This window comes from Tamandua tetradactyla, chromosome 21 (assembly GCF_023851605.1).
Source record: "Tamandua tetradactyla isolate mTamTet1 chromosome 21, mTamTet1.pri, whole genome shotgun sequence".
Taxonomy (NCBI): Eukaryota; Metazoa; Chordata; class Mammalia; order Pilosa; family Myrmecophagidae; genus Tamandua; species Tamandua tetradactyla.
Genome location: NC_135347.1, coordinates 51,998,970 through 52,557,689, shown reverse-complemented (window position 1 = coordinate 52,557,689; position 558,720 = coordinate 51,998,970). Strand labels below are relative to the sequence as shown.

General features: G+C 37.4%; 2 protein-coding genes, 2 long non-coding RNA genes, 2 other non-coding genes and 7 pseudogenes across 13 annotated transcripts; 5 read left to right on the top strand and 8 right to left on the bottom strand.

Moving 5' to 3' along the window:
* Positions 1 to 31,040: 31,040 nt before the first annotated feature.
* LOC143665216 (zinc finger CCCH domain-containing protein 15 pseudogene) lies at positions 31,041 to 32,322 on the bottom strand (annotated as a pseudogene).
* Positions 32,323 to 103,171: 70,849 nt separating this feature from the next.
* Positions 103,172 to 103,273, top strand: LOC143665834 (U6 spliceosomal RNA). The gene has a single exon (XR_013167232.1). It is a non-coding gene; the product is annotated as a U6 spliceosomal RNA (small nuclear RNA).
* An 18,595-nt stretch (positions 103,274 to 121,868) lies between these two features.
* On the bottom strand, positions 121,869 to 126,450 carry LOC143665660 (uncharacterized). Its single transcript, XR_013167142.1, has 3 exons — positions 126,243 to 126,450; positions 125,728 to 125,764; positions 121,869 to 122,571 (listed from the first exon to the last, which is right to left on the bottom strand). It is a non-coding gene; the product is annotated as an uncharacterized LOC143665660 (long non-coding RNA).
* A 375-nt stretch (positions 126,451 to 126,825) lies between these two features.
* On the top strand, positions 126,826 to 307,844 carry JMY (junction mediating and regulatory protein, p53 cofactor). The gene is made up of 11 exons (XM_077139340.1): positions 126,826 to 128,163; positions 207,621 to 207,794; positions 237,097 to 237,247; positions 250,845 to 251,014; positions 270,719 to 270,884; positions 271,380 to 271,567; positions 276,729 to 276,815; positions 285,176 to 285,271; positions 286,255 to 286,855; positions 287,461 to 287,771; positions 302,433 to 307,844. The coding sequence occupies exons 1-10, from the start codon at positions 127,135 to 127,137 to the stop codon at positions 287,766 to 287,768; spliced, it is 2,970 nt and encodes a 989-aa protein (XP_076995455.1). The 5' UTR covers positions 126,826 to 127,134; the 3' UTR covers positions 287,769 to 287,771; positions 302,433 to 307,844.
* Positions 164,074 to 164,229, bottom strand: LOC143665656 (large ribosomal subunit protein eL39-like; annotated as a pseudogene).
* LOC143665659 (swi5-dependent recombination DNA repair protein 1 homolog pseudogene) lies at positions 224,377 to 230,426 on the top strand (annotated as a pseudogene).
* On the top strand, positions 230,425 to 231,620 carry LOC143665782 (solute carrier family 35 member G2-like; annotated as a pseudogene).
* LOC143665856 (U1 spliceosomal RNA) lies at positions 231,706 to 231,869 on the bottom strand. The gene has a single exon (XR_013167251.1). It is a non-coding gene; the product is annotated as a U1 spliceosomal RNA (small nuclear RNA).
* LOC143665661 (uncharacterized) lies at positions 304,350 to 313,487 on the bottom strand. Its single transcript, XR_013167143.1, has 3 exons — positions 313,458 to 313,487; positions 312,817 to 312,879; positions 304,350 to 304,644 (listed from the first exon to the last, which is right to left on the bottom strand). It is a non-coding gene; the product is annotated as an uncharacterized LOC143665661 (long non-coding RNA).
* An 11,582-nt stretch (positions 313,488 to 325,069) lies between these two features.
* HOMER1 (homer scaffold protein 1) lies at positions 325,070 to 480,265 on the bottom strand. Of its 8 annotated transcripts, none has more exons than XM_077139337.1 (10): positions 480,194 to 480,235; positions 466,621 to 466,690; positions 418,944 to 419,100; positions 408,143 to 408,274; positions 404,319 to 404,411; positions 390,725 to 390,864; positions 347,579 to 347,735; positions 343,699 to 343,809; positions 343,001 to 343,081; positions 325,070 to 327,989 (listed from the first exon to the last, which is right to left on the bottom strand). In XM_077139337.1, exons 4-10 carry the CDS (start codon positions 408,242 to 408,244, stop codon positions 327,801 to 327,803), a joined length of 873 nt encoding a protein of 290 aa, XP_076995452.1. In that variant the 5' UTR covers positions 408,245 to 408,274; positions 418,944 to 419,100; positions 466,621 to 466,690; positions 480,194 to 480,235; the 3' UTR covers positions 325,070 to 327,800. The 8 variants fall into 8 exon arrangements, with proteins under 8 accessions (XP_076995452.1, XP_076995449.1, XP_076995448.1 ...); XM_077139334.1 differs by lacking the exon at positions 466,621 to 466,690 and adding an exon at positions 477,229 to 477,719 and having other exon boundaries at positions 480,194 to 480,210; XM_077139333.1 differs by lacking the exons at positions 466,621 to 466,690; positions 480,194 to 480,235 and adding exons at positions 477,229 to 477,719; positions 477,800 to 478,387.
* A 372-nt stretch (positions 480,266 to 480,637) lies between these two features.
* On the bottom strand, positions 480,638 to 483,458 carry LOC143665214 (large ribosomal subunit protein uL11 pseudogene; annotated as a pseudogene).
* Positions 483,459 to 491,545: 8,087 nt separating this feature from the next.
* LOC143665213 (ubiquitin-like-conjugating enzyme ATG3 pseudogene) lies at positions 491,546 to 512,970 on the top strand (annotated as a pseudogene).
* Positions 512,971 to 513,056: 86 nt separating this feature from the next.
* On the bottom strand, positions 513,057 to 514,156 carry LOC143665212 (histone-lysine N-methyltransferase SUV39H2 pseudogene; annotated as a pseudogene).
* Between the last annotated feature and the right edge of the window lie 44,564 nt (positions 514,157 to 558,720).

Below are 558,720 nucleotides of genomic sequence, written 5' to 3'. Positions count from 1 at the left end.
GAATGTCAGAGGTCAAAGAGAAAGAGAAGATCTTGAAAGCAGCAAGAGAAAAACAATCCATCACATACAAGGGAAACCCAATAAGACTTTGTGTAGATTTCTCAGCAGAAACCATGGAAGCTAGAAGACAGTGGGATGATATATTTAAAATACTAAAAGAGAAAAACTGCCAACCAAGACTCCTATATCCAGCAAAATTATCCTTCAAAAATGAGGGAGAAATTAAAACATTCTCAGACAAAAAGTCACTGAAAGAATTTGTGACCAAGAGACCAGCTCTGCAAGAAATACTAAAGGGAGCACTAGAGTCAGATACAAAAAGACAGAAGAGAGAGATATGGAAAAGAGTGTAGAAAGAAGGAAAATCAGATATGATATATATAATACAAAAGGCAAAATGTTAGAGGAAAATATTATCCAAACAGTAATAACACTAAATGTCAATGGACTGAATTCCCCAATCAAAAGACATAGATTGGCAGAATGGATTAAAAAACAGGATCCTTCTATATGCTGTCTACAGGAAACACATCTTAGACCCAAAGATAAACATAGGTTGAAAGTGAAAGGTTGGGAAAAAATATTTCATGCAAATAACAACCAGAAAAGAGCAGGAGTGGCTATACTAATATCCAACAAATTAGACTTCAAATGTAAAACAGTTAAAAGAGACAAAGAAGGACACTATATACTAATAAAAGGAACAATTAAACAAGAAGACATAACAATCATAAATATTTATGCACCGAATCAGAATGCCCCAAAATACGTGAGGAATATACTGCAAACACTGAAAAGGGAAATAGACTCATATACCATAATAGTTGGAGACTTCAACTCACCACTCTCATCAAGGGACAGAACATCTAGACAGAGGATAAACAAAGAAATAAAGAATCTGAATATTACTATAAATGAACTAGACTTAATAGACATTTATAGGACATTACATCCCACAACAGCAGGATACACCTTTTTCTCAAGTGCTCATGGATCATTCTCAAAGATAGACCATATGCTGGGTCACAAAGCAAGTCTCAACAAATTTAAAAAGATTGAAATCTTACACAACACTTTCTCGGACCATAAAGGAATGATGTTGGAAATCAATATTGGCAGAGTGCCAGAAAATTCACAAATACGTGGAGGCTCAACAACACACTCCTAAACAACGACTGGGTCAAAGAAGAAATTGCTAGAGAAATTAGCAAATACCTCGAGGCGAATGAAAATGAAAACACAACGTATCAAAACTTATGGGACGCAGCAAAGGCAGTGCTAAGAGGGAAATTTATTGCTCTAAATGCCTATATCAGAAAAGAAGAAAAGGCAAAAATGCAGGAATTAACTATCCATTTGGAAGAACTGGAGAAAGAACAGCAAGCTAACCCCAAAGCAAGCAAAAGGAAAGAAATAACAAAGATTAGAGCACAAATAAATGAAATTGAAAACATGAAAACAATAGAGAAAATCAATAAGGCCAGAAGTTGGTTCTATGAGAAAATCAATAAGATTGATGGGCCCTTAGCAAGATTGACAAAAAGAAGAAGAGAGAGGATGCAAATAAATAAGATCAGAAATGGAAGAGGAGACATAACTACTGACCTCACAGAAATAAAGGAGGTAATAACAGGATACTATGAACAACTTTACGCTAATAAATACAACAATTTAGAGGAAATGGACGGGTTCCTGGAAAGACATGAACAACCAACTTTGACTCAAAAAGACATAGATGACCTCAACAAACCAATCACAAGTAAAGAAATTGAATTAGTCATTCAAAAGCTTCCTAAAAAGAAAAGTCCAGGACCAGATGGCTTCACATGTGAATTCTACCAAACGTTCCAGAAAGAATTAGTACCAATTCTCTTCAAACTCTTCAAAAAAATCGAAGTGGAGGGAAAACTACCTAATTCATTCTATGAAGCCAACATCACCCTCATACCAAAACCAGGCAAAGATATTACAAAAAAAGAAAACTACAGGCCAATCTCTCTAATGAATATAGATGCAAAAATCCTCAATAAAATTCTAGCAAATCGTATCCAACAACACATTAAAAGAATTATACATCATGACCAAGTAGGATTCATCCCAGGTATGCAAGGATGGTTCAACATAAGAAAATCAATTAACGTAATACACCATATCAACAAATCAAAGCAGAAAAATCACATGATCATCTCAATTGATGCAGAGAAGGCATTCGACAAGATTCAACATCCTTTCCTGTTGAAAACACTTCAAAAGATAGGAATACAAGGGAACTTCCTTAAAATGATAGAGGGAATATATGAAAAACCCACAGCTAATATCATCCTCAATGGGGAAAAATTGAAAACTTTCCCCCTAAGATCAGGAACAAGACAAGGATGTCCACTATCACCACTATTATTCAACATTGTGTTGGAGGTTCTAGCCAGAGCAATTAGACAAGAAAAAGAAATACAAGGCATCAAAATTGGAAAGGAAGAAGTAAAACTATCACTGTTTGCAGACGATATGATACTATACGTCGAAAACCCGGAAAAATCCACAACAAAACTACTAGAGCTAATAAATGAGTACAGCAAAGTAGCAGGTTACAAGATCAACATTCAAAAATCTGTAGCTTTTCTATACACTAGTAATGAACAAGCTGAGGCAGAAATCAAGAAACGAATCCCATTTACAATCGCAACTAAAAGAATAAAATACCTAGGAATAAATTTAACTAAAGAGACAAAAGACCTATACAAAGAAAACTACAAGAGACTGTTAAAGGAAATCACAGAAGACCTAAATAGATAGAAGGGCATACCGTGTTCATGGATTGGAAGACTAAATATAGTTAAGATGTCAATCCTACCTAAATTGATTTACAGATTCAATGCAATACCAATCAAAATCCCAACAACTTATTTTTCAGAAATAGAAAAACCAATAAGCAAATTTATCTGGAAGGGCAGGGTGCCCCGAATTGCTAAAAACATCTTGAGGAAAAAAACCGAAGCTGGAGGTCTCGCGCTGCCTGACTTTAAGGCATATTATGAAGCCACAGTGGTCAAAACAGCATGGTATTGGCATAAAGATAGATATATCGACCAATGGAATCGAATAGAGTGCTCAGATATAGACCCTCTCATCTATGCACATTTGATCTTTGATAAGGCAGTCAAGCCAACTCACCTGGGACAGAGCAGTCTCTTCAATAAATGGTGCCTAGAGAACTGGATATCCATATGCAAAAGAATGAAAGAAGACCCATCTCTCACACCCTATACAAAAGTTAACTCAAAATGGATCAAAGATCTAAACATTAGGTCTAAGACCATAAAACAGTTAGAGGAAAATGTTGGGAGATATCTTATGGATCTTACAACTGGAGGCGGTTTTATGGACCTTAAACCTAAAGCAAGAGCACTGAAGAAGGAAATAAATAAATGGGAACTCCTCAAAATTAAACACTTTTGTGCATCAAAGAACTTCATCAAGAAAGTAGAAAGACAGCGTACACAATGGGAATCAATATTTGGAAATGACATATCAGATAAAGGTCTAGTATCCAGAATTTATAAAGAGATTGTTCATCTCAACAACAAAAAGACAGCCAACCCAATTACAAAATGGGAAAAAGACTTGAACAGACACCTCTCAGAAGAGGAAATACGGATGGCCAAGAGGCACATGAAGAGATGCTCAATGTCCCTGGCCATTAGAGAAATGCAAATCAAAACCACAATGAGATTTCATCTCACACCCACCAGAATGGCCATTATCAACAAAACAGAAAATGACAAGTGCTGGAGAGGATGCGGAGAAAGAGGCACACTTATCCACTGTTGGTGGGAATGTCAAAGGGTGCAACCACTGTGGAAGGCAGTTTGGCGGTTCCTCAAAAAGCTGAATATAGAATTGCCATACGACCCAGCAATACCATTGCTAGGTATCTACTCAAAGGACTTAAGGGCAAAGACACAAACGGACATTTGCACACCAATGTTTATAGCAGCATTATTTACAATTGCAAAGAGATGGAAACAGCCAAAATCTCCATCAACAGAAGAGTGGCTAAACAAACTGTGGTATATACATACGATGGAATATTATGCAGCTTTAAGACAAGATAAACTTATGAACCATGTAATAACATGGATGGACCTAGAGAATATTATGCTGAGTGAATCCAGCCAAAAACTAAAGGACAAATACTGTATGGTCCCACTGATGTGAACGGACATTCGAGAATAAACTTGAAATATGTCATTGGTAACAGAGTTCAGCAGGAGTTAGAAACAGGGTAAGACAATGGGTAATTGAAGCTGAAGGGATACAGACTGTGCAACAGGACTAGATACAAAAACTCAAAAATGGACAGCACAATAATACCTAATTGTAAAGTAATCATGTTAAAACACTGAATGAAGCTGCATCTGAGCTATAGGTTTTTGTTTTGTTTTGTTTTGTTTTGTTTTGATTTTACTATTATTACTTTTATTTTTTTCTCTATATTAACATTCTATATCTTTTTCGGTTATGTTGCTAGTTCTTCTAAACCAATGCAAATGTACTAAGAAATGATGATCATGCATCTATGTGATGATGTTAAGAATTAATGATTGCATGTGTAGAATGGTATGATCTCTAAATGTTGGGTTAATTTCTTTTTTTCCGTTAATTGAAAAAAAAAAAAAAAAGAGAAGGGATAATTGGAGATGAAGGGATACAGACTGTACAACGGGACTGGATATAAAAACTCAGAAATGGACAGCACAATACTACCCAATTGTAATGCAATTATGTTAAAACACTGAATGAAGCTGCATGTGAGGTATAGGTTTTTTGTTTTTGTTTTTTTTGTTTTTTTTTCTTTCTATTATTGTTTTAATTCTTATTCTGTTGTCTTTTTATTTCTTTTTCTAAATCGATGCAAATGTACTAAGAAATGATGAATATGCAACTATGTGATGTTATTAAGAATTACTGATTGTACATGTAGATTGGAATGATTTCTAATTGTTTTGTTAATTCTTTTTTTAATTAATAAAAAAAAAAACTCAGAAAAGGCAGTGAATTCGAAGCAACTAATCAAAACTGTTCAAGCAAATGTCTTAAGTCACTTCAAGAAGATGAAGGAAAATATTGCTAAAGGGATAAAGGATATTAAGAAGACATGGGGAGATTGACGATCAGGCCAAGATGGCGGCTTAGTGAGGTGTGGGATTTAGTTCGTCCTCCAGAGCAGCTAGTAAATAGCCAGGCACAGTACAGAACAACTGCTGGGGCCACGTCAGTGACTGGACACACAGCATACCCCAATCTGGATCAGCTGGACCAGCTGCGAGCCCCCCAGAACCGTCAGTCCCCCAAGCCGGGGCAGCCAGCGCCCCTCCCCCACAGGCTGCCTCCCAGAGGGGAAAGGAAAGGGACTTTACCTGCAGCAGGGGCTGAGCCCAACCAAACGCCAATTGTGGAATTAATTAACAAATTCTGACTACTAAAAATAGGGCCCCAGCTCAGCTGAACCTGGAGTCAAAGCAGAGGTTGCTGGTTTTTGCCCTGATGCAGAGCGGGCAGCGCTGACAGAAAAAGAAACAGAGGTGTTTTGGATTGGATAGAACATAATACTTAAAAGGGTCTGGGCCCTGAAGGAGAGGAGGGGGCACATAGGACCTGAAGAGACCCAACCCGAGGAACAGGACTCCTGCTCTGAAAAGGATTTTTCTTTTTTTTCTTTGTGGCTGTGTTTCTATGCCTCGACTACTCTTTGGATACAGCTACAGGGCTTCTCAGGCTCCGTCTGCCCCAGGCATAGGCAGAATTAAGCTTGTCTGAGTGTTTGTCTGGAGGCTGTGCCTTCCCGGGGAGAGGGGTGGGGCCCCGCTCAGGTAGATTCCCTCCCTCAAGGAATTTAGACCCCAAGGTCTGGAAAAGTGAAGTGATTAAAGCCAGCCTACAACCTCGCCTCTGTCTCAACCATGGCCCCAAGAGAGAGAGTCTGCTGCAGTTAAAGGTACCACATCACCTTATGCTGGTGGGACCCACAGTCAGAAAAGTGCCACATTCTGGGCAGGAGAGGAAAAAAGCAGAGTCCAGGGGCTTCATAGGAAAGGCTTTCAATCTGCTGGGTCTCACCCTCAGGGAAAACTGACACAGGTAACTCTTTCCTCCTGAGAGGAGGCCAGTTTGATCTGGGAAAACCTGGCTGGGGTCGATAATACCTAAGTAGACCCTCCTAAGGGGGGATAAAAGAAAGACACATACAGGCAGGGCAAGAAACAAGAAAACAAGAACTGAAAAATTTTGATCTGTTAAACAAAACTTAAGCTAGAGGTCTAGAATAAGCTGAACTGAATGTCAAAGAACACATAGACAACAAATTCATCCAGCAAGAAAATCCTAGGTAAAAAAAGTGAAAACAATCTCTAGAATAAACTAATTAAGGAAATTAAATGCCTAGACACCAGCAAAAAATAATGAATCATACTAGGAAAATTGAAGGTATGGCCCAGTCAAAGGAACAAGCCAACAATTCAAATGAGATACAGGAGCTGGAACAATTAATTCAGAATGTTCAAACAGACATGGAAAACCTCGTCAAAAATCCAATCAATGAATTGAGGGAGGATATAAAGAAAGCAAGGAATGAGGAAAAAGAAAAAATCAAAAGTCTGAAAAAACAAATCACAGAACTTATGGGAATGAAAGGCACAGCAGAAGAGAGGAAAAAACAATGGAAACCTATAATGTCAGATTTCAAGAGGCAGAAGATAGGATTAGTGAACTGGAGGGCGGAACATCTGAAATCCAATAAGAAAAAGAAAATATAGGGAAAAGAATGGAAAAATATGAGCAGGGACTCAGGGAATTGAATGACAACATGAAGTGCACAAATATACATGTTGTGGGTGTCCCAGAAGGAGAAGAGAAGGGAAAAGGAGGAGAAAAACAATCTTAGGAGGAAATCAAGAAAAAAAAATCCCTTTACAATAGCTACTAAAGGAATCAAATATCTGTGAATAAATTTAACATGGATGCAAAGGACCTATACAGAGAAAACTACAAAACATTGCTAGAAGAAATAAGAAAAGACTTAATTAAATGGAATGACATTCTGTGTTCATGGACTGGAAGATTAAATATCATTAAGATGTCAGTTCTACCCAAATTTATTTATACATCCAACACAATTCCATACTTTGAAGAAAGGGGAAAGCCATTTGAAACTTATTTTGAAGGGTATGGGGTCCTGAATAACCAAAAACATCTTGAAAAAGATAAATGAAGTTGGAGGACTCACACTTCATGAATTTAAAGTATATTACAAAGTTAATGTGGTCAAAGTGCATTGTAGTGACATAAATAGATATATTGACTGGTGGAATTGAATTGTGAGTTCAGAAACAGACCCTCAATCTGTGGTTAAGTTCACTCAACTAGGATATAACAGCCTCTTCAACAAACAGTGTGAGAGAACTGGGGATATCCATACCCCAAAGAATGAAAGAAGACCCCTATCGAGACTTCCGGAGAAGATGGCGGCTTAGTAAGACGCGCGGGTCTTAGTTCCTCCTCCAGAAAAGCAACTAAAGAAACAGAAACAATACAAAACAGCTCCCGGAGTCACGACAGAGACCAAAAAAGACAGCGTACCCCATTCTGGAACGGCTGAACGGGTAGGGAGAATCCACTGCTGTGAGATACCCGAGGGGTGCACGTTTTCCCGGCTGGGGTGGCTGGCGTCTGGGGTCCCCTCCACGCACGTGGCTCCCCGGTCTGACTGGGAACATTGGATAGCGGGGCCCTCCCGTCACGCTTGGCGTCTCGGGCCAGCTGGGCAATTTGGACCGGCACTCCCCCAAGCCACGGCCAGCGACCCCCGCCTCCACGCGTGGTTTCCCGGGCCGACTGCCCCGCAGACAAACGACCGCCATGAGCGCCACCTACTGGGCAGGAAAAGAAAAACAGAGCCCAGAGATTCCACAGAAAAACCTTTCAACCAGCTGGGTCCCACACCCAGGGAGATCTGATCAAATGCCCAGACACCAGCAGAAAATAATGGATGACGCTCGGAAAATTGAAGATATGGCCCAATCAAAGGAACAAACCAATAGTTCAAATGAGATACAGGAGCTGAGACAACTAATGCTGAATATACGAACAGAAATGGAAAAACTCTTCAAAAACCAAATCAATAAATTGAGGGAGGACATGAAGAAGATATGGGCTGAACAAAAAGAAGAAATAGAAAATCTGAAAAAACAAATCACAGAACTTGTGGGAGTGAAGGACAAAGAAGAAAAAATGGAAAAAACAATGGATACCTACAATGGTAGATCTAAAGAGACAGAAGCTACAATTAGTGAACTGGAGGATGGAACAACTGAATTCCAAAAAGAAACAGAAACTATAGGGAAAAGAATGGAAAAACTTGAGCAGGGAATCAGGGAACTGAATGACAATATGAAGCGCACAAATATACATGTTGTGGGTGTCCCAGAAGGAGAAGAGAAGGGAAAAGGAGGAGAAAAACTAATGGAAGAAATTATCACTGAAAATTTCCCAACTCTTATGAAAGACCTAAATATACAGATCCAAGAAGTGCAGCGCACCCCAAAGAGAATAGACCCAAATAGGCGTTCTCCAAGACATTTACTAGTTAGAATGTCCGAGGTCAAAGAGAAAGAGAGGATCTTGAAAGCAGCAAGAGAAAAACAATCTGTCACATACAAGGGAAACCCAATAAGACTATGTGTAGATTTCTCAGCAGAAACCATGGAAGCTAGAAGACAGTGGGATGATATATTTAAATTACTAAAAGAGAAAAACTGCCAACCAAGACTCCTATATCCAGCAAAATTGTCCTTCAAAAATGAAGGAGAAATTAAAACATTTATAGACAAAAAGTCACTGAGAGAATTTGTGACCAAGAGACCAGCTCTGCAAGAAATACTAAAGGGAGCACTAGAGTTAGATACGAAAAGACAGAAGAGAGAGGTATGGAGTAAAGTGTAGAAAGAAGGAAAATCAGATATGATATATATAATACAAAAGCCAAAATGGTAGAGGAAAATATTATCCAAACAGTAATAACACTAAAAGTTAATGGACTGAATTTCCCAATCAAAAGACATAGAATGGCAGAATGGATTACGACCCAGCAATACCACTGCTAGGTATCTACTCAAAGGACTTAAGGGCAAAGACACAGAAGGACATTTGCACACCAGTGTTTATAGCAGCATTATCTACAACTTCAAAGAGATGGAAACAGCCAAAATGCCCATCAACAGACGAGTGGCTAAACAAACTGTGGCGTACACCTACGATGGAATATTATGCAGCTTTAAGACAGACTAAACTTATGAAGCATGTAATAACATAGATGGACCTAGAGAACATTATGCTGAGTGAGTCTAGCCAAAAACTAAAGGACAAATACTGTATGGTCCCACTGAAGTGAACCGACATTCGAGAATCAGCTTGGACTATATCATTGGTAACAGAGACCAGCAGGAGTTAGAAACAGGGTAAGATAATGGGTAATTGGAGCTGAAGGGATACAGACTGTGCAACAGGACTAGATACAAAAACTCAAAAATGGACAGCACAATAATACCTAAGTGTAATGTGACTAGGTTGGAACACTGAATGAAGCTGCACCTGAAATATGTTTTTTTGTTTGTTTGTTTGTGTGTTTGTATCTTTTGTTTTTGTTTTTTTCTTTTTCCTTTTTATATATATATATATTATTAGTATTATTATTTTAATTCTCTTCTCTATATTAACATTCTATATCTTTTTCTGCTGTTTTGCTAGTTCTTTTCCTAAATCGATGCAAATGTACTAAGAAATGATGATCATACATCTATGTGATGATACTAAGAATTACTGAGTGCATGTGTAGAATGGAATGATTTCTAAATGTTGTGTTAATTTCTTTTCTTTTTTTTGATTAATAAAAAAATTAAAAAAAAAAAAGAATGTTTGTATGAGACAAGTAGAACATATGGAATAAAAATAAATAATAGGGGGAACAAATGTTAAAATAAATTTAGTTTGAAATGCTAGTGATCAATGAAAGGGCGGGGTGACGGGTATGGTATGTATAATTTTTTTTTCTGTTTTCATTTTATTTCTTTTTCTGAATAGATGCAAACGTTCCAAGAAATGATCATGATGATGAATATGCAACTATGTGATGATATTGTGAATTACTGATTATATATGTAGAACCGAAGGATCAAAATAAGAATGTTTGCATTTGTTTGGTGTTTTTATTTTGCTATTTAAAAAAATTATATATATATATAAAAGAAAAAAAAAAAAAAAAAAAAGAAGACCCCTATCTCACACCTTATACAAAAGTTAATTCAAAATTGATCAAATCTCTGAATATAAGAACCAGGACCATAGAACTCCTAATAGAATATGTAGGGAAGCATCTTCTAGATCTAGGGGTAGGTAATAGTTTATCAGACTTTACATCCAAAACATAAGCAATGAAAGAAAATAAAATAGATAAATGGAACCTCCTCAAAATTAAATACCTTTGGCTTCAAAGGACTTTGTCAAGAAAGTGAAAAAGCAGCTTACATAATGCGAGAAAATACTTGGGAACCATATACCCGATAAATGCTTAATATCCATATATATAAAGAAATCCTACAACACAACAATCAAAAGACAAACAACCCAATTAAAAAAGGGCAAAAGACTTGAATAGATATCTTTCCAAAGATAAAATACAAATGGCTAAAAAGCACATGAAAAGATGCTCAATATCTCTAGCTATCAGGGAAATGCAAATCAAAATCATAACAAGGTATTTCACACCTACTAGAATGGCCACTCTAAGCAAAACTGAAAACTACAAGTGTCAGAGAGGATGTGAAGAAAGGAACACTCATCCACTGCTAGTGGGAATGTAAAATGGTGCAGCCCTTGTGAAGACGGTTTGGCGGTTCCTCAGGAAGCTAAGCATAGAATTGCCATATGATCCCACAATCCCAATACTAGGTTAGATACCCAGAAGAACTGAAAGCAAGGACTCAAACAGACATTTGCACATTGATGTTAATAGCAGCATTATTCACGACTGCCAAAAAGATGGAAGCAACCCAAGTGTCCATCAACCAATGAAGGGATAAGCAAATGTGGTATATAAATACAATAAAATATTATTCAGCCGTAAGAAGGATTGAAGTCCCAATACATGAGACAACATGGGTGCACCTTGAGGACATTATGTTGAGTGAAATTAGCCGGAAACAAATGGACAAATATTGTATTATCTCACTAATATGAAATAATTAGAATAAGCAAACTCACAAAGTTAGAATCTAGAATAGATGTTGTTTGGGGTAGAATGGAGTAGAGAATGGAGAGCTGATGCTTAATTTGTACAGAATTTCTAATTAGATTGATTGTAACTGTTTGTAAATGGGTAGGGGTGATGATAGCACATTGCTGCGAGTGTAATTAACAGTGCTGAATTGTGCGTGTGAATGTGGTTGGAAGGGAAGTTTGGGGTCATGTCTGTCACTAGAAGGAAAGCTAGAGGATAAAACATGGAGCAGTATAGCACAGTGATCCCTATCATGAACGATGACTGTGGTTAATAGTGCAAATATAAGAATGTGCTTTGATGAACTAGAACAAATGTACATCATTAGTACAAGGTGTTAGTAATAGGCTGGGAACAAATACACCTAATGCAAAGTAAGGTCTATGGTGAACAATAATATTTTAATATTCTTTCATCAGTTGTAACAAAGGTACCACATAAATGCTAATGGTCAGTAATAGGGTGTATAAGGGGCATGGAGTTTTTTTTCTTGGAGTCATGAAAATGTTCTAAAATTGTGGTGATGAATGTACAACTCTGAATATATTGTCACTGACTGTACACTTTGGATGAACTGTATGGTGTACGAATACATCACAAAGAAACTGTCCTGTTTCCTTTTTTTATATCTTATGGGACCTGATTCATAAGTATGCAGAGCCCAGGGTCCTACTTCTGCGTTTATATTCTTTTCTCTTTCCTGACTCACCGCTACCTCTGAGAAGCATGTAGGCAAGTGAAGGGGTGGGATTGGTATATGTGCCCTCGCGGTCCTGCTCGCAACTGGACCTAACGCCCCTAGTTAGTAAGGCTGAAAAGCAATGATCTTGTGTTACTTTTGCAGATTAAAAAATATATATAATAAAAGAAGGTTTTCCTAACCCTAACGGTGTTTCCTACACAGAGAATTATGATATTTTCCATGGTGATTTAAAATCTACTCTCCTAGGAGAGCTCAAGCCTGAAAATGCAACACTAATAGAACAAACGTGGCTACTTTAATGTTTAAGAAAGGTGCTCATGCTGCTGTCTAAACGGTCTTGGATTGGTTTAGTTTTTCGAAGCTGTAATTTTTTTTGATTATTAAAGGCAAACAAGAAGACTCTCTCGGTTGTATGGGATTCTTATTCTAGTTTGACAATTTCACAAGTCTTATGTGAAATTTCTGTTTCTCCATCTTTTAAAAAGTAGTGATACCACATACCTACTTTACAATATGCTAGAATTTTGATGGTGGAGGTAGCAGTACTGAAAGAGAAACTTCCAGAATTTTCTTACCAAGTGAATTAATGGACCCACCCCTCATCACTCAAAACACAGAAAAATAGCCTGAGCAGCACAGCTTTCAAAGGATGTATATGGCTGCAGGGAAATAGGATTTTGACCAGAGGAGAAGTGAACTCTTACTTTTTGTACAAATTTCCTATCTGCCACTTCTCCTGTATTCTCAAATCAGTTTTATTAACTATTAATAGTTTTAACTATTAATATTTAATAGTTAATGAACTATTTAATAGTTCATACTTTCATGCATAGGTGATGGAATAGAAACTTTATTGGATTTACTGGATAATTAAATATTAAATATTTATATCATATCTAATATGATAATTAAATATTATATCATATCTTATCTTATGCATAAGATAAATCTATCATCTTATGCAGTGATAGATTTATGTTCTATCACTGCATAAGATGCACACCTTTTAATATTCTTTTCAGAACTTTAGTGCCAGACAAAACGTTGTGCCATTTAATCATCATTTATCCTATGATTTAGAAACTATTTCTCTCAAAATCAAATCAGAGAGATTTAAATTAAACTATATAGCAACACTGCCTCCTAGTGGTATATTTTATATTTTGAAATTCAGCACCACCAAGCACATTCATTTTTATTTCCAGAAATCTTGTTCACTACAAAGGAAGGCTCATTTACATAATACCAAAGAGTTTATGTTACATAGACATTTCTGACTGATAGCGATATTTTGATGGAATCTTCCAGAGCGACCTTAGAGAAAAAAATCCAAATTCTCCTTTTAAGAATAAGTATACTAAGGCAGGGTGCTATATAAGGAAGGACTTCACTTTTTGCTAGTCTAAGGTTGCCAAGAGAGAAGGCTTCTCTTGGTAGGAGAATGGAACGAAGAGAGATGGTTCACATCACTTACTCCTTGGAGGAAGTGAGCCAAGCCAATGCAGATTCACAATGGAGTAGGATCGATAGAAAGCATCACTGTCCAACTGTCTGGGGAGTGGGGTGGGGTGGTGTGGAAATGGCAGAGCAGCCCTGTTTATCTTTGAACTTCCGCTATTTCATCAGATTGACTGGCAAAAATATCTGTAGCCCTTTTTTTTGTTTTGGACAGTTTTTTCCTAAGATACATGAATCTTTGAATCATATCAAGATGCTTACCCAGCAAAGAAAGCCTTATATGTCTCCAATGAGAAGCACATGTCTTCCAGAGACATTCACTTTTCCCAGCTTTAAGCACATGGTACAGACTGTTTTCTGGAAGGGCCTCACTATCAGTCAAAGCATCCTCTCAGCCAGTCCTGGACTTCCCGTGTGTTAGCTGCCATGTAGACAACCTGACATTCCACCAGAAAGGAGGTCTGTTCCAGGAGAGTACAACATTTTCTCTTATTTTATTGTTTTAGCATGCTACCAGGTATCCTCCTGAAGGATACAATAAAATAAGAGAAAATAAGACCCAAGATTTCTAACCATTTTCGGTAATAAATGAGTGACGTTTGAACAGGAGCAGCCAAATGCAAAAACTTCTCACAGATGGTTACGGCCAGTGCAGGGTCATTTGGAGAAATTTGTGGGAGTGTGGTGAGTAAAAGGAGTAGCAAAAAAAAAAATGCTTCCAGTTTTGAAGCAGCTGGAGGTACTGTGTGAGTGTTGGAGAGATGAAAAATTAAGAAGACAGAAAATGAGATAAACAGATGTCATCACTTTTGCTACTGTTACAGAAATAGTGCCAAACAATTCAAGTTGTTTGTTAAAAATGGGTTAATTTATATGCCACTAAATCAAAGACACGATAATTTTACCACATAGCTTGTTTACATTTGTGATACTCCTGAAGATTTCCTATATAAATTTTTACTTGCAGTGGGTTTTCAAGGGAAACTATTTAGCTTACTTTAAACAAAAATTTATCTCCCCAATTCCTAAAATATCTTCAGCAGGCATCACTTATATACAAACTGTTAAGTATCGTTTATAAATGATTCCTGTTTGTTCCTTTAAGCAGGCTCTGTAAGACCTCTCCTTGGCCCCATTTTATGGTTATGTGTTCCAGTTTACTTCATGACCTTGAAAGGAAAAAGCTGAATATCTTTTAAAATAGTTCAAACTTTTCTCCTAATTCAGCCTGGCCCGCCTTCCAATTATTTTGACTCAATGAGATTTTACTGTTCTTGGGAAAGGTTAACATCTCAACATCCAAGTTGACTTGATGGAATTCAGCCATTTCTCAAAAATATTCATGCAACATAACAGAAAATGTAATGAATGAATTGAGAATCAGGAGTTTGGGTGTGACTTCACTTTGCCACTACTTCACTATGAAACATTGAGCAAATCACCTTGCTTCTTTGACCTTCAGTTTTCTCATCTGTGAGAGGAAAATCTCTAATACCATGCTGCAAAACTCCACAATTTTATTTTCCAATTTGATTATATGGATAAACAATAGCTTCATCATGGTCAATAAACATTTACTGAACACCACTTGGTGGTATTCCTCCAGCAAACTTAATTGCTAATTTATTATTCCCCAGGCTAAACAGACAACAGGCTAAAAGAAAACAGTGTTCAGAGGTCATGGAAATGTTATTAGCCTAGATTCAGCCAGGCTCTGAAAAATGAAATGTCATTCTTTTCTAACCCAACTTAGGCCCATGTGCTGGTTTGAAATAGCTATGTACCCCAGAAAAGCTATGCTCTTAGAATCCAAGCTTCTGGGTGCAGATTTATTGTGGGTGGGAATTTTTAATTAGATTGTTTCCATGGAGATGTGACCCCACCTATTCAAAGTTGGTCTTAATTAGTTTACTGGAGTCCTTGAAAGATGTCAGGGAGAAAGAGAGTGTGCTGGAGTCAACACAGAGAGCAGAGAGATGAAACCAAGACACAGATGTTTGGAGATGTAGAAGGAAATGCCCCAGAAGAGACCAGAAGCTGAGAGAGCCCTTTGAAACCAGAAGCTGAGAGAGAAGGACAGCAGACATCACCATGTGCCTTCCCATGTGACAGAGAAACCCTGGACATGACCAGCCTTTCTTGAGTGAAGGTATCCTCTTGTTATACCTTAATTTGGACATTTTCACAGCCTTACAATCGTAACTTGTAACTTAATGAATCCCCTTCAGAAAAGCCAATCCATTTCTGGTATTGCATACTGGCAACTTAAGCAAATTGAAACAACCCAAGACCAAAGAGCACACCTGGCATGGAGTTATCCATGAGTTTAATGAGGGACTAACAAACAGGATAAGATGCTCCCCAGTGGTGGCCGGTGGGGAAGTGGGAGTCAGTGTTCTACACAAAAAGAGAGAGAGGGAGAGAAGCACCACTGCATTTCAGCATTGTCTCATGAGATTTGATTAGGAAAGGGGATTTTTAATGGCATTCTTCCCCACCTGAGGGGGTGTGTTGACATTTGTAGTCTCTCCTGGTCATGTAGACAGCTGCATGCAGTGACGTGTTCTCACAATGGAAGAGGAGGCAGGACCCATCCAATCCACCCACATGCTATGGGCCGCTTGACCATAGGACAGATGTTGCCTCATATACCACAACAGCATGAGAGACAACAGAACACTAGGTGTCCCCCACACAGGGTATTCCACACGGGGAATTCTCAGGGGTCACAGTGCAAGGGAGGCCAATGGCACCTGGCAATGACAGCTACGTACACATCAGCATTGGGATTTATTTGTACATGCAGGCTACTGCCGATTCTTCCTATTGCAGAAAGGTATTTGCTACAATACTAAGGGAGGCAAATCTTGTTGATCCAATAGCATAAAGCTAAATTTCCTTTAGTAAACAGGCGTGTCCCTGGAGAAGTGTTCCTTTGAGGGGGGTTAGATTACACCCCTTTTCCCTCTGTAATTGCAGGGAGCCTTCTGAGTCAAATCTGCAGTTAGCCTGAGCATAATAACTATAGAGTCATATATACTATGTTTTGAGGTATGGGAGGCCCAGGGTTGGTTACATATACAACTTTTGGCATTTTGTGTATAATCTGTGGTTTAATATTTAAATATTGGGTGACCCAATACCCTGTGGACTTAGATTCCCAACCAGTGTGGCTGCATCAGGACCATGGCCAACTGACCTCATTTTCCCCAATTTCTGATGCCTGTGGTACAGGCAAAAGTTGTGACTATAGTGTTGCTGGTCCTTTTACCTGAATTTTCAGTGCCTGCATGAGCCCTGCTGTCCAGTTCAACAGGAATGGGTGCAGCTTCTTGGGGGCTGTGAATTGAGGCTGGTGAGGGCCAGATATGACTGGTGTGCTCTGCTGCAGGGATTGCTTGTCATCTTTTAACTGCCCTTTTAAAGGCCCATTCTTCCTTTCAATTAGCCCCCCTGCTGTGAGGTTGTAAGGCAAATGAAACATCCATAGGATGTCATGCTCAGTAGCCCAGGCTTGGCTTAGTTGTTCCGTAAAATGGATCCCCTTATCACTGTCCACATTCCTGAAGAATGCACTTGGCTTTTCAAAGCTACATATTGTAGCTCTTCGGGTAGCTTTCCCTGCTGGGAAAGCCAGCCACAGTACAATGGCCATATCTATGGCTGTAAAGGTATATTTTGCACCTTCAGATTAAAGAAGGGGCCCAATATAATCTATCTGCCACCTGATGACTGGAAACTCTTGCGGCCAGTGTGACCGATGAGGAAGCATCCTTGGGCATTGCAGTGAACGGGAGGGGCAGGTGTCCCCAACATTCTTTAGCTGTTGTTTGCAAGGCACATCTGAGCCTGTATCATAGCCTGGTTGGCCTTTTCAAAAGTATCCTGCTGTAGAACATTCCATTCCCATATTTTTCCTTTTCTAACTCAGGTATACAAGGGTTTTAGAATCCTTTCAGTAGCGCAGTAAATATCCTCTGTTGTCCTTCGCACATAAAGGCGAATGCAGGGTGGCTGGAGGGATGGAAAGAAACAGGTCAAAAGCATTAGCGATATCCAACACAAAATGAAATTGGCCTAATTGAACACTTAAGTTCTGTAACAAAGTAGCTATGTTTGGTACAGCTGCAAACAATGGAGAAGTTACTTTGTTAAGTTCTCTATAATCAGTAGTCATCCACAGGGCACCATCAGACTCCTTCACTGGCCAGATTGGGCTATTAAATGGACTGTGAGTGGGGATTATAATGCCCATTCTATCCAATTCCTTAATGGTAGCAGTAATTTCTTGATAGCCTTCTGGTAACTTATATTGATGCACTGCACATGCATCAGGAGAGGGTACCTCACCCAGTGACCACTTACCATATCCTCTTCGGACAGTTCTGACAACCTGGCACTGGAGACGGAATTCACCTACAATAGTATGCAAAGTGATATTTTGCAAAATAGTAATTCCCAATATATATTCTGAAATAGGAGATATGTATGCTGTATACTTTTGAGATGGTAACAGGCTAGTCTGCATTAGTAGTTGTCATTAGGTTGTTTTAATACTTTGGCCCCCATACCCAGGTTTTATATATACCAAGTCAGGGCCATTTTCTGCATATTGAGATGCATTCCACTCCAGTGGCCACAAGCACCAAAACTCTATACTCATTAGTAGGGGACCCAAAGACTGTTAACTCAATATGCAGACTCTGATCTCCAGTGTCCCTATATATAGTTCTTATTTGGGGCTCCTGGCCAGTCCCCTATCCAAGGGGAAAGGAGCTTGCCAAGCCTCCTCAGCAGGAGGGGCAGAGGTCCCCATAGATTCTAAGGGCTGGGTCTCTCAGCCCGAGTTCCTCTTCCCATCTGCTGATCCGGTTTCAAGTTTAGTATATCTCTGTTCTTTGAGTAATTTACTCCAGAGCCTGATAAGTACTACATTTGGCTGCCCATCAATATATTTAATTTTAGTGCTGGTGGCTATTAGGTCAGCCCACATCTGCCTGCGTGGTACATGACTTGGACGGTCATGCCCTCCCGGAACCTGCCCTGTAGCTTCTTACTTGGGCCCCCTGCACCTAGCATTCTGACTCTCCTAAATTGGCCACAACTTCTGTGGCTTTTGAAATGGTTTGTCCTACTATTGGGCTAAGAATGGGTACAGAGTCCCATGCCACTGATTGGGGGCACTACACAGTATAGCATCTTTTATGCCTGTTGTGAAGGTTTCATTAGCTGGTCCAACAGAAGTAACAGCATAAATGGTATGCTTCATTCCTAATCCTCTCAGTACATCTTGCAAATTCATCTAGCATATTCCAGTAGGAAGCAGCATGTAGTATATCTCCCATCTTGAGCCAAATTTATCTACATTGAGTTATAAGCCAATTTAGCAAAAAATTGGATTCTGATCTGGCAACCAGAACATATATACATTGGTGGAACGAGAGATATGTAGTAATTGAGACTAATTTATTTCTTTCTTTTCCTGAAAATAACACTCCCTCTCACCAGTGTCCCAAAAATGTAATAGCTAATTGGGGCAGAACTTCTTTAAGCTTTTGTCTGTATTGATTCCCAATTTTGCTAATTCAGTGGTGGTATAGTCCTGCATGGTAACTAAGATCTTTTGGCCGAGGGGGTGCTGGGACAGCTGCAGCTGCTGTGGTTCCCTCAGCATCACCCTCCTCTGCTGGAGTGTGTGGGCGCTGAGTATAATCTGACAAATTTTGTTGGACCAGAGGATTAACAACTTCCTTTCCTCATTTTCAATATCCCAGTCAGACTGGGGCTTATCATCATCTGAAGAGAAATTAAGAGGATCCTATATTTTAGGGTTCCAGTTAGGGGAAGTTAGGATATACCTCATTTGCCCCTTGGACCACATACACCCTCTTATTACCAACATGCTAATATTTCTAAAATCTCATCTACACAGGGTAGCTTCTCATTCAATGCATCCTTCAAATCTGCTTTGACTATATCCTAGTCCTTTTCTAACTTAAATTCTTCTTTTAGGTGGCCAACTGCAGCTTTAGTGGCCAGGGCCTCATCCATGGCCAAAGTCACAGCTCCTAACAGGGGCTAAGTGATGGCTGCTGCAGCCTGACAGCTCTACTTTTCCTTATGAAATCCTAACTGTCCTGCGGCCTGTGCAGGAGTACTAACAGTCCAGATGGGGAGTCCTGGGCATTCCCACATTCCCTCAGCAATCCCCATTCATCTAGGAGAGTTGCCACCCCTCCTCACACAGATGTCATATGCCATCCCAGGACTCCCCCCAGGGAGTCTCCCTTCCCAGTATTTATGCCTTGTACATTTGGAGGCTCTTTGGTCTCCTGACTAGCTCACCAAATGTTCCAATCTTACTGTTTTAGTTTGAGAGCTGCCAGAATGCAATATACCAAAAATGGATTGCTTTTATAAAGGGAATTTAATAAGTTGCAAGTTTACAATTCTATGACTGTAAAAATGTCCAAACTAAGGCATCCAGGGAAAGATACCTTAATTCAAGAAAAGCCAATGGGTCTGGAATATCTCTATCTGCCGGGAAGTCACATTGCTGGCATCTGCTGGCCCTTTACTCCCGGAGTCCATTGCTTTCAGCCTCTGTTCCTGTGGGGGTTCCTCCCTTTGCTTCTCTGGGACTGGCTTTCATCTCTTGGCTTCCCTTGGCTCTCTCCAAGTTCTGGGTTGCTTTACATGTCATGGCGATGTCTTCTGGGCTCCAAGCATCTCCAAACATCCGTGTCTCTGTTCTTTAAATGTTGTCATTTGTTTCAGTTCTGCTCAGAGTTCTCTCCAAAATATTTAATCTTTTGAAGAATTCCAGTAAATGAATCAAGACCCACCTGGAATGAGTGGAGGCACATCTCCATCCAATCAAAAGGTCACATCCACAATTGTGTGTCACATCTCCATAGCAGTAATCTAGTCAAACGTTTCCACCCCACAATATTGAATCAGGATTAAAAGAAGCGGCTGCCCCCACAAGATTGAATTTGAATTAAAACATGGCTTTTCTGGAACACATAATAGATTCAAACTGGCACACCTACTTAGCTCCAAGACCAAAGAACACACCTGGCATGGAATTACCCATGCATTTAATTAGGGACTTATGAACAAGAGAAGATTCTCCCCAATGGTGGCCAGTGAGGAAATGGAAGTCAGTGTTCTGCACACAAAAAATAGAGTGGGGGACAGGAGTGCCACAGGAGTGGCTCATAAATGGAGTTTCAGCAGGGTCTTGCAAAATTTGATTAGGGGATGAGAGTTTAATGGCATTCTTTCCATTTAGAATGGAAAAGGGGGTCCTTTGACCTTTAATGTCTGTCCTAGTCATCAGTTGCATGCAGTGGTATATTCTCATAATGGAGGAGTGGGGTGAGGCCCAGGCCCTCTGTCCTCACACTTTCCTCCTCATAAGTGCTGTTTCTTAAGCAGATTTGGTTCTATGGTTTTTCATATTATGAACTCAGGATTCAGAGTTCTTTCTTTGTAGGTGTGCATAAGCTATGAAAGTTCTAGAAACTTTCACACAACAAGATTTGGTTGATTCCAAGGAAGGGAGAAAACTCTCTTCTCACATTTTGAAAATGAGGTGGTGGAATTTGGCAGCTGAAAGTTTCAGAATTTTTCCTTCCATAAAGCTATTCTCAGTAGTTTGAGGGGTTCCAAATTTTTATCTCCAGACTGGACCTTTCCCAAAAACTTGCACACTTGATATCAGTCAGGCTTTAGACCCCAGCAGAGGATGCCAGCATAACCTCTGGCCTCATGCTGTCCTCCCATCTGTGTTTGTCTAGGTAAGAAGCCCCAAACCTGTACCTGGTGCCATGTGGGCTCTGGTCACCCAAGGCACCTTCCTCAAAATTTCCTAGGTCCTCTTTTTATGCTAGAACTGTTAGGGGCCATCTTTGCCTTCTGGGAGGGGTGCTCCAAGCCTGGACTTGCCCCACAGGGGACCTGGTCCCAATTCCTTCTTCTGGGCCCTTTTTTCCCCTTCACTTGCCCCTTACCTCCACTTCATTCCTGGAACCAAAAAAGTGCCTCCAAGAAACCTAGGACTCAAGCTGGCCTCAGTTCCAGAGAAAAGTGTGGTGACAGACAACCCCATTGGCAGGCCTAGTGCTCCTTTCCCAAGGTCTGGTGAGTTTCGGCTGCCTAGAATGGTGCTGACATTCTGCTTTTCAGTGACTCATGTCAGACACTGGTCAAGTCCAGGGACCTGGATCACCGAAGTTTCATTAACTGCCCTCGCCTTGAGGCTTGTATAAGAGCTCCTGCATTGGCACCCACTGAAGGGTGTTCTTTGCCCTATGCATGGTCCTCCACACAGCTACCTGTGGTGGTCACCCACCCCTTCACAGGCTCCAATATACATGGCATACTACCCTTTAGGGGTGACCCTGCCACAACATCTGAAAGTTTTCCATTCATCACTCTGCAATGCCAACAGGCTGTTCCAACCATGTCCTCTGGCTTTTATCGATGTGGTGACATCTGGTCTCCCAGCTTTAACATTAAGGTGGGGGATGGATTTTCATTGGGTGAATAGGATCTCTTTCCTAGCCCTGCCCAGGACCCCTTGCTACTGATGGAGGTGTGTGGAAGGCAGGGGTGTGATCAACATAGAAAAAATGACATTCTTAGAAGGCACTGATTATGGCCTAAAAAATTCAAAAGAAGACATGGTTGGAAGATGTATTCCTCTATGTTAACACTATAAATGCCCAAGGGAAACTTTAACAGAAATTTACCATAAAAGGAATTTTTTTAATGTTCCCATTTATTTAGGTGATTGTGATTGTTGTCCTATATAATTAAGAACTTGGCTGGTCTTTGTCATGGGTGTCTTTTAAATCTATGGAATTTCTTGTGATAGGAGTGTCTTTTGTTCTTTTTGATGGGCCCAGAACCACACCCAATGGTTTATGCTCATAAGACAAAGGAGATAAGGGGAGGGGTCATCCACACCTGTACTCATAGGGTGGGGGCTGACCAAACCAGTGTACCAACCACATGATCGGGGGGTGGAGTTTTGAGCCAGATCTCATCTAGACCTTCCAGGAAGAGGAAAGGGGTTGGAGATTGAGTTCTACTATGTGGATGTTGATTCTCTCAATCGTGCCTATGTAATGAAACCGCAGTAAAAACTCTTGGGCACTGAAGCTCCAGTGAGTTTCCATGGTTGGTAATATACATGGATGCCCCAGGAGTGTGAGGCATTCTACCTCCTCATGGAGAGGATATGAAACTTCACATTTCAACCCCCCCAGAACTCGTCTTGTGCATCTATCCTTTTGGCTTCTTACTCCTTTCCTTTGGCTCTAATAAAACTATATTAAGAACGGCACTTTCCTGAGTTCTATAAGCTGTTCCAATGAAATAAGGAATTGAGGGGGTAGTGGGAACACTGGATTTGTATTGAAGGTCATGGAACCTACTGACGTCAGCTGAAGTTGCTGTCTGAAGTTACGTGCAGTCATCATCAAGCAAGCACAGAAACCACCTCTGAATGAGTCCCTGGTAGCCATGTTCACATTATGCATGATGTAGCGCCAGGAGTGATGTTGTAACCAGCATTAAATGCAGAGTATTAGGGAGCTGCAGAAACAAGATCTATATTATTTTAACATAACAGGTTCCAAACAACCAAGACACTGTGAGTAACGACAGCATTGTTATCTTTCACTCACAGTGGAGATTTGAAAGTAGCACATTTGACAATAAGGAACAAGCTCTCCTGTTCCACAACAGGGAGAGGTGGTGTCTGGATACTATGAAAAAGCTTCACATGCACTAATTGGACAAAACTTCTCAACACATTAATTCTAAATCCTCATCGACAGATCACTAAACCTTACATCGGCCCATACATTTTCTAATATACTTTTTAAATCAAATTGTTTATATAGTGAGGGACCTCCAAAAATATTTGACTGAAGCCCTCCATTTCCTAGAGGCAGCCTAGTTTGACTCAAAAAAACAAGGTCCTGCTCTTCTATTGCCCTCCTAAATTTGCCCCTCCCATAGTATTCTCCATCTTAGAAAAATGGCAGGACCGTCCAGTTGCTTAAGCCAACATCTTGGAGTCTTCTTTGACTTCTCTCACATACACACACACACACACATTCAATCCATCAGCAGAGTCTGTCAGTTTTACCTTCAAAATTTATCTGAAGTCTGTCCACTTTTCACCCCCAGTGCCCCATCTCCTTGAACCACAATCACCTCTCACCTAGGTTATTGTCCAAGAAGTTTCTCTACCAGTCTTGCTGCTTCCCCCCTTGCCTCCCTAGGATCCATTCTCTAGAGTGAGAAGAATGATCCTTTTAGCACTTAAGTCAGATCATTTCACTCCATTGCTTCCTGGTGGATCGGGAGTGGTCCCTTCTAGAAAGGACATATTGCCCAGCTGTGGGTAATGTGCGCACAGACTCCAGCTGTCAGCTCCTTCAGGCTCCATGCTGCAGCCAGCAGCTTTGTTCAAGATAGTGCGTCTCCCTGGCTAGCCTGTATTTGGTGCGTTAGCAAAGCAAGAGATAAAGGCCTGGCATTGTGGCCTGACAAGGGACAACTCTGACAGACCAGGTACTCTTGAGAACTCACCACTGGGTTGGCTGAAGCTCTTTTGGTGGACCTACTTCACAGTTTGTCTTCAACCTCTGCCAATCCTGCCTTGTCTGTCTCTCATTTTACAGCTTTCTGACCTGCACCTGTAATTGGAAGGCTTTCCCTACCTACTCTTGCTCCCTCTCCCTTTTAACTTTCACACACATCTTCCCGCCCCACCCCCGAAAAAAAAGGCCTTGCATGTTCAACTCCTTTTTAGTATCTGATTTCCAGAGGCCCCAAAATGACTTATGTGCCATGACCACCCTGTGTAAAACAGCAAGTTCTAATGTAGCCCTCCCCTATATTCCCCATTTCCATTACTCTGCTTATACCCATCATATATTTTTTGTCATAAAGTATTAACTTGTTTTTTGTTCATTGTGACCACCCCCATCTCCCACCCCCACTAGAGCATAAACTCCACAAAGTCAGGGACCTTGCTTTATTCACTGCCACATCCAAGTGCCTAGAATAATACTTTGGGATGTCGTAAGAGCTCAATAAATATTTGATGAAAGAGTGAATACATGTTTGTGAGATCCCTGATAGAAAGAAGGAGAACTTGAGTAGCTGCAGAAATACCTCATTATCTTCTCTCAGAGGACTTTAACAGCTAAGATATTTAGTGCGTTTCTTTTTCCTCCAAAGTTGAGTCTAGCACCCAGGTGCCCAGACCCGTGCCCTCATTCATACCTGTCCACATTCGTGTTTCAAATGGTTATTGAGCACCTTCTATGAGCCACATACTGGCCTAGGTTCTGTGAGACACAAAGATGAAAGAGACTGACCCTGCCTTTGGTCAGTCCCCAGACCACTGAGGGAAACAGACAAGCCCCCTCTAGTTGCCATATTAGAAGTTAAATGCTCTAAATAATAGATGTCACATATGATGTAGAAAAGCCACTTAATCAGCCTTAGGGTGAGATAGGGTGCAATGAGGATGCCCCAAGAAACATCTCCATGCTGCTTACCTCTATCTGTACAGCACCCCCTACACTCATTCCCACCTCAGGCCCTTGGCACTAGCTGTTCCTTCCGCCCAGGAGGCCCTCCTGACCACCAATCTAAAGTGGCCCATCCATCTCAACTCTTTTCTCCTCTGCACCTTGCCTGGTCACTCTCTGTAGTTAGCCTTGCTTTCTTTTTCATAGCACTTCACATGAACTGTTTAGCTGGTTGTTATTGTATGCTGTCTGTCTCCCCACCCTGTTCTGTAAGTCCTATGAGGACAGAGACCTTCTTTGTCTTACTCATCCTGTTAATGATGTTAACTGCTGACTGTGGTGGTTTTACTTGTAATTGTAGTTGTTATTCTAGCTTATTTTTTTAACTTATTATTATAGTTGTTAATTGAGAGATTTATAACAGTGCTGTAACCAGATGCTTGCCACAAATTTACAGCCCACTTATTTAGCTTATGACAAGTGATTCTTCTATAATATCTCTGTAACCAAGTACTTACCCATTTTTACTGCCCTAACTTCCAGTTGTTTAGATTACTTCCATTCCTTTTCTTGTATTGTAGTTGTTATTTTATGTTAATTGAGCAATTTAGGACACTAATATAAGCAGAATGTTTGCTCTTCTTTACAGCCCCTAATTTACAGCTCTTTGTTTGGCTTATTTCCATTGCCTTCCTTTGCAGCCTGGTTGTGCTTACCCCAGCTAACTTTCAGCAGTTGGGTCTTCCTGGGCCCTTGCTTGCATACTCCCTATTAACTATGACTGAAACATAGCCAATCAATAACATCACTACCTCTACCTTCCTTTGTTTGAATCCCATAAAATCCCTACACCCTTTAGACTTGGAAAGACAGATTTGGTTGCTTTTCTTTCCTGTCTCCTTACTTGGCTGCTATGCAATAAAACTCTTTCTTTTCTCAAAATCCTGGTGTCACAGCATTGATTTCTGAGTGCATCGGGCAGCCAGCCCTTGCTTGGTAACACTCACTCTACTGGCTACAATAGGGCCTGGCACAATAAAGGGCTCAGAAAATATTTATTGAATGTTTATACAGACACATGAATAAAAAGATCACTGCTGCAGAGGCCTAAAGAATGACTAGATCAGGGTGGGTGTGATAGTGGGGTACTCCAAACTAGAGGAAATGGATTGTACTGCTTTAAAATATGTATATATACATATATCCCCAGCGTACACAACATTAAGTGTCTTTAGGTCTGAATGACAGTACTTGGGGATCCATTGTACCATTCTCTCTAATTTTGTATTTTGAAATTTCGCATCATAAAAATTTCTAAGGAAAAAAGTCATGAGGCCAAGTAGGTAATATAAATGCACGAAGTAACTCAGTTTTAAGGCCAAAGGTGGGGGTCCACAGCTCTCTCGAAGGCCCACCTCTCAGTGGTGTTGCTTAGGCTTGAACCCACCAATATTTCTCAGAGATGGTTTAAGCTCAACCAGCAGGGCTGACCACAACTTCACCTCAGGAGACATCGTCTCCCTTTCCTCATTCTTTACCCCAGGCAAAAGGGATACATTATGGAAGAGTGTGGGCTTTTGTGAGAGACCAGAGCATACCCCCTCAACACACACATACACACACACACACACACACAACCATACACACAAGTCATTGGAGCCACAAGCCTAGTGTGAGCTGAGGGGGAGGTGAGAGCTTTAAATCAAACATGAACGTGAAGTTTTAAAAGGAATCGGGATTGTGGAGAAGAAAACGTATTGGCAGCTTGAGTGAGATGGGCACCTCTGGTGCAAATGACACTGAGGGTGGGCCATTAAATGTAAACATGGTGCCAGGTAGCCTTTCCTGTGAAAGAGAGAGCCATGTGTAAGAGACAGAGATGTGGAGAGCATGGCAGTTACCCCAAAGTCTGTTTTTATTTCGTGCTGGGAATTGGGAAACATGAGAATACTGAGCTTCTGAGAGACTTAGGGAGGCTGCAGGTCTTGAGGAAAGAATGAGGAAACATGACAAAAAGGGAAATTGAAAGACACACTCCACCTACTTAACCTTAGGTCATTCCAAGCTTATTTCTTTTTGTGTCTTGGTTGACAGTTTCTTCCTGCAGCTGCCACGTTTTGGGGCTGCAAGTTACATGGTTTATTATTCTCTTTATTTATATGGCCCCTCAGAAATCATATTTCAATAATACATTACCAGAGCAACATACTACTATATTACAAACTAGGAGAGAAAACAAACCCACAGGCACAATAAAATATCTGGGGAGGAAATTTGAAAAGGTTAGAAAAACTAAAAGGAACTAACATGAAAAAGAGTGCAAATAATTTAAAGGTATAGGACAAAAAACAGGAATTCTACCTGTCATACTTTATGCCTGAAAATAAGGAGCACACGTAGCTCCATCATGAAACATATGTATTATTACAGGAAAGTGTCTCCAGATATTTGCCTGCAGATATGCACCTGTCAGAAGGATATGACTATCAAGATGAATCAGAGCTGTGTAAATTAGTCAGTGGGTATACTGTAGGCAGAAGGATGTTTTAGAGAGAAATACTGTAGCCTTGGATCCGTGAACAGGAGTGGGCGGGCAGAGAATGAAAAACAGAGCTAGGAGAGACAACAAAACACATTCCTGATTCTTCTCTTTAACTTCTTGTGCAATTCGGTAGCTGGGCTTAAGTTTTCAAAGAGGATAAGTGATGGGAAGTACCAATATGACCTGAGTGTAAAGAACAATTTTCAATTATTTTTGTATACACAGAAGTATAAATTAAGAATAATGAAATTTATTTTAAAGGAAGTGTCCTCTAAATTTCCTCAAGTATAGTTAGAACTGGATTAATGAGACCAGACAGAGTGATTAATTAACAAGCCTGCTCTCCAGTTTCTAGCTTTTATTTAAGTTTCCAAAATTTAATAACCCAATAACTCATTAAATGAATAAGACCAAAAAACAAGGTCTAAGTCAACGTAAAGTATATATTCAAATAACTGAAGCTGAAGCAATACGTGCAAGCAGGATGTGGTGTTCCAACAATGATGTTTCCTGATAAGGTGGGCATACCCTGGCGTCACTTCTCCTACAACCCTCCCGCCAACACACTGCAGGTGTTGTCCCTAGAGATAATAATCAGAACAGTAGAAGCAGAGGCAGGGAAAGGGGAACAAACAAAGGGTTCCTAGGAAAGACCCTAGAGTCTGGGCATTTGGTCTGTTAATTTCAGAAAGGGGAAGAATTCCCCGTTAGCCCCATGATACCAGCTGCAAAACAGCACAAGAGAATGCCCTAACAATAATATCTCCCTGACATCCTTTAAACTCTCTTGTCAACATTATGCTGTGTCATCGTCTCCCCACTTCCACCTGAGAATTCACAGATATGAAATGCTTTTTCCACTAGCTCCATATGTTTCTAGGAAATGTGTGGATTTTCTGGTGCTATTCTGTCCAATATAAAAAGAGCTGATAATAATTCTCACAGCACAGACTCTACTAATAAAAGTGATGGGAAAAATGTTTGAATATACAGGAAGCTTTCTGAAAGTGAGATCCATGACTTCATTGAATACTAGAAAGGAGAATGCGACATTTAAAAAGATATTTAGGGTAAGGAAAATGGGAGGTGATTGCTTAAGGGTACAGAGTTTCTGCTTTGAGTGTTCCAAGTGTTTTGGTAATGGATGATGGCAGTGGTGGCACAACATTGTAAATGTGATCAGTGCCACTGAGTTGTGCACTTGGAAATGGTTCAAATGCCAAATGTTATGTTATGTATATATTACCAGAATAAATGTATATATAAATTTAGGGGCTCACCCTAATCAAGATGGCCAAAGGAGTAGCTTCAGAGCTGAACTCTCCACAGAAGCTTTGAACAACCAGCAAGAACAGCAGAGACTTCTTTCTCAGAGATCCAGAAGTTGGTTAAAGGCCTGCAGGAATAAGATGAGCACCAAATCAACAAAAAGGTAATTTAAAAGTGACAGGATCTCATGGCGCCCTGACTGGTCCTTTCACCACAGATTCATGGGCTTGGTTTAGAACCAGCCCACATTGCTAATGTGGATCCCTGGTCCTGATCCTGGTGGGGGTAGAGTAACCCTCTTTCATATACTGGGAGCATGTATGTCTGGCCCAATCTCTATGATGGCATGCTAAAGGACTGAGCAAGCACACTTATTGCAGACTCACCATCCCAAGACTTAGCCTGCATGTAAATATCAGCTCACAGAGCTCTCCTACAGACTGCTGTGGGAGAGTGATCAAATAGCAGCTGCCTAAGGCAAGGGATTACTGCAATAGGATACACAGTGAAGTCAAGGGCTGTGAGGAGATACTGCTTCCTAAAGAAGAGAAGACATTCGTATCTGTGTAAACACAAGTCAAGACACATGTGTGAAAGGATCAGGGAGGCCTCTACATTTGGCCTTGAGCAAGTCTCTGAACTTATTGTATAGATAAGCTCTGAAGGAGAGCAGTTCACACAGTTCAATTGCAAAGACAGGGAAAGATGTCTTCTTTTTTCCCTCTTTCTCCCATTAGATCCTAGCATTCAAGAAAAGTTCTATCTTAACACTAGCTGGATACAAGCTTAAGCAGCAGACACCTCAGAGTCTGAATTCCAGCAATAACACATTGAAATATCAAAATGACCAGGTTTCAACATAGAAATTACAAAACATATAAAGAATCAGGAAGCAATGGCCCAGGCAAAGGAGAAAGTTAAAGCTCTAGAAACCATCAATGAGAATCACTAAACCTGCAATGCATCAGATAAAGCCTTTCAAAAAGTAATTCTAAATATGCTCAAAAAGCTGAAGGAAAACATGGACAAAGAACCAAAAGAAATTAGGAGAATGATAGATGAACACAAAGAGAATATTAATAAGATGCAAATTTTGAAAGGAATTAAGCAGGGCCAAAGGCTACAGTCAGGGAAATTTAAATTTTCTTGGATTAGAGGGGTTCCACAACAGATTGGAGCTGACAAAAGAAAGAATCAGTGAACATGAAGGTAAGGCAGTTGAAACCATCCACCTGAGGAGCAGAAAGAACAAAGAATGAGGAAAACTGAACAGAGGCTGAGGAGCCTAGAGGACACAGAGTGCATACCGATATATGCATGGTGGGGGTAGAGGAAGAGAAGAAAGAAAGGGGCAAGGAGAATACTCAAAGAGATAATGGCTTAGAACTTTCTAAATTTATCAAAAGGCATGAACATACACATCTAGGATGTTTAACAAACTCGAAAGAGGATAAACTCAAATAGACCCACACCATAGCATATCATAATCAAACTGTTAAATGACAAAGATAAAGAGAGAATTCTGGAAGCCACAAGAGAAAAGCATCATGTCATGTACCAGGGACTCTCAATAAGATAAAGTGCTGATATCTCATCAGAAACCATGGACACAGGAAGGCAGTGGGATAACATATTTAAAGTCCTGGGCAAAAAACTGTCAACCAAGAATTCTGTTTCTGGCAAAACTGTCCTTTAAAAATGAGGGAGAAAATAAGACATTTCCAGATAACCAAAAGCTGAGGGGGTTTGTCATCACAGGACTGGACCTATAGGAGGTACTAAAGAGAGTTCTACAGGTTGAAAAGAAAGGACATAGAAAAATCACTTATTAAAAACTACATTAATGAAGGGCATTTTAAATTTAAATTTACATTGTTCTTGGTAATAACACATGCACAATGAAAAGCAAATGGGAAAAGCAGTTACACTTCCCACTTGTGTGGACAGTTACAACAATCATTTTCTGCAATGACCATTCTGTTTCAATTTATCATGAACTACTCAAAACTTACTATGAGATGTAGTCAATATCAGAAGAGAAGATGTAGGGAAAATATTCCTTTTTTGGAGAAGCATAAGTTCTCCAGAATCAACATGGGAAATAGACATCCTGTTGAAGAATTCTAGGTGGAAAAAAAATCATGGTAATCAATTTCGATTCATGACGAGCTGACAATTTTTTCATGGACTTGCTTTGTATGATTTTTCTAAATCAAGTGCGTTTAGTTCTTTTTCTAGCTCATCCAAATCTTCCCCAGTAAAAAGATTTTCATCCACAAAAGCATCAATGGCTCCATTTTCCTGTCCCTCTCCTTCTTTGTCCTCCTCCAAATCACTGTATTTGTGTTTTTTCTTTCACTGTTTTCAGCCCCACCACCAGAAGCTTCAATTAATTTGTTTTCATCTTTTTCTGAAGTACACGTGTTGAATCTTTCAAGACTGGCTACTGTAATACTTGTCTTCTCTGCATCTTTTGGGGTGTACAGGCTTAAATCTGTATCATTCATGCTTACAGAATCATTAACCTCATTACCACCTGATCCCTGGATGTCGAGAGGTATCATTTACTTCCTCCTTCTCATCATCAACTAGTTCAGGATGGAATTCAAACACTTCATGACCACTCATCACTACTGCTTTCCTGGCTTTGAAATCTGCTTTCCTTCTTTTCTTATCTTGCTTAAATGTATCAATCTTTTCTTGTTTTTTTCCTTTCTTCCATGCGAGAAAAGATTCCTGAGTGATTTGGGTAACATTTGGTCCTAGGGCAGAGCGGTCTCTTTCAATTAGATCTTCTAAAGAAATTTCATCTTCTTTCTTTTTATCTTTTTTCAATACAAATCCAGAAGGAAGCGCATGATGATACATGCAAATCTTATCCTCTATAGGGCATACCCCAAACCAGCCACACTTGTTTTCAATAGTTTCAAGGAAATGCTTGCACGCTCTGAGTTTTTGCTTTTTTTCCTTTTCAGCCTCACTGTGCTTCTTGCTCACTACTTCTTCCAGCTTTTTCTCATCCCAATTATCCGTGGTATCTTTCTCAAGTTCCTCATCTCTTGCATCGATGGAAACACTTTGCTTTTCACATGTTCTCTCTAGGGTCAAGTCACGAGAGAACGTACAATGTACAATGATCTCCTTTAATACACTGCCTTATTTGAAGAACGCACATCTCATAGATTTGGGATTTGCATTTTTACTTATTTTTTGAGCAGCAACTACAGGATTGAACAGTTCATTTAGCTCCTGCAATTCTTTCTTCTTGTCACCTTTCTTCAATTTCTTTTCAGCTTCACTTTATGCAACCTGAGTAGATTTTGTTGACCAAATTTAACTTAATGAGTGACAGCTTTGATGAACTTCTGTTGCTTTGCTCCTCTCTTATTCTTCAGATCAAAAGTTTCATCTTCAATAATCTTCTTTTGCTGCCTCCAGTTTGAGCCTGTTTCTTGGGGGGCATTGCAGAGACAGGTGCACCTGCCAGACTTAAATGTAGTTGGAAATGATCAGGGGCTCTGGCCCTGCGACAGGAGGAAGAAGAAGACTGGGCCACCTTTGCTGGCACATAGTGTGAAACAGTCAATTGATTTTTAACAATGCGGCCAAGTCCACTGAACAGGAATAGAACAGTCTCTTCAACAAATGGTGCTGGGACCACAGGATATCATATCCCAAGGGATGAAAAAGACCCCTATCTCATGCCTTATAAAAAAATGAACTCAACATGAATCAAATACCTAAATATAAAGGCCAGGATCATAAAACATGTAGAAGAAATTTTAGGAAAGCATTTTCAAGATCTTGTGGTAAGCAATGGTTTCTTTGTGCATCAAAGGATTTTCTCAAGAAAGTGAAAAGTTAGCCTACATAATGGGAGAAAATATTTGAAAACCACATATACAATAAGGATTTAATATCTAAAATATATATAGACACCCTACAACTCAACAATCAAAAGAGAAAAAAAATTTTTTTAATGGACAAAAGATTTGAATAAATATTTTTCCATAGAGGAAATACAGTTAGTAAAAAGCCCAAGAAAAGATGCTCAACATCACTAGTTCTTAGAGAAAGGCAAATAAAAAACCACAGTGAGATATCATGTTACACCTACTAGATGGCCACTCTTAGCAAAACAGAACATTACAAATGTTGAAAAGGATGTGGAGAAATAGGAACACTCATTCACTGGCCTTGTGGAAGCAAGTATTAGTCTCAGGAAGCTAAGTATATAATTGCCGTGTGATCCCACAATCCTGCTACTAGGTAGATACATGGAAGAACTGAAAGCAAGACTCATACAGATCTGCATGCCAACGTTCATAACAGCAGTACTCACAATTGCCAAAAGATGAAAGCAACCCAAGTATCCATCAACCGATAATGGATAAGCAAAATCTGCTACAAATACAATGGAATATTATTCAGCTGTAAGAAGGAATGAAGTCCTGAAGCATAGGACAACATGGGTTAACCCTGAGGACATTATGTTGAGTGAAATTAGCCAGACACAAAAGGACAAATGTTGTATGATCTAACTGATATGAGCTAATTAGAATAAGCAAACTCATAGAGTTAGAATCTAGAATGTAAGTTACCAGAAGATAGAATGGAGGTAGCGAATGGGGATGGGATGCTAAATTTGTGCAGAATTTCTAATTAGGTTGATTGTTATGTTTTTTAAATGGATAGAGTGATGATAGAACATTATTGTGAATGTAATTAACAGTGCTGAATTATGAGTGTGAATGTAGTGAATCCTGCTATAGTTGAAGACTGTGGTTAATAGTACAAATATAAGAATGTTCTTTGATGAACTAGAGCAAATGTATATCATTATTACAAGGTGTTAATAATAAGGTGGTGTTCAGTTTATTAATGCTGCCAGAAACACGATATTCCAGAAATGGAAGGGCTTTTAAAAGGGAATTTATTAAATTACAGTTTATGGTCCTAAGACCATTAAAGATGTCCAAACGAAGGCATCCAGAGAAAGATACCTTGACTCAAGAAAGGGCCAATGATGTTTGGGGTTTCTTTGTAACTGGGTGACATTCTCTAGCTTTCTAGCCTGGCTTCTCATACCAAGAGGTTTCCCTCGGGTGTTTTCCTTCTGTACCTCCAAGGATCACTTGTCTGTGTCAGCTCTGAAGCTTTATCCAAGATAGTTGCCTCTTAAAGGACTCCAGTAAGCAACACCCCCTTGATTGGGTAGAGACACATCTCCATGGAAACAACTTAATAAAAAAGATCCCACCCAATAATATTGAATGAGGATTAAAGAACATGGCTTTTCTGGGGTACACAACAGTTTCAAACCAGCACTGGTGGTATATGGGGAAAATACACCTAATGCAAACCATGGTCTACAGTAAACAGTATTTTCACATTCTTTCATCAGTTGTAACAAAGGTATCTGTTTCAGTTTGCTAATGCCGCAAGAATGCAGTATACCAGAAATTGGATGGCTTTTTTCAGTAGAGATTTACTAAGTTACAAGTTACAATTCTAAAGCCACGGAAATGTTCAAATTAAGCTATCAACGACAGGATACCATCACTGAAGAAAGGCTGATGGCATCCGGATTCTTCTGTCACATAGGAAGGCATCTGATGGTCCTTTGCTCCCAGGTTTCATTGCTTTAGGTTTCATGTGTCCTTACTTGCTTCTCCAGGGACACCTCTCTAAGCTCTCTGTACTATGTAAGACTTCTCTTAGCATCTCCAGGGTGTTTTTCTCTTTCTGTGTCCTTCACTTGGTTTCAGCTCTCTGCTCTCTGTCTCTGAGCTCTCTCACATAAAAGACTCCAGCAAATGATTAAGACCCACTTTGAATTAGGTAGGTTACATCTCCATGGAAACAACCTAATCACCGGCCCCACCTCAGTAGGTCTGCCTTCATGAGAATGAATTAAAGAACATGATCTTTTCTGGGGTACATAACAGATTCAAACCAGCACAGTACCACACCAGTGCAGTGCCAACAATAGGGGGACATATGGAACATTGTATTTTTAAATGACTTTTAGGTAAACCTACAACTTTAACAAAAAATTTTTAAAAGCATTAAGCTAAATGAAAGAAACCAGAAACAAAGTACTATATATGGCATGATTCCATTTGCATAAAATGTAAATATAAATTAATCTATAGAGACAGAATTAGATTAGTGGTTATGTAGGAATGGAGAAAGATAGAGGGATTGAGAGGTGACTGCTAAGAAGTGTGAGTTTCATTACTCCTTTTGCAGTAATGAAAATGTTCTAAGATTGATTCTGGTGATGAATGCACAACTCTAATTAGACTAAACACGTTTATTGTACACTTTGGATGGATTGTATAGCATGTGACTATATCTCAATAAAACTGTTTAAAAAACAGAAAAAGAGCAATGAAGGAGACCATGACAATTAAATACAATATGTGATTCTGAATGGGATCTAAAAGGGAGGGAAAGGCTCAAAAGGATATCATGGGGCATATGAAAAATGGGAATATAAACTGAAAGCTCTAGATCAATGTTAAATTTCTTGTAATTTCTTCCTTGACCCACTGGCTGTTTAAGAGTGTGTTGTTGAGCTCCCAAATATTTGTGAATTTTCTGGCGCTCTGCGTATTATTGATTTCCAACTTCATTCCCTTATGATCTGAGAAAGTGTTTTGTATGATTTCAATCTTTTTAAATTTGTTGAGACTTGCTTTGTGACCCAGCATATGGTCTGTCTTTGAGAATGATTCATGAGCACTTGAGAAAAAGGTGTATCCTGCTGTTGTGGTGTAATGTCCTATAAATGTCTGTTAAGTCTAGTTCATTTATTGTAATATTCAAATTCTTGGTTTTTTTTATTGATCCTCTGTCTAGATGTTCTGTCCATTGATGAGAGTGAGGAATAGAAGTCTCCAACTATTATGGTAGATGTGTCTATTTCCCTTTTCAGTGTTTGCAGTGTTTGCCTCACATATTTTGGGGCATTCTGGTTCGGTGCATAAATATTTATGATTGTTAGGTCTTCATGTTGAATTGTTCCTTTTATTAGTACATAGTATCCATCTTTGTCTCTTTTAACTGTTTTACATTTGAAGTCTAATTTGTTGGATATTAGTATAGCTACTCCTGCTCTTTTCTGGTTGTCATTTGCATGAAATATCTTTTCCCAACCTTTCACTTTCAACCTATGTTTATCTTTGGGTCTAAGATGTGTTTCCTGTAGACAGCATATAGAAGGATCCTGTTTTTTAATCCATTCTGCCAGTCTATGTCTTTTGATTGGGGAGTTCAATCCATTAACATTTAGTGTTATTACTGTACAGGTGGTACGTTCTTCTACCATTTTGCCTTTTGGGTTTTACATGTCATATCTAATTTTCCTTCTTTCTACACTCTTCTCCACACCTCTTTCTTTTGTGTTTTCATATCTGTCTCTAGTGCTCCCTTTAGTATTTCTTGCAGAGCTGGTCTCTTGGTCACAAATTCTCTCAGTGATTTTTTGTCGGAAAATGTTTTAATTTCTCCCTCATTTTTGAAGAACAATTTTGCTGGTATAGAATTCTTGGTTGGCAGTTTTTCTCTTTTAGTAATTTAAATATATCATCCCACTGTCTCCTCACCTCCATGGTTTCTGCTGAGAAATCTACACATAGTCTTACTGGGTTTCCCTAGTATGTGATGGATTGCTTTTCTCTTGCTGCTTTTAAGATCCTCTCTCAAAACATATTTAAATTTTTGTTTGTTAATTTTTTTTAATTAATAAAAAAGTTAAAAAAAAAAAAGATCCTCTCTTTCTCTTTGACCTCTGACATTCTGACTAGTAAGTGTCTTGGAGACTGTCTATTTGGATCTATTCTCTTTGGGGTATGCTGCACTTCCTGGATCTGTAATTTTAGGCCTTTCATAAGAGTTGGGAAATTTTCAGTGATAATTTCTTCCATTAGTTTCTCTCCTCCTTTTCCCTTCTCTTCTCCTTCCAGGACACCCACAACATGTATATTTGTGCGCTTCATATTATCATTCAATTCCCTGAGTCCCTGCTCATATTTTTCCTTTTTTTCCCCTATAGTTTCTGTATCTTGTCGGATTTCAGATGTTCCATCCTCCAGTTCACTAATCCTAACCTCTGTCTCCCGAAATCTACCATTGTAGGGTTCTATTGTTTTTATCCTCTCTTCTACTGCGCCTTTCATTTCCATAAGTTCTGTGATTTGTTTTTCCAGACCTTCTATTTCTTCTTTTTGTTCATTCCGTGCCTTCTTCATATCCTCCCTCAATTCATTGATTTGGTTTTTGATGAGGTTTTACATGTCTGTTTGTATATTCTGAATTAATTGCTTCAGCTCTTGTATGTCATTTGAATTGTTGGTTTGTTCCTTTGACTGGGCCATATCTTCAATTTTCCTGGTGTGATTTGTTATTTTTTGCTGGCATCTAGACATTTAATTACCTTAATTAGTTTATTCTGGAGATTGCTTTCATTTCTCTTACCAGGGTTTTCTTGCTAGATGAATTTGTTGTCTGTCTGTTCTTTGGCCTTCAGTTCAGCTTTTTCTGGACCTCTAGCTTAGGTTTTGTTTAACAGAGGATAATTTTCCAGTTCTTGTTTTCTTGTTTCTTCCCCTGCTTGTATGGTGCCTTTTCCCTCCCCACCCTTAGGAGGGTCTACGTAGGTATTATAGACTCCAGCTGGGTTTTCTCGGACTAAACTGGCCTCCTATCAGGGGGAAGAAGTCACCTGCATCAGTTTTCCCTGAGGGTGAGACCTAGCAGGTTAAAAGACTTTCCTGTGAAGTCTCTGGGCTCTGTTTTTCTTATCCTGTCCAGTATGTGGCGCTTGTCTGCCTGCGGGTCCCACCAGCAAAAGATGTTGTGGCCCCTTTAACTTTGGAAGACTCTCCCTGCTGGGGGCGTGGTGGAGACAGAGGAGAGGTTTTAGGCTGGTTTTAATGGCTTCAAATTGCCAAGCCCTGGGGTCTGAATTCCTTGAGGGAGGTATTCCACCTGAGTTGGGCTTCACCCCTCCCCTGGGGAAGGCACAGGTGGGAGACAGCCCTGAAAGCAGTCCATTTCTGCCTAAGCCTGGGGCAGTTGCAGCCCAAGAAGTCCAGTCGCTGAATCCAGAGGCAGCCAAGTCTCCGTAGAAACACAGCCACAAAAACCTCCATTTCCTCCCCTTTCCTCTTTTTCCGCGAGCCCAATGAGCGACCTCCACCTTGGCCAGGTTCACCTGAGCTGGGGGCCTATTTTTAGTAGTCAGAATTTGTTAATTAATACCACAATTGGTGTTTGGTTGGACTCAGCCCCTGCTGCTGTTAAATTCTCTTTCCTCTCCCCTCTGGGAAGCAGCCTGTAGGGGAGGGGTGCCGGCTGCTGTGGCTTGGGGAACTCATGGTTCTGGGGAGGCTCGCAGCCGGTCCAGCTGGTCCAGATTGGGGTATGCTGTGTGTCCGGTCACTGATGTGGCTCCAAGAGCTGTTCTGTACTGTTTCTGGTTATTTAGTAGTTGTTCTGGAGGACGAACTAAAACACGCACATTGCTAAGCCGCCATCTTGATGTTAAATTTCTTGAATGTGAAAACTACTTAAGGTAGTTAAGTGAATATCCTTGTACTTAGGAAATGTGCATAGCATATTAAGTGTTGAAAGAGCATGAGGTATACAACCCATACTCAAGTGTTCAGAAAATGGATTAATAGAGAGATAGAGAGACAGAGAGGGAGTGACGGATGGATGGATGGATGGTTGGATGAATTGATAGATGGCTAGATAGATGGAATGATATGGCAATTGTGGCAAAATGTTAATATTGATGGATCTGGGTATGTGGGAGATGGGGGTAAGTTTGAGTTCTCTGTATGGGAATTGTATTATTTTTTTAACTGTCCTGTAAGTTTGAATATATTTTAAAATTAAAAATTAAAGATATTCAGCAATAGAATCAACTAAGAGTTGTAAATAAAACTGCATAGTTAAAAATAATCTTTTTTGCTAACAATACAATTTCTTTGTCCACAAACTGGGTGACATATTAAAATAATTGTTGCTATTTGTTATTTGTTCATTCATTTATTGACTGAGTTTATTGAGTGTCTACCCACGTGTATAGACATTGTGTCAGTAGCTGGCATGAAGGAAGAAATAAAAAAGTGAATGTAATAATTATTGTCTCCTGAGTTCTTATTATATATCTGTCTCCCTGAGGATCACAACAACAACACTATGAGCTATATGTTATTAATTCCCCTTTCCAGGAGAAGAAACTGAGGACTGCATAAGGTCCCAATTGCAAGGGCCCACCACACTGCTGTCAGCTAATTTGTCTAGAATTTACACAGAAACTCTAGCATTTAGCATATTCTTGGCACATGGTAGATTCTTAATAAATCAGATAGTTCCCAGTCCTTTGTTACGAATATAATTGAAACAGGACATGTTAGTTGATAGATCACTAATAATTACTGATACCATATAATTTTGGACATAAAACTTGGAAGGAGTTTAGAGAATTGAGTGATGTTACTGTAACAAAATATTCTTTTCCAATGGATGATTTACATGCACAAGTTTCCTCAGAGCTCACATCTAGGAAGCAATAGATGCTAAACTCTACCTCATTCTAGCAATAAATAATATTCAAATGTAGATACATAGACTAATTGAAAAATAGTCCATCCGTCCAATTAAGAAATGCACTTCTAAAAAAATTGCACTTTTATTTAATAATTAATATAAAAATGAACATATATTTATGTTTTTGATAATCTATGCAGTAATAACAATTATAATAACTCAATCCAGGATAAATTTTTAATACTTAGAGCCTTGTGGTCACAAAAAGCTTTACAAATTTAAATGCGTGTACATATTTTTGTCGCAGAAAAGTTTGATGGGGCTATCCGTAGATTTTCTGGTATGAAAATATAACAGATTGCGGGGGGGAGGGGGTCGAGTGAAAGTATAGATTTAAGGGGGAAAATCAACAACATAATATTTTCTATTGTTAAAAAGGGTTTATTAAGATGACTACATAAATGAATATCCTTGCTTGCAGGAAATGTGCACAGAAGTCTCTGTGTTCAAGGAGTATGATGTGTGAATTCTGCTTTCAAATGTTCAGAAAGGATAGATAGATAGATAGACAGATAGATAGATAGATAGACATAGATTAGATTAATGGATAGATAGATAAGAGATGGCACAGGAGGCAAATGTTAAAATTGTTGGGTCTGGGTATTCGGGATGCTGGGATATGCTGGAGTTCTCTGTATAGGATTCATATTATTTTTGCAACTGTCCTTGTAGGCTGAAAATTATTTCAAGGTAAAAAGTGTTTTAAAAGAGCTTATTAACCTAATTTTTAAAGGGATGAAGGCAGAAATCATACAGCTTCTTATTAGTAAAATCAGTTTTTTTAAGTGTCAATTTACAATAAGTTGGAAATTACATCCTCTATAAATATTTAAACTTATGATTTTAAAAATTACATAATTTTAAAGTGTGTGAGGATGTCAATTTTTAAATTTCTTTTATAATTTTAGGGGCTAAAGTAGCAAGAAAGTTTGAAAGCTGCTGTACCAAAGATCTGAGATCCTGATAAACTCTATAGGCTCTGTGATTTTTTTATTTCAAAACTTCTAGTTAAAGAAATGAGCAAATTGTAACATCAAGTAAAAATTGCCATTTCAGTAAATAATCATATTAGCACAATTAGAGTGCATAAATAACACGTTCTATGCAATCAAGTTTAATTGAAATGGCTCTTATGAAAAATCAACATTCATAAATTCCATAAGCAAATTACAGAGACTGACATTAAATCCAATTTAACATTCATTCATTCATTTATTCATTCAAGAAATGCCTGGATCCCTAACATATGCCAAGCGCCCTCTGGGGCTAACGCTGTTGTGAAAAATGAAATCAGGTGAAGTGATAATGGGGAGTGCAGGCTGAGTTAAGTTTTACTGCAAAGCTGATGAAGCTTTACTTCTTCGTCGAAGGAGCTCCTTCTTAGGCCCTGGGAGGGGTGCTAGCACGCTAGCATGCACACACTCACACAACACACAACCAGAAAAGGGGGGGAGGGTAAAAAGAGCTCGAAATGCCCTAAAATCTTACAATTCATATATGAAAGAAGTCTAATAAAGAAGTCTAATAAAATAAATTTGACAACAATCCTAAAAATTTACCTGACATCACCCATAATGAATTGTGAAACCAAAGAAACTTTTCTAAACTTTCGATAATAAAAATACTTTTGGATGAATGACGCTGTGTGGAGGACTGAATTATCTTTTTATTCTCTCTATAGGAAATAATATTATGCAATCATTACAAAATGAAGAGGTGATCAAAGAATATGTAGCCAAAAATAAAGGGGGAAGAATTTGTGTCAGGCAATTGGTTAATAAAAATATACGTTATTTTTCTGATAGTCACGATTAAAGAGTATTTTTCAGCTTTTAAATTTTGTTCTTCGTTGTGATTTATTTTCTTACTCTAAGTGTTCAATTTTGTCCGAAGTTCTATATTCATAATTTTGTATTCTTTTTCTCCAAGAGGGTCCCCCAAATTATATATTTCGGGCCCCCTAAAATCTGCCTGCTCTTTGTGTAGTGCGATGTTAGATGAAACAATCTGGAAAGTTCTTCCTGAGTAGCTGACACCGGAGTAAGATGGGGCTGATCTTGGTTTGTGCGAAGACTGGTGAGAAGAACGACGTGGGTGGGGTGGGGGGGCGAAGCCGGAACTGAGAGCAGAGGGTGGGCAGCAGCCAGTTCATTCAAGCTTCCATGTCTGGGTAAGAAATTTGGGTTTCATTCTAAAAACAACCAAATGATCATCTGATCCTTACTTAGAAACAGTAGCATTGATTTAAAAACATACAATATGCATAAAAACCTAATGTCTAAGAATGTATATATAGAAACAACTTCCCACCCCTAAGAGATAGAAATCATTACGTTCTGTGTGAAAAACTACTGCCCCTCAGTGGTAAAAGAAGAAATATTCAGAATAGCTTGATTTCTCAGCTAGAGGAAACAAAATTCCATCAGCTTTGGAATATACTAAACAATAACCCCAAATACTCAAATTCTATAAAGAATAATTCCCAAGGTCACAGGGTAAAGGATGTAATTTTTAAGCGAATCTGAGAGTCCTAAGCCTACAAACTAATTACTAGTGAAAACAACACACATAGCAATACCTCTTTAGGGTGGGGTTTAATTTCCTGGTATTTGCTCCTTTCCTTTCTCCCTTCCCTCCTCTCTCCCTGCCTGCCACCTTCTCTTCTACTTCCCTCCCTCCTTCCTTCATTCCTCCCTCCTTGTTTCCTTCCTCTCTTCCTTCTACCAGGGTTCATTGAGTGCTTGCTCTGTGCCAGACACCTGTACATGGGACAGGCATTAGCTTGTAAAGAAAGCAGACATCAGGAAAGTAATTTATTCATTGCAATGGTGGTGTTTGCTACCGAGAGAGTTCAGGGTGCCTTGGGAGCCCCTATCAGCACTTATCAGGGGACTAACCCAATCTGGGGAGTTACGACTTTATCACCAACTAGAAGTGACCTCTAGTTAGAAGCCCACCCTCCTTGCCCCCCAGACTCACTCGCGATGCATTATAATGGACTGCTTTGGTCTTCAGGGGACTCTGGGTGAAAAATGCATCCTGCCATTAGTTACCTCCTTAGAAACCACTGTGGCACTTAAATAGTTTTAAACGTCTTAAAATCTGTTTCTCCTTTCTGCTCGTTGCTTCACGGTGAGTTAGGTGCTTAGTGATACAGTACAACATAGCGCTGGAGACAGAACAGCCTCTCGGTTTAGAAGCATTATAGTAAAATAGTAAAGGAAAAATTGGTTCCCAGGAAGAGCGGGTCATACATTTTCACCCCAGCCCTTTGCTTCTCTCATTTCAAAGTCGTAGGGACTGCTAGAGTGACGGGCACCAGAGCAAAAGGGTAGCTCTTGGGATCCAGGGTGCCAGGGTTCAGGTATAAATCTGTCCTTCAGCCAGCACCCAGGAAGCAGGCTTTCTCCTCTGAGGTACTGATACCAGGGCTGGGCTGGGGGACTTCGGTTCCCCGGGGAAGGGGAGGAGCGAGGGGCAGCGCACGACACTGCCTACTCTTCCTGGGCGTCAACTTCTCTCACCCTTGGGCTTTGCGGAGCAGTCCCCAGCGAGCGTGGTATGAGGCTGTCCCCGCGGGATTAGCCAAACCTCTGGACAGAGCCTAGCACATGTCCCTGAGGACATTTTCTCCCTTCTCTGGGAAACCCGTCTCAATCCTACTTCTCTAAGACACCTCCTGAGAATCTAGAAATCGTATGGCTCTGGTATATAATTCTTAGGTAAAACTGAAGCTCATATCAGGATGCATCATTGTCAATGAAAGAAGCCCTTTCCTTTTACTTTAAAAACAAGTGATGTTCCTTGTGTTTTTCTATTCTCCACGAACACCATGAGCTTGGTACTGTCGACCCCATTTTGCACATCTAGAACCATCTTTCTTTCCCAGTGATCCGCAGTGTATGAAGCAAATTAAAATGTGGGGCTGGAAGACCTACCCTGAAGGCCTGTAGCAGTCACTTCATTCATTCCACAGATATTTACTGAATATTGACTATGTGGCAGGCACTATTCTAGATATTGAAGCTGATAGATGACAAAATAATCGCCTCTACTTTCTTCCGGGGGCTGCTGTCTAGGAGAAGGAACAAATATTCAATAAATGTATGAAATTTCACTCTTGCTGAGGTACACAAAAGGAAGCAGGCAATTCCCTGAATGCAGTAGGGAGGAAACTTTCATAGAGGAAATGACTCCAACTGTTTTGAAAGATGAATAGTGAATATGGGGAGAGGGTGGGCATTTCAGGAAGAGGAAGCATGGAAGTAAAACAATAAAAATAAATAAATGAAGCAATAAAATATACAAAACACCTCTAGTCTACAACTCTCTGTACATGCAAAAATAAATATTCATTTCCTCATCACTAAATATCTATTCTGTCCTTACTAAACGCCAGAACCCAGTACCAGGTGCTGCTAAAGAAAAGGTGAAGAAGGCAAAGTTCTCTGCCCTCAAACTTCAAAGAAGTAGAGATAATTTCAGAGATAGTTATGTGCAACAAACCAGAAGAAGGAGATGAGTGGTGTCTCTGAAGAGTTGGCACAAAAGCAGAGATGTTCATGATGAGGAGACAGCATGCAGAGATCTAGGGAAAGAGCATTCCCAGCAGAGAAAGCACAGTGTGCAAAAAGGCTGTGAGGCAGAAACTAACTTGGTGAGTTAGAGGAATAGCAAATGGTCCAGAAGGACTGGGCAGGATGGTAGAGGCTTACCTATCAAGATAAGGAGTTTAGCCTTTATTAAAAGTACAATAGGAATCCACAGAAAGGTTTGAAGCAAGTAAGGATATGGTCTATGTAGGTTAGAAAAAAAAAAAAAAAAAGACCCTGACTAGAGGGTAGAATGGACTAGAGGGAGCAGGAGAGAAGACAGCAACCACCTTATATCCAACATATTAAAAATTGAATTAGGGTAGTACGCTGGTGGCTCAGTGGCAGAATTCTCACCTGCTATGCTGGAGACCCAGGTTCAATTCCTGGTGCCCACCAAAGGGGGGAAAAAATTCTAAAAATTGAATTAACTTCATTTCCTATCTTAATATCCTCCACAGCCCAAATCTTTTAAATCCACTACATCTATTTCAGTCAGGGTCTGGACAGGAAAATAGAACCTACACTAGGTAGTTCAATTGAAGGAATTCAACATGAGGAAGTAGTTACAAAGGTGTTTGAAGAGCTGAAAGAGAAAACAGCAGAAGGTGAGGCAACCCAGAGATTAGCAAGGGCTGGAGCAATAAGGAGAGGAGATGATGCTATAGCACCCAAGAGGCATGAGCACCCAGGACGAGTTGGAACCACGGACCACAGCAAGTGCTGGGTGCACAAAGGAGAATCAGCCAGAGCTGGTGAGGACACTGGAACAGGAGGGGGGGGATATCCCACCTTCTCCCCTCTCCCACCTCCCGTTTGACTGTTCCCAACCAGAAGCCAGTTGGCAAGGGGGCTGAGACTTGTAGTTTACAGGGGTCAGCTCCCTGAGATATAGAACAGGGACAGGGCAAGGAATAAGTTTGAGAGCAAATCTGAGAGATAAATAACTGGCACATCATCCAAGGTGTTGACAATCCCAGAATTTTGGAAACAATCATTCAGTCACTATGACCTATTGATCCACCTTCCAAACGTCTCTACTCTCTATCCCACGGCCACCACCACAACTCAAGCCCTAATCATCTCTCATTTGGACAACAGAAGTGGGTTTATAACTTGCTTTCCTGCCTCTACTCTCTCCCACTCTAAAGTACCCTCCTCATGGGATGGACCTCCAGAATTACAGATTTTTTTTTTAAACTTCACATTTTTAAATACTTTCAAACTAACAAGAAAGTTACAAAAATAATGTAAATCTCAAACAGAGAACTCCACATCCTTCTTCCCATCCTCAGATACCCTGTATTAGTCAGTGTTCTCTAAGGAAATAAAACCTATAGGAGATACCTGTAAGTGTGAGATTTTATAAAAAGTATCTCATGCAACTGTGGGGAAGCATGAGTCCAAAATCCACAGGACAGGCCACTAGCTGGCAACACCAATGAAGGTCTTCAAAAAATTCCCAGGAGAGCCTTCCTGGGTGAAATGGAGATGAGAATTCTCTCTCCTCTGACTACTGAAGTTGTCACTTCTCCTTTAAATGCTTTCAATTGATTGGATTCAGCATTTCACTGTGTAAGACACTGTGTAATCAACTTAGTTGATTGTAGGTATAAACAACGATAGATGCAATCAACTTACTGATGATTTGAATCCATGAAATACCCTCCCAATAACAGAGTAGTGCTTGCTTGACCAGACATCTGGCCAAGTTGACACCTGAACCTAACCATCACAGTCCACCCCTTGTCAGTTTGGCAGCTATACATGGTATCTTAAAACATACCTAATCTCTAAGTGGAAAATGACAGACATATTTTTCTCCTAACAATACTCAACTGTTCTGCATACAACCGGAAACACACTAAATATCCCCAGGATAGTGTGGAAGTCTTGGGTAATATTCACTCTTAAATTTGATATATAGAATATATACTACAACATGAACAATACAACTTATGTCATAAGATAGAGAAGAAAACAAAGATATTTTCTTTTTGAATACATACAACATACTCATAACAAGACAAAGAAGAAATATTCACACCATTACAAACCTTGTTTCTATAACTGTTCACATGGGTTATAGTTCATATTTATCATTATCTTCTTCCACTACCCATTCCATGTTCCCTTTACCTTCAGCAAACACCTTAGCTGACCGTGGCCTTTGCCTGGTGGAGTGACCCAAACTTTCATTCCTGAAATTTCTGAGCTATTAGTAGTCCTTCCTGAATTAGGTTGTTGCAGTTTTCCATTAACTTTTATCAAAAAGCATGGTAGTAATAAGAGATGCACTAAGGGATCGCCTCTACTCCAGAAAAACTCTTCTTTACCTCCACTGTGTAGTTGCAGTCCAATTTCCCTTTGATAGTCAGGATCAATCACAGCCAATACAGTAAACCCCTCTTTGCCTGTTGATTCAGAGGCATGAGAAGTCCATAGTGGCCAGGTGGCAGTCTTAACTTCCAATTCAATGGAATCATTGTTGTGTCTCCTAATGGAAACACTCCTCTTGGAACTAAGACTGTAGACTAGCAGAACTTAAAGTTTCAGGGACAGGAAGCACATTTTTTTCTAATGGATCACTAGGGGTAACAGTGAGTAGTTCCATTCCAATTTTCATCCCTTCATTCCTCGTCCCATGAATCCTGGTTAGGGAGAAATCGTACCATAGAGTGGAAACTGATTCAGGGCATACACGGCCTCCCGAAGAAGACTGCTCCAGCCCTGGCACTTAGCACTGTAATTGAGTCTTCAAAAGACCATTCCGCAATTCTATCAATCCAGCTGCTTCAGGTAAGACTAAAGAATTCATGAGCGTATGGTCATTCCTGCACTTCATTTGCTGTGAACTGTGTTTCTTGATCAGAAACAATGCTGTGTGGAGTATATGGTGCATAAGACATTCTATAAGTCCATGGACGGTAGTTTTGGCAGGAGTATTGCATGCAGGGAAGGCAAACCCATATCCAGAGTAAGTGTCTATACCACTTAGAGCAAATTATTGTCCCTTCCATGATGGAAGTAGTCCAAATGTAATCAACCTGCCATGAGGTAGCAGTCTGATAACATTGGGGAATGATGTCATATCAGGGACTGAATGTGGGTATATGCTGCTGACACGTTGGGCACTCAGCAGTGGCTGTAAGCAGATCAGGGTTGGAGTATGGAAGCCCATGTTGCTGAGTGCATGCATACCCTTCATCCCTACCACCATGACTGCTTTATTCATGAACCCATTAGGCAATGACAAGAGTGGCTGGGGAAAGAGGCTGATTGGTATCCACAGAACAGGTCATCTTTTCCACTTGATTATTAAACTCTCCCTCTGTTGAAGTCACCCTCTGATGAGCATTCACATGGGACACAAATATCTTCTTGGTTTTTGCCCACTCACAAAAGTCTATCCACATACCTCTTCCCCAGACCTTTTTATCGCCAATTTTCCAATCATGTTCCTTCAAAGTCCCTGACCATCCAACCAAACCATTAGCAACACCCCATGAGTCAAATGCACCTCTGGCCAGTTCCTCCAAGCAAAATGAACAACCAGGTGCACTGCTCTAAGTGCTTAAGTTATCACTTCTCCTTTAAAAAGCCTTCTGCTGATTGGATTAAATGCCTCATTGTGGAAGACATTCCCTTTAGTTCATTGTGGATGTAACCAGCCATAGATGTAATCAACTTACTGATTATTTACGTCCATGAGATGTCCTCACAGTAACAGAATAGTGCTTGCTTGATGTGAAAACTGAACACCAGCATCTGGCCAAGTTGACACTTGAACCTGTCATATGCCCATAGCCACCAATTTTAATATTGTGCCACATTTGTGATATCGTTCTATCTCCCCATTCATCATCTATCTGCATATACGATATATCAATCCATTCTCTTAACACTTGAGTGTAGTTTGCATACTTCATGCTCCTTCATATTTATCAATCCATTCTCTTAACATTTGAGTGTAGGTTGCATACTTCATGCTCCTTCAACACTTAATATGCCATGTACATTTCCTAAGGTTATTCACTTATGTGACCACCATGAGTTCAGTTTTCAAGTTCAAGAAATTTAACACTGATTTAAAGCTTAGTTTATATTTCAGTTTTTCATGTGTCCCAACAATGCCCCTGTGAGACTTTTCTCCTCCCTTTTTAAATCTCATACAAATCATGTATCACATTTAATTATCATTGTCTCTTTACATGCTGTGCTGGTTTGAAACTGTTATATACCCCAAAAAAGCCATGTTCTTTTAATCCTAATTCAATCTTGTGGGGACAGACCTATCATAAGGTTGAATCTTTTGATTACATTATTTCCATGGAGTAGTGACACACACAGTTGTGGGTGTGATCAAATTTGATTAGATGGAGATGTGACACCCACCCATTCAAGGTGGGTCTTAATTAGTTTCCTGGAGTCCATAAGAGAGTTCATGGAAAGAGAGAACTCAGAACTGATGTGGAAAATAGAAAAATGGAACCAAGACACAGGCTCTTGGAGATGCTAAGCTAAGAAATGAAATCCAGAGTTTGCCCAGGAGAAGCTAAGTGAGTGCCCACAGAAGTTCAGAGAGGAGGCAACTGGAACCAGGAGTTGAAAGCAACAAAACCCAGGAACAAAGGGTCATCAGACATTGCTATGTGCCTTCCCATATGACAGAGAAACCCCAAAAGTGATCAGCCTTTCTAGAGTGAAGGTATACTCTTGCTGATGCCTTAATTTGTACATTTTCATGGCCTAACTTCATAAATCCCCTTTGTAAAAGCCAATCTATTTCTGGTATATTGCATTCCAGCAGCATTAGCAAATCAAAACAGGTGCCCTTTCTTTTTTTTTTTTTAACTTTAGGAACATATATACCATGTTAACTCTCCTTTCCCATCTCAATAACTCCCAAGTACATCATTCAGCAGGATTAACCACGTTAACAATATTGTGGTCCTCACTGCCTTCCATTATTAAACTTTCCCATCTCCCCAAAAGAAACTCCATTCCTCTTATGCATTTATTCCCGATTCCCCGGATCTCCCACTGTAGGCAACCTATATTTAAATATCTGTGTCCATGAACTTGTATATTCCCTGATATTTTCTTTCTAGTTACCATGGGGCTTAAATAAAACTATTTTATTTTCTTTGCTACCAACTTATCTTCAATAGTATATAAAGCCACATTCCTATAGCTATCTCTGTCCTCAACTTATGTAGTTTCATCACAAATTATATGTTTATACATTATGAGTCCAAATCACTGATCTATCATTGCATTTTATACGTTTGTCTTTTTGATTCTGTAAGAAGTAAAAAGTAGAATTACAAACTAAAAATACAATAGTACTGACATTTATATTTACCCCTTTCTTTATCCTTACCAGAAATCTTTAATTCCTCATGCAGTTTCAGCCTATCGTCCATTGTCCTTTCTTTTCAACCTGAAGAACTCTCTTTGGTATTTCTTGTGGGTCCAGTATAGTGATGCTGAACTCCCTCAGCTTTTGGTTATCTGAGAATGTCTTAATCTCTCTGTATTAGTGTGTTTGAAGCTGTCAGAATGCAATATACCAAAACCAGGAATGGCTTTTATAAAGGGAATTTGGTAAGTTACAAGTTTAAAGTTCTAAGCCTGTGAAAATGTCCAAACCAAGCCATCCAGGTAAAGAGACCTTAATTCAAGAAAAGCTGATGGGTCTGAAACACCTCTGTCAGATGGGAAGTCACGTAGCTGGCATCTGCTGGTTCCCTTACTCTTGAACTCCATCGCTTTCAGCCTCTGTTCCTGTGGGAGTCTTCACTTTGCTTTTCCATGTCTGGTTCTCATCTCTTTGCCTCCTTTGGCTCTCTCCAGCTTCTGGCTAGCTTAACATCTCATGGGAAGGCACATGGCAATGTCTGCTGGGCTCCAAACATCTGTGTTTCTGCTCTCTCTGTCAGCACTGCCAGCTCTGTCATTTCTCCAAAATGTTTCCTCTTTTAAAGGACTCTAGCAAACTAATCAATACCCACCTGGAATGGGTGGAGTCACATCTCCACCTAATCAAAAAGTCACACCCACAATTAGGCATACCACGTCTCTGTGGAGATAATCCAACCAAAAGTTTCCACCCTACAATATTAAATCAGGGTTAAATCATGGCTTTTCTCAGGTACATAATACCTTCAAATAGCACACTGTCCCATTTTTTCAAGACAGTTTTTCCAGATATTGACTTCTTGGTTGGCAATTTTTTATTTACAGCACTTGAAGTATGTTATTCCACTGACATCTTCCCTCCATGGTTTCTAATGAGAAATCAGCACATACTCTTATTTAAGTTCCCTTGTACATGACACATTACTTCTCTCTTGTAGCTTTCAGAACTCTCTATTTTTGGCTTTTGAATATTTGATTATAGTATGCCATAGTGTGAGTCTATTCGGGTGTACCCTGTTATGGAGTTCATTGAGCATCTTGGACATTCATATCTTTCATTAAATTTGGCAAGTTTTCAGCCATTTAAAAAATTATCTCTGCCCCTTTCTCTCTTTCTTCTCCTCTGAGATTCCCACAATGCAAATATTGGCACACTTGATGGTGTCCACAGGTTTTTCAGGCCTTCTTCACTTTTCTTCATTCTTCTTTCTTCTCTTCAGACTGAACAATTTCAATAATCTTATCTTCCTTTTCATGGATTCTTTCTTTTGCCAGCTCCAATCTTCTGTTGAACCCCTCTAGGAAATATTTTATTTATTTTACTGTTGTCTTCAAGTCTGTTTCCTTTTCATATTTTCCATCTCTCTATTGATGTCCTCTTTGTGTTCATCTACTGTTTCCCTGATTACCTTTAGTTCTTTGTCCATGTTTTCCTTTACCCCGTTGACCAGATGTAAGACTATTCTTTAAAAGTTTGTGCCTGGGTGTCTCAGGTCTGGTCCCTTTACTTGATGGTTTCAATATTCTCCTTTGTCTGGGCCTTCACTTACTGTTTCTTTGAATGTTTTGAAATCTTTTGTTGAAACCTGAACATTTTAATATTTTAAGGTGATATGTCTGGAATTTAGACTCCAAGATGTCTATTGCTTAAGCTTGTGTCCAGCTAGTGTTTTGGCAGAGCTTTCCTTGAATTCCAAGAACTAAGAAAAAAAAAAGTTGTTGTTTTGTGTATTCTCCTTCCGAGCTTATCCACACAAGAATTTAGGGAATAGTTTGAAGTCAAAGCATAGGGGTCTCCCCGATCCTTTCTGCATATATGTCCTGTCTTGGGCATGTGCATGTGCCTTAGGAATTCCTCCATTTACACAGATACAAATGGCTCCTCTTCCCTAGGAAACAGTTTCCTTACTGTCTTTGGCCCTACCCCATATATCTTATAGCCAGCAATCCTTGACCCAGAAAGTACAACTGTCTACTCTCCCACAGCATTCTGTAGGAAAGTTCCAAGAGCTACCCTTTACACACAGGGCAAGTTTGGGACAGTGGTTCCTTCATGTCAACACCAGACAGACTGATTCAGACATACACAATCCTAGTATGTACATAGGGTTGCTCTTCTCCCTCTAGCACTCTGTGAGCAGGGTCTGGCACTGTGCCACGCTGGTGAGGGGTTGGGAAGGGGCCAGCCAGGGCACCATGAGATCCTATTTCTCTTAAAGTGGCCTTTTTCTTGATTTGTCATTCACCTTGTTACTATGGTCCTTAACTGTTTTCTGGAGCTTTAAGAAAGGTGTTTCTGCTAGTTCTTACTGGTTGTTTAAAGCTTCTGTGGGGGAACAGAGCTCTGAAACATCTCACTCCACCATGTTGATCCTGATAATCCAGAATTACATTACTAAGAAGAATTGATTGTGTCCCAACCTTTACCCACAAACTATAGACCAATTCCCAGAAAGCAGTCACAGAGATTTTCGGTCCAGCTGCAGCATACCTTTCCCTCACATCTTACTGTAAACACATTTGTTCTTTAGCCACAAAAGAACTCAGAATTGTCAAGCCTGACATGTTCTTTCATGCCCATATGCTTTGTTCACACTGCTTAGAATGTTCTTCTTGAAATCCTTTCTTCTTCGTGGAATCCTTTATATACTAAAAGTTCTAAATGAAAACTTGCCAAGCCCCCAGGTAAAGTGAATTATTTATTCCCTGTGCTATTTTCCAAATACAAGTTGTTCATAATGCTAATATAATTCACTTATCATATTTATGATGATGATAGAGACTCCTTATCTTATGCTATAGGATGCTTTAGAAGTATCAGTAATCTCCTTGATCAGGGGTCTGCCTCCCATTTTTAAAAAGAGTTTCATTAGAACACAGCCACATCCTTTAAAAAATTATTGTTTGTAGCTGCTTTTGCACAACAGCAGGGCTGAGTAGTTATGATAGATACCTTAGGGCCCTCAAAGCCTAAAATGCTCACCATCTGGCCTTTTACAGAAAAAGCTTGCCAATCTCTGTCCTTGATGCTTTCTTGAAGGGGTTTCCTGAATTTAGTCCAATGCCTGGCACAGAGTAGGTAATCCATAGATTCTAACTGAATTGCCGAGAAAGATACAAGTTTGTGCATTCGCAAATAAGAGAAAAAGCCAAAAAACGAAAAGATGGGCACATTTAAGAATATTGACACAAAAGCTGGAGGGAAAAGGGAACCTGTCTTCATGTATATAAAGGATTATTTTAAGATAACTGCTCATGGGTGTTTTTGAAACAAAGAACCACAAAGAAATGGCTCCAGGCAAGGAAGTTTTGTTTGACCTAAGGGGAGAATGTTTAAAGAAAAAGGAAAGATGTGTGAACTTTTCAGCTCCAGTAAGCATCGACTATCTGGGATTCTTGAAGATTAGGACAAGTATCTATGTTGGATGTAGCTTGAATCAGGTCGAACTTATAACTGAACATAAAAGCACTTTGAGAATCCCTTTATCTCAGGAGCCTGTGGTTAAATTAATTCACTTCTGTGCAGCAGTCCTAGGTTTTCCTAGGCATGGGTGCAAGGAGAGGACAGGCAAGCCTTGCCCTGACAAACCTGAATGCTTTCATTAGCTATCTTTTGAATGTTTCTATAAGTAACTGAAAACTACATTAGCAATTTTTTTGCATAAATCTATAAATAACTCAGCTGAATACAATCAAAATCTTTGTGATTGTTTCACATGCAACAGTTAATTATGCCTGCATGCAAAATTGACTGGTGAGAGGCTTTATTGTTACAGGACAGAAATGGAAAATCTCGAATTGTGTCCTATGTGGTGTTAAGTGCAGTAAATAAATTTATTAAAAATGGAAATAATTCTGAATTGCTTTACAATCAAGAATTTAAAGCATCCAACATCATCGATAGAAGTTTAGAATTTGTGAAGTTTGTAAAGCAAATCCTTCACAGTGAAGTAGAACCTCCATCGCTGAAAGAGAGTGCTCCCATAATGAAAAATTGGAAAAACAACAAAGGAATGGTTAAACAAGTTGCTGCACATTGTTGGCATTTTGTGTAGCCAATAAAAATTATGTTCTTGAATAATTTTTTAATAATGAAAAAAATGCCCATTCCATAATTTTAAATGTAAATGTCCTGCTTGATTTTTCTCATGTATTGTTTAAAAATGAAAATAATGTCAATAAATTACTTATACTGCAATGACGTGGGTTTTTTTTGACATTTTCTATTGTGGAATATAACATATGCAAAAAGTGAAAAATAACTTTAAAAAGGAGCAATAATTTCTGGAGTACATTTTGACAAGTAGTTACAGGCCAGATTCCAAAGTTTAGTATGAGTTAGCATTCCACAACTTCAGATTTTACCATCTAGCTGCTCCAAAACACCAGAGGCCAAAAGAAACATCAATATAGTGATTCAGCAGTCATATTTGTCTGTTAAATCCTATCTTCTCTATTACAACTCTTCCTTCTCCTTTGATCCCACTCTCCATCTATAGGAGTGTTTGGGGTATGCCCATTCTAACCTTTTCATGTTGAAAAAGTTGTAGGATGGGGGATGAAATGAATCAATATTTTTGGAGAGGACAAGGGGATGGAGCTAATCAGTATTCTTGGATAAGCTGGCCCCTCTGGGTTTTAAGACTTAACCATCCTAGAAACTCTCTGAAGTTTCAGGAAAGTAAACTTGGTGCATGAAATTTTTATAGAGTATCAATTAGAGCCCTCAGTGTTCTTTAGGGTTAACAGGAATGGTATTGGTTGCGTTTGGAAAACTATGACATTTAGCAATATCTAGCTGAAGCTTGCACAGGAGTAGTCTCCAGAATAACCTTTCGGCTCCATTTGGACTCTCTTAGCTACTGATGCCTTATTTTGTTACATTTCCTTTCCCCTTTTTGGTCTGGAAGGCATTGCTGATCCCACAATGCCAGGGCTGGCTCATCCCTAGGAATCATGTCCCATGCTTTCAGGGAGACTTTCACCCTGGCTATCCTGACCCACATGGGGGAGAAGGTAATAATTTTATTTGCAGAGTTGGGCTTAGAAAGAAAGAGGCCACCTCTGAGCAATGAAAGAGGTTTCCTGGAAGCAACTCTTAGGCATAATTATAAGAAATCTTTGCTTCTCCATTACAGAAATGAGTTTCATATGGGCCATTCTCAAAATCAAGGGCTTGGCTTATTTTCTTGGTGTCAGGTTTTAGATGGTAGCCGACTGAGAAATCAGAGAAACTGAGTCCGAGTTTAAAATTTTACTGTCCCAGGGCGAGGTTCCTGGGTCCAGGTGCTCAGGGTGCTGGCTGGGGAAGTCATGCCCCCCTAGGAGCGGTGGGGTTAGATATAGGCTAGCTAGTGGGGGGTGCTGACGATGCCTACAGGACCTCTTGTGGTAGGTTAAGAGTTTCACACGCTTTAGGGCCAGGGGCATAACTATGGGCCGTGTGCAGTGGGGGTCCTTTGTTTGTCAGGGCAGGTCCTGATTGGCTGAGTTCGAACAGCTGTATGTCCGGATGTTCACGGTTTTAGTTCAGGTGGGGACCTTCCAGCCAGAGGCTACCGGGCCAGGCCTTACAGTTGGAAGTCCCTAATGTTTCAGAGAGTACCAGGGGGTTCCCAGATAGGGAAATTTAATAGTTCCATATTTTCTCTCCAGTCTCACAAGGGACCCTACCAACACTTTTTTTTTTTTTTTTTTTTGACACGGGCAGGCACCGGGAATCGAACCCAGGTCCTCGGGCTTGGCAGGCAAGCATTCTTACCTGCTGAGCCACTGTGGCCCGCCGAATACTTTTTAATTATTAGCCTGCCATAGTCTGGGATGTATCTGGGTATGACATTAAGCCATACCAAATTACAAGGCCTAAGTCCCATTCTGGTTCCATGTGTTTAGGTTGTAAAAATGTTTCATGTGTTTAGACAGGTTGATGTAGATTGTATGCTATATTAAATTGGGTTCTAGACACAATAAACCTCTCTGCCTTTAGTCTCAAACAATAGGTGAAGCTCTAGAATGCATACACCATCATCCCTTTTCCCTGTATTCTGATTTACCTTAGTCTCTACCAGATCAGCTTCATTCTTATCTCTAATTGGAGCTTGTTCTCTTTTTCAGTTACTTTAACTTTTGCTGTACATAGTGATGCTGACTTTCAGAACTGCAGAACTCCATCTCTGGAGTCACAGATGTACCACCGTTCCAGGGAAATACTAGCTTATGCACATATAGCACAGCATCTTAGAACCTAGAATTACACCTACAACTCTGGACTAAGTGTGACTGCTCTAAGAGATAACAATCTGGGCTCCAGATTTCTCATAGGTATTTTCTAAAAGAGACCATACTATATTTGTTCTTTTGAATCTGGCTTATTTTGCACAGCACAACGTCCCCAGGGTTCATTCTCTTTGTTGCATACCCCATGACTACATAATTCCTTTTTGTAGTTGTACAATATTCCATCATATGTATACATCACAGTTCACCATTCTGCTTCTCCATCATTGTGCCCTCCACCTATTCGGCATTATGGATAATGTCCAAAATAAACAATCTATATCTCAAAGCGTCTTCACTCAGTTGTGCAATCATCAGCACTCTCAATTCTAGACAGTTTTCATTGGTCCAAAGAGACAAAAAACTGATAAACACGGCCTCATCAAATATCAAATATATACCTCCCTCTCTCTCATCCCCCTCCCCAATTATTATTCCAAATGCAATATCCAAATATAGTCAATTGGAATACAATGAGTATTCCAATTTCCCCACATCCTCTCCAACATTTGTAGTTTTCTATTTGTTTAATAGCAGCCATTCTTATAGCTGTAAGGTGATATCTCACTGTAGTCTTAATTTGCATTTCCCTTATATTAAATGTAGATGAACATCTCTTTATGTGCCTTTTTAGCCATTTGTATTTGCTATTTGGAAAAATGTTTATACATATCTTTTGCTCATTTTATGATTAGGTTGTTTGTTCTTTCGTTGTTAAGTTGTATAATTTCTTTATGTACACAGGATATCAAACCTTTATCTGATGTGTGATTTCCAAATATTTCCTTCCATTGAGATGGCTGCCTCTTTGCCTTTTTGACAAAGTCCTTTGAGGCACAGAAGCTTTTGATTTTGAGGAGTTCCCGTTTATTTATTTTTTTCTTCCACTGTTTGTGCTTTGGGTATAAAGTTTAAGAAGCTACCTCCTATTACTGGGTCTTGAAGATGTTTTCCTAAATTTTCTTCTAGGAGTTTTATGGTACTGGTTCTTATATTTAGGTCTTTGATCCATTTTAAATTAATTTTTGTACGGGGTGTAAGGTAAGAGTCCTCTTCCATTCTTTTGGCTAGACAGTTAGCATCCTGGGGATAAAGCTCTAAATTCTTATGATTTGTGTTTCATAGTGCCTGTTACTATAATGGACATGTAGTAGACACTTAAAAATTAAATGAGATTTTCTGAAAAAGTTAAAACATCCAGTACCATGCCTGCTACATAGTAAGTGATCAATGAAGAGTCATTATATCTGAAAGGGTAATTTCTCAATTTAAAAGGAACAAATCAGGAAGGAAATATTCAACTACTCACTGGAAGTGGTCAAAGCAAGACCAAGAACTCTAGGAGATGGGAAACCAGGTTTGGAATAAAGAAGAGCTCCAGCCCCCTTCCTCTATTAAAGGTTTCGTTTTTATTGCTGGTGTTATATTTATTACACTGGATGATGGGTACCTGTGTTCATTTTAATATTTTTTGTGGTTGGTGCATGCTATACATATTCTTTTCTTTTTTATTGAGGTAAAATATTCATAACTTAAAATGTACCATTTTAAGCATTTAAAAAGTGTATTGTGGTAATAAATATATAACGAGACATTTCCCATTTTAACCCACTTTCAAGTGCGCCATTCAGTGATGTCAATTACACTCCTAAAGCTGTGCTACCATCACCACCCTCTTATTACCAAAACTTTTCCAGCACTCCAAACACAACCTCCGCACCCATTAAGCATTAATTCACCATTTCCCACCCCCAATCCCACCCCCAGTACACTTTAACCATTTTAAAGTGTACAAGTCAGTAGCATTAAGTACATTCACAATGTTGTATCATCATCATCGCTATTTCCAGAACTTAATCATCATTTCAAACAGAAACTTTGTACCTATTAAGAATAACCCTCTTATTTCCACCCCTGGTAAGCCTTCATCTCTTTTCTGTCTCTATGACTTTACCTAGTCTAGATATTCCCTATAAATGGAATCATAAAATATCTGTCCTTTTATGTTTCGCTTACCTCACTCAGCATGTTTTCAAGGTTCATCCACATTGTAGCATGTATCACAACTTCGTGTTACAGCTGAGTAATATTTATCACATGGATATAGCACATTTTTGTTTATCCACTCATCTGTTGATAAGCACTTGGGGTACTTCCACCTTTTGGCTACTGTGAGTAAATTTGCTATCAACGTTGGTGTGCAAGAATCTGTTTGAGTCCCTGTTTCAGTTCCTTTGGATAGATATCTAGGAGTAGAACTGCCAGGTCCCAGGGTAATTCTGTGTTTAGCTTTTTGAGGAACAGCCAAACTGTTTTCCACAGCAGCTTTACCATCTTGCATTCCCACCAGCAACACACGGGGGTGCTAATTTCTCCACATCCTGTTTAAGTCTTGTTATTTTCCATTGTTTTGATAATAGCCATCCTAGTGGGTAAAGTTTACATTTTAAGGTGAAGGGAAAATGAATACCTAGACTGAGAATGAAGCACATGTTTTGAACTCCCTAAAAGCCAGTAGGGATGTTTTAAAGTAATTCAGTCTTCACACAAAAACATCCCCAAACTACTTTACACTGAAAGGACAACTTTGATCATCTTAAGCAGTTTGTTTGCCAACATGGTCTTTTATTTTCTCTGTAGGCCTCTCCATTTGACCTGTTCCTCCTCTTCTCCATATGCACTTATCTGCCTCCCAAGCAGACAGCTGAAAGTTAATTTTTCCTAAAGCTTTAAAAAATATCTTTCTTATCTTAATTTTTTCACAAGCCCAGCAGAGTCCACCTACATGGCATAATTTTAAGGACATTTTGGCCCAAATTTATAAGTTTGTCCACCTGCTCTAGAAATTGAAAGACTTTGATGAGGAATCAAAGTAGTTTCCTTCACACTTAGAGACAAGGCACATCCCCACAGAAAACCAAAAGCATATATTCAAATTCATTCTGAAATATTCTCTTCCCAGGTGCTCTCATCTCTACTCATTTTAGTCATTACCAATCATACAGCAATGACTCACAAATTGATATTTTCAGGCCAGGCTTCTGTCTCCTCCAGCTTCATACTTGATTATACAACTGGCAAATTGACTTGTCCACTTGGGATTCCTAAAGGTGCCCAAGCTTAATGTGACTTCATTCTTTCCCCATCCCTAACATCCTCTCAATACCCCTACTCTGGTTTTTTCCATGGTCCCTTATCTGAATGAATCAATCATTCAAACAGACCTAAAACCCAGAAGGCATCTATGAAATCTCCCTTTCCCCCACTTCCATGTCGAATGGCATCCCCTGATTCTGTCCAAACTGCCCATGTCCCCCCATGTTCTCCATCTTCTTTAGCCAAACTTTGTCTATTTTAGTAATCTCCTAGTCAGTCTGACTGTAACCCTTGTAAATTCAGCCAAACATAGTCATCATATTATATAGCAAGAGATTTTTAAAATATGTCACACCCCTTGACTCACCATGTTACAAAGCCTTTGCTAACATTGTTTTCTTGACTTGAAACACCCTTTTCTTCTCTTGATGACTTCAACTCCTTCGCATTTCTGCTCAAGCATCAGTTTATCAGGGAAGCTTTCCTTGACTTTTCCGACCAAGTCAAATTCCCCATTCTCCTATCACTTTGTGCCACTCCTTCACAGTGCTCATCAAGTTGCAATCTGACATTTATTTGTGATATTATATTATGTTGTTCCCTTACTAAACTAAGCCATGATCATGTCTAGTTTTTTCTCTTGATTGTATCCAAGAACCTCATGTAGTGTCTGGCCCATAGTAGTTGCTTGAGAAATATTTCCTGGGGTAAATAAATATAGAAAATAAATTTAAATATCCTTTCCCCAAAATAAACTTTTATAACCAATATTACCCAGGAGAATAAGGTATTTCCTTGAATGAAAGAACATATGAAAAATGCCTGCACATATGTGCACAATTTTTTTAAAATTCACCTACTTTATAACATTTCATAGGGCCATGTCTGCAGTCTACTTATGTATTTATGGGCAGCAGGTCCAAAACACTGTAATTTGTCCTTCTAGGGTGTTAATAATGAAGTGTTTTTATCTGTTTCTGCTTCCTGAACATTCTTTGCTTTGTGTAAATTTAACACAAAAGAAAAAGTTGCAAGAAGTTCCAAAGTGTGAAGGCAACCTCATTCCTCAAATTGGGCAAGATGTCTTGCAGGGATGAAGTGTAGGTTTTACATTAAACGGATACCCAATCTTAAGGCTTGGATAGAATATATATGCTAGAAAGGGAATCAACTCCAAGTATGGGCTAGAGGATTCAGGATTTCAAGTTTAATATCCTCACTATGTGAGGGGGATACTCAGAAAGATGGAAGATAAAGTGTTTAACCAGCAGGAGTTCACTTAAGGACACATCCCAATAAGGAAGAGCTGTGGAGCTTATGATTGTTTTCTAAAACAGTGTGAAGAGAGTTGTTTGGCACTCGCTTGCACATGACAGACTCACAACGATTCATCACTTTAAATATGAAACCTCAGATCACGCCATCCAAAATTTTGTTTCGTAACAAGACTGCTTGAGTTACTGCCTACAGGAAGGAGCACGGCCTGGAGGCAGCTCCCTCAGATCTCCTGAGATAATCACCTGCTCTTCCATTTATAAGAACCCTGGCCAAGATCCTCGGGATTTACTCTGGGACTCTCACATTGTCTCCATTCTTCATACGTAAAAGGAGAAGGTTGGATTTTGCTAAGTCCCTAAAGTCCCTTCCAGGGTGAAATCCTTTGATTTGCACCTGAATTTTCCTGCTAGCAGATTGGAGCATTAATTTAGCTCCGTGGTTTGCGTCCTTGGTGAACATTTAGCCCGGACAGTGCCTCTACTTTGGAAGGATCTGTTGGCAGTAGGAGTTTATGCTGACTTAGCAAAGTGAGCTGAGGAGAAACCTGCCCTTCCTTCAGGGGTGCATAAGCAGCCTCACAGTGGGGTGTGGGGGTGTTGGAAAGGAGGAGACCACCTGCCTGGGACAAGGCAGATTTGCCACCTGATGGCCCTGGTGGCATTTCCTTCTCACTGCTGCTCCAACCTCGGCATGCAGGGCACTGATCTCAGTCATCACTTCCTCCACCGGACCGCAGGACTCGCAGGAGACTGTAAATGACATGCTGCACTTGTAGAACAGCCCTCCCTGCGGTTTTTCAACAGCAGGCTCTCATTATACCTCTGGCAGGGCCATCCCACAACATAAGGTACCAGAAGCAAGGGGAAGTCCTACTGCACAAGGGTTTTTTTTTTTTTTAAATAGTACACATGAATCCAAACTGCCTCAATCACTTTGTGCTTCCTTCCCCAACAGAGAGGAGAGACACTTCCTTTCTGCCTTTCCAGATGAAGCACCAGATTGCTCTCTGAGGCTTTACCGTGGGCTGAAAGGCTAATGTCAACTTAGAGAAATTTTGTTTGTTCAATGAACTTACCAGAAGAAGGTTCTAAATTCAATTATTTGCCCTATTTTATAGATAATAAACACACTGCCTTGCCCAAGATACTGTTTTAAAAATGATGTCAAAATAAATTTCAAATTTAATACCTACAGCTGTACAACCTCTAAAATATAGCAAGGTGTAGGTCAAGATATAATTTGCCTAAGAGTAATATGTCGATTGAGATTTGTATTTGACTATAATATACACTTAATATTTCTGGGACAAACTTCATGTCTACTGTCTTTTGAATTATGCTCGCCTGTTTTATTTGAATCAAAATGGACTTCAATCTAAATAGAGGTAATAAAAATACATTTCTGTTTAATGTCCACACTATAAGCTCATTCTTTCACTATCCAGTCCTGCAACCTCACCATGAGTATTTTTAGCCTAAACCAATCTTTCAATATTTACTTTGCATATGTAAATAACACATGCTTCTTTCAGAAATGTTACTTATATTCTAAAAGAACAGTGACTCTGCTTGCCCACTGCTGTCACTGGCATCTGGGGAATTCTAATTTAAGTTTCCTTGGTGACCAGAAGCCAGGCCCTCATCCTAGTGAATTCCTGGTGAATAACACAAGGGTAATGACACTTGTAATTCCTGCAAAATAGTTTGACACCCTCTTTGAAGTTCCCCAAAGCAAGATCCTCCAAATATATGTCTATAATTGTTTATTAGTTGGTCAGATTACAAAACAATTCTTGGCTTACTCAAAACAAGATGGCATTTTTCATTTGAGTTACAATGCTTCTAAGTAAAACACAGAGTACGAATGCTCATATGCATAAAAAACATGAGCTATGTACAGAAAAGAATCATTATAAAATGGAAGTTAATCTGTAACAATTTTGCTCTAAGACAATTCTCACTAATGTTGAAAATAGTCAAATCCCACTAAATAAAAAGAGATTATCCTCCTTATAAGGCAAATTGTGTGGTTCGGTGATAGTGATTCAAATATGATCATTTTAAATTGCTTAACTTAAAATTTGGGGAATAAAGTTTCTAAAATTATATCCGTTTGCTAGCGTTCTCTATCCCCCTCCATTTATAGATTAAATTTTTAAATATTGTTTTGAAAAGCTTTTGTACAAGCCTTACTTCTGACTCCACCATCTATTTTTACATTAAATCGGTTGACAATTTGATACTCAAAACTCCATGCCTATTTCCATAGTAACTACACATTCAGCACACTGTAAAACATTGGGCCAAAAACATATGTATATAACTGAGAGGAAACTGTTTTCTGAGCGCCAGCTCTTAACCAGTCTGGTATGCTTGATACAGAATTCCACCATCGATTTCTTTGTAATGGAATCAACTGTGTCCTTTAAACCACAGATTCTGGGGAATGCTCATGTGCAATACTGTTCATTATACTGAAGGATTTCTCAAGATGTGATGGTATAGACACAATAATTGCCTGGGCTAGAAACCAAAGGAAAGGCAAATCAGGAAGTCAGTGGGGTTTCCCTGAGACTCGAGCAAAACCATTGCTTCTGTCAAGGGACCAATCCCTCTTCCTAGCAGGAAACTCATCAGAACACGCCTGAGTCACTAGCAAACTTTGTTGTTATAGATGTGGTATCAACACACAACCATAATCATAGTCCCATAATTTTTCAGTGTAAACCTTTAAAGCCCCATATGATGATTTCATGAGTTAAAAGATGACAGACTCCAAATGATACTTAGCCAAGCTGCAGTGACCCTGCAGATCCCTGCGTGGAAGGGCTGATGACCAGCCACACCAAAGGAGTTTACTTGTTTAAATGTGGGCTTCCCTAGCACCAAAGCTGAGGTGATATAAGCCATCAAATATTACAACACAAGAGACTGCCAAAGGCTTCTCCATACTACAAAGCCACGCCACAGTTGGTGAATGATTCAGATGGTTAAAATGAAAACAACATCAGCAAAGTTGACAAACTGAACCTAATATTAGAGAAAACCAAAGAGGCTTTCCTCTGTGAAAAAAAGAACATAAGATTCTGACACAGAATCATAGAACCCTAGAGGGGGAGAAAGCCTCACGGGTCATTTAATTCAACCATGCTCCTTCTGCAGAAATTTCTTCCATATGTGGCAATCAAGCTCTCTTTGCATCTAGTGCCCAGGAGCATGTAACCACTATTAAGCTTTGGCTTGCTTTGCTGAGACTTCCACTCATTGGCTTTGTTTTCTAGAGCTTCTACATCAATTCTGCCACTCCTTCATATAGTCAGTGTTTTCTTCTCTTAATCCATTTTTTAATAATAGTAGTGAGCATTTATTGAGGATCTACTATATGTCTGGCATTGGACTAGATGCTTTATTTGAACTATGTTATTTATTTTGATGGTAAAAGCATGAACTTTGGAGCCAGACAGGAATCTGAGTTAGACTATTATTCTGCCATTTACTAGCTGTATGATACTGAGAGAGCCATTTAACTTCTCTGTGCTTCGTCCACAACTATAAAGTAGGGCTAATAATAATACCTACCTAATAGAGTTGCTATGAAGATTAGCTGAGTTAATATGTGTGAAAATATTTAGAACAGTGCCTAGCCCATAATAAAGAAGTAAAGATGTTGCACTGTTCATTATAACCATTATTTCTATTATACTCCCACTTTATAAATGAGACTGAGGCTTTCTGCAGAGGGTTCAGCAACATAAACTCAGGATTTTCAGTGATCACTGCCAAACCACATCTGGAATCAATTTATTATCCAGTGTATTTGCTATTTCTTATATATTGCTATTCCATTTAGCTTTGCGTATTAGTCTATTTTTAAGTAGATCAAATTTCAGGGCCTTTTTTTTCAGTGTTTTATTTGTTCTGAGAGTTTGGAACCAAGAATATAGCTTTTCCAAAAGAAACACTTCTAATATTATATTCTTACATTGAACAAAGCCATCTAGTGTTAATCCAGTGCCAGTAAAATTATGTTTGGAAAACAATACTGTATAGTTTATCAGGAATCATGAAATCACTCAAAGCCTTTGATTCAATAATTTAACTCCTAGAAAGTAATCTTAGGGAAATAATTTAACAAAAAAAGTAAACCACATACTTCCAAATTTTCCTTATAGCATTACCATCTCTATCCATTCCCGAATACACTAGCGATAAATATTAGGGGTACAATTAGATAAATTATGATGATCAATCTGAAAGAAAGTATATAGTTAATTAAATAATTATTATAATATGTTAAAACATGGAACATAGTTTATGGGATAACATAAATAAAGAAGGAAGGACCCAAAATTGGGTTATGATGGGATTATCGCTGTTAGAATATGTATGCTTGAAGACAAAACTGGAAGAAAATACTCCAAAATGGAAATGGTTTTGTTAAAAGTGAGTTACAATCACTGGCTCACTTCAAAATTTAAAGAAATGCATTTATATAATAGAAAATTGCAGTGAAAATGAACTAAAACTACAGATATCAATAGGAATAAGATACAGCTGACATAATCTCATTTATAAAAAATTTTTTATATATAAAGTCTTTAAAACTTAAAAATGCCATGCAATATATTGTTTGGGGTTACAAGACATACAAATGTGATACAAGTTTAATATTTGGATGAGAATGATAAACATCAAATTTAGGACAGTGGTTATCTCTGGAGATAATCCAGAGGGAAACGTGACCAGGGAGAGAGTCACGGGGCACGTACTTCTTAAGCTGGTTGGCAAGTAAACAGGTTATTTTAAAATTGTATCCTCTGCCAGTGGTTCTGAACTCATAGTGTGTCAAAATCATCTAAGGAGTTTATTAAAAACACAAGTCCTTGTGTCTCACCCTTATAGATTCAGATTCCATGGGTTAGGGTAGGGCTGGGCATTAGGCATTTAAAAATCTCCCCAGGTGATTCTAATGTGCACCCAGAGTTAGGAACTAGTGTACTTAAATATCTAAAAATGTACTAATGATAACAAAAGGCTTTTAATACTGATATATTGTTTTAGCAATAAAAATATGAGGTTTAAAGAAGGCATATCTTGGACTCTCTGGCTCACTCATAAAATTCAAGAGCTCTGCAGCCCTCCAAGCCCAGATATCTGTGGGCTCTCAGCCATCCACAGTACAAAGAATCGGGCATGTGCATTATGCAAGAGTGGAAACCAAGCCCAAACAGATCAGGGAAACAGTACTGCTTAAATTGTCATGCCAGGAACAGCACAACTGAAAATGACACCCCCACAGTATTGTTTTCCCTGCAGAGTGAATTTCACAAGAACTCCCTGTGGAGGGAGTCTCCATGCCTGCAGCTTCCTGCTCCTCTGAGCTTCTCTCTGACTCAAATAAAGGAAAGAAGAGAAAGAAGCCTATCTGTTATCTCTGCAAGGCTGGCTTGTCAAGTTTCCACAATGCCAGGCCAGTGGGTACCCTGGCAGAACCACCCTGTAGGCCAACAAGATGGACAACCAATTGCCTTCTGAGACATTCTGCCCAGAGGATGGTCTTGAATGCATGAGCAGAAGCCAGAGGCAGCTGCAGTGGTCAAGGCCTGGCCTTAGGTTAGCTGGATGAGTAAGAAGGAATCCAGCAGTGTCTAAGAGAGGGCCACTCCACCCCGTCACCACGTCTTCGTCCTCCTAACCTCTCCTTCTTCTCCATTCCTTCTCCTCTGCTTCTTAGCTAGGAACTTCTCTTGTTGTGCTTGGACTCCAAGGGTTCTGTAGAAATCAGAACAGGAAGTGTGGAGCAGAGGATCTTAGGTAAAGGAGCAATGCAACAATAACTTTTGTGGCAGGAAGGAGCAACGGATAAATTGAAGATAGGAAAATTTGGGAAAGAGCCACGTGAACAGAATAACCTTAATGGATTGAATTTTAGTTCCTTAGCAATTTGAAAATAGGTGGTGCTATAGAGAAAAAGAAATGCCCCATTTGGCAAGAAAAAAAAAAACCCGTTTGCCCAATTGTACTGCTAATTGCACAATTTATCATCATTGGAACCTGCGGGTTCTGACAGGACAGCATCCTAATATACTAAACTGTGGGAAAATTTTTACTAAGGGACTTTAAAATCCCACTGGATCACAAAGGATTAAGCACAGGATTAAAAAGAAAGGGGTAAAGACATATAGAATGAAAATAGCATTACTGAAATTCATCGTTGTTAAAGAACCCAAGATCTGTTTTTATTTTATTTTTTCCCCATATGCCCCACATGAACACCTTGCATTACTGTGGTGCATTTGTTCTAATTCATGAAAGAGCACGAGAAGCTAAGAGTTTTAAATGGAAATGCTTCAATAAAATATTGCTGGCTCAGAGGGAAAGGGAGTGCCTTGTTAAAAAGTGATTTCCTTTTCTTAGAAAAGGGGAATTGCCTTAGAAAAGGGGATTTGCCTGAAGTCTATTTGCAAGAAGAGATTATTTACAAATAATCAGAAGAGGCCTCTCAATTTTCTTTAGGCTAAAGGGACCATGATTAATTCTGAGACGTTACAGATGGATACACATCTAAACAAACGTGGGCAGAGAGGAAGGTTAAAGAATGTTACCGCTGCTTTTATTCCTGGCATATAATTAATTTTTTTTTTTTATTTCTCCAGAGCGAATCATCCTAGAATCAGAAACAAAAGCTGAGGGATTAAGCTCTGTTCCAAGAACAGTTTTGATAATATTAATTATGTTGGTAAACTCAGAAACAACAGACAAAAATAAATCAAGCCATATTTCAGCTCCATTAAAGAGGCAGTGCTTGCCAAATGGAAAAGGCCTCAATAACAAGGAAAAAAAGTATTTTCAAGCTTTGAAAGGAAGTCTAGCCACAGTGATGAAAAAAGAAAAACTAAAATCCCTAGAAAGAAAAGAGACTGATGCCATTTGCTATTTTAATGAATATTGCAATCACTTGAAAAGGAAAAATAAAAAACATTTTAATGACCAATGTGCACTGGTGATTGCCTGGAACTATATGATGAAGTTATCATTTGAGAATTTGCCTTGCACTCAATGAGTCATGTGTGCAGTTATCAAACAAGAAATGCCAAACCTTTCTTATAGCCTGATGTCTTCAGAAACAAAGACCAGTCAGACGAGTTTCCAGACACAAAGAAATATTAACACACACAAAAATACAGAGACTGGAATGATTACATAGAGAAAATAGAGCTTGTCCACAAAGAGTAGATATATAATTCTCGGAGTAGAATCCAAATGAGATACGGTGATTCTTAGTCAAATGTGAATTTTAAAAGTCAACAGCTTCTTTGCAATGGGGTTGCTACCAGGACACAGGTGTTGTGAAAACCGTATCTTAAGCCAAAATGGGAAAGGAAAAGACTCCTATCAACATCGTCTTTGTTGGACACGTAGATTCAGGCAAATTCACCACGACTGGCCATTTGATCTACAAACGTGGTGGTTTCAACAAAAGAACCATTGAAAAATTAGAGAAGGAGGCTGCTGAGATGGGAAAGGGGTCTTCAAGTATGTCTGGGTCTCAGATACACTAAAAGCTGAACGTGGTATCACCATTGATATCTCCCTGTGGAAATTTGAGACCAGCAAGTATTATGTGACCATCTTTGATGTCCAGGGACTCAGAGAGTTTATTAAAAACGTGAGCACAGGCACATCTCAGGCTGACAGTGTTGTCCTGATTGTTGCTACTGGTGTTGGTGAATTTGAAGCTGATATCTCCATGATATGGGCAGACCAGAGAGCATGCCCTTCTGGCTTACACACTGGGTGTGAAACAACTAATAGTTAGTGTCAACAAAATGGATTCCACTGAACCACCTTACAGTCAGAAGAGATATAAAGAAATTGTTAAGGAAGTCAGTACCTACATTAAGAAAATTGGCTGCAACCCTGACACAGTAACATTTGTGCCAATTTCTGGTTGGAATGGTGACAACATGCTGGAGCCAAGTGTTAATACACCTTGGTTCAAGGAATGGAAAGTCACCGGTAAGGATGGCAAAGCCAGTGGAACCACGCTGCTTGAAGCTCTGGATTGCATCCTACCACCTACTCATCCAACTGACAAGCCCTTGTGTCTGCCTCTTCATGATGTCTACAAAATCGGTGGTATTGATCTTTGGCAAGATGGCGGCTTAGCAATGTGCACATTTTAGTTTGTCCTCCAGAACAACTACTAAATAACCAGAAACAGTACAGAACAGCTCCAGGAGCCACATCAGTGACCAGATACACAGCATACCCCAGTCTGGAAGGCAGAGGTTGCTCACTGGGCTCACAGAAAAAGAGGAAAGGGGAGGAAATGGAGGTTTTAGTGGCAGTGCTTCTACGGAGACTTGGCAGCCTCTGGATTCAGCAGCGGGACTTCTCGGGCTGCAACTAACCCAGGCATAGGCAGAAATGGACTGCTTTCAGGGCTGTCTCCCACCTGTGCCTTCCCCAGGGGAGGGGTGAAGCCTAACTCAGGTGGAATCCCTCCCTCAAGGAATTCAAACCCCAGGGCTTGGTAGTTTGAAGCCATTAAAACCAGCCTACAATCTCTCCTCTGTCTCCACCATGCCCCCAGCATGGAGAGTCTTCTAAAGTTAAAAGTGCCACAGCATCTTTTGCTGGTGTGACCCACAGGCAGATAAGCACCACATACTGGACAGGATAAGAAAAAAAGAGCCCAGAGACTTCACAGGAAAGTCTTTTAACCTGCTGGGTCTCACCCGCAGAGAAAACTGATGCAGGTGACTCCTTGCCCCTGATAGGAGGCCAGTTTAGTCCAGGAAAACCCGGCTGGAGTCTAAAATACCTACGTAGACCCTCCTAAGGGTGGGGAGGGAAAAGTCACCATACAAGCAGGGCAAGAAACAAGAAAACAAGAACTGAAAAATTATCCTCTGTTAAACAAAACCTAAGCTAGAGGTCCAGAAAAAGCTGAACTGAAGGTCAAAGAACAGATAGACAACAAATTCATCTAGCAAGAAAACCCTAAGTAAGAGAAGTGAAAGCAATCTCCAGAATAAACTAATTAAGGTAATTAAATGTCCAGACACCTGCAAAAAATAACAAATCACACCAGAAAAATTGAAGATATGGCCCAGTCAAAGGAACAAGCCAATAGTTCAAATGAGATACAAGAGTTGAAACAACTAATTCAGAATATACGAACAGACATGTAAAACCTCATCAAAAACCAAATCAATGAGTTGAAGGAGGATATGAAGAAGGCAAGGAATGAACAAAAAAGAAGAAATGGAAAGTCTGAAAAAACAAATCACGGAACTTATGGGGATGAAAGGTACAGTAGAAGAGATGAAAAAACAATGGAAAACTACAATAGTAGATTTCAAGAGACAGAGGATAGGATTAGTGAACTAGAGGACGGAACATATGAAATCCAACAAGAAACAGAAACTATAGGGAAAAAAATGGAAAAATATGAGCAGGGACTCAGGGAATTGAATGATAATATGAAGCGCACAAATATATGTGTTGTGGGTGTCCCAGAAGAAGAAGAGAAGGGTAAAGGAGGAGAAAAACTAATGGAAGAAATTATCACTGAAAATTTCCCAACTCTTATGAAAGACCTAAAATTACAGATCCAAGAAGTGCAGCATACCCCAAAGAGAATAGATCCAAATAGACATTCTCCAAGACACTTACTAGTCAGAATGTCAGAGGTCAAAGAGAAAGAGAGGATCATAAAAGCAGCAAGAGAAAAGCAATCCATCACATACAAGGGAAACCCAATAAGACTATGTGTAGATTTCTCAGCAGAAACCATGGAGGTGAGAAGACAGTGGGATGAGATATTTAAATTACTAAAAGAGAAAAACTGCCAACCAAGAATTCTATACCCAGCAAAATTGTCCTTCAAAAATGAGGGAGAAATTAAAACATTTTGCAACAAAAAATCATTGAGAGAATTTGTGACCAAGAGACCAGCTCTGCAGGAAATACTAAAGGGAGCACTAGAGACAGATATGAAAACACAAAAGAAAAAGGTGTGGAGAAGAGTGTAGAAAGAAGGAAAATTAGATATGACATGTAAAACCCAAAAGGCAAAATGGTAGAAGAAAGTACTACCTGTACAGTAATAACACTAAATGTTAATGGATTGAACTCCCCAATCAAAAGACATAGACTGGCAGAATGGATTAAAAAACAGGATCCTTCTATATGCTGTCTACAGGAGACACATCTTAGACCCAAAGATAAACATAGGTTGAAAGTGAAAGGTTGGGAAAAGATATTTCATGCAAATGACAACCAGAAAAGAGCAAGAGTAGCCATACTAATATCCAACAAATTAGACTTCAAATGGAAAACAGTTAAAAGAGACAAAGAAGGATACTATGTACTAATAAAAGGAACAATTAAACAAGAAGACATAACAATCATAAATATTTATGCACCAAACCAGAATGCCCCAAAATATATGAGGCAAACACGGAAAAGGGAAATATACACATCTACCATAATAGTTGGAGACTTCCCCACTCTCATCAATGGACAGAACATCTAGACAGAAGATCAATAAAGAAACAGAGAATTTGAATATTACAATAAATGAGCTAGACTTAACAGACATTTATAGGACATTACATTCCACAACAGCAGGATACACCTTTTTCTCAAGTGCTCATGGATCATTCTCAAAGATAACACCATACGCTGGGTCACAAAGCAAGTCTCAACAAATTTAAAAAGATTGAAATCATACAAAACACTTTCTCAGATCATAAGGGAATGAAGTTGGAAATCAATAATAGGCAGAGTGCCAGAAAATTCACAAATATGTGGAGGCTCAAGAACACACTCTTGAACAACCAGTGGATCAAGGAAGAAATTACAAGAGAAATCAGTAAATATCTCGAGGCAAATGAAAATGAAAGCACAACATATCAAAACTTATGGGATGCAGCAAAGGCAGTGCTAAGATGGAAATTTATTGCCCTAAATGCCTATATCAAAAAAAGAAGAAAAGGCAAAAATACAGGAATTAAATGTCCACTTGGAAGAACTGGAGAAAGAACAGCAAACTAACCCCAAAGCAAGCAAAAGGAAAGAAATAACAAAGATTAGAGCAGAAATAAATGAAATTGAGAACATGAAAACAATTGAGGAAATCAATAAAACCAGAAGTTGGTTCTATGAGAAAATCAATAAGATTGATGGGCCCTTAGCAAGATTGACAAAAAGAAGAAGAGAGAGGATGCAAATAAATAAGATCAGAAATGGAAGAGGAGACATAACCACTGACCCCACAGAAATAAAGGAGGTAATAACAGGATACTATGAACAACTTTATGCCAATAAATACAACAATGTAGATGAAATGGACAACTTCCTAGAAAGGCAGGAACAACCAACTTTGACTCAAAAATAATAGATGACCTCAACAAACCAATCACAAGTAAAGAAATTGAATCAGTCATTCAAAAGCTTCCCAAAAAGAAAAGTCCAGGACCAGATGGCTTCACATGTGAATTCTACCAAACATTCCAGAAAGAATTAGTACCAATTCTGCTCAAACTCTTCAAAAAAATTGAAGTGGAGGGAAAGCTACCTAATTCATTCTATGAAGCCAACATCACCCTCATACCAAAACCAGGCAAAGATATTACAAAAAAAGAAAACTACCGACCAATCTTTCTAATGAATATAGATGCAAAAATTCTCAACAAAATTCTAGCAAATTGAATCCAGCAACACATTAAAAGAATTATACATTATGACCAAATAAGATTCATCCCAGGTATGCAAGGATGGTTCAACATAAGAAAATCAATTAATGTAATACACCATATCAACAAATCAAAGCAGAAAATCACATGATCATCTCAATTGATGCAGAGAAGGCATTTGACAAGATTCAACATCCTTTCCTGTTGAAAACACTTCAAAGGATAAGAATACAAGCGAATTTCCTTAAAGTGATAAAGGGAATATATGAAAAACCCACAGCTAATATTGTCCTCAATGGGGAAAAACTGAAAACTTTCCCCCTAAGATCAGGAACAAGACAAGGGTGTCCACTATCACCACTATTATTCAACATTGTGTTGGAAGTTCTAGCCAGAGCAATTAGACAAGAAAAAGAAATACAAAACATCAAAATTGGAAAGGAAGAAGTAAAACTATCACTGTTTGCAGATGATATACTATATGTCAAAAACCCTGAAAAATCCACAGCAAAACTACTAAAGCTAATAAATGAGTACAGCAAAGTGACAGGTTACAAGATCAACATTCAAAAATCTGTAGTGTTTCCATACACTAGTAATGAACAATCTGAGGGGGAAATCAAGACACGAATTCCATTTACAATTGCAACTAAAAGAATAAAATACTTAGGAATAAATTTAACTAAAGAGACAAAAGACCTATACAAAGAAAACTACAAGAGACTGTTAAAGGAAATCACAGAAGACCTAAATAGATGGAAGGGCATACCGTGTTCATGGATTGGAAGACTAAATATAGTTAAGATGTCAATTCTACCTAAATTGATTTACAGATGTAATGCAATACCAATCAAAATCCCAACAACTTACTTTTCAGAAATAGAAAAAACAATAAGCAAATTTATCTGGAAGGGCAGAGTGCCCCGAATTGCTTAAAGTATCTTGAGGAAAAAAAAAGAAGCTGGAGGTCTCACGCTGCCTGACTTTAAGGCATATTATGAAGACACAGTGGTCAAAACAGCATGGTACTGGCATAAAGGTAGATATATTGACCAATGGAATCGAATAGAGTGTTCAGATACAGACCCTCTCATCTATGGACATTTGATCTTTGATAAGGCAGTCAAGTCAACTCACCTGGGACAGAACAGTCTCTTCAATAAATGGTGCCTAGAGAACTGGATATCCATATGCAAAAGAATGAAAGAGGACCTGTATCTCACACCCTATACAAAAGTTAACTCAAAATGGATCAAAGATCTAAACATCAGGTCTAAGACCATAAAACAGTTAGAGGAAAATGTAGGGAAATATCTTATAAATCTTATAATTGGAGGCGGCTTTATAGACCTTACACCTAAAGCAAGAGCACTGAAGAAAGAAAGAAAGAAATGGGAACTCCTCAAACTTAAACACTTTTTTGCATCAAAGAACTTCATCAAGAAAGTAAAAAGACAGCCTACACAATGGGAGACAATATTTGGGAACGACATATCAGATAAAGGTCTAGTATCCAGAATTTATAAAGAGATTGTTCAACTCAACAACAAAAAGACAGCCAATCCAATTATAAAATGGGAAAAAGACTTGAACAGACACCTCTCAGAAGAGGAAATACAAATGGCCAAAAGGCACATGAAGAGATGCTCAATGTCCCTGGCCATTAGAGAAATGCAAATCAAAACCACAATGAGATATCATCTCACACCAACCAGAATGGCCATTATCAACAAAACAGAAAATGACAAATGCTGGAGAGGATGTGGAGAAAGAGGCACACTATCCACTGTTGGTGGGAATGTCAAATGGTGCAACCACTGTGGAAGGCAGTTTGGCAGTTCCTCTAAAAGCTGAATATAGAATTGCCATATGACCCAGCAATACCATTGCTAGGTATCTACTCTGAGGACATAAGGGCAAAGACACAAACGGACATTTGCACACCAATGTTTATAGCAGCGTTATTTACAATTGCAAGGAGATGGAAACAGCCAAAATGTCCATCAACAGACGAGTGGCTAAACAAACTGTGGTATATACATACGATGGAATACTATGCAGCTTTAAGACAGAATGAACTTATGAAGTATGTAACAACATGGATGGACCTTGAGAACATTATGTTGAGTGAGACTAGCCAAAAACTAAAGGACAAATACTGTATGGTCTCATTGATATGAACTGACATTAGTGAATAAACTTGGAATATTTTGTTCATAACAGAGACCATCAGGAGATAGAAATAGGGTAAGATATTGGGTAATTGGAGCTGAAGGGATACAGACTGTGCAACAGGACTGGATACAAAAACTCAGAAATGGACAGCACAATACTACCTAACTGTAATATAATTATGTTAAAACACTGAATGAAGCTGCATGTGAGAATGACAGAGGGAGGAGGGCTGGGGACATAAATGAAATCAGAAAGAAAGATAGATGTTAAAGATTGAGATGGTATAATCTAGGAATGCCTAGAGTGTATAATAATAGAGAAATGTACAATGTACAAATTTTAAAAATGTTTTTGCATGAGGAAGAACAAAGGAATGTCATTATTGCAGGGTACTGAAAATAGATGGTAATTAATATTTTAAAATGTCACCTTCTGTGTGAGACTAAAGCAAAAAATCTTTATTTGTTACAAAATTTATATTTTGACTAGTGCATTTCCTAATATAACTTATGTAGATAGTTTGATTGAATGCCATAAGTATTTGGAATCTCAGGTAGGACATGAGATTTTGGTGGTTTGTCCAGAGTGATGCCCCAATGAATTCCAAAGTGATTCCATCAGTGAGTGGAAAAGTATCTGCAAAGCCCCTTTCGGGGAGTGGAGAGAACGGGGAGAAATTCAACCTCCCCAAGTCAAATTCTTGATATTCTCACAAGCAGTATGGACAGCCAAAGCTATAGGCAGAGCCCCCGGTCTTGGGGTTTGTTCATATGAAACTTAACCCCACAAAGGATAGGTCAAGTCTACTTAAAATTTAGGCCTAAGAGTCACCCCCAAGAGAGTCTCTTTTGTTGCTCAGATGTGGCCCCTCTCTCCAGCCAACACAACAAGCAGTCTCACCACCCTACCCCTCTCTACGTGGGCCATGACTTCCAGAGGTGTGGACCTTCCTGGAAATGTGGGACAGAGATCTTGGAATGAACAGAGACTCAGCATCAAGGGATTGAGAAAAACCCTAGAATGAGCTGAGACTTGGCATCAAGGGATTGAGAAAACCTTCTCGACCAAAAGGGGGAAGAGTGAAATGAGACAAAGTGTCAATGGCTGAGAGATTCCAAACAGGGTCAAGAGGTTATCCTGGAGGTTACTCTTATGCATCAAGTAGATATCATCTTGTTATTCAAGATGTAATGGAGAGGCTGGAGGGAACTGCCTGAAAATGTAGAGCTGTGTTCCAGTAGCCATGTTTCTTGAGGATGATTGAATAATGATGCAGCTGTCACAATGTGACTGTGTGATTGTGAAAACCTTGTGTCTGATGCTCCTCTTATCTACCTTGTCAACAAAGGAGTAGAACATATGGAATAAAAATAAATAATAGGGGGAGCAAATGCTAAAATAAATTTAGTTTAAATGGTAGTGATTAATGAAAGCAAGGGGTAAGGGGTATGGTAGGGATAATCTTTTTTTTTTTTCTTTCCTGTGTTCGTTTTACTTCTTTTTCTATTGTCTTTTTATTTCTTTTTCTGAATTAATGCAAATGTTCTAAGAAATGATGAATATGCAACTAAGTGATGATATTGTGAATTACTGATTATGTATGTTGTTTTATTTTGTTTCTTTATTTTTTTAATTAATAAATAAATTAAACAAAAGTTGGTGGTATTGGTACTGTGCCTGTGGGCTGAGGGGAGATGGGTGTTCTGAAACCGGGCATGGTGGTCACTTCTGCTCCAGTCAACATTACAATGGAAGTCAAGTCTGTCGAAATTCACCATGAAGGTTTGAGTGAAGCTCTTTCTGGGGACAATGTGGGCTTCAATGTCAAGAACATGTCTGTAAAAGATGTTTGTTGTGGCTGGTGATAGCAAAAAGGACCCACCAATGGAAACAGCTGGTTTCACTGCTCAGGTGATGATCCTGAGCCAGCCAGGCCACATCAGTGCTGGCTGTGCAACTGTGCTGCGTTGCCACACAGCTCACATTGCTTGGAATTTTGCCAAGCTGAAAGAGAAGACTGATCACCATTCTGGCAAGAAGCTGGAAGATGGCCCCAATTCCTGAAATCTGGTGATGCTGCCATCATTGATATTGTTTCTGAAAGCCTATGCATGTTGAGAGTTTGTCTGACTATCCTCCCCTGGGTTTTTTTGCTGTTGGTGATATGAGACAGACAGTTGCTGTGGTGTCATCAAGGCAGTGAACAAGAAGGCTGCTGGAGCTGTCAAGGTCACCCACCAAGTCTTCTCAGAAAGCTCAATGAATATTACCTGTAACACCTGCCACCACAGTGTTAATCAGTGGTGGAAGAACAGTCTCTGGAACTATTTGTCGCAATTGGCCATTTAAGTTTAATAGTAAAAGGCTGGTTAATGATAACAATGCATCATAAAACCTTCAGAAAGAAAGGAATCTTTTTTGAACCATTTGTTTTCATGTGGTAGCTGTAAGTTATTAGTTTTTAAAATTAGTACTTTTTAAATGGAAACCATGACGAAAAGTCTGTCAAAGAATTTTGAGACCCATTAAAACAAAGTTTAATGAAAAAAAAAGTCAACACAAACTTCTTATTATCATTTAGGTACCAAATAAACTACTTCGTCATCATTTTTCTGGATTATAAATATGACAATAACACCTTTTACATATGTGTTTCTTTCACATTAAGGTGTAAAATTGTTCAGAGACAACTTCTAGTTAGTATAATATCACCAAGAGGGATAAGTGGTAAAACAAGAACTTGAAGCCAGCACTCCCAATCCTAAAATTGCTAGCCTACCTGCCTCATTGGATTAACGATGAGTCACCATTTGGGTGGATGACAGTTGATGAAAAGAAAATTGGAAAGGTGATGGGACTCTCATCAGTAAGTGTACACGCTCTAGAACATTGTTTTCTAAATTGTTGGCCATAGATCTCATGTCCCAGGCCATGTTCAAGTTGTTTGTCTTCCTGTCAGGGCATGGGATGCACCCCATATATAACCGTTATAGTGCGGATTTCTCCAGCATGGGGTGCAAACAGGTAAAAATGATACATTTATACCCAAGCTATGTCAGATTAGTCCACCTCTGATCCATTTGGAGATGCCTACCTCTACTTGCTTGGAGGTTGCTACCCAGTGGTGGTGTCTGCTAGGACAGACTTCTGGCTCTTCTACCTTCACTCATTCATTCATTCATTCATTCATACATGTATTCATTGGTGATTTCATGGGGTGATTTGAAGATTCATTATCCATACCCCTCCAAACACCACCACTTCCCATTTTCAGCAACCCCTAAATAAACAAAGTAAAAATAATGGACTTGTTCGGCAAATGCAGCTGCAATTCAATCCCCAAAATCTCCAATTCAACCAGATGGTCAGCTCTAAACCATTTCTATGTCAAAACTCTACAGATTCTACTGCATTTACCTTTCAACAATCATTTATTTGTCAGGCACTAGGCTGTACATTGGGGATATTGCTAAGAACACACTCTGTCTGGGTCCCTAGCTTCAGGAGTGTATTGGTAGGGGCTGTATATGTTTGGACTGAGGTGGGAACAGGATGGAGTTAGGAAAATCATTCTTAAACTAGGAAAGGCCTAGAAGAGGATCCAGGATTAGACATCCCTAAATATTTTGCTTGGCAAAGCTGAAACCTGTCATTGTACTTGATATCCATAGCTTACCTTTCAGAAGCAATAGTTAACATTCATTGAGCACTTAGATCTGTAATTTTAGGTCTTTCATAAGAGTTGGGAAATTTTCAGTGATAATTTCTTCCATTAGTTTTTCTCCTCCTTTTCCCTTCTCTTCTCCTTCTGGGACACCCACAACACATATATTTGTGTGCTTCATATTATCATTCAATTCCCTGAGTCCTTGCTCATATTTTTCCATTTTTCCCCCTATAGTTTCTATTTCTTGTCAGATTTCAGATGTTCCATCCTCCAGTTCACTAATCCTAACCTCTGTCTCTCGAAATCTACTATTGTAGGTTTCTATTGTTATTATCATCTCTTCTACTGTGCCTTTCATTACCATAAGTTCTGTGATTTGTTTTTTCAGACTTTCCTTTTCTTCTTTTTGTTCATTCCTTGCCCTCTTCATATCCTTCTTCAACTCATTGATTTGGTTTTTGATGAGGTTTTACATGTCTGTTTGTATATTCTGAATTAATTGTTTCAGCTCCTGTATGTCATTTGAATTGTTGGTTTGTTCCTTTGACTGGGCCATATCTTCAATTTTTCTGGTGTGATTTGTTATTTTTTGCTGGCGTCTAGACATTTAATTACCTTAATTAGTTTATTCTGGAGATTGCTTTCACTTCTCTTACTTAGGGTTTTCTTGCTAGATGAATTTGTTGTCTATCTGTTCTTTGACCTTCAGTTCAGCTTTTCCTGGACCTCTAGCTTAGGTTTTGTTTGACAGAGGATAATTTTTCAGTTCTTGTTTTCTTGTTTCTTGCCCTGCTTGTGTGGTGCCTTTTCCCTCCCCACCCTTAGGAGGGTCTACGTAGGTATTACAGACTCCAGCCGGGTATTCCTGGACTAAACTGGCCTCCTCTCGGGGGAAGGAGTCACCTGCATCAGTTTTCCCTGAGGGTGAGACTCAGCAGTTAAAAGACTTTCCTGTGAAGTCTCTGGGCTCTGTTTTTCTTATCCTGTCCAGTATGTGGCGCTTGTCTGCCTGCGGGTCCCACCAGCAAAAGATGTTGTGGCCCCTTTAACTTTGGAAGACTCTCCCTGCTGGGGACGTGGTGGAGACAGAGGAGAGGTTTTAGGCTGGTTTTAATGGCTTCAAATTGCCAAGCCCTGGGGTCTGAATTCCTTGAGGGAGGGATTCCACCTGAGTTGGGCTTCACCCCTCCCCTGGGGAAGGCACAGGTGGGAGACAGCCCTGAAAGCAGTCCATTTCTGCCTATGCCTGGGGCATTTGCAGCCCGAGAAGTCCCGCCGCTGAATCCAGAGGCAGCCAAGCCTCCGTAGAAACACAGTCACAAAAACCTCTGTTTCCTCCCCTTTCCTCTTTTTCTGTTAGCCCAATGAGTGACCTTCACCTTGACCAGGTTCACCTGAGCTGGGGGCCTATTTTTAGTAATCAGAATTTGTTAATTAATTCCACAATAGGCGTTTAATTGTGCTCAGTCCCTGCTGCTGGTAAATTTCCTTTCCTTTCCCCTCTGGGAAGCAGTCTGTGGGGGAGGGGCACTGGCCACCACGGCCTGGGAAACTCATGGTTCTGGGGAGGCTCACAGCTGGTCCAGCTGGTCCAGACTGGGGTATGCTGTGTGTCCAGTCACTGACGTGGCTCCGGGAGTTGTTCTGTACTGTTTCTGGTTATTTAGTAGTTGTTCTGGAGGACGAACTAAAACGTGCACATTGCTAAGCCGCCATCTTGGCCACACCCCTGCAAATACTTTTTTATTCACTCTCACTGAGCACTTAAATGGAAAGATACTTCCTAATTTAGATGCAGCTAATGTACGGTGGAACACTCTGGAAACACACTGAAACTTTTGCAATCACGTTAGTTGTGACTTCACATAGAGATGGAATGACCTACCCACAATCACTCAGGAAGTGGGGAAGACAGGATTCTAAGCCTACACGTTTGACCCCTGCTCCTGTACCCTCAACTATCATTCTGCATGAGGTGTTGATGCTTCTCTTTTCATTTGTCCTTATAGTCCAAAACCCTTTGCAATGTGATAATGATGATTATTTTGGAGGAGGGGTCCTCTATAATGTAATGAAAATAACTGCAGACTAAGAATTCCATTCTTGTCCCAGCTCTACTAATTTGCCCTATGAGCAAGGTTAAGCCTCTTCACCTCTGCACCTCTCAGTTCCCTCATCTAAAAAATGTTGACATGAAATTTAATGGCCTCAAGAGTTGCTTTCATTCCTAAAATTCAGAGCTTTAAAGAGCATATATTCCAAATGATGTCATAATTTAAATTACAAGTCTTGGTCTATAATGATATATTTGAACTTCAGTCTACCTTAAAGGAAAGCACCACAGAATTTTTGTTTGCTAGTTTGTTTTATAGAGAATTTTACAACCTTGGAATCTGATAAAACCTTAACTTAAAAATTATGTCTCATTTCTTTCACCCTTTTCAGAAGAAAGGGCAATGCATTGGACTCAGGAAGCTCCTCTCCTGAGGCGGCGCAGACATGGGTACTTTCTGCAGTGGTGCCAGGTTACCTACCTTCCACTCATGCCATGTAGGTGGTGGCAATGGCCAGTGAGAGTGGCAGAGGAGGGGAGGGGGCAGAAGGCAGGTGCTGGTAAAGAGGAGGCAGGGTCCACCTGATGAGTGACTGTGCCAGCTGCCCAAGCTCATTATCTGGGTCAACTTTGCATAAGGGAAACAAGCTTCACACCCATTAGTATGGAAATGGTTCCTGACTTATACACAACTTGTACTGACCCACATGGCCCTTCTTCCTGGCTTAACATCCATCCTCTTCCTTGTTTTGCTCCAACTTTTGCTTTCACCTGTTTGAATCCCTGCCTAGGTGATAGCTTAGATTTTGGGGTGTCCCTGAATGGGTGGGAGTGAGTACAGAATGGAGATACACAGAGAATTCTTATTTCTTGAGGCTCCTAAGCTGGGAAAGACCCAGACAAAGGATCCCTGATGTGGATAACTCTAAATATTCTCAGTTGTACAAAGCTGTACCCTGAAGCTGTACTAGATATCCACAGAGTACCTGCTAATGTTCAAAGCTAACATTTCTTGAGGGCTTACTAAGCACCAGACAATGTTCTAAAAAGCTTGTATACTAGCCCATTTTGTTTTCCCAACAAGCCTGTGATTTAGGAAATATTTTCCTATTTTATAGATAAAGAAATTAGCCACTGAGAAGTTAAATGACTTTGTCCAAGGCCATCTCCCACGTAAGTGGAAGAACTGGGTTACAGACTCAGAGGTTATGGTCCCAGGTGTGACGCCATGTTGTCGCAGCATAGAAACCGTTCCCTAGGGACCCAGAGTCCACCTTATAGGTAAGTATAAAATTTATATTTTGGGTAACACATTCCTTATAGTTAAGGAAACTAAGATTCAGGGATGTAAAAAGGCTTGGCCGCAGTCAAGCCTCTAGCTTAAGAAATAGGCAAGGAAACCCTAAGCTTCCCAATTTCTGAAATAATGATTCTTCGGTCTTTTGCTGCTCTGATGGATGAGAGTGGGTAATGCGGGAGCAGTTAGAGTTTCTTTTTCTTGTTTCATATAGAAGCGGTTCCATGTCCTTGTCATTTTGTTTACTCTTTTCTTTTTAGGAGGTTCTTGATTTCCTGAAATGTGGCACCCAGAACACCCTCTGGCTGGTCATCAGCAGGGCCCTGGTGAAGTCCCACTCTCCTCTCTAAAACAGTTTACCCACTTCTTTAAGGAGCTGTAAAGCAATTCCTCCTCAAGGACATGGCCAACTGCCACCCTGAGCAGAACTTGCTTCAACTATGATGAGCATTTTTTTTTCAGTATTTAGTGCATATGTACACATACACACTGTTTTAGTTTCCATTGGCTATTCAAGTAAATAGCATGCAGTGGTCTGCCTTAAACAATGGGAATTTATTAGATCAGTTTTGAGGCTGGGTAAAGTCCAAATCGAGGCACCATCAAGGCAATGCTTTCTTCCCCAAGACTGGCATTCTGGGGCTGGCTGCCAGCACTCCTTGGACCGTGGCTCCTCTGACACATGGTAAAGCACATGGCAGCCTCTCCTGGCCTCTCCATTCTCTTCTGGGTTCCACTGAATTTCAGCTTCTTGCTTCCAGTGGCACTCTCTCTCTCTCTCTGTGTCTGAGATGTTTATAAAGTCCTGTTTTTAAAGGACCCCAGTAACAGGATTAATATCCATCCTGTTCTTGGTGGAAGAAAAGGAAATGTCTTCATATAGAGTATGGTGGCTAAGGCATGTCTACTTATTTAGGTTGGATTGTAGGACATCTGAATAAAACTGTTTAAAAATGAACAGAGAGAGACAAGTACTGGAGAAATCATGGAGAAGGAATGTACCTATGCACTGTCCATAGGGAAGAGAGGTGCAGCCCCTTGGAGGGCAGTGTGGTGGTTCCACAGGAGGCTGGGGGTGGGGTTGCCATATGATCCGGCAACCTTGCTGCTCAGTGTATACCTGGAGGAACTGAGTGTGGGGACACGAATGGACATTTGCACACTGGTGTTTACGGTGGCAGTGTTCCCGATCCACAATGAATGGAGATGGCCTAAGGGTACAATGACTGAGGAACTGATGGGGGACCTGTGGTGTTTATCTTCAATGACCTACTGAACGGCTACAAGAAGGAATGAAGTTGTGAGGCATGCGACTAGGTGATCAAACCTTAAGGACAGTATGTTTAATGAAATGTCTGAAACAAAAAGATAAATATTATCATGCCTCATTCATATGGACTAACCATAATATACAAACTCAGAGAACTGAAGTTGAGAGCATGAATTATCAGGTTGGGGCCTATTGTAAAGCTTCCTAGATTGTAAGCCCTTACAGTAGTTATGTTTATTTAGGAGTTATAACTGATATTTCTAAATTCTGAGTTACTGAGATATTGAACATAACCTGGTCATTCCCTGAAACTATTTCTGTGACATCTGAGACCCAGAGTTAGTGCATATGAAGCTATGAAAGTCAGCACTACTGCATTCAGCAACTGTTTAAAAAGCTGAAAAAGTGATCAGACTTCATCTAGAGTTATGAATGAAGCTGATTTGGTTAGAACTAAGGTAAATCAGAATACAGGGTAAAGGATGATATGGCCCATATTTTCAAACTTCAACCTCTGTGTGAGATAAAAGGAAGAGATGTTTATTAGGTGCAAAATTTACATTTTGGGTAACACATTATCTAATATAACTTGTATGGTCGATTTAATCAAACACCATAATTACATGGAATCTTGAAAAGGGTGTGAGATTTTATTAGTTTGTACAGGTTAGTGTGATGCCCTGATATACCCCAGAGTAATTTTGATAGAGAGTAAAAAAGTATTTTCCAAGTTCCTTTGGGGTACTGGGGAGAAAGGAGGAAACATTCAACTTCACCATCTGGGGAATTCCTGTTATTCTCACAAGCAATGGGGATAACCCATACAATAGGCTAAGCCCCTGTGCTGGTATGAAAGAATGTATGTCCCCTAGAAAAGCCATCTTTTAATCTAAATCCCATTTCATAAAGGCAGAATAATCACTATTCAATACTGTATGTTTGAAACTAATCAGATCATCTCCCTGGAGATGTGATTTAATCAAGGGTGGTTGTTAAACTGGATTAGGTAACGACATGTCTCCACCCATTTGCATGGATCTTGACAAGTTTCTGGAGTCCTATAAAAGAAGAAATGTTTTGGAGAACGGGAGATTCAGAGAGAGCAGAGCAAAACGACATAGCCAAGAGAAGCAGAGTCTACCAGCCAGCGACCTTTGGAGATGAAGAAGGAAAATGCCTCCTGGGAAGCTTCATGAAACAGGAAGCCAGGAAAAGAAGCTAGCAGATGATGCCGTGCTGACCATGTGCCCTTCCAGAAGAGAGAGGAACCCTGACCGTGTTCACCATGTGCCTTTCCAGATGAGAGAGAAACTCTGACTGTGTTTGCCATGTGCCCTTCCACTTGAGAGAGTGGAACTTCATCGGCCTTCTTGAACCAAGGTATCTTTCCCTGGATGCCTTTGATTGGACATTTCTACAGATTTGTTTTAATTGGGACATTTTCTTGGCCTTGGAACTGTAAACTAGCATCTGATTAAATTCCCCTTTTTAAAAGCCATTCTGTTTCTGGTATATTGCATTCTGACAGCTAACAACTAGGACACCCCCAATCTTGTGACTCACCCCTATGAAGCTCACCCCTAGGAAGCTTATTCCTGCAAAGGAGAAGCTAAGCCTACTTGGAATTATGCCTAAGTCACCCCCAGAGAACCTCTTTTGTTGCTCAGATGTGCCCTCTCTCTAAGCCAACTTGGCAGGAAAACTCACTGACCTCTCCCTACCTGGGACATGACTCCAGGGGGGTAAACCTCCCTGGCAATGTGGGACCTGACTCCCAGGGATGAGCCAGGACCTGGCATCATGGGAATGAGAAAGCCTTCTTGACCAAAAGGGGGAAAAGATAATTGAGACAAAATAAAGTCTCACTGGCTGAGAGATTTCAAACAGAATCAAGAGGTTATCCTGGAGGTTATTCATATGCATTTTATAGATATCTTTTTTAGTTTATGGCATATTGAAGTGGCCAGAGGGAAATACCTGAAACTGTTGAACTATATTCCAGTAGCCTTGATTCTTGAAAAGGACTGTTTAACTATATAGTTTTTACAATGTGACTGTGTGATTGTGAAAACCTTGTGTTTGATGCTCCTTTTACCCAAATAATGGAAAGATGAGTTTAAAAAAAAAGGATAAAAATAAATAAATAATAGGGGGAGATAAAGGGTAAAAACTGGGTAGATTAAAATACTTTTGGTCAATAAGATGAGGGGAATGAATGAGTTTTTTTTTTTTTCTGGAGTGATGCAAATATTCTAAAAATGATTGTGGTGACAAATATACAACAATGTGATGAAAAAGAATTAAAAATGTATGACTTAATATAGGCATACTAAATTATGGGGTCTAGTGGATGTGTTGTCACCAGAAAATAAATAACTTTGCATTGTCTTTTTGGGAAACCACTAATTTCTTTAAGAAATTCGGTGTTTGAAAACATGCTTATAGGACTTACCTATCTGAGAGCACATTAAATCAGCCTAAAACAGAGTAGATACTCAGTTAGTACATGTGAAATTATTGAATGTTTTAAACTATGACATATGGAGTATTTTACATTGAAAGTGATAAAGAGGTTTATTTATATCAATAAACCTCTTCAAAAAGTTTGAAAGCTTTAAAAAGGCCCATCCTGATTGAGGTGGGCCATGCCTTAACTGAAGTAACTTCACCAAAATGTCCTATTTGCAGTGGGTCCACACCCACAGAAATGGATTAAGTTTAAAACATGTTTTCTTGGGTACATATAGCTCCAAACCATCACATACACAGTGCTACATTTTGAACCAGATGGGAAAGCGTCCAATCCAAGCTCTACCACTTTCCATTGGGGAATTTGTGGAAAGTTACTTAATCTTTCTATGCCTCAGTTCCTTCCTCTGAAAAATTAGGATAATAAGCTTCACAGGTTATTGTGAGGATTATAAACGAATTACTACATATCAAGCAATTACTGTTAGCCTGTGTTGCTACTGTCATAGGTAATATTAGTTCTCTGCAAAATTAACCTACCCTGAAAGATGATTTATAAATTTGTTGCCAAGGAAACTTAAAAATTTCTCAAGTCCATGCAAGTTGTCAATAATAGAGTGGTATGTGGGAACTGGTATTTTGTATTTTTATGCATGATAGTTCTGTAAACCCACAACTTCTCCAATAAAAAATATTAATAAGTATATATATATATATATATATAATATATATAGGTCCTGGGAAATTGTAAACACTCAATAAATGATATATCTAATTAAAATTTTTTAAAAATCCTTTAAATGACTTTCAAAATAAAGTTCTTATACCTCAGCAGTGAAAAAAAGATGTCTCAAGTCCAATCAATGTGTGGCAATTATATCTCCAGGCCAAGCCAGTCCAGCGTGAGCGTTAGTATTGCAAGATCCAAGCTTCTCCAAAGTCTTTCTCTCAGTGTAACCTATAGATATGGTCCCTTACTTTTTTTTTCTTTTAATATGCTGTATGGCAGGGGTCATATTTCATTCTTTTTCCATGTGAGTATCCCGTTATTGCAGCACTATTTGTTGAATTTTTTGTTTGTTGATCTGGTTTTGGTTTCTTTGTTTGTTTTGGAAAGTGCCTGGGCCGGGAATAGAACCCCGGTCTCCGCATGACAGGCGAGAATTCTCCCACTGAACTACCTTCGCACCCGAGGTCCCTTACTTTTTCAGGACATCTGGAATGAGTATGAAAACACACACACACACACGCACACACCACGTTCTAAGGATATCCGATAATTTTCAAAGGCAATACACTCATATTAAGGTTTATTAAGAGAAAAAAATCGCCCTCTAATTATAAGATGATCAGCAGAGACCCAGATCCGCACCGGAAATGTCACGAGACATTACTGCGTTTAGTCATACCGGCAGCTGCTGGTTGAACTAGTTTCAAGCTTCTAAACCTCCCCAGCTCGTTATACACATACCAGGTCAAAACTCCGAAATTGCAGCCTTTTCCCCCCCTCTTAGGCCAGATTAGATGCTGCAGTAATACATCCCTCATTTGCTATGTTAATTTCCCCAAAGGAATGATTGCAAATATGAGGACTTCATTAATTTACTGTGCTATATCCAACCCCCAAGGGAGTCAGGGAGTGGGGGTGAGAGATCTGTTATCCAAATTATAGTAAGTCAACAATTTTACGTTTTTAGAAAAGTTTCAGTGTGTTGTTTTAATCAAATAAAATATTTACATGTACATTTTTTTGTGTGTACTGGTTGATAAAATAGCATAGTAGTAAAATAGTAAAAATGGTGCCAAACAAAATCATGATAAACTTATTGAATCAGAGGTGATTAAACCTCTCAACGAATTCACAACTATTCATTTCAGATTGCTTCGTTTCTCTGATTAGGCAGCAAAAATAATTTGAGAAATTATCAAAATCAATCACCATTTGAAATATATAGTGTAGGCTTTCTAAAAATGAAGGTACATCTATTTATGAGTTGAAAACCATGTTATGGTTAAATCAAATAACAGATTGGAAGCTGCATTCAAACTTACTACATTCAATCTTCCCGGGTAGTCATCTAAATTTAAATTTAAATAAGTTTTATTTAAATCAATTCCATCGTAAATTATGTGCATCAATGCAATCATTTTGAATGGTAAAAGGAAGAGATTTCAATAACACTCAAAGATTAGGAAGAAAAATAAAAAAGAAACTGTCATCTTGTTCTAATCAATCAGCAGAAATATCAGGGAAGAAGTAACTGTTTGAAAAAGTCTGATAAAAAAAGTGACCGCATGACCTTATAGAAGGGACATAATGGGAAGAAATCAGCAAATTATATTTTATCAAATCAATCTGCCCAGATTTTCTAGACTTTTTATCAATTCATTTTACTCGGTACTGATTAACTTGAAATTTCTAAATGCGATTTAAATTAGTGTGTTTAAGAAGAAATGCTAAAGACAAATTTCTAAGGAGTTGAATGAATTATTAATCAGCATTACGGAATTTCAAGTTGTTCTCATTTCACCAGCCTAAATTTCAAATTCACATTTATCTTATAATATGAGGTTTCATTATTTCATTCTGAGAAGCTGTATCATCTCAATCAATAATGAATCCATATGAAATATTCACATGGAGTTCTAATGCATGGAGAATATTTGAAAAGAAATTATTCTGGTGTAAGGAAGTTACTCTTTGAAGGGAAATTCAGATTTTCATTCTGCCTTTGTTATAGACTGAGGATGGATATTTATAAAATGAAATTAATATAAAGGCATTTTTCTTTATCATCAGCGCCAGAATCTTACTCCACTGAATTTGTTTCCATTCTCTGTGACCCTCTCACTCTCTGATACCATCTGCAGACAGACAGCCTTTTGTTTGCTCTGGGTGTGGTCTCACGTTGGATGGAATAGCAGAGCAAAGCAGGATGCACGTGTATGATGAAAACTGAGGCATGCCAGCAGTTTTGTGGGGTTTATACACAGTGTTGCTGCATATTAGTTTCCTGTGATTTGATGTCTAAATCCTTAATTGCTCCATTTTGCAATCAGCCACCAGCTGCAGATAATGCAGGTCACAGTCACCGAATCAGTCAGTCTCACACTCCCGAGGCCAATCTGCACACTTGCCAAGAGCTTTCAAAACAGAAGCAACCACAGGGCTGCAATGAGCAGGCTGCTTGGAAGTTAAGTTGGTTTAGAGCACCAGTTCTCAATGTGTGATCCCCCTAACAGCAGCAGCAGCATCGGAATGACCTGGGAACTTGTTAGAAATGTAAATTATTGAGTCTCCCCCCAGACCTACTAAATCAGGAACTCCGGAGGTGGGGCCCCAATGACCTGATTTTTAACAAATTCTCCAGGTGATTCAGACTGAGGTATGCTAAAGTTTGAGAACCACTGGATTAAACCGATTCTCCAATATCCTGATTTTAAAAAAAACGTTAAGATATTTTGATTTTTATTAGAAAGCTTCAAAGGACCCAAGATAATAATCATATTCCATAACCTTATATATAGCTATGAAAAATTACAGAAAATGAATGTTAGGGGTGATTTGTGAGGGTTCTAAAGAGCATAGTATTTAAAAAACACAATTAACTCTTTATTTATAGGTATGGAGTTTGGGTGGAGAAAAAACATGAGTTCCTTTTTGACGACTCATGTTTGTTCCTTAAACAATCTTCACTGAATAACCTACATCTTGCTGAAGCAAAGGCTAACTGGGAAATAGCTTCCCAGAGTCCCCAAAGATGGGTCTGCCATCTTTGAACAGGAGAAGCTTGGGGAACAAGGCAGGAGCTCAGACTTGGGGAGACTTGGATAACCATCATCACACTGGGCCGCTCTAATACTGACTCTTTATTGTATTCATTCATTCACTCATACATTCATTCAACAAATACTTAATAGAGCACCTGAGTCTGGTGAAAACTCTTACTCTACCAGAATTTACTCCATGGTTGAGCCAGGCCGGGAAGCATCAGGAATGACCCACCAAGGCAGATGATGTTGATACATACACACTTTTAGTGAAGGTAGGACACCCATTGCCCTCCCCACACCTATCTTTTCCTGGAATCTCCCAAAAAGGTATAGGTGCCAGCCTTGGCATGGAGTTTGGCACACCTACTATATTTACTACGTTTAGAATATCAATGAAGGTATCCAATGTTTAACTGCTACGAATGAATGCAGGAAAGAATGAAATAAAAATTAAAAAAAAAAAACCAAGAACAAATAATGAATATTTTTACCGATTTCTTTTTTTTTGGCTGTGTTCCTTACTTAGGTTTAGTATGTTGTTGCTGGTTTGGGTTTGTTGTTTTATATTTTAATGAAAATGGTGGTATTTCTTTTTCATGGTTTTTTTTGTGATAATATTTTATGGTACTATAAACTCAGAGTCCTACTTTTCCAAAAATAAAGATCATGCAATATATTCTCATTAAAGACATGCATAGATCACATTTATTAAGGTAGAAATAGAATATCAAAATTATAAAAAGCATGGTAACTCTTAGTGATTATTCATTCTGTCCCTGCCAACCAGAAAAAGAAGAGCAGTACAGAGTGTTGCATAATTCTTGGGGTGAGAAATAAGGAAATCAGTTTTTCAGAAGGGATTTTCCCTCCAGAACTAAACTCTAAAATAAACTATCATGTGATGGCTTATATAGGAGACACTGTAGGGCATATAAAGTCAATTATTTCAATAGTTTAACAGCAAATTTGATCCTCACAGTCTAAAAATGATAAACTCATTAATGGGAATTCTAGAGAAGACTAACTTAATGTCACATAAATTTATAGCTTTCTGGTGATCTAAATTGGTCTCAGGACGGATCGTACGATTCACAAATGTATGTCCCTTAAACAATCTTCACTGTACGTCCCTTTTGACCATTTGCTTTATTTTTTTAGGTGCATGTTCCAGGAACCGAATTGACACCTTAGCTTTTGAAAGGAGTGAGATAATTAGCAATTAAGATTATTCTCTAACTACAACCTGGAGTGAGACTTAATGTTTCTGCCTGAGAAAAGATACATAAATCTTGTACATCGTGTAAGCAGGCGGCAAGGCTGACCTTCCCTTAGGCAAGTTGAGAAACCTGCCCGGCACTCAGTGCTGAGGGAAGACGGGCTGCAGAATACCTGAACCCAAGCCAGAATTTTACCGCAAGAAATATCTTTGCCTCCATTTTAGTTCCTGGTTGAGACCTCTGAAGAAATACACAAAGCTAAAGAATTTCATGGCACTTATCTTAGCCATCATGTTTGGGCAGAGCCTGGAATAAATCAGCTTGACCTGGAAAATTTCAGAGCCAGTATCATCAATTTTGACACTCAGCCATAGAAAAAGTCCAGTAATGCTCCTGTGGAACATCTGATTCTGAGCAGCATGATTTCCTGATGTGCCTGCCAGAGTGAATTAGCTGCAAGATGTACAGCCAGGTATCTGCATAACCTGACCTGCTCTATGGAGATATTTGAAGCCTGGTGAACGTTCATAGAAGGCAGCAATTGATTCTTGAACCGTTCTTTCTGGCTCTTTTAATTTTGAAAGGGCCTCAAAACAATACTGTTCTAATATGTAAGCCTTGTAAAGACCAACAGTAAGGACTGTCCAATGAGTGACCAGTTCAGTCCGGTTTTCTGGGCAAGGAGATGTCTCCCCTTTTTTCCAGTGGGAGGGGTTACCCTCAAACTCAATTTCCCACTGGGGTGATGGCCCCAAGCTCTCCAGGTTCTTGGCAACTGACTTTTTCCAACACCTCCCTCCATAGCTGGCACCCCTGATCAGACGGCTGTGTGTGAAGGCAATTACTTGTCCCTGAATTCCACAAATTACTCTAATGCTTGCTGCAGAGAAGGAGAGAGCAATAGTGTGTTGTGTACTTCTGCTGGAGCACAGCCCTGTGGTGTGTCCAGCCACACCCCAGCCCGAGGGTGCCTCTCTGGAAATGTTTGGAGACTGGGAGACCAGCACACCTGCTATCCTGTTCAAGGAGTGGTGCGTCCTGCTGTTTATGCCAAGCTTGTTGTAAAGCAGGGCCTTACAAGCTTGGCCCATAACTGAATTCTGTACAAAACCTCAAAAGCTGATTAGGTTTCAGAGAATGTTGTAACAATCATTTTCCTTGGCCAAGTAACTGGTTATTAAACCCAAAACAAAAGGAATCCCCCCTTCTAGCTGTAGATTGGAGGAGGACATATTTCATAATTCATCTCTGATGCATTCCCCTATAGATTATTAATGTACAGTTTTCTTTATTTCTTCCACAGCCCTCTCATCCTTTTTGGGGGGAAGAGATGCTGGCTGATTTGCTATGCCTTGTATAAAAATTTGTTGTCGGCTCTGTTGCTTCAAAATGCTCTCTTCATCTGGATCCATCTCTTTGGGCCATTTATTTATTTACAATAATTTTTGAACAAGTACAAAATTAGAAAGGTACAAAACAATAGAATTTTTAAAAGCTTCCTTCTTACCCTATCTTCCCAAATTCCCAGATCCCATCTCCAGAGGTAGCCACTGTTACCAGCGTTCTTATATATTCTTCCTAAGAGTTAATACGCATATGTTTTTTTAAAAATACACACACAAGAAAAATAGCTTGGCATATACATTTTTCTGCATCATGAGTCTTTTCACTGAACAGTTTATCTTGGCAATCATTTTGTATTAGTGCAAACAAACCTGCTTCATTCGTTTTGAAAGTTGCATAGCATCTCATCTCATGATTGGACTATCATCTATTTAATCAGTCCTGTTGGTGGATATTTAGTTTATTTCCATTACTAAACCATGCTGAAGTTAATATCCATATACATTTGCGTGGCCTGTATGTGAGTATATCCATAAGATAAAGTCCTGTAAGTGGAATCACTGGTTGTGAAAAGGTATGCATGTATTTAATTTAAAAACTGTTGTCAGATTGTCTTCCAGAGAGTGCTGTAGCAATTAATTGCCCCCCCACCAATGTATTTGAGTGTCCATTTCTCCACATGATGACCAATTAAGTGTATTATCAAATACTTTTACCTTTGTTAGTCTCATAGGCAAAATATATTTTATCTTTATAATCCTAATGAGTATTTTACTCCTTCTTTCCTATTTTTATACCTCTTATTTCTTTTCTTGGTGTGTTGCATTAGCTCTCCTATCTCCAGAATGATGTTGAATGATTGTTATAAATATGGATATCCTTGTTTTCTTCCTGACTTTAATGGAAAGGAGCTGGAGGTTTCCCATTAAGCATGGTGACTCATGGGTTGAGATAAAGATATTTTGCTTTGTTGAGGATTTTTTAATCTATTTCTACTTTATTGGGGTTTATTTTATTAATTTATCCATTTTATTAAGAATGGAGGTTACATTTTTTTCAAGTGCCTTCTCAGCATCTAAAGTCCCCATTTTCAACACTCCTCACCCACACAGCCATGTTTTCCTTGTCAGCGTGTCCCATAATTTCTGTATTCAGTACTTTATCTGTCCTCAGTCATTATACTCAGCAATATTCTCCATCCTTACATGCCCCGTAGTGGATGCTGTGGTGCTCCACCCAGCTCCTTCATCCATTCTGCAGGTGCTGGGGAGATCTGCTGCTGAGGGTTCACACCTGTGTTCCTCCCTGGGGGAACTCTGGGCCAGAGGAACTTCCAGCCCTTGCCCAATTATACACTGACTGTCTGAAAGAAGGATGCAAAGGCTGGCTCCATGGCCTCAATTTGGGGACAATGCTGACAGTGCTGAAGGGCCATCCAGACCTCCTCATAGGATCACAGACTGAGGCTTGTTGTTGTCAGTTGCAACAACACTGTGAGCCAGCTTCTCCCTGTGTCCCAATCCTGCCTTCCTCACTCACTGACCTTCTGCATGTAACTCTTTGTCTCAGGGTCTATTTCCAGAGAACCCAGCCTATGAGCTTACTAGCCTATGAGCCCCTCTGTGATGGATATTTTCCCATTGGTCCTCCCAGATCTCCACTCTTTTCTACCTGGCTCTCTGCCCCAGGAAGCTGCTTGTTTTAATTACACCATCAGAATTCCTGTGCCCTCTGGTTTCTGGTTGGATTTAGTCAATGCAGGATGGATGAAGGAGGGTAAGGGCAGCATATTAACTCCCCTGGCTCCCTGCCTGCAAGGTTGCCTCTGGTTGGCCATATCACTTGAACTACCGAAGTTCCCCACTGCTCTCTGCTGGGCCTGCTCTACATGACTGGGTCCTGTCGTGTTCTGCTAGCATCTCCCTTCTTCTAGTCCCTCAGATGTGGGCATGGTGAACCCTCGATTGCCACTATCACTTGTGGGTCCCCTGCACTAGCCACACTGCTCCAATCCAGCTCTTGGTGGGCTTGGGTCGGGGCAGCACAAAGAACAAAGGACATGTCAGGCATGGAATTAGACATGAATTTTACTGGGACTTACGAACAGGAAAGATTCTTCCCGATAGAGCTCCTCAAAGGGGGTGGGGAAGTGTAGGGGTTATAAGGGTTTAGGACAAGAGTATAAGGACAGAGTTTCATGACTCAGGGGTCTAGAGGTTGGTTATCAACAGTGATCGTGGGAGGGGAGTTTCAATGCCTTGTTTACAATACCATTTGTACATTCTTACGTCCTCTATCCCCCACCCCCAGGAGGTCTAATGACCTTTAATGTTTGTCTTGCTCATGTGGGTGACTACGTGCAATGAATACGGAGGGGAATCCCCAGCTCTGGACCTACCCTCCATGCTTTTTAATCAGTCCTCCTTGTAGACAAATCCTCCTTAGATTATCCAGGTTTGATTGTGCAACCTGTTTCCTTTTGGGACCAAGATTAATATAACCCCATCAAGTACAAGAGCAGGCCAGATTCGGCACTGTATAATTTCAGCACAGGAATATAGGAGTAGGAGGCAAAGAAATAAAAATAACAGTAACTAATATTAATTGAGTGCTTACTCTGTACCAGGCACTGTGGAGTAAAAAATAAATCTGGACTAGGTAAGGAGAGACTTCATTTCAAAGAATTACTGCAAGTAGGTGTGGGGTGAGGGAGGACTATTTATTGTAATAGGAGGGGGCTATTGCAATGCAGAGGATACTCTGACCATAAGATCTGCAAGTGCCTCAACAGTTAGGCAGAAAGGATTTTTCTTAATAGAGAGCAATAGCCAAGGCTAGAAAAAACCTGGTGTGGGGAAGTGAGATGAAGGGATGATGAGAAATGGGAAAGTAAATCAGAGAATGTTTTACTCTGAGGTCAGCCTGTTCTCAGCAGGGACTGTTAAAGAAGAATTGTATGCTGGCTCAGGCTGAGGGTAGGCCAAAGTTCAGGGGCCTGAGGGAAGGTTAACAAGCATTTTGTTCCCATGGGTGAGTAGGGACTGAATAGTTAAGCTGATTGTATCTGAAGCAAAGTATAGGCATTTGGAGGGTCTGTGTCTGGCTTTGTTATAGATAAACAAGAGAGGAATCCATGAGTCTTATCTAAGTCATCTGGGGAAGGGAGGGTCTCTGCAGTAAGCCTTTTTCTGGAATGCAAAGGGTGGAGGACTCTTTAACCCTCACTGTTTTCCAGGATCTCAGGGCTCAGATAAAATTCAACGCTGTAGGCACTAATATAAGAGTTTTACTTTTTTACCTTATTTAATAATCTTCAATGTATCAACTGTATCAATACAGTATAGCAGGGAGCGCTAATAAAACAAACTTTGGGCAAGTTACTTAACGTCAGTTTCCTCTCCATAAAAGGAGATTAATAATAGCCCTGACCTCATAGAGTTGTTGGGAAGATTACAAAAGTTAATGCTGAAAAGCGCTTATAACAACTCCTGGCATGTAGCAGTGAGTGTTCAATAAATGTTCGCTATTTTTCAAGTAAAGCACTGAAGCACTGAGATGTTAAGTAATTTATCCAAGTAAGTACAGGTAAAAACTCACCCCAATTTCATATCCCCTCTACTGCACTCTCCAAGTAGATGAAAAAAAAAGATAAACTCAAAGAAATGTAGACAAAGCTGTGGTATGTTTGCCAGAATTACTGCCTCCAATTCAAGAAAGAGAGGAAGGAACTGAATCACTTTTTCATTTTTCTCTAACCTGAGGGATTATCGAGGCAGTGGCAGAAAGAAAACTTCCTTACCTCCTAGAATTGTATCTTGCTGCCAGCAGCAGCTGCCTGCGATTGCCCTGGACGTGCGCTGGGGCAGCAGCCAAGAGTCCCCACCTCTCTTCCTAGTTTATCAAGCCCTCCAGTGTCTCCCCATTCTATTACAGTTGGTCATTATTTCTAAGAGGAACAGACTGTAAAATTCTGCAAAACTGTTGTAATTTGTTCTCTTCTAGACCGATTAGAGCTCTCAAAATATGTTGTTATTATTGTTATTACTATAATAATGTTCATCTTTATTTAATGTTTCTTTTCTCTTGGTCCATCCTATTTTCAGGGGGTGGGGTGGGTGGGGGACATCCCTAATATCGTCCTCCTTAATCTAACCAACTTCTGCAAAATCTAGAGGCCAAAAATTGCCATTGATTGGATGTTAATGACCACAGCGAACAGTCTGGCCATGAACCTACACGATAGGTTCTGCCAAAATTTGATGGGCAATTGAGATTGAAAAAGGCACGCTCAGTGTAGGGCGCTGAACCTGCAGGCAGGTTACAGAAGGTACTGTTGGTGGGAGCAAGGAAGGCACAGAGCCAAGTCGGGATTTGCAAGATCATGAACAAGTTTCCTTGAAGTTACTGATTCGCAGCAGGAGAGGTTCTCCTACAGGCAGCTGTCGTGCTTAGAAAAGTGCTCACGCACTTTAAGATCCACCTAAGATGCTATGGTTTGTCTTATCTAGGAATGTATGGCTTCTCTGGTTTATGTGAAGCCTCACATTCCAATCCTCAAAAAAAAACCATTTTTACATTCTACACGACCCCTTTAGCGAATATCCCTGAGCAGTAGTTGAGGGACATATCTGGAGGCAGAATCCACAACAATATAAAACACATCTAATAATACCCATGCACACTAATGTCAAGAAGAAAATGAGTAAAGCAGATCCCCAAAACCCACTTTGTTAAGTCAGTACTGTCCAAGGCATTTCATCTCCAGTGGAAGTCAGCAACTTCTGTCCATACACCCAGCGGTCAGTCTGTTAGGAGTTGCGTTCACTTCAGTTGTCCATTTCAGGAATTCATTCCCTTCTTTTGTAAAGATTAGAAACATTAACATGGGACAAAATGCAGTTTATTTAGTAGGAACTAATGAGGGAGCTCATGACCATTAAGTGATATGCAAGTTACAAGCCCATCTCCTGACTAGATAGTTGCTAACATTAGTTTCTTCCCCACAGAGGTATATAAACTTTAGCCAGAAGGGTTCTGCAGCATCGGTGGGACATTCTATAAAGCAGACTGTGTATGAAGCCATGATGGGAGTGTGACATCTGTCCTCGCCTTCTTTAGAAGAGGCTGTCTATAAACCAGAGCAATAGGGACCTTCTACATATAAAATAATAGTCAGTTATTGCTAATTCCTTTCTGGGCTCCCAAGGAATAAGAATACCTATTCACTTAGGTGGCATTTTCCAGCATAAGCACCTCCAAATTTGGTGGGTGCTTTTGGGCATGGCCTGTGGCCATCTCAATGCTATCCCTGTTCTATTTGGAGGAATACCTTGTTCCCATGTTGCTTCTATTCTTATTGCCGATGGGGTGGACATCAGAGTCCAGAAATGATCATATGCTGAGATTGTCCAATCATTGGTGCACTATTTATTAGCCTAACTGCTTCCTGTAAATGAGCTGCCCACCCATGCAATGAGTGGTTTGGAGAGAACTGTTGCAGGTTGTTTTAAAATACCATTTTTCCCCTCTCTATCAGGCCAATAGCCTGGGGGTTGAATGGTAGATGAAAATGCTTGGTAATTTCTCTTTCTTGAGCTCAGTCCTGAACTTGGTGATCTGTAAAATGGGTGATTTGGTCACTGTCACTGTGTGATATGCACCTATGCATATATGAAAGCTTCTTGAATTCTCGTATTGTTGAAGCTTGATTTGCTTGTCAACATCCAAAAGCCTGCAGAATGCCTGAAGCAGGATCGACACAGGTTAGTGCATACTTTTGTCCATCTGACAGAGGAAGGGGTCCTATATAGCCTATTTGCCATCATTTGCCGGCCTGCATTCCCTGCGGTATCTGTCCTATGTTATGGTGTAGGGAGCATCTCCATTGAGCACATGGTGGAAAAGACTTACAGGCCATTAAGCACATCACTAGTTTTCAAACAGAGAGGTGACCTTTTCATATTCCCATGTGGTCTTAGGACCCTATATCCCAGTTTATAGTGTAGCCAATCCACTTGGTCATGGTTTTCATCAACCCATCTAATTTTAGCTAAGGTGTTAACTTCCAGATTTCTGGGAAGTGTGCATGAAGTACGGGCTGGAACATGCCAGGTTGCTATATTGGCATAGGAGCTTTGCGTTCAAACCCAGATTATCTTCCCACAGGACTTTACCCTATGCCCTTACCAGCTATTGTCCATTTCTCCTGTTGCCACTGTCCCATCCAGAAAGTCAGACCCAGCTGTCAGCACATATGGAAATTGGCATAGTCCACGGACTATAACCATGCATAGGGCTTGTAGCTCAGCCCACTGACTGCTCTGACATTCTCCTTCATCCATCAATATGGTGTCCATAGTTATTTGAATGCTTTTGAGCACCATGGGGGGGAATGTCATCTGCAGGAACCATCAGTGTTCCAGGCATCATCTGGGGCCCATTAAATCTCTAGGGATTCCCATAGATGAATGTGCATTCTGCTCCATTCCTACACCCTTTGTTATTGATGCTATTTCTCTATTTCTGGTATAGATGGTGTAAGGGGAGCTTGGATTCTCGATGTATATAACTGGCCCCAATCATTTATGTAACTCCTCAGACAGTGGACTAGCATGGAGAGAACCCAATTGCTGTAAATAAGCATGCCATTTTTGTAGTGTGCTAACCTGTGCACAAGTACTTTTGGATTGAATACAAATGTCTTTGATCCATCCACTTATTGGCAACAACGTTCACACTGTTATTAACAAAGTCATTGCTATAAGCTCAGTTTGCACAAAAGCAAGTTGTTTTTCAATAAGATTATATCATTGTTTTGTTCCTTTCCAAAGCTGAGACCACAACCTGAGTGGCACTCACTTCTCATTTTGTTTTTGCCACAGGCCCCACCCAAACCCTGCCAGGTAGCTGGCAGTCCATTTCACAGGGTTGCTCGACTATTAAAGTACCTGGACACTGGATCTGTATTACAGCTGTTTTTGCTTGTTGGAATGCTTGCTTGGCCTCAGTATCCCAATACCAGTGAGCGCTGACCCCCCCCCTTTAAATCAATCTATATAATAGTTGAAGTATTTGAGTTAGGTGGGGTATAAAGGGTCTCTAGTAATTTAACAGGCCTATAAAGGCTTGAAGCTCCTTTATGATGCAGAGAATTGGACACATTTGTACTTGATTTATGACTGCTGCCAGAACAACTCTGTCTTATCTGACCAAACCAGGTAAGGAATTTTACAGACCGTCTGGGCCCCTGGATCTTGGCTTCATTGATGGCCCATCCACTGCTTGTTAAAAGGTGCTGTAGTGGCAGGGCCACTGTTTCCAGAGATGCAAAACCATCAGGAATAAACATAATATCATCAGTATAGTGAACCATAGTAATATTTGGTGGCTTTTCCCATCTTACTAGATCAGCTGCCACCATTCCGTGATACATGGTGGGGCTATGTAGGTACCCTGTGGTAAATCCTGGAAAGTCCGTGGCTGCCTTCCCCATATAAATGCAAAATGATCTCGGTGATCTTCAGCGAGTGGGATACTGAAAAAGGCGTCAGCTAATACATCGTGGAACTCTCCTGACTGGGCTGGTAAGTAACGGAGGAGCATTTTAATATTAGGCTCTCCAGTGTGACCAGGAGGAACAATGTATTCAATTCTCAATAATCGACTGTCTTTCTCCAGCTACTATCAGGTTTTGTCACTGGCCAAACAGGACTGTTAAATGACTGTGCTGGTTGTATGATCCCCATTCTGGCCACTTCTTGTAATGGCTCACTGATTCCGCAGGTCCACAAGGGAGACGATATTGTTTGATAAGGTTGACTCTCCTGGCAGGCGCAGTGAGCAGTGCCCCACATATTTGATTCCACCATGCAGATGCGAAGGCTGGTGGTGGTGGTAAGTCCTAGGTCTTGGTAATACATATTCAGGAATGGGAGAAGTCATACGATATACTTTCAGGGGGTGAGACGCCCAATTTCCAATATTATGGTAGTTTGCAGTATTTATATGGCTTTTCCTCCATAAGCCTATCTATTACCTTTAAGGCGCCCATGAAATCTCTAGGGATTCCCATAGACGAATGTGCATTCTGCTCCATTATCAATTAAGGGCTACAATATGAAAACAGTTTTTTGGAGACCGTGGATAACCAGCTCTACATGAGGCCTCCAATGACCTACTGTTACCCCGTATTTGCAGGCGACTGTGGCCCCCCACCCCTAGTCTTCAGGTAAGGGACCCACTCCCTTAGACCAGACTTATGCTCCTTGGAGGATGCTGTGGGAGTGATCATCGGTGGCACAGATTTGGTTTTAAGTGGAGGCTGATTTTTTTTTTCCCTTGGGCAGTTTTTGTCAGAGTCCCTGCTAATATAGCATTAAATTGTTTATCTATTTTTTCTATTGGGGTGTCTATGACAATTAAATCAGCCCATAATTGTTTATGAGTTATGTATAGGCCCCCTCTGCTCCTTCTCTTGCGAGATCTTTTTGGTTCCTTTCCTTACCCCTTTCAATTTATTCTTTCCATCTCATCCAAATCCAATGTTGCCTGTGCCACCAGGTGACCGGCCTGGCCCACCAGTGGGCTTAGAACAGCTGCTAATGTCCCGCTAGGCTGGAGGCACAGTGTGGAGGATATTATCATTTACACCTACTGTGAATAGTTCATCATCTGATTCACAAAAGTGTTCAGCTTAAGTAATATGCTTCATTTCCAGTTCTCTGACTCTGTCCTGTAATTCTTCTGTAGATGACCATTTGACTATTGTGGAGGGTATATCTCCCTCATCAGGACAAGCCAATTTTGCAGCTAAAATGCACCATACTAGTAAATTTTGAATACTGTGCTGTGCCCTGCCTGGTAAGGATGATGACGAAGAGATAGGTGTGTAGTCATGCTAGCCATTTTTGCCTTTTTCACTCCTGGAAGCATAATACTATCTCACTTGCGTCCCATAATTTTATGCTCTCTTGGCCCTTCTGTTTAAACCTTTCTGTAATTCTACTGATCCTGTGGGGGTATGCTCCCTCGCCACTGCTTGCTTCTGAGCATGGGTCTCTGCCCAAGGGTCATCGGGATCCCTGGTTGCTTTCGTTTTTGTAGTTATGAATGGACTTGCTTGTTTAGACCCGTCTTCAATTTCATTTCTTCCCCCTACTCTCCCTCTTCTGCATTCTCCAGGGCTCCCACATCTTTGGATCCCAGACTTCCTTCTGGATAACGCCTTGAACCTGCTGCATCCATCTTCCATGAATTTTTGCCACTTAACATGCCATTACTCCTAATTGTCCCTCTGTTTTGCTAACACATCAGCATTGTTGGAACATGCTAACCTAATTTTCTTTTCCAGAGTTAAAGTCTCTTCTAATCTCCTTACTTCTTTTGCTTCTCACCGGGTTTTGGCAGCACATCTATCTACTCCTCACAGCCACATGGTGGCTGCAATGGCTTTTTTCCTAGTGATTTCCCTTTGCCCCCAGGTTCTGCTGCAGGACAAGTAACATTCCAGCTGGCATTTCAGGGTGTCCCAGCACTCACGCACTGGGCCCAACTGTTCTAAAAACGGGCTACCTCCCCCCACATCCTGGAAGTTGGCCACCCTCGAATCTCCACCATGGATTCTGATTTCCCTCTGCAGATTTTGTTTTCGATCTCCTGGCTGGCTTGTCAACTGTCCGGCAGTGAACCAACAGAATAGGTGCCACCGAAGTTTGATGGGCACTTAAGATCGAAAAATGAACAGGCTGCTTTATTAGGCAAAAAAAGTGACAGTTTATTAGGGAACTTACAACCCAGGAAGCTGACCCCGGGCAACCACAGGTCACCCTTAGTGCTGTGAACCACTGGGTGGGTTGCAGGGGTCGTATCAGGTAAGAGCAAGGAAGGCACAGAGCCAAGCCAGGATTTGCAAGATTTATAAACATGCGTCTTTGGGGCGCTGTAGGTGCCCTTGTGGCAAAACCTGGACCGTTCACTGCCGCCCTACTCACGTAGATGCAAATGGGACTTGGCTGTCTTTGGCTAGCAGGATGGTACATAGCAGGAAGGTTTCAGTACAGAGTGCTATCCTGCTTAACAATGTGCACGTGTGATTGAAGGACCCACCTGTGGAGTCTCTGAGGGGTTTATCTAGAAATTTATGGCTTCTCTGGTTTAATGGCCCCACAGGAATTATTGCTAATTTTTAAGGCATGCTCAGTGGCATATGTAGTTTATTTGGTATCTAGACCCAACCTTGTTTTTTTTTCTTTTTTTGACTAAATTTTTTAATGGTAGTTTTTTTTAAAGAGTAGTTGTAGGTTTACAGAAAAATCATGCAGAAAGTACAGAGTTCTGATATACCCACCCCATCATAAATACCTATTTCTCTATTATTAACATTTTGCATTACTGTGGTACATTTGTTATAAGCAACGAACCAATATTATTATAATTATATTATTAACTAAAGACCATAGTTTACATTAGGGGTCCACTCTTCGTGTTCTGCAGTTCTTTTCTTTTCTTTCATTATTATTATTATCTTTTGTGCATGGGTAGGCACCGGGAATTGAACCCAGGTCTCTGGCATGGCAGGAGAGAACTCTGCCTGCTGAGCCACTGTGGCCCTCCCAGTTCTTTTATTTTATTTTTCTGCTTATTGCAATTTTATTGAGGTATATCACACACCATACAATCTATCCAAAGTATGCAAGCAATGACTAACAGTATAGTTCTTTTATTTTTAAAATATTTATTGTGTTAACATATATACAACAAAAAGTTTCCCATTTTAACCACTTTCAGGTCTACAGTTCAGTGGTGTTAATTACATTCTCACAATGTTGTACTACCATCACCATCATCCATTACCAAAGTTTTTCTACCTCCCTAACAGCAACTCTGCACCAATTAAGTTTTAATTCCCCATTCCACATCTCTACCCCGGCCCCTGGTAAACTATAAACTAATTTCAGAATCTATAAATTTACATATTCTAATGATTTCATATCTGTGAGATCACACAATATTTGTTTTTTTGTGTGTGTCTGGCTTATTTCATTCAACACAATGTTTTGAGATTCACCCATATTGTAGCATGTGTCAGAACTTCATTTCTTTTAAGATTTATCTTTGTGGTTTAAATTTTAAACATGTCTGAAACTGGAGTTTTCTGATCAACCTTTTAAGAACCAAATACAAATCAAGGAAAAAATAGCACAAGTACATGAAAAAACAATACTCTTCAGGAAGCCAATTCTTCCGTGTTGAAAATTATAGTTAACATTTTGGGATCTTGGTTCAGTATTTTTGTTAAATCTAACCACAAAGACAGACTTAAATGAAACCTAAATAAATTGGAGTTAAACTAGTGGGAAGTTGAGTGATAAAATCTTGCAACTTTGTTCAGAGTTAAACAAAGGGAGAAAGAATTTCTTGGCATCTTAAGAAAAACCTCATTCAGAAATTTTTTTTAATTAGTCCTCACAAGCCCATTATTTCTACTGACTCTAAAGTAGTGCTTTGTAAAAATGAACAAACTATTTTGTTTGAGGTACTTCCCCTACAAATCTTGATGCTCAAAAGATGTTATACTCATGTGCTAGTCTGAATCTGTGGTGGACCCCAGAAAAGCCATGCCCTTCAACCCTCATTCAATATTGCTGGGTGGGAGCATTTTGATTGTTTCTGTGAAGATGTGACCCACCCTATTGTGGTTGGTAACTTTTGATTAGATGATTTCCATGGAGGTGTGTCTCCACCCACTGAACCACCGAAGGTGGAGTTGCTTGCTGGAATCCATTAAAAGAGGAAGCATTTTGGAGAGAGTCCCTTTTGGTAGAGCCACAAGAAAGCCAGCAGACGCCACCATGTTCGCCATGTGCCCTTCCAGCTGAGAGAGAAACGTAGAACGTCATCAGCCTTCTTGAACCAAGGTATCTTTCCCTGGATGCCTTAAATTGGACATTTCTATAGACTTGTTTTAATTGGGACATTTTCCCAGCCTTAGAACTGTAAACTAGCAACTTTTTAAATTTCCCTTTTTAAAAGTCATTCTGTTTCTGGTATATTGCATTCTAGCAGCTAGCAAACTAGGACAGCTCACATTGGCGATACGAAAATTAGCATGGCCTCTGCATAAGGATGACACACGTGTTCCTGAAGTGTTCCATATTTTGAAATGCATGATCGCTATATAAATCCACAGCTTCTCAAATAGAAAAATAAAGCAAAATTTAAAATGTTTTTTATGTGTGTTTTCCTCCCAATATATCAGAATAAAGGCTGGCTATATAGAGAGATTCTTGGCACCAAAAAAAACCCAAACAAACCCTATTTTAAAGAATTCTAAGTTATCGGTGTGCTGAAAGAAGATTGTGCTGTCGTAAAGTTGAAATTATATGTTATAGCAGGATTTTTTATTGCTTAGTTACATCAGAGGTATCATGCTCAGTTTGGGATACCACATTTTCAAAACAATGTTAATAAGGAGGAGTGTACCTACAGCGGGGTTCATCAAAGTGAATGCCGGTGAACACTAATTCTGCAAAACCCTCCCCCAAAAGAGTCCCAAATTCAAATAAAATTAGAAAACCCTGAACAGAACATATTCCTCCTAGAACTTCTTGATGCATTTAGCGTACTAAAAACTGTGAGAGTCCTGAAGACTAGACCCCTCTACCACCTGAATTAACACTCTGTTTTCCAAATGTATTTTTCCTTTTTTCATAACAGCAAGTGTTGTCCTGCTCGACCAGATTTGGATAAACATCACTTTGGAAAACACTGATCTAGAGAGTGACCAGGACGCTGAGGACATCTGGGACATGAAGGAACCCAGATTGAGGAAAAATATGTAGCTTGGACTCAGACAGATCTGTTTGCTCAGCCGCTTAGAAGTGGTATGACCTTCCTCACCCATAAAACTGGCTTGATGAAACAGACCTGATAACTTTTTTGTAAAGATTATTGATAGGGTACACAAAACATCTAGCCAAGTGTCTGGTTCATAATGGATAAAGAAAATATTATGCACATTTCTTTATTATTATTGCTAACTACTTCATAAGGTTAAAAGAGGGCTGGTGGAAAGAGGATATTATTTGGAGAGTTTTTCACATAGAAGAGAGAATAGACTGTTATAAACCAGTCCAGGTGGCAGAAACAGGACTTACGAGCTGAAGTTGTAAGAATGCCATGAATAAAGAACTTTACAATATTGAGTAGGCAAGAAGTGGAAGAGTTGCCTGATGAAACATTGGTTGCCTTTAACTATCTGGAAAATTATATAGTAAGAATGTCTCAAATCAGACTCATGTAATGGTAGAAGATCCTTTCCAAATGTTCAATTTTATGATTCTAATTTCACAGATGAACCTCCTTTCCACCTATACACACCCCCAGGGTCTTAAAGCCTATAAAATTGAAGAATTGCTTGTACTAAATATTCATCTTTAGAGTCCCCAAATACTTCCCAAGTTGAGGAAGAGAGAAACATCTATTGATCATGCTTACCAATTACATAGATAAGGTAAATCAATCTAATCATTCAATTCTTCTGTTTAAAAATGTTCAGAAGTGTACCTTGAGCTACTTAACTCCCTGGTCCATTCTTTCCTTCCATTCACCTTAGACCATATGCTCAAGGACCGCTTATTCCAGGTGTCATATTTCCACCTGTGAATATCTCTAATATTGTCAAGGATACTTCCATCTCCCCCCAACCTTGTCACCTAATCACAGATACGGATTCTGATAGCCAAATTCCTCCATTACTTCTACTTAAAAACACCAAAAAGATAGAGTTATAAAATAAAATGATAAGACCCAGTTGAAAAACACAAAGGCCAAAAGAGGATATGACTGCAATATTTGTGATCATGAAGGGTTGAACAGAGTAAACAAGCATTCATCAAATTCTATATTATTAAGTTGTGTCTCCCTGAATTTGAAGCAGTTTTAGTACTAAAAATTACCAGGATATCTTTATGCATAAATGGTACCCATCCTCAGATTTATTCTCTGCCCTTTCCAGAAGGCTGGCCTCTATGAACTGTCTCATTGGATTTCTTTACCCTCTGGCTTTTAATTGGATTTGGTGATGGAGAGCTGGGGTTTAGAGGAAGGAAAAGAGAGTGTTGTAGGGGTATCATTCCCCTGCTCCCTCCTTATGGGGGTCACAGAGGCTGGATGTCTCCCCTGAGCAAAGATCTCAGTTCCTATAAGATGGCCTCCTCCATACAGTTCTCTTTCCGGGTTTCAGGAAGCAATCCATCCTCTTGCCAAGAAAGGTGGCAACAAAGCTCTGCAGTTCCTAGCTTCTGGGTGTTACATTATGCCTTCTGGCTTCCCTACACCCTTCTCACATCTTTGTTACCAGTCCCTGCATTGAACTCTCCTTGCATTATCACAATTTGAATGCACAGTCTGTTTCATGACAGAACCCTAACTAATATAACAACTGTTTCTAATGCTGAGTATCATTAAGAGCTTGGGCAGTGGTTCTTAACCAATATGAGTCCTTTACAGGCAGGACATTGAGTTGAGTAAGACATATAATAGGGCACCTAGGAGAGTATAAAAATAAGTGTGAGGCCTACCACACATCTAGCACAAAGCTTGGTGTAATCCTGCTGGAATGTGGACAAAGTTGGCCTTAAGTTTATGAGTGGGAACACACAGGGTGATAAATTGCACTGCTCAAATAACAGCACAGGCTGAAGGGTGAGCAAGGGAATAGTGTGCTTACTGTGGCTACTTTTATTGCATGATTGGGTTGTAACCATCACTGGCTTGCTAACTGCTTCAAGCATACCACCAAAAGTAAGAATATTTAAAATCATATCTTAAACTCAGAAATGGCAAGAATGTCTAGGTTTAGTATATAAGTCTGAGATAATACTTGTTGCTTAGTCTTAGAAATTAGTATTAAAGTGTAAAGTAAAATGGTATTAAAGAAGCTTGTTAAAAATATAGATTGCTTGGGGAAAATATAGATTGCTTTCCCAATAAAATGGGAAATTTATATGGTATATACGTTACAACAATAATAATTAAATTATCTATCTATCTATTGAGAGATTGCTGACCCCTCTTCCAAAGATTCTTTTTCTTTGAGAAGGGGTCAAGGAATTGCATTTTTTCACTTTATTAGAGAAGTTGTGGGTTTGCACATATCATGCATAAAACCCAGGATCCCCATGTCCCACCCATCACCATGGGAACTGCATTTGAAGTAGCTCACCAGAGAATACAGATCATATGTATCAAGGATCTATGATTGTATAACAAACAACTGCAAATTTAGCAACTTAAAACAACAAACATTCCTTATCTCACGCTGTTTCTGAGGGTTAGGCATTTGGAAGTGGCTTTAGCGAGATGGTACTGTCTCACGGTCTCTTAGAAGGTTGTAGCTAAGCTGGCAGCTGAGAAAGCAGGCATCTCAAAGCTCAACTGGGGCCAGAGAATTTGACTTTACCCACGTGGTTGTTGGCAGGTCTCAGTTCCTCTAGCCGTTGGCAGGAGGCTTCAGTTTCCTGCCTGTGGGCCTCCCTGTATACCTCCTCCTAACCTAACAGTCCACGGACCCAACGTGAGGGACCTGAGAGAAGGATATCAGTGGCAACAGAGAGCCCAAGATAGAAGCCGCAGTCTTAACTAATCTAGTTTCGCTAATAGTGAAGTGTCACAGTGACATACCACTCCTCCTGCTGTGTGCTGTAGGGTCAGCCCAGCCCTGCACAACATGGGAGGCCTTTACAAGGGTGTGAATATGTGGAGGGGGGTTCACCCAGCAGCTGACTACCACCACTACATTCTGAGACATTAAGGCAAAAATGATCACTATCAGCTCCTATTAAGAACTGCTTCTTTCCGAAAAGGAGGGTAGAGGGAAGAGATGACCCAGCAAGCCAATAGAAAAGAGGTCCTGAGAGGAGAGGAAGGGAAGGCTTCAGAAAGCATATGCTAAGAGCACCATAGGACGCTCTTCCTGCTTTACGCTTTTGCCTAGATATGGTTCTGAAACGGAACTTTTATCCTTAACAGTTTTGACTGTCATAATAAAGATATAAAATGTGTTACATAATAAGTCTGATAGTTTTCATTATGGATGGGAGAGCTATAAATGGTTACTCATCCGGCAGTTAGGAAAACTCAGGGTGTTTTCTCTATTTTGTGGCTTTTTAAGGCAAAGATTACGTATCTGTACAAAAAAGCCCTCTGTGGCAGCGCAACAAAACAGTGAAATGGATAGTTTGAGCATTGTGGCACGATTTTTTGGAGTTATTGATCTTTTTGGAGGTTAATGGCTTTCACTGGGCGCAACCTCTCAGGAACTGTTGGCTTCAGACCTCCTCATTCCTGTACTGCAGACACACTGTCTCCTTCTGAGTTCCAGCACCTTCTGAGCCCAGTCCTGCCCTGTGCTGGTGGTCAAGGAGCTCAGAAGGCAGGGTGCCCAGGGTCAAGCTGCATTCTTGATGCTGATACCCAGTATCTTTCCCAGGCTCTTTGGACTGAGCCCCAAACTTCAGTCTCTTATTTTCCTGTCCTGGATTTTGGGTCCCAGGGTCTGAGCTTGCTAATCTGGACCTGCAGAACCTCCATCCTGCTTATTCCTTCTTCTGATCTGCATTCCCAGAGCCGACTTCTGTGGACCTGAACTCTGCGCAGCCTGATTTAGGGCACCTGATGTCAATTGGGTGCACCTGGCCTAGCCGAAGTGCTCCCCCAGCCTGACACAGTCTAGTCTGGTATGACACAACCTGTCTCAATATGGGATATCTGTAGCATTCCTCAGCCTCTCTTTTGCTGCCAATGATCTCAGTCAGTCTCTATAGTTAAATATATTCCCTTTATATAAAAGATTTTATTGTCTATGTATTATCTGCGTATTGTTTAACATTTTCTATTCCGTGTTTATTATTATCTTATTCATTCATTCCTTTACTTAATGATTCAATCAAGTGACATTACTTATCTACCATATGCCATGGGGTCTGGTTCTTAAGAAACCTGGCAGCTTCCTCTTTTGCTCTCTTGAGTGCCCTCTACCCTGTCGAAGGGAAAGAGGCAGCTGAAGAATCAGACGTGTGAGTCAAGGCATCTTGGCTCCTCCAGCCTCAGCCAAGCAATCCCAACCAACACCACATGGAGCAGAGACAAGCAGTCCCATCCAACCTTGTCCAAATTACAGAATCAAAGCAAATAAATGGTTTTTGTTGCTTTAACCGCTGTTTCAGGATGGTTTGCAATGCAGCAATAGATAACATACATTAACAAACAAATATGAAACTTTTAAATAAACAAATATGAAACATGTACATTAGAATGAACACTATTCCAGGAATAGAAGAGCCAACTTCTAGATCTACTCTCCATTCACAGGACTGTACGGCCACTGGATTTAAGCACAAAGAAGTCATTGGTTTTATTAAAGAAGATTTAGTGTACATTTATAGAGAGTTAAGGAGAAAGTTATCAGTGGAAAATTAGAAACATGAGATAGAGACAGGGAGTAACAGTGATTTTCAACCCTGCCTGTACATTAGGGTCACCTAGTTCCTGGGTCCCACCCCATAAAATCCTGACTTAAATATTCAGGGTGGCATCCAGGACAGAGTTATAAAATACTGCTGAAGCTTGGAGCATTCACGGACAGTGAAGTGAAGAGTGAAATGGGCCTGCAGTTGAAAGGTTGGTGATAGCAAGTAAAGGTTTTATCAAGTTGAGGAGAGATGAGTTTATTTGGGAAATTTCAGGGGATAGAGCCAGTGAAGACAGTAGGACCGTAAATCTGAAGAGAAGAGGAATAACTGAAAGAACAGCAAAGGTAAGAGAGAAGAGAACAAAACATACAGGTGGTGTTGATTGGGTGGGTGCGTAAAGAACTTCCAAATGTTGCACGCAGTCTCAAGAGTAAAACTATTACATGCATGTAAAATCATGTGAAAGAATGGAAACAAAATTTGGACATGCTATCTTTTGGGAGTGGAGGCATGATTAGAGGACACTTTTACTTGCTTGATTGTTTTCACAGTGAGAGAATATTACTTTTATAATTAGAAAAAGTGGGTTTTAAAAAAGCATCTGGAAAAATTCAAAATTAATATTTCATGATCATCATACACCTATTAAATCTTTAAAAATATATTAAGATGACCAAACTCAATCTTGCTGGGAACAAGGTAAATTGGTATAATGTTAGAATATGTAATTAGAATAATCAAACTATTCATATCCTTTGGCCTATTAATTTCACTTTAGAATTATATCCCAAGGAAATGGTCAGAAACAAAGTAGTTTATACAAAGATGTTCATAGAAATGCTATTTATAGTACTGGAAAATTGGAAATTTCTCAAAATTTCAACAATAGAGGTAAGGCTCAGTAAGCTGCAGTATATTATCAAGATGGAAAACTATGAAACACTAAATGGCGCATGAACTAGGCAGATACATAGAAAAGCTAACTGAAGTTAAATAAATGACAACAACATTTCCACGTAGGGATGGCAGCTATGCAAAACAGAGATATGTGAAGAAAAAATCTGAGGGACATTATGTCAATTATAGGCTTAATATCCTTTCTTCATAAATGTTGTTTAAAATCTGGATTTTTTTTTCAATTGAGGGGAAAATATAGGACTTTCCTGCAGCAGAATTAAGGTCTGTGCTTTTACTTTTCTGTGCTTGATTAGTCCAGTAGTCTCCCACTGCAGCAATGTAATTTAATACCCACAAAAATAAATGACAGAAGAATCATGATAAAATAGCACATTTTTTAATAAAAAAAAATAAATGAGTGCATTTGTATCTGGGGAGTTGTTTTTAAGCAGTGACATCAAGTCAATATTTTGAAAACTATGGGTGCAGCAAAGGGTATACCAACAAAAAAGGCAATGGCAAATTTATAGAGGACACTCTTTTCCTTTTTTTCCATGCTAGCTGAATGAAGGGATATACTTTGGTGTTTCCTTTCATTATAACCAAAGGGAAAGACCAATCAAAATGGAGTGTTTGATTTCTTTTAAAAATATGAAATATTTAAAATATACTAAGAAGCTCAGAGAATAATATAATAAATACCCATTTATTCATCACTCGGATTTGCCCAATGTGTAGTCCTCCAATCCTATTCATCTCACTCTCTTTTCAGGGGTGAAATTCTGGATCTTGATATATGTCCTGCCCTTGTTTTGTTTTTGTTTTTTTTGTTTTTCTTTTAACATTTTCTATCGTGAAATATAGCATATATGCAGAAAAGTGGTAAATTTCAAAGTACTGTTTAACAAGTAGTTACAGAACAAATTTCAAAGTATGGTATGGGTTACAGTTCCACAAATTTAGGTATTTCCTTCTAGCTGTTTTAATACACTAGAGACTAACAAGAAATATCAATATAGTAATTTGGTGGTCACAATCATTTGTTAAATCCTCTCTTCTCTGTTATAACTCCTCTCTCTTATTTGATTGCTTTCCCAATCTTCAGGAATATTTACTGCCCTTGCATTTTAAAATATTTTACTCCATAAGTTTGAATGCATAAATAATACCATGTATCATTTTGTTTACTTTAAAATGAAAATGGTGTTTTCATGTACATACCATACTACAACTTTTTTTTAAGCTTACCATCACTTTTGAAAAATGTCCATGTTAACTATGTAGCTGTAACTAATTTTATATGGAAGAATGTACCAAACACACTAGCATTTCTTTTGTTTTTTTTTCAGCAAACAACAAAGACCTGGTTTACCAGTTTTATTTTTTATAAGCCTAAGCTTAACATTACTTATTTTAAAAATTATCAAAACTAACTTGATAGCATTCATTTACAACTAGAAAATATACTTAACTTATATTAAACCAGAAATGTATCACCAATAATACATTAATATCTTCCATTACTAAATCCTGAGGGGAAAAAAAGGAAGCTATTTTTGTAGAAGATTCATTCTGGCAATGTTAACTTCACAGCAGACTGAAACTATTTGGCTCATGTTTCAAACAAAAGGAAAAAGAGCAAGATCCATGGTGGAATTGGCATACAGTTTTACCTTAGCACTGCTAAGGAATCACGATTCACTTTGGATAAAGTTCAACAAAAAAGCAAAGTGCATACAGAAATTTACAATAATTTTAAAGACACACTCTCAAAATGGTCCTATTAATATAGGCCCAACAATAAATTCAAGTCTACTGCAAATAGCTGCACCAGTGAACTATGTATAAATACTTTAGATTAGGTGCAGTTATACTGAAAATAGTGTGCACTTGAAATCTTTAAAAAAATTCCTGTTAGTCCTAAAATGGTGCTTGTTACAGTTTAATATTTCTACTAAGTGCATGCGATGAATTACTTGTTATCCTACTGTAGGAGATGCTCCTTACCATTTATTTTAAGGACTTTAAATGGCCTTCTTCTTCAACTTCAATTCTTTCTTGACCATTCTCAACAATTCTCTTTGTAGTGATTTTTTTGCCATTAACAATTTTAGTAGAAATTGCCCATCCCACAACCACCGAGGGACACTGGAGAAAAAGAAGGCCCCCATTCTCCAGTGAACTAAGTGGAGTAAATCCTGTATCAGAAGAAGAAAACCCATCTCCAAACCCACTGAAGGTAGAGAGAAAAGATTCCATGCCTCTGCTTCTGCTCCCATTCCCCTCAAACCCTCAAAAGGGTCTTTGAAGATGTCAAATGAAATGTCTTTCTTACACCGAAAAATCTGTTAAGGCATCATTTGTATTATGGAATCGGATGCCAAACTCAAATAACCATCAAAATTACTACTTTTATTCCTTATTTGCCAAAATTGTCATAGATGGCTCATTTTTTGGCAATTGATAACACCTCATTCTTAGGTACTTGTTTGAATTTTCTCTCTGCTTCTTCTTTATTCTGAGGATTTTAATCAGGGTGCCACTTCAAGGCCAATTTATGATATGGCTTTTTAATATCCTCAGGTGAGGCATGTCTTTGCATGCCTAGAACCTCATAGTAATCCATTATATTTTAACAGATTGTTGGAACAAGATCCAAGAAGGTTGGCAGCCTGTGGCAGGAAGGAGAGGCTGGGCCATGGGGTCTGTGGTCTCTTCTTGGCTCTGGCTAAGCCAGTGCTGGTGGAGGTGGTGGCAGCCTGTAGTCAATGCTTAGTGACAATACAGCATTTTTTCTTTTTTTGTTTTATTTAACTTTTTATTCTATAATATAACTTACATACAGAGCAAAAAAAGAAAAAAGCAATAGTTTTCAAAGCACTCTTCAATAAGTACTTACAGGACAGATTCCAGAGTTTGTCCTGGGCTACCATACTATCATCTCAGATTTTTCCTTCTAGCTACTCCAGATTATAGGAGACTAGAAGGAATAAATATTTTTTTATCATCACAATTGACTTTTTATTTTTCCTTTTTGTGAAAAATAATATATATACAAAAAAGCAATAAATTTCAAAGCACAGCAGAGCAATTAGATGTACAACAGATTTCAGTATGGTATGGGTTACAATTCCACAATTTTAGGTTTTTACTTCTAGCTGCTCTAAGATACTGGAGTCTAAAAGAAATATCGATAAAATGATCAGGCAATCATACTCATTTGTTAAACCCTAACTTCTCTGTACAACTCCACCATTACCTTTGGTCTTTCTCCTATTCTTTAGGGGTATTTGGGCTATGCCCATTCTAACTTTTTTATGTTGGAAGAGACTGTCAATAATATGGGGTAGGGAGATGGAACTGGCTTAATATTCTGGAGAGGCTGGTCCCTCTAGGTTTCAGGACTTATCTGGTCCAGGGACCCAACTGGAGGTTGTAGGTTTCTGGAAAGTTATCCTAGTGCATGAATCTTTGTAGAATCTTATATATTACCCTTGGTGTTCTTTAGGATTGGCTGGAACGGTTTTGGTTGGTGTTTGGCAAGTTAGGATAGGTAGAAATGTCTAACTGAAGCTTGTGTAAGAATAGCTTCTGGACTCTAGTTGAACTCTTTTTGCCATTGACACCTTATTTGTTAAAATTCTTTCCCCCCTTTTGGCATTGTTGATCCCACGGTGCCAGGGCCAGATTCATCCCTGGGAGTCATCTCCCACTTCTCCAGGGAAACTTTCACCCTTGGATGTCATGTCCTACCTAGGGTGGATGACAAAGATTTCACTTGCCGAGTTGGGCTTAGAGGGACCGAGGCCACATCTGAGCAACAAAAGAGGTCCTCCAGAAGTAACTTTTAGGTATGCCTATAGGTAGTCTAAGCTTCTCCACTACATACATAAGCTTCACAGGAACAAACTTCAAGGTCAAGGGGTTGGCCTATCGATTTGGGTGTCCCAAATGCTTGACACAGTATGAGGGGCTTCTCCGGTGGTAAAGTTTAATAGTTCCATATTTTTTCTCCCATCTCTCAAGGGACTTTACTAATATTTTTTGATTACCTGCTTAATATACTCTAGAAAATATCCAGGCATTACATTAAGCTATACAGGATTAAAGACCCTCATTCTTATTGGGGCTCCCTATATTTCGATTATTTAAATGAGCTATCCAGACAGGTTGAGTCAGATTACGTGCTACGGAAAATTTAGATTCCAGACAAAGTAAACCTTTCTTCCTTTGGCCTCAAAGAGTAGGTGAGGTTCGGAAGATGTTGGAATAGGATAGGTCAAGTTCACCCCTGCTCCAATGAATAGCTAGAGAAAGGACGGGAGGGTGACCGAGACAGTGATTGCAGGGTGTGAGTGACCTGAGAGAGTCTTCTGCACTACACAGGGTGGTCCTGACTACAAAAGCTGAGGAACTGAGAAGCAGAGAACCAGAGACCATACGGCTGGTGTAAACAGTGTAATGCTGAAGACCAGAGCCCTCAGGAGTGCACAGACAGAAGATGGGGACCAGGAAGTAAGCTAGGCCATGTTCCTTGAGCTCAGTACCCTCACCAGTGCAGCCCTACAACCCACAACTCACCCCACAACCCAGCCACTTGAACCCCATCACCTGCCCCTACCCCCCTGCTCCAAGCACCCCTGCCCTGCCAACCCCCCACATGCATACCTGCTGCACACCCCCACCCCAAGCACATGCAGGCCTGCTTCAGTCCAATCCACCTCTCCTGCAAAAGTACAGTCTCGCCCCACCCCTCCCAAGCCCTACTTCCAAGTTCCTGCTCCCTGCAGGTGGTCAACAGCACACAAAGGCAGTGGGCACATATCTCCATCTCCATATACACCTGTCCCCTGCCCCCAGCTCCGTGAACACATTCTTCCGAGATGTGCGCATGCAGACAGCCCCCAGTCATGTTCCCCCAGCTCTGAGCAAGGATGCCTCCAGCCAAAACAGGCACAATGCAGGCCTGCTGCCCTGAGCTCTGCACACATGCACAAAGGGCCCTGCCACCCAGACTGATGCATCCCCAAAGTCACATCCTCCCTACCGCTGGGCCCCCATGCTCACAGGCACCAGTGTAACACCCCCAACCTGTGCCTATACCTGTGCTGCAAAACATCACCGCACTGCTGTGCCCTGCCCCGTGTCCCATATCTTGCTCCACATCCAGCTAACAAATACAAGGCTTTAGACTACTGAAGGAGATCAACTTCCAAAGTAAACCAATCAAGTTATTTACATGCCATGAAGATTGCAGATCACTAAGCACATCATGGTGCAGACAGATATAGCTCAGCCTAGTGACCAAATTAAAACCTCAAAGGAGATACAGACATTGGAACAACTAATCAAAGATGTTCCTACGACTCTACTTACTAAAATAAGTGGGATGGTAAAGGACGTAAGGAAGACCAAGAAGACAGTAGAAGAGCATAAAGAGGAATTTGAAAGAATAAATAGAAAAATAGCAGATAGCACAGAGATTAAAGATGTTGTAGATCAAATAAAAAATACATTAGAGACACAACAGATCTGAAGAGGCAGAAGAAAGAATAGGTGAAACCAGAGGACAGGACAACTGATTTTGAACACTCAAAAGAGCAAATGTCAAAAAGGATGGAAACATTTGAATTGGATCACAGGGAAATGAATGACAAAACAAAGCATACAAATATAAGAATCATTGGTGTCACAGAAGGAGAAGAGAAAAGTTAAGGGCTAGAAAGATTAGTTGAAGTTATAATGGGGGAAAACTTCCCAACTGTTATAAAGGACATCAATATGCAAATCAAAGAAGCTCAACATATTCCAAATAGATTAAATCCAAATAGGCCTTCCCCAAGACACATACTAATCAGTCTGTCAAATGTTGAATGGAAGCAGAAAATCCTGAAAGTGGCAAGAGAAAAACAATCTACTACATACAACCACATAAGACTGAGTTCAGATTACTCAGCTGGCACTATGGAGGCAAGAAGGAATGATATATTTAAGATTCTGAAAGAGAAAGACTTCCAGCCAAGAATTCTGTACCCAGCCAAACTGTCCTTCAAAACTGAGGGAAAGATTAAAATTTTCACAGACAGACAAATCCTGAAAGAATCTGTCAACAGGAGACTGGCCCTACAAGAAATACTGAAGAGAATTCTGGCAGTTGAAAAAAAAAGAGTACATGAGGTTCTAAAATATAGACAATATTTTCCTTACCCCTATGTTCTGGATTACCTTAATCCCAATCTGATTGGCTTCATTCTTACCTGTAAATACCAGGTTATACATATATAAAACAGCCTCTCAAAATCCAGGAATAATAATTACCAATCCGGACTAAGTGTGACTGCTATAAGAGCTTACAATCTAGGCCCCTGTTTTCTTATAAGCATTTTCTAAAGGAGATCATGCAATAATTGTTCTTTTGTTTCTGACTTATTTTGCCTCACACAATGTCCACAGATTCATTCACATTGTTGCATGCCTCACAACTTCATTCCTTTTCATAGCAGCATAATATTCGATCACATGTATATGCTATAGTTCACCAATCTACTTTTCAGTCAGTACACCCTTCAGCCCCCTGCATTTATTAGGCACCATGTATAGTGTCCAAAGTCCATAGTCCATCAACACTCTCAATTTTAGATAATGTCATTGTTCCTAAGAGAAAGATAACTAATAAATACACCCTCATCAAATAGGAAATCTAAACCTCCCCTTAACACTTGTCCCCCCCCACCACCATTATTTGCCCCTGGTGTTACTATGATATTGCTGATGTTTTCCTTTTAAACATAGCCCATAGCATGCAATAGGAATTTCCTCCCTGTACCCTGAACTTAAACACTCTCTGTACAAGAATCATACCCTGGTAGTAGTTCACACAAGAACTTATTTATGTTTCTAGTGTTAATTAGTGGGACCATAGATCTGTACAACCCCTTTCAATCATGTTCACCTTCCATATTGCAATATTACTTATAGACCCACTAGTGAACTGCCTTCAATTCTATCTATTCCCTTACATTTGAGTTCAACCTCATTAGCTAACTGTTTACCCATCTCTAGCTTCTATGTATTTCTAAGTCCCCTATTTTCTGTATCATAAGCCTCTGACTTTATCTTTACCTTAATCATAAAAGTGGAGTCATACAGTTTCTATCCTTTTGTGTCAGGTTTATTTCACTCAGCCTTATGTTCCTGAGGCTCATTCATCTTTTCACGTGCTTCAGGACATCATAAGGACATCATTTTGTCTTAGTGCTGCATAATATTCCATTGTATGTATATACCACGTTTTGTTAATCTCGCAGGTCTGTTGATAGGCATTTGAATTGTTTTCATCATTTGGAACTTGTGAATAATGCTGCTATGAATATCTGTGTGCAAATATCTGTGTCACTGCTTTCAGCTCTTCTATGTATATTATGAGTAATGCTACTGCAGTCATAGGGCAACTTGATAGTTTCCTAAGGAACTGCCAAACTGTTTTCTATGGTGGCTGTACCATTATATATTCTCACCAGCAGTGCATAGTGTCCCAATTTCTCCACATCCTCTCCAACATTTGCAGTTTTCTGTTTGTTTAATAGCAGCATTCTCTCTCTTTTTTTTTTTTTATGTGGGCAGGCACCAGGAATCAAACCCTGATCTCTGGCATGGCAGGTAAGAACTCTGCCACTGAGTCACCATGGCCCAGCCAGCAGCCATTCTTATAGGTGTGAGTGGTATCTAATTGTAGTCTTGATCTGCATTTCCCTTATAGCTAATGAAAATGAGCATCTCTTCCTGTGCTTTTGAGCCATCTGTAATTGCCCTTCAGAAAAATGCCTATTTATATCTTTAGCCCATTTTATAATTGGGTTGTTTTTTGTTGTTGAGTTGTGTGGTTTCTTTATGTACACAGGATATCAAACATTTGTCTTATGTGTGATTTCTAAATATTTTCTCCCATTGAATTAGCTTCCTCTTCACCTTTTCGACAAAGTCTTTGATTTTGCAGAAGCATTTGATTTTGAGGAATTCTCATTTATTTATTTTTCTTCTGCTGCTTGTGTTTTGGGTGTAAAGTTTAGAATCTACCTCCTATTACTAGGTCTTGAAGATGTTTCCTTATTTCCTTCTAGAAGTTTATTATGCTAGTTCTTATATTTAGGCGTTTGATCCACTTTGAGTTAATCTTTGTACAGGGTGTAAGATAAAGGTCCTCTGTCATTCTTTTGGCTATGATACCCAGTACTCCTATGCCCATTTATTGAAAAGACTTTTTGTCCAAGTTAAGTGGATTTGGGACCTGTCATGGTTAGGGACATGTGTCAACTTGGCCAAGTTGTGGTACCTGTTTATCTGATTGGGCAAGTGCTGGCCTGACTGTTGCAATGAGGACATTTCATAGGATTAGGTCATGATCACATCAGCTGCATCCACAGCTGATTCCATTTGTAATCAGCCAAAGGGGAGTGTCTTCTGCAATTAGTGATGCTTAATCTAATCATGGGAAGCCTCTTAAGGAGGACTCAGAGGAGACAGGTTCCATTCCTGCTTTGGCTGGTGAGCCTCTCCTGCGGAGTTCATCCAAGCCATCCATCGGAGTCGTCGGCTTTGCAGCCTGCCCTGTGGATTTTGGACTCTGCATTCCTGCGGTCACATGAGACACTTTTATAAATTTTATATTTGCAAGTGTTCCCTGTTGATTCTGTTTCTCTAGAGAACCCTAACTAATATAGGACCCTTGTCAAAAATCAGTTGACCTTAGATTTGATGGTCTACTTCTGCATTCTCGATTCGATTTCATTGGTCAATACTTCTATCTTTGCCATAGTGTTTTGGCCACTGTGGCTTTATAATAAGTTTTAAAATCAGGAAGTGTTAATCCTCCCACTTTGCTCTTCATTTCTAGGATGCGTTTAGCTGTTTGGGATTTTGTTCCCTTTTAGATGAATTTGTTAACTAGCTTTTCCAAGTCTTCAAAGTAAGTTGTTGGAATTTTGATCGGTACTGGTGGAATCTGTAGATCAGTTTGGGGAGAATTGAAATCTCAAGTATATTTAACCTTGTTATCCATGAGCAGGAAATGTGTTTCCACCTATTTGGATCTTCTTTGATTTCTTTGAGCAATGTCATGTAGTTTTCTGTGTACAAGTCCTTTAACGTCCCTAGTAAAGTTCATTCCTGGGTACTTGATTCTTTTAGTTGCTATTTTGAATGGAAGTTTTTCCTTAACTGATTGCTCAGTTAGGTCATTGCTTATGTAGAGCAACCTTACTGATTTTTGCACATTAATTTTCTATCACTCCATCTTACTGAATTTGTTTATTAGCTCAAGTAACTTTGGACACCACAGTATTTTAAATTATTATTATGAAGTAAGTTAAAAAAATTAAAGTATAGAAAAAGATAAAATAATATAGTGAAAACCAATGACAACAATTCATGGCATTAAGAGATTAAAGAAGAAAAATGGTGTGGTTATTTCAATGCCTGTTACAAGCTACTCTGCTGGAGAAAGAAGCCACGTGGAGGAGAATGGGGACACTGGAAATGTGAGTAAAGGGGTCTTATGAGTCACCCATCCTGGTCAAGCTCCAAGTGAGGGAACTACCAAACTGAACCCATTAATATCCAGAAACATGGAATATAATGAATTACTGTTTTAAATGATTAAGTTTGGGGTGACTGATTATAGTACAATAATTAATGAGGAACTTAGGAATAGAAGATAACTTCCTTAATGTGATAATGTGTAGCTACCAAAAGCCTATACCAACTATCATAAGAATGATACATTTTTAGGATTGCTTCCATTAAAGACTAGTGTTTCTAATGAACTGTTTTGGAGATTTTGGCCACAAGACCCATGGTTCATAGAATCTGTGAATATGTTAAGTTATATATTACATCTGTTACATAGCCAGGTAAAGCTGCAGATGGAATTAAAGGTGCTAATCAGTTGACCTTAAAATAAGGGGATTATCCTGGATTATCTGTGGGGTCTAATATAATCACAAGGGTCCTTAAAAGTGGAAGAAGGAGACAGAGCACAAGAGTCTGAGTGGAGATGTGACAGAGGAAGCAAGGTCAGAGTCAGATGATAAGAGAAGGACTCAACCTACTCTTGCTTTCCCTGAAGAGGGAGGAATCGGGCCATGAGCCAAGGAATGTGGATGGCCTCTGGAAGCTGGAAAGGGCTAGGAAATGGATTCTTCCCTGTAGATGCCTCAATTTTAGCCCAGAAGGAAGGCAGCCCTGTAGACACTTCAATTTTAGCCCATTGAGATCCATTTTGGACTTCTGATTCCCAGAACAATAAAAGAATAAGTTTGAATTGTTTTAAGACACCAAACGTGTCATAATTCGTTACATGCAGCAATAGGAAACTAACCCAAGACCATATATATATAAATTAATCAAAGACCATATGTATAGAATCCAAGGGATATAAGAATAGGAAAGTAAAGAAAAAAGTGTACAGGGCAGTGCATCAGTGGCTCAGTGGCAGAATTCTTGCCTGCCATGCAGGAGACCCGGGTTCAATTCCCAGAGCCTGCCCATGCCAAGAAAAAAAAAGTGTACATAGGGCTCTCAAACAGAAACAAAAACAAAAACAATCTTTAGAAATGCAATTACTGTTTCAGGCTCTAGATTTTAATTTATTACTTTAAACTCATATCCAAATTATCGGCACTGGGGAAGAGGAGTAGAGAAATGTGTGTCACACACTGAAGAATAATCCAAAACCCATTTTGTATTTAACTTAGAATTTGTCTGAAAAATCATTTCAAACCAAATAATAGAAGCCATACTGTGAAAATTTGCCTCAAGATATTCTGGAAATCTGTCTACTTATCTCTGTTTCTAATTTTTGAGCCATTCAAACTGAAGTCAATTACTAGAATGAGCACCATATCATCTTCATATTTTTGCCTTCAATGTGCCATGAATCCATGAATGAATAATACTTTTCTTACAGCACAGATGGTGTTTGTGGCAGCCAAGAGAATGTGCTTTTCAGATCTCTGAGGATAATTGATTGACAGACCAGGCCGCTGTGCTCTAACTTCACCATTCTTCTCATAGGCTGCTTCTAGCCAAAGACTGAGTGTGACAAGGATACAGGCCACAGAGAAATATAGGGCACAGGCTGGACTGTTCCTGTGACACATGGGTCCTCTGACAGGTGACTTTAGCTTCAAGACTGCCCATTGGTCTTGCCAAAACTTTTTGGATTGCATTGCAGTCTAAGATGCTTTTTGATGAACCTTCTTTTCTTCTCCCTCTCCTTCTTTGGGGGTCAGACCTGTTTCTTAATCAAGGCCCCCCCTTCCTCTGGCTTCCTTCTTATTATTCCTCACAAGTGTTTCCCCCAATAAATTTCTTGCACATCTAATCCCATCTTGGTATCTGTTTCTTGGAGGATCTTAACTAACACATGGTTAAGTGTATGGGTTTTAAAGGATTCCCTAGATAGCATATCAAGATTAAAAGGAGACTTCAAAGGCCTTTGTCAAAAGAGTGAAAAGACAGCCAACTCAATGGGAGACATTTTTTGAAACCACCTGTTCCTATAGGGGTTTAATATCTAGCATATATAAAGAAATTCTATGACTCAACAATAAAAAGACAAACAACCCAATTAAAAAATGTGCCAAAGGCACGAAGAGACACTTTTCCATAGATGAAAACAAATAGTTAAGAAGGCACATGAAAAGATGCTCACCTTCACTAGCTATTAGGGAAATGAAAATTAAAACTTCAATGATATATCACTTCACGCCCACCAGAGCAGCCACCATTAAACAAACAGGAAACTACAAGTGTTGGAGAAGATGTAGAGAAATTGGAACACTTATTCACTCCTGGTGGGAATGTAAAATGGTACAATCGTTGTGGAAGATGGCTTGGCATTTCTTCAGAAAACCACATATAAAGTTGCCTTATGATCAACCCAGAAGACTTGAAAGCAGGGATGAGAAGAGACATTTGCACAATGACGTTCATAGTAGCATTATTTACAATTGCCAAAAGATGGAAATAACCCAAGTGTCCATCAACTGATGAATGGATAAACAAAATGTGTGTATATATATATATATATATATACACACACACACACACACACACACACAATAGAATATTACTCGGTGGTAAGAAGGAATGAAGTCTTGAAGGAGGTGACAACATGGATGAACCTAGAGGACATTATGCTGAGTGAAATGTCAGACAAGAGGACAAACATTGTATGATTTCACTAATATGAACTAATTATATGTAAACTCATAGACAGAAAATCTAGAATATTTGCAACAGAGGCTTACATTTTTTGTAAAACAGCTCCTAGCATTCTTTTTTTTTTTTTGCAATAATAACATTCCTTTATTCTTCCTCATGCAAAAACATTTTTAAAATTTGTACATTGTACATTTCACTATTGTTATACACTCTAGGCATTCCTAGATTATGCCATCTCAATCTTTAACATCTATCTTTCTTTCTGATTTCATTTATGTCCCCAGCCCTCCTCAATCATTCTCACATGCAGCTTCATTCAGTGGCTCCTAGCATTCTTATGGGCCCTGGTAGAATTGGAATGCTTAACCATGTAACCATGAGTCCGAAATTGCCTATCATAAGTTGGGCAACAGGTGATGAAGTCATCTGGGCTCAGTAGCAATCCATCATAAAATGGAAATGGTACATTTAGGACTGAACACGAGCAGAAAAAGATGGCACAAGCAAGTTGCATAAGCAGTGGGTCCAAATCTCCAAAAGTATCCAGCATTATGCCCCATCATGACACTTATCATAGCATCCCAACATCATGTAGCAGTGTTCCTGGGACCCTATACAACTGAAGAAAGAGGAAAAAGCCCTAGCTTAGTTTATGGATGGGCTGTTTTGGTATGTGGGTGCAAATCAAAATGCTGGTTGCATTATAGTTTTATTCAAGGATGACTGTGAAGACAGCAATGAAGAAAAATCTTCCCAATGGGTAGACCTTCAAGAGGTGCAACTGTTAATCCAAGATTTTTGAAAGGGGAAGTCACTTGAAGTTGAAATATATATGAACTCATGGACCGTGGTGAATGGTTTGGAACCTGGAAGGAGAAAGATTAGAAGATCAGAGACAAGGAGATCTTGAGTAGAGACATGTAAGTGACTACATGAGAGTGGGAACAAAGTTGTGAAGATTTTTGTATCAGACATTAATGGTCACCAGAAACTACCCACGTGGAATGGGCATCAACAACCAAGAGGACAAAGCATTTAGTGGATGTTCATGGGCATGGGAGGCAAACAGATGATAGGGCCATAGGGGTAGAGATGGAGCTTTCCATAGACCAAACACATGGACTCCCACTTACCTAGGCTGATCTAGCAACTTCACCTTTGAACGTTCAATCTGCCAGCAAAGGAGACAATCACTGAGCACCCAATATGGCACTATTCCTTGAGGAGTCATTTGGTAGTACATTGGACCCTTTTCATCTGGAAGGGCCAGTGTTATTGCTGTTTTTTTTTTTTTTTTCCTCTCATGGGAATAGACGATCTAGATATGAAGTGTACCTTTCCTGCCTTCAAGGTCTTAGCCAGCACCACTATCAAGCCACTGATATAATGCCTGTTCTACAGACATGAAACACAACATTGCATCCAACCAGGGAAGCCATTTTACAGATGCACAGGTCATAACAAATACTATGGATCTAGAAGCTGCTGACCTAAATCAATGCTGGAATGGCATGCTGAAGGTACAACTGAAACATCAGCTCAGCGGCAATACCTGGATGGGGTTCCATCTCCAGGATGTGGTATATGCATTGAATCACTGACCTTTATATAGCACTGTGTGCTCTATAGGACGAATACATGGTTCTGGCTTCCAGGGTGGAAGTGGGAATGTTCTCATTTACCATTACTTTCAATTACTTACCGGAAAGGGAAGAGAGGTGGGGGGAGAATGAGGATGAGGGGGCAGGGATATCCACAGCTCTGGATTCTGCAGGGTTAGAGGTCCTGGTCCCAAAAATGGATGCATTCTTGCCCAGGACATAGCAAAGGTCCCATTGAACTCCAAGTTACAGCTGCCACTGGGACACTTTGGGCTCTTGCAGGGCAAGAGGAGGAGTCACCCTCTCGTCAAAGGTAACTGACATTGATCAGCAGGAGGAGGTAGGGTTGCTGTTACATGATAGGAACAGAGAAGTATCCTTGTAGAACCTGGGTGCCTCTTGGTACACTCTTGCCCAATTGTAACAAATGTAGTGGTGCAATGATGGAAGCTACACACAGGTAAAGTTACCAAAGGGTCAGACCTTTCCTGGATGAGGGTTTGGGATATATTACCAGGTAAGCAACTGACGCCTGCAGAGGGTGAAGGGACTTTAGAATGGATAGTGGGGAAGGGAGATGAAGATTATCAGTTTGGGACATGAGATCATCTGCAATAATGGAGACTATAGGTGATCCCACTAACCTCATTCTTTTAAGTTTCCTCTCAGGAAAAGAGGCCGTTTAGATCCCTGAAGGAGCTACTCCCCAAATATGTAATGGGGAAGTAGATCCATATAGCATACAAGGTAAACGGTGGCAGATGCGATGTGTCACAGAGATCCTCCTTCAAGATGGCACCTACTGTTCAGCTGTAAGGAGTGGGGTTAGCCTCAGGCTGTTGGTGTCTTTGGAGTTAACTTCAGCTTTGTAGGTTATGCTTAAGGCCTAACAATTTCTGCCCAATGGGGAACATCTCTACAGGGTATTCTTTGTTCTGGAGCTCCCTGTTAGATTAGTCTTCTGAATCCTGCTCTCTGCCTCCTTTTCTTTTACAGGTGTGGTCCTCCATAAACCTTTCCATTGCTAGCTTCTTTTTAGTGTCTGTTTCTGGAAGAATCTAATTGGCACAGCAGTGGATTTAGAATTAGGCCCTTGAACTCTAGTTGTTCCCTACTCCCAACCTTGGGATGTGTGACCTAACTAATCAGAGCTGATTTTTGCTTATATATAAAATTAAAGATACTTACTCCTTTCATACCTTTATGACATGATTATTTTGAGGATAAAATGAATATGTACCTGAAAATGCTGTGCAATTTAAAAATTGCTATGTAAAGCTATTATAATTGTAATAAAAGGCCTAAAGAGTTAAAATATTTCCCTGATTATCTAACAATCTTCAATAGTTTTAAAAAATTTAGAGATAATAGTTTTCAGGACCTTTACAAGGCTGCCACCGTGTATGTGGTTTTTCTGTAGCTTTACTTATTCTCAGAGAGTAATTTATATACTGAGAGATCTTATCTGACAATCTGATAAAGACTTAAATAAAGGATAGTAGAGTAGACAGTAAACTGCCAGGGGAATTTTATTTTGCTTTGTTTTTCATTTCTAGGATGACAATTACTAAAATAGAGTAAATAAGAAACACTGAAGCATTTCTGTTTTGACAGTGGCCAGAGTATTGGGGGAAAATATTTAACACCTGTGGAATCACAAACCCATTTTCTCTAACCTTATTGTTATACATAATTTTATATCTGTGGATAAATATTACAATTTTAACATACATATAAGTAAAAGTATCTCCCACAAACATATTGTCAGCATTCATTCTGAGATTTAAAACCTATCAATAATGCATTGCTAGAAGAGAGCTAGTGATCATTGTCAGTAACTTTTTGCTAGAAAAACTTCTAGTAGCAAATTTTTTATAGAAAAGGACAGATTCTATGTCTATTGTTTATTAATTCAGATTTGCAAAAGTTTTTCTCTTTTTCAAAAGTTTTTTTTATTAGCATTTGAGAGTGAACACATTTATTAGCATTTGAGAGTGAACACAAGTCCACAGTTGCAAGCCTTGAAAGTCTGTTGTTCCACATACAGAACTGCAAAAACTTTAAAAAACCAAAGTTCTTTTTGCTTAGCTTGTCCAAAGAAGTGACTCTCATTATTTATTTATTCTTGTCAAAGCAGATCTATAGATCTAAAGCTCTAGCTGAGCCGCAGGGCTAAAACTTTTGGCTGTTTATTTGGATTTCAGGATAACACTGAATCACACATAGCTAAAAGTGCAAAGTTAGTCCAAAGAAACGAGTATATTTTGGAAACATGGATAAAAGTAAAAGAACAAATAATTCCTAGGGTACTTTGCTGTGGGTGCAGAAAGCCTGTAATACGAATTGCACATAATAGGACAGAGATAGGTAATAATATAAACCGGGGCGGGCCACGGTGGCTCAGCAGGCAAGAATGCTCACCTGCCATGCCAGAAGACCCGGGATCGATTCCTGGTGCCTGCCCATGTAAAAAAAAAAAAAAAAGAATTAAAAAAATAATGTAAACTGGACTATAAAATCCACTAAGCAATATTAAGAATGTTTCTTCATAGTTTAGTATGAATAGCAGGAGTTCTTCAGATTTATATGGACTTTTTTTTTTCATTCAGGAACTCTGATAATTGAATAAAACTTTAGAAGAGCTCAAGTCCAGTGACCTCAAAAGGAGGTACACAATAATAAAACGGGAAGAAACACCGATGGCTTGAAAAGTAAACTTTGCTCCTTTTAGAACATGACAGAATTTTCATTTTATTTTCTTTTGGAGTACTACTGGGTTATCTTCAGACATCATCCTTTCATATCTTAAATAGTTTCTCAAGGGTTTTAGGGAAGAATCCAACAGTCTGGGAAGCCTAATAAAATTTAGCATATAGTTGCGTTAATGCTATTGGGCGTTTTTCCGACTCCCGCAGGTAAAACGTAGGCAAATTTACATTTTAGGATCCCAATGAATGCCTGAAGTTCGAAAAGTCTCAGCTCCCCTGCCTCTGTTCCTCTTCCCCCGGGCTTCGGACGCCACCTGGGCCGCAGGGCACACCTGCCACTCTCACAGCGCCCCCCAGGTGACTGCCAGCACGCCGCCCACACGGGAGCCCAGGCGAAGGCTGAACTGAACCACGCCGGGAGCGCGGTCGCCGGCGGAAGGAGGCGGGGGACGCCGGGAGGCGGCGCCGGCGCGGCGGGATGCGCGCGACGCCGCCGCCGCGTCACCAGCGTGCGGCACGTGCCCGTGTTTACGTCCCTCGTGGAGCCGCCGACGTCAGCAACCGAATGGCAACATTGTGGCGATGCTGAAGCGCACGGTTTAGGAGAGTCTCCTATCCGTCAGGCAGGCTCCGGGTGGCCGGGGAAAGGAGGAGGAGGAGGCAGGGGCGGGGAGATCGGCCCAGACAAGCCGCGGAGGCAAACCCACGGCCGTCGCCGCCCACGGACCGGAGCGCGAGACCCGCGCCTCACCTCCGGCGCGCCGCAGACGCAGCACCGCGGCCTCGCCAGGGGCTCCCGGCGCAGCCGCACGGGGGTCGGCCCGGGCGGGCGTGAGGCGCCGCTGCTGCGCGGGGCTGGTAAACAGATCCGCCGCACGTGACCATGTGAACTACCTGCTCCGGGGACGCGTTGTTGTCTTTCCCGAGCCGCGCCACAAAGAAGGGCGGCGGGTCCGAGTGCGGAGGGACTGACGAGGGAGCGGGAAGAGCCGGCCGGCGCGCTAAGATGGCTGAAGGCGCCCGGTGAGGGCAAAAGGGGGGCTCGGCGCAGCCAGCCGGTGTGTCCTCGGGCGGGCAGTGCCGGCGGCGCCTCCCCCGCAGCCCCGCGCCCTGAGCCACCATGTCGTTCGCGCTTGAGGAGACGCTCGAGTCGGACTGGGTGGCGGTGCGGCCCCATGTGTTCGACGAGCGCGAGAAGCACAAATTCGTCTTCATTGTGGCCTGGAACGAGATTGAGGGCAAGTTTGCCATAACCTGCCACAACCGGACGGCCCAGAGGCAGAGGAGCGGCTCCCGGGAGCAGGCGGGGGCGCGAGGGGGCGCCGAATCCGGAGGACCAGCGTCCGATGGGACCCGCGGGCCGGGCAGCCCGGCGGGCAAGGGTCGGCCCGAGGCCTCCGCCTCTACAGCTCTGGGTAGGAGCCCGGGGTCCCGGCGGAGCCCGGCCTGCGTGGAGGGCGGCTCTTCGCGGAGCGCGCGCAGTCTTCGCGGGGACCCGCTGCTCCGGAGTCCGGCTGGCAAAGGAGTGGAGAGTCATCTCAGGAGCCCAGTGCGGGCCAAGTCCAGCCCAGTTCGGAGAGAATCCGAAGCTAGAGATGCGGCAGCGTCTGCCGCTGCGATAGCCCCTCCGGCGCCCGGGGACGCTCCGGTGTCGTCAGTGCGGGTGGTGAGCACCGCTGGGGCGGTCTCCGAGGAGATAGAGGTGCTGGAAATGGTGAGGGAGGACGAGGCAGTCCTGATTTCGGACGCGGGCCAGCCGTCGCTCGCCGCCGAACTGGAGTCCCAGGCCGAGGAGTGCAGCTGGGCCGGTCTCTTCTCCTTCCAGGATCTGCGCGCCGTCCACCAGCAGCTGTGCTCTGTGAACTCGCAGCTGGAGCCGTGCCTCCCGGTGTTCCCCGAGGAACCTTCGGGCATGTGGACCGTGCTGTTCGGGGGCGCCCCTGAGATGACCGAGCAGGAGATCGACACCCTTTGTTACCAGCTCCAGGTCTATCTGGGCCACGGCCTGGACACCTGCGGCTGGAAGATCCTCTCCCAGGTCCTCTTCACCGAGACCGACGACCCTGAGGAGTATTATGAAAGCCTCAGTGAGCTGCGGCAGAAGGGTTATGAAGAAGTGCTTCAGCGGGCCAGAAAACGTATCCAGGAGGTAAGAACCTAGTCTGGGTTCCAGTCATCGTTTTTGGTTACTTATTGCCAAAGGCTGGAGTCTTGTTCTGGCGTGTGCGCATTTGGGATACTTGTTTCTCTGGACAGGGAAGGTAAGAGGGGTCCTGCCCATCCAACCCTCTTTCATGCCTTACAGTGGTAGGAAAATCATGTCTTTCTTAATTGGCTTTAGATTTCCTTTCCCTGTTTATCACATAGGTTCTATATAGTAAATGATTTTTGTTTACTACTCAGTACTGGTAATAAAATTGAAGCCACTCCAAAAAAAGGTATTAGTAAATGAGCATTTCTCTAAAGCTCTTTCCAGCAGTAACTGCCCAAATATCACCCCTTCTTTTCCTGGTATCATGTCTATGTATGCAAAATGATTTGTCGGATGTAGCAAAGTTGACCTTCTATTTTTAATTTTCATATGCAGTGTAGTGTAGCAATTTAGGCAAATTTTAAATCCATTTTCCACCAAATGAGTGGCCTGACCAAATTAAAAAACACTAACTGGCAGTTGAATGCAAATAGATATTTAAAGGTTTTATACACACACTGTATTTCAAGTCATTGCAGATGACTCAGGTTTTACTCCTGTTTGTTTAGAGAGAAAAAAAAGGTTCTGTGTAGAATGCCTATTATACTTTTTATACGTGGTAAGAGTAGAAAGAGGTGCAAAAGCTTTCTCAAACTATGTAGTCTTTAAAATAACAAGAAATAGTAAAATGTTTGAATGAGTATATATCTGTTGGTTCGCAGTGTGTAAGATAGGTATGATTTGAGGTTGGACTATCTTACCAGATTCTACTCAAGGAACTTTACTGAAAAACTATTTTCTATTTTAAAATATACTTAATTTCTCCGAATGGATATTAACTTTCTCAGAGCAATTTATTATTTTTAGTATAAGTTCAAATCGAAGTTGATGTTGGGGTGGCTATATGTCTCTTTTCATGGTGTACATATCCCTGAGGTTGTGATGTCATATCTGTTAGCTTTACCCATATACGTATGAATCTTACTATTATGCTGGGCCAGGAGCTGAATGGTTTTGTAATAGAATATTACATGTTTTTTCTTTACCACACTTGAGTATTTAGGAAATAATTCCTGCTCACTTATCCCACAGTGCTGTATTAAAACTTCCTGAATCCAGATTTTCACTTGCTGTTAGTTAACTTCATACTAAAGTCACTCATCACAGTGTGATCCTAGACTTCCAGGGCTCTATTTCTATTTCCCTTGTTATCATCTCACTTCTGGAGTCTGTGTTCTACTTCACATTTGTGTTGGATGGAAGTGAGACAGAAATCTTAATCCCATATATTCTCTTAAGTGTTTTGTTACTGTTGAACTATTTCTTTTAAACAGCAAGTTGAATTAACAAAGTTAGTGTTTTTTTTCTATGACTTGACATGTTATCTATCATACTGGTTTTTTTTGTACCTTCAAAATTCCTGTTCATATTTTTAAAATTCTTTTAATAAGAGTCTTTAAGTAAGGAGGTTACCGTTTTTAAAAATAATATCTTTTCAGAATAAAGGTTATTATTGACCGTATGTTTTATTTTTTGTAATGGGAAAAATCTAAACTATTTTGTGTTTTGGGAAATTTATTTTCAAAATAAGTGAAATTTATTATAAATCCATCAAACATAAATATGTATTTGTGGGTTTTTTTGTGGTGTTTTTTCAGTTGACTTGAACAGCATTTAAAAAATAGCTGTTTTTAAACAAATAAATTCAATTCTAATGTCAACCTTGAGTTCTACTGGAAGATAGAAATTCTTAGGCTCAGTAGAGGAAAAGGGTAATGTGATTGATTAGTGGTATTTGTCATGGGCTTGGTATTGGTAATGTGGTAATGCAGAGCTCACAAGCAATGTTTTTATTTCCCCAGCTGCTTAATTCTTTGCTGATTTATACTTTGCAATAACATTTTAAAAAGTTAGAAGTTCTAGCATCTTTTTATTAATTCCATCGGGTTTAGTTTTTTTGCCATGTTCAGTGTTGTCTTTTTTTTTTTTTGTATACTGTATGGTGCTTTTCTATGTCAGTATCCCATTATTGCAGCACCATATGCTGAATTTTTGTTTGCTTGTTTTTTCAAAAGTACGTGGACTGGGGATGAATCCGAGTCTCCTGCATGGCAGGTGAGAATTTTACCACTGAACTGCCCTTGCACCTCCCAGTGCTGTCTTTTATTACCCATTCTCAGATTGATTAAGCTTGTGGAATTGGCAATAGGTTTTCAATCTGTGTACATTCAGATACATTCTTAGGTATATGTTACTCAGAAAATCTGGTCATCTGGCCAAGTTTTTTTCCTTTTTTAATTTCCATAGATTTATTTTTTGGTCTTTTTGCTACAGTATTTCTTTTCCCATCCATTTAAAGGTTTCAGCTTAAAATAGTCAATGAATTGTTGAAAGTTGTTTTTTTAAATAGAACATACTGTACTACTAAATTGTTAGCTTCTTAAGGTCACTGTCCTTGACAACGTCTTGGAATTCTCTTCTTTACCACCCCTAGTTCAGGGCCACACATCTTGTGAGCATTTTTAATATAGCAGATAAAAGACAGCAGATTTTAATGTTGCAAGAATTTAAAGGGCTTGGAAGAAGTATTCTTTTTTTTTTTTTTTTCAAGTTAGCTACATCTTTATTCAATAATTTCAGGTACTTACTTCTGGCTATTCCAATATACTAGAAAGCAAAATATATCTATATATGGATTAAGAAATCATAATAATTTGTTAAATTTTAACTTCTCATATACAGCTTCTCTCTCTGATTTGATCACTACCACAATCTTTTTTTTTTTTTAATTAACGGAAAAAAAGAAATTAACCCAACATTTAGAAATCATACCATTCTACATATGCAATCAGTAATTCTTAACATCATCACATAGATGCATGATCATCGTTTCTTAGTACATTTACATCGGTTTAGAAGAACTAGCAACACAACAGAAAAAGATATAGAATGTTAATATAGAGAAAAGAAATAAAAGTAATAATAATAGTAAAAAAAACAAAAAAACAAAAAAACCTATAGCTCAGATGCAGCTTCATTCAGTGTTTTAACATGATTACTTTACACTTAGGTATTATTGTGCTGTCCATTTTTGGAAGAAGTATTCTTTTAATGTGAATTTGTGTTTTATAAATTATTAAGTGTAAATTTCTCAAGGGACATTGCTACTTAAAAGAGTAGGAGAAAAATCTCTTAAAACTGTAAATAACGTCTTGAATAAGGGACCTTTATCTGGGTTTGACAATTCCCTATATATTGAGTGAGGAGAATGGATGGCTTTTAATGGAGTACCTTAAGTAGCATGCAAAGTTTTTACTTTGGAGAGAAAGTTCCTTGGCTTTTATCAAACTCTTAAATGTGTTCATCAGGCAAGAATTTTAAAAACATAAATATCTACATCTCTATTGGAGTTTAAGTTTTAGAATATACATGTGACTTAATGTGGGATCATAGAAGTCTCATTTCTTTTGTCTTGTGAAATATTGAAGAATTAAACCTCAGGTTTTCTGCCAAAAGTTTTTATGATTTGCAAGTTTGGTCATCTTACCAGAAATAAGTTTGTGAGAAGTTAAAATTTATACAATTCAGAGAAATTATTTTTAGATAACCCAAGAGTTGTAAGACTTCCTCAGTTTTATTGTACATGAAATGTGAAAATTGTTATGCAGTAAGTTTGTCTTGGATTTTTACAAGGGTTTACTGTAGGAAGTGCTATTTATACAGCAAACACTGAATCCTAGAATGAATGGAAGTGTCACTTAGGGTCTCTTGGAACTGTTTCATCAGTAGCATCAGGTGTTGGTCAGAGCTAAAGATCATATTATAGTGTGTATACTTGGGTGGCCCATACTGCAGTTTGCTTTTTAAAAAAAATATTTTTATTAATAAAACAACATACAAATGCACAGTCTTGACATACAAACATTCCTTACAGGGTATATAATCAGTGGCTCACAGTATCATCACAGAGTTGTGTATTCATCACCATGATCATTTTTTTGAACATTTACATCACTCCAGAAAAAGAAATAAAAAAGAAAAAACTCATACATATCGTACCACTCACCTCTCCCTCTCATTGACCTCTAGTATTTCCATGTACCCAATTTATTTTAACCTTTGTTCCCCCTATTATTTGTATATCTTGTATCCATATTTTTTACACATCTGTCATACCTTAGTTAAGAGGCACATCAGACACAAGGTTTTCACAATCACAGCCACATTGTAAAAGCTATATCATTATACAGTCATCTTCAAGAAACAAGAGTATTGGAACACAGCATCGGGTACTTCCCTCCAGCCACTCTAATACAGCATAAAATAAAAAGGGAATATTTATATAATGCGTAAGAATAACCTTCCAGGATATTTTCTGGATTCTGTTTGAAATCTCTCAGCCACTGACACTTTATTTTGTCTCTTCCCCCTTTTGGTCAAGAAGGTTTTCTCAATCCCTTAATGTTGGGTCCTGTCTCATCCCAGGATTTCTGTCTCACATTGGCAAGGAGAACTGCACCAGGGAGTCATGTCCCACGTAGAGGAGGAGGGCAGTGAGTTCACTTACTGTGTCAGTGTTGAGAGAAATGCAGTTTGCTTTTTTTTTTTTTTATTAATTAAAGAAAAAAAACAAATTAACACAACATTTAGAAATCATTCCATTCTGCATATGCAATCAGTAATTCTTAACATCATCACATAGATGCATGATCATCATTTCTTAGTACATTTGCATCGGTTTAGGAAAAGAACTAGCAAAACAACAGAAAAAGATATAGAATGTTAATATAGAGAAAAAAATAAAAATAATAATAATAATAAAAAAAGGAAAGGAAAAAGAAAAAAAAACAAAAGAAACAAACAAACAAAAAAACCATAGCTCAGATGCCGCTTCATTCAGTGTTTTAACATAATTACATTACAATTAGGTATTATTGTGCTGTCCATTTTTGAGTTTTTGTATCTAGTCCTGTTGCACAGTCTGTATCCCTTCAGCTCCAATTACCCATTATCTTACCCTGTTTCTAACTCCTGCTGGTCTCTGTTACCAATGACATATTCCAAGTTTATTCTCGAATGTCGGTTCACATCAGTGGGACCATGCAGTATTTGTCCTTTAGTTTTTGGCTAGACTCACTTAGCATAATGTTCTCTAGGCCCATCCATGTTATTACATGCTTCATAAGTTTATCCTGTCTTAAAGCTGCATAATATTCCATCGTATGTATATACCACAGTTTGTTTAGCCACTCGTCTGTTGATGGACATTTTGGCTGTTTCCATCTCTTTGCAATTGTAAATAATGCTGCTATAAACATTGGTGTGCAAATGTCCGTTTCTGTCTTTGCCCTTAAGTCCTTTGAGTAGATACCTAGCAATGGTATTGCTGGGTCATATGGCAATTCTATATTCAGTTTTTTGAGGAACCGCCAAACTGCCTTCCACAGTGGTTGCACCATTTGACATTCCCACCAACAGTGGATAAGTGTGCCTCTTTCTCCGCATCCTCTCCAGCACTTGTCATTTTCTGTTTTGTTGATAATGGCCATTCTGGTGGGTGTGAGATGATATATCTCATTGTGGTTTTGATTTGCATTTCTCTAATGGCCAGGGACATTGAGCATCTCTTCATGTGCCTTTTGGCCATTTGTATTTCCTCTTCTGGTAGGTGTCTGTTCAAGTCTTTTTCCCATTGTGTAATTGGGTTGGCTGTCTTTTTGTTGTTGAGTTGAACAATCTCTTTATAAATTCTGGATACTAGACCTTTATCAGATATGTCGTTTCCAAATATTGTCTATCATTGTGTAGGCTGTCTTTCTACTTTCTTGATGAAGTTCTTTGATGCACAGAAGTGTTTAATTTTGAGGAGCTCCCATTTCTTTCTTTCTTTCTTCAGTGCTCTTGCTTTAGGTTTAAGGTCCATAAAACCGCCTCCAATTGTAAGTTTCATAAGATATCTCCCTACATTTTCCTTTAACTGTTTTATGGTCTTAGACCTAATGTTTAGATCTTTGATCCATTTTGAGTTAACTTTTGTATAGGGTGTGAGATACGGGTCCTTTCATTCCTTTGCATATGGATATCCAGTTCTCTAGGCACCATTTATTGAAGAGACTGTTCTGTCCCAGGTGAGTTGGCTTGACTGCCTTATCAAAGATCAAATGTCCATAGATGAGAGGGTCTATATCTGAGCACTCTATTCGATTCCATTGGTCGATATATCTATCTTTATGCCAATACCATGCTGTTTTGACCACTGTGGCTTCACAGTATGCCTTAAAGTCCGGCAGTGTGAGACCTCCAGCTTCGTTTTTTTTCCTCAAGATACTTTTAGCAATTCGGGGCACCCTGCCCTTCCAGATAAATTTGCTTATTGTTTTTTCTATTTCTGAAAAGTAAGTTGTTGGGATTTGAATTGGTATTGCATTGAATCAATTTAGGTAGGATTGACATCTTAACTATATTTAGTCTTCCAATCCATGAACACGGTATGCCCTTCCATCTATTTAGGTCTTCTGTGATTTCTTTTAACAGTTTTTTGTAGTTTTCTTTGTATAGGTTTTTTGTCTCTTTAGTTAAATTTATTCCTAAGTACTTTATTCTTTTAGTTGCAATTGTAAATGGGATTCGTTTCTTGATTTCCCCCTCCGCTTGTTCATTGCTAGTGTATAGAAATGCTACAGATTTTTGAATGTTGATCTTGTAACCTGCTACTTTGCTGTACTCATTTATTAGCTCTAGTAGTTTTGTTGTGGATTTTTCCGGGTTTTCGATGTATAGTATCATATCGTCTGCAAACAGTGATAGTTTTACTTCTTCCTTTCCTATTTTGATGCCTTGTATTTCTTTTTCTTGTCTAATTGCTCTGGCTAGAACCTCCAACACGATGTTGAATAATAGTGGTGATAATGGACATCCTTGTCTTGTTCCTGATCTTAGGGGGAAGGTTTTCAATTTTTCCCCATTGAGGATGATATTAGCTGTGGGTTTTTCATATATTCTCTATCATTTTAAGGAAGTTCCCTTGTATTCCTATCTTTTGAAGTGTTTTCAACAGGAAAGGATGTTGAATCTTGTCAAATGCCTTCTCTGCATCAATTGAGATGATCATGTGATTTTTCTACTTTGATTTGTTGATATGGTGTATTACATTAATTGATTTTCTTATGTTGAACCATCCTTGCATACCTGGGATGAATCCTACTTGGTCATGATGTATAATTCTTTTAATGTGTTGTTGGATACGATTTGCTAGAATTTTATTGAGGATTTTTGCATCTATATTCATTAGAGAGATTGGCCTGTAGTTTTCTTTTTTTGTAATATCTTTGCCTGGTTTTGGTATGAGGGTGATGTTGGCTTCATAGAATAAATTAGGTAGCTTTCCCTCCACTTCGATTTTTTTGAAGAGTTTGAGGAGAGTTGATACTAATTCTTTCTGGAATGTTTGGTAGAATTCATATGTGAAGCCATCTGGTCCTGGACTTTTCTTTTTGGGAAGCTTTTGAATGACTGATTCAATTTCTTTACTTGTGATTGGTTTGTTGAGGTCATCTATTTCTTCTTGAGTCAAAGGTGGTTGTTCATGTCTTTCCAGGAACCCGTCCATTTCCTCTAAATTGTTGTATTTATTAGCGTAAAGTTGTTCATAGTATCCTGTTATTACCTCCTTTATTTCTGTGAGGTCAGTGGTTATGTCTCCTCTTCCATTTCTGATCTTATTTATTTGCATCCTCTCTCTAGTTCTTTTTGTCAATCTTGCTAAGGGCCCATCAATCTTATTGATTTTCTTATAGAACCAACTTCTGGTCTTATTGATTTTCTCTATTGTTTTCATGTTTTCAATTTCATTTATTTCTGCTCTAATCTTTGTTATTTCTTTCCTTTTGCTTGCTTTGGGGTTAGTTTGCTGTTCTTTCTCCAGTTCTTCCAAGTGGACAGTTAATTCCTGCATTTTTGCCTTTTCTTCTTTTCTGATATAGGCATTTAGGGCAATAAATTTCCCTCTTAGCACTGCCTTTGCTGCGTCCCATAGGTTTTGATATGTTGTGTTTTCGTTTTCAATTGCCTCGAGATATTTACTAATTTCTCTTGAAATTTCTTCCTTGACCCACTCGTTTTTTAAGAGTGTGTTGTTGAGCCTCCACGTATTTGTGAATTTTCTGGCACTCCAGAAAATTTCTGGCACTTCAGGAAGGAGGGAGGGAGGGACTCCGGCCGCCTGCCGCCCCGGGGAAACACGCGCCCCTTGGTGATCTCACCGCAGTGGGTTCTCCCAGCCAGTCAGCCGTTCCAGAATGGGGTATGCTGTCTTCTTGGTCTCTGTCGTGGCTCCGGGAGCTGTTCTGTACCGTTTCTACTTTCCTAGTAGCTGTTCTCTGCAGTTTGCTTTTGATGACCTGCATTATATTTTCTTTTTTTTAATTACAACAGTGGTAGGGTTAAAGAAAAATCACACAGAAAGCACAGTGTATTAGTTAGGGTTCTCTAGAGAAACAGAATCAACAGGAAATATTTGTAAATATAAAATTTATAAAAGTGTCTCACAAAACTGTGGGAATGTAGAGTCCAAAATCTGTAGAGCATGCTGTGCAGCTGACGATTCTGATGGAGGGTCTGGGCGAACTTCATTCATTAAAGAACACTCCCCTTGGTTGATGACACATGAAATCAGCTGTGGATGTAGCTAATGCGCTCATTATTTAATTCTATGAAATGTCCTCATAGCAAAAGACAGGCCAGCACTTGCCCATCCAGATAAACAGGTACCACCTCCTGGCCAAATTGATGCATGGTCCTGACCATGACAGTCCACCCCTTGTCAGCTTGGCAGCTATACTCATCACTTTCAACCATAGATAATTTCTAAATAGAAAACAATAAAAGACACATATTTTTTTCTCACATAATGATACCCAACTGCCCTGCATATAACTGGAAACACATTAAATTTCTCCAGAATAGGGTGCAAGTCCTTGGGTAATATTCATTCTTAAACTTGATATCTTACAACTTAAAAATAGTATAACATGAACAGAACAGCATTATAGTCCTCATTTCTGTAACTGAGCACGTGGTCATAGTTCATATTATTACTACCTTCTTCCACTACCCATTCCATGCTCCCTTTACCCTCAGCAAGCACTTCAGCTGGCCATGGTTCTTTGCCTGGTGGGATGACCCAAACCTTCATTCCTGAAGTTTCAGAGCCATTGGTAGCCCTACATGGATTGGGTTGTTGTCGTTTTCCATTGATTTTAATCACAGGGCATGGTAGTACTAAAAGATGCCCTAGGGGATCTCCTATATTCCAGGATAACTCTTCTTTACCTCCATTGTGCAGTTGTAGTCCTATTTCCCCCTGATAGTCAGGGTCAGTCACCCCAGCCAGTAATGTAATCCCCTTCCTTGGCTTGTTGATCCAGGGGCATGAGTAGCCCAAAGTGACCAAGCGGTAATCTTAGATTCTGGTTCAATGGAATCATTGTTTCTCCTGGTGGAAGCACCCCCACTTTTGGAACTAAAACCTGTAGACCAGCAGAAGGTTGCAGGGACAGGAAGCAAGAATTTTCCTAGTGAATCACTAGGGGTAATAGTGAGTGATGCCACTCCCATTTCCACCCCTTGGTTCCTGGACCCATGGATCCTGGCTGTTGGAGAAACAGTACCATACAGCAGATACTAATTCAGAGAATACACAGCTTCCTGGAGAACATTACCCTAGCCCTCCAAGGTATTGCCACCTAGTCGGCACTGTACTTGAGTTTTCAAAAGGCTATTCCTCCATTCTATTAATCCAGCTGCATCTGGGTGATGGGGAACATGGTAAGACCAGAGAATTCCATGAGCATGTGCCCATTCCTGCACTTCATTTGCTGTGAAGTGTGTTCCCTGATCAAAAGCAATTCTGTGTGGAATACCATGATGATGGATGAGGCATTCTGTAAGCCCACAGATGGTAGTTTTGGCAGAAACATTGCATGCAAGGAAAGCAAACCTATATCCAGAGTATGTGTCTATTCCAGTTAGAACAAGTTGTTGCTCCTTCCATGAAGGGAGCAGTCCGATGTAATCAACCTGCCACCATGTAGCAAGCTGGTCACCTCAAGGAATGGTGCCATATCGGGGGCTGGGTGTGGGTCTTTGCTGCTGGCAGATTGGGTATTCAGCAGTGGCTGTAGCCAAGTCAGCCTTGGTGAGTGGATGTTCATGTTGCTGAGCCTATGCATAACCTCCATCCCTACCACCATGACCACTTTTTTCATGAGCCCATTGGGCAATGACAGGAGTTGCTGGGGAAAGAGGCTGACTGGTATCCACAGAACAGGTCATCTTATCCACTTGGTTATTAAAACCTTCCTCTGCTGAAGTCATCCTCTTGTGCATATTCACAAGGGTCACAAATATCTTCGTGTTTTTAACCCATTCAGAAAGGTCTATCCACATACCTCTTCCCCAGAACTCTTTGTCACCAGTTTTCCAATTATGTTCTTTCCAAGTCCCTGACCAACCAGCCAAACCATTAGCAGCAGCCCATGAGTCAGTATACAGATACATCTCTGGCCAGTTCTCCTTCCAAGCAAAATGAACAACCAGGTGCACTGCTTGAAGTTCTGCCTACTAGGAGGATTTCCTGTCACCACTGTCCTTCACGGACTTCCCAGAAAGGGGTTGTAGTGCTGCAGCTGTGTACTCTCAGGTGGTACCTGCATATTGTTCTAGACCATCTGTAAATCAGGCCTGAGTTTTCTCTTCCTCCGTCAAATTAGTGTAAAGAACTCCCCAAGAGGCCATAGCTCTGGTCTGGGAAAGAGAAGGTAATGTGGCAGGAGTGGAGACCATGGGCATTTGGGCCACTTCTCATGTAACTTTCTTGTACCTTCAGCATCTGCTCTGGCCCTTTCTCATATATACCATTTCCATTTTATGATGGAGTGCTGCTGCACATGCCAAACGCTTGATGGATCAGACAGCACCCAGCTCCTGATAGGCAACTCAGGTCTCATGGTAACTTGGTGGCCCAAGGTTAAGCGTTTGGTCTCTACTAAGGCCCAGTAGCAGACCAAAAGCTGTTTCTCAAAAGAAGAGTAGTTATCTGCAGCAGATGGTAAGGCTTTTACTCCCAAATCTTAAGTGTCTGTGTTGTGATTCTCCTATAGGGGCCTGCCAAAGGCTCCAAACAGCATCTCTATTTGCCACTGACCCTTCCAGCACCATTGGATCTGCTGAATCATATGGTCCAAATGGCAGAGGAGCTTATACAGCAGCCTGGACCTGTTGCAGAGCCTTCTCTTATTCAGGTCCCCACTCAGAATTAACAGCTTTTCTGGTCACCGGATAAATGGGCCAGAGTAGCACACCTGAATGAGGAATATGTTGTTGCCAAAATCCAAAGAGACCAACTAGGCGTTGTGCCTCTCTTTTGGTTGTAGTAGGGCCAGATGCAGCAACTTATCCTTCACCTTAGAAGGGATATCTCAACATGCCCCACATCACTGGACACCTAGAAATTTCACTGAGGTGGAAGGCCCTTGTGTTTTTGTTGGATTTATCTCCCATCCTCTGACACGCAAATGCCTTACCAGTAAGTCTAGAGTAGTTGCTACTTTTTGCTCACTAGGTCCAATCAACCTGATATCATCAATGTAATGGACCAGTGTGATGTCTTGTGGGAGGGAGAAACGATCAAGATTCCTGTGGACAAGATTATGACAGGGCTGGAGAGTTGCTATACCCCTGAGGTAGGACAGTAGAAGTATTTTGTTGACCTTGCCAGCTGAAAGCAAACTGTTTCTGGTGGTCCTAACTAACAGCTGTTGGGATAAAAGCATTTGCTAGATCAATTCCTGCATACAAGGTACCAAGGGGGGATGTATTGATTTGCTCAAGCAATGATACCACATCTAGAACAGCAGCTGCAGTTGGAATTACTACCTAGTTGAGCTACAGTAATCCATTGCCATCCTCCAAGGGCCATCTGTTTTCTGCACAGGCCAAATAGAATTGAATAGGGATGTGGTGGGAATCACCACCCTGCATCCTTCAAGTCCTTAAGAGTGGCAATAATCTCTGCAATCCTTCCAGGAATCCAGTATTGCTTCTGATTTACTTTTTGCTAGGGAGGGGCTGTTCTACTGGCTTCCACTTGGTTTTTCCCACCATAATAGCCCTCACTGCATGAGTTAGAGAGCCAATGTGGGGATTCTGCCAGTTGCTGAGTATGTCTGTTCCAATTATGCATTCTGGAACTGGGGAAATAACTACAGAATGGGTCTGGGGCCCCACTGGACTCACTGTGAAACGGACCTGAGCTAAAACTCCATTGATCACCTGACCTCCATAAGCCCCCACTCTGACTGGTGGACCAGAGTGACATTTTGGGTCCCCTGGAATTAATGTCACTTCTGAACCAGTATCTAATAATCCCCAAAATATCTGATCATATCCTTTTCCCCAGTGCCCAGTTACCCAGGTAAAAGGCTGTCGGTCTCCTTGGGGAGGGCTTAGAGTAGGAGTAACAGTAAAGATTTGTGGCAGTGTAACAGGGTTCTCCCCCAAAGGGTCCTGGCCTCCCTTTCATTCAAGGGACTCTGGGTCTGTAAGCTGTCTGAAGTCTGGAAATTGATTAAGAGGCCGTGACTCTTTGTTTTTGTAGTTCATGTTAGACTTCAGTTCACTTGACCTAGAACTCTTATTTATACAGTTCAAACAAGAATTTAGTAGACTGCCCATCTATTGTATTTCTAGGTACCCCATGATTTACTAAACAATGCCACAAATCTCTGCAAGTCAGATTATTTTGACTCTTGCTTTGAGTTTGCTGTCTATTATAATAACTACATCTACCCTATCTTTGGCGATTAAGTGCTGCAACCTGACTTCTGCCAACTTGGGATCTGGTCATCCCCATTGTGTTTCAGGATTTCAGCTCAGTGACAGCAGTTCCTACAGTAATATCTGACCTACAGAGAAGTGCAACTACAGAGCTCTTCAGGGATGACGGCGTTAGTCTCACAAATTTATTTCTCACTGTTCAGGTAAAAGGTGCATCCTCTGAATATTCCTGGGGTGTCGCAGCAGGCTTTGCATGATAAATCCAATCTAACATTTCCATCTCTCTAAGCCTCTCGATCCCTTCATTTGCATTATACCAGGGCAGTTCTGACATTTCAACCTCAGGTAATGTTGGCCACCTTTTGATCCATGTTTCAGCCAACCATCCAAACAAACTGTTAATACCTTTTCTAACCCCTCAAACTATAACTAGCCTGATCCAGCCTTATATTCCTCCTACCATTATCCCACAACATTAAAGTCCATTGCCATACGTATTCCCCTGATTTCTGTCTGTATAAATTGGAAAACTCACACAGTTCTTTTGGAGTATAACGTACCTCCTCATGTGTGATACTTTGTACCTCACCTTTAGGGGGCCTGTTGGGACTTTAGTTATAGGTCTGGAAGAAATGAGGGGGTTGGGGGTGGGTCATGAAAAGAATTAAAAGTATCTTCCAGGGCATTTGCTTCAGAGCATTCATTTGCAGTTTCATCTGGTGAAACAGGATTAATCACTATAGGCTAATCCCTTCAGGTGGAGGTTGGGTGGCCAACTCCTCAAGGCAGGCTGGAGGTGGAGTGGCTATGTCCTCAGGGTAAACTATTACAGGGTTATCTAGAGAAGACTCGGCATGACCTAGGATTTCAACCTCTCCACTGACATCATTATCGATCCATGTGTCACCACCATCCCATTTTTCAGGGTTGGTCCCACTCCTTTCCAATCAGTGCCCTCACTTTAACGGCAGACACCATGCAAGATGAGATTTCAGTTTACGTTGTAAAGTTGCTACTCTAACAATAAGATTCTGAATCTGATTTCCAGACATCTCAAGTCTATAGGAAATAAGATTTCCCTTCAGGACACTCACAGAAGTGTCTGTATCTATCAGACGGCATGTAACCGTCTCGTTTGAAGCCTTAAGCCCATCCCTTTCACTCATTAATGTATACAGTGTGTCTAACAACAACCAGCCAACATCTCTATACTTCCTATTTCCACAAAACTCCGTAAAGGTGTCAAAAACATTATGCCCCAGAGCCTGGCTTTGTACAAGCGAAGCATTAGAAGAATCAAATGGTAATATTTTGACTGTCTCTTTTGCCAACTCACTCCATGGATTGGCAATGTCATTCTGATTATGGGAATCAGAGTCCCTGTTGTCTTTGAGTCCAGTTAGAGTAGAAAACCATTCAGAAAAACCCATTTTTAAGATTCTGTTTCTTAAGAACCACTCCTGATACCAAGTTGTATTAGGGTTCTCTAGAGAAACAGAATCAATAGGAAATATTCATAAATATAAAATTTATAAAAGTGTCTCACATGACTATGGGAATGTAGAGTTCAAAATCTGTAGGGCAGGCTGTGAAGCTGATGATTCTGATGGAGGGTCTGGACGAACTCCACAGGAGAGGCCCACCAGCTGAAGCAGGAAGAGAGCCTGTCTCTTCTGAATCCTCCTTAAAAGGCCCTGAATCACTGAAAAGGCTCCCGGTGATTAGATTAAGCCCTTGGTTGATTACAAATGGAATCAGCTATGGATGTAGCCAACGCGATCATGATTTAATTCTATTAAATGTCTTCATAGCAAAAGATAGGCCAGCACTTGCCCAACCAGACAAACAGGTACCACCACCTGACCAAGTTAAGACAGAAACCTGATCATGACACACAGGGTTCCCTATTATTAACATTTTGAGTTAGTATGGTACCTTTTTTACAATTGATAAAACATTATTATGATTATATTATTAGTTATAGTTGATATATACATTAGGTTCACTCTTTGTGTTCAGTTTTGCTTTTTTTTAAATATTGTAGTATATATATACATATATATAAATATATAAAACCTAAAATTTCCCATTTTAACTATTTTAAATGTACAATTCACTGGTGTCAAATACATTCACAGTGTTGTGCTTCCCTCACCACCATCCATTACTAAAATTTTACATCAGCCCAAACAAAAACTGAACTAATTAAGCATTAGTTCCCCATTTCCCACCTCCACCTAAACCCTGATAACCTGTTGTTCTAGTTTGCTAGCTGCCGGAATGCAATATAAGAGAAACGGAATGGCTTTTTAAAAGGGGAATTTAATAAGTTGCTAGTTTACAGTTCTAAGGCTGAGATAATGTCCCAGTTAAAGCAAGTCTATAGAAATATCCAATCTAAGGCATCCAGGTAAAGATACCTTGATTCAAGAAGGCTGATGAAGTTCAGGGTTTTTCTCTCAAGTGAGAAGGCACATGGTGAATTCAGTCTGAGTTTCTCTCTCATCTGGAAGGGCACAGGGCAAACACCGCATTATCTGCTAGCTTCTTCTCCTGGCTTCCGGTTTCATGAAGGTCCCTGGAGGCATTTTCTTTCTTCGTCTACAAAGTTGCTGGCTCGTGGACTCTCTGCTTCGTGGTACTGCAGCATTCTCTGCTCTCTTCAAATCTCCTTTCTCCAAAATGTTTCCTCCTTTATAGGTCTCCAGAAACTTATCAAGACCCACCCAGATGGATGGAGACATGTCATCACCTAATCCAGCTTAACTCTTGATTTAATCACACCTCCAGGGAGGTGATCTGATCACAGTTTCAAGCATGCAGTATTGAATAGGGATTTTTCTGCCTTTACGAAATGGGATTTATATTAAAACATGTCTTTTCTAGGGGACATACATCATTTTAAACCAGCACCACCTGTATTCTAGTATCTGACTTTATGAAATTACATATTCTAATATTTCATATAAGTGAGAGCATACAATATTTGTCCTTTCATCTCTAGCTTATTTCACTCAACCTGATGTCTTTTTAAGATTCATCCAGGTTATAACATTAAGGAGCTTCATTCCTTTTTTTTTTAGAACATTTGCATCAATTCAGAAAAAGAAATAAAAAGACAATAGAAAAAGAAATAAAACAAAAACAGAAAAAAAGATTATACCTACCATACCCCTTACCCCTCCCTCTCTTTCATTGATCCCTAGCATTTCAAACTAAATTTATTTTAGCATTTGTTCCCCCTATTATTTATTTTTATTCCATATGTTCTACTCATCTGTTGACCAGGTAATATCTGCTTAATGTGTAAGAATAACCTCTTGACTCTGTTTGGAATCTCTCAGCCATTGATGCTCTTCCCCCTTTTGGTCTAGAAGGTTTTCTCAATCCCTTGATGCCGAGTCTCAGCTCATTCTAGGGTTTCTGTCCCACGTTGCCAGGAATGTCCACACCCCTGGGAGTCATGTCCCACGTAGACAGGTGAGATTGCTTGTTGTGTTGGCTGGAGAGAGAGGCCACATCTGAGCAACAACAGAGGCTCTTTTAGGGGTGACTCTTGGGCCTAAATTTTAAGTAGGCTTGATCTATCCTTTGTGGGGTTAAGTTTCATATGAACAAACCCCAAGACTGGGGGCCCAGCCTATAGCTTTGGTTGTCCACACTGCTTGTGAGAATATCAAGAATTCAACTTGGGGAAGTTGAATTTCTCCCCGTTCTCACCTTTCCCTGAAGGGGGCTTTGCAAATACTTTTCCACTCACTGATCGAATCACTCTGGGATTCATCGGGCCATCACTCTGGAAAAACCAGCAAAATCTCATGTCCTACCTGAGATTCCAAGTACTTATGGTGTTCAATTTCATTACTTTTTGTGGCTGAATAATAATTTACTGTATAGCACATATTGTTTATCCATTCATCCTTTGATGGATTCTTGGGTTGCTTCTATATTTTAGCAATTGTGAATAATGCTGCTATGAACAGTGGTGTGCAAATATCTGTTAAGAGTCCCTGCTTTGAGTTCTTTTTGGTATAAATTTTGAAGTGGGATTGCCAGGTCACATGGTAGTTCTGTACTTTCTCGGTAACCACTACACTGTTTTCTGCAGGGGCTGTACCATTTTATAGTCTCTCTCATAATGTATGAGGGTTTCTCCATGTCCTTGCCAACGCTTATTTATTGTCTTTTTTTTTTCTTTAATAAAAGCTGTTCTAGTGGGTGTAAAGTGGTATCTAGTTGTGGTTTTGATTTATATTTCCCTGGTGGCTAATGATGTTGAGCAGTTTTTCATTACTTAGCCATTTATAGATCTTCTTGGAGAAATGTATACAGCTGTCCTATATATCCCCCCTATTATTTACACTTTGTATTAGTGTGATTTCTTTGTTACAATTGATGAAGGAATATTATGATTATACCATTAACTGTCGTCTATGTAAATTATGGAGTTTACAGTAAGGTGTATTTTTCCCCCCAAGGTATCACCCTGTTATTAACACCTTGCATTAATGTGGCATCTTTGTTGTAATTCATAAAAGAACATTTTTATAATTCTACTATTAACTGTAGTCCACTGTTTACAATAGGGTTCATTGTGTTGTACAGTCCTATATTTTCTCTTTTAATTTTTATTCAGTAGCATATTTATATTCTAAAATTTCTGCTATTTACTACAATCACATATGTAATTCAGTGCTGTTAATTACACTATGTTCTGCTGCCATTACCACCATTCATTTCCAAAACTTTATGATCAATCTAAATAGAAATTCTGTACAAATTAAGCATTGCATCCCCCTAGACTAACCCTAATGCAGCTCCTAGTAATTTATATTCTAGATTCTGACTCTGAATTTGCTTTTTCTAATTATTTCATATCAGTGAGATCATACAGTATTTTTGTCTGGCGTATTTCACTCAACATAATATCTTCAGTAGTCATCCCTGTTGTTGCATGAACCAGAACTTCTTTCCTTTTAAATAGTGAAGAATATTCTATTGTATGTATATGCCACATTTTATTTTCTGTTCATTGGTTAATGGATAATTGGTTTGCATCCATCTTTTGGCAATTGTGATTAATGATGCTGTGAACATGAGTGTGCAAATATCTGTTCGAATCCCTGTTTCAATTCTTAAGGGTATATACTTAGTTATAGGGATTGCTAGGTCATATGGTAATCATGTACTTAACTTTCTGAGGAAATATACTCCCACTGGCAATGAGTGAGTGTACTTATTTCACTGTATTCTCTTTGTGCTACTTTGTTAAGTTGCTGGAATGCAATATACCAGAAATGGAATGACTTTTAAAAAGGGAATTTAGTAAGGTACCAGTTTGCCATTTTAAGCCTATAAAATGTCCAAACTAAGGCATCCAAGAAAAGAAACCTTAATTCAAGAAGCACTGATGGGTCTGGAAAATCTCTGTCAGCTGGGAAGGCATGCCACTGGTATCTGCTGGGGTCTTTGGCTTTTGGTTTCAAACAACTTCCCCGGGGCGTTTTCTTTCTTCATTTACAAATGTCTTTGGCTGTTGTGGGCTCTGTCATTTCTGCTCTCCAAGCATCTGCATTGGCTCTGGTCTCTCTCTCATTTCTGAACTTTCTCCAAAATGTTTCCTCTTTTAAAGGATTCCAATAAACTAAACAAGATCCACCTAAATGGGTGGAGTCACATCTCGTCTGATTAAAGGCCACACCCAAACTTGGGTACCCCGTATCTCTGTGGATTTAATCTCATCAAATATTTCCCTCCTGCAATTCTAACTCGGAATTAAAAGAAATGGCTGCCCCTACAAGATTGAATCAGGATTAAAACAAGGCTTTTCTGGGGTACATAATACTTTCAAACTAGTACGGTTTCCAACTTTTGTAATTTTGTTTTTTTAATAGTACCCATTTGGTAGGTGTGAAATGGTATTTTACTGTGGTTTTGATGTGCAGTTCTCTAATAGCTAATGATGTTGAGCATCTTTTCACATGCTTGTTGACCATTTGTATATACTCTTTGAATAGACAAATGTCTATTCAAGTCTTTTAGTCTATTTTTTATTTGGTTTGTTCATCTTTAGATTGTTGTAGGATTTCTAAACACATATTCTGGATAGTAAACCCCTATCAGATATGTGGTTTCCAAATATTTTCTCCCATTGAGTATGTTGCCTTTTCACTTTTTTGATAAGGTTCTTTGATGTACAAAAGTTTTAAAATTTGATGAGGTTCCCACTTATCTGTTGTTTTCTTTTGTTGCTTGTACATTGGGTTTAAAGTCTAAGAAACTGTTTCCTAACACATAATCCTGAAATGCTTCCTTACATTTTCTTTTAGAAGTTTTTATAATCCTGGTTCTTATTTAGATCTTTCATCCATTTTGAGTTAATTCATATATATATATATATATATATATATGGTATGAGATAGTCCTTCATTCTTGTACATATGGATATCTAGTTCTCCTACCACTATTTGTTGAAAAGACTGTTCTTTCCCATTCAGTAGACTTGGCAACCTTGTCAAAAAGCAATTGACCACTAGATGTGAATCTCTATTTCAGAAGTTTCAGTTCAGTTCCATTGCTCTATATATTTATCCTTGTACCAGTGCCATGCTGTTTTGACCACTGTAGCTTTGAAGTTGGAAAATATGAATTTTCAAGATGGTTTTGGCTATTTGGGACCCCTTTCCCTTCTAAATAAATTTGGGAATTGGATTTTCCAGTTTGGCAAATTAGGCTGTTGTAATTCTGATTTGAATTGTGCGGAATCTATGAATTATTTGGGGAAGAATTGACATCTTTTTTTTTTCTTTTTAATATTTTTATTGACAAATCACACATAGTCCATACGTGGTATACAATCAGTGGCTCACAATGTCATCATCATGATCTTTTAAAAAAATATTTTTATTGAAAAATCTTCACACGCATACATTCCATACATGGTGTACAATCAGTGGCTCACAGTATTATCACATTGTTGTGTTTTCAACACTGTGACCCTTTTTTAGAACATTTGAAAAAGAAATAAAAAGAAAAAAGAAAAGTCTCATACCTATCATGTCCCTTTCCCCTCCCTCTCACTGACCACTAGTATTTCTGTCTACCCCATATATTTTAACCTTTGTTCCCCCAATTTTTTTCTTATACCCCTTACCACTCCCTTTCATTGATCACTAGTATATCAGTCTACTCAATTTATATAAACTATGTTCTTAACTTCAACTTTCAAAGTTCACTTATTAATGTTAGTTTATTAGTGAGACCATATAGTATTTGTTCTTTTGTTTCTGGCTGATTTCACCCAGCATAATGTCCTCAAGATTCAGCCACATTGTTACATGCTGCATGACTTTATTCTGTCTTACAGGTATGTAATTTTCCATCTTATGTATATACCACAGCTTATTTAGCCACTTGTCCGTTGATGGACATTTGGGCTGTTTCCATCTCTTGGCAGTCGTAAATAATGCTGCTGTAAGCATCGGTGTGCAAATGTCTGTTTGTATCCTTCAGTTCCTCTGAATATATACCTAGTAATAGGATTGCTGGATCGTATGGCATTTCTATACTTAGCTTCCTGAGGAACTGCCAAACTGCCTTCCAGAATGGTTGTACCATTTTACATGCCCACCAGTAATGCATAAGTGTGTCTCTCTACATCCTCTCCAGCACTTGTCATTTTCTGTTTTTTTTTTCTTTTTTTTTTATAATGGCCATTCTAGTGGGTGTGAGATGATACCTCATTGTGGTTTTGATTTGCATTTCCCTGAAAGCCAGTGATGGTGAGCATCTTTTCATGTGCCTTGTAGCCATTCAAACTTCCTTTTCTGAGAAGTGTCTGTTGATGTGTTTTGTCCCTATTTTAATTGGGTTGTTTGTCTTTTTCTTATTGAGTTGAAGAATCTCTTTTTATATTCTGGATACTCAATCCTTATCTGATATGTGGTTTTCAAATATTGTCTCCCATTGCATAGGCTGCCTTTTAACTTTCCTGACAAAGTTCTTCCATGAATGTGTTTAATTTTGATCCCATTTATTTATTTCTTTTTTTCAGTGCTCATGCTTTGGGTGTAAGATCTAGGAAGCCGCTTCCTATTATAAGCTTTATAAGATATTTCTCTACATTTTCTTCTAAAAGTTTTATGGTCTTAAGTCTAATGTTTAGGTCTTTGATCCCTTTTGATTTAATTTTTGTATGGGGTGTGAGATATGGATCCTCCTTCATTCTTTTGCATGGGGATAACCAGTTCTCCAAGCACCATTTATTGAAGAAACTTCTGTCCCAGGTGAGTTGGCTTGACTGCCTTATCAAAGATCAATTGTCCATAGATGAGAGGGTCTATATCTGAACACTCGATCTGATTCCATTGGTCAGTATATCTGTCTTTATGCCAGTACCATGCTGTCTTGAGCAGTGTAGCTTCATAATATGCTCTAAAGTCACATAGTTTGAGACCTCCAACTTCATCTTTCTTTCTCAGTATATTAGCTATTCAGGGCACCCTGCTCTTCCAAATAAATTTGATTATTGGTTTTTCTATTTCTGCAAAATGAGTTATGGACTTTAATTGGTATTGCCTTGAATATATAAATCAATTTGGGTAGAATTGGCACCTTAACTATATTTAGTCTTCCAGTTCATGTACACGGTATTCCCTTCCATTTATTTAGGTCTTCCATGACTTCTTTTAGCAATTTCTTATAGTTTTCTGTGTATAGATCTTTTGTATCCTTACTTAAATTTATTCCTAAATATTTAATTATTTTGCTTGCCATTATAAATGGATTTTTTCCCTTGATTTCCTCCTCAGATTGCTCATCACTTGTGTTTAGAAACACTATTGATTTTTGAGCATTGATCTTGTATCCTGCCACTTGGCTATACTCATTTATTAGCTCTAGTAGCTTTGCTGTAGATTTTTTGAGATTTTCAAAATATAGTATATCATCTGCAAACAGTGAGAGTTTTACTTCTTCCTTTCTATTCCATTCATCTATATGTCTGTTCTTGTGCCAGTACCACATTGTTTTGACTATTTTAGCTTAATAGTACGTTTTGAAATTGGTGAATCTTCCAAGTTTGTTCTTTTTTAAGATGGTTTTGGCTATTTATACTATCTTTTGAGATAAATGGTATTTTCTTTCTTTTTTTTTTTTTAACAGTTTTTTAAAATTATTTTTTATTGATATATATCATATATTCACATACTATGTAATCATCCAAAGTGTACAGCAATGGTTCACAGTATAATTGTATTGCTGTGTATTTATCATTGCAATCAACTTTTCTTTTCTTTTTGTGAAAAATAGCATATACCCAAGATAAATGGTATTCTTTTTCTTTTTTTTTTTTTTTTTTTTTTTGGCATGGGCAGGCACCGGGAATCAAAGCTGGGTCTCTGGCATGGCAGGTGAGAACTCTGCCTGCTGAGCCACCACAGCCCAATAAATGGTATTCTATACTTATTTTTCTGAAGTAGAAGTTTCTTCCCCTGCAGGGCTACGGTGTTGCCCTGAAGATATTAGAATAGTTCTATTATTTTAGGGGTGAAATAAAAATTTAGATAATGTGTGGTGGTAATGGTAGCACAGCATTTTGAATGTAGTTAATACCACTGAGTTTTGTATTTAAAAATGGTTATAATGGGGAATTTTGCATTGTATATGTTACTACAATAAAAATAAAAAAGAAAGGATGTCTATCCTCCATTGTTGTGGATTGGGAGAGTATAATATTTAAAGTTTTTGGTCAGTTCAGTAATGATCTTAAAGTAATTATGATAGACACCAAGGGGGTTAGAGTGTCTGTATGGTATGTTTTAGAAGAAAGATTGTGCAGTTTAGTAAGGAGTAAAGGTGAGGTTTATGATAGATAAAAGAACCTAATCACTGTTTTCATTTATGCCATCAAGTGGTTCAGATGTAGCAGACCCTGATTTCTGGGGTTCTTTAATATAAGGCAGATTCCTCTAAGAGGAGTGTTTGGTTACTATCCCTTTTCCAATTACAGTCTTAATATTTTTTACATAAAACCAAGTATGTGGTTTGAATCCGTTATGTACCTCAGAAAAGGCTGTGTTCTTTTAATCCTTTTGGGTGCAGACCTTTTGTGGGTGGGACCTTTTAATTTAGTTGTTTTCATGGAGATGTGACCCACCCAGTTCTGGAGTCCTCTATGAAGAGGATAAAAGAAAATACAGAGAGCAGAGAGATGAACTCTAGGATGCAGAGAGAGAGAAATGTCTCCGAGATGCTAGGAGAGCACCCACAGGACACAGAGCTCAGAGGTGTTTCTGGAGAAGCAAGCAAGGACACACAGACCCTAAAAGCAATGAAACCCTGAAGTGAAGGACCAGCAGACATTTTACCGTGTGACATAAGAACCCCAGATGCCATTGGCTTTTCTTCAGTGAAGATGCCTTAATTTGGGCATTTCCATGGCCTTAGAATTGTAACTTGTAACTTAATTAATCCCCATTGTTAAAGCCAAACCATTTCTGGTATATTTAATTTTGGCAGCTTTAGCAAGCTGAAACATCAAGATTAAAACTCCAGAGCCCCACTGAAGCCCTAACTATTAACATTGGAGAAACAGCAGGTCTTAGGAGCTATAAGATGTTGGTCTTTGGTTGGGCAGTTGTGAGCCATGACCTAAGATTAGGTAGGTACAAACAAGTAGTAGAAACAGGCTCAGAGAAATAGATAACGTGGCTATTGTGGAGAGAGTTGTTCTGCCTTCGTGTCTTGACTGCAGTGACAAAAGGCATTGTAAGACTGACTATTACATATTAAGGACTTAGGGGATATGTCAACATTGTAGCTTGATACCTGGTCTTATCAAAATATGCTCCCATAACAACAGTAGTGTTTTGTAATATATGTTTTACGGTAAAACACAGTTAAAGAATAATGAAGATAAGTGAATTTCATGAGATTTTTGAAAGTTAGGATGAAAGATTTGAAAGCTGGAAACTGTTAGGGATAATTTTCTTCAATCCTGTAGGCAAATAAACTTAGGCCGTTCTTTTTTTTTCATATCACTAAAAAACAAAAGCGGTAAGTAAGTATGGGGAAAAAAGATAAATGCATGCTTTTAATTTTAGGTTAATGTTTCTGTTAAGGAAAAACATGGAGAGTGGTGACAGGATGACAGTCTTCCTTATAATTTAATTAATGTGTTGGCTTCTCTGCTTACCTTTTAACATTATAGAATGTCCAGTCCGCCATATATTTCACAGACATGAAATCTGGGCATGTTCTCTCCTTGTTAAAATGAGGCCAACTTGGAAAAGAAATGAGGCTTACTTGGACAAACACTCTAGTCATGTGATTACAGGTGTGTGTGTGTGTGCACGCACACGCGTGCACATGTGTAGGAGGGAAAAGAGTGGGGTAGGATGTTTGTTCTTTCAGCTGTAATAGTTGTTATATTTGTTTTTTTTCCTTTTGCATGGGTGGGCATCGGGAATCAAACCCGGGTCTCCGGCATGGCAGGCGAGAACTCTGCCTGCTGAGACACCGTGGCCTGCCCTAGTTATTGTATTTGAATCTGCAGCCTCCACTCTTCAAATTCTCAAATGTGATTTTAATTAGTATGTTATGTTCTACAGTGCTGCTTTATTTGACTTTTCAGTGACTATAAAATACTGGAAGTGGGACTTGAAAGCACATGGTGGTTGTGGTAGTCAATTGATGGTTAAGTATAACTTATTTTATTTTTTCATTATGGGGAGTTGCCTGTGACTATTTTCTCTCTCTAGTCAGTCAGGGTCTCCTCCCTCTGAATCTTGGCCCAGATCCTTCAAATGTTGCTAGGAGAAAATACTCTACTAAGCTGCAAGAGTAAGAGACATAGACAATGAAGACTGATAGTTCTTGGTGCTGTTTGGTTTTTGGTACAGGTGATGAAATTCATGTGATTTTTCAGGCTTCATGTAGGAGAATGTTAGTACCAAGTAGTATAGAGTATCTGAATTGGTTAGGCAGGGACAAGAAGGGTTCAATAAGCAAAAAGCCAGAGGTATTGTCTTAAATGTAGGAATCACCTTTTTATGCTTGCCCTTGAATTTTAAATTATATATGATTGCAGATATATTCAGTAGGCTTTCTAGACTGTAGTGGAAGTTTTATTAAAGAATTTTATGAAATAAAAATATTCCTGATGCTAGACATTTACAAAGGTAAAAGATCTTAAGGGTAGATATGTGAAGTTTCTTTAATGGTTTGGGGTTTATTTGTAACTTTAAGGTTTGAGGGGGGATGGCTGGAGTCTTAAATTAGTTCTTACAAAAAATTAGTGTATTTAAACAATATAGGCACCAGGAGACTCAGTGATAAACAAGAAATAGTCATTTTCCTCAGGAGGAAGTTTCATTTTATTGTTTTTTTCTTTGTTCTTCCTCAGGAGGAAATTTGAAGCAGAATTGGTCAGCAAGTCATCTTGCTGCTAGGCAGTGGTTGAGACAGGGTGCTTTTTAAAAAAAATCAAGTTTTTATTAGGATATTTGTTTGTTTACAGAGAAATTATGCAGAAAGTACAGTTTCCATCACCATCCCCCACCCAGTTTTCCCTATTAACATTTTGCATTAGTGTAGTACCCTTGTTAAAATTGATAAAGCATTATTATTATAACTATATTACTAATTATATTCCATAGTTTATATTAGAGTTTGTGTTGTATAGTCCTATTCTGGTAACATATATAGCAACCTGAGATTAATCATTTTAGCCACTTTCAAGTATTCAGTTCAGTGGTGTTTTATAAATTCAATCAAAATGTGTACTACCATCACCACCATCCATTACTAAAACTAAGGGTGCTTTTTTAAAAAAATATTTTCATTGAGAAATCTTCACACACATACCGTCCATTCATGGTGTACAATTAATGGCTCACAAAATCATAACATAGTTGTATATTCATCACCATGATCATTTTTAGAACATTTGCTTCATTCCAGAAAAAGAAAGAAAAAAGAAAAAACTCATACATCCTATACTCCTTACCCCTTGTTCTCATTGACCACCAGTATTTCAGTCTGTCAGGGTGCTTTTTAAAAAGCTTCCCACTTCACTATGTTTAATTAGCAAGAAGATAAATTATTGAACATAGCTCAGGAAGATCTGTTCTTTTGTCCTGGTTTTAATACTAGGTGCTTGACTTTAAGCTGTTACTTAGCCGCTTTGGGCTTTAGTTTCCTGTTTATAAAATGAGGTTAGTTTAGGTTCTTTTGAAAGGGTCTGAGGACGTTTCCAGGCACAGTATGGTAAAGGCTGGTTCCTGAGCCACTTGTTTTATTCAGGTTTAGATTTCCCTGCAGTAGAGTGTCAATATTGATAGAGTTTTTAGGGCTTTGAGATAGCCTTAGCTTAGGTTGGATGCAGAGGGCATTGCAATAGGGCAAGCATAATTATTTCTTTTTTTGTGTATTCATTTTTTTGTCCTTACTTTGCTCATTACCTATACTTTAAATTTATTTTGCTTTTCCTTATAATTTTTTTAGCACTAAAACTACTTTTCCAACCAGTTTGTGATGTCTCACTGAAGTTACACATTGAAAACAGATGTTTGAATACTAAAGCTGCCTCTTGAAACCTTTCTTCCTTCTAACCGTCCTGTCTAGATGAAACTAGCATTTGTGGGGCCCTAACTGGAGTGACCCATGAATAGAGAAGTCTGAGGCTCTAGTTTTCTGTGATCACAATTATCCATTTTTATTGAATATTTGCTGTGGCCCAAACTCTGTGCTGAGACCTTTGCATATATTATTTCAATTAGAGGAAGTAGAGGTAGGAATAAAAGGTAGGATTCAAGTGAGTTTAAGTCCTGGCTCTTCACCTTACTAGCTTTGTGGATTGAGCAGTTACCTTCATTCCTTTCAGTGCTTTAGCTTTCACATTTGTAAAATGAGGAGAATAGTATTCTGTCTTATGGAGTAACTTATAAATAGGTACTATGTAAAACACTTAAAACAGTGCTTGGTTATCTCGTAAAGCTTGGTGAATTTTAACTCCTATTCTTAGAATGAAACTTCTTATCAACCTGAAAGGTAAAGACTTTACATTAGAGAAAATAGGTCAAATAGGTTACTTCTTAGGTAAGTTTGCCCAGGATCACATATTTAGTATAATAGAACCATGTTCACATCAAAGCTTGTCTGATTCTAGCCTGCCTTTATATCTATATATCTATATATCTATATATATATATCTGCAATATAAAATTTCTCATTTTAACCACTTTTAAATGTACAATTTACCAGTATTAATTACATTCACAGTGTTGTGTTACTCTTACTACTATCTATCACCAAAACTTATTACCCCAAACAAAAGTTCTGAGCATATTAAGAAGTAGATAACCTATTTCTCCTCACTCCTATCCCTGGTAACCTATCTACTTACTTTCTCTGTGAATTTGTGTAGTCTTGTTATTTCGTATCAGTAAGATTATACAATATTTTTCCTTTTGTATCTGGCTTATTTCACTCAACATGGTGTATCTTTGAGGTTTATCCATCTTTGTAGCATGTGTCAGAACTTCTTTCCTTTTATGGCCTAATAATGTAATATGTATAGACCACATTTTGTTTATCCGTTCATTCTTTGATGGACATTTGGGTAGCTTCACCTTTTGGCTTTTGTGAATAATGCTCCTGGGAACATCAGTGTGCAAATTACTTGTTGAGTCCCTGCTTTCAGTTCTTTGGGGTATATACCTAAAAGTGCGTTTAACCGCATGGTAATTCTGTTTTCAACTTTCTGAGGAACTGCCATACTGCCACAGCAGCTGCATCATTTTACATTCCTAGGAGCTGTGCGCAGGGATTCTGTTTTCCATATCCCCACCAACACTTATTTCTTGTTTTATTTCATTCTCGTGGATATGAGTAGTTTCTCATTGAGGTTTTGATTTGTAATATTTCTCTAATATCCGGCCTGACTTCTTAACTACTTGGCTATGGTTTTGCAGAATGCGAATAAGAGGTAGATTGATAAACTTGACCATTATCAGTTCTGAATATGTGTTCATTGTTGTAATACTGGACAAAAATAATAATATGCCTGACTGATGATGTGTGTTTTTGGAAGACCCTGATTATGTATATACACTGTAATCAATTGTGTTGTCTGTGATTAGAGAATATTGTAATGTCACAGGAGGTTTATTTGAATTTGGTCCTGCATACATAAAACTGTGTTTTTTTTTTGTAGCATATGCCTTTCTTATATAGAATCATTTATAAAGCATAATTGTTCTATAACCACTGAAAAAACAAATTATACCAACATTTAACTATTATTTAGTAAGTGGTGTATTAAAGTGATGAGTTGGCTTAGTTAGTGTAATCATTTTCCTTAAAAGTTTTCACGATAGGCTTCTGGGTCAAGATGGCGGCTTAACAACGTGTGCGTTTTAGTTCGTCCTCCAGAACAACTACTAAATAACCAGAAACAGTACAGAACAGCTCCTGGGGCCACATCAGTGACCAGACGCACAGCGTACCCCAGTCTGGACCAGCTGGACCGGCTGCGAGCACCCCGAAGAACCGTGAGTTCCCAAAGCTGCGGCAGCCAGCGCCCCTCCCCCACAGGCCGCTTCCCAGAGGGGAAAGGAAAGGACTTTACCAGCAGCAGGGACTGGGCACAATCAAACGCCAATTGTGGAACTAATTAACAAACTCTGACTACTAAAAATAGGCCCCCAGCTTAGGTGAACCTGATCAAAGCGGAGGTTGCTCATTTTTGCCCCGGCGCCAAGGGGGCAGGACTGACAGGAAAAGGGGGGAAAAAAAAAGGAGGAAACAGAGGTTTTTGTGGCTGTGTATCTACAAAGGCTTGACTGCCTCTGGATACAGCAGCAGGCCTTTTCAGGCTGCAGCTGCCCCAGGCATAGGCAGAAGTGAGCTCTTTTGGGAGCTTGTCTGGAGCCTGTGCCTTCCCCAGGGGAGGGGTGAAGCCCAACTCAGGTGGAATCCCTCCATCAAGGAATTCAGACACCAGGGCTTGGTAATTTGAAGCCATTAAAACCAGCCCACAAGCTCTCCTCTGTCTCCACCACACCCCCAGCAGGGAGAATCTACCAAAATTAAAGGTACCGCATCATCTTATGCTGGTGGGACCTGCAGTCAGACAAGCGCCACACACAGGGCAGGATAAGAAAAACAGAGTCCAGAGACTTCACAGGAAAGTCTTTCAACCTGCTGGGTCTCACCCTCAGGGAAAACCGACGCAGGTGACTCTTTCCTCCTGATAGGAGGCCAGTTTGGTCTGGGAAAATCTGGCTGGGGTCTATAATATCTAAGTAGACCCTCCTAAGTGTGTCTGGGGGGGAAGGCACCACACAAGCAGGGCAAGAAACAAGAAAACAAGAACTGAAAAAATTCTCCTCTGTTAAATAAAACTTAAGCTAAAGGTCCAGATAAAGCTGAACGGAATGTCAAAGAACAGATAGATAACAAATTCATCCAGCAAGAAAACCCTAGATAAAAGAAGTGAAAGCAATCTCCAGAATAAACTAATTAAGGTAATTAAATGCCTAGACACCAGCAAAAAATAACAAATCACACTAGGAAAATTGAAGATATGGCCCAGTCAAAGGAACAAACCAACAATTCAAATGACATACAGGAGCTGAAACAACTAATTCATCAGAATGTACGAACAGACATGGAAAACCTCATCAAAAACCAAATCAATGAATTGAGGGAGGATATAAAGAAGGCAAGGAAAGAACGAAAAGAAGAAACTGAAAGTCTGAAAAAACAAATCACAGAACTTATGGGAATGAAAGACACAGTAGAAGAGATGAAAAAAACAATGGAAACCTACAATGGTAGATTTCGAGAGACAGAACATAGGATTTCAAAACTGGAGGACGGAACATCTGAAATCCAACAAGAAACAGAAATTATAGGGGAAAAAAAAGGAAAAATATGAGCAGGGACTCAGGGAATTGAAAGACAATATGAAGCGCACAAATATACGTGTTGTGGGTGTCCCAGAAGGAGAAGAGAAGGGAAAAGAAGGAGAAAAACTAATGGAGGAAATTATCACTGAAAATTTCCCAACTCTTATGAAAGACTTAAAATTACAGATCCAAGAAGTGCAGCATACCCCAAAGAGAATAGATCCAAATAGACATACTCCAAGATATTTAATAATCAGAATGTCAGAGGTCAAAGAGAAAGAGAGGATCTTGAAAGCAGCAAAAGAAAAGCAATCCATCACATAAAAGGGAAGCCCAATAAGACTATGTGCAGATCTCTCAGTAGAAACCATGGAGGCAAGAAGACAGTGGGATAATATATTTAAATTATTAAAAGAGAAAAACTGCCAACCAAGAATTCTATATCCAGCAAAACTGTCCTTCAAAAAAGAGGGAGAAATTAAAACATTTTCAGACAAAAAATCACTGAGAGAATTTGTGACCAAGAGACCAGCTCTGCAAGAAATACTAAAGGGAACACTAGAGACAGATACGAAGACAGAAGAGAGAGGTGTGGAGAAGAGTGTAGAAAGGAAGACTATGAGTAAAGGTAAAAAGAAGGAAAAGTAGATATGACATATAAAATCCAGAAGGCAAAATAGTAGAAGAAAGTACTGCCCATGCAGTAATAACACTGAATATTAATGGATTAAACTCTCCAATCAAAAGACATAGTCTGGCAGAATGGATTAAAAAACAGGACCCATCTATATGCTGTCTCTACTCAAAGGACACGAGGCCAAGGTCACAAATGGACATTTACACACCAATGTTTATTGCAGCATTATTAACAATTACCAAGAGATGGAAACAGCCAAAATGTCCATCAACAGAAAGTTGACTAAACAAATTGTGACATTTACATAAGATGGAATATTATGCAGCTGTAAGACAGAATAAAGTTATGAAGTATGTAACAACATGAATGGACCTTAAGGACATTATGCTGAGTGTGATTAGCCAGAAACAAAAGGACAAATACTGTATGGTCTCACTGATATGAACTGACATTAGTGAATAAACTTGGAATATTTCCTTGGTAACAGTGACCATCAGGAGATAGAAATAGGGTGAGATATTGGGTAATTGAAGCTGAAGGGATACAGATTGTGCAACAGGACTGAATATAAAAGCTCAGAAATGGACAGCACAATACTACCTAACTATAATGTAATTATGTTAAAACACTGAATGAAGCTGCATGTGAGAATGATAGAGGGAGAAGGGCTGGGGACATAAATGAAATCAGAAAGAAAGATAGATGGTAAAGATCAAGATGGTATAATCTAGGAATGCCTAGAGTGTATAATAATAGTGAAATGTACAATGTACAAATTTAAAAAATATTTTTGCATGAGGAAGAACAAAGGAATGTCATTATTGCAGAGTGCTGAAAATAGATGATAATACTTTAAAATGTCACCTTATGTGTGAGACTAAAGCAAAATATGTTTATTTGTTACAAAATTTATATTTTGACTAGAGCATTTCCTAATATAACTCATGTAGATAGTTTGATTGAATGTCATAAGTACTTGGAATCTCAGATAGGACATGAGATTTTGTTGGTTTGTCCAGTGTGATGCTCCGATGATCCCAGAGTGATTTGATCAGTGACTGGAAAAGTATTTGCAAGCCCCCTTCGGGAAATGGTGAGAGTGGGGAGAAATTCAACTTCCCCAAGTTGAGTTCTTGATATTCTCACAAGCAGTGTGGACAACCAAAGCTATAGGCTGAGCCCCCAGTCTTGGGGTTTGTTCACATGAAAGTTAACCCCACAAAAGATAGGTTAAGTCTACTTAAATTTAGGCCCAAGAGTCACCCTTAAGAGAGCCTCTTTTGTTGCTCAGATGTGGCCTCTCTCTCCAGCCAACACAATAAGCAGTCTCACCACCCTACCCCTGTCTACGTGGGACATGACTCCCAGGGGTGTGGACCTTCCTGGCAACGTGGGACAGAGATCCTGGAATGAGCTGAGACTCAGCATCAAGGGACTGAGAAAAACCCTAGAATGAGCTGAGAATTAACATCAAGGGATTGAGAGAACCTTCTCGACCAAAGGGGGAAGAGTGAAATGAGACTAAGTGTCAATGGCTGAGAGATTCCAAACAGAGTTGAGAGGTTATCCTGGATGTTATGCTTACGCATTAAGTAGATATCACCTTGTTCAAGATGTAGCGGAGAGGCTGGAGGGAATTGCCTGAAAATGTAGTGCTGTGTTCCAGTAGCCATGTTTCTTGATGATGATTGAACAATGATATAGCTTTCACAGTGAGACTCTGTGAATGTGAAAACCTTATGTCTGATGCTTCTTTTAGCTACTATATCAACAGAAGAGTAGAACATATGGAATAAAAATAAATAATAGGGGAAACAAATGTTAAAATAAATTCAGTTTGAAATGCTAGTGGTAAATGAAAGTGAGGGGTAAGGGGTATGGTATGTATAATCTTTTTTTTCTCTGTTATCATTTTATTTCTTTTTCTGTTGTTTTTTTATTTCTTCTTCTAAATTGATGCAAATGTTCTAAGAAATGATGAATATACAACTATGCGATGATATTAAGAATTACTGATTGTATATGTAGAATGGAATGATATCTTAATGTTTTGTTTGTTAATTTTTTTAATTAATAAAAAATTTATAAAAAAGCTTTCACGATATACCTTATTTTAAAGAAAATTTTTTCCCCAATAATACTTCCTAATACTTTTTTTTCTATAGATCTAAGAAATTTGGTATATTCTAAGATGAAACCTCAAATACCTCACTCTGTTCACCTTCACTTTAATTAGTCCATAACTTTGAATAATTAATTTTGTAATCCCTTTCTTCTCATAACTATACTAAATAATTATCTTAATGGTTAAATTTTTCTGGCTAGAACAAAAGGGGAAGAAGGAGGGTAGCTAAGCACATTAACTTCTCACATTGTTTTTACTTTTGTTTTTGGTATGCTGTATGGCAGGGTCACATTTCATTATTTTTCCATAAGAGTATCTGGTTATTGTAGCACCATTTGTTGAATTTTTGTGTGTTGGTTTTTGGTTTGTTTTGCTTGTTTGTTTTTTGGGGGTAGTGCATGGGCTGGGAATAGAACCCGGGTCGCCTGCATGGCAGGCAAGAATTCTACCACTGAACTACCCTTGTAGCCCTTGTGTATTGTTTTCAGCTTGGAAATTTTGCCTCTTTTTTTTTTCTTTTATAGTTAGATGGTGTGAATTCTGATATTCTGATAGATGAAAGTGAAAAGTAGTCGTCTAAGGAATGAAGGGGGCAGAATTGACTTTAGAGTAGCAATATTTAAACTTGAAATTTGTGGGAATGAATAACATTCATCAATTTAGTAAAAGAAAATTATATGCTAACTCAAGTGAAGCCTGTCTAGAGACTTGTTTTTTTTTTAATTTTAAATTTAAAAAAATGTGACAACAAAGAAATACAAACATTCTTAATATATAATTCTGTTCTACATACATAATCAATAATTCACAATATCATCACATAGTTGCATATTCATCATCATGATCATTTCTTAGAACATTTGTATCAATTCAGAAAAAGAAAAGATAACATAAAAAGAAATAAAATGAAAACAGAAAAAAAATTATACATACCATACCCCTTACCCCTCCCTTTCATTGATCACTAGCATTTCAAACTAAATTTATTTTAACATTTGTTCCCTTTATTATTTAATTTTATTCCATATGTTCTACTCATCTGTTGACAAGATAAATAAAAGGAGCATCAGACACAAGGTTTTCACAATCACACAGTCACACTGCGAAAGCTATATCATTATACAATCATCTTCAAGAAACTTGGCTACTGGAACACAGCTCTACATTTTCAGGCAGTTCCCTCCAGCCTCTCCATTACATCTTGAATAACAAGGTGATGTCTACTTAATGCATAAGAATAACCTCCAGGATAGCCTCTCCTTACTCTGTTTGGAATCTCTCAGCCATTGACACTTTGTCTCCTTTTACTCTTCCCCCTTTTGGTGGAGAAAGTTTTCTCAATCCCTTGATGCTGAGTCTCAGCTCATTCTAGGATTTCTGTCCCACATTGCCAGGAAGGTCCACACTCCTGTGAGTCATGTCCCACGTAGACAGGGAGAGGGTGGTGAGTTTGCTTGTTGTGTTGGCTGGAGAGAGAGGCCACATCTGAGCAACAAAAGAGACTCTCTTGGGGGTGACTCTTAGATCTAGTTTTAAGTAGGCTTGACCTATCCTTTGTGGGGTTAAGTTTCCTATGAACAAACCCCAAGACTAGGCGCTCAGCCTATAGCTTTGATTGTCCACACTGCTTGTGAGAATATCAAGAATTCAACTAGGGGGGAGTTGAATTTTCCCCTGTTCTCACCATTCCCCAAAGGGGACTTTGCAAATACTTTTCCACTCACTGATCAAATCACTCTGGGATTCATCGGGGTATCACTTTGAACAGACCAACAAAATCTCATCTCCTGCTCAAGGTTCCATATACTTATATTGTTCAACCAACTATCTACATAACTTATATTAGGACATGCACTAGTCAAAATATAAATTTTGTACCAAATAAACATTTTTTGCTTTAGTCTCACACATAAGTTGAAATTTTAAAATACTAATTACCATCAATTTTCAGCACCCTACAGTAATGCTATTCCTCTGTTCTTCCTCATGCAAAAACATTTTTTAAATTTGTACATTTAGTCACTATCGTTATACACTCCAGGCATTCCTAGATTATACCATCTCAATTTTTATTGTCTGTTTTTCTTTGTGATTTCATTTATGCCTCCAGCCCTCCTCCCTTTATCATTCTTACATTCAGCTTCATTCAGTGTTCAACATAATTGTATTACAGTTAGATAGTATTGTGCTGTCCATTTCTTAGAGACTTGCTTTTGAAAAATGTTATGAAGTCCATGATTCCTGGAAAGGTCTTGATGGTTGGCTCTTGAGCAGGTTTTACCCTGTACATTGAGTCCTTTGAGAACTAAAACTTTAATTCAGGCTTATTTATTTATCTTGGTGGAAAGTACCTTAAATGAGGTGAGTTGAATAACAGATATTTCTTATTTGAAGTATTCAGCATATTTGTAAATTTAGAAGTCGAAAACTGGAAAGAAATTCTAAACTTGAATTTATGACTTTATTCTCTTTCCATTTTTCCTCCTTCATTTTACTTTTTCCAGTGACTCCTTTTTCCATGAAATATTTCATCATATATTTAGTCTCCCTAGACTGAAAACCCTGGTATATTTCCCGTAAGAGAAACAAAAAAATAGGTTGACCATTAGTAGAGACCGTATGAATCAGGTTAAGTGCTTGAGGTAGGCTGCTGGGGTTCATAACCTCACGTTTGCCTCCCATTAGCTACCTAACTTTGGGCAATTTACTGAGCCTCTGCCTCAAGTTCATCATCTGTAAAATGACACAATAATTATATGTACATTATACAATTGTTAGTAAGACTAAAAGAGAATGCGTATAAAGTGCCTAGCACAGTGCCTGGTACCTAGTTAGCCTCAATCAGCTCTGCTGTCATCATCATAATTCTTGTTCAAAGTCTTCCTGAAAAAGCTCTTAATGTCTTATTGTTTGGTTCCTCCCAGACCCAAACCTGCTTCTACTACAGACCAGGTTGGTTTTAATATAAGTTAATGTCATACAAATAAAATATTTCCGAACGAAAACAATTTCAAAACAGCAAGGAAAAGGTGACAGGTTGGCCTTAAGCCTTTTGTGTCCTCAACAGAAGCTCCTACTTCATGGTTCTTAAGTTTCTTGTTGCTGCTTCGTGTGCACTTCATTATTTTGGTCGACTTTACAGGGCGCAAGGTGTTTCTTTTATTACATTGGTTACTGTGATTACAGTATTTTTTTCAAACAAAAGGTCTCACACATTTATTACTGAACCAACTTGTTTATGAGAAGCATAAAAACAAGGAAAAACTTCTCAGAAAGGGTGACATTCTCAGTTTGAATGTGCTAGTGAACTTGGAACAGCATCAGTACCATCAGTGCGCCATCACATATGATTCCATGATTCCTTACAGAGCCAGCTTGGTTCTTCTTCAGTGTCTCCTCTTAGAGTTGTACCTGATTTTATTGCCAGTTTTTATTCAAATCCATTGAGGAATGGGACGATTCTGTTTTTGTTTCTTGGCCAGAAATCACTTGATTCTAAAAGTCTTATGAGAAGTCATGGCAAAGCTAACAGTCAAATGTGCACACAATGATGGCAGATGGGGAGAAAGAGAGGGCGAGTACAGCGTTTTTGAAAGTCAGTTTTCCTGATTGCTCTGTTCCGTTTTCATTTTCATATTCTTCCTACATGTTTGTAAGTGCACCAGACAACCCTGATCACAGTTGAGGTACAGATATTCTAATTGAAATATCTATGAAAGAAAATGGTAAGCATTAAACTATGGAAACCCTTAAAAATGCCTATAGGTCTTCTTCTTCAATCCTCTATTCAATAGTTCTTGTGCCAGGCACAAGATGTACTGATGAAAACAAACAGCCCCTTTCCTAAAGCTTCACTACAAATTCCACTCATTCGTTCTTTCTAATTAAACCTTTTTTTTTCTTTAAAGTACTGACATTTCTGATCAGTATTTTAATATTCACAGTTGTGAAATGTATTCTAGTATTTTTCATTACATTTGAATAAATTTACCTCTGTTTTGGGAGATCAGTCTTGTGAATTGTACATTTAGATGCCCAACAACCCTTTAAAATATTGTCTTTGTAGGAAACAACTAATTTAAATGTACATTTAGGGTTCAATATGCTTAGTAATTGAGAATTACCTGTAGTTGACTTTTCATTTGTGCAATTTAGAATTGAAGACAACAGTCCCTACCTTTCTCATATTTATTTCTTTAGAAAATTTTTCAAAAACTCCAAAGTTTTATTTCTTATGAAAAATAGTTACATATTTGCATATGCTAATTTTAAAGTAAATTTATTTGAGAATTTCATTCATGTTTAGTTGGGAAGGAGTAGAAAATTAGTGTGGTTTAAAACAATTGGTATATCTTAGGTTATTTGTTCTTGGTTTTTTATTATATTGGTACAACATTGTGCGTAAGTGTTCTTATTACAGGGACGTCATGCACTTTGGGATATAATGTTATTAGGTGGTTAACGTAGATTTTGTTTCATCCTACCCTAGTTCTCTGTATAAATATAGGTAAGCTCACTGAACCAAAGTCTCATAGTGTTCATTTTTTGAAGCATGAAGCCATTATAGAAGAGTAAGTGCCAGGCTTAAAAACCTTTATACACCAGTATTTATCAAGGAATAGCACTGTGTTTGCACATATTTTTTCTGGAGATAATCTTAAAACTCTTTACTGTCTTAATGACTTGAAAAGTACTGCAGGGCTGGACATGCTAAAATACTTTTAGGGCCAAGTAGCCATCTTGGAAAGTACAGTGGAATGATTGGCAGAGGGAGGAAAATACATGAGCTCAATGATTTCAGAGGCATATTTTGTGAGTTTCAGTAAGTTGCTATAATTTTTTTCCCCCAACAAGTTTTCTATATATAATGTATATACAGGTTTGTTTTTAGTGTGTGATACTTGTGAATATTTGTGTGTGTGTATGTGCCTAGGATCTTAAGATACTTAGTAACTGAAATTTCACTCTCCTGCTCTGTGGTCAACCCCCACCCCAGAGCTCTAGTCCTGCATTTCTAATTTTCTCTTGCACCTGGATATCCTACCTTTCTTCTTTTCAGTCCATCTACCCAGAGCACATCCTTCACCCACCATCCTGATTCAGTCTGTGGCTCTGTCTGGAGCAGGAACCTTTAATCTGAGTCTCTACTGTATCCCTCTCCCAGCTGTTTGGTTCTTCAAAGTACAGCATTTATTGATTCTAAGAGGCCATTGATTATGATGAGCAATTTTATAACAGCTTATTTCAATGTGAAGAAAAAGAAGCAGTGTGTTTTATATATATACACACATGCATTATTTGTAAGATACGTACAGTTTAGAGTTGAAGAACTATGGAATCTTTCACATGTTAGTCCCTGCCTTTCCCATGTTGTTCCTGTGCCTGCCTTACAACTGTTCCCTCGTTACTGTATCCTTGGTGTGATTTTAGTTCTCCTCCAGTGTCTTCCCTTGCAGCGTAGTCTTTCTGTATATGCCTTGCTCCCAAACTATTTTACAGCACTGCTTTGTATACCTTCGTACCCATCTTCCCCACCTTAACACACCCACGGAAACTTCCATTGCTAATTGTTGTTTAATAGAGTCAAAATTCCTGGTATTCAGAGTCATCCACATCTTGGTTCACCCGCTGTTTTTACTTCCCTCTGTTCTCTACATGAACCTTTCATTATAACCAAGCTCTTTTGCTCTTTATTCAGTGAACTCAACATACCCAACGCAGCTCCTGATCATGCTTGATTGTGTAGGACACCACCTATCTTTGCCTTCCCGTTTTTGCTTGCTTAAGTTTTATCCTCATTCTGGGGCCACATCAAGCACCCCAGTAGAAGGTCACTCTGACCTCTGTCAGCTTCAGAGATCCGAGAGGTCTTTGAGTTATATCATCCACAACTGTTGCCCTTTGTTTTTCTGTTCATGGGCCCCTCCTGTCCTTTAAAATTCACTAAAAGTCCCTAAGAGACTGTGTTCTAGTTTGCTAGCTGCCAGAATGCAATATACCAGAAACAGAATGGCTTTTAAAAAGGGGAATTTAATCAGATGCTAATTTACAGTTCCAAGGCCAAGAAAATGTCCCAATTAAAACAAGTCTATAGAAATGTCCAATCAAAGGCATCCAGGGAAAGATACCTTGGTTCGAGAAGGCTGATGAAGTTCAGGGTTTCTCTCTCAAGTGGAAGGGCACATGACAAACACAGTCAGAGTTTCTCTCTCATCTGGAAGGGCACAGGGTGAGCACTGCATCATCTGCTAGGTTCTTCTCCTGGCTTCCTGTTTCATGAAGCTCCCCTGGAGGCATTTTCCTTCTTCATCTCCAGAGGTCGCTGGTGGTGGACTCTGCTTCATGTGGCTATGTCACTCTGCTCTGCTCTCTCTGAATCTCTTTCATTCTCCAAAATGTTTCCTCTTTTATAGGACCAGAAACTTATCAAGACCCACCCAAATGGGTGGAGACGTGTTGTCACCTAATCCAGTTTAGCAACCACTCTTGACTAAATCACATCTCCAGGGAGATGATCTGATTACAGTTTCAGATATAAAGTATTGAATAGGGATTATTCTGCCTTTATGAAATGGAATTTAGATTAAAACATGTCTTTTCTAGGGGACATACATCCTTTCAAACCAGCACAGAGACAAAGATTGATTTTATTATTATTGTTTTCCAATGCTTCAAATCCCCCAGTGCCCTGTAACATAGCAAGTACTTTGGCACTTTTTTTTTTGGACAAGACAATTTTTTTTTTTTTTACACTTTATTTTGTCTCATTTTTCTCTTCCCCCTTTTGTTTGAGAAGGTTTTCTCAATCCCTTGATGCTGAGTCCCAGCTCATTCTAGGATTTCTGTCCCATGTTGCCAGGAAGGTTTACATCCCAGAGAGTCATGTCCCACATAGAGAGGGGAAGGGCAATGAGTTTGCTTGTTGTGTTGGCTGAGTGAGAGAGGGCACATCTGAGCAACGAAAGAGGTTCTTTGGGGTGACTCTTAGGCCCATTTTAAGTAGGCTTAGCCTATCCTTTGCAGGGATAAGTTTCATATGAACAAACCCCAAGATTGAGGGGTTGGCCTGTTGCTTTAGTTGTCCCCACTGCTTGTGAGAATATCTGGAATTTTTTTTTTTTTAGAGAAGTTGTAGGTTTACAGAAAAATCATGCAGAAAGTACAGTTTGCATATACCCTTCCCTCAAACACAGTTTTCCTAGTAACACTTTGCATTAGAGTAGTAACTTTGTTATAATTGATTATAAAATATTATAATCTTCTATTAACTATGGTCCATGGTGTACATTAGGGTTCACTGTTTGTGTTGTACAGTCCTGTGATTGTTTTTTTAAGTTTTATCCTAGTAACATATATACAACCTAAGGCTACCACCTTTAACCATTCAAGTATGTAATTCAGTAGTATTAATTACATTCACAATGTTGTTTTACCGTCACCATCAATTACCAAAGCATTTTCATCTCCCCTGACAGAAACCTTGTACTGATTAATCCCTATTCCTTGCCCCTCTCCAGCCACTGTAACCTATATTTTAGATTCTGACTCTATAAAGTTGCTTGTATGTTTCGTATCAGTGAGCTCATGCAATATTTATCTATTTTGTGCCTAATTTATTTCATTCAACACAATGTCTTCAATGTTTATCTGTGTTGTTGCATGTATCAGAACTTTGTTCTTTTTTCTTTGCCCCAGTACGTATCTTTCTGTTTATTTTCTAAATTTTTTAAATTGTAAAATATAACATATATATAAAGCAAAGAAAGAAAAAAGCATTAATTTTCAAAGTGCACTTCAACAAGTAGTTACAGAACAGATCCCAGGGTTTGTCATGGGCTACCATTATGCTGTGTAAGATTTTTCCTTCTGACTGCTCCAAAACATTGGAGGCTAGAAGAAATATTAATATATAGTGAATCAGCCATCATTCGTATTTGTTAAATCCTATTTTCTCTGTTATACCACCTTCTTCTCCTTTGATCCTTCTCTCAATCCATAGGGATCTTTGAGCAGTGTCCCTTCTGTCTTTTTCACTTTGAGAAAAGATGTCAACATTAAAGGACAGTGAGATTTGATTAATTGATAATTTTAGGAAGGCTGATCCCTCTGGGTTTCAGGATTTCTCTGACCTAGGAACCCTTTGGGAATTATAGATCACAAGAGGGCAAATTTATGTATGAAAACCTTTATAATAGAGTCTCATCTCTAGCCCTGGGTGTTCTTAAGAGTCAACAAGAGTGACACTGGTTTAGCAAACCAGAGCAATTAGCCCTATCTAACTGAAGTTTGCATAAGAATAGCCCCCAGAATAACCCCTTGACTTCATTTGCTCTCACTTGGCCACTGAAGCCTTATTTTGTTACACTTCTTTTTCCCCTCTTGGACTGCAAGGTGGTGTTGATCCCACAGTGCCAAGACCGGACTCGTCCCTGGGATCCATACCCCACATTGTCAGGGACATTTTCACCATTGAATGTCACGTGCCCTTTAGGGGCGAGGGTAATTATTCTCCTTGCAGAATTGAGCTTAGAGAGAGGGAGACAACATTTTAGCAACAAAGAGGCTTCCTGGAAGCAACTTTTAGACCATGTTATGGGTAGCCTTAGTTTCTCCCCTACAGAAACAAGTCTCATGTGGGCAAGCCTCAAAATCTAGGGCTTGGTCTATTTTCTTAGGAGGCCCCAGTGGTTAAGAGGGTACCCAGGGTTTCCAAGATGGAAAAGTTTAATAGTTCCATACACACACACACACACACACACACACACACAAACACACACACACTTATGTATCTTCCCCTCCCTTTCAGAACCTCAAGGGACTCTACCAGTAGTTTTTAACTATCAGCCCACCATAGTCTGAGATATATCCTGGTATTATATTAAGCCATACAGAAATACAAGGCCTCTTTCTTGTTCTGTGTTCCAGGAGTTTGAATTGTTTAAATGAGCTATCCAGAGAGGTTGATTTAGATTATATGTTACAGAAAAATTTAGATTTTAGACACAATAAACCTCTCTGCCTTTGGTTTCATAAAGTAATGAAAGTCTAGAGTACATACGCTCTCATCTTTTACCCTGTATTCTAATTTACCTTAGACTCAGTCATATTGGCTTCATTTTATCCTCTAATTGAGGCCATACGGTTACTTTAACTGATATTCCATATAGCTATGCTAATTTTCAAGGCTGCAACACTCCATTTCTGGGTCTTAGGTGTCACAGAGTTACTCAAAGCTCCAGGGAAATACCAGCTGATACACGGCATCTATAACGTATAACTTCACACTAAGTATGACTGCTATAAGGGCTTACAATCTAGGCTTACATTTTCTAATAAGTATTTTCTGAGAGAGACCGCCGTGTATTTGTTCTTTTGTGGCTGGCTTATTTTGCACAGCACATTGTCCCCAAAGTTCAATTCATTGTGTGCCTCTTGACATCCTTCCTTTATCTAGCTACATGATAGTCCATCATATAAATGTATCTGAGTTTGCCATTCTGCTTCTCATTGTACCCTTTCGCTCCCTCCATTTCTTGGGCATCATGGATAATCAGCAGCACTCTCAATTTTAGACAGTTTTCATTGGTCCATAATGACAAAGAAGCAGTAAATTCAACATCACCAACTATCAAACTAAATTGCCTCTTATTGCTTGTGCCTCCCCACCAATTAGTTGCTGCTGGTAGTGCTGTGGTACTGTTGATGTTTTACTGTTAACTAGTGACCATAGGCTGCATATTTAGTTCTTCTCCTATATTCCTCTACTATTGGCTGTTTGTCCACTATTGAGCTTTTTGTTTTTGCATGGGCAGGCACCGGGAATCGAACCCAGATCTCTGGCATGACAGGCGGGAATTCTGCCTGCTGAGTCACTGTGGCCTGCCCTGAACCTTTGAAATAGTCTGTGTAAGCACTTATTTTTGTAATTGTAGATTTAATCAGTGGGTTACATGGCATGATAGAACCCCTTTCAATCATATTCCCTTCAGTCAGGCTGTGTTACTTATAAACCTGCTAATTTGTCACCTTCATTTCTATCCATTCCCTTTTTTAGATTCACCCTCTCCGGGTAGCCTTTCCTTGGGCTCTAGCTTTCTAGGTCTGCTATATTCTACAGTGTAACCTCTGAGATTACCTTTATCAGACTTATAATAGTAAAATCATACAGCATCTGTCCTTTCGTGTCTGATTTATTTCACTCAGCATTATGTCCTCAAGGTTTATCTATGTCATATACTTTGGGACTTCATTTTGTCTTACTGCTGCATAATATTCCATTGAATGTATATGCCATGTTTTATTTATTCACTTGGTTGTTGATGGGTGCTTGGATTGTTTCCATCTTTTGGGAATTGTGAATAATGCTACTATGAATAATGCCAATTTGATAATTGGTGGAAAAATGTCTGTCACTGCTTTCAGCTCTTCTGGGTGTATGCTGAGTATTGATATTCCTGGCTCATGGGACAACTCAATTTTGGTTTTCTGAGGAACCGCCAAACTGTCTTCCACAGCAGCTGCACCATTATATATTCCCACCAACAGTGAATGTGTTCCACTTTTTCCACATCCTCTCCAACAATTGTAGTTTTCTGTTTCTTTAATAGCTGCCATTCTTATAGGCATGAGGTGGTATCTCATCGTTATTTTGATTTGCATTTCCCTTATAGCTAATGAAAATGAGCATCTTTTTATGTGCTGTTCAGGCATCTGGATTTCTGTTCAGGAAAGTGTCTATTCATATCCTCTGCCCATTTTGTAATTGATTATTTGTTCTTTTATTGTTCATCTGTATAATTTCTTTATCTACAGACATATTAAACCCTTATCTGATATGTGGTTTCCAAATATTTTCTCCCATTGAGTTGGCTGCCTCTTCATTTTTTTGATAAAGTCCCTTGAGGCACAGAAGGTCTTGATCTTAAGGAGTTCACATTTGTCTTATTATTTTCTTTTGCTTCTGGTTCTTTAAGTGTGAAGTTTAAGAAACTACCTCCTATTACTAGGTCTTGAAGATGTTTCCCCTGCAGTTTCTTCTAGAAGTTGTGTGGTACTTGTTCTTACATTTAGTCTTTAATCCATTTTGAATTAATTTGTATGTCTGGCCCAGTCTGTGTGGTGCTGACATGAAGGAACTGCTGTCCCAAACTTGCCCTGTGTGTAGAAGGTAGCTCTTGGAACTTTCCTACAGAATGCTATGGGAGTGTAGACGAGTTGTACTTCCTGGGTCAAGGATTGCTGGCTATAGGATATATGGGGTAGGGCCAAGGACAGTAAGGAAACTGTTTCCTAGGAAAGAGGAGCCATTTGTATCTGTGTAAATGGAGGAATTCCTAAGGCACATGCACATGCCCAAGACAGGCCATATATGCAGAAAGAATCAGGGAGACCCCTATGCTTTGACTTTACACTATTTCCTAAATTCTTGTGTGGATGAGCCCTGAAGGAGAGTACTTGCACAAAAGAGCTTCTTCTTCTTAGCTCTTGGAAATTCAAGGAAAGCTCTACTAATAGAACTAGCTTGGCAGAAGCTTAAGCAATAGACATCTCAGAGTCTAAATTCCAGAGATATCACCTTAAAATATTAAAATATTCAGCTTTCAACAAATGATTACAAAACATCCTGTTTTCTAAGTGATAGCTCATACAAAGGAGAATATTGAAACCATCAAGTAAAGGGACCAGACCTGAGACACACCAGGCAAAGACTTTTAAGGAATATTCTTATATATAAGCTCAAAGAGGAAAGGAAAACATGTACAAAGAACTAAAGGAAATCAAGAAAATAGTAGATGAACAAAGAGAACATCAATAGAGAGATGGAAGATATGAAAAGGAAACAGACCTGAAGACAGCAGCAAAATAAATAAAAAATTCCCTAGAGCGGTTCAACAGCAGGATTGGAGCTGGCAAAAGAAAGAATCAATGAACAGGAAGATGAGATGATTGGAATTGTCCAGTATGAGGAGCAAAAAGAAGAATGAAGAAAAGTGAACAGAGCCTGAAAAACCTGTGGACACCATCAAGTGTACCAATATTTGCATTGTGGGAATCTCAGAGGAGAAGGAGAGAAAGGGGCAGAGAGAAGTTTTTAAATGGCTGGAAACTTTTGCCAAGTTTAATGAAAGATGTAAATATACACATCCAAGATGCTCAATGAACTCCATAACAGGGTACACCCAAATCAGCTTACATTATGTCAATTATAAACAAACTTTTAAAAGCCAAAGATACACCAGACTTCCGGGAAGATGCTCGAGTACAGTAGTTTGAGATTAGCCCTGCTCCATGGAAAAGTTAAAGAAGCTACAGGAGGGTGACTGAGACAGACCTGGGAGAGCCTTCTGCACCACATGGGGCAACCTGGTTGCAGAGGCCGAGGAACTGAGATGCAGAAAGCTGGAGCCTGGCTCAGAACCACGGAGCCTACAGAAATGCATGGACGGTGTGCTGGTTTGAAAGGAAGTATGCCCCCTAAGAAAAGCCATGTTTTAATATAAATCCCATTTCTTAAAGGTAGAATAATCCCTATTCAATACTGTATATTTGAAACTGTAATGAGATCATCTCCCTGGTTGATGTGATTTAGTCAAGAATGGTTGTTAAGCTGAATTAGGGGATGACATGTCTCCACCCATTTGAGTGGGTCTTGATTAGTTTCTGAAGTCCTATAAAAGAGGAAATATTTTGGAGAATGAGAGACTCAGAGAGGGCAGAGAATGCTGCAGCACCACGAAGTAGAGTCCACCAGCCAGCGACCCTTGGAGATGAAGAAGGAAAATGCCTCCCGGGGAGCTTCATGAAACAGGAAGCCAGGAGACAAAGCTAGCAGATGACACCGTATTCGCCATGTGCCCTTCCAGCCGAGAGAGAAGCCCTGACTGTGTTCGCCATGTGCCATCTCACTTGAGAGAGAGACCCTGAGCTTCATCGGCCTTCTTGAACCAAGGTATCTTTCCCTGGATGCCTTTGATTGGACATTTCTATAAACTTGTTTTAATTGGGACATTTTCTCGGCCTTAGAACTGTAAACTTGCAACTTATTAAATTCCCCTTGTTAAAAGCCATTCCGTTTTTGGTATATTACATTCCGGCAGCTAGCAAACTAAAACAGACGGGAACACAGGACTAGGAAGTAAGCCAGGCTGAGTTCCTTGGGCACACTGCCCTCCTTGATTGGGAGCATAAACATTTATGGTTGTTATTTTTACTGGGTGAGTTGTTCTTTTATTAATATATAGTGTCCTTCTTTGTCTCTTATGATGTCTTTACATTTCAGATCTATCTGTCAGATATTAGTATAGCTACTCCTACTTTCTTTTGGTTACGGCTTGCATTGAATATCTTTTTCCATCCTTTCACTTTCAGTCTATTTGTATCATTATGTCTAAGATGAGTCTCTTATAAGCAGCATATAAAGTTGTATTATCTTTCTTAATCCATTCTACAATCTGTATCTTTTTAATTGGTAAGTTTATTCTGTTAACATTCAAAGTTATTATTGTAAAGGCGTTTCTTGAATTCACCATCGTATCCTTTGGATTTTATTTGTTGTATCTATTTATTCTTTTCCCTCTTTTTCTTTTTATCCTTTGATTACCCTTACTGGTACTCTTTAATTCTGTGCCCTCCAGACCTCTCTCTCCTGTCTTTTTTTGTTTTTTCCAGCTGGCAGAATTCCCTTTAGTATTTCTTGTAGGGCCAGTCTCCTGTTGACAGATTCTCTCAGGATTTGATTGCTGTGAAAATTTTAATTGCTCCCTCAGTTTTGAAGGCCAGTTTGGCTGGATACAGAATTCTTGGCTGGAAGTCTTTCTCTTTCAGGATCTTAAATATATTATACTACGATCTTTTCGTCTGCTTAAACATCTGAACTCAGTCTTATGTGGTTTCCTTCGTATGTACTAGATAGTTTTTTTCTTACTGCTTTCAAGATTTTCTGCTTCTCTTCAATATTTGACAGGCTGATTATATGTGGTGTGGGGAAGGCCTGTTTGAATTTATTCAATTTAGAGTTCGTTGAACTTCTCTGATTTGTGTATTTATGCCCTTTATAAGGGTTGGAAAGTTTTCTCCCATTATATCCTCAACTAATCTTCCTAGCCCTTTACTCTTCTCCTCTCCTCTGGGACACCAGTGTTTTGTCCATCATTTCCCTGAGATCCAATTCAAATTTTTCATCTTTTTTGCCACTTTTTCTTTTGTCTGTTCAAAACTAGTTGGCTTATCTTCTAGTTCTCTTATTTCTTCTGCCTCTTTGAGTCTTCTTTTGTCTGTCTCTAGTCTATTTTTTATTTGGTCTACAGCATCTTTAATCTCTGTGATAGCTGCTATTGTTCTTTTCATTCTTTCAAATTCCTCTTTATGCTCTTCTAGGGCTTCTTGATCTCCTTTATGTCATTAGCCATCCCATTGATTTTATTTAGTAGACTTATGTGAAAATCTTTGATTAGTTGTTCTAAAATCTGTGTCTCCTCTGGTGTTTTAATTTGGTCCTTAGACTTGGCTGTATCTGTCTGCATCTTGATATGTTTTTTGATCTTCTGTTGTCTTTGTGGCATGTAGATATCTTGATAGGGTTACTTTGGAAGTTGATTTCCTTCAGTAGTCCAAAGCTTTGTATTTGCAGGATGGATGTGGAGCAGGATGCGGGGCACAAGTGTGCGGTGATTGGCTGCAGTGCAGGTATCGTAACCTGCCAACCCCCAACCAGAACCATTCCAGCCAATCCTGAAGAACACCTAGGGCAATTTATAAGATTCCAAAAGGGTTCCAGGCACTAGAGTAACTTGCCAGGAACTTACAACCTCCAGATGGGTCCCTGGACCAGTTAAGTCTTGAAATCTAGCCCAGCCTCTCCAGAATATCAGATAGTTCCATCTCCCTACCCCATATTAGTGAGAGACTCTTCCAATATGAAAAATTTAGACTTGCCATAGCCCAAACAACCCCAATGGGAGGTATTGAAAGATCAAAGGTGATAGTGGAATTCTACATAGAGGATAGGACTTAAGAAATGAATATGAATGCTGAATCATTAAATTGATATCTCTTTTAGTCTCCAGTATTTTAGAACAGCTAGAAGTAAAAACCTAAAATTGTGAAATAGTAACCCATGTCAAAGTCTGAAATATGTTGTACAGCTAATTATGGTGCTGTACTTTGAAATTTATAGCTTTTTTGTGTATATGTTATTGATCACAAAAAAAGAAGGAAAAAAATCTATTGTGATGATAAAAAAATGTTTAAGCCCTTTAGCCTCCTATATTCTGGAGCAGCTAGAAGGAAAACTATGAGAGGATTGTATGGTAGCCCATGACAGACTCTGGGATCTGTCCTGTAACTACTTTTTGAAGAGTGCTTTAAAAACTATTGCTTTTTTATTTCCTTGCTTTGTATATATATGTTATACTATACAATTTTAAAAGTTTTTTAAAATTAATTTATTAAATAAAAAATTAAGAAACAAAATAAAACATCAACATACATAATCAGTAATTCACAATATCATCACTTAGTTGCATATTCATCATTTCTTAGAACGTTTGCATTAATTCAGAAAAAAATAAAAAGACAATAGAAAAAGAAAGAAAACGAACACAGGAAAGAAAAAAAAAGATTATACCTACCATACCCCTTACCCCTCACTTTCAATTTAAAAAGTTTTAAAAAGAAAGTTGTTAAAAATGCAAATATATATTAAAAAAATAAAAGTAAGTAAAAACTAGCAATAACCTACTAATAAAATATACGGAAAAATATATGTTAAAAAAAGAAGAAGAGAAAAATAAAAAATAATAAGGGGAGCGTGGGCCATGGTGACTCAGCAGGCAGAGTTCTCGCCTGCCATGCTAGAGACCCGGGTTTGATTCCTGGTCCTGCCCATGCAAAAAAAAATAATAATAATAATAAGGGGAAAAAAAACAAACTCTGGGGAGATAGGGCGTTACCCTTCCTGCACTTACCCTTTTCTCACCAGCAGGTGCTGCTCTGTTGCTACCCGCTCCCCAACTGCATAGCTGGTCTGCAATTAACCCTTCTCACCAGCAGATGGCACACCCGAGGCTCCTCCTCCCCTCAGACCCATGCCTCCTAGACAGCAGTGGTGACTGAAAGATGGCATGCTTGGTGGGGAGAGTGGGGATCTGCTTCTGGCCCAAGGAGGCAGGATTGCTTGTACTGGTGCACAGGATAGGGTAGCCAATCAGCAACTGAGGAATCAGCTGACCTGCAATGATCAGCGGATCCACAAAACACGACGCCCACCAGGCTGGCTATTCCTGGCACCTAGCTGGGACTTCTCCCAGCTCCTGGGGCTGCAGCTGTTGTGGTGGACAATCTGGTCCACCTCTGGGTTCTGTGCAGACCCACATGGAGAGGTTTCCCCAGCCAACAGCTGGGGTTGGCTGGAGCAGAGGGAGGTTAGTTCCCTCCAGTCTGCACCTCCCCTCACACTGCAGCTTGCCCCCAGTGGGAATCATGGTTGAATCAACCTATCCTGCTTTCTCCATCCTGATCCCCCACCTCTCTTCTCTCCCCAACCCCCCTGAGACCCTTTTTTAAAAAAAAACTCACATTCCTGGACCATAGTCCCGATTATTCTCTCCTCATCCCCTAACTTGTTCCAAGGATCAGGAGTGAATTCAATCCACTCCACTCTGCTATCTTCCTGTAAGCTTGTCTGTTTATTTCTTAAAGTTTTATTCACACACCATGCAATCCATCCTAAGTAAACAATCAGTGATTCCCAGTATAATCACATAGTTATGCATTTACTACCACAGTGTATATGAGGACATTTCCATTTCTCCCACACAGAAAGATGAAGAGGGGAAAAAAACAAGAATAAAAAATAAAAAGGAGAGAGAACACCACCACCACCAAGAACCCCATATCCCTCCCTTATATCCCCCCCTTATTGACTTTGGTATATTGCCTTTGTTACATTTAATGGAAGCATATTACAATGTTAGTGTTAGCTATATACCCTAATTTGCATTGATAGCATTTTTTTCATATACCATCCCATTTTCAATACCTTGCAATGTTGGTGTTCATTTGTTCTTCCTCATGTGAAATCTTTAATATATTTGTACATTTAATCACTACCATTGTCCATGTTAGGTTTCACTGTTATACAATCCCAGTCTTTATCTTCTGTCTTTCCTTCTGTGTCATACGTACCTCTAGCCCTATTCATTCAGCCATATTCACAGTCACCTTCATTCAGTGTACTCACTTCTGTACTACCATCAGAGAGTGTTGTGCTGTCCATTTCTGCATCGTTACAGTCAATCCTTTTGAACATTCTGTGCTCCTTCAGCATCAAATGCCCAATGTCTACCCTCTTTCTATCTCCTGATAACCTATATTCTCAACTTTAACACTCAATTTTTCTCATTAGTATCTATAAAGAAGACTGGCTAAGCAAACTGTGGTATATACATCCTGTGAAATATTATGTATCTGCCAGACAGAATAAAGTCACGATGGATACAACATTATGGATAAATCTGGAGGACTTTATGCTGAGTGAAATTAGCCAGAAACAAAAGAACAAATACTGTATTGGCTTACTCATATGATCCCGTAAGTTTTAATATGTTGCAGTTCCATTTTCATTTGCCCTGAGATATTTACTGATTTCTCTTGTAATTTTTTCCTTGATCCACTGGTTGTTTAACAGTGTTACTTAGCCTGTTCTAGTTTGCTAGCTGTCGGAATGCAACACACCAGAGACAGATTGGCTTATAATAAAAGGGGATTTATTTTGTTAGTTCGTCAGAGGAAAGGCAGCTAACTTTCAACTGTGGTTCTTTCTAACATGGGAGGGCACAGGGTGATCTCTGCTGGCCTTCTCTCCAGGCCTCTGGGTTCCAACAACTTTCCCCGGGATGATTTCCTTCTGCATCTCCAAAGGCCTGGGCTGAGCTGCAAGTGCTGAGATGAGGTATACTGAGCTGCTTGGGCTGTGCTACATTGCGCTCTCTCATTTAAGCACCAGCCAGTTAAGTCAAACATCATTCACTGCAGCAGGCATGCCTCCTAGCTGACTGCAGATGTAATCAGTTACCGATGAGGTTCACATACTATTGGCTCATGTCCACAACAACAAAACTAGGTGCCTTCACCTGGCCAAGTTGACAACTGAATCTAACTACCACACCTCTATGTGTTTGTAATTTTTCCAATCTTCAATGTGTTGTTGATTTCCAGCTTCATTCCATTATGATCTGTGCTACTTTGAAACTTTTGTGTGCTCCAGAAAATCCATGTCCATTAATCCTGATTGAGTATTGTAAAGTGGAAACCTTTGATTAGATTGTTTCAGTGGAGATTGACCGCTCAATTCTGGGTATGACCTTTTGATTAGATGGAGATGTGATTCCGTCCATTCAAGGGAGATCTTGATTAGTTTACTGGAATCCTTTAAAGGGGAAACACTTTTGAGAGAGCTCAGATCTGACACAGAGACATTTGGAGATGCAGAAAGAAAATATCCTTGGGGAAGCTGTTTGAAACCAAAAGGCAGAGGACCAGCATACACCAGTCACATGGCCTTCTCAGCTGACCGAAGTCTTCTGGACCTTTTCTTGAGTCGACGTATCTTTCTCTGGATTCCTTAGTTTGGAAATTTTTATGGGCTTACAAGTGTAAGCTTATAACTTAAGAAATTCCGCCCCCCCCCCCTTTTTTTTTGGTATGGGCAGGCACTGCTAATTGAACCTTGGTCTCCAGAATAAATTCCCTTTTAAACGCCATTCCATTTCTGGTATATTACATCCCAGCAGCATTTAGTAAACCAGATCCAAGAAATTGTTTTATATAATTTCACTCTTTTAAAATTTATTGAAACCTAGTATCTGACTCAACATGTGGTCCTGGAGAATGATCCATGAGCACTTGAGAAGAATGTGCCATTGTGGGGTGCAATGTTCTGTTAAGTCTAGTTCTTTTATGGTACTGTTCAAAATCTCTGTTTCCTTGTTGATCCTCTGTCTAGATATTATATCCATTGATGAGAACAGTATATTGAAGTCTCCAGCTATTATTGTAGAGATGTCTGTTTCTCACTTCAGTGTTGTCAGTGTGTACTTCATGTATTTTGTGGGTTTCTGGATCAGTGTATAAATATTTATGATTGTCATGTCTTCTTGATGAATTGTGTTTTATTAATAACTAGAGTCCTTCTTTGTCTCTTAACTGTTTTACATTTGAAGTCTAAGTTGTCAGATATTAATATAGCTACCATCACTTTTTTTCTGGTTGTTGTTTGTGTGAAATATCTTTTTTGAACCTTTTACTTTTCAACCTATTTTTGTACCTGGGTGTAAAGTGAGTCTCTTGTAGGCAGCATATAGATTGGCCCTGTTTTTTAATCCATTCTGCCAGTCTAAGTCTTTTCTTTTTGGGGAGGGGGAGTGCCGGGGGGGGAATCGAACCTGGGTCTCCCAGATGAAAGGTGGGCATTCTAACCGCTGCACTACCCATGCACTCCAGTCTATGTCTTTTGATTGTGAGTTAATCAATTAATGTTTAATGTTATTACTGTAAAGGGAGTACTTCTGCCATCTTGTCTTTTGGATTTTGTCACCTCTTGCTTTTTTCTCTTTTTACCTAAATGACAGTACTCATTTCTATTGTACTTCTTTTCTCTTTTCTTTTCCTATCTGCCTGTATGTAGTGTTCCCTTTAGTATTTCTTGTAGAGCAGGTCTCTTCTTCACACAGTCCCTTGGTGTGTGTTTGTCTGAAAATATTTTAAACTGTTTAAAAAAATGTTTTTTTCTGAAATGTAACATATATACAAAAAAAAAAAAAAACCCAATGAATTTCAGAGTGCATTGTTTCAGGAAAGTAATCGTAGTAGGTGAAACTTTTGTAGACTCTCAGAGCCCTAGGTGTTCTTTAGAGTTAACAGGAATGGTTTTTCTTGGGGATTGGCACCATAGTAATTAGCAATATTACTATGCTAAATCTTGCATAAAATTAGTTTCCAGAATAGCCTCTCAACTCTATTTGAACTCTCTTAGTTATTGATACCTTATTTTGTTGCATTTCTTTTCCCTCTTTTCATTAGGAAGTTGTTGTTGATCCCACAGTGCCAAGGCCAGACTCATCCCTGGGAGGCATGTCCTAAGTTGCCAGGGATATTTTACTCTTGAATGTCATATCCTATGTGGTGGGGTAGGGTAATTATTTCTCTTGCAGAGTGGGTTTAAAGAAAGAGTGATGCCACATCTGAGCAACAAAATGGGTTTTCTCAAAGAAACTCTTAAATATAACTATAGGGAGGCTTAACTACTATACTACAGAAATAAGCTTTCTTAGAGCAAGCTTTAAGATCAAGGGGTTGGCCTATTGACTTGGGAGTCCCTAATGTTTGAGGCAGTCAGGGTTTTCCCTGATGGTAAAGTTTAATAGTTCTATAATTTTTTCTCCAGTCCCTCAAGGGACTTTGCCAATACTTTATAATTATCTGCCCAGTATCCTCTGGAATGTATTCAGGTATTAAGCTGTACAGAATTCCAGGCCCTCATTTCCATTCTGGGCTCCATGAGCTTGGTTTGAAATGAGCAATCCAAATTGAATTAGGTTATGTGCTACAGAGAATTTAGGGTTTTGGACAAAATAAACCTTTCTTCTTTTGGTCTCATTCAGTAGGTACAGTTCTAAAATATAGACAGTGTCATCCTTTCCCATGTATTCTGATTTATCTTAGTTCTGACCCATTTGGCTTCATTCTTAGTTCTAATTGAAGCCTGATCTCTGTTGCAGTTTCTTTAACAGCTGTTGTATGTAGCAATGCTGAGTTTCAGAGCTGTAGAACTCCAACTCTGAGTCTTAGGTGTCACACAGTTAGCTGAAGTTCCAGGGAGACACCAAGTTATACCTATATAGCACAGCTTCTTGAAATCTAGAAATGCCATTTACAGAGCCAGGCTAAATGACTGAGAAAAGAGATTACAAGCTAGGTCCCAATATTCTTTTCTTTTTAATTTTTATTAATGAAATCAATTGACATACAACACAAACATTCTTAACATATGAACATTCCATACTTGGTGTGCAATCAGTGGCTCACAATATCATCACGTAGTTGTATATTCATCACTACAATCATTTCTCAGAGCATTTACATCACTTCAGAAAAAGAAATAAAAGAAAAAAGAACAGACTCATACATATCATGCCCCTAACCCCTCCCCTCTCATTGACCACTAGTATTTCCCTCTACCCAATTTATTTTAACATTTGTTCCCCCATTATTTATTTGTTTTTAATCCATATTTTTTACTTATCTGTCCATACTGCAGATAAGAGGAGCATCAGACACAAAGTTTTCACAATTACACAATCACTTGCGAAAGCTATATCATTATACAATCATCTTCAAGAAACATGGCTACTGGAACACAGCCCTACAGTTTCAGGCACTTCCCTCTAGCCTCTCTAATACACCTTAATCTAAAAAGAAGTTATCTGTATAATGCGTAAGAATAACCTCCAGGATAACCTCTTGACTCTGTTTGGAATCTCTCAGCCACTGACACTTTATTTTGTCTCATTTCTCTCTTCCCGCTTTTGGTGGAGAAGGTTTTCTCAATCCTTTGATACTGAGTCCCAGCTCATTCTAGGATTTCTGTCCCACGTTGCCAGGAAGGTCCACACCCCTTGGAGTCATGTCCCATGTAGAGAGTGGGAGGGCAGTGAGTTTGCTTGCCGTGTTGGCTTAGGGATAAGGCCCCAATTTTCTTTTTGGAATTTTCTAAAAGAGACTGTACAGTATCTGTTCTTTTGTTTTTGGCTTATTTGTACCACATACATGTGCCATTCCAGCTGAAAGAGAAACATTGACTGTCATCCGCCTTCTTGAACCAAGGTATCTTTCCCTGGATGCCTTAAATTGGACGTTTCTATAGACTTATTTTAATTGGGACATCTTCTCAGCCTTAGAACTGTAAACTTGTAATTTATTAAATTGAGCTTTTTAAAAGCTGTCCTGTTTCTGGTATGTTGCATTCTGACAGCTAGCAAACTAGAACACCACGTGAAGGGTCCTAGTTCTGTTGCTGTGGACATGAGCCAATGGCATGTGAAGCTCATCTGTCGCTGATTACATCTGCAGTTGACTATGGGGTGTGCCTGCTGCAGTGAATGATGTTTGATTTAACTGATTGGATACTTAAATGAGAGAGGTCGATGCAGCGCAGCCCAAGCAGCTCAGCATACCCCATTGCAGCTCCTTGGAGAATCATCCTGGGGAAAGCTTTTGGAACCCAGAGACCTCTAGAGAAGGTCAGCAGAGATCACCCTGTGCCTTCCCTTGTGTGAAAGAATCTCAGATGAAAGTTAGCTGCCTTTTTTCTGAATAACTATATGTTTTTAGCTAAATAAATCCCCTTTTATTTTTTATTATTTTTTTGATTAAAAATTTTTTTATTAATTTTTAAATTTAAAAAATAAAACAACAAAGAAACACAAACATTCTTAACATAGGACCATTCCGTTCTACATATATAATCAGTAATTCACAATTATCATCACACAGTTGCATATTCATTGTCTTGATCATTTCTTAGAACATTTGTATCAATTCAGAAAAAGAAATAAAGACAACAGAAGAAAATTCATACGTGCCATAACCCATACCCATCCCCTTCACCGATCACCAGCATTTCAATCTACTAAATTTATTTTAACATTTGTTCCCCATATTATTTATTTATTTTTAATCCATCTGTTTTACTTGTCCATTGATAAGGTAGACAAAAGGAGCATCAGACACAAGACTCTCACAACCACACAGTCACAATGCGACACCCATATCATCATACAATTATCTTCAAGAAACATGGCCACCACAACATAGCTCCACATTTTCAGGCAGTTCCCTCCAGCCTCTCCATTACATCGTTGTCTGAAAATGTTTTAATTTCTCCCTCATTTTTGAAGGACAGTTTTGCTGGATATAGAATTCTTGGTTGGCAGTTTTTCTCTTTTAATAATTTAAATATATTATCCCACTGTCTTCTCGCCTCCATGGTTTCTGCTGAGAGATCTGTGCATAGTCTTATTGGGCTTCCCTTGTATGTGATGGATTGCTTTTCTCTTGCTGCTTTCAAGATTCTCTCTTTCTCTTTGACCTCTGACATTCTGATTATTAAATGTCTTGGAGTATGCTATTCTCTTTGGGGTATGCTGCACTTCTTGGATCTGTAATTTTAAGTCTTTCATAAGAGTTGGGAAATTTTCAGGGAAATAAATAGATAATTTCCTCCATTAGTTTTTCTCCTCCTTTTCCCTTCTCTTCTCCTTCTGGGACACCCACAACATGTATATTCGTGCGCTTCATATTGTCTTTCAATTCCCTGAGTCCCTGCTCATATTTTTCCATTTTTTTCCCCTATAGTTTCTGTTTCTTGTTGGATTTCAGATGTTCCGTCCTCCAGTTTTGAAATCCTATGTTCTGTCTCTCGAAATCTACCATTGTAGGTTTCCATTGTTTTTTTCATCTCTTCTACTGTGTCTTTCATTCCCATAAGTTCTGTGATTTGTTTTTTCAGACTTTCAGTTTCTTCTTTTTGTTCTTTCCTTGCCTTCTTTATATCCTCCCTCAATTCATTGATTTGGTTTTTGATGAGGTTTTCCATGTCTGTTCGTACATTCTGATGAATTAGTTGTTTCAGCTCCTGTATGTCATTTGAATTGTTGGTTTGTTCCTTTGACTGGGCCATATCTTCAATTTTCCTAGTGTGATTTGTTATTTTTTGCTGGTGTCTAGGCATTTAATTACCTTAATTAGTTTATTCTGGAGATTGCTTTCACTTCTTTTATCTAGGGTTTTCTTGCTGGATGAATTTGTTATCTATCTGTTCTTTGACATTCCGTTCAGCTTTATCTGGACCTTTAGCTTAAGTTTTATTTAACAGAGGAGAATTTTTCAGTTCTTGTTTTCTTGTTTCTTGCCCTGCTTGTGTGGTGCCTTCCCCCCCACACACACTTAGGAGGGTCTACTTAGATATTATAGACCCCAGCCAGATTTTCCCAGACCAAACTGGCCTCCTATCAGCAGGAAAGAATCACCTGCGTCGGTTTTCCCTGAGGGTGAGACCCAGCAGGTTGAAAGACTTTCCTGTGAAGTCTCTGGACTCTGTTTTTCTTATCCTGCCCTGTGTGTGGCGTTTGTCTGACTGCAGGTCCCACCAGCATAAGATGATGCGGTACCTTTAACTTTGGTAGATTCTCCCTGCTGGGGGTGTGGTGGAGACAGAGGAGAGCTTGTGGGCTGGTTTTAATGGCTTCAAATTACCAAGCCCTGGTGTCTGAATTCCTTGATGGAGGGATTCCACCTGGGCACAATCAAACGCCAATTGTGGAACTAATTAACAAACTCTGACTACTAAAAATAGGCCCCCAGCTTAGGTGAACCTGATCAAAGCGGAGGTTGCTCATTTTGCCCCGGCTTCACCCCTCCCCTGGGGAAGGCACAGGCTCCAGACAAGCCCCCAAAAGAGCTCACTTCTGCCTATGCCTGGGGCAGCTGCAGCCTGAAAAGGCCTGCTGCTGTATCCAGAGGCAGTCAAGCCTTTGTAGATACACAGCCACAAAAACCTCTGTTTCCTTCTTTCCCCCCCCCCCCCCCCTTTTTCTGTCAGTCCTGCCCCCTTGGTGCCGGGGCAAAAATGAGCAACCTCCGCTTTGATCAGGTTCACCTAAGCTGGGGGCCTATTTTTAGTAGTCAGAGTTTGTTAATTAGTTCCACAATTGGCGTTTGATTGTGCCCAGTCCCTGCTGCTGGTAAAGTCCTTTCCTTTCCCCTCTGGGAAGCGGCCTGTGGGGGAGGGGCGCTGGCTGCCGCAGCTTTGGGAACTCACGGTTCTTCGGGGTGCTCGCAGCCGGTCCAGCTGGTCCAGACTGGGGTACGCTGTGCGTCTGGTTACTGACGTGGCCCCAGGAGCTGTTCTGTACTGTTTCTGGTTATTTAGTAGTTGTTCTGGAGGATGAACTAAAATGCGCACATTATTAAGCTGCCATCTTGACCCGGAAGTCTCTCTCCATTACATCTTGATTAACAAGGTGATATCTATTTAATGCGTAAGAATAACCTCCAGGATAACCTCTCAACTCTGTTTGGAATCTCTCAGCCACTGACACTTTATTTTGTCTCATTTTGCTCTTCCCCCTTTTGGTCGAGAAGATTTTCTCAGTCCCTTGATGCTGAGTGCCAGCTCATTATAGGATTTCTGTCCCACGTTGCCAGGAAGGTCCACACTCCTAGGAGTCATGTCCCATGTAGAGAGGGGGAGGGCAGCGAGTTTACTGGCTGTGTCATCCGAGAGAGAGGGAAGGAGAGAGAGGGAGACCACATCTGAGCAGCAGAAGAGGTTCTCTTGGCGGGGGTGTGACTCTTAGGCCTAATTTTAAGTAGGCTTAGCCTATCCTTTGTGAATCTCCTTTTATTAAAAGCCAATCAATCTCTGGTGTGCTGCATTGTGACAGCTTTGGCAGACTAAAACATCTGTTAAGTAATTTCCAAAAATTTTTCCCATTGGATTTGCCTCCTCTTTACCTTTTTGACAAAGTCCTTTCAGGCACAGAAGCTTTTGATTTTGAGGTGTTCCCATTTATTTTTTCTTTTGTTGCTTGTGCTTTGGGTGTAAAGTTTAAGAAGCTACCTCCTATTACTAGGTCTTAAAGATGTTACCCTATATTTTCTTCTGGGAGTCTTATGGTACTGGTCTTATATTTAGGTCTTTGATCCACTTTGAGTTAATTTTTGTATAGGGTGTTAGGTAAGGCTCTTCTTTCATTTCTTTGGCTATTGATATCCACTTCTCCGATGCCTGTTTACTGAAAAGACTATTCTGTCCCAGTTCAGTGGATTTAGGGACCTTGTCAAAGATCAGTTGACCACAGATTTGGTGGTTTATTTCTATGCCAGTTCCATGCTGTTTTGCCCACTGTGAATTTATCGTAAGTTTTAAAATCAGGAAGTGTTAGTTGTCCACTTCGTTCTTCTTTTTTTAGAATATTTTTAGCTATTTGAGGTCCCTTTGTCTTTTAAATGAACTTGATAACTAGCTTTTCCAATCCTTCAAAGTAGGTTCTTGGAATTTTGATTTTTATTGCATTGAATATATAGATCTATTTTGATAGAGTTGATGTCTTAACTATATTTAACTTATCAGTCCATGAACAGGGAATGTCTCTCAGTCTGTTTAGATCTTCTTTTACTCTTGTAGCCATGATTTGTAGTTTTCTTTTTACAAGTCCTTTACATCCCTGGTTAAGTTTATTCCTAGATTCTTGATTTTTTTAGTTGCTATTTTGAATGGAATGTTTTCCTTAATTGTTTCCTTAATGAGGCCATTGATCGTGTATAGATACTTTACTGATTTGTGCAAATTAATCTTGTATCCTGCTATTTTGTTGAATTTGTTTATTAGCTCAAGAAGCTCTGTTGTAGATTTCTCAGAATTTTCCAAGTATAGTATCATGTAATTTCCAAATAATGGAAAATTTTACTTCTTCCTTTCTGATTTTGATGCCCTTTATTTCTTTTTCCTGCCTGATTGCTCTAGTCAGAACTTATAGTACAATGTTGAATAATAGTGGTAACAGAGGCAATTTTGTCTTGTTCCTGAACTTAGGGGAAAGGCGTTTAGTTTCTCCCTTATTATTATACTTTTTTTTTTTTTTTACATGGGCAGGCACTGGAAATTGAACCTAGCTCTCTGGCATGGCAGGCAGGAACTCTGCCACTGTACCACTGTGGCCTGCCCTCCCTTATTTTTTTTTTTTTTATTTTATTTTATTTTTTTTTATTAGAGAAGTTGTGAGTTTACAGAACAGCCATACATAACACACAGGATTCCCAGGCAGCATCCTATCATTAACACCTTGCATTGGTGCTGAACATTTACTACAATTGTTGTACTATTACCTATAGGCCATGTCTAAGTTAAGGTTCACTGTTTGTGTAATGGAATTCAACGGATATATATATATATTTTAAAATCTGTTTTCTATTACCATATGCACATCTAACATTGCCCCTTTTAATCATATGTGGAAATATTTTGCAGTGCTATTAATTACATTCATGTCATGTTTGATGGTTTTTTTCCGTATTTTGAGTTCAGCATGCATTTTGAGTTTTGATCTTTACAAAAATGTGTCTACTTGATATTTTATAGAAAGGCATGCACTGGCATTGTTTAATTTACTGCAATGCATGACATCAAGACCACTTTGTACTTTACAAACAATAATAGCTTCCTCTTTTACTGTATCAATTTTACAACATATGCTGTAAACTATGAACATGAACTTCCTAAATGTAGACGTTTGCTTTTCTTTTACTAAAATCAGTAAAGAAGTCAGATTATCCATTTTTTTATCTGAAACTAAGAAAATCAGAATATATATAAATTTGAGATTAAGTGTTCATATTCACTATGAATCTTCTCTAAATTACTAGCATTATATATATTTTTTTTTTTCATTTTTTTTTTTTTTTTTTTATTAACGGAAAGAAAAAAAAGAAATTAACACAACATTTAGAAATCATACCATTCTACATATGCACTCAGTAATTCTTAACATCATCACATAGATGCATGATCATTGTTTCTTAGTACATTTGCATCAGTTTAGAGGAACTAGCAACACAACAGAAAAAGATATAAAATGTCAATATAAAGAAAAGAAATAAAAGTAGTAGTAATAGTAAAAAACAACAACAACAAACAAACCAACAAGCAAACAAAAACAAAAAAAACCCTATAGCTCAGATGCAGCTTCATTCAGTATTTTAACATGATTACTTTACAATTAGGTATTATTGTGCTGTCCATTTTTGAGTTTTTGTATCTAGTCCTGTTGCACAATCTGTATCCCTTCAGCTTCAATTACCCATTGTCTTACCCTGTTTCTAACTCCTGCTGAACTCTGTTACCAATGACATATTTCAAGTTTATTCTCGAATGTCCGTTCACAACAGTGGGACCATACAGTATTTGTCCTTTAGTTTTTGGCTGGATTCACTCAGCATAATATTCTCTAGGTCCATCCATGTTATTACATGGTTCACAAGTTTATCTTGTCTTAAAGCTGCATAATATTCCATCGTATGTATATACCACAGTTTGTTTAGCCACTCTTCTGTTGATGGAGATTTTGGCTGTTTCCATCTCTTTGCAATTGTAAATAATGCTGCTATAAACATTGGTGTGCAAATGTCCGTTTGTGTCTTTGCCCTTAAGTCCTTTGAGTAGATACCTAGCAATGGTATTGCTGGGTCGTATGGCAATTCTATATTCAGCTTTTTGAGGAACCGCCAAACTGCCTTCCACAGTGGTTGCACCCTTTGACATTCCCACCAACAGTGAATAAGTGTGCCTCTTTCTCCGCATCCTCTCCAGCACTTGTCATTTTCTGTTTTGTTGATAATGGCCATTCTGGTGGGTGTGAGATGATATCTCATTGTGGTTTTGATTTGCATTTCTCTAATGGCCAGGGACATTGAGCATCTCTTCATGTGCCTCTTGGCCATCCGTATTTCTTCTTCTGGTAGGTGTCTGTTTAAGTCTTTTTCCCATTTTGTAATTGGGTTGGCTGTCTTTTTGTTGTTGAGTTGAATAATCTCTTTATAAATTCTGGATACTAGACCCTTATCTGATATGTCATTTCCAAATATTGTCTCCCATTGTGTAGGCTGTCTTTCTACTTTCTTGATGAAGTTCTCTGATGCACAAAAGTGTTTAATTTTGAGAAGCTCCCATTTATTTATTTCCTTCTTCAGTGTTCTTGCTTTAGGTTTAAGGTCCATAAAACCACCTCCAGTTGTAAGATCCATAAGATATCTCCCAACATTTTCCTCTAACTGTTTTATGGTCTTAGACCTAATGTTTAGATCTTTGATCCATTTTGAGTTAACTTTTGTATAGGGTGTGAGAGATGGGTCTTCTTTCATTCTTTTGCATATGGATATCCAGTTCTCTAGGCACCATTTATTGAAGAGACTGTTCTGTCCCAGGTGAGTTGGCTTGACTGCCTTATCAAAGATCAAATGTCCATAGATGAGAGGGTCTATATCTGAGCACTCTATTAGATTCCATTGGTCGATATATCTATCTTTATGCCAATACCATGCTGTTTTGACCACTGTGGCTTCATAATATGCCTTAAAGTCAGGCAGCGCGAGACCTCCAGCTTCGTTTTTTTTCCTCAAGATGTTTTTAGCAATTCGGGGTACCCTGCCCTTCCAGATAAATTTGCTTATTGGTTTTTCTATTTCTGAAAAATATGTTGTTGGGATTTTGATTGGTATTGCATTGAATCTGTAAATCAATTTAGGTAGGATTGACATCTTAACTATATTTAGTCTTCCAATCCATGAACACGGTACGCCCTTCCATCTATTTAGGTCTTCTGTGATTTCTTTTAACAGTTTTTTGTAGTTTTCTTTATATAGGTTTTTTGTCTCTTTGGTTAAATTTATTCCTAGGTATTTTATTCTTTTAGTTGCAATTGTAAATGGGATTCGTTTCTTGATTTCTACCTCAGCTTGTTCATTACTAGTGTATAGAAAAGCTACAGATTTTTGAATGTTGATCTTGTAGCCTGCTACTTTGCTGTACTCATTTATTAGCTCTAGTAATTTTGTTGTGGATTTTTCTGGGTTTTCTACATATAGTATCATATCGTCTGCAAACAGTGATAGTTTTACTTCTTCCTTTCCAATTTTGATGCCTTGTATTTCTTTTTCTTGCCTAATTGCTCTGGCTAGAACTTCCAACACAATGTTGAATAATAGTGGTGATAGTGGACATCCTTGTCTTGTTCCTGATCTTAGGGGGAAAGTTTTCAATTTTTCCCCATTGAGGATGATATTAGCTGTGGGTTTTTCATATATTCCCTCTATCATTTTAAGGAAGTTCCCTTGTATTCCTATCTTTTGAAGTGTTTTCAGCAGGAAAGGATGTTGAATCTTGTCAAATGCCTTCTCTGCATCAATTGAGATGATCATGTGATTTTTCTGCTTTGATTTGTTGATATGGTGTATTACATTAATTGATTTTCTTATGTTGAACCATCCTTGCATACCTGGGATGAATCCTACTTGGTCATGATGTATAATTCTTTTAATGTGTTGCTGGATACGATTTGCTAGAATTTTATTGAGGATTTTTGCATCTATATTCATTAGAGAGATTGGTCTGTAGTTTTCTTTTTTTGTAATATCTTTGCCAGGTTTTGGTATGAGGGTGATGTTGGCTTCATAGAATGAATTAGGTAGTTTTCCCTCCACTTTGATTATGTTGAAGAGTTTGAGGAGAGTAGGTACTAATTCTTTCTGGAATGTTTGATAGAATTCACATGTGAAGCCGTCTGGTCCTGGACTTTTCTTTTTAGGGAGGTTTTGAATAACTAATTCAATCTCTTTACTTGTGATTGGTTTGTTGAGGTCGTCTATTTCTTCTTGAGTCAAAGTTGGTTGTTCATGTCTTTCCAGGAACCTGTCCATTTCTTCTAAATTGTTGTATTTATTAGCGTAAAGTTGTTCATAGTATCCTGTTATTACCTCCTTTATTTCTGTGAGGTCAGTAGTTATGTCTCCTCTTTCATTTCTAATCTTATTTATTTGCATCCTCTCTCTTCTTCTTTTTGTCAATCTTGCTAAGGGCCCATCAATCTTGTTGATTTTCTCATAGAACCAACTTCTGGTCTTATTGATTTTCTCTATTGTTTTCATGTTTTCAATTTCATTTATTTCTGCTCTAATCTTTGTTATTTCTTTCCTTTTGCTTGCTTTGGGATTAGTTTGCTGTTCTTTCTCCAGTTCTTCCAAGTGGACAGTTAATTCCTGCATTTTTGCCTTTTCTTCTTTTCTGATAAAGGCATTTAGGGCAATAAATTTCCCTCTTAGCACTGCCTTTGCTGCGTCCCATAAGTTTTGATATGTTGTGTCTTCATTTTCATTTGCCTCTAGGTATTTACTAATTTCTCTTGCAATTTCTTCTTTGACCCACTTGTTGTTTAAGAGTGTGTTGTTGAGCCTCCATGTATTTATGAATTTTCTGGCACTCCGCCTATTATTGATTTCCAACTTCATTCCTTTATGATCCGAGAAAGTGTTGTGTATGATTTCAATCTTTTTAAATTTGTTAAGACTTGCTTTGTGACCCAGCATATGGTCTATCTTTGAGAATGATCCATGAGCACTTGAAAAAAAGGTGTATCCTGCTGTTGTGGGATGTAATGTCCTATAAATGTCTGTTAAGTCAAGTTCATTTATAGTAATATTCAGGTTCTCTATTTCTTTATTGATCCTCTGTGTAGATGTTCTGTCCATTGATGAGAGTGGTGAATTGAAGTCTCCAACTATTATGGTATATGTGTCTATTTCCCTTTTCAGTGTTTGTAGTGTATTCCTCACGTATTTTGGGGCATTCTGGTTCGGTGCGTAAATATTTATGATTGTTATGTCTTCTTGTTTAATTGTTCCTTTTATTAGTATATAGTGTCCTTCTTTGTCTCTTTTAACTGTTTTACATTTGAAGTCTAATTTGTTGGATATTAGTATAGCCACTCCTGCTCTTTTCTGGTTGTTGTTTGCATGAAATATCTTTTCCCAACCTTTCACTTTCAACCTATATTTATCTTTGGGTCTAAGATGTGTTTCCTGTAGACAGCATATAGAAGGATCCTGTTTTTTAATCCATTCTGCCAGTCTATGTCTTTTAATTGGGGAATTCAGTCCATTGACATTTAGAGTTATTACTGTTTGGATAATATTTTCCTCTACCATTTTGCTTTTTGTATTATATATATCATATCTGTCTTTCCTTCTTTCTACACTTTTCTCCATGTCTCTCTCTTCTGTCTTTTTGTATCTGACTCTAGTGCTTCCTTTAGTATTTCGTGCAAAGCTGGTCTCTTGGTCACAAATTCTCTTAGTGACTTTTTGTCTGAGAATGTTTTAAATTCTCCCTCATTTTTGAAGGACAATTTTGCTCGATATAGGAGTCTTGGCTGGCAGTTTTTCTCTTTTAGTAACTTAAATATATCATCCCACTGTCTTCTAGCTTCCATGGTTTCTGCTGAGAAATCTACACATAGTCTTATTGGGTTTCCCTTGTATGTGACGGATTGTTTTTCTCTCGCTGCCTTCAAGATCCTCTCTTTCTCTTTGACCTCTGACATTCTAACTAGTAAGTGTCTTGGGGAACGCCTATTTGTGTCTAATCTCTTTGGGGTGCGCTGCACTTCTTGGATCTGTAATTTTAGGTCTTTCATAAGAGTTGGGAAATTTTCAGTGATAATTTCTTCCATTAGTTTTTCTCCTCCTTTTCCCTTCTCTTCTCCTTCTGGGATACCCACTACACGTATATTTGTACGGTTCACATTGTCCTTGAGTTCCCTGATACCTTGTTCAAATTTTTCCATTCTTTTCCGGATAGTTTCTGTTTCTTTTTGGAGTTCAGATGTTTCATCCTCCAAATCACTAATTCTATCTTCTGCTTCTTTAAATCTGTCATTGTAGGTATCCATTGTTTTTTCCATCTTTTCTACTTTATCTTTCACTTCCATAAGTTCTGTGATTTGTTTTTTCAGTTTTTCTATTTCTTCTTTATGTTCAGCCCATGTCTTCTTCATGTCCTCCCTCAATTTATCGATTTCGTTTTTGAAGAGGTTTTCCATTTCTGTTCGTATATTCAGCATTAGTTGTTTCAGCTCCTGTATCTCATTTGAACTATTGGTTTCTTCGTTTGACTGGGCCATATGTTCAATTTTCTGAGCGTGATCCGTTATCTTCTGCTGGCGTCTGGGCATTTAGTCAGATTTCCCCGGGTGTTCGACCCCACAGGTTGAAAGATTTTTCTGCACAGTCTCTGGGTTCTGTTCTTCCTATCCTGCCCAGTAGGTGGCACACGTGGCACACGCCTGTCTGTGGGTTCCACCAGCGAAAGTTGCTGTGGGTCCCTCAACTCTGGAAAACTCTCGCCGTAGGGGAGGTTCGGCAACCGAATCGTCTTGGAAGAATGCCAGCCGGCCCGGGGTTCCAAACGCGGGGAGGGTCGCCGGCTGTCGCAGCACAGGAGAGCGTCCGGCCAAATTAGCTAGTCGGCCCGGGGCACCAAGCGTGGCGGGAGGGCGCCAGCTGTCGCAGCCCGGGAGAGTGCACTGCTCCCAGCCGACGGGGGAGTCACGTGTTTGGAAGGGATCCCCCGGTCACTGTTCTCCGCAGTCTGGGGATTTCCGACCCAACTATCTCAGTTGTTCCGGGGGGCCTCGTGTGGTGGGGGCACCAGCCGACGCGGCCTAAGGGGACCTCCTGTCCAATTCTACCAGCTGGCCTGGGAAGGTGGAAGGGAGGGACTCCGGTCGCTTGCTGTCCCACCCAGGAAAGCCCGTGCCCCTTGGTGATCTCACCGGAGCTGGTTCTCCCAGATAGTCAGCCGTTCCAGGATGGGGTACGCTGTCCCTTTGATTTCCCTCGTGGCTCCGGGAGCTGCTCTGTATTATCTCCACTCCCCCAGTAGTTGTTCTGGAGGAGGAAAGGTGAGGGCGGCAAGGCTGTCGAGGCTGGTGGCGGAGGAGCACGGTGAAGGCGGGGGAAGAGGGCACCGTGTTGGTTGGAGAGCAGCCGGAGCAGGAGGGGGAGGAGGGGGGTAGGGAGGTCGGGCGGCTCGGCTGCTGCGGGGCGCGTGCGCCGCGCGGCGGTCCGGCGGAGAGAGAGAGGGGGTAGGGAGGTCGGGCGGCTCGGCTGCTGCGGGGAGCGTGCGCTGCGCGGCGGTCCGGCGGAGAGAGAGAGGGGGTAGGGAGGTCGGGCGGCTCGGCTGCCGCGGGGCGCGTGCGCCGCGCGGCGGTCCGGCGGAGAGAGAGAGGGGGTAGGGAGGTCGGGCGGCTCGGCTGCTGCGGGGCGCGTGCGCCGCGCGGCGGTCCGGCGGAGAGAGAGCCCTCCCTTATTTTTTAAAGACAGTTTTATCAGATATAGAATTCTTGGTTGGCATTTTCTTTTGTTATCTTAAATATATCGTACAACTGCCTTCTTGCCTCCACGGTTTCTGCTTGTAAATCTGGACATGGTCTCACTAAGCTTCCCTTCTATGTGATGGAATGCTTTTCTCTTGTTTTCAGAATTGTCTTTGACATATACCTTTCTAATTAGTGCCTTGTGTTAGTTATGTTCATATCTATTCTTTTTGGGGTATGATGTGGTTCTTAGTTTGTAATTTTATTACTTTTGTAAGAGATGGAAAATTTTCAGTGATTATTTCCTCCAGTATTCTTTCTGCCCCGTTCCCTTCTCTTCTCTTTCTGGGACACCCATAACACATTTATTTGTGTGCTTTGTGTTGTCATTCAGTTCCCTGAGACCCTGCTCATATTTTCCCATTCTTTTTCCTATCTGTTCCTTTGTGTGTAGGATTTCAGATGTCTGTCCTCCAGTTCACTAATCCTTTCTTCTTCCTCTTTAAATCTGCTGATTTAAGTCTCCATAGTGTTTTTCATCTCTCCTACTGTGCCTGTCATTCCCATAGGTTCTGTGATTTGTTTTTTATTCTTCAGATTTTTTATTTCTTTATGTTGACCCAACATTTTTTTATATCCTTCATCTGTTTTGACATTTCTTCCCTCCATTTGTGGATTTGATTTTTTATTTTTTATAGCATATTTGTTTGAATGCTTTTAATTAGTTTTTGAACTCCTGTTTGTTGTTTGAAGTGTTAGTTTTTTCCTTGGACTATGCCATGTTGTTTGGTTTCCTAGCACGACTCATTTTTTTCTAGTGCTCAGGCATCTGATTTCCATGATTAGTTTATTCTGGAAGTTGTTTTCGTTCTTTTACTTAGGGATTTCTTCTTGGTTGCCTTTGTTCTCTGTCTGTTCTTTGCCATTCAGTTCAATTTATTTTAGATACCCAGCATAACTTCTGTTTAACTGCTCAGAATTTTTCAGCCCTTGTTTTTCTGACTCTTGCCCTGCCTAAATGCAAGGTTTCTTTATTGAGCGTTTTTGCAGCTATTACGACCCAATCAGATGTTCCCAGACCAGGCAGGCGCAACTCTCAGGAGAAGGGTGTAATCAGAAGATGAGGCCTGGCAGGCTGTTAGACTTGCTCTGAAGTCTCTTTACTCTGTGCGTTTCCTTTACTGCTCAACAAGTGGCACTTGTCAGCCTGCAGCTTCCCACCACTGTAAAGTGGTCCAGTGCATTTAATTTTCAGCAGACCCTGTCCTTGCCAGTGGCATGATTTGAGATAGAGGCTGAGTAGGAGGTGGGCGTAAGTTCCTGTTTTTCAGCATCTGGGGTCTGAATTCTCTGATTGTGAGTTGCCACTTGAGCTGGGTCCTCCCCGCCCCCCTGCTTCCTTCAGGGAAGATATGCTCTTTAGGGAATTATCTCCTTTGCTTGAGTAGTTACCCTGTCTCTCAGACAACTCTGCCCTTGCCTGGGTCAGGGATGACAATTGAAAATGCCTGAGGCTTTCTCTTTTGAGCTACTTAGAATAGTTAAAAGTAATAAAACAAGAAACCCTTCTTCAGAACCAGTCCCCAGCCCCCAAGGTTTGCCAGTCAAAAGTTGGCATTGGTACTTGGCTCTATGCCCTCTTCTTCTGGCATTGCACTTTTCTGGTATCCTGAGCCTGACTGACTCCAGAAGCCTCCATTTCGTTTGTTGGTTGTTTTTTCTGTCAGAGCTGCCTCGTCTCTGCTGAGAGAGACCTCATGATTCCTTCCTGCTTGCTTTGGGCTTATCTGTGCTTGGAGCTTGTAATCAGCAGTCCAACTTTGTTAATTAAACTGCAGCTGGAGCCTGGTTGAGCTACCTTCCCTTGCTCTTAGGAGAAACTCCTTCTTTTTCCCACGGAACTGTCTCCAACGGAGCCTGCCATACCAATGGGGGAAGGGCTCCACTTGCCACTTTTTGGTGACTATACTTAAAGTTCTGTGCTCTTATCTCGACCCTTCCACCTTTTCCAGACTGGTATGTGATGTGTCCAGTCACAGATGTCCCGCTGACAGTTGCTCCAGACAGTTCCTGGCTATTTACTAGCTCTTCTAGAAGACTAACTAAATTCCATACCTCCCTGTGATACCATCTTGCCCTGCCTCTCCTTCATTCCTTTTTTTTTTACTTTGGCTCTTTTTAATGTGAGTTTCTGTATATAACTTGTATGCATGTAGCCAACATTTTAATTAAAGATATGTGTTTCCCTAGGGGTAAAATGCTGTCAAATTTTCTATTTATCTACAAAGTAAAGAATTTGAAAATCTTTTTTTTTTAATATTAGAATGGGACATTACCATCACTAGCCATTATACTTTCTGGGATTTGGTTTGCTAAAACCTCCAGAATGTAATATAATAGAAATGGGTTGCTTTTTACATTGGGAACTGATTGAGTTACAATTTATAGTTCTGAGACTGTAAAAATGTCTAAACTAAAGCTCAACAGAATGATCCCTTCTCTGAAGAAAGGCTCCTGACATCTGAGGTGCCTCTGTCACTTCAGCTTTTGGCTTCGGTGGCTTTCTCTCGCGTCTCTGCTCCTCTCTTCTGTGAGCATCTCTTAATTTCATTTCTTAGCTTCTGTGACTGTTTTATCCCTTTATAAAGGACTCCAGTCGGAGGATTAAGTCCGTCTTGGGTGGGATGGGTAACATATCAATTGAAACAACCTAATCAAAATGTTCCACCAACAGTTGGATTGGAAAAAATTCCCACCACAGGAATGGATTAAAAGAACATCAGTTTCTTGTTTCTTTGTACCCAAGAGTTCAGTTCTCAACTGATCTCTTTATTCTCACATTTTATTGTAATCTGTAAGGAACAGTCAGACCACGTTTTCTACATTTAGTTTGGAAATTTCTTCCGCTAGATATCCAAATGTATTACTGTCAAAATTCTAAAATTGCCTTCTGTTCTAGTTTGCCAGCTGCCGGAATGCAGCACACCAGAAACAGCTTGGCTTTTAATAAAAGGGGATTTATTTTGTTAGTTCTTCAGAGAAAAGGCAGCTAAGTTTCATCTTTCTTACATGGGAAGGCTCAGGGTAATCTCTGCTGGCCTTCCCTCCAGGCCTCTGGGTTCCAATATCTTTCCCTGGGGTGATTCCTATCCTCATCTCCAAAGGCCTGGGCTGAGATAAGGAATGCTGAGCTGCTTGGGCTGTGCTAGTTACACTCTCTCATTTAAGCACCAGCCAATTAAGTCAAACGTCATTCATTGCAGCAGGCTCGCCTCCTAGCTGTAATTAATCTGTAATTAGCAACAGATGAGGTTCACGTACTATTGGCTCATGTCCACAACAACAAAACTAGGTGCCTTCACCTGGCCAAATTGACAACTGAATCTAACTACCACGGCTTCCATCCACAAAGAATGCCTTCTGTCCTGTTTGGAATGACATGTTCATCATATCTGTCTAAAGCCTCATCAGAGGTATCTGTAGAATCCACATTTCTACCAATAGTCTCTTCATAGCATCCTAGACCTTTTCTCTGTCAAGCTTTTCACAATTCTCCCAGAATCTTCCCCCTTATCCATTTAAAAAGCCATTCTAACATGTTTGGTACTTGTAAACACAACAGCACTCCACTCCTGGTACCAAAATCTGTGTGTGTTTGCAAGCTGCCAGAATGCAATATGCCCAAATTGGAATGGCTCTTATAAAATGAATTTAATAAGTTGCATGTTTACAGTTCTAAGCTATAAAAATGTTCAGAGTAATGCATCCAGGGAAAGATATGTTAATTCAAGGAATGTCGATGGGGCAGAAACACCTCAGTTAGCTGAATAGTCATGTGACTGGCATCTGCTGGTCCTTGCTCCTGGGCTTTGTGCCTTCAACCTCTGTTCCTGTGGGGGTTTCCTCACTTGGCTTCACCAGGGCTGGCTTTCGTCCGTTGGCTTCCCTTGGCTCTCTCCAGGTTCTGGCTTGCTTAACATCTATCTCATGGCAATATCTGCTGGGTTCCAAGCACCTCCAAAAATCTGTCACTCTGTTCTCCAAGTATCAGCATCTGTATCAGCTTGCTCTGAAGTTTCTGTAGGCTCTACCATTTCTGAAGTTTCTCCAAAATATTTCCCCTTTTAAAAACTCTGGTAAGCTCATCAAGACCCACCTAGAATGGGTGAAGTCACATTTCCATCAAAAGGTCACACCCCTGGGCGGGCCGCGGTGGCTCAGCGGGCAAGAGTGCTTGCCTGCCATGCCGGAGGACCCCGGTTCGATTCCCGGCCCCAGCCCATGTAAAAAAAAAAAAACAAACAAACAAACAAAATATAATAAAACAAGAAAATGTTTAAAGATGTTTCCCTTTCTTCCTCCCTTCCTTCCTTCCATCCTTCCTTCCTTCTCTGTCTTTCCTTCCCTTCCTCCCTCTCTCTTAAAAAAAAAAAAAAAAAAAAAAAAAGGTCACACCCATAATTGGGCACCACATCTCCTAGGAGATAATCTAATAAAAAATTTCTAGCCTACAGTATTGAACCAATCTTAAAAGAAACAGCAGCTCCCATGAGTGTGGATCAGGATTTAAACAGGGCTTTTCTGGAATACATAAATACTTTCAAATTGGCACACCCCTTTTCCACGAGCATTAGTTATTTGCATTTTTTAATAACTTTATGGTGAAGAGATATGTTGATTTTATTATGTGCCTTTGTCAGCATCTTCCTAATTAAGAAAGAAAAAAGAAAGTGATTAATCTTGGGTTTTGACATTTAGGTTGGGAAAAAAGGCTATAAAAGGGTGTATCATCTCTACGTTTTATAGCTAGAGATTTAACATTCATTCTGAAATCTTCAAAGTTAATGACAGTTTTATAATCCCAGAGTCATAGAAAGATTACCTTATAATTTTAACTGATAATGTACAGGATGGGGGTGACCATATAATTAGACAGGACATGTCATCTACCCATCTCCTCCTCTATTTGTAATTGACCACTGGGTTAACAGTTCAGTTGAATTTGGGGAGGCTGGCAATTTTTCTCTTTTGCAGTGATTTTTACGATGGTTTGAAAGTTTTTTTTCTTAAATCGTTGTCACTGAGTCCTTGAAGAGCTGAATAAAAGCTGTAGATCATTGCCCTAGTGAAATTTTTGCAATTGCTAGGTTGTTTCAAATATCAAATAGTTGAGGCTACCTAACCCAATTTGAGATAATTTCTATCAAGTTTCAGGAATAACTGTTAAAGAATGAGAGGGAAAAAATAGTAGCAACATCTCTCAGTAGCGAACCCCTGAGTCACTTATAAGTGATCTAATGGCAGAATTCAACAGTAAGACAACCCTCAAGCACTCAGCTTCTTTGAGCTCTTCTTACAGGGACATTAAAGTAAATGTAACGCACCAAACAGTTACGATACTATTTTCTGCCAACAAAAAGATACCAAATCACTAAATGCTTCATAATTAAACCATTATATCAGTTTCTACAAATATGTCCAACAAGTAACAAGACAAAATCAGTTATTCTATTCAAAATGGATATATTTACTTATTTCCCTCATGCCTTTTATGCTCAAACAGAACACTATTTTAGAAAGCTATAGGCTCTCCTAGATTAAGAGTCCCTTCTTTTCAGGTTTAGATCAAGGAAGGCAAATGAAAAAAAAAGGTATCCATTACGGAAACTAAGATGAGAAAGGAAGAATTTTTCTACATCTTCAGCAAATACATTTAATTCATCCTTTATAAATTTCTGCTTCATTTATTTTAAGGGAATCAATGGAGCAAAATAATTTTCTAAAATTGCTTGAGATGTGTGTCAGGCTTTGAAGGAGCAATAGTCCAAATCTTTACTTTCCCCTGACCCCCTACCTTTCCCTCTTTTCCGCTGACACTTCCCATTAATGTCTACTTTGTGTTGATTGCACTTAAGTCCTTCTTCTGGAATCATGCTCTGCAGGCATGTGGTATTCATTCAGGTCCATCTGCATTCTGATTCAATTAGAATCCATCAATGAATCTTCTTTCAAATTTAATAAACCTGCATCTTCCGCATGCTCAATTCATGCCTTCTCTTTACTTTCCACACATTCTTAATCCTGGTAATCCAACTCACTTGACAATTCTTTTCTACTCTTTTTTGCACATGTTATTTATACACCTTCCACATTTATCACCAGTTCAGAACCTCCAGATGTCCATAGCTCAGTCATTCCCTGCATTTTGTCAGTTTTTGGTTAGTAAAATAGGAAATTAGGTTTTGTAATGGGTTAGTGATTGCATTGTTTCAGTAGTTGAACTCTTTCATCATGGATTATAGGATCTTTTGAAATGAAGTTATAAAATGCATTTCCTTTACTTTAAGATTATTTCACATACTTAGAGTAAAATAGATTTAGAGTAGAAACTATAATTGCTTTTAAGGTAATCTGATGTAGGAAAAACATGAAACTTTATAGCAGAGAAGACAAATTAATAAATTAGCAGTGTTATGTGAGATGCCTTGTGCTTCTCTGCAAGAGTATTAAGTTCAGTTGCTGCATAATAGCTTTCTAAAATAGTGTTCTGTTTGAGCATAAAAGGCATGAGGGAAATAAGTAAATATATCCATTTTGAATAGAATAACTGATTTTGTCTTGTTACTTGTTGGACATATTTGTAGAAACTGATATAATGGTTTAATTATGAAGCATTTAGTGATTTGGTATCTTTTTGTTGGCAGAAAATAGTATCGTAACTGTTTGGTGCGTTACATTTACTTTAATGTCCCTGTAAGAAGAGCTCAAAGAAGCTGAGTGCTTGAGGGTTGTCTTACTGTTGAATTCTGCCATTAGATCACTTATAAGTGACTCAGGGGTTCGCTACTGAGAGATGTTGCTACTATTTTTTCCCTCTCATTCTTTAACAGTTATTCCTGAAACTTGATAGAAATTATCTCAGTGGAAGTGAAATACCTTTGAAAGGACTTCTGTGGGTGTACATGTTTGTGTAAGGAGAGCGTTATCTTCAGAACTATAAATGGATATGAGTTTATTAGTCATTATAAAGACTATTTAAAAAATTATTTTTATCAACAAATCTTGGCATACATACATTCAGAACATAGTATACAATCAGCAGCTCACAGTATCATCATATAGTTGTATGTTCATCACCATGATCATTTTTTAAAACATTTGTATCACTCCGTAAAAAGAAAAAAAAAAACTCGTACCAGACCCACGACCCCACCCTCTCATTGACCACTAGTATTTGCATCTGCCTAATTTATTTTACCCTTTATCCCCCTGCATTACTTACTTGTTTTTATCCATATTATTTTACTCATCTGTCCATACTCTGGATATAAGGAGCATCACACGCAAAGTTTTCACAATCACACAGTCATTTTGCAAACATTATATCTTTATACAATCGTCTTCAAGAATCAAGGCTGCTGAAACATAGCTCAGAGGTTTCTGATACTTCCCTCCAGCCACTCCAATATACCATAAACTGAAAAAGGATATCTATAAAATGCATAAGATATCCAAGATAACCTCTCAACTCTTTGAAATCTCTTAGCCGCTGATACTTTATTTCTTCTCATTTCTCTCTTGCTGTTTTTGGTCAAGAAGGCTTTATTCCGGCTCATTGTGGGATTTCTGCCCCACGTTGCTAGGGAGATTTAAACTCCTGGGAGTCATGACCCACTTGGGGCGGGTGAGGAGGGGACAGTGAGTTCACCTTCCAAATTGGCTTAGAGAGAGGCCACATCTGAGCAGCAAAAGAGGTTCTCTGAAGGTGACTCTTAGGCCTAATCTTTGCAGGAATAAGTTTCATAGGGGTGAACCCCAAGATTGAGGGCTCAGCCTGCTGTTTTGGTTGTCCCCACTACTTGCTAGAATATCAGAAATTCTCCAGCTGGGGAAGTTGAATACTTCCTCCTTTCTCCCCAGTCCCCAAGGGGTCTTTGCAAATACTTTATTCATTGCCCAAATTAGTCTGAGATATATCAGGGAATCGCACGATGTGGACAAACTAACAAAATCTCATGCCCTACTCAAGACTCCATGTATTTATGATATTCAATTAAACTGATCATACAAGTTAAATTAGGTAACACTAACCAAAATATAAATTTTGCACCAAATAAACATCTCTCCCTTTGGTTTCGAAGTTCTACAGTCTGGGCAATATCATCCTTTACCCTATATTCTGCCATACCTTAGTCCCATACAGATCAGTTTCATTCGTATCTCTAGTCAAAGTCTTATCTCTTGGTTTCAACTTTTTAAACAGTTCCTATATGGGGTACTGCTAACTTTTGTAGCTTCAGAGCTCAAACTCTGAGTCTCAGATGCCACATAAATATCCAAAGTTTCTCCTCCAGTTTTTTTGTCCCATTCTTCTTTAATCTGTTTCTGGTATGCTCCAGCCTCAAGGTGATAAGCTATGGTGGAAATGGACACTTTTGCTACCAGTTAGAACTGAGTTTTGGTACCTGGTTAGAGTGCTGTGGTTAGAAATTGATCAGTCCATGACAGACATTACTATTTTCATTATCTTACTTTACAGTTGTGTCTTAAAGTAGTTGATTCAGGCACTTCTGAATAATAGCTCTGTGAGTATAGGAAGACATGCATGTTACCATTTTTTAGACTTTTCACAGTTCATTGTTTGCAAAAAGTTTTATGTGCAGTTTTGGGTGTTATAGGGAAGGGGATAACTTACTTTTCCTGTTATGATCTATAAGCCAGGATATCTTTGGGGGGAGGGAAGAACGGAGTATAAACCTTCCTTTAAAAATAGTGTATACATTCAGTAGACTATTACTCAGCTGCACAAAGGAATGGGTACTGCTGTATGCTATAGTATGGATGAACTTTAAAAGAAAAACCTTGAAACAGCCAGATATAAAAGTTACAGGTTGTACAATTCCATTGTGATGCCTTCCTGCTCCTAGCATGTACCCTCTAGTTCAGAGGGTATAATGCAATCCTGCTGTCCCCTTCCTTCTACCCGGATTTCTCTTCTGTTTTGTTTTTATTCATTTGATTTCTCAAGTCTGGGTGCTTTCCCTCACCTGTCTAGACTTCCTATCCTTGCCAGCTTTTAGAACACCTTTTCTAACTGTTCTAGCCCACTCTGATCCATCTTTTCTCTAAACATTTACTCTTCTTTATAATCACACCTTACCTTTGTGTCTGTTGGTTTTGTTTCCCTAGTTAGATTGTAGACTTCTTAAGGGTAGGGTCTGCTTGGATATTTTGCAAATCCTTTGTGACTTCTCTTTTTTTGGGGGGGAGGGTGTTTAAAGAGTGCTTTGAACATAGTCTCCAAATTTGTGATCTTTTTCCCAACAAAATCTGTTTCTGTTCCTTTGTTTTTTTATTTTTAATTTCTTTTAACTTTTATTGTGAAATAATTTTGGACAAAATTATTGTGAATAATTTTGAAACACTGTAGTTTCAAAAATAGTACAAACCAATAAACAGAATTCCAGTGTGTTTATTGGTGGTTTGTATTGGGGAAACCTGTTCAAGTCCTTTGCCCATTTCTAAATTTGGTGTTTATCTTTTTGGTTTTGAGTTGTGTGTGTTCTTTATATATTTTGGATAATAAACCTTTTTCAGATAAATTGGTTTCCAAATATTTTCTCCCATTTTGTAGATTACCTTTTCACTTTGTTCATAATATCCTTTGATGTCCAAAAGTATTAAATTTTGATGAAGTCCAATTTATCTGTTTGTATTTTTTTATTCTTCATGCTTTTGGTGTCATATCTAAGAATCCATTGCCTAATACAAGACCCTAAGTATTTTTCCTATGTTTTTCTAAGAGTTTTATAGTTTTAGCTTTTTAATATAACTGTTGATCTAGTTGAGTTAACTTTTGTGTATGGTGTGAGGTAGGGGTCCACTTTCGTTCTTTTACACGTGGATATTCTGTTTTCCCAGCATCATTTGTTGAAAACTGTTCTTTCTTCTACTAAGTTGAGTTGACACTCTTGTTGAAAATTAATTGTCCATAGGTATGTGGGTGTTCCCAAATTTTCAATATTATAAATATAACTGAAAAATAATGGAGGGTATTGCCTTTTCTAAAGTTTCAAACTATTTGTGTATATGTGTGTATGTGTGTATGTGAAATTACTGGGTCAAGGATATATGTTTCCTATTGCTGCCATAACAAATTACAACATTTTTTTGTGGCTTAAAACAGTATACATTTTTTCTCTTGGAGTTCTAGAGACCAGAAATCCAAATTCAGTTTTACTGGGTTAAAGATAAGGTGTCAGCCAAAAGGGATTTCACTAATATGAAATATCAGGAAAAGCAAATTCGTATAGGCAGAAACTAAAATGTAAGGCACCGGGGACCAGGGTGGGGATAAGGAATGGATAGTTACTTCTCAGTTGGTTCAGAGTTTCTGTTTAGGGTGTTAGAAAGTTTTAGTTATGGATGATGGTGATGGTAGCACACATTGGGAACATAATTAACAGTACTGAATTATATATCTGCATGTGATTAAAAAGGGAAAATTTAGGTTATATCTGTTACCACAAAAAAATTAAAAACAAGTGTTTTGGGTTTAGGTTCTTAAAAAATGAAACAAAAATGCATAGGACTACACTAATGCAAAGGGTTAATAATACGGCGGTGTATGGGAACTGTATTTTTTGAATCATTTTTCTGGGGAAAAAAAAAAAGCCAGAGAGTCCAATATAATCTCCTTTGGATCCTTAATTATATCTAGTGGAGAATTCACTTCCTTGCCTTTTCTTGATTCTAGAGGCATTTTCTTTGGAAATAGAATTCTGGAAGACAGTGGTTATTTTTTTTCTCTTCAGTATTTTAAAATGTCACTTCATCATATTCTGGTCTCCATTGTTTCTGATGTGAAGTCAACAATCACTTGTATAATTGCTCCTTTTTAGGTAATGTGTTATTTTTCTGGCTCTTTTTTCAAGATTTTCTCTTTTAGATGAGCTTAGATATGTGTCACTTTGTATTTGTCTACTTGGGTTTCTCTGAGCTTCTTGAATATGCAAATTATTATTATTATTTTTGGCCATTATTCCTTAAAATACTTTTTTTTGCCTCATTTTCTCTCATAAAATTTACCATTTTTGCCATTTCTAACTGCAATTCAGAGGCATTAATTACATTCCAATATTGTACTACCACCACTGCCATCCATTACCAAACTTTTGCATTACGCTAAACTGAAACTCTGTACCCATTAAATGAAACTCCCTATAATCCCCCCCCCCCCAGCCCCTGGTAAACTCTTAATCTTTCTATCTCTATGAATTTGCCTATTCTAGATATTTCATATAAGTGGAATCTTGCAGTATTTGTCTCTGTGTCTGCTTATTTCACTTAGCATGTTTCAAAATATATCTGTGCTGTGTTTTTTTTAAAACCTCATTCCGTGTTTTATAAAATTTTTTCTTGTGAAGTACAAAAAAGGCAATGAATTTCCAAGCATATTTTAACAAGCAGTTATAAAACAGATTTCAGAGTTTGCTGTGGGTTGCAGTTCCATAATTTTGGGTTTTTCCTTCTAACTGCTCTAAGACACTGGAGACCAAAAGAAATATCAACACATTGATTCAGCAACCATACTTATCTGCCAAATCCTATCTTCTCTGTTGTTATTATTCTTCCTCCTTTGATCCTTCTCCCAATCTCTAGAGATATTTGGCCTGTGCCCATTCTAACTTTTTCATGTTGAAGAGGAATGTTGACAGTATAGGATAGGGGTATGGAACTAGTTGATGTAGTTGTAGAGACTGGCCCCTCTGAGTTTCAGGGCTTATCTGGCCTAGCAACCAACTAGAGGTTATAAGTTTCTGAAAATTCAAGTTAGTGCATGAAACTTTGTAGAATCTCTGATAAAGTCTTAGGTGTTCTTTTGGGTTGACAGGAATGGTTTTGGTTGGAGTTTGGCAAACCACGGCAATTAGCAATATTGAGCTAAAGCTTTTGTAAGAGTAACCTCCAGAATAGCTTCTCCACTCCATTTGAACTCTCTTAGTCACTGATACCTTATTTTGTTACATTTCTTTTCCCCATCTTGGTCAGGAAGGCATTGTGGTTCCAGGGCCAGGCTCATTCCTAGGAGTCATGTCCCACTTTACCAGAGAGACTTTCACCGTGGATGTCTGTCCCACGTAAGGGGAAGGACGATGGTTTTTCTTGCAGAGTTAGGCTTAGAGAGACATCTGAGCAACAAAAGAGGTTCCTAGAAGTAACTTTTAGGCATAATTATAGGGACCTGCACTAGGAATGCAGATTGACTCTGTGCCAAACCATTGAAGTAAGGGCAGCAGCAGATCTTACTAATTTTAAGGTGACTTTTTCTTGATTTAACACTTGCCTTATTACTGCAATCCTTTCACTTTTTCTGGAGCTTTGAGAATGATGTTTCTGCCAGTTCTTACTGGTTGTTCAAAACTTCTCTGGGGAGACAAAGCCTTGGAGTGTCTCACAGTGCCCCCTTAGTTGGACAGGTCATCTCACCTTGATTTTGATGGAGATGATAAGTGTGGGTTGAAAAATGTTATTGAGGGAACATTCCAACTTAGGAGGTGGGGAGGAGTGGAAAGATTTGGGAAGTTAGTAAAATAATGAGAAGAATTGGTAAATTACTTTGTATAGTAATAATAATTGTTTTTGAAATAAATTTGGAGAAGACTAGATAGTGTGAAAATTCCCAGAAAATTGAGAATAGGAATAATATGGAGAAAGTACTTTTGAAAGGATGATTCCAGCAGTGGTCCTGCATAGCATAAACACCTAAAGCATGGAGATTAGCAATAAAAGTGCCACTTTAAGTGTCCTTCTGCTTCTGTTATTCAAGGTTCCACAGTCCTGAGATGTTAGGGAGAAAGCTACAGAGCAAGTATGTATAAGCTATATAATTACTCCATTAATAACCAACTTTTCTTATTCCACAGCTCTTAGATAAGCACAAGAATACAGAGAGCATGGTAGAACTTCTGGACTTGTATCAGATGGAGGATGAAGCCTACAGCAGCCTTGCAGAAGCCACTACTGAACTCTACCAGTATTTGCTACAGCCATTCCGTGACATGAGAGAACTTGCCATGCTACGAAGACAACAGATCAAGGTTTTTTGGTTTTGCTTTTTAAACTAACTAGTAGTCTGCCTATTCTATCTTGGTAGGTTCAGGATGTAGCCTGAGCATCTCATGTTAAAAATATGTCAAAAGGGAAATCTGCTGAATGGCCAGGGTTGAAAAGAGCCCAGAAAGTGATGTGTTCTATTTAGAATGAAGTTGTAAACATATTGAGAGGTCCCCATCTTCCTTCTTTTCCTGTACTTCATTTCCCCTTCTCCTCCCATCTCCTTTTTTATTTTTTAGGTTCTGTGTAGTCCTGCACTTCCTTACCAGAAGTTTTGGGAACAATTGTTTTTGGAAGAATTAATTATGAGAGTTAAAAGAATTTAATAGTAACACTCCAAAATATGTGATATTTAATTTTCATGTATAAACAGTATGTATTTTATATATATATATATATATATATATATATGTATTTTTTTAGTGGTTTTATTGAGATACATTCATGCACCATACAATTCATCCAAAGTATACAATCAGTGGTTCATAGTTTTATCACATAGTTGAGGGTTTAGTTTTATAGCTGACTGCAAATCACTGTTACTGTAATTAATTCACATGGAAATATCATTGAGCTGGGGTATTAAGATTGTGCTTTTACATAATTGGTTAAATTGGAATAACACTGTACATGAAAGTATATTATGGAAATTAGCATTTATTCTGAGAACTTTGTGTTTGGGGGTTGGGATAAGTAATATATTTGAAAAGTAAGAGAAAGTAAAGCATGCATGTGTTTATTCCCTTTACTAATGAATTAAGACATAAAATGGCAGACTTAGTTTTAGGATTGACACACTCTTCTTTATTATTGCTTTAGAAAAGCATTGGGTTGCCAGTCAATTTATATCATAAAATTTCCATTTTGGTTAAAATGGTAATATTAATCTAGCTGAGAACAGTTATAAACTGTAATTTTATTCAAAATTTTGAATGAGCCATAGACATTTATCTGTTAGAACTTTACTGGATTGATGTCCAGGAATGAACTGTATGACTGGAGACCCCGTTTACTTCTGGACTCTGCTGCCATGCATAGCAGATACATTCTGTCCGGTTCAGCAGTGGCAATCTTGGATCTGTTTTTATTCTCTAACATTCACATTAATTATTCATTGTTTGTTTTGGGTATTAATATTAGCAAATTGGTTAAATCATATTGTGTAGGCTATATCGTCCAGTAACATCACTTACTGCTCCATTTTTCCTGGGTGCATGTGACGAGGTACAGACAAACGGCATTTTTTTTTTTTTGTATGCTGTATGGCAGGGATTACATTTCATTCTTTTTCCATGTGAGTATCCTGTTATTGCAGAACCATTTGTTGAATTTTTGTTTGTTTGTTTGCTTGCTCTTTTGGCGGGGAAATGCATGGGCCAGTAATTGAACTTGGGTCTCCTGCATGCCAGGCAAGAATTCTACCACTGAACCACCCTTGCACCCCCTGAAAAATAGTATTTTAATGCATTACTTTTACTAACACATTGTCCCTCAAATGCTCCATCAGGTATGGCCACTTGTTCTCTTTTACCATTCTTGTGAACTTTATAGAAGTATTCTTGGTAAACAGTAGACTTACTTAGAGTTGCTTATGCAGTTTGTTAGAGTGTGTTAGAGTATGATGTTACATAAATGAACTTATTCTTCCCTTACAACAACCCTATAAATTGTGTGTTATTATCTCTACTTCATAGATTAATACTGAGCTAATTTATGTAACTTGTTCACAGCTAGTCAGTAAGTGGTAGAGCTGTATAGAACTCAAATTCAGGATTCTCTGATTCCAAGGAATAATGCTGTTACTGCATTACTGGGTGTATTAGTTATTTTTAATTTAGAAAATCCTTACTCAGTAGAAAAACAATTATAACTCATTTGGCAAAATATTTGTTACAAGTAGTATTAAAAACTATTAACTTATTTGTGTTATTATAATTGTGCAGATGTTTGCCACAGAAATATTGTAGTCCTTAGGAAAATAATTTACAGCCAACTATATTAGAGCAGTAATTTCTATCTTTTGGCCTGAATTTGTGTTACTAAATTAGGCTAGCTATATCAGTAAAAATATATTTGGCATACAAGCGTTCAAATTAATCTTTCAATCTTATTTTAGTAAGAACTGTTTAGTAATTTTTGTGTTTACAGACCTAGTACCTAAAATACAGTTAAGATACATTGCCATGTTTCACCTTAACAGTAATGCTGTCATGTGATGTGTTTTGTGTGCAATGAGTTTAAAAGTCATCAATGTAAAAACTAAAAGTTAAAATAGGGCAAGTAGTCTATTTTGTTATCATTAATATTCAGATATTCTGACTTATTCTAGGGGTAAATTATTTTATCTGTAGGTAAGAAGGATTTGTGCTCAATTGACGGTGTTAGAAATGCGTTTTTCTAGGTAACTAGCCTATAACCATTCTTATTAGCCCAGGTTGTCTATCATTGTAGTATCTGCTCCCATGTCCTAGAAATGATTGGTGTATGTGGAGCCTAATACAGCCTAGCCATGACTTCTTTGTTGTTTCTTGGAGAACTTACTTGGTTCAGAGGTTTTCCTTTTTGTAATGTTCTTTTTGTTACTCATCTACGTCATTTCTTCTTTCTGGGAAATAAACAACCTTTGGTGCTTAAAATTTAAGCTGGGAACCTTCATAATTAAGTGATGAAGCCAAAGCTTTGCTTAATAGAGAAATTTATACTTCAAGTGCTTATATTATAGAAGAAGCAAGGTCTAGGATCAATTTTCTGTTTCCCCCTTTAGAAGCTTAGAAAAAAGGAGAACAAATTAAACCCAGAGTTAAATAAAAGTAAAAAAGAAAAAAAATTGAGTGGAAATCAATAAAATAGACAGGAAACAATAGAGAAAAATCAATGAAACCAAAACGTGGTTGGTTCAGAGGAAAATTAGTAAATTTTATAAAACTCTAGCTAAATTGATTAAGAATAAAAAGAGACCCACATTATCAATATCAGGAATGAAATTGCAGACATCACTACAGATATTAAAAGGAAATATAAACAACTTGTGCCCATGAATTCTACAACTTAGATGAAATGGACACATTTCTTAGAAAGGTACAAGTTTCAAAACAGATTCAAGGAAAAATAGAGAAATTTCTCCAACTCTGAATCTAGTAGTGAATTGAATTCATAATTTAAAACCTTCTTAGAAGAAAACTTCAGGCCCAGATAACTTTGTTAGAGGGTATTATCGAACATTTAAGGAAAGAATAATACCAATTATACACAGGCTTTGAGAAAGCAAAGGAGGAGGAAACATTTCCCAACTAATTTTATGAAGTCAGTGTTATCATAATACCCAAATCAAATGAAGACATTATAGAAAAAAGAAAACTATAGATCAGTATCTGTTATGAACACAGTAGTAGTAATCCTTAATAAAATATGAGTAAATCAGATCCAGAAATCTACAAAGAGGATAATATTTGTGACCAAGTGGGGTTTATTTCAGAAATGCAAAGTTGGTTTAACATTTAAAAATAAATCAGTGTAATTCACCTAATTGTGAGAATAAAGGAAACCTAAACTAATATATTATTTCTGTAGATACAGAAAAGCATTCGTTGAAGTTTAATACTCATTCCTGGCGAAAACTCTCAGCAAACGAAATAGAAGGAACTTCGTTAACCTTTTGATCAAGGGCATGCATGTATGAAAAACTTACCATAATGGTGAATGACTGAATGCTTGCTCCCTAATAATGGGAAAAAGACAAAGATTTCTCTTCTTACCCCTTCATTATTATATCTGAGGTCCGAGTCAGTTCAATGAGAAAAGGAAATAAAAGTCATACATACTAGACAGGATGAAATAAAAGCTCATCTTTATTCATAGTGTGATCATGCGTACAAAAAAATCCTAAGGAAAATACGAAAGAAGTATTAGAAAGAATATGTTAAGTTTAATAAGGTTACAGGATATAAGGCCAATATAAAAAAGTCAATTGCATGTTTTATCTTCTAGCTAAGAACAACTGAAAATTCAAAGTTTAAAAAATACCATTTTATATTAGCACCCTGTGGTAGTTAGATTTATTTGTCAGCTTGGCCAGGTGAAGGCACCTAGTTCTGTTGCTATGGACATAAGCCAGTGGTACGTGAACCTCATCTGTTGCTAATTTACATCTGCAGTCAGCTAGGAGGCGTGCCTGCTGCAATGAATGTGACATAATTGGCTGGTGCTTAAATGAAAGAGCGCAAGTAGCACAGCCCAAGCAGCTCAGCATACCTCATCTCAGCACTCGCAGCTCAGCCCAGGCCTTTGGAGATGCAGAGAGAAATCACCCCGGGAAAAGTTGTTGGAACCCAGAGGCCTGGAGAGAAGGCCAACAGAGACCATCCTGTGTCTTCTCACGTAAGCAAGAACCTCAGATGAAAGTTAGCTGCCTTTCCTCTGAAGAACTAATGAAATAAATCCCCTTTTATTAAAAGCCAATCCATCTCTGGTGTGTTGCATTCCGCCAGCTAGAAAACTAGGACACACCCCATATTTAAGTTTAAATTTAACAATATATGGAAGTCCTGTACCCTGAAAATTACAAAACTTTGCTTAGAGAAAGTAAAGTATACTTAATAAATAATTATGCCATGTTAATAGATCAAAAGATTAAATAATGTTTAGATATCAGGCCTTAATTAATGGAACCACAGTTTCCAATTCAAATACGTTTTTTGTTTGTTTTGTAGAAATTGGCAAGCTAATTCTCAAATTTGTATGGAAAAGCAGAGGACTTAGAACAACCATAACAATTTGGTGGGGGTGGTGGTGGGGACAATTAAACACAGATGACTTATCTGAATTCAAAACTTAGTAAAAAACTAGAGAAACCTAGATGATGTAATATTGGCCTAAGGATGAACGTGTAAATCGACAGAGTAGAATCTAGAAATAGAGTCATGGGCATATGGCAAGATAGATAAAGGTGAACTGGGCCACCTTGTTAGAAGTACAGATTCTTAATTCTCATCTCAGATCTCCTCTATATAAACTCTGGGTGTAGGGCTCAGTAGTTTTCATTTTAATAAGTCTTCTCAGTGCTTTGGATGCACATTGAAGTTTGAACCCTTTAGTCTAATAAAATAAGACTTGCAATAGGTATGGGACTCAGCACACTGAACTCTTATAACCTCTATGGGGTTTGTTTTCTCATCCTTAAAATGAGAAAGTTCAACTATATGATCTCTAGATTTTTAAACCCAGTATCTTAATGGGCCAGGGTCAGTTAATGAGTTGGCCTACTGATTTATCTTCCTGGATTAACATAGGTACATCAAACTAAGGTTGTCCAGTTTGCTTTTAATACTTGACTGAAAGTTAACAAGCTAGAAACTGGAGGCACCTACCATGTAGCCAGTCATCTCACTTTGCCATTAGTTGAATCTTGCTCTTTCCTTTTGTCCCCACTGCTACTCACCAGGGCCAAGGCAAGTCTGTAAAGGTGCCTTGTATGTAATAGACCCCTCCTTCTCCACCCCCTTGGTTGGATCCTATTGTGCAGAATGTAATCTTTCTTCGACTGTGGCAGTGTGTGCTATAGTATATACACTGTGAACTTTGCACCATTGTGGCACTGTATGCTATAGCACGTACACTGTGAACTATATATATACTGTAAACTAAGGTAAAATCTCTTACCTGAGCTTTTTCTAGTTTCCTTGCCTTTAAATTTCTTTCATTCTCTTAAAAAATATATACCGTTTTATCTCCGTTGGGATTGTGTAATGTCTGAGTGGCAGGTCGTTCTAATAATATGAAATTCTTGCTTGTTTTCTTCTGAGAGTTTTATGGTTTTGCCTCTTATATTTGGGTCCCAATTCCATTTAGAGTTGATTTTTGTATATGGTGTGAGTTTAGAGTCCAACTTCATTCTTTTGCATGTGGAAATCCAGTTTTCCCAGTACCATTTGTTGAAGACACTTGTTCTAGTTTGCTAGCTGCCAGAATGCAATATACCAGAAATGGATTGGCTTTTAAAAACGGGAATTTTTTTTTTATTAATTAAAAAAAAATTAACAAAACATTTAGAAATCATTCCATTCTACATGTACAATCAGTAATTCTTAATATCATCACATAGTTGCATATTCATCATTTCTTAGTACATTTGCATCGATTTAGAAAAAGAAATAAAAAGACAACAGAATAAGAATTAAAACGATAAGAGAGAAAAAAAAACCTATACCTCACATGCAGCTTCATTCAATGTTTTAACATAATTGCATTACAATTAGGTAATATTGTGCTGTCCATTTCTGAGTTTTTATATCCAGTCCTGTTGCACAGTCTGTATCCCTTCAGCTCCAATTACCTCTTCTCTTTTTTTTTTTTTTAATTAACGGAAAAAATGAAATTAACCCAACATTTAGAAATCATACCATTCTACATATGCAATCAGTAACTCTTAACATCATCACATAGATGCATGATCATCGTTTCTTAGTACATTTGCATCGGTTTAGAAGAACTAGCAACACAACCGAAAAAGATATAGAATGTTAATATAGAGAAAAAAATAAAGGTAATAATAGTAAAAACAAAACAAAACAAAACAAAAACCTATAGCTCAGATGCAGCTTCATTCAGTGTTTTAACATGATTACTTTACAATTAGGTAATACTGTGCTGTCCATTTCTGAGTTTTTATATCCAGTCCTGTTGCACAGTCTGTATCCCTTCAGCTCCAATTGCCCATCATCTTACCCTGTTTCTACCTCCTGCTGGACTCTGTTACCAATGACATATTCCAAATTTATTCTCGAATGTACGTTCACATCAGTGGGACCATACAGTATTTGTCCTTTAGTTTTTGGCTAGACTCACTCAGCATAATGTTCTCTAGGTCCATCCATGTTATTACATGCTTCATAAGTTTATCCTGTCTTAAAGCTGCATAATATTCCATCGTATGTATATACCACAGTTTGTTTAGCCACTCGTCTGTTGATGGACATTTTGGCTGTTTCCATCTCTTTGCAATTGTAAATAATGCTGCTATAAACATTGGTGTGCAAATGTCCGTTTGTGTCTTTGCCCTTAAGTCCTTTGAGTAGATTCCCAGCAATGGTATTGCTGGGTCGTATGGCAATTCTATATTCAGCTTTTTGAGGAACCGCCAAACTGCCTTCCACAGTGGTTGCACCATTTGACATTCCCACCAACAGTGGATAAGTGTGCCTCTTTCTCCGCATCCTCTCCAGCACTTGTCATTTTCTGTTTTGTTGATAATGGCCATTCTGGTGGGTGTGAGATGATATATCTCATTGTGGTTTTGATTTGCATTTCTCTAATGGCCAGGGACATTGAGCATCTCTTTATGTGCCTTTTGGCCATTTGTATTTCCTCTTCTGAGAGGTGTCTGTTCAAGTCTTTTTCCCATTTTGTAATTGGGTTGGCTGTCTTTTAGTGGTTGAGTTGAACAATCTCTTTATAAATTCTGGATACTAGACCTTTATCTGATATGTCGTTTCCAAATATTGTCTCCCATTGTGTAGGCTGTCTTTCTACTTTCTTGATGAAGTTCTTTGATGCACAAAAGTGTTTAATTTTGAGGAGCTCCCATTTATTTATTTCCTTCTTGAGTGCTCTTGCTTTAGGTTTAAGGTCCATAAAACCACCTCCAATTGTAAGATTCATAAGATTCATAAGATATCTCCCTACATTTTCCTCTAACTGTTTTATGGTCTTAGACCTAATGTTTAGATCTTTGATCCATTTTGAGTTAACTTTTGTATAGGGTGTGAGACATGGGTCTTCTTTCATTCCTTTGCATATGGATATCCAGTTCTCTAGGCACCATTTATTGAAGAGACTGTTCTGTCCCAGGTGAGTTGGCTTGACTGCCTTATCAAAGATCAAATGTCCATAGATGAGAGGGTCTATATCTGAACACTCTATTCGATTCCATTGGTCGATATATCTATCTTTATGCCAATACCATGCTGTTTTGACCACTGTGGCTTCACAGTATGCCTTAAAGTCCGGCAGTGTGAGACCTCCAGCTTCGTTTTTTTTCCCTCAAGATACTTTTAGCAATTCGGGGCACCCTGCCCTTCCAGATAAATTTGCTTATTGGTTTTTCTATTTCTGAAAAATAAGTTGTTGGGATTGTGATTGGTATTGCATTGAATCTGTAATTCAATTTAGGTAGGATTGACATCTTAACTATATTTAGTCTTCCAATCCATGAACACGGTATGCCCTTCCATCTATTTAGGTCTTCTGTGATTTCTTTTAACAGTTTTTTGTAGTTTTCTTTGTATAGGTTTTTTGTCTCTTTAGTTAAATTTATTCCTAGGTATTTTATTCTTTTAGTTGCAATTGTAAATGGAATTCGTTTCTTGATTTCCCCCTCCGCTTGTTCATTGCTAGTGTATAGAAATGCTACAGATTTTTGAATGTTGATCTTGTAACCTGCTACTTTGCTGTACTCATTTATTAGCTCTAGTAGTTTTGTTGTGGATTTTTCCGGGTTTTCGATGTATAGTATCGTATCGTCTGCAAACAGTGATAGTTTTACTTCTTCCTTTCCTATTTTGATGCCTTGTATTTCTTTTTCTTGTCTAATTGCTCTGGCTAGAACCTCCAACACAATGTTGAATAATAGTGGTGATAGTGGACATCCTTGTCTTGTTCCTGATCTTAGGGGGAAAGTTTTCAGTTTTTCCCCATTGAGGATGATATTAGCTGTGGGTTTTTCATATATTCCCTCTATCATTTTAAGGAAGTTCCCTTGTATTCCTATCCTTTGAAGTGTTTTCAACAGGAAAGGATGTTGAATCTTGTCAAATGCCTTCTCTGCATCAATTGAGATGGTCATGTGATTTTTCCGCTTTGATTTGTTGATATGGTGTATTACATTAATTGATTTTCTTATGTTGAACCATCCTTGCATACCTGGGATGAATCCTACTTGGTCATGATGTATAATTCTTTTAATGTGTTGTTGGATACGATTTGCTAGAATTTTATTGAGGATTTTTGCATCTATATTCATTAGAGAGATTGGTCTGTAGTTTTCTTTTTTTGTAATATCTTTGCCTGGTTTTGGTATGAGGGTGATGTTGGCTTCATAGAATGAATTAGGTAGTTTTCCCTCTGCTTCGATTTTTTTGAAGAGTTTGAGGAGAGTTGGTACTAATTCTTTCTGGAATGTTTGATAGAATTCACATGTGAAGCCGTCTGGTCCTGGACTTTTCTTTTTAGGAAGTTTTTGAATGACTAATTCAATTTCTTTACTTGTGATTGGTTTGTTGAGGTCATCTATGTCTTCTTGAGTCAAAGTTGGTTGTTCATGTCTTTCCAGGAACCCGTCCATTTCCTCTAAATTGTTGTATTTATTAGCGTAAAGTTGTTCATAGTATCCTGTTATTACCTCCTTTATTTCTGTGAGGTCAGTAGTTATGTCTCCTCTTCCATTTCTGATCCTATTTATTTGCATCCTCTCTCTTCTTCTTTTTGTCAATCTTGCTAAGGGCCCATCAATCTTATTGATTTTCTCATAGAACCAACTTCTGGCCTTATTGATTTTCTCTATTTTCATGTTTTCAATTTCATTTATTTCTGCTCTAATCTTTGTTATTTCTTTCCTGTTGCTTGCTTTGGGATTAGTTTGCTGTTCTTTCTCCTGTTCTTCCAAATGGATAGTTAATTCCTGCATTTTTGCCTTTTCTTCTTTTCTGATATAGGCATTTAGGGCAATAAATTTCCCTCTTAGCACTGCCTTTGCTGCTTCCCATAAGTTTTGATATGTTGTGTTTTCATTTTCATTCGCCTCGAAGTATTTGCTAATTTCTCTAGCAATTTCTTCTTTGACCCACTCGTTGTTTAGGAGTGTATTGTTGAGCCTCCACATATTTGTGAATTTTCTGGCACTCTGCCTATTACTGATTTCCAACTTCATTCCTTTATGATCCGAGAAAGTGTTGTGTATGATTTCAATCTTTTTAAATTTGTTAAGGCTTGCTTTGTGACCCAGCATATGGTCTGTCTTTGAGAATGATCCATGAGCACTTGAGAAAAAGGTGTATCCTGCTGTTGTGGGATGTAATGTCCTATAAATGTCTGTTAAGTCTAGCTCATTTATAGTAATATTCAGATTCTCTATTTCTTTATTGATCCTCTGTCTAGATGTTCTGTCCATTGATGAGAGTGGTGAATTGAAGTCTCCAACTATTATGGTATATGAGTCTATTTCCCTTTTCAGTGTTTGCAGTGTATTCCTCACGTATTTTGGGGCATTCTGGTTCGGTGCGTAGATATTTATGATTGTTATGTCTTCTTCTTTAATTGTTCCTTTTATTAGTATATAGTGCCCTTCTTTGTCTCTTTTAACTGCTTTACATTTGTAGTCTAATTTGTTGGATATTAGTGTAGCCACTCCTGCTCTTTTCTGGTTGTTATTTGCATGAAATATCTTTTCCCAACCTTTCACTTTCAACCTATGTTTATCTTTGGGTCTAAGATGTGTTTCCTGTAGACAGCATATAGAAGGATCCTGTTTTTTAATCCATTCTGCCAATCTATGTTTTTTGATTGGGGAATTCAGTCCATTGACATTTAATGTTATTACTGTTTGGATAATATTTTCCTCTAACATTTTGCCTTTTGTATTATATATATCATATCTGATTTTCCTTCTTCTACACTCTTCTCCATTCCTCTCTCTTCTGTCTTTTTGTATCTGACTCTAGTGCTCCCTTTAGTATTTCTTGCAGAGCTGGTCTCTTGGTCACAAATTCTCTCAGTGACTTTTTGTCTGAGAATGTTTTAATTTCTCCCTCATTTTTGAAGGATAATTTTGCTGGATATAGTAGTCTTGGTTGGCAGTTTTTCTCTTTTAGTAATTTAAATATATCATCCCACTGTCTTCTAGCTTCCATGGTTTCTGCTGAGAAATCTACACAATAGTCTTATTGGGTTTCCCTTGTATGTGATGGCTTGTTTTTCTCTTGCTGCTTTCATGATCCTCTCTTTCTCTTTGACCTCTGACATTCTAACTAGTAAGTGTCTTGGAGAACGCCTATTTGGGTCTAATCTCTTTGGGGTGCGCTGCACTTCTTGGATCTGTAATTTTAGGTCTTTTATAAGAGTTGGAAAATTTTCAGTGATAATTTCTTCCATTAGTTTTTCTCCTCCTTTTCCCTTCTCTTCTCCTTCTGGGACACCCACAACACGTATATTTGTGCGGTTCATATTGTCCTTGAGTTCCCTGATACCCTGTTCAAATTTTTCCATTCTTTTCCCGATAGTTTCTGTTTCTTTTTGGAATTCAGATGTTCCATCCTCCAAATCACTAATTCTATCTTCTGTCTCTTTAAATCTATCATTGTAGGTATCCATTGTTTTTTCCATCTTTTCTACTTTATCCTTCACTTCCATAAGTTCTGTGATTTGTTTTTTCAGTTTTTCTATTTCTTCTTTATGTTCAGCCCATGTCCTCTTCATGTCCTCCCTCAATTTATTGATTTCATTTTTGAAGAGGTTTTCCATTTCTGTTCGTATATTCAGCATTAGTTGTCTCAGCTCTTGTATCTCATTTGAACTATTGGTTTGTTCCTTTGACTGGGCCATATTCTCAATCTTCTGAGCGTGGACAGTTATCTTCTGCTGCTGGCGTCTGGGCATTTAGTCAGATTTCCCTGGGTGTTGGACCCAACAAGGTTGTAAGATTTTTCTGTGAAATCTCTGGGTTCTGTTTTTCTTATTCTGCCCAGTAGGTGGCGCTCGTGGCACACGTTTGTCTGCGGGTCCCACCAGTAAAAGGTGGTGTGGGTCCTTTAACTTTGGAAAACTCTCGCCGTCCGGGAGGTTCGCTAGCCGAAGCGGCTTGGAAAAGTGCGAACCGACCCGAGGTCCAAACGCGGGGAGGATCGCTGGCCGCCGCAGCCCGGGAAAGCACCCGTCCGAATTTCCTAGTCGGCCCGGTGGCAGGAGGGTGCCAGCCGCAGCAGCCCGCCTGGGAGAGTGCACGCTCCCGGGGAGTCACGGGTTTGGAAGGGCCCCCCCGCCCCCCGTCGCCGTTCTCCGCGGCCTGGGAATTTCCGATCCAATTCTCTCAGTTTGTCCGGGGGGCCGCACGTGGTGTGGGCGCCAGCCGCCGCGGTTTAAGGGGACCGCCTGTCCAATTCTCCCAGCTGGCCTGGGAAGGGGAAAGGAGTGACTCCGGCCGATTGCTGCCCCGCCCGGTGAATCCCGCGCCCCTCGGCGATCTCACCAGAGCGGGTTCTCTCAGCCAGCCAGCCGTTCCCAGATGGGGTACGCTGTCTTTTTTATCTCTGTCGTGGCTTTGGGAGCTGTTCTGTATCGTTTCTACTCCCCTAGTAGCTGTTCTGGAGGAGAAATTAAGATCCGCGCGTCTTACTAAGCCGCCATCTTCTCCGGAAGTCTAAAAAGGGGAATTTAATAATTGCTAATTTACAGTTCTAAGGCTGAGAAAATGTCCCAATTAAAACAAGTCTATAGAAATGTCCAGTCAAAGGCATCTAAGGAAAGATACCTTGGTTCGCGAAGGCCGATGAAGTTCAGGGTTTCTCTCTCAAGTGAGAAGGCACATGACAAACACAGTCAGAGTTTCTCTCTCATCTGGAAAGGCACATGGTGAACACGATCAGGGTTCCTCTCTCTTCTGGAAGGGCACACGGTGAGCACAGCATCATCTGCTAGCTTCTTCTCCTGGCTTCCTGTTTCATGAAGCTCCCCAGGAAGCATGTTCCTTCTTCATCTCCAAAAGTTTCTGGCCAGTAGACTCTGCCTCTCTTGGCTTTGTTCTGCTCCGCTCTACCTGAATCTCTTTCATTCTCCAATATGTTTCCTCTTTTATAGGACCAGAAACTTATCAAAACCCACCCAAATGGGTGGAGACATGTCATCACCTAATCCAGTTTAACAACCACTCTTCATTAAATCACATCTCCAGGTAGATGATCTGATTTCAGTTTCAAACATATAGTATTGAATAGGGATTAGAATACACGGCTCCGTTTACAAAATGGGATTAGGATTAAAACATGGCTTTTCTAGCGGACAAACATCCTTCCAAGCCAGCACAAATTTCTTCATTGAGTGGACTCGATACCCTTGTCCAAAATCAGTTGCTCATATCTGGGCCAGTTTATTTCTGAACTCACCGTTTCATTCCATTTTTCTCTTGTCCTTATGCCAGTACCACACCATTTTGATTTCTGTGACTTTGTAGTAAAGTTTTAAATTAGGAGGTATGAGACTACAATTTTGTTCTTATTTTAGGGGAAAAAAAAAGATGCACTGTTTTACACTCTTGGCCTGCTCTCAATAAATAATTTGATTTCAGTATAAAAATGCATGAATACAAATAAAGCAAAACAAAAAACAAAAAAATGCATGAATAGATACTGCCTGATGTAATGTCATTCTAATAATCTTTCAAAAATCATCCTCAGGTATCTCCTGGGCCTAGAAAATACACATTATGGGTATTGCTACACCAGTTAAATTGGTATTTACATTTGTTTCACCAAAGAATCTGAGTGTCCTCTCCCATATGCACACAATATCCTAACAACAGGCAGGAATAACATTTATCTGTTAAGTTCTACAACACAGTATCCAAGCAAGTAGAATAGTTTATAATAAATAATTCCATGCCAATAAATTTGTATTTATAAACTAGTCTCACTAGCCTAGCTACCAAAACTAATATACAGCTTTTTTCCATGTTAAAAATAGGCACTGTCTTTTTTCTGTCCCTGAGATGAAAAACAGACATGTCATTGTTTTTAGCTTAAGATCTAGCTGACCAATGCTATCTTCAGATAACTGCCACAGAATTTATTTTTTATTTTTATTGATATATATTATATATTCACATACCATGTAGTCATCCAAAGTGTACATTTAGTGGTTTCATAATATCATGTATAGCTGGTATTTATCATCATAGTCGACTTTTGTTTTTTCTTTTTTGTGAATAATAACATATATTCAATATCTTTTCAAAAAAGAAATATATTTCAGAGTTTGGTATGGGTTACATTTCCACAATTTTAGGTTTTTACTTCTACGTGTTCTAGGATACTGGAGACCAAAAGAAATATAATGATTTAGCCCTCATACTCATTTGTTAAACCCTACTTTCTCTGTATAACTGCACTATCACCTTTGATCGTTCTCCCACTCTTTAGGGGTATTTGGGCTATGGCCATTCTCGTGTTTTCATATTGAAAGGGGATAGAACTAATTGATGTTCTAGAGAGGCTGGCCCCTCTGTCTTTCAGCACTTATCTGGTCCAGGGACCCATCCGGAGGTTGTTGATTTCTGAAAAGTTACCCTAGTGCATGGAACCTTTGTAGAATCTTATATAACACCCTGAGTTTACTTTAGGACTGACAGGAATGGTTTTAGTTGTGGTTTGGTAAGCTACGATAGGTAGTAATGTCTAACTGAAGCTTATGTAAGAGTGACCTCCAGAGTAGCCTCTTGACTCTATTTGAACTCTCTTGGCCACTGATACCTTATTTGTTACACTGCTTTTTCTGCTTTTGATCAGGATGGCATTGTTGATCCTAGGTTGCCAAGACCAGGCTCATCCCTGGGAGTCATCTCCCATGCCACCAGGAAGAATTTTATGCCTGGATGCCATATCCCACATAGTGGGGAGGGCATTGATTTTCTTTGCAGAGTTGGGCTTAGAGAGAGGCCACATCTGAGGAACAAAAGAGGTCCTCTGGAAATAACTCTTAGGCATAGGTAGGCTAAGTTTCTCTGCTACATATATAAACTTCACAAGAGCAAGCTTCAAGATCAAGGGTTTGGTCTATTGATTTGGGTGTCCTTAATGTTTGACACAGTGAGTCGAGAGGCTACTCTAGAGGTCACTGGTTTGCCCAGTGGTACAGTTCATCAGTTCAATATTTTTCTCCCATCCCTCAAGGGACTTTGCCAATACTTTTTGATTATCTTCTTAATATATCCTTGGATTTATCCGGGCATTACATTAAGCTATACAGGATTCAAGGCCTTCATTCTTATTCTGGACTCCTTGTGTTTGGATTGTTCAAATGATCTATCCAGGCAGGTTGAGTTAAAGTATGTGCTACAAAAAATTTAGGTTCTACTAATCAGTGTGTGTCTTGGGGAAGGCCTATTTGGATTTATTCTATCTGGGGTTCATTGGGCTTCTTTGATTTGCATATTTATGTCCTTTATAAGGGTTAGGAAATTTTCCCCATTAGATTCTCAACTGATCTTCCTAGCCTCTTCTTTTCTTCTGGGTCACCAGTGATTCTTATATTTGTGTGCTTTGTTTTGCCCATCATTTCCCTGAGATCCAGTGCAGAGTTTTCTGTCTTTTTTTTTTTGTCATTTACTGTTTTGTGTGTTCAAAATCAGTTGTCCTGTTCTCTGGTTCACTTATTCTTTCTTTTACTTCTTCAAATCTACTGTTATGGGTCTCTAGTATATTTTCAATTTGATCTATGGTGTCTTAAATCTCTGTGATACCTGCTATATTTCCATTTATTCGTTCAAATTCTTCTTTATGCCCTTCTGGTGTGTTCTTGATCTCCTTTATGTCATTAGCCATCCCACTGATTTTATGTAGTAGAGTTGTATGAACATCTGTGATTAGTTTGAACGTCTGTGTCTCCTCCGGTGTTTTAATGTGGTCATTAGGCTGGACTGTATCTGTCGGCACCTTCACATGCTTAGTGATCTGCTGTTGCCTTTCAGGTATGTGAATATCTTGATAGGCTTATTTTGCATGTTGGTTTTCTTCATATTTTAAAGCTTTGTATTTGCGAGATGGATGTGAAGCAGGATGTGGGGTGTGGGGCAGGGCACAGCAGTGCAGTGACAGGTTGCAGCTCAGGTATAGGCATGGGTTCAGATGCTACCCTGGTGCCTGAGAGTGTGGGGTGCAGAGTCCAGGGTTGTGGAGGTGTGGTATGGGGGCTTTGGGTGTGGGGTGCGGCATTGGGGACACAAATGTAGGGCATGGTGGGAAGCAAATGGGGGTGGTTGTGCGGATGCACAGGGGCTGGGTGAGTGCATGGAGTGTGGGAGTTGTGAGTATCATGCTGTGGGGTAGGTGGCAGAGAGGTTGGGGCACAGGGAGGGCAGGACGTGGGTGTATCTTTGAGTAGGAAGCAGGGTCCTGGAAGGCCCAGAAGTGGATAGGCAGTGTGTAGGGGTAGGGCACAGGTTGAGGACTTTGTGGGATATGGGTCAGGGGCAAGTGATGTCAGGTAAGTGGGGCGTTTGCATGGGTGTGCATGTGCCAGGGGTGTTGGAGCCAGGGTGCACACATGTGCAGGGTGGAGTCTACCTAGAACAGATATGCATGTGAGCATCTACCATGGGTGGGAGCAGGGAGCTTGTGCTGGGTGGCGGTGTGTGTGTGTGTGTGTGTGTGTGTGCGCGTGTGTGTGTGTCAGTCAGTCGGTTGTTTGCATGTGTGTGGGATGGGGGATGTGCAGGGGTCAAGAGGTTAGTGCATGGATTCAGGATGTTCGGCCAGGAAGATTTGGCTATGCGTGTGCATGGGTCTGGGGGGCAGGGGCGGGGTTGTGCCTGCTTTGGAGGGGGTGAGTGTGACCTGGATAAACAGCTTAGTACTTGCCCAGTGTTGGAATGGGGTTGTAGTGGGGGTGCACGCATGTGCATGAATCTGTATTTTATAGGACAAGCCCCAGGACTGAAAAATGTAAAGCAAAAGGGACACTGAGTGAGGGAGAGCAGTTGAGCAAATCATAGCAGCTAGGGAGGAAGTTCTTTACAAAAACAAAAAGAAAGCATTAGGATTCCTGGAAAAGGAACAGAGGAAAGGAAGCTTTCTCCTGGAGGTGAGACATTTATACATAAAAGGACAATCTTAAAAGTTATACCACATGTCTAAAGCAAGAAGTAGGAGCAAGCCAAACCCAGACTGGTCTAAAGGTTCAGTATGCGCTTGATTAAGCATTGAAGAAGGGCCGTAATACATAGCCGATGTACAATAGAACCCTACACAAGAGGGCAAAACTGACTCAGAGATAGCTTATCAAAATAATCAGATGCCTACACACCATCAAAAAATTGTTTACCATACTTAGAAACAGGAAGATATCCAAAGGAAAAAAGTTAGAACTTAGGAGAACACAGACTTTGGAAGAACTAATAAAAGAAGTTCAAACAAATCTCCTAAATCCAAAGAGACAAAGGAAAATATGTATAGAAATAAATTAAATATGGTTATAGAGCTAAAGAATGTTAAGAAGATGGTATATTGTCAAAAAGAATTATAAAGTTTTAAAAGAAACATAAAATATGGGCAATAAAGCACCGTAGTGGAGATTAAAAATACACTAGAGGCATGCAGCAATATGTTTGAACAAAGAGAGGAAATAATCAGTGTATTAGAAGACAGGAAAATCAAAATCATACAGTCAGAAGAACAGATAGAGAAAAGAATAGAAAAAAAAAACAGCTGTCTAAGAGATGTGTGACAGCATGAAACATACGCATATGCATGGGAGTCCTGAAGGAGAAGAGTAACGGCATAGAAAAGTTATTTGAAGAAGTAATAGCCCCAAATTTCCCACCTCTTATGAAAGACAAATATACATGTCCAAGAAGTGCAACATACTCCGAAAGAATAAATCCTAATAGACCTACTCTGAGACATATGCTAATCAGAATGTCAGATGCCAAACACATACTAGGGATCCTTAGTAAGACTAAGTGCTGATTTCTCATCAGAAACCATGGAAGTGAAGGCAGTTATATACTGAAAGAGAAAAACTGTCAGCCCAAAATTCTTTATCTGGTAAAACTGTCCTTCAGAAATGAGGGAGAAATTTGTGGGACCCAGGCACTGCCTCCACAGGAAGGACCATTGTTTCATTCCCTTGGGACTTAAGGCCATGTTCACAACATCGCTTCTGCTAGAAGACGTAGGTTCCTAGCTGGAGCAAGGAGAGGAACTGTGTAGAGAAGGAATTGGAGTTTTCCAAAACCAGTATTCAGATAGGAAACATGGTCTTCAAAAAAGAATGCTGTCTATCCCACAAATCTGCAGGAAAGACGTATCTACCAGTATGTTATGGGTAAGCTCCATGACATTGGTGTGAAGCATGGTCTTCTAAATAGTAGATACCTAGGAGTGGAATAATTTCATAATTCAGTATGATCACCTAAGTGTAGGTGTATTAGTTAGGGTTCTCTAGAGAAACAGAATCAACAGAGAACACTTGTAAATATAAAGTCTATAAAAGTGTCTCACGTGACCGTGGGAATGCAGAGTCCAAAATCCTGAGGGCAGGCTGTGAAGCCATTGACTCTGATGGAGGATCTGGACGAACTTCCACAGGAGAGGCTTGCCAGCTGAAGCAGGAATAGCACCTTTCTCTTCTGAATCCTCCTTAAAAGGCTTCCCATGATCAGATTAAGCATCACTCATTGCAGAAGACACTCCCCTTTGGCTGATTACAAATGGAATCAGCTTTTTGGATGCAGCTGATGTGATCATGATCTAATTCTATGAAATGTCATCATTGCAACAGACAGGCCAGCACTTGCCCAACCAGACAAACAGGTACCACAACTTGGCCAAGTTGACACATGAACCTGACCATGACAGTAGGGAAATTGGGTTTAAGTGCTAATCTAGAAAAAGTATGTGAGAGTTTGTATTTAGGGAAACATTAACATGAACATAAAAGTATAGCTTGGGTTTTTATAAGAGAATAATTGCATAAACATGGCTTATATATGTAATGTTTGAAACATTATGAGCTAGCTCTGCCATTGTGATGCTACAAAAGAGAAGATAATTTTGCATGTAGGAGAATTTATATGTCTGAGAATGAATGTATATGGACAGATCTCTTATGGTCTCTCATCTTCTTCCCAGAAGCAGAGATCTCATACTCAAAGAAATGATGTTACGTATAGTGCATAGATGGAAGATTTTATTCATAGATCCAGAGTATCTCAACATATATTAACTCAGCTATCTATGTGGAAAAGCCCTCAGTGACCAGTCATCTTTCAATCAACAAAAGCAAATTCAAACTAGAAGTACATCATATAAATGTCATCTAATTGGTAAATCATTTATTCAAAGCTCTGGCCTTACACATTATGATGGAACTCGCATCAAAGAGAAACCATATGAAAGCTGTCTGTGGGAAAGCCTTCAATAGAATTTATAAACTTAGTCTACATGAGAGAATTTACAATACAGAGAAATCCTGTGACTGTCATGTATGTGGGAAAGCCTTCACTGAATATTCAAGCCCTGAAACAACACAGTATGTGGGAAAGCTTTTACTCAGTGGTCTGCCCTGAGACAACGTGGGTGAACTCATACCGGAGAAAAACCTTATCAATGTCATCTGTGTGGGAAAGGCTTCACTCAGTGTTTTTCCTTGAGTTAACATGAGAAAATTCCCATTGGAGAGACATCATATGAATGCCATATATGTGGGAAAGCCCTCAGTAGTATTTATAGCTTTAGTATACGTAAGATAGTTTACAATGGAGAGAAATGCTGTGAATGTCGTCTCTTTGGGAAAGCCTTCACTCATTGTTCTGGCATTAGAAGACATGAGAAAACTCATATTCAAGAGCTACTATGAGAATATCGTCTCTATGGGGGAACCTTATTTTATTTTTATAAACTTAGACAACATGTCAAAACTCAAACTAGATGGAAACTGTGAATGCTGTATATGTCATCCAGCCTACTTCGTCAGTCTAAACCAATTCATAATTGAAAGAATCAGTATGAATGTCACCTGTGTAGCAAAGCCCTTAGTTAGATTGTCTGATGTACCACATGAGAGAACTTCTACTATACATATAATGAAAGTGGAAGAATTTTCATCCACTGATCCACCAGATAGAAAGACAAGTCTTTACCAGAGGATTACATCCTTTGAGGGACTGCCAGATAATTCATGCTGGGGATGTTATTCATGATGAATCATGCAAATATTGTTTTGGCAACACTTATAGAAAAAGTGAAAATTGACACTGTATAAAATTCTTAATTGTGTGTCATGTATGAAGGCATATTTAGTGATCACCCCCATTGCTTAGCATTAACATTCTTATGCTTAGAGAAAAACAATCCTAAGAACAATTTAGAAAAATCTTCAGCTGGATTTCACATCAGAAAGTACCTTATATTGACCCTTTACTATACAGCGCAAAAAAAATAATAGTATTGAAATAAAGTAGGACAACGATGTAGGATTTTGAAGTTACATGGGTTCACTGAATGAATATGAAATGAGATTGACTTAGACCAATGTTTGTATATATGTAAGAAACAGATATTGCTGAAAATCTAGTATATGACCACATTCTTATTTTCTTTTTATGCAGTTCTAAACACAAAGATTTGAATAAAATCTTTTCCCACATACATGTTGATCAAAGTAACTTTGAATGTTAACTCAAATGTTTAGAGCACAAAATTATGATTCTTAACTATTGTCTTAGTATATTTTGCATGTACATAGCATGGATGGGAACAAGCATAAATAAAAACACTTTAATAATAAAAAAAATAGAGAGATGAGTGAGAGTTTAAGACATTCACAGATAAACAAAAACTGAAAGTTTGTCACCAAAAGACCTGTCCAACAAGAATTGCTAGAAGGAATTCTTGAGGTTGAAAGGGAAAAGAGAGAGTGACTTGGAGCAGTATGAAGTGAAGATCTTTAGTAAAGGTTACCAAGTGGGAAAATGCAAAACCCAACAGTACTGTATCCTCAATATTTAACTCTACTCTTTAATTTGTATAATATATACAAATTATATATAATTATATAAGAGAACACAATTGAGTAAGAAATGAATCGTTTTTCCTGATAGCAGGCATGCAAAATATAAGGAGGTGATGTGGGAAAAAAACAACATAAAGAGTGAAAACAGAGAGATATGGGAGCAGAGAACGTGTATGGGAGTTGAATGAAGTTCCCTTTCTGCATCCAGGAGGTAAACCAAGGTTTCATCTTTAAGAAGGAAAGTCCATCACACTCAGCTGTGATCTTACTTAGAATGCATAGGCCCATGAAAATTGTTCTCCCCATGAGTGCAACACTTGGAGTACAATTAAGGAAGACAAGATCGTCCTTTAATTCCTCTTAGAACATGGTAAAACGTCTTAAAACAGGGAATGATGGAAACGATCAGACTTTCTTGGCGACTTAAACATCTTCAACAGAAGGAAACTGTTTGGAATTTCAAGAAAGTTTTAAATTCATACATAGTGAATCTGGAGAAAGTGCAAATTTGAAAAATGCCTTCAAGAATCTCAGTGCATGTGAATCTAAATCATTTGATTTGGGGTCATGCATTGCTCTCCAAAATGATTCTGTGAATGAGAATCATCCCACACAAGAATTATGAAGAAAAGGTGAAATTGATAAACCAGCTTGAGAAGAAGGAAGACCTTCAGAGGTTATTAAAGATGTGTAGATCAAAGAAGGACTTGTCTCAGTTACTACAACTATTTATAAAGTGGAGAAACTGTAGCCGGCTGTTGCTTTATGAGTTGCAATTGGCTTTGTCTGAGGAGAGCAAGAAACTAAGTCTTATTCAGTTGATAGACCACTGTGGGTTAGATGATAAATTGCTGTATTATGATAGAAATAAATTTATGTCTTTGAGAGTCACAACTTAATTAAAAGATAATTTTACATTTTGAAGGGAAAGTTAAACCAGTAGGCATAGAGGAAAGTATTCTGATGGGCACTCTATTTTGTAAATATAAACAAAGTTCATGTTTTTTAAAGAAAGCTCGACATTTAAGGAAATTTTGGAAAAATCGTGCTTAAAAAGATAATGTATTCGGTTCCCAGTTCCTGCTCACGCACAAAAAAAGATAGTGTAGACAGTTCCTTGAAAGCAATAGTTTTGTTCATTGTGTTAAAAAAGTTTTATTTTAAGTGTTAAAAAGTGATCTAATCTGGTGAATTTATAGCTCTAAGGTGGTCTAAAAATGAAATCTAAAATTTCCTCCACTCAGTTCCTCAGCTAAGTGTAGAATTGCCGTAAGATCTGGCAATACCATATCTATTCAGAGGACATGAGGGCAAGGACACAAATGGACATTTGCATACCGGTGTTTATAGCAGCATTATTTACAGTTTCCAAGAGATGGAAACAGCCCAAATGTCCATCAAGACAAGTGGCTAAACAAGCTATGGTATATATATATATATATGATGGAATATTATGCAGCTGTAAGACAGAATAATGTCATGAAGCATGTAACAACATAGATGGACATTATGCTGGATGAGATTAGCCAGAAACAAAAGGACAAATGCTGTATGGTCTCACTGACATGGACTAACATTAATGAGTGAACCAGGAGAATTTCAGTTAAGACCAAGATAGAAATAGGGTAGCTATTGGGTAACTGGAGCTGAAGGAATATAGATTGTGCAACAGGACTGGTTGTAAAAATTCAGAAATAGGTAGCACAGTACTACTGATTATAGCATGATAATATAGATCATTGTGACAATGATATTATATATGGATTTTCAAGAAGGACTAGGATGCAGTCCCAGTATTCCAGACAGGAATTCACAATAACTTGATCCAGAATGATAAAGACTTGATTATCTGAAGAAGCGCATACTTCTCCCTCCAAAAAATATCCAGTTAAAAAACGGGTGAAAATACATCCCAACACAGTGACGCTGAAATATACTTCCCATTGTCCCCAGCCCTGGGGACGATGGATGTGAAGATATCAATGAAGATTATGGAAATTTTATGGCAGAAAATCCAAAGAAAGCCCTGCTGAGTGAAATGAAGAGAAAAGGAAGAACTTTCTTTGGATCCTTGGATACCCAGTCTCCACCAACAGAAGACCCAGCAGCCAATGAGATTGGACAATTCAGAGCTTTGCAGAAAAAAATATTTTCAATCCAGAAAATTGTGGATAGTACTCTTTGGATCTGCTTTGGCTCATGGATGTATAGCTCTTATTCACTAGGCTTGTTTCTGATCATTCTGAAGTTCCATTTCTAGAACTGATTTTTATCCATTCTGTCTTGCAGGTCTTATCTGTGTTAGTTGTATGTTGTTATCAGTAGGCCCCTTTTGGACCACATGGATGCAGATTATGATTCGTCTTTTATGGTATATGCAAAGTCATCTCTATTGCCTTTGCTTATACATCTTTTTCAATAGTTTCTCCCAGCAATAGGACAACTATGTGGAGAACTACAACTACAGTCTTTTGGCTTTTTTACTTGTAGATGAGAAATTGGCTTATGTTGACATGACTACAGTTGTTTGCAGCATATTAGGTGTTTGTCTTGTCATGATTCCTAACATTGTTGATGAAGACTATTCTTTGTTAAATGCCTGGAAAGAAGCCAAGAAGCCTTTGGGTATACTATGATTGTGATGGCTAGACTGACCACTGCTCTTTCCATGATAGTGTATGGATCCATTCCGGAAAAGATCAGCATGTGGACTGCTCTGTTTACTTTTGGTTGGACTGGGGCAGCCTGGGGAATATCTACAATGTTTGTTCTTCAAGAACCTATCTTCAAGAACGGATGGAGAAAACTGGAGTTATCTCATTGCTGTATGTGTCTGTTCTACTGCAGCATTTTTAGGTGTTTATTATGCTTTGGATAAATTCCATCCAGCTTTGGTCAGTATAGTACAACATCTAGAGATTGTGGTAGCTATGGTCTTGCAGCTTCTAGTGTTACACTTATTTCTTAGTGTTTATGACATCTTTGGAGGGGTAATCATTATGATCAATATTTTTGAACTTACTGGATATAAACTTTGTTGAAGGAATTTTTTTTTTTTTTTTTTTTTTTTTACCAAACTATCTCACAAACCTTTGATACATCATTCTCACATTAAACGATCAAAACCAGGGGAGAGTGCAAACGCAGTCCCCCACTACCACAAATTATGCAGTCGAGTTTCCCACATTTGGGGAAATCGCAGGGGTCAACACATTCGGAGTGCAATGAGTAAGCCTCGCCCTGGGAAAACCACCTACGTGATCATGGTATCTCCTCTGCCAGGTAAGTATTGGAGGAATTTTAAAAAAGGCAGGATTATCATGAAATATTAGACTCTCCCATTAAATGAATACCTGATTATCTCATCAGTGTTGAATTATTATAGTACACTGCCATTTTAATGTTCACCTATAAATGTTTTCTGTGTTGTATAACTGACAGAATGCTATGTAATATATGACTAATATATACAGATGCAGAAATATTTATTCTAATATATTCAAATACAAGTATTAAATATGTGAAATATATATTAAAAAAAAGAAATTTTCCACCGCTCTCCTTATATGTAACCTGTGTTTTCACCTATTTACCACATAGTTTCACATAGATGGTCGAGTAGATAACTAAACTCATGTGTCCAAATTTAAAAGAAACAAAACACAGAAATAGAAATAAGATATATCACAAAAGAGCAACAGTACACAAAAGGAGTCCGTAATAAAGGAAGAGAGAGGCAAAAGAAATGGCCAAAAAAACAAAACGAAACAAAAACGCAAAGGACAGATAAAGTGGCTGCATAAGTACTGCCTTTACAGTGATAACACTGAATGATAATAGATTAAACACCCCAATCAAAAGACACAGATTGCCAGAATGGGTAAAAAAACATGATCCAACTACAGGTTATTTATAAGAGACTTGCCTTAAACCCAAAGACAAGAATAGATTGGAAGTGAAAGGGTAGAAAAAGATAATCCATACAAATAACAGCCAAACGAAATGGATGTACTTATACCTGACAAAATAGATTTTTAATTCAGAACCTATTTAAGAGGGCAGTGCAATGGTGGCTCAGTGACAGAATTTTCGCCTGCCATGCTAGAGACGCAGGTTTGATTCCCTGAGCCTGCCTGTGAAAAAAAAAAACACTGTTAGCGACAAGGACACTATACATTAGTAAAAGGATCAATCCACCAAGAAGAAATGACAGTTATAAAATATTTATGCATATAACCTCAGTGCCCCAAATTACATGAGACAAACATGGGCAAAACTGAAATAAGAAATAGACACTTCTATAGTAATAGTTCTCCAACAATATACCACTTTCATCAGTAGGTAGACCATTTAGACACAAGATCATTAAAGAAACAGAGAACTTGAATAATGTGATAAATCATCTAGACCTACACAGAACATTTTACCCCCAAGCAGCAGGATACACATACTCTTTTCAAACACATGAATCATTCTCTAGGATAAACCAAATGTTAGTTCACAAAACAAGTCTCAATAAATTTAGAAAAATTGAAGTTAAAACAAAGCATCTCCTCTGACTACAATGGAATGAAGCTGGAAATCCATAATAGATGCAGAGAACTGTAAAATCCACAAATATATGGAAGTTAAATAACATGCAGAACAATCAAAGGGTCAAAAAAGAAATCATAAAGGAAATCAGTAAGTACATTGAGAGGAATGAAAAAAAGCACATAGCATATCAAAACTTACGGGATACAGTGAAGGCAGTTCTCAGAGGGAGATTTATAGCCATCAATGCTTACATTAAAAAAGAAGAGCTCAAATCAAAGACCTTAACCACAGTTAAGTTTCTGGTTCCTGGAGGAACTAGAAAAAGAACAGCAAACTTAAACCCAAAGCAACAGAAGGAAAGAAATAGAGCAGAAGTAAATGAAATGCAAAAAAAATCAATAGAATTAACAAAACCAAAAATCACTTCTTTGAAAAGATAAATATCGACTAAGATTTAGCTAAACTGACCAAAAAAAAAAAAAAGAGGGCACAAATAATTAAAAGCATTAAATGATTAAGTGAATGGGTGGGACATTACTATGAAGGCCACAGGAATAAAAAGGATCATAAGAGGTTACTATGTACAACTGCATGCCAACAAATTAGACAGTCTAGATGAGATGGACAAATGACTAGAAACATGCAAACAACCTACACCCGGTACTAGTGGAAATACATCTTAATGGACAAATTACAAGTAAGGAGATTGAATCAGTTACCCAAAACCTTCTATTTTGTTTTGTTAAAGCTGCTGAAATACAGCATTCCGGAAATGGTTTGGCTTTTTCAGTGGGGGTTTATTAGATTACAAATATACAGTTCTAAGGTCATGAAAATGCCAAGTTAAGGCATCAAGAAGAGAATGTCTTCTCTGTGGAAAGGCTGATGGCATCAGGGTTCCTTTATCACATGGAAGGGCATATGATGACATCTACTGCTCCTTTTCTCCTTGATTGGTTTCAAAATGGCTCTCTCTCTCCCCACTGGAGCCTTTTTATTTGGATTTTATTTTTTTAGCTTCTCTCAGCTCTCTGAGTTTCGTCTGTTTTTTATTCTCCCATAGAAGACTCCAGAAAGGGGATTAAGACTCAACTTGAATGGGCTGGGCCACATCTCCATGGAGTCAGTCTAACCAAAATGTCCCATCCACTATAGGTCTGCCCCCCCCCCCCCCAGGGATGGATGGCCTTTTATGGGGTACATAATAGAACACCTCACAACAAAGAAAAGCCTAGGACTAGATCACTTCACAGGTGAATTCCACCAAGCATAATTAAAACCAGTCCTGTGCAAACTCTTCCAAAAAGTTGTGCAGGAGGGAACACTATCTAACTCATTCTACAGAGACCAATATCTCAGTCATATCCAAGCTAGATGAAGATGGTACATTAAAGAAAATTGCAGACCAATATCGCTTATGAATATAGGTATCTTTGCCCCCACACTCTTCAATTAGATTGTAAGTTGCTTGGTAGGAAAAATGGGTTTTACTCATTTATATCCCCTGAATCACCTTGTGTAGTGGTCCCTTTATTCAAATTATATAATTAAAACAATTTCTAAATATTAACCATGGGAAAGTCTAAATGGGAGAAGAAAATCTGACATTAATTCAGTAGCATCATTTAAGTTTGACTCTCACAGTGTGAAATTGGAGATAAGAAATCATCTGAAAATTAAGGAATTGCAGTCCTGATGAGTAGGGAATGGTTTATCAAGAATCCAGTCCTCTATTCCTGGCTTGATTTTGTTTGCTTGGCATAGTTTTTGTAGTCCTGGAAAATAGAGCTCATGTAGTTCTGTTTCCCAACTTTCAAGGGAGACATTTAGGTCTGATTGTACCGCCATTTCCCTTCCCTCTCTGCCGCACACCCTTGAAAAAAGTGGTAGCTCATAATTTTGCCTTTTGCTGGGTTTCATATATGAAAACATGAGCTCATTGTTTGACTAGAAATAGGAAGCCTCTGGGAAAATGTGTCTTAGCCTGTCTGGTGGTGTGGCTTGTGAATGTAAGAAGAGATGAAAACATTTTTCTTGTTTATGATTATAAAAGAAGTATATGTTCAATGAAGAAAATTTGGAAAGTAGAGAAGATTTTATAACAGAAACCCATAATGCACCATCAACAGTTAACATTGATAATACTGCGTTTTGGCATATATTGTCTTTTTTGGGTCTGGGTATTCTTTTATGTAATTGAAGTTATATCTATGATTTTGACCTGTTCTCACTTAATAATTTGGCCTATGCATTTCCCTATATTATTATAAACTCTTCTTAGACATTATTATTACATAGTATTTTATAGGTGTATCATACATAACTTCCTCTGCTGTTAGATATCTAGGATACCTTCAGAGCACATGCTATCATAAAGTACTTTCTGTATGCCACCAACATTCTATTTTTCCATGACCACACCAGTTCTGAAGAGTCTCTTGATTATAGTGTTTACTTACTGAGTCTTTCTAAATGACTTTTTGCTGCACCATCCAAAATCAATTTCATGTCTTTTCTTTCTTCCTCTTCTCTGCACCAACTTGTTCTTACCTTGCCTTTTTCTTTTTAGGGGAAATTGGAGACTTTCAAACAGAAGCTCCCTCATCTTTCATCTACCAAATCCAAAGTCTGTCTTTCTTTCTTCCTATGGAGAAAATGTCTGCCCATTTACTAAGAGCAAATCCTTATACCAGTTTTCTGGATCTTCTCCCTTCCCATCTTCTCAGGGACCTTGCTACTTTAATTAGCTCCGTCTTTTTCTTGCATTGCCTGTCTTGGCATTGCCTTCCTTAACACTGCTAATAAATTGTTCCCTGTGTGTTTGACACTATGCTAATTGTTCTTTCTTGATTTTTCTCCTGTCTCTGGAAAACTCTTTTCTTTGCTTAGGAAGCAATATGCTGTTGCTTCAAGACTAAAATTTAATGTTACCTTCCTCAGGTTTAAGGGCACTAAATTTCCAGGTAATTAAAATTTGGTTTTAGTTTTAGACTTTTAATTTCTATTTATTGCATTGTTTAGAAAATGTGGTCTTTATTATTTCTTTTGAAATTCATTACACATTTTTTTGTAGATTAATGACACTTGGTCCGTGTTTTTGCCATGGGTGAGTTAACATTTTTCTCTGAGATGGTTTTTTCATCATTGTACTATAATGTTATTTTCTCATTTCATTTTTAACAGTCTTTTCTGTATAGATGGTGAAGCAGGGTTGCATACAAAGAGTTCTCACTAGATTGTACTTTTCTGTCCTATTGAAAGTACCTGCGTAGTGCTTCAGAGTATACTTTGGTGTTAATACTGCCGCTTCTGTGGGCTTTCTTCCAGCGTTTGCCTGGCACATCCGTGTCTGTCATTTGAATTTTAACTTTCCTTTATCCTTTTGTATTAGCTGTGACTCCAGTAAACAATACATAGTTTTTTATGTTGTTAATTTTATCCAGTCTTTCAGAATGCACACGAGCTGATTTACTTTTGATCTTAAAATGTGAGTTTTCAATTATTTCACATCTTTAATGTCAGTTATTAAATAAGTATTTTTTGGCATAAATAATTCTTAACCTTGAACACATAGTTATCATAGAAGAGGAAACAAAGTTTTCATTTTTTCGGTACCCCCCAAAAATTAGTCTCAACATTTTGGTATATATCCTTTGTATATATAGGGAGGTAGGTGGATGGAGAGGAAAAAAAGGAAAAAGGGGAGGGAGTAGTGAGAGAGAAAACTATTTTATCACTTGATTTTTTTCACATAGTATATTTTAAACAGGTTCCTCTGTCAAATATCCTCAACATCATTGTTAATTCACTTGTTTTGTAATTAATAGCTTGGCAGTCAAAGATCAACTATAGTGTAGGAAAGAGCAAATATTCTTTGTTTTAACACCAACGCAATGACTGGCACATAAACATTCAGTAAATGTTTGAGGTATGAATGAAAGAAAGAAATGAACTTTTAAATTTTTCTTTTATTCTTGAAAGATTTCCATGGAGAATGATTATTTGGGTCCCCGAAGAATTGAGAGTCTCCAAAAAGAAGATACTGATTGGCAGCGGAAAGCTCACATGGCTGTGCTATCCATTCAAGATCTTACCGTCAAATATTTTGAAATAACAGCTAAAGCTCAAAAGGGTAAGTTTACCAGTAAAATTATCCTTTTTAGGTATTTTTGAAAATGAGGAATTAAATATTTTATGTTCAGAAAAGTACATAAAGAACACTCATAACCTAGCAGTTAGAAAAAACCACTAGTAAGAAATTAAGGATTATCCTTGTCAGTTCTTTTTGGCATACGTGCATTCATATAGCTCAATTTTAAAAAATAATAATGAGTATGTTATACAAATCTGTGACCTGTTTTTGTTCAGTGAAACTCAACATTTCCAGTGTTGCTGAGAACTCTAGTGCAGGTTTCAAACTTAAAAAAAATAAAAAGGTAACAACACACTTTATTCAAACGAAATCTTTATGGAATTCCAACATTTTGGAACATGTAGAGGGGTGCTGCTTTGGTTAAGGGTGGCCCTACCCTCTTGACTTACCCATTCTTGCTTCCATTCCTCCAATTCCTAGCCCCAGGTATCCAAAGAAATACTTCCATTGCTCCTTGATATGTAGTTTAAAATCACTACTATTTATTATGTTATCTTTCTGACTGTTGGCCTATCTGTCTGGCATTAATTTCGTTCAGCATTCAGGCTAGTCTTTAGAAATCCATATTTCCTTAAAATTGTCAGTTGAAGCAATTTATCACTTCAGAATGCTAGTCTTATATGAGAGTGCTTTTGTTGATTCCTCATCATTTGGTATCATCATTAAAAAAATAAAACAGGCATTCAGTAAATGCAGACTAGTTTCATGTTTTTTAATTTTGCATTTCTTTATTATCAAGTATTGATCTTTTTTGTTTCTATGTAATAATTGGTATTTGCATATCATTTTTTTCCCGGTTAATATCTTTTGCCTGTTTTTATTTTGGCTGTTTGTATCTTTCTGTTGATTCGTTAGAGTTCCATTTTATATTCATATATTTACATTATAGTTATATATTAATTCATTGTCATTTGTTGCAAATATCTATTCCTAGATTATTTCCTTTAATTTTATTATGCAAATTATTTCTCAAAAACTATCAATTTTTCTTTTAAACCTTTTTATTTGGAAATAATTTCAAACTTTTACACTTGTAAAAAATAAAATAAATTCATATGGAGACCACCACCATATATTCCCCCGGATGCCCATGCTCACCAGTTTTAACATTTTGCCAACATTGCTGTTGTTTGTTTGTTTATTTATTTCTTTCTTTCTGGCTGTCTGTCTTTCTGTCTGGCTATCTCTCTATCATCTTCTGAAAATTTAAGAGAAGGTTATACATTTATACTCATTGAACACAGTACTTGCATGTACATTACATAATCACCTTAAATGTGGTTATCAAGTTTAATGTAGCATTGATATAGAGCTTGTATTCTCTATTTCATCTTTTTCTTATGTCCCCAAAATGTCCTTTTGAGCCATTTCTCTTTCATTCTTAGATCCAATTCAGTATCACATATTACATGTAATTATTGTCATTACCTCTTTTGTTTTTCCCTCTTGTTTTTTTAAATTGTGGAAACATAAATATAGATCTTCCCATCCCAATGCTTCCCAAGCTTACCATTCAGTGGGATTAATCACATCACAGTGTTGCAGTACCCCCCACCCCATATCCATTACTGTTACTTACCATTCAGTGGGATTAATCACATCACAGTGTTGCAGTGCCCCCCACCCCATATCCATTACTGTTACTTACCATTCAGTGGGATTAATCACATCACAGTGTTGCAGTGCCCCCCACCCCATATCCATTACTGTTACTTACCATTCAGTGGGATTAATCACATCACAGTGTTGCAGTGCCCCCCACCTCATCATCCATTACTGTTACTTACCATTCAATGGGATTAATCACATCACAGTGTTGCAGTGCCCCCCACCCCATATCCATTACTGTTACTTACCATTCAGTGGGATTAATCACATCACAGTGTTGCAGTACCCCCCACCCCATATCCATTACTGTTACTTACCATTCAGTGGGATTAATCACATCACAGTGTTGCAGTACCCCCCACCTCATCATCCATTACTGTTACTTTGCTTTCCCTTAAACATAAATGCTGTACTCATTTTGCAATAACTCCTCATTGCCCCTGCTCTCCTTCTGTGGTATCCTGTACTCTACTTTCTGTCTCTTTCACAGTTTATATATGCTGTGATATTTTCTTTGTGGTTATCATGGATCTTAAATTTAACACCTTAAAAGTCTCATTTATTGTGATGCCAACTTAACAACTTTAGTAGCATTCATAAACTATGTTCCCATACCTTTGCGTCCCCCCACCTTTATGTGGTTCTTGTCACATGTTACATATTTATACATTATGACTCCAAAACCACTGATTTATCATTACAGTTTGTCCATTTGCCTTTTATATGTGATCTTAGCCAACAGGCTGAAAAGCAGTGCATTTGCCTTCTAAATCCTGTAGGAAGTAAAAATTGGAGTTACAAACTAAAAATAGTACTGATATTAATAATGAGCCATTTCATTACCTTCATCTGGAGGTCTTTATTTCTTCATGTGACTTCAGTTGATTGTTTAGCATCCTTTCCTTTCAACCTGCAGAACTCCCTTTAGCATTTCTTGTAAGTCCTGTTCATTGGTGATGGAGTCCCTCAGCTTTTGTTTTCTGGGAATGTCTTAATTTCTTCCTCATGTTTGAAAGACAGTTTTGTCAGATACAGAATTCTTGGTTGGTAATTTTTTGTTTTCATCGCTTTAAATATGTCTCCCACTGCCTTCTTGCCTCCATTTCCAGCGAGAAATCGACATTTAATCTTATGGAAGCTCTCTTAAACATGAAATGTTGCTTATTTTTTGCAGCTTTCAGAATTCTGTGGCATTCAGCAGTTTGATTATTACACATGTTGTGGATTTATTTGGGTTCATCCTGTTTGGAATTTGTTGAGCATTGTGGATGTATGTATTTATGTCTTTTGTTAAATTTGGAAAGTTTTTAGCCATTAATTGCCTATTTACTCTTCCCCTTTCTCTCTCTCTTCTTCTGGGGCTCCCGTAATGCTTATTATTGGTGCACTTGATAGTGTCTCACATATTCCTCAAACTCTTGTTGTATTTTCTTCATTTTTTTTTCTTTCTGCTCCTCTGACTAGATGATTTCAATTGTGTATCATGCTTACTAATTATTTCTTCTTCCAGCCTAATCTGCTGTTGAACCCCTCTAGGGAATTTTAAATTTCTGTTACTTGGTCTTCAGCTCTGTTTGGTTCCTTTTCATATTTACCATCTCTCTTGATATTCTCTTTGTGTTCATCTACTGTTTCCTGATTTCTTTTAGTTGTTTGTCCATATTTTCCTTTAGTTCTTTGAGCATATTTAGTACCATTTTTTTAAAAAAGCCTTTTTCTGGAATGTCCCAGGTCTGATCCTCCTGATTGATGATTTCTAATGCTTTAGTCTTCTCCTTTGCCTGGATCATTGCTTCCTATTTCATTATATGTTTTTTTTAAAAAACATGTGCAGGCACTGGGAATCAAACCAGGTCTCTGGCATGGCAGGTGAGAATTCTGCCACTGAGCCACCGTCGCATCCCCCTCATTATGTGTTTTGTAATCTTTTGTTGAAAGCTGGACATTTTGATTTTTAGTGTGTTATTGCTGGAATTTAGATTCTAAAGTATCTCTTCCTTAAGCTTATATCCAAGTAGTATTATGACCATTTTCCTTGAATGCCAGGAGCTAACAAAAAAAAAGAAACTAAAAAAGAAAACACCTTTATAGCATTTCCAAATTGACCTGTGCAAGTTCTCTCCTTCAGAGCTTATCCATGCAATGGGTTGTTTGAGAAAAGCTCCAGGCCAAAGCGCAAGAGCCTGCCTGATCCTTTTTGCTCCTGCATTTTGTCTGAGGCATGTGTTTGTGACCCTAGAAATTTCCCCATTTACAGGGTTACAAATGTCCCTTCTTCCCTAGCAAACAGTTTCCTCGCTGTCAGGTACTACATGGTATGTCCCCAGGCAGCACAACTTCACTGCTCTCTCAAAGCGTTTGTTAGGATGCTTTGTGAGCTCCTTGTACATTATAGGGCAAGTTCTGGGACAGTGAGTCCCTCAGGACACCACCAGACAGATTGGGCCAGACATACGTGCTCCCAGTGTGTGCACAGGGTTACTCTGCTCCCTCCAAAATGGGACCAGAGATCTGCACTGGGAGTGCAGGCCAATTCCCTGCTGGGCCACTGAAGTGGGGCAGGGAGTGGGGGGGTGGAGGGTCAGCCAGGGCCCCTTGAGATCCTGGAAATCCTACTGCTTTTCAGTGACTTTTTTTTTTTATTCTTCACTTACTCTGTTACTGCATCCTTGAACTGTTTTCTTGAGTTTTAGAAAGATCTTTCTGCTAGCTCTTGCTGGTTGTTCAAAGCTTATGTAGGGTGAAGGAACCCTGAATCTCACTCAGCCATCTTGAATCAGGTTCAGTCAGGGTCCACCCTGACTGAAAACATCATTTTTAAGAATGATTTCTTCCTTTCAAATCTTTAGATTCTTTAATTTGTTGTATTTTCTGAAGTAAGTTTCTAGATTTTTCCAAATAGTTACAAGTTATTTTTAAAAATTTACCCACTAAAAATCTTTTATATACTTGTATTTCTTTCTGGGCTTTGTTTTCGTTTCCGTTGATATATCATCTGTGTTCTTTTAATGTAATTATTTCTTTATAGTGAATTTTATTACCCAGTTTATCAACTCCCCCCGTCATCATTTTTCAAAATTCTCTTGGGTATTAATTATTCTTCCCTGAGAGTATTGTAATCCTTTAAAATTTTTTATTGTTATTTCTCTTCAAATTGCGGCAGTTTTTAGAATTTGACCAGAGAATTGCAACATTAATAGGGAGAAATAATGCCTTGTTTATTTCTACATTAGTGTGATATTTGAAAAATTTGTGTATTGGTATAACTTCTCATTTAGTCAAAACTTGTTTTTTGTATTTTTTTTTCAGGAAAATTTTGTTTTTTTTTAAACTTAGGGCTCTACACATTTCTTTTTCAGTTCATTTTTGCACATTTTATGCTTTATTTTTGTTATTATGAGAAGAGTAAAATGAATCCTTTGAAAACTTTTGTTCTTTATTTATTTTTTAATCCTGAAGCCTTTGTTCTTATTTTGGTGCTGAACATGGTATGTAGAGTATGTTAAGATGCTTATATAAATGTTTTACATCTACAGAAAGTGGAATTTGTTAGCTATGATAAAACTTTGTAAATATGCAATTTTTATTTTTCAAAGAGTAAAGGAAATGTGATTTGCATCTTAGGTTTTATAATAGTTTTAGATAGGTAGAATTATGGTTAATATTTAGTGTTTAGATATAAGTGCTTTCCTTTATTCTTTTCAGATATGTTCTACTCACTGATGCCTTTTTGTTTTAATGTGGGTGTGGGTGATTTTATATTATAAGTGCTTTTAAAAATGTCTAACCATGATGCTTATTGCTATTTTTTAAACTCATTTTAGAGTTTTTGCCATTAAGGTTGATGTGCCACATCTTTTCTTTCCTGAAATGTAGATATTTGTCTAAGCAGGTAGCAGTATTAGCAGAGAAAGTTTTAACTGGATCATATCGCTTGCTTCCTCACCCTCATTTTTATTAGAAAGATAGTATGCCACATTAAGGAGTTTTGAAAAATCACATATAGTCTATTTCTCTTTCAACACTCTTCATCTGTATTCTATCATATACATTTATTTATATTTCAAATGATTTTCATTTAGAAATACATTAAGATAGAATATTACCTTAAAATGTATAAACATTAAAAGTTAAGAAGGGAATTCTACAAAAAAAAACCAATATGCATATTTCAATGACTTCTGATATCAACTACAATACAACTGTGACTCTTAACTACCTGGAGTTAGATTCCACAGGTTAAGGCACAGTACCAAGACTTCCCTTACTTCAGATACCTGTCATAAATTTTGGGGGTCCTGGGCTACCAGCATTTCTGACGAGGTAGCTGAATGCGAATTCAGTGATACCTTTCATCCCTTCAGGTTCAGTAATAATCTAGAATGAGTTATGGAACACAAGAAAATGCTATTCTTACAATTACAGTTTCATTATAGTGGAAAGGACACAAGTGAATAGAGATGTAGGGCAAGGTCTAAGAGGGTCCCCAAATGTGAAATACACATCTCCTCTCCCCATAGAGTAATAATCCTTCACCCTCCTTATACATCTGTATCAATTGAGAAGCTTTCTGTGTCCAGAGTTTTAATTGGGGTTCCATCATGTAGTCATGATTTATTAAATACCAAGATGGTTCAATTCAATCTCCAGTCTCCCTCCTTTCTTTGAAAGTTGAGCTGATACGATATGGTTGGAAGTCCCACATGGTTGGTCATTCTGGTGTGGGCAGCCCTCACCATAAGACTACCCTAAGGTTTTTGGGTATGGCTGGTCCCATCCTGAGTCGTTTTGTTGGTATGAACTATCAAGAATGGTCAGGGGTCCACCATTAATAACAAAAAGATACTCCTTATCAGTGCAAATTCCGAAGAATAAGAGGATAACTCTGGGAGATGTAATAAACAACCAAGTTCTTTATTATACAACACATATAAATTCAATAATTTCTTGAAAAATACAAACTACACAGCTCACCCAAGATGAAAAATACTTAACCTGAATAGACCTATAACTATTAAAGAAATTGGATTTGTGGTTAAAAATCTGAGAAAGAATTTTCTAGTCTTATGTAGTTTCACTGGCAAATTTTACCAAACATTTGAAGAAGAAATAACACCAACTCCACACAATCCCTTTTGGAAAATAGCCCCTTTCAGAAAACAGAAGAGGAAGAAACACTTTATTTCCCGTTTATATTATGAGGTCAACATTACCCTGATACCCTAATTATAAAGTACAAAAAAATATATAAAAAAGAGGAAACTAAAGACTGACATCCCACATAACATAGTTGCAAAAATCCTCAAGAAAGTAATAGCAAATTGAATCCAGCAATATTTTTTTTTTTTTAAATCACCAATTTGAGGGTGCAAGGTTAGTTCAGTGGTAGAATTCTTGCCTGCCATGCAGGAGACCTGGTTCGATTCCCGATCTGTGCACTTCCCCAAAAATATACAAACAAGCAAAACAAACAAAAATTCAACAAATGGTTCTACAAAAATGGGATATTAACATGAAAAAATAATGAAATGTGACCGAATGTGACCACACCATAACAGCATACAAAACAGACAAACAAAAAACCCCACATCACCAATTGGTGTTTGTCCTGGTTCAGTATGTGAAAATCAGTCAATGTAATCTACCATATTAAAGGTCTAAAGCAGTAGTTATCAGCTGAGGGCAATTTTGCCACCCAGAAGACATCTGCTAACATCTTGAGACATTTTTGGTTGTTACAACTACAGGAGGTACTACTGGCATCTGTTTGATAGAGGCCAGAGATTCTGCTAAACATCCTATGTTGCACAGTGCAGCCACACACAACAAAGAATTATCTGACCCAAAATGTCAGTAGTGCTGAGGTTGAGAAACTTTGGTCTAAAATAGAATAAATTACATGACTATGTCAATAGATGTAGGAAAAGCATTTGACAAAACCCAACATACAGGCATAATGATAGAAGGAAACTTCCTTAACCTAACAAGAGACATCTACATAAACCTCACAGCTAGCAATATATTTAATGGTGAAAGCCTGAATGTTTTACCTCTAGGATAGGGAATAACGCAGGAATATCCACTCTCACCAATCTTATTCAATATGACTACAGTAAATTTCAGCCAATGCAATAAGGCAAGAAAAAGAAATAAAAGGCAAAGTTTGGAAAGAAGTAATAAATCTGTTCCTCTTCACAGCTGATAACATTGTTTATGTAGAAAATCACTAGGGAATCTGTTAACAACAGCAGAAACTCCTGGAACTAATAATTGACTGTAACAAGATCACAGGATACAAGATCAATACACAAAATTCTGTAATATTTACATACACAAACATTGATCATTTGGAAATAGAAATTAAAAAAAAATAAAACAACTAACCATTTGTAATTGTGCCCCACAAAACTAAATAAATAGGTATAAATCTAACAAAACGTGTACAGGACTTGTATTCTGACAATTTCAAAAGTGATGAAAGAAATCAAAGGCCTAGTGGTAAATTAGTAGACATATCATATTCATGGATTAGAAGACTCAACATAGCAAAGATGTCATTTCTACCCAAAATGATCTGTAGATTTCACACAGTACGTATCAGAACCCCAACAGATATAAACAGGCTGATTCTCATAGTTATATGTAAGGGCAAAGAATCTAAAATTGCTAAAATCATTTTGAAAAAAAGAAAAGAGCATTGGAGAAATCATGCTAATCATGATTTTAAGAATTATTATAGAGCTACAGTAATGTGTTGGGGATAGGCACATAGCCCAATGGAAGAAAATGGAGAGTGCAAACATAGACTAACATGAATATGGCTATTTAATCTACAATAAAATAATTCAATGGAAGAGGGATAATTATTTTTAACAAATGGTGTTGAAATAGTTAGCCATCCATATGCAGAAAAATGAACCTCTACCTAGATGTCACACTTTATATAAAGATGAACTAAAAAATGGATCATAGATCTAAATGTAAAAAGTAAAAATACAAAACCTCCCCCCGCAAAAAAAACTTAAGAAAATCTTTGTGATCTGGTGTTAGAATTTTTAGCAATGACACCAAGACACAAACTGTAAAAGAAAAAAGTGATGAAGATAGCAAACTATAAAAGAAAAAATGAATTTCATCATAATTAAAAACTGTTACGATAATAAAAAAATAAGGGAGTGTTTGAGAGAAAACATTTGCAAATCACATAGTTGGCAAAGGATTTATATTTAGAATATATGAAGAACTCTCAAAACACAACATAAGAAAACAAATAATCCAAGTAAAAATGGAAAAAGGACTTGAATTCATATCACACCAGAGGATATATGAGTAAACCCATAAAAATATGTTCAATATCATTCATTAGGAAAGTACAAATTAAAACCAAAATGAGATACCTGCACACCTTTTAGAATGGTTAAAATAAAAATACTGAAAATATCAAAATGCTAGCAAGGATGCAGAATAACTGGAACTCTCATACGGTGTTGGTAGGAATGCAAGGTTGTACAGTCACTCTGGAAGATGATCTTGGAGTTTATCATAAAGTTAAAGATAAACTTACAGTATTGTCAAGCAATCCCATTCTTGGGTTTTTACCTTGGAGAAATGAAAACTATGTTCACATAAAACCTATATACAGATATCTAGAAGTTTTATTTTGAAGCTTTATTTATGATAGCTAAAAGTCTGAACAACTCAAAAGTCTCTCAGTGGGTGAAACAACAAACCAGCTGTAGTATATGCATATAATGAAATAACCACTTAGGAATAAAAGGAAACAAACTTAAAAAAAAAAAAAAAGAATGGATTACCATGATGCACATAATAGCTTGTATGAATCTCAGAGATAATGTGCTGGAGAAACCAGTCTCAAAATGTCCCACATTGCATGACTTCATTTATATAATATTCTTGAACAGAAAATGCTATAGTAGATAGAGAATTGATTGGTAGTTGTCATGGTTTACTGTTAAGGTGGAGGGTGTGACTGTAAAGTGATAGCAGGAAGGAGTTTTGGTGGTAATGGATCTGTTTTGTAGCCTGATTGTGGTGGTAGTTACATCAGTCTATACCTTTGTTAAAATTCATAGAACTGTGCAAAAAGGGAGGAAAGTCATTGCTAAATGATCATTTAAAAATTAGAAAAAAATACATTATATTTTAAAAATACCTGTAAGCAACTTTTGCTTTTTTTTTTTTAAAACTGTGAAAACGTAATATGACATAAATGTTCCCATTTCAGCCACTCTCAAATTTAGTACTTGGTGAGGTTAATCACATTCACAGTGTTCTACCCTCACCATTATCCATTACCAGAACTTTCCATCATCCCAAAGAGAGACACTTCATCTGTTGATCATTAACTCTCCATTCGCTACCCCTGGTAATCTGTAATCTGCTTTCTGTCCTTTGACTTTGCGTATTCTAACTTTCCCATATAAATAGAATCATACAATATCTGTCCTTTTGAATGACTTATTTCTCTCAACATGTCTTAAAGGTTCATCCATGTAGTGTAGTGGCTTGTATCAGAACTTCTTTCCTTTTCATGGCTGAGTGTTATTACACTGTATGTATATACCCCCTTTTTGTTATCCATACATTATGTTAATGGACATTTGGGTTGCTTTCACGATTTGACTACTGTGATTTATGCAACTTTTAAGAATGTCTTTTCTTTTGTAAACTGTTTTTATTCTACTTTTTTCAGAATCTGCTTTCTGAATGCCCTTTTCTCCAAGTATGTCTAAAAAAATCTCTTTACATTATGGATAAAAAAATTACATAGCCATTATAGAAAAATTTAAGTACTAGGATAATAATAAAAGTCTCTGTAATCCCACCAGTCTGAATCAACCACTTTGATATTTGTCCATCGGTTCTTTTTTTCTATGTATGATTTATTACATGACTGCCATGGTTCTGTCTTTTATAGATTTTTCACATGTAGTTCATGGTTTTTCAAATGTAATGATTCTAAAAAAATCAATTTTAATTCTTGCTCTTATTTATTCTTTGTTTCTCCAATTTCAGGTAACACGTTTTCTATCTGGTAAACATCATTCTAGGGTTCCAAATTCTTCACCTCAAAATCATTTTCGACTTCTTTATATCTCAATTCTGGTTTCTTTATCCTAGAATGAAACCTTTGAGCCCAAACAAGGAGAGATATTTAGTTTGTTTGACTTTTAAGTTTTTCTTTTCTGAGCATCTGTTTCCCTCCTCCCATGCAGGAGAAACAGAATGAAGAGGTCTGTATGGCTTTATGCTGTTGAGAGAGTAATAGCCTTCCTATATGTTCCCAATCAGAAGGTAACTTTCTACTTTCTCTTTTTAGAAGAGGAGTAAAACAACCCCTTCTTTTATTTATTTCCCTATATAAAGCCAGGTGTAACCTAATTTTGATATATCACTGCCGAGATTAAAAAAAAAAGAAAAGAAAAAAGACAAAACCTAAATGGGCCTGTTTCTGATAAACACACATAGGTTAGAACATTAAATTTTATTTACTATAGTTTTAACATGATATTATGTAAACAACAGGATGGTGTCACCCTCAGAGCTTTTTAAAATATGCTGATGATCATAGAATATAAGAGTAATAGTAGAGTTGATGGTCTAATAATGTAAATGGTTGTCCTTAGCAGGAGTCTTTATTTATGCCACCAAAAGGAGAGAATTTGCTTTAGAGGAATCCCAAGCATTCTATACTGTTAAAATAAGTTTATTACTTTCATATTCCTTGTCCGTTTGAAAAGAACCCCAAGTAAGATGAACAAGGAAGTATAAGGATAGGCTCCATTCAAACATGTTGGGAGACAACTTTAGACTAGCACTTGTGGTAACAACCTGAGACAGAATTAGGATAGAGGACTGGTCCCCAGACACAGTCTTGAAATGGGGAGCAAGAGACTTGAAGTGGAGAGCAAGAGAGAGGACCTGAGTAAAACTGGTAGTGGGACTAAAATAGGACTTTAAATAATTAGATATTGGTTATGTGACCTTTCAATAACCAGAACTTCTCAATTTCTCACATCTGTACAGATGTTGATAATATATACTTTGACTATTCTGTGGGTTTTATGGGCAGCTAAATAGAGATAGCATAGGGAAAAGCGCTTTAAAATGATGTATAAATGTAAGGTTTAGGGTGTGTGCATGAGAGAAGAAATGAGACAAAACAGGCCCATTCTACTGGATTAATATTATCATATGAAGTAGGAGAGACATTCAAATACCTGTCATTCTTTCATTTAATTTCCATAATAGCCTTAGACTAGACACTCACAAACTTCCTTACCCTTTTTATCAGTGGGGAAATTGAGTCTAAGAACAGTTAAGTTTCTTGCCGAAATTATACCCCATGTGTGGGAATTTAACTCTAAGCTATCTAACTCCAAAGCCCCTGCTGTTTTTCTCCTACAGTATACTACTATATTGATTTTATGCTTGTATTAATTTTATAAAATAGTTTTTTAAAGATTGCCAGAAATTTAAAAATGATGAACCACATTTAATAGTCAAGTAACATGAGTAGATTTTTAATTATTTTTTTGAAAACCCTAAGATTGAGTGTCAAAGAGAGGTTATGAATTAAAAGCGTTGCCTTCTATAATGTTCGCATTTAAAGCTTACAGACAACAAAACAAAACAAAACACAGAGAAACAAAAAAAATGATACAAGTATATTGGGAATAGAGATTCTAAGTAAGCATATTCTTCATCTATCCTAACAGAGAAGTCAATAGATTATTTTAAAAGATGAATCAAGAAATAGCAATACTTATGTTTAGAGGTGACCACCAAAAGTCATTCAAGTTAGTTGCCTTTGAGCAGTGGAACTGGAGGTGAGGGAGAGATGAGAGTAAGAAACTGCTATTTTTTGTTATAAGTCTGTACAATTTTAATAATGTGCATGTATTTAAAAAATAATTTTTTAAATTCCATAAAATTCTGAAGCAGTGGTTACTGAGAAACCTTTACTGGAAAAGATGAATAGTACATAGTGGCAGTACAAAAATGTTTATCACTTATCTCTGAACATATAAAAGAAACTAATAGTGAATATATATTGACTGAAAGATTACATTTGATACTACTCAAATCGTCTGGCTCCTTTATGATAATGTGTCTGTGATCTATTAAAGTGCTTTGAAATAGTTTGACATAAGGATTGTTGAATTAATTGTATAAGCATTAATAATTAACTGTATAAAGATCTCTCGTTTTCTCATTTAATTCCCACAGTAGCCCTTAGACTGGACTCTCACAAACTTGAGCTATACTACTATCAGTGATAAACTTCTTTAACTTAAAGATATTAGCTATTTGACTGCCAAGATTTCTCTTTTGAACAAGGTCTCTGTTGTGACATCCTAAAAAATCCTTTTTGGGGAGGAAAAGGATTCTATCTTCTTTGGGACTTGGTTGTACTATTCCAACTCCAGTCTCAGATAAGCTCCATGCTAATAGAATTTTACAGTAAATCTCATATCTCTAGGATTTTCCCCCATGTCACATCATTACAGTATTTTTGGAGGATTCAGAATAATAAAACTGAGAACATAGACTGAAATAATTTTAAATAATCTTAGTTATGACTCTGATTTTAGCAAACATATCCAATAGAAAGATTTATCTTCCCAGATTCAAGTTTTCCTAGAATTTTTGGAAGTTAATAATACTGGCTATATGAAAGAGCATGTAAACATTTAAAAAAATTAATCTGACATCTCAGTTTCATTTTGAGATGGTAATTTCTCAGGATGATAATTTATAAATTACTATTGAAGGCAGAATTATATGTGGTTGAATTGTAATTTTAGTGATGTTATAGGTAATTTATCATGGCAAAAAGATTTGTGTGTTTATATCTGAGTATGTGGGGAGTAAAATCTAAGATTTTCAAATTCTTTAATATCAAGTTGTTTGTGTCCTAATGTCTTTTTTAAATTATTATTAATAGCTGTGTATGATCGAATGCGAGCAGATCAGAAGAAGTTTGGTAAAGCATCATGGGCAGCAGCTGCTGAACGTATGGAAAAGCTCCAGTATGCAGTTTCTAAGGAGACTTTGCAGATGATGAGAGCTAAAGAAATCTGTTTGGAACAGAGGAAACATGCACTAAAAGAAGAGGTAATAAAAACCGGAAAAATGTATAAAATCAAGAAAGTTAAGAAAATTGGTTTTTGTCTTTGTGTGAGACTGACATTTTTTGATTCTACAGGCACTTACTAGTAATACACTGTCTGGTCTGATGGGACGTAAGCTAGGAATAGGAATCCTTGAAATGAGTTTCTAATCTGTGTATTCAAAACACATCTAAGATGATATTTTAAAAATCATTAATCACTGTTTCATTGTCATCTTGTTCCTCATTGGTTTTATTGTACTTCAGAGTGCCCAGTGCACTCTGAAGTACTCTGAATCTACCTTAGGTGCCCAAGCCATACGTCAAAATATTGCAACTGTTAGATACACTTTATTTTTCTTTACCTTCTGTGCTATATAAAATATATATATACATTTTCCCCCCCCTTTGGTATGGGCAGCCTCCTGGAATTGAATCTGGGTCTCTGGCATGGCAGGCAAGAATTCTGTCATTCAGCCATCAGTGCACCGCCCTTGTGCTAATATTTTTTAAATGTTTATTTTGTTATATGTGTTATTATTATTAAGCCATGCCAGAACAGATTGCTTCATAATGAAAATTACTTAGGTATCTACATTGCTCTTTGCTGATTGTTTTTCTAGGTATTAGAAGTAGTAGATGTTAGGGACTGGGGTTGTAATATTTTTGAAAGTAAGGAAAGTTTAATAATTAGTAGTGGGTAAAGATTAAAACTAGTGTGAAGGATGAACCTAAGAGCATATTCTGGATAGCAAATAGTAAGACTTCATGGTTTGTACCCAGAATTAAAACTCAAAACAATTGAAAGAAGATAGGTGTTGGATAATTAAATGATTTTTGAGGTGTTTCCCCTTGGTTTCATTTATCCATTTTATGTAACTTATTGTATTATATGTTATTATATTAAGCCATTTTTTTTTAATGAAATCGTTATTTACCAACATGCCATACATAATGTTTCTAAAGCCAGATTCATCTTTCTTGCTCCATACTAAATCTTCCTCAAATTTCCCATTTCTCTTAAGGGCCCAGTGTTCTCCAGGATACATCAGATCCCAAACTTTAGGGTCATCTTTAATTCCCTTTCTGCCTTTTAGAATCCTGTTCAACTCAAATGTCCCTGATCATTCATTCATTCAACAAACATTTATTAAATGCCTTTTTTCCCCAGAAATTATAATGAGTGATGGGGATAAAGAGACCATTAAGACCTGTTCCCTCTCCCTGCTTTTTGTTTTTGTTTTTAAGCTATTTTTAAAGCATGAATAAGAAGCACTCATGGTTTTTAAGGCTCTTGAGAATGATGGGGCAAGACAAGTTCAATGTGAAAAAAAGATGTGAGGTAGGTACATATTTATCAGATACAAAGTAGACCATTAGAGAATCTTTGCTCAGAGGGTCAGAGATGAAGAGAGAAGCTCTTGTGTTCTAGGACACCCACTGAAGACAGAAGGAATCAGGTTGGTTACCTGGAGAAAAAGTAGTGAGAAGTTGGAGAAGTAAGTAAAGTTTGGAGTTGACCTTACATGCTCTGACAAAGAATTTAAATTTTATCCTAAAATCCTTATGGAGCTATCATAAGGTTTTAATCAAGAAGTGATATGTTCAGATTGGTTATTATGAAGTATTATTGTGGCCAGTTTATATAGAATGAATTGGAAGATCATTCTTAAATTCTTAATCCCTGTTTCCTTACATAGAAAATTCAGTTTACTTTCAAACTTTGTTTCATTGCTGATAGTAGAAATCCAGGCATTTTTAGAAGTAAGTATAAATAGGAGGAATTTGTACTCTAAACTCAGTATAGTAATGAAAGAAGTCTAAGTTAAAGGCACCAGGGAATTCGGATAAGTTAAACCTATACTTAATCTTTTTGGCAACCTAAAATTGCTGCTTTAAAACTCTTCAGGCTTGCAGGTCATTCCTGGAGGGTAGTGGACTGAGTTAAGACAGCTTGGTAAAGGTTCAGTCCAGATTGCACATGCCTAGCTCCTGACTGTGCATGGGCTGTCCTTTGTTTCAGTGTCACTGCAAACATCGTGAATAGATTGGTAAAGGTGGCAAGAAATGACTGTGCATTTTCATTGGGCAGAGTAGAATGAGTCGCATGAGGTGACTTTTAATTTATATATTTAGTTTTTTAATAGCTGTTATACCTCTTGGCGAGTTAGTTAAGAATAGAATTATTTGATTCATAATTACATTTGTTAAACTGTATAGCCCAAGTTGTTTTTTGTAAATGACTTTATTGATGTATATATGATTCATACCATACAGTTCTTTCATTTTTGGTATCTGTGCTGCTAAAGTGAGCACAATTCATATAATTTAGTGTATTAACCAAACTATGCCACTATTACTACAATCATTTTAGAATATTTTCATTACTCCAAAAATAAACCCGTGCCTATTAGCAGTCACTCCCCATTTCCCATTCAAGACCCTAGCCCTAGGCAACCACCAATTGAATGTCTCTATAGGTTTGCCTTTTCTGATATTTCATATAAATGGAATCATAGAAAATGTGGTCTTTTGTGACTGGTGTCTTTTATGTCTGGTTAACCTCATACACTGCTGGTGAGAATACAAAGTGATATAGCCAATTCCTCAAAAGATTAAACTGAGTTACCATATTACCCAGCATATGCTGTGTATGAGGGTAACTGTTTCTCTGTACCTTCACCAATACTATGGATTATCTGTCTTTTTTTATTATAGCCACCTGGTTGAATGTAAAATGGTTTATCGTTGTGCTTTTGATTTGCTTTTTCCTGACGGTTAATGATGTTGAGCATCATTTCACGAGCTTATTGGTCATTTGTATATCTTCTTTGGGGAATTATCCATTAATATGTTCGCCCATTTTTACTTGGGTTGCCTTCTATTTTTGAGTTGTAAGAACTCTTTATATATTTTAGATACAAATTTCTTACCAGATATATAGGATTTACAGATATTTTCTCTTTTTCTTGTGGGTTGGCCATATTGGTTTTTAGTCTCTGGAGGAGAACAAAATGTCTTCTCTGATTTTTATTCTCACAGGTTTGTGTAAAGGAGGCATAGCAAGATGGCTCCCATTGACTTTTTTTTTTAATTGTGAAAAATAATATATATATATAAAAGCAATACATTTCAAAGCACACTGCAACACTTAGTTATAAAACAGATTTCAGAGTTTGGGTGTGGGTTACAATTTCATGATTTTAGGTTTTTCCTTTCAAGACAGTGGAGACTAAAAGAAATACGAATATGATGATTCAGCAGCCATACCCACTTTTTAAAATCCTTTCTTTTCTGTTACAACTCCACCTTCTCCTTTGATCTTTCACCCAATCTTTTGGGGTATTTGGAATATGCCCATTTTAACTTTTTCTTGTTGGAAGGGGCTGTCAATAATATGGGATAAGGGATGGAATTATTTGATGTTCTTGGGGAGACTGGCTCCTCTGGTTTTCAGGACTTATCTGGCCTGGAGGTTGTAGGTTTCTGGAAAGTAATCATAGTGCATGGAACCTTTTTAGAATCTGAGATAGAGCCCCAGGTGTTCTTTAGGATTGGCAGGGATGGTTTTGGTTGGGGTTTGGCAAACCATGGTAAATAGCAATATCCAGCTGAAGCTCACATAAGAGTAGCCCCCAGAGTAGCCTTTTGACGCTGAACTCTCTCAACCATTGATACCTTATTTGTTATAATTCTTTTCCCTCTTTTGGCCAGGAAGGTGTTGTTGATCCTGTGGTGCCAGGGCCAAGACCAGGGTCATTCTTGGGAGTCATATCCCATGTTGCCAGGGAGTGTTTTACCCCTGGATATCATGTCTCAGGTAGGGAGGGAGGGAGGGTAATGATTTTACTTCCAGAGTTGGGCTTAGAGAGAGAGAGACCACATTTGAGCAACAAAAGAGGATCTCTGGAAGTAAATCTTAGACATAACTATAGGTAGGTTTAGGTTCTCTACATAATTAATCTTCACAAGAACAAGTCTCAAGATCAAGGGCTTGGCCTACTAACATGGGAGTCCCTAATGTTTGAGACAGTATCAAGGGGTTTTCCGGATGGTGAAGTTTAATAATTCCATATTTTTTCTCCCTTCCCTCAAGAGACTTTACCAATATTTTTAAATTATCTGCTCAGCATACTCTGGGATGTGTCTGGGTATTCTCATTGACATTTTAAAAATGCTTTCACTTATCTACTCTTATTTTTAAAATAGTATATGAGTTAAGTAAACTATGATATATCACAGCTATGACCTAGGAATAAATCTTTTTGTTAATGTTTTTTAAATTGTAATTTTATTTTTCCCTTATATTTTCTTAGTTTCTACTATTGTTAGGATCCCGAGACAGATGAAGTTGGAACTTGTTTTGTCCTGGAACTTTTTCACACTTTAATTTAGAATCTCTTTGCGGGGATTTCAGTTCCAACTCCTGTTCCCCAAGGCATCCTACTGCATTCTCTTTTTCTAGAAAGTTAGCGTGTGGCTTCATGTTACTCTCTGGAATATTCTTAAGTCTTAGACCTTTCAAAACCTAAAATATTAGTATTTTATTGCCTATGAGTTACCACTCCTTGTCACGTTGACTAGCTTTATTGTTCTAAACCTAGTTAGCAATAAGTTCTGACAACATAGCATGCCTGGAAGAGCTGAGGATAAGATTTCTAACAATTTCCTATTATTCATGAGAGTTGTGCTTACTGGAATTGGTCTTCAGTGGTGGACAAAGGGCTAGACTAAAACTGGCCTTGAGAGCTTGGAATTATCTGTGGGGTCATTTTCCCTGGGGCTATTTCATTACACTGTTATTTTGTTTTCTATGTTATAGGTTGTGTTTGAATTCTTCAAAGTATTTGTTAAAGTCGTCAGTCATTCTTGCCAGGTTTATGCTTGTTGTGTGTATAATATATGTATTGTTCTTTTTACATATATTTGTGATGATGTACTATACCTATTTTATTGGCCTTAATTTAAGGCAACCACATTACTCATGAGAAATAGCAAATGTGAATTATTAAATCCATCCCAAACACATGCTTTGCCAGTAAAGGCTTTGTAATACAGCACTACCCTATAATTTAAGTTTTGGAGAGACTTTTGTTCTTTAAAAATATGGCGATGTATTGCGTTCCCTTAAGTTATGTAAAAAAAAACAAAAAAAAATCTTCCAATGTGACAAAGTAAAAACTTTAAAAAGTTAAATTAAAATTTAAAAGTAAATTTTAAAATATTTAGGATGTCTGTTATAAATAATATGCCAAACTTGCAACAAATTTTCTAAGTTAATCCTGAAATACTAACAAGGACAATTCTATTTGACTTTTAAGTTCTCTTTAATCTTAAGAATACTATTCCTTTTTATTCATTCCATTTTCAACTCTCTGAGTCTTGAATTGTAGTCATTCTTAACTGTTTTAGATTATGGATGCCTGTCCCTTTACGAATTGAAAACTAAAACCTGCCTCAGAAAAATGTTGTGTGTACACACAGCTTTGCATATGATTTTAATGGTTTCGCAAATCATCTATAGCAGAGCCATTCTTCCCAGAGTAACCCTTAATGTTTAAATTTCCCCACCAAAGGAAAATTCCTGAAATAATTTGTCTTTTTTAGCCCACTACCTTTGAAAGAATCCAGGTAAATTTAATTGGGTGTAGCTACTTTATTTCACTCTTTAAATCATATACTTTTCTGTAGTGCATAATCTAATTCAACCTATCTGAATAGCTCATTTGAACAATTGAAATACAGGGAGCACAGAATAAGGAAGAGGTCCTTTAATCCTGTGTTGATTATTGTAATGCCTGGAAACATCCTTGAGTATATTTAGCAGATAATCAAAAAGTATTGACAAAGTCCCTTGAGGGAGGGGAGAAAGAATATGGAACTATTAAACCTTACCATCAGAGAACCCCCTGATACTGTGTCAAACTTTAGGGACACCCAAATCAATAGGCCATGCCCTCGATCATGAGGCTTACTCTTGTGAAGCTTGCGTAGGTAGCGGAGAAGCTCAGACTACCTATAGTCATGCCTAAGAGTTACTTTTGGAGGACCTCTGTTGTTACTCAGATGTAGCCTCAGTTTCTCTAAGCCCAACTCTGAAAGTGAAATCATTGCCCCCCGCTACGTGGGACATGACATCCAGGGGTGAAAGTCTCCCTGGCGATGTGGGAGAGGACTTCCAGGATTGAGTCCAGACCTGGCATTGTGGGATCAACAATTACATCCTGACCAAATGGGGGAAAAGAAGTATAATTAATAAAGTATCAGTGGCAGAGAGAGTTCAGATAGAGTCGAGAGTCTTCTCTGGAGGTTGCTGTTAAGCAAGCTTCAGGTAGACTTTGCTACCTATCATAACCTGCCAACCCCCAACCAGGACCATTCCAGCAATCCTAAAGAACACCTAGGGCAATTCATAAGATTCTACAATGCACTGAATAACTTTCCAGAAGCCTACCCTAGTCCAGATAAGTCCTGAAACCTAGCCCAGCCTCTCCAGAACATAAGATAGTTCCATCTCCCTACCCCATATTAGTGAGAGACCCTTCCAATAGCAAAAATTTAGAATTGCCGTAGCCCAAACAACCCTGAAGAGAGGTATGGAAAGACCAAAGGTGATGGTGGAATTATACATAGAAGATAGGATTTAACAAATGAATATGAATGCTGAATCATTAAATTGATATCTCTTTTAGTCTCCAGGATTTTAGAGCAGCTAGAAGTAAAAACCTAAAATTGTGAATTTGTAACACATGTCAAAGTCTGAAATATGTTCTACAATTAATTGTGGTGCTTTGAAATTTATAGCTTTTTTGTATATATGTTACTGCTCACAAAAACAGAAGGAAAAAAAGTCGATTGTGTTGAAAAAAAAGTATTTAAGCCCTCTAGTCTCCTATATTCTGGAGCAGCTAGAAGGAAAAATATGAGAGGATCGTATGGTAGCCCATGACAAACTCTGGGATCTGTCCTATAACTACTTTTTGAAGAGTGCTTTGAAAACTGTTGCTTTTTTATTTCTTTGCTTTGTATACTGTACAATAATATGTTATACTATACAATAAAAAAAGTTTAAAAAAAATCATACGTTGGCTTGCATAAACTCCACCCCCATACTCACCCCACTCCCTGCAAACATAGCATAAATGGAATATGCAGGTACATCATTACTTTCAGATCTGTATTATTAATCCAGGTTACATGGGTATAGTATCTTTTAACCATTTGGACAAGATTAAAATACTTAAAATCATAACAGCATTAGGATTGGAATATATAGTTAGAAAATAATAGAAAACATATGTTATTAAAATAAGATTCTCTTTATTATTAATTTAAATAGAAGATACTAAAAGTAAGATGGCATCATGAAACAAACCATAGAAAATACAGTTAAATCTCGATTAAATAGTAGACTCTTCTCTCCTGGTTAGCCATGTTCTCTGATTAATAGATACTAGACCCCAGAAAATCCTGGTGTATTAGGTGTTGTCTAAGTATCAGAGAAGAGGGTACAAAAAAGAGAAAGATTTAGGCCCCATTCGTAAGACATTTACTTTCCTTAACAAATAGTTCAGGTTTTACCAGAAGATGCTGTTGAGAAGATGTGTTCCATTTCAGATGGGCCTTTCAAAAGGTTTGACAGCAAAGAGTTTTGATGTGATGGACATAGCCTGAGCAGAGGCAGGGAAGCTGGGGTGCTTGCCCAGGCAGAGAGGCTGTTTCTTTTTTTTAATTTATCAGTAAGCGGGTAGGTGCAGGCTGTTTCATAGCTGCACACTAGAAATTTCAAAGTCAGCATTAAAAGCTAGGTTCCATTCTGAAGGTTTTATTTAATTATGGAATTCTATTTTAGCTATCTGAATTACATTTTGGTAGCAGTGAGAAAAAAACAGATAAATGGAAAAGTTGTAAATGTTTTAGGCCCTGTTCTTTTTGCTTTTTCTATGTTATTTAATTCTCAAAAATCACCTTCATACCACAGGCCCCTAAACCATATCTGCAACCCCTGAGGCCATTGGGTTTCAGAGTTGCAAATTTTTCAGATTTTTAAAAGAAATATGGGGTGTATAACCTCCAGACAAGTATTTATATTCCAGTAATAAAACAGGTACTTACATTAAATGAAATAAATAGGGATTATAAATAATCTCACATCAATTTATATTATATTTTGCCTCCACATGAGTTTTGAGATTAGGTTTTAACACAATAGAAATTATGGAAGATTTTCAGTTTTCAGGATTTCTGAACTTCGGAAGTGCAGATAATTCTATTGACTTTATTATTCTTATTTGTACATGGAACCTGTATTTATTGAGCCTCATGTTACATTTTTCCACTTTTCTCCCCGTAAAAAAGGCTAAAGTGAATTTGCCCTTAATGTTAATTTCGTTGTTTCCGTGTTTTTTATGCCTACTTTTTATTTTATTATTATTATTATTATTTTTTTTTTACGTGGGCAGGCAATGGGAATCGAACCCGGGTCCTCTGGCATGGCAGGCAAGCATTCTTGCCTGCTGAGCCACCGTGACCCGCCCTATGCCTACTTTTTGAACTTTTACTTTGTTTCTTGTTTACTTCCATATTCTCAGTGACTCAAGCAATGGTTGATGCTCAGTAAGGATTGTTGAATGAATGAATCAATTCACAGAAACTCTGAAAGCTCTATTTTTTTTCCATAGCCTTTCATTCAGTAGAAGTTTCCTGGCACAGTTGCATGACATACTGCAGTCAGTCCAAATAGATACACATAAAACTTACTGTCATTATTATACATGGAAGGAATGATTATCTGAGGAGGCTACAGTATATGATGCCTCATAAGAAAATGTGAATGTGTTGAAGTGAATTGCTAATTCATTTCCTTGCTAGATGTACTAAAAAACATTTTTCTTGTTCCTATTACATGTGTGGAAAGGTGCTCCCAGTGGTAAGCACACTCTTAAAGGAATCAGAAGAATTGGGTCAGTTGCAACTTTGCTACTAAATTACCTGGGTCATGTTGAGAATTCAGTTTGGTTTGGGATCTCGGTCTTGTGATAGCCACAGTTTGTTTACTTAAGAGAGTAAAATTTATGCCGAGTAAAATTTCAAGGTAGCTATGTTTTCATTGGCACCCAGCTGTCTACTTTTTTGAAGAATTAACCTACTTGCAGGACTCACTTCTTGCTTAGGGAAGCACTGCCTTCCCCCAGGTATAACAAAGATACCCACGTTGTGCAGTTCACCTTCCCTGCACTGCTCCATTTTCCAGGATTAGTTCTTGCACTCTTGATTCCCATTTCCTTAGTTCTTGGCTGTCAGCTGAGTTAGGTACCAGAAAAAAATCTGTCTGAAAAGTTTCACGTGTTTTAGAGAGAAAATTTTAAGCAGATTGGCTTTAACCATACCTCATCAGGCCCCTCCCTGAAGATTTCACCTCCATGTTGAAATTTCTACTCCATGTTGAGGTTTAGTAAACCTCAGAGCACTATTTTGCCCTACCAGATTTCCTTGACTCATTTCTTGTCCTTTGTCCTTAATCATACCATAAAAGTTCTCTCTACTCTTGGTTTTACCAACCTCTAGCTTTTCCCTGAGGTTTAGCATTGCCCTGTTGTTTGTTTTTTCAAGGTTTAGGACTTAACAGACCCCTTGTCTGCCCATTTGCTTTTGATTTGCCCTTCTTTAGAACACTGTCCTGGGAGAGCCACCTTTGGGTTCTCTCATTGTGAATAGGGCTCACTGAACTAGAAAATTGGGGATGAGGTCATTGCTTGCAAGAAAATACCCACTTCCTTCCTCAGTTTGCTATTTGATGTTGGCTGTGTTGTGGTATCATCATGCTGTTGTCGAGTGTTCTACTCATAGGGATTAGAATATGTTTCTACTTGCAGCTGAGGCAGCTGACAGTGTAAAGGTATGTTGGCAGAGGGGTTTCAACTTCCTTCCTCAGCCAAAGGACACAGTAAAGGATTGAACAAGACACACTTAGAGAGTGCTGGGGAAGAGTTAACATAGCATATTAAATGTGGCAGATAAATGGTCACTTCCAGTTGGAAAGAACTGCAGTAGTGAAATGGAACAAATAGCCTGGATCTGAACAGTGTCACTGGAAGTTAATCTCAGGTGAAGGTTTTTGAACTGAGTTACACTAAGATTATAACTTAATTGTTCATAATTCCCTACTAGAGAATAAAACCCTTAGCACCCAGTGTTTTACCTGTTTGTATGTTATGTCCTTCAGAAAATGTGGGTGCTGGTCAAGAGGAAATTATGTCCTGGGGATGTGGTCTCTAGAGCTGGTAAGAGCCCCAAGAAAATATGAAATGGGATGTTTATAATTTAAGGTGAGACAAGGAGTCTCAGGGCAGAAACCACTCCTAGATTCCTGTTTTATGATTTTGGACAGAAAGCAGCAGTATTTTCACTTTGTCGACTTTCTTTCCCCCTAGCCACTATTGTTTAACTTAACTTGGGTCCATTGTCTTCCTGTATGTCACTCATAAAATATTTCCTAATGCAGCAGAATCACTGACAAGTTTTTGCTGATATTAAATATTAAGTAGTCTATTTAATTCACCTGGTTCCTTTTAAGTGTATACCTTTACATATTTAGAGCAGAGCCTTGTGGGTTGCTTTTCAGTTCAAAATTCTTGTTAAAATATTTTGAAATTATGTATTTGGAGGAAAATTTTCCACTTATTGGGTAAAATTGTGTAGATAACAAAATTTAAAGGAAAGGCTGAATCTTTTAGAAATGTTCTCTGTTTATGTGCTAGCATGTTACAGGTGGGATCACTTAGCAGCAATAAGATAATTGACTGCCTTTTGCTTTCCTGAGCTGTCCCTGGACCACTAATATCTCCTGGTATTCTGGGAGCAGGTGATGACTGCCATGGACTCATAAACATTTCTTTCAATCCCCCTCTCTGCTCTGCCGCCACCCTTTGGTGCTGATTCCCTGGGAAGTGAGGGAGACCAGAGCTTCCTTATCAGTACTGTTAGGGCCCTCATAACACACTCATGCCTGTGTCAAGGATCTTTTGGAGCTTCTCAGCATGAGCCTTTAAACTGCCAAAGCAGTGGCTCTCTGTTCTTAGGAGAATTGAAAATAGTAACCTCCCTTTCCCACCATGAAACTGCTTCTACTTCACATATCATAGACTCCTGAAAGACTGCTCCTTTAACTTCTTCTTAAGCTGCCTTTCTCCATAGAGCCAAATGGGAATAGCAGAAACTCTTTTCCTCTCTCTTTAGGGTCAGAAACCAACCAACCAAGCCTCATGTAAGACCACCTTCATGAGACATGCCCAGAAATTTCTGAATCCTGCCTTAGGTTCAGTAGGACCCTGGTTGCATTTTATTTAAAAATAATAATAGAGGTTGGGGACCAAGATGGCAGCTTAGTGAGGTGTGGGATTTAGTTTGTCCTCTGGTGCAGCTAGTAAATAGCCAGTAATAGTGCAGAAAAATTGCTGGGGCCATGTCAGGGACTGGACACAGAGTGTACCCCAGTCTAAACAAATTGGACTGGTTGCAAGCCCATCCAGAGCTATGAGTTCCCCAAGCCATGGAGCCAGCGCCCATCCTCCACAGGCTGCTTCCCAGAGGGGACAGGAAAGAGACTTTAACAGCAGTAGGGGCTAAGCGCAACCAAGCTCCGATTGTGGAATTAACAAATTCTCACTACTAAAAATGGGCCCCAGCACAGATGAGCCTCAAGTGAAAACTGAGGTTGCTGGGTTTTGTGCCAGCACAGAGGGGCAAAGCTGACAGAAAAAGAAAAAGAAAATCACGGGTTTTTTGGATTGGATAGCACATAATACTTGAAAGGGTCTGAGCCCTGAAGGAGGGGGCACATAGGACCTGGACATACATAAAACAACATACCAACTTAACCTCTTGGTTGGCAAACCCAAGAACGGGGTCTGGCTCTGAAAAAGATTTTTCTTTTTCTTTTTTGTGGCTGTGTTTCTATGGCTTGAATACTCTTTGGATACAGCTGCAGGGCTTCTCAGACTCCAGTTGCCCCAGGCTTAGGCAGAATTAAGCTTGTTTGAGTGTTTGTCTGGAGCCTGTGCCTTCCCTAGGAGAGGGGTGGGCCCCAGCTCAGGTGGAATCCCTCCCTAAAGAATTCAGACCCCAGGGTCTGGAAAAGTGAAGCGATTAAAGCCAGCCTACAACCTTTCCTCTGTCTCCACCATACCCCCAGAAGGGAGAGTCTGCTGAAGTTAAAGGTACTGCATCACCTTATTCTGGTGGGACCCACAGGTAGACAAGAGCCACATACTGGGCAGGAGAGGAAAAACACGGACTCCAAAGGCTTCATAGGAAAGCCTTTCAACCTGCTAGGTCTCACCCTCAGGGAAAACTGACATAGATGACTCCTCCTGAGAGGAGGCCAGTTTGGGCTGAGAAAATCTGGCTGGGGTCTATAATACCTAAGTAGACCCTCCTAAGGCAGGAGAAAAGAAAGACACACACAGGCAGGGCAAGAAACAAGAAAACAAGAACTCAAAAATTTTGATCTGTTAAACAAAACCTAAGCTAGAGGTCTAGAATAAGCTGAACTGAATATCAAAGAGCAGATAGACAACAAAGTCATCCAGCAAGAAAATCCTAGGTAAAAAAAAGTGAAAACAATCTCCAGAATAAACTAATTAAGGGAATTAAATGCCTAGACACCAGCAAAAAATAATGAATCATACTAGAAAAATTTAAGATATGGCCCAAAGGAACAAACCAGCAATTCAAATGAGATACAGGAGGTAAAACAATTAATTCAGAATGTTGGAATAGACATGGAAAACCTCATCAAAAATCAAATAAATGAATTGAGGGAAGATATAAAGAAGGCAAGGAATAAGCAAAAGGAAGAAATCAAAAGTCTGTAAAAACAAGTCACAGAACTTACAGGAATGAAAGGTACAATAGAAGAGAGGAAAAAGAACAATGGAAACTTATAATGTCAGATTTCAAGAGGCAGAAGATAGGATTAGTGAACTGGAGGATGGGACATCTGAAATCAGACTAGCAAAAGAAAATATAGGGAAAAGAATGGAAAAATATGATCAGGGACTCAGGGAATTGAATGAAAACATGAAACACTAATATATGTGTTGTGGGTGTCCAGAAGGAGAAGAAAAGGGAAAAAGAGGAAAAAAACAAATGGAGGCACTGAAAATTACAGATCCAAGAAGTGCAGCTTACCCCTGATAGAACAGATCCAAATAGATGTACTCCAAGACACTTACTAATCAGAATGTCAGATGTCAAAGAGAAAGAGAGAACCTTTAAAGGAGTAAGAGAAAAGCAATCCATCACATACAGGGAAATCCCAGTAAGACTATGTGTAGACTTCTCAGCAGAAACCATGGATGCGAGAAGACAGTGGGGTGATATATTTAAGTTACTGAAAGAGAAAAACTGCCAATCAAGAATTCTATATGCAGCAAAGTTGTCTTTCAAAAATGAGGGGGAAATGAAAACATTTTCAGTGAAAAAAATCACCAAGAGAATTTGTGACCAGAAGACCAGCTCTGCAAGAAATACTACAGGGAGCACGAGAGACAGGAAAAGACAGGAGAGAGAGGTATGTAGAAGAGTGTAGAAATGAAGACTATCAGTAAAGTTAAAAAGAAGTAAAATTAGATATGACATATAAAACTAAAAAGGCAAAATGGTAGAAGAAAGTACTGCTCAAACAGTAATAACACTAAAACGTTTATGGACTAAGCTCCCCAATCAAAAGATACAGAGTAGCAGAATGCATTGAAAAACAGGATCCATCTATATGTCTACAGAAAATGCATCTTAGACCCAAGGATAAACACAGGTTGAAAGTGAAAGGGTGGGAAAAGATATTTCATGCAAATAATCAGAAAAGAGCAGGTGTAGTTACACTAATATCCAACAAATTAGACTTAAAATATAAAACAGTTAAAAGAGACAAAAGGACATAGTATTCATTAATAAAAGAAAATTCAAGAAGAAGACATAACAATCATAAATATTTATGCACCGAGCAAGAATGCTCCAAAATGATGAGGCGAACACTGAAAAGAGAAATAGACACATCTACCATAATAGTTGGAGACTTCAATTCCCCACTCTCATCAATGGACAGAACACCTAGACAGAGGATCAATAAAGAAACAGAGAATTTGAATAATACAATAAATGAGCTAGACTTAACAGACATTTATAGAACATTTACCCCTCAACAGCAGGATACACGTGGATACACGTTTTTCTCAAGTGCTCATGCATCATTCTCAAGAATAGACCATATGCTGGGTTACAAAGCAAGTCTCAATAAATTTAAAAAGTTTATAATCATACAAAACACTTTCTCAGATCATAAAGGAATGAAGTTGTAAATCAGTAATAGGCAGAGTGCCAGAAAACTCACAAATATATGAAGGATCAACAGCACGCTCTTATGAACAACTTCCTTCCAGGTCAAGGAAGAAATTGCAAGAGAAATCAGTAAACACCTCAAGGCAAATGAAAATGAGAACAACATATCAAAATTTGTGGGATGCAGCAAAGTCAGTGCTAAGAGAGAAATTTATTGTCCTAAATGCCTATATCAAAAAAGAAGAAAGAGCAGAAATCGAGGAATTAACTGTCCATTAGGAAGAACCAGAGAGAGAACAGCAAACTAACCCCAAAGTGAGCAAAAGGAAAGAAATAATGAAGATTACAGCAGAAATAAATGAAATTGAGAACATGAAAACCATTGAGAAAATCAACAAAACCAGAAGTTGGTTCTGTGAGAAAATCAACAAGATTGATGGACCCTTAGCGAGGTTGACAAAAAGAAGAAGAGAGAAGATGCAAATAAATAAAATCAGAAATGGAAGAGGAGATATAACCACTGACCCCACCGAAATAAAGAAGGTAATGAGGAGATTGTATGAACAACTTTATGCTAAGAAACTAGATAATATAGATGAAATGGACGACTTCCTACAAAGGCATGAACAGCCAACATTGACTCGAGAAGAAATAGACGACCTCAACAAACCAATCACCAGTAAAGAAATTGAATTAGTCATTAAGAAGCTCCTCAAAAAGAAAACTACAGGACCAGATGGCTTCACATGTGAATTCTGCCAAACATTCAAGAAAGAACTAGTACCAATCCTGCTGAAACTCTTCAAAAAAATTGAAGAGAAGGGAAGGCTACCTAACTCATTCTATGAAGCCAACATCACCCTCATACCAAAGCCAGACAAAGATATCACAAGAAAAGAAAATTACAGACCAAGCTCCCTAATAAATATAGATACAAAAAATTCTCAACAGAATTCTTTTTTTTTTTTTTTTTTAACATGGGCAGGCACCAGGAATCGAACCCAGGTCCTCGGGCACAGCAGGCAAGCGTTCTTGCCTGCTGAGCCACCATGGCCCGCCCCTCAACAGAATTCTTGCAATTCGAATCCAGCAGCACATTAAAAGAATTATACACATGACCAAGTAGGATCCATCCCAGGTATGCAAGGATGGTTCAACATAGGAAAATCAATTAATGTAATACACCATATCAACAAGTCAAAACAGAAAAACCATATGATCATTTCAATTGATGCAGAAAAGGATTTGACAAAATCCAACATGCTTTCTTGTTGGAGACACTGCAAAGGATAGAAACAGAAGGGAACTTCCTCAACATGATAAAGGAAATATATGAAAAACCCGCAGCTAACATCATCCTCAGTGGGGGAAAACTGAAAACTTTCCCCCTAAGATCAGAAACAAGACAAGGATGTCCACTATCACCACTGTTATTCAACATTGTGTTGGAGGTTCTAGCCAGAGCAGTTAGACAAGAAAAAGAAATACAAGGCATCAGAATTGGAAAGGAAGAAGTAAAACTCTCACTGTTTGCAGATGATATGATACTGTATGTTGAAAACCCAAAAAAATCCACAACAGAACTACTAGAGCTAATATATGAGTACAGGAGAGTGGCAGGTTACAAGATCACCCCTCAAAAATCTGTAGTGTTTCTATACACTAGCAATGAACAATCTGAAGGGGAAATCAAGAAAGGAATTCTATTTACAATTGCAACTGAAAGGATAAAATATTTAGGAATAAATCTAATTAAAGATACAAAAGACTCATACAAAGAAAACTACAAGAAATTGCTTAAGGAAATTACAGAAGACCTAAATAAATGGAAGGGCATACCAGGTCCATGGATTGGAAGACTAAATATAGTTAAGATGTCAGTTCTACCTAAATTGATTTGCAGATTTAAGGCAATACCAATTAAAATCCCAAAAAGTTACTTTTCAGAAATAGAAAAAGCAATAACTAAATTTATCTGGAAGGGCAAGGTGTGCCCCAAATAGCTAAAAAGTAATCCTGAGAAAGAAAAATGACGTCGGAATTCTCACACTACCTGACTTTAGGGTGTATTATGAAGCAGCAGTGGTCAAAACAGCATGTTACTGGCATAAAGATAGATATACTGCCAGTGGAATCGAGTAGAGTGTTCAGATATAGACCCTCTCATCTATGGACAATTGATCTTTGATAAGGCAGTCAAGCCAACTCACCTGGGACAGAACAGTCTCTTCAATAAATGGTGCCCAGAGAACTGGATATCCACATGCAAAAGAATGAAAGAGGATACATATCTCACACTCTATACAGAAATTAACTCAAAGTGGATCAAAGACCTAAACATTAGATCTAACCCCGTAAAAGTTTTGGACGAAAATGTAGGGAAATATCTTATAAATTTTATAATAGGAGGCAGTTTCCTAGACCTTACACCCAAAGCACACTAGCATTAAAGAAAGAAAGAAATGGAAACTCCTCAAAATTAAACACTTTTGTGCATCAAAGAACTTCATCAAGAAAGTAAAAAGACAGCCTACACGGTGGGAGACAATATTTGGAAGCGATATATCAGATAAAGATCTAGTATCCAGAACACATAAAGAGATTGTTCAACTCAACAGCAAAAAGACAGACAACCCACTACAAAATGGACAAAAGACACTTCTCAGAAGAGGAAATACAAATAGCCAAAAGGCATATGAAAAGATGCTCAACTTCCCTGATTATTAGGCAAATGCAAATCAAAACCACAATGAGATGTCATCTCTACACCCACCAGCATGGCCATTATCAATAAAACAAAACGACACGTGCTGGAGAGGATATGGAGAAAGAGGCACAGTTATCCACTGTTGGTGGGAATGTCAAATGTTAGAACTGCTGTGGAAGGCAGTTTGGCGGTTCCTCAGGAAGCTAAGTATAGAATTGCCATATGACCCGGCAATACCATTGCCAGGCATCTACTCAGAGGACATGAGGGGAAGGACACAAATGGACATTTGCACACCAACGTTTATAGGAGCATTATTTACAATTGCCAAGAGATGGAAACAGCCAAAATGTCCATCAACAGACGAGTAACTAAACAAGCTGTGGTATGTACATACAGTGGAATATTATGCAGATGTAAGGCAGAATAAAGTAATGAATTATGTAAGAACATGGATGGACCTTAAGGACATATGCTGAGTGAGATTAACCAGAAACAAAAAGACAAATACTATATGGTCTCACTGATATGAACTAACATTAGTGAATGAATTTAGAAAATTTCAGTTAAGAACAGAGATCATCAGGAGATAGAAATAGGGTAGATTTTGGGGATTTAGAGCTGAAGGGATACAGATTGTACAACGGGAATGATTGTAAAAATTCCAAAATGGATAGCACAATACTACCTACCATTAATACAGTAGTGTTAGAACACTGAATGTCAGAATGATAGCGGGAAGAAGCCCGGGGGTACAAATGAAATCAGATGGAAAAGATAGACAATAAAGACTGGGATGATATAATCTAGGAATACCTAGAGTGTATAATGATAGTGACTAAATGTGCAAATTTAAAAATGTTTTTTGCATGAGGAAGAACAGAGGAATGTCAGTGCTGCAGGGTGTTGAAAATAGATGATAAGTTTAAACTTTAACTTGTGTGTGAGGCCAAAGCAAAAAATGTTTATTTGCTACAAAATTTATATTTTGACTAGTGCATTTCCTAAAATAGCGTATGTGGACAGCTTAATTAAACACCATAAGTGTATGGAACCTTGAATAGGGCATCAGATTTTGTAGGTTTGTCCGGAGTGATTCCCCAATGAATCTCAGAGTGATTTGAACAATGAATAAAAATGTATTTGCAAAGTCCCCTTGGAGGAGTGGCGAAAAAGGGGGAAAATTAGACTTTCCCTTGTAGAGAATTCCTGATATTCATAAGCAGTGGGGATAACAAGGGCAATAGGCTGAGCCCTCAATCTTCAGGTTTGTTCATATGAGTCTTAATCCCACGAAGGAGAGGCTATGCCAACTTAAAATTAGACCTAACAATCACCCCCCAGAGAACCTCTTTTGTTGCTCAAATGTGACCTCTGTCTCTCAGCCAGCACACCAAGGAAACTCACTGCCCTTTACCTCTACGTGGGACATGACTGGCAGGGGTGTGGACCTTCCTGCATCATGGAACAGAAATCCTAGAATGAGCTGGGACTCAGCATCAAGGGATTGAGAAAACTTTCTTTACCAAAAGAGGGAAGAGTGAAATGAGACAAAATAAAATGTCAGTGGCTGAGAGATTCCAAACAGAGTCGAGAGGTTATCCTGGAGGTTATTCTTATGCATTAAATAGATGCCACCATGTTAGTCAAGATGTAATGGAGAGGCTGGAGGGAACTGCCTGAAAATGTACAGCTGTGTTCCAGTAGCTGTGTTTCTTGAAGTTGATTGTATAATGATACAGATTTTGTCATTATAAATGTGACTGTGTGATTGTGAAAACCTTGTGTCTGATGCTCCTTTCATCTACCTTATCGACAGAGGGGTAAACATATGGATTAAAAATAAATAAGTAATGGGGGAACAATTGTTAAAATAAATGTAATAGTTTGAAATGCTGGTGATTGGTGAGGGTGAGGGGTGGGGAAATGGTATGTATGAATATTTTTTTTTACTTCTTTTTCTGGATTAATGCACATGTTCTGAGAGGTGATCATGGTGATAAATATTTAACTATGTGATGATATTGTGAGTTGTTTATGTACCAAGAATTGAATGATCATATGGTAAGAATGTTCGTGTTTATATGTTGTTATGTTTTAAAAAATATTTAAAAATTGTAAAAAATAAGAGTAGAGTGATCTTTATTCATAGATTGCAGTATTGTCCGTCAAAAGCATTTCTCTTATGCTTTTCCACTCACACATTTACTTTCAAGTTAGCAACTCCCAGAGACTAGCCAAATTGAGACCATGGACGTGGGAAGGTGTCCCCAATGTACGGAATTTGACCAGTCCTGCCATTCTGTTGTAACTTTGTGAATACAGCCATACTTTGTCATATACCCTATAACATAACATCACTTTTGAAAGCAAAAGATTTTGTATATCAGGACAATACAAAGATTGTATTATCAAGCTAAGTATGAATGAGTTGCAATGTATACACTTTAAAAAATCTTATTCTTACCATGTTTCAAAAACCACCTGACTATAGTTTATCTTTTTATCTCTTTAAGGTCTTCATTTCTTTTGAGTACAAGTTTGTCTTTGAATGGTTGCTTCATCAACTTATCATGTCCTGTTGGTGTTCATTTCTAATCATAACTTGATATCTTTTCTTCATCCCTACAACTAACTAGATTGTGTTTTTCCTTCAATGCAGATGCAGAGTTTGCAGGGTGGTACAGAAGCCATAGCCCGATTGGATCAGTTAGAAGCTGATTATTATGATCTGCAACTTCAGTTGTATGAGGTGCAGTTTGAAATCCTGAAGTGTGAAGAATTGCTATTGACAGCACAACTGGAAAGCATAAAAAGACTTGTATCAGGTATGGTCATGTACCTTTAACTACCTCAGTCTACAAAATGTTGAATATATAAGGCAAATATACATGGATGTCAGTTCTGTTTCTTCTGTTAAAAATAAAAAAGAAAACAAGTATTAACATGAAGGAAACCTTTTGAAGAGACTTCCTGATGTCGAACACTTGGTTGACTTGACAGTGCAACTGTGTTTTCTTAGTTACTTTTGCGAAATACATACTTTACTTCAGCCAGAATCCGGAGTTTATAAAATTCTGAATACTTGAGATGGGCAGGGGATCTAGCATTTTATTGAGCGCATACTGCATGTCATACACAGCTGAGGACTTTTTACATATTCATGCTAGCTGCTGTAAGTCCTCATAGTTATTGTTTTCCAAAGAAGCTCTGGAGGTAATGACTTTAAGATTACAGAGCTAGCAAGTGGATTAGAACCCTCTTCTCTCTGTCTCTGCATCTTATACTCTTAACCACTGCTCCCTTTTGCTATTCTGTAACAGAAAAGAGAGATGAAGTAGTGTACTATGATACTTATGAAAGCATGGAGGCCATGCTGGAAAAGGAAGAGATGGCAGCCTCTGTACATTTACAGAGGGAAGAGCTACAGAAACTTCAGCAGAAAGCACGCCAGCTGGAAGCAAGACGTGGGCGAGTTTCAGCCAAGAAAGCCTACCTCAGAAACAAAAAGGTATGGTCAGTTAAGCATTACTTGAGAATATCTGTATATACATATATATATAAAAATATATATGGTCTTAATTTTGAATCTTTTATTTCTTACTTAATCCTTGATCCATATCTAATAATTCTGGGAGATTTGTCAGTGACACTGTGTATCTTTTAAAGCTTAGTAAGGGTTACCTCTTAGTACTCACGCTGTTGAACTGAACATTATATATATATAGTTTTCTGAGAATTGTCCCCCTGCACATATCAGAGCAGCCAGTAGTGTGTGATGTGCTCTTTGCCTGTGACAGCCTGAAGGGGACTGTGCCGCAGGGCATGACTGCAGGGTCCTATTTAACACAGTGTTAGCTCTGAACTATTTCTCTCCTCATTACTAAATTGCTGGCTTGTTTGTTTGTTTATTCATTCTTGATACCTGGAATGAATTATTTTATGGAACTGTGATTTTTCTTCCTATGTCTTAGAAAGTTTTTGCTTTCTAGTCCAGACATTACTGTCGTGGAGTCATTTCTGGCCACCACAGTGTGGGGTTGGAGCCTGATTTCAGCCTTAGCACTAAGGCCTACACCAGCCTGATTACTGTATGGTACTGATTTGCTTTGAGTTCACAGATACCCAGGCAGAAAGTGCCATGTAGGACACCTTCTCTGAGAACCCACCTTCCTCTTTTTCACCAAATTCCAAGACTTCCCTTTTACCCAGTCCACAGAAAATTAAAGCTCTTAACTTCTTGAAATAGTTAGCTCTTGTACATTGAAAACCTCAGACAGGCATCTTTCCACAGTAAGTCAAGGACCCAGGCCCTTCTGTCACATTCTCATCCTCAGAACAGGTATTTTGGCACCCAGAAACATGGCTTGACTTTACTTCAGAAAGCAATATTCTTAAATTGTAAGCTTTCACCCGGATGTCAAAGTCTGCCTTTCACTTTCTGTTACGCAAAGGAAACTGAAGCCCATTATTGTCCCGGCCCTCGGCCTGGTGGTGGTTCAGCTTTCTCATGTAGCCGGTGCTGGCAAGGTGAGCAGTGTGATGGTTCCAGCGGATTCTAACACTGTCTTGTAGGGAGAATGAAATGTTAAAATTAGAAGCACTTTTTATATATTATTTTCATTTATGTAATTCAGTGCCTTAGAGACTAGTTGGAGTTTATGTACCTGAAAGATATTGAGAGCATTTTTTTGAAAATGCTGTATAGTTCAGACTTTTAACTGATTCATTTTAATGCAACAGTGTGCTAGACACATCGTGATGACAAAGATGACTAAGGCAGAGTTCCTCCCCTCCCAGTATTACAGAGAAGGCACGCCAGGTGGACAGATGAGTGCTTTGCTACCCAACAACAGAGCAAGAGAAGAGAGTGAGGAAAGGGTTCTCAGAGGAGGTGATAGTTCATCTGGATTTCAGAGTCTGAATAGAAAGTTGCCAGATTGACAGGGTACAGGGTAATTTCAAGCAGAAGAAAGAGTGCTTAACAAATATGTTGAAGCATAAAACAGAATGGCTTATCAGTATACTATAAATAGTAAAGTATGCTGCCAGGGTCAGGTTATAGGAAGTTTTGTATAGCACACTATTAAGTCTGGATTTCATTCAGAAAATAATGTAAGTTATTGCAAAGTTTCAAGTATAGGGGTAATATGAACAGATTTATATTTTGGAAAGATAATATAACATGATAGCTTTTAGAGGTAGAAGAGACTACAAGATTCTGGTTGGAAGCTAAGTACCATTATCGAGGTTGGGATATTAAGAGAATTTACTAAATCAGTGACAATAGAGATGACAAGGGAGGGATAGATCTAAGAAGTGTTAGAGCTGATATTTTCCAAAAGTAGAAAATCAGTAGGATTTAGTGATTTTGTGGTGAAGAAGTGAGGAGGAGGAGTAGAGAGTGTCTCCCAGGTTTCTGGCTTGGGCACTTGAATGGGTGCCTGGTGAGGCCACCAACCAAGGTAGAAAACCCGGAAGGACACGTGTGGGTTAAAGGCAGTGAGTTAAGTTTTAGACTTGTATTTAGGGATTTCTGAGGCATTCAGGTAGAGATGTTATATGATAGTTTGGTATATTGATCCTGTAATATAAGAATGGATGAAACCCCAACCAAAACCATTCCGGCCAACCCTGATGATCACCTAGGGCTTTATCTGAGAGTCCACAAAAGTTTCATGTACTAAGATAACGTTCCAGAAACCTACAACCTCTAGATGGGTTCCTAGACCAGATAAGTCCTGAAATCCAGAGGAGCCAGCCTCTCCAAGAATATCAGTTAGTTCCATCCCCTTATCCCATATTATCACACCCCTTTCCAGCATGAAAAGTTAGAATGGGCATAGCCCAAATACCTCTAAAGATTGGGAGAGGGATCAAAGGAGAAAGACGAGTTATAACAGAAGATATTACTTAACAAATGAGTGTGACTGCCAATTCCTCGTATTGCTATTTCTTTTAGTTTCCATTGTTTTGGGGCAGCTAGAAGGAAAAACCTAAAATTGTGAAACTGTAACCCATACCAAACTCTGAAATCTGTTCTATAAGCACTTGTTACAATATACTTTGAAATTTATTGTTTTTTTGCATATATGTTATATTTCACAATAAGAAAAATGTTAACAACTATGAAAAAAGAGTGGATTAGATGATTCCAGGAGGAAATAATTTTAGTAGCTGAGTCTCAGCAGTGACAGGCATACATGGAGTTAAAAGGAGAGAGGGAGGAGAAATGGTGGAGCAGGGGAGAGGTACTATATATGTCTTTTTTGGGAAAAAAATCCCTTCATTATACATACTATCTTTTAGAATTCAGGAATCAAAGCTGAGGAAAACATTCTTGTAAGGGACACAGATTATGAAAGATTGAGCAACTCTGTTGTAGTATGAGAAGAGAAGGCCTTAGGAAATAACCTAGGGTAATGTTTGAGGGTGTAGGCAGGAGAAAGACGTCAAAGAGAAAGAATAGTCGAGTTAGAAGAAGCCAGGTGACCTTGCAGAAGCAAGAAAGAAAGATGTTTCCTTAAAGGGGGATATTTTGCAGTGTCGGGTGCTCCAGAGAGGAGTGGAGACAAGAAATGAGAGAATACAACATCCAGTTTCTGAGACCTTATGTTGAATGCATATTTGACAGAGTTGTGGGCATGAGACAGAGCATGTAGTCTTAGAGGGAATGCAGCAGAGGTCTAGAGCTCCAGGGGGAGAGCACAGGGAGCTGGGTGTACATGTAAATGGTCCTTGGTGACCTGGGCACACTAAGCTGTGTACTCTTCTAGTGGCATTAAGAGCCTGTTTCAGAATGTGCTTTTCCCTTGTTAGTATATGTTATCTTATTTCAATTTAATTAGTATTCTTACAGTACTTCATTCTTATATTAATCTAAATCTCAAGTAGGGAAGCCTACCCCTGGAGAATCTGCCCATTTACACCAGTAGCCTCAGATTTCCTGCAAATCAGCACATCACACAACTTTAGGGGGGAATTAATGGTCTTGCCATCTGTGGGGACTCTTGCCCCCCACATAAGCCTTCCAAGTGACAGAATGCAGAGGGGAGAAGGGGTAACAGAAGAAGGCTAGAAAGAGAGGATACTAGAAACACTAAGTCCTAAAAAAGAAAAATACTGAGAAGATCAGAGACATGATACAAAAGATAGCACATGCCTTTTTATATAACCTCATCTGTAATTCCCTTGTTTACTACCAAGTGACATGGCCTGTGGACTCCTTGTTTATCTGACACCCTCATGTATTTTATCTTCTTTAATTCTGCCAATAGCCAAGTGAGGTAATCCCTTGACTGAAATCTAGAATGCTCAAAAATCAGAAGCATTTTCATGCTTCATTTGGTGGCAAAACCAGACCTGAACTGACATGGGATTATTGTCTTTATCCCATTCATTCATTTCCTTACAAAAAATATCAGTATTAATGCTTCAGCTCCTGCAGGAGATAGTAGGTGTAATATATGGTATTTGCAGCATATGCTACCTTTTTAAAATCTGAAAAAATTTGAATATCAAAACACATCTGACCTCTGTTCTGTTAGCAGGAGTGTGAACCTGTATTCTTACTTTATAACCAAGGAAACTGAAGCTTCTAGTAGTAAAATAAGCCACCCAATCAAAAGCAGCCAGTATGGAATAGAATTAGGATTCTATCCTAGAGCTATGTGACTCAGAAGCCTGGTTCTTCTCACTGTATCATGCAACTTTTGTTTTCCTCTTGATACTGCACTGGAGAGATTCATTTCATGATTGATACTTCTTAGGTAATAGAGTCAACCAGTATGGGTGAGGAATATGATATAAACAGTTGCTTTAAAATAGTTTACAGGCTTAAATGACCATTATATGACTTTCTCTGTTTGAAATAGTGATCATTTTGACATAGCCTTGAGAATGTTAGAACCTAATATTTACCTTTTTAGCTGGAGGACTTTTCCTGAGGATATTTACATTAGGAAGGACGTCAGATAAATGGAGACTTAGTGTGGGAACTACTAAAAAGTTGCTGGGTTATAGTGAATTATTTCGTAAAGCAGTGCATATCTCCTATTTTATTAATGTACATTTTATTGTCATGTGCTTAGAATAAAACTTATTATTTTCTTTATAATTCAGACTTTCTAATCTTTAAGGTCTCTTTTAGCTCTGAAGTCTGTGGTTTTGTTTAAACTAGTACAGGCAAAAATGCGGTCTTAACTCATCAGAGCATTTAAGAAAACATACTTTAAGCCAAGAGTTGTAGATCCTTCATTTTTGCTAAGACTGGTTTAAACAGTAAAGTGAGATTTATAATCTTCAGGTCACAGACATCAGAGCTGAAAGAGACCTTTGAGTTTGTATAAGGATATTCCCTTTCACCTCACTCTGCATCATCCCTTCCCCGTCCAAAAAAAAAAAAGAAAACAACAAACCAGAAATCAGGACATCTAAAGAAGTTGATACTGAGTTTAAAATAGAAGATTAAACAGAGACCTTTTGTTAAGAACCTGATTATTTGGTTTATTCTGTTGTGACAGTCAAGATGAGAAACCAGAGGTGGCTTATTGGTATTTTCCCAAGTAGGTATATGTTAAGATTAAAATTTAATTTATCAAATAAACCTTGGTGTGTTGTATAGAGAATTTTTGAGTTTTATTTATACTAAAACACATTTCATGTATTTGTAGGAAATTTGTATTGCAAAACACAATGAAAAATTCCAACAGCGCCTTCAGAGTGAAGATGAATATAGAACCCATCACACAGTACAACTAGTAAGTTTGGTCATGGGAACTTGGAACAAACTTTGTTTTTTACTTGTCACAACGTGGATAACATCCATAGAAAATGAGGAAATCTTGTAATTAGAAAATGTTAGGCTTAGTTCACTTTTAAAAAATTGCGTTAGAAATCTCCCTTTCCCATTATTACTGCACCTCATCATGTCTACAGTATGAGTATATTATCCTGAGAGTAGTCTTTTCAGACAGTATTCAAGAACAATAATTTTTTTTTAAGATAAGAATTTACTGTGAGTTGAATGTAAATAGCAAAGCAGTTTGAATACAGTGCCTTATTATTGGCTATAGTGTGACATGAGCCATCATAAAAAGATGTCAAGCATAGGAAGACTAAAAATGTATGAATACAAAAGCTAATTGACATTTCCATGATCATCATCGGTATAGCTGCTCAATTAAGCTTTTTTGCACCATAATATAGACAATATGCTCTAAAAGTTTCTATAACATTAAGTAAACTTTTTTATTTTCAATACTGTAATTTTCTTCAATGGATTAGCAAGTATCCCTCAGTTCTGTAAAAAGGAACAAATTCCCTTGACCCTTGTACACTATTTCTTTATATCTTAATTGTTTAAGAACTTTTAACAGTTTTGGCATCATTTTCCACTGAGGATCAGGCTGAATACATTCTTTTTTTTTTTTTTTAAGGTATATACATTTTATTATGATTCTTTCACAATTATGTCTCATGACAACTAAAAAAATCTCAATGATGTAAGTATCCAAAAAGTTAAACTCTCCTAAAAATACAAACAGAACTTACATACATATGTCAAATAGCATTTGATAATAAAGCTTTATATGACTATCAAGTAATTCACAATGAATGACCAGGTGAGGGGTTGTATCAAAGATGAAAAACTTAACTGCATTTAATTATTCAATATTTCACCTTACCATGATTGTGAAGGTAAATGTCAATGATTAAAATGCAAAGAAAAAATCATAATACACATTGCATCATTAAGAAAAATTTCCAGGCTAATCAGGCTGAGAATTTTTTTTATGTGCTACATGCCAATTTGTTGTATATCTTCTTTGGAGATAGGTCTGTTCAAATTCTTGCATATTTGTTTTTGTTGGTTGTTGTGTGGTTTTCTCAGTTGTGAGACTTCTTTATATATACTTTTTATATGAATCCTTTATCAACTATTTTCTAAAATTCTGCAGGATGTTTTTTCACTTTGTTGTTAATGTCCTTTGATGCACAAATTATTTTTAATTTTAATGGAATTCAATTTATCTGTTTTTTCTTGTTTGGGCTTTTGGTATCATATATTAGAATCCACTGTAAAATATTTTCTTCTCTTTACTTTTTTTATTAATAAAAAAATTAACAATCAAAACATTTAGAAATCATTCCATTCTACATATATAATCAGTAATTCTTAATATCATCACATAGTTGCATATTCATTATTTCTTAGTACATTTGCATTGATTTAGAAAAAGAAATAAAAAGACAACAGAAAAAGAAATAAAATGATAATAGAGAAAAAAGACTATACGTACCATACCCCTTACCCCTCGCTTTCATTTACCACTATTTCAAACTGAATTTATTTTAACATTTGTTCCCCCATTGTTTATTTTTATTCCATATGTTCTACTCTTCTGTTGATATAGTAGCTAAAAGGAACATCAGACACAAGGTTTTCACATTCACAGAGTCTCATTGTGAAAGCTATATCATTGTTCAATCATCACCAAGAAACATGGCTACTGGAACACAGCTCTACATTTTCAGGCAGTTCCCTCCAGCCTCTCCGGTACATCTTGAACAACAAGGTGATATCTACTTAACGCGTAAGAATAACCTCCAGGATAACCTCTCGACTCTGTTTGGAATCTCCCAGCCTTTGACACTTTGTCTCATTTCACTCTTCCCCCTTTGGTCGAGAAGGTTCTCTCGATCCCTTGATGTTAATTCTCAGCTCATTCTAGGGTTTTTCTCAGTCCCTTGATGCTGAGAAGAACAATAATTTTATACTTAACTGTTAGAAATACTGACATAACCATGTATTGCTGTATTTGCTTATTTAAAAAATTTTCTTTCTTTAGTGTCCTTCCAAAGACTGAAGGACTTAAATTTGTATTACCTCATTTTGGCATGTTATTGTAACTAAAGCTGTCCTTTGCTTTTGATTTTAAACATATAAAAGTTGCTGAACTACCCATAAGCTGATATTTAATATTCACCTTTCTCTGCAAGGTAGAAATAGCAAAATTAATTAATGTACTTTTATTTTTCATTACAGTTCCATGGGTCTGAAGTGGTTCTGTAAGGTTAGATAAGGGGCAAGCATAACAGATGAATAAAGATTCCCCTACCATCTTATGGTGCAAAAAGGGGTAAAAATGAGGAAATTAATGCTTAAGAGTGTCTCAGAGATAAATGTCATCTACTTTATAGTTTTGCCTCAAACCTACCTTGGATAGAAAATGAATCCACTAACAAACTCAGTTGTTTTTAACATGCAGTACTAAAGGAAAAGGAAAATTGACTTAGACCAAAATAGATCATTGCTTTCAAAGCTGCCTTTAAACCACATTTATCACAATCTGTTGAGTGTGGTACCTTGTTTAAAATGTAGATCCCTAGAAGTTAACCTTATTGTTTAAACAATTTCCTCTGGAAATCCTTGCAAATTAAATTTGTAAGTAATCCTCAGGAAGTTTATTTTGATATTCCATGGTAAATACTCTACGAAAAGTATTTTTAGTTAATGAAAATGTAAAGATTTGCCAATTATTGCTTTTATTTATTAGCTTAGAGACAAATTGGAAAAGAGAAGGAGATGGTCAGGAACCAATTCAATTTTCACCATTAAAAAACGTATTCTTGTTTTATGTATGCACACTTAAACTTGTGGGTTTCATTTCAAGAAGGCACACATGGAACATTTTTAAGCTGTCATTTATGGAAACTTTGAGCAGAACTTTTAAGATTATTTTGTTCATATGACTTCTCATAGTACTCCCTACTTGCTCCATGCTCTGATGCATGCCATGTCCAATCACTGTTCATTTTCTTAGAACAATCCTTTTTTATGAAAAAATTTTATTGAAATATACATACAGAAAAATATGCTAATCATAGTATTCAATTTGAAGAATTTTTCACAAGATGAGCACATCTGGGTAACTAACACCCCTTGTGTTCCCCTCCCCATCCTACCACCCGGGTAATTTTTTCATTTTCCAGAGTCATTACGTGACTTTCCCAAGGTATTCCAGCAATAAAGTGAGGGGACTGGTATTCCAGCCTAGGCCAGTCTGTTATTGGCTGTGCTTTTGGACATTATATCATGCTGTGCTGTGCTTTATAAAGATTCTCTTTCCCTACACTCCCTCAGCAGTTCATGCCTCAGAAGTTCAAATCTATCCTTTGTCTCCATCTGTGATCTTTAGGAGCATAGTACGATCTAACTTTGTACCAGCTGACAGACTGGCAAGGTGATTAGATCAGTCCATTTATTACCTAATTCCATATCCAGTGGTTAGGCATTTAGAGATACAAATTCACATTTTGAAAACTCAAACTAGGTTTCTAAACCTAATGTTTTTTTCCTCAGCGACTGAGCATTAATATCCATTAGATGAAATACTTTCTCTTATTCATTCACCCCTGGAATCAGTGCTACTGTACAAGCCTTAGGAGAGGTTCTTTGTCTCTTGGGACATCTGTGGCATGTATCTGGATGTGGGAAGGTGCAAGCTCACTCCCAATTCCAGATGGTTGCCAGATTATACATGAATTTTTTCAGTTCCTTCCTTTTGCTGATTCAGCTGGGAGGATTCTACATTCTAACTGTGTGAATTGAAGTTAGTATGGGGTGGTGATGAGGAGGTGGGATGTGTTCTTGCCTTGCTGTGTCCTTCAGACATTCTGAGCTCTGTTTCCTAAAGGAGAGAATCCACATGGAACCTTTGCATCTGTTTTTCATGCAGAACTTAGGTCATATCTTTTTTGTTTTCCCATATGGGCACCTTTAAGATTATGTAACAAGTTTCTGGTATCTAGGACAATTACTGAGAAATGCCAGACTTCGTGATCCACTAATAAATGATCTTTGAGAACTCTTACTACCTCCCCTTAGAGAACTCTCTAGAGGCAAAAGATCTTCCTGACCTCTATAAGAGAGTAGGAAAATGTTCATCTTTACTCTCCTGTAATTCCTTGCTCCCCTTGCCATAAATCCAGGGAGCTAATCTACATGCAAATGATTCAAACCAAGAGACAGAAAGTGGGACTGGCCATTACTATAGTAGCTGCATCCGACTAAGAGAACACACTGGCTTTAGCGGCACTCTTCAAGGCCTGCCCTAATCAGCAGCTGGGGTCAGTTGTCCATCCTTCAACCACACTGTTAAAAACCCTATAACCACTCTTCATCCTCTTGCCAAGAATTCCACTTTCATCCTTGACAGTGCTCTCAGTTTAACTGCCTGTAGTGTCTGGCCACAAAATTTCTCAAGAAAACTCCTTTGTGGATTAAGGTGATTAGATCAATTATATTCAAAGATAGTGTGTATCATTCCTTCTTGCCACAAATCCAGGTTAGGTGTATGTGTCTTAATACCTCATTAAATTTCTTCTCTTCTCTACAACTCAGCCCCAAACCTCTTTCTGCTTGCCTTTCCAACCTGGGTTAATGGTCTACCCACTCACTAGATGTTGGCTAAGATAGAAAATATGAATTCATCTTTCTTACCTCCTCCCCCTTCCCCAGGGTCAGGTTTTTGTTTTTGATGCTTGATAGCACTTTGTATATACCCTGTAGCATTTATCTATGTAAATACTTACACATCCATTTAACATGCCTACTTCTTTCCTAGCTACACTTAGACATCTCTACTTTTTTCTTAATATAGTACCTGGTTTGATAAATTGTCATAAATGTTTTATGAAGGAATGAAATTTATTTTAAGCAACCTCTTCTTTATCATATACTGTCTTTGATGATATTTTAACATGCTCTATGAGCCTTTCTCTACTGTTTGATCTTGAAAAGTTGTCCTGTTTTTTACTTAGTGTTTTCTAATTTAGTCTGTTAACTAAGCAAGATGTTTTTTCCCCCTAAATGAGTATCTTGATGTTTATGCATAAATTTTGATCACTTATCAGTGAAGTCTCATGATTGCTGTATTTATCCAAGTTTTGACATGTTTGGGGAATGTCTGTCTGTTTCCTTTATACTTAAAGGAAGATTTGGCCAGGTTATAACTTCCTCTCTGTCAAAATTTTGGAGATATTGAAACACTTTCTTGTAGCATTGAATGTTGCAGTGGAAAGGTCTGAGTCCAGCCTTCCTACCTCATATGAGAGTTAATTTTTCTTCCTAAGCACCCATAAAAGTCTTTCTTTATCCCTAAAGTCTAATAACTTCACCAGCTGATCATTCTGCATCATGTTTTCCTGAATCTGGTTATACCCATTCAGTTTGAAGATACAGGTTGTTCTAGTTTGCTAGCTGCCAGAATGCAGTATACCAGAAATGGAATGGCTTTTAAAAAGGGGAATTTAATAAGTTGCTAGTTTACAGTTCTAAGGCCGAAAAAATGTCCCAATTAAACAAGTCTATAGAAATGTCCAATCTAAGGCATCCAGGGAAAGATACCTTGGTTCAAGAAGACCAATGAAGTTCAGGGTTTCTCTCTCAAGTGGAAGGGCACACGGCGAACACAGTCACAGTTTCTCTCTCATCTGGAAAGGCACTTGGTGAACACGGTCAGGGTTCCTCTCTCATCTGGAAGGGCACATGGCGAACATGGTGGCATCTGCTATCTTCTTCTCCTGGCTTCCTGTTTCATGAAGCTCCCCGGGAGGCATTTTCCTTCTTCATCTCCAAAGCACTGGCTCATGGACTCTCTGCTTCGTGGTGTTGCAGCATTCTCTGCTCTCTCTGAATCTCTTTCATTCTCCAAAATGTTTCCTCTTTTATAGGATTCCAGAAACTTATCAAGACCCAGCCAAATAGGTGGAGACATGTCGTCACCTAATCCAGCTTAACAACCACTCTTGATTAAATCACATGTCCAGGGAGATGATCTAATTACAGTTTCAAGCATACAGTATTGAATGGGGTTTATTCTGCCTTTACAAAATGGGATTTAGATTAAAACATGGCTTTTCTAGGGGACATTCCTCATTTCAAACCAGCACACAGGTCATCCTCTATTTCAGAGATGCTCTCTTTTATAATACCTTTGAATAATTTTTTCTGACCCATTTGTTACATTTTTTAATTTAAAGAATACCAGTGATGTCCATGCATGCTACACATATAATACACACACACACAAATCCTATTCCCTTTTCCCTGGAGAACCCTAACTCATACATGTAGTATGGAATCAGATATTTACAGGAAGATTCTCACTTTCTCCAGTGGCATGCCATGTGCCCCAGTATTATCACTGATCAGGGTAGGGTTGTCAGGGCTGTGACATTCATTTTTTAGAGAATTCTATCTTACATCAGAGGTCTGAAGATGGCCTGTAGGACGCTTCCCTCATATTGGTCAAAACTTTGTTGTTTTAACATAATTTGTGGCTTCAGGTTGATATCATTTTCTTGTTTTATTTTAAGATGGCATTTTCTTTTCTAATTTTCATTATTCATACTTTCAATGGATTTCAAAGAAGAAAAGAAGTCTTCAAATTGCCTTTACTCTATCATCTTTAATTAGAAAGTCCCCTGCTTATAACTTGGGGACATTCAATTTAATCATTTTCCAGTAGTGCTTCACCTAAGTGGCCTAAAGAATGTTAATATCATTACCATGGAAATAGTTTCCTTTTTTGTTGATGTATTTCTTTACCTTTTGCCTCTTTGTTACATTGGATACATGCTAATTTATATCAGGCTCTGAATGAGAGCCATTTTGAATTAAGTTAATATCTAATACAACTTTGGATCCTTATGTATAAAATAAGTGTTTTATTATATAACATTTTATTTAAAATTTAACCTATCACATGTCCTTATTTTTTTCAATTTCTTCTTATCCTCAGGTACCTCTTACCCTTCCCTCACATTTTTAAGGAATTAGAAAGTAGGAGCCCACTTTATTCTTTTCTTTTCTTAGCGTTTGATATAATCATTCAAGGCACTTATAGCACTCACTTTCATTTGAAATGATATCTTCCAGGGAAAAGCTAGTGGGAGGGAGAAGTGATAGAATACGAGAATAGTAGAAGATTGAATTTAAAAAGGGCTGGGGAAGGAAGGAAGAGAGACAAGTGAAAGCAAACCAAAGACCACCCTCATTTCTGTGTTAAATGATCTGGTCTTATGGGAGTTGTCTCTAATTTTTAAAACCAGAGGAAAATAAAGCCCTCACCCATTTAACTATTGTGATAGTTTACTAGGGCTGCTGCAGCAAATGACCACAAACTGATGGTTTATAAAACAAGACAAATAATTTATTGTGTTTCAGTTGTAGAGCCTAGAAGTGTGAAACCACGGCACTGGCAGGACTGTGTTTTCTCTGAGACCCGCAGGGGAGAGTTCTTCCCTGCATCTTCCTAGCGTCTGGGCTCTGCTGACAACCCTTGGTATTCTTGGTCTGTAGTCGCAGCGCTTGAGTCTCTGCCTCCAGTGTCAGATGGCGGTCATATTCTGTCGGTCTTGCCTCCCCTTGAGACAACAGTTACATTTGATTAAGGGCCTACCTTACTTCTGTATGAACTCATTTTAACTTGATCTGCAATGACCCTATTTCCAAATAAGGTCACATTCATAGGTGATGGGGGTTAGGACTTCAACATATTTGGGGGTGGGGGGATTATAGTTCACTGCACAGTAAATATCTGGAAAGCTTGGGCATTCATTTATCTGGTATTTATTCTGCCAAATGTGATTTTTATTAGAAGCTTTTGAGTGATTTATTAATATGGGAAAAATAAAATTTCTGCAGATAAATTTCAGCAGATAACGGTCATATTGGTTGAAGTAATATGTAGTATCTAAATCACTGACCAAGTGGTTGTTTTCAAAGCCTACTATTTGAATTTGCAGAATAATAGTAGCTACAAGTCTTTTTACTCAAATTGTATAAGGCAGAACCCCAAAAGTAAAATATTTTTAAGTTTGGATAAGAATTCGTTTTACTTTATAGGCTAACATCTTTCATTGAGAGTCAATGCAGAAAAAATATTTTTGTCAGATAGTGTGAATTTTAAAATGATTTCTACTAAAACCTGCTGTTTGAAACTGTGTAAGTTTTGTTTAATAAATTATATTGAGAGAATCTCATCTTTTTTCCCTATTCATGATAAAAATGGATGGGACTTATCATAATGGAATTATTAATTTTTTTTACCAGAAGAGAGAAAAATTACATGATGAAGAAGAAAGAAAAAGTGCCTGGGTTAGCCAAGAAAGACAGAAAACACTGGATAGACTTCGAACATTTAAACAGGTACTAAAAGCATGGACAATTTAATATTTTTCAAGGCTCTTAAAACAGAACTAGGCACAAACACCACATACCATATTATAGGATTTCTTGTATTTGTTTCCTCCCTTTTTTCTTAATCTAGAAAACAGTATAATCATGGCAGTCTTTTTTTTTTAATGGTTTTGACTGCATGTCTTCCTTTCCTCTGGCTGTGTGACCTTTGGCCCACAGCTTCAGTAATAGAAGAAAAATGATCAAGGCCTCTGAGAAGCCTGGATTCCTCTTGAATTTTTAATTAGTCAGTTTTGATGGAAACTCAGTGGCAGTGTGAGAGAATGGGTCAACATATATTTATGAGAAATTTTTCAGCAGTTCTCTCTCCAGGCTAACCCATGACTCTGGACACTGATTTCACAGCATGCCAACATCTTCTTGGAATTGCTCTTAAGCTGTACTTGTTAAAGTGCTCTAGTCTTACTTTGTGCTGAGGGATCACTTTATAGGTGAAGTGAACTTACGATTAAGTTTTCTTAGTAGCAGAGTTTAAAAAAAAACAACAACCTACAGATAGGTCCAAGACTGGATAAGCCTTGTTTTAAATAAAAGCTGTTCACCAAGCAGGTAAGCTAGGTGTCACTATTTAAAAAGATACAAAGTAAGACAAGAAATTTATTCCCTCTTCTATTATTCTATCATTAAATTAATATATTATCGGAGTCTTTATTTAATGCAAATAACTTTTTTTTAATGAGTGTTTTAATTTTTTTAATCTGTAAACATTTTTAAATGCATTTGAGAAAACAAAAATAGGTTTTTTTTATTCTATTGGTATGCAGAAAGTTATGTTTGACATAGTTTAAGTTTTGTATTTTACATTGCTATTTATTTTTTTCCATTTAACTTAGCAATTAATTAGAGCTCTTTATTTTAATCGTGTAATTTTGAACACTTCTTAACTAGATAAGAGGAAGAAACCCTTACAGAAACCTTCTGATTTTTGTTAGAGGTACCCTGGGCAAGTCATACTTAAATCAACCAGATTGCGGCTGGCTCATGCAAGAAGGAAAAGCACAGCAAGTCCGGTGCCCTGTGAGGATCATTGTGACTCTCTACCAGGAACACTGCAGATAAAAGAGAAAACTGATGAAGCAGAGGAAGGAAGCAGCAAGCTTGGGTCATCCCAAAAAACAGAACCCCAAAGCGTTGCACAACTTGAAGATACTTCATTGACACAACTTGAAGCCACTTCATTACCTCTCAGTGGTGTTACCTCTGAACCGTCTCCCACTTTGTCTCTTCCACTTTTGACTAATGATGACCATGTACCAGGTTCTGTTACCACAGAGCCACTCCCACCACCTCTTCCTTCAACAACGGTGCCCCCACCCCCTCCCCCTCCCCCTCCCCCTCCCCCACCGCCTCTGCCTCTTGCTAAAGATAGCACCCCAGAGACACTGGAGAAAGGTCTGCGTAAAATGGATGGGAACGAGAAGAGGATCCCGAAGTCCGCAAGTGCCCCCTCAGCACACCTGTTTGATAGCAGCCAGCTGGTCAGTGCCAGGAAGAAGCTCAAGAAGACTGCTGAAGGTTTGCAGAGAAGGAGAGGTAATTTTTTAAAGATATTTTTGTGTTAGTCTATTGTATAAAGTGAGACATTATCAAAGGACTTTATATTTCATAGGACCATACAAAGCTTAAAAACATTATTTTATTTTTAAATGTTATTTGATAGCAAAAAAGACAGGTTTTTAAGATCGTAATGGAGGAGAATTCTTACCAACTCTAACAAATTACGGGAGAAATGTGTACCTTCTTGAGCTGTTAGTCATTTTTTAAAAACCTGTATCTTCTGAAGTTATACTTGATCTCTTGAGTGGCAGCTCCTTTTGTATGAGAGAAATACTCTGATTTTATACTTAGGAAACATAAGAAAAGTACATTGGAAAGGTGTGAAATCTGGTCAGGACTGTCACGCTGGCAAGACATTGGCAGGACCATAGAATATTCGGTCACGTAATTATTGGGCCTACTCTTTATATAAAGAAGTAGAGAAGAGGAGGAAATCTTATGTACAGTTTATTATATGTCATATGCCTTGATAAAACTGATTAAAAAGAACATGGGAGCAGGGGATAATTCCCAAGTTGCATGGGGAGAGTCTGACTTCGAGTGCAATCCTAACTGTAACTGTTCTGTTTCATTTTTCAAAGTGAGCTCACCCATGGATGAGGTGCTAGCTTCCTTGAAGCGTGGTAGTTTTCATCTGAAAAAGGTTGAACAACGAACTCTGCCTCCTTTTCCTGATGAAGATGATAGTAATAATATCTTGGCACAGATAAGGAAGGGGGTAAAATTGAAGAAGGTACAGAAGGAAGTTTTGAGAGAATCCTTCACACTTCTGCCCGATGCAGACCCTCTAACACGGAGCATCCATGAAGCTCTTAGAAGAATTAAAGAAGCATCCCCTGAGTCAGAGGATGAAGAAGAGGCTTTGCCTTGCACAGACTGGGAAAACTGACAAGTAAATGACCTTGTTTTCTTCAGTAATATTCTTAATATGGCTTTTATATTGAAGGATGGGGTCCTTACTTTTTTTATCAAGTTTGAGGCATATTGTTTAAGACACAGCACAACTCTGCAGCATGGATCTTAAATTTTCAAACTTCAGACTATACTTAATTCTGTAGTTCTTAGAATCTTTTAAGATAAAAGAAAAGCACTTTTAAAGACATATTGCCATGTAATGTAAATGGTTTTTTATATCCCTATTAAAAATGTCTGCAGTGTAGCTGTATCCCCAGTAAAGTGGCAGTCTTATTCTAGCCTTAACAAACAGAAAAGGGCTTTTTCAACTGAATTCTCTCAGTGACAAAATGTTATGCATACTGAATTTTCAGTCTTCTTAACTGCCTAAAAGGAAATTTTCAAGATCAGTTTAGAAAAATTGTTGCAATTTTGATATTTAGCCTTCTAAACCTTTAAAGCTATGCAGGTTACTGCATTGTCTAGATAAACTTGCAGCTGTCATACTAAAAATATAAAAATTTTATAAAGATGCTATTGAATTATCCCTGTGAGTAAGATCCTGGTTACATGTGTGGTATTCTCTAAGGTGACAGTTTTACTCTACAAGGTTTTAATGAGACAATTAAAGAGTAACATTTACATATTGTATACTATATATAAATTATCAAAGAGAACATGCTATAAGTTAACTAGTACGTAAAATTGGTGATGATCTATAACTGAAACATTAAGTATGCAAAAAATATTCTATTAATTATTATGCTCTTTTGATGGAATATGTTTCCATGGGCTTCAGAACATTCACCAAAGGAGGGAAGATTCTTAGTCCTAGAGGGAGAGAGTAAGAGAACTAACTTATTCAATAGCACAGTGATCCTAAAACTTTCCCAGTTACACTTACACCTAAGGAGCTTATTAAAAAGCAGATTCCTGACTCTAACTCAAGGATTCTGAATGGATCTGATGATGTAAGTTCAGGGCTTACACTTGCCAGAAGAAGCTAATTGGATGGGTCCAGCATGAAAATGTATCTCTAGTTCCCCCTGCTCCTCCCCATCAGCATCTGCAAAAATCGGTAGCTTAACAAAAAGAGTGAAAAATCATATTCCTTTTGGATATGTGGTTGCTACCTTTAACATATTTTTTTTTTTGGCTGCAATGTTAACATTTTATTAAAGTACAAAAATTGTTAGAATTAAGTTAAACAGAAAAAATAGTAAATCTTTACAAAGCATTGTTAATTCCATTCAAGTCACACACATATAATAATCCAGAAAGGTCTTACGAAGTTTATAAACTGAAATTATGGAGATTTTCCAACATGGATTTACAGTTCACTGTTGAGCATGGCATCAGTATAACATGTAAGATCCTTGAGAGAATGTTGTTCCTACTCTTTAGTGATCCTGTGCTCCCTAGGAGTTTGTTCCTTGGGAAATAAAGTTAACTGGTTTATTTTTCTTCATCCTGTTGACTCTGTTGGTAATACAGACAGAGCCAGGATGTTTTTCTTCAGGCTCTGATGATATGCAAAAGGATTTGAAGAATGAGCAATTTCTCATTGTTCAGAATGAAAATTCAGCACATAAGAGGCTGTGTGGGGAATATTTACACTAGTCTATAAAGTTCTATCAGATGAATAATTACCTATAAACTAAGTATAACAAGATGAATCATGCTTCATGCTCTATCTTGTATTCATTGATGGTAAGAAAGGAGGCAGAGTAGGCATTTAAAATCAAAGTGCTTCCAGTTTTAGCTTAATAAATGTTCAACTACCAAATTATATTATGCTGAAGTGACCACTTAACTATCTCTTGAGTCTAGAAGAATTCAAAATCAGATTTTAAAAACAAAAGAAAACAGACTCAAAGCATAAAGAAACAATGCCAATGAACTGGTCACTATTCAGACAGTATTATAAAAAGTTAAGGGGGCACTTGGCTCTACTCAGTTCACTTTGACAGTTCTGGATTAAATATACCTCCCAAACTAAATTCAGAGGGGCGGAAATTAAGAACTTCAAATAACTTCAAAACTATTCTTGGGCTCAGTAAGACAATTCCTTGAAAAAAAATAAACATCTTACATTTTAAAACAGATCATCTTTATCTGATTTTTCAAGGTAATTTAAAGGTTTCTTAGGTGGTCCAGATTTTACCTGAGGAGCCTCAGGTGACTCTAAGACCAGCTGGAAGTCATCACTCTCTCCTTTGGATTTCTTGTGTGCCGCTGCTTTAGAAACCATTTTCTCCGAATTAGAATTAGAGTCAACAGAAGTAGATGTTTTCCTTATGCGGGGATTTTGGTTTTGACAGAACCAGGCTTTTGAGAGATGTCAGAATTCAAGGCTGGATTTTCCTTGTTCCATCCTTTTGATGCAACACTTTTTTTTTGGTGGTGGCATTGGAGGTAGAAGACTGACTTTTGTGCTGCTGTTCTATCGTCACACTCTTTTTAGAAACTGGGTTTACAATTTCAGTTTCAGCTGGTAAATCAGCAGAAGGAGAGCTTGAAGTGAGTGGTACATTGTCTTCAACATCATCAGTATCCAGATCCATCAATGGCATGGTACTTTTCTGCGGCTTCAGTTCTTTGTTAGTACTTTTTGGGGGAAGTTTTGGTTTTAGGTGGACTAGTATCTGATGGGATAAAATCTTCACCTTTGGTTTTTTTCATCAAAATCTGAGAAATCTTCATCTGAATCCAAATCCATTGTGAATTTGGTTTTTGTTGCTGCTCTCCCCTTTAACATATTTTAGCAAACATTCGATAGTACCACTGTCCTGCCGTGGATCTTGGGCTGTTTGTATTCCTTTTTCCTGTTATGTACAAAAGTCCTAATAATCAGTTACTTAGCATGACTTATTATTTGGGATTCCCAAATAATTTCAAAACATTTATGCTTTTACATGAACATACGTACACTGTTCTTTGTAGAGGAATGTAAATATATCAGTATGTGCATTTTATGTATGAATGTGTCTAGAGACTTTTCTACACTGGATATTTGTAGATTGTCTGCCACTTTACAGGTCTTGCTACCTACTACTGGATTGTCTTCTCTGACTTGTAGCTTTTCGGTTTTCTGCTAAGCCTATGCCTGAAAGTGCCACCCTTAGCTGATTGGTTAATTTTACAGCTGGGTCTTCACATAAGTGTGAGTTTAGTCATTTCATTACAGCTGGCTAGTAGCAAGTGGCCCATTTAGGCAGGCCTGTCCTTATTTCTCCCATTCAACCAGATCCTGCCCAACACATTGATTTTGCACCAGCATTTCATATGCTTAAGTGGCCGGAATATTATTTCTAGCTTCTGACTGCTGATTCTGCCTTGCATCAGGTACTAAAGAGAGCATGGGGTTTACCACTTTGAAAATTGCTTAACACTTTTTTTTTTAATGGCTAGTATATGTGGTTCAGTATTGAGAGAAACAATGAAACACTTCAGACGATCTGCATAGTCACTTATGGTTACTCACTTTTCTGGATAGCCACTTTTTCTTTTATTAATTTTTTTTTAATTAGAATACTTGTATGTTTATAGACAAATCATGTAGAAAGCACAAATGTTCATACTTCTGCTCCATTGCCCCTAGTTTTCCCTATTGCTCAAATTTGTGTTAGTACAATACCTTTGTTAAAATTGATGGAACATTATTATTATATATTATTAACTGTAGTCCATTGTTTATATTAGGGCTTGCTTTCTGTTGTATAGATCTATTTTGGTAACATATAACAACCCATTGTCATTTTAGCCACATTCAAGTACAATTCTGTGATGTTAAGTGTATTCACGATGTTGTGCTATTGTAACAATCACCTATCACTCCAAATAGAAACTACCAAATGAACATGAATTCCCCATTCTCCACCCCTGACTCCTGCCCCTGGTAAACCTGTATTCTAGTTTCTGATTCTATGAATTGCAAAGCCATTTTTTTTTGTTTGTTTGTTTGTTTGTTTCCCAATACCTTTTCCTTCACTAGTGAACAAAACAGATAGGATTCTGACCCTAGGCAGTGGCACTGTGTTGAGCCAAGATACCAAAGAAGTCAGGGTGTGGGGTTCTAGTAAATTTTTTTTTTTTTTTTTTTTTTTTTTTTTTTTTAAAGGAAAGACAGAGAGAAGGAAGGAAGGATAGAAGGAAGGAAGGAAGGAAGAAAGGGAAACATCTTTTAAACATTTTCTTGTTTTATTGTATTCTGTTTCTCCGTTTTTGTTACATGGGCTGGGGCCGGGAATCGAACCGAGGTCCTCCGGCATAGCAGGCAAGCACTTTGCCCGCTGAGCCACCGCGGCCCGCCCAGGTTCTAGTAACTTTTATTTAGCACCTAATGAGTGCCAGGAAAGCATCTGTGTCACAAGTTTGTTACCCCATTTTATAGATGAGGAAATTGAGGCTTAAGGATCAAGTAACTTACCCAAGGTCACATAGCTAATAGTGATGTGATAAGGATGAAAGCTCAGGGCAATTTGACTTCTTTTTAATAATTTAACTATTTTTAGTTATGGTAAAATATCCATAACATAAAAATCATTTTAACCATTTTAAGAGGACAATTCTTTGACAATAAGTACATTAACAATACTGTACTACTTCCACCACTATCTATATTTTTAGACTCTTTTCATCATCTCAAACCAAAACTCATGCTCATTTACTAACTCCTCCCCATTCCCCTCCTTTCCCCACTGTTTATATAGTTAACCACTATTAGCTGTGAATTTTCTTATTAAGTACTTCATATATGAGAGAAGTCATACGATAGTTGTCCTTTTGTCTGGCTTATAAATTCAACATGATGTCTTCAAGGTTTATCCATGTTGTAGCGTGTGCCAGCACTTCACTTCTTTTTATGACTGAATTGATATTCTATTGTATTCATATACCAAATTTTGTTTATCCGTTCATTTGTTGGTGGACACTTGGATTGCATCTACCTTTTGGCTATTGTAATACTTCAATGAACTTTGGTGTACAGATATCTGTCCTAGTCTGTGACTTCATTTCTTCTGGGTATAAACCTAGGAGTTGAATTGCCAGGCCATATGGTATTTCTGTGTTTAACTATCTGAGGAACCTCCAAACTGTTTTCCACAGGGGCTGCACAGTTTTATCTTTCCATCAGTGTTCAAGGATTTCTGTTTTTCTGTTCCTCATCAACACTTGTTATTTTCAGTTTTTAAAATAATAGCCAACCTAGTAGATATGAAGTGGCAATGACTAATGACATTGAGCATCTTTTCATATGCTTTTTTGTAATTTGAAAATCTTCTTTGAAGAGATGTTTGTTCAGATCATTGGCTCAGTTTTTAGTTTGTTTGTCTTTTTGTTGCTGAGCTATAGGAGTTGTTCATATATTCTGAATATTAAACCCTTATAATATATACAGAGTCCAAAAATTTCCTCCCATTCTGTAGGTTGTCTTATCACTTTCTTAATAATGTCCTTTGCACAAGTTTTTGATTTTGACAGAGTCTGTTTTATCTATTTTTTTTCTTTTATTGTGTGTGCTTTTGGTGTAAAGTCTAACGTCCATTGCTCACTACAAGGTCCTGAAGCTAATACGTCCCCATGTTTTCTTGCAAAAGTTTTACAGTGTTAGCTCTTATTTTAGGTTCTTGATCCATTTTCAATTAATTTTTGTATCTGGTGAAGGGTAGAGGTTCACATTCATTCTTGGCATGTAGATTTCCAGTTGTCCCAACATGATTTGTTGAAGACAAAAAATTTCCCCATTGAATGGACTTGGCACCCTTGTCAAAAATCAGCTGGCCATAGATGTGTGGATTTATCCTTAGATTCTCGATTCTGTTCCACTATCCTTATTACAGTACCACACTGTTTTAGTTTCAGTAGCTTTGTATTAAGGTTTGAAATCGGGAAGTGTGAGTCGTCCAACTTTGTTGTTCTTTTTTTTTTTTTTTTTTTTTTTAAAGGAAAGACAGAGAGAAGGAAGGAAGGATAGAAGGAAGGAAGAGAGGAAGAAAGGGAAACATCTTTTAAACATTTTCTTGTTTTTTATTGTATTTTGTTTCTCCGTTTTCGTTACATGGGCTGGGGCCGGGAATCGAACCGAGGTCCTCCGGCATAGCAGGCAAGCACTTTGCCCGCTGAGCCACCGCGGCCCGCCCTGTTGTTCTTTTTTAAGGTGGTTTTGGCTCTTCAAGTTCTCTTGCAATACCATATGACTTTGAGAATCAGTTTATCCATTTCTGCAAAAATGCTCCTGGAATTTTGATAGGGATTGTGTTTAATTTGTAGATCACTTTAGGAAATACTGACATCTAGTTTTTCAGCCGATTAACATGGAACATATTTCCATTTATTTAGGTCTAATTTTATTTCTTTTGCCAATGTTTTGTAGTTTTACCTCCTTTTTTATATTTATTCCTAGGTATTGTATTCTTTCATATGCTGTTGTAAATGAATTGTTTTCTTGATTTTCTTTTCAGATTGTTCATTACTCATAAATAGACACCCGACTTCTACATGTTTATCTTTATACCCTGCAACTTTGTTGAGTTCATATATTCGTTCTAGTAGCTTTCTTGTAGATTCCTTGGGATTTTCTATGTATATGACCAGACCATGTCATCTGTAATTAGGGATAATTTGACTTCTCCTTTTCCAGTTTGATGCTTTTTATTTCTTTCTCTTGCTTAATTGCTCTGGCTAGAACATCTAGCACCATGTTGAATAACAGTGATGACAATGGGTATCTTGTCTTGTTCCTGATGTTAGGGAGAAGATTAAACCATTCTTGCATCCCTGGGTTAATTTGGCCATGTATAATCTGTTTAACATACTTTTGGATTCACTTGGCCAATATTTTGTTTAGGACTTTTGCATCTATATTTATAAGAGATATCAGCCTTGTTATCAGGGTAATGCTGGTTTCATAGAATAAGTGAAGAAGCTAATCCCTCCTCTTCTATTTTTTGAAGCAATTTAAGAAAGATTGGTATTAAATCTTCTCTAAATGTTTGATAGAATTTAGCAGTGAAACCATCCAGTCCTGGATTTTTCTATACTGGAAAGTTTTTAATTATTGATTCAACTGAGATTTTCTATGGCTTCTTGCATCAAATTTGGTAATTTGGATGTTTCAAGGAATTGGTTCATTTCATCCAAGTTTTCTAATTTGTTAGCATATATTTCACTGTGCCTTTTGTAATCCCTTTTATTTCTGTAAGATTAGAAGTAATGTCCTCAGTTTCATTCCTCATTTTAGTTATTTGTGTCCTCAAGCTCTCTTTCTTTTTATTTTTTTTGTCAGTTTGACTTAAGGCTTGTCAGTTTTATTTATTCTTTAAAAAAAACAGCTTTTGGTTTCCTTGATTCTTGCTCTTATTTTTCGATTCTTTATTTCATTTATCTCTGCTCTAATCTTTACTGTTTCCTTCTACTATTTTTGGGCTTAGCTTGGTCTTGTTCTGGTTTCTTCAGGTATGAAGTTAGGTTATTGATTTGTGATCTTTTTTGATTTTTAATATTTTTATTGACAAAACAAAATACAGACACAAACATTCTTAACATACAAACATTCCATACTTGGCGTACAATCATTGGCTCACGATATTATCACATAGTTGTATATTCATCACCGTGATCATTTCTTAGAACATTTGCATCACTCCAGAAAAAGAAAAAACTCATCCAAACCATACATCTTACCCCTCCCTCTCAGTGACCACTAGTATGTCCATGTACCCAATATATTCTAACCTTTGTTCCCCTATTTTTTTCTATACCCTTTACCACTCCCTTTCATTGATCACTAGTATTTCAATCTACTTATTTATTTTAACATTTGTTCCCCCTATTATTTGTTTATTTTTTATCCATATTTTTTATTCATCTGTCCATATTGTAGATAAGGAACATCAGACACAAGATTTTCACAGTCACACTACAAAAGCTATATCATTTTACAATCATCATCAAGAAACAGGGCTACTGGAACACAGCTCTGCAGTTTCAGGCACTTCCCTCTAGCCACTCTAATACATCTTAAACTAAACAGGGGGTATCTGTATAATGTGTAAGAATAACCTCCAGGATAACCTCTCGACTCTGTTTGAAATCTCTCAGCCACCGACACTTTATTTTGTCTCATTTTTTTCTTTCCCCTTTTGGTCAAGAAGATTTTTTCAATCCCTTGATACTGAGTCCCAGCTCATTCTAGGATTTCTATCCTACCTTGCCAAGGAGGTTTACACCCCTGGGAGTCATGTCCCATGTAGAGAGTGGGAGGGCAGTGAGTTTGCTTACCATGTTGGCTGAGAGAGAGAGAGGCCACATCTGAGCAACCAAATAGGTTCTCTTTGGGTGACTCTTAGGCCTAATTTTAAGTAGGCTTAGCCTATCCTTTGCGGGTATAAGTTTCATAGGAACAAACCCCAAGATTGAGGGCCCAGCCTGTTGATTTGTGGTCTCACTGCTTGCAAGAATATCAAGAGTTCTCCAAATGGGGAAGTTGAATTTTCCCCCTTTCTCCCCATTCTCCAAGGGGACTTTGCAAATACTTTTTTATTCACTGTTCAAATCACTCTGGGACTTATTGGGGCATGACACTAACCTAGACAAACCTACAAAATTCCATGCCCTATTCAAAGTTCCATGTACTTATGATGTTCAATTAAACTGTCTATATAAGTTAAATTAGAAAATGCACTAGTCAAAATATAAATTTTGTACCAAATAAACATTTCTTGCTTTAGTCTCACACAGAAGTTGAAGTTTTAAAATATGAATGACCATCTATTTTCAGCACCCTGCAATATTGATATTCATTGTTCTTCCTCATGCAAAAACACTTTTTAATTTGTACATTTAGTCACTATCATTTTACAATCTAGGCATTTCTAGATTATACCATTTCAGTCTTTATTGTCTGTCTTTCCTTCTGGTTTCATTTGTGTCCCCAGCCCTCCTCCCTCTATCATTCTCACATTCAGCTTCATTCACTGTACTTACATTATTGTGCTACAATCAGGTAATATTGTGTTATCCATTTCTGAATTTTTACAGTCCGTCCTGTTGCACACTCTGTATCCCCTCAGCTCCAATTACCCAATATCTACCCTATTTCTATCTCCTGATGTCCTCTGTTCTTAACTGAAATTCTCCAAGTTCATTCATTAATGTCAGTTCATATCAGTGAGACCATATAGTATTTGTCCTTTTATTTCTGGCTAATCTCACTCAGCATAATGTCCTCAAGGTCCATCCACATCGTTACATGCTTCCTCACTTTATTTTACCTTACAGCTGTGTAATATTCCATCATATGTATATATATGTATATATATATATATATCACAGCTTATTTAGTCACTTGTCTGTTGATGGACATTTTGGCTGTTTCCATCTCATGACAATTATAAATAATGCTGCTATAAACATTGGTGTGCAAAAGTCCATTTGTGTCCTTGCCCTCATGTCCTCTGAATAGATACCTAGCAGTGGTATTGCTGGATCATATGGCAATTTCTATACTTAGCTTCCTGAGGAACCGCCAAACTGCCCTCCACAGCGGTTGTACCATATGACATTCCCACCAACAGTGGATAAGTGTGCCTCTTTCTCCACATCCTCTCCAGCACTTGTCATTTTCTGTTTTATTGATAATGGCCATTCTGGTGGGTGTGAGATGATATCTCATTGTGGTTTTGATTTGCATTTGCCCAATAGCCAGGGAAGTTGAGCATCTTTTCATGTGCCTTTTAGCCATTTGTATTTCCCCTTCTGAGAAGTGTCTGTTCATGTGTTTTGCCCATTTTTAAATTGGGTTGTTTGTTTTTTTGTTGTTGAGTTGAACAATCTCTTTATATATTCTGGATACTAGACCCTTATCTGATCTGTCATTTCCAAATATTGTCTCTCATTGTGTAGGCTGCCTTTTTACTTTCTCAGCAAAGATCTTTGATGCAAAAAAGTGTTTAATTTTGAGGGGTTCCTATTAATCTATTTCTTTCTCCAGCGCTCGTGCTTTGGGTGTAAGACGTGAGCTTTTTTAACGTTGGCATTTAGAGCTCTGAATTTCTCTCTGAGTACTGCTTTTGCTGCACATCATAATTTTTACTATGCTCTGTTTTTGTTTTCATTCGTCTCAAGATATTTCCTAATTTCCTTGTGATTTCTTCTTTGACCCATTGGTTGTTTAATTTCCACATATTTGTAAAATTTCTAGTTTTCTTTATGTTACAGATTATTACTGCTGTTCCATTGTGGTCTGTGAAAAAAATTATGATTTCAATATTTTTAAATTTATTAAGATTTGATTTTTAGCCTAATATATAGTCTGTCCTGGAAAATGTTTCATGAGCACTTCAGAATTTTGTTGTTCAGTAGAGTGTTCTATATATGTCCATTAGATCTAATTGGTTACTAATGTGGTTCAAGCCTTTGTTTCCTGATTGATCTTCTGTTTTGATGTGTTCTATCAATTACTAAAATTGGTGTATTTGTCTCCAATTATTATTGTAAAATTATTTCTCCCTTCAGTTCTGTCAGTTTTTACTTTATCTGTTTTGTAGATCTGTTATGAAATTCATTTATGTTTATAATCATTTATCTTCTTGTTGGATTGAACCTTTTAGCAATATGTAATATCCTTCGTTGTCTCTTATAATCATTTTTTACTTAGTCTGTTTTGTTTGATAATAATATAGCCTCTCTGGCTCTCTTTTATTTTTTTCTAGCTCTCATTTGATTACACTATCAAAGATAGTGTGGAATATCTTTTTCCACACTTTTACTTTCAAGCTTTGTGCCTTTGTACCTAAAGTGAGTATCATAAACAGCATTGAAGATCATGCTTTTTCATCCATCCGAGTAGACACTTAATATTTCTGCCTTTTAATAGGGGAGTTTATTCCATTGAAATTTAAGGTAATAATTGAGAAGGAAGGATTTACTTCTGCCAGTTAGGTATCGTGTTCTGTGTGTCTTCTTTGTATTTCGTTCTTCAGTTACTCCATTATTTCCTTTTCTTTTTTCTTTTGTATTTAGTATTTTTTTAATTTGTGTTTTTGTATTTTGTATTTCTTTTGTAATATGCCATTGAATTCCCTTTTTTCTATACCTTTTGGTGTTTTCTTAGTGTTTACCTTTGTAATTACAGTTAAAATTTTAACTAATACCAACCTAGTTTCAGTAGTATACAAACTCTCTACTCATAATGTGTATATGTGTCATTCCTCCTTTATATTGTTATTTTCTCAGATTACATCTTTATCATCATATGCTTGTTAACATAGATTTTAAATGTTATTTTACACATTGTCTGTTGAGTCATATTGGGGTAGGGGGAGCAGTTATAAACCGAAAGTAAAATAATACAGGATTTTATATTTACCTATGTAGTTACCTGTACAAGTTACTGTCTAGTGTCCTTTTATTTCAGCCGGAAGACTTCCCATTTACATTTCTTGCTGGGCAGGTCTTCTGGTAATGAACTCTTTCAGTTTTTATCTGTAAATGTCTTAATTTCAGTTTTGATGGATAATTTTTGCCAGATACAGAATTCTTGGTTGACAATTTTTCTTTAGGGACTTTAAATATGCCATCCCACTGTCTCCTGGCCTTCATGGTTTCTAATGAAAAAATCAACTGTTAACCTTACTGGGGATCCCTTATATGTGACATATTGCTTCTTTTAGAGTCTGTCCTGTTTGGAGTTTTTTGAGCTTCTGGGATTTCTAAATTCATGACTTACATCAGATTTGGGGAGTTTTCAGCCATTATTTCTTCAAATACTTTTCCTGCCCCTTTCTGTCTCCCTTTCTCCCTGTGGGATTCCAATAATTTGTATGTTGGTTTGCTTGACAGGCTCCTCAGTCTCTGTTCATTTTTCTTCATTATTTTTTCTTTACACTGGATAATTTCAATTGTCTTGTCTTCAGGTTCACTCATCCTTTTTTCTGTCTGTTCAAATCTGCTATTATAGCCTTTTAGTGAGTTTTTCATTTCAATTTCTGTACTTTGTAGCTCCAAAATGTGTTCGGTCCCTATTTATAATTTATCTTTCTTTACCTTGTTTCAGACATCATTGTCCTAATTTCTTTTAGTTCTTTGTGTATGGATTCCTGTAGCTCATTGTTCATTTAAAGTGTTTGATAGTTCTGTTGTATGAATTTCTGTAGGGGTGGTTTCTGACAAACTTTTTTTTTTTCTCCTGTGAATGGGCCATACTTTCCTGTTTCTTCGTGTGTTTGGTAATTTTTTCTTGAGAATTGAACATTCTGAGTATTAGGTTGCTGTCACTCTGCCCAGTCTAGTTCTCCTCCTCCTCTAGAATTGCTAGTCTTGTGTTGTTGTTTATTGAAGGCTGGGACCCACAATTTTTGACTTTTCCAAACTATTTTTATTCCAAGTGGGGGTATGGAAAGAGAAAAGACAGAGAAAAAAATTAATGTATCTTTAAGACTCCTGATGCTTTTGCCTGAGGGTGTGTGGAGAATGGATACTCACAGAGCCAGCCCCCAGCAATCTGCAGTAGCTGGGGTCAGTGATTGGACTACACTTTCAGGATTCTGGAGGACTAGGTCCTTGTATCCCATCCTGCACCATCAAGCTGTACCAGCAGCCAGGGCTGCAGTTGCTACTGCTGCCTCCCAGGGTCTGAGGGATGTAGCCCCTGTATGGAAGGGGAGGTTCACCAATATTTACCAGTTTACCACCCTTTTTGTCCAGATCGTCTTTGGATTCTCATGTGTGTTCCACTAGACTCTAGGGTTTCAAGATAGGTGATTCAGAGTTCGTGCCAGTTCAGTAGCTGTTTTGGTACAGGGACTAATTCCTGGAGCTTCCTACTTCGCCATCTTCCTACGGTCTTCCCCAAAGCCACTTTTAAAAGACTGAATGTATCATAACTGGAAACAATCCATAGACTAGTTGTATTCTGCACCATCTGAGCAGGCAGCAGTAAAAGAGCTATCTTTTTTATTGCATTGTGGCCTCGGAGAATAATTTTCAAAGGTTCTGAACTTTTAATAATTCTGTTTAAATTGCTAAAAAGGTTATAATTTATATCTCCTATTAATTTAATTTTGTATTACGTTTTGTCTTTCATTCCTGTGTGATTCCTTCTTAAATTACTAGAACAGCATTATCCAATGGAAGTATAATGTGAGCTGCATATGTAATTAAAAAATTTCTAACAGTGACATAAAAAAAGACAGGAACAGGGAAATTTGATTTTAGCAATATTTTATTTGACATAATCTATCCAGGATATCTTTTAAACATGTAATCGATATAACAAATTAATGATATAGTTTTTTTTTTTTTGTACTTTCTACTAAATCTTTGAAATTCAATATGTATTTTACACTCACTGTACCTCTCAGTTCAGGCACTAAATATTCTATGGTTAAAGTAAAACTTCCTACTGAAACAATAAGATTGTATTTAATGGAAAAATATTTTTTACTGCTTTAGACTTTTATTTAAATTTAAATAATTTAAAAATTTAAAAGTTCAGTTTCTCTGTAACAATTGCCACATTTCAAGTGCTCAGTAGTCACAAGTAGCTACAGTATTAGATTATGCAAACCTATAATAAATTAAATCAGTAATATGAATAATGTGTCAACTTTTACTGACAAATTACTGTTTAATATATGTGCTCCTGTGCCATAGTAAGCTCATACATCTCAAATACAACTACTTTGAACAATAAAAAAAAGTTCTGATACCTCTCTAGAACATCAACTAGTTCCATCTCCTTATCCCATATTATAGACAAAATGCTGCTTCCAACATGAAAAAGGTAGAATGCATAGCCCAAATACCCGAAAGGGTGGGAGAAAGATCAAAGGTGATGGTGGAGGGGTAGGGTTTAACAAACGAGTATGATTGCTGAATCATTATATTGATATTTCTTTTAGTCTTCAGTATCTTAGAGCAGCTAGAGGTAAAATCCTAAAATGGTTGAATTGAAACCCATACCAAACTTGAAATCTGTTCTACAACTAGTTGTTGTGATATGCTTTGGAATTTATTGCTTTTAGTATATGTTATTTTTCACAAAAAAGCCTCCAGGATTTTGGAGAAGCAAGAAAGAAAAACCTGGGATAGCATAATGGTAACCCACAACAAACTCAGAAATCTGTTTTATATCTACTTATTGAAGTGTACTTTGAAAATCATTGCTTTTTCTTTGTTATATATTATATTTAACAATAAAAAACATTAAAAAATAAAAGTGCTGATAAAGCATCCATTTAAAGACCACATTACCATTATAACAAAAATATTTTTTAAGTGAATTTGGAAGATACCATGTAATAGTTCTTATATACTGGCAGCTTATCAGGCACATATTTTAGATTATATTTACCTTTTTTAGTATTTACTTTGACATAAAATGTTAGAGTAAAAGAAATAAATGTGAAGATGTAATTAACAGTCTTTTACCAGTGATGAAAATTTTGTATTTTAATTATATTATTTTCAGTTTTCTTGCTTTAAGAATACAAACATAACCTCAAAAAAAAAGTTTCTCCTCCATACTGTTCTGTACAAATGGCCATTTTTAAGAAAATTTTAACATGGGCACAAAAAACAATCAGTGTTCAAGAGTGGGAGGAGACAATAAAAGATTTTTTAAAAAAATAAATTTTATTATTTTGTTTGTAAACAGGTAACTTAACAGAAAGAAGAAAATAGCTATGGTTGAAGATGGCCCCTTCTTCTTTTGGAGAACAAAATCTTACACACTGGTTCCACAACTGGATTTATATTGGATCCAAACTGTATCGGCTCAATGGTGAAAAAAGGAAGCACAGTTGGCAGGTTATCCCTTTTCCAGTTATTCCAGTAGGCAGTAATTACCCTTAGTTTTAGATGTGCAATGTTGACTGCAATGAAGAAAAGGCCTTCTGGTATCCCTTGGTTTTTAAGCAACCCTCTCCCCACCGTTTACATCATTCTAGTTACCAGTTAATCTAGAGGGTGCATGAGCTGGAAGAACACTGGGTTGAAGAGAGTTCTGCTGTGAGCTGTATTGGGACTGCTTTGAAATCCATCATTCAGTGCACTGAAAAGTCATCTGCTTGAAGATTACAGCGCTTCTTCCATACCAGCTTTTCCACATCGTGCGATACTCAGAAAAAGAAGTGTTATCATAACTGTAGGACAGGAATTGAAAGAAAATAAGATGGAAATGCATTTATAATTTCCTCATTCCTCATCTCCAGAGGAATTTTCATAAAGATGTTCAACAACATCTGAAAAGATAAATAACCACGGAGATATACCTATAATTGTGCTGACCACAACTGATACATTTAACAAGGCATACTTTTAGAAGGACACAGTCTTACACTTTGTAATGTTTTGAAGTAAAATTTTCATGCTTTTACATAACTCATCACAATTCTGAATTTATAGTAGTTTGAATTTTATGTGTATCTTTGTTTATGAGAAGCAATACTTTGTATTTTGATAATTTTTCAAATTATTTTTAGTCTTTTTGTTTGAACTGTTACTTGATTACTATAACTCACATGACTTCCTATTGAGAATCAAAAATGAAGATTCAATAATAGGGATACAGTTCTTGAATCTATTTATCATCACACACCATTTAAGTTTTATTTATATGCTCCACAGTAAAAAATGAGTGCGCTACAAAGATAGAGAAAGTAGATGGGCAGAAAAGCCCCCTTGGTTGGCCTTTCACTATCTTCAAAATTTAAAAATATGTAGGTAGTTTTATGTGCTGTTTTCGTTGTAATGGAATCTTTAAAGGATGTGTTTGTATATGAATGAAGCTGTTATGGATTTTTAGCAAGACAGTTGTAGACTTGACTGAAAGGCAGACACTTTGGACTGAGATTAGAGTACTTTGTAGAGTGTAATTCTGTATAACATAGATATTGACCTTTGAATGGAGGGAGTTAAGGACTGCAGAATCAAAAAGAATTTTATTTCTTATAAGGCAATTGTCTAGCCTAGACCTTGAAAGGATACTAGAGTAAAAGCCTTCCAATGTATATAAATTGGTGTTCCTGGAGGAAAAAGAAATGCTCACAGCTTTCTCATTTTAAAATGCTGTTTCCTTTAAAATAACTATGAAGAAAATTTTCTCGTAGTAGCTAAAAAGTAGAAAGTTATATTTCTGTTTAAACATTGATAGTATGTTTATTGCTGAAAGTAGGAGCTTTGTGCATAGCATTTTCACAATATAATGAATGGTCTTATTTCCAGCATTATTTCCAAGACTTACATCTTGTCTAGGAAGAGTACAAAATACAGATCTAAGATGTATAATCACTCTTCATCCCAAGATCTAGAGAGGAAATATGTCTTTAATAAAGCACTAAAGAATGCTTTTTAACCCAAAGAATGATTAGTTTGATTGTTAATTTTTAAACCTTTTTAAAGCTAATTTCCAAGCCTTTTAAAAGGATTTTCAGACCTTTAAAAATATCATGTATTTTATGCCTTTGGATTAATTTTGCATAACCGAAGTTTTTTCATTTATTAAAGTTTAGATAAAAGGAAGATCTGGTGTTACATTAACAGCAAAGACACTGGAACTTTCATACATTGAGAGGCAGTTGTTACCCCAGTTATTGTTAACAACTGGTTCCATTATAAGACAGACTAGACTCCCTTAGTAAAAGGTCCTGTCATACTGAGTCATGCTGTAGTAAGTCTAGCAAATAATGGAGGCTTCACACAACTCTGTTAAGCTTCAGAAGAATGTATCCCCAGCACTCGGCACATTTCCATTATAGTACTCCTTGAGGCTTACCCCATGCTTGAAGATGAATGGGTTACAGCAGGGCCTTGTTGACAGCAGGCTGTGCTCATAATCTTGCAGACACCTTCCTCACACACCCATTTCCCTGCGTTGATATTCAGATTCTTTAATTCCACAAATTACATATTATTGCAAGTTATAAATCTTTTATGCATAGTCAGTAACAAATTTTCAAATAGCAGCAATCCATTTGTGCATTATGATGAGATTACCAGTTAAACCCTCATGTTAATTTTAAAGCAGTTTCAGAACCCAACATATATTATATAAGCACAGTTAATTTTCTTTTCTTGCCTCTAATAAAATGAAAATCTTTGGCTTTAGAATTAAATTTGTATATATTTAGTTATGATACTTATAGATGATCACATTTCTGGTTCCAGACTTGTACTTTTGTATGGTTCAAAAATCTTTGACAGTGATATTGCTGTTAATGTATCATTTCTGTATTAAGAATCCACAAACAGCTGTCTGCTTATGCTGAATCAGTCTAGAACTTACCAATCTGTTCTTAATTGCAATATATTTAAAACAGGAAACCAAGTAGAAGATGATTTGAGGATGTTTTGAGATTAATGTTACTGCTCACTTGAATGTCAGTTTTAAATATTTCTCCTACTAATGCAACCAAAAGTATGAATATATAACCAACATAGCATGTGTAGAAAAAATATTTCTAATGATTTAAACTCATAGTAGTCCTAATCTGTGTAGCATTATGAAAAAATGCCTGGCTAAAAAGTTTTGTTTATTTGCTTATTTGACATATATTTTTAGGTTTATTGAGTTTGTGAGCAGCATAAAAACAATCATTCCATAGTTACTTCTTCATTGTGGCACTGTAACATTTCTATAAAATGCATTTTTAAAGAAACTTTTAGACCCAGCTGTAGTAGTCAATGAAGTGTAATATTTCAGCATTAGGACTTTCTATTACATGAAACCATAGAAAAATTTCAACACTTTCACTTACTCTGTATAATGGGTGGCAGTGTGTGTGTGTGTATCTTTGTTTTTACAAAGCTGAACTATGTAATAATACTAGGTAACACATGGCATGACTACTTTATGCCATAAAATATGTTGAAATAAAAAGCACACTTTGGCCATAACAGATGCTAAGAATTAAAACTCTTAAATCAGTGGAACAAAAATTCATGAGCAGCATCCTCTCTTTGGAATGAGGTCATTATATAATTAAAACATTTAATCTATACATTCCCTAAAAAATCCATTTTTAAATTGTATTCATCGAGTATGTACAAATTTAAGTCATTTCCTTTAACCTAAGAAACACTTTTTTTTTCCCACTTAAGACAGGTATTTTAAAGCTTTATTCATTTTTAAGTATTATGCACTTAACATCGGATACCAACCTGTAAAGAACTATTGGGTCCTTAAAGGCCCTGTTAGGGAGTTGAAATTTCACATACATTACCAGATTATTTGTTTAAAATTAAATCCTTTTGTTCTTGAACATCTGTTAAACATTTCAAAACTATGGCAGAAGCATGCAGCCAGTTGATAGTGAAAGCAGAAATGTTAAGTTTTTTTTCCTAATTCTTGCACTGAATTTAAATGATAATATAAAGTAAAATGTACATTTTAAACAGATTTTATTTCCCATTTATTGCTTAGCATAGAAAAACAACTATGCTTAATGTTAGAGGACTGACCAGCAAGGTTTATTTCAGATGGAAGGAAGATAAGGAAGTGGAAGCACCTTAACTGTTGGAGCACATTGCGTTTATTTCATGCTACTGGTCAATTCAGTAGTTATTTCTGAACTTTTCTGCAAAGTGCTCTTCTGTTAAAGCACATTAAGAAGAGTCTCTACTTAAGTGCTTTGTAAAATAAAGCAGTGGTATTTTTATCCTTATGAATATAGTGTGTAATTTAAAAGTTTTTCCTACAAAATGAGTTTATATTGCTGCCTAAACTATCATTTATGCAAACAGAGGTTTTTAAAGGTGGGAGTGAGTCTGGATTCTGTGTGTGTGCGCGCTATATGTTTGTTCGTTGAATTATTTTGAAGGTGTTTATTCTAAGGTTTTCTTTTTTGCCCATTGTAGATGTGCAATTTGGCATTTTTACAGTTTAATTGATTGAAATCTTTCAGCTCTTGGAAACATTCACTTAGAAGTCCAGATTTAGAAATGTTTCTCCCCTTCAACTGACATATATATCATGCCACTTTAAGGTGCATGTACAGGAAATACCTCTGAGATTGATGTATTAAATCTTTTATGAATATTGTTTCATATTGAATCTCAAAGCAGTCATTTGTTTTTAGGTTTAGAGGAAAGATTATTTTAAAGTCAGGTGCAGCTAAGAGTGGCTCAGTTTGGGGAATTATGGGTGGGTTAGGAAAGACCTTGAAAAGTGATATTGAGATGTATACAAAAGGTATGGGTGTTGGTTATAGAGTTAAGTTTTAACACGGGAAGGTTTTTTAACTTGCATGTTCTATGGTCAACTACCAAAGGGTGTAACAAGTTATTCCAGCTTTTCCCAATATGAATTGCAGTGATTCTAACAAGTCTTCATAATCACAGGGTGGCTTTTTCCCTTCATTAGTGAACCAAGAAGGGTAGATAGTTAAGTCCACAGTGACTTCTCACTTCACCTTTGACAGAATCCCCACTGTCTCACTGACTTTCTCATTGTACTGTATGTCTTGCCAAGTGTGAAACCATAATATGTAGTTTATGAAAAACAGAAGGCTACAGATCATTTTGCATGAATAAAGCCTGAATAGGCTAATGAAACTGACATGTTTTTTGGCCTTTCTGGGTAAATGAAAATTTAAATTACAAACTGATTCACCATTTACTAGCCTTGTGCAATATTATAAAGGTAGAAGCAAAACACTAGCACACTGTGCTTGGCTTTTAAGGATGGCTTTAACATTGTTACATTACATGGACAGCGTGCACAGTGTATTGTAAATGCCAACTCTTGCAAATTTACAATACTTTAATATGCTCAATTAACATTCTGAAGTATTAAAAGTACAAAGAAAAATCTCTGCAAGCATTTATAGCAATACAATCTCCAGTAATTGTTTTGACTGTTGCCTTTTGCTCTTTAGTGCAATTTCCTGCATTGTAATTTGTATCGCTTTGTATTTCATGTTTTTTACACTCATGACTTCAGAGTTTAAGTACTTGTCCACCAAGTATTGCAATCAGCTTTCTCTTGTACATGCAGTGTAACAACATCCAGTTTTGGTGCTTAACAATACTCCTTTTTTTTTCTTTAATAAAGGATATTTATTTGAATTAATCTGATTCTGTTTGTTTAAAATAGCATGATAGTAAATATATCTACTTAATCTCAATTAAGGAAGAGCATTGCTAGTTGTGCATGTTGCTGTAAAGAGTATAACCTGTAGACAGGATTCAGATACTATCTACCCCTCTACTTCTGTCTCTTCCTGAAAACTATTTGTTATGAAGTACAGTAGCAGCTTTATTTGTGCTAGTAACAGCCTTTTTCATGCCTTTTGTATAAATTCCCACATAGTTTGGAAATGCTAAACTTCAAAACTGGAAGGTATTTAAATGCCTTTCATCTTAGCAGTCAATTTGTGATCATTTAAATTGGGGGAAATTTTCAGCTTTACAGTTCACATGACTAGACTCCAGCTGGATATCCTTGCTTAAAGCCAACTTGATGCAATACCGCAACACAAGAGGCCTACACTTAAGGGCACGGGTCCTTTAAGGGACTTAAGGCCCAGTTGCTACCCAATCCCTGAGGCTCAAGTGCTTATCTTCACTCCAGGTAGCTGAAGCTAATTTTACAGAATTTTTGTTGCTGCTTTTCCCAATAGAAGGCGATTCATAACCTGGTGTCAAGTGGCTGGGTTTTTCCTTTTCCTTTTCCTTTTCAGGCAATAACCAAGACCCTTAAACAGTTTGTACCTTTGGCCAAGAGGATAGGAGCCTGGTTGTGGTCATCTATAAAATGAAGCGTGAACAGGGTGGGCCAGGAGAATTTGGAGAATGGACCAGATGGAGGAGCTTTAGCCAATCTAGCAAAATAACACCTGCTGCCACTTGTGTTAAACTGCGATGCACTAACCCAACTATCAGTACAATATTTCAGAAGAGTCTTAGTACCTGGCTTACCCTTGTGAAAACCGTGATGTGATTGGCTTGGAATGGGCTTACCATTTTTACTAATAAAACAGAGGTGGAAACCTAGGCCTGAATGTAATTTCTTAAGCCTTTGTAATTCTAATTCATCCTGACTTTGCTTAATTCCATAAGCAAGTTGAAAACTTCGTGAATTTTTTGGCATAGCAAGCTGTTTGGGAGAGGTTTAAATTATTTGGTGCAAACTTACCAGCATTCCATTACATTCTGTCTGTTACTAACTGTTAATGAAATTTATACTTCCCAAGCACTCTGTCCCTCTGAAGTTATTTCATGGATACCCTTCAAGAGACTTCATCGTTTCCATAGTGGCCCCACCACTTGGTTGCTCACCAGGAACTTCATTATTCACCACTTAATATTTCTTCCAAATATCTCCACTAGCAAATAGTCTTGCCCATTTACATTGATTCTCCTGCTCATCAGTTGTGTTCTCTGTTCATTCTGTTTGTCTACTGCTTCACCTTTGACAGACAGTCCATTAATTCTCATACCATGGCCATTTTGGTTCATCCTTGAACCATAGTCTCCTCCTCCCTCTTTTCCCCACTGCTACCTTCATCTGCTCTTGGCTGTTGCTGTGAATGACTCCATACATTCAGGTCATGGGGTATCTTTTTAATATCAAGTTCCTCCCTGTGACTACTTCCCATAGCCTGCCTTTGCTGTACATTCAGTGGAGACCTGGACTTTCGGCTTCCACACACGCTAAGGAAAACCTACACCAATGCAATAAGCTTTTTGGGGGCAGACCTTGGTCTCCTTTCTGATCCTTTTCTCCTACTAGTTCCATTTCTCATGCTTATCCCATGCTTTCACACCTGAACGTCTGCCCCAAATGCTAACCCCACCTCAACAATATTTAAATTCCATCCATGAGTGTTGATTTGGAAAGCCCATGAGCAGTACGTGTCTGACCCTCTATGTGTCAACATTCTTCATCAGAACAGCACAAGTAAGGGAATAAAGTTAGGATGGGAAAGGGAAGGAGAAAGAAATTGCAGAATCTCATTTACTCTCAATTCTACAAACATTATCCTCATTTAAGGATGAAAAAAGAGGTTAGAGATTAATTTGTCCTAGGTGACAACTATTCTGGGGCAGGGAGCTATGCTGTAAAACTAGGTGTTTTTACATTAACATTTAAGGTGTTCATAATAGGGGAAGTATATGGAAACTCTCAATTTCTGCAAACCTACAACTTCTCTAATTAAAAAAACTCAAACAACTAAGTGTACTCAAATCACTCCATTATTTCCCATGCCATCTTCAACTTCACTCTTAACCCTGTGAGTTCCAGCTACTGCTAAACCTTTATTTCAGACTGTCTTGAGAATAGCTCTTCATTCTAGGCTAAAACTAGTCTGGAATATCCTGTGTCTAGATGTGCTATAGCAACTCTTGATCAATAAAATTTTTCGGGGGAGATTTTTTTTTTTTTTTTACGTATCAAAGGCATCAAGAAGTGACTTCAAATGAAGTCAGTCAGAAAAAAATAAAAGCTGTGAGTTCTCATCTCTATAGAGGCAATTTATTCTAGGAAATGAACAAGTAATAGATCATTTGAAGTGCTTTTGGCTCAACCAGGGGCCTGATGTGCAGTGCAGTTTGGGACCCTTGTTTCCCCACAACATGGTTTTGCAAGGACGGATAAAGGAATGTATCCTCCAAATGCCCAGATGGTTATCCCTTCCAGTGATGTCTCCAAAAACTATATTCTGGGGCTCTGCATTACTGAGTTCCAGCAATTTATATCTATTCATGGGCTTCTAGAGCTAGAAAATTCCCAGTGGCTTTTGCCATATTCTTCTGGTGATCGAGGGCCCTTTATAATGAAATCATCTTTCATTCAATAATTGCAAGTCTATGCTATGAGTATGATAACAGTTTTAACAGCAATTAAACTTAACTGGCCAGTTTCTGTTAATGAAAACTAATACCAAATACATTAAAAAATTATTTATCCCTAAGAGCAAAGAACTTGGTCCATCAACAAATGTTTTGTGTAATCAAAGACTTAATGAGAGACTGGCAAACTCTACAAGAAATCCTATATTGTTTATAACCATTTTTCAATGGAAAGAAAATGAAGTATAGCAGGAAGCAGTCATACACTTATTTCTAAAACTTTTTATAAAAGACAACAGAAACCCTACCTTGAATTTTTAAAATATTTTGCAGATAACCTCTTGTTTAACTGTATAATTAACTGTGTAAATTTAACACCATTAAGTAGATCTAATGGTAACTTGGCAAGGGAAGTAAAAAAAGGGAGGAGAAGTTAAAATCAATCTGTAGCCATCATGGATATATCATGTAATCCTCTTCACAATTATTAGGCAGAAGACATATCCTGGTTCTATGGTGGCAGTTAGTATGGGTATGTATGTAGAAAATCCAAGAGTATATATAGATAGTTTATGAGAATTAAGAGTTTAGTTAGGTTGGGTGGGCCACGGTGGCTCAGCAGGCAAGAATACTTGCCTGTCATGCCAGAGGACCCGGGTTCAATTCCTGGTGCCTGCCCATGTTTAAATAAAAATAAATAAATAAATAAAGAGTTTAGTTAGGTTGCTTGGTAAAAGTCAATATATAAATTTGGAATACAAGAACTTCTTAGGCTACTGATGGTATCACAGATTGGCCCACCATTTTGGAAAACTGCTAGGCATTATCTACAAAAGTTGAATATCAGATCACCTTGTGACTCAGCATATCACCTACCTTACTGAAAAAAAAGTGTGTACATGAACCAGGAGACATCAAGAATGCTCATGGCAGCCTTTCATGATAGCCAACAACTGAAAATAACCCAAATGTCCATCAACTGCTGAATGGACAACTTGTGGTATATTTGCAAAATGGGGTATAGTCATACGATGGCACACTATAAAGCAATAGGAATGAATGGATGTAAGCTATACATACGATATGAATGAATGTCACTGACAACGTTTAGCAAAAGATGCAAAAAAGAGTACATAATATATGATTCCAGTCATATGAAGTTAGAAAACAGGCAAAACTAAACTATAAAATTTAGCAATGTTGATTAGGCAGTAAAACTGTAAAGAAAAGTAAGGAGATGATTACTATAAATGTCAGGATAGTTTTGGGCGAAGGGAGAACTTTGACTGGAAAGGGGACATACTGAGAGCTTCTGTGCTCTTGTCAATCTTCCATTTCTTTTGTTACGTGGTTATTCACATTACCGTAAGTTGGTGAGCTATACGTGTATGTGTTTACATCTTTGAATAAATATTACATTTCACAATAAAAAAATTTATATTTCTTTTAAAACTCTAAGCCAGTGCTTCCTTTACTGGGTTTCCAGAAATTGCTTCTAGAATTCAGTTGCCAACATTTTTGTTTTTCTCATAATAATTTGCATACTTGCTCTACAAAGCAATGAGAACCATACATTCATCATGATTCACTTTTTTCAATCTCTGGCAAGAAATCAGAGCCAAATTTAGTGCTCCAAAGGAAAAACCAACTCAACCTAGACTTCTGGTTTACTCCGTTCTCTGCTCCTTTTAATAAGCTGTATGTATTTGCACCTGTGCGTGTGTGTATATGTGTATTAAACTCTCCTGCTTTGGATGTTTTGATATTATAAGTGTCCTTTGGGTAGGAAGAGGGGAAATCTTAAAAAAATTAAGAAAAAATGCTGCAACATAGCATGGTGTACTCATTAAGAGCAACGATGTACGTGTGAACTTGGGCAAATTACCTGCCCGTGCCTCAGTTTTGTTGTATATAAAATGGAGACAACCATGTTAACACAGATGGTTGTTGTGTAGATTAAATGAGTATATTTAAAGTGCATAGAAGAGTGCCTGGCACACAGTAAACTGTATAAATGCTAGCCATGATTCTCTTGATGCTTTGACGAAGAAATCCTTAGCAAAGAACCACAAAGATTTAAGTAATTTAGGAGTAAGAACCTCGGAGACTAGCCTAGATGCTCCCTGACAAGTCTGAAAAGGCAGCAGTAATCAGATCCTTCTTTAATAGAAACTGGTAATTCATTTACATTCACATGCCACCAAAGGAATGGTATTCAACAGGCAGCATTTTAAATTAACAAAACTTACCTTCATGTTTACTCTTTGGAGAAAGGATTGGGTGTAACTGATAAATTACTGTTTTCTGACTTTCTGTGGAAACAAAATATTAAAAATCACCAACAAACACATGCTTTATCCACACTCCCTCCCAAAGCCTTGCTAATAGCAGTAGAGGAATAAAGAACAAAAGAAGAGAAAACTATGGACCAAAAATATCAAGAGATGTTTGAAAGAGGCACATGAGTTAAATAAATGGGCTGAGTAGAGGAAGCCAACCTAAGAGTCTGTGGCTTCTGGAGAAACAAACCAATTCCTGCTGACCAAAACCCGACAAGGGGCCCTGCCTGTGGAGAGAGTGTGTTTCTTTGAAAGGTGGGGAGAGGACTAAGGTTGAAAAGATGGGGGAGAGAGGAAAGTCTGAAATAGATGCCATTAGAAGCCCATGTCCTCCTCCCCACTGCATGACCCTGGGGCTCATCCTCTGGATAAAGTGAACCAGAGAAGACCTGGGCTTGAATGCCAGGAACAAAGGAAAGGCAGGAGTGAGTGGGCACTGGAGGGATACATTAAAATCTACTTTGAGAACTAGGAGCCCCCAGGGTGCCTTCTGCCTGTTTCTGAGAGGGCCAGATGTATACAACCCCCAGAAAAGATGTCCATGTGTTGACCTTTGTGTCAGAGTAGAGCAGAAGGAGCGTTCACTAAGTAACAATCTGGCCTCCCACTTACCCTAAAAACCACCCGTCGCTCAGCCCCACCCATGCACACAGCTCCCAGTGCCCCACTGCAGATTATGAAGTTTACCTAGCGTCACAGCGACATTTTCAGAAAGTTTTCACACTTCAGGCAGAATGTAAAACAAACTGAAGAAGGAAACTCTTAGAATTAACAGTGACAATGAAGAGACTAAGAGATGAAAGAAATTAAAATTAGTTATTAAAAAATAGGGCAAAATGCTGCATCCATGAAACAAGCATGTGTTGCAATATAAAGAAATATTCTGACAAGAAACAAACTAAAAAACTGATAGTTGAAATTACAAAGTCAATATTAGATTTAAAAGAGGCAAGGAATGTTTCCTTAAAGTTGAACAAGCAGAGATGAACAATAGAAGAGTTAATCAGAGGATTAATTTAGCCAAATCAATGTCTGATTAATGCCAGAAAGAAGACAGAAGTGGAGGGGAGAAGCTTATTAAAGAAAGAATACAAGAAACTTATTATTTTGTTTGTGTTAGTTTGAGTTGGATTTTCTTTCATGTGCAATAGAAATATTCCCAGCTGGTTGTCGGAGGAAAGTTCCAGCAAGATGAGGGCTCGGAAGCGCTCCTGGTTAGGGTAGCATAGCGATATACTGGTTATCTTGGAGAGGGCAGTTTTGGTGGAGTGGTGGGGACAGGGCCAAAGCACAGAAGTCTGAGGAGCAAATGGAAAGTTAGGGGGTGAAAATAATTCAAGTGCACACAATTCTTTCAAGTTTTACAGTGAAGAAGAGAGAAATCAATTGATAGCAATAAAGTTTAAGGGAAGAAATTTTTTTTCAAGGAAAGAGAAGAAATTTTTTTTCAAGGAAAGACACTGCGGCATGCTTGTATGCTAATGAAAAGAAAAAGTGAAAGTGACTTGAAATAGCAGCTCTATTCCTGTTTCTTAAGAAAACATAACTCTAAGACTATACTTATAATTAGTAAATAAAAAGAAAATGGAGAAAAACATTAATTCTTCAGTTTAGGTGCCCCAAACACTCTTTACCTCAATGATGGGGGATGATTTAAATTCGAGGAATTTGAGAGAGCAGGGTGTATGACTGGTTTTTCAAGTACCCACCTCAATTCTCCTTGGAATGAAATGCTCATCAAAACAGCCAGAGATTTACTATGGTCACTGATAGATTTTTTTTCCTTTTTTCTTTTTAGAAAAAGTTCCTCTCTACTGTATTTCCATACATTCTTACATCACTAGTAGCACACTGATTCCATATTCCACACCTGAGTTCAGTAAGTTTATTGTTCTCTTGCTAAAAGTAAATAAATCATTCAACAAGTATTTCTTCAACACTTACAATGTGCCATCAGGGAAACGTGTGTATCTACCCGGCTTGCTGGTGGGAATGGGCTGCCAACAAGACCAGGTCTCTGCCCTGGCCGTGGTTCCTGAAATGGGAAATGGTGGACACCTATGTTAGACCCATCCATGGTGCCAGCACATCTGAAACACAAAGGCTGGTGTTTGCTGCAGCTGCAACACAACTCAAGCAAGGAGGAAATGGCTCAGCACAGAAAGCCAGTCACTACTGGCAGCACACTTGCCCTCACCCCTGCGGATGCCTCCGGGTAAGGACTGTGGCTTGGTCACTTAGGAGCCCCCACGCAGTTAGGACCCAGTGATGCTGCTGCTTCCATTTGGGTTGATTCTCTCTAATCTGAAGTCTTTCTGAAGCTATCTTCCTAGTCATTCTGCCAAACTCTGCAACTGATATTCTGGGAAATCTGTGTGAAGAGAAAACACGTTTGAAAGATGGCTCTGGGCAAGCAGTTAATTCAAAGGACCAAGAGCACTACTGACTTACACCACTGTTCATTTTTATCCCCCCAAACAAGCACCAGCACCATGCGCCATGCTTGCTGTTCAGATACAGCCACGAAAGGACCTCATGATCCACAGGGAAAGCGTTCAGCGCCATGCCAGGCCTAGGCCTTGCCCCTGCACGTAGAGGGGCAGGGAGGCTGGGCCCTGCCAAACTGTAGTTTGAAAATTTGAGCAGAATTGAACTGAACATTAGTGCGGTTTCCGGAAAGGCCTCACTTACTCACTGGCAGTAGATTATTCACTGGAAGAATCTGATTCAACTTCAATCATGAATCTGCTGTGATGAATGTTCTCTTTGTATAAAATATCTGCTATTTCAGTAGCCATCATGGGAAAAAACATGAATGAAGGGAGGAGTGGTGACCAAAAAGCATTTCTCAGTCACAATGAACATTCTTACCCAATGTAGAACATAATTTTGTATATGAAAATAAAAATGGAAATTTAATATGGTCAGTTCCACCATCCACTCATGGTTACACCCAACATCTATGTTGGGGTAACTTCCCAATTTATTTCTTCAGCTTATATTTCTCTCCCCAGCTTCAGATCCATGAAACCTCCAGAAGAAGCACCTCAAAATCAACATATCCAAAACACAACTTTCCTTTCTTCAACCCACCATCCAAAACCTAGAATCCTCCAGACAACTATCTAGGGTATGCCAACACTGTAATTTTGTTCTCCTACAACATGTCCATTCTGCCTGGCCGCAAAAGCAGTTTCATCCAATCAAGATAAACTCAGCCTTTTAGGGTTTCCACTACACACCTTCTCCCAGGTCTACATCTAAGTTACACTTCATGCCAAAGCATTTGGTGAGGGGGCGGGGGCAGTTTCTAGCCCCTGGCGTACCTCTGTCTGTGCCGGCATTTGCTTAGACAGCTGGGTTCCCACTTGCCCCTGCTCACGGGCACTTCTTAACCAGCCTCCACCAAGATGTCCGTCTGTTCTTTGGTCCCATAACCAACCAGGTGACTCCATTTGCTCCACATTCCACCTCTGTCCACACTCATTGGCTCTTCTGTCAACTATAGCTGCACCCACTGGAGAGGCTAGGCAGGGAAACTTTTCAAATGCTTTCCTGTGCCACTCTGGAGCCCTCCAAAACTGCTGGGGACCCTGTAAGCTTAGACAGAACATTGCTGTTTCTACTCAGTGCACTGTATTGTGTGGCCGGGGGAGTTGTGCAAGGCTTGTCACCTCCATAGGTGAAATGGGGAACGTGAAGCAAGTCCTCTGCTCCAAGAGCCCAGTCCTATCTGGGGACTTCACACTTATTTGTCCTCCAACCCCCCATCTAAGTCTGGTGTGTTGGAGGAGGGAGGAGTGCTTGGGACCCCATCTTTGTAGTATCTACTTACTATCTTGTTTCCCTTCACTCCACTTCCTCTCAAGTTGGGAAGGGATGGTCAATGTAAGGTCTGGGATGAGAAGCCCAGAAGAAGGGAATTGACTCTCTCACTAGTACAGCAACAACTGAATCCTAAAGGCAAAGGGAGTACATTGTTGGCTGTTGCCTGAGTTGGGAGTGGGTGTGAAGGTGGGGGATAGGGAAGGGAGCAGAAAAAAAAAATGCCAGGAAAGAAGCAGAGGTTAAATTTTCAAAATGCCATCCCACAACATATCCTTGAACATTTCTTACAATTAGTTAGCTCTTTTGGTCTTATTTCCAGTTTTTCTCTTAATTTTATAGCTACAAACTAATAAACAAAAAATGTCTTCCCAAATCTCTTCTCACATAACCTTTCTTTGACCTATTCTTTGTACAGTAAACAGAGTGATTTACTTTCTTTAAAAGGTAGCTCTGATGTTACTTTGCCTCTTCATCCACTACCTTTAGGAAAAGTCAGAACTGCTGGCAAAGGTGCAGTCTGGCAACCATCCCCTCACTGCTCTAGGGCTCCAGGCTAAGCCTCTCCCACCAGAACAGTCTGGGCGTTTGGACTGTGACTGTCAGTGTGGTTCTCTGTGCTGTGATGCTGCCTTTTCCCTCTCAATTTCCTCCTTCACTTGAATCTTCAAATAGAACCTCTATTTGTCTTCATTATCTCAGATCAAATGTCACCTCCTTGGCGATAGTGGCTGTCTCCCACCTTCACATATGCATCAGGTGCGATGACTCCTTGCACGGGGGCATTAATGACTTATCACATCTATTGCTTTGCATGTAGGCTCCATTCAGGGGAGTGTATACTCCTTGAGGGTAGGGACTGTGCTTAGCACAGTGCCTAAGTGCTCACACACGGCGGAATGAACAGCAGACTCGCAGGGAGTGCTGCCAGAAGCAAAGCCTCTGATAAAAGGGACAAAAGGCTCCACGCAAAAAGCCACTGTCTGGTTACACCACAGCTTAAGCATTCCCATATTTCTCCTTTCCCTTTTACTCTACCCCTTTCTTCCCCATCTTGAAGGTTATAAGCACAGCCGTCTGGTCTTACCTTGGTGGCCCCCAGGCATCCCGGATGGTAGCACTGCACAATGTTGAGGAACCAGGTAACTAAACAAAGGTTAAATGTTACATTTGGTGTCCTTACTTTTCTAAAGCAGTATGTTCATTCAACAAATTTACTGAGCATCTACTATGTCTGAAGCACTCTGTCAGGTGCTGCTTGTATACAAGTTAGAAAGATTTCCAAGACCAGTTAAAACTTTTTTTTAGCTTGAGATTTCAGGGAATTTATTCATCTAGAGTTCCCCCAGTGACTACTGAATACCTCCAATTTTTTTTTTAACTTTTTTTATTAATTAAAAAAAATTAACAAACAAAACATTTAAATATCATTCCATTCTACATATATAATCAGTAATTCTTAATATCATCACATAGTTGCATATTCATCATTTCTTAGTACATTTGCATCGATTTAGAAAAAGAAATAAAAAGACAACAGAAAAAGAAATAAAATAATAGAGAAAAAAAACTATATGTACCATACCCCTTACCCCTCACTTTCATTTACCACTATTTCAAACTGAATTTATTTTAACATTTGTTCCCCCTATTATTTATTTTTATTCCATATGTTCTACTCTTCTGTTGATATAGTAGCTAAAAGGAGCATCAGACATAAGGTTTTCACATTCACAGAGTCTCATTGTGAAAGTTATATCATTGTTCAATCATCATCAAGAAACATGGCTACTGGAACACAGTACATTTTCAGGCAATTCCCTCCAGCCTCTCCACTACATCTTGAACAACAAGGTCATATTTACTTAATGTGTACGAATAACCTCCAGGATAACCTCTCAACTCTGTTTAGAATCTCTCAGCCATTGACACTTTGTCTCATTTTACTCTTCCCCCTTTTGGTTGAGAAGGTTCTCTCAATTCCTTGATGTTAATTCTCAGCTCATTCTAGGGTTTTTCTCAGTCCTTTGATGCTGAGTCTCAGCTCATTATAGGATCTTTGTCCCACGTTGCCAGGAAGGTCCACACCCCTGGGAGTCATGTCCCACGCAGGGAGGGGGAGGGTGGTGAGACTGCTCATCATATCGGCTGGAGAGAGAGAGGCCACATCTGAGCAACAAAAGAGGCTCTCTTGGGGGTGATGCTTAGGCCTAAATTTTAAGTAGACTTGACCTATCCTTTGTGGGGTTAAGTTTCATGTGAACAAACCCCAAGACTGGGGGCTCAGCCTATAGCTTTGGTTGTCCACACTGCTTGTGAGAATATCAAGAATTCAACTTGGGGAAGTTGAATTTCTCCCCACTCTCACCATTCCCCGAAGGGGGCTTGCAAATACTTTTCCAGTCACTGATCAAATCATTCTGGGTGAATACCTCCAATTTAACAAAGCAGTCTCAAAGGTCAAAGAGGTACGATTATAAAGGGAAAAAAAATACAGAAATGCTTCAACTCTGATAAATACAAATAAAGTGGAATACTCTGTGAAAGTGTTAAAAAGAAAGAGGCAGATTCTACATGTACAAACTTGGACAGATTTTCCAAACAGATTAAGTAAATGAGCAGATTGTACAAGACACACCATATGATACAATTTATGTGCACCCCTGCCCCCCCAAAAAAGCCCAATTTGATATTTTATAAGCACATATCTACTATATATAAATGTGTATAAAAATCCTGAAAGGACATATATGAAACGGGTTACGGTGGTATTAGGGACGAAACAGAGAGGTGAGCAAGGATGACTTTTGCTTTATCTGCATTTTTAGAAATGTTTACAAATAGTCACTTGTATAATTATTTTTGAAAATAAAGAATTGTTTTTCCAAAAAAAGGAGAGACTGAGATAGAAATTCAATGAAATATCATTGTGAACATGAAAAACCAACCATTTGATTCTTATCAAGTGAGAAGTTGTTAAATAGTGTTCATTGTAAATTGAAAAACTGCCTTATCTGCCTTTTTAACAAGTGTCTGCAGGTCATGGTTCAGATGTGATGGAAGAGAAAAGTACAGGCTTTGGAGACACGGGATCTCTGTGTGTTCTGCTCCTGGTTGTGCCTCTTACTTGGCAAATGACTCAATCTTGCTGGCTTCAGATTCCCCATCCATAAAATGGGGATAACAATAATACTTAAGTCACAGAATTGTGAAAATATGAGATGGTGTACTTGGCCACATGACACAGACTTTGAAGTCGTATGTTTTATACTACCTTATATATAACATATATATATATAAGCACAGTTATAATTTAAAAAAAAGCTCTGCTAAAGGAGAGCAAGATAAACCATTACACAGAAAAATATGAACCAAGGTGGTTTAAAAGTTAGTTTAGTTTACTTGATAATTTACAAGTGACTTGCAAATCTTACAGATTACCTGAAGCCAATTTGGAATACTAAGAGTGCCTCTTTTCTTCCTGGAAGGCCTAACACACGGATTTACTGCCAAAGTAGTGTCTGCTCAAGGAATTCAAATTAATTTTAATTTTAACTTAAATTATAAACAAAACCAAAAACAATACAGCAGTCCAAAGCCATATTCCCAGGGTAGTGTCATGGTGGTTGTTTGGGACCATTTCTACCACAACTGTTTGTACGCAGTTATTTGTTTATGAATCAACATGAAAAAAAAAAAGACTAAGATCACTTAAGATAACAGCAATGTTAACTCTCTAAACTGTCCACAAAAATGCAAACACAAAATCACCTGGTTCTAGCGATGAATGCAAAATCAAAATACATTTTGAAAGATATATGCAATACACCTAGCCTCTAGAACTTGATTCTGAAGAAAGGCAGGTAAGTCACGGAAACATAATAAACAAATGCTCTTTTAGAGAAGTGCTGGTCAACCTCTTTTTGGCTACATGACCCCACCCCTTTTTAAGGGACACCTTAACATAGTAACAGTTAAAATGGTAAGTGACATTTAATTCAATCAATGCATCAACCAATAATGAAAACAAAATTATTTTCATAAACATTTGAGACTGTGTTTATAGATGAGAGAGATTATATTATGGAGAGCCTATCTCTGTGTTTTGTTTCGGTTGCACAGTATTGAGGAAATCTAGATTCACTCATAAATGGTAACAGTTCTTTATCAACTTACCTTGAAAAATCAAGATGCTCTTCAATTTACCAGATGGCTTTATTCTAGCATCTGCACAAAAAAACAGTAACCTGGTAGTTATGTTTGCTGGATTTCAATGTTTTAAAACAGTATATTTGAGTTTTGTTTTTTTTTTTTTAATTTTTGTTCAAGTTAAAACCTACATAAAATAAAATATAAATACGTCTCAGCAGAACAAAAGTTGAACACCATTGTCCTGGGACATGGGTTGATTCATTCATTCATTCTTTTTTGAGTGAAATCTGGCTTTCTGAAACACTACTCTAGACTTCAGTAAATCCCCACTCCTCTGGTTGTCCACCCACCCACCCCCGCAACTCCTTCTCAGTCTCTTTCACAAGCTCTTGTCCAAAGTGACATATTCACTCTGTATCTCTCCATTTTTACTGCCCTTAATTTCCATTATGTATGATGACAACTCCCAAATACCTATCTCCAGCTCATATTTCTCTTCCAAGTTTCATCCATACCCGTATCTCCATCTAGATATTCTATTGGCATCCTAACCCCAAAACAGAATTTTTCTCATTGTCTCTGCTTCCTCATTTCCACCCAAAACAAGCCTCTCTTCCTCTTTAATTCACTATCTCAGTAAATGGGACCATTCATTTGGATGTCTAATTCAGAGTTTTAATGATTAATCCTGTGTTCCTTTTTCTTGCCAGCTACATTACTCATGATGTTCCACTGATTCTCTTAAATAATCTCTGAATCCATTCCATCTTCACTATCCCCCATCACCACCTTTCACCAGGAATTATTGTGATCTATATAACAGCTTCTATAACATGTTTAATAATTATATAATTTCTCTGCTAAAATTAGACTCATTATCGCTCCATTACCTTCAGAGTAAAACCAAAACCTTGCACATGACTTACTAAGTCCTTCCTGATCCGCCCCAAGCCTACTTCTCCATCTCCTTCATTTGCCACATCCTTTCTCAACACCCTGTTTCAAATGAACTGACCCATTCTGGTCTAAACAACCCTTCAAACCTTTGCACATGACAATCACTACAGCCCTCTTTTACCTTCTCTTCACTAGATAGTTCTACTCATCCACCAAGACTCGTCAGCCTCTACCTCTGGATTGGGAAAAGAATCCCGCCCCCTCTTGCCTGTGTTGTATTTTATATTTGTATTCCCGTACCCAGTACAGTGCAGGTGCTTTTAATAATTGTTCACTGAGCACGTGTTCTGATTGGAAACTATACCAAGTGTTCTCACCAGTATCACTCGCCTGAGAGATCCCAGGGCCCTGAGTTACTCCTGAGGTTGATTTAATGTCTTGATCAATTTAGAGAGACCATAACTTCCTTTTACTCAGACAGTGGAACCAGAATTGACCATAAAGTCACCCAACACTGACTGCAAAATCCACTTCCTAGGGTGGTATGATGGTGGCTCAGTGGCAGATTTCTTGCCTGCCATGCCGGAGAGCTGGGTTTGATTCCTGGTGCCTGCCTATGCAAAACAAACAAAAAATCCACATCCTGCTGAGCTATTGCCTAGTGTCGGGGGACAGGCCTACAGGTTTCCAACTATTTTCCCTAAGAAACTTAAGAGATGAGTTGTCTTCCCAACACTTTATAAATATTTTTCTACTTCAATTTTATAGACTGAAATTCTGAAAATGAAACTTACTTTCCTTAGATTATCTGAAGCCTGTAAATAAAAAAAACAGAACTGGGTCTAAAACACAATTCATAGATATGATACCTCCAAGCAAAATATGATCTATAACGTAATGGTAACAAGCATTGTGAACACCAGAGATTTACAGAAGACAAGTTCAAGAAGAGTGAATATAAAATAAGTGATTAAAAAGTTCCTTCAGAGATATTCAAGAGAGGCAAGGCAGACAAGCTAAAGGGGAAGACTGTATCAGAAACATAAGGAAGACCTCCTTTTGACTGGTGTACAAGATTCCAGACTGAAACAATCATTTGAACCTTTCCCCTCCCTACCCCTCTCAGCCCCCCACCTCAAAGGAACAATTCTAGAAGGGCCACTATACATCGAAATAAAAGGTCAAGCATTATTACGGGGCCTGTCACATATGCACATGTTCAACAGATACCCACTTCTGTTCCACTTCATGCTGCAGTTGATGGAAAAAGGATTCACTTCAAGTACATCCGCTTTTGGCCAGGTTTTCAGAGAATCATTCCACATACATTGAATTGTTATACAATTCAATGAATAAGTTATATTAGCATATCTATATGGTAAGACATATAATAGGAAGATTAACAAGAGAAAATCATAAACATTGATAAAAAATTCACTAAAGACATTTTTCTGTGCTAATGGGCTTAATTTTGCACTTATTAGGCACCTATTATCATCTTAAGTTGGTGTTACCAGGAGAAAGCAGAGCAGTATTTCTGTCCCTGGTGATGTGAAAATAACTGACCAAAGAAGGTCAGAATCCTACAGAATGGTGACTTCTGAAGGTTAGTTGTCTTATATTAGGTTGTAAACCCTGATAAGACAGAGTCTTGTGAAAGCCTCTGGAATTCGTTACAGCAATCCCAGCTCATTTAGTTAGAAGCAGTAGCACGGGAGGAAACATTTGAGGAGCACTTTTGCTGTCTCTGGCTGTCCTGATGTCCTTAGATAAAACCAAAGTCATCTTGCTACTCCTCTTTTGCTAGAGATGCTCTTTTACAAAATAGCCCCCCTCCCCTTCACCCCCTACCGCACAGGATTTATTCCTGGAATCCTCTGGAAGAATGTTCTTTAATCCAAAGGACAGATGAGTTCTTAGAAATCAAAGAATTGATCAGAGGTCAATTGGGAGCTTGTGGCCTTTTCCCTATTCTAGTACATTTGCAATTTCTTTCCCTAATGTCACGTGTTTTTGGGAAATAGGATTTAAAATGTTTCTTTTCTATCTAGTATAATGGTACTATTTGAGATTTTTCTTGTATAAAATTGTTACATTTACTAGATAATAATTAGACAAATTTTTAAAATTCTTTAATTCACTAACTGTCATATTTAAATGGACCAAGTAAAAAAAGGTCCAACTTAACATGAGTATTAGGTAAAAATTTACTTTCACAATTTAGAGTAAAGTGAATGATACATGTTCATTTCTAAAAGGATCTTTTCCTAGTAATTTCTAAAATATTACGTTACATAAAAATCATCTCAACAGATGTATTTTGTTTCACCAAGAAATAATTGTATTTATTCTTAACACGTTTCAAATTTATATACACATACACATAGCATATTGGAAAAAAAATTATATCTCTTGAAAACTTCTCAACAGATATTTATCCTCGTTAAAGTTAGCACAGTATTCTACTTGAGAAATTTTTTTTTAAGTATATATCTCAGCTACTTCTTACCTGAAAGCTTTCTTGTTTGAGGTTTTGCCTCATGTTTGGAACAATGTCAAATATCCAGGAGACAAAGTTAAAATTCCAATGAAGACTACTGCATGACGTCAATTTCAGAATTTTAGAATGTTAAAATCACTTGAAATCAAATAAATGACTAGACTTTTTAATAAATACCACTGCCACCAAACAACCTTTCCCCTGACCTGCCTCACACTCCAAGACTGACAGAAAATGGGGACCTCGCACAAAGCACTCAGGCAGCACACTCCCCGTGTGAGCTAAATGAAAACATAGAAGACTGCAGCACAGACGTTAAAAAAAAATTTAATTTTAACAAGGCAAAGTAATGAGTTTCAAAAGGTGGTAGTAATTTTGAGTGTTCCTTTTAGTTCCTCCTGAAAAAAAAAAAGTATTTGTTTTTTCTCTGACTACTTCTCAAAAGTTCAATGACAGCAAAACATCAAATCTATGTGCTGGAGTGCTTCTGCAGGGAAAAGGAAGAAGGCAACTTTTTGAACTTTTTTACTCTGGGAAGGGAGGGAGTGGGAGTGGGGAGGGAGGGACGTGGAAAGAGAGAGAGAGAAACAAAAACTAGTTTTCCAGGCAGGGAAATACGTGTAAAACCTTTTATGTCAAAGTTAGGATTTCACAACATAACACACTAATGCAAAATTCAGTAGCACCTGTGAGATTTAAGTAAATGCTGCCATCACTTAAACACTTTTAAATACCTGTAAAAGACTGAAGGAAAAAAAGATAAAAGTACATTCTCCAGAGAAAACCAAATGTATTTCAAAATAAAAACTGTATTTTCGTTTTTCAGGTTTTTTTTGTACAAGAAATCAAAGTTATATAATAATTGATACAGGATGGGATCAATCTCTGTTCTCCTCTTCTGTCACTTCAAGTCCACATGTTCAGGCTTCAGTCCCCAACATTATTTTCTGATAAATATATTACCACAGTTTGGTCTAAATATAGATACATTATATATTTGTCTCTGGGAAAAAAATCAAATTTTAATATGCAAACTTTTATTTCTATAATACAGAAATGGAGAAAACTACAATAGGTGCACAACCTAATTATGACTTGTAGATGTCAATTTCTAGATACTCTCCTACAGTAAATGAATGTTGAAAAGTCTTAAGAAGGTTTTATTTATATGTGCACTTGTGTCCACCTTATCCCATATACTGTACATGTCTACTGACAATCTGGGAATTTAAAGGTGCAGCCCTCAAGAAATTGTTAAATCACTAAAAAAGGAAACAATTAACCTCTACTGGACAAGGAAAAAACTCACAAAATTTCCAATTTTAAATTTCATATCAGTAGGAAAATATTAAAAATAATTTTCTGTATATACATATGGGTATATGTATATATTGAGTTACACATATGTCTCACATATCAATACAATTCAAGTGGAGACATTTTGATGAGTTCTTTTCCCATTAAATGACACCTATGTCAAAATTTAAAAATATTTTCTTACATCATTAAAATAATTCACTTACCATTTCAAAAGCTTACATTGTTTGTTTATCTTTTTATAAATTTTTAATTCTTTATACTAAATTCTCTGATCCCTACAGCTAAATTCCCTATCTAAGCTAAAATCTGGTGATTTTTTGTTACTCAGAAACTGATGGATAAAATCACAATTACTTCAAAATTCCATCAATCAAATTTTATTACCTGATTTGTCAGAGAAATATCTCAGCTCTGAGCACACATACCTAAATTATTCTTCCTAAAATAAATAGGTGAGAAAAATATCCTAAAATAGATGAAGGTAACTTACATGATGTTATAGCACATATATGATGACTGAGTGTCTGATATAAATTTCTCAGAGATACTTGAAATCTCACTTTGAAACTAACTTTAGAAAGAAACCATTTATTTTTCACTCTAATATAAATTAATATGTATGTATTTATATACATACACATACATATAAAACAAAATTGTCTAGTGTTAAATGGCTGTATGTGAGTGAAAAAATGGTTACAAACTGATTCATGAACTTAATTTTGTACTTAACAATTCAATCATTTTGGGGTTCAAACAAAAAAGTCAGTGCATTTGTAGACTCCATAGTCAGGTACTCAAGCATACACTTTAAAAAGACCCCTCCTCAACATCACAGGCATTATACAGCAAGAATAAATGTACTCTGATGCACTTCCTATTCCATAAGCAGACTAGACAGCACTCGGCTTACTTTTAAAATAGTTTCTTAAAAGAAATATATAAAGAAATGCATGTTTGATAAAAGGCTTTTAAAATTACATCAAACAACATTAAAACCGGTTCACTGAGAAAAGCCCATTGAATTTACTTCCGGTTTTGAAATGCCTAGTTAACAGTTCAGAATATTGCCTTGTGAGGTTTGAATATAGAAGTGAGTGATGTGAAGACCCAGAGAGAACACATCTCCATCACCATCTGCCAGGACCACAATTTAGACAGAGTCCTCTGATCAGCTGTTTGATGTAAATGGATCCCTTTTAAAATATCTATACACCTTAAAATGATCTATAATAAACAGTTCCCCAATAACCATTATTATTCTTAAATTGAAATGCATTGATCATTCAGAAAAGATTTCTTGCAAAAGATATAAATAAATGTAACTGCATATACTGTAAATATACTTAACACTGCTAGAGCAGACGTCAATGACGGGCTGCTGTATTTCAGTACTGTGTGTCAAATTTATTAGAAATTTAAAAAGAAAAATTTCTGAGGGACTCAGCTGCCTTCATTGTTGGCTCTAAAATGTATAATAAAATGGGAGACAATATCTTCTCATAAATACATGGAATCAATATGGAAAAGTAAACTATACAGTGGACAAGATTAGAGAACACCAGAGTGTACCAGAGTGGTCACCAGAGTGAAATATCACCCAGTATAAAAAAGGGAAGCACTCTATACACGCAGTTATAGTAAGTGTGTTTCCACTGAAGATGCAGCGCTCTCTCACTCCTGGCAAGAATTAATTGGTAATGGCACTGCCCCTCTGCAGTGCAAAAATGTCCTGAGAAATTATTCAGATTACAACAAAAGACAGGGCTTTCATCACTAAGGTTTTGCACAAAACACAGCTCTTAGATATCATAAATAAATTAATTTAAAAAGCAGATAACCTTCACTGTGTTGGACACAAAAAGGGGATGTGACCCAGACATTGTTAATTCTCCCGCTGGATAATATAAGAAAAAAAAAGATTGCATTAAGTGTCTATTTATAACTTTCTAGTTAACTATGGCCAATGATATACAGGAGGTAATTTGTAGTTCAAGTTTTTCATCTCTTTTTTCCCCAACTAGCTACAAGCTGAATTCTAAATTTTACACTGAAATATACAATTTCAATTTTCAAAAGATTCTCCTCCTGGAGGAGTGATTTTCAACTTTTTTTGTGCAATCTTGATGCAGAGCCCAAACAGTCCTATGAAGAGAGACAGTGTATCTTTGAATCAATTGGCACTGAAATTTCATTTTCCTTAGCTGCATTCTAGTAGTTTGGCCAAGTTATCTCGTAATTCTGTTAGTTCAAATATTTTTCCATCAAGAATCTCTAAAAGTGTCTTCAGGTTATTGCGAAAAGCTTCTTGTTCATTCTGACTTTTCTCCAGACGTTGCTCTAAGTCAGACAGTTGTCCTTCCAGGTCTTTGTTCCGAATTTCTACTTCCTTTAGGAAAAAAAAGTATAATAAAATGTATATATATACATATATATATATATGCATGTATATATATATATAAAAGGCAGTTTGCCATTAGAAAATAATACAAGTTTCTGTTATTAATAATATTAGAGTAGTCAGTGCAGTGTGACAATCAGGATGAGCTACTGAATCTAAACACAATTTACAAAGATTCCAGATTTGGCCATCTGAGAAATCCACATGATTTTATTCACTGACATTTATCCATCTCTCCACCCAACAAAACTTTCATGACTGCTGACTGTGTGATAGGCAACACCTGAGGCACTTCAATTAGCAAGCTAGGACTGAAGACCCATTTTGTGAATTATCTGCACATCTCATTTCTGTATCTGCCCACCTCCTTTTCCCATGCATTTCCAACAGAAAAGTGTTAGCAATCTCTTTACTGGAAACTTCAGAAAAAGATTTAATGAAGAAAATGAATCTCTAAAATAGGGTTTTAGGATCCTCTGAATATGTTAATTATCTTTGTTTTTCTGAAATATCAAATGAATGCATGTGGTAGAGAATATAACTCCACTGTAAAAAACTATAGTGAAAATCTATAATAACCACACATATTAGAGAATTATAAAGTTAAAAATTCCAATATAATGCAAATTCAAGAAAGGAAAACTGACAAAAGGGAAGTAAAAGTTCAGGACAACAAAAAAAATCAGTTTTTAATTTTTTAAAACAGAAAAAATTCTGACATATTAAAGAGTATTTAAAAGTAACTGCTTTGTAAAACATTCCTAAGCATGACAACTATGATACAGCAATTCTAAAAAAATGATATAATATGTGCTAAAGATTTCATTTCAGTTACAAAATCAAACTGAGATGGTAGAAAACCAACTATAATATTTCAAAAAGCTATTCAGGGAGGATCCAAGATGGCTGATTAGGAAGAGGCTGGGCTCACTACTCTAAGAAAAACAACTAGGAAACGGCCAGGATCTGTTCAGAGCAATGCTTCTGAGGCTCTGGAGATTGGGGGAGAGTCAACAAAACGAAAAGTTTTTTGTTTTAGTTTTTTTTTTAGAAAACCAACAAAATGATAAGCCCTTAGATAGACTGACAAAAAAAATAGAGAAGATGCAAATAAATGAAATCATTTTAGGGGGATATTATCACTGACCTCACAGAAATAAAAGCAATTATAAAAGGATACTAAACAACAGTACACCAACAAACTGGACAACTTAGATGAAATGGAAAATTTTCTAGAAACACACAAACAACCTACACTGATTCCAGAAGAAAGAGAATATCTCAACAAACGAATCACAAGTAAAGAGATTAAAAGTCATCAAAAAGCTCCCCAAAAAGAAAAGTCCAAGACCAGATGGCTTCACAGGTGAATTCTACCAAACATTCCAAGAAAAATTAATACCAATCCTGCTCAAACTCATCCAAAAGTTGAAGTGGAGGGAATGCTACCTAACTCATTATATGAAGCCAACATCATCCTAATAACAAAAATAAATAAATTTACTACAAGAAAAGAAAATTACAGACCAATCTCTTTAATGAATATAGATGCAAAAATCCTCAACAAAATACTTGCAAATCAATTCTAACTGCACATTAAAAGAACCATACACCATGATCAAGTGGGTTTCATCCCAGGTACGCAATACAAGAAAATCAATTAATGTAATACACCATACTAACAAATTGAAGGGATCATCTCAATTGAGGCAGAAAAAGCATCTGACAAAATCTTTCCTTCAAAAAATAGGAATAGAAGGAAATTTGCTTAACATGATAAAGGGCATATATGAAAAACCCGCAGCTAACATCATGCTTCAATGGTGAATGCTTTCCCACTGATGTAGGAAACAAGGTAAGGAAGCTCACTATTATCACTGTTATTGAACATTGTGCTAGGAATTATAGCTATAGCAATAAGAAAAGAAATAAAAGGCATCTAAATCAGAAAAGAAGAAGTAAAACTAACTATCTGCAGATGATACGATGCTGTACCTAGAAAGTTCTGAAAAATCTACAAGAAAGCTACTAGATCTAATAAACGAGTTCAGCAAAGTGGCAGGATACAAGATTAACATTCAACAATCAGTAATGTTTCTATACACTGGTAATGAGCAATTTGAGGAGGAAATCAAGGGAAAAAATTCTATTTACAACAGCAGCTAAAAGAATCAAATATCTAGAAATATATTTAACCAAGGATGTAAAGGATCTATTTTCAGAAAACTTCAAAGCATTGCTAAAAGAAATCAAGGAAGACCTAAATAAATGGAAGGACATTCCATATTCATGGATTAGAAGACTAAATATTGTTAAGACATAAATTCTACCCAAATTGATTTACAGATTTAACACAATCCCAAACAGTGTAATTTGCAGAATTACCAAATTTAGCTGGAAGCCAATTACCAAATTTAGTCGGAATGGTAAGGGACACCAAATACCCAAAAATATCTGGAAAAAGAAAAATGATTTTGGGGAACTTTCACTTTCTGACTTAAAAGCTACAGTGATAAAATCATTGTATGATACTGGCATAAACATAGACATATTGACCAATGCAATGGAATAGAGAGTTCAGAAATAGACTCTCACATCTATGGTTGATTGATTTTTTACAAGGTTGCCAAGTCCATCCAACAGGGACAGAGCAGTCTCTTCAACAAATGGTACTGGGAGAACTGGATGTCCATATCCAAAAGAATGAAAGAGGACCTCTAGCTCATACCTTATACAAAAAAATTAACTCAAATTTAGTTAATTAATCAAAGACTTACATATAAAAGCCAGAACCATAAAAATCCTAGAAAATATAGGGAAGCATCTTCAAGATCTTGTGGTATGAGGTGGTTTCTTAAACCTTAAACCGAAAGCATAAGCAACGAAAAAAAATAGGTAAATGGGACCTCCTAAAAACTGAATACTTTTGTGCTTCAAATGACTTTGTCAAGAGGGTGAAAAGTCAGCCTTCTCAATGGGAGAAAATATGTAGAATGGTTTAGTAATGGTTTAATATCTAAGATATAAAAAGAGATCCTACAACTCAACCATAAAAACACAACTCAACTTAAAAATGAGCAATAGGAACAGACATTTTCCCTAAGAGGAAATACAAATGGCTAAAAAGCACAGGAAAAGATGTTCAACATCACTAGCTATTAGGGAAATGCTAAATGGAGTATTAGTAAATTAATACTTCAATGAAATATCATTTCACATCTGCTAGAATGGCCACTATTTAAAACAGAAAACTGCAAGTGTTGGAGAGGATGTGGAAAAATAGGAATACTTATTCACTATTGTTGGGAATGGAGAATGTACAGCTGCTGTGGAAGACAATTTAGCAGTTCCTTAGGAAGCTAAGTACAGAAATGTCATAAAAGTCAGCAATCCCACTATTATTAGGTATATATCCAAAAGAACGAAAGGAGGGGTGTGAACAGACATTTGCACACCAACGTTCATAATGACATTATTCAAAATTGCCAAAAGATGGAAACAATGCAGGTGTTCATGAACCAATGAATGGATAAACAAAATGTGGTATTATATACAATGGATTATTATGCAGTTGTAAGAAGTCATGATGCATGTGACCACATGGATGAATCTTGAGGACATTATATTGAGCGAAATAAGTCAGACATAAAACGAAAACTATTGTATGACCTTACTAATATGAATTAAATATAACTAGTAAACTCATGTTGCTAACATCTAGAACATAAATCACCAGAAGACAGAATGAGAGCTGGGAATGGGCAGCACATGCTTAATTTGTGCAGAATATGTAATAAAGTTGATTGCAAATGTTTGGGAATGAATAAACGTAATAGTAGCATATACAGCAAGAATAATTAAGAGTGATAATATGTTGGTGTGATTGTGGTTGAAAGAGAAAGTCTTGTATGTCCTTAGAATGAAAGCCAGAGGATGAAGCAGGTACTATATAACATAGTGAGCCCTCCTGAGAGTGTAAATGTTATAGAATTGATTGTGGTGATGAATGCACAATTCTGTGAATATATTAGAAGACACTGTACACTTTAGATGGATTGTATGGTATGTGAGTTTATCTCAAAGTGTTTTTTTTAAAAAAGCTATTTAGATAAGCCATTAATCGAATGTTAAATATCCTTTCTGGAAAGCTCACTTTAACATCTGAGAGGAATTAATTGACTGATACAAATTACATTCAACTGTGAGAATAATGAAACCATTTTGGTGTTAGTTACGTAACCCCAATCTGCTCAGAAAATAAGATGTTCATCTTATTTTTTGCATATCAATATATCACAATGAAAATTCCAAAAAAATTCTATCAATTCTAAAGGACAGGAAAATTTTTAAAAATTTTTACTGAAAGACAATCTGGTAAATGTTAAATGAAAAGAACACAATATGAAGCACCTCACTGAAACTAGGCAAAAATTTGCACGTATGTGGACAAACACAAGGAATGAATGTGAAAATCAGAAACAGTCCTGGTATTGGGATTGTGGGCAATTTGTTTTTTTGCAAAAATTCATTTCTCTATAATATCTGTGAAAAATTAAACTCATGAAAAATAATTGGGAAACTGGCCTGAATACATATACAAAAGTAACAACTGATTAACAATTCTGAATATAAAGGAGAAATGTTCATATACTTTGACAGAAATAATTAAAAGCTAGACTCAACAAGGATGCTACAGATGAGCTGCAAGAGCCTGGGAAATTATAAGAAAGAAATAAAGCAAATAAAATGATTATAAATGGAGAATACAATGAATCACAATCTAATCTCAAAATATTTACTGTTAAATGTTAAACATGCATCATTCTGATCCCTTTCCATTGGATAACTGCAAAGTGAAAACAGGTAAACTGAGACTAGAACCTTAAATAAAGAAAATAATGTATAAATTCAGAAGACAGATTCATGGAGGCTCTAAAGTTTGAGGAAGAAAACACACTCTGTGATCAAATGTAAAAACTCCACTCATGATTGTACAGTATGCTCTCTTGCCTGCTTAAACAATAAGCTTAAGGGAAGAATGTTTCCAACTATAAAAATAGACCAGATGCCATTCACTAGCAAACACCCGCTTCACCAGGCATTGCCCAGTTTGCCCTCTAAAGCCATCCTTAAAAAAAAAAGACTCCCTTGTTCCTCTTGCCACTCAACTAAACACTCAAACATTTCCAATGGAAGGAAGCAAGACACAAAAAATTTCCTCAGCTATTAAAACTATTGATCTTTCTAGATGGAATATCCTACTCTCAGCTATTTTTCTTTTTGGAGGAACTTTACCAACCAGATAACAAAAGGGATTCAATACAATGCTGACTGTGTAGTCTATTTTCAGGCAGAATATGTTCATAGAGCAAGAATAGACAACCTAGCATATAGAGGCATCTGGCACTGAGGTTGGGGCAATTCTCAGGTTTCTACCTCTTGTCCTTATCTTCCAACCTTCTCCTTTTTGCCTTTTGTTCTTCCTCCCAATTCACTATCATTTCTGTGCTACTGTTCCCCTACCCCCACCCCTTTCTTTTACTGATACGTAAGGCACATGCCAAGGACACCCACAGGCATGGTTCAGCTCTGAGAAAGCACGGGAGGCCATAATTTGCCAATCTCCTTTTGGGAGCTTAAAAGGCTAGCAATTGAAAGTATAAAATCCTAGTGGGGTGAGGCTCATGGTTTGCATTTGTGATATATGGAGCCTACAACACTAGAAGTGGTTTTAAAAGATTAAACAATTAATCAATATCAGCCTAATTTTCCACATATTTAAATCCTGTATCATTTAATCTAAACAAAAGCTACAGAAAAATTCTCTTTACTGACAGAAAATTCACATCTTATACTCGTATGAATAAGATACATTGTTACCCCATTAGATTTTAACTTTAAGTTATAATAGGATATACAAATCATTAAGACAAGTAATTCAATTAAAAAATGGGTAAACAGAAAAAGACATTTTGAAGAAGAGTCATTTGACAACTATTTATTAAACATCTTCTGTACCAGCTAGGCATTGGGGATGCAGCAGTGAATAAAACAAAGATGGTCCCTGTTTCAATGGCACACACATTCTAGATGGAAGACACAGGCACACAGAACCGACTTTTGAGTAGCTGATGTAATGGTGCACACTGAAATCTCCCGACCATTCTACAGAAAACTATATAATCAGATAAGAACAAATAAAACCAACAAATTCTATGCCTTAATGTAACCACAAGACAGAGAACAATACAAATAAAAATTAACTGTAACTAGGAAAAATAAGAACCAATTTCCAGCAGAGGTATTTCTCGTGCTCTCTCTCCAACACATTGCGGAGGGCAAAGCAGGGCTGGGGGTGGGGTAAAGAGGTGGGAGGAGCTCCAAAGAAGAAAGACGGGAATGAAAGGCCCAAGAGCGAAATAATGTGGAGAGGAAGACCACCATAGATATGAAAGTACTGGGAAAAAATCCTAGTAAAACAGAATAGACTACAAGGAAGGGATTTAACAGTGTACATGAAATTTCAGGAGGCAGTCTTGGAAAGGTGACACTTCTGAGGAGAAGATAGTGAAAAGAAGAGAGGGGAACTCTTTGGAATAGTACGGTAAAAGGAAAAAGAAGTAAGACAGAGAAATTTAGTTTCCTGTATGCCAAACGGAAATAAGAAAACAGAAGGACACACAACCTCTCTCACTTTCTCCTCAAAAGGGGCTGTGTTTTTTAACTAAAGCTTGTAAACCATCTGAAAACACCACCCCACCCTCAAAATTTAAACATGCAATCTTCACCTACACAAACTATTGTAAGAAGAAAAGAGAAAATGATATTCACAACACTTCAGCTTATGAAAATAAAAATATCCCATCAGAATCATCTATGAAGAGGAAACTCCAGCAGAAAACTCCATTCTGAATTAAATATTCTCAACCAAGTATTTAAAAAATAGTTTGAATCAGAAGTTCAAAAATTAAAAATAGCAATGTGAAAAAAATGGAAAATAGAAAATTTGATTGAACTCAGGTTAGAAACAGAAGAAAACACCAAAACATCAGAAATTAAGACTCAATTACAATGTGTCCAAGGAAAAATAAATTTGAATAAAAATTTGATTAAGGGCAATGTAGAAAAGTGGAATATAATCAAGGGAATGAAAGGAAGATGAAGAAAGTTGGAAAAATGGTCAGCAAAAAAGTTGTCAAACCAGAAAGGCAAGAAAAGAAGATCCAGTTACCTATAATTGGAGCTCCTGTGAAAACAATAAAACAGAACTAGTATTTAAAACTTTAATCCAAGGAAATTTCCTAGAAATAAAAGAAGCCCTGAATATACAAATTAAAAGTGTCTGCCTTGTACTAGGGAAAACTGATTCTCAACAATCAATTCTAAGAAGTAACCGAGTAAAACTATAAAGCTTTAAAAATAAAGGAACATTTCTCAGGGCATACAAGCAAAACAAGACAAAAAACTTACAAGGCAAGACTGAAATCAGACTTCTCAAAAGCAATATACAAAATATGGCCATAATGATGTGACATTTTCAAGAAACTGAAAGAAAGAAAAATGTGAACCAATGATTTTATATCTTGCTAAATCATCATTCAAGTATTTTATCTACAGAAAACAGCTTAAACATGTAGCACTGAGGAAATATGTACCCATGAGTGCTTTTGGAACCATCTACTAGAGAACAAGCTTTATCCAACCAAGAGAGTGCTGGGGAAACTTCAAGAAAATGAGTGAGGGTGTGCATTTAATATATTTAATGTGTACCAAAGACTAAAACAAAGATGAGGTGATGGTTAAATGATAAAATAAACATATGTTACTTGTTCTAAAAAACTAGAAACAATGCAACTAAAAAAGAGGGGGAGAAAAGCAGAATAAAATCATTATTTTGATTATGTAAAAGTTCCAAGTCAAAGGATACCATTAAAAATTGACAAATCTGATAGTAAGAAGTTATATGAATACATTTACAAAGGGTGTTTTAAAAAGGTGTTGATTCAAAGGTAAAAAAAATTAGGAACATCTTAAATCTAAATAAAAAAGAAAGCACATCATATAGAGAAAAAAATCAAATTAACATAATCTACATAGAAATTATAAAATAATAAAAATTGAGAGCAAACATAAAAACAAACAAAAAAAAATAATAAAAGTTGAGAACAAACATATCAATAAACATGAATGGGCCACCTACCAAAAATTTTCAATTCGGATCACAAAGCACAACTCACCTATATGTATACAGATGAATAAGGAGTATTCACCAAAATTGATCATATGTTAGGTCACAAAAATAGCAGCAATAAGTTATATCAAGTAGAAATATTACAAAAAATACTCTGTAATCACAGTGCTATAAAAATAGAACTTAACAGAAATAACAAAATCTAACAGTAAAAGGCTCTTCTGGGAATTCATTTAGAAAAGCTAAAAATAATGAGATGGGCAATGATATACCAGGTCGCGGTTGTGATCCTGGCATAAAAAGTGGCAAAGAAAGGCACTTCTTAGCCACAATTTACAATGAAGATATAACAATTACGTTTATGTATCAAGAAACAGAGCAGCCAAATAAAGCAGAAACTACAGCATACATAAAAGTAGAAATTAACAAAATTTTAAAATCTGGCCTTTTTACCAGCAAATTTAAAAATCTTCTCTTAAATAACTCTTAGATGAAAGGGAAATACAAACCAAAATTACAGAATTTCAAGAAATAATGATAATAAAACACTTAATAGAATCTATGGAATACACAAAGCAATGATCAGATATTTAAGATATTTATATAATAAATATATGTAAAATAATAAATATCTATAAGATATATAGATATTTAAGACTATCTATAGCCTTAAACAGTTTTATAAATAAAAGTGAAAGAATGAAAAACTGCAACACTGATTAATATATCAAAACTTTATTTTTTAGAAAACCTAAAATACCAACAGTTAACTTAATCAAGAATAAAAAGGATAAAGAACAAGAACATATTTAAATTTTAAGAGTGTCCACTGAATATCTGAAAACTATCTATTTTCATTTAACAAAATAGATGAGATGGATCATTTCCTAGGAAAACAAAGTTTAAAATTGAACCCATTAGAGGGCAGGACATGGTGGCTCAGCAGGCAGAGTTCTCACCTGCCATGCCAGAGACCTGGGTTCGATTCCCGTGCCTGCCAAGGCAAAAAGAAAAAGGACTGAAAGCCTGAACAGATCAATATTTATAGAAGATATAAACATGGTGATAAAGGAACTACACCTCACAAAAAGGCACCAGGCTCAGATGGTTTAAAGGGGGGAATTCTACTAAACCTTCAAAAGACTAGGCAGTCACAATATGACGTAAGTTATTCTGAAGCATACATAAAATAAAAATCCTCCAAATTATTTTATGAAACAACTATAACCTTGATACCTAAGCTTTACAAATATGGTCAAAAAAAAGAAAATTACAGACCAATATCACATATCAGTATCATGTGAAATTCCTAAATGATAGGGAACAAAATCTATCATATTAAGAAACTAATACACAATGATCAAGAGGGATTTATGCCAGGAATGCAAGTCTGGTTCAACATTAGAAAATTAATCAATACAATACACCATATTTATAGTTCAAGGGAGAAAAAAATATGATTATCTCCATAGATACTAATAAGGTCATTAAATTCAACACTCATTTTGTAAAAATACCCAAGAAAATAGAATTGATACTTCCTTCACATGATAAAATAAATATTTTAGTCTTAAAGCCAATATTTCACTCAAGGGACAAAAATGAAGGCATTTCCACTAAGATCAGGAAAAAGATAAGGATATCACTATCTCCACTACTATTTTACATTTACTAGTGTTTTAAGCCAATATAATTAGACAAGAGAAGTCAACAGAGGCATATGAATTGGAAAAAGAGAGGTAAAATTTCTCTGCAGATTTTATGTTAGCATACCTGGGAAATCCTAAAGAATCAATGGAATAATACAGCTAGCTCAAACAATAAAATAATTCAGTAAGGTAGCAGGATTAAAATTAGTATACAGAAGTCAATAACTTTCATAAATATGAATTTACAATAGCAAAAAAGAGAAAATACTTAAGCAACAGAAAAGATAGGTAAAACCCACATAACAAAGACTATAAAACACTCCTAAAAGACCTAACTGTAGATGTGAACAAATAGGAAGCCACCCCTTGGCTCCTGGACAGGATGAAAACCTCACCAAGATAACAACTCTCCCAAAATTACATTATAAATTTTAAGCAATCCCAATAACAATACCTATGTTTTTTATAGAGCTAAATTTTTAGTTGACGCTAAAACTGATATTAAAGTTAACATAGATATTGTATGATCTCACTGATCTGAAATAATCAGAAAACACAAATTCATGGAGTCAGAAACTAGAATACAGGTTATCAAGGTCTTGGGTGGGGTGAAGAATGCTGGGGTAGGGCGGGGTGGGGTGGGGTAGGGTGGTGGTGGTTTAATAAAGAAAACTATGGGTGTGAGAGGTATATGGGAACTGTGTATCTTATGCATGATGTTCTGTAAGCCTACAACTTTTCTAATAAAAAAGCTATTAAATAAAACATGTGATACCATGTTATACCCACTAGGATGGCTATAATCAGCAAATAATAACAAGTATTGGTGAGGATGTAGAGAAATTGGAACTGTCACACACTGCTGGTAGGAATAGTAAATGGTATAGCCATTGTTGGAAAATAGTCTGACAGCTCCTTAAATAATTAAACAGAGTTACTGTATGACCCAACAGTTCTACTCTTAGGTATATACCCAAGAGAAATGAAAACAAGTTCACACAAAAACTTTCAGATGCATGTTTATAGCAGCATTATTCATTAGAGCCCATAATCAATATGTCTATCAGCTGAAAGTAGAGAAACAAAATGTGGTATATCCATACAGTGGAATATAATTCAGATATAAAGAAGAATGAAATCTATACTATAGATGAATCTTGAAAATATGATGCTAAGTGAAAGAAGACCACAAAAGACCACATATCACATGATTCCATTCATATAAAAGTTCAGAAAAGAGAAATCTTTAGAGATGGAGGCAGGGGTGTTGTTTAGGGTTGTGGGAATGAAGACGCAGATAGCTAAAGGGTATGGAGTTACTTTTTAAGATGATGAAAATGTTTTAAAATAGACTGTGATGAGGGCTGTGAATATACTAAAAACCACTGAATTGTGCACTTCAAATGGGTGAATTCTATGGTATATGAAACATATTTCATTAAAGCTATTTAAAATTTTTTTAAAAAAATGCAAGAATAATTAGAAAAACAGTGAGAAAGAAAAGCTGTGGGGAGGAACTAACCCTTTCAGATATTAACACACCTGTAAAGGCTCTATAAGTAAAGCAGTGTGTGCATAGATGGACTGGCCAGTGGCTAGAATAGAAAGTTCAGAAATAGACCCAAAAAACATACGAAAATTGAATACCACAAGTCTTCAGAAAAAAATGAAGGTTTAAATAAGTGGTTATGGGACAACTTGAGAGACATCTGGAAAAGATAAAATTAGATTTATATTTTAGACTATATGCAAAAGAATAAACCTCAAATGGATCAGAGATCTCAATGCAAAAAAATTAAGAAACCCACAGAAGCTCTACAAAGAAATATGGGTGAATTCCTATATACCCTGACTGTAAAAAATAGCTTTCTAACTATTATTTACAAGCCAGATGCAATGAGAAAAGAATGATAATTTTTTTTTTTTTTTTTTTTTAAACATGGGCAGGCACCGGAAATTGAACCCGGGTCTTCTGGCATCGCAGGCAAGCATTCCTGCCTGCTGAGCCACTGTGGCCCACCCAAGAAAGATAAATTTGATTTACAAAACAACAACAACAAAAATTAGAACACTTTAAGCAAAGTCAAAAGATAATGACAAATAGGGAGAAAACATTCAAACACATAATCACAGATAAAAGACTAATACATGAAAAATTCCTTAATATATTAAAAAACCTTGAAAATTCAATTACTGCTCAGTCAATGATGAAATAAATTTAGAAGTTGATACGAACAAAGAAAAACTTTAAAAAAGAATTGTTAGGGATGACTTGGGCACTTGGCTGCCTGAAATAGTGCGATAATGCAGAAAGAACCAGCATTTTGGAATTAAATAAATCTAGGTTTTACTACTTTCTAGCTAAGTGCCTTGATTAAATTTCTTAACACTTCTGAAATGCTGTTTTCTCTTTGAAAATGGGGACTCTGTTCCCCATCATCCTGAAGCAGCTAGATTCACAGAATAGTGGAATGGCTTTTTTCTTTTTTTTTTTTTTTGGCATAGACAGGCTCTGGGAATCTAATAGAATGGCCTTTTGAAGACTCAGTTATGGTGCCAACTAGGTGGCACTACCTTGCAGGGCTAGGGCAGTGTTCTCCAGAAAACTGTATACGCTCTAAATCAGTGTCTATTTTATTCCCATAGCCAGGATTCCTGGGTCCAGGAAATAAGGGGTGGAAATGGGAGTGGCATCACTCACTATTACCCCTGATGATCCACTACAAAAATTTCTGCTACCTGTCCCAGCAACCTTAAGCACTGCTGGTCAGGTTTTAGACCTAAAAGAGAAGTGCTTCCATCAGAAGACACAACAATGATTTCATTAAACTAGAAGTTAAGACTGCCACTCGGCCATTTTGGGCTTCTCCTGTCTCTGAATCAAAAGGCAAAAAAGTGGATTACTGTATTGGCTGGGGTGATAGATCGTACTTATCAAGGGGAAATAAGATTGAAACTATGCAATGGAAGTAAAGAAGAGATTGCTTGGAATACAGAAGATTCCTTAGGGCATCTCTTGGTACTACCCTGTCCTGTGATTAAAGTCAATGGAAAATTGCAACAACCCAATCCAGGCAGGACTACTTATGCCCAGAAAGTTTAGGAAAGAAGGGGTGGATCACCCCACCAGGCAAAAACTGTGACTATCTGAGGTACTTGTCTATGGTAAAGGAAATATGGAATGGAGGTAGAAGAAAGTAGTGATAAATAGTAGTGATACTCACATGACCAATTACAGAAATGAGGACTATAATGGTAATGAATATTTTTTCCTGTTTTGTTATGTATATGTTTGTTATATACACATAAAGTATCTTTTCCTTTCCTATTTTGTTCCCTTATCACAACATAAATTATACTTTGTCATGTATATAAATTATAGGATATCAAGTTAAAGAGTAAATATTATTCAAGGACTTGCACCCTTTTCTGGGGAAACAATTAGTACATTTTGAGTTGTATCCAGGATAGCTAAGTATTGTTAGGAGAAAATATGACTGTTACTGTTTTCATTTAGAGATTAAGTATGGTTTACAGAGGTATGTATGAATGCCAAGTTGACAAGACTGTGAGGGTTAAGGTCATATGTCAACTTGGCTAGGTTACGGTGTCCAGAGGTTAGGTCAAGCAAGCATTAGTCTATGAGAATATTTTGCAGATTTAAATCATCAGTAAATTGACTGCATCTATGGCTAATTATATCTACAATCAACTGAAGAGTTTGCCTTCAACAATGAAAGAAGTCTCATCCAATCAGCTGAAGACCTTAAAAGGAGTTTAAGCACTCAGAAGAGAGAATTTCCATCTCTACTTTAGCCAGCCAGTGTCAACTGGGGAATTCATTGAAAACCTTCATCAGAGTTCCCAGCTTGTGGACTGCTCTGTGGAATTTGGGTTTGCCCATTCCTGCAGCCACATAAGCCAATTCCTATAATAAACCTCATAATATTTACATTATCTTGTTGGTTTGTTTCCCTGGGAAACCCTGACTAATACACACATTATACAGTAGGACTGTTAATGTGAGAACTGGAGCTAATGTATGTCAAGTGCTTAGCACGTGCTCAGTGCATTTCAAGGTCTCAAAAAAAGGTAGCAAAATAAAACAAGACATAATTATACACTAAACTGAATTTCCCCCATTTCTTCCACAACCTTTTGAAGGTGATGTTTTTAGTTAAGGTGTGGTGAAGATGCTGGGTCTTAATCTGGATTACTGGAGGCCTTATTTATAAGGAGAACCCAGAAATCATAGATACCAGAAAGGAGAGGACATCACCACATGATGGGAAGCAGAGACACAAGCCAAGGATACACAAAGATTGCCAGCAGCCAGCACTAGAACACTACTGTCTTCAGGAGAAAGCAAGCTTTACTGACATCTTGATTTTGGACAACTTCTGGTTTCAAAACCATGAGTTAGTAAATTCCCATAGTTTAAGTCACCTCATAACATGGTATTTATGAAAGCAGCTCTGGCAAACTAAGACAAGCTCCTACCTATATCCCTTCTCCCAAGCTCCTCCTCTACAAATGTACTTATTTCTACTTCAGACTAACCCTTCTTTATTGAGGCAGCTGGGCCAAAGAAGTGTAAGAAAAGTACATGAGCTGGTAAGAGAAGACTTGGGTTATGGATTTCAAAAAATCTTTGATAACCAGGCCACCTACCACTGACACAAGATGTGGGTAAATGAGAATCAGGAAACATATCATTTATATAGCAAAAAAAGAGAGTAAAATTCATTAGACTGAAGAAAGAAAAAGAGCACTAACTTGTGCTCCTTCTATTAGGTTACAACTATTGCTGTAACTGATGCATTAGTTCAGCATATAAAAAAAGTGAAAGAGTTCCTAAATTGAATGAAATTCACTTGAGAATTTTTCTTTAAATTCAGGATATGTTAAAAGTAGAGGTTTTCATAGTAATTTACTAATGGCAATTTATAATGACCATCTATGATGATTATAAGCTACCTAGATGAAGTTATCAAATAATTTTTGAAGAATAAAAGATTAGGAATGAATCAAAAGTCCAGGAAAAGAAAAATGTAAGAAGATCTACAAAACGGAGTTTAGGAAAAAATAAGTCATTAAAATGTAAAAATTGAATAGTGTCTTCCTATGCATAAATGAATAAAAATTTTATTATCGCTCACCTGTAGCTTCTGAGTCAGAGAGTCCCTTTGTTCTTGTAGTTCTCTGGCATTGTCAATTTCTTGTTTTAATCTTTCTATTTCCTAGAAAAGGTAGAGCAATATTTTTATAACAACTGCATTTAAACTATATCAAGGGAAAGGAAGGCCTTATTTTTCCTTGAAATTACTACAGCAGCCTAAGATAAAAGATAATTTAAAAAGCATTCATTCACACTGACTCTTCATAAGTATGTTGTCTAATTCAGTCTAATCTTAAGCAACAAGCAACAGTCTAACTTGGTGGTTCAGTTATTGTAGTGCTTAGAAAGAATATGAATTCAATGACATTTTAAGACTTTCAGTCTTTGTATACAGATATTGCTTTTCCCTGGGATATTAAATCTTTGGATGGAGACCATAGAAAGCAGCATGTTTTAAAATTCATTTAATCTTCAATGGTTTTCTGTTGATCATATGAATACAACTCTCACATAAAAGGCAATACGCAGTGTCTTGATCCAAATGCCTTATGATAGTTCATAACAGAAACAAAGTTGGGGAAAATATGAACAAGCATTAATACCACTCAGAAAAAACTTCATCCTTAGAAAAACAATACAACATTATTTTTTTCCATAAGTACTTTTAAATTTGACATAGACTCTATTATTTTACACTCATCCGTTGGCTAGATTACAGACAGTGAAAAGCAGAAATACCTCTTCCTTCACTTTCAGTGTCTCTTCCAGTTCTTGAATTGTTTGATTTAATTCTGTCTTATGGGTATGTACGGCATTTGCTTGGCTACTAACACATTCAAGCTCAGTCACCTAAAATTAAATGAAAATACAGGTTAAAGTAAATGACAATTTCGAAGGACTTCCCGATGAAGATATAATAAACTCCTGTTAAGTGGATAATATATGAAATAAATATATGAAAATTAAATTTGATAAACATGAAGATTTTCAGATTCTTTAAGAACATGAATTTAAGACAAAGTAAAAGCAAAAGAAATAATTACTTACATGGCTTGGTCATGAAAAAGTTAGGAAAGCTTAAATTAAGCAATTAATGACAGTAAAAAGAATCCCTTTAATTGAAGTCATCTTTGAAAATTCCCTCTGAAAACATATTTAAAACCAGATACTGGATAGTTACCTGCTCTCCATCTGCTGCCTTCAAATTAAATATGGGCTCTGACAAATGGCTTTGCAGAATGATAATTTTTTTCAAATACATTTAAAAAATACATTTCCAAAGTGGGAGAGAATGTGGTAGAAAAGATATGCTTAAAATATAACTTAAATCAGTATATGCTGGAATGACTTCACATCAATAGTAAAGTGGAGAAAGATAAGTTTTTCAGTCAACAGGAAATTACTAAGAGCCCAAAGAGCAACACAGTAACTTTTAATGAGCACTTGGCATTTTCTGAGAAAACAGAGACAAGCATGACCCTAAAAGTTATAGTATAGTATATGGTATAGTACAGTAAAACAGTCAATTTATATAGAGGTCGACATAAGCACACACACATAGCTTCACACAGCCTTTTGCATACATAAAATTCTCAATACATTTTGGTTAACTAGAATAAATACTAGAATATTAAGGAAACAGAATAGACTTCTCCCTGTCATTTTTCAAACGTCTAATCACCCATCACATTCTGCCTCTGCTTCTCACACCACTTTCTTCCTTTCTACTCCTATACTAACAGTCTTGCGCAGACCCTTACCACCAATGCTTGAACAAAAGCACTGGCCTCCCAGTGGACTTCATTATAACCTTTGCCGACTTTTATCTATTTGCAAACTGATAACAGATTCATCATTCATTGTGTGCCTCCCCCATCAAAGTCTTTTAATGCTTCACCTTTTAAAAAATATCGATTCTAAACTCTCAAAGTTCTACATACATCAGCCTCCACCTACTTAACCACCCTCATCACCCAAGGCATGAAGGGTGTAGTTTCAATTAAAAGCAGCTAAGTCTCCTTGTCCTAAAAACAAATCATGTTCATGTCCATCTTGTTGACGTAACTAGAATGCTCTCTCCTTCTGAAAACTATTCAGACCCCACCAAACCCTCAAAACTCAACTCAGGAATGGCTTGCAGGAGAAAGCATGTGCTATCTACTCAGGCCCTTAAGGTTCTCCCACCTTCTGGTTCACAAAATTGAGCATCTTTTGTCCTTTTTTTGTATCTCTTGGTAATGACCTTATTGCTTAACAAATATTTCTTTTGGTTATCCAATTAGATAATAAATTCCTAAGGGAAACTCTAGCTCTGATATTATGGAGCAGTATTTATTCTGGACAAAATGTAGATGAACTATTTGAAAGCCCTGGTGAGTGATCACAGCAGGCAAAAAACTGAAAGAAGCCAATCACATTGGGTATGATACACACATTTCTCTTCGTTGGAAGGTACTTCCGATTCTGGCTGCACTGTTTGACTAGAACTCAAGCAGAATCCTGCATTCTCATTGTCCTGAGGAGCCTGGGGATTTGGGGGCTTATCAGAACAGCTGGTATAGCAGGAAGTTGAAAGAACTGTATAAAGGGAAGCTCCCAATATGTATATTGATGGCCCTCAAATCTTCAGCTAACCCATGAACTGAACATGCCCAGGTAAAAATCCAAGGATTCTGAGGGGTAGGAAACAGGTGAAAGGCTGAAAAGAGCTAAAATATCATGGTGTTCGCTACAAAGAAGAAAGTTTGAAGTCCAAGTTCCACCAAATTAGTGGACCTTGAGTAAACATTTCAAGTATTCTACCCAAATCCCAGAAGGGTCATGTCTTACAGACTTCCCAGATCTAAGGGATTTACCCTAGGACTAAGGGAAAAATAAAAATAAATCAACTCTAACAAAGCATAAGTCCATATCTCTACAAATTCAAGGTAATCCACAAGTAATTGTAACTGCCTGCTAAAACAAAACACAACATTATTCAGAGGAAGATAATGGAATCTATGGTCTCTATAGCATCGCACTCAAAATGACCAATATACAGACAGGAAATGTAATCTCTAGTCGAGACAAAAATCTGCCTATAAATACAAACCACAAAAGATGAGACATTAACCTTAGCAGAAGAGCACTTTAAGATAACTATGATAAATGTATATTAAAGAGTCAATAGGAAAAGATGTATATGAGTTAACAAATGGGAAGTTTCACAAGAGATTTAGAAACTGTAAAATAAGAATCATGAAAATCCTAAAATGAAGAATACAACATCTGATTATTTTTAAAAGTCATCAGGTGTGCTGGTTTGAAAGTATAATGTACCCTAGAAAAGCCATGTTTTAATCCTGATCCAATCTGTGAGAGCAACCTTTTCTTTTAATCCTGATTCATTTTTCTGTCTGTATATTGGTCATTTTGAGTGCGATGCTATAGTAAAGAGATAATGGAGCAGAATAAACATTTGTCAAAATATTGGCCCAAATTTTCCAACTATGATTAGAATGGGAAAAAAAAGCCACCTACAGATCTAGGAGGCTCAGTGAAACCTGAGCAGGAAAAATGCACAGAAAACCAAACTAGGCACATCAGGTGAAAAAAATCTTTAAAAGTCTTTACACATTATGTATAGAAGAACAACAAAAAGAATGTTGACCTTTTTAGCAGAAACAATGAAGACCAGAAGACAATAGAACAATAACTCTTTTTTTGGTGGCAGGGGAGTAGTGCAGTGTCCAGAAATTGGACCCAAGAACAGTAACTGACTATTAAAAGCAAAAATTCCTTAAGGTCAGGGACTACACAATAAGGAGACATGATACCTCCTCAATGAATATTTATTGGCTTATAGCTTAAATTGCCATGAGTTACTTTTTACACATACGATGGAATGATCAGAGTTTTTTACTCTCCCTTCCTATCTCTAATCCATTTTTATCTTACGTCTCCCCTCATGCTTGTTTTATTAAACTCTTCACAGTGTACACAGATACTAAGCTCTTTGTCTACTGTCTGTAGAGAGTACAGTTCTTTGACATCCTTTTAAGAAAGGGAAAGTAGTGGTTTCTATTTCCTTTGAATGGATATATTTTTATGCTTTGAATAAAAAATATTCCTTGAAAGTAATTAATGAGCTTCTGATTTCAATGGTATCGAAATTTCTCAATTTAACTGCCCCAAATCTTTAATATTAGAAATTTTTATAAAGAATTTCCTAGCTATGTTTTCAAAATTACATTCCTTCTTTAAAAAACAATAAAACTAAAATAACACAGCATCATTGACTTAGAGCAAATACATTCCAATTAATTATCTCAATATATTTTCATAGCAATTGTATAGAATATATAATATTATTCTCATTTTATAGATGAGAATACTGAGCTCAATTAGAGTAATAATTTACCGAAAGTCATACAGCTAATAAGCAGCTGAGTTAGAATTTGAAATCAGGACTTTTTTACTCTAAAACCCTGTTTACTTTCATTCCCATTAAACTGATGACCACATGCTTTGATGACCCATGAGTATCTCCTAATGGTGTCCCTGCGCTGGTTCTATATCCAAATTTCCTCTGATCAACCTGTTAGCTGTAAATTTCTATGGACAGCAGCTCTGAACTTACCCGCTTGTGCAGACGTTCTGCTTCCTCTTGATATGCAGCAAGTTGCTGTTTCCATTGTTTCACATTGGCAGTGGACTCCAACAGGGCTGCAGTGAGTTTGGCATTATTTCCTTTGAGGGTAGCTAGTTCAGCCTCCCAATGTTTGCTGATTGCTGAACTAAAAGAAAAGAAAAAGAAAAGTCTGGCCACGACACAGAAGGGACAGCCTTACTCAGTTCTATTATGGGGCTTATAGTCCAAGAATATTTCAAAGACAACCCCAAAAAAACAAAATACAAATATGTCACTGAAATGTTTCTAGTGAAGAAAACCTCAGAAGTGAAGAAATATAAAAAGTACCAAAGCAACAAGCTTCAAGTGATAAAGTTCCAACCTTCATTATGATAAATGCATGTATCTAGAGAAAGAGGGCCTGTCCTTCTTTCCTTTGAGGAACAAGACATTATATGCTGAAACATGCCTATAAACAAAACTTAACAATGTCTGTATTCTTTAAAATCATCACAACCTTAAGTATAATTTCATTCCTTCTTGAAATATATTAGGATACTTAAACATCAGTAAAATTTGGGACATACAATGAAGTATTTCTTTTGAAATTATTGTTGATTTATTTCATCTTATCCAGCATTTTTAAATGCTAAAAACAAAAACAAAAGTTTGCTGCAATAAATTGATTTCAGGGGCATTAACTGATCCTAATGACTTTTTCTGATATTTTCTAGTATTATGCATGGAACAAAACTAAAGCAATCACCTTTTCCCTGATTTAGTATTCCACTTAACAAGTTAACCACAGTTAAGTATCTCAACCAAGACAATTTTCTACTACAAAGACAATTCTGTTAGTTGCAAAGACCCCTCATTGATAATTCTCTTCTTAATATTCCAGTGAAGTTAAGAATTACCTCATTTGAAAGATGAAGGTTGCTTTTCTTTCTCATTATCGAACTGTGTATTTCTACCGGTAATGTTATACTAACTTCATTCCATTAATTAATTAGTGATGCTTACAGTTTTCGTTAATCACTGCTTTTGGGTCTAAGTCATTTATATCACAGTACAAATATTCTGATAGATATATATTTTATAGTAATTCTAATACATGTCATATAAAATAACATGGTTTTTATCATCAAAATTTCTAAAGCTTATCACTAGCAACAAGGCCTACTGGCATCAGGAACTCCCTGACATGATCACTGAGAAAGAAACAACATTATTTCTGTGGTATTCTTGCCAAAAATGCATAACCTCATTCTCATCATGAGAGAACACCATACAAACACAATTAAGGGACAGTCAAAAAAATAACTGGTGATTTTCAAAAGCGTCAAGATGGGGCAGTACAACAGTAGCTCAGTGGCAGAATTCTCACCTGCCATGCCAGAGACCTGGGTTCGATTCCTGGAGCCTGCCCAAGCCAAAAAAAAAAAGTGTCAAGATGATGAAAAGATAAGGCAAGACTGAGGAACTTAGAAGATGGAGGGGACAAAGAAGAAATAACAATTAAATGCATTGAGGAATCCTAGATTTCTGGAATAGAAAAAGGACATTGATGAGAAAACTAGTGAAATTCAAATATGGTCTGAAATTAACATAATAGTATTTGTGTCAGTGTTAATTTCTTGATTTTGATCATTATATGATGGTATGTAAGATGTTAATATTAAGGAAGGCTGGGTAAGGAGTATAAGGAAACAATTTTTGAAACTATTCTGTAAGTCTAAAATTAGTTTAAAGTGAAAAGTTAAAAAAAATTTCTAAAATTCACTACTTGAGAAAATTTTTAAAAATTCAAAATCAGAAAGGATAGAAATCAAACAGTATATAATCAAATAGTATATAAACTATTAATGTAATGACCCATATCTATATTTTAAAAGAGAACTCTTTTCTGTTTCTTCTTTTGTGGATTTTTTTTCCAGATTATCATTATGTGAATAAAAAATTAACATTAAAAAATTAACTTCAGTAAGAAAATTCTATTTCTACTACTCTCAGTGAGAGTATTTAATTCATTAGCAAGAAAAGATACACGTTACTTTAATGAAAGAATTTTAAATTCTGGATTTAATGAGGGACTGGAGAAAAAATATCGAATTATCAAACTTTTCCACCTGGGAAACCCCTGATACTCTCTGAAATACTAGGAACTCCCAAGTCTTGAGGCTTGCTCTTTTGAAACTCATTTCTATAGCAGAGAAGCTATGCTTACCTATAATTATGTCTAAGAGTTACTTTCAGAGACCCTCTTTCGTTCCTCAGATGTGGCCTCTCTCTCTAACTCCAACTCTGCAAGTAAAATAATTATCTTCCCCTATGTGGGACATGACATCGAGAGGTGTGTCTCCCTGGCACTGTGGGACATGACTCCCAGGGATGAACCTGGCCCTGGCACTACTGGATCAACAATGCCTCCTGAACAAAGGGGTAAAAGAAACATAACAAAATAAGGTATCAGTGACTAAGAGAGTTCAAATAAAATCAAGAGGCTATTATGGAGGCTACTCTAATGCTAAATTTAGCTAGATATTACTAACTGTCATGGATTGCCAAACCCCAGTCAATATCATTCCTGTTTTCCCTAAATAATAGCCCCAGGCTCTATCTAGGATCCCACAAAAGTTGCACATACTAAGTTTACTTTTCAGAAACCTAAAACCTTCAGATGGTTACTAGGTCAGATAAGTCCTGAAACCCAGAGGTGCTAGTCACTCTAAGAACATCAACCAGTTCCATCTCCCTAATTCCATATTGTTGACAGCCCTTTCCAACAGGAAAAAAGTTAGAATGGGCATAAGCCAAATATCCCTAAGACTGGAAGAAGGATCAAAGGAGAAGGAGGATTATAACAGAGAAGTTATGATTAACAAATGAGTATGACTACTGAATTATTACATTGATATTCATTTCCAGTCTCTAGCGTCTTGAAGCAGCTAGAAGGAAAAAATCTAAAACTGTGGAACTGTAACTCATGCCAAACTTTGAAATCTGTTCTGTAACTGGTTTTTAAAATACACTTGGAAATGTATTGCTTTTTTGTATATATGTTCTATTTCACAATTTAAAAATGTTAAAAAAAATTCTAGAGTTAAGAGATGTTCTAGAAACTTTGTGGCCTATAGGAATGATGTTGTAACATACACGCAATAATCTATTAACACTTGGCAGATGACCTAAATTAAAAACTGGTGTACCAAAGATAAAAATGAGATGAAATGTTTCAATTTAAAGAAACCTGAGCTTGTAATAATAAGGATATTTTGGGTTGTAATATGCAATAAAGATGAAATGGGACTCCAATCAGCAGACCTATAGCCTGAGAAAAGGATATTATTACATCATATATCATTTCTCTATTTCAAGTTAAAATAAATACAAAGGGATACCTTTTTCATTTCCCATGTTAATTTTTTAGATTAACAGACCAGTCACTAGAGCTGATCTCATAAAATAAGAAGGCTTCCTCACAGTAAAAATATATAATTTAAAGTCTACCATAAGGGATTGGTAGTGAAGGAGGTTATTAATAATGTTCAATTGATAAAAGAAGTGCATTAAAATTGTGTTCTAGAATATCTGTATGGAAAGATGTTCATGATATCTTGTGGTAAACAATATAACTCAAAACAGTATAGTCTAAATAAATACATTCTAGAAAAAAGACTATGAATTATCATCCAAATCACTAAAAAATATTTCATTTTCTTCTGTTTCTTATTAATTAATAAATGCTTATTGTGGAAAATCAGAAAACAGTGATAAGAAAATTTTTCAAATGCAAACACACGCAAATGCTTAAAAACAAGACCATAGCCCACTGTTTCACATCCTGTTTATTTAACATAGTAAATATAGTATCAAAATTCCTACTTTCTATTTATTTTTGAAATAAGAACTTAGAAAAGTTGTTTTTAATAACAGAAAGAGAAAGGTACTTTTGAATTTTGTCCAGGTACTTCTTCAGAAACTTCTACTAGGCAGTAAGTTCACAGAGGCATTATTAAAAATGTTTAATACATGACATAGTTTTCTAGAGTTCTGAGTTAACAGATCTTAATACTGATTCACTTATACTAAACTGATCAAAATGATTTATTGAAAGTCTACTATGGGAGAAGAACCATGGGGATAATAAATCATAAAATCTAAATTTTCTTCATAAGACACCTTGCATCAACTGACTGTAACATAATATAAGAACAAGACAATTATATACTCTCTGTCTACACAGTTAAAAAATTTTTTCTTTGGGTATAAACTATGGAAATCAATGTTATTTATTCATTGATAAATCACCGATATGATAAAGTACTAATAGTACTGAGTAGAATATTTCTAAAACTGCAATATGCAAAAAAAGAAAGACTGGCCTCAGCAGCTATCACTAAACTCTTCTTGAAGAAGGTGCTGAGAATAGAGATGGATTGCAGAGGGATTTGGGAACTGTTTGCTCCAGCAGAAGAATCAGTTTTGCTGCAACAGAAACAGTAATCACCTGAAAGTTTTTGAACAAGGTAAAAAATGGAGAAACTAGAGCTTTAAAGCATAAAACGGGTAGTACTGTGAAAGATGCAAGAGTTAACTGAAGAGGAGCTGGACAAGGCAGACAGTGATGGGTTAGGCTGTACTATCTGACAACTGAGAGGAATAAGTTAAGGTGGTCCTGAGCTTTTGAAGCAGGGTGGTGTCAAATGTTGGAGAATTTGTTAAACATCTACTTTACCAATGGGGATTGATTTTGAGACAAGGTGGGTTTATGATAACCCAATGAAAGTTTTGGTGTAGCCCTCCTTAACCAGTATACCACACTGTATGACATTCAGAGTTGATTATAAAACTCTAAACCAGGAATGACAGAAATAGAGCATTATAGGAAATTTCAAAATCATTTTGTTGCATTTTCCCTTGACACCTTGCTGAGCAAAGCATTCACCACACTTACCTGCTCTAACTGAATTAGAGCCTTGCTTTAATCACCTTCCAGTTTTACCCCTACAAAAATGATTTTATTTAAATTCAATCTGGTTTTCAGTCATAAAGCACTTAAAATGACATTGAAACCATATTCAACTAATTTAAATACCTGATGTATGGAAATATTACACCCCTTTAAAAATTAAAGAGAATAAAAATGATTCTGCATATTCCCATAATCCATCTGTCAAAAATAACACAATTACAATGTAAGAGAACCACTTGTCTTTAGTAGGAAAAACAACAAACTAAGGGTGTTGGTTTACATTTTATTTCTCAAAATTTTATTTTACAGCTATGGTAGCAAAATCCAGTAGGACTTTAAGAACTCAGTTTACATCACAATTATTTCAATAATTATTGTGGGACTTTGGACAAGTCCCTCAGCCACTTTAATCCTTAATTCTTTATATGGAAAGTAAAGAGACTAGTCTAGATTTGTGTTGTCCAAATGATAGTCACTAACCATATGTGGCCATTTAAATTTAAATTATTTAAAATTAAATAAAGTTAAAAATTCAGTGCTCCACCTATTTATAAGTGTGCTTGAGAGTTACTTCTGGAAACCTCTTTTTTTGCTCAGATGTGACCTCACTCTCTCTAAGCCCAACTCTGCAAGTAAAATCATTGCCCTCCCCTCTACGTCGGACATGACATCCAGGGGTGAGTCTCCCTGGCAGCATGGAAAATGACTCCCAGGGAGGATCCTGGCTTTGGTACCGTGGGATCAACAATACCATCCTGACCAAAAGGGGGGAAAGAAGTGTGACAAATAAGATATTAGTGGCCTAGAGATTTCAAATTAGAGTTGAGAGGTTATTCTGGAGGTTGCTCTTATATGCAAACTTCAGTTAGACATTGCTACCTATCATAACTTGCCATACCCCAACCAAAACCATTCCAGCCAATCCTAAAGAATACCTAGGGAAGTACAAAGATTCCATGCACTAGGGTAACATTCCAGAAACCTACAACCTCCAGATGGGTCCCTGGATCAGATAAGCCCTGAAACCTAGAGGGGCCATGCTCTTCAGTAACATCAGCTAGTTCCATCTCCCGATCCCTTATTATCAACAGCCCTTCCAACATGAAAAAGTTAGAATGGGCATAGCCTGAATACCCCTAAAGAGTAGGAGAAAGATCAAAGGTGATGGCAGAGTTATACAGAGAATGTAGGGTTTAACAAATGAGGATGATTGCTGAATCATTTTACTGATATTTCTTTTAGTCCCCAGTACTTTGGAGCAGTTAGAAGTAAAAACCTAAAATGGTGGAACCGGAACCCATATGAAACTCTGAAATCTCTTCTACAAATAATTGCTATGCTGTGCTTTGAAATTAATTGCTTTTCTGTACATTTTATTTTTCACAAAAAAGAAAAAGAAGTGATGATAAAAAATACATATATATATTCTTTCTAGCCTCCAATATTCTGGAGCAACTAGAAGGAAAAAATCTGAGATGATGGTATGGTAGCCCATGACAAACTCTGGGATCTGTACTAACTACTTGAAGAGTACTTTGAAAACTATTGCTTTTTTTCTTTCTTTGCTTTGTATACATGTTATATTACACAATTTAAAAAGTTAAAAAAAATTCAGTGCTTCAGTTTCATTAGCCATTTCAAGTGCTAAAAAGCTAAACATGGTTACAGGCTACCTATCAGACAGCACAGATATAGAACATGTTCTTTATCACAGAAAGTTCTACTGGACAGTAGTGTCCTAAACAATCTCTGCTTTTCTAACTGGTTTTTCAATTCTATGGCTATTTTCTTTTTCCTTCAAATTTCCACACCATGCATCCTATCATCTTGTCCCATCTTCCAAGACTGAAGATCACTAGTTATATCTCTTCTAGTCAAGCTGCCTTTTTTTTTTTAAGACGGTCTCTTCCTCCCAATCTGATTCTCATTTTTCTTTGTGGACTTCTGCTCAAATTTTCTATGTTCAGAATCTGCCTATAAAACTACATTCTTCTCTTTATTGTTTCAGTTTTCTCTTTAACAAGCATTTTCTAGTTTTGCTGCCCATCGTCCCACTTTCCAGTACAGCTCAATGGTTACTGATCTATGCAGGCTTAGCAAATACATTGACTAAATGAAAAAGTAGAGACAAGTAAAAGGTATTTATTATGAAATAGATGCAAAGCCAACCAAATATTAATTAAGAAGTAATGAATTTTATTACATTCAAGACTCAATTAAGTTTTAAATACTAATAAAAAAATTTTAAATACAAATTTTTTGGACCTCATATTCAGGATGGGATCTTAAACTGATCTTACTCAGACTCATATGTAGTTTCTTGACTTCCATTTTAAGTCAGTCATGCACTGGTATAAGATAATAGGGATTTTATCCATAAAATGTAGTAGATCTGGAAAAAATTAGTAGTCTAGACAAAATGCCTTGTTTTGGTATAGTTTACAAATTATTACCAACTGATAGGAATAATTTTTATGTGGTTGGTCCAAGCACCCATAACACTGGAATGATTATTTAAAAATATTTGACCTCTGAAGTATGTTAAAGTAGGCTAGTACATTCTCCAAATTTATTCAACAATTTTCTAGTATTTTCACATTTGGTTGATATTTAAGACCTAAGTGGTTTTATAGTATGTAAATATATTTCAATAAAATAACATTTAAAAAAGACCTAAGAGGTTTAAGTTTAAGACACAATTCTGGCAAACATCTTACAACAAAATATACTATAATCTAATGTAAAACCAACCTAGGTAAGTTCAATGGCCATTTATACTTTACCACTGTCAAGAAGGCAATTTTACAATTTCATGCCTGGAATGGTATTTATTTGTGAGCACAATGGATATCAATAACATTTCTATGACTACTGGGAGCCACAGACACAAGGGGAGTTTGCACTGTACCCTCTTCCAGGTTCTTCACCACAGATCTTAGCTGGGTGCTCAGAAGAAAGACTGGGCCCAGGGAGGGAGACTGGAGAGCTCCCTAGAGAAGGGGAGAACCCACCATTGTGCAAAAGCCACGAAGCCCTCCCAGGGCCCTTCTCTCGGGAAGTAAAGCCTCAATTCACTAGGGGACGACCAGCCAATCCTGTGGAGACCCTTCCCTGGTGCTTCCCGCTACCACCCATTATGGCTGGGGGAAAAGTATAACAAAACTCTCTAACCCAATGGAAGGAATAGAAAAGAGTTCTGGGCTCAAACCTCTAGGAAAGGGTAGGAAACTACTCCACAAGACCCTCAAATATATAGCACAAAATTTGCCTGCCCCTGAGAGGGTGGGGGAAGGTGGGTGATCACTGAGAAAGCCCCGCTCCTGAGAGCCAGTGACACATGTGCCCAAAACTGAAGCTGGACAAGGACAACAGAGAACCTCTATCATCAGGGTGACAGGCACAAGCAGCAAGTCCATGGGGAGGGTCAATAGTATAGAGAGAGCACTTCTGAGGCACAAGTACACAGGAAAGGCCAAAAGCTGAGGGTGGAACAGGAATACTGAGAAAGGCCCTCAGCCACCCAGTCCCAAACCAAAGTACAAGGTAATGGAGAGGGGTTAAAAGTCTGCGATGTACTGATAGTAACCATAGCACAACAAGAAAACCCAAACCCAAACCCAGGTCAATTTCTAAGTACTCTGACTTAACCCCTCACACTAATGGCCTAACAGAAGAATAATGAACATTTCCATGAGTAAATACTATTTCCTTCAGCCTCTACTGTCCAACACATATTGTTTAGCATTTGATTAAAAAAATTTAAGACATACCAAAAAGCAATGAAAAAATTCTACTGTCAAGAAGGGAAGCAATGAACAGAATAATATTCAGAGATGGGCCAGATATTAGAACTATAAACAAGGAATTGAAATTAGCTACGTGAAAAGCTTTAGTAAAGACATCGTGCATGATCAGATAGTAAATTTAAACAGAGAGAAGGAAACTGTAAGAAAGAGTCAAATGGAAATCTAGAAACAAAGAAATGTTAGCAGACAGGAAGAACGCCTTTGAGAGGATCATCAGTAAACATGACACAGCTCTGCAAAAAGTCATAAACTTGAAGACAAAGCAAAAGAAATTAACCAAACTGAAACACAGAGAGAAAAATAATGACAAAAAGAAACAGAGTGTCCAAGAGTGTGATACAATATCACACCATCTAGCAACATGTTATTGGAGTTCCAGAAGGAGGAAAGAGAAGAGGCCAAAAGAAATTTCTGAAGTAATAATGACAGAATTTTTTTTTAATAATAAAATATCAAACCACAGATTCAATAAGTTAAAAAGACACATTACATATAGATATACAAAGGAAACAATTACAGTGGGCTTCTGATCACAAACTATGTAATTCGGAAGACAATGGACTAAAGTACTGAAAGAAAACAACTCTGAATCCAGAATTCTGCCCATACACCTTTCAAAACTGAAGATGTAATGAAGAATAATTCAGGCAAATAAAAGGTGAATGAATTCACTACCAGTAGAAATGCACTAAAAGAAATGCCAAAGGAAATTCTTCAGGTGAAAGAATATGATGCTAGACAGAAATTCAATCTATCAAAAATAAATGAAGGGTCTTTCTCTGCCGGCGGCGCTCCCGCCGCCATCTTGCCCTTCTCTTTCCCCTTCTGCTCCAGCGGAGCTCCATCCGCCATCTTATCCTTCCCTTTCTCCTCCTGCTCCAGCGGCTCTTCAACCACCACCGTGCCCTCTTCCGCCTTCACCGGCTCCTCCGCCACCGTCCTCGACAGCCTTGCCATCCTCACCTTTCCTCCTCCAGAACAGCTACTAGGGGAGTAGAAACAATACAGAACAGCTCCCGGAGCCACGACAGAGATCAAAAGGACAGCGTACCCCATCCTGGAACGGCTGACTGGCTGGGAGAACCCTCTCCGGTGAGACCGCCGAGGGGCGCAGGCTTCCCCCGCGGGGCGGCAAGCGGCCGGAGTCCCTCACCTCCTCCTTCCCAGGCCAGCTGGCAGAATTGGGCAGGCGATCCCCTCAAGCCGCGGCGGCTGGCTCCACCAACACGGGCGGCCCCCCAGACCAACTGAGGGAATTGGATTGGAAATCCCCAGGCCGCAGAGAACAGTGACCAGGGGGGTCCCTTCCAAACACGTGACTCCCCGGTCCGGCTGGGAACGGTGCACTCTCCTGGGCCGCGGCGGCTGGCACCCTCCCGCCATGCTTGGCGCCCCAGGCCGACTAGGAAATTCGGATGGGCGCTCTCCCGGGCTGCAGCGGCCGGCGACCCTCCCTGCGTTCGGACCCCGAGGCCTGCTGGCACTCTTCCAAGCTACTTCGGCTGGCGAACCTCCCCCACAGCGAGAGTTTTCCAAAGTTAAAGGACCCACAGCACCTTTTACTGGTGGGACCCGCAGACAAACATGTGCCACGAGCGCCACCTATTGGGCAGGATAAGAAAAACAGAACCCAGAGATTTCACAGAAAAATCTTTGAACCTGTTGGGTCCAACACCCAGGGAAATCTGACTAAATGCCCAGATGCCAGCAGAAGATAACGGATCACGCTCAGAAAATTGAAAATATGGCCCAGTCAAAGGAACAAACCAATAGTTCAAATGAGATACAGGAGCTGAGACAACTAATGCTGAATATACGAACAGAAATGGAAAACCTCTTCAAAACCAAATCAATAAATTGAGGGAGGACATGAAGAAGACATGGGCTGAACAAAAAGAAGAAATAGAAAAACTGAAAAAACAAATCACAGAACTTATGGAAGTGAAGGATAAAGTAGAAAAGATGGAAAAAACAATGGATACCTACAATGATAGATTTAAAGAGACAGAAGATAGAATTAGTGATTTGGAGGATGGAACATCTGAATTCCAAAAACAAACAGAAACTATCGGGAAAATAATGGAAAAATTTGAACAGGGTATCAGGGAACTCAAGGACAATATGAACCGCACAAATATACGTGTTGTGGGTGTTCCAGAAGGAGAAGAGAAGGGAAAAGGAGGAGAAAAAGTAATGGAAGAAATTATCACTGAAAATTTCCCAACTCTTATGAAAGACCTAAAATTACAGATCCAAGAAGTGCAGCACACCCCAAAGAGATTAGACACAAACAGGCGTTCTCCAAGACCCTTACTAGTTAGAATGTCAGAGGTCAAAGAGAAAGAGAGGATCTTGAAAGCAGCAAGAGAAAAACAATCCATCACATACAAGGGAAACCCAATAAGAGCATGTGTAGATTTCTCAGCAGAAACCGTGGAAGCTAGAAGACAGTGGGATGATATATTTAAATTACTAAAAGAGAAAAACTGCCAACCAAGACTTCTATATCCAGCAACATTGTCCTTCAAAAATGAGGGAGAAATTAAAACATTCTCAGACAAAAAGTCACTGAGAGAATTTGTGACCAAGAGAACAGCTCTGCAAGAAATACTAAATGGGAGCACTAGAGTCAGATACGAAAAGATAGAAGAGAGAGGTATGGAGAAGAGTGTAGAAAGAAGGAAAGTCAGATATGATATATATAATACAAAAGGCAAAATGGTAGAGGAAAATATTATCCAAACAGTAATAACATTAAATGTCAATGGACTGAATTCCCCAATCAAAAGACATAGACTGGCAGAATGGATTAAAAAACAGGATCCTTCTATATGCTGTCTACAGGAAACACATCTTAGACCCAAAGATAAACATAGGTTGAAAGTGAAAGGTTGGGAAAAGATATTTCATGCAAATAACAACCAGAAAAGAGCAGGAGTGGCTATACTAATATCCAACAAATTATACTTCAAATGTAAAAAGTTAAAAGAGAGAAAGAAGGACACTATATACTAATAAAAGGAACAATTAAACAAGAAGACATAACAATCATAAATATTTATGCACCGAACCAGAATGCCCCAAAATACGTGAGGAATACACTGCAAACACTGAAAAGGGAAATAGACACATATACCATAATAGTTGGAGACTCAATTCACCCCTCTCATAAATGGACAGAACATCTAGACAGAGGATCAAAAAAGAAATAGAGAATCTGAATATTACTATAAATGAGCTAGACTTAACAGACATTTATAGGACATTACATCCCACAACAGCAAGACACACCTTTTTCTCAAGTGCTCATGGATCATTCTCAAAGATAGACCATATGCTGGGTCACAAAGCAAGTCTTAACAAATTTAAAAAGATTGAAATCATACACAACACTTTCTCGGATCATAAAGGAATGAAGTTGGAAATCAATAATAGGCGGAGTGCCAGAAAATTCACAAATACGTGGAGGCTCAACAACACACTCTTAAACAACAAGTGGGTCAAAGAAGAAATTGCAAGAGAAATTAGTAAATACCTCGAGGCGAAAGAAAATGAAAACACAACATATCAAAACTTATGGGACGCAGCAAAGGCAGTGCTAAGAGGGAAATTTATTGCCCTAAATGCCTATATCAGAAAAGAAGAAAAGGCAAAAATGCAGGAATTAACTGTTCACTTGGAAGAACTGGAGAAAGAACAGCAAACTAATCCCAAAGCAAGCAAAAGGAAAGAAATAACAAAGATTAGAGCAGAAATAAATGAAACTGAAAACATGAAAACAATAGAGAAAATCAATAAGACCAGAAGTTGGTTCTATGAGAAAATCAATAAGATTGATGGACCCTTAGCAAGATTGACAAAAAGAAGAAGAGAGAGGATGCAAATAAATAAGATCAGAAATGGAAGAGGAGACATAACTACTGACCTCACAGAAATAAAGGAGGTAATAACAGGATACTATGAACAACTTTACGCTAATAAATACAACAATTTAGATGTAATGGACGAGTTCCTGGAAAGACATGAACAACCAACTTTGACTCAAGAAGACATAGATGACCTCAACAAACCAATCACAAGTAAAGAAATTGAATCAGTCATTCAAAAGCTTCCCAAAAAGAAAAGTCCAGGACCAGACGGCTTCACATGTGAATTCTATCAAACATTCCAGAAAGAATTAGTACCAACTCTCCTCAAACTCTTCAAAAAAATCGAAGTGGAAGGAAAACTACCTAATTCATTCTATGAAGCCAACATCACCCTCATACCCAAACCAGGCAAAGATATTACAAAAAAAGAAATCTACAGACCAATCTCTCTAATGAATATAGATGCAAAAATCCTCAATAAAATTCTAGCAAATCGTATCCAACAACACATTAAAAGAATTATACATCATGACCAAGTAGGATTCATCCCAGGTATGCAAGGATGGTTCAACATAAGAAAATCAATTAATGTAATACACCACATCAACAAATCAAAGCAGAAAAATCACATGATCATCTCAATTGATGCAGAGAAGGCATTTGACAAGATTCAACATCCTTTCCTGTTGAAAACACTTCAAAAGATAGGAATACAAGGGAACTTCCTTAAAATGATAGAGGGAATATATGAAAAACCCACAGCTAATATCATCCTCAATGGGGAAAAACTGAAAACTTTCCCCCTAAGATCAGGAACAAGACAAGGATGTCCACTATCACCACTGTTATTCAACATTGTGTTGGAGGTTCTAGCCAGAGCAATTAGACAAGAAAAAGAAATACAAGGCATTAAAATTGGAAAGGAAGAAGTAAAACTATCACTGCTTCCAGACGATATGATACTATACGTCGAAAACCCGGAAAAATCCACAACAAAACTACTAGAGCTAATAAATGAGTACAGCAAAGTAGCAGGTTACAAGATCAACATTCAAAAATCCGTAGCATTTCTATACACTAGTAATGAACAAGCTCAGGGGGAAATCAAGTAACGAATCCCATTTACAATTGCAACTAAAAGAATAAAATACCTAGGAATAAATTTAACTAAAGAGACAAAAAACCTATATAAAGAAAACTACAAAAAACTGTTAAAAGAAATCAGAGAAGACCTAAATAGATGGAAGGGCATACCGTGTTCATGGATTGGAAGACTAAATATAGTTAAGATGTCAATCCTATCTAAATTGATCTACAGATTCAATGCAATACCAATCAAAATCCCAACAACTTATTTTTCAGAAATAGAAAAATCAATAAGCAAATTTATCTAGAAGGGCAGGGTGCCCCGAATTGCTAAAAACATCTTGAGGAAAAAAAAACGAAGCTGGAGGTCTCGCGCTGCCTGACTTTAAGGCATATTATGAAGCCACAGTGGTCAAAACAGCATGGTATTGGCATAAAGATAGATATATCGACCAATGGAATCGAACAGAGTGTTCAGATATAGACCCTCTCATCTATGGACATTTGATCTTTGATAAGGCAGTCAAGCCAACTCACCTGGGACAGAACAGTCTCTTCAATAAATGGTGCCTAGAGAACTGGATATCCATATGCAAAAGAATGAAAGAAGACCCATATCTCACACCCTATACAAAAGTTAACTCAAAATGGATCAAAGATCTAAACATTAGGTCTAAGACCATGAAACAGTTAGAGGAAAATGCAGGGAGATATCTTATGAAACTTACAATTGGAGGCGGTTTTATGGACCTCAAACCTAAAGCAAGAGCACTGAAGAAAGAAAGAAATAAATGGGAGCTCCTCAAAATTAAACACTTTTGTGCATCAAAGAACTTCATCAAGAAAGTAGAAAGACAGCCTACACAATGGGAGACAATATTTGGAAATGACATATCAGATAAAGGTCTAGTATCCAGAATTTATAAAGAGATTGTTCAACTCAACAACAAAAAGACAGCCAACCCAATTACAAAATGGGAAAAAGACTTGAACAGACACCTACCAGAAGAGGAAATACAAATGGCGAAGAGGCACATGAAGAGATGCTCAATGTCCCTGGCCATTAGAGAAATGCAAATCAAAACCACAATGAGATATATCATCTCACACCCACCAGAATGGCCATTATCAACAAAACAGAAAATGACAAGTGCTGGAGAGGATGCAGAGAAAGAGGCACACTTATCCACTGTTGGTGGGAATGTCAAATGGTGCAACCACTGTGGAAGGCAGTTTGGCGGTTCCTCAAAAAGCTGAATATAGAATTGCCATACGACCCAGCAATACCATTGCTGGGTATCTACTCAAAGGACTTAAGGGCAAAGACACAAACGGACATTTGCACACCAATGTTTATAGCAGCGTTATTTACAATTGCAAAGAGATGGAAACAGCCAAAATCTCCATCAACAGAAGAGTGGCTAAACAAACTGTGGTATATACATACGATGGAATATTATGCAGCTTTAAGACAAGATAAACTTATGAAGCATGTAATAACATGGATGGACCTAGAGAACATTATGCTGAGTGAGTCTAGCCAAAAACTAAAGGACAAATACTGTATGGTCCCACTGATGTGAACGGACATTCGAGAATAAACTTGGAATATGTCATTGGTAACAGAGTCCAGCAGGAGTTAGAAACAGGGTAAGATAATGGGTAATTGAAGCTGAAGGGATACAGACTGTGGAACAGGACTAGATATAAAAACTCAAAAATGGACAGCACAATAATACCTAATTGTAAACTAATCATGTTAAAACACTGAATGAAGCTGCATTTGAGCTATAGGTTGTTTTTTTTGTTTGGTTTTTTTTTACTATTATTATTACTTCTATTTTTTTCTCTATATTAACATTCTATATCTTTTTCTGTTGTGTTGCTAGTTCTTCTAAACCTATGCAAATGTACTAAGAAACAATGATCATGCATCTATGTGATGATGTTAAGAATTACTGATGGCATATGTAGAATGGTATGATTTCTAAATGTTGGGTTAATTTCTTTTTTTCTGTTAATTAATAAAAAAAGGAAAAAAAATAAATGAAGGTATCCAGAAATGAGTAAAATAAATATAAAAAATACATGGGTGGGCCATGGTGGCTCAGCAGGCAGAGTTCTTGCCTGCCATGCCAGAGAACCAGGTTCGATTCCCAGTGCCTGCCCATTCAAAAAAAAGCAAAGGCAATTCGATTGAGAAAGTATAGTCTTCTAAAGACGTGGTGTTGGAACAAATGGATAAGCATACACAAAAAATATTTAATCTCTCCACCTATATCTCACAGCCCATACAAAAATCAACTTAAAATGCATAATTTAGAAACTATACAACTTCTAGAAGAAAACAAAGGAGAACATGTTTTTAAGTTAGGCAAAGATTTTTTAGCTATAATATCAAAAGTATGATCCATTAAAAAAACCAATAAGAAGGACTTCAATAAATAAAAAACTTTCCTTTGAAAGACAGCATTTAAAACTTGGAATGATTCCCAGAGCCTGCCCATGCAAAAAAAAAAAAAAAAAATTGGAAACAAAAGACAAAGATTTCTCTTTTTCTTCTCAAAGAAAGAGCACACACTGAGTTGTATCCAGAATATATAAAGAACTCTCAGAACTCTTTAAAAAAAAAAAAAAAGAAAGAAAAACCACAAAAGGACAATACTGTATAACCTCACTAATATGAACTAATCATGATATGTAAATTCAGAGACATAAAATATACAGTAGTCTCCCAGGATATAGAATGAAACTAGAGAACGGGGAATAGCTGCTTAAAATGTGCCGAACTTTTAACTAGGTTGAGTCTAAATGTTTGGAAATGGATAAAGGTGATGGTAGCATGTTGTGAGAATAATTAATAGTACTGAATTGTGGGTGAATGTGGTGGAAAGGGGAAGTTTTGAGTCAGGTATGTCACCAGCAGGAAAGCAGAAGGCTAAAACACAGGAATGTATAACACAGTGAATTTATGGTAGACAATGACTGCAATTAACAGTACAAACATAAAGTTCTTTAATGAACCAGAACAAATATATGACACTATTACAAGGAGTCAACAATAGAGGGGTATATGGGAAAAAACGTACCTATTGCAAATTTGGACTATAGTTAACAGTAGTATTTTAGTACTCCTCCATCAACAATAACAAATGTACCACACCAACACCATGAGTCAATAATGGAGGGGAATAAGGGGTATGGGATGTTTCAGGTTTTATTTTTTATTTTGATTTCTTTTTTGGGAGTATTGAAAATGTTCCAAGATTCACTATGGTGATGAATGTAAAACTATGTAGTGAAACTGCAAGCTACTGATGGCATACTTCAGATGGTTTGTCTGGTGTGTGACCATATCTCAATAAAATTGCATTCAAAATAAAAGTGCAGGGCAGTGCGATGGTGGCTCAGTGGCACAATTCTCACCTGCCAAGCCAGAGACCTAGTCCAGGTGCCTACCCATGCAAAAAATAAAAATAAAAGGACAAAAGACTTGAGCAGATACTGCACCAGAGAAGATATATGGATGGCAATAGACAAAGTATAAATAAACACATGTAAATATACAATTATAAACAAAAAAGGTGTTTAACATCATTAATTATTGAGGAAATACAAATTAAAACCATAACAATAAAATACTATATACCTATTAGAAGGGAGGGAGGGTGGGGAGGTGGGAAGCCATCTGGCACTACCGAGTGCTAATGAGGATGTGAAGGAACTGGAATTCTCATATGTCACTGGTAGGAATGTAAAGCAGTGCAGCCACTTAGGAAAATAATTTGTCAGTTTCTTGTAAAGTTAAACATACAATTACCATACATCCCTACAACAGTATTCCTAGGTATTTACCCAAATGGAATAAAAACTTATGTTCACATAAAACTTGTAAATGTTTATTACTAAACAGTTTTATTAAGATTTAACTCCATATCATATAAATCATTCATTTAAGGTATAAATTCTATGAATTTTAGAATGTTCAGAGTTGTACAAATATCACCAATTAATTTTAGAACATTTTTATCACCCTAAAAAGAACCCTGTACTCATCAGTAGTCACTCCCCAACCACCTCCTACCCCCAGCCCTAGGCAACCACTAATATATTTTCTTTTTCTATAGATTTACCTCTTCTGGACATTTCAAATAAATAGAAATTTACAAAATGTGGACTTTTATGACTAGTTTCTTTTATTCGGCATAAAACTTTCAAGGTTCATCTATGTTGTAACATCTACCAAAGTTTCATTCCTTTTCATCGCCAAATAATATTTCACTGTAAAGACACTCACCATATTCAATTTATGTAATTGACTGTTTATTTATGTAATTGACCGTTTATGGCAGCTTTATTCATAACCACCAAAAACTGCAAACATTGGTGAATGGATAAACAAGCATATTATGGTACATGCATGCAACAGAACACTACTCAGAAATTAAAAGGAACAAACTTTTGATACACACAACAGAAAAGATGAATCTCAAATGCATTATGCTAAGTGAAATAAGTCACATTGAAAAGCCTACACACCATATGATTACATTTATATGATATTCTAGGAAAGGCACAACCATAAGTAGAGATCAGTGTGGAGGTAGGGAAAGGGGCTGAAAACAAAATAGCATGAGAGAATATTTTGGGATTATAGGACTCTTCTTTACCTTGATGGTTACACAACTGTATGAATTTGTTCCAAAAAATTTAAAACTATACACTGGAAAGGGTACATTTTACTGTAGGTAACATATTTCAATTTACAAAATATTATCACTATCAAAAGGAAAAAAAGATTTCTAAGTACTTTTAGATGTTCTTTCTGTGACCAGAAGACTACAAACAATCAGAAGAGGTGGAAAGTTGGGTCTTATTATGCTGGACAGAATGGTCTCTAAGCTGCTCCATTCATGTTTATATTCATTGGCATGGGAAGAGGTAGACAGGAAACAGAAGGGCTGTTACACATAAAAAGTCAAAAATAAAAAGGAGGTGAATGGGCAATTGGAGATGGTGATAAGTAGATAAAGGAAGGATTAAAAAGGCAGGGATAAGCAGAAAGGAATGGAATACTGAAAGTGCTTTGGGACAGTAAAAAACCAAAATGAGACCGCAAGGACAGGATGAAAAAGATGCTGGTACAATGTCTTTTGTACTACAAACTTCATTTTGTTTGTAAAACTACAACTTCCTATTTACTTCATTTCCATGAACATGTCTTGAGTCCATGAATATATTAAGAACTGAGATCTGGATACAGATAAGCTCTCCAGCAAACCCCCATTAGCCTTTTTCTTCCTTACTCTACAGAGCCCCAAAGTACTCCTGATTATACTTAATCCTGAAATGAGTAGTACAGGGTAGTTTTATCTGTTTTCATGCATCTACATTTGCTAGTCCTTGGTTACAAGACTAATAAATATGTACTTTTAAGACTACTTTGCAATATCAAACAAAATTTTATCTTTGTTGATAAATCTGGATTTTTCAGAGAACATTCCAGCTTCCTCTATTACATGAAGTATTCCCTTAACAATCTTTCTATATTGCAGTATGAAATACAACTTGGGAAATAAAATGTTTTTTATTTTTGTCAATTTTCCCTGTTTTCTCGATGTATTTCTTCCACCATCCAGTATATAAATGCATTAAATAACACTCACAATTTCAACTTACAATAAATTCAAAAGGGCATTCTGAAGTAACTTCTACAAGTGAGCTACCTCAGATACCACAGATGTTTCCAATCCTTATTATTCTTGAGTACTTTGCACACTAATTTTGGAAAAATAATTTTACTTTCTTTAATTGACAACTGTAAGAAATTCCATGCCTCCCACTACATTGAATTTTAGCAATACTGAATACCCTGGGATTATTTTCATTTTGATATCAAAATTTTAAGTTTAAGTATTTTACATTTCAAGAATGCTTGCTAAAAAAATGTTAGGGTTCTCTGGCTGCTAATTTGGTCTTTTTTTATAGGTACAATTTTAATAGTTTTTCCCTTAAGCAACTGTCACAAAGAAACCACTAAATTGTTTAATTGGAGATACTAATGAGTCAGAAGAGATACTGAAACACCACTATGATCTCATGTTTGAATGTTGGGGTGAGGGCAAAGTAATTCTTTGTTCTTGCAACCATTTGGTAAAGTTTCCCTTTGAAAAAGATCAGCTGGCTTCCAACTGGCCTCACATCTAGAAGTCAGACAAGAGAGTTCAAAAACACTCCAAAGACATCATGTGAAACGTACCTTAAATTGGAATTTTAGTTTCCATTTATCTACAGCCAATGTTCTGTGAGAAAGTATTATGCCTCATTAACACAGTTATGCAAAATCAAGAAGAAAAGTTCTTCAAAAGAACTTTTCTGTAGCAGAGAAGCTTAGCCTACCTATAGTTAGGCCTAAGAGTTACTTCCAGAAAACCTCTTTCGTTGCTCAGATGTGGCCTCCCTCTCTCTAAGCCCACTTCTACATGGAAAATCATTACCCTCGTCCCTACATAGGACGTGATACTCAGGGGTGACAATGAGGACATGATTCTCAGGGATGAGTCTGATCCAAACACTGTGGAATCGATAATGCCTTTCTGACCAAAAGGGGGAAAAGAAGTTTAACAAAATAAGGCATCAGTGGCTAAGAGAGGTCAGATAGAATCAAGAGGCTATTCTGGAGGCTACTCTTATGCAAACCTGAGCTAGACATTGCTAATTCCATTGGTTTGCCAAAACCCAACCAAGGTCATTGCTGTTAACTTTTAAGAACACCTAGGGCTCTAATGAGACTCTATAAAAGTTTCATGCATTACGTTTATTTTCCTGAAACTTGTAACCTCCAAAGGATACCTAGGCCACATAAATCCTGAAACCCAGAGGGACCAGCCTCGCCAAGATCATCAACTAATTACATCTCGTGATCCCTTATTGTGGACACCCCTTATCAACACAAAAAAGTTAGAATGGGCCTTACCCAAAGATCCCTATAGATTAGAAGGATCAAAGGAGGAAGAGGAGTTTTATAACAGAGAAAATAGGATTTAACAAATGAGTTATGATTGCTGAATCACTATTAGATATTTGTTTAACCTTCAGTGTTTTGGGAGAAGTTAAAAGGAAATAACTAAAATAATGGAATGGTAACCGAACAACAAATTCTGAAATCTGCTCTGTAACTACTTGTTAAAATGTACTTGGAAAATTATTGATTTTTCTTTCTTTGTATATGTTATATTTTACAACTTAAAAATGTTAAAAAATAAACACACAAAACATTTTTTTAAAAGATCATATAACAGAGTCTAGTACATGAGCAACATATTTATTTAACCTGTGCAGTGACCCCTATAAGCGAACGAACACTTGTAGAGTTTAAGAAAGTTGCCCGCCTCCTATATTCCCAGGTACAAGACCCATCATCAGAGCCTCCATAATGGTAAGTTTCATGTGTACTTCCTAAAAAATATATCTAATTACACGCAACTGTGAAAAATAATCAGATAACTTTTATAAAGAAGACTTAAAAATGGTTTCAATGGGCTTTTTCATGATATTATTCTTTTTTTTTTTTTTATACATGGGCAGGCACCGGGAATCGAACCCGGGTCCTCTGGCATTCTAGGCGAGCGTTCTTGCCTGCTGAGCCACCGTGGCCTGCCCCATGATATTATTCTTGATTATCAATTGTGAAGTCAATCCTCAAGAAGTAAAAGAATGACAAGCTTCCCACAACACTACCTTATCTCAGGATCTGCCTGTCCGTCTCCTAACTTCTCACTCCATACCTGTGAACTCAGAAGCGACTAACTTCCAAGCCTATTGGGTACCATTTTCTGGGCTACGTACTTTCACCTCAGTCTGTTGGTCGCAAGCTAGCTGTACTTCAAAACCAATGATTTCCTCAACAGCTTAGGGTCAAAATCATTGTTTCTTAATACAATTTTAGTTGCTCTTTTAAAGGAAAGAAATGCTTCTTAAATGAAAACAAAGGACATTCCACTGTTTCTAAGAGCAGTATTTATTATCAAAAGGAATTCAATGAGTAGAGATTTCAGGTTTTGCCAGTCAAATAGCCTAGTAAACTATGGGATTTTTCTATTAGATTCAACTGACAGCTTCAATTTACCTTAAATGCTTAACAAGGTGCTTTTCAAAACTTTCTATAATTTTAGCAACTCATGAATGTATTTATCAAGGTACTCTTAGATATTCACATTGTTCTGTTCCTTATATTTCTATTGGCACCTACTCCTAATCTGCTGCCTCTTCTGACTTTTGCTTTTAATGTTAGCTTTGACTATCCTCTGACTCTCATTTTTTTCATCTCAGATTTCTTCCCTGTGTTGCAATCCATCATCTTTGCACAAAGCCTCATGTGTCTAGATTAACAACACACAGTACAGAAACTGATGGCTACAGGTAAACAGATAAAGATATATGTTTGTTGATAATAATGAACTGGAAATCACTCAGTCATACTCTGGGAAAGATGGTATTTAAAAATGAAATGGAATTTTACTACTCAACAATGGTTTGGGAGGAATTCCCAGAGACAAGAGTAGAGTAGTTTTTAAAAAAACACTGTATCACCAATATTATTGATGGCACACAAAGATGATATTGGGTGGAAAAAACATGGACACAGATAGAGGGTCAAAAAGTGAATCAGAAGAGTTGGACTCTAAATATGGAGAAGGCATAAGAACACCTTAACCATTTATTTTATATAATGTACATATATTATACATGTACAAAAGTGGCATCATTAAAATCTATGTATAAATAATTCTAAAAGTGTTCAGAGTTGTAGTTTAATTGACAATGTTTTTTGTTTGGTGCTATATAAAACAATGGCATGTCTTACAAACAGAGGCATCTTAAATAAGGAAAAAATACGGAATTTTATTTAACTCTAATGCAGAAAATAAAACATCATTTACTTTCTGAGGTTATAAAATTAGTCTGAAACAAATTATACCTTTCTCAACCTATAAATGTTTTTGAGTTATAATGAATTTTATATTAAATATATGCATTAAACAAGAATCATCTACTGAGAATAAGTATGAAGATGTATTGAATAGTAGTTAAAAGGCATAGACTGATTTCTTGGTTTATATTGTGGCTCCAGCATTTGCTAGAGATGAGACTTTGCCAAGTTATCGTACCTCATTAGGTCTCAGTTTCCTCATCTGTAAAATCAAGATTAATACTATTCTCATAGGGTGACTCTGAGGAATAAGTAGCCCATATAAAGTACCCTTGAACAAAGCACATGAGAGATGCTCAAATGTTAGTCCCTTTTCAAAATGCACAAGCAATAAAGAACATTGACACTGCCGTTAACTATGAAAATGCTGAAGAGTCAATAATTTTAAAGGGAAGTTTTTCTTTAGTGATGTAAATAAATAGATTAAATCTTAAAATTAAATAAATTAAATAGATTTAAGTCAAATCTATATCAGGTATAAACTCAATGAGATATGACATCATCCTTAGGTATTGGGCATGTATTATGTATAAGGAAGTTTAAACCTATGGTATGGACCTCAGAATAAATTTAGCAAGTTATTGAAGAAGTGAGAAAACACACAGAAATGATTCTCAAAAAGTGGTAAGGTTGATTTCTTGTGGAGAGAGGAAAAGCTTATCAGCAAAATCTGAATTCAACTATGTTATTTTACTTCATAAAAACTCCCTGCACTTTCAGCACACGGTTTCCCACTTGATTTTAGAGGATACGAAAATGTCTAGCTCACAGTCATTCTTTTATTCATCAAGGTGGAGAGATCCAAAAAGTGCCCTTAAAAGTCCTCTGGCTCCCCTAACTGTGCTCCCAGCAGTCAGAGCAGCAGTCCTATGTGAAGAGTAACTCTCACTGGAGACGGCTCGGCACTGTAACATCAGCACAACGCCTTCTGTGGTCTTTGCCATGTGTTCTAATGCAGTGTGGCTGAGGAATGGAAATAAGGGTGACGGTGACCCAGGCAGACCTGATTTCACTTCTGCTGCCAGCCCCATCTCACGATGCTTTCAAATCTTCAAAGACGGTTCCTTTGAGCATTTAAAACAGTCTATTCTCTCTAAAGCAAGAAGCATGGATACTAACTTCTTGCTCAAAGATATTTATGAAAGGCTAAAACTGCTTTATGGGTGTTTTAAATATTTTAATGTAAATCAGACTTTTCCTATATCAGTGAATTTGGAGGGTTGAGAGCTGGATCTTAGGGACAGGAATAAAAAGCTGTTCAGTGGATCTATTGCTAGTTTATAAGTGAGAAAAGAAAAGAATTTACTCAAGGTGATATTCTGAATTATACATCTAGTATATTCATACAAGTCAATATTTGTGTTGATTTCTCTTTTATAAAAACTGATCATTGACCAAAAGTTCTTTTTGGAAACTTATTCATAGCATATTAGGTTATTCCTATTAGGGAGAAGTCTTCAGGAAAACAGGTGTACACATTAAGTGAAAAATTATTTCTTTCAACTTTTATGAATAGGAATCTATCTTTTACAAAGAGTGAGATCAATTAATTTCAAGCCTGCCCTCTTATTTACAGAGGACATTATTTACATAATAATAATTATAATTTAAGATGAATATTTTTCTTTCCATCTATGTGATTTAGTTTCAGAGGCTAAAATAAAATGCCTCTGTTTCCCTTGCAAAGTAAGTCACTTAAGGAAAATTCATCCTGAAAATTCTTTAACACAGTATTTAATATTATTGGTCAAAACAATACACATAAAATAATAGAAACCATGCTAGGCAGAGGCAGAATTTTAAAAATGCTATTAGAGATTGTGCACAAGCTGAAACTGGGTGGAAATATATGGTTGATTTAATAGTAAAATCTGTTTCCCAATGTCCTGTCATAAAATCTTCATTCTTTCAGAAACTAGTTGTAATCAATAATTTTATTGGCCACTTTATGATAAGCAGAATTAGAGTGTTCAGTTTTTTGGTTTTGTATTTCAGTTTAAATTTTCAAAAGGGAGGCCAGGCTCCAAAAAATGTAACTTTATATTATGCAAATATCTGCATGAGCAAACTTCTACTTGTACATTTTATTGTTTGCTAGTTGATGAGTCATCATCACAACTTCATTTATTAAATGCATATATGAGCCATAAAAATAATACACAACATACAAGCCCTAATAAAAAAGAAGTATTATGTAAATGAGCTTAAGGGAGGGGAGATTATAAGTGAATATAGCTCAGAATTAATAATAACTTAATCTACTACTGATTTATTGACTATCATCAAGAGGTTTTTTAGATTTCCTCCCATAGCTACCTTATCAGCCTGGATGAATGCAAAAGTCTGTTGCAACTCCAAGAACTGACATAACTGGCCAGAGTGAGGAAGTCTGCCTGTACTCCAACTCCACATCAGTTCAGCAATAGTCATCCATTTTAGCTACAGGAAAACTATACAATTGAAATCTCTGCCAGTCAGATATTTGCTTTGTGTTGATTTTCCAGGAATGATGACAGATTGGAGCATATACATCACATAAACTTACTTTTTCTTGATCTAACACCCTCATTTATAATCTGTAACGTTGAAAGAGGTTTTTTTCTCTGTGTGAAACCAACGGCACATATGAAAACAGGACCAGTGACTTGGGCTTCATATACATCAAGTTTAAGCAACTGAATTAATTCACCCGAAATATCAAATCCAAATGCTGTAATGGACAGGGACTTTCTTTGGTATAACAGAGCTAGGACTTGAACTACACTCCTACTTTAAGGTTTTTTCCACTAAATTATATGTTTTTGTTCATATTTACTGTTACTCTACTCTATTACCTTATAGATAATCTACAATTGGCTATATGCAGTCATTTATATGAGTATTGAGAATACCATGCAGAGATCACCAGAAACAAAATGACTACTTTTAAATTAGGTTGGACTACAGAGTGATAAAAATAAGAAATAATCAGATTATACTAATCATAAATGAAAATGCTGAAGTTGGGATCAAATCCCTGGATAGTTTGTTAAAAAGTACAGATTGAGCATATCCAAGTTGACGTTCCAAAGGCTTTATATATCATAGCAAATTTTTAAATGTATTCAAAATGGAGAATGGTTACAAATATGGATAGACTAATAAAGTAGGAAGGCCCTCTATATTTCTTTTGAGTACATGAAAATAACAGATGTTCACACCAATAAATACTCAAAGTTGAAAGACTATATTGTAAAGATAACTAAATGCCTTGTTTAAATTTACAAGGAAAGTAAATAATTTTTTAACACATATAAACGTAAATGTCTGTGGAATTACTTCAGGCTCTTCTATTAATATTTGATAGCCTGCTTTCTATGGGTCAATGCAGAATCCAGAACTACGAAAACTAGGCTTAGTGCTGAAATGTGCTTCTAGAGGTTTGCATGGTTTGCTTATTAACAGCTTTCAGAAAACCATTCCAAATAGCCACTTATCCTAAGCTTGAGAGCAGTTTTTATAAATATCATAATCTCCCCCATTAGTGAACTGCTTGTTAAATGCCTTAATTTATGAGTTTATGATGACTGGTGATTTTTTCCCCATCTTTCAGCCAGATAAATTATACCTCTGATTATTACTGATTTATAGAAAACAAATTTAAGTCTTAGAAAAAATTATGAAAACATCAATCTGGAAGGCTAGCTGCCATGCTGATTGTATTCAAGAACCGTATCAAAATGACATGACCTTAGGTGAACAGCATCATATATAACCAAAAATACGTTCATTTTTCAAGAGTTAAGTTACTCATTAAGATGAATTTTTTTTAAGTAAATCAAGAATTCAAAAAGGGAGAAAAATATATTTTAGATGCCATGTACTGATACTGTTTAAAATGCACTATATTCATTATAGAATCTTAAGAGACTGTGCTAACTGATATTCTGAATCTATACACAGTCAAGTAATTCTTCTTTAAAAATTTTAGCAATTAAGAACCATATGACAAAATCTATAAAACATGTAGCTATAAAACATGTTTTGGGCATTTTACATTTTGGCTGCTGGGTTTTATTTGGAGAAGTATTAGTTCATTTTCTATCAAAGCATTAAGATTTGTATTTTAAATGTATTTAGACATGTGATACAAGTATTTAAATGATCACCGTACAACTAAACAGCCTATCAGTTTGTGTATTTCTAAATTTAATTCAACCAATCAATGATAAATCAACAAGTATTTATTTTTTTACCTAATATTTAGGGGTATATAGACGTACATGACATTTTTCTCATCCTCAAAGAGTTTCTACCTTAACTGCAGGATAAAATCTAATATACAAGGAACAACAAGCCAGTCACCCAATTCAACAAATGTTTATTGCCCACCTACTACGTGTCAAGCACTCTACTTGATGATGTGAATTCAAGGATGAATAAGCATGGTAACTGCTCTGAAAAAGCCTGTAGGCCAGTGGATTAGAGATATCTTTATTTCTGCCCATTCCTTTGTTCTCAAAGTTAAACAGCGAACAACCCTCCCATTTCTTCCAAAGCAGTCTTTCCCTATGGACTCTTTTCCACTAACATTACCATGTCCTCAGCTGAAGGCACTGAGCACCTAACTGCTTCAAGGCCAATCAAGTGCTTTCTGTGTGCCTGGCATGCTCCTTCACCACTTTATCAGGCCAATTTCTGAAGCTTGAATGATACGTGGTTCCTCAAGAAGACGTACTCTCATAATCCAGCCATGCCACCACCTGCCCTTGCCCCCTCATTTTAATCTTTTCTTTCATGGCATTTTTTATAACTGTAATTGTAGTTATTTATGTAATTAATTTTCTCCCTCCTCCACTAATGTTTAAAAACCTCAAGAACAAAGACATTTTCCTCTTGTTCACTAACATATCTACAGTGCTGGAAGTCAAATACTTGTTGAAAAAGCATGAAGGGAGTATAAAATTATTCCAGGCTTCCAGAGTACCCCATGACTCACTACCACTGCATCATCCATACTGCTTATATGTTTACTACCCCGAGAGCACCCTGAAGGCAATTTTATCTTTGTACTGGCACAAATGATGTGCTCAATAAATGAGTATGAAAACAGACCTGTATATGGATAACTGCCAGAAACAGCCAGTGATGTGTAGTTTGACCACTGATTGTTTTTGTGTATGGGATCATGGTGACTGTACATATGTAACTTGTTAATATGTTTATTTCTTAAGTCATGTGATTATATATACCTACATATAAATGTTCCAGGTGCCCTCACACTCTGGGTATATTTCAGAATCACTGGTATACAGAGCTACTTTTAACCTCTATCTTCAAATAAAATTTTGAACCTACTTTTGAACTATCCAAGACCTATAACTTTATTTTGCAGTATATCCTTGAAACTATGTTACAAATTTCAGCTTGCTACTTCTGAGAAATGACTTTTCTTATTATGGGGACCACCCCTAGACTTTGTAGGTTTGCAATAACCTTACAAACAAGTCTGACTGTACAAATGTTTGCTAATGCTAGTATGGTTTCAAAGACCTAAAGATGAGTTCTAAGCAGAATAAAACCTTCATGTAGTTATGTGGTGGAAATCCAGACTGTGTTATCAATAATATTACTAAATCAACATATTAAAGAGCAATAAAGTCATATAATTTAAAAGGGAAAGGTTACTGTGTCCTGTACTCATACAAACTACCCAAATCCAAAAGATTCTCCAATTATTTTGCTCCGTAAGTATAAACACCACCAACTATATCATGAAGAATATTATGACTACACACATATATTCATACACGCAAGTAATACACTAAATGCTGTTAAGATATCTGTCAACATAAGTGAAAATAATTATAAGGACATATTGACTTACCCTAATGGAATAGTACATTCTTACATAAATTAAATGCCAACAGACCTAATTTCAATCACACATTTCAAAGAGTCATAACCTATCTCTGTGCTGAATAATTAATGAATCATAATGAATGCTATTATCTTTTTGAAGTTTGGTTACCATAGGGGTATTTAAAAATACTTCAAGACAGATTAGGTAATGACCAGGGCAGAGAAGTAAAGGATTAGATTCAAGTTCTGATTCTGGTATTTATAGATCTTAGAAAAATTCCCTAACTTCCTTATCCCCAAGACTACTTTTTATTTTCCTGAAAAAATGGGGAATTATATTTGATCTATTTCTCACAAGTCAATTGTAAAATAAAGTCAGTAGAGATAAAACAAGAAAAAAGTTTAAATTATAAAAATGCAAGGTTTACATATAATCCCGACTAGGACTTTTAATGACTCAACTTGCATATACACTATACCACCTGATCTTTAGAAGTTCTCAGAATACTGCACATAGCCTAGAATTCAGAGCTCTGAACAGATTTTTCTAAATAAGTTGACTATTACAAGACAATCTATTAAGGAAGAAAAATAAAGGAAGAAAAGAACAAAGATATCTTTTTCTCACTCTGTATATATTGAACTTCAGTGAATTAAAAGCAAAGGATATTTTTCCTCCCTGCCCTTTCTAGTGTAATGATTTCTTTATATAAATTAGTCTACAACTTGGATTAGACTGTGAGGTGTGACTCATAAGTGAGACCACAAACAATACTCTGAATTGCTAAATGGTCTATACTATTATTTTCAGATATACCAGTATATCACTTACAAAATTCTTATATCTTCTGTAAGTGAAATCATTGCCCTCCCTCCTACATGGGACATGACATCCAGGGGTGAAAGTCTCCCTGGTGACATGGGAGATGACTCCCAGGGATGAATCCGGCCCTGGCACCATGGGATCAACAATTCCATCCTGACCAAAAGAGGGGAAAGAAGTGTAGCTAATAAAGTATCAGCGACAGAGAGAGTTCAAATACAGTTGAGAGACTACTCTGGAGGTTGCTGTTACGCAAGCTTCAGTTAGACCTCGCTACCTATCATAACCCGCCTAACCCCAACCAGGACCATTCCAGCCAATTCTAAAGAACACGTAGGGCAATATATAAGTTCCACAAGGGTTCCATGCACTAGGGTAACTTTCCAGAAACCTACAACCTCCAGATGGGTCCTGGTCCAGATAAGTCCTGAAACCTAGAGGGTCCTGCCTCTCTAGAACATCAGCTAGTTCTATCTCCCTACCCCATATTAGTGACAGACCCTTTCAACATGAAAAAGTTAGAATGGCCATAGCCCAAACACCCCTAAAGAGAGGGATGGAAAGATTAAAGGTGATGGTGGAGTTATACAGTGAAGACAGGATTTAACAAATGAATATGAATGCTGAATCATTAAATTGATATCTCTTTTAGTCTCCAGTATCTTAGAGCAGCTAGAAGTAAAAACCTAAAATTGTGGAATTCATAATTCCACATGGGGAATTGTAACCCACTGTGTAACATGTAATTATAACATGTGGTTTGTTATAATTGCAACCCATGTCAAACTCTGAAATACGTGCTGTAACTAATTGTGGTGCTGTGCTTTGAAATTTATTACTTTTTTGTATACATGTTATTTTTCAAAAAAAGGAAAAAATCAATTGTGACGATAAAAAAATATTTAAGCCCTCTAGGCTCACATATTCTGGAGCAGCTAGAAGGAAAGTCTGAAGGATCGTATGGTAGCCCATGACAAACCCTGGGATCTGTCCTGTAACTACTTGTTGAAGAGTGCTTTGAAAACTATTGCTTTTTTATTTCTTTGCTTTGTATATATGTTATACTATACAATAAAAAAGTTTAAAAAGTTACATTTAACTTTCTCAAAGAACAGCACATCAGACTTCTATAACTCTCCATTCATGGATATCTTGCATATCAAAGTGAATTATTAGATAGAACAAATTTCTCACAGTTTGGTGGTTATGATTTAATAGCAATAAGCCCTATTCCTGATAGATTTAATTATCATTATAGGTTTACATCTATAAATCTATCTATTAGATTGCATCATCGCTCAGAAACGTATCCCATTTAATCATCCATTTTAGGATACTATGATGTTATGCTATCTCCTGTGCCAATGCTCTAATTTTAAATCACTCTATTGCTGAAAAGTCTTAACTGGTAGAGTACACATTTTGAACCCATAGTGCCATCAGGAGGGAATTTACATAATTTAAATTGTTTACATATCACAAAAGCACAAGACATTATACTTTTTCCTAATATTCTACTTAAAGGCAAAGATGGCCAATTTGACCTTATATAATGGGTTATTTTATGTAGCATAGTAACATTAATGATGTTTTAATGATTATAAACTCAGTATTAAATCTCTAGCCCAGACACAGAAGATCAAAAGAGGCCATCTTATTCATTTCCTGGACTGAAGGTAGGATCACTTTCAGATAATCAATAGTAAGAAACTTAAGAACCATTACCTACTACTACTCCTTTACTTTAATAAACGAGAAAACTATAGTTCAGAGATATTTAATAAATAGCCTATATGAATGCCACTGGTAGCATAGCTGAGCCAACTTCAACCCTTTTATTTTCAAAAAGATGATGGTAAGAACATGCTCTATTTTTACAGACCAAGAAAGTGATCACAAAACCATTATATCACACACAATACCTAACAGAAAATTATGCCCTCTAGCATTAAATCCAGTTCAGGATGCATATTATAAACTGTTCCCACAACAGAATAGGAACTAATAAAAGCTATCCCTTCTAATTTAAGTTTTAGATACTAGAAAAGTAATACAGTTAAGGTTTTAGCTAGCACTATTCTCAATTTCTTCATTATTTCTGAAAGCTATTTACTAACTTTAATACTTGTTTTGTATAATAGATTGCTAGAAGAGCACACACACTGTATGTGATGCTATCATATTTTGGGGAAAAACACTCTTTCTCTAAACTTCTAAATCATAAAATAGCTTCTCAGTATCACATTAATTTTTGAGTTTAAAAAATCAGTATGGGCAACAGAAACCAGCTATAAAATTATTTTTAAAGGAGTTTTAAAAAATGCTTATACACAAAATTTCTCATTAATTTCATAATTATCCTCAAACTAGCCACTGTTTACATAGTGTATTTTTCATTGTTGCATGAATAGAATTTTTCTAATATTCTTGCTGTGGTATTCAAATTTATGAGCATTAAACTCGATACTACACTATGGACAAATATCTATTAAGAGATATGAATGGACACATAGAATAATTGAATGAGGGCAAAGCTGAGTTAGCCAAAGAAAGGCTCCTTCTGTAGTTTCCATTTTTATACAAGTTAACAAATTAACAAGTTAAACAATCTGAGTCAGTGAATTTTGTGGTATATATGACAGGAGGGATTAATAGGGTCTCTAGTGAAGTGGAGTTGCCAGGTTCATCTAAAAGTATTAAATTTTCAAAAGTGAGGCATAACCCAAATTCAATATCCTGATATCAAATACTTCTTAATCCCAATACACTTAATCTAAGACTATGTCCATTCCTTTATTTTTAAACAGCATATTATAAATAAGCTATAAAACATTTAAATAAAATGGTAATTAAGAAAAAACATTTTAAACCGATTTGTCTGCAATTATCTAATTACAAGCTTGAATTCCTAAATTCACTTTGAATTGGTTTATCTTTTGATACTGTAACACAATAGGAACAAAAGAGTAGAAAATAGGAACTTGTTAGGAATTTAGACTGGCTGTGGAAACCATTAACTGATAATCCACATGCTCTATCCAAGCTTTGACTTGCAAATATTGGGTTGCTTGATTTATTTGAAGTAATCTATAATTATTTTTCAAAATATACTATGATAATGAAATTTTACAATTAAAACCAAATCCTGTAGGTTATACAGAATTTTTCTATGCATGAATTTTAGCTAAGGCTTAAACTTTTTTCCCTTATTTAGTAAATGCTAATTTTCTTTTTGGTTCTTTTTACTGTGATATGAAATGAATGTTTATCAACTCTGTACTCATAGAGTAATTCTATTTTTAATGAAAATATTATGAACTTTCACCTCTAGCTAACAATGCAGAGTTTTGCTCAGTTTTATCAAAGTCCAAATTCCAGACATCTTCATATGCTTGAACCTCATTTCAAGATTACCATTTTTAAAGTTGAACCTATTTCATTGTATTTTTCATTTTTGAATCATTAAAATTTGATGAGTTAGGTCACCATTAAATCATTAAACCCTAACTAAATAAAGCGGGAAACCACACACTTTCACTTTAGTTTTTCTTTAATATTATTGTATGAAAGCTTTTGGTTGGAAAAAATATCAATACAACATTTCATGAAGTCAAATTATTCTTTATACAAGGCTACTTGTTCATAAATCAATTACAAGTTCATTATCTTACTTTCATGCAAAAATGTTACTGAATATCCATTTACAACTATAGGAAAGCATTTGTAAATTTTAAACAGAATATTATGCTTATAGAAACTACTCACAAAGACATAGGCAAGAGTTGTAATTTCTGAACTTTTCTTAGCAACATTTAAAATCTGCCTCACAACATCCCTGTGAGGTAGGGAATTGTTTTCATAAGATAAACAAAAGAAATTGACCAAGTTATGAGTATATTACATGTGGAAAATGGTTATATTTATAAGTCTTAAAAGAAACAGCATTTATGAAGCAGCTCTACTTATAAGTCTGGGAAAATTCGGTTGCTTATTTTTCACTATCTTTTTCCAGTATCATGGAGCTATTTTGAATCTTAAGAAATAGAAAATTTTCTCCATCAAGTGCTTTTAAGTCTTCTGAAAATTAAGTGGAACAAGTATAATGGCATTTTGCCAAGGCAACAAAGCAGCAAATGCCTTGTCAACTCATTTTCCACTTCCTTGACTACTTCCATGTAAATGCTGTCTAGGCATACACCTTAATTCAAACAGCTAAATTTCTTTAAAGGTACTACTTTTGGCTCTTGATGGTTAAAACTGTGATGACTGGATCTTTCTAACATTTTCATATTTCTTCCATGTTAGTTTCTCTCATTCAAGGACAACTGGTATCTTCTCAATTAGAATAAACTGCAGCTCCTCTTCCTCCATGGGAAATGACGACTCCACTTCCAAAATTAAGGTGGTCACAGAAGTCATCCACAAAGGAAAATTGGCTGTGTCCATGGCAGGAAAATAATCCAACTTGGAGAACTTTTCTTACTTTCAAAAAATCATCCAGTAGGTATCACGATGTAAGAAGTAAGGAATTCAGGTTTTTCATTTAAAAAAAGAAATGTATTCAAGCAGAAATTTTTTTAAAAGTGGGAAGTAGGGGAAAGGGAAGGGAGTCTATTTAGGTATGTGTTATTTCTTCTTTATTATTTTCTGCCCAAGATAACATATTTCTCTCCAAAATAAACCAAATGTGTATGTCTGGTATTAGTACAGAGCTTGACACTTGATAGGCTGTATGGGTTGCCAGATTTCCAAGTATAAAGCAAAGTTAAAGTTCACTTCCTGTTCTTGCAGTGGTACCTATGATTTTTCTAACCATATTCAATAGTCAGAGTGGCTTGTGTACTTCTTTTAAAAGAAGCAGAAAAAGGTAAAACTACTACACAATATCAGTGTTCTTGGGCTCAGAAGAAACTGAATATGTCTCTTCACATAATTTTAAAAATTATTAATATCCACTCTCTGTATCTCTAGAGAGAAAAAAATCTATTATGTTTTAGAACCAGAGAGACTTTAGATGGATCTTTAATAGTAACCTAGCTTGTGAGTAAAGTATGCCCTAGAATGATTCAGTTATAAAAAACTATCAAGCCTCAGGATTAAATATACTTTCTAAAGAGATATGCTGACATGCATTTCCATTAACTTCATGTCATAGAGTCCAATGCAGCTATGAAGGAAATCTCTCTCTATAACTAAGTCCAAATTTTCATATTAAGTGTCAGGGAGAACTTTCATTACTGAAAATTAAAAAATTAAAAACCCTTTGATATCTCAAGTAATGAAGATAAAAAATTGTCTTAATTTAGCTAGTGACTTGATTTTCTACTTTGTATGCACAGATAGCCTTTAAAATGTCCTACAGCACGATTATAGCATGAAGGTTAATGTACATGTATGCTGAACACTTTTAAACTTCATGTATCCAGAAACACAACACCCTCTATGGTAAATGAAGTAGAACAATGTCTATGTAAAACAACCATTGCTTACAACTGATCATTTAAAATAAGTATCAACTGACATTTCTATAAGGCAATAAGGAAAAACACATGGACATTCTTTCCTAGACTAATAATTATACTAGAAATCAGGATTATTTGAAATGAATAAAATTTAGTTTAAAGTAATAAAATTTAGTACTTTTATTCCTATTTAATAAGAACATGCTTTATATTCATTGGAATAATGTTATGATTTATTCAGCATTATTTTAAAGAATATTTCATTCTGCCTCTTTAAAAAAAGGCATATTTGTATTAATTATTTCCTTATAATTAAAAAAGTATTGAAGGGAAAAAAATCTATATTCTACCTCTTAAAAGTTACATAAAGAAATAATGTACCTCTCCCCCATCCCCACCCTATATAAAAGCTATTCTAAAAACCATTGAATTGTACATTTTAATAGGTGAATTTTAAAGCATATACATTCTATCTCAATAAAGCTATTATTTAAAAATATTAATGGAAATATTAGTAGTTAGTAGATCTTCTAGATTTAAGACACAAAGCTAATTATTCTTTGTATTGTTATTTTTGCTAGCTCTGTCCAGTACATGGTATATTTTTGAGGCTAATGATTAAATTGTGCCAATATATTTATCCTGTTCTGTCATCTCAATAACAGTAAAAGCATACACATTTATTCACCCAACAAATTTATTACCTATTACATATCTAAAATGGCTAGAAACTATATGGGATATCAGGAAATGCAAATCAATGAGGCTTAATCCAGAAACTGAGAATCTAGTAGGGGAGTTTAGCAAGTAATGGGAAACATATGTTGAACAATGAGATAATAAAAATCAGGAAAAGTTCCTGAAAAGTGACACCTGACAAATGATACAGAAAAAAGCCCTCTTGAAACAGTAGAAGAGCTGCTTCAACCAGGATAAACCCTAATGATCAATGCCTCTGGAGACCTGTCTGGTCAAACGTAGCCATTAACAAGTATTAATGCCGAATACGTCATCTCTAGATTGGCTACCATTTCTTATAAAATAAAGCGGGTAAAGTATGTAAAAGCTTAAGTTCATTCTAACTTCAAAATCTCATATCAACTTTTTAGATACAGATTTAGGACAGAATCACAAAAATTAACTATTTTTCCTACACTGTAGATGTGGACAAGCTAAACTGTAAATGGAAAATGGCAAAGTGAAAGAAACAAATGTATACTATCCATTTCTTTCCAGCTCAATTATATCTACTTTCTACACTTCCTCCAAGGAAGGTAGTCCCTGCAGCATATCTACTTTCAACATACTTCAGTGAATTAACTGTCAGCTCATTTCCACATGAACTGTGAGCCCATGTATAAGCTCCATGTAGCTAGAGTTGTCTACAATTTTTACTTCTACCCAATGTGAACAGTGTAATTCTTGACTTAAAAACCTTAAATTCACTTCTTTGTGTAATGTAATAAGTACTCATGCTGACCTTTATAAGAGAAGAGATTGTTTAAAATATAGTCTAACTTCACAGAAAATGATTAGATCACTCTACACAGCTTTTTTTAAATAAGGAGGAAATATATTCTCAAGAAAAGGATTAAAAATTATTTTACTATTATGAAAATGCACATTTTAACATATTTCACACTATTTAGGCACTTAAGACCATTGCTTATAAATACACTATCTTTAAAATTTCTTTATACCAACTGGGAAATTTTGAAAAAACTCAGACTAACACAGCTATGTTCATGCCTCAAGTTTGACAAGATCAGTTTTCAAAGAATTTAAGTAATTTTACATTTAAGCTTCAAGGTCTTATGAACTTGTCGAGTCTAGATATAACCTTAGCTGACTGAAGCACTATACCAAGGCACTGAGAGAATGTACTCAATTTCTGTGAGGCAAATTCTTTTATTCATATGCTATGGAATATTTATTGTGCTAGGCACCGGGGATACAAATGATAAACCATAGCCCCATGGAAAGATAATGTTAACCTACGTCAGTTTAGAGGCAATAGGGAAAAAACATAGGAGGCATGAGAGAAAGATTACTGGAGAAGGTGATGCCAGAGCTTAAATGATTTTTAGAAACTGGCCAGCAGATAGTCAAGTTAGAAGCAGGGGTGGGAAGAGGCAGAAGTATGGAGTGTACATATGTGTATGTGTGTGTGCACAGCCATTCCAAAGAGAAGGGAGAACACGAGCAAAGACATGCAAATGAGCAACAGCATGGTTGCTAGTTTATATGTGGAGGGCCCACAGTCATTAGTGCAAATACCACAGAACCACAGGGTGATAAGGCTGGGGAAGCATCATTGGATGACAATAGATTGCCTTGTACATACACTATACTAGAACTTTATTTACAGGGAACAGTTGCCACTGAAGTTATCTGAAGGAGTAAAGTGAGTTGGTCAGAATTTTGTGTTTAAGAGAACAAACACCACCTATTTAATATCATGTCACCAAAGAGGAACTATGCAGGATCTGAAATTGTACCCTCGGAAATACCACCACCAAGAGTTTCAAACAATGGATACTATTAGCTGGAAATTTGCTTAAAATCCCTACCTTAGGCCATGCCATATGTAAGTCATAAAGATTTCTTATGCCCTCCAAGTGAAAGGTCTAGATCAGAAACCAGATAGTAACCCCATTCCTCTGTTTGGTCTCTCTTGCTTTGTTTTTTCAGATGAATCTTGCATACTCTACTTCACCATAGACCTCACCATTCCCTTCTGTTCTATTTACCACAAATATGGTATGGACATACTTGTGTGGTTTGCTGGTCTCTACCTAGGTTCACTCCTTGGTCACAGCCCTTCTATTCTGGTGAGAAGAAGGATAGAAAGTCAAATCCAAAGGATAGGCATTTTTCCCTAGGTCCTAGAGGACAATTGTCCATACCACATACCTCCCTTCCCATGCAAACCTCCACTGTGGTATGCAAAGAACAGAAGCAAATGGTAAAAAGGAATTGTAAAAAGCTCTTCACTCATCAGAAGAATTAATCAAGAGTCAATCTGTTCCATGGTAAACAACTACATATGATTCTAGCTGTCTTGAAAACAGAAGCCAACAATCCCTAGGAATGGATCAGTGAAGAATCCCTTCCCAGGAATAATAATAGGAGAGGGGGCACAAAAATTCTCCTGGTTAGAGGGGGATTAGTAACGCCTTATTCCTTATGAAAAATGGTATTTTCTTTCTGGGAAATAATCTATATTAAATGATGATACTGACAAAATGCTTTACAAAGTTTTACCATTTTCCTCAGTCTTTTAGAAGACGCTAAGAAAATATGTAAGTATTCCAAATTAGAAAGCTAACAGAAGCAAACATTCTTGGGTACTAAACTGTACTTTTTATTGCATCTTACTGAAAATATATAAATTGCTTCTTAGTTCTCAGAGAATGCAGAACTTTATATGTTACCAAAACACTATCTCCCTTCCCAAAAAAAAAAGCTATTATTCTCAATTACAGCAAAGGGAATTCCAACCTCTCTAAAATTGTCAAATTATGATCTTTCACAAACTGTCTTGATTTCAAATTAATTCTTAAAAACTCAATCTAATTTTTTAGGCTCCACAGCGAGCCTGTTAATTATAACCACAGCGATGAGAGGAATCCTACAACATAAATTTTTCAAAGGTTATATTTATGATAAGGTCACTTGTAAAATGAAGCCTGAGATTTACACACATAGCTTTTTCAAAATATGTTGTCTACAAAAACCATTCCTACTTTAGTTCACATGCATTATTTCATCAATTTTCTATTCTACCAATATAAAAGGGAAACAGATGTCAAAGCTGTGGAAAGCAATACCCAGAGTTCTAATTGGTGTTCACTTTTTTCTTGTTTGTATCATCATTGAAGTATAAGTTATATCTGATTCAAGAGGAAAAAAACCCCACTTATTTTGTATATTCACAAGTAACTTACTTAAATAAAATGTATAATTTCCAATGAAACTGAGGCTTAAAAATTTTACAAAAGTCCCTAATCATGGTTTTAAAGTAATAGCTTTTTGAAACTTGGGATAATACATGAAAAAGTAAAACTGCTAAATATAAATGGAACTATCTAGATTTTATAAATTTTGGTAAGATTATAATTACACTGGTTTAAAGCAAAATCAATATATTAGAGAATAAGGTTTTAGCATACATCCTTTAATGAATATCTGTTGCAGACATATTAAGTGGCAGAAAAATATCTTTAACAGAATAGAAGATACATGCAATACCCCCAAAATGCATAAATTCTAGCAGCACCATGAGAATACATTATCTAAACATTAGAGAAATGTAAATATAATCAGTGCTTAAAAGAGCCTATTTTCCATTAAGGTAATCAAACTCTTGTTAAAATGTATCAGTACAAAAATAACTTCACAAACTATTAATGTATGTATGTCTGCCTAAACTCTCAAAAATACCATGATGGCAATTATTTACCAACATATGAAATTATAATGAACAGCACTGGAATACTGTAAAATTAATTACTTCCAAAAGAATTGTCGGTAGCTTTAAATCTAAATAACACAAAACCAGGATAAAAAAAAAAAACCCTACACACAATTCATAAGAAATAGCACGTAAATTCCAGAATGAGGCAAACAACAACCCTTGAATGAGAGACCACGATCTTCCCCCTTTCATATATGCCAATCTACTCTAATTAGTATATAGGGTGCCTGAGGAGTTCAGTGGGTCCAAGAGTAGTTATTTGCACAGTCCCCAAAAGATATTATCATTTAGGATAAAATGTAATCTTTCAAGAAAAGAAATAGCAATTTTGATAAAATGCTATTTCCTCAAAGAAATTAGTAAAAATTTTCATCATCACAGTCTATTTTACACAAATTTTTAAAAGCATTTAAATGGCTAAGTATACTAAAAAAGTAGTGACTTCATTGAAAATTACTCACTTAGAATGTTTTTGCATAGCTTTGACAAGGACATGAAACAGTACTATAGCACTTGACTGAGGAATATTTAGCAGCCAATACATTTTTAAAAATTTAGTTCAGCAATATAAGTAAAAATCAAAGAACATAGTAAATGATTCAAGATAACTGCATAATACGGAATCTGGTAAATATAAAAAGTTGTACTAGCTTAGTAAGTACATTTTTAAAAGTTCAAAAATAATTTTAAAATATTACAGACAGCATAATACGTCTGGGATTTGCTTTAAAAATAATCCAATGGTGAAAAAGTAGCAGGGGTAGCCATGAAAGAAAATTGGGCATTTTTTCATAAATTACACTGGGTAATAGGTTCATGGGAATTCTTTATAGTCTTTCCTTTCATATATTTTTGAAAACTCCTATAATCAAAAGTTTAAAAAGTAATTTTAAAAATCTTGTTAATCTCTCCAAAGCTAAGTAATAACTTAAAAAAATAATAAAGATAACAAAGAATAAAAACCATATTACTAAAACTTTCAGGGCCAGATGAAAATCAAGTTCCCTGGAATTAATCAATTCATGAGATTTTGGTATAAAATTTTAATTTTAAGAAAAGCACAACAAAAAAATAAAAAAAAAAGAAAAGCACAAATTGTCTTGCTAAATTCCTAAGTTCAGGCAACTCTTAAGTAACTTCACTGACCAGACTGCTGCTCCCTGTATCCCACCCCGTCTTTTTTTTTTTTTTTTTTTTTTTAACACATGGCCATTCTGGTCATTTGTTCTTTTTCTAGCAGTAAACTCACCATGGGATCAACCGGAACAGAGACAGGCAAAAGTTTTTTTTGCTATTCATTTTTCTCTGTTAAAACAAGTACTAAGCAAGAAGGGCAAAATACTCTAAGCCTTAAACCATAGATTTTAATTATGGAAAAAAAGTATAGTGTTATCAACTTAAACACTTGTGGGTTTGAGATTTAAATAAAATTTATTTTAGTATTCTTTGTCTCTAATTCATGACACAGTGACCTTATTTCTACATAGGCCTTCTAGGATAGAAACAGTTATTAAATTCCTGATGCAACAATATGCTTGTGTTTCATGTTGGGGACTTGACTAAAATGCACTGTTAACTAACTGGCAGTATCTACCAGGGTCAATAAAATTAAACCGTAGTCCTAATATTGTTACTAATTAACTATATGACCAAGGACAATCACCTAACCTTTGGGATTTAGTCTCCGCAAGTGCAAACAGAACATGCTTTCAAATCTTGACATTTTACACTGTAATCCAGCACACACATAATTGTGTATATTACCAAAAGATTCTCTTATTGTGAATTTTACTCTGATGTTTTCTATTTGATTTTTATTACATTTCATTTTTAGAATGTTGCCCGTAATCTATAAATTGATTTCAAACTGCCTACGGTTTTGAAAATCCTGAGGTCACTTTCAGCTCTCTTTTGATATTCTAACATGTAAAATAATTAATCTTCTACCTCAAGTTGAATCTTGACTTCAGTCAAGTAACTAACTGAATGCTGGTTTATAACTATAAAATCAAAACAAGTTCAGAGAATAAGTCTTCTAAAATCCTATAACTAAGTATTTTTTAAAAATAAGAAAAACTATGGCATTATATAATGACTTTAACATAATTAAAAGTTAAAATAAATCTCACAGGGGAGAACGAAAGTCTAGATTTTATATTTAGAACTTTGTCAAGTATCTCCATGGTTAATCTAGAGATGTCAGTAATCAATGAAACCATAGCTTCAAGTGAAAGTAAGTAACTCATATTAGACATCCAAGAACAGAGAAAATCATACAGGAAGATCAATCCCTATTAATAACTTCAAATACTAAGGATGAGCAAAACAGTTAACACTCAGAAAATTTAAGGTACATAAAGTAAACTAGAAATAGCTTTGTAAATTTTAAATATAAAAGTTCTAGTTTCTAAATACTACAGTAATCAGTGCAGATGGCTCATTTTAAGTATTAGCTAAAAAAAAATCATGTATATATACGTTCAGTGCAGTTAAGTCTATTTATTAAATGAATATGTTAAATAAAATTTAATAAGGAGGAAACTTTCCCTTTCCTTAAATCACAAATAAAATCTTTTTAAAAACCGCATATTAATAACATTGCCCTTTAATTAAAATTGCATATTTTAAAAACCTGTATGTTTAGCAAATTACTATGAGCATAGTCTTCAGATCAGAGGAATTAAGTTTTCATGTGTTCAGTTATCTTTACAGTGTAAAGATATAACATGCTTATATTATATTAGTTAAAGCATGAAATCATGATACCTCTAAAATATATCTAGTATTTTATGCAAAATGTTTGCATTTTTAGCAACAGAATACAATAGCCTCATAGTCAAATACTTTTCCACTATACATTCCTGAAAAAATTAAAAGTTCTTGACTAATTAATTCCTCTTCCTCAGCCAGACCCCATGAGGTCCCTCTAGCTTTTCCTGTTAGTCTGTAAGAGGTCTAATAAGGTTAATCCTATGTCCCCAATACTCAACAAACTCAATAAAAATATCTCATGAGAAAGAGATTTGGGAATATCTTACTTCACAATTCTTCTTAATATGCCCAAGAATTTTATTCTAAAACTGATTCTAAAAAAAGATGCCAAAAAAGGAAGATGGTTTCTAAATTTTAACTAGAACTGCCTAGTTAAAAGTTTTCAAAAGATTAAAAATGACTGCTATTTCACAGACATTCCCCCCTTACATCCTAAAAATTCTACAATATGTCCAATAATTAATGTATCTGGTTGAGAACACATTTAGGATAAATTTTATCTTTTTAAAGCATGAAATCTCTTAAAATTCAGAAGCACATTAAGACTCATCCTTTTGGATAGCATGTGAAATAAATCCGATGTTAACACTAACTGGCTCATCCTAGAAGTTACCTGATAACTGATTTTATTCTGTGAAAGCATGTGGAGAGAGTGCCTCTAAGACTATGGTAAAGTTTAATTTGAGTGGGAAGTCTGTTTTAAAAAAAAAACTTACACCTTCCAAGAGCATATATGAAAATAGAAACCAGGTAGACAATTCCTTGTTTCTCATACACACACACACACAAAGCATACTGCAATTAGTTCGGTATTCTTTTCCTACATACGTAAAGGAAATGTTCACTCTAGTCCATCTAAGACAACCATAAACGATAAGTAAATTTTTTTTCTATATTTCCTTTCGGAGTTCACAGAAATAGTATTCAAAAAAAAAAAAGGAGTCTGAGCTGGAATTTTCACTTAAGGGTCCATCTTGGGAGATTTATCTGAAACCAAAAACGTTTCCACATTTACACGTTACTTAATCAAGATGGCTGAATTGAACGTGTACCTATGTGAAAATGGCAATGCATTCTGAGTTGGTTCAACCCTTGGCTCTGAATTCTGTGTCACATCAGGTGTTCTTTCATCGTCTGTCCCATTGATACTTTCTGGTGTTAAAGGAGACTGAAGATCCCCTCCTGCCGATTCCTTTAAAAAAAAAAAAAAAGAAGAAAAGGGGGATGGGAGTGAGGGAGAAAAGAGTTATCTTTTTGTTAAAGTACATGATATCATCTTAATGTTAAGTCCGACAATTTATGCTTACTTAAGACCCATATTTAAATTGAAATTTAAGTCAAAGACTTAAAAAAAACTCTGAAAGAGAAACAACTTTCTGAAACAAAGCAACTTATAGGAAAACTAACTGAAACAATTTGGGAATGTAAATATAACACAATTTGGGAATGCAATTTTGAAGAACTAAAAAGCTTTTCCATTTACACTAACTGATCAGAATAGAAGATATTCAAAGAATTGCTTTGGAAGAAAAAAGAAGGTGACATAAAAATGCAAGAAGAATGTGATATTATTTCGGAGAAAGAAATATAAATATAGGAAAGGCTCAGAAAAGAATAAGGAGAGGAGAACAGCAAAGGAGAGAACTAAATTTGCTTCAAATTTTAGTTTTCTTATCTGCCTTACTTTTCCATTTCTAGAGAGCTATTTAGAAAAGCATTAAGAAACACCTCTATAACATATTACACATAGTGATGTCAATGATTTTCAACCTTTCTTTTTTGATACTCATCAAATTATTTTTCTTCACAAAATTTCCTGATTTCTTCCGACCTTTAATAAAGATCTGTATAAAAGAAAAATTTAATTTATCCCTCTGAAAAATAAATAAAATTAAAAACAAAGCTCAAGCTGACACTTATTCGTTGACTGCCATCATCAGATAATCCAAGCTTGATATTGGAAATCAAAATAAGAAGTCACTGTAAATCTGTTAACCAGAGGAGGTTCTACAGCATCGAATTGTTTAAGTATCCCCTATGATTTCTAGGCACCAAAATGTCACATGTCACATTTGAAAAATTTGACTATGTTAGGGAAGAAAATGAAAACACAGGTGTCCAACTGGTAAGTGGTCAGGTATGATTATAATTTACCAACTTGAATAAAGCAATATAGAAAAACGCTTACAGGCTGGTTTGAAGCTGTTACGTACCCCCAGAAAATGCCATGTTCTTTTAATCCATTCAAATAGGGGCAGACCTGTTGCAGGTGGGACCTTTTAGTTAGGCTATGTCAATTTGAGATGTGACCCACTCCATTCAAGTTGGGTCTTAGACCTTTTACTGGAGTCGTCTATGAGTGTATAAAGGACAGAAAAAGCCCCTGGAGGAGCTGAGAAAGCTCAGAGACAAACACCCAGAGAAGCCTGGAGAGTGTGGAAAGAAAAGCCTGGGAGATGCTATGAGAAGTCCCACAGAAGCTCAAAGATGAGGCAACTGGAATCAAGAACTGAAGGCAATGAAACCTGGGAGGGAAGGGCCAGCAGACACTGGCCATTTGTCTTGCTATCTGACAAAGGAACCCTGGATGCCAGCAGCCTTTCTTCAGAGAAGGTATCACCTATTGATGCTTTAATTGGGACATTTTCATCGTCTTAAAACTGTACATTTGTAAACTAATAAATCCCCATTGTAAAAGCCAACCCATTTCTGGCATACTGCCTCTAGGTAGCTTAAGCAAACTAAAGCAGCTTATAATGTCCAGGATGAGGAAAAAATGCTAGAGTAGAAAGGAGTATATTTAGGTAATGATAATTTGCATACTTTACATAAAATTATGCAAAGAGAGGTGCTAGAAAGAAATATGGAAAATATTAATGCAGTGAGAATAACTTATTTCGGGGGACTGACAGTTTGATATTGCTATATACATTTTATTTCACATTTAAATATTTTAATTAATAGTATCATAGTGCTATAAATTATAAAAGCTATCAAGGATCAAAAAGGTACTTTCTTGATTCCATATATTACTGTGATGGTTAGGTTCATGTGACAACTTGACCAAGTAATGGTGCCCAGTTGTCTGGTCAAGCAAGCACTGGCCTAACCGTTATTACAAGGACATTTTCTGGGCTTAAATCTCAGTAAGTTGATTTTACCTATCACTGATTACATACACAATCAACTAAGGAGAGTATCTTTGCAATGAGAAACATTTACTATAATCAGTTGAAAGCTGTAAAAGAAGTGATGACCTCAGCTGTCAGGAGAGAATTTTCATCTCTACTTCAACCAGCCAGCTCCTCCTGGTGAATTCGCTGAAAACCTGCACTGGAATTGCTAGTTTGCAGCCTGCCCTATAGAATTTGGACTACTGTATCCCCAACAGTTGGGTGAGACACTTTTATACAATCCCATAACATTTACAGATATCTCCTGTTCATTCTGTTTCCCTAGAAAACCCTGATCAATACAATCACTTAACTAAATTTTCAGTTATTAACCTCTGTTTTGACCTTTGATTTCATTCTTATTAAATATTTCTCTTAGATCCTGTTTCCATTAATTGATAAGTATATGGATAAGACTTATAGCATAACATGACAGCATAAAGTTCAAAACAAAGTCAAATCCTACCAAGTGAATAGTGAGAAAAGTATCCACAAAATTCTTCTAGTACTTCTAGATGAGTTAAGGATCATTTCAATTAGCCAGAAAAGTTTAGGCAGCCAATAAAAACCCATGAGTTTATCATCTTTGGCATCAATAAATCAGGCCTATTTTTCTCCAAGAAAGCCCAAACCAAACTGAAACAAACAAGGCTGACTACCCAATTTGCTAAAGAATAAGTTGGTCAAGACCCACGTCAGCATAAATAAAAGAGACAAATTATCTATTTAAACTGAAAGGGCATAACCAGGGTAAGCAACTAAGGTTTACCTAAGGATCTGCTGGAATGAGTAGGAGATAGAATGGTGACAAAAGTAGATTAGGATTAAAAGAGAGAGGAAGAAGAATAGCAGTCTCACTCCTGACTCTCACTACCTTCTGGGGATGAATGTTCCTGTCACTTAAAGTGGAAAATAAGAGGGGTGGGGTTTGAGGTACGGGCCTTAAGGAAGATAAAAGATGATACTATTGAAGTTTTTCATCCTTTTTTGCTGAAGCAAAACAGGGTTCTTCATCATTTAACAAACATTCTTGGAAGACCTATTCAATTTCTGTCATACTTAAATGACGATGAGAACACTGCATGTTTTTTAGAGCAGAGGATCTGAGAGGAAAAATTGGCATGGATCTAATGATCTTGACTTACACTGGCAGTGGTAAGGAAAGAAATGGTAGCAAAGAGACACAGAAGAACAAAAGAATACATAAAAGAAGATGAGGCTAAGATCCCAGATAAAAGTCCCTTAATCCTCTGTCATAAATTGTTTCCTGTATCCAGTTACCATCTAGAGCCATCATCTCTGAAAACCCATTTTCTGACTACCACAACAGCTCTTACAATCTGACTCTCTGGATTAACTTTTGATCTTCCTTCCCCATGTAAGGTGCTTTGACGGATTGATGATTAAGGCTAATGGATTAAATTTCACTGTTTGTGTATTTTTCCTTCCACCAGCTGCAGTAAATGCTTACCAAGAGTAAGGTATTTGTCCCAAACCTGTTTATGTCAATTGTACTTATATAATTATGAAAATGAACTAAATATTAGGTAAACCAATGAAATTTTAATATAAAACTAGAGTGGTTATTTTAATAAAAAACAAAGTAAATGCTTTGAAAAGATTAAAAGGTGAACTGCTAAAAATAAAATCAACAGTTGAATTAGATATACAGGAGAACCATATAATATCAGAAAAATGACATAGAAATCTACTAATATTATAGTCAGATTGGCTTGCAAGTACCCAAATTAAGCTCCACTTAAAGGGAAAAAAAAAACAACCTGGAAATGACAATTAATTATAAGTATGGTTTATGTAAGATAATACAGAACTCAAACAAGCAGATCCATATTCAAAGAAAATGCCTCAACTTAACGTCAAAGTTGGTGAGTAAATGAAATAATATACATTTTAATTTATACTATAATATTTAAAGAAACTTTTTAAAATTCCTTACCTTAACCAACTTTTTGATTAAATGACCAATTATTGGTTTTGATTCCAACAGATGAGAGGGTTTATGCTGTGTAATCTCCTGTCCCCCTAACCTATTCCACTAAACCTCCACCTGCTCTTTAACCTCATCAAGACACACAATCTCTTGACTTTCTTCTATTATGTCACTTGGTCAGGCTCATCCTGCCTTCATTTTCCTCCATACTCAGAACTTCACCCAAAAGCCAATCACTTTAATTAAATTATCACTTGTATCACCAATTCTCAGGCTTTCTCTACCTTCCACACAAAATCTATCTTGCCAATTTTCAATATCAATCAAACCATCATTGTTTGCCCTTATATGCCCAAGGTTCTAATGCAAAAAAAAAAGCATTAGATATGCTGATTAGTGTCATGAAACTAATTTTGAGATCCAACTTCAGTTATACTCTTAAAACTGCTGAATTGTCTTTCCCACTTGACTCTTATTACCTAACAGATGTTACAAACCTATCTTCAAATCCCCTATTTCATCTCAGTTCCCTCATTCTCAGTAAATGATAACTCTTCTTTCAGAGAGAAAATAGAAATGAACAAGAGTAGACTTCTTCAACTTCCCTCCTTTTTCTGCCTCAAAAATTATATGTATCTGGAATTTACTTTTATCCTTCCCTCTTGTCTCAGATAAGTGGCACATAGGTTCCCAGCTCCTCCTGGAAAACACTGTTGTTTTCTGCACCTTGCTGCATCAATGATTCCCACCTTCCATTCTTTTCTTTCTCCCTCACGGACTCCTTTCTTCAATTAAAAACATATTCAAGTCACACACACACACCCAAAACACGTATCCTCTAAAGAGGTTATTCTTAGTATTGCATTCTTCTGAGATTACCATGCTAATTTTTTTTTCTCGTTTAGGAGAAAAAAAATTTGTTTTCTTATTCTAACAAATGTATCACATATTCACTAAACTCTATTGTATCACTTCTGTCTAGAAGACTGCACAATGCCTTTTCCTTCCCAACATTTCACCTAAAATTACCAGTGAATTCCAATTTGTTAAACTGAAAATCTCTTAAGCCGGCCCGGATCAAGGTGGCAGAGTGAGAAGACTCAGGGCTTCATCCCTGCACAGGAGCTTTGAACAACCAGCAAGATCTGGCAGAAACATCTTTCTAAAAGCTCCAAAAAAAACCAGTTAAAGGATTGCATAACAGGGCAAGCACTGAATCAAATAAAAAAAAATTAAAAAAAAAAAGCTTTTTTTTTTAAAAAAAAACAGTAAGATTTCCTGGTGGCCTGGCTGGCCCCTCCCCTTTGCCCCCATTGGCTCAGTGCAGACTTGGCTACACTCCTCACGCAATTCCTAGTTCCAGAGGGAGCAAAGTAACCTTCATGCACATCCTGGGAGCATTTAAATATGCCTGGCCCAATCTATCTGGTGGTGGCCTGAGAAACTCAACATGCCAGAACCTGTCCTGCAAGTAGAAAGTTGCTCACAGAGCTCTCCTACAGAACACTGTAGAAGAGCAGTCAAGTGGCTGTCTGAGGTAAGGGTCTGCTGGCTGAAAGACACAGTGCAGTTCCTAGAACCATTAAGAAACTGTTTGCTAGGGAAAATATTTGTTATCTGAGTAAATGCAGAATTCCTAGGACCAAATGTACATGCCCAAGACACAGTGCACATGCAGAAAGAACCAGTGAGGCCCCTATACTTTGGCCTTGTGGTATTCTCTGAACACTGTATGGATAAACTCTGAAGAAGAGCACTCACAGAGGTAAGTTGCAGAGACTAGAAAAGTCGTTTTCTTTTCTTCCTTCTTTTTTTGTTAATTCCTGGCATTTAAGGGAAGTTCTATCATAACACTGGCTAGATACAAACATAAGGAACAGAAACCTAACAGTCCAAATTTCAGCAATAACGCACTAAAAAATAAAAATGTTCAGGTTTCAACAAAAGATTACAAAACAAACAAAAAGCCAGGAAGCAATGGCCCCAGCAAACGAGAAGATTAAAGCATTAGAAACCATCAGTGAGGAGGACCAGATCTGGGACATTCCAAAAAAATTTTCTTTACGGAGTAATAAAAATGTTCTAAAATTGACTGTGGTGATGAATGCACAGTTATGTGATGACACTGGGAACCAAAGACTTTTAAAACATGATCTTAAATATGCTCAAAGAACTAAGAAAAACATGGGCAAAGTACTAAAAGACATTAGGAAAACAACAGAGGAATACAAAGAGATTATCAATAGTGATGGAAATTAAGAAAAGGAACCAAACACAGCCAAAGACCACAGAAAGAGAAACTAAAAATTGCCCAGAGAGGTTCAACAGCCAATGGAGTTGGTCGAAAAGAATCAGTGAACTTGAAGATAAGACAATTGAAAGCATACAATCTGAGGAACATAAGGAAGAAATGAAAATGAACACAGCCTGAGGATTTTCTAGGACACCATTAATATATGATTTATGCATCGTTGGAATCTTAGAAGGAGAAAAAAAAGAAGGGGCAGAGAGAATATTTAAAAAATAATAATGGCTGACAACTTCCCAAGTTTAACAAAAGACATGAATATGCACATCCAAGATGCTGAATAAACTCCAAACAGGATAAACCCGTATAGAATCAAACAATGTCATGTTATAATCCAACTGTTGAACCCAGAGATAGACAATTCTAAAAGACACAAGAGAAAAGCAATGTTTCACATACATGGGAGCCTTGATAAAATTAAGTACTGATTTCTCATCAGAAGACATGGAGTCAAGAAGGCAGTGCAAAGACATTTAAAGTGCTGAAAGCAAAATATTGTCAACCAGGAATTCTATATCTGGCAAAAATCTCTTTCAAAAATAAGGGAGGGCCACAGTGGCTCAGCAGGTAAGACTGCTTGCCTGCCATGCCCGAGGACCCGGGTTCGATTCCCAGTGCCTGCCCATGTAAAAAAAAAAATAAGGGAAAGATAAAGACATTTCCACATAATAAAAAAGATCTTTGGTGGAGATAATGACCTAAGTAAATATAAATCCACTGTACTATTTTTGATTTGCAATTTCACTTTTTACTTCCTACAGGATCTAAAAGGTAAATGCCTAAATTGTAACAATAAATCAATGGTTTGGAGTCATAGAGTATGAATATGTAATCTGTGAAAAGAACTAATAAAGTTGCGGAGACAGAGGGGTACAGGAATATAGTTTGTGTATGCTAACAAAGTTAAGTTGGTACCAAAGCAAATTATATGGGTATAGATTTAGGATATTAAATTTAAGCCCCATAGTAACCACAAAGAAAATTTCAGAGACTATGCAAACTCAGAGACAGAAAGTAGAATACAGGTTACCAAGGGTGGGGCAGGGGAATGGGGAATTAATGTAAAATAAGTGTAGGGTTTCTGTTTGAGGTGAAGGAAAAGGTATAGTAATAGATGGTGGTGAGGGTCCTACAACATTGTGAATGTGATTAATCTAACTGAATGATAAGCTTGGGAGGGGTTAGTATGGAAAATTTATGTTGTATATATGGTTCCACAACTTAAAAAAAAGAAAGAGAGCAACTAAAGGGATGATGGCAATAAATGCAATGCAATATATCCTACTGGATGGGATCTAAGAATGAAAAAGAAAAGATTTAAAAGGATATTTTGGGGGCATGAGAAAAAATTGAAATATAGAATGTGGGCTTTATAGCAATGTTAAACTTCTTGAACTAGATAACTACACTTACAGTGATTACCTAAGTAAACATCCTTGTTCACAGAAAACATCCATGGAAGAATTACATGTTTAAGGAGTATGATGTATGCAGTCTACCCTCAAATGTTCTGCAAATAGAAAGGAAGGAAGGATTGGAGGAAGGTAAAAAGGGAGGAAGGGAGGGAGGGAGGAGAGAGGGAAGAAAGGAAAGAGGAAAGAGGAAAAACAGAAAGGGAGAAAGCAAGAAGAAAAAGATACAGTAAAGAAAGACAAGAAAGATGCGGTGAGGGTGCACAATGCTACAACTGGTGGATCTGGGAATCTGAGGGTGTGAGGGTATGCTGAAGGCTTTCTGTATGAGATTTGTATTAACTTGGCAACCACCCATATTTTTGAAATAAATTTTTTTAAAAAAGCATCAAGCCCCATACTACTGGAACTACTGCATATGACACTGCCAACCGTAGCTTCTAACTTAAAATGCTCTTCTCTTGGTTTCTTTACTAACATTTGTTTGTGTTCTCAGTATTCCTCCCTAGCTCCTTTTTTCCTTCCTCAAATCCCTGAAAGGACCATCCATAAGTAATTTTGACCCTTGTCTCTCATCTCTTTTCCATTCTAGTCTCTTTCTGGGAAATATCATTCTCACCTACAGCTTTAATTATAGCCAATTTGTTGTTGACTCCCAGGACTTTTTCAAAACGTAAATCCAAATTTTCAACTATGCACCTGGCATATTCAACTGGATGTTCCTTTAGAATTCAAATTCAATATCTGAAATGGAAATCCTCTTCTGAAGTTTACTCTATGAACCAAGAACATATATTGAAATATTTGCAAATATCTAACTCATCCTTTAGCACCCTCCTTTTCTCCCGCCACCCCACTCCCACAAAGCTCAGTCAATTTCACCATTGTTTTTCCACCATTCTACACTCGTTGCCAACACTTAGTAGGAAAACACATTAGGAAATCCAATAGAAAATGAATAAATATACTCCACTGAGACAGGTAACAAGGATTAGAGAGCCATATCTGCACTGTCCTTATAAAAACAAAATAATCTGCAGAGAATTCCAGTGAATCTTTCCAGAGGCCATAAAAGTAGTTTCATATGGTATCTATTTCAGTGAAACTACATTTGTTTATGAATACACAAAAGGTATAACATTAACTTACAGGTATTCACTAATTCTAACAGCATATTTGTGAGCTATAAATAATAGAGTTCAGGGTGGTAACATCTGACTAATGCAGAGCACCCTTCAGAAAAAAAATTCCAATTATAGCAGTGACATCTTTATTAAAGAAAATTAAAACAGTTGAGATTCATTGCACTTAAAAGGTCCTAAACGATCATATAGTTCAAACCTCTAACCTTATGAATTCAAGATAAATCAAATGACTTTCCTAGGATTACAGAGTTATTCAGAGTTCCTCACAATTAGCCAAAATAAATCAATGCCTCATTTGGGTAAATACAATTCAAGTCTTAAAATGAACATTTAAAAAGAATGGTATTTATAACAAAGCAGAAGAAACCTTGTTTTTTCTCAGCCATTACAATTTTTTCTTTAAGTAGGTTCTAATAAATCTTTAGGAAAAAGCTAGACAAATTAAATATAAATAAAGATAAGTACTATAATATATTTAATGTTATATAACCTGGCAATTTAAATTAAAAAAAATCCATTTGGCTATAAACAACGGAGAGGGTAAATAGACTTTATTCAAATTAAAAGACTTAGTCAACTGACAACTAAAAATTGGTTTTTTTTTCTAAAGTGAAATGGAGAAAAATTGGGATACTATTTCAGTAACAGCATCTTTTTCTTCAATGCATACTCTGGAAGAACTAATGAGTGAACTGAAGTACAATATTTATTACTGTGAACCCTACAAAGAATTTCAGGCTTAAAGTCAATCCTCACTCAATTTTACATCTAGCTGATTGTTTAAAAGATTCCCATGGAAATTTTAACCTATATCAAACTATGAAGTCTGTCCTATAACTATTTTTTACAACGTACTTTAAAATGTATTGTTTTGCATATATATTTCACAAATTAAAAATGTTTTTAAAAAAAGATTCCCATGGAAACACAAGATTATAAAAGCTCCACTGAAGACAGACCTCTAAATTAATGTCTAATATTTAAAAAGAGACATGAAAGGAACTAACAAATAATATGTGATTCAACTTATTCCTAAAGATGTTGCCTTCATCAAGAAAACATTAAGATTATTTGACACAGCCACATATTTTTAGCAAACGCACCTTAACTCAGAGATTAAGAACTGAGAAAGTGAATAACTTTGCTCTAAATACCAAACTCCTTTCACCATAAGCCTTTATGGAGTTAGTGATTTGTCCATTGCACTGATTTTCAAAGTGTGGTACCTAAACCAACAGCATCAGCCTCTCTTGGAAACTTGATATGATATAAATGCAAATTTGTGGCCATTTCAGACCTATAAAATCAGGAACTCTGGGATGGGGTTCAGCAATTGTGTTTTAACAAGTTTTCCAGGGGATTCTGATATAGGCCTTATACAATTACAGTAGCTGTACTTTTCTAAATAATTGTTAGGCACTAGATACTATGCCAAGGCCACCATTACAACAACCACATTGCCAACAACAGCTGTTAACATTTATTGAGCATTTACTGTATGCTAAACACTGTTCTAATTTCCATTTAATTCTCACAATAATAACCCTACAAGGAGATAGTGTTATTATGTCCATTCTATAATAGAATGAAAAAAGTAATTTGCCTAAATTGAGAAAACAAGTAAGGGTTAGAGTCCAGATTCAAAGCCAGGCTCCAGAGCCCATGCTATTAACCATAGCTTTACACAGCCATTATCAATCCTAAAAGGTAATGTTATACTCAAGTTACAGCTCACTTAAGTAAATGTTCCTTAGGTTAAGAAACTTTGCCAGTGACAAGAGGGATTTATGTCTAAGTTTGACTCAAAATCCAAACTTTTAAGCACTCTATTATACCTCCTCAAATAAGAACAGAAGTTAAAACCAAGTGTCTTCTATTATCAATTACCTCATTTAGGAATCTTGAATAGGGCGTTTGAGATATTGTTGGCTTATACAAATTACTGTGATGCCCCGATATATCCTAGAGTAATTTGGGTAGATAATAAGTATTTGTAAAGTTCCCTTGGGGAACTGGGGAGAAAGGAGAAAATATTAGACTTCCCCATCTGGGAAATTCCCAATTTTCTCACAAGCAGTGGAGACAAGCAATTCAATAGACTGAGCCCTTGATCTTGGGATTCACCCCTATGAAACTTACTCCTGCAAAGGAGAAGCTAAGCCTACTTACAATTATGCCTAAGAGTCACCCCCAGAGAAGCTCTTTTGTTGTTCAGATGTGGCCTTTCTCTCTAAGCCAACTCAGGAGGTGAACTCACTGTCCTCTCCACCATGTGGAACATGACTCCCAGGGGTGTACATCGCCCTGATGAAGTGGAACAGAACTCTAGGATGAGCCAGGACCTGGCTTTAATGGACTGAGAAAGCCTTCTTGACCAAAAGGTGGAAGAGAGAAATGAGACAAAATAAAGTCTCAGTGGCTGACAGATTTCAAACAGAGTTGAGAGGTTATCCTGGAGGTCATTCTTATGCATTATATAGATATCCTTTTTTAATTTATGGTGTATTGGAGTGGCTAGAGGGAAGTACCTGAAACTGCTGAACTGTGTTCTAGTAGCCGTGGTTCTTGAAGATGATTACTATAGCACTTTTACAGTGTGACTGTGGGATTGTGAAAACCTTGTATCTGATGTTCCTTTTATCCAGGATATGGACAGATGAGTAAAAACATAAGGATAAAAATAAATAAATAATGGGGGGTGGGTGGGAATAAAGGGTAAAAACTTGAGTAGACTGAAATACTAGTGGTCAATGAGAGGGAGGGGTAAGGGGTATGGGATGCATGAGGTGTTTGTTTTTTTTTCTTTTCTTTCTCTTTTCCTAGAGTGAGAAAGTGTTCTAAAATTGATCATAATGATGAATACACAACTATGTGACAACATTGTGAGCCACTGATTTTATACTATGGATGGATCGTATGTGTGTGAAGATTTCCCAATAAATTTATTTTTCACAAAACTACCCATTTCATCTCATGACCCCCTCTCCCTTTGAAAAGTTTCTGAAAAATATTCTATTCTCAGACCGAACATTCATTTAGCAGATTGGGTAAACTAGTGAGGATCAAAACCTGCTTCCTAGGTGAGTAGGATCCAAGTGGCCAGAAAACAACCAGTTTAAACCAAAACAGAAGCATTACTTGAATTTGCAAAGGACTGTCAAAAGGGGGGGATGGGTGAGTGGAACAGAAATGAAAAGAAATAAGTAGTATCTTCTTTAGCTTCTGTACATTAACAATCAGACTTCAAATGCTTTGGAAAAGATACATTAAGGTCAGTATATTTTGGCTCTCAGGTATAAATGCACTTAAGATATTTCTTTGTTCTTTATATTTCACAGGATTTTCCAAATAAGCATCTTTGATATATTCTTTTGAGGCTTTAAGACATTCTTTCCACCAAAGATTAGCAGGTACCTTAGCAACAATTGCTAATAGTTCATTCTCAACTAAACATAAAAGGAAGTTATGATTAGAGAAAAAGAAACCAAGAACAATGGCAAAATTTAATCCATTATAATTTTTTACTAGAATCACTGGGATATCCTCTAATTGAGGTCACATTTTCTTGCAATACTAGAATCCATTCACAGAGGATTCAGGGTTCCCAACATGTATTGATACTTATTTCTAAACAGGCTTTCATGCTTAAAAGTATCATTACACTATCATAGTACTTAGAGAAGATAAATTCAAGAGAAGTTTCAAAATAATCATCCTACTTATTCTAGGTCATTGCAAGAAAAGTAAAAAAAGAAATCAACTTTTTAACCAGGGAGGTTTTCCCAATAGACTTGGGTACCAGGGTTAGGAAGGGAGATGAAGAGTGAATAATTTTCTAAAATGTTCCAATCACATGGCTAGTTACTAAATTCCAAAGCAACTCTTGTGGACTTCCTCAAGAAAATTCTATGTAACTTTACTATTATTGACATTATATCTGTAAACACTATCTGATTTTTCCTTTATATAAAAGCTGAGTACATTTCAAAAACAAAGAATTACTATAGAGAAGAACCCAGCTCAGAGTTGAATTCTAGCCTTAAGACTAAAATTAAAATAAAAATTAATTTTAGGAAAGCCTATTAACAAAAAGCTGAAAATAACTGGTATACTGTATAAATCATGCTGTATACATTAAAACCATTGTAAAGTATTGAAATGTCCTTATTTAACAAACTTTACTTGGAGATATAATTAATTTCCGACTGAAGAAAGATTATGAAGGACAAGTAATAGATACTAATTAGCACCTTTGTTAAAGGAAAAAGTGATTCTCTTATAAAACCTATGACATCTTTGTATCTCAGTGCTGAGAATGAAGTAGATGGTTCAACTGATAGTCTGAATTACACTCTAAAATCAGATAGAACAAACAACAGGCCAATCTATATGTACTTTTCTTTTTAAGTTGTATTCACATTAAATAATCTGTTTTAATTTTTATTAAGCTGAGTCTTAAAAAAAAAAAGTCTTGTAGACACTGGTATACAGAAAAAGCCTTCTCCACCAGTGCAGAATTAACTAAAGGGTACATTTCTATATCAAACTTGGAAATTCCTTAAATTTTGCCATTATTTCCCCAAATTTAGTTCTAGCATAAAGGATATCATTTGAAAGAAACAAGGCTCATAAATAAGAATAGAAATTAAATACCCACCTGTGAAGGTGTACTGGTAAGTTCCATCTTTTCTTGTGACTTTTCCTTAGCTAGTCGAGCAGCTTCTTTAAATTCCTGAAACTTCTCTGCAAACTGAATGTATAAAGACTATATACATTAACCAATTAAAAATAAGTTGCAGTGCCCACTTTTATCTTAGCTTGCCTTCGTTTTCTAAATAAAACGGGCTCAGACAACAAAGGCTCCAAATCAATTACAGATGTAATGCAAAATGACAAAAAGAAATCTAATAACAAACATTTGTTTGTACACTATAAAGCAGTATGACAAATCTCATATAAAAAATATCATAACATAACGTTAGAATTTGGTTCAGCTAGCTTACTTCATGATTGTTCAAAACTAATTTGCTAAGAACCAAAGTGGATGGTAAAGATGGGGCTAAAATCAGTAAAGCAAAAACCATGTTTTGCGTATCAAGAAAACTGAATTTCTTCAAGAATGTTTTAACTTTTATTAGAATATAAACTCTCATATTGTGTAAGGCATTTTATTGTTAATATTTTGAATAACAACATTTACTATTATCACTAGCTGACATTACTAAAACCTTACTTTCAAAGATTCCTAAAGAGCTAATATATAGCAGCAGAAAGTAATAAGATACTTCACGAAAGTCTTTAAAATTGGAAATAATTTCCAAATAAAAATTACTGTACATGAAATGCTAATTCTTAGGAACTCAAAGGAAACTAGAAAGCATCATGACCACAAACAGTACCTACTTATGCTTTAGAAGTAGAAACTAGACTACCACTACTGTCAGAGAGAGTAAGTGAAGGCTATAAAACAACCACATTAAAAAACCAAAAATCTCAATGTAACTTAAAACAGTTGTTAGTGTTGGCAATAAAAATATAAAATTAAGCATCCTCCTCAAACCTCCCCCAAGAAAACCATGATTTCATTTCCAGCTTGGGAAATGATATGTGCAAATAAAGACTCACGGTACTCTGACTTACCTTATGGAGATGGAAGAGGGTCAAAATAAAAATTGTCATCACAACTCATTCTTTTTACCTTCAACCTTGTCACTCCTACCTACAACTTACAGATCAGGGAGCTGAATCTGTGCTACTACCTGTCTTTAATTGAAAAGAATGTCCCCTCGATAGAAGAAAATCTGAAAACAAAGCTAAAAAGTTGTCCCACTGGTGGAAATGAAATAAAAACAAAACCCTAATTAACTTCTCTTCATATAATTTGAAGTAGTGCACAAGGTTTTTCTGATATCCATTTAGCATTTCAAAATAGTTAATGTTTAAATCATTCCTTCTTAATTTCATATAAACTTACACTATTGCTAATTTCTGTACCCTTAGTTTTTAGCAAATGAAAAATGTGAAGGCTTAGATTTCCAAGCTTAAGTTTACTACAACTTAGTAAGCAGTCTAACAATCCAAGCATAACTGGGATTTTTCTCACACTGGTCACCCTTAGGTGACAATTCCCGCAGTGATGCTGTTCTTGCTCTCATTTTGAGAGGCACGGTCTAGAACTGGCTTCAAATGTTTCTCCAAACTCTTAGAATATTTTGGATCACTTATGATTTTGTTTTTTTGTTTTGCATGGGCAGGCACCAGGAATCGAACCTGGGTCTCTGGCATGGCAGATGAGAACTCTGCCTGCTGAGCCACCATGGCCCGCCCCACTTATGGTTTTTAAAAACTAAAAAAGGTAGAACATTAATATGCTTGTTTCATTTATGTAAAAAATTAAAAACTCCTTTAAGTCCCCTAAAATCTACAAAGTAAAAAATTAGTCTTCAAGGTAACTAGGAAAATAAATAACGATTTCCTTATTTTTGAACCAAAACATTCGGAAGAGACTGATCTTGAGCTCTCAGAGCTAAGTCTCTTGAATAAACAAACTACAATTGGCTCCAAGGGCTTAAGTGTTGTTTCCTAATACTCAACCTACCCTCAAAATTCTAGGATTCATTATTGGTAAAGTTGGCCAAAAGCATATGCTAACTTTAAAGAGGGGGAGGAGGAACACCTAAGATTCTTGAAATACAAAGGCATTCCCAGAGAAAAGTTCAAATGAGAAGGGATAGCATGATTGACAGAAATAATACTATTTCTTTACTGCATTAACTAGCTGCTCCACAACCTAAAATTATGTAATTACCTTAATTTATAGTCAAAAAATTATTTAGGCTCAAAAACCATTTCATGCAAATTTATGTGAGAAATTAATCCACAATTTAGTTTCTGTGTTGCCAAGCCAAGAATTTCTGCAAGTAAAACATAACTATATTTTTCTGTTTTTGCAATAGGCTTTAACAAGGAATTCTAAAGTTCCAAAGAAGTTCTAAGTAATGGCAAAAGCATTGGAATAGAAGTCAGTCACTACACTTTGTAGCTAAAACCCATACTGCAGTTCAAGAAATGTATTAGAGAGTAGGACATGTGTAAGGGAACCCAAATCAGATAACTCCTTCTTTTGGGTTTTTTTTGGGGGATGGGGGCAGGCACCGGGAAACAAACCTGGATCTCTAGCATGGCAGGCAAAAACTCTGCCTGCTAAGCACTGTGGCCCGCCCCTCTTTTTGGTTTTAATAATTATATAGAGAATGATTTATAATCACTTAAGGCAAAGGTTAAAATAGTCTTAAAATTGAGGTTTAAACAATAATTCATATAAAAAAGATAACAAAACACTTGAAAACAACACAGTGATAAGGAATGTTTACAAGTAAAACAAGGGAAACAAAGTAGATAATTTCAACTACTGGACTATCTTATATAACCTCAAGTCTTCAAAAAAGCATGAAATTTTTAAAAAGAACTCAATTTTAAGACTGATAGTTGTGATAAGCAGCTTTGAATTTTTAATATAAGTATGAACAGTGTGTATCACAAAAGCCTGATTACCTTGCACTTAATTTCAACTCTCAAGCCATCACATCTGATGCATCCCAAACTACATGTAAACTGTTTAAAATGTAGGATTAGCCTTTCAACTGAATGATTCAAACAGAGAGGTTTAAAGATTAACCTCTGGGTCTAGTGGCTATAAAATGTCAAGAGTGAAAGTATACTCATCTCCTAGATCATCTTACTATTCTAACAGTATATCCTTTTTCTGTGTGACATCCACAAGAACACAAGGTGCTGCTGGTATGCATATTGCATGACTGCTGTTAACAGGCAGGACAACAGCCTTACTTTTAATATTTAGCCTGATATAATAATGCTCAGGATTTTATTAGCCTTTCTGCCACAGTAATTTGCTTGATCAGTATCATCCAACAAGAACTCCTGACAGAGTCTATTAGAGCTCACTCTGCACTGCAACAAAGGGTTCAGAGTACTATACACTATATCACGATTAAAGGCAAGTTTCACTTAACACAGTAAATTATATATGCCTGCTGTCACGTCAAAAAGCTGAAATCTATGAAAAACTATCAGCTTGAGTTTTTGTGATTCAGAAGCACTTGGTATCTACCTATCTTGCTATGCACTGTTGCAGACTCTCTCCTCCAACTGAGGTGCTAATGCCTGATAAAAGTCCATTCTGAAATGATAATCCCCACTTTTTATTTCCTATCATACAGACCTTTAAGAACCACACAAACCCTTCTCAAAAAATGGTGATTGTCTTTAATGTGTACAATATTCTTCCAGTTGGCAAAGGAATCTGATGATCTCTTGTTTCTTGCTCTAAATTCACTATAGTTGTTCCAAGAATATTAAACAAATTTCTCCTTTATTCTGCACTCTACATTTAACTATGGTACATTTAAGACATCTGACTTGAAGATAAAGATTTCCATTCAGTTCTTCAGATTAACTTACTTTTGAGAGATGATGCTCAGAGGAGAATCCCAGTCCATAAACAGTGTTGGCCCGGCTATCAGCCCATTGGCCAAACTTCTGAGATGTCTTAGTAAAGGTCATGTTTGGGGTGATGGTGCTATTTATTATTGCCTGAAAAATAAAGTATGGTTAACTAGCCAAAATTAGCAAGCAGGCATTTAAAACACAGGTCAATTTATTTACATAAAAATTTAGGATTCCTTATGCGTCACAATGTTAAATATATTTTTAAAATTACAAAAATGGTTTACAGCATTATAAGCAGCACTGTAGAAATATGGTAACTAATATCACTATAAAGCTAAGTGAACTCTTGTCTGTCAAGAATTGTACCATCTTATACTCAAAGTACATTTTCTAATGATCCAAAAAGACTTACATTATTTTTAACATGGCCAGTTTTTTCCTTTTGAATGTTTAGCAATATATCTATTGATTTTGGATGATAAAAGAAGGACATATGCCTCGATAGTTGTTTATTTAAAAGTGAGCCCCCTCTGCAATCTTTCAAAAATGGTTATCAGTAGAAACAAATGACACTCATTTTCTAAAATCCAAGCAAGGATTTTCTCGAAGTTAGCTTACATGGAATAAATTACAAGGTTTTCATCATTTAATATTTTTTCCTTTACTGATGGGGGGGAAAAATCCCTAAATAAATACCTTACTTCTTTTCCCATAAAGTGGCACAGATCCATAATAAGAAAAATAATAATTTCTGTTTAACCGTTTCTTAGAAAACTAGCATTTTATGTTATAAGACACTGACTTTGATGACCACTGTAATAAATTTCAGGTATTATAATACAAAATATTAACTTCAGTTCATTCCCTCTGCCAACACTATAAAAGTGTGTCAGTTCCAGTTAGGTAGTTGAAAGCCTTCCAAAATTAAAATTACAAAGAGATTTCAATAATGACAAAAATATACCTGATATCAAATCCATAAGCAGTCATCTGTTGAACTATTAAATGTAGAATGAAAACGAAGCATTTTCAGAACTAAGTTTAATTTGTTTACCATGTGAAACAGTACAGATGTAAATATCTATGAGCTATGCAGGTATCGGTGAAGCTGTTAACAATGAATGCGTGATACTAGTCTTATTAACAAGGACAGTGAAACAAAGTGGTTTGCTTTCAGAATCTTAATGATTGTCAATGTGTCATCTGTTGGAAAACGAAAGTACTTATCCTTGATTAAGCATGTTCACCTATGATAAAATTAATATATTCAGAGTGTTCCTTATTCTTCACAGTTCAAAAACTGCTTTTCCCAGTATGCCATTTTACATTCCATAAAATGGGGCTATAAATAGCTCTAACTTCTGGGATTGTCATCAAATGAAAGATTACAGTGAAAGAAATGTATTAATAAATATTAAGGAATCACTCATTTATTCAGAATGTTAAACTGAGCTCCTTTTAAATGCTAAGCATCATTCTAGAAACTTGGGATACAACAATGAAGAAGCCATGCAATGAAATCATGGATTACATTCTAGAATAAAAGGAGTTTATCAATATACAAGTTAATAAATAGCTGACTAATGTAATTTCAGAGAACAGTTAGTGCTGTGATCAAAATACAAGACCATGTAAGAGAGTAAAAGACAAGAACGTAAGGACTGGAGGCACTGCACTGGATCTGGTAGTCCTGAAGTGTTCACTGAGGAAGGCACATTTGAGTTGGGATCTGAGAGTTTTCAAAGAGAGAAAGGCAGTTTACATGTGACTCTAATAACTCACAAAAAGTGGAGTAATAATAGGTCTGACAAGCAACTAAGAAAACTGGCCAATGTGCTGTTGGTTACTATATCACCTCACTCCACCCCATTCCCACCCCCAGTTTAGCTCTTTCAAGTTAACTTCTTTTCTGCTTTTAAGTTTGAGTTCCTTTCCAATCCTCATCCTAAACCCTTCCTTGCCAGTGTTATTACTTGTTTGGGGTTTCTTTTATCACTAAAAAAAAAATCTTTAAAACAATAAATGACCCACACTTTAAAAGTTTTATTTCTTAGACTTATTTGAATATAAAACTAATATGAACCCACTTAAAAGGAAAGAAAATTAGTTCCTTAAAATAAATGTCTCGCAACCCCTGAGTTCTTGTCCTTTCAAGGAAAAGAAGCAGAAATGCTGTGCCATCACAGGTCACACAGTGCCTGATCCTGGCCCTCAGCCATGCTGATCCCTCTGCAGCACGATTAGAAAACCTTAACACGAGCTTTACATGCACAGTAAAGGCCCTATGTGAGAACAAATGGACATTTTCTAGCCAGGGGCACTTAAAGGATTTCCATTATTCAATCATGAAGTCCTTTTACAAGAGTAGGAAAGAGAAAAACACTCCTTTAGTCATGTCAAATAAACCACTACTGTTTACCATACAACTAATTTCTATAAGGAGCTGCAGGAGTTAACAAGAGCAGTTTAGAAAAGTAACTAGAAAGTGGAAAATGTAATAGAAAATATAACTCTGCTACAGAAAGATTTTGTTAAACAAAACAAAAGATTTTTCACAATTATAAGCAAAGGATACTAAAAAATGGGAATGCAGAAGCAATAATTCACATTGCCTTAGAGGAAAGACTATATGATGATTATTTAATCATTAAAATTTCTTCCTTGAAAGTAACCCAAATTATTTTATTCTGGTAAAGGTTAAGTTAGCAACTGAAATCTATATAACCACTTCCATATGGTTTCTTTCCTGAACATGGAGCTACTTCAGCTAATTGTTACTTTTATATAACAATTAATTCTCCTGTCATCTTATCTTTGGTGTGGGTTAGAGAGGAACAACTTACACAGCACAGGAAGGCTGGAGTCAAGGAAAACATAACACTCTAGAGTCTGAGGTCATAATACTTAATATATGCTAATTTCACTGAATCAAATAGTTACCAAATATAACAAATAATATTCTTCATTAAAGCTTCACAGAAAATAACTATTAGTATTTCTCAAGTCCTTTAAATCCTTCGGGTGAAAATGAAAAGATTATTCAAATAAATTCATGTGGGTCACTTATGTACAAGGCACTGTTCAAGACAGAAAGTACAAATAACCCTGAAGTCTTATAATCTAGTTAGGGACATAAGGAATAAACACACAGAAAATACAGATTGAAAGTTCAGTATTAAACAAAGATCTTTTATTCCCCCCAAACACTAGGCAATACATGAATAATAGCCTAATGATAAATTTAATAACAACAGTAGCAAGAAATGTTGCATAGTGATCTCTTTGCATATTTACTTATTTCTTTAAACCTCATAATAATCCCATGGTGTAACAGTTATTTTACAGATGGGAAAACTGAGGCACACAGAGGTTAAATAACTTGCTCACAGTCACACAGTAATAGGGGTGGAGAAAAAATTCAAACCACATATTCTGTCTGACTTCTTTTAACTCCTGCACCAAATTGTTAAAATTTCTGAGAGAGGAAAGAGCTCATGGCTTCAAGAATGCTTAATGGAGAAGAAGAATGGAGAGCTCACCTTTCAATATACTTTATATCCAGAGTCTGACATTTGGAATTTCTTTATTTAAGTTTGTAATACCAAATTTATGGATGGTAAAATGGATTCTTCTCCCCATTTTTAAAGGGCATACCATGTACAGAGTATCAAAGTGCTTTGCAGTTAGTTATGAACTCACTTGATCCTTGCAACTACCAGTACTGGAGTGAAAGCACAAAGGGTCAGAGAAATAAAGCAATTTGCCCAGAGTCAACATATTCAAGAGATGGTGGAACTGAGAGCTGAACCCAGGCAGCCCATGCTCTTAAACACTGCAATTTTTTGTCTCTCCTAAAAATAAAACTCTCGGGTCTTATCCTTAGGCTTCTCTTCAGATAGGAGAGGTGAGCTGGAGTATTGACCTATCCAGATTTCACATGCTTTGGGGATTTTGAACTGCCTCCCAGTCTTTAGAAACATATTTAAAAAGAATTCTAGTTTCTCATAGATTTTACATGCCTTGAGTAGCGACCATGTCCATTCTGCTTACCACTACATTCTTAGCACCTAGCATAGCACCTGAATCATGGCATAGATGAAATTAATATTTATCAAATTAACTGAATGACTTCAAATTTGCAGAATATTTTGGCATAAATCAGTATGAAATAACACAAGTGATTTAGTGGACAAAAACCTTACTACCCTAAGAATAATCACGTTTTTAAAATATATATTATACACAATAAACAAACAAACATTCGTGACAAACATTTTTGTCATGGTTACAATCAATGGCTCACAATATCATCACATAGGTGTGGATTCATCACCATGATCATTTTTTTTTTGAACATTAGTTTAGTTTTTTAAAAGTTAAGTTTTAAAAACTCAAAAGGAAATATTTTATTTTAATTAATATCAAATCCTCTAAAGCAGGGCAAGATGGTGGCATAGTGAAGTATGGAATTTAGTTAGTCCCCATGAGCAGCTAGTAAAGAGCCAGGAACTGTCTGGAACAATCGTTTGGTGGACAGCCGTGAATGGATACACATCATACATCATTCTGGAATGGGTGGGGGGCCAAGATCAAGCACAGACCTGTCAGTAGAGCTCCCAAACTGTGGAGGATGGTGCCCCTTCCCTGCTGGCACCAAGGCTACTGGAGACATTTCCCCGTGGGAAGCAGTCTCGACTAGTAGCAAGGGAAGGTAGTTTAACCAAGCTCGAATTATGGTTTTAATTTATAAACCTGAATTGTGAAATGTAAGCTCTGAGCACAGATAAATCCAGAGAAAGCAGGAAAGTAACCCCGAGGTATCTCCCTGCAGAGAAGAGAAGGGGCTGACAAAGAAGTTAAAAAAAAAAAAGAGGCTTTTGGAGTTGGCCAAGCTCAGAATACTGGAAAAGGGATGTGCCCAAAGAAAAAGAACACACAGAGCTGGGTACCAATTCCAGCTCTTGATTGGCAAAATTTGGGGGCTGCAGACTGGCTCTGAAAAGAGATTTTATTTCTCACTCTCTCTTTTTTTCTTTTTTTTAAAGTATTCTAAGTAGCTTATTAGACAAAGCCTCATATATTTTCATTTGTCAGCCCCAATCCAGGCAAGGGAAGAGTTAAGCTAGGTCTGAGAGACAAAGTATATTATTTTGCTAAATGCTTACAGCTCTAAGGTCATAAAAATGTCCAAACTAAGGCATCCAGGGAAAGATACCCTGACTCAAGAAAGGCTGATGTCTGTCACATGGGAAGGCATATAGCTGGTGTCTGCTGGTCCTTGTTCCTGCTTCCATTGCTTCCAGCTTCTGATGCCAACGATTTCCTCACTAAGCATCTGTGGGCCTTCACATAGCTCTTCTGGGACACAACTCTGGGTTCTGGTTTCCTTAGCAACTCATGGGAAAGGACATGTGACATCCACTGAGCTCTGCATCTCCAAACTGTCCATGTATAGGCATCTGCTTTCTCTGTTAGCACTCCAAGCATATTCAAATGTCTGTATCCCTGTGGCCCTGAAGCATTTGTTCTCCAAGTGTTTAAGCTTCCTCCAAATTATCTCCCCTTTTAAAGGACTCCAGTAAGCTAATCAAGACCCACTTTAATGGGCAGAGTCACATCTCCATCTTATCAAAAGGTCGCATCCACAACTGGGCATGTCACAGCTCCATGGAAACAATCTGATCAAAATTTTAACCCTATACAATAGGTCTGCCCCTACAAGATTGGATTAGGAAAGAAAGCATGGCTTTTCTTGGGTACATAATTTTGAAGTAGCACACAAAGTAATAAGTTAAATGAGATAATTCCCTAATGGACATACCTTTCCCAAGAAAAGGAGGGATGGGGCCCAGCTCAAGCGGCAGCCCTCCTTCACAGAATTCAGACTCCAGGGGCTGGGAATCAAAAACAGCTTAAGTTTGCCTTCCACCTCAGCCTCTGTCTCAGTTACGACCCTAGCAGGGACAGAGTTGGCTAAGAATTAAATGTACCGCATGACTTTAGGCTGGTAGAGAACTGTGGGCTGACAAGTGCCATCTGCTGGGCAGGATAGAAAAAACACAGACTCTAGTGGCTCCACAGGAAAGAAAGACAACCTACTGGGTCTCATGTTCAGGAAACTTGATACTAATTATACCCTCCTCCTGAGACCTGGGCCTGCCTTGTCTGGGAAAATCTGATTGGGATCGATGATATCAGAAGAGACCCTTCTCAAAAAAGGTTCCATATAAGTTTTTTTGCAGGGCAAAAAAAAACAGAGAAACAAGAGCTGAAAAACTCCGATCAGTTAAACAGAAGCTATGCTAGAGGTCCAGAATAAGTTGAACTGAATACCAAACAACAGAGAACAAAGAGAATCAACAAGAAAACCCTAGGTCAAAGAGTAAAAACGACTGTCAAAATAAACTAATCAAAGAAATCAGATGCCTAGATACCAGCAAAAAATTACTACTCATACTAAGTATGCTGGCTTGAAACTCTTATGTACCCAGAAAAGCCATGTTCTTTTTCCTAACCCAGTTTTGTGAAAGCAGACCTAGTGTTAGAGTGGGACCTTTTGATTAGTTGTTTCATTGGGGATGTGATCCACCCAACTGCGGGTGGGATCATTTTGATCAAGTTGTTTCCATGCGGATGTGAGTTACCCAACTGTGGGTGGGACCTTCTGATTAAGCTGACTTGCATGGAGAGGTATCTCTGCCTATTCAAGGTGGGTCTTAATCTACTTACTGGAGTCCTTTAAGAGGGAACCATTTTGGAAAATGTTTCAGAGATGACACAGAGACATTTGGAGATGCAGAAAGAAAACATCTCAATACCAGAAGCCAATGGACCAAAGAATGCCAGCCATGTGCCTTTCCATTTGACAGAGGTGTTCCAGATGCCATCAGCCTTTCTTGAGTCAAGGTATCTTTTTATGGATGCCTTAGTTTTGGACATTTTTATGGCCTCAAAACTGTAAAGCTGATAACTTAATAAATCCCCTTTATAAAAGCCAACCCATTTCTGGTATATTGCATCCTGGCAGTATTAACAAACTAAAATACTAGGAAAAACAAAGATATGGACCAGTCAAAGGAACAAACTAACACTTTAAACAATATACAGGAATTGAAACAATGAATTAAAGATGTTCAAACAAGCATGCTATATTAATTCAAAAGTCAAATCAATGAGTTGAGGGAAGATATAGCAAAAGAGATGAAGGATATAAAGACGACATTGGGCAACCATAAGAACTTGAAAGCTTGAAAAAAACAAATGGCATAACTTACGGGAGTGAAATGCACACTAGAAGACATGAAAAACACAACAGAGACTTACAATAGCAGATCTGATGAAGGAGAAGAAAGGATTAGCAAACTAGGTGATAGGACATCTGAAATCCTGAAAACAACAGATATGAAAATATGATGTGAAGTATCATATTTCAGATATGAAAAAAATATGAGTGGGATCCTCAGGGAATTTTATGACAATATGAAACACACGAATATATGTGTTATGGGTGTCTCAGAAGGAAAAAAGAAGGGAAAAGGGGAAAGAAGAATAATGGAAGAATAATCACTGAATTATGAAAGACATAAAATTACAAATTTACGAAGTGCAGCATACCCCAAGGAGAACAAATCCAAACAGACCTACTCCAAGGCACTTTCTAATACAGATAGTCAGATACGAAGGACAAAGAAAGAATCCTGAAAGCAGCAAAAGAAAAGCAATCCATCACATACAAGGGAAGCTCAGTAACACTATATGCAGATTTATCAATAGAAACCATGAAGTCAAGATATATTTAATATACTGAAAGAGAAAAGCTGCCAACAAAGAATTCTATATCTGGCAAAACTTCCTTCAAAAATGAGGGAGGGTTTAAAATGTTTCCAGACAAACAGACACTGAGAGAGTTTGTGAACAAGAGACTTGCTCTACAAGAAATATTAAAGGGAGAGCTACAGGCACACAGAAAAAGAAAGGAGAGAGAGATCTGGAGAACAGTGTAGAAATGATGACTATGAGTTAAGGGTCAAAAGAGAGAAAAACATAAGATATATTAGAATAAAGTCATGATGCATGCAACAACATGGATGAACCCTGAGGACATTATGTTGAGTGAAATTAGCCAGAAACAAAAGGACAAATCCTGTATGGTTTCACAAATGTGAACTAACAATAATGAGTGGATTTGAGAGTTAAAGTTGAGAGCATAGGTTATAGAAAGAGAACAGAGACTAGGCATTCGATGCTGAAGGAGATCAGAATATTGAAAGGATTGAGTGTAAAGATCCAGAAATGAATAGCACAATACTATTTGAGGGTAGCATGATATTGTAAGTACACCAAACAAAGCTGCGTATGAGTACGGTTGAAAGAGGAAGGCTAGGGACATGTATGATACCAAAAGGAAAGATAGAAGATAAAGTCAGGGACTGTGTAACTTAGTGAAACCTAGAGTGGACAATGATGGTGATTAAATGTACAAATATACGAAAATTTTTGCATGAAGGAGAACAAATTAAATGTCAACAATGTAAAGTGTCGAAAATGGGACAGTATATGGAAAAAATGCAATCAATGTAAACTAGGGTCTATATTAATATAAACATTAAATGCTTCCATTAAATGTAATAAAGGCATATACCAAAGCTAAATGTCAATAAGAAGGAGATATAAGGGGGGGGTATGGGATTCTTGGTCGTGTTGTTTCTCCTTTTTATTTTATTCTTTTTTTCCTTCTTTCTTTGCAAAAGAAATGGAAATGTCCTCATAGAGATTATGGTGGTGAATGCACAACTATGTGATTATATCAGGAACCACTGATGATTTACTTAGGATGGATTGTATGATGTGTGAATAACTGTTCAAACATAAATAAATGTGGAGAGAGATGTACCTATTCACTGTTCGAAGACAAACAGAATGGTGCAGTCCCTCTGGAGGACAGTGTGGCGGTTCCACAGGAGGCTAATAATAAGGTTGGCAGATGATCCTGCAACTCCGTTATTAGGTATATACCTGGAAGCAGGGACACGAAGGGACATTTGCACACTGGTGTTTATGGTATTGATGAACTGAAGGACTCACTGCGGTGTATACATACAATGGAATATTGAGCAGCTGCAAGAAGGAATGAAATAGTGAGGTATGCAACTAGGTGAATGAATCTTGAGGACAGATGTTGAGTGAAATAAGGCAGAAATGAAAAGACAGATATTATAATGCCTCACTAATATGGAAAAACTATAAGGTACAAACTCTGAGACTTGAATCAAGAACACAGGTTATTAGGGGAAGATTTATTTAAAGATTCCTAGATTGTAAGCTGTTACAGCAGTCACATCTATTCCTGTGTTGTCACTTATTTCTAAATTCTGAGATGTTGAGCTCTTTGTGTATTACCTGTTTGTTACACCTTGGATTTCAGATATCTATGTGACACCTGAGATTCAGAGCTAGAGTTTTACAGCTATGAAAGTGAGCAATATCCCATACAGCAACTGTTAAAAAAGCTGAAAAAGAGATCAGACTTCAATTAGAGATAAAAACGAAGCTGATCTGGTCAGGGCTAAGGTAAATCAGACTAAAGGGTAAAGGATGATTTAACTGTATTTTAAAACTTCAACTTCTGTGTGAGACCAACAAAATAGGTTAATTTGGTGCAAAATTTATATTTTCTGTAGCATACTAATTTAACTTGTACAGTCTGTTTATTCAAACACAATAATTACATAAAACCTTGAATAGGGAGTGAGATCTTGTTGGTTCATATGGGTTAATGTGATACCCTGATACATCCCAGAGTAATCTAGGCAAAAGATTAAAAAAAAAGTATTTAAAAAGTCCCCTTGAGGGACTGGGGAAATATGTGGATATATTAAACTTCCCCACCTTGGGAAGACCAGATATTCTTACAAATATTGGGGACTACCAATTTAAGAGGTCAAGGCCTTAATCTTGGGGCATGCTCTTATGAAATTTATTCCTGCAAAAGGGAAGCTAAGACTATTTAAAATTAAGCCTAAAGATCATTCCCAGAGAACCTCTTTTGCTGCTCAGATATGGCCTCTGTTTCTAATCCAACTCACTGCCCTACCCCCCTATAAAGGACATGACCTCCAGAGGTGTAAGTTCCCTGGCAAAGTGGGACCTGGGGATGAGTCTGACCCTGGCATCCTGTGATTGAGAAAGCCTTCTTGACCAAAATGAGGAAGTAAAATGGAAAGAAATAAAGTTTCAGTGGCCAAGAGATTTCAAATAGAGTTGAGAGGTCACTCTGGAGGTTATTCTTATGCATTAATAGATATCCCTTTTCAGTTTTGGTGTATTGGAGTGGTTAAAGCAAAATGCCTAAAATTATTGAACTGTAATCCAATACCTTTGATTCCTGAAGACGAATATATATAACTACATAGCTTTTACGGTGTGACTGTGAAAACCTTGGACTGACACTCCCTTTATCCAGTGTACAGACAGATGATTACGAAAATAAAGACAAAAAATAAATACACAATGGGGGGGGGTAGGGGATATGGCTGTTTGAGGTGTTTTGTTTTGTTTTTTTAATTTTATTTTTATTCTTTTCTTTATTGTTTATGGAATAATGAAAATGTTCAAAAATCAATTGTGATAATGAATGCACAACCCTACAAGGACATTGTAAATCAATGATTGTATATTTTGGATGATTACATGGTATGTGAATATATCTCACTAAAATTGCATTTTAAAAAAAGATTAAATCCTCTGAGTAAAACTGAAATGCTATATTGCCTGAAGAAAAACTACAAGATTTTTTAAAGTAAAGTTAACTTACCTTTGAGCCATCTAAACTGATTATCCTATACACATTACGTGTGCTGTCATAGAAATAAGACACAGTTACTGCGTGCTTGCTGGTGGGTACCCAGTTCTTCTTTGTGTTTGGGTCAATCTGGAAGACATGAGCTCGAGTGCTGAAGATGGGTTGTTCCCTGCAGGGAAGAAAATAAAATGACTGAGTGAAAGCAGTCAGCTTCTATTTTATCAGAAAAGAAAATATGAGTACTATGAGGTTGGCTCTGTTTAACCAACAATTCCCCCATCCCTGAAAATTAGAGAAACTTTTCTCCAAATTTGAGTCTTCTAATTATTTAATCATTAGCTTCTTTAGGAAATTACCCTGTTAAAAAAAATTATCTTATACATGACCCTTATTAGGTTAAAAGTTTTTACCTATTTAATACTACATTATTCTAGTGATAGATAAATAACTTACTGTAAAGATTTACATTCAGTATAAGCTCAACCACTTTGAAAAATATGTGGAAAACAAAGTTGCTCACAACCACATAATTTTTCCTAGCTCAGGTAGGTTCTTAAAGATACAGAGACTTAAAAATTATAATTTAAGACGGCAGAAATAAAAACTGTATATATTCAAAATATTGTGATCATTACAGAATGTTTACAGTACGAAAAATGAGCATTTCTTTCATTTACATGCAACTTTCCTAAAGCAACTCAAGGTTCTAAAAAAGAATTTTAACCAGTAATATTTAATGTTCAAAATCAAATAAAGATTTTAATTTTAATGAAATCTTTTAATAAAAAAATAAACTCACAGAAAGGGAAGAAGGGACTACAAAAAAGAGAGATATCAGAATAATAGACAAGGCAAATCTGGGTCCTTGGCAAAATGGCTTTTCAGGTTAATAATAACGAGCTGTGTCACACATCTCCTGTAACTGCTTCAGCCTTTAGGAAATTGAGTGCGAAAGGTAGTGACCTTCCCTGTAGATAAAACGGCTCTTTTCCAGTTTCATTTCTGGAAACCTCTACAATAATTTTTCTTATTAAAAAAATCTCTTTTAAAAGGAAGTAATATCGATTTCCAGTCTATGCACTTCCCCAAAAAACAAACATACATTCAACAAACAGTGCTGTAATAATGGGATATTCACATGGAAAAATAATGAAATGTGACCCTGCCATACAGCATACCAAAAAAGAAAAATTAAAAAAAAGGAAGTGATACATTTTGTGCCACTCCCTAAAAAATGAAGCAGAAAGTTATCAGTTCTTAACTGCCATTACATATGACTTCTTTGGATAAATAATTATTAACAATCCATCCAGGTACTATGCCAGGATGAAGAATTAGTCTGAATTGGAATAGGTCCTTTTCATCGTCTCTTTCTTTATCCACAGATGCTTGACTTTCAAGGAGGCTGGAGATGCAGCTTGAATTATCTTTCCAAAACCCCTACAACCCCTATTTTTTCTTTTATACCTTTTAATGAAAGTTCTAGGTATAAGTATAGTTGGTCAGACCAGCTGTGGCTAGTTCCAATATACAGGAAAATCCAATCATAGAAAGCCCAATTTATTAAGTCACTTAAGGAAGGGTAGAAGGACACTCTAATCACCTCACTAGATAATTTTATTTTTCATTTGGGGGTGGGGGTGGGTAAAGTACCAAATAGTGCAGGCTGGTACTTATAGGAATATATTCTAATAAATATACTTTCTAAAAAGATAAAATAGTTGCTAAGACAATGATATTGCTTTTGCAAGCTTTATATGACCAATCAGTGAATTCTTATTCAATGGAAATACATCATTTTGAGTTCGGTAAATACTTTTCACATCATATTAAACAATTTAATTTTCTTCTGAATAAAAATTCAAGTTATCTTAAACAAGCAAATGACACTTAAGCAGCAACTAAGTACACTGCTTTCTTCAATTCACTTCTGAATAGCTGGTTTCTTAAAGAAAGTTATAGTTCAAGATTTCTGTTGTCAAAGCCTGAATGATAAAGATTAGAGAAATAATTTTCACTTCTGATACAAGGAACAGAATTCCCAGATGTAATCAGGATGTCACTACATTTAACTGGATATACTAATGAATGATTCAAACTCTTAATGAATATCTATTACATGCCAAGAACTGGGCTAGAGGTGGTCCCTGACCTTGAAAAGTTCAGTCTCATGAAGAAAGACATATATTAAAAAATAAAATGTTCTTCATCATGCCAGATTCTTTAAAAGGTAGTGACTAAGGGCTACAATGGAGAAATAGTAAAATTTTAAAACAGAACATGGTCCAAAATGTACAAAGGCATAGTGGGGAAAGATGGCACAGTACATTGTGGGGTGTTGCAAGGATCTTAGGTGAGTGCAGATGCCTTTAAATAATGATCTGAGGTAAAGAGAGAAGCTAGTTCACAAGGGTCATGATCCAAGACATTTTAAACACTGGACAGCTGTGCATTTGAGAAAGGTAACTTTGGCAGGAGTGAAGGGGATGGATGGATTAGAAGGAGACAACACTGGACATAGGGAGACTAGTCAAAACCTTACGGAATAATTCCAGGCTTTAAGGTCAGACAGTGGGATAAAGAAGTGAGGAGCAATTTATTTAGGAAGCAGAATCAGTGACATTAAGTAACAGATTGGATGTAGGGTAGTGATTCTCAAACAGGGGTTATTTTGCAGTATTTGGAAACAATTTTCTGATTGTCTCAATTGAGGGCAGTTGCAATTGGCAAATAATAGGTAGAACCAGTCTTGTTAAACTTTCTACAATGCATAAGATGGTCCCAACAACCAAAAATCATCATCCCAAAATGCAATAGTGTCAACATTGAAATATTCTGATGTAGAGCATGAAGGACAAATCAGAGTCCCCTACAGTTCTGGTTTGGAAACCACAAACCCAGCACTAGCCAGGATGGGAAACAGAAAATGAAGTTTGGGACTGGGAGAAGGGAGTGGGAAAGAATGAGATCAGTTTTGAACATGTTTTATATGTTTTTGGGGTTTGCATGCAGAACTTTCAGGTCAGAAACTTAAAAATATTAGTTTGAACCTCAGGAGAAAAGACTAGATTAGAATTAAAGTTGGGATCACCAATTTGTGTAAGACACTTTTCAACATTAAGCATGCTGATAAATTTCAATTTAGAGAACAACTGTACAAGAAGCAGTAGAGAAGCAATAGTGAAAACTCAAAGCTCTTATCTTTAAGATCTGTAAAGCATTTGAAACTGACTGTCCCAAGTGTCCAAGTGTTAAAGTTAATACTTTTTCAAATAAACTGGATGGTACTCATCATAAATAAAGACTAAACATACTACTCTCTTTACAACAATTTGCACTAAATAGTAACTGCATCAATGCCAGTATTTCCAAAATGAGTTCAAAGAAATGGGCGTTTCATGTTTAAGTAAGTTTGTCAAACACCAAGTTATGTTACATTCTTTTACATTTATAATATACACCAGTATATTAAAAGTTTTGAGAAGCCCTGTATAATGAAAGCCATTTGACCTTAAATGGTGAGCATATGGCAAAATCATTTGATCTCAGGACTTTTTCATGCAAGACATTCACATTCCATAGTATAAATAACCATATGAGAATCAAATGATAAACTTCAAGATAAATATATAACTCACTGAAAGCCAGTCTGGATATCCTACCACCTTTATTTACATTTCTAATTATATTTGTGTTGTAATGCCCACTAGAAAAATATATATATAAAAGGCAATCTGAACTTGAGACTTAATGTCTACAGTATTATTTTTTAAACAGATATTAAGAACACTCAACATAACACATCTAAGAAACTAAACATTAATCTAAAAATAACTTTTAAAAGCAAATAGACTAAAGGGAGAGATGTTTATTTGGTGCAAAATTTATATTTTGGGTAGTGCATTTCCTAATTTAACTAGTATGGTTTAGTTGAACACCATAAGCAAAGGGAATCTTGAAAAGGGCATGAGGTTTTGTTGGTTTGTCCAGGTTAGTGTGATACTCCGATAAATTCCGGATTGATTTGGACAGTGAATAAAGAAGTATTTGCAAAGTCCCCTTAGGAAAATGGAGAGAAAGGGGGACATATTCAACTTCCCCATTTGTAGAATTTCTGATCCTCTTATAAACAGTGGGGAAAACCAAATCAATAGGCCGAGTCCTCAATCTTGGGATTCACCCCTATGAAACTTTTTCCTGTGAAGGATAGACTAAACCTATTTAAAATTAGGCCTAAGAGTCACCCTCCAGAGAACTTCTTTTGTTGCTCAGATGTGGCCTCTCTAAGCTGACACAGCAAGTGAACCCACTGTCCTCCCTCCAATGTGGGACATGACTCCCAGGGGTGTAAAACTCCCTGGCAACGTGTGACAGAAATCCCTGATGAGCTAGGACCCAGCATCAAGAGACTGAGAAAACCTCCTTGATCAAAAGAAGGAAGAGAGAAATGAGAAAAAATAAAGTATCAGTGGCTGAGAGATTTCAAAAAGAATTGAGAGGTTATCCTGGAGGTTCTTCTTACCCTTTTCAGTTTATGGTGTACTGGAAAAGCTAAAAGTACCTGAAACTACAGAGCTGTGTTCCAGTAGCCTTGTTTCTTGAAGATGATGTATAATGACATAGCTTCTACAATGTGACTATGTGATTGTGAAAACCTGTGTCTGATGCTCCCTTTATCTAGGGTATGGGCAGATGAGTAAATATGGATTAAAAAAATAAACAAATAATAGGGGAAACAAAGGTTAAAATAAATTGGATAGATGGAAATAATAGCATTCAATGAGAGGGAGGGGTAAGGGATATGGGATGTAAGCGTTTTATCTTTTTTCTTGTTTATTTTTCTGTAGTGATGCAAATGTCCTAAAAAATAATCACTGTGATGAATACACAACTATATGATGATATTATGAGCCATGGATTGTACACCATGTATAGACTGTATGTGTGCAAAGATGCATCAATAAAAAAATTTTTTTTTTAAAAAAAAGAGTATATCAGAGATACAGAAACAACCACTGCAGGAAATAAAATTTGGAATTTTTAAAACTGGTTATATCTGCGGAAGGGGCTATGCCTAGGGATGGATACAGCACAGGAGCATTATTTCTTTTTATAACCTTTAAGCAGGATTCAACTTTTTCGCTTTGTACAAGTAACAAAGTATTTATTTTTAATGACATTGTGGAGGAAAATATCACAATTAATACTGAGAAAAGAGTGTCTTAGGAATCATTTTTGAATACTGCAAAAATAACAGAATTAGTGATTTTAATAGCTTAGAATTCAACTGACTGAGTACACTATATGAAAGTGTATCTATTTAACTTTCTGAATGCTTTGGCTTTCTAACCAATTATTTATACATTCAAATGGAAGATATTTTTAAAAATCTTGGTTTGGATTAGAGCAACTGAACATCAGAAATACTTTGATGACATTGAGTATTTGGTTTATTGGCAAATTTAAAGAAAACAAACAAATAAAATCTCGTTTGGAATTTAAGATTAAATTATAAATATATATTAAAACAGCAACAACACTGTTTATATTCCTTATTTATGATCCTTCACTTAAGAGTAGGTTTTGTTTTATTTCCTTTCATTAGGTCATAATCCTTTCATTAGGTTATACCACAAGTGATTTTACTATTTATTTATTCTTAGTCATTTTAATCAGCTATTGCGCTTCAAAAATTAAGGGATATGTCAAAATTCATAATAAAGAGCAAGAAAACCCTTCAATGTACATATTTAACCAATATCTTCAATGTCTGAAGACCCTGGCTTGCTATTTATTAAATAACTTTCAAATGGCACTGCGTCCTCCACCACCCCAGTCAGGCTCACTTAGAAGCATTCATTTCAGAAAAGATATAAATACTAGGTGCTTAAAAATATACCAAAAGAAAAGAAAAAAATATATACCAAAAGTTATGTCTGATAGTTCAATTTTATTTAAAATTAGTACTGTACTTTGAATTTTATTAGATTTTTAAATATCTAACTTTTCCCAGATAATTTCCACTAAACAAAGCTAAATTCTAAGAACTGATAATATATACTAGGGTAAATAAACTGAAGGAAAACAGACTTGTTAATAATTAGAGTTTAATTCTTGTTTGCTTTTCCCACTGACATCCAGTTTCTGAAAACTTTAACATGAACGAAACGTCAAAAGGCCATTTCAGTTCTTATATTGCCTTCAAAAAACAATAATGCTGCTGAAAATAGATGGTAATTAATATTTTAAAATGTCACCTTATGTGTGAGACTAAAGCAAAAAATGTTTGTTACAAAATTTATATTTTGACTAGTGCATTTCCTAATATAACTTATGCAGATAGTTTGATTGAACACCGTAAGTACTTGGAATCTCAGGTAGGACATGAGATTTTGTTGGTTTGTCCAGAGTGATGTCCCGATGAATCCCAGAGTGATTTGATCAGTGAGTGGAAAAGTATTTGCAAAGTCCCCTTCGGGGAATGGTGAGAATGGGGAGAATTCAACTTCCCCAAGTTGAATTCTTGATATCCTCACAAGCAGTGTGGACAACCAAAGCTACAGGCTGAGCCCCCAGTCTTGGGGTTTGTTCATATGAAACTTAACCCCACAAAGGATAGGTCAAGTCTACTTAAAATTTAGGCCTAAGAGTCACCCCCAAAAGAGCCTCTTTTGTTGCTCAGATGTGGCCTCTCTCCCCAGCCAGCATGACGAGCAGTCTCACTACCCTCCCCCTCTCTACGTGGGACATAACTCCCAGGGGTGTGGGCCTTCCTGGCGACGTGGGACAGAGATCCTGGAATGAGCTGAGACTCAGCATCAAGGGATTGAGAAAAACCCTAGAATGAGCTGAGACTTAGCATCAAGGGATTGAGAAAACCTCCTCGACCAAAAGGGGGAAGAGGGAAATGAGACAAAGTGTCAATGGCTGAGAGATTCCGAACAGAGTCAAAAGGTTATCCTTGAGGTTATTCTTATGCATCAAGTAGATATCATCTTGTTATTCAAGATGTAATGGATAGGCTGGAGGGAACTGCCTGAAACTGTAGAGCTGTGTTTCAGTAGCCATGTTTCTTGAGGATGATAGAATAATGATACAGCTGTCACAATGTTACTGTGTGATTGTGCAAACCTTGTGTGTGATGCTCCTTTTATCTACCTTGTCAACAAAAGAGTAGAACATATGGAATAAAAATAAATAATAGGGGGAACAAATGCTAAAATAAATTTAGTTTGAAATGCTAATGATCAATGAAAGCGAGGGGTAACGGGTATGGTAGGTATAATCTTTTTTTTTTCTTTTTCTTTCCTGTATTCGTTTTATTCCTTTTTCTATTGTCTTTTTCTTTTTCTGAATTAATGCAAATGTTCTAAGAAATGATGAATATGCAACTAAGTGATGATATTGTGAATTACTGATTATATAGTTGATGTTTTATTTGGTTTCTTAATTTTTAAATTAATAAATAAATTTTTTAAAAATGCAACTAAACAGGTGACATTTTCCACTGAGCACATGCCATTCAAGTTTTCTGTTGATTACACCACTATATAAAACAGCAACGCCCAAGTTGGGGCAAATGATTGTTGTGCACACTTTGAATTACTTTGCAAGGTCTCATTTGAGATAAATGGTGTAAGAAGCATGTAATGGAGTAATTGAGGAACAAAAAGCCTACAAGACATACAGAAAACAAATAGCTAAATGGCAAGAGTAAATCCTTCCTTCTCACTTATTACCTAGATGTCAGTGGAATGAACTCACCTATTAAAAGGCAGTTGGATTTAATCCAATCAGTTAAAGACTTTTAAGGGAGAGTTGATGACTTCGACAGTCAGAAGAGAGAATTATTCAGTTTGCAGCCTGCTCTACAAAATTTGGACTTGTACATCCTGCAGTTGTATCAGATACTTTTATAAATTCTCATATTTACAGATCTCTCCTGTTGGTTCTATTTCCTTAAAGAACCCTGACTAATACAGCTTTGGTACTGGGAGTCCTTCTTGGGAAAATTAAAATAATTTTTTAAATACTCAAAAAAAAAGGCTTTTGGAAAAAGCTTTAGAACCCAAACAGCTACAGATCTTTGGAGTTGAAGAAGGAAAACACCATGTGAGGAGCTTCATGAAACAAGAAGACTGGAGAGAAAGCTAGCAGATGTCATCATGCTCACCATGTGCCTTTCTAGTTGAGAGAGAAACCCTGAACCCTGAGCTTTCTCGAACCAAGGTATCTTTCCCTGGATGCCTTAGAGTGGACATTTCCAGAGTCTTGCTTTAATTTGGATATTTTCATAGCCTTAGAATATATAGACTTGTAATTTAATAAATTCCACTTTTCAAGGAAAAAAAAAACAATAATTCTCTAAGGTACTCTTTTCCCCTATATTAACTACAAACTAAACAAGTGAATACTCAATTTATATCACATATGAACAAATAAATTTCTGAAAATAAACCCAGCATTCACAAAAAAGACCTGAAGGATACTTTGGAAAAATGTAAACTTTTGCTAAATTCGAATAGTGGGTACATAGGTGTTATATTGCTCCTTTGTTGTTTTGAATATATTTACATATATTTTTGGTATGCTGTATGGTGGGTCACATTTCATTATTTTTTCCATGTTAGTATCCCGTTATTGCAGCACTATTTGTTGAATTTCTGTTTGTTTGTTTTGCTTGTTTGTTTTGGGAAGTGCATGGGCCTGGAATCCCCAGTCTCGCATGGCAGGTTAGAATTCTACCATTGAACTATCCTCACATCCCCACTGTTTTGAATATTTAAAACCACTCAAAACAAACAATAAAATCTCACATCACTTCTCTAGGTATTCTTGTCGACACTGTGAAATTTGAATAGTCAGTCACTTTTTAGTTTGCATAGACCATTTATTTTAACTGCTATATAACAGTTCATGCTAGAATAGACCTGCACTATTCAATATGGTAGCCACCAGCTAAATGACTATAAAATATCGCTAGTTCAACTGAAAACTGAATGTATTTGAACTTTATCTAAAACTCAAGGCAGTTACTGAAAAACTTTTAAGTATATATGAAACAACAGCAGAATGTGAATCTACTTTTTCAAACTGTAAATTTTATGAAAACTAAATTCAGACCAAGTATTCCGATGAAAATTTAGTATCTAAATTGAGATGTCCTTCAAGTACAAGAGACATGATGGATTTCAAAGACTCACTATGAAAAGAATGTAAAATATCTGTTTTATATTAATCACACGTTAAAAGACAGTATTTTAGATACATTGCATCAAATATATTAAAATTGATTGTACCTTGTTTTAAACTCAGAAGTAAATTTAAAATTACATGTGGTTCACATTTCATTCCTAGTGAAGAATTCGTCCTAGACATTTTATGTGCTATTTCCTTTCTGATAGTCATATGGATTGTTCCCATTTTTACACTATTACAAACAATGTAGCAATGAACGTCCCTGCATATCTTTTGGGGCACTATGCAAGAATTTCATCAAAATATACTAGAAGCAAAATTGCTGGTCATAGCGTATGTATCACCATACAGGTTCAAACTGCTCTTCCCAGTACTTATTCCAAGTTACACTCTTATTATAAGTCTTCTATTACATCCTCCTAGCACTTGGTAACGTCCAAGATAATGTCTTTAATTTGTGCCACCTTGATGAGCATGAAATGGTATTTCATTGTTGCTTTAATCTACATATCCTTGATTGCTTGTGAGGCTGAGCAGCTCTTCGTGTATTTCTGGGACATCTGAGACTAATGGATCTCTACTCTCATTCCTGAAGCTAGTTTAAAACCTTATTTTAGCTCCATTTAGAAAAAAGGCAAGAATCCAAAATTCAGCATCAAGCCATATGGAGGAACATTTCCTATATACAATTTTAACCACATGTATAAATTTAGTTAAGGTCAATATCCACTAAAGCAGAGAAAGGCAGAGTTGTTCATTTTTCTAAATTTGATGACATTCAATATTTAAAAAGCAAGACAGTATAGATATAGCACACATACTCTGGTCTTTTTCAAAGTACCTTAAAATTCTTTGCTCTAAAATTTGGCTTTAATTTTTAAATACCAAAGTGTTTCTGACATTTTAGATAAAAAAAGAGAATGGCTTTATCAATTCGGTAAGATGGATTTCTTAAGCAAGGCACCTTAAGTACAAACCTTAAAAGAAAAGACAGATAAATTTAGATACGAAACTTAAAAGACACCAATTTAGAAACAATAAAATTTAAATCATATCACGTCACAAAGAGAAAACCTAAGCCACAGACTCAAAGAAGATATCTGCAAAACATAAAGCTAACATATATATGATATATATATCATATATAAATATATATGATAAAACCTACTGTAAAAATGGATAAAGGAAGTAAATAGGCAATTCACAGAAAAGTGGATAAAAAAAGCCCAAGGGGGAAAAAAATGCTCAACCTCACTAATAATCAAGGAGATGCAAAACAAAACAATGAAATACCACACACAGCATTAAAGAAAAATGCATCTTATATTTCCCTAAATTTTATCATCGTGGAAGGGTGGGTTAGTGGAAGAAGTAAAGGAGCGGTAATGGCCTATTAGTCAGTTTTAACTTAGAGACATTTAAAATTTTTTTCTAGCTCAGAATTGAAAAATGATTTAAACAAATAAAATTTGTTAATGTCGAACTAAAATTAAAAGTACAACACAATTCTATTGCCAAGTAGGTTAAACTCCAGTGTTTTTCAAATAGTGACCACCACCACTCCATTCTTGCTCTACTGCTCTATGTAATTTCCATCTCAATAGCCCTCAGAACTTCAAAGTGACTGTTGCTTTGATTTGAATGAATTCTCTAGTCATCACTAATAATTACATCTGGCTAACTCCTTTCTGAGTGGTCTTTAAGCAGTCTAGCTGTAAGTCTACCAGTGAACAGCATCTGGTATTTTATGAATCAAAGCCACATATTGTGTTTTCTAAGATCATTTAGCTTTCATATTACTTGATTAAAAAGAGGCTGTATTAGCAGTAGACATATATTCAGAAGTTGTAACTATTGTTTCTAAATTCTGAGATACTGCACTGTTTGTATATAACTTAGTCGTTCCCATAAACTTCTGGCATTTATGTGATACCTGAGACTCACAGACCTCTGAAGCTATGAAAGTCAGTACTACCCAATACAGGAACTGTTTAAAAAGCTGAAAAATGGATCAGACTTTGACTAGAGTAATGAATGTTGATCTGGACAGGACTAAGGTAGATCAGAATACAGGGTAAAGGATATCCGTATTTTAAAACTCCAAATTCTGTGTGAGACCAAAGGGAGAGATGTTTATTTGATGCAAAATTTTATTATTTTGGGTAGCACATTACCTACTTTAACTGGTACAGTCAATTTTGTTGAATAACAAAAGTAAATGGAATCTTGAATAAGGCATGAGATTTTGTTGGTTTATACAAGTTAATGTGATGCCCCGAAATATCCCAGAGTGATCTGGGCTGAAAGTAAAGAAGTATTTGCAAAGTTTCCTTGGGGGACTGGGGAGGAAGGAGGGAATATTGAGAATTCCTGATATTCTTGCAAGCAGTGGGGACAGCCAAATCAATAGGCTAAGCCGTCGATCTTGGGGTTTACCCCTATGAAACTTATTCCTGCAAAGGATAGGCTAAGCCTCCTTATAATTATACCTAAGAGTCACCCCCAGAGAACCTCTTTTATTGCTTAGATGTGGTAATTATGCCTAAGAGTCATCCCCAGAGAATCTTTTTTATTGCTCAGATGTGGTCTCTCTCTAAGCCAACTCAGCACGTGAGCCCACTGCCCTCCCCCACTACATGGGACATGACTCCCAGGGGTGTAAATCTCCCTGGCAATGTGGGATAGAACTCCCAGGATGAGTCAGGATCCAGCATCAAAGGATTGAGAAAGCCTTCTTGACCGAAAGGGGGAAGAAAGAAATGAGACAGTAAAGTTTTAGTGGCTGAGAGATTTGAGTTGAGAGGTTATCTGGAGGTTATTCTTATGCATAATATCGATATTCCTTTTTAGCTTATGGTGTATTGGAGTGGCTGGAGGGAAGTACTTAAGACTGTTGAGCTGTGTTCCGGGGCCCTTGATTCTTGAAAATGACCATATAACAATATAGTTTTTACAATGTGACTGTGGGGGATTGTGAAACCTTGTGTCTGATGTTCCTTGTATTCAGGGTATGGACAGATGAATAAAAAAATACAGATTAAAAATAAATAATGCGGCGATAAGGGTTAAAATAAACTGGGTAAATGAGGTCAATGAGAGGGTGGGATAAAGGGTATGGATGTATAAGTATCTTCTTTTTGTTTCTTTTTCTATAGTGATGTAAACATTCTAAAAAAAATGATCATGGTGATGAACACACAACTATGTGATGATATTGTGAGCCATGGACTGTACACCATGTATGGACTGTATGTGTGTGAAGTCTGGTCAATAAAAATTTTTTTTAAAGGAGGGGGCTGTATTAAATGTAAAAAAATTGATTTGTTTTCCATTTCTGTCAACTTTCTAGGTAAGAAAAATTATAGCAGAAATCTTTCAGCAAATTTTGTGTTCCAATCTGGGGTTTCTAAAATATAATCCATGTAATAATGTGGTGCTTAAGAAATACAACAGATCTATTTCATAACTGTGGTGTTAATAATTCAGTTATCATGGTATAAAAACCAAAACAAATATATTTTCTGACTGAAGATATTTAACAATTTTTACCAACCAAAAATTTGATACGATAAAATAATACTAGGTTTAGGGCCTTTTTCCTATTTAACTTTCCTGAAAAGGAATTTTATTGAGGTAAAGAGAGGCTGACTTCTGTGGTATCTGGTACAGGGAATCACTATAGATAAAATAACACCTAACAAGATGTTTACAGGATGCTCCAAACCTTACAGCAGTGTTTTTCAAACTCTGGGTCGCAGCTTAGAAAGTCATAATCAATTTAGTGGCATTTTAAGAAATGAACTATAATATAAAATATCAGTACATCATTTTTGGTAAGGTTATGGGGTACTGCTCTATGAAACTTTGGCTACACATTTATATATGCTTGTCACAATATAAGATGCTTTTCTTTTTTTGGCTATGGCTAATGGTTAAAAAGTCTTAAAACTTGGGCTTACAAATGCTTTTATTTACTATTCACGAAAATCTAAGAGTTAGGAATACAACAACCATTTTATAGGGGAAAAAAAAACAACAGAGGCTCTAACTGACAAAGTCACTTATGGCATGAATAAGTATGTTCCAAAAATGCAAATGAAAATAGAATTCAACCTCACTAGAAAACAAAAGTATAAATTAGTAAAATCTTTCTGAAAAACAAAAGCCTGTAAATTTTTGTAGATATACTTTGATACAGCAATTCCATTCTAGGAATTTACTCAAGGGAAATAATCATGAATATGTACAGAGATTTAGCTATAGGATCTATCACTACACTATTTTATATAACAAAAGAGTGTAAATCAAAATGTCCAATAATGTAACATTTAAATAAATTACAGTACATCCAAAAATGGGATTCTATATAGTCATCAGAAACAAAGTTGCAAAATATTCAGTACCATAATATGTTCAATATAGTAAAAAAAAGCTTATAAAATAACAGTTTAATAAAAATTTGCTAAAATATGTATGTATGCATGCCTAGAAAAAAAAATACATGAGAATAGTCTGACTTCAGCCCCTGTCCTACCTTCCCTTCCCTCAACACAGAAGCCAGAGCGATCCCCCTAAAAACCCAAGTTAGGATTCAAATATCCCAGAATAGAAAGGGGTTAAGGGAGTAGATTAAACAAGTGTGGCAAAATATCAATGGCTATTAAACTGGTAGAATGATGGGTACGCGGGGGAGGGATTGTTGTACTCTCTACTTTTGAGTAGTATGGAAGATTTCATAAGAAAGAGTTTTAAAACAAAACCTAAGTCAGTCATTCCTGCAAATACACCAATGACTTCCCACCTTACGCACATAAAAGCCAAACTCCTTGATATAATTCAAAGGTCTTCTACCAGTGTTTGTCAACCCTGGCTACACATTAGAAACACCCAGCCCCCACTTCAAGAATTAAAAATCAGAGTGGGTAGCACAGCATTGTTCCTTCTAAAAAGATTCCAAGGGGACTCCTGTACGTAGCCAGGAGGGAGAATCACTACAGGATATGGTCCCCTGCTGCCTTCCAACCTCATCCCCTCACTTGCCCTCCCTTGCTCCAGCAAATTGGCCCCTCTGAAGTTATACATGATGATGGTTTTCTTAACCATCTATACGAAGCAAGCATAGACAACTATCAACTCCTCCAACTGATAAACAGAAAAAAGAATCAATTCTACTAAAGATTTGCATTTGGCAGACATTTCCCAATATTATATGGACAATATCAGAACTCCAAGTCACCTCATCCAACTTTCTGGACGAGTAGGAACCAGTTCTTTTCAGTTCTTCTATAAAACCCATATAAGGAACTGTGGTGAGAAAGGGTTCTAATATATCAATTGAATGCTCTATTGAGACACCAGAGAAAAAGTTTATTTCTTAAGAAAAGAAGTAATAACAGGGAATTATAAACAACAGGATGAGCATGGCATCCCATCTGGCAACAATTTTACAACATGGTAGTAAAAGATCCTTACATAAAAAAATATATATGACTAGACTATGGAGAAAAACGCAAAGTTTATATGAATTTATAAGCTAAACTATAACACTTAAAGAAACTGACACCATCGTTTTCCTGTATGTATTCACTCTTTTCTACACTTAAGGCTCTATGGCACAAATATCAGAAGTATTTAAGGGAACTGTTAAAATATTCTAAGTCCTCTAGGATTAAACTTTTTCCTACTATATTAGTGATATAATCAGAAGACAAATTTCTTTTTATTCAGTTCCCTAGAAGAATGCCTTCACAGAATTTAGATTTAAAGTTCTTTCTTTTTCCCACTGGATCACGATATTACTCAATATCTCATAGGAAAGTGTTATACCCAAACAAGACCACAACTCAACATAGTTCTCACTCATTTGCCAAGAAATTCAGCCTGTCCAGTTTTCCATTCTAGTAATGATTTTATCTCAGGTAACTGCTACAGCTATTCATTGTTCTTTCTCACTCTGTATTTTTAACTACCCTATTTTACCTTGTCCTTGATTTTATAAGTTACTAAAAATTTTGTTTAAACTAGAAGGTTACAGATCTAATATAATACAAACTGAATAGCTCAAATGCCAGACAGTGAATCAAAAAAAAAAGTAATCATGACAGAAAAAGACTGAGTTTTTAAACTTTTGAAGCTGAAAGCATGTAATATTTCAACAGATTCCCTTTTATTTCAATGAGTACAATAAATTGTCTAACAACAACTTCCATTATTTATATCAAGAGGGAAGCCACAGTTTGGATAATTCACATTACTTACACCAAGAGAGAAGCCACAGGTTGGATAATTCAAACTAAGACATTTAAATATATCCCTCTTAAGCCTGAAAACAGAAGCCTAAGCTTACAAAATGGGTACGTGCTAAATTATTTGGTTATAATTTACATTTTTAAGGCCTTACTACCTGGTCAGATACTGTTTCTAAACTTTCCTTGTGTTGTTACCTCTCCCTTTAAGAGGTAATTACTATAATCTCACTTTTGAAGATGGGAAAGCAAACATAAAGAAACAAGCAAGCAAACAAATAATAATAAATAAAGATGAGGAACCTGAGGCATTGAGAGGTTATATAATCCCCCAAAATGACATCAAAGTGATAAAGCTGGCATTCAAATATATTATGGCTCTAGAGTCCATGCTTATATCCCATAGTGACGTCTTTGTTGAGAAAAGAATTATTCTGTCACGTAAATCTAAGCTCACTGCTATAACCAAACTCATGCCATAGGGAAATGTTCAATAAATGGAGGAAGAATTAAATACTCCAAGGATTTTGCTAGAAAGAAACAAAGTCAAGATAGGCAGAACAGCAGGAAAAAGGCAGAAAATGTTTTCGTATATGTAAAGGTCAAATTTTATCAAAATATGCATATTTTCCTATCACGTTATCCTTTTCAGACATGTCTTATATAATGAAATTAAGATAGTGTCTAAAGGAGATATTAGACATTATCAAATTAATGACCAACTATAGTCTCAAAGACCAAATTCACTTTACAAGCCTAGCAATATTTGTTTTATTTTTACATTCTGTTACAGGCATGGAGTCACTCAACCAATTTATAGACCATAGAGATATTTTCTCTTAAAGAAGGAAAATTCAAGGACTACAGTAACTGGAATGACTAAAAGCAGTTTTTTGGATCTTCCAAACCATGCTATCATTCCACTGAAGTAATACAGTATGAATTGCTTTCAAAATACAGGAAAAAGGTAAATGGTGACAGTGCACACATATACATCTTTATGAAAACATTTAAGTACCCTCAACAGCACTTAACATGCACAATAACTACAGTTGTGCTACTGCACTATCCCTCTTCTGCCAACAAAATTCTATTACAGAGGCAATTACAAAGATAAATTATACTTGTCACTTCTCTCTTGAAGCTAGTCTCATGCTCTTCATAGTTCACTGATGCTGTTACTGAAATTTATACCTGGCATTAGTAATAACTACAAAGCCCTCAAACATCAAGGTCTCAAATACTATAAAAATAGGATTTCAGTCATCAAAATTGCTCAACAATCTATCACCTTGCATTGATGGTACTGCCCATCTGTACATCTGTACTCTCTTTCTGAATTTTTTTCCAACTGAGATGTTGAAAATGAAAAGGTACTAAAAAAACAATTACTAGCATCATTCATAATATTTTGTATTTCCAGGATACCTCCCAAGCTGACTTTAAAATTGGGTAGTTATTTATTGAACGATTTACTTTTACCAGGTAAAACAATCTAAAAAAAAAATCTCAGCTTTAATAGTCTTTAAGCTCATTGCTGAGATTTACAATTTACAAACCAGTAGAAGAGGCAGTCTTTCGTCTTCCTTGGCAATCTGGCCAGTCTATGGGCTGAGCTTTTCTACGTGTTTTTCTCCCCCTCTGCTATCCCTTCTGTTGGCTGGATACCAGGCAATTGGATAGGGATGTTTTGGACCATAAACTTGAAAAACAGTAACATTCTGCTCTAAAGTAATCTGTTCAAATCAAGTTGAACAGGGAGTGTCACAGACAGTTCACATGTCAACTTGGCCAGGTGGTGGTGCCCGGTTACCTGGTCAGGCAAATGTTGGCCTATTGTATGAGGACATTTCATGGACTTAAATCATGATCACGTTAGCTGCATCCACAGCTGACTGCCCTTGTAATCAGCTCAGGAGAGTACCTTATGCAATGAGTGACGCTTAATATAATTACCAGAAGGCTTTTAAGGAGGATTCAGAAGAGACAGTCACTCTTCCTGCTTCAGCCAGCGAACCTCTTTTGAGAGTTCATCCAGACCCTTCATCATTGCCACCAGCTTCATAACCTGCCCTGCGGATTTTGGTCTCTTCCATTCCCACAGTTGTCCAGCCAGCCTCTCCTCAGAGTTCACTGAGGACCTTCATTGAAGTTTCCAGGTTGCGGCCTGTCCTAAGACCTTAGACTCTACATTTCCATGGTTATGTGAGATGCTTTAATAAATTTTATATCTACGGATATTTCCTGCTGATTCTGTTTCTCTAGAAAACCCTAGCTAATACAGGGAGTTTCTCAGATTTTTTAGCATTTAATGAGTAAAGAATATTAGCTAATTAACCAACTGCCAATTTTAAATTTCCACGTTTAAACATGGGTTTGGGGTAAACTTCTGAAATGTTTAACACAACGTTTGAGGGGCAAGGAATGCAATTGGAAAGAGAAGAATGACTTATTTTTCAGAACCACCTTTTAATTATAATGAGATAAGAACAATTAGAAAGACAACCCATAGTAAATCCTAAATCCAGTTTTAGCCAGGAATTATACATTTCACAATCTTATAATGGCTTCATTTTCTCCTTCCTTGTGAAATATCAAATAGTAGATATCAAGGTGATGAAGGTATGCCACAGACTGAATAACAAAATGCAAACATATCTGCCTTTGTACAAGTTATTACTTTCAGAGTATTTTTGCTTGCATTGTCTAGGTTGATACTCACGGTTAACCCTATGAAATAGGTAATGCAAGCAATAACAAAGCATTTTTCACTTATAACTAGGCAGTCAAAGAATGAGGATTGGAAACAACATCTTCTGTAGTTTCACAGATCTTTCTACTATTTATCCTGAATTTAATATGTTTTTGCTATAGAACTTCAACAATCTCACATGTACTGGGACATTTACTGTGCTCTCATTTTAGAAACTCTTAATAACGTAACACCTTCATATTTGGTACACAGATTGTAGAAGGATTAAGGGGCCTGTTACATGCCAAAATTGGGTTAATGTCCAATGGAAATTTTGCTGGATGGTTCAAAAGAGGTATCCTGAATCTAGTTACAAAATACCTAATACTAAAAGAAACCTTAGAGACCCAGAACCTGGAACAACCCTCACATTGGAAAGCTAAAGAAACAGACCAAGAAAAGATCAGCCAGTCATGCATATAGAAAAGCTTGCCAAAAAGCTTCACTTATATTATACTTGCCAAACAACCTGGGTCATTTAAAGCTCATGCCACGTGCACTGATCTTAATTTACCTTTGGGTGTCACTCAAGATAGTAATTCTAACATGACTCCTGGGGTGTGGACCTTCCTGGCAATGTGGGACAGAAATCCTACAATGAGCTGAGATTCAGCATCAAGGGATTGAGAAAACCTTCTTGGCCAAAAGGGGGAAGAGTGAAATGAGACAAAGTGTCAATGGCTGAGAGATTCCAAACAGAGTGCAGAGGTCATCCTGGAGGTTATTCTCACGCATTAAGTAGATATCACCTTGTTATTCAAGATGTAATGGAGAGGCTGGAGGGAACTGCCTGAAAATGTAGAGCTGTGTTCCAGTAGCCATGTTTCTTGATGATGATTGAATAATGATATAGCTTTCACAATGTGACTGTGTGATTGTGAAAACCTTGTGTCTAATGCTCCTTTTATCTACCTTGTCAACAGATGAGTAGAACATATGGAATAAAAATAAATAATAGGGGGAACAAATGTTAAAATAAATGTAGTTTGAAATGCTAGTGATCAATGAAAGGGTGGAGTAAGGGGTATGGTATGTATAAATTTTTTTCTGTTTTCATTTTATTTCTTTTTCTGAGCAGATGCAAATGTTCTAAGAAATGATCATGATGATGAATATGCAACTATGTGATGATATTATGAATTACTGATTATATATGTAGAACGGAATGATCCAAACAAGAATGTTTGCATTTGTTTGGTGTTTTTTGGTATTTAAGAAATGAAAAAAAAGAATAATTCTAATCTGTCAAAAATCAACCAAAACATCACTATTTTAGTCATCTCAAAATGCACTGTCAAGATAAAATGTCATAGCTGTCCCACACTGCTTGGTCTTGATCTCTGATAAATAAGTTTTTCCAGGAAAATTTTTAGAATACAATACTCTAACTAGTTGTATATGTGGAGAAGTTGTACATGCTTTTTGTAAAAGGTTTATGAATCATTTAAACAAATATACACAGACAAGCTAGATTCCATGAAAACAAGATTTATAAAATAATTTATATGGACTATTTTAGAAAATACTCATTAACACCTTGAAAGTGGCATGAGTTCTATCACAGCACACATACCAACAGTGCTAAAGACAGTCTTCTTCTTGAGAATCTTCAGAAAGAGCAGCTAAATATTTGTGACATAGGTGCAGTTAAAAGAAAAACTTACCCCACAGGGTGAAATTACAGATTATGGAAATAGGAGATCAACGGAAAAGGGAAAGTCAACAGAAGACTTCAGTAAATTGACAATTGTTCTAATGTGATAAAATTGGACTGCATAAAAAGCATTCTAACATTTTAAAAATAAGACTTGTTGATATCCTCTTTAAACGGTAAATGATTCAAACCATTATCCAGTTAAAATCTATTAACCCACCACCATTTATGACTTAATTTATTTTAACCTCTATTAAAAATAAATTTCTAATCATGTTTCAACTTAATGTTAATTTAATAGTGATAGAATTACTTACAAAGCATAAAATCTTAATAAAAAGCAACTCTGTGTATGTGTGTCATTTATATATATATATATATAAGCACTCTTATGCAATATGTTTGCCAACTGCGTATCTTCAATTACAGTGTAATTTGATGAAAATTAAAGCTCAAGAATAACTATTGTCATGGGACTAGTTATAGTAATTGTTCAAAAGTAACATGAGTAGTGAGTTTCTTTCTCTCCCCATTTCACTAACATCAAACCAACACATGATTCAGAAGTAACATCTACAAAAATGAAACAGAAGGATAAAGGAAAAGGTGGAGAAAGAAACTAACATTTGCCAAATTCCTTTGGCATATAAATACCTTATATATTTACACTAATATATCAAAACAATTCTAAGAAATAAGAGACATTACAAATGATAATAAAAAACAATACATCAGACTTGTTGGAGAAGAAGAGTTTTCTTGACCAAAACTCATCAGCTACTATTGGTATTTCTGGGATTCAAATACAAGACTAACAACAAAGTCCATGTTTTTCCATTATTCCCAAAGAAGAGAATGATGTTTGATAATAAAGACCAGGCTTACATTTCTTTTGTCTTTATTTCTAAAGAACCCAGTTTACTCACTCAAAACTTCACAAGGAAAAGAAAAAACTTCACAAGACATAAATCTTTGTTGCTATCATGCTAACAAAAATACTCTATTTCTTCACTCCCTCTGAGACAGGCATGAAAGTAAAAAAGTTACAAATATTAGAAAATATTCTGTCTTTCATTATGCCCTTACTGAGAATTTTAGCTATCCCAATGCAAGTGAACTTTTTATACAGCAAAACCCTCAGATATGAAGTAGGGTATCACTAACTTCTTCATTCCTTCAACACTTATTTCTTGACCATCCACTCTGTACCAGGTACTGTTTAGTCACAATGACAAGCAAAGTAGACAAAGTCTACTCTTGTCATATTAACAGTCTGGGAGTGGGGATGGGAGGGTGGATAAGCAACTAATCAAAAGTTACAAACTGAAATAAGTGTCATATAGAATGATATAAAGAAACAAGAAAGTATAAAACATACTTCTCAAAACATTATAATGCTCTTTTTGTCCCACATAATGTGATAAGGTATTCTACATATATGATTACTAATTATTTATGATGGAGATTTTTCTAAAATATGTTTTTAACTATCTTCTTAATTGTTTTTTAGTTGATGGTTCAGGTATAGACAAATTATTGTTGTACTTTCAGATTCTCCTGTTAAATACTCTCATAATAACAATGGCCTCTCACTTCATGACACCCGTCACAGATGTAGCTTTATATTTATCTATGAATTTATTTAAGATCTACCCCCACACTCTACTTTCAGTCACGATGGAGTAACAGGGACTGGATCTATCATCCCACCTTAAACTTAAAAAAAGTATATAAAACAAGCTTTTCAGACCTGGACAACAGGTCTGAGAGAAGGAAACCACTTTGCTTTGCAAATATTCCAGCTTATCAACTGGAGAGAGCTTCCAGAGTACAGCATAGGGAGGGGGAACCCTCTCTATTAAGAGACAGGGTTGAAAATTTGAAGAGACAAATCAGTCAGAATTTACAAGACAGAGTAATAGAGAGAAGGAGGCTAGACACAGAGGAGAGCAGAGCACAGTGAGAGCACTCTGAAGATGTATAGAAGGTTCTTCTCATATCTTCAACTGAGTACTAAGCAGCACAAACAGGTGAGAAAACAATCTGAGGCCAGAGGAAAAAAACAACAGAAAGAGCAGAAGGGAGACTACAAAGGACATTGTGTAGAGTACCCATAGAGCATTTTCTCAGTAACAAACTAAAACTAGCCATAGATAATATTTCCAAATAATTTAACTGAGTCCCAGAGTACAGCTCATGAGTATTTAAAAGAAATTTTTAAAATGTAAAAGCAAACCAAAATAACCAGCACCCAATAAAGTAATATTCAAAATATCTAACTTTCAAAAGGCAAGTAAAATTCAAGCTATAATGAGGAATAAAATCAATCAACAGAAACAGATGCAGAAATGACATAGATGATAATATTGGTAAACAAGGGCATTAAGATAGTTATTATAACTATATTCCACATGTTCAAGACGGTAGAGGAGAGCATTAAGAATGCCAAGGAGAGGCGGGCCGCGGTGGCTCAGCGGGCAAGAGTGCTTGCCTGCCATGCCGGAGGACCCCGGTTCGATTCCCGGCCCCAGCCCATGTAAAAAACAAACAAACAAACAAAATATAATAAAAAAACAAGAAAATGTTTAAAGATGTTTCCCTTTCTTCCTTCCTTCCTTCCATCCTTCCTTCCTTCTCTGTCTTTCCTTCCCTTCCTCCCAAAAAAAAAAAAAAAAAAAAAAAAAAAAAAAAAAGAATGCCAAGGAGAGACCTGAAGATATAAAAAAAAAGCCTTAAACATGAGAAAGGGGGAAAATTCAATTTCCCCAAGTGGAGAATTCCTGATATTCTCACAAGCAGTGGGGACTACCAAAGCAGTAGGCTAAACCCTCAATCTTGGGGTTTATGCATATGAAACTTAACCCCGTAAAGGATAGGCTAAGCCTACTTAAAACTAAGCCTAAGAGTCACCCCCAGAGAACCTCTTTTTTTGCTCAGATGTGGCCTCTCTCTCTCTCTCGGCCAACATGACAAGCAAACTCACTGCCCTCCCCCTCTCTACATGGGACATGACTGTGAGGGGTATGGACCTTCCTAGCAATGTGGGACAGAAATCCTAGAATGAGCTGGGACTCAGCATCAAGGGATTGAGAAAAACTTCTCAACAAAAAGGGGAAAGAGTGAAATCAGACAAAATAAAGTGTCAATGGCTAAGAGATTCCAGAGTCGAGAGGTTATTCTGGAGGCTATTCTTATAGATAAAGATATCACCTTTTTAGTTAAAGTGTAATGGAGAGGCTGGAGAGAACTGCCTGAAAATGTAGAGCTGTGTTCCAGTAGCCATGTTTCTTGAAGATGATTGTATAATGATATAGCTTTCGCAATGTGACTGTGTGATTGTGAAAACTTTGCGTCTGATGCCCCCTTTATCTACAGTATGGACAGATGTGTAAAACATAGGGATTAAAAATAAATAAATGGGGGAACAAATGTTAAAATAAATTTAGTAGATTGAAATGCTGGTGATGGGATGGGGAGGGGGTGAGGGTATGGTATGGTATATACGAATTTTTTTCTTTTTTCTTTTTATTTCTTTTTCTGGATTGATGTAAATGTTCTGAGAGGTGATTGTGGTGATGAATATACAACTATGTGATGATATTGCAAGTTATTGATTATATACCAAGAATGGAATGATCATATGGCAAGAATGTTCACATTTGTATGTTATGTTTAAAAAAAAAAAAGCCTTAAATTTTCTAGAGATGAAAACTACAATATGAGAGGAAAAATATACTAGATGAAATTAACAGATTAGATATTACAGAAGAAAAAAAATTAATGAACTTGAATATACAGAAATAGAAACTATCCAAAATGAAACACAGAACAAGAATTGAAGGAAAAGAAAAATGTCAGTGTGATTACTATGGGACAACTTTAAGTAGCCCAATACAATTCAAGTGGATTCTTCAAAGAAGGGATCAGATAGAAAAAAGAAAGAAAGAAATATATATATATATATATATGAAGAAATCATGGTTGAAAATTTTCTAAATTTGTTAAACTGTAAAGCCACAGACCCAAGATCTCAAGAAACTCCAAAACAAGAAACATGAAGAAACCTATACCAAGGCACATCATAATCAAATTACTTAAAACCAGTGATAAAGAGAAAATCCTAAATGCAATCTTGGGGGAAGGGAAATGAAGGATGACAAATTATATACAAAGGAACAAGGTAAAAATGGCAGTGGACTTCTTGCTGCAAACAACACAAGACACAAAATCTTTAAAATACTGAGAGAAGAAAAAAGAGCTATACCTAAAATTCTCTCCCCAATAAAACTATCCTTCAAAAGTGAGAGCAAAGTACAAACTTTTTCAGACATACAAAAGCTGAAAGAATTCATCACTTGGACCTGTACCAGGAAGATTCAGGTAAAAGAAAAACCATATCAGATGGATATGTAGATCTACTCAAAAGAATGAAGAACACTAAAAATGGTAAATATGTGGGTAAATATAAAATTTGTTATTTTCTAAATCTCTTTAGAAGGTACCTGACTACTTAAATAAAAGAATAGTAATAATGTATTGTGGGGTTTATAAATTGGTAGAAGTCAAAGTATGCCAAAAATAGCACAAAGGCGTTGGGGAGGGGGATGAAGAATACCATTGTAATATATGAAGTGGTATAATATTTCTTGAAGGTATACTACAATTAGTTAAACCCTAAACACCACAAATGAAGAAGTAAAAGCCAACAAATGGGATAAAAGGAACATACAAAATACTCAAGTAATTCAAAATTAGGAGACAGAGACAGAGAACACGAGGAGGAGGGGGAGAGAATGGGGGAGAAGGGATAAAAGGAAGAATAACAGACGAGACAAACAGAAAGCAAACGAGATGGTAGACTTAAGCCTAACCACATCAATAATCATGATAAACATATGTGGTCTAGCTTAATTAAAAGATTGAGATTGTAAGATTGGATATTAAGCAAAACCCCTTGTATGTATCACATACAAGAAAACATTTTAAATATAAAGACACATATAGGCTAAAAGTAAAAAGATGGAAGAAGATATACCATGCAAACCCTAATCATAAGGTCTAACTCCAGATGGCAATCTCTATGAGGGCAGGTGCCCTATCCATTTTGTTCACTCTTGTGTTTCCAACATGGACAAGGTGGCATGCACTATTTCTTAAATGAATGGAAGGCTTTAGAATTTTAGGGAACTTCCACCCTACATACCTGATTCCCAGGCTAAAATGTCATCATTGCTCGAAGTTTTAAAAAATAATCTTTTGTCTGAAGCTTCTGCTGTTATCTGTACCTCATCTTCAGAAGCTCATTCTCTTTTCTCTACCCAGTCCCTTGGGCACTGAGAAACCTGACAACCAATCTCGTTAGGACTATGCCAAAAATAAAAGAACACTGGTTCTGAATGAGGGTCTGGCTAACTTTTCTTGAATAAAGTATATTTATTTGACGTCTTTCTGAGTACTGAATATTTCTTGTGCTTCTTTCTCAACACACATATTGAGGTCCAGCTAGAAGCTCTTGTAATAAACAGGGTACTAGAGGAACAGAAAATGGATTTTTAAGTTTGGGTTTTAAAAGTATAGGGTGGGGTTCTAGCTTGCTAGCTGCTGGAATGCAATATATCAGAAACGGAATGGCTTTTAAAAGGGAGAATTTAATGAGTTGCAAGTTCACAGTTCTAAGGCCAAGAAAATGTCCCAATTAAAACATGTCTAAAGAAATGTCCAATCAAAGGCATCTAGGGAAAGATACCTTGGTTCAAGAAGGCCGATGAAGTTCAGGGTTTCTCTTTCAAGTGAGAAGGCACATGGCGAACACAGTCAGGGCTTCTCTCTCAGCTGGAAGGGCACATGGCGAACACGGCGTCATCTGCTAGCTTTCTCTCCTGGCTTCCTATTTCATGAAGCTCCCCGGGAGGCATCTTCCTTCTTCATCTCCAAAGGTTGCTGGCTGGTGGACTCTCTGCTTTGTAGTGTGGCAGCATTCTCTGCTCTCTCTGAATCTCTCATTCTCCAAAATGTTTCCTCTTTTATAGGACTTCAGAAACTAATCAAGACCCACTCAAATGGGTGGAGACATGTCGTCACCTAATCCAGTTTAACAACCATTCTTAACTAAATCACATCAACCAGGGAGATGATCTCATTACAGTTTCAAACATACAGTATTGAATAGAGATTATTCTACCTTTAAGAAACGGGATTTATATCAAAACATGGCTTTTCTTAGGGGGCATACTTCCTTTCAAACCAGCACAGGTGGGTAAAGAGAAATTCAGCTATTTGAACTGCTTTATTCTCTCACCCCACCACCACCTAATTTATGCTTCTCCTCCCCACCTGACCCTTGCCCTAAGCTGAGGGTTGAAATATGAGGAGTGATTCTATATCCTAGCTCCTTTCTTCCCATAAATTCTGGAACACGCTTTCCAAAATTAGGAAAAAAATGTCATCGTGGTGTTTAGATTCATAAGTTACAAATAATAACATTTTAGTATTTCAACAGGTTCAATGCTAAGTACTGGATAAGTAACAGTACTAATCCTCATGGACTTAAGCGGATCATTAGAAACTTGGATAAGCCTTGCCAAGGAAAATAAAGGGGTACGGGGTTAGGAAGAGGGCAACAGGTATGGAAAAGGGGGACCTAATTTAGATCAGATGGTTAGCCAAAGAATGGGCATCAGAAAGATAACAGCACTTCCAGTTCAGGCAACTGTAAGCATATGTGTGGTAAAACACGTTTTTAAAAGATAGTTGAAACATATCACCTGTTCCCAATGTGCTTCTAGAACTTGGCCATCCCTCCCATGAAGAGGTAGAATCTACGTCTTCCCTTTTACACTATACAGCCTTTGTAACTGTATGTACCAAAATAAAAAGGCAAAAGTGATGTGTGTGACTTCTAAGTTGTAAAAGACCATTCAGCTTAGCCTGGGTTTTTAGGACAGACATTCACTCTTAGAACCCAGTAACCATGATATGAAGAAGGCCAACCAGCCATGGAAAAGAATGAAGGCCCTCAGCCCACAGGCCTGACTGAGCTTCCAGTCAAGGGCCAGGACTAATCTGTCAACTACATAAGTGATCCATCTTAAAAATAGATCCTACGGCAATATATACGATTCTGCAAATGTTCCATGAACTAGGGAAACTTTCCAAAAATCTACAACCTTCAGATGGGTCCCTGAACCACACAAGTCCTGAAACCTAGAGAGCCCAGCCTCTCCAGAACATCAGCTAGTTCCAGCTCCCTACCCCATATTACTGACAGCCCCTTCCAACATGAAAATGTAAGAATGGCCATAGTCCAGATACCCCTAAAGAGTGGAATGGAAAGCTCAAAGGTAATGATGGAGTTATACAGAGAAGGTAGGGTTTAACAATCAAAAACAAATGTTGAATCATTAAACTGATATTTCTTTGTCTCCAATATCTCAGAGCAGCTAGAAGTAAAAACCTTAAATTGTGGAACTGCAACCCATACCAAACTCTGAAATCTGTTCTGCAACTAATTGTTGTGCTGTGCTTTGAAATTTATTGCTTTTTTAGCCATATGTTATTTTTCACAAAAGAGAAGTCGTTCGTGATGATAAAAAAAAATATTTATTCCTTCTAGCCTCCTATGTTCTGGAGGAGCTGGAAAGAAAAATCTGACAGGATAGTTTGGTAGCCCATGACAAACTCTGAGATCTGTCCTGTAACATGTTAAAGAGTGCTCTGAAAATTGCGTTTTTCTTTGTTTGCTTTGTATATGTTACATGTTGAGCCACCCCAGCCAGAATCAACTAGCCTTGCCCAAACTGCAAATCTGTGAGCAAAATAAATTACTGCTGTTTTAAACCATTAAATTTGGGGGTGCTCAGATGTGGCCTCTCTCTCCAGCCAACACAACAAGCAGTCTCACCACCCTCCCCCTCTCTGCATGGGACATGACTCCCAGGGGTGTGGGCCTTCCTGGCAACGTGGGACAGAGATCCTGGAATGAGCTGAGACTCAGCCTCAAGGGACTGAGAAAATCCCTAGAATGAGCTGAGAATTAACATCAAGGGATTGAGAGAACTTTCTGTACCAAAGGGGGAAGAGTGAAATGAGACCAAGCGTCAATGGCTGAGAGATTCCAAACAGAGTGCAGAGGTTATCCTGGACGTTATCCTTATGCATTAAGTAGATATCACCTTGTTGTTCAAGATGTAGTGGAGAGGCTGGAGGGAACTGCTTGAAAATGTAGAGCTGTGTTCCAGTAGCCATGTTTCTTGATGATGATTGAACAATGATAACAGCTTTCATGAGACTCTGTGAATGTGAAAACCTTGTGTCTGATGCTCCTTTTATCTACTATATCAACAGAAGAGTAGAACATATGGAATAAAAATAAATAATGGGGGAACAAATGTTAAAACAAATTTAGTTTGAAATGCTAGTGGTAAATGAAAGCGAGGGGTAAAGGGTATGGTATGTATAATCTTTTTTTTCCCTGTTATCGTTTTATTTCTTTTTCTGTTTTCTTTTTATTTCTTTTTCTAAATCGATGCAAATGTTCTAAGAAATGATGAATATGCAACTATGCGATGATATTAAGAATTACTGATTGTAAAAAAAAAAAAATGGGGGGGTGCTTTGTTACGTGGCAAAAAATAATCAGAACAATGTGCAAAGGTTTTGAGGTTTTGAAGACCTTGGCCATTCCAGGAACCAAAAAGTACAGTGTGGGTGGAACGCAATGATCAAAAACAACTGCTAACACTGGAATTGATGTGTCAGTCACTCTTCCAAGTGATTTATATATGTTATCTCATTTAATCATTACAACTCTATTGACAGATATTATTAATAATGCCATTTTATATATGGGAAAATAGGCACAGAGGAATTAAGTGGATTGCCTCAAATCACACACTCAGGCTTTAATAGTGTAAAAGCCCATGCTATTAATCATAATGGTAAACTGCCTCTCTCAAGGGACAGAATAGTATAAAATGAGATTTAGAAAGGGACAGCAAAGTCAGGTTATACAGATCCTTATAAACCATAGTAGGAAACTACTGAAAAATTTTAAGCAGGGTAGTATGTGATCTAATGTATATTTAAAAGATCATTCTGGCTGCATGTGAAAAACAGATTAGAAGAAAAAAAATATATTGACAGCAAGGTACTCCTTAAGAACAAATCTGGGAAAAAGAATATAATGGCCTCATTACAAAAGTATCTTTTTTAATGGATGGAGCAAACTGATAAAATTTAACCTCATGATCAATTTTAACATATAAAAAAGAAACATAAGATATCATTATGTACCTCTCTGTATAATGCCAACAGGCAGGAAGTATCACATCACCTACGACATATTCCTGGGAGAAAAAAACTCAAACCTAAATTTGATCAAGGCTAGCTCTAGCTACAAGTTTACCAAAAATTATTAAGCAGAAGAACATGTTAAATGACACTATGAGGATCTACTGGTCAAATCCAGGATACAGAAGTTTCTTCAAGACAATTTCAAAAACAGCAAGAATAGGGAGGGGGGTTGTGCTGGTTTGAAAAAATTTATGTACCCTAGAGAAGCCATGTTTTAAACCTAATCAATCTTGTGGGAGCAACATTTCTTCTAATTCCTATTCAGCACTATAGGTTGGAATCTTGATTAGGTTATCTCCACGGAGATGTGAATCAATCAATTGTGGGTATTAAACTTGATTAGATAGAGCGGTGTGACAGTGGCTCAGTGGCAGAATTCTCACCTGCCATGCCGGAGAACCAGGTTGGATTCCCCTTGCCTGCCCACTCAAAAAAAAGTAAAAAAAAAACAATCGATTAGATGGAGAAGTATCTCCACCCATTCTATGTGGGTCTTGATTAGTTTACTGGCACCCTATAAGAGAGGTGATATTTTAGAGGGAGTTCCTTTTGAGAATGAGGAGAGAGCCGGAGAATCACGAGAGAACAACAGAGTCAACGAGCCAGTGACCTTTGGAGATGAAGAAGACCACCGAGGAGCTTCATGAAGCAAGACTCCTAGAGAGGAAGCTAGTAGACGTCACCCTGTTCACAATGTGCCTTCCCCATGGAGAAAGAAAGCTTGAACTTCATAGGCCTTCTTAAACCAAGGTATCTTTCCCTGGATGCCTTAGATCAGACATTTCTACATGCTTTTGGACATTTCCATGGTCTTAGAACTATAAACTAGTAACTTATTAAACTCCCCTTTTTAAAAGCCATTTCAGTTCTGATCTATTGCAAACTAGAACAGGGGTTATAAATCAAGAGACACTCAAAAAAATGTATCATCAAAGTGGAATATGTAGACCATGTTTGGAAGTTGATCCAAAAAATCCAAAGATAAGAAAGACACTTTGTGAAACAATTGGAGAGTTCTGATCACTGTTAGGTATTAAGGAATTATTAGGGTTTTTTTATTGTAGTATTGTAGATATCTTCTTTCTTAGAGATACAAATTCAAGTACAGATAAAATTATATACTGTCTGGAATTTGTTTTAAAATAATCTGTTGGAGAGAGGGTAAAGATAAAACAATATTGGCCATATGTTAATAACTGTTGAAGCTGAATGATAGATGTAAATGGGTTAATTATACTATTCTTTTTAAGTTTTTGTATGTTTACAATGTTTCACAATGCAAATTTGAACCAAGGTAAGGCTGTAAACTACTGCAGGAATGAAAGGTTAATGACTAAGTATAAAATCTCTTTAACTGTTTTGCTCTTTGCCTCAAGATATACAACCAGAAAGCAGATGACTGCATAAATTAGAATAGTGGATTTATGAGGGAGGATTAGGCAGTGTCTCCATCACTCTCAGGGGGTTGGCAGGGTCTGATACATCTAAATGGGTAGTGGAGACTGAGGCATAAAGCTCCTGTAGCACCAGACACCCAATCAACTACTTTCTCACCAATAAACCTTCTGATTACAATTTGGCTTCCACTGTGGCATTCTTTTTATGGGAGAGAAGGTATTTTTCAGGACAGTTATAAATTACTATTCCAATTTACTTATCAGACTCTTGAGTTTTCTTAGGGTAATCAGACCTTAAGCCAATCATCTCTGAGAGGACCAGTAATATCAAGAACCCTAAATAAACTACAGACGTGTAATCTGGCAACTATACCAAATGTTGTCCACTTTCCATCATGGACCTTTTGCTTACATTATTGTATATTTCTTCACACAGTAATAGAGCTATCTCATGTTACTAAAGTATGCACATTTACAATAAATAAAAAATAAGTTTCAAATGTAATAATTCTATGTTACAATTCACTGAGTGTGCCATACATTGAGTATGAGCTTTTGTATATAGCTATACAACTGGATAAGGCACATATTATGCCCATTTCACAAAAGAAAAAGAGGTTAAGTGACTTCTTCAAGATCATATAGGTATGTTGAAGATGAGCCTGAATTCAAACCCAAAGAGCTTTTTAAACTGTTATAGACTAAACAGATTATTGTGCATGTACATGACTATCAAACCCAAAATATAATCTGTTAGTACATGTTGATTCAATAATCTGAGTACCTAGTGAGTGCCAGGCATTCTGGTTAAGAGCTGTGGGGAATACACAGATGAACCACAACCAGACCCTGTTCTCAAAGAGGCTTCATCTAGAAAAAAATGTGTTTTTAAATAGAAGATAATTACATTATGAGTAGAAAGTGATGAACGCACTGGAGAGGCAATATAAAGTGTTATGAGGATTTAAGAGATTTTCAAGATTGTAAAATGTAAGAAATATACAGATTTTCTAAACAATTTGTGGTGGTTTGAAGCTATATGTATTCCAGAAAAACATGTTTTTAAATTTAATCAATTCTTGTGCATGCAAACCCATTTTAAGTAACCCATTTTAAGACCTTTTGATGAGGTTACTTCAGTTATAAGTGTGGCCCACCTCAATCAGCATGGGTCTTAATCCTATTACCAGAGTCCTTTATAAGAAAATGAAATTCAGACAGAGGAAGCCAAGAAGTACAAAGGTGAACTCAATGAAACCCAGAAGAGAAGGGAGAGACCAACAGACACTGCCATGTGCCTTGCCATATGACACGGGAGCCAAGGATCACTGGTAGCTTGTCTTCAGGAAGAAAGCACCGCCTTGATTTGGACATTTTCCCAGCCTCAAAACCATGTGTGAATAAATTCTCATTGTTTAACCCAATCCATTTCATGGAATTTGCTTTGAGCAGCTTATACAAATTAAAACACAATCCATTTTTACAATGGCATTGTACTGAAGGATTAGTGTACTAAGTGGTGGACATTTATTTTCCCAGAGAAAAGAACACAAGGCAAGCCACAAAAGGCTAGGTTCTATCACAGCAAGCACTAGATCTCAAAGCAAGTTTCAATTTCTCTGGGCTTCAGCTGCCTCACTTTAAAAAAACACCAGAAGAATAAATTATCTCTAGGGTTTTTCTTCCATCGACATAAAAAAAAAAAAAAAACTACTGGAAAGAGTGAATACACTATTAAAGTTTTTCTATTTATGCTCAAGTTGGTCCACAACATTAAAAATTACTGAAAGAGAAAAATAGCCCCTCTGGTGTCAATCTAGTACTTCTACTGCACAGATACTAAATTTTGGGTGAATTAAAATTTCACTCTGCTGCTTAAAATTCTCCAGAGATTCCCATTATCCTCAGACTGACACATGGAGAGGACATATAAAGCATTCTAGCATAACTCAGACTTGTGGCTTAGGTAAACAGTCTAGGTTGCATCCCTATACACAAGGACCCTGTGGCAGCTAACTGGTATGGGGAGAAAAGATCCTTGGGCACCATCAAGGGCCAAGTATCACAGATATAATCTACATTAAAACATAAATTCACGTGGGTGGAGATTTTTGTCTATTATGTTGCTGATGTATTCCCAGCATTTAGAGGAGTGCTGAGCACATAACAGGTGCTCAATAAATATTTGTTGAAAGAATAGACAAGGCAGTGTCTGCCCTCATGACAATTAAAGTCTAAATTAATGTTACCTAAGAATTGAGAAACCCATCTTCAGGTAATAAATATAAGTGAGCATGTTTTATTTACTTATTTATTTTTATATATATTTTTTTAAACTATTTATACTTTTTAAACTCCAATGTGAGTAGTTTAACAATCTGACTTTAAAAATCCCAAGATTGGTAAACATGTTTAACAAATAAGATATTTAAATATTTTCCTACAGATTGAGCAATAGATGGCTTATCTATATAGAAAAGAGTTTTCATTAAAAAAAATTTAAAGGTTTCTTGTGAAATGTATTAGAGTAAAGTTAATGGTTGTTACTATTATATATAATATCTAAACTTCAGTTGCCTGAGAACCAATTATGTTCATGGTTGCATCAAGGCCTTCAAAATCATAACAGTTCAAGAAAATCAATGACACCAGAAAATTAAATAGATGAATTCTTCGGAAATAGAGGGAGAAAAGAGAGAAAAAAAAATTAATGGGTATTTGATTTGAAGGGGACAGAAAAATTTTACAAACTTATATTTTGCCTTCAGTGATACCATGGCTTAATTTTTTTTTTTTATTTAGAAGTTGAAGAAATACAATTCAGTTGAGCACAAGTAATGAAGCTGCATAAAAAACATAGTAAAAAAAAGCCATCATATGTTGAGTATTACTGTATGCCAAAGGTACTGTTTTAAGAACCTTATTTGTACTTGTTTTAGCTTGCTAATGCTATTGGAATGCAATATACCAGAAAGGGAATGGCTTTTACAAAGGGGATTTATTAAGTTACAAGTTAACAGTTCTAAGGGTTTAAAAATGTCCAAACTAAGGCATCCAAAGAAAGATACCTTGGCTCTAAAGGCTGAATGGCGTCAGGGAATTCTCTGTCAGCTGGCATGGGACCCGGGTGGCGTATGAGGTCCTTGCTCCAAGTTTGCTGTTTTGTGCTTCTGATTCCAGTGGCCTCCTCTCTAAATGTCTGTGGGCCCTAATTTACCTTCTCCAGGGCAAAACTCTGGGCTCTTATCATCTCACAGAAAGGTACATGGCAACATCTGCTGGGCTCCTCTCCCAGCTTCTCATTCAAATGGCTCTCATATATCATATGGGTCTTTCTGGTGTTTTCGTCCACATTTCCAAACATCTGTGTCTGAGCTCTGTGTTGGCTCTTTTAAGGACCAATCAAGAACAGCCTTGAGTGGGCGGAGTCACACCTCCATCTAATCAAAAGATCAAACCCACAATTGGGTGTGTCACATCTCCATGGAAACAATCCAATCAAAAGGATCTACTCTAAACAAGAGGTCTGACCCCACAAGAAAGACTGGATTAGTTTTAAAAGGACATAGCTTTTCTGGGGTACATAATTTCAAACCAGCACAGAATTTTAGCCCTGAATCTTCACAATTCTATCTCATTTTATAGATCAAACACCAAAAACTTAAGTAATCTGCCCAAGATCTAGAGCTAATAAGAAGATAAATAATTTAAATGTAGTCAGTCTGGCTCAAAAGACAGTGTGCTTGGGAGTTAAACTGCTCTGCACGAACAATGCTATGCAATATTACAGTTACCACTTCTATGATCCAAAATCCATATCCAAAGGTAAAAAAAAAAAATTTTTTTTAAATGGTACAAGTCTCATCAATTTGGGGCCTGATGATAAAACTACATTTCACAGAACAATGTATAAAGTAAAACTTCTCAAAGTCACTCTTAACAAATGCCTATCACTACAGAAAAAAAAAACTATCGTTCAACTAGAAAAGGCTTATTTCTTCACAAAGGTGTTTGTTACCTGATGGTCTACGTAAGGGGTAATGTCACCTGACTGTCATGACTGTCACACAATAATATAAAAATTTAAAAAGACTTATTCCTTCAGCACGAAAGTCCCCACAAAAAATCATAATAAAACATTCTCAAAGGTCTCATAATAATATAAGACCAGAATCAGCACAATCAAACAGTACTTTGAATGGAGAGAAAACAAAAGCCTACACTATTCAAAATGTAAATATTTTTAGTCATTTATGTAGAGTAAGAAAGACAGAGAGAATTAAATTGCAACACTGCTTCCAAAATAATAATACTGAGTTCTCAAAAGAAATCAAAACAATGTTCAAGGGTTTCAGTCAAATAAAACTTCTGCGACTTTCCTGGGTATGGTAGAAGAAAAAACAAATTTTAAAGAACCGCTATGTATTAGTTAACAATGAGTGCATCTGTGTTGGTTTCATGTGTGCTGCGCATATGTGAGTGCATGTGTGTTGGTTTTATGTGTGCTGTGCATAGGTGAGAAAAATGAAGATGAATATTAATTGTAGTCTCAAACCTCAGAAAAGCTCCAAGACTTACCATAGGATTAGGTTTCTTAATGTTTTCCACAGAAGAGACATTAAATGTTAAGCAAATACTGGTATTCTGGCAAATTTAATGAGTGAATTCAGGAAACAGAATCCAGCTAAGAAACTCTTCCACAGCCTCCTGCCCATTAACTTAGAATTTCATCTGGTCATATCCTTCTTTAATTTCCTCCCCTCTAGACTATAAGGAAGATATACTCTTATTTAAGGATAACTACTCCACCCTATGTCCAGATTCTATTCCCTCTCATCTCTTTCCTCAGTAGTTAATTATTCTTCTCTATTGCAGTTTTAGAATACCTCTAGCTATGAACTCCTTTTCCAGGGCCTAAAAAGAATTCTTATAATAATCCCATCTTGAAAACAAAACTAAAAAATTTCCTGAACCCTAGAGCTTACTGAAGCTACCACTCTTCACTATTTCAAGAACCTACCCTTCTAAGCTTACTAAGGTTACTTACTTAACCTTCACCAACACCCTCACCAGTGGCAACTTGGCTTCCTTCTCAGGCTGTTCAAAATTCTTAAGGTAAGGTCATTAAAGGCCCACTTCTTGCCAAATCTAATGAACACTTTTTACCTCATTTGATGTTTTTGCTATACTTGATCCTAATCACTCCTTTCTTGAAACTCACATCCCTTTTTGCTGTTCTCTCATGGTCAGTCTAACAGCATTCTCAGCTACTATGCTTGCCCCTTAAATGACTATTGCCCAGAGATGCCTGTCTGTTGTTTCCATAAACATCCTGAATGAGTTCATCTACATACGTAGCTTCAACAAATACTTATATATAGTCTACAGATTCCTAAAACTGTATACCCAGCCCAATTCTCTCTCCTGAATGCCAGGCCTATGTACCCAACTACTGGACATTCCTACATGGATGGCCAAGATATCAACTTTTACTCAATTTATCATCTCAACCTCCTTGCAAACTTGCTTCTCTCCTTCTGCCTTCCTGGCAACTAATGGCTGATCAAGCCAATCCCTTATGTCCCACTTTCCCTTTATATCTTTATAGTTTATTGTCAAGTCTTATTGATTCTTCTCCTTAAATCTCTTTGAATCTAGCCCCTCGTCTACTCTATCTTAATACAAGCCATTATTCCGGATTAACTGTTGCCAACCAACCCATTATGCAAAAAACATATCTGTAAGACGCCCAACTATATCTCTCCTGCATGCATGCGCACTCTCTCTCTCTCTCTCACACACACACACCTACACAAACACACACACCTTTCCCCCAAACCAATACATCCTCCACACTGCAGCCTGAGTAGTTCATTAAAATGCAAGCAAAGGCACGAGACCACAAATGGAGCCTTTTGGAGATGCAAAGCAGCATGATGGAGCTTTACTCACATACAGTTTGTCTAATTGAGAGTGAAAATTCAAAGGAAGACAGTTGTCAGCTGGGCTATGGACAATGTAACCACAGGAGTTAAAAACCATCAAAGATGTAGCTGTAGACTGTACCCAGGAGGAGTGGACATGGATAGACACATTCAAGAGAAAACTGTTCAGAGGAGTGATGCTGTAAAATATTAATCACCTGGTTTCAGTAGGTATCTTTTTCCTACAAACAGGATGTCAAGACTCAAAAATCAGATTTGCTTTTGCAGCTGGCACAAGGACAAAAAGTGTGGAGAGAAGGAACGGGATTTCTCCAAAACCAGAGCCCAGGTAGAAGTGCCTATAAAAAGCAATAAATGATATTCATGCAACTTAACTACAAGAAAGACAATTCTGAAATCATGTCATTGCAGATATCACACTCCAAAGACTTTCTTTCAATGTAATTATTGACAAGAAGATTCCACTCTCAGATCTAGTGCCTCAACATGCATTAACTCCCATGAGAAAAAATTTAAGCAAACCACTATGAAAAGTGTTCAGTGACAGTCATCTTTTAATCAACATAAGCAGATTCACACCAGAAGTAAATCATATGAATGCCACTGAAGCGCTAAAGCCGTTATTAAAAATCTCTGGCCACAGACAACACAATGGCACTCAAACTGATAAGAATACATTCAATGTAGGAAAACTTTGATTAGATTTTTTTACTTTTGATAACATAAAAGATCTGACACTGGAGAAAATCCCTGTGAATGTAATCTATGTGGAAAAACCTTCAGTCAATCTTCTCATTTTCAAAAACTTGAGAGCCTGTACACTGGAGAAAAATACCCTGAATACCATACATGTGGGAAAAACTTCAGAAAATTTTCTCATCTTGGACAACATGAGAAAACACACACTGGCAAGAAACCCTATGAATGCCATACATGTGGGGAAGCCTTCTGGCACAATAGTCTCGGACAACACGAATACACATGGGAAAGAAACCCCATGAATGTCATCTATGTTGAAACCTTCAGTCATTTTTCTTCTCTTAGAAAATAAGAGAAATCACAATGGAGACCCCCTGAATGTCTCCTATATAGGGAAGCTTTCACTCATAGTTCTGTCCTCAGGCAATATCGGAGAATGCACAGTGGACAGAAGCCATAAGCGTGTCACCTATGTGGGAACACCTTAATTTTTCTATCTTTAGACTATATCAAATTATTAAAAAATAAGAGGAAACCTATGAATATTACCAACGTGGGAACACTCTCAGTCAATAGTCTGACCTTAGATGGAATGAGAGAACCCACACAACACATATTGAATATGGAGATTCAGCAATAGCTTTAACCTTTAAACACACAAAAGAATGAAGAAACTCTATGATTGTAACCAATATGTTAGCACTTTAGTCATCAGTACTATTTCAGTTAATAGAAGGAAATTTATTCAGGAGACTATTCACATGAGTGTCATCTCCAAAGCAAAACCCTTAATAGTTGGTCTGATAATATATCATATGAGAGAACTCACAATATAAATCTAACAGAAGTTCAAAGTCCTCTTCTACCACTCTGATATACAAGCCAGAAAAATTACATATTAGAAATTCTATGTCTACAGTAAATATTGCCTTAATTTGTAATCTATCCTTTAAATAAGTGGACTCCATAGAAATGAATCACTTGGTCTGTAAATACTGTCATTATTTACAGCACTATCATTCAGTGTAATACAAGCCTTAATATGCTAAAGGATAACAACGAAAACATGAAATGAGAAGGAACAGTTACAAAAAACATGAAATAAGAGTGAAAAGTCTTTATTAGCAGGACGTAACCCATTGGAGATTCAAAAATTTCAAAATGGAGAATGTATTCAATGTAAAATTATGATAAATCATTTATTCAGAAATTGGGGAGATTGAGGGCATGATTTATTGTGCCTCCATGAGGGATAATGTTTGAGGATATTGGGCAAATTATTGCATATGTAGTGTCTGAGTTATAGATATCAGTGGTGGGAATGCTATATATTTGTGGATAGGAGAATGTGAAGTCTGTGATTTTAGAGTTTTCTGGGGTAAAAGAATATGCTTCTATGGTTGTCTCTGATGAATCAACAATGGATATTTTTAGTTCAGTGATTAAGTATATGAAGAGTAGGAACAGACACATTTTCTTGTTTTTTATCTTAAGGGAACAATACTTTATGTAAAGTAACAAGAATATTTATCACTGGGTGAAAGGGTCCTGCACAGAGTAGTTTGCTTAGTCAAGCAGAGATCCAAATAGTTCCCACTCCCCCTCACTATGGCCCATTAGGCAGTATCAGTCTGAATCCACTGAAATAATTATCTTAATAATCAAAGAGGTAATAGATTCCAAAATCTACAGGGCCCATAGGCAGTGGCTTTGTGTTGGGCCAAATATGGGAATCTAGTTCTTGACAATAATTTTGAAAAAGTCTGTTATACGGAACATACATATATGAGAAAAATTTCCCCTGCTCTCACAATTTTAAAAGAATGGTGACTGCTTCTGTAATAAAACTGGGACACTAGAATTTTTCTGTTCTCATCATTACACCTATTTTATAAATATTGAAATATTTATTATTCTAAACAGAGAGTAAGAAAAGGTGGTTTTCTCTCATAATTTCCACTCCATATAGACATGACAGTAGACTTGTGCAGTATAATAAGTAAAAGAGTAGAAAGAAAACGAAGTTGGGGGGAAAAAGGAAACTATCCTGTTTGCAGTATAAAAATCAGCACTGAATTTGAAAAATAAAATTAGAGGTCATTGTTAATTTTGGAATGTCACTGGGACTGAAGTAAATATAAAATTCAATTTCTATATATTAGAATTTATAGAGAGGTAACTTATGTTCCTGGGCTCATAATTTCATGGTGTCAGAATTTGCATATCCAGTTCAGTGTTGAAGCCACCCAGAAACAGAAACGGTTATGGGATTACTGCATGGATGTCAGAGGTTAAGTCCATTATCCTCAGTCATATTTTTCTAATTCAATCTTGTGGGCGTAGACCCACTGTGGGTGGGACTTCTTGATTAAGTTGTTTCCATGGAGATTTAACCCATCCAGCTGTGGGTAGGACCTTCTGATTAGGTTGTTTTCATGGATGTGACCCACCCAATTCAAGGTGGAACTTAATGCTTTTACTGGAGTCCTCTATGAAGAGAATAAAAGGCAGAAAACACAGAGAAGGCTCAGAGCTGACAAAGAGAGCAGACAGATAAATCAAGTGACAAATGTTTGGAAATACAGAAAGAAAATACTCTAGGGGACACCAGAAACTGAGAGAGCTGTTTGAAACCAGAAGCCAGGAAAGAAGGATAGCAGACATCACCATATGCCTTCCCAGTTGACAGAGGTGTTCCAGATGCCAGCTGCCTTTCCTCTGAGAAGGTAACCTCTTTTTAGTGCTTTAATTTGGACACTTTCATGGCCTTAGAATTGTAACCTGTAACTTAATAAATCCCCTTTATAAAAAAACAAAAAAAAACAAAAAAGCAAGCATAGTAATATAACTCTACCACCTTAAAACTGTTCCATTGCTCACCACTGCTTAAACCATGGCCACTAAAGTAGGGTACAGGAAGAAGTTATTTCTCTCCTTTCATTTACAATTTTGTACATATGTTTTATATTGTATGTATACAGTAAGATATGTCATTTATAAATTTATACACATATGAAGGAATATGCTCAAGAATCTTTTATTGATATAGGTACCACATCGAGAATATTAGCAACCACTAATCTTGAAGAAAAGCACAAAACTCTTTATATGACACACAGTCATGATCTGGCCCCTGACTTTCTTTCTAGTTGCATCTCCCTTTACACTATATATCCATATTATAGCAAACTACCTTAATTTTCTACTTAGCATATCTTACTTCTGAGGTTTTATCTATGCTACCACTCTGGCCGGAAATGTCCTCTCCAACCACTGCCTCACGCATCTCTTCCATCCCTCTCTCACACCTGGCCAACTCTTGATTGTCTTCTAAGGATCAAAACAAATAAAACCATGTGAAAATTGTGCTGAACTTCCAAGGTCAAGGTGGACTTCCTTCTCTGTGCTCCCCAAATATAATGTCTATCTCTATTACAGCACTTAAATCACAGTTTAATAATTTCTTACATGTTTGTCTAGTCATCTCTGTATTGCTACCACTTAGCATGACTCATAACATAGACTATGTGCTTAATGCTTGTTACAAGTGGTCAAGAGGTAAAGGGTTGGAAGACAAACTGCATTAACACCCTAGTTATCAGTACAGTTTAGAAAGTACTCCATTTTGCTGAGGGATACTCTTTTAAATTTCAAGATGTGTTTCCATCACGTATTAAGTTTTTTGATGGTGGTGAGAGGGCAAAGATTTTTAGAAAGCCAAAACTTTATCACCCACCAAACCCCAATCAGTTAACCATCAAAAGTGTCAACACATTTTCAAAGACGCCTTATATAAATTTAAAAGTTAAGGTCTGTGGGCGGGCCACGGTGGCTCAGCAGGCAAGAATGCTTGCCTGCCATGCCCGAGGACCCAGGTTCGATTACCGGTGCCTGCTCATGTTAAAAAAAAAAAAAAAAAAGTCTGTGATTCTAGTCAAACATGGTAAATCATGCACATTTATCTTCTCTTTCTAAAATTCCACTAAAATGAAAGTGAAGGGAAAAGGTACTCATAACACCAAATAATAGAAATAACATCAGGGCATAAGTAATTTTAAAACACTTTTGAAAGATGACAAAATAGAAGGAATAGTACCTGATTTGGCAAAACCAAGAAAGCTGTAACTAAAGTAACTTCAAAGGAGAAATTAGTACCTAAGTGGTTAGAGGTAAAGCAACTGCAAAATTTAGAGGTAAAAGAACTGCAGAAGTAGGTATGAAGAGTAAGACTGAGACTGAAGATTGTGATTGGTAGTTTATACAACACAGCTATTAGACACACACTCCACCCCTCACTCTCTCTATATCTCCACAGTCAGGCAACTACCTCTCACAACAGCAGAAGACAGGGATAGGGTCTAAAACAGGACAATATGAGAAAGCCTGCAAACTAAACCATGCACTCTTCAAAAACCCTTCTCTTCATGGTTCTCAGATTAAATCAGATAACATGCCTCCTGGTACATAATGGAAGAATATGCTTACCTTGCTCTCAGAATGCCAAGAGACACACATATATATATATTTGAAGATTCTTCTCTGGAGAAACTGAACAGTCTCAGAGAAAAGAGCTACAATCTCTAAGAATAGACCTCCACATATGGACACTTAGGAACCACTTAAGAAAAAGGCCAGTTCCCTGCCTATGGTGAACTGAATTACCTACCTGTTTGGACATGTTCTTGGTCTTGGTCTGCATTCTGGGAGGTGTGGTCTCTTCAAGATATTACTTCAGTTAAGGTACGGCCCAAGTGAATCAGGTTGGGCTTTAATCCAAATTACTGGAGTCCTTTATAAGCAGAGTGAAAGCCAGAGAAAAGTCATGGGTAACAGCCAGAAGCTGAGAATTGACAGAACCCAGAAGAGAAAGAAGAAAACACATGCACTGCCATATGACAGAAAAGCCAATGAACCTAAGCTTTGACTAGCCAGAAGATACCAACCTTTCCCTCAGTAAGAAGGAAGCCTTATAGCCTTCTGAAAGCATGAGCTAATAAATTCCTATTAAGCTAACCCATTGTATGGTATTTGTTTTAGCAGCTAGGACACTAAACCACCTAAACATCTCAACCTGAAACCTACCAGTGTCAGACCTCCCTGACTCAGAAAGAGCGTCTAGCCAGCTTTTTAGTATGTTGCCCAAATTTACACAGCTGAAGATCACGGGATATTCCAGGATAGTTCTCAAGATGAAAGAAGAAATTGAAACAAATAAGAAAAAGAAACTCAAAAGAAAGAAAATACAGAAAATGGACAATGAAATTTCAAACCATTATAAATGCCCTCAAATAAATGATATACATCAATAAAATAGCACCAGGAGTCTTTTTTTTTTTAAAAAAAAAAGAAAGTACATAGATAGATAGATAGACAGACAGACAGACAGACAGATAGATAAATGAAGGAAGGAAGGAAGGGAATTAAAAAGTACACCTGGAAATTAAAAAGTAGGTGGAAATATAACCCAGTGAAAAGTTAGAATAGTTAAGGAAATGACCATAGAACACAGAATAAAAAGGAATGGTAGCCAAGACAAAAAAGGAGGTCTACCATCCAACTACTAAACTGTTCAGAAAGAGAAGAGAGAACACAGAAGAAAATACTCTTTAAAAACAGAAGAAATCTCATGGACTTAAGGAAGTGTTGCCAGATTGAAAGGGTCCACAAATGAACAAAAGAATAAATGTACACAACCACAACATATAAACAAAACCCTACAATGAATGAGGGCTTATAATTTTGTACGACTCAATGCTATACCTGGATAGATCCCAGAGTATGCTGGGTAGATAATTTAAAAGTATTGATATGGAGACCCAGGTTTGACTTCTGGTGCCTGCCCATGTTAAAAAAAAATAAAAATAAAAAATAAGTATTGGTCGAGTTCCTTGAGGGACTGGAAAAAACATATGGAACTATTAAACTTTACCACCAGGGAAACCCTTAGTTCTGTCTCAAACTTTAGGGACTCCCAAATCAATAGGTCAAGCCCTTGATCTTATGGCTTGCTCTTCTGAAGCTTATTTCTGTAGCAGAGAAACTTAGCTTACCTATAGTCGTGCCTAAGAGCTACTTCCAGAAAACCTCTTTCGTTGCTCAGATGTGGCCACTCTAAGCCCAATTCTGCAAATAATATCATTACCCTCTCCCCTACACAGAACATGACATTCAGTGGTTAAAGTCTCCTCAGCCACATGGGACATGACTCCCAGAGATAAGCATGGCCCTGGCACTGTGGGATCAACAACGCCTTCCTGACCAAAAGGTGAAAGAGAAATGTAACAAATAAGGTATCAGCAGCTGGAAGTATTCAAATAGTGTCAAGAGGCTATTCTGGAGGCTACTCTTACACAAGCTTCAGCTAGATATCGCTGATTACCACAGTTTGCAAAACCGTAACCTACACCATTCCTGTTAACCCAAAAGAACATCAAGGGCTCTAACTGAGACTCTAAAAGTTTCATGTACTAAGTTTACTCTCCTGAAACCCAGTGCCTCCAGAATGTTCCTAGGCTAGATAAGCCTTGAAACTCAGAGGGGCCAGCTTCTCTAAGAATATCAAATAATTCTATCCCCCTATTCAAAATTATCAACACCCCTTTTCAACATGCAAAAGTTAGAAAGGGCATAATCCAAAGATCCTTATAGAGTTGGAAAAGGATCAAAGAAAGGGAGTCATAACAGAGAAGATAGGATTTAACAAATGAATATGACTATAGCTGAATCACTACACTGAGGTTTCTTTTAGCCTCCAGTGTTCTGGAGCAGCCAGAAGCAAAAACCTGAAACTGTGGAATGGTTCCCATACCAAACTATGAAATCTGCTTTGTAGCTGCTTGTTGGAGTGTACTTTGAATATAACTGCTTTTTTGCATATATGTTATATTTCACAATTTTAAAAAAAAGTTTAAAAAAAAAAAAAAGAGCCCTACCAATGTTTATCATTGTGAAGTTTTCAAAAACCAGGGAAAAAAAGAAAATCCTAAAATCTTCCACCGGGGGTCAAAGTCACATCTAAAAAAACAGGAATCAGAAACAAACTTCAACAATAAGACTGGAAGACAGTACATCAGTGCCTTCATAATTCTGAGGGGAAATTATTTCCGGTGTAGTTATCTATACTCAACTAAGAGACAGGAGAAGAAAAAACATTTTCACATATGCAATGTCCATAGAATTTATCTTCTACCTAGCCATTTTCAGAAAACTACAGGAAAAACCACTTTAGCAAAACAAAGGGGGTTAACCAAAAAAGAAGAAAACAAGATGTCCAGGAAATGGGAGATACAATTTTATTTATTTATTTATTTTGGGGGCGCATGGTCTGGGAATGGAACCCAGGTCTCCCGCATGGAAGGCAGGCATTCTAACCACTAAACTACCTACCCATGCACCCTACAATTTTTTTTTTAAATGTAAGGGAAGAACTAGTATGAGAACTACACAGAAAGCTTAGAGATAACCCACCCAGAGTAAAGCAGGTTTATAGAGAGCTCTGGATTTTAAAAGTAGGATTTCTTTTTCCTAATGGAAAGGATACATTGGTATCAGAGCATTTGGAAAATATTCATGGGTATGTAATGTAGTATGGTAGCCAGAATTCTAATTCAGCCCCCAGGATTCCCACCCCTGGCAGACACTTTCTGTACAATCCTCTCCCTTTGAACATGGGTGATACAGGTGGTTATCATAGGGTGATTAGATTACTTATCAGTTGACTCTGAGTTAAACAAAAGGGAGATTATTCGGGTGGGCCTGACCAATTCAGGGGAGTCCTTTAAAAGAAGGTAAAGCATCAGAGCTTCTCCTGCTGGCTTTGAAGATAAAGCCTCTGAGTTCTATAGCTACATGGAAATGAATTCTGCCAAAACCACATGAACTTGGAAGAGGTCCCAGCAACAAATGTCTGAGACTCAAGCCCTAGTTGACACCCTGAATGCAGATCCATGAGACCCTGAGCAGGGATTACAAAAAAAAACTGGTGCCTGGATTCCTGATTACAGAAACTGTGAGACAAGAAGTGGGTATTTATTTTCAGGCATTGAAATTGTGGTAATTTCATACAACAATGAAAAATTAATAGTTATGGCATGCATAGACAATTAAAAAGTATTGGCAAAGTCCCTTGAGGGGTAAGAAAAATTATTACTACCAGGGAAACCCCTGATACTGTGTCAAACATTAGAGACACTCAAATCAATAGGCCAAGCCCTTGATCTTGAGGCTTGCTCTTGTGCAGCTTATGAATGTAGCAGAGAAGCTTAGCCTACCTGTAAGTATGCCTAAGAGTTACTTCCAGAGGACATCTTTTGTTGCTTCGATGTGGCCTCTCTCTCTCTCTCTCAGCCCAACTTGGCAAGTGAAACCATTGCCCTCCCCTCTATGTGGGACATGACAACCAGGGGTGAAAGTTTCCTCGGCAGCATAGGAAATGACTTCCAGGGATGAGCCTGGCCCTGTCACCGTGGGATCAACAGTGCCGTCCTGACCAAAAGGGGGAAAAGAAGTATAAGAAATAAGGTATCAGTGGCTAAGAGAGTTCAAATAGAGTCGAGAGGCTACTCTGGAGGTTGCTCTTACACAAACTTCAGTTAGACATTGCTACCTATCATAACTTACCAAAACCATTCCTGCCAATCCTAAAGAATACCTAGGGCATTATATAAAATTCTACAAAAGTTCCATGGACTAGGGTAACTTTCTAGAAACCTACAACCTCCAGACAGACCCCTGGACCAATAAGTCCTAAAATGTAGAGGGGCCAGCCTCTCCATAACATCAAATAGTTCCACCCCTCATCCCATATTCTTGAACGCCCCTTTCAACATGAAAAAGTTAGAATGGGCATAGCCCAAATACCCCTAAAGAGTGGGGAAAAAGATCAAAGGTGATGGTGGAGTTTTATAGATTTAACAGATGAGTTTGACTGCCAAATCATTATACTGCTATTTCCTTTAGTCTCCAGTATCTCAGAGCACCTAGAAATCTAAAATTGTGGAATTACAACCCATACCAAACTCAAATCTGTTCCACAACTAATTGTGATGTGCTTTGAAATTTATTGCTTTTTGTATATATGCTCTTTCTCACAAAAAAAGAAAAAAAATGATTGTGATAATAATATGATATTATGAACCACTGATTGTAGACTTTGGATGATTACATGATATGTGAATATATTAACATATATCAATTAAAAAACAAATAATTTTTAAAAAAGATAAAAGGAGAAGGTAGGATTTTCTTATAAAAGAGAAGGTAGGATTTAACAAATGAGTATGACTCCTGAATCATTATATTGATATTTATTTTAGTCTCCAATATCTTGGAGCAGCCAAAAGGAAAAGCCTAAAATTGTGGAACTATAACCCATACCAAACTCTGATATCTGTCCTATAACCAATTGTGTGGTGTGCTTTGAAATTTATTGCTTTTTTGTATATATGCTATTTTTCATACTAAAAAAAAATCGTTACGGCATGTGGACAAACTTAAGGATATCTGGCAGAAGGAAATATTTCCTCCAAAAGCAAAAACTTCAGAGGTCAATGCAGTGAAAATAGTTTAAAAAAACAATACATTTAGAAAGTAAATCTCAATAAGAAAAGGGCATAACTGGTAAGTGTTGCTAAAAGTACTCAGGTTTAAAAAGATAGAGATCATTTTCAAGTTGTCCTGTATCTTTTAGCTTATAAAAAAATAAAAGGCTCAATCAGGGTTTTCCCCTCAGTTCAAAATTAGTTTTTGCACCTTGAAAGCAGAGAGAAATTAAAGCATCAGGAGTCACGCTGAATGAGTAAAAATTTTTCACATTTGCAAACTTCATTTATCAAACACAGTGACACCCAAAGTAAGGTTCCTGGACCACTAGCATTAGCATCACTTGGGAATTTGTTAGAACAGCAAATTCATGGGCCCCACTCCTAGACCCTCTGAATTTGAAACTCTGGGAGTGAAGTCTAGCAATCTGTGCTTTTAAATAAGCCCTCCAAGTAACTGTGATGCAGGTTCAAAATTGAGAACCACTGATTTACTATTAACTCCTGTCACTGTTCTGGTATGTTCTGATCTGTCTTCGTTAGTCAAAAGTTAAAAGCAATTCAAATTTACTGTATCTAACCTACACTAGAGCATTACAGTAGCTAGCACATGATAGGAGCTTAAAAAAAAAGTCTTAATAAGAGACAAGCCTATGTATATGTGTTTTTCTGACCAGACAACTTCTTTTAAATACTTGATATGAACATCTTTAGGCATGCTCTCTTCACTTTCCCACAGTCCCATCCAATCCCTACTGTCTTCTACAACCACACATTTTTCTGTTCAGCCAATGACAGGATCAGAGAGTTTATGACCCCTGGGAAAATTTTCAGAAGCAAAAAAGCTTTTAAATCTGGATATAATGTATTCCAATCTTCTCTTACAAATAAGGGAATCAAATAACTTACAGCTATCTCAGGGTAATTCAGAAATTGTTCAGTATTCCACTTGTGGATCTCCCATTCAAGCATTAAGCCCCTGGAAAAATATTACAAAATAACATCTCAAATCTCTTTTTCTGATGTGAAGTCTGCCTGCTAAAGTACTCCAGTGGCCCATGTGCCCAAAACCTACAAGGGAACTTACTTAACGGGGCTTTGACTAGTAGAATTTACAATTTAATATCAACTTTGGAAACTATATCAAATACATGTAATAATGTTAAATCATTTATAAAGACTTCAATATGTTAAAAAAAGGCATTGAGTAGAGATTTTATTACATTAAAACTAAAATGCAGTTTCTTGCAATGTCATCTAGAAGGAAAACAAGATACATATATGTAATATATTCACCACTAAGATACTAAGCTTGCACTAAATTCAAAGGGGTTTTTTTGTATGGTATTTTTTTTAAAGAACTATGAACAAGAATTAGAATGTTCTCTTCCAATGAATCATTATATATCTAAGTACCCATTTAGGATCCCCCAAATTAAAGATAAGAGACCTAAGCAACCAGATGATCTAGAACATGCTCTACCATTTCACAACTGTACACACAACACATTCTCCCACTGAGCTATAAAGTCTCTTTATTAGAAAAATGTGGGGCTTAGTACTAACACTCTGAGAACTGACGGAATAAATACTACTTACATTTGAATAAGAACAATTTTTGCTAATTGTCAATGAGTAACTAGTTTAGCTAATTTTGAAAATAAAATTTTTTAAGATGAGCAAGCTAAAATTGATACAAACACATTAGTATCTAAATATACAAACAGTGACAGATTCTGAAAACATTGTATTGTAGATATTAAAATAAATTTTTTAGTATCCCACACCCTTACAACCAAGAGAAACTCTAAAACTTAATATATTTATTAGAGAGAAATTAAAAGATTCAGAAAAAAATCAAAACAAAATTTCACAATCTTACCTACCAGTAAGAAACATAGTAGCACTTTAACGAATGTTCTTCAGATCTTTTTTTATGCAAACACTGTACATATTTTATATACTTGAGGTCATAGGCCATATTCAATTTTGCTTCCTGATTTCCAATTAACCATAGCACCATACGACCACATGAATAACCTATAATTTTTTTTTGTATGCTGTATGGTGGGGTCACATTTCATTATTTTTCCATGTGAGTATCCCATTATTGCATCACTATTAGTTGAATTTTTATTTGGTTGGTTTTCTTCTACGCTTTGCTTGCTTATTTTTTGGGAAGTACATGGACCAGGAATCAAACCCAGGTCTCCTGCTTTGCAGGCGAGAATTCTACCAATGAACTACCCTTGCAGTCCCATGAACAGCCTATAATTTAACAACCCATAGATCAGATGCCGATTACTCAGAATATGCCACAAAAAATTTAAGTAGTAGTACTGTCATTAATGTCTTATTTCCCCCATAATCACATAGATATAGGAACAAATATCAATTTAACATTAATAAAATACAAATGAAGCAAGAAATAAAATAGATAACTATAATTCCATGGATCATCAGTCAAGTAAAGAAAAAAAGAGTCTGCAAGATCTAGAAAAATATTTTAAAACATCAACAGAACCCCAAGAAAAATGAATTCTTTACTTGGAGACCTTCCCATTCAGCTTAATGTATATGATTCTCTGTCAATACCAAGTAAACAAGAGCAGGCTGTGTGACAGAGATTCATAACAACAGAGCAAGATAGAAAACAATGCCGTTTTACAAAATAGGCAAAAAAGAAAACACAAAGATTAAAAAGAAAACAGGACAGGCACACTTAAATATTAGAGTAGGATCAAAATTAATTACTGTCCTGGATAAGTTTAGATATGTAATCTTACCTTCCTTCCATGAAGGAAGACTGACTGAAAGAAATATTCTAATATAGTACTCTGAACTCTTGGTTGGTCAAATCCAGTTAAGATAATTTGCCAGAATTGTTAAGAGCCTAATGAGAGAAACTGAAAGTAACTAGGGCAGAACATTCTGACTCACAAAAAAAGCCTTTTTCAGAATAACCTTCTTAAAGTTCTTACTTACAGATGCTGAAATTAAACAGATAAAAGACAATAATTGCTTAAGATGGAAGCATGCTTAAATGTAAAGATGAAAAGATCCAATAATTAACCTAGAAAAATAACTGGCATACCCAACTATATGCCCAATTGCTAGTAATCATGATTCTCTCTGTATGCTAGAATTGAGCTCTAACTCCCTAAATCCTTCCAATTTATATTGGACATGTGTGCCATCGCATGAACTAGCTAGTTAGGAAGCACCATCTATAGTCGGCACATTTCTATTAAGACTGTCCAACTAAAGACAGTGACAAATTAGAAAACAAGCCCTTCTTGGGGAGGTGGGGTGGGAGGTTCAAGTGCACAATTCTACAGATCTCTGAACTCTGAGACGAGTGAGCACATGGATCTAGACGTGCCAATAAACACCTTATAAAGTAATGAAAGCTGCTTTTGTATCTGTGTTCCCTCAGCACTGTTTGTTCTGCTTTTAATTTTTATTCAATTCTAGTTTGGCAGTTTTACAAAAACCCCTCACTTCTTATAACAACTTAGCCACTCTACATAGAGGACTTGGTGACAACCCTTTTCAAAGATAACATGGAAAGGTCTCACGTTTTATGGAAGAACATTAAAATAAAACCTCCTTAAAGCAGAGCTTTTTTTAAGCTCAGATTAGGTATCAGAAGATTAAGGTGATTTTTCAAACCTAGAGAAAGTGTAAAAGTAAACTGTACCTTGAAGATATAATACTGATTAGATTCCTAATTGTTTATAAACAATTTTATTTCCAATACCAGTTAAAAAAAAAATGAATTTCTGCCTTCCTCCACAGACTACCTTAAAAGAAAAATGTACTTAAGTGTAAATGAAATTCAGTTCTTAATGAAGTGAAGAAAGTTAGTTCTATATATTAAAATCATTTTTGCTACATAGGAGCCATACAGAGTTCACAATAAATTATTGGGGGAAAAACTCATGAGAAAGGATAGGTTATATTTGTTTTGTTTTTGATAAAGGCACTAAAAATAATTCCTGTAAAATCAAAATTATACTTACCAGAAAAGCGAGCAGATTTTTCAAAACTTTTACAAACAAGATGGGAAATAAATAAATCAAATACAAGTAGATGAAAAGGTAAAACATTAAAAGGTGATAAGCACACATTAATAACTTCAATGTCCTCCCTCAAAAAAGCTGCTCAAAACAAGCAGCACTGATTCCCATAGGTTTCATCTACTTTTCTTTTCTCAGACCTTTTATTACGGAGCAAAGAAATGACTAATGTGTTAAGACTTCTTAGGGATGGGGAAAGAAGTGTGAAATGCTACAATCAAGAACAGAAGTTCACTGATAATTTTGTCTTTTTTTAAATATTTTTAACTTTTTATTTAAACAGTGTAGTACAGAGAAAGAAAAACCATCTTCATGAGTTTTTGTCTGTCATTAATCAATATATAAAATATTATATGTACATACTGAAATATTTACAGATAAAATGATATGGGGGTTGCAAGGGCAGTTCAGTAGTAGAATTGTTGCCTGGCATATGGGAGACCCAGGTTCGATTCCTGGCCCATGCACTTCCCCTAAAACAAACAAAACAAGCAAAACAAACAAAAAACAAACAAGCAAAACAAAAATTCAATAAATGGTGCTGCAATAATGGGGTACACACATGGAAAAATAATGAAATATAATCCCACCATACAGCATACAAAAAAAAAAAAATGATGTCTGAGATTTGCTTCAAAAATGATATAGTGGGAAGTGGTAATGAGTGCTCATATAGATGAAATAAGACTGGCCATGAGTTGGTAATTATTGAAGTTGAGTGATGGGAATATTTAAATTCATTACTGTACTCTCATACTATATATGTTTAAAATTTCCCATAGTGAAAATTGCACACACATATATGTACATACACATATGCATGTGTGCACGTGTGTATAATAATAGCATTCTTTGTAACAAGATTCGATTTACATTTCAAAAAAGGTCTGCTTTTTCTCCAACTCGGATTTAGAAGCAAAATTGTAATTTTTTACTCAGAGGCCTTCTTCATATACCCATAGATAAAATGTTTTGATTTGGAATAAACTTCTATTCTGGCAGAATTCTAAGGGATCAATTCCAACCCAATCTCAGGAAATCAAGGAAAGAAAGAGAATGGAAATCTTGCCCATCTAGGTCTCCTAAAATATAAAACCTTTCTATGTGACATTTTTAAAAGGCTTATAATAAATAGGTGTATTCTCTCAGCAATTAGGGGACAACTAATTGCTAACTATCATGTAAATACTGCGGTGTAAATACCTGAAACTATATGTAAATCTGTGTCTTTTAACAGAGTGATCATGGATGTCCTAAATTTATAGTTTCTAGGGAGAGATGCTATAAAAATTAAAGACTTTTTGCCTAAAATTAAGTTTTTGAATACATGCTTTTATTCACATGTTGAAGAACACAGAATGACTGTCTTTTAAACAAGTTTGACCTACTCAAGAAACATTAACTATTTGGGACCCATTTTCTCTATTCTTCTGTTCAGATATTTGGATTACTCTTTAACAACGAAACAATCCAGTAATTAAAAATAAATATTTCAACTAAACACCAGAAGATTGGAAAAAAAAAATCACAATGACAGTGGAGAGGTTGGTCCATTTGAGATTTAATCACCTTTTTATTTAAGATAGTCGATCTTTCAAAAACTAAAGTGAGTCTACAAACTATGAACAAGGGCAGTTTCTTTTGTCAAGACCTTAAGTACCATGAATAAAATTTGAGGTAATTATCCAAAACCAAATTTCACAATTTAATCACAAAAAAGAATATCATACCAGTCAGATTTAAATTGTGATCTCATTTCAGAATTATTAAATTAATAAAAACATTGCAGTCCTGAAACAAAATTAAGAACTTCCTCTAAACACACCCTTTATATATTCAAATCTTAAAATGGATTATTTGTGTGTGTGAGTGTCTGCTTAAGATAGGTCTGCAAATTTGCTGGGAGTGTTTAATAATTCTATTCTAGAATCAGAAAATCAAAATAAAGAAAACAAAATTACAAGTGAAACAAAAATAGGATTAATAAGGATATTTTTAAAAAGGATTAGTATCTATATAAAGTGACCAATCAAAAAAGGTCTTATATAGCTTGTTTAAGAATTACATAATCACATCCTAATGGGCTATTTATAATCACTATTTCATTGTTATAAAAACTTTAGCCCAGAGCCAAAAACATATCCCACATCCATCCTGTCTCCCAAATGATCCTAACTTTAATATTTGCTCCTTTCAAAAGTTAACTTGCATAGCTTAACCACCTTAACTAGTTTATACAATCCTACCAACAGTTTTGCACAAACTCTCAAATATTACAATCTTGATTCTTCTTCCTTTCTCTTTGTGCACTGCTGAATATGTAAACATTCAGGTAGTTTTTATTTTCATTCTTAAAACTCTAGGATCTAATGGGGTTTTTTTTGAAAGACATTGTAAAATATCTTATATGTACATTTAAATATTATTCCCATATCACGGGACGACAACACAATTGCCATCTCATTTACTGATTACACTCTTTTTCTGGCAGTTGGCAGTGGGTGGTAACCCCAGTCACCACCAAATTTGGAAAAGAAAATCCTCCATCTTCATATTTTAGTGTTGTTGACACAAACAGATACTGCCACTAGGCAAGAAATTTCAGGAGCAAAGTCAAGGAGGTGGTAGGTTTGGTGATGGGACTGGGCTCAAACTTTTTCGATGACATCAATTTTAACACTGTACCAAGAGGAAAAAACATGAGAATTCACTGTTATTATTTTCACTATTCACAATCCCCGAAAATCTTGCCTATTTCACTAGGACAAGTGAAAAAGTGGGTGAAGGGATGAAGCCACAAGGATAAAAGGAAATAAGAACAAATTTGAACCAATGAGAAGTTTTAGTTTTCAACATAGGTAATAAGGTTATAGATTAGGGGAAAAGGACATTTGGAAAGAACGAGGGTGATTTGGCCAATGTATATCTTATTACCTCAAGAAAAAAAAGTTTGTTCACACATCAGTAAGAGCACGGATCCATTTTTCCATTAATTCAATATATTAAAAAATAAACCTATTCTCAAAATAGATAACTCATCCAATTTATCAGCCTTCTTATGGTTGGTATTCTTTTGATATATATCAATACATATAAAATTACAATTCTATGATAGTCACAAGTGAAATAATTTTATGGCTTACAAAGCAAATCTTACCAGCAAATCTCCAAGTACCCTTTAATTCTTGCTTAACGAAATCTCTACTTTCCATGCAGTTTGTATGCCAGCTAGAAAGGCCTTTTCAAACTTCCAAATTCACTATTTCATAGCCCACACAGGTGTGAACATCTCTGCTAGGAACACACATACGCCCTGATCTCAATCACCATCCCTCCCAGCTCTCCACTTCGGAATTTTCCAAGGTCGGACCAAAGATTCACCTCCCCTGTCAGCCAACACTGATGGCTCCCACCTCGGTGTTTTCACAGGACACAACATACAAAACCAGTTTATAAACCATTTCTTTAACTTTTTCTCACCCTTCCTCTCCTGATCCTCCTCCACGTTTCTACTCAGTTAAAAACCTTTTAGTCCTTTCCCACAGTCAAGAGCAGTGCTTTTCAAATTACCAATTGATACTTCTGGGTTATTACATCAATTTAGTGGGTCACACCCAGCATTTCTCTTAAAACTAAAACAGAACGGGATAGAGTAGAAAAAACAAAGCACATCACACAAAGCAAGAGTACTATTTTGTGAAATTCCATCATTTATACATGCGCGTACTAGGTCGTGATGTAAAAAAATCTTACTGATAGGTCATCACCAAAAAACACACAAGCCTATGGGATAATCCAAAATTCTGTTTGGTCCACTAGGCTCTCCAAATGTGGCCTCAGCCCCACCTCTTGCTACACCCCAAGCAAGCTAAGCCTATGGTGCCAAACTTTTTTGCAGTTCCTTGTTGAAGTAACAATATTCCTCTACCTTAAACACCCTCTCATTTGTCCAGGGAGCCTATCCCTACTCATCTTTCAATATTTAACACCTATTGCCTCCTCCACAAAGCCTTTTTGGGTCCTTCCCTGAGCAGCTCACACACACAATTTATGCCTCTACGGTGTCCTTCATTAAAGTCCCTCCGACATTTCACTGTACTTTTTACTTTAAACTTGACTGTCTTCCTCACTTCCAGACTATAAATTCCTTGAGGAGTCTCTGCATGAGCAGCACTGAGCCCATCACATGCCACACAATAGAAGCTCAAAAACTGGTAAAATAAACAAATAAAGCAGTAAGCAATTGCATCTAACTTCTCTGCTGTTAGGAATGATAGGGTGGATGCCTTTGCTAAGAGCCCATTCATATAACAGAGCTGAATCAATATTTCCACGTTTTTGCTACAACCCCCAGAGAGCAGCACTTGGCAGCTTAAGGCAGAAAGAGCTGTTAGCTTCCTGTGGTTCAGGGAAGAAGGGAATCAGTTCAGATTGCAACGCAGCAGTACCTATTTCCATGCCTCGGGAAGTTTTCTGGGAGAAGGGAGAGATGCAGGAGAGAAAAGGGAGGTGAAAAAAATCAGAAATGGCATTAGCAGATCTTATTAGCAAGAAGAACCCTCATTTTATATTTAACTAGCGATTATTGGTGGGATCCTCTATTCCCTTGTTGACGGCACCAAGCGCCTACATGAGCTAAACAAGATGGCATGAAATAACTGATTGAAGCTATTCTGATAGTTCTGAAATAGCTACTGACTCACTGTTCTCATTACGAGATGTTAGTTTGAGGTTCAGACACAATGGGGGCTCCTGAGAAGACTTTCACAGATTTCATCTGTGAATGCCCTAATTTTTAAAAGGTCTGATAAAACTACTTTACAAACCAATACTTTCAGCTGCCTTCACTGCATGCAATTAAAACAGTTCATGCAGCATTCAAGATACTTTGACAGACTCTGCCAACTGTCACTTTCAGCTGTTCTTCTCAGTTTCCACCATATTCACAAACTACTATTACAGAGCCACAGATTTTTTTTTTTGCTTAAACTAATCACTCATTTTCTTAAAAATAATCCCTTTGCTTAGACTTTGCCGCTAAACTTGCAATCAATATAAATTAAGGCAAAAATCAAAGTCTGACTATAACCTTTGTCAAAAAATGTATTCATGAGATTCTTCACCCATGATATTAAACTTTTAGATACCTTTCAGAAGAAGGTAATTTAGGATTGCCTGGATAAAACTTTAAAGGTTATTTAAAGCTCAATTTTCTTTTGTTTTAAGTAGATCCAGGTGGCTATGTTTATTACACAAACAATTTAACAGGTATAAAAACCTACAGATAATAGAAACGTGCACAAATGCCTTCTTTTTATGCTCTTCTTTTCTATGTCCACCTATCCTTCTCTCCACAACTCCCAGAGACTAAGTCACTATCAATGAGAAGGCCAATATGGACTTTCAGGAATATAACACTATAAATACTCCTTTCCCTCTTCAGTCCACTTTTAAGGTCTTATTAACAGAAAACTAAACAAATTAGTTTATACATAAATTTAATTACACTGAAAAGTCTAAATGTGTTGTGGCGGGGGAGAGGGGGAGGGCTTGTTTTATATTTTAAATACTAGTCCTTTTAGTATTTAACCTCAACCCAGACTTCCTTGGTGAAATGATGGGCATTCATGCTAAAAGTCTGTTAAACTAATGTTGTACCATGGTGCCACAATCTAGAGAGAATGCAGTCTTCAACACGAAAAACTGCCACTTGAATTTTTTCCTCCAAAACATTCTAAACAGAAGAGCTGCAGATTCTCCAGAGAAGCCATGTTCAAAGGTTTTGAACAGTAGTGCTTTTTGGAATTTCTTATTTAAAATCAGTGCAATTCATCTGAAATATTTTTCAAATACCATTATTTTCCAACTTGCAAAAGTGCTCAAAAAAACTGCTCAAAGAAAATAAATCTCTCCATCTGAAAAGTCTATTTCAAGAAATTAGTCATCACTAAAACAGAAAGGAGGAGAAAAACGATAATTGTTACAAGTTGGAAAAATCTCTAAAACCTATCTAGGTTCTTCATTTTACAGTTAAGAAAACAGAGTCCAGGTAGAGGTTAAGAAATTTGCCTCAGATCACTAAGCTACTAATAGCAACACTAGAAACAGAAGGAGGTATTTTAATTGCTCACAGCAGTACACCAAATCACGCGAGTTACATATGTTCTCATCACTTGACGTTTAAGTTTTAAAAAACAACTGTCACTGAGGAAATTAATTCCTGAGGAAGGGCTCCTACAACATGCGTTCTGAAATTTCAAACTTGTTAAAATAAACAAATTCCAATTTCAACAGAAAAAGGTAGTACTAACCAAGAGCTTTTCTCAGCAAGTTTCAAGCAGGGAGTGTATACCTCTAAACTGTCACTATGAAATTTCAGAGTCTGTCGTTTCAAAATTCGTCCCTCAACTACAGTTTACATGTGTTTGTTCAACCATAAAACAGAAAATTCTGGAAGTTCCTCTTTAACGGAAAGCATCCACAATCTGTCAATGAAATGAGTAGGTCATTACTTATATTAAAACATTATGGAAAGAAAAAACAAAAGAAAAAATATTATGCGTTTCTGGCTTAAAATAAGAAGTCACCAACATTTTATCAGGTACTATGTGAATGAATAGACTTAATAAAGTGTAGGTAGTGGTAGGCTTTGGGTCTGAAGGAAGGTGTCCATCTAAGAGTAACACTAACAGAAGACCTAAGCTGACCTAAGCTTAAAAGCAAAAAAAAAAAAAAAAAAAACAGAAAAATGATCAAGTTCCTTCAACAGAAAGCTTTTTCCTTTTCAAGCTTTCATCTCCTGAGAGTACTGGCACTCTTGAGATTGCATTAAGAAGACAGATTTTCACTGTAATAGTCCTAATAAATCAATTACATACACCTTAGCTTTGGATTATCCAAGGGCAAAACAGAGGGCACAATGAGGGCAACAATTTACTCTGGATCATTTCAAGTGTTGTAGTTTAACCACTCATTACTTTGGATTATGATTGTTCCCTTTGTGCAACTGACTAATTCCCAAAGTACTGCGAGAATGCAGTACTTGCTTTTGAAAGACAAATGGCAAAAAAAAAAAAAAAAAAAAAAAAAAAAAAAAAAACTCCAACATAATTTTGACTACGAACTGATGCAGCTGTTTGACCAGCAACAAGCAGAATGCCCTGTTTTCTTAAACATTACTGATAAAAAATATATTGAGGCTACTAAGGACATACATACCGCTCCTTAACTATGACCTCCCGGTGTCACTCTAAAAGAACACAAAATAATCTGTTAAAAGGTTAAACACCTGTATTTAAATATATATATACACATATAACCAACTTAGCAAGGCAGGTGGCAAATGTGCATGACCACCACAAAACACAATCAGCACCAACCCTCACTAACACACACGCACAAACACATTCGAAGTTGTGTGAAGCACAAAAATCCTTACCCCATTTTGCCAAATGAAAACTTGCTCTGAAGTTTCTGCTCTTGGCTACGGAATAACTTCCAAAGGAATTTCTCGGCCGGCTATTTCGCAGCTGTTTTGCACCCCCGAGATCCTTTTTCCGGGGTCTTTCGTGAGGCTGACGACTCAATCCGTCCCCTTAGATAAGATGCTCTCTCTCTCGTAAATACCAAAACGTTCAAACACACTGAGGTGGCATTTGCTTATGCGAGTTAAAAGGCTTCGCGGAGGAAAGAGCGGGCAACTCTATTCCACAGAACGAGCTTATACGTAGGCAAACGCGGAATCCAGCTTCACCGAGTCCAGTTAAACCTGAGTTCGCTGGTCATTTCGCTCGTGCCCTCCTCGACACTCAGGGAGAGCCAGGTAACCCGGCCTCTTCGGTGCTACTGAGGCCGCCGGGTCCAATTTCTCCACACCAGGTCCCTGGGGGTGGAGCGTGAAACCCAACGCGACGTGCACTTTAAAGATCCCTACGGGAAAAATAAAAATTCTAAAAGCGCAATGCCATCGCCTCTCTGCGCTGGCATTAGAAAGAAAAAAAAACACATACAAAAATCTCTTCCCCGAAGTGCAAAAGCCGGCAGCTCGCGACGTGCACAACACTCCACATGGGAATCTGTCCTTCTAAAATTTTTCCCTTCCTAAGACTAGGAGCAGAAAGGAGGCGGAGAGGAGGAAGAAAAGACCGGGCAGGATCGATTCACTCTCCCGAGGAGAATAAACGGAGCCATTTCCAGGCTGGCAGCAGGCTGGGGGAGAGCGCACGCCGGGGAGCAGCGGGAGGGGGTGACCCCACCTCCCTCAGCCCCTTCCCGCCCCCCGCCGCCAAGCACAATGGAGCCCGGCTCGAGCCTGGCCCTTCATTCGCGGCTGCCCCCTCTTCCCTGCTCTCTTCGGCTCCCAGCGCGTCTGCGGCTCGCGTCGACAGAGAATGAATGAATCGGAAAGCCGAGCCCCACGCTTCCTCCGGCCCCCGGCCCCCGGCTCCGGGAGAACCGAGCGCGATGGCGGAAGGGCTGAGGGGAGGCGGGCGCCCGCCTGAGCTGTGGCGGGCAGCTAAGCTCGCGTCGAAGAGAGGGACTGAAGCTCGCAGCCTCCGGAGAGCTGCCGCTCGGGCGCCCGCACCTCACAGCCTCGCCGCTCGGGCTCCGTGCCGCCGCCGCGCGCCGCCTCACGTTCCCCGGGCCCCGCCGCCGCCTCCTCACGCTTCCATCAGCGCCCGTCTCCGCCGGCCTCCAGCTCCCGCTCCGCAGAGCAGCGCCCGTCCGGGCGGCCCCAGACCCGCCGCTGCCTCCGCCTCCTCGGCCGGCTCTTTGGGCGAAGAGCGCCGCTTCCCAGGTCTGCGCCGCCGGCGTGAGGCGGGCGCGGCGGCGAGGCAGGCTGCTGGGGGCGGAGAAGGGGCGGGGAGAGAGCGGACGAGAGCGGGCCCTCCCCCTGCGCTCGGGACGAGCCGGGAGACGGCCGCCGAGGAACTGCGGCGGGACGCTAACCCGTCGCGAGGGCCCGCTGGGGCCCAGCGGAGAGCGGGAGCCTGGTGGCCAGGGGCCGAGGCGGCCTTTATGGGAAGCTAGACAGGCCGGTTGGCAATTCCGTCCGTCAGTCTGTCCTTCCTGCCTTCCTTTCCCCTTCCCTAGTGGCCGGCGGCGGGCAGGCCACGCGCTCTGCTCCTCGGCTCGCTCCTGGCCCCACTACCGGCTGCCACGGGCACCTCCGCTGCCCACACCAGGTGCTCGCGCTGTGTCTCCATCCTCCCGCAGGAGGCCCTTTAAATAGCAACGTCAGCGCGCTTCGCTCCGCACGCGCGTCACCCGCCGCTCTCGTCACCGGGGTGCGGGGGATGATGTCACGCGGCCGGAAGTACTGCTAAATTAGGGAAGGAGCAGGGGAGGAGGACTTGGTGAACTCCTCTGTGCCCACCTGCTCTGGCTGCTCCATAAAGGCCAGAGCACCGGAGACAACTTGAGAGAAGCTCGGAGAAGGAAGCGGCGGGAGGAGGAGATTTTCTTGCAATGAATGTGCCAAACCCAAGTGAATCATTCATAGCAACAGTGCTGAAGTGTCAAGTGGGTGATATCCTATTTTACACTCCCACCACCCTGTTGCCGCAGCATCCCCCGGCTTCACACGTCCCAACCCGTAGGGAAATGTGGGAGGGAGAGCCTGATCACTAGTGGTGTATACACTTCCATGATTTGGGTAAATCACCTTAATATTTAAAGATTTATTAAATGCACATCGGGACATAGTAGACTCTACTCCCTCCCCACTTAGTGGTTACCTAAACACGAAAGAATCAAGAGCTGGACCATAAACAATTCTTAAAATGTTATAAATGATAGTAATTCATCATTATAGTAATTCATCAGTAAGAGAGCTCATTCACATAATTTTCATCATATACATAGCAAGTTCCAGTGTACCCTCTAGGTTCCACTTTACCAAGAGCATATTTCTGGTTTTGGGAAGTTATAAGAAAGACAACCAAATCCTTTTTTAATAAGAGCACATTGATTATTTTGTTATCTATAGTTTTGACCATATAATATATAATTACAACATCTCTAAAATATGTTGTTTCACATTCCTATATGACAAAGGTGAGTAACCATCTACTCACAAGCTGTATGTGTGTTTGGTCCATAACTTATCAAAATATTTATTGTGGTTATATATATATGTGTATGCATATGAATATATATATAACATAAAATTTATTATTTTAAGTGTACGGTTTAGTGACATTAACTCCACTCACAGTGTTGTGCAGCCATCACCACTATCCATTGCCACAACTTTTTCATCACCCCAAACAAAATCTCTGTACCCATTAAGAAATAACACCCCATATCTCCCTCCCCTGCCACTCTTCTCCCCCACCTCTAATCTGCTTCTGCAACTTTCCTTATTCAGATATTTAGTATAAGTGGAATCATACAATATTTACCTTTGTGTCTGTCTGCTCACTTAGCTTAATGTTTTCTAGGTTCTTCCATGTAGCATATATCAGTGCTTCATTCCTTTTATGACTGAATAATATTCCATAGTATGTGACCACATGTTGTTTATCCATTCATCTGATGATGGAAATGTGCATTGTTTCCCATTTTTGGCTATTTTGAATAATATTGCTATGAAGGTTGGCATACAAGGATCTATTTGAGTCCCTGTCTTCACCCCTTTTGGGTATATACCTGAAAGCGGAACTACCAAGTAATATGGTAATTCTAGGTTTAACTTTTTGAGGAACCATCAAATTGTTTTCCACAATGGCTGCACTGTTTTACATTCCCGCTAGCAATACACATTTGAAAAAAATAGTAGTCATCCTAGTGAGTGTGGGGAGTATCTCATTATGGTTTTTTTGTTTGTTTGTATTTTGGCTGTCAAATTATCTCTTATTAAAATATTTTTCATTGTAGTTCTTTCTGGCTCCACATTCCACTGCACCACTGTTGATGTCATCTATGATGTCATGAGATAGTGGACATGGACACTGCAGCCCACAGAATGGACAGTTCCCAGAATCTCTTTAATGGTCCAGAGAGTTCTCTGGCTAAAGATTGGTGCTGCATCTGTTGGGCAAGGCTTACAATCTTATTAGAAGTGGTATTTCCACTGTGCTTAGAGTTTTTTGCTTCTTTCTAATACTGAATGGTTCCTTGAGGTTTGATGATCAGGGCAGAAGCAGAAGATACCAGCTCAATCTGAGCCATTCTTTTCCAAGTGGTCAGTTTCACTGTACTTCTTAGAACTATCACCAACCTTTTTTGAAGACAGAAACAAAGGGTTGATCTTTGGGGCCAGAGCAGACATGGCGCTGACCTCCCTACCAATGCGCCTGAAGTCAACAACTTTGATCTCATTGTGGCTTGAACTTGGGTGGCAAAATGGAGGTAGCCTGTTAGATGAACCTGGATGCCAACCAAAGTTGCACCTTGGCCTCCTCCAAGTTAGAGGCTGAAAGCCTCATTGTGGTTTTTATTTGCTTTCCTTAGTGACTAATGATGAGTATCTTCACAGCCATTTGTATGTCTTCTTTGGAGAAATGTCTATTCAGGTCCTTTGCCCATTTTTAAAATTGGGTTGTTTGTGTTTCTGTTGTTGAGTTGTAGGAGTATTTTATGTATTCTGGATATAAAACCCTTGTCAGATATATGATTTGCAACTATTTTCTCCCATTATCTTCTCATTTTCTTGCTAATGTCTTTTGATGCACAAAAGTTTTCGATTTTGATGAAGTCCAATTTATCTGTTTGTTCTTTATTGCTTGTGTTTTTGGTGTCATATCTAAGAATCTGTTGCCAAATCCAAGGTCATTGAGAATTCCTTCTGTGTTTTCTTCTAAAAATTTTATGGTTTTAGCACTTCTATTTGGGTTGTTATTCCATTTTGAGTTAATTTTTTTATATGGTGTGAGGTAGGGGTCCAGTTTCATTCTTTTGCATGCAGAAATCCAGTTTCACAAGCACCATTTTTAAGAGTCCATTCTTTCCCTATTGAGAAGACTTCGCACCCTTGTTAAGAAATCAACTGGTCAAAACCCCAACCAACATCATTCCTTTTAGCCCTAAAAATCAGCCAGGGCTCTACTTGAGATCCTACAAAAGTTGTATTTGCTAAGTTTACTTTTCAGAAATCTAAAACCTCCAGATGGTTCCTAGGCCAGATAACTCCTGAAAGCCAGAGGTACCATTCTCTCCAAGAACATCAACCAGTTCCGTCTCACTATCTCATGTTGTTGACACCCCTTTTCAACATGAAAAAAGTTAGAATGGGCATAACCCAAATATTCCTAAAGATTAGGAGAAGCATCAAAGGAGAAGGAGGAGATATAACAGAGAAGTTAAGATTTAACAAATAATTATGACTACTGAATCATTATATTGCTATTTCTTTTTAGTCTCCAGTGTCATGGAGCAGCCAAAAGGAAAAACCTGAAATTGTGGAACTGCAGCCCATATCAAACTTTGAAATCTGTTCTATAACTTCTTATTAAAATGTACTTTGAAATGTGTTGCTTTTTTGTATTTTTGTTATATTTCACAATAAAAAAAATGCTTTTAAAAAGTGAGGCAGCATATCTAACAAATTATTTAACTGAAAAAAAAAAAAAAGTCAGTTGGCCATAGATGGAATCCCAGTTCTGTTCCATTGTTCTCTATGTCAATCCTCATATCAGTACCACACTGTTTTGAATGAATGTTTTTTAAACTGTAAATAACTATAGTGTTTAAATACCTCCATTATTTTAACACAGCTTCTTATTAGGAAGATTTTTTTTTAATGTTGAAATTTTCATTCAAGTTAACTCGATAATCATGGCCAAGAAATAGAGTAACTACATACTGCTAATAGCTATTACATATAAAGTTAGTCTATAATTCAGCAACCATGTTTTCCAAACCAAATCAGGACACATGATTTAAAATAATAAAAATATTTGAAATCTGAAGTGACCCGGAACATCTAGGACATAAGATTACCAACCTATAAAGTATTATTAGGGTAGTTACAAATCAATATCAATGTAGTTTAAACAAAAGAAGCTAAAACTTTATAGAATTCATACCATGTATGACTTTTTAAAATGTTTTAATATTTAACTATTCATATGATTCCTAATTACTGAACATTAGTTTGCAGCTTTCTGCATTTAAATTTTCTTCCTCAACTTAAGAACCCAAGATTAAAGGATACTGGCAAAAAAAGAAAAAAAAATCTAGGACCAATTTACAACTAAATCAGGCTTTCTGATCATCTTCACATAATAAAATCATGATCCTGCATTGATTTCAGAATTTGCTTCGAGTTTGAAATGTTTAAGCTAGTGAGTAAAAATGTTAAAAGGTTATAACTAAAGGTTAATCAAAATCAAATCCCTTCTTGCCAATTTGTCTAATATATATATTATTATCATATTAATAGAAACTTGTAATAACATATTTCAGGCAAATGGAGCTTCCTACTTCTGTATAAAATATTAAAACAATAAAACTGTCATTTTTCAAATAATGTCATCTCTGGACCCTTCCAAATTAAAAAACAAATTAACTAAAATTTCTCTACAAACTGTTTTCTATCTGAACTCAATTGTTTTCCGGCTCTTTTCTTCCATGTTAATAAAAGTTCTCACATTACCGTTTTTCAAACACTTCATTCTGCCCTTTCATCACAGCTTCCTGTGTTTTACAATCTTTTCTTTCCCTCATCTTTACCTAGCTGTCAAAACAGAATGTCGGCTGCCTCCCTGCCTTTAGAACGCTGACCCTTCATTAGAGTTTCCACTCTTTCAAGCTGCATGGTTCCTTCTCAGCTGCTCTTTTGTCAATTGAAAATTGACAGTAACTTTTTCTACATAAATCTAATGATGCTCTGTGATATAATTACCCAAAGTATATGTGATTATTTAACTTTGGCCTTTGCTCAATTCTAGAAAATTCTACCTATAATTGGTTAATTTTTATTTCTAGCTTGTGCGGGATGAATATATCAGGGAATGCTTATATCCACGTACCCAAAGGAATAAATGAAACTTTTTATGTAATATGGAATGTCTTCTCAGAAAGAAAATAAATAATCCTAGGGTAAGTTCTTCTTCTCCCCCCTTGAAATGATTTCCAATACAATTTTGACAGGAATCAGAGAACCATTGTATAGTTTTCCATCTAAAAATACATATCTTTTCTCCTAAAATAGGCTGATGTAACCCAAATTCCAATCAGGAATTTCCAACCCTAATTTCTTTGTGTGTTTTTAAAGTAGTGAACTTCCTAGAAAGTAATTTATTTTCTTTTACCGGAAGAGGCAAAAAGTACATTAGTAGAGTTTCGAATTCTTAACAGTTCCTGTTTCCCACTTATGCTCTGGAAATTTGTGGAGAGGTTTATGAATACCCTCTGATTTTAGAATCTGTGGGCGAAGGCATCTGTTTTAGTTACAGAGTTTACTTCCATCCCCTTAATAGGAAATGGCAGTCTTCAATGGGGTGTTCATAGATTGGTCAGGAGATAGATATTTTTCAATGAAAAGAGATCTAGGTCAGAAAAACTTCGCAAGAGAGTAAAAGCCAAATTTTATTTTGAATTATCTAACTGATAATATCAACCCCCTTTCAAGCTCCCTAAATCTTTTTAATTGGCAAAATACTACTATCACTTCAAATGTAGTAATAGGTAAAAAGATATCTCTCTATAATAAAAAATGCTCAAGATTGCTAGTTTCTATCATATAGTTATAAAGAAACTAAATAACCAACTAAAAGCAATAAGAATGAAAGCATTATATAAAAATTTTCCAGTCATCCCCTCTCCCCCACAATATAACAGATACTGGGTATCATTGAGTTGTGTTGCTTGTTTAAACAGAAGCAGGTTAATTAATAGCCTCAAGAGTGGGAATATGTTTGGCCTCACTGAGACAATTGCTTGAGGACAATTTTTACTCCTCTGCGTGCACTATTTTCTGAGTGGTTGGAGGTGCAAGGGAGAGGGAAGTTAGAGAATTATCACAGGAAAGATATGACATAGAGCGCATGGGAAATGATTCCAAACAGTTACCTTCTACTCTGATAATGACTGCAAACTCGTTGTTTGCAGAATATGATGAAAGGGATACAAGTATGACACTGGACTTGTAAAAGAACATACCAGAAAAATTTTAGTTAGGTGCCATGAGGAGATCATTGTACAACTAAAAATGCAAAATTTCAAGGCATTCAGAAGAGACAGGGATATGGTGCCTTGAAAAAGATGCATATCTGCAGAGAGCTACCAGTCCAAGAATGTGGAGTAAAGCTTGTGCTGTACCTATGCAGTTACTTAGAATGGAATGCTGTGAAGCTGATTGCCATGGTAACCAGTAATCTTTTTCCTGAATGGAGGAACAGGACAACCGTAAGAAAAATGTTTCAAATGAGCTACCTTATTTTATGATTCTTTTGGTGCCAGCTAGGTGAAAAACAACACCAAGGCATTTAGGGCAGCCACGCTTATGAAGCAAAGTTGACTTCTCTTTAAAGAGAGAAGATTCGAAGCAGAAATGTGGGGCTATTTCAAAGGCAGAGATCCGTTTAAGATGGTAATTGTAAACTCAGTAGCTGAACATAATTGGTAACGACTGATATGGCTAAAACAGGTAGATGCAATACCTAGAATACATTAAAGTGTCTTCCAAGTATAAGGTATTAAAGGTTCTTCCAAGTAAAAGTGGTCAGAAAGAAAACATTTGGGGTTTTTAGCCAAACGATTGCAAGAGTTATTCATGAGGCTTTTCATTTCTTTCAGTCTGGTTCTAAATAGTAATTTCTATAAAAATAAAAATGGAAATGGTAAATATATCTTCAGTCAATATCTATTCTGTTATTTTAATAATGAGTTATGTTTTATCTGTGTGTGTATGTGGACAAGCACACGTTTGGGTTGTCTGCTAAAATTCTTTACATATAGAATAAAATCCAAACTCCAAAAAGAAAAGAAAATTTTTAAAAATTAAAAAAAAATAAAATCCAAACTCCATGGCGTGGCCTAAGAGGCACTGCATGATCTGGCCCCTGCCTACCTCTCTTACCTCACCTGCCATTTTCCCCTACAGTTGCTGGTATACAAGTCGGTGTTTCATCAACAGTAATAGAAACCCCAGCTAATGGTGACTTAAGTTAAGGGAGAGATTGTTTTTTGTTTATTTCCTTAAGAAGAAGTCTGAAGCGTTGGGCGGGCCGCGGTGGCTCAGCGGGCAAAGTGCTTGCCTGCCATGCCGGAGGACCTCGGTTCGATTCCCGGCCCCAGCCCATGTAAAAAACAAACAAACAAACAAAATACAATAAAACAAGAAAATGTTTAAAGATGTTTCCCGTTCTTCCTTCCTTCCTTCCTTCTCTCTGTCTTTCCTTCCCTTCCTCCCTCTCAAAAAAAAAAAAAAAAAAAAAAAAGAAGAAGTCTGAGGGTGGTTGATCATACGGTTGGTTTGCAAGATCCAGGGGGCCATCCCGTTCAGGCTCTCTCCATCCTTTCACTTTGCCATCTTCATGTGTTGCCCTTAAAAGCTGACCTGTTCTCTCATGGTTGTTAGAAGATTATTGTATTTCCAGGCATCACATCCTCACAAACAGAGGGAAGGACACTAAAAAGTTTTCTCCTTTATACCTCTCTCTACAGGGAGGGAAACTCCCAAGAGGCCCCCAGAAATTTCCCCCTTGTGTCTCATTGACCTGAACTGGGTTGCATGCAGCTTGTAATAGAATTTTCATGATTGCCTTATACAAATAGTAGTTTGGTTCTTTGTGTCTGCACATTGTGGGTGAACAAAATTAGAGAGCTCTCAATGTGGAAGAAGGGGCAATGGCTGTTGGGCAGGCAAGCCACATGTTTTGCCGCAAAGCACAAAGCCACTCTGGTATTCCTGCTGCTCTTCAAATATGCCAACTTTGTTCAAAGTGCAGGGTCTTCGCCCTCTTTATTCCTCTGCCTGGAACACATATCCCCAAGGTCTTCTCATAGTTTGTTCCTTCTCATTCTGTTCTGTGCTCAAATACATTACTTTAGAGATGCCACCTGGACATTCTTTATAAAATATCTGCACACCTACAGTCACTCACCCTCCACTCAATCTGTTTTATTTTTTCATAGAATATTCAACTTTAAAATGGTATTAAGTATTTATTAGTTTGCTCATAGACTATAAGCCCTTTGAGGAAGAACTTTGTCTACCTTATTCGCTTTTCCATCGGCAATAGCAAAACACATCATGTCAAGCACATAGTGAGTGCTCGGTAAATCTTTATTGAATGAATGAACTACCAAGACTTTCAGTTTATCCTTGGGTAGAAATTACTCACTTAGTTAGGTTCTTAACCAGTAGCTAGAGGTAATAACAGAATCTGCTCTAACTAGTTTAGAACTAAGGTATTTAATAAAAGGATCTGCATAGCTCATAGCATTATTGGGAGGGCTAGAGAATTTCTCTAGGCTAGCCCCCAGAACTGACAGGAAACAGATGGGACACTCAAATTGGGTAATTTGAGGAGAGTTTGATAAAGCAATCACTTACTATTTACGAAGGTGGGACATAGTATAGGAAAACCATTAAAAAGAAAAAAAGGTAATGCTGGACCTAGCAGGGCACACTATTCCTTCCATGCCTGAAAGGACAAAAGGAAGGAGCAGGGCCAATGTGGACAGGTTGCCTGAAGGAACTAGGCTCTTTGTTTAAGGGTCACAGCCAGCCCACAGCAAGCCAACAGAGAAGGAGCTGGGGAAATAAATACCTCAGCTACACTCCCCACCCCACCTCCCATCTCTTGCTGGTGTGCTGGTGTGTGGTAGGAAGCTAGAGAGCACAGGCACCCAGTGACACAATCCATACAGATCATCTTCCTGGGCCAAATGGAACATGAAGACACAGAATGGATGTGGAGGGGCAAACAGCTCAAATAATATTCCATTTGTCAACTATTAGTTGTTACTTTGGCATATGGGGAGATAAGCACTACCACACACTGTCAATAGGAGTAAAAGTTGGTTCACCTTGAAATCTTGGCACAGGAGTTCTACAGGAAGGAGTCTATCCTATGGGTATGCTTGCTCAAGTTTTCAAAGAAACATGTACAAGGAAATGCTGGCATCACTATAAAATGTTAGAGGGAAATAACCCATATGTCCATCAATAGGGGATTGTTTAAATAAATGATGGAATGACCATATACCAGAATACTAAAAGAATGAGGTAGATCCACAAGTGCTAATATGGAAAGATGCCTAATACAGAGAAAATTTCTAGATGGATACAAGAAAATAAATTGTGGTTATATTTAGGGAGTAAGATTATAGGTTTGATAGCAGAGAGATGGATTTAAAATTTTCCTTTATACCATTTGTATTGTTTTAGTTTTTGCCAGGAAAATATATTATTTTCATAATAGAGAACCATAGTTTGTTCAAAACGCATAATATATAAATAAGGAGGGGATAAATATATAAATAAGGAGGGGACCCAATCAAGATGGTGGAGAAGTCACAGGGCTCCATCCCCACACAGAAGCTCTGAGCATCCAGTGACAACTGGTATAAATATCTTTCTCAAAGCTCCAGAAAGAGTTAAAGGATTGCAGTGACAGGGCAGGCATAGAATCAAGAAAAAGGCAACTTAAAATCAGCAGGCTCTTGTAGCACCCTGGGGGGATCCTCCCCCATCCCCTCATCAGCTCAGTGTGGATCTGGCCCACACTCCCAGTGGGGGGTCTCTGGTCTGGCATCCAGAGGAAGCAAAATAACCATCATGTATGTCTGACTTACTCTGCCTGGCGATGGCCTGAGGGACTGAACCAGGACATTTGTTGCAGGCTCACTATCCTACACTTCCCTTGCATGTAGAAGTCCCTTTCACAGAGCTCTCCTATAAAATGCTGTGGGAGAACAGCCTAGTTGTGGCTGCATGAAGCCAAGGGATTGCTGACTACGAGAAATAAAATGCAGTGCCAGGGACAGTGAAGAAACTGCTTTTTATGGAAGAGGGGACCTTCAGTTCCATGTAAATGGGGGATTCCTAGGGCCAAATAACATATGCCAAAGACAAGACACATGAACAAAAAGGTCCAGAGAGGCCCTTACGTGATGGTCGTGAGCTATGCTCTAAACTCATTTTATGGCTAAGCCCTGAAGAACAGCACCCACACAAGTCAATTTCCAAAGACTGAAAAAGGTGTTTTCTTTTCTCCTTTTTTTCCTGTTAGCCTCTGGCAGTCAAGGAAAGCTCAGTCATAACATGTTGCTGTATATAAGCTTAAGAGACAGACGCTTCAGAGTCTAAATTCCAGAGATAGTATTATCTCTGGAAATTCCCATGTTTCAACAAAAGATTACAAAACCTTTAAAGAAACAGGAAGCAATGGTCCAGGCAACAGAGCAGATTAAAGCATTAAAAACCAACAGTGAGGAGGACCAAGCCTGAGACATTCCAAAGACAAAGACTTTTAAAAGATGGTCCTTTGTGACTCCCAGAGGTATAAATCTCCATGGCAGTGTGGGACCTGCCTCCCAGGGATGAGCCAGGACCTGGTATCACGGGACTGAGAAAGCCTTCTTGACCAAAAGGGGGAAGAGAAAAATGAGACAAAATAAAGTCTCAGTGGTTGATAGATTTCAAATAGAGCCTAGAGGTTATCTAGGAGGTTATTCTTATCTGCTATCAGATATCCCTTTTTAGTTTATGGTGTATTGGAGAGGCTAGAGGGAAGTGCCTGAAACTGTTGAACTCTATACCAGTAGCCCTGATTCTTGAATAAGCTTTAACAATGTGACTGTATGATTGTGAAAACTTTGTGTCTGATGCCCCTTCTATCCAGGGTATGGACAGATGAGTTAAAAAAATATATGGATTAAATAAATAATAGAGGGAGATAAAGGGTAAAAATTGGGTAGATTAAAACGTTGTGGGTCAATGAGAGGGAGGGGTAAAGGGTACAGGATGCATGTGTTCTTTTTTTTTTTTTTAATTTCTTTTCCTAGGATGATGCAAATGTTCTAAAAATGATCATGGTGATGAATACACAGCTATGCGTTGAAAAAAAAAAGATGGCCCTAAATATAATCAAAGAGTTAAAGGACAACATCGACAGAGAACTAAAGTAAATCAGGAAACCAATAGATGAACAAAAAGAGAATATCAATAGAGAGTTGGAAATTATGAAAAGGAACTAAATAGAGCTAAAGACCGCAGAAATAAATTTAAAATCCCCTAGAGGGATTCAACAGAATATTATGCTGGCAAAAGAAGGGATCAGTTAACGTGAAGATAAGTCAATTGAAATCATTCAGTTTGAGAAACGGAAAGAAGAAAGAATGAAGAAAATTGAATAGAGCCTGAGGAGCCCATATGGCAGTACCAGTTGTACTAATGTATGCATTGTGAAAGGAGAGTCCCAGAAGATGAATAAAGAGAGAAAGGGGCAGAGAGAGTATCCAAAGAAATAATGGCTGAAGACATGAATATATACTTCCAAGATGCTCAACAAACTCCAGACAGTATAAACCCTAATAGGCCCACACTGCAACAAACTATAATCAAGCTGTTGAATGCCAAAATCAAAGTGAGAATTCTAAAAGCTGCAAGAGGGAAGCAAAATGTCACATATAGGGAAGCCTCAATAAAATTAAGTGCTGATCTCTTGCTGGAAACCATGGAGGCAAGAAGGCAGTGGAATGACATACTTAAAGTGCTAAAAGGAAAAAAATGCCAAACAAGCATTCTATATCTAGCAAAAATATCTTTCAAAAATGAGGAAGAGAAGAAGATATTCCCAGATAAGCAAAGTTGAGGGAGTTTGTCAACACTAGACAACCCCACAAGAGATTTTTTCATGATGAAGACTTTAATTGAACCCACGTGGAGAAATAAACATCTCTAGTAGGTTAATGACATGGGTAAATATAAATGTCAGTACTCTTATATTTTTGGTTTGTAACTCCATTATTTACTTCCTACGGGATCTAAAAGGCAAATGCAAAAAAAAAAAAAGTAATGATAAATCAATGGTTTTAGACTTATACAGCATAAACAAGTAATTTGTGACAAGAACTTCATAAAAGTGGGGAGACTGATGGATATAGGAACACAATTTGTTTACATAATTGAAATTGATTTGGTAGAAAAGCAAATGAATCTGTTAAAGACTTAGGATGTTACATTTAAGTCCTATGGAAACTACAAAGAAAATAACAGAGACTATGCAAAGTCAAAGAGACATAAATTAGAGTACAGATTTCCAGGGGCAGAGTTAGGGGAAATGGGGAGTTAATGCATAATGGCTGTCTGGTTTCAATTTGGGGAGATGGGAAAGTTCTAATAATGGATGTGATGAGGTTTCTGCAACACTGTGGATGTGATTAATCCCACTGAGCAGTTGGAATGGAAATATTTCTGTATATATGTTCCCACAATTAAAAGAAAGAAAAGAAAGAAACAGCAACTAAAGAGACAATGACAATTAAATGAAACAGATGATCCTGGATGGGAACTGATAAGAGAGGAGAAAAGGCTCGAAAGGACATTGTTGAGAGGTGACAGCAGGGTCCGGTCAACAGGCGCTGCCAGGGGCGCGAGTTGCTGGCTGCCACACCCCCCCCCCCCGCCTGTCCCTCCCAGCGCATCTTGTCCCCTCAGATGCTAATGGCGGGGTGCGGATGCAACCCGGCGGTGATGGGGACATTTTCTGACTTTTGGGCCCCTTTCGCTGCTGCCTCAGCTGCCCTTCCCACCCAGTGGCGTGGCCGTGGCCCCAGGACGTAGAATATGGTGAACACTGAATGGAAAGGCACTGGAAGTGGCTGAGTACCTCACCCCAGTCCTCAAGGATCAACGTTTAAGGAAATGGTGTTGTCACCTCAGAAGAATTTGTGGCAGCAGGAGATCGCCAAGGCTACACTGTTCGACATGGTAATGGGTTATAGGGGAAGAATTGAAAGTTAAGGCATGGCTACCAGCAGGCAAACACTTTTTGGTAACCAAAAATGGGTCATGCTACAAGCAACAGATGGAATATTCAGGTGTGTTGGAAGCGATCATTGAGAAAGATGATGGTGATGGGGAGATGGGGAGATACCTATCACCGCACAGGTATTTCAGGAACAACGGAAGCACTTAAGGGGATTACGCTGGATAGCAAGAACTGTATAAAACCCAAGGTTCTCAGTTATTTTGTGAGGAGGAGGAGGAGAAAGGTGAAGAGGAAGGAGGAGCTGCTGATATGGAAGAATATGAAGAGAGTGGGTTGCTGGAAACAGATGAGGCTACCCTAGGCACAAGGAAAATAGTGGAAGCTTATAAAGCTAAAACTTTCTTCCTTTTTTTTTTTTTCAAGGGCAGGCATTGGGAATCGAACACAGGTCTCCAGCACAGCAGGCAAGAACTCTATCACTGCGCCACCATCCCCCCACATTTTCTAATGTACACTTCAGCAATCTTTTTTTTAAACTTTTTTATTGTATGATATAACATATACAAAGCAAAGAAATAAAAAAGCCATATTTTCGAGGCACTCCTCAACAAGTAGTTAGTTACAGGACAGATCCCAGAGTTTGTCATGGGCTGCCATACCATCCTCTCAGATTTTTCCTTTTAGCTGCTCTAGAATATAGGAGGCTAGAGGGCATAAATATTTTTTTATCATCACAATCGACTCTTCTTTTATGTAAAAAATCACATATATACAAAAAAGTAATAAATTTCAAAGCACAGCACCACAATTTGTTGCAGGATATATTTCAGAGTTTGGCATGGGTTACAATTCCACAATTTTAGGTTTTTACTTCTAGCTGCTCTAAGATACTGGAGACTAAAAGAAATATCAATTCAATGATTCAGCAATCATATTCATCTGTCTTCTCTGTATAACTCCACCACACTTCAGCAATTTTATAACGAATAAAGGGGCCTTTTTCCACTACTTTAAATATGTACAGCGTTGTTCTTTTTTTCCGCATTAAAATACTTGGACCTGTATGAACGCTAACTCATTAAGAACTTTCAAATTTAAACTGGAATGAGTAAATCAAGCAGTCTTAAAGTTATCAAAAGCCTTGTGTCAAAGACACACAAACTTGCATGAGTGAATTTCTTTCCTATATTTGATTTAAGATTTTTGTCATTTTTTTGAGAAATTATTGCTTAAAAAAAGATAATTACAATGTGCCTTAAAACTTAGAAGTATTTAAGTATCTTATTTTCCTTAGCTAAAACCTTTAGGTATCTTCTAATTTTCTTGACATTTGTACAAGCTGTCGTTCCAACAACAGAATATGACAACACAAGACTTCACACTGTAATGAAGAGAGCATGGAATCCTAAACAGTGGTTCTAATTTTTAAAGAACTAGTGTATGGATGTGTCCATTGACCAGATTCACAAATATGTACAACTTCTCTAATAAAAGGATTTATATGTTTACGCATTAAATAAAAAGTGTTCCATTAAAAAAAGGGCATTGTTGGGACATATGTAAAACATTGGCATTTAGACTGTAAGTTTTATATCAATGTTACATTTCTTACACTCTATGACTGTGCTTAGAGTGATTATATAAGTGAATATCCCTGTTCTTAGGAAATGTAAATGGCAATATTAAGTGTTCAAGGAGTATGATGTATACAACCTACAGACAAGTGTTCAGAAAATGGATTAATAAATAGATGGATAGATAGTGAGATAGAAAGATGGATGAATAGAATAACATGAAACAGGTTGTTGAAACTGGTGAATCTGGGCATCTAAGGGGTTAGAGGTATGTTGGACTTCTCTGTATGGGGTTTTGTATTATTTTTGTAACTCCTGTAAAGTGTGAAAGTATTTAAAAGTAAAAAGTTTTTTAATGCATAACTATGTTTTAAATTCAATTGTGGGAATACAGGTTGAGATAATAAGATACATTTCATTTTCCTATCTGCCTCATATCCTTTTTGGAAGAAGGTAATATTAGTTTACAAATACATTTATAAAACAGAGGAAATTTAAAATAAGGTGTTTCATTGGCAGTACTCCATTGTACTTTCCAATGATGAAAACAGATGATTGGAAATAGAACAGGATATTCTATTCTAAGAGAGACATTGATGACATATCAGGATAGCCAAGATGGTAACGACCAAGAAAAGGGCACGTGCAGTGTGAGTGAAGGCAAATGTGTAATTTGCTGAAGACAAAAAAAACTAAGGGGGAAAAAAACCCGAAAAGCTAAGGGGAGATGTGATGGCTGACTTCATACCTAGCGGGTCTATCACATAGAAAAGGCAATCGCTCTGCAAATATTTGCTCCGTGATGTAATAAAGGATCAACGGTGAAAATTATTACAAGGCATACTGCACCTCAATGTGAGAAAGGATGCAAAAACAGAAAGAGCTCTTTCAATAGCATGGGTCACCCTGAGAATAATTAGCCTAACTCTTCCTTACTAGATCTGCTGAAGCAGAAACTAGCTTTATAACCCATCATTGGATGTGTCAGGTGAGAGGTAGAATGTAAAACCCCGTAGGTCATTTTGTATTCAAAGGTTTTATGACTACTCATGACTGAGCTCACATCAAAGCAGTCTGTCCCCATTCACTCCTGTAAATTGTCTGCTTCAGAGAACTCCACCTTTCTCTGGTATCAGTCATTGCTGCTGCCACTTGTTCTGCTTTTCTCCATGCTGCAGTCTCACATCTAGCCTACTGAGTAGCTCCATTTGAGCATTCTTAAAAGTCGAAATGGTGAAAGTGGGATAATCACCTTAATCCCCACACTTGTTCTCTCTGCATTTTCTTAGTGTGTCCATGATAGGCTGAGCAAGGCGGACGGGTTGGGCTGGTAAAGAAACAACAAGCCCTCGTTAAATTCAGACAGTTTATTACTTACATGGATAGCAAAAACAAGAACAATAAAAGCTTGTGGAAGAAAAGGAAATGTGGTTCAGGCATGGTGATTATACTGGGAATAACTGACTTTTGACTTAGGCTGGATTGTGTGATGTGTGAGTAAAATAGTTTTAAAAAAAAGAAGAAGAATGAAAGCGCCAACTCCTCATCCCTTGTCCCACAGGATGGGGAGGCAGAAGGGGTTGGATGACAAGGCAACATGAGTGGTAGGTACTCTCCAGTGGGGCTTCAGGTCCATGCTGCAGCTGAGCAGCGTTACAGCCTTAGCTGTACCTGAAGGAGGGGGGAAGCTGCAGACCTCATACTTCCTCAGAACCCAGAGGACATAGGTTGTGTCTTATATAGTGCATCATCAGTATCTAGTGCAGTATCCAACTTCAATAAATATCTGCCAAGCCATTGTGGTAGCAGAATTCCAAGATGATCCCCAGGATCTCTATCTATCCCTAGGGTGTCATTTCCCTTTTTTGTTATTTATTTATCTATTTATTATTTTATTTTATTATTATTTTGTCATTTTCTTTCATGTAACTCCCCTCCCTTGAATTCAAGCAGAACCTGTAATTTGCTTCTAACTAATACAATATGGAATATTTTAGGTATAATTAAGGTCCTAAATCAGTTGATTCTGAATTAATCCAAAGTGGACTTTCACCTGATTCAATCAGGTAACAATCCTAAAAGGCCTTGAGGAAGGAATCACCTGTATTGTGAGAGAACTATTTGGCAAAAAACTATAGGTGGCCCCTAGGGGCTGAAGCCAAATCCCCTCTAATGACCCTTTGTCATAAAGCTGCAAGAAAACAAATTCTGCAAACAACCGGAGGAAGCTAGGAAGTATATTCTTCCCTAATCAAGTCCTGAAAAAATAAGAAAATAGCCTGGCTGACACCTTGATTGCAGCCTTGTGAGACACCAGGCAGAGGACAAGTTAAGCCATTCCTGGACTCCAGAATTGCAGACACTGTGAGATGATGAGTATGCATGGTTTTAACCTACTAAATTGGTGGTAATTTGTTTCACGGTATGATAGATTGAGTTATGAACCCAGAAAAACCGTGTTCTTAATCTTTTTTTTTAAATTTTTTTTATTAATCAAAAAAAAGAAAAGAAATTAACACAACATTTAGAAATCATTCCATTCTACACATGCACTCAGTAATTCTTAGTATCATCACATAGATGTATGATCATCATTTCTTAGTACATTTGTATCGATTTAGGAAAAGAACTAGCAAAACAGCAGAAAAAGATATAGAATGTTAATACAGAGAAGAGAATTAAAATAATAATACTAATAAAAATATATATATAAAAAGGAAAAAGAAAAAAAATAAAAACAAAAGATACAAACACACAAACAAACAAAAAACCATATTTCAGGTGCAGCTTCATTCAGTGTTCCAACCTAGTTACATTACACTTAGGTATTATTGTGCTGTCCATTTTTGAGTTTTTGTATCTAGTCCTGTTGCACAGTCTGTATCCCTTCAGCTCCAATTACCCATTATCTTACCCTGTTTCTAACTCCTGCTGGTCTCTGTTACCAATGATATATTCCAAGCTGATTCTCGAATGTTGGTTCACATCAGTGGGACCATACAGTATTTGTCCTTTAGTTTTGGGCTAGACTCACTCAGCATAATGTTCTCTAGGTCCATCCATGTTGTTACATGCTTCATAAGTTTAGTCTGTCTTAAAGCTGCATAATATTCCATCGTAGGTATACGCCACAGTTTGTTTAGCCACTCGTCTGTTGATGGACATTTTGGCTGTTTCCATCTCTTTGCAATTGTAGATAATGCTGCTATAAACACTGGTGTGCAAATGTCCGTCTGTGTCTTTGCCCTTAAGTCCTTTGAGTAGATACCTAGCAGTGGTATTGCTGGGTCGTAATCCATTCTGCCATTCTATGTCTTTTGATTGGGAAATTCAGTCCATTAACTTTTAGTGTTATTACTGTTAGGATAATATTTTCCTCTACCATTTTGGCTTTTGTATTATATATATCATATCTGATTTTCCTTCTTTCTACACTTTACTCCATACCTCTCTCTTCTGTCTTTTCGTATCTGACTCTAGTGCTCCCTTTAGTATTTCTTGCAGAGCTGGTCTCTTGGTCACAAATTCTCTCAGTGACTTTTTGTCTATAAATGTTTTAATTTCTCCTTCATTTTTGAAGGACAATTTTGCTGGATATAGGAGTCTTGGTTGGCAGTTTTTCTCTTTTAGTAATTTAAATATATCATCCCACTGTCTTCTAGCTTCCATGGTTTCTGCTGAGAAATCTACACATAGTCTTATTGGGTTTCCCTTGTATGTGACAGATTGTTTTTCTCTTGCTGCTTTCAAGATCCTCTCTTTTTCTTTGACCTCTGACATTCTAACTAGTAAATGTCTTGGAGAACGCCTATTTGGGTCTATTCTCTTTGGGGTGCGCTGCACTTCTTGGATCTGTAATTTTAGGTCTTTCATAAGAGTTGGGAAATTTTCAGTGATAATTTCTTCCATTAGTTTTTCTCCTCCTTTTCCCTTCTCTTCTCCTTCTGGGACCCCCACAACACGTATATTTGTGCGCTTCATATTGTCATTCAGTTCCCTGATTCCCTGCTCAAGTTTTTCCATTCTTTTCCCGCTAGTTTCTGTTTCTTTTTGGAATTCAGATGTTCCATCCTCCAGTTCACTAATTGTAGCTTCTGTCTCTTTAGATCTACCATTGTAGGTATCCATTGTTTTTTCCATTTTTTCTTCTTTGTCCTTCACTCCCATAAGTTCTGTGATTTGTTTTTTCAGATTTTCTATTTCTTCTTTTTGTTCAGCCCATGTCTTCTTCATGTCCTCCCTCAATTTATTGATTTGGTTTTTGAAGAGGTTTTCCATTTCTGTTCGTATATTCAGCATTAGTTGTCTCAGCTCCTGTATCTCATTTGAACTATTGGTTTGTTCCTTTGACTGGGCCATAGCTTCAATTTTCTGAGCGTCATCCATTATTTTCTGCTGGTGTCTGGGCATTTGATCAGATTTCCCTGGGTGTGGGACCCAGCTGGTTGAAAGGTTTTTCTGTGGAATCTCTGGGCTCTGTTTTTCTTTTCCTGCCCAGTAGGTGGCGCTCGTGGCGCTCGTCTGTCTGCGGGGCAGTCGGCCCGGAAAACCGCGTGTGAAGGCGGGGGTCGCTGGCCGCCGCGGCTTGGGGGAGTGCCGGTCCAAATTGCCCAGCTGGCCCGAGATGCCAAGCGTGACGGGAGGGCCCCGCTATCCAACGTTCCCAGTCATACTGGGGAGCCACGTGTGTGGAGGGGACCCCAGTCGCCAGTCGCCCCGGCCAGGAAAACGTGCGCCCCTCGGGTATCTCACCGCAGTGGATTCTCCCTGCCCGTTCAGCCGTTCCAGAATGGGGTACGTTGTCTTTTTGGTCTCTGTCGTGACTCCGGGAGCTGTTTCGTATTGTTTCTCTTTCTTTAGTTGCTTTTCTGGAGGAGGAACTAAGACCCGCGCGTCTTACTAAGCCGCCATCTTCTCCGGAAGTCGTGTTCTTAATCTTAATATCATTCCTGCGGGTATGAATCCATTTAAATAGGACCTGTTGAAGGTGTTATTTTAAGTTCAAGGTGGGCCACCTGAATCAGGACGAGTCTTAATCTTATCTTTGGTGGTCTTATAAAGAGAAAGCCCCAGGGAGGAGCCAGAGCTGGATGTGCACAGGAACCCAGAAGAGAAAGGAGAGGACATCAAACAACATCCGCCATGTGATGACAAGAATGCCGAGGAACCCCAAGGATGGCCAGCCAGCCAGAATGCTACAGGCTCTGGGAGGAGGCAAGCCTTCCAGCCTCTGAAACTGTGAGAAAATAAATTCTCATTGTTTAATTCACCCCGCTCTGTGGTATTTGTCATAGCTGGAAAACTAAGACACGCAGCAATAGATAATGAACACAGCCACGGTCAGGACAGCTAATGCTAAAGTGAAGAATTTACACCAATGGTAAAATTTAATAGGCAATCCTCCAGCACCCACCATGGTAAGAATGCAGGTGCACTGGAGTGAGGAGAGTTTCTTCAAAGATGTTGTGGCAGCAGGACAGGCACAGACAACTCAAGAGCTCGTTTTCATGTTTTGTTTTATTTATGATTCTCTTCATTCATTTCTTCTAGGTGTCTTCTTTTCCCTCATTCTCGTTTTTGGAGTGGTCAGTACATTATGCTTTGAAATTTTTTTGGGGGGATGCTATATGGCAGAGTCACATTTCATTACTTTTCCAAGTGAGTACCCTATTATTGCAGCACCATTTGTTGAATTTTTGTTTGCTTGTTTATTTTGTTTGTTTGCTTTTGCTTGTTTGTTTGCTTTTTGGGAAGTGTATGGACCGGGAATTGAACCCAGGTCTCCTGCATGGCAGGCGAGAATTCTACCATTGAACTATCCTTGTACCCTTATGCTTGTATTTTTTTTTTTTTGCATTTTTAAAAAATTTATTTTGTATTATCAAACCAATACAACATATAAACATGAACATTCTTAACATACAAACATTCCATGTATGGTGTACAATCAATGGCTCACAATATCATCACACAGTTGTATATTCATCACCATGATCATTTCTTAGAACATTTGTATCACTCCAGAAAAAGAAATAAAAAGAAAAAAGAAAAAACTCACACACACCATACCCCTTACCTGTCCTTCTTGTTGACTACTAGTATTTCCATCTACTCAATAGATTTTAACCTTTGTTACCCCTATTTATTATCTGTACCCCTTACCACTCCCTTTCCTTGTTCACTAGTATTTCAATCTACTCAATTTATTTTAACATTTGTTCAAGAGGGGGTATTTTTAAAAAGATAACCATGCTTTTACAGCATATGAATATTCTATACTTATGAGAAGTAAAGTGTATATAATTATATAATAAGAATGATCCAGGTATAGGTCATTTATTTTTTCATTTGTTGGACTCTTATAAAGAGCTGATTTCTTTTAGCTTTTTTACGTAGAAAAAGTAATTAAGGCAGTTCAGTGGTAGAACTCTAGCCTGCAATGTGGGAGACCTTGGTTCAATTCCTGGCCCATGTACTTCACCAAAACAAACAAACAAAAACAAAAATTCAACAAATGGTGCTGCAATAAGGGGATACTCATGTGGAAAAAGAATGAAATGTGGCCCCTGCCATACAGCATACAAAGCTAAAAAAAAAAAAACTAATTAAGTATTTGTTAGCTTAAGATGCCAAAGTAGGAAGAAGGTCATAGGTATGGTATGATTCCACTTCACATAAATTATATATATCCTGAGATACTCATGTGTGTGTACATGCACCGAAAAGGGTCTGAAAGCATGTTTACCAAAAGTATATTTGCAGCTGACTTAAGGAATCAGAGAATTTTGTCTTCCTTCTTGATGCCTTTTTTCTTTATAGCTTATCAATACAATGGAGGATGGTGACTAAGTATGGCTTTTGGGGCCATCCTGCCAGGTGTGAACCCCAGCACTCTGCAGTGATGGGTCCTTCATGCTGAGCCACTAACCTGTCCTCCAGGTTCAATGGCTCAGCCAGCGCCAGACTTTCCTTCACTTCTTCATCCAAAAGAACTGCCATTTCCGTTCCTGAAATGAAGATACAACATGTCCTTGCAAGACCCTAATTCATCATTGTTTCCTATTAAAATGAACAACTGGGATGAGCAAATAAAATTCATGCGGGTTTGGCATGATTGTTTTCTCGGTAGGCCAAGGCTTTGGCAAATTACTTAGCTTCTCAATGCATAGTAAATGGGAATAATAATTTACTTATTCATAATTTTTTTCATATATTAATGGGGTTAATCAAAAATAGTCACTGCCTGGTAGAGTTGTTGGAAAGATTAAATTAACCAATACAAACAAAACTCTTAGAACAGTGCCTGGCACACAGCACTAAACAAATGTTAGCTATTTTTAATGCAGTTATATTCTACTTCATTTGTATATAGTGACCACATATTATCTTTGTAAACAGAAAAAATTAAATTAAGACATGAAAAAATAAAAATTTCTATTATATATAAATCACATTAAGTTATTTTTTTCAATTTTCAACTACACAAATTGGCTAAAGTCTTACTGATAATCATAACATAGTTACCACATACAGAGATGGGATAACTTTAGAGAAAGCATTTGAACACTTAGATGAACATATATAAACATAATTTGCATTTACTTTAAATTCTTCCATTATCCTTAAAATAAACCACATTAACATTTTAATCTCATATGTTTAAAGGAACTACATTGCATCATGTCTTATCTCTGGGTAACGGAATTTTGGATAATTTGTTCTTTTTACCTTTATGTATATTCCAAATTCTTACAAGTAATCATGTGTTATTTTTTGCAATCAGAGAAAAAAGTTATTTTTAAAGATAAAATGACTTTCATCAGAATCCTTTTTGCAATGTACAAAGAAGAAAATAAAAACCGAACAGATTTGAGATGGCAGTGACATGAGGGATTGCTTTTGAAACATTCTGAAATTATATTTGTATTGTTTTTTTTTTACAAGATTTACAACCTAATCAAAACTGCAATAGAGTGGGCACCACAAAACAAATTTGTTCGGAGTACCAGAGCAAGCACATGACTAGTCATGACATTCAGCAGCATGTCCCTGGTGAAAAATAGTTGTTGGAATCTGCAGTGGTGGATGTTCTACTAATAGGGTGAGCTGCATGGAGACTCAAATGGAAAGATTTTAAAAGTAGAGATTAAAAATGAAAAAGTATTTTAAAGAAACTGGCTTTTGCTATGTTTGTACAAATGACTAATCAAAGACAAACACGCACTTTAGGAATATCAGGAAGCTCTCCTACAGGGAAATTAAAAACATGCACTTTGGAGTCAGACTTTGAATTTGGGTCCTGTTGGCCTAGCCAGGTAGCCTTGGATAAATTATTTAATATCCGGAGCCTCAGTTTCTCAGTCTCTAAAATGTGGATACTATTAATATCTACCTGAAGACCTTGCTGTAGCAATTAAATGAAATGTAAAATTCTTAGCAGTGTCTGGCACAAATCAATTGTTCTCTCTCTATATGAAAGATGTATATACAGTTGGTTCTGTTTCTTTTACTGATGTGAAAATTAATTGCATTCTTCCTATACCTTGTACCTTATATTCAGCTGTGTTCTAGTTTGCTAGCTGCTGGAATGCAATATACCAGAAACGGAATGGCTTTTAAAAGGGGGAATTTAATGAGTTGCTAGTTTACAGTTCTAAGGCCGAGAAAATGTCCCAGTTACAACAAGTCTATAGAAATGTCCAATCAAAGGCATCCAGAGAAAGACACCCTGGTTCAAGAAGGCCGATGAAGTTCAGGGTTTCTCTCTCAAGTGAGATGGCACATGGCAAACACTGTCAGGGCTTCTCTCTCAGCTGGAAGGGCACATGGCAAATACAGCGTCATCTGCTAGCTTTCTCTCCTGGCTTCCTATTTCATGAAGCTCCCCGGGAGGCATCTTTCTTCTTCACCTCCAAAGGTCACTGGCTGGTGGACTCTCTGCTTCGTGGTGCAGCAGCATTTCTCTCATTCTCCAAAATGTTTCCTCTTTTATAGGACTTCAGAAAGTAATCAAGACCCACTCAAATGGGTGGAGACATGTCATCCCCTAATCCAGTTTAACAACCATTCTTAACTAATTCTCATCAATCAGGGAGATGATCTCATTACAGTTTCAAACATACAGTACTGAATAGAGATTATTCTACCTTTATGAAATGGGATTTATATTAAAACATGGCTTTTCTTAGGGGGCATGCTTCCTTTCAAACCAGCACAAGCTGCTTAAGAAAAACTATATGAATGGGAAAGAAACATTTTGACTGTGTAAGTATTAAGAAACCAATTTCAAAGTTGTTTCTAAAATGTATTATTTTCCTATAAACACTTCAAACCTTTGAGATTTTTTTAAACTTTTTTATTAATTAAAAAAATTAACAAACAAAACATTGATATCATTCCATTCTACATATACAATCAGTAATTCTTAATATCATCACATAGTTGCATGTTCATCATTTCTTAGAACATTTGCATCGATTTGGAAAAAGAAATAAAACGATAACAGAGAAAAGAAAAGATTATACATACCATACCCCTTACCACTCACTTTCATTTACCACTAGCATTTCAAACTACATTTATTTTAACATTTGTTCCCCCTATTATTTATTTTTATTCCATATGTTCTACTCTTCTGTTGATATACCTTTGAGATTTTTATAGAAAGGCATACCATACCAGAGACATACCATATCAACTATATTATCTTATCCTGTATAAAATAAAAGCAAAGCAGAGACCCTAGCATACAAGTGAAAAATCTCTTCAACTTACTTCATACCTAATGATTTCCGAATCCTTCTGAACTTGTAAATTGTTGTCTCTTCTATCTATGAACTAGACTGTAGACTGTAGACCTCGGATTTAGACCTTGAGTGCTGGGATAAACTCCTGACATTAAGATGCCTAAGATACTAGAATGCCCTTCTTTACACAAAGGCTCATGTCCTTCATGGAACACCTTGGAAGATATCAAAGTTGGCCTCAAAGCTTGCCTATGAGTTAGCTGAACCCTTAAGAGTACATGAGGGTACCTAACTACAACTTTTAACCCAATCTCCAGCAAGCATAGTGCTGATATTTTAAGTATACTTTCTCAGTCAACTCATAACAACCTTAATGGGGTAGAAATTCTGTGTTCACCCCTACTTTAGAAAGAAGGAATTGGAAGCTCAGCAGGAGCTCATTGTTTGTCCAAGGTCCAGCTGCCTTTCAATCCAAATATGCCTGATTCCAAAACCTTTGCCCTTAATCCCTATGCTTCTTTGCCATTTCATTGAAGCTAAATTGAGCATTTCTAGAACTATTGGGTACTAGAAATTTCTAGAGATTGGGTTAAAAGTTGTAGTTAGGTACCCTCATGTTCTAGAAATTTCTAGAACATTACCTAAAGGGTAAAAAATATTTACCCTTTAGGGAAAAGCCTCTCTTCAAAGTTCTTTTGCCCACCCCATCCCTACGGGAAGACTTCTCTGGAATGATAGAGCATCCCACATTTTGGACCAGAGCGAAAGTGGATCACCTCGATCCTTTGCCCAGAACTTAGTTTAAAATGAACACAGAGGCTTCAGCTAAACAGAGTCTTCCCCTCAGACCTGGCACTCCCTAAACTAACAGCGGCAACTGGTGACCTCCTCATCCAAAGAGGGGATCAAGTCTCCTAGGCATGGAAGTGTAAAAGTATAAAAGCATGGACTTGCTACTTTACCCAAACTCTCCAATTTTTCCTATCATTTTCCCCATTGTTATTGTTGGCATTTTCTATTTGAAAGAACTCAGTATCACCTATGAACCTGGTATTCTGTCTTCCACATGACTTACGTAAGTTTTCAGTAGATACCACCTAGCACAGAAGGATCTCTGAACAGCAGGGGCTGTCAATGCTTCTCCATATTAAGACATGTTTATTGATTCACATGGTTACTTGATTTTAAGCCTGCTCCCTACCCATGTTAGAAAGAAAAGTGCTGCAAATTCAATGACCCAATCCTTAAAATTTATTAAAGAGCAGGTAATTTTTCTGCCTTAAGGATTTTTTTTGAAGTCATACGTTGTATTTGATCTACTGATTTTCCTTTTGGCACAACAGTAATTGTTTCCCTAAAAAGTTCACAATATTTCTATGTGAATTTCCCTTACAAGCTATGTGCCTTTTCCCTAGTAGATTGTTTTTTACATTCTTCAGTGATCCTACACTTTAATTACAGGTTCAACTAGTTTGTCCAATATAGTGTGACACTCACTATCTGTAAGTTTCCACAGCTATGCCTGCAATTCTTCTTTTAGATTGAATTCAGATAGGCAATCCATCAGTCCCCTGGAAAGCGTTCAGTAACAGTATATACAACTTTGCCTGCAGTTGCACAGTTTTACCTTTGGCATTCTTTAAAACCGTAGGTAGACCAACTTCTGTTGGTTTCCTTCTGGTGTGTTAACTAGTTCCTGGATACTTATAACTATTTATTCATAAAAGTAATACCACCTTGTATTTGTATAATGCTTTATGCTTTTCATCAAGTCCAGTAGCACTGATCAATTTCTATGAATCAAAAGACAATTTAACAGTGGGACTTTTGGTAACATTTCCTTAGTAAAGATGGGGGAAAAGTAAAATGACTTCATTCATTCTGTTAGAACTATTGGATTTCCTTCTATCCTGATTAACTGGTTTCCATCATTCTCTACTTCATCTGTGCTGGTTTGAAAGGAAGTATGCCCCCTAAGAAAAGCCATGTTTTGATATAAATCTCATTTCTTAAAGGTAGAATAATCCCTATTCAATACTGTATATTTGAAACTGTAATGAGATCATCTCCCTGGTTGATGTGATTTAGTTAAGAATGGTTGTTAAACTGGATTAGGGGATGACATGTCTCCACCCATTTGAGTGGGTCTTGATTACTTTCTGAAGTCCTATAAAAGGAGAATGAGAGATTCAGAGAGATTCAGAGAGATTCAGAGAGAGCAAAGAATGCTGCAGCACCACGAAGCAGAGAGTCCACCAGCCAGCGACCTTTGGAGATGAAGAAGGAAAACGCCTCCCGGGGAGCTTCATGAAACAGGAAACCAGGAGATGAAGCTAGCAGATGATGCTGTGTATGCCATGTGCCCTTCCAGATGTGAGAGAGAAGCCCTGACTGTGTTCTCCATGTGCCATCTCACTTGAGAGTGAAATCTGAACTTCATCGGCCTTCTTGAACCAAGGTACCTTTCCCTGGATGCCTTTGATTGGACATTTCTATAGACTTGTAATTGGGACATTTTCTTGGCCTTAGAACTGTAAACTAGCAACTCATTAAATTCCCCTTTTTAAAAGCCATTCCGTTTCTGGTATATTGCATTCCAGCAGCTAGCAAACTAGAACATCATCTTTCTGTTTTAGTTAAAGTTTCCTTTCTTGGTTTACAGTTCCCTGCATGTGGCTTTTCAAAAATTTTTTGAGCATCGTCTGTGACCACATTAGTTGATTTTTAAAGAAAATTTTAAAAACAGTTTTTATTTAGTGGACATCTCATTTGTGCAAGCATAGTGCTGATATTTTGAGTATACTTTCTCAGTCAACTCATAACAACCTTAATGGGGTAGAAATTCTGTGTTCACCCCTACTTTAGAAAGAAGGAATTAGAAGCTCAGCAGGAGCTCATTATTTGTCCAAGGTCCAGCTGCCTTTGAATCCAAATATGCCTGATTCCAAAACCTTTGCCCTTAATCCCTATGCTTCTTTGCCATTTCATTGAAGCTAAATTGAGCATTTCTAGAACTATGGGTAATAATTGGATACAGATTATCTGCATTCTAGTCTGCCTTTGCCACAACCACCTATTTGATCCAGAGCAGAAGATAATAGGAGTCTGTTTCTCTATATGTTAAATGAGAAGATGGAATATATGACCTTTTAGTGTCTTCTAATTCTGTGATTCCATTTATGTAAATATTCGCTAATCCTTAAGTGGTTGTGTGTAGGCACCAAACTAAAGTAAATATACATATATATATATATATATATATATATATATATATATATATATATATATAAAAGATATATATATATATCTTTTAAATTGAAAGAGAAAAGTTTGATATTATCTGTTACAGTTCCTCCACACAGGACGTACATGTTTTTTCTACTATTTTACTTAACATCCAAAAAGTCTGAGGCAATCCTTAAGCAGTACAGACCTCTACTTTTGAGTATGGTAACGGTTATGTCTGTAAACGAATTTTATTCATTGCCATGAGTGATGGATGTACATGTTCATTTTCTGGCTTGAAACTGAAGCAATCAAAACTTTCAATGTAAGAGAGCATTTATTCTCTTTATTTGAATTGTATTTAGAGTAACTTAGTGAAGAAAATTAGCACTGTGTCAGGGCCTAAATTTAGCTATTAGACTTCATTTTTCCCAGATAATTTTTGGGTCTCTAGGCTTCTCTTATTCTTTATATAATGATTCAGCCTTTTTCTTTTTCCCATTTATAATGGAAATCTTTTCTGCTGGTTATTTTACTTGTCCTCATCTCCCCCTGTCTCCCTCCTGCCTGCTCCCATCCTCTCCACCCCCTTCTTTCCTCCATCCTTCTCTGCTCTGCTCTTTACCTCAGGAGACTGAAACATTCTCGCTGTATCTCACTGACTTCCTGTGAGCTGGAAAATATGGGTCATCTGAGGGTGGAAAACAGGGTGTTTCTTCCCTGTCCTCTAATTTAGCATCCCATCTCTCCCCCAATTACATTTTTGCCAAGTTGGCCCTCTTCCCTACTGCCAGCTCTAACTGGGCTCTGCTGACTATTTCCTTTCTTCCTTTTTGTTTTTTTCAGTCCCGGGGGGAAAATAGCTCTCCTTCTGTGGCTGGTTGCTTGGTGCCGCATCATATTTTGTCTCTTCTCTAAAATTTGCCTATATAATACATCTTTTTGTTAAAGTTTCTTTATTTGAACCATCTGGGAAGAATTTTCTACCTTCCCCAGGACTCTGACTTATTTGCCATTTCTTACCCAAAACCCATTGAAATGGAATTTAAGCATCTCATTCTAAAGATGACATTGGTTTTATTCACTGAATACACATTGCACATCTTGATATGGTCAGGATTCTACTAAATGCTATGAGAGGTACAAGAGTCATTTGTGGCATGATTTTTGCCCTTGACAAGCTTATAATCTAGTTAGAAAGTCCATGATAAACATATATTAATCAATCAACATATAACAGGATTTTGAATCTCAAATAGGTAGTTCATAGGACTAGTTAGGTGAAATGAGATAAAATTTACACAGGAAATGTTCACCACCAATTATACCACACTTCTTGTGTGTGTGTGTGTGTGTGTGTGTGTGTGTGTGTGTGTCACCACTGTTGTTTGTTTTCTGCATCAGAAACTTTTTTATTTCAGAGATTAATAAAATATATTACTCAACATGCGCTAGAAAATATTAGTGAAATTTTAACCAACCATGGAATACTCATGCTTGAAATACCATGAGTCAGCGATGTGTTCAAAGGTATCTGCTGTATAACATTGTGAGGGCCAAGATGTTATCTTTGTGTGCAAAAGGAAAATTTTCTAGTCAAACAAGAAAAGTAGGGCATTTGCCATTGATCAGTCTGGAACCATTCAACATCCAACACACTATTAAATAAGAAACTCTCGAATTGCTGTTGAATCTTATCTTCAATCTTCTTACAGGCCCAGAAATATGCACTAAAACCTAACTTACTCATTGGTATATTCCTCTACGTGATTCTGAGAGGAGGCCAGGGAGAAAGGAGAATGGCCAGGGCATAGACTGCACTCTGGTGTATAATGGGATCATCACAACCCAATAAACAGGATTCTGTTTTAAGACCTTGGATGTCAAGAGTACAAACTAGATCGTCCAACTATGGGTTGGGAAAGAAAGGTCCGAACGTGCAGAAAGGTTTAAGTTGTTTCAACTGTGTAGAGACAAGAGTGGTGCTATCTGTCACAGCAGGAAAGGCTTTGGGCAGGACTGGGGGACTTGCCCTCTGAGCTTGATTAGAGTTCAAACAGGCAAGAAAGAGGAGAGAAGGACTTCATGGAAAGAGCTGCAATGCAAGGGAGGGCGGAAAGACGGGAATGAGCCAGGTATTGCTCAAAGGACAGTGAAGAAGCCAGACTGACTTGACTGCTAAGGATACTTTGAGCAGTACAACATAATATTGGACACGATGGGAAAGAAGCAGATCAACTTCCTGGAATTGTGCTGTGGGATGGGAAGAGAGCACCAGAATTTCAAAGTAGTTTCAGCAATGTGCTGTCTCTTTAAGTCATATAACTCATTTGTAAGTATTAATGTACCTACTCTGTAGACTCATGGGTGGTTAGAAATCGCTATCAACAAACAGTACTTGAGTTAAATAAGCTCTTACAAGATTTTAGATCTGGAAACTGATTTTGAGGTCTTGTGCATGTTACAGTAGATGTAGGAAGACATGAAGTTCAAAAGTGCATTCTCAGCTAAATTGAGGGTGGGGTAGTTCTATTAATGAGGTAACTAATGTTTGCAGCCATGGCAACAATTAGTGCCATTCAAGATTGCTTCCTTTCCCAAAGTAGGAGGCAATGTTAACACTGATTCCCTCTCTCTGAACAGGAGACTCCTTTCCACCAGGAGTGTGGAAATGAGGGAAGCTTTTATTTATTGCCAGCTCCACCATCATAGGCACTGGATAAAGGGAAGGGTCATTGGGATACAGAAATAATAATGGGTGAGGATAAGAATTTTTGAGGTCTTAGCAGATGCTGTTGTGTTCATGCTACATTTCATGGAATTTTCTTTCCTGCCTTAATTCTGCTCTTCCAATTCCAAATGAGGAAACGTGACCCTGAAACCTACCAACCATTAACAATTGCTACATACATGTCTTTTAAATACTTATTTTAGGAGTAGCTATTACTTAAGCACTGAGCTAATAAATGCCTGGTGACTCTAACCTCTGTATATCAGAGAAATAAATAAAAATGTTGAAAACTGCAACATCAGTTATTGAAGTGAAATGTGTGGGGTTTTTTGTATTAAAGATACTAGTATGATATAACATTCTTATTATGACAATGGCTTTGACTCCTTGAGTTAGCGTAACAAACAACTTAGACTTTATGTAACTGTTTCACACAGTAAACATTTCCAAGTTAGCCCCAGTTTTTCTTATAAACTGATCGTGCATAAATCCCATTGATGCAAGAGCGTGATGAGATAAGTATGTAAAATGCTTTATAATCTGAAGGACTAAATAAAGATCAAGAAATCATTATTACTATCGTTCAATGAATCATGAGAGAACGTGTTGGAATGTCATTTGAAGGGTGATATTTTTGCATTCTGGGGAAATACTTATTTTTCTTAACTTTTTAATTGTATAATGTAACATATATACAAAGCAAAGAAAGAAAAAAGCAATAGTTTTCAAAGCATTCTTCAACAAGTAGTTACAAGACAGAATCAAGTTTGTCATGGGCTACTATAACATCCTCTCAGATTTTTCTTTCTAGCTGCTCCAGAATATTGGAGATTAGAAGGAATAAATATTTTTTATCATCACAATCAACTTTTTTTCTTTTTTTGTGAAAAATGACATATATACAAAAAAGCAATACATTTCAAAGCACAGCCCAACAATTAGTTGTAGAGCAGATTTCAAAGTTCGGTATGGGTTACAATGACACAACTTCATGTTCTTATTTCTTGCTGCTCTATGATACTGGAGACTAAAAGAAATATCAATTTAATGATTCAGCCCTCATACTCATTTGTTAAACCCTACCTTCTCTATATAGCTCCACCACCACCTGTGATCCTTCTCCCACTCTTTAGGGGTATTTGGGCTATGGCCATTCTAATTTTTTCATGTTGGAAGGGGCTATCAATAATATGGAGTAGGGAGATGGAACTAGCTGAGTTTTTGGAGAGGCCCTCTAGGTTTCGGGTCTTATCTGGTCCAGGGACCCATCTGGAGGTGGTAAGTTTCTGGAAACTTACCCTAGGGTATGAAACCTTTGTAGAATCTTATATATTGCCCTAGGTATTCTTGAGGATTGGCTTGAATGGTTTTGGCTAGAGTTTGAAATGCACTTATTTTTAGGAAGTAAAGATATTGAATAAAATTTTTAGATATTATTTATTGTGAGTTTGAGAATACATTATTGCATAATTATTTTATAACTATCCTGACTATAAACTTCCTAGCCTTGTGTTCACCAGGGACATTTTCCTCAATCTTTTATTGTTACGTAGTTTTTAGCTTTCTAACGGTGGAAGCTATGAGAGTTACTTAAGCCTCAGCAGTTGAGCTTTGTTCTTTAATTATGCCAGAGAATAGATATTTTATTTCTATATATACATACATAAAATATGTATATATATAAACACACCTATAGATAAATACATATCTAGTCACATTTATATGTACATGAGATATATATGACAGGAAGAACTGTCTTCATACTTCTCAGTTATATCTATTACTTATTACTTAAAAATGCAATAGCCCTTCCAGTAGCAATGTTTCTTGAAGATGATTGTATAATGATACAGCTTTCACAATGTGACTGTGTGGTTGTGAAAACCTTGTATCTAATGCTCCTTTTATCTACAATATGGACAGATGAGTAAAACATATGGATTAAAAATAAATGAATAATAGGGGGAACAAATGTTAAAATAAATTGGGTAGATGGAAATACTAGCAGTCAATGAGAGGGAGGGGTAAGGGGTATGGTATATATGAATTTTTTTTCTTGTTATTTCTTTTTCTGGAGTGACGCAAATGTTCTAAGAAATGATGATGATGATGAATATACAACTATGTGATGATACTATGAGTTATTGATTATATACCTAAAATGGAATGTTCATATGGTAAGAATGTTTGTGTTTTTATGTTATGTTTTGTCTATAAAAATATTTTTTTAAAAATACAATAGCCCAAAATGTATAAAATACACCTAACATCTGTACATGGGCACATACTGTTTTTGTACCAAGTATGTGTATATATATACATATGTATATATATGTATATATATGCTTTTATGCAAATTTAGAATCAAATTTGATTGTTCTAAGACCTGACGAATACTTTCAACTTTTTCAATCTTAAGAAAAGAAGAATTTCAAGACTCTTCACCAAGATCTTTATTTCTATAGCTATTAAATCCAAGGATCCTGTGGTGAAAAGCATGAATGAAAGTACGTCTGCTGTAGCAACATCAGTCTGCTTGAAGAACAAATTTTTAATTAAATTTTAATATTTTTTGAACTATCATAGTTTGAAATACATACAAGTTTTAAATTTTTGTCGATCTAATCGATGAGGATTATAATCTCCATGTCGTTTTTATTGCATGCTGTATGGTGGGGTCACATTTCATTATTTTTCCATATGAGTATCTCGTTATTGCAGCACTATTTGTTGAATTTTTGTTGGTTTGTTTCGCTTGTTTTTGTTTTTTAGGAATACTGAAAATCAAATTTATTTGCTACATTTTATCTTCATGTTGGTTACCATGATTAGAAATCCTCAAATTAGGAAAAGATGAAAACATAATTTTCCTTGATCGAGTATTTACGGTGCAAAGTGGAAACACGAAAACATTCAATATCAATCTTTCTAGCATAATTAATAAATGGTGTCATAATTGAGGTACACAAAAGCCTTTTTGCCAAGCCATGTAAAGCTTTATCACATTTAAGAAAATTCATGTATAAAACAAGTGTCAGTTCAAAATATAGATTACTTTTTAAGAAGAACCTGCAGGAAATAAAAAGTAATTAAATCTCGTGGAAAGGAAATGTTAAAACGGACGGACACGCAGACGATGCGCTGTTAACGCGTCATGGAAGCACAGGCATTGGGCGCAGGGTGCAGGGGGAGGCTGTGTCCTTCCCGGAGGGAGCACAGGTTCTCAATCTGAATCTCCTGGTCTGGGTTATGAGAGGTGCATTCCCTGCTCCCCAGCAGCCCCAACACCCCACAGGTCCCACGACCTCAGTCCTTTCAGAGAGGCATCATGGCCAGCCATTCCGGGCTTTTAGAAAGAGCTTTCCAGAGATTTGTCATCAACAGGTTAAAAAAAAGCTTTCAGAACCACTGGCTCCAATACACACTTCAGAATGGTCTAGAATGCTTCAAAATAGGAAATCAAGATGTAGTTATTTTTTTTACATTGAATTTTATACCTTAACTTTCATTTATTTATTGCTTGATTTGTAATCCATATTTTTTCACTCATCTGTCCATAACGTAGATAAAAGAACATCAGACAGAAGTTGTACTTTAACTTCCTGTATCAAGTTGCCGATGTTTTAAGGATAGAAGTTGAAAATAGAATACAAAATTCAGAATCACCTATTTGTCTCACAGACAAGTACAGCAAGTAGTAAGCAAGGAAATAGAATGACGATATAATAGCAAAAAGAGAATTTGTTTATTTGCCCAAGTTGAAATAACTATTTCTCCAAACTCAAGGTGTTAGGGCAAGTGGAATGTTTCATCTTGCCAACTGCTACATCATCAGTTTAACACTTCTCATATAATGAAGATGTCTCTCTATCACACAGACTTTTTAAGTTCACATGCTGATCTGTAAACAGTTGTCCTTCCATGTTCGGCAGCCAACCACTAAACATGCACACTTCAGATTCTTCCACGTGGCCTGGTGTTCCTCTCTTCAGAAATGTCAGTAATGCTTTTGGATAAAGTTTTGAAACATGAATGGTAAATTAACACCGGTATAGTCTTGATAATAGGAAAAAATATTCACATTAGGAAAAAAACCCCTACAATTATCGTGAGTTCTGTTCCCTGAAAAATTCGGGGAATTTTGAGTAGCCTCTGCACGTCAGCTCTGACCCTCTTTTGGCTGGGCTGTGGTCAATAGAATCTGAAGCTGTATCTCCAGAACCTTTCATTTGATAATCAAAAGTCAACTCTTCTCCAGCATTTGTGGTTCTTGTGGGAATTAATGTTATTCAGGGATGAGGAGCATCAAGGTTATCAATGAAGACACTGAACACCTGAGGATTTGGGTCACAAGTGTGATTCACGAAATGAGCCACATTTCCACATCGTGCTCCATCTATTGCTGAGTTCATCTTATTCACAGTCCAGGTAAAAAAGGTACGTAATTCCTTTGTTGTCATATAACTGCCCCCATCTTTCAGCTTTTTCACTTGTAATTACTTCTCCAATATATTCCATGACGAAGCTCATTCTCTTAGTCTTTACGAGGGTTTTTACACCCCAGCCACAGCCGTTGCTAGTTCGAAAGACGCAAAGGGAATACTGCGTGCCTTTCTGTGCATTTCTACTGGGATGGTCAGGTCCACACTGTCACCTTGAATTACATCCACAGATTGGGGTGCCAGGGGGGGTGGATTTTAATTTGTCAGTTTTTATTATAAGCTAAAAGAACTCCAGCTTCAGCAGGACAACATTTCTCAAAGAAGCAACCTGTGCATGAACAACCGAAGGCGGCTTCATTTACCACACTGATTCCAGGAGCTGGCTTGTACTCATTAATGTAGTAGAAGTCTGAAGGTGGGCCCTCTAGATCAACAGCATTTTCAACCAATATCATTCCTTTGTGATTCTTTCTTCTGTCAAGCTCATCTTGACATCTCGGCAGAGCTGTCCTTTGTTTAGCCTTCTGTACAATGTATTTGGCAATGGCAGGTTTCAGAGCTTTGTCGTCTTCCAGAATTATTGCTCTACCTTTCTTTACCCGAGATAAATAGTTCTGCTTGTTATTAGACAACTGCTTAAGGAGTAATGGACATTTCAGATTTTGCAAGGGTTCCCAAGTATTTGTAGAATCTGGCCATCCTTTCCATTTTACGAGATAATATTCCACAACCTGGGTGGGCCTCAGCCGGGCCGCCGCCATCTTGCTGACTCCCCTGTTGGTTTTTGGGGGACGTGCATGGGCCAGGAATCGAACCAGGGTCTCCCGCATGGCAGGTGAGAATTCTACCACTGAACTATCCTTGCACCCTCTCCGCATAGTTTTAATTGTAATCTTTTTATTAAGATTGAAGTTAAGCAGTAGGGCAATTTTTAACAGCAGAAAAAAGCAAATGAATTCTAGCAAGAGAATAATTTCTATATAGAGTCCTAGCCTTATGTATGCAGTTTATGCTGTCATCGAAATTTAAGTTTAGGAAGAACTTTTTTAGAACATGGGAAATTCCTTACAATAATGTGGGGTGAAAATCTGAACTGCTCACAGAGAATGAGATACATTAAAATAATCTTGCTCCACCACTCTTAAAAAAACTTAAAAATATTGTGTTCCAAGTGTATACAGATATGTTTAAAAGGATATTCATTGCAACATTGTTACAGCATCATGTAACAAAATAAAACAAACAAAACCTACCTTGATACAACTCACATGTCCATCACTATTGGATACGTTAAGGTAATTATGGTATGTTTATATCATGGAATGCTATGTAGCCACTTAAAACAACGAAGAAGACTTATAATTACTGACATGTATATCCATGAGTTAGCAAATGATTAAAATGTGCAAAATAGTACGTATTGTATGATTAGTATGTCTAAGAGCCATTATATAACTCAGGTAATTACTGAATTAAAAGTTTCTCTGTATGGAGACCCAGACAGGAGGGGAAAAGGCTATGTGATGACAGGGGCACAGACTGACTGCAGTTGCAAGTCAAGAAATGCCAAGGATTGCCAGTGAACCACCAGAAGCCAGGAAAAGGCAAGGAAGGATTCTTCCCTGCAGGTTTCAGAGGGAGTATGGCTGTGCTGACATCTGTTTTTTGGGTTTTTGGGGTTTTTTTATATTTTTATTGTGAACAACAAACAAACATACATTCTTGACATGTTTACAATCAATGGCTCACCATATCATCATATAGTTGTGTATTCATCAGCATGATCATTTTTTTTGAGCATTTGCATGTCTCCAGAAAAAGAAAGAAAAAAGAAAAAAAAAGAAACTCGTACATGCCATACTCCTTACCCCTCCCTCTCACTGACCATTAATATTCAATCTACTCAATAACTTTTGTTCCCCCTATTGTTTGTTTCTTGTCCATGTTTTTTACTGATCTGTCCATACCGTAGCTGGGGGGAGCATCGGACACGGGGTTTTTGCAGTCGCACGGGCACATTGCCGGAGCGAGCTGTATCGTTGTTAAATCATCTTCCAGCGGCATGGCTGCTGGAATACAGCTCTACAGTTTCAGGCTGACATCTTGATTTCAGACTTCTAGCCTCCAGAACTGTAACATATTTCTATTGCTTTATGTCATCCAGTTTGTGATAATTTGTTACAGCAGCCTTAGGAAACTAAGAGAGTATTATTAATATCCCATTCTACAGATAAGAGAAGTGAGGCTTAAACAGCCTAAATAACTTGCCCACTGTTATGTAGCTAAGAAGTTTATCAGACTCCATCCCTTGTGAACAGCTGGATAAAGATTGTGGTTCTCAGCCTCACTGCACCAGGCTAGGCTTGGCTCAGTAAGTGCACATAGTAGGGGCATTATGCAGGTTTGTTGAATAAATAAACAAGCAAGCTCTGAATGTTTCAAAAAAAAAAAGGTTTCTCTGTATGTTCTAGTAGACAAAAAAATAATTTAGAGCAATATCTTTTTTTTTTTTTTTTTTTTTTTTTGGTGCATGGTCTGGGAATCGAACCCGGGTCTCCCGCATGGAAGACCGGCATTCTATAGAGCAATATCTTTTATTCCTCTATTTACAATGGCTTTCCATATCTCATGAGTTCAACTTTCTAAATATTTCTGTAATGTTTGAATGTCTTTAAATGAGCGTATACTACTTTCATGAGCATAACCAAGTCAAGACTTTTACAAATGAATAAAAATCCTGTGCTTAAAATGAAGCCTAAACACATTAATAACTAGATAAGATTGACTTTCGAAAAACTAGAAAAAAATATTGAGGGTTTGAGTTGCGAAAGCCACATAGTTTACTTCAACTTACTGAGGTTGATTTGGTATTGTAGGGCTGGAAAAAAAAAATGCCTCAAAATATTGATCCCATTTTTCTGAAGCACTAGGCAATAAGTTCAAAATAAAGTTGAGAGTCTCCATGGGGCCAAAACACCTCTTCCTGCTAACATAAGCTGAAACAAAGACGAGTTTTATCCTTGTGTGATATTTTTAGCTTTTGTTTGTGATCAGTAAATCAAAGGTCTACATGTTTGCTGAATGCACTCTAAGCCCCAGAGAGAAATCAAGTAAAATGGCTTGAGCATAGGTTGAACAAGATCAGCCTGGACTTTCACAAAAGGAGGTATTGATAATGATTAGTAAAGTTAGCTTTGCTATTTGTTGTCAGGAGTAAACCGCCAAAAATGTGGACTGTTTACTAAGGGATTTATTTAAAAGATTCAACTACCTCAGAGAGGAATAGTTGTTTTTCCTTTATTTATTTTCTTTCCTTCATCCATTCCGTAACCCATTAAAAATACCTGGTTGCTGTCTATTTATAAAGCACTATGATGTTATTAAAATTATAATGTTACAGACTATACAACAACATGCAAAACAAATCTTACGCAAAACAAATCATAGCATAGTGAAAGTTTATTTTGTGAGGATGGTGAAATTGTGATTTAAAAATTTCCCATTCTCGTTTGAAAACTGGATAAGTCACATATTTTAAAACAACAACAAAAACATTTTAAGAAAAAAAATGATTTCACAAAATTATGGCTTCCTCTTACATTTCAAAGGATGTACATGAGGGGAAAAATCTTTCAGTAGTATATGTGGAAAATAGTTTGGTTCAAGACTGACTCTTAGATGTCTTGGAAATGTAACATAAGACAGGAAATTGTTCTTTTGGCATGCTGTGACTATCTAATTGTTTAAGCTTGTTCAACAGATTCTGCAATATCCTACTATAGGCAAACATTTACATATAAATAACATTTTGGAATTTGGAAGTTAAGTTCCGCAAATCAACTACATCCCATGTGACATTATCTTATGGGAATATAAAGTAAATATGAATGAATTCAATAATATTTCCTTCTGGAAAACTACATATTATGATAAAAAAAGAAAGCGCATATCCTTTGTAATATATTTATCATAAGCTCTTAAAAGCCCCTGAGAGAATCTGAGGTCCAGGATTCATAATGCTAATGATAAAACATACTGTAAACACCAATATGTTTGCAATTTAAAGATATGAAACCATATTTAATCATCTTACAATGACATAAATAAACTCAAAACCTTGATTCAGAAATATTTCAAGTGAAAACAGCTCTTATAATAAACTCAAGAATGCAGTTGAGAAGAAATATGAACTGAAGTTTTGCTTTAATTCAGGCTAGATAAATAATATGTGTAATAGTGGAAATTACCTAAATGTTGGGGCTTTAAAAATATTGATTGACAATATTGACTGCTAGGTGAGTTACAACAGAACATGTCAGAACTATGTGGGTTTTCAAGTAATTTTAATCAAAGATTATCCAACACAATTACCATTCTTTTACACTTGTAAAAAAAACAGCATGTAAATGATGAAAATCGAAACTGTCCCAGAAGAGTATTGGTTTTTTTATGTATAATTGAGCTGTTGTACTCTGAGCCTTGTTCCTACAGTCAGAACCTGGGGTGTGAATATTTGCTCATTTTCACACTGTGTACAATACCATTCTTTTCATAGAATTATAATGACAAGTGACAGCATATGGAAAACCAAATTTAAAAAATAAGAATACTTAAGTTACCAAAAAGGAAATATTAAAAAAGAGAGAAAATTAAGCCATAATGATTTCATCTACTCTTAAAAACTTAGATGCCAAATAATTTTAGAATAAATGGTAGATCAACATGGATAATCATAGTTACTAATACGAGAAGAATGGCTTAACAAATATTCCATGCTGTAGGGTTTTCTCCGTTTTTAGAAGAAATGCAGCTAATTAATCCATATATTTTTTCACCCCCAATATTTTAAATGAGGAAAATTGTATAAGAGTTGTTATCAGTAGTTACAAGAAACAAGTAGTTTCTTGCCTCCGCAACCTTGTCTCATATTAAGTCTGATCAGCTGTAATAAAACACTTCAATTAAAGGAAATCCAAATCCTCCAAATGCAATTGAATAAGCATTTGTTATTTGGTGACTTTATTATATAAATGCACAAATGAATAAAATATAGGTCCTGTCCTTAGGCATTACTCTCATGTAGGGGTCATAAATGAGACATACAAATAATTACAATGTAATATGGTGACTGTAATTATAGACCTGGCTATAAGCTGTAGCAGTAGCAAGGAGGAAGTAATTAACTCCAGAAATGCTTCAAATGGGAGGGGATATGTATATTTTGGGGTTTGAGGGGTGAATAAGAATTCAACATGAAATCCCAGGGAAGTGAAAGTGCACCTTCTATTATCTTTCCTATTCTTTATTCATAAAATAAAATTTATTATATTTCTATAATCATTTTCAGGAAGAAGTAATAACTTAAAAGTTCTGAAGAATGCAAAATACCTTCGCATCAAAACCAACTATTGTAACTTTGATAAAAAAAAATAAACTTTTAAATCTACGTATTGGCAGTTCTATTGAAAAAATCAACCCAAAATAAAAGGGCATCTCCTAATTCATAGGTTGGTGGAATGGAATAGTGAAATGGCAAAGGCATGGACTCTGGTGCTAGACCATCTATGTTTGATTTCAGGCTCTGCTTCTCGCTTGCTATTAATCTTGGGCAAGTTTCTTAACCTCTCTGACCTTCAGTTCCTTATCTGTAAAATGGGGGATGAAACAACAGTAGTACCTATCTCATAGGTACATAGATTAAGATTAAGTGAGTTAATGAAAGTTAAATACTTGGGACAGTGGCACTTAATAAGTGCTATATAAATGATAGATTCTTGTTCCTGGTCATTTCTTTTAAATACTCTGAATTACAAAGTAAATGATAGCTCCTAGTTCAAATGTAGCTGATGGTTGATTCAAAACCAACCTATTGGGCAGGCCACGGTGGCTCAGTGCCAGAGCTCTCACCTGCCATGCCGGAGACCTGGGTTCAATTCCCGGTGCCTGTCCATGCAAAAAAACAAAACAACCAACCAACCTATTATATCTAATTTTCCTGAGAAATATCCCAGGTAGGAACCCCCAGGACTGTCACCTTGGTTAAGTTGAATCCATTCTGCAGGAAAAGTGGTGGTGAGTTAGCTGGAAGGGAACCCGTCTCTTCTCTGTTGGTGGGATAAATGCTGAAGGATTGTTTTACAAAGTCACTTGGTATTGGATGGCCAGTTTGCCAATATAGATATAAATGTGAAACCCTTTAAAATCTCATGTCGTTTGTTGCAGAAAGACAGAAGATTTAGCAAGACCATTCTAAAGTCAGTTAGAAATGCACAATCTTATAAAAATTAAGTACTACCATGAAGAAGTAAAACTTAGAGATGTGAATGGGTTTGAAAATAAGCTCAATCAATCTTAGGTAAACCTTTTTTTTTAGGTGCATCTGTCTTTGGTGCCTTCCCACATCCATTTCTGTACTTTTCTCCTACATTTTGCACTCTGCTGTGATTTGGAGTACAAATTTAATAAAGCTATTGGTTCTATCACAACTTTTGATCGTTTACAAAGCAAAACACAATTAGGTAATCATGGGCACAGTACCGTGTCCTCTCATTTCCCATGGGAAATCCCCATGCCAGCTCCATTTCTTCTCACTGCCTTGTCCTCCTGGTGCTGTTTAGCAGAGACAGAGAGCCATCCTGCTGGTCTGAGTGGGCCCAAACACCAGTCCCTTCTTTGCTCATTCACTGCTCAGCAATGGCCTCCTCAGCTTCTCTCCAAAATCTCTTGGGAAAATGACATCCATGTCATGAAAGGTCGGTGTCAAATGTTTCAGGTGTTAGGCATGATCCCGATTACTAAAATGCAGATTTGAAGGGGTGGAATAGCTGAAATTCTGGCCTGTAAAAGTTTTCCACTTTTCTGCCAACATGGTCTTAAATTCATATAGACAGACACCTTCTCAGGAATAGAATTCTTGGGTAAAATGACTACAGTGTATTCTGGTTTGCAAACCATCATGTTTGATTGTCACATAACATTAGCGCTTAAAGTGCATCTAGTCCAATATGTTGATTTTTGAGATGAAGTGAAAATCTAGAAAAGCTAAGAAATATTACAAAGTTAATACCAATAACAGAACTTGTTAATGCTTGTGCAGAATGAGAAACCAAGACTTCTTATTATTTTAATTCTTATTATTTTCTGGTGAACCAATGATAAGATCCAAGCCAGTATGATATGGGAGAAAGAACATTTGGCTAGGTATTGAGAGAGCTAGGTGCAATGCCTGATTCTTCCACTAATTGTGTGACTTTAGATTAAACCCCTTAATGTCTTTGGACTGATTTCTTCAACTATGAATTGATGGCTTTGATATAGAACTGCACAGTTCAATAAAATGGTCACACTTGGGTTTCTTAATGCTGCCAGAATGCAATACACCAAAATGGATTAGGTTTTGCAAAGGGGATTTATTAGGTTACAAATTTACAGTTTTAAGTAAATGTCCAAATTAAGGCATCAACAAGAAGATACCTTTACTCAGGAAAGATTGATCATGTCCGGGGTTTCTCTGTCAAATGAAAAGGCTCATAGCCACATCTGCTGGCCCTTTGCTCCTGGGTTTCATTGGTTTCACCTCTGGGTTCCAGTGGTCTCCTCTCTGAGCTTCTGTCTGTCTCTAAGCATGTCTAAATATCTTTCACTTGGTTTCATCTTTCTACTCTCTGTGTCAGCTCTTTTAAGGACTCTAGTAAACTAAGACCTGGCTTGAATGCGTAGGGGTCACACTTTCATGGAAATAATCTAATCAAAAGATCCCACCCACAAGATTGGATTAAAAGAGCATGGCTTTTCTGGGGTACATAAAAGTTGCAAACTAGCACAGTCACTAGTCACACATCTGCTTATTGAATACTTGAAATGAGCGGGTCCAAGTTGAAATGTTCTGTAAGTATAAAATACCTAATGGATTTCAAAGACTCAGTGCCACAAAAAGAATGTAAAATATCTTATTCCATGTTTATATTTACATGTTGAAATGATAATATTTTGAATATTTGGGTTAAATAAAATATATTCCTAAAATTATTTTTACCTGTTTCTTTTAAGAATGTGGTTACTAGCATCAAGGGCAAAGAGAATTCAAATAGAACCAAGAGGCTATTCTGGAGGCTGCTGTTATGCAGGCTTCAGCTGGATGCTGATAATCACCACAGTTTGCCACGTCCCAACCAAAACCATGCCTGCCTGCCCTAAAAAACACGAAGTCTCTCTATCTGAGATCCTACAAGTTTTGTTATCAGAAAAAGGCAGTGGATTCTTTTGCCTGATGCACTTAATAACCAATTCCTGAGACACTGGGGTTTCAAAGAGAGAAAGAGTTTATTACTAGGCATGTTGTAGGGGAGCAGATGGCCTAGCGGCCCCAAAGCTGTCTCCCTGAACTACGGTAACTGATAGTTTTATTAGAGAAGAAATGAACAGGGTTTAGGATAATGAGCACAGTGGCCCCAGATGATGTAATTAGAGGGGATCTAATTTATTGAGCATGCACAAACTGATTACATGCTTAGTCGCAGAACTATGTAAGAAAATGGCAGAGTGAGGTAAAGGTGACTTGTAGGTTAAAGTCTAAGCTACTGTGCACATCAGGTGGGCCCACCTTGGTTAGGTCCAGTCTCGGTTATTAAGATAACTTTGGATTTGGGTTAGTTCTAGGCTGACCCAAGACCCTTCATTAATAAACATTAGGGGCTATCTTTAGTGATCCCAAGACTCTAAAGTTGAAAAACTGGATAACTGGGTACAAATGGAAGTTAGTCACAAGGGTTTTACAATCACAGGGCAGAAGATATAGGCTATACAATCATTATCAGAGATCAAGGCAGATGGATTACAATTTAGAGAGTTCAGGAATTTCCCTCTGTCAACTTCAATATACCAGAAAGCAGAAAGGAATATCTTGTATAACGATTCAGTAATCAAAATCATCCCTTAAATCCTGATTTCTCTGTTACAATTTCATATATTAAGATTACTTTCCAGAAACCTACAACCTCCAGATGAGTTCCTAGGCCAGATAAGTCCTGAAACCAGAAGGGCCAGCCTCTCCAAGAACATCAACTAGTTCTATCCCCCTATCCCATATTATCGACACCCCTGCCAACATGAAAAAGTTAGAATGGGTCTAGTACAAATACCCCTAAAGATTGGGAGAAGGATCAAAGAAGAAGGAGGAATTATAAGAGACAACAGAGTTTAACAAAAGAGTATGACTGTTGAATAATTATATTGATATTTCTTTTAGTCTCAAGTGTCTTAGAGCAGCTAGAAGGAAAAACCTAAAACTTAGGAACTGTAACCCATAGCAAACTCTGAAATCTGTTCTATAACCACTTGTAACCATGTACTTTGAGATTTATTGTTTTTTTGTATATGTGTTATATTTCATAGTAAAAAATGTTTTAATAATGTGGCTACTAGCAAATTTAAAATTACTTTGTGACTTGCATGATATTTCTATGGGACACACTACTCTAGAAGATCTTCTCGGTTTCTTCTAGGTCAGGGATCGGTAAACTTTTTCTGCAAAGTACCAGGTAGTAAATATTTTAGGTTTTTCAAGCCAGATGGTCTCTGTTGCAGCAATTGAGCTCTGCCCTTGTAGTGCTGAAACAGTCACAAACAACACATGAATGGACAGGGAAGGCTGTGTTCCAATCAAACTTTATCTAGAGTCTAGAGGTGGAGCCAGGCACAGAAACATATAAGCCTTCATTATAGTGTGAACGACACTGTAACCAAGGGAGTTGAGACTTCTCAGGGGAGCAACAATTGAGTTAGGGTCCTGAAGAATGAGTTCAGGATTTTCCAGATTCAAATAAAAGGTATTTCGGGCGGTGCAGCAGTGGCTCAGTGGCAGAATTCTTGCCTGCCATGCTGGAGAGCCAGGTTTGATTCCTGGAGCCTGCCCAGGTGAAAAAAAAAAAATTAAAAAAATAAAAATACAAATTTAAAATAAGGTATTTGTAGGGAGAAATAATGCAGGTAAAGGGAGGTGTGTGTATGTGTGATGGGAATGGTGGGGAGTGAGGAGGGGTCAGATAATGAAATGTCTTTGGGAGCAAACTCATATTCTATGACCCTACATATGACATGGGCATACAGAGGGTCATTTCAAAGCCTGCCACCTCGGGGACCGGCTGTAAGTGCCGGCCCAGCCATGGAGGCCAGCCAGCCCGGCAGGTGTGGAAAGGCCCCAGGGACCCACAGAAGCAGCCGCAGAAGTGATGAGTGGGCATCTCCTGGTAACTGGACCTGACTGTTTTGCATCAGACGACTGAAAACCTGGCTTAAAGCTGATCATCCAATAGAGCCAGACAGCATTTGTGGGTTCTGCGGGCAGACCTCGGGCAGAAGCAGACAAGGGAAGGAAGGAAAGTAGTTGAAAAATAAGAGCAGGAGGCAAAAATTGAGGTCTCTCTTTATGTTACTAATTACCTTAGGATCTTCAGGGTTGCTAGCAGGAGGCTGCAGTGACTGGAAGGCTAAATTCAGAGGTTCTCCATTCAGGCCGAGCTTTGAGATCTCTGGTGCAATTGGAGTTTGCAAAAAATGACCAATGCTCCAGCATTAAGTCAGAGATTCTGATTTAATTGGAAGCAGGAGCCCAGGCAGCAGTACTTTTAAGAGGTGATTCCAGTGCAAAACCGGGCTTAAGAACCACTAACCCTGTGGTGTGGCCAACTAGAAGCTGAAGTAATGCCCAAATGACTCTGTGGCTGCTGAGAAGATGCTCAAGAGTAGCCAAGCCAAGCAATACAAACAGAATCCAAACCCATTTTCATTTGTGGGAAAACCATTAAAATTTCACGAAATACTAATCTACAAATATTAATCGTTGATATTGTTATTTGTTGTATATGAACTATAGTAGCAGGCAGGTGTTTGTTTTTTTTTCTTTCTCCCTGTGTTAGTCTTTGACATGATGAAATCACAGGGCTGTACCAGACAGTTTTTTGGTCCCAGGGTACTGTCTTTAGTGGGTTCACGTCTCTACACAAAAACATTTAATTGAAAGTATATAAGTTAAAAAGCAATTAAAAATAGCATTCAACTTTTTGCAGTGGAGTGATTATAAATTGCCTTTCTTTGTTCTTTAAATCAAGAATGGAAATATGAAACTATTTCAAAAGGCAACAGCCTTTCTGACCATCTTATTTGAAATAGCAATCCCATACTCTCCCTCTTCCTTTATTTTTCCTTCCCAAGGCATTCTACTTTTTCCTTACTATATAGTGGTTAATTATTTATTCCATCATTTTCCTCTTCCCCACTAGAATGTAAGCTCCATGAAGGCAGGGATTTTGTCTGTTTTATTCAACCTAGCACCAGGAAGGACCCAATAAATATTTGTTGAAAAATCGAAAGAATTGCTTTAAAACTCTCGTTAGTTTAACATGTTACAAAATGTTTTAGAACAAGAAAGGAATGTCTGATATCACTTTAAGAGTGATTTTCTTTAAGAAGCAAGTTTTAAAAAGATGCTAGCATTCTATTAAAGTTGTTTGAAATGAGTCAATGACATAATATATAGGTGGCAAGCATAAATATAAAATCAATTGTATGTCTGGGAAAAATTGAATGAAGTTAATCAACAGTTGTAGAAATGCCTGTTGACTGAAAGAGGGTCTGCCTCATCTTTTCATTCATGTCTAGATCATGCTGAAACATTATCTTTTTTTTCTTTTTTTTTTTGCTATGAGGTTAACAAGATGAGGTCAGAAAGAATAGAGAGAATTAAAGAAAGCAATGGAATGTTTTCTTTTTATAAATTTGTAAGCAAAGAGTTATGGATCCACTTAGGGTTTAAAAGTGGAATGGAAAATGCCTGCAAGAATTTCTTTATGCAAAGTTCTTTCATAGTTCTGATGCCAGGCATCCCGGCAGACTTCTGATTCTAAGAGAAGACTTGCAACAAATTTAATCTGCATAGTTTAAGTAAACCAGGGTTATTTTAAGCAGAGGATGATTGAGCAGGGCACTTGACGATAGTCATATTAAAGACTAATGAGAAATGTTCTTGATTGTAGAAGGATGCTTGATTTTCTTCACATTATGATACATTGTGATCACTTTCTAATAAAAAATATACACCCATCACCATTATTAATTCTGCATAATACATTCTAATAACTAATGTTGCTAGAGTACAGGGCCCTGTCATTACTGCTCACCTCTAGACTGTCGACTGAATTTTAGGCATGGAACTAAGTGGTAATCCATCCTGGAGCACTCATTTACAATCCCGGCCCAATGACCAGTTAATGCATTGATTTCAATTTTATATCATATTTAAGGGAGACAAACAGATTGCAGGTTTTGGAGAGAGGAGGGAGAACAAAACTGAGAGGTAGGTGGAAGTGAAGGATAAATAACCAAGAAATAGAGAAAGACAGAAACAGAAATGATATGCCCAGCTTTGGGGCACACTCACACACTCATGCATATGCACATAGTGAGCCCAGAAAGAAAGGTAGAATGACACAGAAAGAAGGACTTTAATGGAATTTAGGGGTTGTTGCAAAAGGCTTTAAAATTCTTTCCCCCTAACTGCAGATAGATATGGGAACAACAACATTGAGTACTTGCAAAGAGAACTGATACGATTAAATCAAGAGCAGAAGTTTATCTGTCCTATCTCAGAATTTACTCTTCAGGCATTAAAAAATATTCCAAACCCCAGATTTCCCTTAAGGCAAAATCTTTCCAAATTCATTTCAAGATGATACCTAGTTAGAATATGTAAAAATGCATTCAAATCTCATGGCACCTTTGAAAACACCAAAGAAGACAAAGTTAAAAGAAGGAAAATAAAATAAGGGAGTATGAGTAATAAAGAAACAACTCAAGCAAAAATGGCCCTCCATGCCCTGCCCACACCTCCTGCTGGGGAGTCTGCGCTGCTCACCTTTGTCAACCAGGTGGACATATTTTTAGCACATGACCCTGCGCCCCCACTTCCAGTCATAGCTGATGGAACCAAAAGGTGGCATCTGGTCTAGGGATTGCCAGTTCAGTGACTTACTTTTGGCCAGTAGAATATAAGCTCCATGAAGGAGTCTCTTTCACTGCTTTTACCCCAACATCTAGAAAAGTGCCCGCACATATTAAGTATTCCATAAATATTTGGTGAATGAATGAGCGGATGTGGCATAGACCAAATAAATGACTGTGTCAATTAGAGCCCTCTCCTGTGGGTATGAAATTTGAGAAAGAGAGAGAAAATAGTGGTGGCAAAGGGTGAAATGATGTCAAGGGGCCTAAATACATATGCAAGCTATCAAGGAATTGAAAACAGGTGGAGCTGATAGAGAAACCATGGGACATAAGCACAGACAGATGTCAAAATGTGAGGAGAGACCAAGAAGCTACTCTGTACCAGCCTCATTTTCCATGAAATCCTGATATCCCAGCAGCATCCTAAAGATAATCCCACTCCTATCCCCTTCCTTTGAGTCATCTTGAGTAGTTCTCTCTTCCTTCTAATTATAAAAGCCCCAACTTAAGCAATAATGTTGTATTTGATACAGTTAGATGTTTCAAGATAAGATTATTATAATCACTAACATAAGTACTAAAATAAGAGATGCTAAACTGGTAGACAGAAATGATTAAAATTTGTGAAAATAGAAAAACAACATATATAAAATGAAAATAGCTCAGGGGTTAGAATACTAAAAAAAATTCATTTATGCATCAAGCACTGTCAAATGTTTACTGAGTGTAAGTATTGTACTAGGCATGACAGCTAGCCGCGTGAAAAGGCATGATCAACCTCTCCTAAGGTATCAACAGTCTAAAAGGAACAGGAAAGTGGGACTTCCAGGGGTGTGGACCTTCCTGGCAACGTGGGACAGAAATCCTGGAATGAACTGAGACTCAGCATCAAGGGATTGAGAAAACCTTCTCGACCAAAAGGGGGAACAGTGAAATGAGACAAAGGGTCAATGGCTGAGAGATTCCAAACAGAGTCGAGAGGTTATCCTGGAGGTTATTCTTACGCATTAAGTAGATATCACCTTGTTATCCAAGATGTAATGGAGAGGCTGGAGGGAACTGCCTGAAAACGTAGAGCTGTGTTCCAGTAGCCATGTTTCTTGAGGATGATTGAATAATGATATAGCTGTCACAGTGTGCTGTGTGATTGTGAAAACCTTGTCTCTGATGCTCCTTTTATCTACCTTGTCAACAGACGAGTAGAACACATGGAATAAAAATAAATAATAGGGGGAACAAATGTTAAAACAAATTTAGTTTGAAATGTTAGTGATCAATGAAAGCGAGGGGTAAGGGTATGGTAGGTATCTTTTTTTCTGTTATCATTTTATTTCTTTTTCTGTTGTCTTTTTATTTCTTTTTCTGAATTGAAGCAAACATTCTAAGAAATGATGAATATGCAACTACGTGATGATATTGAGAATTACTGATTATATATGTAGAACGGAATGATATGTTAATGTTTTTGTTTGTTGTTAATTTTTAAATTAATAAATAAATAAATTTTTTAAAAAAAGGAACAGAAAAGAACTATGAAGAAGATCCAAACAAAGGGGAAGGAAAACATGTAAAAGGAAGATATTTTAAATGTGAAGAGGGAGTAAATCTTTTGCCTGCAATAAATGAGAAGCTTCTGCAGAGAATATTGTACTAGAGAAGCTCAGCGGGAGGAGGACACTCCAGGGAGGAGAAATAAATGAGCAAATGCACAAAGGCAGGAAAACCCACAAACGTGATATTCTGAGTCTGTGAAGTGCAGAAAAGGACCAGCAGAAGATGCAACCGAGCAGGTAGGCAGGGCCAGGTGGTAAGTAATTTAGATTTGATCCTGTAGGTGATGAGAAGTCATAACAATTGCTGAGCACCGAGAAGTCATGATTACATTTTTGCCTGAGACAGTTCACCTAGTGGCAGACGATTTGATCAGAAGTGATGGCAAATGACAAAGGTTCGTGTGGAATCCAGGGCAGAAGAGGTGGGAATACAGAGGAAGAGTTGGGTGTGAAGGTTTTGAAATAAAATCATCAAGACAATATATAAAGTCATGGGTTTATAGGGATGTGTAGGCAAAAAGAATCAGGATATGAAAAAGATCATTAACATTTGGAAATTACCATTATTTACACACTATCACAATTATCAAAACAGCACTGGGGGGAAGTTATTACTCGTATCAAAACACCTATTTTGTAGAGAAAAATAAGCCTCAGGGAACTGACGTGGTTTGTTCAAGATCTTTCATACTTTGAGAGGCAAAGTCAAGCATAAAACTTAGTTTCTTGGATTTAAAATTCATTCTCTTTCCCTCAACTGGTCTGTCTCTATGAAAGCCAGGTAAACATATAAGACACAGAAAAGATTTCTCAACATAGCTCTACCATTAAAAAGACAAAATAACCAAGTGTAAGCTTCTGTCAAAGTACTTTACATAACTCAACTTCTTCTTCACTTAATTATTAAAATGCTGAAAGAGCAATAACATTCAGAACTCAGACCTTGATTCTTTTTCTCACATATTGATTTTGTGTTTCAACTCAAAGGTAAGAATCTTCCTTTTTTCTTATTTTCCTTTCTTTGAGAAAAAATGGCATTTTTTAGTTTTGTGAACAGGGTTATTTTTCATGTTGCAATTTTATACTCTACTTCAAAAATGGCATGTAATGCATTTCATAGTGCTCTCGTAGCCATTTTCCAATGATACTCAGTTCCAATGATACTGAACTGAGTCTTTACATAACGCTGCTCTTCGAAGGAACATATTTTTTTTACCAGCATCCAACTCACTAATCTTTATGATGTCGCTGTCATTTCAACAGGCATCAGGAATTTTTATTGCCTCCTTGCAAATGAAAAAACTCAGTCTTAAAGTGGTTAAGTCCATTCCCAACAGCTTTAACAGTAGATCAATGCCATTTTCTTTTACTTTCAATTCCCTAGATGCTGATCATCCAACAGAAAAAAATTCTTTTTGCAAATTAAATTCATTTAACCCATATTGGATGCTTACTATGGACTGGATGCTGTGTAAATTATTTTGTTTAATCTTTGCAAATACTCTAGTCTTTTCTTTTTTAATCTATTTAAATAATGACTAATGACATTAATTTAGATAAAGGAGATACATTCATTGATTGTTTTTTCAGTATAGGGGCAGGATCTCTGAACCTTTTTTCTCAGTATTGAAATGTAGCACACATATAGAAAAGTAAATGTAAAAATTATAAATGTATAGCTCAAAAGCATTGCTATAAGCAAACATTAATTCTCGTCAGTAAGAAAAGTAACTTTTCATTTGTGTGATTTCAAAAACTGTAGTGACTTCATAAAAAGTTTTGTCTAATTTTCATACCGTTTAGCAATATAATATTTAAAATGTATTGCTTAGGGACATTTTTGAGGAGCAATAACCACCATTTTTAGCTGTTTTTTCTAGCTGCAAGGCCGCAGGAAACCACTAGGGGGCAGGCAAAACTGTCATTTCCAAATCTGCAATCACTGAATCAAAATTATTGAGCTGAAATTGACTCCAAAGGTCATCAAATACAAATTCAGTGAGATTACTTGATTTTCCAAAGTGAAGTTACTTGATTTTTCAAAGACCACACAACCATCTACAAATAGCGGCAGTTAGAGTCACGCTTTCTTGCCCTAGTCCAATTCACTTTCTCCTAGTTGCCAAGCTTTGGTCTTAGCCAACATTGACCACTGCTTAGTAGAAACCACTTCATCAAATTTCCCATCCTCTTAGCTTTCATCTTTTATGTGGACAAACCTGGAGACTTGAGTTGGAATTTCTTCCTATGGGCTGGTTATACGAAGCCAGAACTAGTGATCCCAGCATGAGCTCTCACTACTGTATCATTAATCACAAAGAAATCATCATCATCAAATATAGGGTCTATGAGCACTGTGGTGTGGCATTGCTTTGATTTCTTAATCTAACTGTTTTGATGAATGCTGAAACTCTCCACTTCTGGGTTTATGCCCTAGAGGAAATTATGCACATGTACACAAGGAAATGTTAATAAAAATGTTCACAGCTGCGTGCCTTATAAAAAGACAAAGAACTGGAAACAATCCAAATATCCAGCAGCAGTAGAATGGATAACTGAATTGCTATATATTCATACAATGGGATACTACAAGGTTGCAAAACTGAATAAATTACTGCTGCATTTTTCAGTGGTTGATGACTCTCAAAAACAGGTTGAACAAAAAAGCAAATCGCATAAGATTATGCATGTACGATTCCATTTACATTAGCTGGCAAAATTAGACAATATATTGCTTAGGGATACACATATATGGCAAAGCAATTAAAAGAAGTAAGGAATGATGAACAGTGTTTCAATATGGTTACCGTGGGGTGGGCAAGAAGGGGGCTGTCAGCAGGGAAAGGCACAAAGCAAACTTCTCAGTTACTGGTAATGTTCAATTTCTGAAAATGGATGGTGGGCACACAGTTCTTTAATTATTCTTCCTTAAACTGTACACATACATGCATACATATATACATATATACTCGTGTAGATATTGCAATAAGAAAGTTTCAGCAATGAAAAGCTAGCGTTTTCTCAGTTAACTTGGAGTTAATTGAAGTTACAAAGAGACACATTTTAAAACTTTTTTTCTTTCTCACTTAGAAATAAAGTTGGATTTTGACATGTATCTTAGAACACCTTGAAAATTAAACCAAGTACAAAATATCACAATAAGGACCATGTTTAAAGAAATAAACTTGTACTAAGGACAGGAAGGTTAAATATGCCCAGATATGAGTTGTATGTTATTGAATATAACTGTATTTCTATTGGGCCAGCACATTTAAGAACTCACACACCCCCCACCCCCACCCCTCCCTCTCACCACCCACAGCACCTCAATCCACCCAATTTTCACCCTCCATTTTCCCCCACTAGCCATCTATTCCCTATCCTTTTTTGTTTTTTCAAATCATCTGTCCACACCCTGGACAAAAAGAGCACTAGACACAATGTCTTCACAATCACACAGTCACACTGCGAAAGCTACAGAGTTACACAGTCCTCTTCAAGAGTCACGGCCACTGGAATACAGCTCAGCAGATTCAGGCACTTGCCTCCAGCCACTCCACGACACCATAAACTAAAAAGGGATATCTATATAATGTGTAAGGACAACTCCCATGTCACTCTCCTGACTCTGCCTGAAATCTCTCCGCCACTGAGAACCTACCTTGTCTCACTTCTGTCTCCTCCCCACCCCCTTGGCCAAGAAGGCTTTCTCACTCCCGCGATGCCCGGCCTGGCTCATCCCCGGGAGTCAGTTCCCACACCGCCAGGGAGGGCAGCGTGTCCATCTGCTGAGCTGGCCCAGAGAGAGGGGCCACGTCTGAGCAGCAAAGTAAGCTCTCAGGGGTGACTTTTAGGCAAAATCATCAGCAGGCCTAACCTCTCTTTTTCTGGAATAAGCTCCATATGGGAAAGCCCCAAGATCGACGGCTCAGCCTATTGAATTGATTGTCCCCACTGCCCATGAGAACATCGGGAATTCCCCAGTCCCCCAAGTTCTCCTGAAACTACTTCTTTATTCTCTGCCCACATTACTCTGGGATATATCAGGGGCATCACACTAACCTGTACAAACCAACAAGATCACATGCCCTGTTCAAAATTCCATGTAATTATGGCATTTAAGTGAACTGACCATACAAGTTAAATTAGATGATGTGCTATTGAAAATATACATTTTTCACCAAATAAACATCTCTTCATTTGGTCTCACACAGAGGTTGAAGTTTCGATCTATGGGCTATATCATCCTTTACCCAGTATTCTGATTTACCTTAGTCCTATCCAGATCAGCCTTATTCATGTCTCTGAACAAAATCTGATCACTTTTTCAGCTTTTTTTAGCAGTTGCTGAATGGGGTAGTGTTGACTTTCAAAGCTTCAGTGCTCTAACTCTGAGTCTCAAATGTCACATAAATACCCGAAATTTCAGGTAATGACCAGGCTATATACAAATAGCTCAGTATCTCAGAATTCAGAAATATTAGTTATGACTCCTGAACATATGTGATTGCTGTTTAAGAGTTTATAGCCTAGGAACCTTTATAAAAGGCCCCAGCCTGATAACCCATGTTCTCGACTTCAATTCTCCGAGTTTGTACATTATAGCCAAACCTTCTTTTTGTTGATGAAGCATAACATCGTGTCCGGTAACCTTACATTGAAAACTGAAAACAACTTGGTACTTTTTTCCTTTTGTTTTAGGAGTGATGTTATAAGAGCAGAGGTTGTAAAAAAGAACAGTAGACATATTATCCAGTTTAATACATCTGTAGCCATATTGGAAACTGAAATTTGTTTTTGCTGAAATTAATGTAGCCTTAAAATATATGGCAACTATAAAAGTGCAAGTATTTTAGAAACTTATAAAGAAAGTATTCCCTCTTACCATGCATGTGTATTTATTGTTGCAGATTGTTGTGTTATGTGGATATATAGTTATATTATGAACTCTGCAGAAGTAAAGTCAAGAGCTCCTGGATGAAGGATGGAACTCTTCTGTGTATGTGAATTCCAGGTTCTTAGATGTGAAATAGAGAAGAGAGAGGGCAGGCTCTAGATATGGCAGGCTCTAATAGGCAAGGCACTAGATCTCTTTTTCTTGATCTAAGCGTTGAATATTCTAGATGCCCAGGCAGGGCCTCCACGGCCCATATTATACATATGTACAAACTGAGAAAAGGCACCATTACCCCAAGTCTTCCTGAAGACATTTCACATCCATCTATTGTAAAATGTTCATAAGGTACTGAATAGGTTAGAAGAAGGTGATTAGCTACCATTTACCAGAAAATTGTTCAGTTATATATTTAGAAATATAATATCTACAATATGAATTGTGCCCTTCCAGATGTGATGTCTTTGTGCGTCATTGCATATTAGTCCCGGGTCTGGGATTGCACACCTAGTGGTGGGTACTTGCCTATGGTGTTTACCCATGTTGAAGAAAACTGGAAGCTAGGAAGAAGCCCAGCAAAATTTCTATTCCCAAGGCCTATGGAAGGTATCTTTAAGAAACAGACTCTGTCTTGGCTAATTGTTGTTTGAGTTTGTTCTTCTTTCAGTAATCTCTAGATTTTAGTCAATTATTTTCTCACAATCCAATCTGGTCTTGGCATGTTTGGAAAGGAGCAATTCTTTTTCAACCATCTAGGATGGTTGACCAGATGCTCCACAGGGAGAAGCCCCTCAGGTCTGAGAGTTGAAAGTCCAGCAGTCCATTCGCACCAGGAAGTTCTCCAAGCTACCAGTCTTGGAGGTTCTGGGTTTTATTTCATTAAAAAAGAATGTGACAATTCCTTATAGATGCTCCCTAGAATTTTCTGTTGTCAGGAACCAAGGATTTGCTGTTTTGAAAGACAAATACAGGGTCTAAGAGTTCAAACACTTCAGACTGCTATAATAGTTAGCAATAGCAAACACTTCTTAAGCACTAATGATGGTCTGTGCTAAGCTTTTACAATGCTTATGTTATTTAATCTTTGCAATGAGATTGTATGGGATGGGTTCCACTATTATCTCCGTTTCAAAGAAGAGGAAATTGAGACTTAAGAGAATTTAAGTTACTTTTCCCCAAATGCACAGGAAGTCAGCAGCAGAGTCTTACTCAAATATAGGTCTGTCTGTATGAATTTAGACCTCAAATTTACCATTGTACAATCTGGAGCATTCCTTTAAGATCTAATCATTTGAGAAATAACTGAGTCCCATAGCAGATTTACCATGAAGCCAATTGTTCTAGTTTCCTAGCTGCCGGAATGCAATAGACCAGAAACAGAATGGCTATTTAGAAGGGGGACTTAATAAATTGCTAGTTTATAGTTCTAAGGCTGAGAAAATGTCCCAATTAAAGCAAGTCTATGGAAATGTACAATCTAAGGCATCCAGGGAAAGATACCTTGGTTCAAGAAGCCTGATGACTTTCAGTGTTTCTCTTTCAGCTGGAAGGGCACATTGTAAATGTGGAGGCATCTGCTGGCTTTCTCTCCAGGCCTCTTGTTTCATGTAGCTCTCTGGGAGGCATTTTCCTGCTTCATCTCCAAAAGTCGCTGGCTTGTGGACTCTCTGCTCTGTGATTCTGCGGTGTTCTCTGCTCCCTCAGAATCTTGTGGCTTTCTCTCTCGCTGTTCTTTAGCTTTTTCCGAAGTGCTTCTTTTAAAGGATTTCGGTAAAATCAATCAAGACCCACCTGGAGACACGTCTCCATCTAATCAAGTTTGATACCCACACTTGATTGAGACACATCTCCATGGAGATAAGCTAATTAAAGTATTCAACATACAGTACTGAATAGGGATTAGAAGAAACCATCATTCCCACAAAGTTGATTAGGATTAAAATATGGCTTTTCTAGAGTACATAAACCTTTTCAAACCAGCACATCAATGAAATACAAACTTCAGGGTCCTTCATTTGTATGGGTCTCTACAAGCCCCTGGGAGAAGCCTGGCAATGTGCTCACATGGTCTTATAGATTTTACAAAACACTATTCTTTTTCTTAAAGTAGGCTACTATATTTTGCAAGCTCCCAGACTAACAAAACCTAATTAAGCCCTGGCTACCTGAGTCTTACACAAATAAGTAGTTTATCAGTTAGGACCAACAAGGATTGACCAATGGTAATGCTTCCCATTTGGAATTTATGCTTATAATCCACAGAATATGATCATCTGTGTAGCCCACCAGAAAATTACTCCTTGAAGGCAGACAGCATAGGTTGTTTAACCTGTACCTTCCCAGTATTTAACTCCTTGAAAAGCCCTTAATAAATATTTGTTAAATGAATGAGTGAAGGAGCATAAGGTTCAAGAACAAAATCCATTTGCCTTCCGTAGTATTGCTCAGTAAAAAGGTGAATATGGTGAGTTAGCTTTTATGTAGAATAGTAGGAGTCTGGAGTTGTTTGCACTCTAGCCAGAAAAACAGGTTCAGATTTGAACTTAAGGGGGTCCATTCCTGACAGCCTGAACTGGAGGTGGGGGAGGGGAATAGGAGGGCTTCTGTGTTCCCTGAGTCACGCCTAGACCCAAAGACATTGAGGAGATTGGGTTGACCACAGGCTTTTTTGGGAGCCCTGGTTGTTCTAGCTGGGATTTGTTGTTTTGCACCTGTCTGGGTATAACTAAGTTCTCCACACAATGAGTCGTCTTATACCTGTCCCCTTGCTGGGTGTTAGAGTCTGGCAGATGTTTTCTGTCCCTACCCTCTTTTCCACAGAGGAGGGGGTACTTCACCCTCACATCTCAATATAGATGAAAGGGGTGCCAGAGAACCACTTCAAGAGTTGAAGTGTATCCCTGGAATTGGAAGGATTTCAGAATTATTATCTGTCATGTGTATGGAACATCCAAGAGGGAAGAGGCTTGGTGAAGGGGCCTGCAGTGACAGTGTGAATAGAACTGGGGAAAAGAATCTGTAGGTCTCAGCTGGAAGGGCACATGGTAAGCAGGGTGGCATCTCAAGGCACAGGATTCCTTGAGCTGCATATATATTCCATAAAAAAGAGCTGGATTTTGGTCATCTCAATAGAAACTCCATCAAAATGGAGTTGGATTTTGGTCATCTTAAAAGGAGCTCCATCTAAAGGTGTGAGGTAACTTAGGCAGGGGTGGGCCACCTAAAGCTGCAAACTGAGGTGAGCTGGTTGGGGTGGTGAGTGGTGGGGAGAGGAGCAGTCAGCCTAGAGTCATTTTCTATGAAAGGAAACTGGAGGTAGGAGTCCTCAGTAGGGGGAGCTCAGAAAATCCTGCCGCACCTGCCTTTCCCTATAAGTCTCCTCCTTCCTCAGTTAAACTTTGGAATAGGCAGAAATAGCAACTAGACAGTGTGGAGAGGTGAAATTAGGAAGAAAGAAGCACACACCACGGCCTTTCCCATTAGTCTCTCAAGCTTGATTCAGGCCTGAGGATGGGGGTGGGGGTGAAGGTAAAGAAAAACGTTGAAACATATGACAGCACCATGTTTTGACATTAAATGGTACTAGGCTTTCAAATGCCTGAACATGACCAGAGAAGCTAGAATCTCTGCCAAAGATTTCATTAAAAGATGCAGAAGATACTGAGAGAAGAGGTGTGAAAGAGGAGTGGTAAGAAAGACCCAAGTTGCTTCCTTCTGCCCCTAACTGAGTCCAGCTCATTCAATTAACCAGTATATGCATTTAACCAAAAAGTAGCCCCTATGATGTTTCATTTGGGGATGTCGATTTGCAGAACTTCCTTATGACCACCATCACTCTATTTTATTTGTAAAAGGATAGTGGAGACCCAAGTGTTCCTTGGATATTTAAGCTCCAGGGGACTTCCCCCCCCCCCCCCCCCAATGACTCTGCATTAGGTCAGGGAACTCATTTCCTGAATCAGTTGGATGATTCAAGGTTTCTAATTTCCAACATATAGCCTTCACATCCTTTAAGCAGAGACTAAATATAGTAGTTTTGTATGTGTCATTATAAGAAGTGCATCAAAATGACACCACACTTAATGAGCAAATAATATCTGTGACTAATTCAGGGTGGCAGGAATTGGTTAAAGAGAAGGAGGAAGCTGTTCTTGGCAGAAATCTAAAAGCTTTCTTTCTAACAAGGCAGAGACTTCCTTATGAGGTGCAAATCCATTTGCCCCTTAGAAAGGTAAAAACTGGGGTGTTATCGCTTAAAAAACTGCCTCTGTTTCCAGAAACCAATACCTTCCCTCTTAAGCATTCATGACAGTCTCTCAGTGTTTTCAGCAACGACTCGACTCGCCACTTTTTTGCCAGTCAGCAAAGTTCTCTGACAAAATGTTGTCAGATCATCAACCCACAAGCTATAAACCATCTCGCCACTAGCTCTGTTCTTTGACACTAATTTTCTTTTAATGCCTGTTTGTTAGGAGAGGGGGGAGGGAAAACGGGGAGCTATTCTGATGATTTATAGCAGCTGCTTGATCTTCAAGACTGGGTTTGTTTAAATATTGGGTCTGGTATTTAGAAAACACTTGAAAAGTTTTTCAAATAATTGAATACATTTTTCTTGAAATTGAACCGAAGGAATGATTTATCCCCATGGTTTCCTCTCATTTGCCTGAAAATGGAGAGTCAGAAAACATCAAAATGGAGAGCACCTGTCATCCCAGCTGTGATAAACAGTCCAACACATAAAACCTCCTGGATTCGAAATCTAGTTTTGGTTTTTGTGCATTCTTAAGACCTAATGAATGGGCAGAATTTCAGGACCACCAGCCTTCTCTGTTTGAAGGTTTTCCACATGGGTAGTTTCTCTGCCCTTTAAGGGAGTGCCTCTTCCTTCTGCTTCCATTCGCACTCTCCAAGCCCCAGGAAAGCTTTCCTCTAAGATTTCTCACATTCTGATAAATGCTAACCATCTTCTGGTAACAAACCATGCTATAGAAAACTTCTTTTTTTCCAAGTGGAAACATAAGAATCACGGTATTATCAGTGATGATTAAAAGCCTCTGAAAGAACTTAGTGGACCACATTCCTTGTGTATCAGAAGCCCCAGCTGCTTTCGTGTGCCAGGACTTTCTCCTTTGAATCACACATTGTACTGTGCCATCATTGCATCTTTGTTGCAATTCTAGCCCAGTAGAATTAAAAGAAGCCTTTCTTTCTGTCTGCTTTCACTTGAGTTCACACAAAGAGTCGGTAACCTTTTTAGCCTGAAAGGCAACGGTGAGGCTATGGATGGGCCTAAGACCATAGTGGAGGGAAAAGAAAAGATAAAGAAGATAATCAAATGGACTAAGAGGAAACAAATGGACAAAGGAACAAGCAAAGAGGGAGAAAAGAACAAGAGAAGTAAAAGAGATATAGAAAGGGGAGAGGAGCTTATCTGAAAGACAGGGAGAATAGAGTGTCACACACACCAGAGATGACACAAGGCCTAATTAAAACTAATAAAACGTGTATATATTGTACGTGCTTTTTGCCCTTTGTTATAGTGTGGAAATTACCAGAACACTTCATTTTCCTTGGTGCAGTTGATATTCTGGGCCCTCCTAATTTATTTTTTGGAAGGGAGGGGGAGGTAATACATACTGATGGTTTTGAGGGGAATTACATTAAATGAAATAAAATATTTAGCCTAATGCCTGGCTTATAGTCAGTGTTCAATTAACTAGTTTCTCTTTCCTCTGAAAAATAAGGAAGAAAAAAGAGCTTGAGAAAAACCCATGACCAAAATCTCTAAATAATTACCTAATCTCATTTGTCTTTGGATTCCAAACACTTCCTCCATCACTTCTTTTACCAGCGCTGTCAGCATTTGCCGATTTGAGTTCTCCCTCTTCTACTTCCTCTTTTCAAAGTGGCCTCCGTTTTGCTTTGTCGGGTGGGGGTGGGGGAGGGAGGAGTTGTTTGCACAGAACCATTTTTTGCTGTGCCAAGAAGAGTGGACTTAACTCTGCAGGCTGAGGCGTCAACAGCATTTTTCAAGCAGGGGAGGAGTGAGATAGGCTTTTAATTTTGCAATATCCCTGAGAGTAAACGAGTGGGGCTGTGGGCTAGAAAGCATTTATTTGATTAACCAATAGGTTCTAAGTGCTATTCTGCATTCGGCATTGGAGATACAAGGTCACTACTGACTATACAGGAGGGAGGCAGGACCAAAGTCAAGTTTATGATTACGTATGTGGAGGAATACTGGGATGGCAAAGGATAGGTCTACGGAGGAAAGGAAGTGTCTCTCTGAGGAGGTGATGCTTTGGCCTGAGGATGAGTAGACGTCAGGCTGAGAGGAATAAGGGAGCAAGGACAGACATCACTCAGGAAGAAGAAACTGGAACATGCTCATACACTGCAGGGAGAGATGAAGTAGAGAGGACGGCTTCAAAGAGAGAGGCAAAAGAGGGATCATTTATGAAGCAAGATACCTCGGAGGAATCCCTTTAGAGTTTATGGTGCACTGGAGTGGCTGGAGGGAAGTAGCTGAAACTGTTGAGCTGTGCCCCAGTAGCCTTGATTCTTGAAGATGACTGGATAACGATACAGCTTTTACAATGTGACCGCATGATTGTGAAAACCTTGTGTCTGATGCTCCTTTTATCCAGGGTATGGACAGATGGGTAAAAAAATATGGATAAAAAATAAGTAAATAATAGGGGAGATAGGGTGTAAAATAAATTGAGTAGATGGAAATACTAGTGGTCAATGAGAGGGAGGGGAAGGGGTATGGGATGTATGGCTAGTGTCTTTTTACTTTTTATTTCTTTTTCTGGAGTGATGCAAAAGTTCTTTAAAAAATGATCATGGTGGTGAATACACAACTGCGTGATGATATTGTGAGCCAAGTATTGTACACCGTGTATGGAATGCATGTGTGTGGAGATTTATCAATAAAAATATTTAAAAAAGAAAGAGACCTCAGAGGATGGGAGGAGGTAGAATTCACCTTGGGTTGGGACAAAGGTTACCACCTGCTCTGGATAGGATGGAAGGAGAGAGAATGGAAGAAGATGTAGGCAAGTTTATAGAAAGATAGGAAATGGCAGTTTTCATCTGATGCTCTCATGCTCTTCATGAAGTAGACAACTAAATGGTTGTGGCAAGGAGATAGCCCTGGTAGGGTAGAGAGCTGCAGGAAGGTGAGAAATGGGTTGAAGGAGCTTCCCTGGGAGACCAAAGGGGGCCACGGCAGATGGGCCTGGCTCTGTTTCTGAGGCTCCTGTGATCCCTTTGGGGGATGCCCCATAGCGTCCCCACTCTCCCTTCACTTACTGCATTGTCCAGGGACTCGTGATGCCACACCGCAGCCATGACAACAAGACGGGAGAGAGAATTCTCCCGTCACACCCATGCCTCCCCCACAGAAGAAATCATGCATCACACAAGCCTGCCATCATCCGACCCTTAAATGAGACCCTATAATGACATTGGCAAAAATGAAGAAATCGGAAATAAGCATCATTGTGGACGAAAGGAACTCATATTTCAAATAGAGTCACAAGGTCCTGCTGTAAGTTACTCTTAACGCAAGCTTCAGCCAGATATTGCAAATCGCCCCGGGATCCTGAGAACCCTAGGGAGTGCGCTAGGCTCTACCTAAGTCTCTATAAATGTTTTTCTTAGTAAGTTTATTTTTCCCTGAAGATTGAGAGGGAGATCAAATGAGAGGGAAGAGGTGTAACTGAGAAATGAGGATGTAACAAATGGCTGTGACTACTCACTTGTTAAACAGATACTTCTTTTTAGTGTCTAGTATTTTAGAATAGCCAGAAGGGGATACCTGAAGTTGCTGAACCATAATGCAGTAGCAATGGCCTTTGAGAATGATTGTAAACTATATGGCAAAAAAAAAGGGGGGGGGGTTGGCTGTGTTTGTGTGGATCTACTTCTGAATGTTTTGTTCTGTATATGTATGTATATTTCTGACAATCCTACACTGTCTTAGTTAACCTATCTCTACGGTAAGTCTTAGAATTGGGTAGAGTCCAATACTATTTGTGCTGGTTTGAATCTGTGGTGGACCCCAGAAAAGCCATGCTCTTGAATCCTCATTCAATATTGCTGGGTGGGAGCATTTTGATTGTTCCCATGGAGAGATGACCCACCCAATTGTGGGTGGTAACTTTTGATTAGATGATTTCCATGGAGGTGTGTCTCCACCCATTGAAGGTGGAGTTGCTTACTGGAATTCTTTATAAGAGGAAACATTTTGAAGAGTCCCTTTTTGTAGAGCCATGAAACAGCCAGCAGACACCGCCATATTCGCCATGTGCCCTTGCAGCTGAGAGAGAAACATTGAACGTCATCGGCCTTCTTGAGCCAAGGTATCTTTCCCTGGATGCCTTGATGGGACATTTCCATAGACTTGTTTTACTTGGGACATTTTCTCGGCCTTAGAACTGTAAACCAGCAACTTATTAAATTCCCCTTTTAAAAAGCCATTCTGTTTCTGGTATATTGCGTTCTGCCAGCTAGCAAACTAGAACACTAGTCATCAATAAGAGGGTGGGGAAAGGGGTGTGGGATGTTTGGGTTTTTCTTTTTTCTCCGTATTTCTTTATCTGGAGTAAAGCAAATGTTCTAAAAATGATCATAGTGATGAATGCACAACCATGCGATGATGCTGAGAACCACTGGTTGTATACTTTGGACATACTGTCTGCTATGTGAATATATCTCAATACAATTACATTTTTAAAAAAAAGAAGGAAGTGTCACAGCCACGCCAACCTTCACCCACGCCAGCCTAGTCATTCGGCAGCATCAGCACTGAGGCAATCCGCTCAACGAGAAAAAGTTTATGATTCATTGAAGGCTCATGCGATGCTTAGTATTTTTTACCAATAAAGTATTCTTTAATTAGAAATAACAAAGGAACTCATACACTACTGCAGAGCGTAAATTGGTATGACTACTGTAGGAGCAGTTTTGCAATATACTTTAAAGTTTAAACTGCCATACCTGTGACCAACAATTCTATGGCCAGGCATAGACCTTAGATTGCTTTTCTGACTGCAGGTGGAGGCCCAATAATGGATCCAGAAATCAGTTCCGTGAATTTCAACCAGCAATTTCATAGATTAAAACTGGTAATGTTAGAGGTCATTATTTATTACATTATGTACATAATGTACATTCAGTACATTACCCTTACAAAGGGTAAGTACTTTTCTCATGAAATACTGGTTTGTGATATATACATATCACATGCATATATATGGTCATATTAAAACGTGGGCTGGTAATGATGAGAAATTTCTCGTTGTGGGTCAAAATATGTGAAAAACTGCTCTAGAGAAACTCCGGCACAAGTGTACAAGGAAACATGAATAAATCTACTTGTTGCAGCATTAGTTATAATAGTGATTTATAATTTGGAAAATAATCTCCATCACTAGATTAACTAAATATGGCCTATTTATACAATGAGATGTGGAACTAGATCTAAATTTATCAGTATGCATAAATCTCAAAAACAACCAATGAAAAAAGCCAGCTGCAGAATAAATAAATATGATAGCATTTATGAAAAATTTTTAAAACCCACAAAATAATACCATACACTGTTTTCACTATGTATACTATACATTGTCTCACTATATATATATAGTGATTATATGTGTGTGTGTGTATATATATATATATATATATATATATATAAAATGAATTTTAAGAGACTGGAAAGATACCCCTATGATTTGATAGTTGTTGCCTCTGGAGAGTAGGAAAGGCATTGCAAGTGGGCACAGGAACAGAGAAGATTTTATTTCTAATGTTTATTACTTTTCTTGAAAATGTTTTTGAGAAATTGATGAAGTATTAATAATTGCCAATTTGGTGCACTATTTGGTATACGTTTCACATGTTGTAGTTTTAAAAATGGGTCCACGAATTCTTTGATCTTCCTTCCCTCAAGAGATGGAGCTTAATTTCTTTCCCCTTGAGTTTGGGCTGAACTTGTGGCTTGCTTCTAGCACACAGAATATGGCAAACGTGATGGAATGTCACTTCCAAGATCAGGTTATAAAAAGATGGCAGCTTCTGTATTTCTGTCATGGTTCTCTCTCTCTCTCATTCTCTCCCTCTCTCCGTTCAGCTGCTCACTCAGAAGCCACCTGCCATGTTGTACGAGCAGCTTAAGCAATTTAACATGTTGTATAACCACGTGGTGAGGAGCTGGTCTCCTACCAACAGCCACTTGAGTGTTGAGCTTGGAAGGAGCCCCTTGAGAAGACTCCAATCCTGGCCAACAACTGGACCACAGGTCAAGAGAATATGATCTAAAACTACCCAACTAAGCCACTGTCAGATTCCTGACTCTCAGATTCCTGACTCTCAGAAATTACGTGAGATAATAAATTACTGTTTTTAAAGCTGCTAAGTTTGGGGGTAAATTATTATGCCACTAATATAGCTCTTTCTCCACATGTAAAATTTCTCTTAAAAAAGCTAAAATGCTTCTAAGTAGATTTATAAATTAATCAACTTAAAAAATAAAACAAAGTAGAAGGAAATTCTTCTGGGAAAGTCTCTTTCAAATAGTAGCACAAAGCAAAGAACTCAAGTGTTTGGGGATGGCAGAGATTCACAGAATGAAGATTAAGAGCATGAACTCTCGGTGCACGGGTGGTTCAGTGGTTGAATGCTCGCTCGCTTGCCATGTGGGAGACCTGGGTTCGATTCCCAGACCATGCACCACTACCACCCACCCCCAAGAAGAAAAAAAAGGAAAGTGCATGGAGTCTGGAGTCAGGCCATTGAAATCCAAACCTGCCTCCAACCCTCACTGCTCTGTGACATTGGGTAGGTCACCTAACCTCTCTAACCTTAATTCTCCTCATCTATAGAATGGGGATACTGGTGGTGTCTGCCCTGCAGGTTTGCTGGGAAAATTAAACGTATCAATAAATATAAAGCACTTAGAACAGAGCCTGACATTTAATAAGCACTCTGTAAGTGCTTTCCTATTACTGTTATTGGCTGAGCGAAAGGGACCTTAAAGATTATTTCAATTCAATCCCTTCTCTTTTTATTGAGGTGAAATTCATATAGCATAAAATTAACCATTTTAAAACACATAGTTCAGCAGTATTTAGTGTATTCTCAGTGTTGTACAACCACCAGCTCTCTCTAGTTTCAAAACTTTTTCATCACCCCATAAAAATACCCCATAGCAACCCTTTCACTTTGCAGGTGAGGAAAACAGCAGTTCATCAAAGTGATGGTTCTCGGTTCAGGTCTCAGAGCTCTTTCTTCCCTCAGGTGCCATTTCCACGAGAATTTTCTTCCTTGACCTCAATTACATCTCCTGAGCATCACAATTTGCAAGGATCTCTGCTGAGTTCCTTCACATCCAGTACCTTGTAGAGTCCTTAAAATGCTGTAGGTATTTTTATTATCTTCACTTTGTCTCACAGAACCAGTCAGCAGGTGAAACTGGAATTCAGTCTTAGGCCTTTTGAAAGCAAGAAGTGTGACCAGTTGAAGGTGTATTATATTATTATTGATCACTTTGATTGCAAAGGTCTTGTAGACTTTTCTGCTTATGGTCTTCTAGGATTTTAGAGCAGACGTTTTCTCTGAAATATTTTTGAAGGTTATTATGGATCAATTTTATGTTTTTCTAAGGATGATCAAATCTGGGGTCCTGAGTTAATCGAAAGAAAAAGACCCATACCCACATGATGCATTCACTGGTCTATTTGAACTCAATAAGATTCTTTTACTTAGTTCCCTGTTACATGTTCAAAAGCAGAACATTTCAGCCACCCACTGAAAACCTGGATGTCATCTATTGAGACTCAGCAGACTATGAAGAAGTTCAGGAAATTCCTTAGTTTTGTCATTTGATTTTCACAACAGTATTATTAAACATACTGAGATTTTGCCCTCTCTTATAGATGAAAAAAAAAGAAAACAAACCAGAATCTCAGGGGTTGCAGGAACTTACCAGGCATTAGACAGACAAGAAGTGCTGGAGACAACACTAGATCCCAGACTTTCCTATGTGTCCTTTTCAGAATATTACCATACCTTTTCCCCAGTAATTCCAGTCTGGGTCTCTGGCCTACAAAAATACTCCTAAATGTGTAAGAATCTATGTAAAAGGATATTAATTATAACATTGTTCATACTAGTGTAAACTTGGAGACCACCTAAATATCCAACCATATAAGATTATTTAAAATTGTTTTGTTATATCCACACTATGGGGCCCTAAGCAGCTATCTAAAACAATGAGATACACACACAGACACAAACACAGAGTGACATGGGAGAATAGCTAAATTATTGTTGAATGAAAGGAGCAAGTTTCAGAGCAATAAGTATAGTATGATTCATTTATAAAATTAGAAAAGTAACCTTACAGACTAATATGTCTATGCATATAAAAAGTTCTGGGAAAGCATACCACAAACTGCAAGCAACAACACCTCTCGGGTAGAGATAGATGATATTGGAGAGTAAAATGCAGGTAGACGTCAACATACATTGTTTACATTTTGCAAGGATCTCTACATAATGGATATATGTTACTTGTGTGCTCGAATAAAGCTTTTAAAGTTGAAATACTGACAATTTTTTAAAAGTTATGCTGCCTCTCAAATATTCATTGAATCCTTGTTATGTGTGTACTCAGCACTCTGACAGGGGTTAAATAATTCATAAGGAAGTTCACTTCAGGACCTAGCATCTGGTTGGAGAGAAAAGCAGAACTTAATACAAGACAGCTATAATCAACTGCTATGGGAAATAACCAATAAGTGTACCAGTCAAGTGCCTTAAAGGAAGAGACACAGAGATCAAATTCACTGTAGGAAATTTTGTACAAGGGAAGTTGCCTCAGAGTCCAAATCTCCCTATACTGGGACCTAGTATGACTGTGAGTATCACTAAAAATCCTAAATTGCTCAGTATTGGTTGGGCCAATTAACTGGAATAATCTTTCCTCTTATTATTCACTACTATTTATAGTTCACAAAGGAAGAATGTGATTGGCCAGTTTGATGCCACTAGGCATCAGCTGAAATTGGGCTACTGGAAAAAAATCGGGTGAAGCCACCGGGAGGCAATGGTATTTCTAGGCTGTCCCATATAAGGTCATTTATGCTTAGGCACCAGCCAGCAATCCTCTCTAAGCCAAGCCAAACCATTAGGGCTGGGATTTCTGAGTTAGTTGCGCAAAGAAAGCATACTCCCAGAGGCACAAAACTATCAAGAAAATAACTGATTGGCGCTGCTTCTCTTCATTGCAAACATGGACTCCTTCTACAGTTTGCTTCATACAATAGGGAAAGGTAAGGATAGCAGAGGTGAAAGAAGGCCATCGTTGTCAAGTTTAAAGAAAGTTAAGGAGAAATTAGATCTATTAGTTTGCTTTCTTGGGCAGGGCTGCTCTGTATGGTTGAGCAGGCTGTACATGCCCAGGAGCGTCTGCGGAGGGAGCGAGCAGGGCTGAAATGCAGACCGAGCGCCCTCAGCAAGCAGGATGCAAGCCTGCCGCACGTGCCCCCCCCCCCCCCCCCCCCCGCATGTGGGAGAGTTGCCCCTTTCTCCACTTAGCAGAAAGGCCCCGTGTAGACTAGCAGTGACCCCATTCTTTGGATAATGCACATTTACTGGCTTGTAAATGAGCAGATTGTATAACAGGAACTGAGGGTCACGCTGGAGGACGGAGAGGAAAGGGACCACAGAGGAAATCTTGAGCAAATGTCTCCAACTTGAGCCTGGTACAAAGTCGATATTCAATTAAATGAATAAATGGTGCCGAAGACGAGTAATGAACAAGATGGACAAAATCCCCGGGCCTATATAACAAGTTAAAGTAAGTTACAGTACCTTATGTGCTACATGATACCACTAGACAAAGGGCACAGTCAAATAAAGTTGCAGATGTGAGTACTCTGACCCGGCAATTCCACTCCTTGGGGTAGATCCTAGAGGAATGTGTGCAATTTTCATAGCAAGAGGCTTGTACAAGAATACTAGTGGCATATGTTTGTAAGAGAAAGAATAGAAAAAAAAAAAAAAATCTAGCCAAAGCAACTGCTCTCCACCCCTCAAACTAAAAAAAAATCAACAAATGTCCACTGACAGGAGAATGGATACAATGGAATTCATTCAGCAGTGAAATTTAATCATCTACAGCTACACACTTATTTGTTACTGAAAGATATTATGTCTGGAGCTTTGGCGGGTCAAGAGGGAAAAGCTCTTACATCACTGAATCACCAAACTGATGTGAATTTTCTGTTAAGTGAATAAGCTCCCATTAGTTTAGTCATTGATAGGTTTTCTTGTTATTTGCACATGTAAACATTCCTAACTGATAATAGTATTTAACTCTGAGGAGGGTGCAGAACTTATTAAGAATGGATAAATGAGGGGAACTTTCAGTGTCGATGGACACTTTTTCATTAAAGTATGTTTGTGTATTATTGTAGTAAATAAAAACAAACTTAAGTGCAGGAAGGCCAAGGAACAGAGTGATATACAACAAATCCATGGACTAGCTTCTCAACACCTCTCCACCAAACTTTTATGATGTTTCCTTAACAGGCCTGCCACCAGATTCTCCCCCAATAATCCGCCCTTCCTTTACTTTGGGTATAATCCAGCCTTCTTGATGTAACCTGTGATGCACTGCTTTGTTCGATTCTCAGTGCTCTCACGTACCACTCTCTCTCATGCTAACAGTGCTCCTGTCATACTGGCCTCATTTTAGTTTCACAAATGTTCTGCCTTCCCAGATTTTGAGTCATCATATACACTGTTTCCATTTCCTGAAATGCTTTCCTCCTCGCTCCTTTTCTCCCTAGATACAGGCTTACACTCCATTCTTTCCTCATCTTTTCTGCCCTCTCACTATCCCACAGCCCCTTCTTCACATTCTTTCTCCTTCTCATAAAGGATGGGAAGGAGGTCTTTTAGCAGAACAATATAGCCAAGGTCTACTATGAGAGGAAAGCCATATTTACAGGAATAAATCTAGGTCTTAAGATCTGTTCGTGGATTTTTTTGTAGGTCTTCACTCTCAAGCCTCTGCAGGCGTAGGCCAGTGCCACCGGAGGATCAGCAGGTCTCGAAACTGCCCTCCTAGGACTGTGCTAAGGACAAAACCCCCTGGGGACTTGATTGAATGGAGAGGATCCTGGGGATACAGGCAAGAGTGGAATAAAAGGAAAGAGAGAAGGGGTGCAAGGTCACTCAGTGGCAGAATTCTCGCCTGCCATGCAGGAGACCTGGGTTGGATTCCTGGGCCGTGCGCTTTCTAAAAACAAAACAAACAAACAAAAACAAGCAAGCAAGTAAACAAAGATAAATTCAACAAATGGTGCTGCAATAACTGGATGCTCACATGGAAAGAGAATGAAATGTGACCCCCACCATACAGCATACAAAAAAAAAAAAGAAGCAGAGAAGCAGAGGAGAGTAAAAAGGGACTCTAGCACTCATCTGATGTCGCTGAATGGAGGTTATCTCATGGAAAAAGTAAAGGACTGTTTTACACTGTCCTCTGGACACTGTGCTTATGACTGGTTAACTGAAGGACGGTTCTCTCTGGGGATGCACTGTACATGCTATTGTGTGTCTCTAGTATATTCCTAATTTGTTCCACAGTATCTTTCATCTCTATGAGATATGTTATTTTTCTATTTAATCTTCTAAATTCTTCTTTATGCTTTTCTAGTGTCTTCTTGCTACTCTTTATTTCTTGACAAATTTCCTTGAGTAGTTGTTCCATACTCTATGTCCCCTCTGGAGTTTCAATTTGGTCATTTGGCTGGGCCATTTCTGGGTGGATCTTTACATGTCTTGTGATTTTCTGTTGTATTTGGGGCATTTGATTATCTCAATGAGGTTATCTTGCAAGTTGGCTTCCTTCACTTGTCTAAACTTTTGTTTTTACTTGGGTTTTCTTTGAAGATCTCTTTTGCACTTGGTTTGTCAGTAATTCCCTGCCAAGCCAAGGGTCCGGTCTCAAGTAGGGGGTGCAATTCTACTTGGGGAATTGGCTATTAAAAGTTAGGCAGGAAAAAATGCACAGGTGGTTCAGTGGGAGGAAGTTCGCCTGTAACGCTGGAGACCCGGGTTTGACTCCTGATCCATGCACCAAAATAAATAAATAACAAAATCACCTGAGGTTCTGTTAAAAACTAGGCAGAAAAGGGTGCACAAGTGGCTCGGTGTAGAAAGCCTGCCTCTCCTGTGGGAGAGCTGGGTTTGACTCCAGGCCCACGCATCAGAAAATAAAAAGAAAAGGTGGGCGCAGCTCGCCGGCATCCTTGGCCTGCCTCTCCATCTGTGCACACCTGAGCTCCCCAGGCCTCCGTGGGTAAAGTGGAGTGGGCCCCGGAGCCCACAGGCCTCCCTTGCCCACCAGTCATCTGACTGGCTCCACTCCACGTCCCCCTCCTCGCAGGGGAGGCCTCCCCAGTCTCCACCGAAACCAGGTGCCCAGGGCGGCCTGCCTCAGCGGCGGGGAGCAGGCTCGGTGCACCAACCCAACCGGCCCCTCACAGGAACTCCGGTCACAGCCCCCAAGGGAAGACGTCCCAAGCCAGTGGCAGGAGCCAGCGGCACCTCAGGGCACAGCCCGCCCCAAGCCCTGCGCCAGTCAGCCCTGAGGACGCTCCCCCTGCCTTATCCATCCCAGTCTCTCCACTCTACCTGCAGTCCCTGTTATTTATTTATTTGTTGACTCTTTTCTTGTTGTTCTACAGACTTGGGTGACCTCAGCCACCCTACTTCATTATCTTCCTGGAAGTCCCTTATCTATACATTTTTATTCTTCCTGATTTCATGTTTGAGTTCAAATTTAGCTGCAGTTTGAAGGTGTCTCTTTATGACTTCCTTGCATCACCTATACTTCTTATCTATCATTTGTTATCTATTTTCCAGATGCTGATAAAGCATTGGATGATACTCAGATTAATTCGATGAACAATAACCATAACTCATCAGCGTGGTGTCACCGACTAAGCAATGCACTGACCCAATTTGGAGTATTCAGGCATCTCTCCCAGCCGCTTTCCCTCAGTTCCACCCATCACTTCTCCAAAACATTAAGCTGTTGCCTGAAGCATCAAACTCATCTATAAGAGGCTGGCCTCTAATGTTAATAAGTTAATTTTACTTTCAAGTGTCTACTTCTGTTATGCGTTTGGAATTTGGAAACACCTGAAGAATTCAGTAACTGTGAGAACTAAATTCTAAAAACTCCATGTAGCAAACATTTCTTATATACCTACTTTATTAATAATTAATGTTGAAGTTCAACTTAGAATTTTCTATGGTAGTAATTAAGGTGTTCAGGAGCATATTGGAGGATGAATCAGAGAATTCTTATTACTATGTAGTTCCATGCATAGTCTCAGCTTCACCTAGAAACAGAGTGGCTGGTAACTTCCTTTGGGGGTGGGTGGGCATGGTAGGGAAGGAGAACTGGCTATTAGCAGTGGAAAAGGCTAAACATAATAATACTCAGAAAAGAAGAAATAGGTATCTACGTTGAAGTTCAACCATTCTCTCTTTTTTTTTTTTTGTATGCTGTATGGCAGGTCATGTTTCATTCTTTTTCCATGTGAGTATCCTGTTATTGCAACACCATTTGTTGAATTTTTGTTTGCTGTGGCTTTTTTGCGGGGAAGTGCATGGGCCAGGAATCGAACCTGGATCTACTGCTTGGCAGGCGAGAATTCTACCATTGAACCTGCCCCACCCCCCCGCCCCAACCATCATTAATACTAAAAAATGCAATCCTCACGACAAAGAGGTATTGTTTTTATTCCTGTGTAGACAAGGAAAGTGAGTTGTGGAGGTATTAAGTAATTTGCCCAGAGATCTCAAAACTGGAATGGCATTCATGTCCAGTACATAGCTAATCTAGAGATAAAATACACAGGCAAAAAGACTTTTTATTTTTGAATGATGGCAAGACTTGAAGTTATTTTTCCTTTCTTATTTTAACCGTATTTCTATTTTCTGTAAAATAGCAGCCCCACTCCAAAGCCCTATTCTTAGATTTCTGACAGCTTGGACATCTACTCAGATGATTGGTATTTCAGTGCTTTTTTTTTTTCTTTTCAAAGTACTTACTTGTAGGTGGCAGCGTTAGCTTCAAACCCTACTTTGCATTTTTCTGGGGAAGATTAGAAAAAGCCATCTGGCTAGTATCACCCTGAAAAATTCTTCTCTGAGCAGAGCTTCCTTAAGAAGAAATTGTGCATACATCACCACAATTAATTTTAGAATGTTTTCAATACTTAAAAAAAAAGAAAAAGAAATTGTAAGGGAAGAGAGTGTGATATAAAGCTAGGAAGAATACAAATGGAAAGATTTAGAAACTGAAACCTTAAATTCTGATAACTGTGTGGTAGTTTGAAGATGTTACGTACCCCAGAAAAGGGTCATGTTCTTCTCTTTTTTTATATAATTTTTATTGTAAACAACAAACATACAAATATTCTTGACATACAAACATTCATGGCATGTTTAAAATCAATGGCTCACAATATCATCACAGTTGTGCATTCATCACCATGATCATTTTTTTTGAACATTTGCATCTCTCTAGCAAAAGAAAGAAAAAACTCATATATGCCTGTTCTGGTTTGCTAGCTGCTGGAATGCAATATACCAGAAACGGAATGGCTTTTAACAAGGGGAATTTAATGAGTTGCTAGTTTATAGTTCTAAGGCCGAGAAAATGTCCCAATTAAAACAAGTCTATAGAAATGTCCAATCAAAGGCATCCGGGGAAAGATACCTTGGTTCAAGAAGGCCGATGAAGTTCAGGGTTTCTCTCTCATCTGGAAAGGCACATGGTGAACGCAGTCAGGGCTCCTCTCTCGGCTGGACAGGCACATGGCGAATACGGTATCATCTGCTAGCTTTGTCTCCTGGCTTCCTGTTTCATGAAGCTCCCCGGGAGGCACTTTCCTTCTTCATCTCCAAAGGTCGCTGGCTGGTGGACTCTCTGCTTCGTGGTGCTGCAGCATTCTCTGCTCTCTCTGAGTCTCTCATTCTCCAAAATGTTTCCTCTTTTATAGGACTTCAGAAACTAATCAAGACCCACTCAGATGGGTGGAGACATGTCATCCCCTAATCCAGTTTAACAACCGTTCTTAACTAAATCTCATCAACCAGGGAGATGATCCCATCACAGTCCCAAATACACAGCATTGAATAGAGACTATTCTACCTTTAAGAAATGGGATCCATATTAAAACATGGCTTTTCTTAGGGGGCATACTTCCTTTCAAACCAGCACAATGCCATACTTTTCACCCCTCCTTCTCACTGACTGCTAGTATTTCCAGCTACTCAATTTATTTTAACCTTTGTTCCCCCTATTATTTATTTATTTTTTATCCATATTTTTACTCATCTGTCCTTACCCTAGATAAAAGGAGCAGCAGACACAGGCTTTTCTCAATCTCAGTCAAATTGCAAAAGCTATTTATCATTACACAATCATCTTCAAGAAACATGGCTACTGGAACACAGCTCTCCAGTTTCAGGTACTTTCCTCTAGCCACCCTAATACACCATAAACTTAAATGGGATATCTGTATAATGCATAAGAATAACCTCCAGGATAACCTCTCGACTCTGTTTGAAATCTCTCAGCCACAGACACTTTATTTTTTCTCATTTCTCTGTTCCCCTTTTGGTCGAGAAGGTTTTCTCATTTCCTTGATACCAGGTCCCATCTCATCTCGGGATTTTTGTCCCCCATTGCTAGGGAGGTTTACACCCCCGGGAGTCATGTCCCACGTAGAGGGGGGAGGGCAGCGAGTTTGCTTGCCATGTTGGCTGAGAGAGAAAGAGAGAGAGAGAGAGAAAGAAAGAAAGAAGGGCCTTGTTCTTTTAATCCATTCCTGAGGGTGCAGACCTTTTCTAATTTGTTGGATATTAGTATAGCCACTCCTGCTCTTTTCTGGTTGTTATTTGCATGAAATATCTTTTCCCAACCTTTCACTTTCAACCTATGTTTATCTTTGGGTCTAAGATGTGTTTCCTGTAGACAGCATATAGAAGGATCCTGTTTTTTAATCCATTCTGCCAATCTATGTCTTTTGATTGGGGAATTCAGTCCATTGACATTTAGTGTTATTACTGTTTGGATAATATTTTCCTCTAACATTTTGCCTTTTGTATTATATATATCATATCTGATTTTCCTTCTTTCTACACTCTTTTCCATATCTCTCTCTTCTGTCTTTTTGTATCTGACTCTAGTGCTCCCTTTAGTATTTCTTGCAGAGCTGGTCTCTTGGTCACAAATTCTTTCAGTGACTTTTTGTCTGAGAATGTTTTAATTTCTCCCTCATTTTTGAAGGATAATTTTGCTGGATATAGGAGTCTTGGTTGGCAGTTTTTCTCTTTTAGTATTTTAAATATATCATCCCACTGTCTTCTAGCTTCCATGGTTTCTGCTGAGAAATCTACACAAAGTCTTATTGGGTTTCCCTTGTATGTAATGGATTGTTTTTCTCTTACTGCTTTCAAGATCTTCTCTTTCTCTTTGACCTCTGACATTCTAACTAGTAAGTGTCTTGGAGAACGCCTATTTGGGTCTAATCTCTTTGGGGTGCGCTGCACTTCTTGGATCTGTAATTTTAGGTCTTTCATAAGAGTTGGGAAATTTTCAGTGATAATTTCTTCCATTAGTTTTTCTCCTCCTTTTCCCTTCTCTTCTCCTTCTGGGACACCCACAACACGTATATTTGTGCGGTTCATATTGTCCTTGAGTTCCCTGATACCCTGTTCAAATTTTTCCATTCTTTTCCCTATAGTTTCTGTTTCTTTTTGGAATTCAGATGTTCCATCCTCCAAATCACTAATTCTATCTTCTGTCTCTTTAAATCTATCATTGTAGCTATCCATTATTTTTTCTATGTTTGCTACTTTATCCTTCACTTCCATAAGTTCTGCGATTTGTTTTTTCAGTTTTTCTATTTCTTCTTTATGTTCAGCCCATGTCCTCTTCATGTCCTCCCTCAATTTATCGATTTCATTTTTGAAGAGGTTTTCCATTTCTGTTCGTATATTCAGCATTAGTTGTCTCAGCTCTTGTGTCTCATTTGAGCTATTGGTTTGTTCCTTTGACTGAGCCATATTCTCAATCTTTTGAGCGTGGACAGTTATCTTCTGCTGCTGGCGTCTGGGCATTTATTCAGATTTCTCTTGATGTTGGACCCAGCAAGGTTGTAATATTTTTCTGTGAAATCTCTGGGTTCTGTTTTTCTTATCCTGCCCAGTAGGTGGCGCTCGTGGCACACGTTTGTCTGCAGGTCCCACCAGTAAAAGGTGCTGTGGGACCTTAAACTTTGGAAAACTCTCGCCGTCCTGGGGGTTCGCTAGCCGAAACGGCTTGAGCCGGCCCGGGGTCCGAACGCAGGGGGGGTTGCTGGTCGCCGCAGCCAGGGAAAGAGCCCGTCCGAATTTCCTAGTCGGCCCTGGGCAACAAGCGTGGCGGGAGGGCGCCAGCGGCAGCGGCCCGCCCGAGAGAGTGCACGTTCCCCGGGAGTCACGGGTTTGGAAGGGGCCTCCCCCACCCGTCACCGTTCTCCGCGGCCTGGGGGTTTCCGATCCAATTCTCTCAGTTGGTCCGGGGGCTGCGCGTGGTGTGGGCGCCAGCCGTCTTTGTTTCAGGGGACCGCCTCTCCAATTCTCCCAGCCGGCCCGGGAAGGGGGAAGGGAGTAACTCCGGCCGCTTGCCACCCCGCCCGGTAAGGCCCGCGCGCCTCGGCGATCTCACCCGAGCTGCTTCTCTCAGCCAGCCAGCCGTTCCAGGATGGGGTACGCTGTCTTTTTTATCTCTGTTGTGGCTTTGGGCGCTTTCTGTATCGTTTCTACTCCCCTAGTAGGTGTCCTGGAGAAGAAACTAAGATCCGCACGTCTTACTAAGCCGCCATCTTCCAGGAAGTCCCCCAGACCTTTTCTAGGTGGGACCTTTTGATTAGATTATTTCAATTGAGATGTGACCACCTCATTCAAAGTATGTCTCAATCCTCCTACTGGAGTCCTTTATAAGAGGATAAAAGCCACAGAGAAGCTAAGAGATTAAGTTTAGAGAAGCTCATAGAGAAAAGCCCCAGAGAAGCCCAAAGAGGAAGCCACTGGAACCAGAAGCTTAAAGTAATGAAACCTAGTAGAGAAAGATGAGCAGACGCTGGCCATGTGCCTCCCCATGTGACAGAGACACCCTGAACGCCAGCGGCCTATCTTCTCCAGGTATCCTCCTATTGTTGCCTTAAATAGGACATTTTCACTGCCTAACAACTATAAATTGTAGGTTAATAAATCCCCATTGAAAAACCAACCCATTTTTGATATATTGTATTTTGCCAGTTTTAGCTAACCAAAACATTATGAGAATTAGCTTTCTTTGAAATAAATCCACTTTTCTTCCAGCTCTTTTGAATGAGACTCTGTTCCTTGATAACATTTTTCTAGCTCTTGTGGCTGATTAACTTTGCTTACATGGGCTTATTTAGTCTTGAACTTTGGGACCCTTTTCTAATTCTCTTCTGTTCAGGCTTTCATACATGCCGCCTGATCCCCAAAGTGGTGATATTCTTCTTGTAACTATCTGACTAAAACAGAATCTGACAAATAGTGGGTGCTCAATTAATAGTTTTTGATTGACTGAATGAGTGAATGAATGAATGAGTGAATGAAAAGCTTTCCAAGAAGGAAAGAAACAAGATCCAGAAGAGTAAGTGAAACACAACCTTACTGATCAGTTTTGTGTGGAAGTATTTGTGACATTGGCTTGATTCCTTTTCCCTACCCTAGAATTGACTGAACTTTACATAACCTTGAAAAGTTTACATCTGTATAATTTCAGGACTCAGCTTAGAAAAGTCAAGCACAAATTAAAAAAAAATGACTCTTGGTTTGTGAAGGTTAAGTTCTCCCATCAACTTGGTTAGCTTATGGTGTTTAGCTGTTTGGCCAAGCAAGCACTGGCCTGATTGTTACTCTGAGGGCATTTCCTATATCGATCTAAATCATCAGATAGTTGATTGCATCTAAGGCTGATTTCATCTGCAATCAACAAAGGAGACTGCTTTCAGCAATGACAGAAGTCTCATCCAATCATTTAAAGGCCTTGCAGGGAAAACCGATAAATTCAGCAGTCAGAAACAATAATTTCTATCTTTACTTCAACCAGCCAACTTCTCGGGAATTCATCACAATTTTCTCCTGTCAGTTCTGTTTCTCTGGAGAATCCTGGGTAATACATAGTTCAGTAAAAAAAAATTTGGAATTTTTTTCTACCTAAGTGACTCATTTAATTGCAGTTAATTGCAGTTATTCTATCCAGTTATTTGGAACCTACCACTAAGAAAAGTTCTTCATTGTCTAGTAAATTACTCTTCCTTCTGCAGGATCCTTTACTCTGAATACCTCTGAATACCATCTTACCTTGGATGGTTCTTTACAGTAATAAAAATTAAGGACTTTAATAAAAGGACCATACTATTAGTCTGGCCATATTGAACCATATGTGTCAAACATTTACTGAAGACAAAAGAGAAAGGCAAATTGAGATATTGATTTGCATTTGTTTTATTATTTTTGTCTTCATAGAATTAACCTTTTAAAAGGCAATTTCAGACCACTGGCTGAATTTTGATTTTAATTTCTTTCTTAATATGTATTTTCCAAATGTTCTCCAATAAGCCTTTGTTACTTTTATAATCATGGAAACCAATAAATTCTATTATAAAATCTACCCAATATGAGTAGCAGATTGCTATTCAAATTTATATGTTATTAAAGTGACTCTTGAGTGTGTGGTGAACCTACAGCAGTAACTTTAACTTGCAATTTCCCAGGGTTATATCCATGTGAATGAATAGAGAACTACATTCATGGGGTATTCATATAGAATTTGCAATTACCTTCTTTGTGCTGTTAATTCTTAGGCAATTTCAAAGTTAAAATTACATTCTGATGTACTTAAAATGATTTAGTACACACTAATTTATTTCATTTTCTATCTTTAATACATTCTTTATATTTAAAATGAGGAGCAAGACTCAATAGCTAATTAACATTCTCAAATGCACACAGGAATAACGCACTTTGAAAGTGTACTCATGAAATGAAGAGGATCACATTGGATAGTGAAAAGTTGAAAGTTGGGAGAGTTTTAATATGATAATCATGTAACTCTATCCATTCAAAGCCTATTTTCACCTTGGAAATACGTTTCTGGTGTCAGTCACTTCTTCCTAATTGGAAAGATATCAGTGTATCTCTATGTGGTATTACTTAAAGAAAGGAACTTTCTAGGATTTCTTTCAACCCTATACTTCTCTAGTATAGAATCTTGCTTATGAAATGGATCCCACTGATGAAATCCTATACAGTTACCTCATGATTTTTGTATCCATCATCTATGGTTCCAGGATGATTATTCAGGATCTGTCTTGCCCTGTTTTCAGAAAAGGCAGCGGCCTTTGTGTTTATGAATAAAAATAGTTATGAGCAATTATATTAGATGTATCTTCTTTTCAAAGTCTATTTTCCATTCTTCTGAAAGGAGCCAGTATAACTTAGTAGTTATACAGTTAAAAATAATAGGCTTGGAGACAAACAAACCTACATTTTTTTTTTTGGTTAGGATACTGTATTTTTAAAAATTATTATCTGACCTTGGGCAAGTTACTTTATAGCTCTGGTCCTCAATTTTGGAATTTGTAAAGTAGGGATAATAATAGAATCTCCTTTGCAAAATTTATGAGGAATAATTTCATGGCATACATAAAGTACTTAGTATTCCATTCATTCAATAAGTGTTTATTGAGCCCCAACAATGTGCCAGATACTGTATCAAGCTCCTGTCTAACTCAGGACTGTTCTCTCTTCCCTCAAATTTTCACCTAATTCCTGCTCCTTCAAATCTCAGCTTTAATAGCACTTTCTCAGGGAAAGTTTCCCTGAACTTCTGGTGTTAGTTCAGGTCCTCCAAAAAGAAAAGGTCAAGACAGAATTAGACGTGTGTGATGATTTGAATCTGTTGTGTACCCTAGAAAAGCCAAGTTCTTTAAACCTCATTCAATATTGCTGTGTGGGGAACTTTTTAATTGTTTTCATGGAGATGTGACCCACCCAGTTGTGGGTGGTAACTTTTGATTAGATGGGTTCCGTGGAGGTACACTTCCACCCATTCAAGCTGGGGTTTCTTACTGGAGCCCTTGACAACAGAACCATTTCGGAAAGAGCTTCAGAGCCCACGCAGCCAGAGACCTTTGGCGATGAAGAAGGAAAACACCCCTGGGGGCGTGTCATGAAACAAGTTGGGAGAGAAAGCTAGCAGACTTCACCATATGCTCTTCCAGGTGAGAGAGAAACCCCAAACTTCATCAGCCTTTCTTAAGTGAAGATAACCTCTTCTTGGTGCCTTAATTTAGACATTTTTGTAGCCTTGCCTTAATTTGGACATTCTCATGGCCTTAGAACTGTAAATTTGTAACTTAATAAATTCCCCTTCTTAAAAGCCATTCTGTTTCTGGTATATTGCATTCTGGCAGCTTGCATACTAAAACAACATGCAAGATATTTATTGAGGACACCCCCCCCCCCCGCCATGTAGGATAAAAGGGAGGAACCAGGACTAGCAGGGAGAGCCTCAGATTTCAATGCAGGTCTGGTAACCATGAAAGGAGAAGAAGGAAGTTTTGGGTAGAAAGAGTCTTGGGCTAAAGTGCTGGTCTAAGAAAGTTTTGACCAGGCCAATGGGTAGTCTAGAAGGCATAAATACCCACAAAGGAGTCTTGCATCCAGCGGGAATGGTCTGGCACTTGTATCCCCCACC

Bases quoted from the DNA above. Each gene is read 5' to 3' on its own strand.
- JMY (XM_077139340.1), top strand. From the start codon at position 127,135: ATGTCGTTCGCGCTTGAGGAGACGCTCGAGTCGGACTGGGTGGCGGTG. The intron at 128,164-207,620 runs GTAAGAACCTAG...CTTATTCCACAG, and splicing joins CCAGAAAACGTATCCAGGAG to CTCTTAGATAAGCACAAGAA. The intron at 285,272-286,254 runs GTACTAAAAGCA...GATTTTTGTTAG, and splicing joins GACTTCGAACATTTAAACAG to AGGTACCCTGGGCAAGTCAT.
- HOMER1 (XM_077139334.1), bottom strand. The intron at 390,865-404,318 runs GTGGGTATTTAA...TTTTTTTTAAAG, and splicing joins TTACCAGTACACCTTCACAG to GAATCGGCAGGAGGGGATCT. The intron at 343,082-343,698 runs GTATTTCTGCTT...TACCTTTTCTAG, and splicing joins CACTGAAAGTGAAGGAAGAG to GAAATAGAAAGATTAAAACA.